A 487,587-nucleotide genomic window follows, 5' to 3' on the forward strand; every position below is an offset into this window, starting at 1 on the left:
ACTCCTGAGACCAACACAACATTGTAAATCAACTATACTCCAATAAAAATAAAAAAACAAAAACAGAAACAAATAAGGGGTATGGGATTAGGAGGTACAAACCACTATGTATAAAACAGATAAGCAACAAGAATGTATTTTATAGCACATGGAATTATAGCCATTATCTTGTAATAACTTTTTTTTTTTTTTTTCTGTATGCGGGCTTCTCACTGTTGTGGCCTCTCCCGTTGCAGAGCACAAGCTCCGGACGCGCAGGCTCAGCGGCCATGGCTCACGGGCCCAGCCGCTCCGCCGCATGTGGGATCTTCCTGGACCGGGGCACAAACCCGTGTCCCCTGCATCGGCAGGCAGACTCTCAACCACTGTGCCACCAGGGAAGCCCTGTAATAACTTTTAATGGAGTAAAATCTGTAAAAATAACGAAATGCTGTATACCTGAAACCAATATAATACTGTAAATTAACTATACTTTGATTAAAAAAAATTATCAACAGAGTCAACAGTTAACATTTAAACTTTAAAGCAGCAATATTTTCAATGGAGGAATTTTGATGTATTTCTTATATAAACAATAAATTAATTGATAAATAATTGATAATAAATTGATAAAATAATTGATAAATCAAATTCAATAAAATTGAAAATCAGATATTCAGTTAAGTGACCTATGTACACATATTTTAACTGTACAGAGAAAACAGGTCGTCTAAATTACATAACCATTTGATAAAAGAATATTCTGAGGTTTCAATAAGTATTATTGAATCTGAGGTTTCAATAAGTATTGCTATGCTATGTTTATTTAACTTGGTTCATTAATAAGTTAATACTTACATGTCAGTCCATTAATATTATGCAGAATTCATATAGAACTATATAAATATTAGTCATTATTACTCATGTACAGCTTATTAATATGAGAGATAGAAACAGAACCTGATTTTTAATTAATTAAATAATTAATTTCTTTGGCCACGCCATGTGGCATGCGGGATCTGAGTTCCCCGACGAGGGGTCGAACCCGTGCCCCCTGCAGTGGAAGCGTGGAGTCTTAACCACTAGACCACCAGGGAAGTCCCCACAACTTGATTTTTATAATCTATTACACAAGATAAAAAAAATTATGGTAATTTTATGTAATGAGTATATTGGGGAAAATACTATACAAGCCAAAGAGTCTGGGGTTTTAAAAAATAGAATGGAGAAGCATGATAAATTGTCAGGTAAGTTTTAACCAAAAGTGAAATTATTTTGAGGTAGATACACCCATATGCTTTATGCTTTCAATGAACTTTACTGTTTAATGACAGGAGTTACTTAATCAACAACTTTCCCAAACATATCTCTTAATCAGAAAAGACCAAATCAAAGCTTAAAGAAAAAGGAGAAAAGAAAAGCTCCAAATCAAGAATATTATTTTGTCTTCTTTTTTAAAAAAAACTCCCCCACACGCCTCCCAGATCCAGTTGTTCCAATTATCTCACTCTAAGCTATCAAAATCTAGTTGTTACTAATGTTAACATTAGAATCTATGTTAATTTTGTCTTGTGGTTCCATTTTGATCACTCAAGATGACCTGTGATTGTTAATTCTTTTGAAGAAAAAATTTCTTAAAAATTCTCTCTTTCTTTAAAACAATTTTATAAAATGTTACAATTTGGGAAAAGGTCAAAAGAGTGGCTTTACATCACTAAAGCTGGTATTCCTTTGACATTTAAATATTCTAAATTGACTATCCGAATACAACAAATTTAATATCTGGTGTTCCTCCATAAAAACCTCCCCTAACATTTTTTTTTAATTTTATTTATTTATTCATTTATTTAATTTTTGGCTGCATTGGGTCTTTGCTGCTGCACGTGGGCTTTCTCTAGTTGCAGTGAGCGGGGTCTACTCTTTGTTGCGGGGCGCAGGCTTCTCACTGTGGTGGCTTCTCTTGTTGCAGAGTACAGGTTCTAGGCACGCAGGCTTCAGTAGTTGTGGCACACGGGCTTCAGTAGTTGTGGCTTGTGGGCTCTAGAGCACAGGCTCAGTAGTTGTGGTGCACGGGCTTAGTTGCTCTGCGGCATGTGGGATCTTCCCGGACCAGGGCTCGAACCCGTGTCCCCTGCATTGGCAGGTGGATTCTTAACCACTGCGCCACCAGGGAAGCCCCTCCCCTAACATTTTATTCTAAAACTTTTCAAACACACAGTGAACCACTGCCCAGATACCACCAAAATTCTACCATTCACATTTTGCTGTACTTGCTTTGCAACACATCTATCCATCTCTCCACCCATTAGCCCATTTTAATACATATCAAAGTAAACTGAAGACACCTGTACATTTCCCTCTAAGTACTTCAACTTTAGCAAAATATTCTAAAGGGAGTCCTTACTCTAGTTCATCTGCAAAAAAAAAAATAATAAGCAGAAATGAATCTTCCCACCTGCATCCCAGCCCATCACAAGTCTTAGCTTTAGAAATAATCCAAGTTATAAAACTAAAAAGTATATAAAATATTACAAAACAGAAAAACTTTAAAGAGTGGGAGATGTACACTGGTATTCCATACTGAGCTCCAAATTAAGGGTTAGACTAAATATTATGTACAAGAAATCCTCCACTTTCTTAAGAAATGCTTTTTACCTTGTTTTATGGGGGAAAGGGCAAGGGAACATGGGAATGTTTTTTATTTAAAAAAAAACAGCATTTTTCTGAATACAAAGTAACATATGCTTATAACATATAGAAAATATAGAAACAGTAAAAGAAAAAACAATTCCCACTGACCAATGAGAACCAAAGTTCACATTAACATTTCCTTTCAGAAATGTTTTCTGTCTGCATATGCAAAGACCTTTTAAAAAGATTAGAATCAGGTAATAGAAAATTTTACATTCCGCTTTTTAAATTAATTTTTTATTAAAGACAAATTCTCATCCCACCAAATATTTTTTTAAAATATGATTTTTAAATAACTAAATAATAGTCTACTTACATGCATGAACCCACAATTTAACTTTTCCCTTATGCATGGAATTTGTGGGGTTTTCCTTCTTTTTCTAATTATATTTTATGCTAGGAGTAATATCTAGTATGCAAATATTTTCCAGTATTTTTAACTCTTTGGGATAAATCATGAAAGCAAAATACAGAACCAAAGTGTACAAACATTTTCTAATTACTGACTATTGATACATACTGGCTTAGTGACTCCACAAAAAAGGCCTGATTAACCTTCACCAAGTCAATAAGTTAAATATGTTAATTTGTTATTTTAATATATATATTTTTTGCTAGTGAGAAAACACACATACACCTCTCTCTCCCTCTCTCTTCCTCTCCCTCTCCTGGCCATCTATATTTCCTTCATAATTTCTCTGCTTGGATTTTTTAAATTTCTTATTAGGATGTTCATAATTTTAATTATTTGTAACTGCTCTTCATATGGTAAAAATATTAGCACTCTGCCTGTAATAATGGTTGTAAATTGTCTTCTTATTTAGGTTAATCACTAATGTTATGATTTTCTGAATTATTACCTAAATTCAAAGCCTCTTCTGATGATGACTAAATAACACCTTCCCTTTTTCTAGAACATCAGGTGGTAAAACAGGCCTTTCTCATATTGCTACAATCCCTAGTTCAGCTTTCCTGTGCTAAAGGCTCTGAAAGAAAAGAGCCCCTGCTTCAGTACAGAACAGCAAGGATCTCCTCTAAACACTGAACTATCTAGGCCAGAAATCATGTAACTTTAGTAAGCTATACAGTTTCATCTATAACAAATGATATATAATAATTAACTGCCTTTTCCATTTCTTCCTTTTTGAGGTTTGTTTGGTCTTTTAGCTTCCTGTGCTTCTCAAAGACATTGCACAATCAACCACTGACACACAAATCCCCAGGGCTTATTTCCAAGCAGGTCCTGGCAAGTTTCTGAATTTCTGACTCAAAAGCTCCTTTTATTTTTATACTAGGAGTCAAAATCAACAACTTGTTTCTATAGAATTGGCTGTGTTTGCTAAGACTTGAATATTAAAAAGCAAAAGAAAACAACACAAAAATGAATGGGTGAACGTGGAAATCCAGCTAAGTATAAACCTTTTAGATTGTCTAATATGAAGCATTAACTAAAATATGCACAAAACTGACCAAAAATACATCAGGATAAGTTCTAGTTCTACCTACCGAATACAACTACAAAACCTGGATCGAATGCGTGCAGCTGCCAGTAGGCTGGGGAGTCAGAAGTACCAGGAAGCCAGCGATGAGTTTACCAACCACTCTTTCCCTCCAGTACTACCCTCCTCCACCTGAACTCAACACAACCCAAGTGGACATTAGCAAGACTATGAGCTCCAGGAGAAGCCCTCTAAGTTCCTGCTAGCAAAGCAGAAAGAGGTCTCCTAACACCAAAGAAGAATGCAAAACCCCAGGTGACTCCCAATAACATGTGAGGAACAAAAGTAGCATATAATCCAGATACAAGTCACAAAGAAAGTCCAATAAAGCAGAGAAATGGAACTGGCAGGTAAACACTTATATGTAAACAAATATATATAGTGGAAAAAAAAGATAAAGTAATTGAGACATGAGCATATTTAAGCAGGGAGAGGAGTATGCTTCTCAACATGGGTTTACATCATTTGCTCTTTGGCTCTCTGAGTGTTGATGACTGCCTGTCGCCATCCCACACATCTTTTGTCTTCAATCTCTAGATTCTGATGTCAGACTGCAAATGGTCATCACCTAGGTTAATACTTCCACCCACTCAACAAACAAGGTTAAACTCTGTATAATTTTAGAGTTTGTGAACACTGAAAAAGTATTCCATCTTATTAATAATCAACTAAATGCAAATTAAGACATTTTTGCTTTGCTTATGAGGGTTAGCACATATTTTTTTTTTAAAAATTAAACGCTGGTGAAGGTGGGGTAAGACAGCCTCTTTCACTACCAGTGTTAAGTACAAATTGATACTAGCATCTTGAAAACAAAATTCTGCATAGCAAGACAGTTAAAAATATGCAGATAATTTGCTCCAGAAATTCTGTGCCTAGGATTTTACCCTAAGGAAATAATTTGAAAAACGGAAAAGTTCTATGCATAAAGACATTCATTGCTTTTTTGAAGAGTGAAAATCTGGAAACAACTTAAATGTCCAAATTAGGGAAAGTGAATTACAATACACTCATTGAGTCAAATATTATGTAACCATTAGACATATTTGCTAAGAATTTATAATATGGAAAAATGCTTATGCCAAAGTAAAAGTTAAAAAAGGACACATACTGATTATGCTTTTGATTTTAACCATGTTAAAGAATATACAGAAGTAAATACTAAAAAGAGAGTAGAATTCAATATTTGAAAAGTTAATATTTCTTTTATTTGAGAATGAGCCTAAAGGTTCATGACCTGTAATAATCTGTCCTTTTTCTGAGGCATGAATCTGAAACACGTGCCAGGTAGCTGAAATTCACAAGCAAGTCACTTAGGTAGAGAGTGAGGTAGGGGACCAGAGGCTGGGCGGGCTGGGCCTGTGTCTCTCCTGCACAACCTCCCCTGCCTTTGTTTCCCAAGTAAAGAATCTGTGTTCCTGCAGAAGAGAGAGAGGGAATGGACACCTACGAATTTAGAACCGGGAATTCGGCCAGTCATCAATGAGTTTAACAACAGCAGCTGAAGGTGGCTTTGCTGTTCTGTACTCAAGTTGAGAATCTGAATTTTTGTAGTTATAAGTTATTTTATGGAGACAATTATATGCTACAGTGCTATCTGTCAATGAGGGAATTAACAAAGGTTCAGGATATATCCTTCTGGAATGTCCGAAGTATACAGCAAATCAAAATGTTAAAACCATTTAGAGTGTGATATTATATGAAAACATCTGTTTTTCATTTATGCCTTTTTGTAGTTTTTAAATGTTCCACAAATGAGGGGGGAAACTAAAAATTAACTTAGTTCTAGAATATAAGACCTTTTTCTTTACTAGACCAAGTAAGGTGACAACAAAACCCAACCATGAAAAGAAGATGGTGGAAAGCAAAGCTCTGTGTCTCACGCTCACCTTATAGCACCTGTATTTATATAGAACCACCAGGAGAATAGTCATGATGACAATGACGCTGATCATGATAGCAGCATTCAGAATTGAGTGCAGGGCTCTCTGCCCCACAGTCTCGGTGTCTTCTGTGAATGGCGTATAGATTCTAAAATAAAATAAAACACAAAAGCCCCAGGTAAGTGTTAATGGAGATTCCAAACTACATGCTCTCCAACACCAGTTTTGTTTCCTTGATTCAACTGATATAAGTCACTTTTTTCCATCTCATCAATCTAACCAAGAGTTTTTAACCTAATAAAAATAGCTATATGCTAAAATAAGTCCTTCAAAATAAAAGGAGATAGGTAAAACATGGAGGTGGACCTATGTGAGCCAGACACTGGCTCCATCTAGTGGATGATTTATACCGAAATAATTACCTCATCAAATGTTCTTTCTCCACAGCTTATTAGTGATTTGTTAAAGTACCAGATTCTGATAACCAATGAGAACCTACTACACAGCACAGAGAACTCTATACTCAGTGCTCTGTGGTGACCTAAATGGGAAGGAAATCCGAAAAAGAGGGGATATATGTATATGTATAGCTGATTCACTTTGCTGTACAGCAGAAACCAACACAACATTGTAAAGCAACTATACTCTGAAAACATTAAAAAAAAAAAAAAAGTACCAGATTCTGCCATAAACTACCTAGGCTACAAGTGGTTGTCAGAGGAAGGTAAAATGGCTGGTAATTATCCTTCATCTGTACAGTGACTGCAACTGAAGCTGTCTGGAGATAATGTCACATATCCAGCTTGCCCTTGCTTCTCATTCACATAAAAACACTTTTATCCCAGGTACCAATGTTCCCAGTAGAAGACTTTATTTCTGCCTCCCCTCCAGTTATGTGTGGCCATGAGAATAAGTAATGGCCAATGAGTTATAGGCAGATGTGTTGTGTGGAACTTCTAAGGAAGGAGTTAGTTCTGCTGAGAGTCATGTCTCATGTCCTTTTCTCCCCCACTCCTTCCTGCTGTCTGAATGAAGGCTGGGGCTCCAGCACCGATACTGGACCCCGAAATAACCTAGAGGGTAGAAGCCAAGAAAGAAGGGACAAAGGAGCCTCAGTCCTTGATGAAGAGAAGCCACTACACAATCTGAACTACTACCTCTGCACTACTCTGTGGGAGACAGAGAAAATATGTGCATCATTCAAACCAGATGTCTTGATTTTCTTTCTTTTGGCCGCACCACACGGCTTGCAGGATCTTAGTTCCCCAACCAGGGATCGAAGCCGGGCCCCGGCAGTTCCCTAACCACAGGGAATTCCCTGTTTTGATTTTCTATAATGGGCTCAGCAAACTTTCTGTAAAAAACTAGAGAGTAAATATTTTAAGCTTTGTGTGTCATATGGTCTCTGTTGCAACCACTCAACTCTGCCACTGTAGTATGAAAGCAGCCATAGACAATATATAAACGAATGGACATGGCAGCGTTCCAATAAAACTTCATTTACAAAAGGAGGTGGCAGGCAGATCTGGCCTGTGGGGCATAGCTTGCTAACCCCTGTTCTTTAATATGCAGCCAAACCTAACTCTAACTTACAGAGATAATATTCCCCAACCTCTTTTGGTTATTGTTTCCAATCCCTGTCCTTCACTCACTGTCTTACCCTTTCTCCCAAAAGGTTAAAAGCTTGGCTTTCAGAACCCCACAGAGTTTTACAGACACTCACCAATTTCAAAATTCATTTAAAACTTTTTGAGCCCCACAAAAGTCCTAGAGACAGAACTAGGTGACATCTGAATCAAAGCATTTTTCTTGGAGACAAAGGGTCGACACCAACGGCACCAGAGAAATCTACATGACAGTTCCACAAACACTTAGTGCCAGCCTGCATTGCTTCTTCATCCTTTCATTGAACAACTTTTTTTTTTTGCTGAGCAATTATTACATACCTCACCCTGGAAATAAAGTTTCCTCACAGGCCTCATAGTACACAAGGAAACCAAGCATTAAATAATGAAAATAAATAAATACTTGCATATCGTAACAAGTGAAAAAAGAACAGGTTGCTATGAGAAAGGATACCAGGAAGGACCTAATTCTGTTAGGAGGATCAGGGAAGTTATCTTTTAGGATTCAACATTTAAGCCAAGATGAGAAGGATGATAGGAATTAATCCACCAAAGTTAGAAAAGGAAAAGAACATTCCAGGGAGAAGAGCAATGGGCCCCGTGGCCCTGAGGTGGTAAATTCACTACTCAACTGCTCAATTCCAAATAAGTTCAACCCTATCTAGGGACACCACATGAAAAATATAATTCTGCAGCTTTCATTTTCTCTACTTAAAGCATCATCTGCTTTTGGCCATCAGAGAGGATGGACTCCCTAGCCTTCGTGTCCCTTCAGTGCAGAGGCCTTCAAGGTGGTGATGACACGCTATGAAGGACAGTACGCTGGCCTTGAGCATAATGATACACAATACTCATACGTACAGCTGCCCATCCTTCCGGGTATAAAAGCTGACTGATTTGATGGTGGCCACGACCACCACCATACAGAGAGTCACGGGGACAAAGAGCATGATCACATGTTTGGCGCCATATTTCAACGTCAGCTCCTCATCTTCCTCTTCCTCTTGTTCCACCACCTGCTGTGAGTTACCGGGGGCTCGGCCATTGGATAACGACTCAGAGTTGCCATGCCTCCGCCTCTCGCTGCCGTGCTCATGCCGCTCTCTACTGTCATTCTAAAAGCACAAGAGAGACTTGTTCAGTAAATTAGACTCCCAGTAGAATCAAGGTGCTCTGTATCAAAAACAGAAAATTTAATGATTAGACCCGAGATTATCAACAGGCCCCTTATTACATGAGTTCCAAAAACCTGAGGCAAGAAAGAATCAATTTACAAGAAGTATGCAGTTTAAAAGCCAAGATTATTTACCACTGTCCACTGAAGGAACCCAGGTCCTCCCTTTCACCTGGCTCATGGCTTACCTCATTCTCACCTTCCATTCTCAACCTAATACAATTGTACTCATCCTTTGAGGTCTGACTTAAAAACAACACCTGCATGAAGCCTTCTTTACTTGCTGCAGCTGCAAGCAGAGTACGCTCACCTTTTTCAAAATCATGAAGTGCTTTCTACCTGTGGTTTCATATCAGTTATACAAGGAACTATCTCACCTTCATTATTTTTTTTAATATATATATTTATTTATTTACTTTTGGCTGCATTGGGTCTTTGTTGATGCACACAAGCTTTCTCTAGTTGCGGTGAGTGGGGGCTACTCTTCGTTGCGGTGTGTGGGCTTCTCATGGCGGTGGCATCTCTTGTTGCAGAGCACGGGCTCTAGGTGCGCGGGTTTCAGTAGTTGTGGCATGTGGGCTCAGCAGCGGTGACTCGCGGTCTCTGGAGTGCAGGCTAAGTAGCTGCGGTGCATGGGTTTAGTTGCTTAGTCGCTCCGCGGCATGTGGGGTCTTCCCGAACCAGGGCTCAAACCCATGTCCCCTGCATTGGCAGGCAGATTCTTAACCACTGCACCACCAGGGAAGTCCCTCACCTTCATTATTAATAAGACTTAAAAATCCTTGAAGTGATTTATGAGGGATCTCTCGGTATTATTTCTTACCATCTACAGTTATCTCAAAAAATATTCAATTAAAAAAAATCTTTACAGAGAGAAACTACGACTTAATTCTGATGCCCTCCCACCCTGTCCCCACCCCATTCCCATCTTGCCCTGTATAGAGGAAGAGAACAATAAATATGTGATGAATAAAGGAATGGAAGTAGAACTTCCTTAGATTCTACTTTCCTCTTAACCTAACCACGACTTTGTTACTTATAAATCCTTATCCTGGGTTTATCCTTTCCTATTCTTCAAGTTCAGTTTCCTTTTTGGTATTACTGTATCTAAAACTCACTTTTTGTAAAGGGTAGGATGAATCCCAAGAGCACTAACAATAACAGCAAAATAAAAATAATAAGACAAAAGGAGAAAAATAACAGAGAAGTAAATAAAACAGGAGATGGAAGTAGACTGATAGTCACTGTTGCTGATAAGATAAAATCAGCTCGGTTAAGACAGGGCTCTCTGAGGAAGCTCATGTGAGAACATGCCACTCTTGTACCTCATTTTTGACTAGAGTTTAACCAAGTATCACTACAGAGGAATACTATTATTCAATAAAAATACATAACATGCTTAATAATAGCTTAAAATTATTACAAGGTACTACGGATTGTGATATGTCCTTTTTTTTTTTTTTTTTTTGGCTGCACTGCACGGCTTGCAGGATCTTAGTTCCCCGACCAGGGACTGAACCCGTGCCCTTGGCTGTGAGAGTGCAGAGTCTCAACCACCAGGCCACCAGGGGAGCCCTGAGGTGAGTTTTACATTTAATTCTCACAGCCACCTCATCATCACCACTTTACAGGCAAGGCTAGTAAGTGTTACAGAAATGGTTTGAACCTAGGTGTAACAGACTGCAGAAATCAAGTTTTTAACGCCCTCTCAATTTGCCATTCACAAGACAACATGCAAGCTCTGCACACTCAATGTGGTCTTTCTCTTTCCTTTGACTTTCAATTTATTCATTCCACAAGTAATCGGAATTCTATATTCCAGGTATTCTGCTGTGGCAATACTGAAATTAAAAAGATCTAGGTGCTGTCCTTAAGTAGCTCATGAGATAGTTTTAACATAGGAGAAATGTTATACTAGAGATGTGAACAAAGTGCTACAGGATTGATTAATTTTGTATGATCAAGAAAGGCAACATATGGTGGGAATGTAAATTGGTACAGCCACTATGGAAAACAGTCTGGAGGTTCCTTGAAAAACTAAAAATAGAGTTGCCATATGATCCAGCAATCCCACTCCTGGGCATATATCCAGACAAAACTCTAATTTGAAAAGATACATGCACCCCAATGTTCACAGCAGCACTGTTTACTAACCAAGATACGGATGCAACCTAAATGTCCATCAACAAATGAATGGATAAAGAAGATGTGGCATATACATATATGCAACACACACACACACACACACACACACACACACACACACAATGGAATATTACTCAGCCATAAAAAAGAATGAAATAATGCCATTTGCAGCAACATGGATGGACCTAGAGATTATCATACAAAGTGAAGTAAATCAGAAAGAGAAAGACAAGTATCATATGATCTCACTTATATGCAGAATCTAAAATATGATACAAATGAACATATTTACAAAACAGAAACAAACCCACAGACATAGAAAACAAACTTATGGTTACCAAAGGAGAAAGGGGGTAGAGGAGAGATAAATTAGGAGTTTGGGATTAGTAGATACAAACTACTATAAATAAAACAGATAAACAACAAAGTCCTACTGTATAGCACAGGGAACTATATTCAATACCCTGTAACAAACCACAATGGAAAATAATCTGAAAAAGAAAATATATATATATATGTATAACAATCACTTTGCTATACACCTGAAACTAACACAACATTGTAAATCAACTATATGTCAATAAAAAATTAAGAATAAAATAAAATAAAAAAGAAACACAACATAAAAGATATAATTCTTGAGCAGAAAATGAATGGGCTCCTGGCAGAGACAACATGTAGAGTGGCACAGGCCTATGTAGAAAATCAGTGAGTACTCCTGAGGGGGCTGGAGGACAGGGTGGTCAGGGCTGATGGCAGGAAAGGAAGGTTAGGAACAGGTTGTAAAGAACCTTGTTTGCCATGCCAGGGACTTCAACCTTTGTCCTGTAGGAAACAGAAAGTCATAAAAATTGTTAAGGTTGAGGAAGTGACACATCAGATTATGTTTCATTTTCAAGAAACTTGACTGAGTGACGATGGAAAATAGGACAGGTATGAGAAGAATATTTCAGAAGTGGAATTGACAGGGCTTTGTGGCAAATTACATGTGAATGGTCAGGAAGGAGTCAAGGATGACTCTGGAGGTTTAGGCATAAGGGACTAGGAAGGTGGTGATGGCACTGATAGATATAGGGAACACAAGAAGATGAGCAGGCTAGAGGAGAGGAGAGAGATTTTAGTTAGGGAGATAGGTGAATCTGAAGTACCTACAACCAGGCAGGAAAGTCCAAAGGCAGTTAATAAGAATTTCAAGCTCAGAAGAGAGTTGGGGGAAGTCATTAGTTTCCATTGCTATGCAAGTGGATGAAATCTCAGGGAGAAAGTATAGATGGACATGTTGGTCATTAATGTACTACAACAGTTGTGGAAGGAAAAATACAGAGTGGGATGACGACCAACGAGAGAAGCAGCAGGTTATTCATAAATCATAATGGACTGGGGATTGAATGGAAACTGAGAAATTAGAGGCAATCATTCCTTGAAGCAAAACAAAAACAAAAAAAGTGGGATTAGAAGGGATTCAAAACAGAAGGGATTCAAATTTGAAAAAGTTATTTTAGAGACTTAAGCATACTTGTCAGGTCAAAGTATAGAATTAGGATTAGAGTAAAAGGGTGATGATACAAGACAGACGATAATTAATGAAACAGGGTAAGGGATAAATGGCGGAGAAGAGAAGGAGAGAGAAAAGTTGGCCTTACAAAGGCACTGGTGCCCTCTGCCTCAGTCTGACCTCATGGAGAAAACATTTATGAAGACTCAAGCCCTATGAGGAGCGGAAAGGAAACTACTGCAAAGCACAAAAGATAGAAATATGTATACCACTCACCAAGAAAGATAATTTTTGCCGAACACAAGTCACTAAAGTTCAGTAGGAAGGAAATGGTTATGAGGAAGGTGGGATCTGGAAAACACGGGTATAGTGTGATTGATAGCTGAGGAGCAGGAGGGTTGAGGGAATTCATACTTCTATTTTCTTAGAAGGAGGTGACTACGTCATACGCTAAGAATGTTATGTTTGTGACTAATATTCAGCAATACAATTACGACCAACTTGATGGGCTGATTAATGTTCAATATAAACTAAAATGCAAGTAATATCAGCTCCCTTTATAGAGTATTTACAAAGCATTTATATAATTTAGTATTATATAATTGATATAAAGTACTTATATAATTTACAAAGCACTCTCACGTCATCTTATTTATTCTTTTCATATATTGGGAGGTTTTGGCAGATGAACACTAAAGCAACTGGTCCAAAATCTCACAGCCAGAAAACAGCAGAGGCAGGAATCAAATCCAAGTCTCTTGCTTCAAAACCTGAGTTCTTGCTATGGCACCACAGCTGTCCTACCAGGCTACGTGAGCTGTAACTGGGTGAGCCTAGCATGAAAGCGGCAATCATAAAATGCCTGTTTATGGTACTCTACTGGATGTTCCGGTTTATGATGAACATTAGCGAGCCCCACCCTGCCCTGCCCCTGGAGCTGATACGGGGATACTAGAGCACTGTTTCTCTCTCTCTCTCTCTCACATACACACACACACCCCTTCATCTTTATAGTAATACTTCAGATACTGTTTTAAAAACTAACCATATTATTGTCTTTTAAAGTATAATTTATTTATTTGAACAGGTAAAACATACATACGGTTCTAAAGCCAGGAAGTATACAGTAAAAAACCTCCCACTTAACTATCTACTTAGTTTCCTAATCCCCCAGGTTACCACTGTCACTGTTCTCGGCAAATCTTTTTAAAGTTTCCTTATGCATATACAAGCAAATACAAATATATATTCTCATTCCCCTTGTCCACACAAATGGTAGCACAATAAATGCACTGTCCTGTACTTTGCTTTCTTTTTTGAACTATGTATCTTAGAGAGTTTTTTACACATCAGTAAAGAATATCCTTATTCTCTAAAAAAAATTTTTTTTTAGCCAGCTGTATAGTTAGTATATGAATATATCATAATTTAATAGGCCAATCCTCTAATGATGGACATTAAACTTGTTTCCAACTTTTTGTCGTTCCAAACACTGCTGCAATGAATGTCCCCTGTAAGTTACTTCACGTGTATGGGGGCATATTTGCAGGATAAATTCCCTGAAGTAAAAGTAAAAGTACGGGGTCAAAGTATACACACATTTGAAATCCTGATTTATACTGCCAAATAGCCCTCTTTATGGGTTGTACCAGTTTAAAGTCTAAGTAATGCAGGAGAGTGCCTGTTTCAACAAGCCCTTGTCAACACAGTAAGCTATGAGAGGCCTGAATTTATACCAGTTTGATAGGTATTAAAATATGGGATCTCAGTGTAATTTTAACTTTTACATCTCTTATTATTAGAAAAGATGAGGTTTTTTTTTTTTTTTTTTTTTTGCGGTATGCGGGCCTCTCACTGTTGTGGCTTCTCCCGCTGCAGAGCACAGGCTCAGCGGCCATGGCTCACGGGCCCAGCCGCTCCACAACATGTGGGATCCTCCCGGAACGGGGCACGAACCCGTGTCCCCTGCATCGGCAGGTGGACTCTCAACCACTGCGCCACCAGGGAAGCCCTGAGTATTTTTTTTAATGAACTAAGTATTCATATCCTTTGTCATCTTTCTATTTGGCTTATGGTACTTTGTTTTAATTAAAACTTATTAATTTAAAAAAGTGAATGTACAAGGATATAGCAGTCAACAAGACTGCCCTCATGAAATGATTTCAAGCAGGGGAAAACAGATAATAAACAAGATAATTACAGATTGGAACAGTACTATAATTGGGTGATGTGATAAATACATAGAATGGGACTACTTTCAAGTAATGTGACCAGAGAATATCTTTCTGAGGAAGTGACATTTGAGCTGAGACCTGAAGGATGAAAAGATGTGAAAGGGCTTTGGTACTGTAAAGGATTAACTCAGCAGGTCAGGGGTGTCCAAACCCTGCACACACCAAAGAAAGATCTGGTCTGCTTCCTAGGAGATAACCTCTAAGCCCTTGGAATAGGCTGCCTGTTAAGAGTGTTTCTGTTTACATGAGGCCTTGGGTCACATTATTAACAATGTGATCCATGGTGGGAATTTTGGGCTACATGGTATCTGCTTGACCTTAGGAGGGGCTACAGAACTATGTTCAGACATGTCTACATGACCAACCCCCAATAAAACTCCTGGACACCAAGGCTCAAGTATGCTTCGCTGGTGAGCAATACTCCGTGCATGTTGTCTCACACTGTTCCTGGGAGAATTAAACGCTGTTCGCATGACTCCATTGGGAGAGGACAACTGGAAGCTTGGGCCTGGTGTCTCCTGGATCCTTGCCCTTTGTGCCTTTTTCTGTAGCTAACTTTAATCTTTGCCTTTTCACTATAATAAATTGTAACAGTGAGTATAATGGCTTTTCTGAGATCTGTGGGTCCTTCTACTACCTGATCACTGAACCTGAGCATGGTCTTGAGGAACCCCAAATATATGTGTACACTGAAAACTATAAAATATTGCTAAGAGAAATTAAAGATCAAAAGAAAAATAGACAAATGGGACTACATCAAACTTTAAAACTTCTGTGCATCAAAGAAACAAACAGTAAAAAGGCAACCACAGAATGGAAGAAAATGTTTGCAAATTACATACCTAATAGGTTAATATCCAGAATATATAAAGAACTCCTAAAATTTAACAACAAAGAAACAAATAATCTGATTTTAAAATGGCAAAAGACTTGAATAGACATTTCTCCAAAGAATATATACAAACGGCCAACAAGCATAAGAAAAGATGCTCAATATCACTATTCATCAGAGAAATTCAAATGAAAACTAAAATGAGATATCTTATATGCATTAGGATGGCTACTACCAAAAAAACAGAAAATAACAAGTATTAGCAAGGGTGCAGAGAAATTGAAGCCCTGTTGGCGGGAATGTAAAATGGTACAGCCGCTATAGGAAACAGTACGCAGGTTCCTCAAAAAAATTAAAAACAGAATTGTCATATGATTCAGCAACCCTGCTTCTAGTTACATATCCAAAAGAATTAAAAGTAGTATCTCAAAGAGATATTTGTGCACCCATGATCACTGCAGCATTATTCACAAGAGCCAGGAGACAGAAGAAACTCAAATGTCTATCAATAGACAGATAAAGGAAATGTGATACATATGTACAATGGAATATTATTCAGCCTTAAAAGAGAAGGAAATCGGGCTTCCCTGGTGGCGCAGTGGTTGAGAATCCGCCTGCCGATGCAGGGGACACGGGTTCGTGCCCTGGTCCGGGAAGATCCCACATGCCGCAGAGCGGCTGGGCCCGTGAGCCATGGCTGCTGAGGCTGCACGTCCGGAGCCTGTGCTCCACAACGGGAGAGTCCACAACAGTGAGAGGCCCGCGTACCGCAAAAAAAAAAAAAAAAAAAAAAAGAGAAGGAAATCGTGTCACTTGCTGAAATATGGATGAATCTTGAGGACATTATACTGTGAAATAAGCAAGTCACAAAAAGACAAATACTGCATGATTCCACTTATATGAAGTATCTAAAGTAGTCCAACTTAAAAAAAAGTGTAACTGTGGTTGCTAGGGGCTGTGGGGATGGGGAAATAGGGAGTTGTTCAATAGGTGCAGAGTATCAGTTTTGCAAGTTGAAAAAGTTCTAGAAATCTACTGTGCCAGCATGTGAATATAGTTAACACTACTGAACTGTACACTTAAAAATGGTTAAGATGGTAACGTTTAAAATTTATGTCATGTCATTTATCACAATTAAAATAAATTTTTTAAAGACCTAAATTTCTGATAAACGTAGAGCTATACTGTGTATTCATGGATTGAAAGACTCAATATTGTTAACGTGTCAATTCTACCAACGCCACCCCCTCACCCCCCTACCGGGTGATCTGAAGGTTCAATGCAACCTCAATTGGCTTTTCTGTAGAAATGTTTATTAAGTTAATATGTAAATAAAGGACCTAGGATATCCAGAACAATGAAAGTTGGAGAACTAATGCCACAAGACTTCTTATACAGTTATGGTTATCAAAAAATGTAATATTGGCACAAATAACAAAACAGAGAGCCCAGAAACAGCCTGACACATATGCACAGCTGATTTTTCCCAAAGGTGCAAAGGCAATTCAGTGGAGAAAGGATAGTCTTTTTCAACAAATGACGCTGAAACAACTGGATATCCAAATGGAGAAAATTGAACTGTGATCCATACCTCATACCATATACAAAAAATTATACTTACAATACAGTCCTAAATGTAAAACCTAAAACTACAGTTTCCAGAAGAAAGTAATGTAAGAAAAAACTTTTGAGAACTTGAGTTAAGCAAGATTTCTCAGGTATGACATAAAGAAAAGGAAGATCCACAAAAGGAAAAATAGATAAAAGGGACTTTATCAATATTTGATCTATCTCTGCGCTTTAAAAAACACTGTTAAGAAAATAAAAAGACAAGCCATAGACTGGGAGAAAATGTTTGCAAATCATATATATCATAGAGGACTTGTATCTGGAATATATAAAGAACTCTCAAAACTCAATAAAACAACCCCCTCCAAAAAAACAAGAAAGAAAAAGAAAACAAACAACCCAATTTAAAAATTGAGTAAGAGATTTGAACAGATACTTCACCAAAGATATTAGGATGACAAGCACAGGAAGAGATACTTAACATAATTATTCAGAGAAATGCAAACTAAAACCACAATGATATTAGTACCCACCCACTAGAATGTCTGAGAAACTGAAAAGACTGACTGTACCAAGGGCTGATGAGGATGTGGAGGAATTGGAACTCTCATATGCTGCTGGTGCAAAATTATACAACCAATTTGGAAAACTGTTTGACAGTATCTTAAAAAACTACATATATACCTTCTACATTGGATCATGTTCTACTCTTAGGTATTTACTCAAAATAAATGAAAGAATTATGTCTATTCAAAGATCTGTACACAACCACAACAGCCTTATTTGTAATAACCCAAAACCAGAAACAATGCAAATACCCATGAACAAGTGAAGGGATAAAAAAAAACAAAACAAACAAAAAAACCTGTGGTATTATCTATATAATGGAATACAACACAGCAATAAAAAGGAACTACTGCCACATGCTATAAGACTGATGAATCTTGACTAGGAGGAGTTATACTCAATGAAAAAGCCTCTCAAAAGAGTATGTACTGTATGATTTCATTTATATAAAATTGTACGAAATGAATACTAGAATACAGTGACAAAAATCTGATCAGTGGTTCCCTGGGAATAGACAGCAGCTGGGGGGGGACAGGAGGGAGAGATTACAAGAGAGCATGAGGAAACTTTTAGGTGCAATGGTTATGTTCATTATTGTGACTGTGGTGGTGGTTTCCAGGGTACAAATGTATGTCAAAACTGATCAAAGTGTATACTTTAAATACATGCAGTTCACTGTGTGATAATTATACTTCAATAAAGCTGTTTTTTAAAAAGTGTTTTTCTAGGGACTTCCCCGGTGGTCCAGTGGGTAGGACTCCTTGCTCCCAGTGCAGGGGAGCCTGGGTTTGATCCCCGGTTGAGGAACTGGATCCTGCATGCATGCTGCAACTAAGAGTCTGCATGCCACAACTAAGAAGTCCTCATGCTGCAACTAGGAGTCCTCATGCCACAACTAGGAGTCCACATGCCACAACTAAGAAGAAGTCCACATGCCGCAACTAAAAGTCCACACATCACAACTAAAGCATCCTGCATGCTGCAGCTAGGACCCAGTGCAGCCAAAAAAAAAAAAAAAAAAAAAAAAAATATATATATATATATATATATATATATATATATTCATTCATTCATTTATGGCTGCACTGGGTCTTGGTTGCTGCGCACGGGGTTTCTCTAGTTGTAGTGAGTGGGGGCTACTCTTCGTTGTGGTGTGAGGGTTTTTCATTGCTGTGGCTTCTCTTGCTGTGGAGCACGGGCTCTAGGGGCGCAGGATTCAGTAGTTGTGGCACGCGGGCTCAGTAGTTGTGGCTCGCGGGCTCTAGAGCGCAGGCTCAGTAGTTGTGGTGCACAGGCTTAGATGCTCTGCAGCATGTGGGATCTTCCTGGACCAGGGCTTGAACCCATGTCCCCTGCATTGGCAGGCGGATTCTTAACCACTGCACCACCAGGGAAGTCCCTAAATAAATAAATATATTTTTTAAAAAGTGAATGTTTAAGAAAAAAGTGTTTTTCTCAAAGAGGTGTGTAGAGCCTTTGAAAACTGTCACATTAGGAAGGTGACACTAGAACTACTGAGGGATTTCCAAAATGAAAAATCTTGGCTAAATATTAGAATGACGACTTAGCATTATTTTTAAGGCTAATTAAAAACAAACTTTTTACTATGGAAAAAGTTAAAGCATATACTGTCAGAAGTGTATAATGAAGCCCCACGTGCACTTTACCAGCTTCAATTATTGTCATCTCATGGTTAATCTTATTCCGTTTGTTTTCCCACCCACTTTGCCCCCAGTATTATTTTGAGGCAAACTCAGACGTATCATTTCCTTCATAAATATTTTAGTATATATTTCTAAAAGATAAGAACATAAAGGTCTCTTTGTGTGTGTGGTTTAGTAGCTCATTTCTTTCTTAATTAAAAAAAAACAACTTTATTTTTTAGAGCAGTTTTAGGTTCATGGCAAAACTTGGCAGAAAGTACGAAGAGTTCCCATACACCCTACACTCCTTGCCCCACACGGCCTTCCCCCATCAACAACCTACACTAAAGTGGTACATTTTACAACCAACAAATCTACACTGACACCTCATTATCACCCAAACTCCATAGTTAGCTTTAGGGTTCACTCTTGGTATTGTACATTATGTGGGTTTTGAAGAATGCATAATAAATGCATCTACCATAGTACCATATAGAATAGTTCCACAGTCCTAAAAATCCTCTGTTCTCTGCCTACTGATCCCTCACCTTCCCCCTACGCTCTGGCCACCAAGGATCTTTTTACAGCCTGCACAGTTCTGCCCTTAAAGGCTATATTTAAGATTCAGAAAAACCAGTGTTGTAGCCATTATAAATGATTTCATTTCATTGGCAGAGGAAGGATTACTCACTGTATAAATGTTGTAAGTTTCAGGGAGGGCAGGGTCCTATGGGAAGTGGCCAGCATGTGGGAAGTGAGTTCCTACGAAGCCACATTCCCCAGAGCTCCTACACCATTACGTCAGAGGCTTCATTTTAGTTCTTTCTCCTTTCTCTCACTTCAGAACATGATGCGAGTACAGGTTGAGCCACTAAAGCATGTGGACCCTCAGGCAGGGATAGTTCTCAGGCAGCAAAAATTGTGGAGGTATTTTCAATAGAGCATAGGGCTTGCCCATTTTTTTTTAAAACCTTGTTTTCTGCCTGCCTGCCCCCGGTTTTTAGTTTTATTTCTGTAGTTAAAAGAAATATTATAAACAAAGGTTTATAAACTTTTTTTTTTTTTTTTTTTTTTTTGCGGTACGCGGGCCTCACACTGTTGTGGCCTCTCCCACTGCGGAGCACAGGCTCCGGACGCGCAGGCTCAGCGGCCACGGCTCACGGGCCCAGCTGCTCCGCGGCACGTGGGATCCTCCCGAACCGGGGCACTAACCCGCGTCCCCTGCAACGGCAGGCAGACTCTCAACCACTGCGCCACCAGGGAAGCCCAGTTTATCAACATCTTTAGAAGTTTTAAAAAGTGTTATCAACTTGTGTTTATAACACAGAAACTAAGTGTCCTTCCTAATCTCTGTTCCACAATATGAACATGGTGAGCAATCTGATGTACTTTCAGATACTTTTAAAGCCGTGTTCTGCAATTTGCTTTTGTCACTTAATGATATGTCAGATACCTTTCTATACCAACACTTGTAAATATACCTCAACTTAAACACTACAGTAATGGCACAGTAATAATGACAATTATGATAATAATTGCTAACATTTATTGACTATGTATGTGCAAGACACTCTAAGCACTTCAGATGAGTTGTCTCATTTAATCCTAATAAAACTCTGAGTTTATTAATATTCTAAACTTCATTAACAGATAAAGAAATCGACGCTCAGAGAGATCAGATAGTGTGCCAAAGATCTCAGAGCTAAGAAGTTCTAGAGCAGAGATTCTAATTTGGACAGTTTAGCCAAAAGATCCTACTATTCGCCATTACCTTATACTACTGACTGGGTAAAACATAAGAAAAGCCTGAGGTTATCTCCAAATTCTCACTGTTACAAATGATGTTTCAATAAATATTCTTGTCTATATTTCCTGGCACTCTTATGGAAATGTTTTTATAGGACAAGTTTCTAGAAGTGGAAATGCCAGGTAACAAGGTATATGCCTTTTTAGATTCAATTGCCAAATTATCTCCAAAAGGCATGTATATGTAGTGGACTCACTTGAAAACTTGCCTCCAAATAAACACAAATTTAACTCCCGTGAACATCAAACAAGAATGCCTATTTCCCCACACTTTTAGTAGCAATGGGGATCAAGCCTTGCTCACTGATAGGTGAAAAATGAAAGGTTTTCATTTCTATGTCTCATTACTAGTAAGGTTGATCAACTAGTCTTTTCATATATTTATTACCATGTATATTTCTTCTTCCTCCTCCATATACATATATTGCTCGTATCCTTTGGTAATATTGTTTCTGAGTTGTTTATGTCCCTTTTGGCTTCATAAGAATTCTTCGTGTATTAAGATATATCTGTCATTAGGCATTATAAGCCTTTGCCCAGTTTGTTTTTCGACTTTGTTCATGGCAGTTTTGCCACACTTCATTTTATAATTTTGTATTGCTGAATATGAACTTAGATGATTTTATAAGGAAAACAACTCATTTTTACATCTCAAATTCTAGTGTTTTTCAACATACACACATAGGTACATAGCTACAGTGAACATTCACAGATATTGCATCCTACTTTTTTCATCGAATATTATTTCATGTATACATTCCCATGTAATAAGTCCCATGTAAAAATTAACACTGTATTCCATTATGTTGATATAAATATATCTGCATATTATTTACTTAAAGATGGATATTTATTTATAAGAAAAACTATGAATCTTATAAGACTTTATACATATTGTTTGGATTTCCACAAATAGAACTGTGAGGCTCCTAAGCCCTGCACTGTAGGAAAAACTAGAAGAGGAGCTTAACTGAAGTACTGGCAAGTTATGTGGAAACTTGAAAATATTTATTAATCATACGCAATATGTTTCCAACAGCAAGCAGAATTCCATCCAGCACCTGTCCAAGCTTTGTGATTGCCCAGAGTTAGAGCTTTAACCATCACTCTGTCATCAAGGAAGACTGTCATTTCCCTGAACAGTTGATACAACTGGTGAGAGATAATATTTAACATTTATGGTGCTGTTGTGTTAGGCTTGAACCTAGAGTTGGTTTTTTTTTTAACAAACTATGAAGATCTGTGCCAAGGATTTCTAACTTTACTCTCATGCAAAAACAAGCATGTTCCTCTGGAGGTCACCAAGATTTTACATTCTTCTTTCTCCTTATTTCATTTCAGCATAAATGGGAAAACAAATTCATTACCATAAACAGTACAGTACCATCATCATCCAAAGGCTGATTGAGCCCGTGGACCCGATTCAGCTTAAATTTAGATCACTCCTTTCATTTATTTTTTTTCTCCTCGAGGTCCCAAGTACTTAATCACCACTTTCAACAGCTTATAGGTTTGCATTCTGTTTAATTTTATAGGATTTCTCATACTTTAGAAAAGTGACCCACTATCATCTAGAAAATGAGGGGGTTAGTTCTGCCAGTTTATGATTTGCTAGTAACTTAATAAAGTTCTCTGCATTTAATATTTTGAATTCAGAAAAGATACTGCAGATGACCTTCTTTTATAAAGACCAGACACATTTTAATGTTGTAAATTTAGCAGCTGAAGGTAACGATTTACATGTCTTCTTCAGCAATTGCTTTACATAGAGAATTATTACTGACCTTTCAATGGATTACTACTTTAAGGCTTCTTTTTTAGTTAGCAAATGACTGATTTTTTTCTATTCTAAATCAAAAAGGCTGTTGACATTTATTTCCTTAAGGACTAGAAAATTTGGGTCAGAATAAACTAATATGAATTAAAACACTGAGTATTCAATTTATAAATCTAATTGTTTTTCTCTAATGTCACTTTCCCTTTAATTCTTTATTCAAATATAGTGGTTCTCAAATTATGGCCCCTGGACCAGAAGCATTGGCATGATCTGGGAATTGATCAGAAATGCAAATTCTCTGGCCCCATCCCAGGCCTACAAAATCAGGAATTCTGGATTTGGGGCCAGAGAATTCGTACTAACAATTCTTCCAGGGATTCCAATGCACACTAAGGTTTGAAAGTCACTGCTGTAACATACATTTTATAAGGCTTAATTAACAATATAAATGAATTTTAGTCTTATTTCAAAAATATCACTTCTTTGTATATTAGAAAAGCAAAAAGGTCTCAGCTAATCCACATAAAAGTTGTAAATCTACATCAAATCAAAACATGAACTCTACCCATCAAAATTTTGCACCAGAAAATAAAACTTCACAAATTAATAGGTATAGTAAAAGTAAACCAAAGGATGATGACAGATCACAAACTATAGAAAAAGGCCCAAATAATGTTCTTCTTAGAGCTACTTTAATATCTTACCTGCAAAATACATTTAGAAAACAAAGAACTTCCATTATTTTACAACTTATAAGCTTTGCCCTTTCTCAGAAATAGTTGTCATTAGTCAGTCGACCTTCCAGTCTCCAGTCCCTATAGACATAGCCAACCAACGGCAAAAAAAACCATGAAGTCCATGCTAGTTTCTAGTTAGAGGTGGTGGGTAAACTAATGGAAAGTAGTAAAATTTTTGGTTGAATGCCATCTTAAGGAATCAGGACACGCACTCTTGAGGGAGAAATAAATAAAATGGATTCTCCACTTGGTTCTTGTGACATGCCAATGTTTGACAGCTGTTCTACATAAAAACTGGAGCTCTGCCCCACATGGTGACAGCAGTGCAGATAATGACATGGTGGCAACAGCAGTGATGTGAGATGGCTAAGGAAGTGTGTCCAGAGCACAGGGAGCCCAGAGCACCCTCTCACATGAAAGATGAAGTCCTTAAGCAACTGAGAAGATTCACTTCAGACTTCTATTTGCAGATAGAAAATTTTAAATTTTCTCTTGCTAATGTGAGAAAAAAACAAAAGCCGCTTTGTTCTTTTGCAGGGATATTTGTATTGAACTGGTTTAGAGATACTGGGTGATCAATAAACTCTAAAGTCAGCAGAGAAACACGAATGAAGTTCTGCCTTTTGGGATTTTACAGCCTAGATGGGGTCAACAACCATAAAAAAGTAAAAAATTCTAAAAAGTGAAAAGGTGAAAACGACGTAACTCCTCTCATCTGTTATTAGCCGGAATTAAGATTTTTATATGAGCTAGTTTTCTAGAAAATGAAAGCCTGCTTAAGGTGTAAGTCCAAAAACTCAATATTTTTAATGAAAAGTTTCTATAGTGCACTGTAAACATTTCAGTCTTTTAAAATGGAGACTGACAAACACAACTGAAGCTTTTATCAAGGGCATAATATAAACTCCAATTACCAAGACCCCAGGCTATCATGCTTTTTTAGTTTCTTTTACATCAGCTGCTCTAATTCTCCCACTACTGTTAGTCAGTCATCATGGACACCTTGAATGCTTCTCCCCTTTCCACAGACATTCCCCAGATAGCATATTGTCCTTTTGTGACCCTTCTTTACATTCAAAAAATTTCCCCTTTAAAAATACCTTTCTTTTTAAATTATGAGATAACTATATTATAGAACATGTGGAAAAAATAAAAGGGGAAAATCACCAAAATCACCCATCTTTTCCTTGTCAGACTTTTCTGGTAGGGGTGTAAAACAATAACTGGAACAGTTGAACATTAGCTGGACTACACAGCAGTTTCCAGTATAGTTTACTTCAGTTCAGTCTGTCTTTATAGGATATGGAAAAGTATTTTTTGTATTCAGGGCGTTGAATATCTTTCTTAATCTATTTTTAATTGAAAAAAAACCAAATAATTTTCATTTTTAAAAGGAAAGGATAATTCACCTACTTAAAACATTTAAACTAGGCACCATCAACACACTGAAGCCACAGATGGGAGAAAATATTTGAAAAGCATATAGCTAACATGAGATTAGCATCCCTCCTCCCTCCAAAAATATACTTCTACAAAATCAGTAAGAAAAAGACAAATAACCAATTGAAAAATGGATAAAGATCATGAACAGGCAATTCACAAAAGAAGAAATGCAAATGGCCAATAAAAAAAAAAGCTCAACTTTATTAGAAATTTGGGAAATACAATTAAAATAACATAAGATAATATTTCAAACCCATCCAACCGGGCTTCCCTAGTGGCGCAGTGGTTAAGAATCCACCTGCCAATGCAGGGGACACTGGTTCGAGCCCTGGTCCGGGAAGATCCCACGTGCCGTGGAACAGCTAAACCCGTGCACCACAACTACTGAGCTTGCACTCTAGAGCCTATGAGCTACAACTACTGAGCCCACGTGCCACAACTACTGAAGCCTGCATGCCTAGAGCCCGTGCTCTGCAACGAGAAGCCACCGCAATAAGCTGTGCACCTCAACAAAGAGTAGCCCTTACTCTCCGCAACTAGAGAAAGCCCACATGCAGCAACGAAGACCCAACGCAGCCAAAATTAAATAAACACATAAATAAATTTATTTAAAAAAAAACTCATCCAACTGACACATAATAAGTCAGACAATATCAAGAACTGGCAAGGATGGACTTCCCTGGTGGCGCAGTGGTTGAAGGTCTGCCTGCCGATGCGGGTGACACGGGTTCCTGCCCCGGTCCGGGAGGATCCCGCATGCCGCGGAGGGGCTGGGCCCGTGAGCCAGGGCCGCTGAGCCTGCGCGTCCGGAGCCTGTGCTCCGAGACGCGAAGGGCCGCAGCAGTGAGGGGCCCGCGTAACGCAAAAAAAAAAAAAAAAAAAAGAACTGGCAAGGATGTAAAAGAATGCAAACAGCCATACACTCTTGATGTGTAACCACTTTGGAGAGCATACTGGCAATCTCAAATATAGTTTAAGATCATTATACCCAATCGCAGCAATGATCCTTGAGAAACTCACACATGTGCAGAAGGATTCATGAATTAGAATGTCACTGTAACACTGTTGGTTACTGTGAAAATTGGAAACTACCAAATATTTATAAATAGAATAGATTTTAATATATTCACAAAATAAAATGAATGAACTAGAGATACATGCACCTATATATAAATTCCCAAAACATGTGTCTTCTGCAGCATACACCTACATATACAAATTTCAAAAATGTGGGAAGGGCTTCCCCGGTGGCACAGTGGTTAAGAATCTGCCTGCCAATGCAGGGGACACAGGTTCAACCCCTGGTCTGGGAAGATCCCAAATGCCACGGAGCAACTAAGCCCGTGCACCACAACTGCTGAGCCTGTGCTCTAGAGCCCGTGAGCCACAGCTACTGAGCCCGTGTGCCACAACTACTGAAGCCTGCACGTCTACAGCCCGTGCTCCACAAGAAGAGAAGCCACCAAAACGAGAAGTCAGCGCACCGCAATGAAGAGTAGCCCCTGCTCGCCACAACTAGGGAAAGCCCACGTGCAGCAACGAAGACCCAACACAGCCAAAAATAAATTAATTAAAAAAGAAAGTGGGAACTTTCTTCTACAACTTTTACACACACACACTCTATATAAAGTTTTAAAACATGCAAAGTAATATTATATAATATTCAATATTGTTTATGTTCATAAATATTTATAGTAAGCATGACAAACTCCAAATTCAGGATAGTAACTACTATCCTGGGAGAAGAAGGGGAATGTGGGAGAGGTGCTTCAATTTTATCTGTAATTTCTTTTGTATAACTAGACTATCTTTCCAAATTAAATGCAAAATTTTGTCTTGTTTGGTTATGATTTCATTTAGTGTACAATCAATATATAACAGGAACAGAAAAAACTTAGTAAAAAAAAGTACACACAGCAAATAAGACAATATGCTATACAGTAGAGTTTCCTGTGCTATATATATAACTGTATAGCACGGGGAACTCTGCTCAGTATTTTGTAATAACCTAAATGGGAAAAGAATTTGAAAAAGAAGAAATACATGTATATGCATAACTGAATCACTTTGCCATACACCTGGAACTAACACAACATTGTTAATCAACTATACTCCAATATAAAATAAAAGTTAAAAAAGAAAAAAAAAAGGAAGAAATCAAAATGATGATTGTCTATGGTGGGTAGGAACTGACTATAATGGGCCACAAAAGTACTTTCTGAGGTAATGTAAATGTTTTATAACTCTACTGTCATATTGGTTATACAGGTATACGTATTTTTAAAAATCCATTGAATTATACATTTCAGATCTACATATTTCATTATTTATAAATTTTACCTCAACAACAAAATGATGCAATTAAAAAAAAAGACAATATGTTAAAGTTTAATAAAGTTGGGTGGCAGGTACATGGGTGCTCATTATATTATTTGCCATATTTTCTCTATATGCTTAAAATATTATGTAATAAAAAGTTAATAAATAAATATTCGGATTAAAAGAAGCCCACTATTTTTCAGCTCTCTGACTAATCTCATAAACTTCAAATCCCTTCACTGTGAATGAGATTATCTATAGCAGCCTACAAAAGGAAAACCTGTTTTCTGGGCTAAGGCTGCCCTGACTGTATCTGCTAAGGGTTGAAGAATAAAGCCACCGGCAACATTTGACCTTTGGAAAGAGAAAAATGCTTTAAATGTTATCTTCTACTTAACACTAACAATATATCATGTAACAATACTTGAAGTTACACAAGAAAAGTCATCTAATTGAGTACAATTTGGTTAATCAGATCCAAAATGGTTTCAATTTCATTATACTTCTTACAGGGTAACCAACTTGATCCTATTTTCTTAGGACTGCCCCAGTTTTAAAACTGAAAGTCTTGCCTTCCAGGAACCTCTCAGTCTCAGGCACACTGGGGCAGCTGGCCACCCTAACTTCTGGTCACAACAAAGCTTCTGGAAGAGAATTTATTTAGCAAATCAGCTAATTTTACAGATGGGAAAAATGAGGTACTAAGAAATTAGCTGAATTAAACCAAACTTACACATAGCTACTTCAAATTACAAGTGGATCAAACTTAGTTCTTCCTTCTGAGGAACCTGTTTACATCTCATTCAGCCACAAGCCCTAAATGCCAATTCATCAGTGTTCTTGGACAATTCTGAATACCCAGTTAACCTCTCACTTCTTTCCCAAACTCAAAGCATTGCCCCATGATATGAATTCAAGACTTGGGATGCTCCTGACTTTGGGGGGAGGTACTGAGTAGAGGAAAGGAACAGAGGCTCCACTTCTTTACACTGATCTTTACCTAGTCTGTAGGGAAGATATTCACTCTCCTTCTGGTTTCAAAAATATTTTTAAATGAATTTTCTTTTTGTAATATCTACTGCAAAATAGCATGTTTGAGTACTCTAGAATATAGAGTCAAACAGATAAGCACTTCACTAGAGTAGCTATTCAAAGGAGGAGAAGACAGAGGAAAAAGGAAAATCTGCTCATTTATGATAAACATCCCCAAAATGCCAGGCCCTAAAACTACATAATGTTTGTCACAGCACCTAGCACAGAGTCCAACACACTGAAGACATTCAACATGAGAGTTTCCTCTCCTGAGTAGTGTGGAAAGATTCACACTTTCCACATCTGTCAATTTCCTTTTAATTCCTCTAAACTAGTCCTGAGCAAATAAAGAAGAAATAAGCCTGATAAGGACTTTTTGTGCCTTTAGAGGCTTGTCTTCGGGTACTTGTATTTAACAACTCCACTATCCAACAGCAGAAATAAAAGAGCTGCTTTCAATTAATCTGCAAAAACAGCCTTCTATGCCCAATTTAAATCTGGACCTACCCCCATTTTTTCATAACCAACCAGAGCATATACTTAAACAATGGCTTCTTTATAGCTAAAAAACATAACGATGAGATTCTTTTCCTCGTTCTTTGGGGTTTTTTAAAGTATGTTAGTGCAAAATGAATAGACTTCGTATTTTTCTTCCCCAGCATTTTTTCATACAATATCTCTTTTCAGTATTACAACATTTCTCTGGGGTATGAGACCGTTGGAAGAACAGAAGAAATACTGGAGCGAGTTTGGGATTAGAAAGCACAGTTTTAAGTTCCAGGTCTGTTATTTAACTTTCTATGTGGTCTTGGACAAGCATTTTAACTGTAAAATGGCAATAATACCTATCTTGTGGTAACTGGAAAATATAAGAATGCATGCATAAGATCTTCATAAGCTATAGAAGATATTTTTAAGGAGATAAAAGATAAACTCAATTAACATCACATTATCAACAGCAGAGGCAAAAGTAAACAAATAAATTAGGCCTGATTTTCTAGACAATGGTGCCCTAATAGATCTGGAAGGTACCACTGAGAACACGACTTGCTAAGACTTGCTAAAATTAGACCATGAACACATGTAATTATCAATAACAATCCTACATCATTTGTACCTCCTCTAGAGCTACCCTTTTTTCAATTTATCAGTCACTGAGGTGTTAAAAAGAAAAAATAAGGCAGTAAAAAAATACCAGGAAAGCCCCACAAAACCTGAGTGTGAGGGATATAAACAATATTACACCAACAGTGGAGAGCTTCTTATGTGCCAAGCACTGTTCTTGGAGGGAAGCAGGTAAGCAAATCATATCTAACTACACAGTATGTTAGGAACACTGGTAAGTGCTATGCACAAGTAAAGCCAAGGAAGGGTACAGGGAGTGCCGGGTGGCAGGGAAGGAAGGCATGGCCTCACTGATAAGGTGACTCAGGAGGTGGCCTGAAGGAACTGAAGAGAGCCAGGGAGAAGAGTGGGAGGAGAATCCAGGGCCCAGAGGAAGCAGTGAGGGAGGGGGAAGATGGTGAGAGACAACAGAGGGTGGGGGAGGGGACAGCTTAAACCTCAGAGACTAGATTTTATTCTGAGATGAGATGTCTTTGGAGGGTCTGGGGCAGATGAGTGACATTTAACTTCTTAGCTGTGGAATCTTTTGTTCAAAGGGATCCACAGAAGATCAATATGTACAACAGATAAAATAGGAGATGCTCTGGTTAAGGAAGGGGCACCCAGAGACCTACGTCAACTGTTCCCACTTTCCCCCTCTCTCCTCTGAAGTAACAGTTTGAAAATGAGTACAAAGTCTGTAGCATCCAAACTTTCACAGCCTGTACCCCAAGAACTTTATAATCCTGCCCAGCCTATCTTTTCAAAAGGCCATTCCTGGGGAACAGCAAAAAGGAGTAAGTCAAGCTGCTGACACAGCAGAGGAGCAGGAGTGCTGTCAGAAAAATCAGTCCTTCGTACCACTGCTTGTTAAACACCCGCCCAGGCACCAGACGCGACAGCCCCTCTTCCCTCCCCCCAACCCCTCAGGTGTTCTCTTTCAGGGCGTCCCTTGAAATTCATTTTAACTTGATTTCACTTGTTTAAAAATGCTCTAGCAATACAGTGTCATCTGCCTCTGCTGACGTATCTCCAGATAGAGTCCCCTGTCAATTGATATGGTAGGAAAATTCTTCCTCCACTAGTGTTATTTCGTCTCTCAGTAATGACTTCCCAATTTGCTCTATTCTAATCCTACGCACCCATCAAAGTTTACTTTGTGAAGCCCTCCTCCCACGTTTTGACCCTGAATTGGAATCCTAAATCTTTGGAGTGTGAAGGGAACTTCCAGGCCACCTAGTGCTCTAGTTCACGGCTCATTCCACGAACTAACCCTCTGCAGATCTGGCTGGTAGTCTTCCAGCCTCCGTAACTGCTTTTAGTGACATGCACACACTAGCCCACAAGGCAGCCTACGCTCTTTCAGACGTAAAGTACTTGTGAGGAAATTTCTTTTTACTGATCCAGAACCTGTTTCCTTCTATCACTGGTTCTGCCCTCTGGTTCTAATAGAGGAAAGTCTGCCCTCTGCCCCCCATCCCCTGCATCCAGCATAGCTTACAGTTGGCCTTGTGGCTTTCCCCATTCTGTCTCCACCTCTAAAAATGCGGCTGATGCCCCAGCCATCTCACAAGCCATCTGTGGACTGCCTTCAACCTGTAATGGTTAGCTAACAGAGTGGCAGGCAGCTCTGGTCTGTGTGTATAGCCAGTGAAGTGTCTGTGTCCCATGCCACTGACTACACCCCTTTCCTGATTCTCTCCTTTGACCTATCCTAGGACTTCTACCCTTAGCCCTGCATTCATCATTCAGTCAATGAGCATTTACTGAGCACTGTCAAGAACCAGGCTAGGGTCTTCCCTGGTGGCACAGTGGTTAAGAATCCGCCTGCCAATGCAGGGGACACGGGTGCAAGCCCTGATCCAGGAAGATCCCACATGCTGCGGAGCAACTAAGCCCGTGCACCACAACTACTGAGTCTGTGCTCTAGAGCCCACACACTACAACTACTGAAGCCCGTGCGCCTTAGAGCCTGCGAGCCATAACTACTGAGCCTGTGCTCCAGAGCCCGTGTGCTGCAACTACTGAGCCCGTGTGCTGCAACTACTGAAGCCCAGACACCTCGAGCCTGTGTTCCGCAACAAGAGAAGCCACCACAATGAGAAGCCCGCGCACTGCACGAAGAGTAGCCCCCGCTCGCCACAACTAGAGAAAGCCTGCATGCAGCAAGGAAGACCCAACACAGCCAAAAATATATTAAAAAAGAAAAAAAATTAAGAAAGAAAAAAAATAAAAGAACCAGGCTAGGCACTGAAAAACTAAAAGTAAATAAAATGTACTCAGCTCATAGAAGAATAAGAGTAAGCTAGGTAAAATAATAAATAGCCGGGGAAGTTGGAAAAGGCCTCAGAGGAGGAGGTGATGCCTGAGCCAGGGAGGAACTGTATCAACACCCAAGTCTCACACAGCCTTGTGTCCCCTGCACCAAATGGTACAATGCTTTCCCTTATTTGAAGTTCAGCAAATATGTAAATTTGATAAAGTAGAGAAAGCCTGCTCAGCCCCCTGAGCCTCTCCTGGAGGCGAGGGAGGGTGGTCACTGAATCCACAGTCTGAAAGGGCAGTTGTAGAGGTTGACACTGTACCTGGCTACGTACAGTATTGCTCAGGTGGTTGTCCTCGGACATCTGTGCATTCTGGAAGTAGGACAAGGGTGCAGGTAACTCTGTCATTGGAGCAACTGTATAGAAATACTTTTTCACAGAAAACAGAGCCTCTTGGGGTTCTGAAAAGGGAAAAAGAAAACAGTCTTTTGTGCATTACAGTTATACTTTTATTTTGAAACACTTTCATAAGTTACTTTCACCAAAAACAAACCTTTCTTTCATGTGTTATCCTCCAGGCCAAGCTTTCTAAGGACCTCACAGGCTGCTGTCACTTGCAGGCTCCTGGATTAGGTCTGAAATAGAATTTTACTGGGTTACCCAGAGTTCGTCAAATCCTAGTAAATCCATTCACACCAATTAAATACTTATAAGTCTAATTTGTAAACCAGTAATGTATTAATTTGCCAGGACCCTCAACTGACAAACTTTTGTCAGCTCAAGATACCTCTTGGTAATGAGTAGATCTACTTGAGAAACCAAATATTTTCAATCAGAATGATATCTAATGATTTCAGATCTAGAGCAAAGGGAGCTAAATGATCTTAAAGAATGTTCTCATCAACATCCCTCTTCCAATCCAACCTAATTTACATCACCATAAAATTATTTGTCTAGTGCTTTTAATTTTGCAAAATTTCTTTTTATCACCTCATTTTTTTTCTTTACCACAATGACCCAAGACAGGGTAAACAGGTAACATATCTATTTTACAAAAGCAAAAGGGCACCCAAGTTGAGTGACTTGCTTAAAAGCACACAACTGGGCAGACCAGGACCAAATCGCAGACTCCTAACTCCCAGCCTCTACTCTGCATCCTGGCACAGCCTTGCTTACACACATCATTCTGTCTCCCACACTTCAGCCTCCTGGGGGCCACATTCTCATTTGCCTGTCTACCTGAATTTCCATCAGCCGATTCCTTATGACTTCAACTATGCTTTTCATTGAAAGTCTTCAGAAATATAGAAGGAAAAAAATCTGTTTGCATACCTAAGCAGTATTCTAATTCACTTATAGTATCCAAAACATTACCATGTACATATTTACATGAAAGCATTTTGTTAATGTCTTGTTTCATTTTTACTTTTAACTTCAGGAACTTCTACACTCTAAATATTCTACTTTCTTATTCTAATGATTTTTTCATCAAAAACACATAAAGCAACTTTTTCCTCTAGTAAAGGTATTGACTTCCAATTAACCTTTAATGATCTATATTTGGATCATTCAAATCATGACAAATTCTTAATCAAGGTATGCTTTCCCTTTTATCCTACATGCTTTTTTTTTTTTTTGGCCACGCCATGCGGCATGCAGGATCTTAATTGCTCCACCAGGGATCAAACTCCCAATCCCTGAGGTGGAAGCGCAGAGTCTTAACCACCAGACTGCCAGAGAAGTCCCTATCCTACATGCTTTTAAATACCGTGCCTGGGACTTCCCTGGTAACACAGTGGTTAAGACTCAGCGCTCCACAGGAGGCCCATGTTTGATCCCTGGTCAGGGAACTAGATCCCACATGCATGCTGCAGCTAAGAGTTCGCATGCCACAACTAAAGAGCCGGGTGAGCGACAACTAAGGAGCCCATCAGCCACAACTAAGGAGCCCGCCTGCTGCAACTAAGACCCAGCACAACCAAATAAATAAATAAATATTTTAAAAATAATAATAATAAAATAAATAAATACTGTGCCTTTCTCCTCCCCTCCAACTTCAGCCCATAGTTAGCTGGTATGAGATCAGAGGATTGCTAATTAATATTAACTAAACATGATGTACTTATGCAATTCTGTTTTAAATATATAATATTAATTTGTTTTTAAAATAAAATGAATTAAAATTAAGAATAGATTCAATAGTTACTTTTATGGGGGTTAATCACTGGAAGGCGGTACACAAGAAGCTTCTGGGGGTATTGGTAATGCTTTGTTTCTTGATCTGGGTGCTAGTTACACAGAGGTTTCAGTCTGTGAAAATTCACTGAGTTGTACACCTACGATCTGTGCACATTCCTATATACTTCAATTAAAAAAGTCAAATAGAGTTTTGTGGGTGTAAACCTATACTTAGGGTTTGGCAATATGTATGTTAGCTTACCCAAAAGGGAAGTGGATTCCAATAGAACAGTTATATTTTCAAAGTATTGAAAGTAAATGTCCTGACCTATGCTTCTATATTTTTAAAAGTTGACTATCTAATTGAAAATTTAACATTAATGTAGCATTAATGATCAGCAACACAGCACATATTATTCCCTTCTTTTTCACAAAAACATTTAGTACAGCACCTACTACCTCAGCTAATGCAGAAATGCCACAGGATGGCAAACAGAAAAAGTTGTAACTGGTTACCTCCACTGGCTGCTCTGAAGACTATACCACGTCATTTAAAGTACAGCTCTATTACAAAAAAAACCCTTAGAAATCTGTCATTGATATTCTCATACAATCCCTCAGAAACAAAACCAAGTAAGCAAGACAGTGTTAGCCAAATGAAACAAGCAAAAGGCAAGAAAAGGCGCTGCAGGCAAAAATAAATAAAAAGTAAATAAAGTGTAGTACATTTACAGGTACAATATGAGCAGAAGAAAAGTGATTGTTCATTCACTAAACAGGAGTTTACTGGCTGTCTACTTATATCAAAACTCAAAGACAGACACTGAGAGGATTTAATTAATTATGTTCACTTTACCCATTTTACAGATGGAAACAACGTGGCACACAGAAGTTCATGAACGTGCCCAAAGTCACATTCAGTAAGCAAAGGAGCAAAGCAAAGGTTCACGTATTACACTACTTTGCCTCTATATAAAATTTCATCCCTGCCATCTAGGAGTTTATAACAGTGAGCATTAAGACACACTGAGCTGATTTTTATTACTAGTAAAACTATTGCTTTGACATAAATGAGATCTTAAAAAAAAAAAGTAGTAAATGAGATCTTAAACTTCAATAACTGGTCTAACTAGAAATTAAAAACTAGTGCCAGGGCTTTCCTGGTGGCGTAGTGGTTGGGAATCCACCTGCCAATTCAGGGGACACGGGTTCGAGCCTTGGTCTAGGATGATCCGACATGCCGCCGAGCAACTAAGCCCATGCGCCACAGCTACTGAGCCTGTGCTCTAGAGCCCGCGAGCCACAACTACTGAGCCTGGGCACCACAACTACCGAAGCCCGTGCTCTACAACAAGAGAAGCCATCGCAATGAGAAGCCTGCACATGGCAACGAAGAGTAGCCCCTGCTCGCCACAACCAGAGAAAAGCCCGTGTGCAGCAATGAAGACACAACACAGCCAAAAATAAAATAAATAAAATAAAATAAATTTATTAAAGAAAAAAAACTAGTTTCAAAAGCATTCCCAATATAACAGTCCTGGTACTTCTTTTTTTTTTTTTAAAGATAAGCTATAATGAGAATCTGGTCATTTTAATTTAAGTGGTTCCCATTATTAATCTTATGCTTATAGGATCTGTCCAACTATTAAAAGAAATCACACAAACTGATTATCATATTGGAGCTTTCTCAGACGAATCTTGTAAGAATCATCTATAATACAGCAGTCACTTTAACATATTCCAATACTACAGTCGATCCAGACTGAACCAACTGCAAATCAAAAATATTTGAAAGAAATTCCAAAATTAAGTAAAACCTAATTTGCTTGTGCCAGCAAATAATTACAATAGTATTCACATTGTATTTACAACTATATACATACCATTTCATTGTATTAGGTATTATAAGTAATCTAGAGATGATTTAAAGTATACAGGAGGATGTGTGTAGACTACATGCAAATACTATGCCATTTTATATAAGGGACTTGAGCATCTGAGGATTTTGGTGCCCATGGGGGTGGGGGGTGGTGGGAGTCCTGAAACCACTTCTCCTCCACCCCCACCCCCTCAACCACAAGGGACGACTGTATTTAAAAACACATCTGTATTTACATGTAAAACACTAAGGTTCAGGCAAGGTGAAAGAATTTGTCAGTGTACAATTATGAGGCAAGTAACACCAGTTCCAGAACCCAGATCTTCTGATGCCCAGCCCAGGTGTTTGCCAGTTCAACAGGAGAAAGCTCATGCCTCCACTACACAATGCTGCAGGGTGACGCTCCCTGGAAGAGCTGCTCTTTACATGGAGCTTAGTAGGAAGCAAAGGTAGGCAACAGGGTTAGCTAGGTCTTCAGTCAGGTCTGGTGAACAGACAATCATTGTTGGTACAAAGAAAGGGGCAGGCAAAGCTGGATTTGATTCTGGTCCAGTAACAGCTGAAAACAATTGATGACTGCACGGAGAAAGCCAACGACCCACTGTTCCCGGACCCACTGTTCCCGCAGCGTGGCAAAAGACACCAGTGGACTTTGTAACATTCTTAACAGTGCCCTGAGAGCAAGAAAAGATAGTTGTTGGGAAGTGAGGATCTTTCATGTGACCTGGATTGCATAGGGAGTGGGAGTAGGAATGTAAGTAGATTTTGGTGTTTTCTCTCTCTGGCCAACTGCTAAAGATTTTCTGAGACTGATACAGCACAACACTCCAATTCACTGCCATCCATTCCTTTTTTCTCAAGACACTTGCTCAATCAGACAAAAGGAAAAAAAAAATCCTTCTCTGATGGGCAACTACAATTTCTTTTTATTATATACGAAGACTAAAAAAAAGCTCCAAGAGAATACAAATAATCTCGAAGTTCAGATGTGCTGAACAGAAAAGTCTGTCTAGCCAGAAAACCTATCCATCAGCACTTCGAAAAGTATCACAGGAGCAGTGTTTAAAATCCCAAAAAGGAGCTTATTAAAAATTCCATTTAAGGAAACACCAACAGAAAAGTACATTTCTGTCTCTCACTACATCCCAAGGTAGCAATTTTTTTTTTCTTTTGGTCATGCCACGCGGCATGTGGGATCTTAGTTCCCTGATCAGGGATTGAACCCGTGCCCCCTGCACTGGAAGTGCGGAGTCTTAACCATTGGACTGCCAGGGAAGCCCATCCAAGGTAACAAATTAAAATAAATAAAAATAACTTGAAATTAATTTAAAACTTCAGGAATACAGCCTAGAAAGACCCTCAGAATTTTAAGAGGCCAGGAGCAAATAATTTCCCCAGCCCTACAAGCAGCTTTGTGAAAGTGGTAGGCTCTAAAAAGAGCAAGGATAGTGATACATCCTATTTGGTGATTTTTTTTCCCTCCTTCCTTCCCACTCTACTTCTGTGAACCATCTGTGGTAGATTAGATTATTATTCAGCAAATATTCACTCCGTCCCCCAGCATCCCCAAGGGAGGAATACTTCTCTCCAGTGATGTTGAGCTTGGCTCTGTGACTTGCTTTGGCCTCAAGGTAGGTGCAGTCTACTACCCACTCCAGGCCTTTGGGCACAATCTTATGACTTGCTTTGGTCGATGGGATTTTGGCAGATGTGGCACAGACAGTTAAACTGTGCTTGTGCAGGTGGACTTGCCTTCTGTACTTCTGCTGTTCCCTTGTGAAGAACTTACTTTGGGTAGCCACTGCCCCTTCAGTCTGGGCCCCAGAACAAGACAAGCAAAGCAGAATTGTCTTAGCTGTCCCCTTTAAGCAGACCGAGAGCTAATGCTCTAAGGCAGCGGTCCACAACCTTTTCGGCACCAGGGACCGGTTTCGTGGAAGACAACTTTTCCAAGGACCGGGGGCGGGGGGATGGTTTCAAGATGGTTCAAGCGCATTACATTTATTGTGCATTTTATTTCTATATAATGAAATAATTATACAACTGACCATAATGCAGAATCAGTGTGAGCCCTGAGCCTGTTTTCCTGCAACTAGATGGTCCCATCTGAGGGTGATGGGAGACAGTGAAACTCAAAGAGTGTTGCTTATCCTTTCACTTTTTTCAGGAGCTTTTGGATTTGAGAATTGTGGATATGGGACCATGGTTCTGTATTATTATAGATTCTTTTCCCCCCCAAATTTAATTTCTACATGGAAGATATAATTACCCTGAGTCATTGTATCAAATTTGTTGTGGAAATGGGTAGAACACAACTAATCTTTAATGAAGAAAATGACTATTCACACTTAATTAATTCGTAAATCATTGACTATACTCAGCAATACTTGCATTTTCTCATTTGCTTTAGATCAACTTAAGGAACTGTACAAGGCATTGTGAAAACCAAATATTAATATCCTTTAATCAACAAACACTTATTGGGTTTCTTCTACATAACCATACACTGTGATAGGTACCAGGGGTGCCAGTGAATCAGATGATACTTCTGTTCACCTAAGGAGCTTACTATCTAGAGGGGAAGACAGACAAGTATGTTTTTACATTAATTACATGTTGAAATAAAAATATTTTAAATGTATTGGGTTATATAAAATATATCATTCAAGTTAATTTTACCTATTTCTATCTCAAAAATTTTTGCTCATTAGAAAATGTAAAATTAACCTTTGTAGCTCACATTATGTTTCTAATGGACAGTACTGCTCTAAAGCTTCAGGTTTTCTCTCCTACAAACAGGCTTAATACTGTAAATCCCTGACAACCTTTTCCTTCCTGAAGCTTCCCTCCCTTCCTCAGTTTTTATGACACTGCACTATGGAGGTTCTCCTCCCACCACTCATTCCCCTCAGCTGGTTCCTCATCCTCTTCCACTCCCCCATTATAAGTGTTCCTAAGGCTCTGCCTGGGCTTCCTTGTCCTCCCTCTTTCCTTAGGCATCTCCTCCACTGCTCCAACATCAACTGCTAAGTCTGTTTAAGTGACCCATGTTTACAGCTCCAGGCCTGTCCATGGGATATTTAACTGCTGGCACTTCAAAAGTGAGACTTCCAAACTGTTTCCTCATCCTCTTCCTCTCTAGACTAGTTCTTTGCCTCTAACTTCCTTATTTCTGTAATCGTCTCCCCCATTCTCTAAACTTAAAGCCTCCTAGTCAACTTTACACTTTACTCCTTGCGCCTCAATTGGCTGTTATGTCCTCTTCATAATGATATTCTTCTTTCTAAGCTTCTGCCACCACCAAAGGTCAAATTTTCATTATATCTCACCCGGATTATGCAAAAGTCACCTCAAATCTCTTATCCATTCTAGCCCCCACGTACCTAAAGCAAAGTTCTTATCACAAAACTTATGAAAAGCAAAGCTCAAAACACCTTCCACATCTGCCTGGCATCTATCACATGAAGGAGAGGCAGTATTAGCGGGCTCTGAAAGGTTTTTCAGAGTACATCCAAAAGAAGTCTCTCCCTGCAACCTGAGGTAACAGTAGTGGGAGAGCAGGAGCAGAGGCAACCTGGATCTGAGAGAGAAGAGGACCACATTGGCCTTGCTGACAAATGTTATATCTTTCCTGCTAGAATGATTCTCAGAGACCAACTCCAATCCTCCAGTTCTCCCCAAATGGAAATTCACGCAGCAGTCTAGGACTAGGGGCAGCCATTAACTTAAAATTCAGCACTAGATCATATCCATTCAGAGGAAAGTATGCCCAGAATTATGGTAACTATCTACCCAAGGACGAGGAGTAGACGAATGGAAAAGCTGATGATCGATGCCGCTTCTATCATCTACTTTACCTTGGGGAAGGCGGGTAGAGGTGAGGGAATCCATCCACTCAATAAATAGGCTCCTTTTCATTATTAAGGGCTTGTTATTAAATGGAGGTGGGAGGGGGTTTAAGTTGGCTGAACCCTGCAAATGAGTTAAGGAGAACTGAAATTGGCTTTTGCAGGTGACTGAAATCAGCCAAATGCAACAGGCTTCAATCTACTTTCCTGTTTTTATCCTCCTTCATAACAGTTATTAAATGTGCACACTGGGTCACTGGACCCTTAGCATCCAGAGGGCCCCTCTTCCTAGTACACCCTCTGATATAATGCTCTCCTCAATTCAACTCCGAGGGTGTAAACCTTTCCATTGTAAAAGATAACGTAAATAACAAGATGCCCTTAACCAGATGTAATCTCTACCTGCCTCAAACTTCAGAGAATACTATGACTTTTACAATGTACTCTGCCATAATTTGCATACTATTCGTATCTCACATAGTAAACCTTGAACACTTTATTCATCTTGTCTAAAGCAGGCAAGCAATGCTTTTAAAATTATTAAGTTACTCTCCTACAAGAGAAGCAGATATTTATTTGAAAGGAATTTGAGCGGGATGAAAACGTCAAGTATCTAAAATACATGCAAAGCACTGGACGTATATGCCTCGTGACAGTCCCGATCAGGCAGATCCTGTTGTATTCCGTCCCGACCTGAGACAGAAGGAACTTAGCCCTGAGTGCCACTCGCTTCCCCTGGACAAGGACACATTCAGGGCATAAGGCGCAGAGTTTCAACAGTTGCTCAACCAGACCCAGCGCCAGGCGCTTCCTCTTTCTCCTGCTCCACTCCAGGCAAGACGGTCAATCCCCGCCCAAGGCACCTGCGCCCTGAGATGTCTTCGGGAAACCAGCACTTCCGGACCAAGGCTGCGAAGGGGAACCTCTCTTCAACCTGATCGCGCGCCGCGCCCGGAGCCCGAGAAACGGGCCGCCCCTACTCGTTCTCCACACGGGGTTCCCTGGTGCCCGCCCGACCGCACCCCGCTCCCCATTCTCGAGGACACCGGCTCCCCGGCCCGGACAACGACAAAGGGCCCGTCCCTGCCCGCAGCCACCCGTGTCGGCACCGGATGAGAGGTGTGTTTCTCTCTCCCCAGCTCCCCATCGGGCACCTACCCTTTCCTCGCCGCCACCACCGGCCTCTAGCAGCTGAGGTTTCTTCCCGAGCAGCCGCTGTTTTGTTTCCGATGTGAAATCGCGGCCTTTGGAGCGGCCCGGCCCAGGCCCCGCCCAAAAGGCCTCACCGGTTTCGTCACTTCCGGCCCCGGCGTCGTTGGTGACCGGCCCCCCGAGGGGCGGGGCCAAAGGCGGAGGGGCGTGGACCAGAGGAAGGGGGTGGATCTTCCGGTGGTGAGTGGGGACTGAGGAGGAGACCCTGCGTTCCCGTTGGCCTTCCGACCCGGAGGGACACCCTTGCTCCCCTCTCGGCACCCGCCGACCCCTCATGGTGCCAGCACCGGTATGAGGTTGTCAGAGATCTACTGCTCTTGAGCTGAGGATCAAAATTTCTACGTAAACTGGACCCAGTGTGTGCTTCTCCTACAAGTGCTGGCATCTTAAATCTAACGTTTCTTTCATTTCTCTATAGTCCTATTGGTACAGTGTTTCTCAGTGCGAATCAGCCGCACCACAATCAAAAGGAAGCTAACTTAAATTGTAACTACCTGTGCCCTCCATCCCCTACCCAATGAATCAAAACTTTTGGTGGGTGAGAACCTGAGAAACTGCATTTTAAACAAACATCGTCTGGGATTCTTCCGCTCCACGTGTAAGAACCAGTTTTCCTAGATGGTAAGCTTTCAGAGAGCATAAATTGTGTTATTTTTATTTTTTTATTTTTTGCGGTACGCGGGCCTCTCACCGCCGCGGCCTCTCCCTGACCGGGGCACGAACCCTTGTCCCCTGCATCGGCAAGCGGACTCTCAACCACTGCGCCACCAGGGAAGCCCAATTGTGTTATTTTTGTAATCCCAAAACCTAACATAGTATCTGGTACACAGTGAGTTGCTCTATGGTTGTTTGATTTTTGCATCTTCCAGCTTTCCATTCAAATGGCTGTAAAAACAGTACCAATAACTCCTTAAGTAGCATACCACACACATACATTCATCTGAAAGCTAAGTTAACAATGAGTACTATGTAAAACCAAAGGTGAACAATGGAGAAATGTTCAAATTCACAGGTAATCAGAAAACTGAAATCAATAACATGGCATCTGGCCAAATGAGATTTTTTATTTCTCTTAAATTCTTCCCCCAAGATAACCCTTCATATTCCTAGAGCCATCTCTCCTCCCTGCCCCCCTCGAATGCATGACCGGTTTTAAATAGGTTTTACACACTTTATATTTAAGAACAGAAGTAGCAGTAGCAAGTTTTTCTATTAACAGAGAATGTTGGGGAAACAAAAAGGTTGACACCCCCCAAAAACAATTTTTTTTTTTTTTTTTGCGGTACGCGGGCCTCTCACTGTTGTGGCCTCTCCCGTTGAGGAGCACAGGCTCCGGACGCGCAGGCTCAGCGGCCATGGCTCAAGGGCCCAGCTGCTCCGCGGCATGCAGGGATCTTCCCGGACCCGGGCACGAACCCGTGTCCCCTGCATCGGCAGGCGGACTCTCAACCACTGCGCCACTAGGGAAGCCCAACAATTTTTTTTAAAGTTCTCTCTTCCGTCCTCAAACTTCACAAGGGTAGGAATTTTTGCCCGTTTGTTTACATATATTGCAAATGCTGAGAACAATGCCTAGCACATAAAACAGTTCAATACATTTGTCAAACAAGCATAGGCTAAAAACCATCCATTTGTGAACTAGTTCAATCTCTTTGAATGCAATCTGGGATGTAAGTAGAAAGTGTTAAAATTCTGGTAAACTATTCTTAGAAACAATCTCAATACAAAAATTTTGTGCAAAGATGTTCATGGAGTATTATTAATAGCAAAAATTGGAATGCTAGATGTCCTACAATAAAGGACGGTTCACCCACTTCACCTAATATCATTAAAATTGTTTATGAAGGGCTCCCCTGGAGGTGCAGTGGTTGAGAGTCCGCCTGTCGATGCAGGGGACACGGGTTCATGCCCTGGTCCGGGAAGATCCCACATGCCGCGGAGCGGCTGGGCCCGTGAGCCATGGCCACTGAGCCTGCGCGTCCGGAGCCTGTGCTCCTCAACGGGAGAGGCCACAACAGTGAGAGGCCCGCGTACCGCAAAAATAAATAAATAAATATATGTTTATGAAGATTGTGTATAACAGAAACATTCTAATCCTGTTAATTAAAAAATAAGACATAACATTAATGCATACATCAAAACACATTCCTGCAAAAAGGAAATAAAATTGATTTAAAAAGCAACCAGTGGCTGAATTACTGGACTAAAGATAAATTTTCCTCTAGTTTTCTGTATTTCTTCACCTTTTTAGGAATATGGAAACCCAGAAAGCGCTGAGGAAGAACCAGTAAAAAGACACAGACTAGACCCCTTCCCGGAAATGCGTATGCTAGCTTTCTGTGTGCTTAGGTGCTGGAGCTACTGAGGGTCAACGTCTGGACAGCCGAAAAGAATGTGATGTGCAGATGAGAGCAGCAATTAACCAAAAGTTGATAGAAAGAGAATGCGTCAAAGAGTTACTGAGAGCTAAATTAATTGAATGTGGCTGGAAGGATCAGTTGAAGTCACACTGCAAAGAAATAATTAAAGAAAAAGGACTAGAACACCTTACTGTTGATGACTTTGGTGGCTGACATCACACCAAAATGCAGAGCCCTGGTACCTGATAGTGTAAAGGAGCTCCTACAAAGAATAAGAACATTCCTTGCTCAGCATGCAGCCTTTAAGATTGAATTAGATTGTTGTTTTGTGGTTTTATTTCTGAAAGTAAAACTTGCCATAAATTAGGAATTGATTTCCCAAAATAAAATCCTTTTTTGTATGATGGTATACAGTTTTCAGTAATGTATACAATTGTATAGATTTTTTCCCCCTAAATGTGTTATTTTAATAAATATCTCATGAATGAGTTTGAAGTTTCCTTGGATTTTGGAATAAATGGGACTTTATTAATAATTCATCAGATTTGTTAAAAGTCAAGCAGCTAATATAGTTTAAGTGTTAAGTATGTAAACGTTAAGTAAGCAAATCTCTGTAATAACAATTGAGGAGAGGGAAGCAGCCTCTTCTGATTGTTTGGATGTAGTGTATGCCTCTTTTGAATTCCTATAGTTTATAATATATGTCCCATCTTGTTAAAAAAAAAAAAAAAGATACAGACTAGAGGAACAAGGCTAAAGTGACATCCTAGACACCAAGAAAGAAGAGTCCCAAATAGGGAGCAAACATCCATAGTGCTAAGAGGTAAACTAGGGTGTAGCCTCTTAAAAAGCCAGAGTCTCATTTAGGCTATCACCAGTCACCAGTGGAATGAAGAGATACAGACTACTGAGACTTAAGAAATTTGGAAGCAAGATCCTTTTTGACTCAGCTCCTACAGAAATGGAAACAAAAATAAACAAATGGGACCTAATGAAACTTAAAAGCTTTTGCACAGCAAAGGAAACCATAAACAAGACGAAAAGACAACCCTCAGAATGGGAGAAAATATTTGCAAATGAAGCGACTGACAAAGGATTAATCTCCAAAACATACAAGCAACTCATACAGCTCAATATCAAAAAAACAAACAACCCAATCCAAAAATGGGCAGAGGACCTAAATAGACATTTCTCCAAAGAAGATATACAGATTGCCAACACATGAAAGAATGCTCAACATCATTAATCATTAGAGAAATGCAAATCAAAACTACAATGAGATATCATCTCACACCAGTCAGAATGGCCATCATCAAAAAATCTACAAACAATAAGCGCTGGAGAAGGTGTGGAGAAAAGGGAACTCTCTTGCACTGTTGGTGGGAATGTAAATTGATACAGCCACTATGGAGAACAGTATGGAGGTTCCTTAAAAAACTACAAATAGAACTACCATATGACCCAGCAATCCCACTACTGGGCATATACCCTGAGAAAACCGTAATTCAAAGGGAGTCATGTAGGGCTTCCCTGGTGGCGCAGTGGTTGAGAGTCCGCCTACCGGTGCAGGGGACACGGGTTCATGCCCTGGTCTGGGAAGATCTCACGTGCCGCGGAGCGGCTAGGCCCGTGAGCCATGGCCGCTGAGCCTGCGCTCCGCAACGGGAGAGGCCACAACAGTGAGAGGCCCGCGTACCGCAACAAAACAAAACAAAACAAAAACAGTCATGTACCAAAATGTTCATTGCAGCTCTATTCACAATAGCCAAGACATAGAAGCAACCTAAGTGTCCATCAACAGATGAATGGATAAAGAAGATGTGGCACATATATACAATGGAATATTACTTAGCCATAAGAACGAACGAAACTGAGTTATCTGTGGTGAGGTGGATGGACCTAAAGACTGTCATAGTGAAGTCAGAAAGAGAAAAACAAATACCGTATGCTAACACATATATATGGAATCTAAAAAAGAAAAAAAAAATGGTCAGAAGAACCTAGGGGCAAGATGGTAAAGATGCAGACCTACTAAGAGAATGGACTTGAGGATACGGGGAGGGGGAAGGGTAAGCTGGGATAAAGTGAGAGAGTGGCATGGACATATATACACTACCAAATGTAAAACAGATAACTAGTGGGAAGCAGCCGCATAGCACATGGAGATCAGCTCAGTGCTTTGTGACCACCTAGAGGGGTGGGATAGGGAGGGTGAGAGGGAGGGAGATGCAAGAGGGAAGAGATGTGGGAACATATGCATAACTGATTCACTCCATTATAAAGCAGAAACTAACACACCATTGTAAAGCAATTATACTCCAACGAAGATGTTAAAAAAAATTTTTGGAGAGTACATATAACTATAAGCTACTCTTTGTGGAATCTCTACTGTAGTGAAAAGGAGAGGACCTAAGGTTGTTTGTTTTGTTTAAAAACTTACTCCAGCCTGAAGGAAGAAAGAAGATAACGGAAACTCCAGAGCAAGGCTCAAGAAACTGCAAACTGTAGTTACAAACCAGAAACATGAGTGGGGGAGGTCTTCTGGATAGGAGTACCCATCCTTAATTATAGAAAGCAAAGGTTCAAGATGCGTGTCATAAACTGGAGAGAATATGCCTAAATGACTCTTTTAAAGTTAAGCTTTTGTTAACCTTGAGAGTTTTTGCTAAGTAAGAGGGAAAATCAAATGACTTTTACTCATTCATACCTAAGATAGCACTGGAAGTTTTTTTTTTTGCCATGCCGCACAGCATGCAGGATCTTAGTCCCCTGACCACGGACTGAAACAATCTGTTTCCCTTGAAGTGGAAGCGCAGAGTCTTAACCATTGGACCACCATGGAAGTCCCAGCACTGGAAGTTTAAGAACTATAAAAGCTGCAGTGTTTGTGGTTAAGAAGTGAAGTTCAGTAAAAGAATGAGAAAAATAGTAGAGGGTCCAGACTATCTGCAGTGGTGTATTTATATTTTCCCCAGAAGTGTCTGGAACTTGGGAGCAGGAATGGAGAAATAAATGACCAAAAAAAAAAAAACAAAGAAAAAAATGGTGGCAAAAATCAATAGTAAGCAGTGAAAGATGAAGCAGCAAGGAAATCCAGTGCTGGACCTGTTAGAGCTACCTGGGGAGAGGGGCTGTTCGAGCCTCTAGAGAGGCTAGAGCAGTCACTCGTCACAAGTAAATAAAGTCAAGATTCAAGGCCAGTTCTTTACACCATAGATTCAGCAAGGCAATCCAATTTATTAACACTTCCCACATAAAAGCAGTTTACTTTTATTTATACATCATTGCTCTGTTTGCTATGGGAGTAAAGTAGAATTGAAAAATGAAAAATAATACTGTCATCAAGACTAGGTGCTTGACCATATTCTATCTTACTAGCTCTCACATCGTTTTCATTCCTTGCAAGGATCTGGCTCAGATTTGGAACAGCTCAAGATGAAGGGCTGGCTTTAGCTTACTCATCTTGCATTTTTAGTCTTAAGTTCTATATGACTGTCAATATTTTATTAAATCTAATTTCCTTCTTAAAGAACCTGGGGCCCGTTTAAAAAAAAATTTGTCTCAAGAATATACTCAAAATGAAACTTTAATATCTAGCTTTTCCACCTGCTCTAACAATTAGCCAAATCTCTTCACCTGGGTATATTTGCCATTATCTTTCAACTGACAGGGGAAAAAAATGAACCTTCATAGTTTCTAGATTCTACAATGTGAAGTGTTCTCTAGTTTTTCCTTTTGTTATGAGAAAAAAACCAGGAAAAATTGTTTAGAACAATTTTTAAATTCACAATACTTTTTGCCTCAACAAAGATTTGCTAAAAATGCTTCCTATGAGGGAATTTTATTAACAAGCACTTTCCTCTGCTCTTAGGTGGCTATTAGCATCTAGACCATATCTATCCAATGTAACTTTCTTTAGTCAAAATAATGTTCTTCAATCTGCAATGTCTACCCAATATTGGAAACCATTAGCTAAATATGGCTATTGAGCACTTGAAATACGAATATTGCAAACAAAAAACGGGATTTTTAAATCCAATTTAGTCACACATCACTTCTGAACACTTGAAATATGGCTAGTGTAACTGAAGAGCTGAGTTTTAAATTTAATTTTAATGAATTAAAAAACTTGACAGCGCAGATCTAGACCATGAATTAGATAGAATCCAATATGCAGGCCTCTAGATATCCTACCTAAGGAACACTAGCAGTGTTGCAGTGAGTAGTTAAGACTATGTGATCTTGGGAATTCCCTGGCGGTCCAGTGGTTAGGACTCCGCGCTTTCACTGCTGAGGGTGCAAGCTAAGATCCGGCATGCCCTGCAGTGCAGCCAAAAAAGAAAGAGACTATGTGATCTCTAAGGTCCCCTCTACATATTACTACCTCTGCTGACAAGCTTCCTACTATCTATCCCTTTCCTCTCAACCTTGAAGTTAGCTCATCAAGTTTGACAGTTCATATAGTACATTGTATATCTATTAGTGATCCTCTCATTATTTTTTTCTCCACCACTAGACTCTCAGCTACTAAAGAGATCTTATTTATGTCTATCACTCCATCTAGCTTAAAACATGAATGGCACATATTAATTGTGCTTCAATGGCAAATGTAAGTCATACACAAAAAGACGAATGGGTTACCTGGCTTAATATTTCAGCTACCACTCTGTGCAAGAGAATCCAAAAGTCATCTATCCAACTAATACATGATGAGGCAGAGTAGGCAGACTTAGAGCGTCATTTAATTCAAACAACATGGCTTGAAAAAAATTTTTACTCATTTTTGTTTATAGAAATTATCTTTTCTTCCTGGGCATTTCAGATTGCCAATCCTAATTTAGCCTTCGTATGAGTCAAGTAATAAAATGAAAGGCAAAGAATCTTTTAAATAAAGATGAAAATTAAGCATTCAAATGCAAATAAACAATATTTCAATAATTTAACATAATCACATTTCGAAAAATCTACCAGTTTATCAAATATTATAAGCTCACCTTGGTCTATAGTATGAATATAATAGTAATAATTCCTGGGTTTAAAATATACACGTGTGAATTTCCCTAGTTTTCTTCCCGACACTTAGATTGCCTATTTCTTTGCCTGTTTGGGATTCCTTCTAATACCTTTCTTTAGCTACTGGTATTCACAAATCAATTTCACCATCTTTTGCTAAGCAAAACAATTTCTCAATTTCATATTAATAGAAGGCTGAAATATGACTTGGAAAAATGTGTTAACCACTTTGACATAAAACCTTTCAGCAGTTTTTGGGTAGAAAGTGGAAACATTCATAGAACTTATTTGAAAGAGCTGGGTAAATAAGCCTCATATACACATTGTATACCTGCTTACATTTATTTGCATTAAATTTTTTTCTTCATATTAAAGGAGAAAAAAATGTTAATAATGTTTAGTACAATTTGACTCTTGAACTCATTGTATTCTCAGTTTGTCCACCATATCTAGTATCCATGCCTGATTAGTACCTGAAACTGCACTCTCCACAAAATAATCATCGGCCTCTACTATTACATATCAGGAAGTGCTATGATAAGATTCAGAGTGAGTAACAACATAAACTTCTCTCAGGAGAAAATGTGCTGGGGCTGGCTGGGAATAAAGCCTAGAATATTGGAGTTGTTCTCAGGCAACCTTTTTGGAAGACTACTTCATGTTCATAAACAAATAATACCTACCTCTTTATTTGCCTCAAAAAACGTTTTTCTCCTTAAAATGAACTTAAAAAGAAAATTAAGCTGCATTAGTGTAATCTATTAGGATAAAATACTAGTACTGAGTAGACACTTTAATCTTCTAATCAAAGCAGTTCTTGGATCACTTAGCACTGGCAACATGTGGTAGCTGGTGAGAAAGGCAAACTCTCAGGCCCACTCTAGCCCTAAGTCTGCATTTTAACAAGATTCCCCCAGGTGATTCAGCTGCATGTTAAAGTTTGAGAAAAACCATTTTCTTCCTGTACACAGATATACACATTTGAAATTATTTTATTTACAGGGTCAAATGAGGAAAAAGCACATTGGTTTCCTCCTAACTGCCACATCAAGAATGGTTGTCAAGACTTTCATCTAATTTTATAACAACCTGAATGGGCAATATGGATTAAACTAAGGTTTCCAAGTTGAAATTAACCTATGGACAAATGGTAAAGACAACCCAGAAAGTTCAAGCAATTTAGTAAAAATTTTCTTATGTGTATTCTTCCTGACACTACAATATGCCAGCTTATACATGTCCAGTTCTTTATATACAAACCTGAAAAATAAGAACTCTGAAAACCTTGAAGTTTAACCTTTGTGGCAAAATCTGACTTGAACTGACATTAAACTATTAATGTAGTAAATGTAGTAGGTCTTTTAACCCACTGACTGTGATCATTCCTGTTTTGCTGCAAAAGTGTTAACGTATAAATTTGGGATCCTGACACAAATCTCACTGGAAGTGTTACGCAGTATATGGTATGTGCCCCCAAGGGTTTCACACAAGGGCCCTTTTAAGGTAAATGTAATTGAAAGAGCAGAAGAGACCCAAGCAAGGAAAATTAAATCTACCTGAATAAACTTCCATGCTAATGCTGGCTAAATAAAAACAACCTAATATGATGCCTTAGAAGCAATAATATGGTAAAAGATAGAGAGGCATAATAAACTGCTTGAACAGGGAGTCACGCTGGGGGTCAATCTGAGAAAAGGCTAGTAAAAGAATTTGTAAATGGTAAGGAGCATGTTTCTAAAATTTTCCCTTCAGAAACCACAATTTAAAATATTATAACACTAAAGGGGGGAATATCTCCACAGATGTCTAGATTAATCGAAAATAAGGCAAACGGCCTCTTTGACCTTTAGTTACTAATACTCAAAAACTGAGTCCGTCAACAATTCAGCCCATATTTTCAAGTTAAGTTTCTAGTATGCACCGCATAATTACAACATGATGCCATTTATTTAACAACACTCTGAAAGAATGAGTCCCCAAGATCAAATATATACATTTTTAATATTTGAAATATTTACATAATGGAACCATGTCATGGTCCAATGTTAAGAACAGTGTTTTCAAATGTCCTCTTAAGATTAAAAAAAATCTAGTAACTCAAGCTCAGTTTATGCTTTTTATGCTTTTTTTTAACACCCCCTCCCCCACCCAATCTTTTTAAAAAATAAATACTCAGACACAGGAATAGCTGCACCTAATTTCTGTTAAGAACTATTTAAAACTTGTTACATTTTCAGGTAATTTTGCTCCCTGGTGAATTTCTGATCTACCATAAAGAAAGCCCCATGTATGTCTCTAAGAACACCATCAGTATGTTTTTAAACTTTGATAAGCAGAGGTAAACAAGGTGTGTGCCTACATATACACACACAAGATAGAAACCCTTTACAAAACAAAAAACTAGTGGTAACTGCTTTAAATGATTTACTTTATCCTCAGAAATAAGATGTAAACTTTGTAAATTGCCATGATAAATTCCTATTGTATTTTGTCAAACATTCCTAGTCTGTAAAATTGCCTAATTTTTTATTTTGCTTATTTTTAAAAAAGATTTTTTTCACTTAAGCTTTTTGAATGAAGCTTTTTTTTTTTTTTAAACAAAGGGGTACAAAATTAAACTAAGGACCAATTAGTGCAAAAAATGCATTAAATAAAGCTCTCCAGAATCTAAGGATCTGCCTCATACCTGAACAATGAAATCAGGGGGGAAAACCACTATGACTCACACTCCCTTAAAAGAGAGGCTGACGCAGCCAGCTTTCAACAGAAAAACCCATTCCGTTCAACAAACTGTTGCTTGCCACAAGAGAATACTATACTCCGGGAGACTAATAACCTAATTATCCCAGATATTTGGGTTGGCACAATACCATGTTTCCTTTACAATTCTAGTCTTCAATTAGGAAATGTTTCAGGGAAACTTCCAAAGCAAATTAGGGAAAAGTAAGACTTTTATACATACATTCACACAAACACATTCATACAGAGATACAGTAGGAATGGATTGTCTGCTACTTTTCGCACTCTAATTTTAAATTCCATGCCATCATGAGGGCCTGCCATTTTTGATGAAGGGGGTAAGGGTAATAGGTATGACTGGTATTCTTTCAATTTAAAATTGTTCATGTTGGTGCCTATACAGTACAGTTCAATATTAAGTGCAATTCTGCAAAAGAATTGGCGAGTCATTTTAATATTTACAAGGAACAAATCAGCAGAACAAAATTATATCAGATAGGCTGTGTACAGTAGCTGCGGCTTATAAAACATACCAGTAATTTGTACCTGGTGAGTATAAAGAGAACCATGGTAGGATTCAGATGTCTTTACAACCAAGGGAGTACACATGGCATTAACAAATTAGAGGACAAAAAAAATTCACATTTTCTACATTAAAAAAAAATTACAGATCTCACAAACGTCTTTGAAGACAAAAAAAAAAAAAAATTAAAGTCCTGTGAAGGGTGGGAAAGAAGAAATCTGAAATGGAACTCTAAATGTAAAAAGAATTTTACTTCACAAGACCAATTTTCTTGGCTTCTGTTTCATATATCAATAATCTCCACATCTTGACTATAAAAACTTCTGCTTCTTCATCAAGTACCTAAAAAAGGAACAAGACAAAAAACAGTCACACACGTAAGAGAAGCAATCATAAGCATCTCCCAACAAGGTAACTGGAATAAAAAAGGCTTTTATCTACCAACAAGCATTTATTTATACATGTCTTGAAAAACTACTTCCTGAGGAAAGCAAATGTTATAAAGAACACAGTAATTTAGACAGAACTGGTTATGTAACTACATAATACTTAATACAGAGTATCTCATTTACCCCTCCCCAAGAACCTCACAATCTTAACATTTATTGAGCACTTATTACATAAGTGACACTGAAATATTAAATGAGAATATATGTGTAGCATTTTAATATAGTATCTGGGATAGAGTAAACAAAGTGAACACTATCATCACGAGGGACACAAGACTATTGAATAAATAAAAGGTTTTTTTCTCCTTGGCAAATCAAGTTATTTTTTCTATCTACGTATGAGTTAGTCGCATCATGTCCTCACCACTGCACTACTCCTGCCCTCATCACCCACACATACGTGGCACTCTACACCAGGGCTGCTGTGCAGTAAACTGGAATAGCATGCTTCCTTCTACAGAAGGCAGCAATGACTGAGTTCCAGGGTACCACCGTCATAACGGCATCTGGCCTAATGCTGCCAAGACTCTGGAGAAGCAGGCCAGGTTAGGAGTTAAGCAAACCACATCTCTAGCCAGACTACTTGGATTCAAATAGCTCTTCTACCTCTTATTAGTTACGTATTCTTGGTTGGGTTACTTAATCACAATCAGCCTCAGTTCTCTCATCTGTAAGACAGAGGTTATAGTAGCTATGTCATACTGCTTCTACTGTGGGAATTAAAAGAGTTGATATGTACCAAGTGCTTTGAAGAGTGCTTATTATTACAATCAGTAAGTACCTAAAACAAGCCAGAAATGGATTTTCCTGAGAAATTTCCTTACATTTCTCAGTGATGACAAATAAAGAACTTAAATAAGACATCTATGAGCCAGACTTAACCCATAGTTTAAAAAAAACTGCTGTGGGAATTCCCTCGTGGTCCAGTGGTTAGGACTCCACGTTCTCACTGCCAAGGGCGCAGATTCAATCCCTGGTCAGGGAACTAAGATCCCACAGCCAAAAAAAAATGAACTACGCTGCAACACTAATTAATGAGGAATTGAACCCAGGTACAAAAATGCAACCAAAGTTCATTAACTTACATAAAATGAGGAAAGGTACAGTTTGAAAAAGATTTCTAATAAGAGCAAAATACTACTTGAGCTAAAATTTCCATCTCATTTATTCAAGAAATATTTAGAGGGTCCATGAGCTATTACCAGAACTGGCTGACAACACCAACTCAATTGGTTTCCTCCCACTCTGATCAACAATGAGCCAGAAAAAATAATCAAAAACAATATAAGCGAATAAGCAGTAGAGTTTAATTATACTCTAAATATCAAACTATTTCAACAGATCAAACGGATTAATAGTGACACATGACATCTTCACCAACAGTGATTATACCTCTGCCAAGGCCACAAACCAGAACACTGATTTTTTTTTTTTTTTTTTTGCGGTACATGGGCCTCTCACTGCTGTGGCCTCTCCCGTTGCGGAGCACAAGGCTCTGGACGCGTAGGCTCAGCGGCCATGGCTCACGGGCCCAGCCGCTCTGCGGCATGTGGGATCTTCCCAGACCGGGGCACGAACCCGTGTCCCCTGCATCGGCAGGCGGACTCTCAACCACTGCACCACCAGGGAAGCCCCTGATTTTTTTTTTGGCCGCATGACTTGTGGGATCTCAGTCCCCCCACCAGGTATTCAACCTGGGCCCTTGGCAATGAAAGTGTAGAGTCCTAACCACTGGACTGCCAGGAATTCCCTGATTTTTTTTTTTTAATTCCTTAACTCAGTCCTAACTACAAAACCCTCTCTTCACTCAAGGATAACTTTGTGAAGAGGCTGGAAGGTCAAGGAAGTTCAGATTGTATCCCTAAGGACTGGGATCTATTCACATTTCTCCTTTCATCTGAGGCTCAGAATTATGGCATCAAACTTTTCACAAACGTTCTTTCAGGAATTTTAGACAACAGATGCATTAGGCTAGCTAGGCAGCAGAAAACTAATGTTATCTGGCTTCAGACATCACATAGTGTTTGGACACATAACATCTTGACCTTAGAGCTCCTTTTAGTTAGGCACCCTCCTATGGCACTCCCTGACAACTTTAATTGCAGCTCAAAATGAAAGTTTCCCTGGTCACCTATCATCTCACATCATGCTTGACGTTTCTTCTTCCTCTCTGACTCTTCTTCCTGTTGCTACTTTCCCACTCTGCCCTTTAGACCCTATTCCACTTTATGCTATCCCAACTTCTTTAATTAGACTTTTCATCTCCTTACCTTAATTGAAAATGTGGTACGTCCCCTAAAGACCCTGACACCCCTGTGGCCTTCTGAGAAAGCTCCTCACTTTCAAAGCTTTAGTCTCCACAAGAGAGGGGAAGCTGCTGGATCTTCATTGTTTCTCTCCTAGTAAACAATATCTCCACTGATGTTCGCGAGATCTCATTACACCACCAGTTCACTCCAACAGCAGCTGTCTAGCAAATATCTAATCTTTCATCCACATTAAATGAGTGCTCTGGCAGCTGGTTCTTGTATTTCTCTCCAATCCCAGTCCCAACACACAGTAATTTCTATTTCTGTGTGTTATAACCCAGCTTAAAGTTCATTGATATTCTAAACAATGACATCAACTCTGCCCCAGAAACTCCCATGGCCATACTTTGCACCTTGCCATCATCTGGATTAATTTACCAATTGTATTCTTAAACATTCTACTCTCTAACTAAACCTCTCTTTCCAGTTATTTCATTCCAACACATCTCCCACAGCTTCACTGGAACCACCAATCTTTGATTCATTCAGACCACCAACTCTGTTCTGATATTATTTCCTTTTCTTCCTAGACTGGAGTTCACAGTCCATTCTATCACTCTCTCACCTTTACCATCAATTCTCTTCCTTTCTTTTCTCACAAAATCAATGCAACCACAACCACTAACTCTAATACCCAAATTAAGTGCAATTTGGGATTTGATGTTTAACTACTGCCAACCCAACAGACACCTGCCCAAGTGACAAAAGAGTAATACAATCTTCAAGTCTCAGTTTACATGGTAATTCCTGTGATGGTTTCCCTAACTTCCGTCAACACCTAACTACTCATCTCCTCTGCCCCCATGATCATTTCTATATATCCCCATTATACTAAGGATATTACAGTATCAATATTGGTACACTTGTTTCCCTACTGGTTCTTTAAGGGCAGATATTCCACCTTTCTGTGCTTCTAGCACATTGCTCTACCCAGTAAACACTTCATGAATGGTCTCTAAGTTTATGAATAGATTCAGAATTTATATTTATACACACAAACACCAAAAACAGGGGAGGGGAGAGAATGATAAAAAAAAACCTAACTCGGGCTTCCCTGGTGGCGCAGTGGTTGAGAGTCTGCCTGCCGATGCAGGGGACACGGGTTCGTGCCCTGGTCCAGGAAGATCCCACATGCCGCGGAAGCGGCTGGGCCCGTGAGCCATGGCCGCTGAGCCTGTGAGTCTGGAGCCTGTGCTCCGCAACGGGAGAGGCCACAACAGTGAGAGGCCCGCGTACCACAAAGGAAAAAGAAAAACAAAAAAACCCTAACTCTACTGTTGTCTAATAATATCTTACTATGAACGCCTTTAACCTCTTAATGCATGTTCAAATTTTAATTCAGGCCCATAAAGATTCTGGAACCAACACAAGGAGAAATTCAATCAAATTCAGAGAAGTTAGTTTGTTCACACTGATATTAATTTAAATTTTTTTTTCACATCTTTATTGGAGTATAAATGCTTTACAATGTTGTGTTAGTTTCTGCTGTACAACAAAGTGAATCAGCTATATGTATACATATATCCCCATACCCCCTCCCTCTTGTACCTCCCTCCCACCCTCCGTATCCCATCCCTCTAGGTCGTCACAACGCACTGAGCTGATCTCCCTGTGTAATTAAAATATTAACAACAGTAAATTTCTAACTTACCATGGCAACATCATCTAAAATGCTCTGAGGTGAACTATGAGCCATAACCTAAGAGAAAAAAAATAACTGTCACTTTGAAAATAAATAAAACATTAGCAATACAGTAAAAAAAAAAAAATTTTAAGGTGCCCTCAAACTAGTATGAGAATTTCTTGTGACTTTAGAACCTTTCTATAAATTTCTTAATTCCCAGAATCTCCCTCTTTTCAATAAAAGTCTGACACTAAAACCTGGGATCTTAATCATCACATTATTTGTCTTCTAATTCAAATCCAGACTTATAAGTGTTTATGCTACAGTAATGACAAGTGGAAAGGGTCACTTAAATTAGCTATGCCTAATGTTAAAAGAGCAGTACTGGTAGAAAAATACCATTTCCTTAAAACGCAATTAGCTATTCCTTTATAGAAATACTTTGCCTTCAGGGGACAATGAAAGGATGTGGTATACCTTGGTGGTTAAGAGCATGAGTTCTACAGGCTACTTATCATGTAACCATGGTCAAGACACGATCTCTCCCTAAGCCTCAATTTCTTCATGTATTGAATGGGGATACTGTTAGTAACCTGCACTTCCTAAGGTTGTTGGGAGGTTTGAAGAAGATGAAGTCTTGTAAAATGCTTAACACCGTACCTCCCGGGAAAGAAGCCTGGCACACAGTAATCAGTCAGTTAACACCACTATTATGCTATGAAGGGCACTATACTTTCTTTTCCAAAGGATGGATGACTGAAAAAGAATTGAGACAAGCTATTGGCTGTCTCCACAAAACCTCAACTGTACTTCAGCAACATTCTAACCATTAAGACAAGAAGGGGGTGGCAAAGCATTCTCAGGGGCAGGGAGAGAGCAAAATTGGCAGCAGCCAGCTATTCTGTCCTCTCTGACCCTCTGAAATGAAAGCATGCAGCGTGGGGTCTGAAATAGTATAGAGGGGTTCACTTAAGTAGCCATGACTCTTGTAATTAAAACTAAATTATCACTGACTTGGCCCTGTAAAAATTTTCAATTTAGAAAGTCTCTAACATTTTGAAGTATATAACAAACGTTGGCGAAAGAGTAAAAGACTAACCTTAGAACAAACAAAATCAACTAATGTAGCTTCTTCTTCACCTATGTATTCTATGATTTTTTTATTAATCCATGGTCTAATTCGTCGTTCCATCAATATCTATAAAATAAAGCATGGTTACTAAATTGAAGAGCTTTTTATTACATTTACTTAAAAAACCTATATAACTTCATAATTTTTCTTAAGGCTAAAATACAGTATGATCATTAACAAGTTGACTTAACACAGATAAGTATCGAGACGAAATTATTTGCTTCTAATTTATGAAGACCTCAGGTACCAAAAGAATTTCTACAATAATCTATTATTATTGACCATGTCAAGATTCTAGCCACCTTATCACCCCTATTTGTCATAAACGGAATGAACTGAGTTTGTGTGCTATAGTCAAAACCAAAAACTTGCAATAAAATAATGAAATACAATTTGCTACTCACAGAATCCACAATAGACCAATCCAGGGGATAAGCAAAGAGCTCAGGTTTGGCTGTAGGGATTTTTTCAATGAGACTCTTAATGTGTTTGCGCTTTTCTTCAGTGTTCACAGTGCCTTTGGCAGCATTTTTATCATCTTCACCATAATCCAAGGGAACCAGTTTCCTTTTTCGGGGTACATCATCACTGTCTTCATCCTCAAATTTGTTAAAGACACTATCTACAGGGAGTTTCTTTCTCTTCACAGAATTAGGCTGACCAGGACTATTGGAAGCACCTATAGTAAAAACACTGTATTAGCACAATGACTTAATTCTCAAATGTTACATTTTACAACCCACCATGCCTAAAAAGCACTGTAAATATACCTCCACAAACCTCAGAGAAAGATGCCAGCTATAAAAAATAACTCACTAATCACAAGCGCTAGAAAATTTAACTTTTCACTTCTCAGAACGCAGGGCAGCTGCAGATACAGGAGCACTAGCAGAACTATGAAAACAATCATGAGCTAGAAAGGCATTTTTTTTTAAGTAGTTTTCTAACTACCTACCAAGCAGTACATATTTATTTTTCCCTTAAGGCAAAATTTATGTAGTTGTGGCGGGTAGAGGGGGAAAGGAGGGAAAAAGGAGGAACGAAATGCAAACATACCCAGTTTAAGACTCAGTCCTATTTTTGGCCTATGCTCCTCAGGTTGTTGTTGATCTGGTGAATTTTCATGAGGAATAATAATACCACAGGGAGACTCATCTCCAGGAGTGTTGGGAGTTGCATTGCCACTGGCAGAGGAAACAGATGGGGCAGAACTGATGGGCCTCAGAGTTGGTTTGAGACAGGGCTTTTGCTCTGGCTCTTCTTCCTCCTCCATGGGTTCCTCTCGTTTTTCTTCTTTTTCTTGCTTTTCTTCTTCCTCTTCCTCTGATTCTGGTTCTTGCTTTATTTGTGGTTGTCTGCGCCTCTCAGCCTCTTGTTCCATCTAAAACCAGAAAATAACCTGGTCAACTGAAACAGACCCCAACTATCTTCAATTCAACCAGCTCTATGTTTTATCTTTCACAAAATCTCTATTTTTCTTCTTCCTTAGGAATAACAAAACACTGCCTCCTTCTATAATCAGAACTAAATCTATAGATATATTAGGTACTCTGCAAAATGTTTTTTTAGTATTTCACATATATTACCATTCTTCAGTGGCCTGTATACACTCTACAGAGATAACAAAGGTAATTGCTAATAGTTGGCTAATTCAAAATGAAAAACTATGTTTTTATATCGTTATTAAAGAAATTATAATCAGAAATTTTATTTTATTGGGTTGGCCAAAAGGTTCGTTCGGTTTTTTTGGCTCTAGTAGCACTTAGTTGTCTTTAACTTCATTCGAAACAATTTTGTTAGACTGTGTGTGACAGCTGTCATATCAGCGTGCATTTAAAAAACAGACATCAAAATTGGTGAATTTTTGTGTAGCCATTTTAATATTGAAGATGGAAGAAAAACCCAACATTTTTGGCATATTACTCTTTATTATTTCAAGAAAGGTAAAACGCAACCGAAATGCAAAAAAAGATTTGTGCCGTGTATGGAGAAGGTGCTGTGACTGACTGAACATGTCAAAAGTGGTCAGCAAAGTTTCATGCTGGAGATTTCTCGCTGGACGATGCTCCATGGTTGGGTAGACCAGTTCAAGCTGATAGCAATCAAATCGAGACATTGAGAACAATCAACGTTATACCATGCAGGAGATAGCCAACATACTCAAAATATCCCAATCAAGTGCTGAAAATCATTTGCACCAGCTTGGTTATGTGAATCGCTTTGATGTTTGGGTTCCACGTAAGTTAAGAAAAAAAACTTAACCGTATTTCTGCATGCGATTCTCTCATTAAACGTAATGACAATGTTCCGTTTCTAAAACATATTGTGATGGGTGATGAAAAGTGGATACTGTACAATAATGTGGAATGAAAGAGATGGTGGGGCAAGCAAAATAAACGACCACCAACCACACCAAAGGCCAGTCTTCATCCAAAGAAGGTGATGTTGTATATATCGTGGGGTTGGGAGCCTTCTATTATATTGAGTCCCTTCCAGAAAATCAAACGATTAATTCCAACAAGTACTGATCCCAATTCGACAAACTGAAAGCAGCACTCGACGAAAAGAGTCCAGAATTAGTCAACAGAAAATGCATAATCTTCCATCAGGATAACGCAAGACTGCATGTTCCTTTGATGACCAGGCAAAAACCGTTACAGCTTGGCTGGGATGTTCTGATTCATTCCCCGTATTCACCAGATATTGCACCTTCGGATTTCCATTTATTTCGGTCTTTACAAAATTCTCTTAATGGAAAAAATTTCAATTCCCTGGAAGACTGTAAAAGGCACCTGGAACAGTTCTTTGCTCAAAAAGATAAAAAGTTTCGGGAAGATGGAATTATGAAGTTGCCTGAAAAATGGCAGAAGGTAGGTCGAACAAAAGGGTGAATACGTTGTTCAGTAAAGTTCTTGGTGAAAATGAAAAATGTGTCTTTTACTTTACTTAAAAACCAAAGGCACTTTTTGGCCAACCCAATAGAACCCAATAGTATACACAATACACAAGAGGCAACTCAAATCCTCAGCCTGGTCATAGATAATCATTTTTTATTTCTTGGTAATGGCTGAAGGTGGTAGTCACTTCTGTATTCACAAACAGGAAAAGGAAGAAGTGGCGGGAGGGAGAATTCTGAAGTCAAACTCCTAAACCAAAATGAACACTCCCCCTGAAATTACAAAATATAATAAAAAATAAACATCATAAGAGCATTATAAACTGGGATGAATACATCAGCAAGTTTTCTGAGCATGAAACAAACACAGGAAAAACAAAAGTAAAAGTACGTATCCTGAACTACACAAAAATTTAAAATCTGTGCCTAACACCATTTATCAACTCACAAAGGAAGTACAATGACCATTAAACCATCTGCAAGGCATTCAAACCCACTGGTAATCAGAGAATTAAAACATAGTAATATTGGGCTTCCCTGGTGGCGCAGTGGTTGAGAAGTTCACCTGCCGATGCAGGGGACACAGGTTCGTGCCCCGCTCTGGGAAGATCCCACATGCCGCGGAGCGGCTGGGCCCGTGAGCCATGGCCACCGAGCCTGCGCGTCCGGAGCCTGTGCTCCGCAACGGGAGAGGCCACAACAGTGAGAGGCCCGCGTAACGCAAAAAAAAAAAAAAAAGAAAAAAAGAAAAAAAACCAAAGTAATATTCCCCAACCTAAATGTTATAATGGCAAGGATTTAAAACACTGACAATACTACCATGATGATGAAAAAAAAGACACCTGGACTATAAACTGGAGAAATTCTTGGTGGAAGATTATACCTGAAGTAAAAGCACATTAGAAAACAAAACAGACTCATACAGAGAACAAGTTGGTGGTCACCAGAGGGGAGCAGGGTGGGGGGTAGGGCAAAAACGTGAAGGGGATTAAGAGGTACAAACTTCCAGGCTTCCCTGGTTGCGCAGTGGTTGATAATCTGCCTGCTAATGCAGGGGACACGGGTTCGAGCCCTCGTCTGGGAGGATCCCACATGCCGCGGAGCAACTAAGCCCGTGAGCCACAACTACTGAGCCTACGCGTCTGGAGCCTGTGCTCCGCAACAAGAGAGGCCGCGATAATGAGAGGCCCGCACACCGCGATGAAGAGTGGCCCCTGCTTGCCACAACTAGAGAAAACCCTCGCACAGAAACGAAGACCCAACACAGCAAAAATAAATAAATAAATTACTAAAACTCCTACCCCCAACATCTTTAAAAAAAAAAAAAAGAGGTACCAACTTCCAGTTATAAAATAACTCATGGGGAATGTAACATACAGCATAGGGAATATAGTCAATATTGTTTTAATAACTTGGTATGGTGACAGATGGTTACTAGACTTATCATGGTGATCAATTCATAATGTATACACATGTCAAATCACTGTTGTACACTTGAAACTAATATAATACTGTATGTCAACTATACTTGAGTAAAAATCTAAAAATGAAAAGCACATTAGAAAAAAAGTGCACGTAACAACATTCCCACTTATAAAACTTATGTGTGAAGGGGGTTATAAGAATCAGCCAGTTTTTAATTTCTTCATTACTGTGTTCTATGTTGTCTGAACTTTCTATTTACTTATGTAAGTACTTAACAGAAAAAAATAACACTATTTTATTTTGAAGAATAAAAGGGACATGTAAGAAGACATGGTTCCTGTTAATAGCATATAACAGATTTTTTAAAGTTGATATGAAGAATTTATAGTATTAAGATCTGTGATACACTAAGAACTAAAAACTTTTCTAACATGACACTATTCTTAAAAGCAAGAATGGGTATGCCATGTCCTATGACAGTCTTTTTCATTTTTAAATGACAAGCTGTTCATGAAAACATCTTTATTTTGGAAATAAAATATTTAGGGCGATAATGAGAGAATTCAAACTACAAAAGTCATTAAGTGTCAGAGCACATGTAAGAAGGACAGTTTCTAGCAAAGTTACATTAAAAGACATTCACTTAATAAGTAATACTTCACAGAAATAAAGGAGTAAGACATATAGAAGATGTTGAACATAAAGCTGTAAATCAACTAATATTGATGACTTACATAATAAAATAAAGAAAAAAATACTAATATCCTCCCCCCAAAATAGCAAGATGCATGGAGTGTAAACATTTCCCTTATAAACTAAACTATATCATAGTTGGCTGGCTTAAGATGACATGATAGCCTTAAAAGAATATTGTTATGGATGTCATAGTATCTTACCCTCTGGAGCTCTGCATCTGGATCCGGGTGCCCTTCTGCCAAAAGGCGCTGCCTGATTTCCTCTAGCTCTTCCTTCTCTCTCTTCCTATCCCGTTCATCTGCTTCCATTTCCTTTTCCCTATCACGCAACCTTTTCTGAAGAGCGCTTCCTCTGCAAAAGTAAATAACAGGCCTTATTTAATACTCAGGTCTAAACTACTACACATAATGTCTCCAAAAGCAAGTTCTTTCCATACTAACAGCTGCATGCTAAGAGACTGAAGACTGTCTTAATGCTCTATATCTGTAGAACACCCAAGACAGTGTACTCTCTGCATGTTAATGTTTACTAAGTCAGCACTGTCTTGTCACGTTATCACCATGCCTCATTAAGTCACTCTAAATGAGTATCTACAAGTAAAAAAGTAGCTTTCAGAGGGAAGAATGCTCTCATTTTATACCTATTCCACAGGGAAACTAACAAGTAATCTGTGTTGTCTTGGAGGCCAAGTTGTGAAAAATTAATACAAGGAGTAGTAATATCCCAAATATTAGTTTTGTACCTTTAATTTAAATCAACTCCTTTCCTTGTGGGGGAAAAAAAAAAATTAACAGAAGCAGCAGGGCATAATCAAGAGAAAGCAGAGGTTCTATTTAGCACTTTATTATATCTCAGAATGTTGAAATAATGTACTGCTAATCTATGATTCAATAATTTTACTTTGCATTTTCTACAAAGTCAAATCCTTGGCATTCATTCAATTTAAAGTGTTAATCCAATGTTTTGATTATTTCAGCTACAGTGTATTAAATTATATATATTAAATGCATTCACTACATGACTGTATCATGCCAGGCACATGAGAAAAAAATCAAAATATTCTTCATAACCTTAGGGAAATTATAGTTTGGAGTGGAGGGAGCAGAACAAAGCAAACAATTTTACCAAAGTGCCATAAATGTTAGAAGAATGAGAACAGTTTAGAAATGCCACGGGAACAGATATCAGGAAATGCAGGCTTCACAACTCTCACTTCATAATAGTATAGCAATTGGGTGAAGGAGGGCGGGAGGGTGTTCAGATTACTATGTAGCACTCTAGAAATTCTTGAAGACAAAAATTTCTAGGCCACCTTAGATAGTCATAAAGGCAAGTTATAATTTGCTATAAAAACTGAAGTTCTTTAAAACACATGAGGGACTTTCCTGGTGGTCCAGAGGGTAAGACTCCGCACTCCCAATGCAGGGGGCCAGGGTTCAATCCCTGGTTGGGGAACTAGATCCCGCATGCATGCAGCAACTAAGAGCCTGCATGCCGCAACTAAAGATTCTGCATGCCAAAACTAAGACCCAGTGCAGTCAAAATAAATAAACAAACACACATTTTAATAAATAAATAAATAAAAAATAAAACACAGGAAGAAAAGTTAATTTGTCACAATACTATTATGAACCTTCCTCCAAAGAAGGTGCATAGAATTGTCAATTCTTTTATAACAGGCCCGGACCCCCGGAAAACAGCATTATCAACTATGGGGATAATTACAAGATGAATTCAAAGATTTCTTTCTTACTCCACTGAGTGAACTTGCACTCTCTTGTAGACAAGAGAAAATACAGCTAATAAAAAGCTGACAGTATGAGTTCATAAAGCAAGGCTTCTTTACCTGTAATATTTGGGATCATCTCTATCATCATCATAATCTTCTAAGAATTCTTTTAGTCGTTTAGCTTCTTTTGCCTTTGAGGAAATGAAGGACAAAGTGTGCAAAATTAACATAAAATTAATTTAGATTACCCCCTCGCCCTTTCTTGGGAATAGATTTTTCTTATCCATACCACTTGAACTTTTTCATTCTCATAAACTTATATATTAAATGTAAGTAACATTAGATTTTTAGAATCTTTTACTCTTAAAAGCAAGTCAGATTTAGGGCTTATCCATGAAATGAAAGCCACATATACTGATGGTATGCTACAATAAATTTTCTCTATGAAGATACACTTCAAAGTACAGTAATTTTTTTCTAATGAAACCTAAGCACACCAAGAAAGAAAACTGAAAGTTATCTTATTGAATCTGTTAACCGGACAAAAATATTTTATGTTTTGTTTATAGGTAGATGATGATACAAGTAGTTTTTATGAATTGCAGGATTAAAAATTTAAATCACGTTTATGCATCAATCGAAAGGTAATGCCTGCCTAACTTTGAGTAAACAAACCATGAAAGTACATGAATCTCTTATTCCTATTTTTGGAATTTTAAATACAACAACTATTATATTTCACAGAAATTATATCTAATTATATGTAATATACAGACATAAAAAATACTTTAAAGTATTTATAATCTACATCTCTATCTACTATACCAACAATATTATATACAAAGCAGATGTAGGTTTATGACTACAGTAAAATATTAACACATTTCATCCAGTTCAAACGTTACACCTTTCTAAAGACTTCCCCAATATAACCATCTATTCATGACCAACTCCTTCCCCCAGACAAAATTAATCACTTTCTCTGTACTCCACTCCCAAAATACTGTGAACACACCATTATCATACCTTAAACACTCACACACACAATACAGCAACCAGTTCATCTCTCTGACAATACCACCCAATTGTTTAAGAGTTTGAAGCATTAGTTATTCTTGTACACCCAGTACCTAGCACAAAATCTGTCAAATGCATTCAAGTAGATTGTCAGGTAGCGATGACAATATTTACAAATATCTAAATAAAACACAGGGGACTTCCCTGGTGGGGCAGTGGTTAAGAAGAACCTGCCTGCCAATACAGGGCACACAGGTTCAAACCCTGGTCTGGGAAGATCCCACATGCCACGGAGCAACTAAGCCCGTGCGCCACAATTACTGAGCCTGCGCTCTAGAGCCCATGAGCCGCAACTACCGAGTCCACATGCCGCAACTACTGAAGCCCATGTGCCTAGAGCCCGTGCTCTGCAACAAGAGAAGCCACCCCAATGAGAAGCCTGCGCACCACGGCGAAGAGTAGTCCCCACTCGACAAACTAGAGAAAGCCCGCATGCAGCAACGAAAACAAATGCAGCCAAATAAATAAATAAATACACACACACACACACACACACACACACACACACACACACACACACACAGAGGAAGGCCCATAATGTACGTACTAAAGTATTAACATAAGTCACCTTTCATGAGGTGACTTTCTACACTATACACTTCTGCTACTTGAACATTTTTTAATGAGCAAGTAACTGCTTTTCTAACTGCTGGATATTTTTTAAAGCTCCCAAGCAAAAGATAACTAATAGGAAATTTTTCTCTAGAAAAACAGGTTTCAGATTTGCTTGCAGGAAGCAGAATCACTTCTTCAAATAATTTTATGTCTCTTACTATATTATTCTCTATTTTCTAACCTACGGTTTAAGAAGAAATTCTAGAATGGGAGCTACAATCCAGGGAAATCAAATTATTTTAAATAACTGTAGGACCTTAGAAGACCTACCATCCGGAAAACTATACTATCTAGTTGCTGCATGCACTCTTTTGGTTACTTACAAAAATTTCCTCTATGTCTCATGTTCAAAAGCTATTTGAAGAAGATTCCTAACTTCAGTAATGTTTTTGGAAGAATAATCTCCAAACTGGAGATAAAGAAATCTTCATGAACTTCTGGCAATGATAGAACATATGGAACATAATACTGAAGCAAGTACTATGATAAAATAAATTATCTTTTTGTCATTTTACTTAGGTAACAACCTTGGCCAATTGCTTTCACTGTTACAGTCTATCAAACAGTGTAAATGAAAAAAAAACAACATTCATTTTTATGATTATCATGGAGTTAAAAGGAAGGATAATGTAGCAACATAAGGAAAAACAATAATTTATAAGCACTATATACTGAAGTCAATAATTTTGATTTCTAAAAACAGGTCTTCTCATGAGACTATTTCCTTCATCCAAATGTACTAGACTAATACAGAATATCAAAGCCTCTTAAAAGCCTCTTGAAATTCAAAAATACCGCAGATTCTTAATCAAAGAAAGGTCTATAAATTCTCATTTTATACTATGACAGATTTACTTTGACAGTATGCCAAATGGTAATTTAGTTTATAGGGAGCAAAAACGTGAAAAATAGGAGGGAAAAACATTTTGGTGTACTGAAATTGTCCCAAAGCTACTTGAAATATATAAAAATTATCTATACTGGGAGCTCATACTTTTTAACTATGAAGTCACTTCTACTTAACAATAAAGATTTGATCTGATTTTTATCTGAAAAATCACTTATTTTTAACCAAGAAAATTACCATTTCTCTTCTTCTTTCTTCTTCTCTTTCAGCCTCTTTCTCATACTCCCGGGTTTTCTTTCGTTCTCTGATTTCCCAATTCTTAAGGCGCTAAAAAAAAATTGTCAAAGCTTAAAAATGTATACAAAGGGTTCTAAAATTTTTGACTAACCTACTAAGTACCAAGATTTAAGAATAAAAGCTTTCCCTCAATTTACCTCTTGATAAGCAGCCTCTTTCTCTCGGAGCTTTCTTTCAAGTTTTCTTCGTTCATATGCATCTTCCTCATCCTCTTCTCTGTCCCGCTTCTTGTCTTTTTCTCTCTCGCGCTCCCGTTCCCTTTCTCGCTCTCTCTCTCGCTCTCGTTCTCTTTCTCGTTCCCGTTCTCTCTCTCTCTCTCTTTCCCTCTCCCGTTCCCTTTCACGATCTCTGCTCTTTTCTCTACATAAACAAAAGATTTAAAAAATCGGTCAGTCTTTGTGTTTTCGTTTAAACCCAAGAGAAAGTCGGACAACATATATTATGAAATAATATATAAACTCACTAGCCAGAATTTAGCATTTGGTTTCTGCAGAATTGTAAACTCCTCTTTACAAGTCAGAAAGATGTAGAATATAATCCTGGCCCCAAATTCTGAACTGCTTTCTAAACTCAATGTTAATGCTTATCAGCATCTCAGAAAACAAACAAAAAAACCTAGATATGAGAAATACTAAGGGCCAACGAACATGTTACAAGATAGTCTACTTCACTAGTAATCAAGGAATACAGATATTGGCAAAGGTGAGAAGCAAAGAGCATTCTGGCATGTTGCATGGGTAAACTAGAACTACAGCTGACTCTTGAACAACATGAGTTTGCATTGTGCAGGTCCACTTATACAGAGTTTTCTCAATAGTAAATACTACAGTACTACACAATCTGAGGTAGGTCAAATCCACAATTGGTTGAATCCATGGACGAAGAACTGCAGATATGGAAAACCGTGTATACAGAGGGCCAACTATAAGTTATACTCGAATTTTTGCCTGCACAGAGGGTCGGCACCCCAACCCCAGCATTGTTCAAGGGTCAACTGTACATCTATCAGTAATAAAAAGTTCTCAAGTATTTAATTCAGAGTGATAAAACCAAACTGCAGATTTGTGATACCATGGATATAATTATACAAATTTATGTATATATATGATATGAAACAGTACACCGTAGTAAAAGTATAAAACCACTCATTTTAATACATGTCAAATTCTCAATAGTGGTTATTCAAGAGAATAATGGTTATTCCAGTGGAAGAAGGAAGGGGAGGATTTTAATGCCCACTAAAGATAATAAGAGTCCTGAATTCCAGTTCCAGCAACCGGTGGACCTCCCTTCAGCTATAATCAGGTAGAATAATATCTCAACCCAGTAATGTATATTTGAAAACTAGCTTGGGAAAAAAAAAAGGTGGGATTTCCTCTCTTCCCTCCGTCTACTGGCTTCCTTCTACTTATGCCCTTCTCCACTTCCTTTGTTCACTTTTGCTCTACCTCATTCCTAAAGAATTTGAGATATGTCATATGAATTCAGTATAATTATGAAAAAATTTACATAAAACCAAACCAAACCAAAGTGAAATAAATTACTAGAAGCCATAAAGAAACAGTAAACTTAGAGCCTGAGAGGTTAAGTTGTGGCCACGCAGTGGGCTATAGGACCAAACAGACACCAGGAGCTAAAAGCAGTGGTACTAGAGCCGATTTCCCATTAGAGGGGACCTCAATCAAACAGTGACTAGAGAAAATGCCCACTGACCAAGTGAGAGAACAAGGAATCATGTCTATTCAAAACACTGGGTGGACGGCTGGTGTGTGCTGGTTCTGTATAAAAACTGGCTTCAGACCGAAACTAACACTGAAGTTGAAAATTGTTAATTTAACCAATATATTTTTCTTTTTTTTTAGTTTATTTACTTTTGGCTGTGTTGGGTCTTCGTTGCTGTGTGCAGGCTTTCTCTAGTTGCGGTGAGTGGGGGCTACTCTTCATTGCGGTGCGCGGGCTTCTCATTGCGGTGGCTTCTCTTATTGCGGAGCACGGGCTCTAGGCACGCGGGCTTCAGCAGTTGTGGCTCACGGGCTCTAGAGTGCAGGCTCAGTAGTTGTGGCACACAGGCTTAGTTGCTCCGCGGCATGTGGGATCTTCCCGGACCAGGGATCGAACCTGTGTCCCCTGCACTGGGAGGCAGATTCTTATACACTGCACCACCAGGGAAGCCCTTAACCAATATTTTACATGTGTGTGAGACAGCAAGCCAGGTATGCTTTGTGTCTCAGGAAGTTCTATCACTACATCCATGCAAATGGCCCAAGAAGAGTACTAACCTGCAGTTCTATTAAAGCTATCAAGCATACAGTAACTTCCATAAAGCCTTACCTTGATCGACTGCGATCCTTATTCCGATCTGAACTCCTTTCTCGATCACGGTCCCGATCTCTCTCTCGATCCCGATCTCGATCTCTCTCTTTTGTCCGGTCACGATCCCTATCCCGTTCTCGTTCCCGCTCCCGTTCCTTCTCCTTTTCTCGTTCACGTTCTCTTTCCCTTTCTCGTTCCCGTTCTCGCCTTTCTCGTTCCCTTTCACGCTCCCTCTCTCTTTCTCTCCGTTCTTTCTCAATTTCCTGTCTTTCTTTTTCCTTTTTGCCTTTCTCTTCTTCCAGTTTCTAGAAACCAATAAAAGTACTTTTAGAGTTAACTCTATAGCTCCAGTATTGAGACTTTTCCCGGCGCAAAGCCCAATATTGGGAACGACAAAAAAAAAAAAAAAAAAAAAAAAAAAAAACAACAAACCCAAACCACTGGTACTTCAATATTAAATACTTGTGGTTTTACTTAACAAATAAAACTGAAGCAATCACAAGCCTAGATAGATTTCGTGCAAAACCATACACTCTAAACAGACCAGGAATCTCCAATCTTGGATGCTGGGAGATTGTGTCAAGTGTGGCTGATCACTCAATGATTATGTAGTAACTAAAATGACCATGAGGAGTGTGATGGTTCATAATAATTTCTAGAAATACAATCACTTGGCTACAATGTAATTCTTCCCATTATGAATTTCTTTAAATCAGTGGGACTACTGCTGCTACTATAACCCCAGACTTCCCATTACCTAACGATTATTAGTTGAGTGTTTTAAAGGGGAGGTGGGGGAAGAGAGTCAGGTCACTGGAATGCAACTAAATAATCTTCTGCCCTCTGGTTTGCCCACCCTCCAAAAGACAAGCTGAATTCAGCCAATATCTACCCTATCACCTATGGAAACATTTACTCCCACCATTACAAGATGGACAGCCCACCAAATACAAAAAGTTTGAAAATCACTTGCTTCAAGCAAAAAATGTGCATAATCATAATATTTTTATTTAATTAATTTTTGGCTTAATGTTAAAAGCAACATATTTATGCCCATTATGCCTATAAGACAATGAAAATACATTAACAGTGATAAATCCATCCTTGGAAGGAACGATTGCGTATTAACTTACAGATGCTGTGCTAGGACATGGATCGCCAACACTGGATTAACCTTGCCTACAAGCTATGCTTCTGGGAGGAAGAGCAAGTACATGGTTCACAAATAAACCAAATAACATTCAGACCAAGTTTGTACCCTGACAAGATTACCAGTGCACCACACGGTTTCTACACAAACTCAGAAAAAAAAATACCCCAAACAGGAAAAACAAAAACAAAACATTTTTCCTTTGGTTCCATGTTTAGTGTCACCGAAATGAAATTTAAATGACAACAATAAAATGTGCATTTTTTTCTTTTCTCAGTCATGTAAAGCATTTAAAACAACTTTAAAAAGCAATCTTACCTGTTATACTCTCTTTCTCTTGCTCATGGATCAGAGAACTGATAGAAGATTACGAAAGAAAAGCTAATGCATGAGAAATCAATATATTCAGCTGTGGTGCCAGTCTTATATCAAAATGGAACGCAGGCCAAGCCAATACTGAATACATTGAAATTACAAAGGGAAGAGAAAAGAAATGGCAAAAAGAGGACAGAAACTGAAAACTATTTAAAGGGGTAAATTCTAATTTTTGAAACAGTACTATAATGGAATAAAAAAATGTGTATTGTAAAATGAGGCTAGACTACATAAAACTTACCTCAGTGTCATACACTTATAAGAAATTTGTTTATTTCTGAGATAATAAATACTTACAGATTATTTTAGCTGTTCCAATAATAATTTCTTTTGTAGAGTCCCTCAATTGTTTTATGCTTGCCTATTCACTACACTACTTATTTCTTAAATGTATAGTTCCACTTATGTAAATGATTTGTTTCAGAACTCATTTCAAAAGTTTTGTTCTAAGTAAATGAAAAAGTGAGTGAATCTTGTCCATATTAAATGCAATTCTAAAAGATTATATTAGATTATGTATGCAGTAAATAAATACACACACACGTATATATTTTTTAAGACAAAGACTGGAGAAAGAGGAAATGAGGTGGTCTAAAAAGACATAAGAAAGTAGTGAAATAATGAAGAGGAAAGGACAGAAAAAAAAAAATCATAAATCTTACCTTATTCTCTCTTCAGACTCGTCCGTGCTGTAAATGGACGCCCCCTGCCACGCTGATACCCTGACAGTCTGTGGTTATTTAATAAACTCATACCAAAACATGCAAAGGTTCACTGAGCTCAATTTTTGTTACCGAAGTTTCAAATATCCCCTTTAACCATACCCCCCGATAAAAAAAACTGTTTTTCTTTTTCACTTTGATTTTTATTTTTAAAACACATTTTGGAAATTCAAAACATTCTCCCCACAGTGAAATACGTGTAAGGCAGTCAAAGGCCTGACAGCTTCTCAAACTCTGAAGCAATTACCTTTTGAATTAATTTTTTGAAACATGATTTCCTTATACTTTACCAATGACATGACAGGATTTAACAAATAAAAGGGGGTAAACCACACACACACTGTATACCATTTTCAAGCTTGCTCAGAAAATTTTGAGTACTGAACCTAACCAAAAGCATTCCTCTAAAATGACTTCCCATGGACTAACTTTTTAACTCTCAAAATTAATCTGGGAGAACTACAGTTGTGCTTTTAGACATACTTAATTCCTGAAAAGGCCCTGTGTATGTGACCTAGGGCTCGGCATCATGATAATAATGTGTTCAGCAGCATCGATTCGATGGCATTAATTGTCAACATGGGATTTCGAAAGCTATAAGAAAAAGTAAGATTAAATAAAAGAAAAAAATGAACACTTAACATCTCACTGAGTTAAAGGTCACTCAATCTTAGGAAAGAACCAGTAACATCTTATTATCTCTAACATCAAAATACATTTCACGCAGTGTCTGCATTTCACCGTCCATAAGCATCACCTTCAACACCAGGGAACATTCACAGATGCACTGTCATTGAGAGAAGCTTTCAATAGGCAAAACTCGTGAGTGGGATTTACTATGAACAAATACCCGTTTCCAAGCCAGTTACCCCTTTGCATATTTTTCTGAGGGGGCATCCATAAATATAATAAAAAACAGAAGCTCATACTTACATCCTATTCCTTGTTACTTTCCAAGCTGAGAGTTTCATCTTGCATTAGTCACCATATGATCTCTATCATAATGGTGGGGGTCAATGAATAGATTAGCTTTATGGGAATTTACAGTTCTTCCATGCATCTAAAATTTGGTAAGTCTGGTAACCACTGACCTACTTTTTAAAATCTCCCCCTCTCAAATCTATACAAATATAATCTTAAATTTTAATCTCAGCTCTAAAGAAAAGGTTTTCCTAAGATTAAGTTAAATAACTGCCCCCAGAAATACACTACAGTGTATGTTATTCTGCTGCCCCCTTGAATCTAGTTTAAATCTGACCTTGATGTTTATGTTGAAATCTAAAAATAAAACTAGCTTTTATTCATATTAAAGTGAGATGACTGCAGAGTAATCAGTAACTGAAAAAGCTACGTACAATATGCCAAGGACAACACTAATATGGTAATGGTCTTCTGTTTCTTTGTTTCTATCTAAATATCAATTAAACCTATATAAAAAGCATTTAAAATTATATTCTACTGTAAGGTTGATTTTTCTTTTTTTGTCTGTTTGCTTTGGATTCTGTAAAAAGTCTAGATTGGTATCAAGTGAAAAAACAAGAATACTACCTTGTGTGTGTCTCTGAATTTGCTGATCTCTCGGGATATCAGGTCTCTTTTGTCTTCTTCCATTTCTATAGCATTTATATCCTCCTAAAAGACAAGGGGGACAGGTGGGAATGCATAACGATCAATCTACACTGATAGACAGAAATTAAAGGTTAGATGCTCTGTACAGGTTTTTTTTTCTGTACAGGTTTTACAAAAGACAGGAGTAAATAAAAAACTTATGTAGTAACAAATCCAACAATCTAAGTTAAAATAGTAAAGAGTTAGACAAGAATCACAAATCTGGCAATTAGCAGTAAACGTAAGTTATTGCCAAAGTCTATAATGTAAACTAACCTTAGTGATGAGTGGATAAGGGATCAGTGGGGCCACTGGAAATCTGCGAAAAATCTGCGGAAAAATCCACAAAGATTAAAACAAACAAATAAGCGTTCATATTACTCTGAAAAACAATTTTCTGTATGTTTATACTGTAAGCAAGATTTCTGTAACATTTTCTTGATTTCAAATTACTTGATAATAAAAAAGATTTCACTCACTCTATAACCCCTCCCATGACCCACCACTTCTTGTCCCTCCAACACCCCCAACCAGTGGAATAAGGAGGGTCTCGCACTAGCAGTGCTTCTTCCTTGATTCCTTCCAAGACAGAGGAAACAATCATAACAACAAAATTTACCCATAATTCCTGCCATAGAGCAGAATTTCTTGGATTCTCTCCTCCCAACCCGTATCAAACAAATATGTCAAATTATTTTCTCCTTTACCATTAATGGGGGAAGAGGAAGAACAAACCCTACAGGTCTTAATTACCCTATACCTGACTGACTCTTACCAATTACCATTCCCAGTGACTGGCAGTTCACTAGACAGGTTCTTATGGCCCCATGAGGAAGAACAAGCCAAGTAATAAAAATGTATCTGGGGCTTCCCTGGTGGCGCAGTGGTTGGGAATCCGCCTGCCAATGCAGGGGACACGGGTTCGAGCCCTGGTCCGGGAAAATCCCACATGCCATGGAGCAACTAAGCCCGTGCACCACAACTACTGAGCCTGCGCTCTAGAGCCCACGAGCCACAAGTACTGAAGCCTGTGCACCTAGAGCCCGAGCTGCACAACGAAGGGTAGCCCCCACTTGACGCAACTAGAGAAAGCCGCACGCAACAACAAAGACCCAATGCAGCCAAAAATAAGTAATAAATAAATTTATATATAAAAAAGAAAATGTATCTGATGTATCTGGCCACGAAGAAAACTGAAGATGGACTAATAAGGCAATAAAATGCAAAATAGTATGAACTATAACTACCTCTTGATATTAAATCACAATATATGTTTCATAGTACTACTTTTCCAGGGCATATACAATCCATTCATATAATACACTTCCAATATTTTTAAAGAACACTCCCTATAATTTCTCTAAGTATATTCAAATTAAATGAATATAAGAAAACCAAACATTTTCTCTCAACCTGGACTCCCTATTGTTCTATTAGCTTAGGATGACAAAAGTAGGTGATGATATAATACACTGGGGAGGAGTGTTTCATCTCATGATGTTCTTTCATAGTACTCCAGTTATAAGGCCAATAGCACTACTGTCCATGGAAGGAAATGAGACGTGGCTTAAAAGGAAAGGTGGCTAAAAATTTGAAAATGGGTCAAAATCCTCACTGAATGAGACCTGGTATCCCGCTTGGAGTAGAGACAGAAGAAAAATAATAAGGGAGTAAGGCAAAACAAGGCCAACCCCTTTGTGACAAAAGGGGAAAAAAAATCTTACTTTGTCCCTTAATATCAGTTCCTATTCATCACTCAAGTCTGGGTTTTTTTTTTCCCCCTTACTTAATGAATCCACAAATATGCACAAGCTTCCATGTCACTGCATTTCAAACATGCGAAACAGGAACATTGTGGTAAAAAAAAATTAGGAAGTTAGTTGGTAAAACATGGTCAAATTAGCCTTAACAGTATATTGTTAAAAACGCTAGTCATTCTACTTTCCCCTCAGAAGTTGGAAATAATGAAAGCACAAGAGTGACAGTACAAAATGTAAACTGTAGGAATGACTCTGTTGTCAGAAATCAGTAACACATACGTCCTCCTTCTTTTCCTTCTTCTTCTTCCTGGGGTGAGAGTCAGATTCTTGCGAGGGGGCATTGAGCTCACTGGAGTATTCCCGTATTAAAACTTCAATGGCCCCTTTGATCATCTGATCTCTTCTCTTTGTTTCTTCATCTAAGGCTTCTTCGTCATCATTAGTGACAGTTTCTGGCCTGGCATTCTTAAAAAAAACAAGGCAGATTCAGGAGAGGGAAGGGGAAAATCAAACAAGAAAATCAAAATCATTCTAAAACAAGTTAGTACACAAAACAAACGTGTTTTCTCCCAAACATCTCTGCAGTCCTATTAAATGCAGATTTGGATTTATTCCTAACTTCACAAAACTAAACTTCATTTGTTTTATTGTTTTTTCCTTCGATACACTGCACTTTACGATTTTCTTTTCCTTTCTACCCTTGATAGTTAACATTCTGACCCCTAACCAGCTACAGAAAGACTGAAATCACAGGGCTAGCGTACTACACATCTGCAAAGCTTTCACAATTTTTCAGATTGTCTTGCTCAATACCTGCACAGACTAATGATGTTTACTGAATAACTCATTCATAGTTGAAAACTTTATTACATGAAAAAAGCAAAATACAATTTTATGTACACTATGGTAGCCACCATTTAAAATAAACAAAAACAGCGACTTCCCTGGCGGTCCAGTGGTTAAGACTGCACTTCCACTGTAGGGAGCGCGGGTTTGATCCCTGATCGGGGAACTAAGATCCCATATGCCGTGCATATGGGATCTTAGTTTATTTATTTAAGAAATTTATTTCTTAAATTTGCTCAACAAACTCTTAAGAGCCTACCCTATGCAAGATACTATGTTAGATGGTACAAAATTCAAAATTAAAAAAATAACTTGCCGTTAAGCATTTAACAATACAGGGTAAGAGAAGATTATGATAGAGACAACTTTCACGTTAAGGCATTAAATGTGATATTATAAAACTAACCACTCTTTACTTTCTCAAACCTGCCTCTTCATCTAATATTCTTGTAACCAACTTTCTACTTGGCATCTGGGATAAAGAAGAGATGCTTTAACCAAGGACTGTAATTAAATTGTTTACATTATTTACCAAGAATACTGTAAACTAAAATTGTGGTGATGTGCTCCTTTCTTATTCTAAATCAATAACATATCACAATAAGGTCTTTATGCAGCTTTCACTAAAATCCCTTCAGTGATACTCTGCTTCTCCAAAAGTTTTAAATGAAAGACTTAAACCACCAGTAACTTGTCACTGAAACCGTAGGTCCTGAGATACATATGGCTATTTCAACCCAAATACTCAGCTGTTGAGACCTAAATTCTTTATTATGAAAATATACCTCATGAGGGAACATCCAGTCTGTCTTCAGCATTTTCCCTACATTCTAAATTTCTTTCCATGAACCCTCTACATCTCCATGCTTTTTTTAAGCATAAGGATTGAGGTGGGGTTATAAATCCAAAGGCTTACTCAACTAAAAATACTCATAGCCCCTAAATTCCCTACCACCATCATCCTAAACCAAAACTTAAATATTAGTATAGCTGGTCTTACCTAAATTAGAAGTAAAGCATTTGGAATGAACTAGTTCACACCACCTTACAAATGACTACTGCCCCTTGATCTATAGAGAAAATGTACATTTTTAGAAGGAAAGCTTATGAGCCCAAATCTCTTAACCAATTGTTAATGTAAGAAAAACAAAAGTAGCAATATATACCATGGAAGGAAAAGTTATTTTTAGTTTCAACTTAAACTCTACCTCTGGGTCCTGAACCACAGACAGTTTCCCGATTTCCGGTTTTTTCTTCCACTTCAGAAACAGAAAGCACATTCAGTAATACTGAGCAGCAAAAAGTGAAGGGTTTGGAAGTACAAGAGGATCAAAGAAATCAACTGAATATCTGAGATGTTTACATGGCCCACCTATTTGGCTCTTTTCAGAGGAATTAAAAATTTCCATAGTAAAGCTGCTAGTTGGAGAGTTAGAAAGCAGCTCTACTAGACTCACTCTTTGGCACTGACCTCCTAGAGTTCAAAACAAGAACTTCTTTGGGAACTAAGCAAATGCAGTTCTTTCTTTAGAGAAAATGTAGATTCAACCAGACTAATTTCCAGGCAAAGATGTGAAGATGTTCCTACCTGCAGTATCTGATCTGTCCTCAATTAAAATGTAAAGCAAGCAGCTCTTTCCAAAGATTATTTGTACTTCCACCACTTGGCAGAGTTCATTCTTGAATGTGTGATTAACAAGCACTATCTGTGACGATCAAGCAAATATCTCTACTCCTATACCGCTACTGCTGAACAACCAGAAAGCAACAGGACAAGGACTAGATCAGCGTGGCTGCCCCAAACGAAACACTTTTACTAAAGGTCATAAAAGTTGCTTCTACAAATTCTGCAAAATCCAAATAAAAGCTTTTAATCAAGCTACTACTCAAGGCATATAATTCCTCTTAAAATTCTGGGTCAGGAAAAATCTCTCTTTCTAGCCAAACTCGTGGTTCTTTTTCAATCGGAGAACTATACAACTAATAGTATTTTTTCTTCTGTCTGGGAATCAGGAAAATGTCTGGATAGGTAGCATACAAGTTTCTCAATGTCTCATTCTCATGTCACCTACTTTAAGTCAGTATTTTCTAAATTTCTCCAATAAATTGACAATAAAAGAGAAAGAACAAGTATACTTTCACATCTTACCCTGAAAAATCATGACAAACCTGCAATCTACTCCACAATATACTTATATTTGCTTAAGCTGTTTGAAAAAAAAATTTTAACTGACAGAATTGCTCAACATTTTCATTTTACCAGTATTGTTGAGTAAGATCAACACTCCAAGAAAATATACCATGTTTGTCTAATGACTTTAAGTACCTCTGGGCCATGCCAAACACACCCAGAAGTCATGTCTGTTAATTTTTTAAATTTCATTTTATCTGAAATAACCGTTCTGTTTTTATTGGAGGTGGCTTCAATTCCATTCTTGAAGAAAAATATAAACAGATTTCAATTGTGATTCCTCTTATTAATGGTGATTACAAGATAAAGTCACATGATTATACATTTCCTTATTTATTACATAACTATACAGATTTACTTCATGCTCAGCGAACACCATCTGCAAATGCCACCACTTAAACCGCCTCACAAGCTAAATTTCAAGCTCAGTAAAACAATGAATCCAGGGAATTATATAAAAAACTTTGAAGACACTGAATGCATGCTTTATTTTAAAAAAGAATTCAGTTATCACAGCAAGGAAAATCTAAGAAGTCTTGTTGCAGACAGTTGGCTTTTTTAAGGTTTTACTGGTATGACAGGCAACAGTGCTCATATGAGATAAAATACAATTTCTCTGGAGTGTAAATTGTGTTACTTCCTTTTAAAGCTAGGGAAAGACAGTAAGATTACCAGGTGAGCAACATAACTGCAACTGTTATAATAAATGCTCTCCCCATTCTTGTTATGAGCAAGACCTTAACCCAGGTTCTGTGGAGGTACAAGATGAAAAAACATAGTCTGTGAATTTATTGTCCTGTCTATCTTATAATCAGAGAATGCGGGATACGGGAACGAAACAGGGTACAAGGAGCTGTGAGAGAGCGATACAAACAATACATACCACAAAGCAGACTGATGTAACAACAGTAAAATCCTGTTTTATATGAGAAGAGAGGATTTACTTCTGCCTGAGAGGAATCTAGGACTGATGTCAGCTATATGAATCAAGCAACATTTTAACTACATGGATAGAATTTCAACAGGGAGCTTGGATGAGCAACAAGGACATCAAAGCACAAAGGAGTTTGTAGGGATACATGACTGACACATGAAGGGAATTGATGGAGAAAGCTAGAAAGGTAGACTGGAGCAAGCCTTGGATGCCATGCTAAGAATATGGGCTTTACACTGTGAGAAATTCAAAAGCATTAGGATGCATGAGCAGGGGGCTGACATATTTATACTTATGTTTTAGAAATATAGGGCAGTACTGTAACAGGCAGATGAGAAGAAAACAATGTAGATAAATCAGTTAAAATACTATTAAAAATCCAGAGAAAGACAAGATTAAGTGAAAAAAAAGCTGTTTACAAAATAATACTTCAGAATTCAATCCTTCATTTATAAAAGGAAAATAAACTCACATATTCCAATTAAAACTATACTCACCCATACAGAGAAAAATGCCTGGAAGAATATGCAACAAAAATGTCTACAGTGCTTACTAATGATGATAGAATTACGGTTGATACTTAACGTCCTCTTTATAGGTTGTTCTATTTTTATGAATTTTTTTTACAATGTTTTTGTAAAGGAGGGAGTGGTGGAACCAAGAAACCTATTTCTACTTTGAATGATAGTGAAAAGCCTGAAGAGAGCAAAAAGGCTGTTTTGTTTTTGTAGAGACAGAAAGGTAATAATCAATCTATTTTAGATCTGTTCAGCTTGACGTGTCAAAAGGAACTAGGAAGGGAAAACAAGGAAATATACATTCAGGTTTTAGCTATTTTTTGCTTTTGTTGAGAGGGAATAATAATGTATACATTACAACACAACATACAAAAATTTCCTTTACTTTAGCTTCACTTAATAGAGCCACCACCAGATGACAGCAATAAGACTTATTTTCATTCATTTTAGAACCTGTGTACTTCTAAACGAGAGGGCAACTAATAAAAATTTCGTAGGTTGAAATATATTTTGTACTTACTTAAAAGCTGCCTTAATGAATTAGCTCTGTTTGGAATAGTCTGTACCAGTGTTTTCTCTGGCAAGTTAACCTTGTCCAGCCTCCCTTACTACCTTCATCCCAACCTGGAACAAGCAAACCAACAGTCATCCACCCACTATGGGTAGATAAAAGACTTAAAGTAACTATAAACTATAAAAACACCCTCTTGATGATCTTGTGAAGCCCCGTATTAGATTTTTTATAATGAGACGTATTTACACTGAAAGAGCAAAGCTGGCCTAGAGAAGACAATGCTATAAAAAACATACCCCATTAGAAGCTTTCTTCTTTGCTTTCCATTCATCCAGTTGTGCCTTTGTCTTTGCATCAACTTTAACAAGTAGCTTCTTCTCTCCAATCTGCAGGTCATGCAATAACCTGAGAGCACGGAGGGTTGATTCAGGCTCCTTATACTCACAGAATCCAAAGGCTAGCAATGGATGTAAAAAAATTAGTGAAATATCAATACAATTATGAAAGATGAAAAATATTTATGAAAAACTGAAATCATTACAGACCAAACATTATAATACAGGGATTATTTATTTTGTCACTCTTCCCTTTCCTGCAATTACCTTTGATACGGATTTCATTTTTAGTACCCTCAAACAACCAAAAGAAAAAAGAGAAAACAAAAACAGGGGAAATGGGGCTTCCCTGGTGGCGCAGTGGTTGAGAGTCTGCCTGCCGATGCAGGGGACACGGGTTCGTGCCCCGGAGCGGCTAGGCCCGTGAGCCATGGCTGCTGAGCCTGCGCGTCTGGAGCTTGTGCTCCGCAACGGGAGAGGCCACAACAGTGAGAGGCCTGCATACCACAAAAAAAAAAAAAACCCAAAAAACAGGTGTCTCTACCAACTAGTATGAAAAGAACAGTTTGCTTTCAAAACTAAGAGGTTATCTCATCATCTCTTCTCCTACTTTCTTCCTAAGTCCTAATTGTTCCATCTTGATCATACACTCCTGCTCTGAAACAAAAAGGACTTCTTAAAGTTATCTTATAAGAAACCAGTTAGTCTGAATAATTTTTTTCCCTCTCCTACCTCCTTCACGTTATCCTTTTCTACTTTCTCATCTCAACTCTCAGCCAACATCTTCCCAAATGCCTTTAATCCTATTAAAGAGTGAAGACAGAGTGCTAGTAAAACACTCCTATGGTTAAGGACAATGAGTGTAAATGCAAATGTACTTATGCACACAGGTTAAGATGATCTCAATAAATAAGGAAAAATTTACCTACCTTGAAGTTTTCCAGACGCGCCTTGTACTCTCTTCCAGCTCAAAACCAAGCCACATTTCTGTAAAAGAAAACAAACAAAGATCTTTACCACCTAAGCTAATTTATCATGCAAATACGAACACAACTATATTCCCGCTAGAAAAAAATAGAAGTTAAAAAAAAAAAATCTTGTCAGCAACTAAATTTTGCAATTCCCAGAAACCTACTATATGAAAGAAACACACAATAAATCATTTTAAAGGAAAATATAAATTCTTACTGATTCTTATTTGTATAAAAGTACCTACCTTTCAATAAATTAGACACTTTACAGTTATATTTATCCTACAAACATATATATAAAACCAAAATGCCCAAATATTATAATAGTTAAACTATAATAAATTTCAGTAAATATTGAGCTCATAAAGACTCTGTTTTAAAACACATGTATATATTATAAAGATTTTTAATGACACAGGGAAATGCTTGACATGGGATGCAAAAATACCTTGAACCATGAAATTGCAGATATACAGTAAAATTTTTAACTATGTAAAGAAAAAAAATTTCCATAAAGTGATCAGAAATATTCCAAAATGTTAATGGGGCAGGTTGTCTGAAGGGTGGGATACTGTTACACTTTGTTTACTTCTAAAGTTCTTAAATATTAGTTCTAATTATTAAAGTAAAAAACGAAGGTTTAAAAAAAGTTTTGTGGAAAATAATAACTGAAGATTGCCTCTCAAAGCTGAGAAATAAGTGGAGTTTTCTCTGAAGGGAAATATCTTTCCCTTCAGAGAAATTATTAAAATGATAGTCAAAGAACTGGGACTTCCCTGGCAGTCCAATGGTTAAGACTCCACGCTTCCACTGCAGGGTGAGAGGGTTTGATCCCTGGTTGAAGAACTAAGATCCCACATACTGTGCAGCGTGGTCAAAAAATAAATAAATAAAATAAAATAATTTACATATATATATATATATATATATATATATATATATATATAAAAGAAAATTTCCCAGGACTTCCCTAGCAGCACAGTGGTTAAGAATCTGCCTGCCAATGCAGGGGACACGGGTTTGAGCCCTGGTCCAGGAAGATCCGCGGAGCAACTAAGCCCATGTGCCACAACTACTGAACCTGCACTCTAGAGCCCACGAGCCACAACTACTGAAGCCTGCCTGCCTAGAGCCCGTGCTCCGCAACAAGAGAAGCCACTGCAATGAGAAGTCAGCACAATGTAGAGTAGCCCCTGCTCGCTGCAACTAGAGAAAGCCCACGTGCAGCTATGAAGACCCAACGCAGCCAAAAATAAAAATAAATAAATTAAAAAAAAAAAAGAATCCACCTGCCAACGCAGGGGACATGGGTTTGATTCCTGGTCTGGGAAGATCGCACATGCTGCAGAGCAACTAAGCTCAGATGCCACAACTACTGAGCCTGTGCTCTAGAGCCCGCGAGCCGCAACTACTGAAGCCCGTGAGCTCTAGGGACCGTGTGTCACAACTACTGAGCTCGTGTGCTGCAACTACTGAAGGCTGAGAGCGTAGAGCCCATGCTCCGCAACAAGAGAAGCTACTGCAATAAGCCCCCACTCTCCACAACTAGAGAAAGCCAGCGCGTAGCAACGAAGACCCAATGCAGCGCACCGCCCCCCCCAAAAACAAAGAAAAAGAAAATTGTCCGTAAGGTCAAACATAGCATAAGGAACAGCAGCAGAATTCAATAAAATTTTGCAAAGACAGAAGATAAATGGATGGATAATAACTCATTCAGTAGAGCAAAGAAAGCTATGACACCAAGTGTCTACAGAAGCAGATACCGATAAGAAGAATTAAGCTAACTGATTCTACAAAACCCAGTGGATCCAGACTGGGCGGGGGGAGGTACAGGGGAGAATGGGGCTTAAGTGTGAAGCTGAATAAAAACAGGTTCTTGCCTGAGAATACAAATATGGAATAATCAAAGCCTCAGAGGTTTCAAGCAACTACCCTATCCCCACCCCCAGAGAAGACAGCCTGAAGAGTTACAGTCTGAAGAAAGTGAACAGAACAAGCTTGGGATGTGGAGCACCAGATCTGAAAGATCTGTACGAGATACAGAGTGATTAAGAAGGGAAGAAAGTAAAGGTATAAGAAGTGCTTGAACTCAGTCCTGCATCTGCAACCTCATACAGGCAGCCAATCATAAACTCACTAGGCATAAAATTGGAAATTTTCTAGAGAAACCAACCAGCCTCAAAGAAAAGACTCCACGGATTAACATTTAAAACCTCTGGCTGCCATTTACATTACCCTACAAAGATGCCCAACATTTTACAAGTTCAGCTTACGCACACAAAAAGCCTTTTAATCCCTAACTCTTAAATATGGACAATCAAGGATCACCAGACATCTAAGTAAAGCCTTAAAAGTGAAAGAGAAATAGAAGAGAGAAATTCAGGAATCCAAAGATAGCTTAAAAAACACTCTGCTGCATATATAAATCAACAACAGTTTTAAAAAGGGATGTTTCAAACTGGAAACATACACAGATGTCCACACAAAAACTTGTACACAAATATTCACAGCATTATTATTCATAATAACGAAGTGGAAACAATCCAATTGTCCATCAACTGATGGACGGATAAACAAAAGGTGGTACATCCATTAAATGGAATATTCTGGCCATAAAAAGGAACAAAGTACTGCTAACAAGCTACACTACAGATTTATGCTAAGTGAAAGAAGACAACACACAAAAAGCCACAAATTCTAAAATTCCATTTACATAAAATGCCCAGAATAGGCAAATCCATAGACAGAAGGTGCAATAGTGGCTGCCAGAGGCTCAGGGGAGGAGAAAATGGGAAGCATTGTTAATGGGTACAGGGTTTCTATCTGGGGTGGTAAAAATGTTCAGGAACTAGACGGTGGTGATGTTTGCACAACTTTCTGAAAATACTAAAAGCCACTGAACTGTATATTATAAAAGGGTGAACTTTACGGTATGTAAATTATATCTCAATAAAGATGTCGTAAAAAATGTCCTCCCAATGTTCTACTTTGGGAAAAAAATGGCATCATCTTGTAAAAGTGTAGATAAGCATGCCCCATGATTCAGAAATTCCACTTCTAAGAGAATACATGACAGAATTTCTTTCATGTTCACCTAGGAAGACGCACTATTACCACTAATTATATAGCAAAACATAATATCAAAAAAAGGGAAAACAATCCATATGACCATCAGTAAAAAATTTGACCATTTATGGCATATTTCTATAATGCAATGGTATATAACAGTGAAAAATAAATAAACTACATATAGGCTGGGTGAAAAAAGCAAATTTTGGAGGAATACAGAACTAAAACTTACAAATTATAAATGTTTATTTATATAAATATATAATTAAAGTAAAAAATATGGACAGGAATGATAAACACCAAACTTAGGATAGTGGATTACCTCTGGTTATTACCTCTGTGGAAGAAAGAAATGGAATTAGAACCTTCATGTTTTGTTTCTTTGGGATAAAAATCTGAAGCTAGTATCACAAAATATTAAGATCTGACTAAGCTAGGTTTTGTGTTTATTTTCTAAACGCCTTTTTTAAAACACTTCTGAAAGCAAGGATCACATGATTTATAAAGCAGAACTGGCAATATGTACGTTACTGATAAAATGAAGAAGGAAAAGATTTTAAAATAACTTCTCAACACAGTGGAGATTATGGAGGGAGGGAGTATGGACAGTGTTATTTTTCATTAAAAAAATCATTCAGGGACTTACTTCCCTGGTGGCGCAGTGGTTAAGAATCTGTCTGCTAATGCAAGGGACATGGGTTCAAGCCCTGGTCCGGGAAGATCCCATGTGCTGTGGAGCAACTAAGTCCACAAGCCACAACTACTGAGCCCACACACCACAACTACTGAAGCCCGCATGCCTAGAGCTCGTGCTCCTCAACAAGAGAGGCCACTGAAATGAGAAGCCCCGTACTGTGGCAAAGAGTAGCCCCCACTCGCCGCAACTAGAGAAAGCCTGCGCGCAGCAATGAAGACCCAATGCAGCCGAATATTAATTAATTTAAAAAAATCATTCAGTATTTTTTCACTTACAGTGTGCACGTAGGGACTTCGCTGGTGGCGCAGTGGTTAAGAATTCACCTGCCAATGCAGGTGACACGGGTTCCATCCCTGTTCCGGGAAGATCCCACATGCTGCAAAGTAACTAAGCCTGTGAACCACAACTACTGAGCCTGCGTGCCTAGAGCCCATGCTCCACAACAAGAGAAGCCACTGCAATGAGAAGCCCGTGCACCGCGATGGAGAGTAGGCCCTACTCGCAGCAACTAGAGAAAGCCCGCGAGCAGCAACAAAGACCCAACGCAGCCAAAAAAAAGTGCTTTAAAAAAAATGTGCATGTAGCACCAGGATAAATTTTTAAAACTAAGAGACAAAGGAAAATCAATGACCAAGTCAAAAAAACTTATATATGCTCAGAATAAAAACTGCAAAAGGCGTCAATCAATCACAATTAGATGCTAAAATTATTGTTTAAAGGCGGCTAAAGAAAAAGACTCACATAGTCCTCAAATACTAACCCAGAGGTTACTTATTAGAGAAAAAGGGACTAAAGGTACCATTACAATGGAGAGATCTGACCACCTTAACCAAGTAACTAAACTTAATACCACCAAAAATGGGACCAAGAGACGTGGTATGTCTCTTGCTATGCTGCACCTGAAAACAATGCACCACCCATGAACCACTCTTACAAAGAATGCTTACTCTGAATCTAATTATGAGCAATCAATCAAATTCAAATTGGGAGAGACATTCTGCAAAAGACCCAGGCGCTTCAAAAACATCAATGTCATGAAAGACAAAAACAAGCAAACAAAAAGAGGCAGGGAACTGTTCTACAATAAAGGAAATGTCTAAAGAAACATGACAATTAACTGCAATGTATAGGGACTTCCCTGGTTGTCTGGTAGTTAAGACTGTGCACTCCCAATGCAGGAGGGCCCGGTTTGATCCCTGGTCAGGGAAATAGATCCTGCATGCCACAAGTAAGAGCCCACATGCCACAACGAAAAAGATCCCGCATGCCACAACTAAGACCCAGTACAGCCAAATAAATAAATATTTTTAAAAAATAATAATAATAAAGGGCATCCCTGGTGGCGCAGTGGTTGGGGGTCCGCCTGCCGATGCAGGGGACGTGGGTTCGTGCCCCGGTCCGGGAGGATCCCACATGCCGCGGAGTGGCTGGGCCCGTGGGCCATGGCCGCTGAGCCTGCGCGTCCGGAGCCTGTGCTCCGCAACGGGAGAGGCCACAGCAGTGAGAGGCCCGCGTACCGCCAAAAATAATAATAATAAAAATAAGTGATACATATATATATATATATATATATATATATATATCCCTGACTGGAAATTACTGGAAAAATTAAATATGAACTATATGTATTTTAATTAACAATACTATATCAGCCTTAAATTTGATAATGGTTTTGTGAAAATGTAGGAGGATATCCTTGATCTTAGGAAATATACGAAGTATTCAAAGGTGAAATGTAATGTCACAACTTACTCTGAAATTACTCAGAAGAAAAAAAATCGAGGGGTGTGTGTGTGTGTGTGTGTGTGTGTGTGTGCGCGCGCGCGCGCGCACGCGCACGCAGAGTGTGTGTAAATATGACAAAATGTGTTACAAGGGTGTTCACTATTTAATTCATTTAACTTTTCTGCAGGACTGAAACTTTTCAAAATATAAACGAGGAAATTATTCAGAGCCCTCTTGCTAATTTTTCTTTAGTTTGAAATTTATAACAAAAAATTTTTTAAATGAAAAATAAACAGTTTAACTTACAGCAAGGAGCTGTCTTATAAGCATGTCTGAGGCTTTTTCAGAAATGTTGCCAACAAAAACTGTAGTAGTGGGACCACAGTTTTCATCATTTTCTTTAGCCTTCAAGCCTGGATGATCCTTCCGTGCTCCCAAATGTTTTCCAACCATGGACACAGTCGGTACTAAGACCTAAGTGATGAAAGACAATAAAATTGGAACTTGCAATTAAATTTGCTATCATGCTTAATGTAATAACATTAGGCTAAAAACATCAATTTTAAAGTATTAAATATATAGCACATCACCATTACAGGTTCTACATACTTAGTCTAAAACTCCCAAGCACATTTTTCATTAACGTGAACTTATTCATGACAAGTAAAGTTCCACTATTGCATTACCTTTCTTTTAAAGACAACTTGGAGGGCTTCCCTGGTGGCTCAGTGGTTAAGAATCTGCCTGCCAATGCGGGGGACACGGGTTCGAACCCTGATCTGGGAAGATCCCACGTGCCACAGAGCAACTAAGCCCGTGCACCACAACTACTGAGCCTGCGCTTTAGAGCCCGTGAGCCACAACTACTGAGCTCACGTGCCACAACTACCGAAGTCCACGGGCCTAGAGCCCATGCTCCGCAATAAGAGAAGCCACTGCAATGAGAAGCCTGCGCACCGCAATGAAGAGTAACCCCTGCTCACTAAAACTAGAGAAAGCCCGCGCGCAGCGATGAAGACCCAACGCAGCCAGAAATAAATGAATAAATAAATTTATAAAAAACAAAAAAAAAAGAAAACAACTTGGAAAGAAATTTTCTTATGTTTAAGACAATTCTTAAATGTTTAAGACATCGTAAATCTCTGCATTCATATAAAAGGAAATTGCAATTATCCCTGCTAATTTTCTTGTAGAATATTCAAATACTCCCATAGCACTCTCCCCACACTTAAAGTTTACCTTTTCTCAGTTACTTGTGTTTCTATCTTATTTTCCCTTCATAACATTCAACTTCCCAGAGGAAAGAAATAGTCTTATTCATCTTTGTATTTGAAATTGAATTGAGCAAAACATCCACAGTAGGCACTGAAGTGGTGAACTGGGGGAGCTGCCTTTTCCTAGGCTAAAATGCAAGAGGGTAAGAGTATCTGTCATGTGGAGGTTTCCCAATAAATGTTTCCCAATGAATGTCCAATGCAAGAAAAGCTGGATTCCCCCGTGGTCTGCCTCACAGCAGATTCCTATTTGTTCATGTAGTTCCTATCACAGCAGATTCCTATTTGTTCATGTAGTTCCTATCTCATCACCCTTTTTTTTTTTTGCGGTACACGGGCCTCTCACTGTTGTGGCCTCTCCCATTGCGGAGCCCAGGCTCCAGACGCGCAGGGCCAGTAGCCACGGCTCACGGGCACAGCCGCTCCGCGGCATGTGGGATCCTCCCGGACCGGGGCACGAACCCGTGTCCCCTGCATCGGCAGGCGGACTCTCAACCACTGCACCACCAGGGAAGCCCTCATCACCCTTTTAATATAAATAATACTCCCCGCCTTTTTCAAAACCCACAGGTAGAAAAACAGTTGAAAGTAATGAGACCTACTCTCCCTCACAATGAATTATAAATTAAGACCGGTATTTTACTAATTAACTCAAAGAAAATTTTTAGTTAAATAAATGTTTTAAGAGGGTTATTATTTATTCACATGTTACAGTATACTAGCATTCTTACCTAAGATGCCTAGAGTGTACAGAGCTTTTATGAATGTAGAGAATTAAAGTTCAAGACATAAGACTGAATAATGAAACACTTCAGCAGAGGAAAGGCTTCAATAAAACTTTACAAAGCTTGAAGATACCATACTAGAGGACAGAGAAAAAATAGCTTGGAAGAAGCTAAAAATTAGGTAGGTGGGAGGAAAGAGTAGAAATATATTCAACTTTCATTTCAAAATTTAGATTTCTGCTAGATCATTCCTCCTTTTTCTTTTAAGAAATCAGACATGTCAGATCACTTCTCCTATCTCCCAGGATCAAGACACGAGGGCATGATGAAAGAGTCAATGTCTAAATCTGAAATAACAGTATATGAAGAGTCTAGAGAATAAGAGGGAGATCACTAAACTATTTAGGGAGCATATTTTAGGGGCAAGTGCTTATATGCATAGAGTGAAAACAATACTTATTTAAATAAGTAGTATGATATACATGGATGCTCTTATTCCCTTCCTATTATTCTTTTAAATATTTAAAATAATTTATCTGGGCTTATAAAGTTGTTCAGATTTAAAAGCAGTGGCACTCTTAATTCCTCCTTAAGGTTATACTTACAGTTGGAGCTGGAGCCATAATGCTCATTGGTACAGGAATCATTGGAGTCCCTAAGAAAAAAGCATAATGAATCTTAAGAATATAATTATATATACAACTATATATTGTATATCAACTACATGCCATACAAATAAGTACTTCCAACTCACAGTTCTTTTAAGGGGAAATGTAGGATTAATGAAAATGAGAAATTAATGGATATTTTTCAAAAGCAACATAGTTATCAGGTTGGTCTAAATAAACTTACAAGCAAAAAGACTCTTTAAAAGCAAAAAGACTACCACAGCCTGCTTTTGCCTTAAGGAGTAAAACTGTGGATAGTTATCAATTCATGTTCATCTAGTTCAGTACATCCTCAAAACCAGCAACTTTCATACAGATTTGCTTACAGGTGAACAATGGTATTAATGACTCCTTTAAAGGTAAAAATAAATTCTTTGAAAGTTAAAAAACAAAAGCATCAAATAAGAAATTAATCTGGAAACCTAGGAAGAATCTTGTTATTCCTGGTTATTTAATATAAGCAAAAATCATGAAAAAAAAAATAAGATTAGTAATCTCAGTCACTGTCAAAGAGAAAATCTCTAAGACAAGCATCTACTGCCCTAAGGGTTTTAGACAGCTATCAATGGGCTATCACTATTGACATCTTACTGGAATCTGCAATTTTGTTTTCACCTAAATTGTTTACTAATCAATAGCTGCTACATTGACAGTCCTTGTGTACATAACTAATGACGAAATCTTACCATTTGAGAACTAAGAAAAAGGTTGCAATGAGGGTAAAACCAGTAAAAGATCTGTCTACTAAAACACAAATTTTAAAATGCTTCTAGAAGTATCTCAAGAAGTTCTGAAATCACTTTTCAGTTCAAATTTAGCATCAACTTAAGATAACTGTCCATCTAAGACTGGTAATAAACTCTTAACAACTATCCATTTATTTTCCAATATAACCTATTTAAAATAACCTCAGTTTTAAACAAAATTTTTAGAAGATGAAAATCTAGATACTTATCAATAAGCCTACAGAAGACTGTACAAAATAGAAAAAAAAAAAGACTGCAGAATCAAATTTGGGTTCTTTTTTTTCCTTTTGCGGTACACGGGCCTCTCACCGGCCTCTCACCGCTGTGGCCTCTCCCATTGCGGAGCACAGGCTCTGGACACGCAGGCTCAGCAGCCATGGCTCCGGGCCCAGCCGCTCCGCGGCATGAGGGATCTTCCCGGACCGGGTCACGAACCCATGTGCCCTGCATCGGCAGGCGGACTCTCAACCACTGCGCCACCAGGGTAAGCCCTGGGTTCAATTCTTGGTTCTATCACTTTTAGCTATGCAAACTTGGGAAAGCTCTTTAACCTCAGCTTCAGTTTCCTCAATTCAAATGAGGTAATTATTTCCTCAGAGTGCCTACTGAGATCATTTATGTGGAGCACTTAAATAGGTGGATACTCAAAACTACCATCAACTCTAAATTTTTCACTTTTAACTTTGCAAAACAAAAGCAAATACTCCATTTACCAACTGTAATCTGTGCAGCACCTCTTCCACAGATAAACTTTCTATTTAAGAAAACCTTAAGAAAAAGACATTTTGAAAAAAATTTTTTTTTCCTTTTTAATAGTTACTAAAATGTTTAATAGTATGGTTCCCACCTCAACTTACTAATTTCATGAAATGCAGAATTTACAAAAATGTATTGCTGCTCATTACAGATCTATGAATGCTACGGTTAAAAAAAAAAAAGGCAAAGTGCACAAAGTGTAAACAGTGTATATACCAGCTGAGGTCTGAAAAAAAAAGTAGGGTAGAATAAACATAAGCAAACACAGTGGGATATACTTTACATCTCTGGAGAGCTACACACCAGAAACTGATAAGAAAGACTTCCCCCCCTTTGGGGAAGGGAATGCTCAGGAACTATGGGGGGGAAACTTCCTTTAATCTATAGCATGCATTACTTTTTTTTTTTTTTTTTTTGCGGTACGCGGGCCTCTCACTGTTGTGGCCTCTCCCGTTGAGGAGCACAGGCTCCGGACGCGCAGGCTCAGCGGCCATGGCTCACGGGCCCAGCCGCTCCGCGGCATGTGGGATCTTCCCGGACCAGGGCACGAACCTGTGTCCCCTGCATTGGCAGGCGGACTCTCAACCACTGCGCCACCAGGGAAGCCCAGCATGCATTATTTTTAAAGGAAGAATTATGGTTTTTTTCTAATGTATTTTCTAATTTAATATATAATGTGATCGCCACATACGTTATCTCAGAGTTCAATTAATTGCACTAATAGGCAACACAAGAAAATTATACATGAATATGGGTATTGTGGTCTTGAATTATTATACTAGTTTAGCATACTTCTTTTTTTTATTTTTTCAAGTATTGACGCTGCACACAGGATGCAGGTATGAATGAGTTAGCTGTAACTAAAGTCTGATTTATCATTCAAGTATGCTTCCCTAAACAGAAATGATACTGTATGCTATCACAGATGGAATCAGAATTGTTTAATAGCGTTAATACTCTGTGAACAAATGCCCACATTAGTATGGCACTGACCAAACAGACAAGAAGAAATACTGAAAATCTGGTTTTAAGGTCTGCTGACCCATCTTAAAAGATATAGTAGAATTAGCCTTAAGAGAAACATGGCCCATTTATCTTCCACTTCCATTTATAATTTGGTATAGTGTTCATCAGAAAACAAGTTACATTTAGTATGTGTTTTTAAAAAATTCAAAGGAATTTAAAATCTTTCCCATAAAACCAATATACTGGTAAGGAACTGATTTTTTTCATTGTCGCCGTTCCTGATTCTGAACAAGTTTTATCTCCAATGCCTTAAAATTTCTTCAGAAATAGAAAGTAAACTACTCTTCCCTATAACTCTAATAACACAAACTTTGCTAAAAGTATCATGGTTATTACTAAAGACTATCAAAAAATAGATCATATTATGAGACTATAAATTAATGAAAAAAAAATATGGGGACGCCCTCAAATATTGATGCCCAAATGAAAATGGCTCAGGGCACTATCCTTCTCAAGTAATCAATTGGTTTGATGGTTGACAAGTAACTTTTTTCGGTTTTCTATTAACATTATTTTCTTAATCGCCCTTTTCAGGAGAAATTCCTTTACAGTCCATTACAGAGCTGTTAAGTTACTGACTAAAATTCAGTAATTGTTACATGGAATAATAAACTGATAGTACTCAAACGTTCACACTAGGTCCCTGGCAGCAAGGGGTAACAAATACACATCCATGATTATCTAAAAGACCAACTTAACACAGCCAGCTACAAGCATAAATGTCTTAAAAACTTGTACAAGTACTGCATTCTACTCCACAGTATATATGCATAAGTAGTTGTTCTGATTTTTTTTTTTTTAAATTTTGGCTGCGTTTCGTTGCTGCACACGGGCTTTCTCTAGTTGCGACACGCAGGCTTCTCATTGTGGTGGCTTCTCTTGTTGGGAGCATGGGCTCTAGGCGCACGGGCTTCAAAAGTTGTGGCACACAGGCTCAGTAGTTGTGGCTCGTGGGCTCTAGAGCACAGGCTCAGTAGTTGTGGCGCACGGGCTTAGCTGCTCCGTGGCATGTGGGATCTTCCCAGACCAGGGCTTGAACCCGTGTCTCCTGCACTGGCAGGCGGATTCTTAACCACTGTGCCACAGGGAAGCCCTGTTCTGATTTTTTAAAATTATGATTTACCCTCAAATTCCTGAAGTTTTAAATGATACCCCAGAAAAATTGCCATTTTTATCTTGTGACTTTTCACTTACTTCAACACTGCTGTGTACTTGACCTAGGGGTAGGAGGCCCCCAAACCTGAGCCTCTATAATGTACATGTTATGAATTAACAACCCATCATATGAGCCAACTGCAACGTACTTTTGATTCTGCAACAGTCAAGCTCTTTAGTAAACACTGTTAACTTCAAACACATAATCCAATAGTTAAAGCCAGGTCACTGAAGTAGACCTTTCCTCAAGAAGAAATACTTCTGGATGGTTTACAAGATCATTTGTTCATTTCAGCCTGAATTACATAGATTCTATGCTAAAAGAAAATACTTCTAACATGCAGATTAAGGAGGACTCTTAGATACTACCTTTCAGAAGGGAAACTGGGAAACTGATTCTGCATGAAATGCTTTCAACCCCATCAAAATATAAAAATATGTGAACTACCACTCATAAACCAGAGGAAAACTCTCCTAAACCAATGTTAATTACAAACCTCAAGATAATGGTTCTCAAATGTGGGTTCTCTTAACCGTGCTTAAATGGATACCTATGAATCACCTGTGAACTTGTTGAAAAGAGACTCCTGAGCCCCAATTTGATTCAGTGGCTTGCGGTGGCGCCTTAAAAAATGTTTTATTTTTTTTAAACCTCATAAAACATTGGAGAGAAGAAGCTTTTAAATAGTTATTTGGAGAGCTCTCCAAGATTTATTGTCAAGGATTTCCCTGGCGGCGCAGTGGTTAAGAATCCGCCTGCCAATGCAGGGGACATGGGTTCAAGCCCTGGTCCGGGAAGATCCCAAAAGCTGGGGAGCAACTAAGCCCATGCGCCACAACTACTAAGCGTGCGCTCTAGAGCCCGCGAGCCACAACTATTGAAGCCTGCGTGCCTAGAGCCCATGAGCCACAACTACTGAAGCCTGCGCGCCTAAAGCTTGTGCTCTGCAATAAGAGAAGCCACCGCAATGAGAGAAGCCCACACACCACAACGAATAGCCCCCGCTCGCCGCAACTAGAGAATGCCCGTGCTCAGCAACGAAGACCCAATGCAGCCAAAGATAAATAAATTTAAAAAAAGATTTATTGTCAAGTATAAAAAAAAACAAGGCAGAATAGAATACATAGGATGTTACTGTATATCGGTGTCAAAAGAATAAAACAAAACAAATGGATAGAAAAATAAAAATATCTGAAAGGATAAAGAAACTAATAACCCCGCTTTGTTCCCCCTTTCAGTAAGGGGACGGTAACAAGTTATATGGGAATGTGAGAAAAATTTTCCACTGTATACCCTTTTGATTTTTGAACATATAGTTTTTAAAACGTATAGTGTTTAAAAATACTGTACTATTTAAAATGTATAGTATTTAAAAATAAATGTATTATCTATATTTTCAAATAAAGACTTTTTAATTTCCCAGATGAGTCTGATACTCAGCCAGAAATGAAAACTATCACCATAGGAAAATGAGACATCACATTTCCAGAATGCTAACAGCTCTTCTACCAACAGTCACATATGTATCATCTTCCTAAAGTTAATATTGCAATGACACAAGGATGGGTTAAAAAAAACCCACAGAATCACTGGTGGGAATGTAAAATGGTGCAGCCACTACGGCAACGGTATGGAGGTTCCTAAATAACTAAAAATAGAGCTACCATATGATCCTACAATCCCACTCTTGGGCATATATCTGGAGAAAACTCTAATTCAAAACATACGTGCACCCCAGTGTTCACAGCAGCACTATTTACAATAGCCAAGACATGGAAGCAATCTAAATGTCCATCAACAGATGAATGGATAAATAAGGTGTGGTATATATTTACAATGGAATATTACTCAGCCATAAAAAAGAATGAAATAATGCCATTTGCAGCAACATGGATGGACCTAGAGATTATCATACTAAATGAAGTCAGACAGAGAAAGACAAATATCATGTGACATCACTTACATGTAGCATCTAAAAATATGATACAAATGAACGTATTTACAAAACAGACACACAGACACAGAAAACAAACATGGTTACCAAAAGAGGACGGGGAGAGAGAGAAATTAGGAGTTTGGGACTAGCAAATATGAACTAATACATATTAAATAGATAAAAAAAAGGATTTACTGTATATCACAGGGAACTATATTCAATATCTTGCAATAAAGTATAATGGAAAAGAATCTAAAACAGTGTGTGTGTTTATATATATAAATAACTGAATCACTTTGCTGTACACCAGAAACTAACACAACACTGTAAATCAACTACACTTCAAAAACAACAACCGTATCCACAAACTTACCTGGAGGTACAGGCGGTGGAAAGCCAGGAAACTGTGGGGGTGGGATCCCTGGTGGGAGTGCTGGGATTCCCATGGGAGGGCGATTCAAATGAGGAGGGAATGACATTCTTACCGCAGCGGTCTAAAGAAAGAAATCATGACAAATCATGTTATTTGAAAACTTTACAATTTGATATGCTTGGTTTGTTGGCCTTCATTTTTAGAGTATCTGCAAAATTCTCAAGTTTTCTTACCCAAAGGAGCTGGCAAAGACCCTCTTTTCTCTGTCTGTCCATTGAGAATTTTTTAAACTTAGATCTTTTCTAAAATAAGTTCCCAAAATGTACACGATCTAACTTCAGGATAGACTCCTACAGTCATATGGGAATACATATAAAGGAAGAAAAAAATTTTGAGGTTCAGTTAATATCCAAAAATTAAATACCAAACATCAATGAATCTTTTTAAATCAAACTCAGAATCCAGGAAGATATCTAACAGTTTTTAAGTGTTCCGATGCATTAATTTTTTATACACATCAGCATCCTGAAGACTAAATTTACAAAGTTACACAGTATTTGTTGATTCAGTGTTGGCCAGTTCTTCCAGGACAAATGAATGTCTCAGTGACTTTCTACAAACCTGAGGGGGGAGGGGGGGACGACCTCCATATATCAGGTCACATAGTAACCATTCAAATATAATGGTTCAAATATAAACCATTCACATACAACTTGTGACAATGAGAAAAAAGTGGTAATTTTTCTTAAACTTAAAAGCAAACCTCTTAACCATTCTTGAATGATATTCAGTGAATGAATGACTGAAACTCAAGAATCAGACGCTGGTATTTGATTTTTAAAAATACAAGAACACAATGAACTGTTTGATTTGGTTTGTGATATCATTCCTTAATAAGAAACTTTTGTCTTTTAGATAAAGTACTGGGCTTCCCCGGTGGCACAGTATTTAAGAATCCGCCTGCCAATGCAGGGGACACGTGTTCGAGCCCTGGTTCGGGAAGATTCCACATGCTGCGGAGCAGCTAAGCCTGTGCGCCACAACTACTTAGCTGCGCGCCACAACTACTGAAGCCCGTGTGCCTGGAGCCCATGCTCTGCAGCAAGAGAAGCCACTGCAATGAGAAGCCCACGCACCGGAATGAAGAGTAGCCCCCGCTTGCCGTAACTAGAGAAAGCCACGAGCAGCAACGAAGACCCAACAGAGTAAAAAATAAATAAAATAGAAGTACTTAAGACTTCTCCTCCCCCCAAATTTTATATTTTTGTCAACATACTCAAGTGTCCAGAACTACTGGAAAAAAGTAGAAAAATGATGTTAGAATGCCCTAGTAGGATTCCATGCACCAATTTTAACAAGCAGCCAAAATAAGTGGGTTGATCTCCTATCAGTGATGCAGCTAAAAGTGGTGATTTGATTAATAGATTTTCTGTTGGACACTAGGAAAAACTCCCCCACCTACACTCTGTAACTGAAGGAGTCTAGAGTTTCAGAAGCTTTTAAAAAATGTTTTTCTCTATTATTTTCTTTTCTATGTTTTTTTTTTTTTTAGATGTACGTGGGCCTCTCACTGTCGTGGCCTCTCCCGTTGCGGAGCACAGGCTTTGGACGTGCAGGCTCAGCGGCCACGGCTCACGGGCCCAGCCGCTCCACGGCATGTGGGATCCTCCCAGACCAGGGCACGAACCCGCATCCCCTGCATCGGCAGGCGGACTCTCAACCACTGCGCCACCAGGGAAGCCCTTTTCTATGTTTTATATATTGTTTTACTCACCCTTTAGAAGAGAGAGGATAAAATGTGCATGTCTTCTACTTCCTCGCCCCTGATTCCAACAGTTTGGTATAATTCGTTGTATTCTTCTAAAATATCTTTCTAGACACAAGCTAATATATAATCACTTATGTTTTTCTGCAAACAATATAATCATACTATATTGTTATGTGCATTTCTCCCTCATCATTATTAACATCTCTTCATGTCACTTCATAAAGTTCTATTCCATTCTTTATAATGCAGTAAACTATTACTATATAGCTGTAACTAACCAACATTGATGATTCTCCACATTTTACCTCTTACAAATCATATTAAACATTCTTGGTCATATTGGACATATAACTCTAAGCACCTGTGCAAGTAATTCTATAATACAGATCAGTACTGTATGTATCTACTCTTTACCTCCAAATCTAGTGTACAAATTAATTTTCCCACCAACAGTACATGGGTACGCCCTTTCCTCATATCCTCACCATCACTGTAGTAAATCTCCAGTGTGACAGGTAAAAAACAGTTTCAACTTGCATTAGACATTATTAGACATTTCTTTAAAAAGCATGTCCTTCATCCTCACAGCTCTTCTTCCTCAGTATTCTTTTCACTTAATAAGTTAGGATATACAATATTCTGTAAAATCTAAACTTCAATTTCGAAAGCACAGTACACTTAAAATATTTAGGAAGCTTTACAAGTAAAATAAATTCCTAGAATGTTGTCATATACCAACAAATAAGGTACTGGAAATGCCTTAAATATTAAGTATCAACTTGAGTTAAAAAGAAAAATGTAACTAATTTAAGATAGTAAACGTGTTGAATTTTTTAATAATCTTTTTTAAAATACTTTTTTGCCCAAAACAAAAACAAATATTCCACATGGAAGGGGACAGGAGTGTATATCCTTTTAAAACATCGAGGGCTACAGTCCTACTTACATAAGCTTTTATATTATCATTTTAATACTCTATCTCAGCACTTCCTTAGGAGGGCAGTTGGTATTAATACCTGTTAAATAAATAATCAGTGAATGAATCAGTAAACAAATAAACTCTGAGAACCTCTTTAAATAAATTTATTAAGAAGCTACCATGTGCCAGGTACTATTCTAGCAATGACTCAGTACCTAGCCTCACAATGGTTACAAAGATTGGGCCATGAATTCATCTTTAGAATCACTTTTTCCCAAGTACTAAATACAAATACTACTTTTAAAAAGAAACCCTCTAAGTTCTTGGTGTTTAAACTATTTTTCACGGTTTTCAAACGTATCATTCATTAAGAGTTAACCAGATTACGTTTCAGTTTATGCTAATATACTCATTTCATTCACTCCAATTTTTCTACGAAGTATTTCCCTTTTATTTGGAACTGTTCAAAACTTGCTTATTTGTAGGCTAAACTTCGAAGGTGAAGGTAATCTTAATAACAGCCCCTCCTATGGAAATTCAGAAAACAAACATTTCTGATGATCTCTGATAAATATTAATATTCACTTTAAACATCCTAGGGACTTCCCTGCTGGCACAGTGGTTAAGAATCTGCCTGCCAATGCAGGGGACACGGGTTCGAGCCCCAGTCTGGGAAGATCCCACATGCCACAGAGCAACTAAGCCCGTGCACCACAACTACTGAAGCCCACGTGCCTAGAGCCTGTGCTCTGCAACGAAGAGTAGCCCCCACTCGCTGCAACTAGAGAAAGCTCACGCACAGCAACGAAGACCCAACACAGCCAAAAAAAATCCTAAAATGGGTATCAACCACTTACTTCAACATAAAGTTTGGTATACTTTGATGTATGTGAAAATGAATGATAATAAACGAAGCTTATCATTTTTGCCTATAGTTGATAAATTGTAATACTCACAATAAATTATACAGATAGTCAAAGTTGGTAGGTACTTTGTAGAATGAACCAGGGAAGAGAGCTAAGGGAGTGCTTCATTTTAAACATGGTGGTCAGGTCTCACCAAGAAGGTAACATCTGAAGAAAGACTTGCAAGAGACTGAGGCAGGAAACTCTATTCTGGGGGGCAACAGCCTTCCCAGCAAAGGAAACAGCAGATACAAAGAGCCTGAGGTGGGAATGCAGTGTTTGCAGGAGGCGTTAACAAGGCCAACAGTTGGAGCACAGTACTGGCGGCAAGCTGGAGATGGGAAAGGGGTTCAAAGAGTTTAACGCTTTGTAAGCCGCTGTAAAAGTACTGGGTTTTACTCAGAATGAGACGGAAAGCATTTGAAAGGGTTTTGACTTGACTTATATTTTAACACTGTCACTGGCCACTATGTGAATGTAAGACTGGAGGAGAACAAGGGTAGAGAAGGAAGAGACTATTGCAATAATCCAGACAAAAAGAGATGGCCTAGAACAGGTGGTAGCAGTGAACTGGTAACAAGTTATTTATTGGTTTCTGTATATACTTTGAATGTGGTCAATTGCTCAGGGATTGTGTGGGGGGTTTGAGAGAGATGCAGAGGTTATTTTATTAGCACTGAAATGACTTAAATAGCATTTAAAGAATACTTGAATAGTAGTGTTTCACTTTTAGAAGGTTCAAAGCATTTTCACCTGCTAAGTATGAAACTTTATGGCCCAAAGTAACAAAAACAAGCCCCTATGTTGGAAGTGTTCCCTATCTCGACTGTGACAGTGGTGATACAGGTTTATGTATTCGTCAAAATTCACTGAAATTAAAATGGGTGCCTTTTACTGTATGTAAATTTTATCTCAATAAATATGGTCCTCCCAAAAAAGAAAACAAACTTCTAAAGAAGCTTTACCTCTACCCCTCAACATATGCATGCATTCTGCTTTTCTTTTTCACTTTTTTCTCTTTACTCTCTTAAAGCACTCTTTTTCTGCACTCATGAGAATACTATTACTGCTTATATGTATTCCTCCATTACAGATTTATCCCGATAGACACAAAGTATTTCACCAGGGTCAGATTTACAGGCTAACCCCATCAGGACACTGTGTGCCAAGAAGCAACTGAACCAACAGATTCTCCTCAGCAAACACACATATACAACTTAATCATTTATTCAATAAAACATCCAGCTCCAATTATTTGCCAGGTTCTTTTCTAAGCATTATTTTTCCTAGTTCTGAAAGAGCAAATTTTAAGTTATTATGTGTAGTTATACAGCCAGTCCAGTAACTCTACATTAAATATGAATGATTAGTGTAGCATGCACTGTTTCCTGCTCTGCTTATAGCCTTCAAGGTACAATGGACTGACATAACTGCCCCAGCCTAAGCAAAGCAAGCCTAACTACAGAGAGAGATTAGTGGTAGTCTAGAGGTGGGAATAGGGAGTGACTTGCAAACAAAAAAGAGGGATCCTTTGGGGGTAATGGTTGCACAACTCTGCACATTTACTGAAAAACACTAAATTGTACATTTACAATGAGTGCATTTTATATGTTAATTATACCTTAATAAAAGGTAGCAATACGACTTCAGGACAATTTCAGGCAAAACCCAGTTAAGACCGGTAGATTATACTGTACCAATATTAATTTACTGATTTTGATCACTGTACTGTTGTTAATTAAGAGAACGTAACTGTCTGTAAGAAATACACACTTAAGTATTCAGGGGTTAAGAGGGACACCACATCTGCAACTTACTGGCAAAAGATTTCAGAAGAAAACTATGGAGATAAAAAGGAGAGGAGGATAAAGCAAATTGGTAAAATGTTAACATCTGGGGAATCTGGATGAAAGATATTTGAGAATTCTTTGAAGTTTGAAATTATGTCAAAATAAAAAAAGCAGTATCAATTCTGGTTAGTGGAAATATGTTTTTATTTTCTGGAGTTTCAAAATTCAAAAAAGTTAGGAAGAAAGCTATTCAAAAACTTTGAGGAATCAATCAAAATTCTCATGAACAGCAGTGGTAGAATCAGAAAAAAATTATCAAGAGATTAAAAAAATAAACAGAATGTTTTTATAAGATGTTAAAAGATTCAATGATTACTTTTGCTTCTATAGTATAAAAGTCAGTATGATTTTTCTCTAAATCATGTGTAAATGAAAAAGGTATATAGCTAACTTGCCTGTGGCCAAAACAGAAAAAGGAAATTGGTAACCCCAAGAAGATGAATTATTTAACAAAAATAACAGGTAAGATATTAATTTACTTTTGTTTACAAAAACTTTCAACGTTATCTCATTTAACCTACCAAATTACCTAGTGTAAATATATTATTCTTCTTTTACAGATGAAGAAGCTAACTTGTCCAAAGGAACACAATAAATGGGTAAGGACTCCACAGTCCCCACTATCCTGAAATTACCAATCCAAAGGCTGTTTTCGCTTATCACAATGCCTCTTTCTAGTAATGACATACCAATGATTAACTCTGACTTTATTTACAGAAGTCTATCCAGAGTACACTGGAAGAAATGTTAGAGTCAGGGTTAGGGTCTTGTATTGATACTTCACTGAAAATTCTTAAACAACAAACACTATCAGTTAATGTGGACTAAACACTATGTTACTTGGGTATTGCATTAAGGATTTTACATTTTTTTTTCAATTAATTCCCAATTCCAATAACCTATGAAGTGAATACAATTAATAATCCTCATTTTACAAGTGAAGAAAACCAAGGCTTTAAGAAAAATTAAATGAGAATAGCATAGCATCTACCTGAATCGTGAGGAACTGATGACCACTGAATGCCTTTCTAGGCCTCTGAACATTTTTGGAAATAACCTTTTAAAAATTAAAGCTCCTGAAACTATATAAGAACGGTTTATACACTACTGCCAACTACCCAATTCACAGTACTTCACACTATAGCAGTCTGGGGCAAGACAAGTCCAATCTCCTCCCTCTTTTTGGTCGGCTCCACTCTGCCCAGTATCAAAATGGCTTTTCCATGGCAATATACAACCATATTACATAACCTCAAAATAATCTTCATACTCCTAGAACTATTTCAAAAAACGTGTTTTAAAAGTAGTATTGAAGACCAAAGAAGCATGAGAACGAAGCAACATATTTTAACGTGGGGCTGGGGCCTACCCTAGAATCAATGAAGATATAGTTTACTTTAACCTCCAGGAGAGGAAGGGGGCAAGGCCACACCACCCACCACAATCTTAGACAAGCAAACCAACCAGAAGGGTGGTAGAAAAGGTGGGCAGTAGCTAAATTCAAGTCGGGGGCGGGGGGAGGGAGGGCAGTTCACTCGGTGGCGGGCTTTAGACGACCGAAGAAGGGACAGAAAACAGCTGGTGGCCAGCCCCCCGCTAAAAAAAAAGGGTGGGTGCTAGCCGACTTCTAGGCAGAGCCTGGGGCAATTGTATCCTAGGCCCGGAATATTTACCGCAGGGCTTCCGCAGGCTCACGTTAGAAAGGGGCCTCAGGGAAGGGCTCCCCAGGGGCCGACCGAGCGTTCTGTGGCAAACGTGGAGCCCAGAATGGGCCGAGGCCTCTCCGTGGAAAGGAAAGGGAAAGTGGACGACAATGCAAGGAGGAAGGCTCTGGCAGTAGGTCCGGCCTCCACGGGCTCCTACTGGGCCCACTCGTTTTCGAGGCCTAAAAGAAGTAGAGAAACCCAAGCCTCGTGCCCGTGCCCATCCCCTCCCCCACCCCACCCCCACCCCCACCCCACCCTTATCCCCATCCCACCCCAGCCCTTCGGCAGGCTCCCCGGCTTTCCCTCCTCCCCCAGCCGAAGTACCCTGTCTCCCGGTTTCCACACGCGTTCAGAGGAGCGAACTCACCCGCCGCTGAAGAAATTGTACCGCCTTCGCGGCCTTCCGGGCTCCAAGTTATGAGGGAGTTCCACCAGCTCGAGATTTCTGCGCGCCGCTAACCGGGAGACTAGTGCCGAAGCGCCTACTCTCACAGGCCGCAAACACATCCGCGCTGCGCGGGGAGCTTCTGGAGGTCTTCCTATTGCCCGGCGTGCACTGCGGCTGGGGGCGTGGAGAGGAGGACCATAGAGAAGAGCGTAGGTAGGTAATCGTCACTCTTGGCTCTGAATCACCACGCAGCGGCAAATAACCATAGAGAGGAGCGCCTAATGAGGGCTAGAAGGGCTCGAGCTGTATGTTACGACCCACCCTGCCATTTTTGATTGGAGCTGATTGAATCTTATGATTACGCGACGCCATCTTGAGGTCAAGGTGCTGGCCGGACACTGCGCGACGGCTGTAAGAGGGTTTCCCTTTTTTTGTAGTTTGTGTTTCGGGGGTTAGAATCTCGCTCTGAGGCTCTTTGAGGTTCGATGGGCTGATAACTGGGCCTCACCCAGCACCTCAGAAGAAACCCCAAGTGCTAATCCTAGAAAACTTTTGTTAATACCAAGAGATAAGTGGCAAAGGCTGCGGTTTTTAAAAAGTGCGCACACATGCAAAACACAAAGCTTACGCGCGCAGGTAGGGCCGAAGAGGCGGCTAGAACGTGTTTGAAATTCCTAAAACGGCCTGTAAAAACATTTAACACAGCTTTCATTCTATAATGTAAACGTGCTAAAAAGAATTTCACTTATTAGATTATTAGAAATAAACTAATCAGGAATGATTAAGTTATTCAGTTTATGGACTATATGGTCAGTATCTATTTACAGGCCTTTGTTTCCCAACTGCTTGCTTCTCAGAAGGCTTATAACTTATTCAGTATACAGTTATTGTCTCTCTGAGTGCCTGGTGCTGGGAGTATGGTAAATAGGAGGGAGACGTTATCTTTGTTCGGGAGAGCTGCAAACAACGCAGAATAGATGACAAACTGACCACTGCATATAAAATTGAACATATTTGTATACTTCCTATCAGCTTTTCCTGTTTAATATTACTCTCTAACACTTTTCTTATTTATTTTATGGTTTGTCTGCACATACCCCACTAGAATGTAAACTTAAGGAGTGCGAGTATTGTGTTTTGTTCACTGCTGTTTATCTCCAGTGCCTAGAAGAATGCCTGATACATAGCAAAGGCTCAAAAAATATATGTTGAATGAAGGAAATGATTATACATGGGTACCAACAGAACATAAAATGCAGTGGGAGACTAATGTGAAACACTAACAGTACCACCATTTGTAAAATTTACATCCATCTGTATTTCGGCTTGCTAGGTTTTTACCATTAAGAAAGGTTAATAATACCTACTCCCCAGAGCTGTTGCAGGAGTTAAATTGGCTAATGCATGTGAAAATACTTTGTTCAGTAAAGCGCTAGTCAAATGCTAGTTACATTTTGCAAATAAAAATAGTTTGTGCCTTTTTTTTTTTTTTACAACCACAAGCATAAACAGAGAAATCCTTTCAGGTTACTCTGTATCATAAAATAAAACCTTAGAGAGGGAAGTTGTCTCAAGCAACAGTTTGCTTTCCTGTAGTTGACATTTGTAGTTTACATTGACCCAGCATCCATTCCCCAGCCTTTGGTAAAGGCACTCCAAATTTCTTAAAATAAACCATGCTTCCACTACTCCAGATCTTTGTAGTTTGGATAGAAAGTCCCAACCTTAGCCAGAACCCTTAGGACATAGGGGTGGACTTATGACCCAATCAGAGGTGCTAATTTAGCCCTTGCATTGTATCGGGCACTATTTTAAGTATCATGCAAACATCAGCAACTTTAAACCTCACAGCCACCCAGGGAAGTAGGAGCTATTGTTATACAGTGAAAAAAAATTAAGTCTTGAAGAGGTTAAATAACTTGCCCAAGATTATAGGAATAGTAGGTAATTGAGGAACCAACCTAGTTCCTGAGTCCATGCTCTCAACCACTACACTATGTGCCTCATCCTATCAGGAATAATGCTTAAAGGGGAGAGGGGGAGGACTCCCTTTTTTCACTTAACTTACATCTGGGAGGATTTAAACTTAGAACTAGTGGGGATAAAATGAAACCAGCACAGAAGAAAGCGGAGCTAAGAGAAGATGAGAGATTTTTGACAATATCGTTTGAAACCATGGATTCAGCCATTCTTTAAGCCAGTTATGCTTCTAGGCTTCTTGGTACGTAAGCCAATAAATTCCTTTTCCTAAATCAGTTTGAACTGAGTGTTCTATCCCTTCAATGGAAAGAGTCCTAAATAATACATTTATATATCACTTGTAGAGCATAGGGCAAGCCATTCATTTGTAATGATCCTCAACCCCCTCCTGAGCAGTTTTTCTCATAGACCCTTGCTGAGGAATGTGGCTGTAGATAATTAATTTGGATATTGCTAACGGCATTATGTACATTCTGGCCTTATTCCTACTGCGGTATCTGAGCCAACTGGTCAGCAAAATATCAGGTGACCTATGAGAAAAACATTCTTTAGCTGGACCAAGCAGATCCTCTCAATTTAAACTGAAAATATAGTGGAGTCAATGAATTGATAGCAAAGGAGAAATGCAGGGATTTCCCTGGCAGTCCATTGGTTAAGACTCCACGCTTCCATTGCAGGAGGGGCGGGTTCAAACCCTGGTTGGGGAATTAAGATCCCGCATGCCAAAATAAATAAATAAAAGAGAAATGCAGTGGTAGGTGAGAAAGTAGGTGAATTATGTCAAAAACAGGTCAGAAGAATAGGCACCTTTGTGCCCTGGATTGAGAAGAGGAAATTATTGGAATTCTTATCAAGGCACCTGGGCTGTCATCAGAGCTGCTGGAGCTAAGGTGGTATCCTGATGAAACTCTATTCTCCCAGACGCCTACCCATGTAGCTTCCTGTATGATAGTCATCTGTTTGTCACATAGTTTCCGTATTAGACATTGAGTTCCCTCAAGGAAGGGACCATGTGTTTATTCATTTTTAAATTGCCAAGCTAGATACGTAGATTTTTAAAAATCACAGCGTATCTTTAAAATATAGGAAAATAGTTTTAAACAATCAGATAATCAGTTTTTGTCTACATCTCTGCCTAGAGCTCCAATTTAGGCTACTTTGTCATCAAGATTTAGACTTTATGTGAATTCAAACTGCTGTCACTTGGCATTATTAAAATATATATATAATTATAGAAGATAGAGGTATACTTGTGTTAGGTCTTCTAAAATTATCAAAAAACAAGTAATAACATTGGGTGGAAGAGGAAATGGGTATGAAAAAGGGCAGTCTTCTATATGAAATGATGAATTAGACTATGCTTTGGGATATAAAGAAGACATGGTCAAGTAGCCTTGAAAAATGGCGGATTTGTTAAAATGTAATGATAGAAAAAGGCAAAGTATTAGTAGCAGCACTTAGGCTAGCCTGAGGATCTGGGGAAGTCAGGGAAGGCTTCTAGGAGGAAGTATTATCCTGAGCTATGTTTAACTAGGACTGCAGAGGGAGGACAAATAATGAATAAGATATGAATATTGTTACCATTTATTAGTAATCATAGAAATGCTAATACCATAGTGAGATATCATTTTAAAGTCATTTCATTGGTACAAAATAAGAAGTCCAATAATACAAGGATGTAGAATAACAGGAACACTTAGGGATTGTTGGTGGAAATGTATATTGATACAACTATTTTAGTATAACCTAGAAAAATAAAGCAAGTGCTTTGCCTAAGACCCAAGAGTTCCACTCTTAATTTTATAGAGAAACCTTTGCATATATGAACCAGGACACATGTTCAAGAATGTCCATGAGCCCTCTTGCACTGCTGGTGGGAATGTAAATTGATACAGCCACTGTGGAGAACAGTATGGAGGTTCCTTAAAAAACTACAAATAGAACTACCATATGACACAGCAATCCCACTACTGGGCCCTGAGAAAACCATAATTCAAAAAGAGTCATGTACCAAAATGTTCATTGCAGCTCTATTTACAATAGCCCGGAGATGGAAACAACCTAAGTGTCCATCATCGGATGAATGGATAAAGAAGATGTGGCACATATATACAATGGAATATTACTCAGCCATAAAAAGAAACGAAATTGAGCTATTTGTAATGAGGTGGATAGACCTAGAGTCTGTCATACAGAGTGAAGTAAGTCAGAAAGAGAAAGACAAATACCGTATGCTAACACATATATATGGAATTTAAGAAAAAAAACTGTCATGAAGAACCTAGGGGTAAGACAGGAATAAAGGCACAGACCTACTAGAGAATGGACTTGAGGATATGGGGAGGGGGAAGGGTAAGCTGTGACAAAGCGAGAGAGAGGCATGGACATATATACTCTACCAAACGTAAGGTAGATAGCTAGTGGGAAGCAGCCGCATAGCACAGGGAGATCAGCTCGGTGCTTTGTGACCGCCTGAAGGGGTGGGATAGGGAGGGTGGGAGGGAGGGAGACGCAAGAGGGAAAAGATATGGGAACATATGTATATGTATAACTGATTCACTTTGTTATAAAGCAGAAACTAACACACCATTGTAAAGCAATTATACCCCAATAAAGATGTAAAAAAAAAGAATGTCCATGGCACCATTGTTCATAAAGGAAAAAAATAATGGAAAGTACTCAAATGTCTGACAGGAGAATAAATATACATATTTTCAAAAATTCACATAATGAGCATTGTATAAAAATAGAATGAATAAACTACAGTTACACACATGATGTGTTGAGTAAAAAAAGTCATAAGTCTGTATATTGTATGATACCATTACTATAAAGATTTGAAAATGGTATAAGAACCTAGGACTTCCCTGGTGGTCCAGTGGTTAAGAATCCATGCTTCCACTGCAGGGGGTACGAGTTCGATCCCTGGTCAGGAAACTAAGATCCCACGTGCCACGTGACACGGCCAAAAATTAAAAAAAAAAAAAAAGATATAAAAAGGGCTTCCCTGGTGGTGCAGTGGTTAGGAATCTACCTGCCAATGCAGGGGACACGGGTTTGAACCCTGGTCCGGGAAGATCCCACATGCCTCAGAGCAACTAAGCCCATGCACCACAACTACTGAGCCTGCGCTCTAGAGCCTGCAAGCCACAACTACTGAGCCCACGTGCCACAACTACTGAAGCCTGCACGCCTAGAGTCCATGCTCCGCAACAAGAGAAGCCCCTGCTCACTGCAACTAGAGAAAGCCTGCATGCAGCAATGAAGACCCAACGCAGCCAAAAATAAATAAATAAAATAAGAATTGAAAAAATGGTATAAGAATCTATTGTTTAAAAAAACATATGTGGTAAAACTATACTTTAAAAAAATTAATGAAAAATTCAGGGTAGTGGTTACCTCTTGGAATTACTGTATCCCTTTTGGAGAGAGCAAAGGTGGAGATTGGAAAAGAACATATAGGTAGCTTCAATGTTTTGTTTTGTTTAATGTTTTTTTTTCTTTTTTTATAAATTTATTTATTTATTTACTTATTTTTGGCTATGTTGGGACTTTGTTGCTGCGCACGGGCTTTCTCTAATTGTGGCGAACGGGGGCTACTCTTTGTTGCGGTGTGCGGGCTTCTCATTGTGGTGGCTTCTCTTGTTGCGGAGCATGGGCTCTGGGTACGCGGGCTTCAGTGGTTGCAGCACACAGGCTCAGTAGTTGTGGCACACAGGCTCAGTAGTTGTGGCACACGGGCTTGGTTGCTCCGCGGCATGTGGGATCTTTCCGGACCAGGACTTGAACCCATGTCCCCAGCATTGGCAGGCAGATTCTCAACCACTGCACCACCAGGGAAGCCCAGAAATCTGCCTTTAAAACTGCTGCATTGTATTCCATAATACAGTTGTGTCATAATGTCTGGACTAGAAAGTTTTCAAAAACAAGAAACAAACAACTTACTCAACCTGGCTTAGCCAGTAAGGAAATGTACTGGCCCATTCAGCAGAAAGACTAGCTAGGCTGCCCTTCAGGGCTAAGTGATCCAGAACCTCAGTAATTTTATCAAGAATGAGGTTCTTCCTGTCTTTATTTTTTCCTACCTCTCTGCCCTACCGTCTACAATGGGGGCCTTGTTCTAAGGCTAGCTCACCTTATGGGCATACACGGCTACTTTGAGCCCACGTGCTTTTTAATTTAGGAGAAAGTATAAGTGGATTTCAGAAGTTCTTTTTTAAAAAAATTTTATTGAAGTATAGTTGATTTACAATGGTTTGTTAATTTCTGCTGTACAGCAAAGTGATTCAGTTATACATATATATATATTTTTTTTCATATTCTTTTCCATTATGGTTTGTCACAGGATATTGCATATAGTTCCCTGTGCTATGCAATAGGACCTTGTTGTTTATTCATTCTATGTATAATAGTTTGCACCTGCTAATCCCAAACTCCCAATCCTTCCCTCCCCCTCCCCCACCCCCACCCCCCTTGGCAACCACAGTCTGTTCTCTGTGTCTGTCTGTTTCTGTTTCATAGATATGGTCATTAGCGTCATATTCTAGATTCCACTTATAAGTGATGTCATATAGTATTTGTCTTTCTCTTTCTGATTTTTTAAAGAATTTATTTTTGGCTGCGTTGGGTGTTCGTTGCCGGGGGATTCTCACTGTGGTGGCTTCTCTTGTTGCAGAGCACGGGCTCTAGGTGAGTGAGCTTCAATAGTTGTGGCACACAGGCTCAGTAGTTGTGGCTCGTGGGCTCTAGAGCACAGGCTCAGTAGTTGTGGCGCAGGGGCTTAGTTGCTCTGTGGCATGTGAGATCTTTCTGGAACAGGGCTCAAACCCATGTCCCCTGCATTGGCAGGCAGATTCTTAACCACTGCGCCACCAGGGAAGTACTCTCTTTCTGATTTACTTCGCTTAGTATGATAGTCTCTAGGTCCATCCATGTTGCTGCAAATGGCATTATTTCATTCCTTTTTATGGCTGAGTAATATTTCCATGTTTTATATATATATTATATATATATATATACATACATATATATATATATCACATAGTCTATCCATTCATCTGTCAATGGACATTTAGGTTGTTTCCATGTCTTAGCTATTGTAAATAGTGCTGCTATGAACATATGAACATAGGGGTTCATGTATCTTTTCAAATTATAGTTTTGTCCGGGTATATGCCCAGGAGTGGGATTGCTGGATCATATGGCAACTCTACTTTTAGTTTTTTAGAGAAGCTCCATACTGTTCTCCATAGTGGCTGTATCAATTTACATTCCCACCAACAGTGCAAGAGGGTTTCCTTTTCTCCACACCCTCTCCAACATTTATTATTTGTAGACTTTTTAATGATGGCCATTCTGACTGGTGTGAGGAGGTACCTCATTGTAGTTTTGATTTGCATTTCTCTAATAATTAATGATGTTGAGTAGCTTTTCATGTGCTTCTTGGCCATCTGTATGTCTTCTTTGGAGAAATGTCTATTTAGGTCTTCTGCCCATTTTTTGATTGGGTTATTTGTTTTTTTGTTATTGAATTATATGAGCTGTTTGTATTTTTTGGAAATTAAGCCCTTGTCGGTCGCATTGTTTGCAAATGTTTTCTCTCAGTTCGTAGGTTGTCTTTTCATTTTGTTTATGGTCAGAATTTCTTCCGGAAGGTCAAAAGAGAACTTTCTAGAAGCCCCAGGAACCTGAATTGAATCACATCCTAAACTAAGTTTCTTGTTCTTGCCTAAAATAATAATTGGCAAGATAGATGCAAATACCCTTAGAAAATCAAGCCTATCCGTTGACATAAGAGTGAGGTTGGCTTTCTCTGAAATCTAAGGTCTGTGCTGGAGAAATGTGGCTATTTGGACAAAATTAGAATTATGTTAGAAAAGAGGAGGGAAATGGATACTGAGAAGGCAACCATAGTCTACTATACAGTTTTTTTTTAATAATTTATTTATGAACATTTGTTTCCAATTTGTATGCATTTAAACAGTCTTGCAATTACCATCTTTATACATGTTTCCTTCAAAATATGTGTCCATAATTCTCTAGGGCTGATACCTAGGAGTGGAAAGGAAAGGTGGAAGGGTATGCTAATTTCTAAATTTGAATAGATACCACCCTTCTTCAAACGGGCTATACCAATTACTTTTCTACAAATAGTTTAAACTTAAATACACATGTATACATATACATATATATACACTGGCTCTAATGGGAGACAATGACATTTAATTTAGTTTAACTTACATTTCCCTGACTTCCCCTAGTGAAGGTATCTTATCCTACAACTGTTATCTCAACCTGTTCCCCACCAGTTCAATGAAACTATGCCTACTTTTTTGCTAAGTCCAATGGACGTTTCTTAGTCTTTTTTTTTTTTTGGCCTCGCAGTATGGCATGTGGGATCCTATTTCCCCAACCAGGGATGGAACCCACACCCCCTGCATTGGAAGCGCAGAGTCTAAAGCACTGGACCACCAGGGAAGTCCTAGCCTTTATCTTATTTTACTCCTCTAGTATTTAACACCTCTGACCACTACCTTTTTTTTTTTTTGACCGCGCCACACAGCCTGTGAGATCTCAGTTCTCTGACCAGTGATTGAAGGCAGGCCAAGGCAGTAAAAGTGCCGAATCCTAACCACTAGATCACCAGGGAACCGCCTGACCACTACCTTTGACAAATCCTTTTTCCTTGGTTTCTATGTCCCAGACTCTTCCTCCTAGCACCCTGCTTCCTCCTTCTCAATCTGCTTCGGAGGGTCCTCTTCTTATTCTCATATCTTAAAATGTTGATCCTCCTCAGTGTCCTGTTGCAGGCATTCATCTCTTCTTACGCTACGTGATTCCACAGCCGACTCATCTACTCTTAGGGCTTCAACAATAAATCTACATATATAGATCTATTCCCAGATCTATATCTGTAGCGTAGATCACATGAATTCCCTTCTCTTACTGGCCAGCTACCTACTGAGTATCTCCATTAGGATATTTCCTGGGCACCTCAAACTCAACTTAGGCGACACTACACTCATTATTGTCTCCTCTATTGCTTTGTTTTGTTTTAAAAGTAGAATTTATATAAAATTCACAATTTTAAACATTCTTAGGTCTACAATTCAGTGGCGTTTAGTGTACTCACAATGTTGTACAACAATCACCACTAATTCCAGAATATTTTCATACCCCCAAATAAAACACTGTACGTTGAGCAGTCACTCCCTATCACCTGCTCCCCACAGCCCCTGGCAACCACTAATCGGCTTTTTGTCTCTCGATTTGCCTATTCTGAGCACTTCCTATAAACAGAAATATAGAATATGATTTGCGCTTCGCTTCTTTCGCTCGACATGTTGTGAAGTTTCATCCATTTAAAACATGTGACAGTACTTCATTCCTTTTTATGGCTGAATAACATGCTGTTGTATGGATATGCCAGATTTTATTTATCCATTTATCAGTTGATGGACATTTGAATTGTTTCCACTGTGAATAATGGTACTATATACATTTGTGTACAAATTTTGTTTGAACACATATTTTCTATTCTCTTGGATATATATCTGAGAGTGGAATTGTGGGATTATATGGTAGCTTTATGTTTAACATTTTAAGGAAATATCAAACTGTTTTCCGCAGCAGCTACACCATTTTACATCCCCACCAGCAAAGTTTGAGGATTCCAATTGCCAGTACTTGTTATTCTCTGGGTTTTTTCCCTAATTATACCTGTCCTAGTGGATGTGAAGTGGTATCTTATTGGGGTTTGTTTGTTTGTTTGTTTGTTTTTGCGGTACACGGGCCGCTCACTGTGTGTGGCCTCTCCCGTTGCGGAGCACAGGCTCCGGATGCGCAGGCTCAGCGGCCATGGCTCACGGGCCCAGCCGCTCCGCGGCATGTGGGATCTTCCCGGACCGGGGCACGAACCCGTGTCCCCTGAATCAGCAGGCGGACTCTCAACCACTGCGCCACCAGGGAAGCCCTCTCATTGGGTTTTGATTTGAGCTTCTCTAATGAGCATCTGTCCACGTGCTTGTTGGCCATATGTGTATCTTATTTGGAGAAACGTCTATTTACATACTTTGCCCTTTTTAAATTGGGTTATTTGACTTTTTTACTTTATTTATTTATTTTTGGCTGCATTGGGTCTTCGTTGCTGCACGCATGCTTTCTTTAGTTGTGTCGAGTGCGGGCTGCTCTTCATTGCGGTGCACGGGCTTCTCATTGCGGTGGCTTCTCTTGTTGCAGAGCTCACAGGCTCTAGGTGCGTGGGCTTCAGTAGTTGTGGCACGCAGGCTCAGTAGTTGTGGCTCATGGGCTTTACAGCGCAGGCTCAGTAGTTGTGGCGCACAGGCTTAGTTGCTCCGCGGCATGTGGGATCCTCCCAGACCAGAGCTTGAACATGTGTCCCCTGCATTGGCAGGTGGGTTCTTAACCACTGTGCCACCAGGGAAGCCTCCTATTTGACTTTTTATTATTAAGTTTTAAGAATTCTTTATGTATTCTGAATATAAGACTCATCAGATATATGATTTGCAAATTTTTTTTCCATTCTGTGAGTTGTCTTTTCACTTTCTTTACAGCATCCTTTGATGCACAAAATTTTAAATTTTGATGAAGTCCAATTTACCTTTTGTTCGTTTGTTTGTTTGTGCTTTTGGTGTCATATTTAAGAAACTGTTGCCAAATCTAAGGTGTCTTAGTATGTTCAGGCTCAGAAGCGAAATACCACAGACTGTGTAGCTTTATGAACAGCAGAAATTTATTGCCCACAGTTCTGGAGGATAGAAGTCAACATCAGGGTACGAGCATGGCCAGGTGAGAGCACTCCTGCTAGTTGCAGACTTATGTCCTTACATGGCAGAAAGGGGCTAGAAAGCTGTGTGGGATCTGTTCTATAAGAGCACGAATCCCATTCATGAGGGCTCCACCCTCATGACCTAATCACCTTCTAAATGCCCCGCCTATCAATATCCTATTAATATCATCACTTTTGGGGATTAAGATATCACCATGTGAATTTTGGGGGGACATAAACATTCAGACCTTAGCACAAATTCATGTGGATTTATACCTGTATTTTTACTCTTTTTTTGGCCACACAGCAGGCCTTGTGAGATCTTACTTCTCCAATCAGGGACTGAACCCAGGCCCATGGCAGTGCAAGCGCCAAGTCCTCACCACTGGACTGCCAGGAAATTCTGATTATACTTATATTTTTAATAAAAGTTTTGTTGTTTTAGCTTTTACATTTAAGTCTTGGATTCATTTGAGTTAACTTTTGTATATGTTGTAATATAGGGGTCCAGATTCCCTAGGTCTGTTCTTTTGCATGTGGATATCCAATTATCCCACACCACTTGTTGAAAGACTATTCTTTCCTCCATTGAATAGTCCTGGAACCCTTGTAGAAAATCAATTGACAGTAGATGGGTGGGTTTAATTATAGACTCTCAATTATATTCCTTTGATCTATACGTCTATCTTATACCAGTACCACACTGTTTTGATCATTGTATCTTTGTAATAAGTTTTGAAGTCAGGAAGTGTGAGTACTCCAGCTTTGTTCTTTTTAGGACTTTCAAGACTGCTACATGGGGTTCCCGAATTTTAAGATCAGCTGTCCACTTCTACAGAAAAAAGTGTTTGGAATTTTGATAGAAATTTCATTGAATCTGTGGATCAATCTGGGGAGTATTGCCATCATAACAATATTAAGTCTTTCAATCCATGAACACAGGATATCTTTCCACTTACTCATGTCTTTAATGTTTTAAAATTTTTTATTTATTTTTTGACTGTGTTGAGTCTTCATTGCTGCACGCGGGCTTTCTCTATTTGCGGTGAGCAGGGGCTATTCTTCATTCTGGTGCACGGGCTTCTCACTGTGGTGGCTTCTCTTGTTCTGGAGCACAGGCTCTAGAGTGCGCAGGCTTCAGTAGATGCAGTGCATGGGCTCAGTAGTTGTGGCATGTGGACTCTAGAGTGCACATGGACTTAGTTGATCCATGGCATGTGGGATCTTCCTGGACCAGGGATCGAACCTGTGTCCCCTGCATTGGCAGGCAGATTCTTAACCACTGCGCCGCCAGGGAAGTCCCATGTCTTCTTTAATTTCTTTCAATAACATTTTGTTGTTTTCAGTGTATAAGTGTTGCATCTCCATGGATAACTTTATTCCAAGGTAGTTTATTCTTTTTGATATTATTGTAAGTGGAATTATTTTCTCCTGAGACCATAAAACTCCTGGAAGAAAACATAGCTGGTAAACTACTTGACATCAGTCTTAGCAATGATGTTTTGGATCTGACACCAAAAACAAAGGCAACAAAAGCAAAAATAAACATGTAGGACTTCATGAAGCTAAAAGGTTTCTGCACAGCAAAAGAAACCATCCATGAAATTAAAAGGTAACCTACTGAACAGGAGAAAATATTTGCAAATCATATATCTGATAAGGGATTAATATCCAAAATACATAAAGAACTCATACAACTCAATAACAACAACAAACAGATACAATTAAAAAATGCACAGAATATCTGAATAGACATTTTTCCAAAGAAGGCCCTACAGATGGCCAACAGGTTCATGAAAACACGCTCATCACTAATCATCAGGGAAATGCAAATCAAGACCACCTCACCATCACCTCACACCTGTGAGAATGGCTATTATCAAAAAGACAAGGGATAGCAAATGTTAGTGAGGATGTGGAGAAAAGAGAGCCCTTGTGCACTGTTGGTGGGACTGTAAATAGGTGCAGCCACTATGGAAAACAGTATGAAGTTTCCAAAAAAATTAAAAGTAGAACTACCATAGGATCCAGAAATTCCACTTCTGAGTATTTATTGGAAGAAAATGAAAACACTAATTCAAAAAGATATATGCCCCCCCATGTTCACTGCAGCATGGAAACAACCTAAAGATATGGAAACAACCTAAATGTTCATCGATGGATGAATAGATAAAAAATATGTGAGATACATAAATAATGGTATATTTTTCAGCCATAAAAATAATGAAATTTTGCCACTTGTGACAACATGGATGGACCTTGAAGGCACTATGCTAGGTGAAATAAATCAGACAGAGAAAGATGAACACTGTATGCTCTCACTTTTGTGTGGAATCTAAAAAACAAAAGAAAACAGAACCAAGCTCCAAGATACAGAGAATGGATTGGTGGCTGCCAGAGTTGGAGACTGGGGGGTGGGCAAAATGGGTGAAGGGGGTCCAAAGTACAAACTTTTAGTTATAAAATAAATAAATCATGGGGATGTAATGTACTGAATACAACATTGTGACTATAGTAAATAATACTGTATTGCGTATTTGAAAGCTTAAAGTAAGTGTTAAACTTTTTCACTATAACAAAAAAAATTTGGGGGGGCTTCCCTGGTGGCGCAGTGGTTGAGAGTCCGTCTGCCGATGCAGGGGACACGGGTTTGTGCCCCAGTCCGGGAAGATCCCACATGCCGCAGAGCGGCTGGGGCCGTGAGCCATGGCCGCTGAGCCTGCGCGTCCAGAACCTGTGCTCCGCAACGGGAGAGTCCACAACAGTGAGAGGCCCGCGTTCCGCAAAAAAAAAATTGGGGGAATTCCCTGTAGGTCCAGCTGTTAGGACTCTGCGCTTTCACTGCCGAGGTGCCAGGTTCGATCCCTAGTTGACTGGGGAACTAAGATCCCACAAGCTGCGTGGTGTAGCCAAAAATAAATAAATAAATAAAAAGAAAGAAAATTTTGTAGCTATATATGGCGATAGATATTAACTAGACTTATCGTGGTGATTATTTTATAATGTATACACATATCCAATCATTATGTTGTACACCCGAAACTAATATAATGTTATATGCCAATTATGCCTAAATTTTAAAAAATGAGTTGGGAAGTGTTTCCTCTTCTATCCTCTGGAAGAATTTGTGTAGAATTGGTATTGTTTCTTCCTTAAGTGTTTGGTAGAATTCAGCAGCAAAGCCATCTGGTCTTGGAATTGTCCTTGTGAGAAGGTTTTAAACTAAAATTCATCTTAATAGATAAAGGGTTATTCCAGTTATGTTTTTCCTTGAGTCATGTTTGGCAGTTTGTGTCCTTTAAGGAACTGGCCATTTCTTGTAAGTAGTTGAATTTATAATAACATAAAGTTATTAATAATATTTCTTTATTATTCTTTTATTATATTAGGATTTGTAGTGATTTTCGTTTCCATTTCTGTAACGGTATTTGTGTCTTTTCTCTCTTTTTGGGGTAAGTCTAGATATAAATTTATCAATTTTAAAAAATCTTGTCAAAGATCCATCTTTTGGATTATTTTCTCTATTGTTTTCTATGTCATCGTTTCTGCTCTATCTTAATTATTTTCTTCTCTCTGTTTATTTTGTATTTAACTTCCTCTTGTTCTCTAGTTCCAGATGATAGCCTAAATAATTGCTCTGAGACCTTTATTCTTTTCTGAGACAAGCATTATATCCTACAAATTTCTCTCTAAGCATTGTCTTTATTTGTTGTGTTTTCATTTTCATTCAGCCCAGAATACTTTCTAATTTCCCTGTGGCTTCTTTGACCAAAGTGTTGTTTAGAAGTGTATTGTTTAATTTCCAAATATTTAGGGATTTTCCACTTATATTTCAGATACAGATTTCTAGCTAATTCCATTGTGGTTAGAGAAAACACTTTATATGATTTCAATACTTTTTATTTTACTGCCTAACATGATCTATCTTGATGAATAGCCTGTGTGCACTTGAAAAGAAGGTACATTTTTCTGTCGTTGGGAATGCCAAGTTGGTTGATAATGTTGTTCAAGTCTTCTCTATTCTTACTGATTTCCTTCCTACTTGTATTAATTACTGTCAGGAGTATAGAAATCTCCAGCTCTATTTGTGGATTTGTCTATTCCTCCTTCCAGTTCTTTCAATTTTTGCTTTATGTATTTTGAAGTTCTGTTATTAGGTGAACGCCTATGTCCTCTTGATGAAATGTCTCTTTCTAAACCTGATAATATTTCTTATTCTAAAATTTTCTTTGTCTGATATTAATGTGGCCATTGCAGATTTGTTTTGATTAATGTTTTCATAGTATAACTTTTTAAATCCTTTTACTCTATGTCTTTACCCTTAAAGTGTGTTTCTTGTAGATGGCATATAGTTGGACCTTGCTTTTTTTATCCAGTTGGACAATTTTTGCCTTTTCACTGCAGTGTTTAAACCATTTACATTTAATGTGATTTTCATCATGGCTGGGTTTACATATGACATCTTGCTATTTGTTTTCTACTTGTTCTGTGTGTCCTTTACTTCTTTTCCCATCTTATCTTACTTTGGATTGAGTACATTTTATTATTCAAATTTCTTGCTGACATTGGCTTATCTGCTATACATCTTTGTTTTGTTTTTTAGTTGATCTGGGGTTCACAATATATATTGCTAACTTATCATACTCTAACTTCAAAAAATGTAATACCATTTATATAGAATTTACCACTGCATACTTCCATCTTCTCTCCCATCCTTTGTGGTATTATTTTCCTACATTTTACTTTATAAACTATGTTATAAACTCCATGATACATTGTTATTGTTTTTATTATAAACAATTATCTTTTTAAAATATTTTAACAATGGGAAAAATATTTTTATATTTATCCATATATTTGACATTTCCATCATTCTTCATTCTTTTGTATCTATCTAAATTTCCCTCTAGTATCATTATCCTTTTGCCCGAATAATGTTCTTTATCATTTCTTGTAGTGCAGGTCTGCTTATTCTGAATTCTCTGTGATTACTTTTGTTTGAAAAAGTCTTTATTTTGCCTTCATTTATAAAAGACATTTACTAGTAAGGAATTCTAGATTGACAGGTTTTTTTTTCATTCATTACTTTTAAGATGTTGCTACATTGTTTCCTGGCTTACATGATTTTTGATGAGAAGTCTGCTATCATTTTTTCCCCTCTCTGTTATATATCTTTTTTTCTCTTGGGCCATTTTCAAGATTGTCTCTTTATCACTCATTTTCAGCAATTTGATTATAAGGACCTTGCTGTGGTTTTCTTCATGTCTTTTCTGCTTGGGGTTCATTGAGCTTCCATCTGTGGGTTTATAGGTTTCATCAAATTTGCAAAACTTTTGGCCATTTATTTCTTGAAATATTTTTCTGTCCTTTCTCTTGCTCTCCTTTCCTTTTGTGACCTTAATTACACATATACTAGATTGCTTGATATTGTTCCACAGATTGCTGATGCTCTGTTCATTTTTTTTTCCAGTCATTTTTCTTCCAGTGTTTCATATTAAGTACCTTCTATGGCTATGTTTTCCACCCTCTGTGGTGTTTAATCTGTTGTTAATCCTATACAGTATATCTTTCATTTGAGATAGTGTATTTTTTTTTAATTAATTAATGTTTTTTGGCTGTGTTGGGTCTTCATTGCTGCGTGCAAGCTTTCTCTAGATGCGGCAAGCAGGGGCTCCTCTTTGTTGTGGTGCTCGGGCTTCTCATTGCGGTGGCTCGTCTTTATTGTGGAGCTCGGCTTTAGGCGTGTGGGCTTCAGTAGCTGTGGCACACGGGCTTAGTAGTTGTGGCTTGTGGACTCTAGAGCACAGGCTCAGTAGTTGTGGTTTATGGGCTTAGCAGCTCTGTGGCACGTGGGATCTTCTCGGACCAGGGATCGAACCTATGTTCCCTGTATTGGCAGGCAGATTATTAACTACTGTGCCATGAGGGAAGTCCTCTAGTGCCTTTTTTTTAAAAAAAAAAAATTAATTTATTTCTTTTTGTCTGCGTTGGGTCTTTGTTGCTGTGTGCGGCCTTTCTCTAGTTGCGGCGAGCGGGGGCTACTCGTTGTGGTGCGCGGGCTTCTCATTGTGGTGGCTTCTCTTGTTGCGGAGCACAGGCTCTAGGCATGCGGGCTTCAGTAGTTATGGCACGCGGGCTCAGTATTTGTGGTTTGCAGGTTCTAGAGCGCAGGCTCAGTAGTTGTGGAGCACGGGCTTAGTTGCTCGGCGGCATGTGGGATCTTCCCGGACCAGGGCTCAAACCCGTGTCCCCTGCATTGGCAGGTGGATTCTTAGCCACTGTGCTACCTGGGAAGCGCCCTCTAGTACCTTTTAAACAGAGAGAAAAGTTTTAATTTGTTAACATCTAATTTTATCAATTTTCTCTTTTATGAATTGTGCTTTTGCTATCATGTCTAAGAACTCTTCACCTAGCCTAGATCTTGACATTTTTCTCATATGTTTTCTTCTTAAAGTTTTATAGTTTTGCATTTTACTTTTAAATCTATGATCAGTTTTGAATGAATTTTTGTGTAAGGTATGAGATTCAGGTTGAGGTTATTTTTTGCCTATTTTTTGTCCAATTACTCCAGCACCATCCTTCCTCTAGGATAAAGGAAAGACTTGTCCTTCCTGTAAATGAATTGCTTTTGCAACTTTGTCAAAAATTAGTTGAGTGAATTTCTCAAAGTTGAGAAATAGAGAAGGAAACAAGGTCCTGAGCATGCTATTTGACTCCAAGATTGAGACTTGGCAGAAATTATGATCACCAGATTTTTCAGTTATGTGAGCCAGTACATTTCTTTTATTGATTAAGGTAGTTTGCTTTGCAATTTCTGCCTTAACTACTGGAAGGAAAATATAGCTCATAGGTCAGTGAACTCACTCATAATCTGATGAAATATATTATCATATTTAAAAACTACCAACTAGAGTAGAGTAAGTAATCCATTTAAGTATAGAAAAAGCAAAGTCCTCTTAGTAAAATATAGGATTGCCTCTTTTGGACACTTGTTGTTATTTTGCAGTCCAACATCCCACCTCCTTTTCTATTTGTAGGTAGTCTCCCACTATATCATGCCTCCTACTCCAGAACTCAAGAGAAAAGATCCTCCCTCTCTCCACTTTCCTTACATTCAGGCCACAAATATGTGATCCATGTGAGCCAAGTAGATTTCCTGCCTAGGATTTTGAAGCTTGAGAGATATATAAAGATGCAGAGACAGTTAAGAAATTATTCACAGCAGCACTGCTGTATTAGTTTTCTGTGGCTGCTGTAACAAATTACCACAAAATTATTGGCTAAAACAACATAGATTTATTATCTTACAGTTTTACATGTCAGAAGTCAGATATAGGTATCCCTGGGCTGAAATCAAGTTGTTGGCAGGACTGTGTTCCTTTCCGAGGCTGTAGGGGATAATCTGTTTCCTTACCTTTCCTAACTCTGAGAGGCTCCCAGCATTCCTTGGCTCATGGCACCCTTTCTCCATTTTCAAAGTCAGCAACTCTGACTCCTTCTGTCATCACATTTGTCTTTGACCACAGCTGGGAAAGGTTCTCTGCTCTGTGATTAAATTGGGCCCACCTGGATAATGCAGGCTAATCTTCCTATCTCAAGGTCCTTAAACTTATGGGAAGAACATAAACACACTACTATATATAAGATAAATAACCAACAAGGACCCACTGTATAGCACAGGGAACTCTACTCAATATTCTGTGATAACCTATAGGAGAAAAGAATGTAAAAAAGAATGAATATATGTATAACTGAATCACTTTGCTGTGCACATGAAACTAACACAACATTGTAAGTCAACTATACTCCAATAAAATTAAAATATTAAAAAAAAAGAAACAGGACCTCCACAGCAGTCCAGTTGTTAAGACTCTACGCTGCCACTGCAGGGGGCGTGGGTTTGATCCACAGTCGGGGAACTAAGATCCCATATGCTGCACAGTGTGGCCAAAAAACCAAAACCAAAAAAACATAAACCATATATACACATACATATACATACATACATATATATATACATATATATATATAAAATGTGTGTATATATATATACATATATATATATATATATATATGTATATATATACATAAAGAAACAAACAAAAACTCTGAGGCAGGTGCAGCCCCCAAAGAATGAGCAGCGACCTGCCGGCCTCTTCTTCCTGCTCCTAACGATGACAGTGGCGATCCTTTCGCCAGAGCTCCAGTTCCCTTACCCCGCCAGTCCTCACCCTAGTCCAGGGTGCTGTACGTGGCAGGGCCCCAGAAGTGCCCAGTTTTGAGTGACTGATGAAAAGAACTAACAAAACCTGGGGCAGTGGCTCCACCTGCTGAGGTCTGGGGCCGGCATCCCTCCCTGAAATGATGGCTACTGGTCTCTGATGAGATGAACACAGAAATCGAAAGGAAGCATCTAGGAAATTTTATAGCGATTTGGCAGAGTCCTTTTAATTTCCTTTGAATCTAATAATAATTTTTTTAGTTGAAAAAAAAAGTTCCTTAATCTTAGTCACATGTGCAAAGTCCCTTTTGCCATGTAATGTAACGTGTATACAGGTTGTCGGGGTCTGGATGTGGACATATTTGGAAGACCATTATTCTGCCTACCACAGTTGCCATCACTGAGAACGCAGTGGTGGCAGTAGCATAGAATGTACTGGAAAACGTCTTCAGGGGATATGGTGCTAATGATTGTGTCCCACCTTGACCTCCTATGGTGAGAATTTGGTTGTGATTCCACCTAACTGCCTCCCTTGACTAGTTTTTGAGCCAGGTTTCCCAAACTTCTCAACAATTCTAAGATACCTTATAGCCTTCCAATAAAATAACTTCTTAATTACACAGAGTGAATTTCCAAGCTCTGTCTTAGTGGATAGCCATGTAATGTCAAGCAGAAAGGTAAATTTATATATATATACGTATATATATATATATATTTTTTTTTTTTGGTTGCGTTGGGTCTTCGTTGCTGCGCGCGGGCTTTCTCTAGTTGCGGCGAGCGGGGGCAACTCTTTGTTGCGGTGCGGGGGGTTCTCACTGCGGTGGCTTCTCTTGTTGCGGAGCATGGGCTCTAGGCACGTGGCCTTCAGTAGTTGTGGCTCACAGGCTCAGTAGCTGTGGCTTGCGGGCTCCAGAGCGCAGGCTCAGTAGTTGTGGCGCACGGGCTTAGTTGCTCGGCGGCATGTGGGATCTTCGCGGACCAGGGCTCGAACCCGTGCCTCCTGCACTGGCAGGCAGATTCTTAACCACTGCACAACCAGGGAAGTCCAGAAAGGTAACTTTAGAGGAATTCAATTATTCTGGTTCCATAGGTAGAGACTATCTCTAACAGGAGGTCTATACATGTTAGCCTTTTATCATAAATATTCAACTGATTTGAATACTTCCCTCTTGTTCTGATTCTATACTCACCAAGCACTTTTTCAATAGGTTTCTCCTATAGGACTATTATCAGAGGAACAAATGTGCTGTGTTAATTTTGAGCATTCCAGTCTGGGTAATAGTAATATGTCACTGTAAACTATTGGCTTGGCATCCTCAGCCTGGTAAACTTAGTGTGTGTCTACCGCTAAGAGATGGATCCATCTAGGTGGGTGATAAAATCAAATTTCTGTGTCTGCAAGGCCGAAGGGTGGATCTGGCCCTAACAAACTTACCAAGGAAATGAATGCCATCCCTTTGCACCATTTGGGAAACAGACAGCTTAATCCACACAGGATACCTGGATGTAGCCACACAATTTAGGAGTGGGTATTTTAATAGCTAAAGACCAGTGGTTGTGTGTGTGTGTGTGTGTGTGTGTGTTTGTACTGAGGACTCCTTTTATGGGGGAAGTTGAAGGGGACAAACCTGAAAACCTTTCTTCTACTTGTTTTGTACGTCCTATTGTGGTTAAGACCTTTAAAATGCTGTGTTGAGTGACCTAAGGAAATTATTAAGTCCAAAAGCTTGGTTTGCTTACCTTGTAGATTCTACTTTCCAGTCACCTTTTACTTTATTCATGTTTTTCTAATTAAAAAGTTTAAAATTTTATTTTATATGGTGAGATATGCAAATGGAAAGTATGAAAAACATATAAATTGTTTAAAGCAAAAGTATCAAGTGAACATTGGTGCAACCACCACAAAGGTCAAGAGTAGAACACTGCCTGTGACTTTCTGTTTGAATAATAATTAAAAAAAGAGTAGAACACTGCCAACAAACACGCAGATGTCCATCATGTGCCCTGATCATATTGGCTCCTCCGTGAGCTAACCACTAGCTTGACTGTTCTTTTTTGTATAATGGCTCATAATATGGCAAATTGGCCAGCCTACTGGAAACAATGAAAAATGCTGGTAAAATAGTGAAGAGTCAATAAGAAGACATGGAAAAATCAGACCAAAATCTAGGTGAAGGCAGGATCCAGAGAGTAAATAGAGCAATGATGTTACTTTTACCCTAGGGCACATGTCTTACTTCAGAACTTAAACATTTTTTTTTTGTCTTTCTCTTATATGGCTTTTTTTTTTTCATATCCAGTTTTATTCTTTTATTGTTTTCAGGGCTCCTTGAAAATATATAATTTTTATTTTATTTATTTATGTATTAAAGTACAGTTGCGTTTACAATGTCATGTTAGTTTCAGGTATACAGCACAATGATTCAGTTTTATATATATATATATATATATATATATATATATATATATATATATATATACTTTTTCAGATTCTTTTCCCTGATTGGTTATTACAAAATATTGAGTATAGTTCCCTGTGCTATGCAGTAGGTCCTTGTTGGTTATCTATTTTATGTATAGTAGTGTGTATGTGTTAATTCTAACCTCATAATTTATCCCTCCTCTCCTTTCCTCTTTGGTAACCATAAGTTTGTTTCTATGTCTGTGGGTCTATTTCTGTCTTGTACACAAGTTCATTTGTATCTTTTCTTTTCTTTTTTTAGATTCCACATATAAATGATACCATATAATATTTGTCTTTCTCTGTCTGGCTTACTTCACTTAATATGATAATCTCTAGATAAACCCATGCACTTATGGTCAATTAATCTATGACAAAGGAGGCAAGAATATACAATGGAGAAAAGACAGTCTCTTCAACAAGTAGTGCTGGGAATACTAGACAACTACATGTAAAAGAATGATATTAGGGCTTTCCTGGTGGCGCAGTGGTTGAGAGTCCGCCTGCCGATGTCGGGGACACGAGTCCGTGCCCCGGTCCGGGAAGATCCCACATGCCGCGGAGCGGCTGGGCCCGTGAGCCATGGCCGCTGAGCCTGCGCATCCAGAGCCTGTGCTCCACAACGGGAGAGGCCACAACAGTGAGAGACCCGCGTACCGCAAGAAAAAAAAAAAAGTATGATATTAGAACATTCTCTAACACCATATACAAAAATAAACAAAATGGATTAAAGACCTAAATGTAAGACTGGGTACTATAAAACTCCTAGAGGAAAACATAGGCAGAACACTTTTTGACATAAATCACAGAAATATTTTTTTGGATCCGTCTCCTAGAGTAATGGAAATAAAACTAAAAATAAACAAATGGGACCTAATTAAACTTAAAAGCTTCTGCACAGCAAAGGAAAGCATAAACAAAATGAAAAGACAACCTACAGAATGGGAGAAAATATTTTCAAACAATGTGACTGACAAGAGATTAATCTCCAAAATATACAAACAGCTCATACAGCTCAATATCAAAAAAACAACCCATCAGAAAATGGGCAGAGGGCTTCCCTGGTGGCGCAGTGGTTGGGAGTCCGCCTGCCGATGCAGGGGACGCGGGTTCGTGTCCTGGTCCGGGAAGATCCCGCATGCCGCGGAGCAGCTGGGCCCATGAGCCATGGCCGCTGAGCCTGCGCGTCCGGAGCCTGCGCGTCCGGAGCCTGTGCTCCGCAACGGGAGACGCCGCAACAGTGAGAGGCCCGCATACAGCAAAAAAAATAAATAAAATAAAATGGGCAGAAGATCTAAATAGACATTTCTCTGAAGAAGACATACAGATGGCCAACAGGCACACGAAAAAAAATGCTTAACATTGCTAATTATTTGAGAAATGCAAATCAAAACTACAATGAGGTATCACCTCAAACCCATTAGAAAGGCCATCATCAAAAAGTCTACAAATATTAAATACTGGAGAGGGTATGAAGAAAAAGGAACCCTCCTACACTGTTGGTGGGAACGTAAATTGGTATAGCCACTATGGAGAATAGTATGGAGTTTCCTTAAAAAACTGAAAACAGAGTTACCATATGATCCTGCAATCCCACTGCTGGGCATATATCCAGAGAAAACTATACTTTGAAAAGATACATGCACCCCAATATTCATTGCAGCACTATTTACAATCACCAAGACATGGAAACAACCTAAGTGTCCATCAACAGAAGAATGGCTAAAGAAGATGTGGTGCATATACACAATGGAATATTAGCCGTAAAAAAAAAATGAAATAATGCCATCTGCAGCAACATGGATGGACCTAGAGAACTTAAACTTTTTTTTTCTAGGCCTAGGGGGCAAGTAGGACAGAAGGCTAAGCCCAGGGCCTGGTTGAATGGGGAATTCTAAAGCCGGGACCTCAGTGTAAGGGTGAATTGCAAGTAAACACACCCCCACCTAACAGATTGAAAGAAAGTTGTCTTGGAAGGGGTGATTGTGGGGAGCTGTAGAGGGGTACTGGACCCATAAGCCAGCCCTCTCAGGGATATGTAGCCTAAATATACATCTCTTGGTGGTTTAAAAAAAAAAAATCCCAAACAGTGCTAGTTTAAAGTTATCTCTACTGGCAGAAGCAAAACTAAATTCTCTCAGGAGGAATGAACCTTTATCTTAGCTTTCAAAATTCCCACAAATAATTTTCCAAGGAAAATGCAGCTCATAGTAAAAAATAACTAAGCACACAAAGAATGAGACTGAGTAAAACCATCCAACAACTGAAAGGGATCTGATAATTCCCATGATCTATTACAAGAAATAAAAGTAAAATAGTTTATTTTCCATTATTGACATATTGCACTTAAATAGTAAGAAATTTCAAGAGTATAACTGTGTTTAAAGTCTTTCTTTTTCCTCACCTTAGTTACCTTCCTTGGAGGCAACCATTTTCCACAGTTTTAGGGGTTCTTATTTTAACTTAAAAAAATGTACTTTAAAATGGGCACGTTGGTTTTAAAAAGGGTTAAATACCATTTTGTTCTCAGGATATATTAATAGCCTCATTTTATAATTAGGAGTATGAAGCAAACTATTAAGGCTACAAAAAATTATAGTGGTAGGTTAGGAACGAAACCTTCTAGGGAAATTTTATGCCATGCTGGCCAGTCTCAAGAGCCTAGCTCAAGACCTGTTATCTTAAATTCCTTTCTAAAATCCCTCTTTTCCTCTTCTCCCCTTTAAACTTCGAAATTGTAAAGTACTACAGATAGCTTAGGTCTTAGTATCCTTGTTTGTGATGTGGCATTTCTCCACCATTGTGCTGTTAGTCCCACTGTTGGCTATCTGCCCAGTCTTGAAGACATAATTTTCAGCAATATAACCCTCACACATGGCTGATTCATTATTATGTAGATTTGGTTTTACTATTGGTCTAACTATGTCCCTTGAATCATAGCGTACAAAATTATCTCACTTTAGGTCAGGAGATGGGTTCTTGTCCCAGCTTTGTCAATAATTTGCTTTATGACCTTGGCAAGTCACTTAACCTTCGTTTTCTCTCCTGGGTTAACAATTATCAAGATAGAATCATAGAACATTAAAACTGGCAGGGACCTCAGAGTTTACAGGATATAATCCTTTTATTTCATGGAGAGTTGCATGATTTACCCAAGAGCTTTCTAGAACAAGCACCCAGTCTTCAGCATCTCAAACCAGTGCTCTTTACATCAGGCTTGCTTTCGGTGTTGTTCTAAGAAACAAACGAAAAAAACAAAAAGTGAAAGCACTGAACAAGTATAAGACCATTTACGAAAAGCCAGATAACGGTGTTAACCATTAGCCTTACTGTAGTCTGAAAGCTTACTTGAATAAATGTACCCCCGCTAACTAAAAGAAAATTTGGAAGTTCTTCAGGTATGTAAGGAAAAGTCAGAAAAATAAATTAATGGAGGAAAAAAATTAATGGTTGGCTTGCAGAACACTCTTGAAGGGAAAACAAAACTCCCACAAGAGTACTTATATTCTCTTATAAATTCTTTCTGGTCTTTTCTTAGTGCAAGATGAACTTGGGTAAGAGGAGACTGCCTGTTTTTATACATTCCTGAAGGAATGGTATGCATTAAGGGTAACTTGAAATCGAATTATTTGCCTCGCCTATAGTACATATTACATCAGTTCTCTAATTTAGCGCCACTCCTTCTCTGGCCACTACCCAAAACAAGGTGCTGAAACCTGCGGAAACCACAGTCACCGCAAAAACTCCAAGTCCCATAATGCTCGAAGGGCAGTCTCTACCGCCTCTGCGCAAGAGCAGCGTTTTCGGTACTGGGAGTTGTAGTCATTCGGGGGGCTTCACTTCCGGGAAGTTGGGGAAGGACGCGCCTCCGGAGAACTACATTTCCCAGGAGGCTATGCGCGTCCTTCTCCGCCCCCGCCGGCGTCAGGCTCCACCTCTCCCGCTCCTCCCTCACTGGGCTGCACCGCTCACGCCTTCCTGTTAGTCCGAGCAGGAAGAAGTTCACTCAGATCAGCTGATCCTAACTGACAACAGGAGAGGTGGAAGCCCGGGAGGCAGCAAAGGAGGAGGGGGGTGGAGATGGAGAGGAGGCTGGATCCACCGGTTCCCTGAGGAACAGCCCCCGTCTCCACCGGCGCCCCGGGGGTCCCCCGACGCCGCCTCGCCGCAGCAGAGCTGCTTCGTGGTGGGGTTCCCGGGACGCCGCGGTCGGGGAGGGAAGGGCACGGCCCTGCGCCGGACGAGCGCTAGCCCTGGAGCTCCCTCCTTTCCCAGGAGGAAGGGGGGGCGGGTGCGGCGGGGGTGGAGGTGGGGGTGGGGTGGTATAAACAATGGATTCGGCTCTGGCCTCTGCCAGCGTTGGGGGGATTTGGGGGGACCTTCTTTGTTCTTAGACCTTGCTCCTGCCCCTCGGGTTGTGGTGGTGGTGTCCGGAAGGAAGGAAGGGTGAGGAATCCCCGGCTGGAGAGAGGCGTCGAGGTGGGAGGCCGAGTGGGCAGATTGTTTGCTTGGGTCTGGTGGGCGGAGAGGTATCTTTTTGAAGGTTGGTTTTATTTTTTTCTCAATTGTGACAAATTTTGATTTTTATTAACGTTGTGGGAGCTGGTTGGGCACTTCTGTGATTAGGGTGTAAATAAGGTCTCCTAGTCACTCCTTTCGCCTTCCTTGTTTATCTAAAAATAAGATGGATAGATTGATTACTGTATGGGAGGAGTGAATACCCGAAAGGAGGGCTTTACATTTCCTTGGAGCGTTAGTTTGGGTGTCGAGGCGAAGGGGAGTTAGGAATATGATTGTGACAAAAAGCCCCTTTCTTGCCCCAGTTATCTATCTATCTTTCTTTCTTTCTTTCTTATTTAGTTATTTTAAAGTTGGGTTTTGAGTGACAAAGAGAAGAATTATTTGTTTTAACTCACTTCAGGCCTGGCTTTGCAGTGGGCCATAGTGGAGGAATTCTGTCTCCTGTTGCTCCCTTTTTTTGCAGTTAGACAAAAGGACAAAAGGAAGTACAATAATTGTTTTTAATTGTTTTTAAACATGGAATGGTGACTCTTGTTTCCAGGTTTAGAGTCGTTAATAGGCATCTGTCTAGAGTTGAAGCAATCCAGTCACAAGGTTAATTGGATCTGTGCAGGACTTTGATGGAGCTAAAGTTTATTATTATTGTTTCTTCAGCTTTTTACAAGCGTCTTTCTCCACCTCTCCCAATTGTGGGGTGCAGGTAGGGGTGCAGAGGGTGTTCCTCCAAGGACTATTTGCTTAGTGCTTTTGATTCTTAATTTAATAACTGAGGGAACAGAGAATTTCAGGCTGGGAAATAAAGCAACACAGTCTCTTAAATGCCTTGAGACTAGAGGTCATGGTTTTCAGAAGGAGCGGGCTTAACCATGATTTTGAGGAGAAATTTCTAGGATCAAAATGAGCCAGTGTGATTTTTACAAGCGAGAGTGAGAGTTCTCTTGGGAGTTCTGGCCTATTTAATCACAATCTTTTTTTTTATAAGGTGAATTTTTGTTTTTAGATGAGTGAAATCCTTTTCCTGCCTCTATTCTAGGTATCCTCTGAAATACTGACTTGAGCTGCATAATATTGAAAAGCTCCTGACCACTCTCTTTCATTACCAAAACCTTGTGTCTGAGGCCCCATGCATGCGCCCACCTCAGTGAACCCATCAGATCTCTCTCAGATAGCCATAACAGACCCTCTCAAGTTAATTTTAACCACATATTTGCCTGCACTTTATGGAGGATGAAACTATCAAACCAAGTCAACGTTGCTGCTGACTCAGGAGTCTTGGCAGCAGGAAATTAAATATCCGAACATTTGTAAATGTGTGAAGAATTCTAATAAGACATCGAATGTTTTTTTAAAAACAGTTTTTTAAGGGTGTTCAGAACCCTGTGGAGGCTGTGCTCAGTCTTCGGACTCAACGCCTTTGTCTTCACTTCTGGGGAAAGCCCAGGTACTGTTATATGGTAGGTGCTTTCTTTCCTGGTCTGAATATGAGTGCGCAGACTTCCCCAGCAGAGAAGGGCCTGAACCCTGGGCTGTTGTGCCAGGAGAGTTACACCTGCAGCGGGACTGATGAAGCCGTCTTCGAGTGTGACGAGTGCTGTAGCCTGCAGTGTCTCCGCTGCGAGGAGGAGCTCCATCGGCAGGAGCGCCTGAGAAACCATGAGCGGATCAGACTCAAAGCTGGCCATGTCCCTTACTGTGACCCCTGCAAGGGCCCCAGTGGGCATTCTCCAGGTGTGAAGCAGAGGGCAGTTGTGAGGTGCCAGACCTGTAAAATCAACTTGTGCCTGGAGTGCCAGAAGAGGACTCATTCTGGGGGTAACAGAAGGAGGCACCCTGTTACGGTGTACCATGTGGCTAAGGTCCAGGAGTTGCTGGAGGAAGAAGGGATGGATGAGGACACCAAGAGGAAGAAGATGACTGAGAAGGTTGTGAGTTTCCTCCTAGTAGATGAGAATGAAGAAGTTCAGGTAAGCGCTCAGTGGTAGTAGGGTTCATGTGGTGGTGGTACAGATCTGATGTTGGCAGCTGGCTCTCAGGGGAGGTCCAGGAAGAGCTCGCATTTTAATCAGTAAGAGGCAAGATCCCGGAAAGCTTACATCTGTATGGAGTCAGATTTAGTTTTTTATCAGCTGCATGACCTTGGGCTGAATTACTTTACCTCTCTGAGCCTTAGTTTTCTCATTTATAAACTGGGGACAGTGCCTAGTTCATTGGGTTGCAGTGAGGATGAAATGACACAGTGTTTGTAAAGCCTGTTACCTAATAAACGCTCAGTGTGTGGTAGCTGTCATTATTATTTTTAGGATTATTATCAGGAAGAACTGATTTAGAACTGTTTTCTCAATGAGAGCACTTTGGCAAGTTGTGAATACATGTGAATGAGGAGGGACTGTGTGTGTGCAGGGAAAGAGACACTGACTTCTGGTGGGTCCCATAGGAGTGCAAAGCTGTAAGTCATCACCCTGCTAACTGCATTTAGAGACAGGTGTTTGAAAAGTGGCTTTTCGTAAGGGTAGTATCCTCTCCAGATGACCTCTTATTTTCATGTATTGGCTTCTGATCAATAGAAGCCAGTTAGGGCATCTGGGATTACAGAAGGGCTGGAGAATATTTGATTTGATTCTGAGCTGGGGAGAGGGTGGCGTCTGATAGGAGCAAGTTGGGGAGATGGAAGTGTGTGACAGGGGCAATTTGGAAAGGGGTAGTAGAATGTTTATACTTTCCAGCGAAGGTGGTACAATTATCATGTCTGTACTTTCAAATGAAGACTGCTTCATTTCACATCCTGGCGTCACTCACTGGCTGTATAACCAAGGGCAAGTTACTTAAACTCCATGCCTCAATTTCACTTCTACATCGCAGCAGTAGTTGAGAGGATTCAAAGAAATTAGGAATAGAAACGGAAAGGCCCTTATCACAGGGCCTGGCACGTGGAGTACAGAACCACTTTGTTGTGTTTGTCAGTATCAGGGAGTGTTTTGTAGTACATTCAGTACTTTTAGCTGTGATGACTCCTCAAGTCTCCAGATTGGAGGAGTACCTTTGTAAGTTACCGCTTGAAAACTTTATAATTACCCAGTGAGTATTTTTCATCTGTCTTTTTCCACCTTAGATAAGGTTATGGAAATGAATTACGTCATGATTTCTGTGTACATATGTTGTCAGCTAAATACTTTTTCATTTTTTTTTTTTTTTTTTTTTTGCGGTACGCGGGCCTCTCACTGCTGTGGCCTCTCCTGTTGCGGAGCACAGGCTCTGGATGCGCAGGCTCAGCGGCCATGGCTCACGGGCCCAGCCGTTCCGCGGCATGTGGGATCTTCCCGGACCAGGGCCTGAACCCGTGTTCCCTGCATCGTCAGGCGGACTCTCAACCACTGCACCACCAGGGAAGCCCTGTCAGCTAAATACTTTGCTAACACAGGCTTTCTTGCTTGGTTGAGAGGAACTAATAGAGTTATGGAAGAGTGAGCCAGATCCCATTCTGCCTCCCTTGCTAGCAATAATGTCTCCTCGATGGATTCTGCTCTAATTGGGTGACAGTGTGCACTAAATGTTTTACAAATGGAACACTTGGATTTGGATGATTCCTGTTGGTTTTGCCACCAGTTCTCTTTAACGTCAGCCTTTGGAAAGTCATACTTCGAATTGTTGTCACTTTTGTAAAAATGAGAGGAAGATTTGCGATGAACCAGTGGATATTGTGTCAGCACCAAAAAGAGTATTTTTTGAGGGGAGGAGGATGTATTTTCTTTTTTCTTTTTGTAGCACTGGTACATATTTCTTAGCAGAGAATTAAGAAAATATAAGGAAGTGTACTGAAGCAGACAAATCCATCTTTTTTTCTTGTAGTGTGTAATGTGTATATAATTAGGTTGTTTTGTAAAGATTTCTCCCTTCATAAACATTGACCACTTCCCCGGAAATAACAGTTTATTAATTGTAAAAAGCACTGGTTGGGACTAATGGATGGGACAAGAATTTTAGGTGGTGACTTGTTCTCATGGGGTCATGGTGGAAGAGTACTTGGAGAAAATATCTAGCTCACTTTTCTAATGTGAATGTCTAAAACAATTAGAGAGATGATTGTCTGATATAAATCTAGATGGTGAATTCAGCTAAATTGTAGACTCCTGGAGAGCAGGACCACGTCTTGTGCCCTGGATCACGTACAATGGTGGGCATGCTGTCAGCGCATAAATACTTGATGGGTGATGTCACATCTCAACCTCAGTTTTTTAGAAATGAATATCACACACATACTTAGTAAAAAAAAAAACAAAACTAAAATCATTTGAAAGGGCATACAATGACAAGTTTCCCTCCTCCTTCATACCCTTAGTCTCCTTCGTTAGAACAATCACTATTAACAGTTAACTACATGCACTTCTAGAGTTTTTTCACGTATACTTACGAATATATGTATGTAGCCTTTTAATTTTTCAACAAAAATGGAATCTGATATACTTGCTGTTCTGTCCTTGGCTGTTTTTCACTGAAGGATACATCTTGTAGAACTTTCCTTATCAGCACATTGAGGTCTACCTCATTATTTAAAGGCTGCCTAGTACTCTGTTGAATGGTTTTTCTCCAATTTTAGCCTATTAAGGGATATTTGAGTTATTACAACCAAGGATGTGTTGAATATCCTATAAATCTATTTAGAAATGGAATCTTTTTGTCAAATGATATGTATATTTTAAATTTTGATTGATATTACCAAATTCCTGAACCTTATTTTCTTAGCTTCTGCAGTACTTCTCTGAGTCTCCCCTGGGTTCTGGTCTTGGCTCATGATAGTTAAAATTTAAAGAGCTCTTACTGTGGTGCTTGGCACTGTTCTTAGCATTTGAGCTCATTGAGTCCTGATGAGAACTCTGTGTATTAGTTTCTTACTGTTGCTTTAACAAATTACCACAAATTTAGTGGCTTAAAGCAACACAAGTTTATTCTGTCATTGGTTGGAGGTCAGAAGACCTAAAATGGACCTGATAGGGCTGTGCTCCTTCTGGAAGCTCTAGGGAAGAATGTGTTTGCTTATCTTTCTAGCTTCAAGAGGCCTCCCGCGTACTTTGGCTTGTGGCCCCATCATCCAGCTTCAAAGCTAGTAGTGTTAACATCTTCCAATCCCTTTCTGTCTTTTTTCTTCTGTTGTCACTTGCCTCTCTGTGGCCCTTCTGCCTCCCTCTCACAAGGGTCTTTGTGGTTACATTGGATCCACTTGGATAATCCAGTGTAATTTCCCCACCTCAAGGTCCTTAATTCAGTCACATCTGCAGAGCCTTTTTGCCCCATGAAGTGACGTATTCACAGGTTCTGGGCATTAGGATGTGGACATCTTTGGGGGTGGGGTGGGGTGGGGGGCAATTTCAGCCTACCACACCCTATGAAGTAAGTTGTATGTCTTAGTCAGTTGGGCTGCTATGACAGAATAGCATAGATGAGGTGGCTTAGAAACAACAGAAGTCTATTTCTCACAGTTCTAGAGGCTGGGAAGTTCAAAATCATGGCACTGACAGATTGAGTATCTGATGAGGGCTTGGTTCATGACAGCTGTCTTCTCGCCGTGTCCTCACATTGCAGAAAGAAGCTCTCTGGGGTCTCTTTTATAAGGGCACTAATCCTATTCATAAGGGTTCTACCCTCATGACGTAATCACCTCTCACAGGCCTTACCTCCTAATGCCATTACCTTGGGGGTTAGATTTCAGCATATGCATTTCAGGGGGATATAAGCATTTCATATATAGCATTGTATTTTCTAGATGAGGACACTGAAGCACAGAGAGATGAAGTGACTTGCCAAGATCAAGTTACGATTAGTGGCAGAGGATTTGTGATCTAAGATCCTTGCTCTATGATACTCCTGTTCTCTCTCACCAGGTCATTTAAACTTTCTAGTCAAACTTCATTCTGGTCAATAGCATCAACTCACCAGTTCCTCATGGCTGCTGTGAGAATCAAATGAAACATATCTCTATATAAATGCAAGACGTTACCATTGAAGAAATCCTTCCTCGTAGCGGTGAAGATTCCATGATTTAGGCCCCAACTTTGTTTTTCTTTTCATGTTTCTAGGCATTTGTGGGTTTTGATCATTTTCAGTTTAGTACATAGGGGTTATTTTAGTAGCTTGTAGGCTGTTACTCTTATGTGTGGTTCCCTCAAATTCTCTGGCCTAGAGTCTCCTAAGATTTGTTGTTTGTGATTTGAGTATTATTTAGTTTCTTTTGGAAAACCTAAAAGGACAAAAAACTTCCTTTAGGTGGTGACAATTTTATCATTACCTTGTTGCCATTTGAGTGTATACTAGAATGGCAGATTTGAGGAGAGATTGACTTTTGGTCTCAGAAGCAGGAACTCATTGGTGGCTTTTAAATGGACACATCTGGCCTACATGCCAAAGACATTCATTCATTCGTCACATTTACTGGGTATATGTTCTGGTGCCAGGCATTTTCTCGGCTCCAGGAAAGCAGAGTTCACACATGTCAAACACATAAAAAGGTGGTTCAGATGTGTAATCAAGGAAGAGTGACTGGAAAGCCACTTTTGCCGGATAGTTAGGGGAGGTTTCATTGTAAAGGTGACTTTTAAGCAAAGACCTGGTGGTTAATACTACCTGGGGAAATAGACCTCCAGACAGAGGGGAATGAGAACAGAAAGCAGGTGGGATGGCATGTGTGAGTAGAGAAAGAATGCCTATGTGGCTGGAGTGAGCTGGAGAGTGGTGAGGATAGAGGTGCAGAGGTGAGGGGGTGCCAGATCCTGTGGGGCCTTGTAGGCCAGGGAAATAAGTGTGGATTTTAAGTGTAATGGGAAGCACCAGACTGCTTTATGCTAGAAGGTCACAGGAGCTGGTGTGAAGACTAGATTGTAGTGACTGTGGGAGGGCAAGAGGGCAAGCAGGGAAACCACTTAGGAGGCTATTGAAGTTGCTGAGGGGAGAGGTGGCTTCAGTTTGGTGCGATCAGTGACATGGAAAGACATTGATCAATTTGGGACAAAGTTTGGATGTAAAATGAGAATGCTAATATATTGGGTGGAGGGGTGAGGGAATGAGAGAACTCAGTGGTGACTCCTAGGCATTTGGTTTGTGCAAATGACACCTGCTTAATACCCCAGGTTTTATTGACTTAAATTGATAAAACTTTACGAACTCAATTCACACAATAAAGAGAGTTAAAATAATCTCATTTGGTATTGTCTAACAGAGTAGTTCTCAACCAGGAGAGATTTTGCCCTCGCAGGGGGCATTGGGCAATGTTTGGAGACATCTCTGGTTGTCACAGCTGGGGGATGGGGATTATGTGCTACCGGCTAGTGGATAGAGGCCAGGATGCTGCTAAATATCTTAAAAGGCCTAGGGCAACCCCCACATGAAGAATTATTTTGTACAAAATGTCAAGAGTGCTGAGATTGAGAAAACTCATCTAAGAGATGAAGGTTCGATGTGATAGGAGATCTGGATTCCAGTGAAGTGGAAAACATTTAACCAATACACTACTTTTTCCTCCCTCTTTTGGTTCTGTTAGTTCCTCAGAAGTAATTTAACTGAAATCAGTATTCTCTTTTGGCATATTTTGTAACCTTTCTAGTGAAATACTTAGACTTTCTGTGTTGTATTCATTGATTTTTCTAGACCTTAGTGGAACTGTACTTGGAAAACCAAATGACTCATGGACCCTTTATTTAGAGCCGCAGTAAGTAAATGATCCACACTGACAAGTCATCTATAATCTCTTGAAGTGAGAGAGGACACCCTTAGCAAGCAACTGAAAGGTTAGAAGAATAAAGTTCTAACGATTAGAGTTCTTAGTGGACGTAGGGGGTAGTATTTTCCTATCGGTTGAGTCTTGTGAGGGATTCGGACATCTTGTCTTACCAGAATATTTCTAGTCACAGAGAAAAGGTGAAAAAAATCATATGTATATAATAAAATTATATGTCTATATATAAGTTTAATATATATATAAATATTTAAACCCCATACAAGTTTTTCTTTCACAACCACTTTATTCTCCACTGTCTCTTTTCTACAAACCTCCTATAACTTCCCTCTTTCCAAGAGAATAGAGCAGCACACTGGCAAGCAATTGCCCCTGTTTCATCTTCATGCTGACTGACCCCTGATGGTAGCAGGAGCTTTTCATGCCAAAAGACTCCTGAAGTTAAATCCCTCCTGCTGAACATGCAGGTGATAGGGAAGCCCAGTGACCCAGGAGTGGTCAATGAGAAGCTAAGAAAGTGTCCCCTGGGGCAGGCCCTCCTGGACTCAGAAATAGACAGCCTTGGGCCCTGTCTGAAAGGGAAGGCCAAGGTGAGTCTTCAAGTCCTTCCTTCAGTGAGTCAGTGGTGGACCTCATCTCACTGAGACCGTTCCTTTAAGAAGACCCATCACGTTGTTTGGCTGCTTTGCTTGTTTACAGTCCCAGAATAGTGTGGCTCAAAATACTGGGACTTGGCTTTTTTTTTTTTTTTTTTAATTGGCTAAAAGAGACATTGTTCTAGTGGGATTCAGGAATGGAAAAGAGCAGAGGATGTTTTTGTACTGTGTGAGAATCCTTGACCACAAACTGCCTGTGCTGGTCTGCCCCATTTCTATGCTCCTTCTGTCTTAGACTCCCCTGCTGGTGACCCCTTGGCCTTGTCTTCCGTTTCCTGGTCTAGGGCACCTTTCTGGGGCTTGCTCTTTCCAGGATCTCTGTTTCAAACAGGTTGGCAGAAACCCCTCAGGACTTAACTGGTCAATGGGTCAGGAGCCTGGGGATCATAATCTTCTAAATTGTGGAACTTCCCCATTTTTCTCTTTGAATGGTCAAACTTTTATAATGTAAGGACTAATTTTGGTGCTGTGGCTGGTTAGCCCTTTGGCAAATTCTAGTCAGAGCACAAATATATTTACGGTCACTTATTAGGTGCCATATTAAAAAATGTAACCAAAAAAAAAAAATCCTATAGATCTGCTTAGGAGCTGTCTGTCAAAATAATAAGCAGTAATTGGTAGAACAGCAAAGGCTCCCTCCACCTCCCCCACCTTTTACTCATAGAAACTCAAGTAAAAGCCCCTTTTGTTTAGTAATAGTAGTAAGGGGAGGGCATTGTATGTATTACTGGGAAACCAGGGTTGAGGATGACTCAGACAAACAGGAAGATGAAAGAGCCCCTATTATATGCCTCTGGTTTCTGCTCAGCATCTTCTGAGCTCTCTCAGCCTTGGGCTCATTCGGTTGTAACAGGCTCCTGGCATTTAACCTGGGAGGCTGTTTTGTTTAGTCCAGGGCTGTTTAAAATTTGACGCATACAAGCCATCAAAACCACTGTGAGTCAGCTTTTCAGGGAACCTATCTTTAACTATTTCAAGTTACCTCCAGTTTGTGTGATTCTGATTGTTTCTGGTCTGTCAGTTCCTTGAAGTGATTGATTTTTTTCTGGAATTCAGCAAACATTTGGCTTTTTGAGTCAGGGTTAATATAAAAGGCAGATTTCTTATTACGTTGACAGTGTATGTTTTCCCTGTGGATGCATCTCCTGGCTGTACTGCTCTTGAGTTTATCCTGCAGATTGTGTCACATGGAAGCCTTCTGATGGCTGGCTGGACTTTTCAGGGGAGTCCTGCCTGCTTTGGGAAGAACTTCCAAGAAATTATCTCTGGTTGAGGTTAGAACTGCTAAATGTATTGAGCACATTTGATCAGTGAGGGGCAACCAGAGGAAAGCTAATGGGCGAGACCACAAAGGAGGGAAAGAAAACAAGGATGTAGAAAGTTCCAGGCAAGAATTGGAAACACCTATGGGAAGGGACACAGAGGAACTTTTGGAGGCAGAAAAGGGTGGATGTTTCCCTGGAGGATATTTTGTTCATTTTGCCCCTCTTTTCAATGGCTTTTGGCCAGTAATTAAGAGGCTCTCTTTGACAAGTTTGTGAGGTTAGCTTGGTGTCCTTGGGCAGAGAAGTATGTATACCACCACACGTAAGCACCTGACCTCTGGCTTGACTTCACTGGAGGGTGATCTGTTTTCTGGTAGCTTTTGGAATTGTTTTTCCTCCTTCCTGATTTTCTTCTACTTGTTGCCTGGATTATTGTTGTCTTTCCCAGGGAATTTGACTGTAGATGTTAGAGTACTGGAAGGGAACAGACAGAGCCTGATTCTGGCATGTAGACACAGACACCCCAGGTTCAAGTTAAGAGAGAACATAATCCCGAGCAATTCAGCAGTCATAGAGTATTCTAGAAATTCCTCTACTTCTCAGCCCATTCTCCTGCCTGGCGAATATGTCATCTACATGGCTAAACTGTTTTCCATAATCTCTCATAACCTTTTCTTTCAAAGAGCTTAATTCAGTTTACAAGTATCATTCAACAGCAGTCATAAACATTTATTGAGTGTCAATTATATGCCTTATTAGTTGGAGTAATCTCTGTGAAAAATACTTTAAAATGAAAATTCAGCGGTTAAGCAAGACTGGGGAGGGATGGCAGAGGCTTTCATTCCTGGGAAAGCCCCACTGTCTTTTGTACTTGTCTCTGAGTAGAGGCTGTTTGAGAATCCTGTAATTCTTTCTGCACACCTTTCTGGTCCTTGTGGCCAGTAATTTGTTCCATTGTGTGGATATACCGTGATATCTTCACTCACTGTCGATGGACATTTTGTATACCATATATATTGTTTGATTAATGTCTTTCTTCTCTCCATTACAATGTAAGCTTTATGAGGACAGTGATTTTTTTTAATTGGGGTATAATTCATGTAACATAAAATTAACCATTTTAAAGCGAACAGTTCATTGGTGTTTGGTATATTCACAATGTTGTGCAGCTACCACCTCTGTCTAGTTCTAAAACATTTTCATCATCCCAAAAGAAAACCCTGTACCTGTTAAGCAGTCCATCCCAGAGGGCAGTGGGTTTTTTTTGTGTGTCTTTTTTATACAATGTTTATTATTTTCCAATTATAAAAATAACATAGACTTATCATGTTAAAATACTGAAAATACAGAACTACAGAAAAGTATACAATTTTATCTTAATTTTACAATAGAAGAAAGCCACTAGTATCTCAATCCTTTTTAAGGTTGCATTTACTTTTTTCAAAAAGAGTTTTATTGAGATATAATTCACATACCATACGATTCACCTGTTTGAAGTGTACAGTTTAATGGCTTTTAGTATAGTCACAGATCTATGCACCCATCATCACAGTCAATTTTAGAACATTTTGATCAGACAGTGATCTTTTTCCCCTTCTGTTCATCCTCATCTAGAACAGTGTTTGGCATATGGTAGGCACTCAAATAATATTTGTCGAATGAATAAAATGTATTAATGAGAATAAATCAGTTTAATCATTATTTAGCAAACATTTAATGAGTGCCTACGATGTGCTGACAACTGAGGGAGATAGAAAATGGCACTAAGACACTGAACTCACCCTTGAGGAGAGGACAGTCGAGTGGTACTAGAAAACAAATACATAGGGAATTCCCTGGCGGTCCAGTTGTTAAGACTTGGGCTTCCACTGCCATTGACCCCGGTTTGATCCCTGGTCGGGGAACTGAGGTCCCACAAGCTGCTCGGTGAGCAACAACAACCACAACAACCAAATACATAGACGTAAGGTGGGGCTTCCCTGGTGGTGCTGTGGTTAGGAGTCCGCCTGCCAATGCAGGGGACATGGGTTCCAGCCCTGGTCCGGGAAGATCCCACATGCCGCAGAGCAACTAAGCCCGTGCACCACAACTACTGAGCCCGCGCTCTAGAGCCCGTGAGCCACAACTACTGAGCCTGCGAGCCACGACTACTGAAGCCCATGCGCCTAGAGCCCGTGCTCCACAACAAGAGAAGCCACCGCAATGAGAAGCTCGCACACCACAACAGAGAGTAGCCCCTGCTCGCCGCAACTAGAGAAAGCCTGCACAGAGCAACGAAGACCCAACACAGCCAAAAATAAAATAAATAAATAAATTTAAAAAAAAAAGAAATAAGGTGAATGACCTCAGAGCAGTACAGAGAGGCCATTATGGAAATTCAGAGGAGGGTGATAATGCTGGAGTGGTTACTATTGTTACTTAAATAGTTATATGCTATACTGTTACTTCACCAGGGCTCCACTATCACATTCCATGTAGAACAGAAACCAGGCCCCTTTCAGTGTCCACCTCAGACATCAAAGATCTCCTTATAAAGCTGTGTCATCCATTAAGATCTTCAACATAAACTGTGAGAAAGGCACTTTAGGGAGTCTCTAGTGTACTAATAATTCTTGGAATCATGTGACTTCATAGTTATGAAGACTGAATGCTTTCTTATGCATAATATATGTATTATGCAGTCTTATAACATCTTTTTAAAAAAATTTATTTTTGGTTGCATTGGGTCTTCATTGCTGCATGTGGACTTTCTCTAGTTGTGGCGAGCAGGGGCTACTATTTGTTGTAGTGCACGGGTTTCTCATTGCGGTGGCTTCTCTTGTTGCGGAGCACGGGCTCTAGGTGCGTGGGCTTCAGTGTTGCGGCTCGCGGGCTCAGTAGTTGTGGCTTGCGGGCTCCAGAGCACAGGCTCAGTAGTTGTGGTGCACGGGCTTAGTTGCTCTGCGGCATGTGGGATCTTCCCGGACCGGGGCACGAACACGTGTCCCCTGCATTGGCAGGCGGATTCTTAACCACTGCGTCACCAGGGAAGTCCTAACAGCTTTTTTTTTTTTAATTGAAAATATACATCCTTTTGAGGGAGGGAGTGGCATGTGTTGAGTAAATTTCTAACTTGTCCCATTATCCCTGATTCTTTAATGAGGCATTTATTGGAAACCTTCCCTCTGGAGGGTTTTTGCTTGGGATCCATAATGTAATGAAATTCTGCGGTGGTGGTGACGAGTGTGGCCTAGAGGCAGACTCGGGCAACTGCAGCAGTAATGTCAGTCAGCACTTCTCTCACATTTACTGCATGCTTCCACTGTGCTGAGTGCTTGATGTGCATTAATAACTCACTTAATCCTTACAGTGACCCTGTAAAGTAGATTGCGTTGTTATCCTCATTTTACAGGAGAGAAAACGGAGGCCCAGAGAAGTTAAATAACTTCTTTATCCTAAAGTCAGTGAGTGGTCGAGGCAGATTGGACCCTTAATGGTAACACTACGCTGTTCGCTTCCCCAGAGGGAATATAGCATTTAGACATTCTGTGCTGTGTCCTTTCATTCTTTTAACAAATAAGTTTAGATTTCCTGTTATGTGTCAGGCTCTGTGCTAGGGCTACAGCGGTGAACAACATGGCCCAGACCCTTGCCAGCCTGGAGTACATTGTAGTGGGAAGCTCGGAACCAGGAATGATGGGAAAATGTTATCAGAGATGGTGGGTGAGGAATGGAGGCTGTGAGCAAGGGTTGAGTAAATTGTCCATAGTGTGATCCAGGTAGAGGTGGATCTGAACCTAACTCTTTCTTTCTTTTTTTTTTTTTTAACCTCTTTATTGGAGTATAATTGCTTTACAATGTTGTGTTAGTTTCTGCTGTACAACAAAGTGAATCAGCCATATGTATACATATATCCCCATATTCCCTCCCTCTTGAGCCTCCCTTCCACCCTCCCTATCCCACCCCTCTAGGTGGTCACAAAGCACTGAGCTGATCTCCCTGTGCTGTGCAGCTGCTTCCCACTAGCTATCTATTTTACATTTGGTAGTGTATATATGTCCATACCACTCTCTCACTTCGTCCCAGCTTCCGCTTCCCCCCGTGTCCTCAAGTCTGTTCTCTACGTCTGCATCTTTATTCCTGCTGTGGCACTAGGTTCATCAGTACCATTTTTCTAGATTCCATATATATGCGTTAGCATATGGTATTTGTTTTTCTCTTTCTGACTTAGTTTACTCTGTATGACAGACTCTAGGTCCATCCATCTCATTACAAATAACTCAATTTCGTTATTTTTTATGACTGAGTAATATTCCATTGTATATATGTGCCACATCTTTATCCATTCATCTGTCGATGGACATTTAGTTTGCTTCCATATCCTGGCTATTGTAAATAGTGCTGCAGTGAACATTGTGGTACAGGTATCTTTTTGAATAACGGTTTTCTGAGGGTATATGCCCAGTAGTGAGATTGCTGGGTCATATGGTAGTTCTATTTTTAGTTTTTTAAGGTACCTCCATACTGTTCTCCATAGTGGCTGTATCAATTTACATTCCCACCAACAGTGCAGGAGGGTTCCCTTTTCTCCACACCCTCTCCAGCATTTATTGTTTCTAGAGTTTTTGATGATGGCCTAGCTCTTTCTTTTTAAAAAATTAAAAAAATTTTTCCATTGGAGTTTATTATAGGATATTGAATACAGTTCCCTGTGCTCAGCTCTCGTCTTCTGTCTAGCCTGATGTTGTTACAGCTAGGTCCTAGAACCTTTACCAGAGCGTGTGTCTGTTTTTATAGCTGGCCAGATATGGGTATCTGATAAGGCTATGCCACTTAAAAGGGGGCCTCCATCTTCCATCTGGAAGCCCCTTGGAAGAGTCCCTTGAGGATGACGTGGATCTTGAGGATGACTTGGTATTTCCAGTCTGTCCTCAGAATTCAGCATGGCTTTGGAAAGCTTTTTATGGAGATATAAATGGAGAGCTGAACTGGATGAGCTGGGTGAAGTCAAAGAAACTGACCATGGTGCTAAAAATGACCCTTTAAAAAAATTTATTTTGTGGGTCATCTCTACACAGAAACATTTCTCTTTCCTGCTAGAGGAGGAGGGGAGCTGCAGGCAGCGCTGTGAGGCTATGTGTCAGAAGCACCACTGGTAGTTAGAAGACATGGTAGGAGAATTCCTGACCTCTCAAGTAACGGAACTCTTTGGGGACACTGGAGTGGAAGAAAGTGATCTTTGCCCTTATCAAATGTGCTCCATGTGTTTGCAAGGCCCATCTTGTGACTTCAGCGGTCTTAAGAAAACATTTGATTGAGAAACAGTTGTTTTAACATGAAACTCTATTGACACATACATGGATAAACACAAAAATATAGACTCCTTTGAGGATAGAATGAAAGGTAATTTTTTGAACTAGCTGGGTTGGGGGAAACAGGCTTACTAGAACTTTCTGGCAATAGGAGTTTGCTATTGGAATGGAACCTCCTTTGGTTTTGGACTTTAAAAATGGAGTGGCTACTGATCTGTATGACACTGTTTAAGTAAAATTCTGCCTGAAAATTAGGCCATGGACTTAAATCATTGGCTGGAGTTTGAGTTCCCTCACTTTCCGCTTCTCCTTTCCTTCCCACAGAAGAAGGAAAATGTTACCTAAATTCTATACTTGTGCTGGTCTAACATCATTAGGTCAGTGCCAGACACTAGATGAAGCTTGATACATGTCTGTTGATTTGCGGACTGAAAAAAAAAACACACAGCCTAAAAGCTGAGAATTATGTTTTACTCCGTGACCTTACTGAGGACTATAGCCTGGACTACAGCCTCTTAGATGGCTCTGAGGAACTGTTTCATAGGGGTTAAGGGAGGAGCCAGGATATATGGGAGTTTTTGCTGGGAAAACCCCCCCAAAAACCTTGTCGTCCAACATCAAAAGATTACTGCTAATCACAAAGAACAGACACCTCAGGTTAATGATTTTAGTGCTTTTCTGTGTATGGGAACATGCAAGAGTCTGGGCTCACTGAAATTATTCCTTTGATATACATCTTCACTATCTAGGGTCAGTATCCTGTTTTTCTCCATCCTGAATCCCCCTCAGGGTGAACCATGGGGGGAGGGGTGGCTGCAGTGACTGATGGCTTGATGGGGGCAACATTCGTTGTTTACCAGGATGGCAGGCAGCATTCTTTGTTTACTGAAATGGCAGGCAACTTTTTCTTGTCTACAGATTAAATGAAGTAATCAAGTTTTAGTTTCCTTCTGGAATAGTGGTCCCAGTTCTGATAAGATCAAGAATCTGTTTTGGTTTCTTTGGGTTCTGTCTCTTCCTCTGAACTCAGGCAAAAACGGAATGAAAGGAGAATAACCCACAGACCATCACATAAAAGTAATTAGTGGGAACTTAACTTTGGGAATAATTTATTAATTTAGATTAATTTTAGAATCTCAGTGGAGAGAGATAAAATTGTCTTCGTTGGCTCGGGGGTGGGATTTATCATGAGTCTTAGGTCGCGGCGGGGAGCAGCCACGCTTCCCTTAGCCCTTTCCATTACTTTGGGGAAGGAGCTGATTTTTGCCCTCAGCTAAGGGAACACCATAAAAATTTAGAGGACTGTCTGATTGTCATTGGTACAAATCAGATCCTTTTCACCCAGAGAGACCAGAACTGAAAGGACCTCAGTGCGGAGCTTCTTTGCTTTGGAGTGTTTGCCGGTGTCTTTAGAGTTTAACTTTTAGTCTCTGTTGAACTTTCTTCCTTCCAAGGCTTTTTACTTCAGTTTCTATCCCATCTCTTGCTTTTCCCTTCTAAGGCCTCCTCAGAACAAAGCCCATGTGGTCATTCTTCTTGGAATAATTCTCTGATGGCTAAGACGGACTTTCTTTTTTTTAAAATTTATTTACTTTATTTATTTTTGGCTGTGTTGGGTCTTCGTTGCCACACACAGTCTTTTTTAGTTGAGGTGAGCGGGGGCTATTCTTCGTTGTGGTGTGCGGGCTTCTCATTGCGGTGGCTTCCCTTGTTGCGGGGCACAGGCTTCAGTAGTTGTGGCACGCAGGCTCAGTAGTTGTGGCACACAGGCTCTAGAGCTCAGGCTAAGTAGTTGTGGCACATGGGCTTAGTTGCTCCGCGGCATGTGGGATCTTCCCGGACCAGGGGTTGAACCCGTGTTCCCTGCATTGGCAGGCAGATTCTTAACCACTGTACCACCAGGGAAGTCCCTAAGAAGGAATTTCTTGAGGGAGACTGTCATCATTCCCATTGCCTGCTTGGGGCAGAGGTTGACTTTGCACTGCTGTAAACTGCTTTGAACTCTGAATTGGAACAGTGGAGATGATCGAGTACTGTTACATTTCATTTTAGAAACTCTCCTTGGAACTCTACACAAAGTGAAAAGCCTTGTGGGTGAGACAGTGATAGAGAGAGGGGTGTACTGTTTGGTTTCTTCAAGATGGATATGATATTAGATAGTACCTTGACTAAGAGCTATAAAGTCAGTATTAATAATACTATGTTGCTTTGCTTACCGGGAGTGGAAAGGAGCTATCAGGAGCAAGCAGTGAGATCTTTCATTTTCAGATAGAACAGTTTAGATCTCACCACATTGGCTACTTTAGTCCCTGGATGAGCAACTTCAGAGCCACAAGCAGGCCCGAGCCCGCTGCTGGTGCTGCTGCCGTGCCCCTGGAGGCTTTCCCAGTGGCCTCGTCTTTACAGATAATGAGTGATATTCATCAAGTGCCTACTGCTGCCAGGCGTTGTGCTGTGCCCTTTGTGTGCTTTATCATTTAGTCCTTTCAGTAGTATCTGTTATTATCTCATTTCCCTGAGGCTTCAGTAGTTAAGTAGCTTTTCCAAGGCCACATAGTGGCAAAGATGGGAGTGGAATTGGGTGTTTCTGACTTGCCTGAGGTCCACGCAAGCTGGAGGAGGACTGAAGGCGGGAGGTTGGGGAGGAGCGGCTTTGGGGTGTTGCTCCTGCTTTTGCTGTTATGTAAGGGCTGAGGACCATTTCCAACATGTCTCATTTCTCATTGCTGTGGCTTCTCTTGTTGAGGAGCGTGGGCTCTAGGCACACGGGCTTCAGTAGTTGTGGCATGCGGGCTTCAGTAGTTGTGGCTCGTGGACTCTAGAGCGCAGGCTCAGTAGTTGTGGTGGACGGACTCAGTTGCTCTGCGGCATGTGTGATCTTCCTGGACCAGGGATCGAGCCCGTGTCCCCTGCATTGGCAGGCAGATTCTTAACCACTGCGCCACCAGGGACGCCCTGGCAGGCGGATTCTTAACCACTTCTTAACCACTGCGCCACCAGGGAAGTCCTTCTTATCTTTTCTTGACCTTCTCCTCCCCTGATTGAAAACCAGTCTTGCTACCACCTAGGCTGTTCTCTCCTTCCTGGCTCAGGGGAAAATGCCCACAGGGTAAGGATGAATTGAATAGCGTAACAGGGAGCAAAATAATGTGAAATGCAGAAGGAAAAATGAAGCATGGTTTCAGTTTGCCAGTTATTTTCTCATTTATCTGTTGATTTGATTAGCAGCCAATACCCAGTCAGGGGAGGCAAAGATGGTTATATCCTCATTTTACATGTGAAAAAGTGCTATCAGTGCATATTAAATGATCATCTAGGGCTCCTTGGTAGAAAAATCGGCCTGAAGTTTGAGCTCCACCTCCCAGAATTCTTTGCACTGGACCCATCTGCACATGCCCAGCGCATGAACTTGTATGTTTAACATACCCCAGGACACCTGGTTCCAAAGTAGTATCCCCAAATGCTGACTCGAATGAGCTATTTCTATATATTATGTATGTCATTTGGTGGTACTTAATCAATATGAATCTTGAGACACTTAATTCTGTACCTAACGGCTCCTACAGGCCCCTTTTCAGGTGCCCACTCTTGAGTATCCTGGATAGCAGTTGTTGTTTTTTGGGTAACAGATTCATGAAGGAGTAGATTTCCAGGGGAGAAAACTCCCGGGCTGTCTTCTTCCCCAGGACTGTTTCATGGCTCTTGCAGCCGGCCCTCTGACCTTATCTGACTCCTTGCTGGTAGAGGTTTATGGAGATTTTGTTTTGTTTCTTTTGTGTCCAGCTTAGCAGCTTGGAACAAGGCTGACTGAGTGACACCAGTCCAGAATGGGCTGTTCTGTGTAACTTCTTGTTCCTCTCGGTTGCTTGGGAGATCAGTGAGCCCATTATCAAATGCTGCTGTGTGTTAAGCCCTGTGGAAGATACAAGGTGGAGAAAAGTGGTTAAAGTACCTAGCAAGGTGCCTGGCATTCATTCATTCAGTAACTAGATATTGGACTCCTCTTATGTGCCAGGCTGTGTCCGAAGTACTAGGAATGTAAAGATAGACTCAGTTCTGCCCTCATGGATCTAGTGAAGGGCACTGTCACTGCAGTGGGCATTCAGTAAATGAAATTATTAATATTATCATTAATATTAAGGCTATTAACATAGCAGTAGTGATGTTATTAATAGAATAATGAGTGGTTTACCATCTTGATGAGTTATGAGAAATGAAGATATCATATTATCACACCCAGTGGTCTGTCTACATTTCTCTAACTTCTCTTTATCAAACCAGTAGACTCTTGAGAATCAGGGTCCTGTGTGAGTGACTTATTGTGGGTGGTGTAGGCAGGAGGCAACCAGGCCTCCAAAGGCCACTCCAGCCTGGCCCCCAGGGGAGCTCTGGCATGTGAGTGGCCTCATAGCTTTCGTGATGTTTGCAGCCATAGGTCATTTCCAAGGGTCACCCTCAGGGGCTGTAAACTCCCAGGTGATTTTGACTAACTCTAGTAGCCTGATAACCGGCCTCTGAAGAAGAGTTGCAGGTGTGAGCCTTTGGAACAAAAATACACACAGAAAAGATTTGGGACCTGGGGAATCCAGCCGGAGAACTGACAGGGCCCCTCTGATTATGACTTGTACTGTATCTGACTGTGAAAAGACCTTCAGAAAGGGATGGCCAGCCCTTCACTTCTGCCTTCCAGATTTTATGCACGTTCCTCTTTGGCCAACTCTAACCCAGAATCGTAGGGGGAAAGGGATTCTAGGATATGTAGTTCTCAGCTGAACCGTGTTAATGACAGAACAATGACAGTGACAGTGACAATGACAGCAGTGTTTTTTCTCTTGTGGCTGGAGGATGCTAGGTGTAAAGGTTCATCACTCCTTTAGCTGGAGTAGAACACTGCCTATTTGAATTAGGAGCTTTGACCCCGGGGTTCTGTATTATAAGAGTTAGAGACCCTGAGCATCTTTCTGGAGCTGCAGTCTGGGATCTCACTGGCACCAGGTCTCTTCCTTCCTGGCATGACTTTTTTTTATTTTTAAAAGATTTATTTATTTATTCATTCATTCACACATTCATGCTGCGCCGGGTCTTAGTTGCAGCACATGGGATCTTCATTGTGGCATGAGGACTTCTTAGTTGCAGCATGCATGCGGGATCTAGTTCCCCAACCAGGGATTGAACCTCGGCCTCCTGTATTGGGAGCGTGGAGTCTTACCCACTGGACCACCAGGGAAGTCCCCTGGCCTGACTTTTTACAAGGACTGCAGTGTTCTTTAAACTGTACAGAGGAATTATGGATAGATAAAATTTGACTAATAAGTTCTTCTTTTTTTTAAACAGTTTTATTTAGATGTAATTCACATACCATGTATTTGTCATCCTTTTAAAGTATACAATTCTACAGTTCAGTGTTTTTAGTATATTTATAAAGTTGTACAGCCCTTAGCACTATCTAATTCCAGAACATTTTCATCACCCCAAATAGAAACCCTGTACCATTAGCAGTCACTCCCTATTCCTGCTTCCCCTAGCCTCTGGCAACCACTAACATACTTTCTGTCTCTATGAATTGGCCTGTAGTGGACATTTCATATAAATGGAATTATAGAATATGTAACATTTTGTGTCCGGCTTCTTTCACTTAATATGATGTTTTTAAGGTTCATCCACGTTGTAGCATATATCAGTACTTCCTTTTTATGGTTGAATAATATTTCATTGTATGATATACCACATTTTGTTTATCCATTCATCAGTTGATGGACATGTGGCTTGTTTCCACCTTTGGCTATTATGGATAATGCTGCTATGAACATTCATGTTCAGGTTTTGTGTGGACATGTGTTTTTAGTTCTCTTGGTTTATACCTAGGAGTGGAACTACTGAGACATATGGTAAGTCTATGTTTCACTTTTTGAGAAGCTGCCATACTGTTTTCCAGAGTGGCTGTGCCATTTAACATTCTCACCAGCAGTGTATGAGCATTGAAATTTCTCCATATCCTCACCAAAACTTGCCATTATCTTTTTGATCATAGCCATCCTAGTGGGTGTGAAGGGATATCTCGTTGTGGTTTTGATTTGCATTTCCCTGATGACTATGGTGTTGAGCATCTTTTCATGTGCTTATTGACCATTTATATATCTTCTCTGGAGAAATGTCTATGCAGATTTTTTGCTTAATATTTAATTAGGTTATTTTTTTCTTGTTGAGTTATAGGAATTATTTCTATATTCTGGACCACTAGTCCCTTATCAGATGTGTGATTTGCAAATATTTTTCCCATTCTTTGGGTTGTCTTTTCACTTGATGGAATCCTTTGCAGAATAAAAGCTTTTAATTTTGATGAAGTTCATTTTATCTATTTTTTCTTTTGTTGTATTGCTTTTGGTGTCATATCTAAGAGGCCTTTGCCTAATCCACGGTCATAAAATTTCCTCCTATGTCTTCTTCTAAGAGTTTATAGTTTTAGCTCTTTCATGACCACTAAGTTCTTATACTGACTGAGGCTTTAAAAGTTCCCGTTAGCTGTTTGCTAGGGGTACGTGCTGGGTGAGAGGCTTTTATCCTGGGACTTCTTTTCCTTGCCACCTTGACAAGTCAATCAAGGGGCCCTGGGAAGCACTTGTTCTTCTTGCAGGTGTTTCTAGCTATTTTGCAGTTTCCATATTTCATTGTCTTTTTTGTTTTTTCCTTTTTTTGGGAAGGTAACGAATGAAGAGGACTTTATTAGGAAATTGGACTGCAAACCTGATCAGCATCTGAAAGTGGTTTCCATTTTTGGAAATACTGGGGATGGGAAGTCTCATACCCTCAACCACACTTTCTTTTATGGCCGGGAAGTCTTCAAAACCTCCCCTGCCCAGGAGTCCTGCACTGTGGGAGTGTGGGCAGCATATGACCCAGTCCACAAAGTAGCAGTGATAGACACAGAAGGGCTCTTGGGGGCTACAGTGAACCTAAGCCAGAGAACACGGCTGCTGCTTAAGGTCCTGGCCATCTCAGACCTCGTCATCTATCGAACTCACGCAGACCGGCTGCACAATGACCTCTTCAAGTTCCTTGGGGACGCCTCAGAAGCTTACCTGAAGCACTTCACCAAGGAGCTCAAGGCTACCACTGCCCGCTGTGGCCTGGATGTCCCCCTGTCCACCCTGGGCCCTGCTGTTATCATTTTCCACGAGACTGTGCACACTCAGCTGCTAGGCTCTGGTGAGTAGATGGGGTACTATGTCACACATTGACCTTCCTGGGTACATTGGGCTGCAGTAGCAACTTGGTGGTGGTAGATTGCCCAGAAAAATTTCTGCTGGGCAAGACATAAGGAAGTGTCTCAAGAGGGATGGAGTGATTAACCACGTCAGAATCTGCTCATGATCAGGATGTGGATTGAGAATTGCCTGTTGGCTTTGGCGGTTTAGAGTCCTTGGGAATCTGGATAAGACTGTTTCCCAGGGATGGTGGGCATGAAAGCCTAATCAGAGTGGGATCAAGAGAACATTAGGAGAAAACTTAAGGTGGTATATTCACCTCTTTCAAAGAGTTCTTTCTATAAAGGGAAGCAGACAAATGAAGTGATAGCTGGAGGCTGATTTGGGACTTCAAGGAGTTTTCCCTTTTTAAAATTTAAGATGTGAGGTATTGCAGACACTTGTGTACTGACGGGAATGATTCACTAGAAAAGAAGAAGTGCAGATGTAAGAGAGAGACCAGGAGTGATGTACAGGTGGAGGGTTGACCTTAGGGGCATGGACAGTTCATCCATGACAGCAGGAGAGAAGGTAGATTATATGGACATGGTTACTGGTAAGTAGGCAGATGTGGTGGATGTGTGTGTGGAAGTTGTCTTATTGTTTCTATTTTCTTAAAGAAATGGGAAGCAAGAGCATCACCTGAGTGGGAGGATGAGGGAGCAGGTGCAGTGACAGTGATTGGATGCAGGTAGGGACGGTAGTGTGGGCCCCTAAAACAGTTACATTATTTATGTTCATTCAGTCAACAAAGTCTATTAAGTGCACAATGTCATGTGCTGAGCACTGGGGCCTCAAGCTGAAAAACAAAAAACAGTTCCCACCCTCGAATAGCTGATAGTCTAGTTGGAGAGACCACACGTGTTCTGTTCTCACAGGTCCTGGAGCTGTGAGAGTGCAGAAGAGGGGCCCTTTACACCTCCTTATGGGATCTAGGAAAGAGGAGGTGACATTTGAACTCTAGAGACTCGGCTATATAGAGGAGGGGAGTAAGGATGCTCCAGAAAGAGCAAACCCCTAGTATTTTGAAGAGCTCGTTGTGTCCAGGGAACTGTAGGTAGTTGTACAGTGAGTTCCTGGATTCCATTCTCACCCCCTTCAATGTGTCCTCCACAAAGCATGGGGAGTGATGCTTTTTAAAAGCTTAATTTATAATTTAGATCATGTCATACTCTTGCTTCCAACCTGCCAATAGCTTTCCACTAAATCAAAATAAAATCCAGGGCTTCCCTGGTGGCACACTGGTTAAGAAGCTGCCTACCAGTGTAGGCGACATGGGTTTGAGCCCTGGTCCGGGAAGATCCCACATGCTGCGGAGCAACTAAGCCCGTGCGCCACAACTACTGAGCCTGTGCTCTAGAGCCCATGAGCCACAACTACTGAGCCCACATGCCACAACTACGGGAGCCTGTGCTCCGCAACAAGAGAAGCCACCTCAATGAGAAGCCTGCGCACCACAACAAAGAGTAGCCCCCACTCACCTCAACTAGAGAAAGCCTGCGCACAGCAACGAAAACCCAGTGCAGACAAAAATAAATAAATAAAAATCCAGGACTTCCCTGGTGGCACAGTGGTTAAGAATCCGCCTGCCAATGCAGGGCACATGGGTTCGAGCCTTGGTCCGGGAAGATCCCACATGCCGCGGAGCAACTAAGCGCGTGCGCAGCTACTGAGCCTGAGCTCCAGAGCCCGCGAACCACAACTGCTGAGCCCGCATGCCACAACTACTGAATCCCACGTGCCTAGAGCCTGTGCTCCACAACAAAAGAAGCCACTGCAATGAGAAGCCTGCGCACCGCAACGAAGAGTAGCCCCCGCTCGCTGCAACTAGAGAAAGCCCATGCGCAGCAATGAAGACCCAAAGCAGCAAAAAAAAAAAAAAAAAAAAATCTAAACTCCTAATTACGGTGTCCTCACTCTACCTCCTGCCTCTGTTTCTGAACTCTTTCTCTAGTTACCCCGTTTCACTCTCTCCGCTAGCTATACCAGCCTTTTCTCTGTTCCCATCTTTGCATATGCTACTCTGTCTGCCTGGAACAGTCTTTCCCCAGTTAGCCGTCCTCTTTCAGATTCATCTCAACTCTCACCCCATTGGAGCCTTTCCCAAGTGTCTCCTTTAAAGTGGTCCTTCCTGCACCCCGGTGGTCACAGTCTTACTGCATCACCTTGTTCATGTGCATCAGGGCACCTGTCGCTGTCTGAAATCATCCTGTTTGTTTGCTTACTTGTTTTTGGCCTTTTCCCCTTGGAATGGCAACTCCGTGACGGCAGGAACCTTGCCTGTCTTATTCACTGCTGCCTTTGAAGAGCCTGGATGAGTGCTTGACACACAGTAGGCTCTCATCAGATATTTGCTGAATGAAGGGGCTCAGTGTGTCTGAAGCATAGATGGTGTGGGAGGGAGTAGTGGACATACTCAGGGATCAGATCATGCGTGGATGGCCTTGATTGAGGTCACAAGTATGACAAGAGCCCCTGAAGGATTCTAAGCAGGGAGTTACGTGATCAGATCTGTATTTTCAGAAGATCCCCTGCGGCCTTTTGCGGGATGAACTAGAGAGGCATGCCTGGAGGCAGGGAGATGGCCAGAAGGTTATCACCGTACTAGGTGAGGAGTGATGGGGCCTGAGCCAGGGCAGGGGCAGTAGGCGGGAAGTGGACAGACTGGGACTGTATTAAGGAGTTAGAATCTGAAGGACCTGGGTCTAGTGGGAAGATGAGAAATCTAAATATTCCGGAGTGGAAGAAGAGCCTCATTAGCATGTGACTCTGAGATAAGGAGAGGGGGTTGGAAATGCTGACTTTAGGGTGCCTCCTGTGATCAGCATTTTTATGCCACTTTGGATCTTTACAACTTTGGTGAGGGGAAGGTCTAACTTCCAGTTCAGGATTTTGAAATAACTAGCCTTTCAAAAGTAACTTTTTTTTTGGCTGTGTGCCATGCACTATGCTAGGTGTTTGTTTATTTATTTGTTTTTAAAAAAATAAATGCTGAGGGCTTCCCTGGTGGTACAGTGGTTAAGAATCCACCTGCCAATGCAGGGGACATGGGTTCGAACCCTGGTCTGGGAAGATCCCACATGTCGCGGAGCAACTAAACCCATGTGCGACAACTACTGAGCCTGTGCTCTAGAGCTCGTGCTCCCAACAAGAGAAGGCACCGCAGTGAGAAGCCCGCACACTGCAACGAAGAGTAGCCCTCGCTCGCTGCAACTAGAGAAAGCCCACGCGCAGCAACGGAGACCCAACACAGCCAAAAAAAAAAAAAAAAAAATGCTGAATAACATTAAAAAAAAATTTTTTAGAATTTATTTTTTAAATTTATTTTTATTTTTTGGCTGCGATACACGGCATTGTGGGATCTTAGTTCCCTGACCAGGGATTGAACCTGCACCCCCTGCAGTGGAAGTGTGGAGTCTTAACCACTCGACTGCCAGGGAAGTCCCAACACTTTCTAAAAATAAACGCTAACTTAAGATATCCTTGTTATTCAGCTCAGTCAACAGCAGCCATATTTTACAGATGAAGAAACTGAACTCAGCTTAGGTTATGTAACCAAGGAGGTTCCAGCTAGCAGGTTGCAAAATTGGGATTCAAAACAAGGTCTCTAACTCCTAAATCCAGAGTTGTTTCTGGAATACCATCACTGTTTCCTGAAACCTTGAGATGGAACCAAGACAGCCAGAGTTTATGCAGGGTAGGAGAGGTGCCAAAATTGTGGGCAAATTGATAATTACATATTTCTCTGTCTTGTAGACTTTTGGATTTTGTTAGATCCTGGTCTTTTTCTGGACAGAGGATTCCTAGGTGGGAGTTAGTAGGCAAATTATCTCTGTTTTACAAACGAGCAGACCAAGCTCCCATAATCATTTGGGAGCGATTACTTGTTCAGGGACAAGCTGTGAGCTGATGTTGGGAGAAAGTGAAGGTGGTCAGGCTTCTGGGTGCCTTTGGGAGAAGTCACTTCCTGATGGGCTGCTCCTTCCTTCAAGAGTGACTCACAGGAAGAGTTCAGGAGGAGATGGGGTTAGGGATTGACTGCAGAATTTTGGCTACTTCTCTTTGATGACTGTACCTTTAAATATGAGCTAAAGCCACATTTCCAGTGTTAATTGGAGTGATTTTGTTGTTAAAGCATTAAAGGAAATTTAAAAGTCCTTCCAAGTTTTACCTCCAAAATATTTATTGCATCTGTTTATACTGCTACTCCCCAAATTTCTGGATAAATGTTGGTGAAACTATGGGGAGGCTGATACCCTCACACGTTGGCAGTTTGTCCACAGCTTCACCAGCATAAGACCAGCACTTTCAAAGTAGCTATTTATTTTAAATGTTCGTTCGTAGGTGACTGGTGGAATACGTCCATAGAATAGAAGACTGTGTAGCTGTTAAAAAAGAATAAGGAATGTCTCAGAGTATAACCTGACAAGGACATATTTACAGTATGTTATTAAGTGATGAAAGCAAGTTGCATAAATGTGTTGGTAATTGAGTAAGAAAAGAAAGTCTGAAAGTGTAAACATTGGCCTGTAGTTACCTTGATGAGGAGGAGGAGGGAGCAGAGGATGTACATTTCTTTCCTTTTATGCTTTGACATGTTTGGATTTTTTCTTTTTAAATAAATTTATTTATTATTTCTTTTGGCTGTGTTGGGTCTTCGTTGCTGCACGCGGGCTTTCTCTAGTTGCGGCGAGCGGGAGCTACTCTTGTTGTGGTGTGTGGGCTTCTCATTGCGGTGGCTTGTCCGTTGCGGAGCATGGGCTTTAGGCACGTGGGTTTCAGTAGTTGTGGCACACATGCTCAGTAGTTGTGGCTTACAGACTCTAGAGCTCAGGCTCAGTAGTTGTGGCGCACAGTCTTAGTTGCTCTGTGGCATGTGGGATCTTCCTGGACCAGGGCTCGAACCTGTGTCCCCTGCATTGGCAGGCGGATTCTTAACCACTGAGCCACCAGGGAAGTCCATGTTTGGATTTTTTACAGTGAGCACATTTTTTTTAAAAGGCACTTCCTTGAAATGTAACATACATACCAAAAAGTGCACATTATATCAAAAGTGTATATGTGATGCATTTTCACCAGCTGAGCATACATGTGAATTCAGTACTAGATCATGACACACCAGCACCCACGTCCCAGCTTGTGCTCCCTTCTAGGCAAAGGTAACCTGAATTCCAACAGCATAGATCAGTTCTGCCTGTTTATGTACTTTATATTTACGGAGTCAGACTATATATCCCTTTAATAATGAAAGACAGGCGACTTTTTTTTTTTCTTTTAAAGAGAGGCCACTGTTCACGTACCTGTTTCTGCTTGTCCAGATCACCCCTCTGAGGTGCCCGAGAAGCTCATCCAGGACCGGTTCCGGAAGCTGGGCCGCTTCCCTGAAGCCTTCAGTTCCATTCATTACAAGGGAACGAGGACATACAATCCTCCCACAGACTTTTCTGGTCTTCGACGTGCTTTGGAGCAACAACTAGAGAATAACACCACCCGTTCTCCCCGGCACCCAGGGGTCATCTTCAAAGCCCTGAAGGTCAGTTGGCTTCTGCCCCGAGTGCTTCTCATTGGGGTACCAGTGGGTGGTAAGAACACTCAATTCTCCAGCTTTTGTCGATGCCAGTGATTAGAAATCTGGGCTTGAAAGAGAGGATATATGAAAGGAAGGGCATGAGTAGAGTTTGCACCTGTTGAATGGCCTCATCTTGCCAGGAACATGAGTATGGAGGAATCTTGGATGATAGTTAAAAGGTGACAGGTCCTCATCTTGGAGAAAAACCTTATTTTACCATTCTTTATAAGGAATTCATCAAATCAATTCCTGCCAGTTCTGCTTCCTTTTTTGCAGTTTGCTTTGTGTATACCTCTGTGTCACCATGCCTGCAGACTGAGTACAGAGGAGCAGGGAGGGAGCAGGGCCTTTGGGGCAGTGCTGGGAGTGTGGGATTTGGAGAAGGGACAGCAAGTGTGGACATGAAGACTTGAGCTAGGGATCTGAGGGTGCCCTGACGGTTAGGGCATAGAGCCTGAGACTGGAAGGGATAGGAGGAGTGCTTTTGCGTAAAGATAGGTCAGCCCTGGTTTACCCAGCAACAGACTTTGGGCATATGCTGATTTGCTTAATCCATTGAGTTTAAAGAGTTTGCAGTGGGACATAATGTAAACGATTTATGAATCTGGGTAAATTGTATATGGGAGTTCCTTGTACTATTCTTGCAACTTTTCTACGAGTTTGAAATTATATCAAAATGAAAAGTTAAAAAGAAAAAGGGGGGGTGGTGGATGAAAAGTTACCCCTCAAAAATGGTTTATGGTTTTTGCATAGTGCTTGGTAAAGGCTGGATGTTTGTATCCTCCCAAAATTCATATGTTGAAATCCTAATGCCCAATGTGATGGAGGGCTTTTGGGAGGTGATTGGGTCATCAAGATGGAGCCCTCATAAGTGACATTATAAAAGTGCTCTTATAAAAGAAGCCCCAGAGTGGGATAGGGAGGGAGACGTGAGAGGGAGGGGATATGGGGATATATGTATACATATGGCTGATTAACTCTGTTATACAGCAGAAACTAACACAACATTGTAAAGCAACTATACTCCAACAAAGATGTTAAAAAAAAATAAAAAGAAGAAGCCCCAGAGAGCTCCCTAGCCCCTTCCACCAAGAGAGGACACAGTGAGAAGGCACCATCTGTGAACCAGAAAGCAGGCCCTCACTGGAAGGCCACCATGCTGGCACCCTGATCTTGGACTTCCAGCCTGCAGAACTGTGGGGAATAAATTTCTGTTGTTAATAATCTACCCAGTCTGTGGTATTTTGTTATAGCAGCCTGAATGGACTATAAAAGCTGGTGCTTTGGAGTCAGACAGACTTGTGTTGGAATCCCATTTCCGCCATTTACCTGCTGCTTGGTCTTAGGAAATTAGTTTGTCTTTCGTTTGTTCATTCATTCAACAAATAAATGAGTGAATCTTTGTGCCAGGTAGAGTTTCAGGTGCTGGGAATACAGTGGAAAATAAGATAGACAACAATCCTTGCCCTTATTGTACTTCTTCAGACCTTTTTCCTCGTCTGTAAAAAAGGGGCAATAGTAGGATGTTCCTAATGAAGTTGATGAGGGGATTCCTACTGAAGTTCCTAATGAAGTTGAGGAGGGGATTAAATGAGAACTCATACTTTAAGAAGCAAAGTACTTGGTATATAGTAAATTTTCCATAAGTGTTAACTAATGTGAATAATGTTAAGGGAAAAAAACTATGAAAAATGATTATATTTGAATAATTCATGAAATACATATTTCTAATTAGAATTTGAGGTTAAAGTATACTTAGATTTATTGGCTACTGTCCATTGTAATGGCTCAAAGGTAGTCAAGTGGAAGATTACACCCAAGTATTGCAAGCATTTTTAAAAGAGGGGAATCCATGCTATGTTATACAAAGGGCTGTAAAATCTGGTAAGTATGAACGACTAGGCCAATGGCTGGATTCTAGAGTTCCTTAGGTTTTCTCAAAGCTAACCCAGCTTAAAGTTTAAATAAGACCTTCAGGGACACTGAGTGCTCTAAGCAGTAGTTAGTGGTCAGGGATTCTACCCTCAGGTGTCTTGGATGTCCTACTCCAGGCCAGTTTGTTAGGTACTTAAAAAAAAATTTATTTATTTATTTATTTATTTATGGCTACATTGGGTCTTCGTTGCTGCGCGCAGGCTTTCTCTAGTTGTGGCAAGCGGGGGCTACTCTTTGTTGCGGTGCACAGGCTTCTCATTGTGGTGGCTTCTCTTGTGGAGCACGGGCTCTAGGCACGTGGGCTTCAGTAGTTGTGGCACGCATGCTCAGTAGTTGTGGCTCATGGGCTCTAGAGCGCAGGCTCAGTAGTTGTGGTGCGTGGGCTTAGTTGCTCTGTGGCATGTGGGATCTTCCTGGACCTGGGATCGAACCTGTGTCCCCTGCATTGGCAGGTGGATTCTTAACCACTGCGCCACTGGGAAGTCCCATTGTTAGGTACTTTTGAGAAAAAGAGTTATAGTGTATTCTTATGAAGTGATATGATTCATGAAGCTTTCTGTGATTAAAATGAGCCTGGTCAGCTGGAGTTTTGAGGCTTCTTGGTAAGTGCTGTCCTCAGAGTTTACCTGGCTCCTATATATTCTGTTCTCTGAGGCAGGGTCTGTGCTGTACTGAGATGTGGGCCCACTGCTCTGTGCATGGGAAGGAGTTACCTGTTTAAGCATGTGTTTTGGGCTCTCCCCAGGGAGCTGTGGGGTCTTGGAACTTACTCAAATCCTTGAAAAAATTGTTTTTGTCTTTTTCTGGTTGTTGTTTTGTTTCAATTAGAAGTTGTTAATTCTCTGGTAATCACTCTAATAGAAAACTACCTTTAAGGTCTGCATTAGGCAAATTGACGCAGGAGAGTTTTATTGCTGTTAAAATACACTCTTCATAGTTTATAGCAGTGGATAATAATGGTCGTTTATTTTTCTCCACTTATTTTTTGTTTTGTGTTGTATTTTTTTTTTTTTTTTTTTGCGGTACGTAGGCCTCTCACTGTTGTGGCCTCTCCCGTTGCGGAGCACAGGCTCCGGACGCGCAGGCTCAGCGGCCATGGCTCACGGGCCCAGCCGCTCCGCGGCATGTGGGATCTTCCCAGACCGGGGCACGAACCTGTGTGCCCTGCATCGGCAGGCGGACTCTCAACCACTGCGCCTCCAGGGAAGCCCTTGTGTTGTATTTTTTAAAAAAATAAGCAGCCTTGAATCCTTTTTGGAACAAAAGAGCTGGGATGGTCATAAGCAGATAAATTATCAGTGCCAAAATAACTTGTTTGGCTTTCTGATTCTTCCATTTTTTTTCTTTCTCTCCTGGTATTTATGCTTTACCTTGTCCAGTTCCTCACTAACTCACTGAGTAAACACTTCAGGAAGCCTAGGAATATATTCCAATATGATTTTGTTTCCTATATGATTTTCTTTTTATTTTACATAAAGTATGCAGGAATATTGTTAGGAAAAAATGTATAAACCTTTTGGAAAAATGGAGAGACAAATCACATAAGAGGCAGTCAAGACTGTGATGCACAAATAAAAAAATCTCAACTCTCTAGTAATCAAAGAAATTAAGACCACAACCATGCAAGGGCAAACACTGACAAGTTTGGCAATAAAATGTCAAAAAGGGTATGAAGCAATGTAAACTCTTATAAACTTCCAGTGGAAGTAAAATTAGTACAACCACTTTGAAATGCAATAGTAGAGGTAAAGATATGCATAATATATATTCTAATCATATCATTTCTAGGAATTTGCCTTAAAGAAACTCTCCCACAGGAACACAGAGAACTATGTGAGGAAGTTAATAGTAGCATCCTTGTAATAGCAAAGAAAAACAGTGTGCAAAAAATAGATAAATAAAAATGGGGTATTATATGATTCTTTGCTACTTATTTTAAAAAGAGAATTGGGGTTGTGGTGTATGTGTGTACACTTAATATACCTTTTTTTTCATGGAACATTGAAGCCTAGCATTTTTTCCATGCTATTAAATATTTCTATGAAAACATGTTTTTAAAATAGCTCCATGCTTTTTCATTTATATGAATGGATCATTTTTTACATTTAGTAATTCTGCCCTTATTTTAATAGTAGTTTCCCTTTTTCCTTATTATATTTTCCAAGTATTTAAAGGTATTGCCCACATTCTGCCTGTTTCCTTAGGATAAATTACAACTCCCAATACTACTGCTGGCCAACCTTTCTGGAGTGTTTACTGATGCCATGTACTGTGCTCTGCACCGCACGTGTATTCATTCTTTTAATCCTCATACCAACTCTGAGGTGGAGAAATGGAGGCACAGAGAGGTTCATTGATTGGCCTGAGATGACTCCTCTAATAAGTGGTGGAGAGATTGAACCAGATGGTCTGACTCCCAAGTCTATATAACCCTGTGTTGTATTCCTTCTCAGTAGTTACTCAACTTTTAAGAAGGTCAGAAGGTGTGGTCACCTTTAAAGGTTCCTGATGCATATTGCCAGTTGCCTTTAGAAAGGACATTCTTATAAGTTGTATTTGTGTGTTTGGTTAATTTAAAAAGTTATTTTTTAAATTAGAAAGCAATGTGTGTTTGTGATAAACGACTCAAATAGTACAGAAACATGTAAGACATGACTTAAGTCCCTTTCTCTCCTCTCCCCTCTCACTGTATGATAACTGTTGTTAATACTTTCTTGTTTATGCCTCTAGAAATTTTGGTGCTACGTCAGTGCATACAGAAGTATATGTATATAATGTATATGTATATTTTCTCCCTAAATATATCGGATCCTAGGGAAGTTTAATCTTTTTTCCTTCTCCATATTCTCTTTTCATGTTCGTTATTGAAAAGGAAATGTGATTAATGAGAAAGATTGAGGAGTTTGTAGAATGTGTGAGTGTGTGTGTGTGTGTGTGTGTGTGTGTATGTGAGTGAGCGTGAGTGAGAGAGAGATCTACAGTCTCTTTCTGCTCTAGCTGCTTGCCCCTATGTTTCCCGATTCATCCTGCTGACCTGATCACTCTTCCTACCATTTAGCCATGTTGTGGTCCAGGCTCCAGTCCCTTTTTTCCAGCTGGGTTATTTCCCCCACTTCTTGACCACTCACTCCTTTGCTCTGTTTCCACAGTAGCAACAGCCCAGATACCTACCAGCAGGGCATATTCTCACTGATCAAGTAAGTCTATTTAAAGAAAAGAGATGCTTAGGTCCCTACTGAATAAGGGAATTGAATATTGAATTAACTATTGTTGCCTGTATTTACAGTTCTGAATAATGGAGAGAACAATTTTAAAGTTGAATTCGATAGGTTTTATGTAATATCTCCTTTAGCCTCCAATCTCTAAAACTAGAAACTCTGACTTTCTAATTCTGTCACATCAGGAAGCACCTATTAAGTATTTATAAAGTTATTATATTTTTGGGGGGGGTGGGTGGCATCATGGATTACATAAGAGTCTCCATTTCAAATCAAAATTCACTGCTAGCCTTTGGTGACTGGGGCTAAACTTACAGGTTCAGTAGTAAGAGCCCTACTGTTGCCAAGGCAACTAAAGTTCAAGATCATCTGGCCTCCAGGCAACCTTTTCCAGATTGGCCTCAAGTGCTTTCCCAAGCTTTCTCAGGAAAGGTCCTTCCCTGCCTCTTAAGGCTTTGGGACCTCAGGAGGAGGAGAGCCCAAGAAACCCTGGAATGATGTGATGTTTGGAATTTTTGAAGGACGAAGTATGTGGATTAGGTGGTCATGTCCACGCTGGAAAGGAACAATCAGGTTATAGAGGAAGGAAAACAGTGTCTCCTTACCCTTGTATCTAAAACACGTGAACATCAGATTTTCTTTTTAACAGTTACTGTTTTATTCACATACTCATGATGCAGTAAGTCCTCCTGATGCTTGTAAGTTCTCATTCACTACTGACTGCCAGCTCTTCAGTGACTTGTGAGGGAAATGAGATGCTTGTGTTACCCAGCATTTGAGAGGATGGGTGACCAGCATCTGAAGTGATGAGGCTGGTTGGTCTAGGAGTTCTTCTCTTTCTGATGTCACAAGAAGTTACTGTTGCCTTGGCCAACATAATGTCTAGGGCAGGTGATGATGGTGGTTCTGTGGGGATTTGTCCCATGGGAATCAGGCTGCAGATTGTTTTATGCTTAGCCTTGAGACACTTAGAAATGCCCCCATTTTTCTGAAGAACTTTCAGAGAAGTGAACCAGGCCACTTGAATTTGGAATAGAAAAAACCTTGTGCTTATCACTATTATTGGGCTGCAATTTTATATTTACTGGAGAGTGGCATGCCTTCTGAATTCAACCCAGCTGTTGGATTCATGCTAAATTTGGTATTATTTTTCCTAAGGAAAACTAGGACTTAGGTTACCCTTTCAGTTACCTGGGGCTAAAAGTGCTATTCTTTGGTTTTCCTTATACCTCCTTAGTAACTTCTGCATTCCTTAGTTAGCTCTGTGTTTTTTCTTTCTTATTTTTTCTTTATTTATTTTTTTTTGCGGTACGTGGGCCTCTAACTGTTGTGGCCTCTCCCGTTGCGGAGCACAGGCTCTGGACGCGCAGGCTTAGTGGCCATGGCTCACGGGCCTAGGCGCCCCGCGGCATGTGGGATCTTCCCGGACCAGGGCACAAACCCGTGTCCCCTGCATCGGCAGGCAGACTCTCAACCACTGCGCCACCAGGGAAGCCCTTTCTTTCTTATTTTAACACTGCTTTAGGTACATAAGCATCTTTTTGCAGCTAAATATTCACCAACAAATGCAAACAGCCATGAAGACCAATGAGCCATCATGGAAAAGAGAGAAGTTCTTATATCCCCTGTGTTACCTGAATTAGTGAGGGAATAAGAGAGTTCTCAGCATAAAAAATAAAGATGATATTAATAATGGCAGCTAACGTTTTCTGAGCTCTCAGTCTATGCCAAGTGCTCTACATGAGTAACTTCATTTGATCTTTACAGTGTAATCCATGGAGACCCCTACTGAGGAAGGTACTGCTAGCACCCCCATTTTATAGATAAGGAAATAAAGGCACAGAGTGCAGACCTGCCACCTGCAAGCTAAAATAACTTTGGTGGGGGTCTCATGTTTTATTTATGCAAATTTTCCATTTAGTTTCATACTATATCCATGTTTGTTTTTTATCTGAAAATAACTTCCTCCCCGTATCTTTCAGTAAATTGATGCATTGGGAAGATAATGCTCTATTTTTCCACCAGCTAGCCCCAGAGAGTTATGCACACAGCTGTTTGAGAAATACAGCCCTAAGAGTTATCAGTGATTTGGCCAATCAACGAGTAGTTAGCCATACATTAGAGAGGGCCTGTGGGCCTGGGATGAAGCCTGGCGCGGAGGCAGGGCCAAGGTGAGGAGGAGAGGGCAGGGGTTGGTGTGCACATGGGGGTTGGTGCTGGGGCACTTCATTCCAGAGGTCCTAGTTGAGTACTTGTTAGGACATTTGCTCGGAGTGAGAGGAGGATACAAAGGTAGGAAATGTCTTTCACGGTGTTAGTGATCTAGTCTGGGAGGTAAAATACGTATAACAGGCTCATAGCTTTTGCCTCATCACCTCATCACTTAGTACGTGGTTCAGATGTTGAGGACGGCAGGTGCTCAGGGAAGGCAAAGCGTGGTCTTTCTAGAGTGGTTGGGAAGGCTTCATGGAAAAGGTCCCCGAAAGATGGGTCACATTCTGAAGTAAGAGGAGGACCGTGTAGGCTAGTAAGTGATTCTACTTGCCTTGCTTCTCGTTTATTCTCTTTAATATTCATAGGTATATGCCGTTATAGTCTCTCTCAAAATCTTAGTTGTTTTCCCTGTTACTCTTTACAGAATTACCCCAAGAGAACAGGACATATATGTATTATTAGACTGTTTTTTTTGGTCTGAGTCAAGGATTGCCACTTGGTTGGCCATCGCTGGCAGATGGTGTCTTACAAGCCTGTGCATTATCCTTGCAGGAGCTGAATTTTAATGCACGTGGGTGAGGCCCTCACCCTTAGTTCGACACATTCTTTGCCGCTACTCTTGTCTGAACACCTGACCTGACTCAACATTGAGAGCATGTGCTTTTGTAAACACTTCGTTTACAACTCAGGGTATTAGGTTTCATTGAAAAAAGGGAAAGGAACTTTAATAAATAAGTTCTCCTTAAGTGAAATTCCATTTAGAGCTTGAGAACCTTAGTTTAAAACCTAATCTGCCCCTTTTCCAAGTCTCATCTTAAAATTTCTTTTGCCTTTTTACTAAAGGAAGTAACATTTTGTTTTAAGCTACTGTTACTTCTCTTCCCCTGAATAGTGCCTGGCTGCCTCAGAATGAGGGATTGAGAGAAGCTTGGAATTGCGAGCATTTAATAATTTTTAAAGCCTGGAAAGCCCATTTCTGTTTAATTTATATAACTTTTTCCACTGCATACGAGTAAGGGCCTGGAAGGAAAAAACCAGCCTGAAGAATGCTTTCAATATAAAGTAGTGAGTGAAAACAGAGGTTTAGAAATGGAAGCTGCCTTTAAACATAAAATTTTCAGTTTGTTTCTGCAAATACTTTTATCTTTCTTCTTAGCATTTATTTTGGCCACTTGCTGTCTTTTTTTTTTGGTACGCGGGCCTCTCACTGCTGTGGCCTCTCCTGTTGCGGAGCACAGGCTCCAGACGCGCAGGCTCAGCGGCCATGGTTCATGGGCCCAGCCGCTCCGCAGCATGTGGGATCTTCCTGGACCGGGGCACGAACCCGTGTCCCCTGCATCGGCAGGCGGACTCTCAACCACTGCGCCACCAGGGAAGTCCTGGCCACTTGCTGTCTTTTAGGTTACTGTAGTTGATAAAAGACTGCCAGAACCTATAATAATTCCTCCTTGCTTTTTGGCTGATAACCCTTATTCTACATATAGTTCTGTGGTTTCATAAACTCCAGTGAGCACCTTTGGTTAGAACTGGTGGAGATGCCCAGGAAACTCCCAGCTCACTTCTCAGCTCTGCCTGCCTCTGACTGAAAGACAAGCCACCTTCTTTAGTGTTGGGTTTTTGGTCCCAGCTTCACAAAGTTGAAGTGGACATTAGTCAATATCTGGTGGTTTTGAATGAAAGACAGAGAGTGTGTGAGGTGTTTATAACTTGCATGGTAATTAGGAGAGAACGGTAACTTTGTTTGCTTACTTCTGACCTCGTGGGAAACGGGCCGGTTCTTTCTGAGGTTTCCTGTGGTGAGGATTGGTGCAAGTCGGGCCAAGAAGGTCTAGGGTAAAGAGCAGAAGTCATTGGCTTCCCTCTTCTAGCTGTGGAGCCCATAAGAAATAAGCCAGCAGTGAGGGCATATTAGAAAGGCAAGCAGTGGGACTTCCCTGGTGGTCCAGTGGTTAAGACTCTGCACTTTCACTGCAGAGGGTGTGGGTTTGATCCAAGTTCCACATGCTGGGCGGTGTGGGAAAAAACAAAGAAGAAAAGGAAAACAATAATCAATAAAGTTCATTTCAAAAAAAAAAAAAAGGCAAGCAGTACAAGGGCCAGAGCTCTGGGCTGTCCGCCGTGTCCCTTCATGTATCACCTTCCCTTCACACAGGCCCTGAGCGACCGCTTCAGCGGTGAGATCCCCGATGACCAGATGGCACACAGCTCCTTTTTTCCAGATGAGTACTTCACCTGCTCTGTCCTGTGCCTCAGCTGCGGGTAAGTCCCCATCTTGGGCAAAGAGACTCAGAACGGTGCTTCGCAGACCTCACTGTGCGTGCAGATCATGTGGGGTCTGGTTAAATTAGATTGTGATTTAAGGGTGGGGTGGGGGCTGAGATGGGGTACTTCTAGCAAGTTCCCAGGTGATCCTGATGGTCTGGGGGCCATACTCTGAGGTTGCAGGGGATCTCAGGACACATGGTTATGAGGAATCCCCTGAAGATTCCAACCTGGTTTAGATGTAAAATTGACTGGTTTGGGTAATTTTTACCACAGAAAACTTTAGGTTGCCTGTTTTTCTATGTTTCTCTTACCAGAGCTTTCAATGGTAGTCATTCCATCCATTCACCTAATATTTGGTAGCCCGGTGTGTGCAAAGCACTAGGGTAGGTATTATTCCTAGTTGACTGCTTTCACAATGAGGGCAGATGCTTAGAGCACATTAGAATTATCCAGTGAGCGTTCAGAATTATTGAGGCCTGGGCCTCACCTCCAGGGGTTCTCATTTAACAGACCTGGGGTGGGGCCTCGGCACTGGTGCATTTAAAAGGCTCCTCAGATGATTCTGATACACAGCTCACTTGAGAACATTGAGTTAGGGCAGTATTCTCAAACTTTAATCCGCGTATGCATCACCTCAGGATTTCGTTAAATGCAGATTCTGAATCAGCTGGTCTGGGTGAGAGTCTGCATTTCCAACAAGCTCCCAGGTGATGCCTGTGCTGCTGGTCCATGGATCACACTTTGTTACGGGGGAACAGAGCAGTGATTCTCAGATTTTAGCATGCATCAGAAAAAACTGAAGGACATGTTAAAACAGATCGTTGGGCCTTGCCCCCAGTTTCTGATTCAGTAGGTCTGATGTAGGGCCCGAGAACTTGCACTTCTGATACGTTCCCAGGTGATGCTGATGTTGCTGGATGGGGACCACACTTTGAGGCTCACTGGATTAATTTGAGCCGTTAATGGCTCTTCAATCACAGTCTGGTGACTTGTCTGATGGAGCCCAGGGGATTTAAATGCAGTGTGTCTGGGTCAGATTGCAGACTGTGTCTTGCAGACACTCCCCCAGCTCTCCACTCCCTTCACCACTGCAGAGTCTTTGCTCTCATCAGGACTTCTGCTCCTGTCCTTCACATTCGTCCATACAGAGGAGACCTGAACCTTTTTTGTTATGAATGGCCTTTTTGCATTGATCCCTGTAGGCCACCTGCTGGGTCACCACCTTGGCTCTGGGTTTGTAAAAAGGACTTGGCTCTTCGATTATACAGTCTGGGCTACAATTATACAGTCTGGGCTGCGGAGAACTGGGCATTGTCTTGGAGAGGAAGGAGGGATGGTAATTGCCAGTGTGACGTGCCTTCCTTTAGCGGGCCCCATGAGCCCAGCAGGAGGCTTAGGATCTGTTAGATCATCACTTCTCCATGTTAACTGTGCCTCACTAGGGTTTCCAGAACTTTTCCTTCTATCACAGTGAAATTCTAAAGTCCCAGGCCCTGGTTTTGCGTTGTCAGGATAGCAGAGCTCACTGTTCATTTGGAAGGTTTTCTTGTTCAGCTTAAGCCTCCTTTTTATGCACTGCCAAATTTTGAGGGTCGGTTTTTGTTTTACATCTTGGCAGCCTGTTCTGGTTAAACTTCCCATTTCATGCTGTTTGGATTTTTGAGTTCCCTGAGGGCCATTCAGGTTTTATATCTGGTCAAGGTGGTGTCTTCTGGCTCCTCCGTTCCTACTGAGGGACCAGGTGGTTTTCCAAGAAGAGATTACTCCTTTGGCCCTTTCTCCTCACACAAGAGTAATAGTTGCTTTACCTGTGTAGTGATGTTGATTGCAAGTGTGAGAGAGGCACGTGGGTTTCTGAAAGAAACTGCCCTCTCTCTGCTCAGTATTCAGGGCCTGGTTAATTCTGGAGCTCTGGTTTTGGCCCTGGGTCTGGCTCAGGGTCAGAGACTCTTCAGCGTAAGCGGCGCTGGCTCCTTTTGGCGGCTTCACTGTCAGCTTTTGGGCTTCACTCAGGGCTGGATGTAAGAACAGCATGAATCATGGGAAAGAAGGAGTACCTCATGAAGCCAACAGCCGCTGCAGATACTCTCACCAGTATGACAACCGGGTTTTTACCTGCAAGGTGAGTCCACCCAGCTTCTTCCCTAGCAGCTGGCTTGCCGGCCACACTCTCCTTTTGGGAAGACTGGCTTGGGACCATTCTTTGCTGCATCCCAAAGTATTTGATACTCAAATTGAATATCTCTGGAACTTCTCTCCAGCTCTAACCATAAGAACTCACATGTCTGTTGCTGGGGACTCCTTGGTTTATTTTTTTAAGCTTCAATCCCCTTTATTTTGTTGAGCTTATATATGCAAGGGCCATCTACATTGATTATCATTCTTTTCTCTTTTTTTGCTGCACCGTGCAGCTTGTGGGATTTTAGTTCCCTGACCAGGGATGGAACCTGGGCCCTTGGCAGTGAGAGTGTGGAGTCCTAACCACTGGACCGCCAGGGAAATCCCATACATTGACTATTCATTCTTAAGAGCAGAAATGCTGTTCAGAAACCCAGTTTTGATAGATTTCTCCTGTCTGTGACAGGGATATAATTTATAGCCCAGTTTTGGGGCCCGGGATGGGTATACATTCAATTCATAATCATTTAGGGCACTGACTTCCTTTTTTTTTTTTATTTTTAAATTTATTTTATTTTTTTTTGCGGTACGCGGGCCTCTCACTGTTGTGGCCTCTCCCGTTGTGGAGCACAGGCTTGGGACGCGCAGCCTCAGCGGCCATGGCTCACGGGCCCAGCCGCGGGGCATGTGGGATCTTCCCAGACCGGGGCACGAACCCATGTCCCCTGCATCGGCAGGTGGACTCTCAACCACTGTGCCACCAGGGAAGCCCGAGGTTTTTTTTTAAACATCTTTATTGGAGTATAATTGCTTTACAATGGTGTGTTAGCTTCTGCTTTATAACAAAGTGAATCAGCTATACATATACATATGTCCCCATATCTCCTCCCTCTTGTGTCTCCCTCCTCCCCTCCCTATCCCACCCCTCTAGGTGGTCACAAAGCACCAAGCTCATCTCCCTGTGCTATGTGGCTGCTTCCCACTAGCTATCTGTTTTACATTTGGTAGTGTATATATGTCCATGCCACTCGCTCACTTCGTCCCAGCTTACCCTTACCACTCCTCGTGTCCTCAAGTCCATTTTCTACATCTGTGTCTTTATTCCTGTCCTGCCCCCAGGTTCTTCAGAACCATTTCTCTTTTTTTCTTTTTTTTTACATTCCATGTATATGTGTTAGCATATGGTATTTGTTTTTCTCTTTCTGACTTACTTCACTCTGTATGATAGACTCTAGGTGCATCCACCTCACCACAGATAACTCAATTTTGTTTCTTTTTATGGCTGAGTAATATTCCATTGTATATATTAGGGCACTGACCTCTTTAGAGAAAGACTTTCTTCTGCTGTGCTAAACTCAGGGTCTGTAAACCCTCCACTGGTGTGGTTTGTGGGCAGTGGGGCTGGACAGGGATGTGGAGAGGCCAGGGGGTCTGGTGGACAGAGTACAAGCTGGCAGAGTGCTCCATATTTCAGGCCTGCTACGAGAGAGGCAACGAAGTCAGCGTGGTGCCCAAGACGGCTGCTTCCACCGACTCCCCCTGGATGGGTCTCGCAAAATATGCCTGGTCTGGGTGAGTTTCAGCTACCGGTTGTTTGGTGTGTTTGTCTCTCCGGGCACCTGGTGGGGTTACAGTATCTATTTGCCTTCCTTGTAGGTACGTAATTGAATGTCCCAACTGTGGCGTGGTCTATCGTAGCCGGCAGTACTGGTTTGGAAACCAAGATCCTGTGGATACAGTGGTGCGGACAGAGATTGTGCATGTGTGGCCTGGAGTAAGAGCTGTTTTATTTTCCTGTTTTCTCTTGTATTGTCCAGTCCTGTGTGTGGGAAAGCAGAACTTGTTTACAATTAAGGTTAACCATGAATTTCAATATACTGGTGGTTTAGGAAAGTGTGATCTGGAGAGCCTTTCTTGTTCTACACCCTTAAATTTTTTCCATTTCTTCTTGTATAAATATTAGAAGCACAACTTTATTTATTTATTTATTTTAAAAAAATTTTTTTGGCTACACCAAGTCTTAGTTTCATCATGTGGGCTCTTAGTTGCAGCATGTGGGATCTAGTTCTCTGACCAGGGATCGAACCCAGGCCCCCTGTGTTGGGAGCGTGGAGTCCTAACCACTGGACCACCAGGGAAGTCCCTAGAAGCACAACTTTAAATAAATTAAATTTGCTGTATAGTTACATTGCCTTAGCAAATAAAACTTTATTTTTTCATATTCTCCTCACTCATTTTCCGTATGTGTATGTTTGTATAGATGCAGTTACAATTTGTGTGCCACTTTTTTCTCATACACAATTTTGCTTTGTTTCTACATTGTTTTCACTTTTCACAGTTCTCATTTGTAATTACTGTGTAATATTCTGTCTAGTATTACAGTTCGATTTCTTTCATGCTGTTTATGATTTTTTTTTTTATTATCGAAGAAAAGGCTATAGTGACCATCTTCATGTAAGAGAGACTTTGTTTTGGAGTATATTCTTCTTGAAGTATATTCTGAGAAGCAGAATTACTATGGATGGACCTTTACTGTTTTTAATTTGACTTTTGAATTCAAGATGTTGGAAAAACAAATCTGTTCATGAGGCAGTGATATGGTGCTTTCATTCTGCATTAAACCACCATTCACACTTGGAATTACCCATCAGTCACAACACATCCAAAACCTTTTTCCTTCATGGAAGAAAGATAAGCGATTTTCTCTAAGGGACTTATTTTACTTGGTTGGTGTTCCCCTTGCTGGGTGATTCCGGTCAGCCTAATAGGCCTATCTGCAGATCCACCTTTTAGCTTTCCTGGATCCTGCAGATACCAGAGAACTGAAGATTTCCTTATTGTTTTGTCATCTTCTTTCCAGTTTCCAGCTGCACTGGAATTGGCTGCTGTAGTGTGGTCTCATTTCTGCAGGCCGTCCCCTTGACATGATGGTCCAGGCCATTCTGTCCCAAGGATTTAACGTGGTCTTGAACTAGTATAACTTTCTCACTAGACTTCTTTGATCAATATCTTTTGTTTTCGATCTGTGTTCTTTCTTGTAAAAGCTATCATCCTTGTGGTAGTTTATATTCCAAGAAAACAGTAATACCAGTTTATTTTTAGGCTGTATTCCTCATAGTCCTTGGGATTAGGGAATATAGGCTCCTCCCCTTCTCTTTGTTCACTCATTCATCACCATACGTTGTTGAGTACTATGTGCCCAGAACTGAACTAGATACTTACAAAAAAGAAAAAGGATTATTGTTCTCAGTTCAGTCTAATAGGGAGTTGGATGTATAAAGAGACATTGCACTTACATGTGGAAATAGGATTTCTAGAGATGTGCAGATATTAGAGGAACTGAGATGAAGGGTTCCTAACCCAGTCTGGGGTGGGAGGCCGCCTGGAAGAGATGTCCTCTTTTTTTTAATAATTTATGTTAACCCTCTTATTTATTCACTTATTTTGGCTGCGTTGGGTCTTCATTGCTGCGCTCGGGCTTTCTCTAGTTGCAGCGAGTGGGGGCTACTCTTCGTTGTGGTGCGCGGCTTCTCATTGTGGTGGCTTCTCTTGTTGTGAAGCACGGGCTCGTAGTCTTCAGTAGTTGTAGCACGTGGGCTCAGTAGTTGTGGTGCACAGGCTTAGTTGCTCCGCGGCATGTGGTATCTTCCCAGACCAGGGCTCGAACCCGTGTCCCCTGCATTGGCAGGCGGATTCTTAACCACTGCGCAACCAGGGAAGCCCGAGGTGTCCTCTTTACATAAGTATTTCCTGGGTTGTGTATCTCACTTACAGCAAAGTAAGTTCTGAATTGAACAGTTGTACACCAAGTGTTATGGTCACCTTGAAGAGAATAATAATATCAGCAATGACTCATGGGTGTGATATTGTCTAGAAGCCAGAGGGATTCCTGGCCCATCCCCGTTCTTCTCTGCCAGGGAGTTTGTGGTTCTGAGTTGGCTGTGATGAGTGTGTAACTTGTTTGAGACCCCTCTCTCTCCTTCTTTTTACTCCCTTTGCTCAGAGCATGATGGGAACCTGCATTTTCATTTCAGACTGATGGATTTCTGAAGGACAACAACAATGCTGCCCAGCGCCTCTTGGATGGGATGAACTTCATGGCTCAGTCGGTGTCTGAGCTTAGCCTTGGGCCCACCAAGGCTGTGACGTCCTGGCTGACAGACCAGATCGCCCCTGCCTACTGGAGGCCCAACTCCCAGATCCTGGTATGGTGTGGCAGGATGCCCTGCATCCCTGGCACGGCCCGTTCTGCTTGTGCCGCTTTGCCCTGTCCTAAGCTTGCTCTGTGAGGGAGGCTCTGAATTTCTCTCTCGGATTAGCTCTCAGAGTGTTGGAAAGGGTGGGGTATGCCGAGGCAGCCGGTGTCCTCTTTGCCCACTGATTTCCCTTTGTTATTTTCCAAGTATTTTCCTTGCGGTGGATTTTAGTTTCTTTCCCTGCAAGGGCCAGTTATTATTGGTCAGATGTCTGAGGTCATACGTATAGAATCTGGAGGAAAAGGGGCCATTAGAGGTCATTTAGGGTCATCCTCAGCTTGAGACATAAACCTCATGGCACCTACAGAAAGGGAGCACCCAGCTTTGGCCCAAGCACTTGTGACAGGAAACCCGTTCCTCATCAGCTTCCCAGAGGCTCTTTTGAGAAGCCGTGAAAGCAGTGAATCCTCATGGCTCTCTTAGCTGGGATTGGTGTAGTCCCTTCTGGAACCCTGTGACTCAGCCAGATGGATTTGGTACCTTTCCAGGCACTTCTTGGAAGAAAATGTTAATCACCGCTGTGCTTCAGTAGTGGGTATTTTCATGTGGCTGGAGATCTTAGGTCCCATCCTTTGGGATCATCGGGGTCCTGCCATTCCCAGATGGTCCTGGGCATCTCCCCCGGGTTGACTTTCTCAGCTGAGCAGACATGAATGTTACCTGCCTCTCTGTTTTGGGCTTGGAACAGAGCTGCAACAAGTGCGCTACATCCTTTAAAGATAACGACACCAAGCATCACTGCCGGGCCTGTGGGGAGGGCTTCTGTGACAGCTGTTCATCCAAGACCCGGCCAGTGCCGGAGCGGGGCTGGGGCCCTGCGCCCGTGCGGGTGTGTGACAACTGCTATGAAGCCAGGAATTCCCAGTTAGGTAACGTGGGGCCCGGGAACTGCATGGGTGGAGGGGGAACCTCTCTCCTTGGCACTGGGTGTTGGGAACGGGACTCCCACCTGCCTGACCCTGTTCCTCACCACGTCACTCTTCTGAGAGTAGTTGCTCCCCGGTCTTGCCCAGTTATCCTCTAAGCTCTTTGTTAACAGGGTCCTGGGGTGCTATTCCTTCCGGGGCGGGGGGGGGAGGGGGCGTGTTAAACCTGTCCTGTGTTTACCACAGGCTTTAGACTGAGTCTTATCTCTGGAGGAGGTTCTAGGTCATGCTCCTTGAACCCTTCTGGCTCACTGTAAAGGAAGGTTATAAAATAGCCCCAGAGGGTTGAGGTAAAGGACTAACAGATCTCACCGGCTGCAGTGTTGGTGCCCATAGCCCAGACCCTTGCCATCCTTGCAGGACAGCACAGTGGTACCCTGGGAGAAGCATCCAGAATGCTCTGCTGTTGCCCCTGAGTTTTCCATTTGGGAAATGACTAAGAGATAACAGCTTTTCCTTCATCATTGTCTGCAGATGTTACTGAGGCACAGGCAGACGATGAAGGCGGGACGCTGATTGCTCGGAAGGTGGGCGAGGCCGTGCAGAACACTTTGGGAGCTGTGGTGACAGCCATTGACATACCACTAGGTGGGCCTGGCAGTGCCTCTCTTGGGTGCAGTGTATGTGGGATGAGGGCTTTCATAGTGCCTTGGGCTGTTGTTTTGTCAAAGTCTTACTGACCTAGATTGAGTTGGGCAGCAAGGAAGTGACTGAAAATTTACATTTGCTTCTGCTGAATACCTTGGTGGTTTCATGTTTATTCCTGGAGGCCATCCTCTTATATCATTTATTGCTGCATAACAAACTACCTGAAAATGTAAAGGCTTAAAACAACCCGCATTTTATCATGTCTCACAGGAAGGGCAATTATTTTGCTCCAAGTGGCATTGACTGGAATTACTGCTGGATTTTCCAGTTTGGTAGCTGGACTGGTCTCGAGGGGCCAAGCCAACCTCACTTACATGCTGGGTAGCCTGGCAGGGATGCCTCGAAGGCTGGGCTCAGGAGAACTCCCCCCGCCATTCCCCATATTCTCCAGGCCTCTCCACGTGGTTTCTCCAGTGGTGGTGGGCTTCTTACATGGTGGCTCAGGACTCTGAGACAGGCCTGGGCCTAGAAACTGGCTCTTCTGCTACAGTCTGCTGTAGTCACAGAGCCTGCCTAGATTCGAGGGAGGGGGCAGGTTATCAAAGAATTTGTGGCTGTCTTTAATCCGCCACACCAGCCAAACTGTTATTCCTTTAAGATTTAAGACAGCCACTCACCTCTGAATGTGAGGGGTGCTTATAACCAGGATGGGAAGAGGGAGAGGAAGGGAAGCCCGCCAGCGTGTGGAGGGCTTAGGCAGGGCTGGCCGGGCCTAGGGTATTTAAGCCCATTGTAGGGGAGAGACCAAGGGTTCCTGGGTGGGTGTGATGGAAACTGCTTGGATTAGATTTAATCACTGTGGCTCACAGAATGAGCTGATGATGAGTTTTTGACTTCAGGGTGTGGGAATAGATGGATTTGTCGAGGCTTGATGCTCAGGTTGCATCTGCTCTCAGGGGTAACCGGGAGAGGCAGGGGCTGCCCTTGGCACAAAGTCTGCCAACTGTGCTCACAGGTGCTCACCTGCTGAGCCCTCACTGGCCATTGGGTCCCAGTGCATCAGACACATTATTTCTTGTAATCCTGTAACCACTTTTGAAGGTGTGTTGTTAAAGATGAGTAAACTAAGGCCCTGAGAATTTAAGGAACTTCTTAATCCCGCAGCTACCAACTGACTTAGGCTCAGTGGAACTGGGGTGAAGGTATGTCCTGACTCCAAAGCCCAAAGCTCTTTATTGTTACTCCATTGGTTCTTAATTCAGCCCCACTTTAGGCTCACCTGGAGAGCTCAGTAGATACACAAATGTCAGTGCCTAGGTCCCAGCCCCAGAGATCCTGACCTGGGTGGTAGGCGGTGAAGGAGACCTGGGTGGAAGGGGGTGATCTGTGTGCAGTTAGACTGAGAACCAGTGAGTGTCTGCGGATGGCTTCTTGCCTCGTGGAACTCGGGGTGATGGGTCCCACGTGTGCCGCCTGCCATGGTTCCTTCCGTGCTGCAGGTCTGGTGAAGGATGCGGCCAGGCCGGCGTACTGGGTACCAGACCATGAGATCCTGCACTGCCATAACTGCCGGAAGGAGTTCAGCGTCAAGCTTTCCAAGCACCACTGCCGGGCCTGCGGACAGGGCTTCTGTGACGAGTGTTCCCACGACCGACGGGCTGTCCCCTCTCGAGGCTGGGACCATCCTGTCCGAGTCTGCTTTAACTGCAATAAAAAGCCTGGTGACCTTTAACCCCAGCTCCCTCTCCGAGTCCTTCACAATTCCTTAGGTTCTCAGGGTTAGAAATGAAATCTCGCTGAGGTAGGCCCTCCTCCTGGTCACCTGTTGTGGTATGTGTCCTCTCTGCTCATCCTGAGGCCACTTTCCCACGGTGGGGGGTAGGACAGATGGCGAGCCAGGGTGAGCCTGGTGGCGGGCCTGAAGGCACGAACCCCTCAGGGCAGGGGACCGAGCAGCTTATAGCGAAGGGGAACGAACCTGAATCCATCGCATTTTATTTCAGTTAAAAGACACACACACACACACACACACACACACACACACACACACACACACACACACACACACACACACACACACACACACACACACACACACACACACACACACACACACACACACACACACACACACACACACACACACACACACACACACACACACACACACACACACACACACACCCCCCCCCCCCCCCCCGTATATACATATGAAAGGAACATGGAGTGTATTCAGGCTGCTGCTGGCTGTGAAGACCTGCACAGTCTGTCCCCAGCACAGAATCAGGTGGCAGTGGCAGCAGGTCTTCCCCACAAAACCGAGCCATGTCCAAGGCCACTGCGTTGCTAGTCACCTTTTGCTGCTTCTTTCCGAGCCTTCGAAGCCTTCATGCCCCTCAGCTGCTGGGGCAAGTGAGCTTCCCAGGTACTTCTCGCTTGGGATAGCCTGTGGAGGATCTCCCTGGGCCCTCCAGAGTCGGATCCCAATTCCTTGCCTAGGCCTGTCGTGGTCAGAGACCACCCAGCTTAGCATGCAGGTCATGGATGGGTGGCAGGTGGGGGGTACGGGCCTCAGACCTCAGAAGTCCAAGTGCAGGTGACGCGATGGCCCTCATACAGGGGGAACACGGAAGGAGATGGGCCTTCCCCAGTGTTTCCTGCTTGTTGATGCTTCCGTCTATGCGAGCACTTGGCTTTCCCTGCCCAGAAATAGAGCACCTGCTTCCCTCCCCTACCAACCCCCTTGAGCCCACCATCTACTGAGTGTTGCACTAGGGTTTTTGCTTGTTTTGAAGCATCTTAATTCTTTATTCCCAGACACACGACCCCTCTAGCTGTTGGAGGGGTGATCATGAGAAATATTCCAGGGAAACAGAGCACAGAATGGACTGTTAGTGGGGTTTTTTTTTTAAGTATATATAAATATTTCAACAGACCACTAAGAAAAAATTCTCTCTCCGGTCCTGGCAAGAGAAATCAGATGAACTTTGTTTCTCAAGAGCTGGGACATCCATTTCTATTGTGACTGGAAAGAGACTGTTGTGCTGAAATGCTGTCATCATGGTGGATTTTATCGTCAGTGGCCAAAAATTAAGAATTAAAAGTGACACAGTTCTTGACTGAACTGGTGGGTGGGCCGAGCTTCAGGGAGGTGCGTGGCGTGAGTGTTACTGTAACGTGAGCCCTGGAATGTGTTGGTCCCTCTCAGACCTGCTTCCTTACTGCCTCCTATGGCCTATGACCGAGGCCCTGCTCTAGTACTGTGTATTATTAAATTCGCCGTTATAAAGGAATCTTCCTGCGGAATATGGACTGTGCTGCTTCTTTCCTTTAACTTCATCCGTGTATCTTGCTACCTCTTTCTAGTTAAGAAAGTAGCTGGTGGCTTTTAGAGCAGAAGCCAAGTGAGAGGTATATTTTACCTGTAAATACCTCAGTTTATTCCCCGGCAAATCCTCTGTCATCACAGAAGAGAGTAGGTGTTACTAGTGACCTATGGAAACCCTGGGAAAAGACTTTTCTCGCTTTGTACCTGTCGCTTTTTGTTCCTCTGCCCTGCCTTGCTTTGTCTGTTCAGCTCCTGTTGAACAACCGCTATCCACTGTCTCCTGTTCTGTCATTTAGGGGCGCCCCTGAGCATGGGAGGATGCTGGACCACATAGGGAGGATGCTGGACCACATAGGGAGGATGCATAAAAGTCTTCCGAACTCTCTTCCTTACACTAGTCAGACCGGTAGAGGAAAAGAAGGTAACCCGGTGTCAAACTAACCAAAGGTTCTCTTTTCTTGCCCTACATACCCAGGGTTCATCTTTTTCTTTTCTTTTTTTAAAAAATTAATAATTTTTTTGGCGGTACGCAGGCTTCTCACTGTTGTGGCCTCTCCCGTTGCGGAGCACAGGCTTCGGATGTGCAGGCTCAGCGGCCATGGCTCACGGGCCCAGCCGCTCTGCGGCATGTGGGATCTTCCCGGACCAGGGCACGAACCCGCGTCCCCTGCATCGGCAGGCGGACTCAACCACTGCGCCACCAGGGAAGCCCCAAAATTAACTAACTTATTTTTGGCTGCATTGGGTCTTTGTTGCTGCACCCGGGCTTTCTCTACTTGCGGCGAGCGGGAGCTACTCTTTGTTGCGGTGCACTGGCTCTAGGCACGTGGGCTTCAGTAGTTGTGGCACACGGGCTCAGTGGCTGTGGCTCATGGGCTCTAGAGTACAGGCTCAGTAGTTGTGTCACATGGGTTTAGTTGCTCTCAGCATGTGGGATCTTCCCAGGCCAAGGCTTGAACCCGTGTGCCCTGCACTGGCAAGTGGATTCTTAACTACTGCGCCACCAGGGAAGTCCCAGAAAATTATCTTAAGGAGATCTTAAACTTCCAGAGGAAAAGTAAAAATTCCATTCCCTCCAACACATGGGGCCTAATAGATTTCTTGAGCAGGAGACCCCGTTGGCTCTGCTACTTATTAGCAGGAGACCTTGGACAAATTGCTTTATTCTCAGCTTTTTCTTTGGTATATAGGAGTGACCTTCACGTGCTTCGTAGGGTTCTAAGAATTAAAAGGGAATAATGCTGGCAAAAATGGTTCATTCAACATACTAAGTGTCTAGATGTGGCAAGTGCTGGGGAAACTAAGCTTCCTCGAGGTTTCTGTGAAGCTGAGACTCAACAGATGAAAGGAGTGGAGGACAGCTTGAGCAGAGGCCCAGATGACGGAGGGACTTGTAACATGTGTCCTGAGAGCACCAGGTGGGAGGTGGAGAAGGGGCAACAGGGTGAGGCACATGTGATCAAATCTCAAGATGCCGCACATTTTATTCCGAGGTACAAGAAGGCGTTGAGTGCAGGGATCTTTGGGAAGGTCATTCCCGTGGCAGTGGCCATGTGGTGGGTGGCCTGGAGAGGCAGACTTAAAGGAGTGGGCCCAGGGAATTCCCTGGAGGTCCAGTGGTTAGGACTCTGTGCTTTCACTGCCAACGGCCCAGGTTCAATCCCTGGTCGGGGAACTAAGATCCCACAAGCAGCGTGGCGTGGCCCAAGAAAATAAATAAAAATGAAAGGAAAGGCTTTTACTAACATACATGAATGGAGAAATGGAAGAAGAAACTGAGTTTAGCCTGCAGTTGTTTTCAGAGGTGGTAACATGGAAGATTTAGACCAGGGCAGATCGAGGGCTGACAGGTAAGTGGGGCTTACTTGGTCTCTGGGTGCCCTTGTTGGGGGACACCAAGTGTTGATCTGTGGACATTTCTGGTAACCAGTTTGTGCCACTGTTCTCATCTGTTTAGAAGGCTACAGCAAGCAAACAGCAAAGGGTTTATTGGAGCTCAGTGCTGCTGCCACCACCCCCTGCTCATTCGCTACCTTTCACTGTCACCTGGGGAATGGGGCAAAATGCCCCAACAGACCTGCAAGTGAAAAATGCTTCCAGACTGTGCAACATACTAATCTTTGGGACACTAAGAAGCAAACATACCAAAATGCTTAATCAGCTTCTCTGCCGAGTTTAACCACTTCTCATATACTCTAGACCAGGGGTCCCCAACCCCTGGGCCGCAGACCCGTATTGGCTGGTGGCCTGTTAGGATCTGGGCCGCACAGCGGGAGGTGAGCTGCGGGCAAGCGAAGCTTCATCTGCTGTTGTTCCCCCGCCCCGCCCCCCACCCTGGTCCGTGGAAAAACCGTCTTCTGCAAAACCGGTCCCTGGTGCCAAAAAGGTTGGGGACTGTTGCTCTAGACCAAATGTTAGGTGCAGTGACTGCTCACTAAAGATAAAGAACAGATTTTGAAGATGTCCCCCACCTCCTTTTCTTAAAAGCCTAAGGGAAACATAAAACTAATTCTTTGACAACTGTATTTGCCTAGCAAGAAATTTGGGCTATGGCACAGCTGATGAGTTAGGGAGGTATATAGGGATAGAGCCCCACATGTCAGAACTCACCAGGTATTCTGAGTAGTCAGTCGTCTCCACTGTCTGTGAGATCAAAGTTGGACTGAATAGCCACAGCTCCATTGAAATAGTACAGAATAGTGGCAAAGGCTCTTCACCAGAGGTGCAATACCAGTGACTGTAAAGAGCAGATCATGTAATGAACAAACTAGTATGTTGTGAGAACTTTTAACTTTGGGGGCAAAAGTATGAGTGATATTAGGGTCATGGCTCAGCACTTATGCTTTTTTGTGCTCTTGGGGAGGGGCATGTCACCAAAATTAATCCAAAAGACCCTGCTGTGACTGCGGTCACCACGAACCTTCAATCATACAGCTATTTCCTGGGACCTATGTGCAGGTCGGTATGCCAAGGCTGTAAAGATACAGGGGTGATGTCTCAAAGATTAAACAAACACCTAAGAAATTTGGTAACTGGCAAGCTTCTTAGTCTTTGGTGAGTGCCAGAAAAGTTCATTTACTTAGCAATTAAATATGAAATGTTAGCACTGCATGTTTACACTCGCACCAAGCCACTTTGTGATTTCTCCTTAGCACTAGCTGTGTGTGATACACAAGTACTGTCAGCAAATAGAGGAGTGTGGAAAGTAGAGAACGTGATCTCTTCTGGTTCCAAGTCCCAGCTCTCCACTTAACAGGTCTGCGTGGAGGCAAGTCATTCAATTTCTCTGTGCCCAGAAAATGATGCTAATAATTTTTATGTCATTACTACTGTCCTACCTCCTTCATACGTTGTTTTAAGGATCAAGTCAGCTAAGGTGGAGGAAAGTTATTTATAAAACCTAAGGCACTAAAAGTATTTGTTGTCACATATTGCTCATCTACCAGATGACCAATCTGATACTCTCATGTTTTTTGGATTGCTCTCTCTGTACCTAGTAGGGTTCTGGCAGGACACAGATGCATAACACTCAAGGGGGTAACTGAAGAGAGTTCAACTGGTGAAGCACCCTGGGCTAGCAACAGTGAGATGCAATTATTAGCCGTAGGTCTGAAGGGACAAATGGAGAGAAGTTACTGGAATCCAGAGAGCTGTGTTCCAGCAGAAGCTGTAGACTTGGGTAGAGGAACACAACCACAGCCCACCACACCCCAGCAGAAGGGGAGTCAGGGAACTAACAATCCCTCAGTCTTCTGCCTTCTGCTTTCCTGCTGCTACATCCCATAGGCTGAACCCACCCTGGGCCAGGGAGCCTGCTGAGGTAGTCCATAGCTTCTTGGGGCACAGGAACAAGTGGAAGCTTTCCAGCAGAGCCATTAAAACTGGTCTCAGTTTCTTCCTCACACTGGGTTTGAGCAGATGTTGGTTTGATGCTACAGCAGCCAAGCATCACGATCTTCTAAACCATTAACAGAAGCAACATGCCATGTCTGGTTCTTTCTACGTTCTAGTTTATTGTTTGGTAGAAAGGCTCTTTGTATTAACGCGTTGTATAAACATCTCACAAACTGCTCCTCCTAGATTACAAAAGTCAAAGCCAATTTTCTTTGAGATGGGGTCCTTGAATCTGACATTCAGGTCACCATGATAGAAACAGGAGCTGCTGTACCTAACATTCTGGAAGGTACTTCAACATATGCATGCTAAGGCCTGTCTAGCATCTAAAAGGATCCATCTTTCCTTACAATGCCTATACATGGTAATGAATGAGAATCCCAGAGATCTGACACTGGTTATCGAGTGAGTTTGAGAAGGCTAGTTTAATGATTCCCAACTCAGCCGTAAAATCTCTATAGAGACTCAGATAAATGACTCCCCCTTCTCTCCAGCTGGCTTTCTCAAGTATAGATGCATGTCTTTCTGGGACCCAGGCACTGACTGTCAACAGTCTCACCCAGTTTCATCATTAGGCTTCTTGAAAGGGCTTTTGGTGAAAGCAGCAGCTTTAGTTATTGTCAATCTTCAGCCCTTAGAAAAGTATTTTTTGTTAAAAAAAAAAAAAAAAGGTGGAGGAACTATTCTAAGGAATTCAACAAGGAAATAGGTACCTTTTATGAAAAGGACTTTTAAGCTTCTTGAACCCACAACTTAACTGAAATAACTGAAGTGTCTCCACGTAACATATAGCACCTTTTCCCCGGCAGCTGGACGGATGGGATATGCACACACAAGAGCATCCATCTGAAATGCCCTCACTGAAAATGGCAATTGTGGCAAAAATATGGCTACCTATGCTCCCCTGAGTCACATCCACGGCTCTCCAGGCTGCAACCTGCAGAATTAGCTGTAGGAGAAGCAGTAAAGGTCCTGTCGGATGGCCATGAGCAGCCCTGGCGCTCCCCGGAAGCCCCCGAGCCGAGAAGAGAAGGCCACACTGGGAATGTCGGCCTTGGAAGTGGGGTGTGGGGAGGGTATGGTTCTGAGCAGCTGGGCATCATGGAGGCTCCAGATTCTCGTGTAGCAGTCCTGGCCCACTAAGAAAGAGGGAAGACACGCAGCAAGTTAGTGAGAGAATGCAGAGAGCCTGTGTACCTGTGGCCCTGGCTTCTATGATTCCTAAGGGCTAAAGGTGATTTCACATGAGCCAAACAAACTCACAAATGGAAATTATTTCTACTGATAAGATGTCCCTTTTGAAAATTAAAGTTACAGGACTTCCCTGGTGGTGCAGTGGTTAAGAATCCACCTGCCAATGCAGGGGACACGGGTTCAAGCCCTGGTCCGGGAAGATCCCACATGCCGTGGAGCAGCTAAGCCCATGCGCCACAACTACTCAGCCTGCTACAACTATTGAAGCCTGCGCGCCTAGAGCCCATGCTCCACAAGAGAAGCCACCGCAATGATAAGCCCACGCACCGCAATGAAGAGTAGCCCCCACCCGCCTCAACTAGAGAAAGCCTGTGCACAGCAACGAAGACCCAACGCAGCCATAAATGAATGAATGAATGAATAAGAAAAAGAAAATTAAAGTTACAGGTTGCCCTGGTGCTCTAGAACCACTGATTGCAGGTGTTCAAAGTGACAAGATGCACTGGCTGGCTGTGACACCCTGGGGTGTTCACGGGGCATCTTGGCTATCGGGTGACCCATTCTGCTTTTCTTGGTGACAAGGGCTATTCAAGAGGGAGCCCAGGCCACCTGTTCTAGATGACATGCAGCTGATTTCCTTTTTATGAGAGAGTAACCAGGAAGATCTCATAACTTCATTACATCCTGGGGACAAATCAGGTGACAACTCTCCCCAGAGCATTTTCTGGTTTAATGATTCAGTTCATAAGACTTCATAGTCTTTCAGCGTTCATAGTTGAGAGGAATCTGATACCTGACACCACTGGTTACAGCAACTCAGATAGGAAATATGTGCTACTGGAGATCTTCAGGGGGAGAAGGGCAGACCTTAGGCATCATGGATTTTAGTGTGCTTTTGACCATCTGAGTTGACTCTGACCTTAGCTGTGGTTCATTCAGGTTGTACAATTCAAGGATTACTGCAGCCAGCTCACTCCCCACATCTGCCTCTCAACAAGGCTCATATCTTTTCTACTGTCCAGAACACAGAAACTCTCTGGAGATGAAAATTTGTGGAAAACAGACTTAAGGAAGCTAATTACTGGTGGTGGTGACAGTAGTAAATAAGTCTAAGGAAGTTCTAGCCAAGTGATGCTTCTTAGCCACAGAAAGTTTCATCGCAAATGAATACTTTCCGTAGGAATTAGAAAATTTGACATCTGTGAAGACTGGAAACATATTCCTTAATGCCAAGGGCCTACTATTTCGTTTGTCAAACTGCCAAATAATCATATAATCTGTGATCAACTTGTTAACTCCTTTCAAGGGGGTTTGCTGCTAGAAAGCTCTGCTTCTATTCTACAAATCATGGGTTCACAGCAGTGGTGTTAAAGGAACCAGGTTCCTTTACAATGACCTCCATCTCTTTTCTCAGCATCCTCTGGTGGAAACGGGAGCACAAAGAACAGGGAGCCCAAGCTTTTCGACAGGACAGCTGCACGATGGGATTGAGGGTCACACTGAATGCTGACCTGGTGAATAGGCTTAAACTCCACACCCAGGGCTCCTAAACCACTGTTTTATTGCTCCTCCCTCATCTGTAACTGAAGTGACATTTGCCCAGTCACGTGGGGACACAGGGCTATCCACCTGGTGAGTGTTAAAACTGTTGCTTACTAATGTCCAACTCTACATCCTATCTTAACTCCCTGACCCCAACTGTCCAAAATCCCCTTTATTCAGTTTCGTTTTAGAGTAATTTCTCCCTTATCTGCTTAAGTTGCTGGCGCTCCTAAGGGACAGTGTTTGATGGGATGATCTCCTCCTCCCCAGGTACCTGCCACCACGATTCCTTCTTCCTCATGCACGTGCAGGGGCAGGTGGGCATACTCGTTCACGTGCCCTTCGTACTGCCTAATACACTTAGTGGTCCTCAGGTCCCACAGCTTGATCTGTGGGAAGAAGCACAAGGGGCGGTTAGGGAGGGTCCAACAGGTACACTGGTGAAGCCCAGGCACGAAGCCAGAGAGGGCGAGGTGGTCTCCAAAGACCTCTTCAAGTTAGAAAATATGTCTCAAACCCCCGAGCCACAGAGTCCATCAAAAGCACCATGACCAGTTTCACGTCTGTTTAGACCAGATTCGGCTCCCAGCGGGCAGCAAAGCAGCTGCCCCGCACAACTCCCAACTCCCCTGGTCTCCAGACGCCTTTCCCCGGCCGCCATCTGACGTCAGGGTCTCTCCTACAGAGCCCCTCCCCCCACCCAGAGCCAGCTCCAGCGGCTGGAGAAAGTCAGTGGTATCCGTACCGTTCCAGCCATGTCGGATGCCATCAGGCATTGCTCCTCTTGCAGGATTTGCACAGAGGTAACTGCTGAGTCATGTAACAGGCGGGTGGCTTTCCAGCCCTTGCCCTGATTTCGACAACGGAGATCAATGGCAAAGATTTCGCCGGAACGACAGCCATTAAACAGCAAAGGAGCCTGCGGAAAGGGGGCCTGCTCAGTACCTCCCTCCCAAGGCTGGGAGGGGTGTGCCCTCCAGAATACACCCCTGCCTCCCCTCCCCTATCCCAGCCCCTAGGTCAGAGGTATGCGTGGAGCAGGTTGGTTAGGGTTTGAGCCTCAGTGGAGATGGAAGGGCTCCTTATCAAAGGGTCAAGAACTGGACACCATGAGTCCCTCCAGTGTCCTCCCCGCTGGCTGCCAACTGGCCCCTAAGGCCTCACCCTGAACCCCTCCCCGTGAAGTGAGGGTGTGCCCCCACTCCTCCCAGGTCGTTAGTGAGAAGCTGGGTGATGAGAGTGGAGTAAGACAGATCAGAAATCCTGGTAAGACATGGGGTCCCAGACTGAGTGGGAAGATGGCTGAAGAAACCTGAATAATGAATTCTGTGCTTATTGCCCAAAGCAGGTTGGCACATCTTCCACCCTTTTAAAGAAAGGTGGCATTTTTTTTTTTTTGCGGTATGCCGGCCTCTCACTGCTGTGGCCTCTCCCGCTGCGGAGCACAGGCTCCGGACGCGCAGGCCCAGCGGCCATGGCTCACGGGCACAGCCGCTCCGCTGCATGTGGGATCCTCCCAGACCGGGACACGAACCCGCGTCCCCCGCATCAGCAGGCAGACTCTCAACCACTGCGCCACCACGGAAGCCCGAAAGGTGGCATTTTCTGCAGGTCAAGTCTTTGAAACGTAGTAATGACTAGAATTTTGATTTTTAAATTTATAAAATGTGTAACTTGACAGCTGCAGATAAAAGTGTTATGAATTGGGACATACTTAATTTATACATTAAAAAGTTTTACTGTCCTGCTGGCTAATCCAAGTACTCAAGAATTGCTAACAATTCATAAGTTGTTTAAAGGCAGCTGAGCCACACCCTTCCGGATCAGCCAAATTTCATTCAGCGCTGACTTATTCACCAAGTAACCTGTTAATCACTTCCGGTGCCCTCCTTCTCCCTGTAAAAGAGGGAGGAGGACTAGACTCCACACAGGGGAATCCCATTCCAATCCAGCAAAATGTCCACTCTTGGGAAACTTTCTATCAGGCCCTTCCCAATCCAACCAACCATAACAGCAAACTGCTGGGCCAAGACGTCACTGCTGGTCCCAAATGACTGCCGGTGTCCCGTCACCACGCTGGTCACCAGGACTCGCCGAGACAAGCCTGACAGAGACGGAGATGGGCGGACAGTGTCACTCGAGGTGTGGGGAGAGGGACTGTGGACAGGGGTTTAGGGTCTGTGAAATCCTTTACCCTGGGCACCTGGGGAGGCAGCCGTAGCTCACCTGTACTAAAGCAGTTATTTGCCTGGATGTTCAGGGACCACGCACAGGACCAGGCCCCGGGGATCCGGAAACTGCAGAGCATGCCAGGCCGGTCTCCTGCTGAGGGGACAGTAGTAGTGTTAGAAAGACTAACAGCTATCAGGGAGGCAGTATGGTGTCAGATAGGAGGGTTTCAATTCCAGCTATGTGGTCTCAAACTTTTTTCAAAAATAATTTCTTTAAATTGATAAAACATACATTAAGGGTACAAATCATAGTATACACTCTAACGTATACTATGTGAAGTATAGCTATGTAACCACTACCCAGGTTAAGAAATAGAACATTCTAGTACCCTGGTACCCTTCCTGTCCCCTCCCAATTACTACCCTCTTCACTCCTCCCTAAAGGGAACCACTATCCTGACTTCTCACACCATCTTTTGGTTTTGTAAGGGAAATTCCGAACTTCTTTTTATCTCAGTCTCCTCATCTGTAAAACGGTGATAATATATACTCCCACCTCATAAGCTTGCTGTATGATGAAATGCCAGGCACCAGGGTAAGTGCGCGTTAAATCATTTAATCCTCCATGTAACCTGAGGGGGCAGGTATTTACTTTAGAGAGCTTAAGCGATCTGTTCAAAGTGGTAAGGGGCACAGCTGGGATTCATGTCAGGTCTGCCTGAAGCCTGCACTCTTAGAGGCCTGATCCTTGTCTAATTGATCCTAATTCTCTGAAAGACTGAAAACTTAATATCCAGAACGCTGCCAGGCAGTTGGACTGCCTTCAGCCAGACAGAATGTAAGTATCCCTGACAGAACCTGCCATACAGTAGGAGCTTAACAGATGCTCTCTGGGCGATCTATATAGGCAGCCCCAATAAATATTTTCATCTCTTGTACTGGTTACACACACTTTTAACTGTTCCGGCTGCTGAAATGACCCAAAAGGAGGGGATAAGTGAAGATGCACATGCTTCTAGTACAAATCCTGGGTCAGGTTTAAGAAATCCTCCCAGGTGCTCTGCAGACTGTCCCCACCCTGCGAGCTCCGACTTGGGCTCACCAGCCCATGGTTCCCACCCCTCCTGTCCAAGCCATCACCATGGAGCTTATGCTGCTGTTGGCTGCAGCTCCTGGGAGGAAAAGGACAAAGATGTCCCTTAGCACCTCCTTATACAAAGGAAAAGGACCCCTTGTACCTGGATGACTACTGACAAACAATGACGCTGGGAGCAGGGTGGCACAGCCTGGAGTCTCTGCAATTCCCATGAGGCACAGCCTGGAAAAGCCGTTAAGGACAGCCAAGTACAAGTCTCCTCTGGGAGGAGAAGGGGCATCAGTACCCTTCGAAAAAGGTATAATAATACCCATCATCCACATTTAACATGTTTACATTTTCCATATTTAGTTTCAGATTTTTTAAAAGGAAGAAAATGTCACAGATACAGTTAAAGGCCCCCTTTTAACTTTCCTCCACCCAGAGAGAATCGCTATTCTAAAACTGGTCTGAGTTCTAGGCCTTAATATTTCCACTACACATTTGTCCATCAACAATATAAAGAACACATTTATGTGTTTGATTTTAAAACGCATGTAAATGGCATCACACAGAATCTCCTACAACAGCGCAACCTGCATTGTCTCCTAGATGCAACTGTATTCATATTTGTAACTCCAGTTCATCTGTTTTCACTGCAGAGCATTCCTTTGTATGAACAGACCACAATTTATTTATCCAGTCTCCTGCTGATAAGCACTGAAGTTTTCGCTTTTTCTTCCCCCTCTGCTGCTGAAATGAGCCTCTCTTCCTATCCTCCTGTCTCCCACTCCCATGTATGGGAGGCTTCTCTAAGACAGTTTCTTACATCTGTGGTTAAGAATTTCATTTTTCACCACAGTGTGCTATATACACACAAACATTTGAAACAAAAGTTTCATAAAATATTTACACTTACTAAATATGAAACTGATATTTTCTAACCTATTTCATTAAAAAAAAAGCTGCTCAATAAGTTGATTTCCTGGGCCACAGTTTATAGGATAGGTCATGACTCACAGTTTGAAAACACTGCTATACCTAGAGTGGAACTGGGGGGGTTGTAAAGTACACGCATCTCCAACTTGAAGTGGCTGTATCATTTACTTATACCAGCATTTCCCCCCGTTCTCCACCTAGGCCAAAACTTGGCACTATCAGACCTTAAAAATCGTGTTTATCTGAATGGGCATAAAATATCTCCTTTTAACTTGCATTTCTCTGAACTACATCTGATTATAGTTATTTGCGTTTCCCTTACTGTGAACTGCCTCTTTATATCCTTTGCCTGCTTTTCTATCGGACTGTCTTCTGATTGATTTGCTTCCTTTCCCTTTCCCTTCAGAGCTTCAAGAGGAGCCTGTGTTTATCCCCACTTCCTCGCCTTTCTTTTACTCTTCAACCCACTAAAATCCAGGTCAGACCCTCACCTTTCCAGTGAAATGTTCTCCCCAAGATCTCCAGTGAGCTCCTAATACTAAAAGTGATGAAGGATTTCCAGGCCTACCCCGGGCCATGCAGCACGGTTTCTACCTATACACTCCTTCTTGGCCTCCACAACCACTCTCCTGGTGTTCCATCCTTGGACCTTCTCCTATCACCAAGATTCCCTGGTCTAGGTCCTAAGCCTCTTAAACTCGTGTCTCTCCTCCATTCCTGCTCATCAGTTCACACCCTCTCCACCACCATCTTTAGTCTTGCAACAGCCTTCCATCCGAGGTCTCACCCTCACCAGCCTACCACCTTCACTGCTATATGAGAAATGAATCCATGACTACAGTCCTCCAGGGGCATCCCACAGCCCCAAGGATTTGGTTTTGCAAGGTACTACCTAGCCAGAGATGTCACCGATACCAAACCACTTACTGCTGCCAAATGTGCCAAGCTTGCTTCTCACTCTTCTAATGGGAGCTCCATGCCCTCCTTCCCATGTGGGAACCACCACCAGGAAGGCCACCCCAATCCCTGCACCCTACAATTCCCCATTGACATCACTGCAAAGACTGACCACCTGCTGAGGTGCCCAGCTCCAGCACCTTGCACAGGGATTCTAGATGCCCAATAGATGCTGGTGGAATCAACACACACACCTCACTGAAAAAGGTACACCTTTGCCAAGCAATCAGGCAACGATCTTGACCATCTGAATGTGTGATGTGTGGGTATCGTGTTGCCTTGGGTGGTAAGCCCCATGTTAAATATCTCTAGTATAGAGGCTGCTGAAACTATAAATGAGAACACTGTATCTGGGCAGCTCAATTCCTTCTGAGATAAATCTCTTTTCCTTCTACGTTTGTAGGGCAAGGATGTGGGAGAAAGTCCTTACCCATGTGCACTTACCCATGTTACTATGGCTGAAACCCAGGTTACACTCAATCTTTGTATCACACTTACAGGGCCAGTATCATAGAGCTAATCCTTTAAAAGGCCACAGGTCAATGAAGAACCTGCTAAGTGTAGAAAAAGTTCAGTCTAACCTCCCACCACTCTTTGGGGAAAAGCGCAGAGTGCAGGTCTGAACCATGTGTCATTTTTGTAAAGGAAGAAAGTTTAAGACCTTCAGCAGAAGCATCAGGTGCACAAAAGCCTGAAGATTACCTGAAATGACCACCAGAGGGCAAGCCGCTGATCAAACCACAATAGACCACACTCGTTCCTTTTACTGTGCTTTCCTTTGCTGCCCTTCACAGATAGTGGTGTTGTTGTTTTTTTTCTTCAAATTGAAGATTTGTGGCAACCTGGTGTTGAACAAGTCCACTGGTGCTATTTTCCCAGTGGCATTTGCTCATTTTGTGTCACATTTTGGTAATTCTCACAATATTTCAAACTTTTTCATTACTATTTTGTTAATGGTGATCTGTGATCAGTGATCTTTGATGTTACTATTGCAAAAAGATTATGACTTGTTGAAGGCTCAGATGATTAGTATTTTTTAGCAACAAAATATTTTTAAGTTAAGGTATGTACATTGTTTTTCAAACATGATGCTACTGCACACTTAACAGACTACAATATAGTGTAAACGTAACTCGTATATCTATATCTGTATCTGTCTATCTCTGAGGTATGCCTATATATGGATTTTTTTTCTTTTTTTTTGTGGTACGTGGGCCTCTCACTGTTGTGGCCTCTCCCGTTGCGGAGCACGGCTCCGGATGCGCAGGCTCAGCAGCCATGGCTCACGGGCACAGCCGCTCCGCGGCATGTGGGATCTTCCCGGACTGGGACACGAACCTGTGTCCCCTGCATCGGCAGGCGGACTCTCAACCACTGCGCCACCAGGGAAGCCCCTATATATGGATTTTTATCCTCACAAAGAGAAGCATGGATAAATGCCATATTGTCTGAAGATCAGAAATGAGAGCGAGGTTCTTGTTTTCTCTCTTTTAAGGCTTTATCTCTTCTGCCCTCTGGTAAGATCAAGACAGTAACAGGTGGTCCCGTCACCCCACAAACCCCACCAAATGAAAGCCACAGAAAACTTTCAATTTACAGAACACACAGTTTTGTGTTTGTCTTACATAAAAGTTATAATCAGATCTCTAATGTGCTTTAGGCTTTAAAACCCTTTGAGGGACTTCCCTGGTGGTCCACTGGTTAAGATTCCATGCTCTCAATGCAGGAGACCTGGGTTTGATCCCTGGTCAGGGAACTAGATCCCGCATGCGGCAACTAAGAGCCCCATGCCACAACTTAAAAAAGAAAGAAAGAAAGAAAAAAAGGATCCCACGTGCCGCAACTAAGACCCAGGGCAGCCAAATAAATAAAATAACAAACAAACAACCCTCCCCCGAAACAAAAAAAACCCCCAAACCAACAGATTCCAATTCAGGCATCATTTGTTGAGGACCCATGACATGGCCAAGCACTGTGCTAAGTGTATTCACAGATGTTAACTAGTTAACCTTATGACAACTCTGAAGCTGGCGTTAGGTATGACAAGTGGTCACATAGTTTCATTTATGTGAGCGAACTCATTTATTATGGAAATGAACCACAACAAGACTCATTAACATGTGGCTTTGGCTTTGGGTCAAACAGTATCATTCCATGAAGGACACGATGGACAGCTGTCCTCTGCATCATCAAGAGACCCCAGGGGGCTTCCCTGGTGGCGCAGATGTTGAGAGTCTGCCTGCTGATGCAGGGGACACGGGTTCATGCCCCAGTCCGGGAAGATCCCACATGCCGCGGAGCGGCTGGGCCCGTGAGCCATGGCCACTGAGCCTGCGCATCCGGAGCCTGTGCTCCGCAATGGGAGAGGCCACAACAGTGAGAGGCCCGCGTACCGCAATAAATAAATAAATAAAGGGATGCTGCCAGATCATATCCTAATAAAAATAAAGTTAAAAAAAAAAAAAAACCCCAGGGATCCCAGCTACCCTGACACTGTACTGCGTGCTCCTACAAAGCCCAGATGGCTCTCTGGGTAGGGAAGGAAGAGACTAGAATGAAGAGTGCTCTAAAGAAGGCCATCTCTGGGCAGGGAACCTAGGCCCAGAGCCCACAGCCCCAGTCCGATGTCAAAGGAACACTCTTCTCTGGTGTGTGCCCTCAGCCTCCCTGCCTTGGGAGGCTCCTCCTCCTCTGCCTCAGGAGGATTTGGGGTTCCTTTTCAAGGCTTTACTGTTCCTTTCTGCTTTGTTCCTCTGCTAAAGCACCAACTCTCAAGTTCCAGAACAGTGTCTGGCACCTGGTAACACTGACGTCATTCCAGGACCTCAGCTACTTCTCTGTGCTCCATGGGAATCCTTGTTTTCTAGTGGGTGCATTGCTCTTTCCTACAAGGTGAGACATTCGTGCAGAATGGCCTAGACCTCTGGACACTAAAACACCATCTCACAAACCCCCCAGATGCCCTGGTCTACATCAGGGCATGGCCGGCCCACCAAACCTCTTCACCTGCCAAAAGATACAGAATGTGGGAATCCAGGTGATTCAGCGAGGCCCAGCTCACAGCGTTCACCTGGTGAGGAAACACACAGCCAGATGGAAAGATTGGTTTGATGCCAACTTATGGAGAGAAACAGACAAATACTTTCTTATAGAACAGTAATGTGACTGACTGCTTTCTTCAGGTCTCACTCCTTGAATAGGGACTGGAACGAGCATTCTGAGAACAAGGAAGCTCCCTGCCCCACCGTGCAGAACCTTGAGGGGAAAGGAAAGAAGTAACCCCCAGGCCACAGTCCTTCATCATCAGCACAGCATGGGCATCACAATGAGCCATTTGGTATACCCTCTGGTATAGGCCAGGGATGAATTCTCTGCAACGGATCTCACTTCACCCAGAAACCATTTTCAACCTGTGTCCGTCTTGTGGCTCATGTCTCAACAGAACAGAAAATCACAGCTTCTTACAGATGCAGCCATCACCCACTGCCATGTTAAAGGTTGCCCCCTAGATAGCAGGCTCCTTACATTTACATAAATTTCAGTGCTGGCTACGACTGACTGGAAGGTTGACATAATGTTCTGATACATTGGGAGGACCCTCCACCCAGCCCTCTGTGGCCCACCTCCCAGGAACTCTGTGCTTTAGCATCGGCTCCTTTGGATCAACTTAACCCCCCTGGAGGGAAGTCCCTGAAACAGTTTAATTAAAGCAACACTGCTTCAAGTCCTCCCCCATGTAAATTCATTTCTCTTCCAAGACGAGAAACTAATGAGGCCCTTTTCTTCCCCTATGAGTTCTCAGTATCTAAAACTCCATTTTTTCCCTTGAGAAAATGAGGTAACTGAGCCCTGCCTTCTTCACAAAGCTCTCTCCTCTACTCTGAATTTGGCCAATTACCGCAGTGCCCTGGATCCAATGGCAGAGCAGGCTGCCATGGCTAAAGGGAAGCGCAGCGTACCTTCCGGTTGGTGAAGTAGAGGTTTTCATGCATGTGCACCCTGAGCGTGGGGGTCTTCAGGCCACGCAGGTTGATGATGCCATACTTGGAGCCCCCGACTTTGACATCGTTCACGGTGAAGAGCCGGTCACTGTTGGTATCCGCCTGGAGAAGGGAGGCGGACTGTGGGTGGCCTCCCAGGCTGAGCCACGCGGTCTGCCGAAAGACCGTCTACCTAGCTCCCACGCTCTTGTGTGTTTTCACCAGGTGAGGGTTCTCGCCCATGAGCAAGTGCGGAATGACCTGACTTGCCCCTTCTTGGTGTAGCCATCACTGGGCAAAGCTGACAGGCATCTGGTCTCACAGTTCAGGAGCAAAAAAGGCAGTGAGGGGGCACGGCCAGTCTGCACAGTGATCCCTCTCAGAACTGGGTTTGGGAGAGTCCTAATGTCCACCCAGAGGAGTTTAGATGAGCCACATGGTGACAGAGCATGTGGCCATCATGAAAGCCACACAGAAATGTGGAAAATGCTAATTATAACTGCCAAGGGATAAAAGAAGAAAGCAAAATTGTATTCCTATTACATAAGCATTGTGATCATCACCTAGTAAAAAGAAAGGTATCGCATGGGGGAAAAAAATTACAATAGGAAAGATGGCACTGGGATGTGGGTTATTTTTAAGATTTTCTGTTTTCATTTAAAAAATGTGGTTAATAATTATTTCACAGCAAAACCTTTATATGTTTATGTGTTTTTTAAAATATATTTATAAATATAACATACACAAATACACATGGGTTTGGGTGCTGGTGAAAACACACTCACTTTGCAAGTTTACTTGGCAAGAATACTTATATTCCTGAAGAATCATTACCAGTGACTAGAGTCAGATCTGAAAACTCTGATCCCTGGGTGACAAACTGCCCTTCCCACCCCTCTGGGTCACACCAGCCATCCAGTCATCGTAACTCTGGATCATGGGGAGGGTCTTCCAAACACCAGCACACAAAGTATGAAGAACAGGTGCTCAGGCCACGCTAAGCAGCAGGTGCAGTGATCTCCACTGTCCCCACCCGGTTTACTGAAGAACCCCAGGGAAGGGGCTCCTGAGGGGAACCCACCACAAGAAAGTATTCTACTTGATTCAGGTCAAACTGTTCCCCAAACACAGGAGAAAACATGAGTCCTGGCCCCTGACACTCCTTACGTGAAGGGATCTGTTGTAGAGGTCCTGGGGCAGGACCTCAAGGGTAAATTGCGTCCTGTCAGTAGACCACCAGGCTGAGGCTCTCTATTTTGTGTCCTTCTCTCACTGTCCTTGGCTGTCCCTCAGCCTCCAGGAAGGCCTCCAGGAGTTGCCAGTCCAGCTGAGAGGTCTGGCTACTTCTGTTTGCAGTGGACCCTCTGGTCCTCTGCCAACATTTCTCTGCCCCCTGGCTTCCAGTCCGGGTCTAAACCAGAAGCAGAGAGATCATTTTCTGCTCCCCGCAAATGATGCAGTGGAGGTGTGCTGGATGTGCAGGCCCAGAGACATGGCCTGCAGGCCCCTGTTACTGAGGTCAGGGACAGAAAGCAAGAAACTAATACGCTGTTGCTACTCAAGGACACTAGTGCTTCAGGTTTGGCCACCAAATCCTGTCCAGTATGGAATGGATCAGAAGCCCCTGGTCCTCCACGTAACTTTTCAACTGTGTACACAACATACCCATGGGAAAGTTACTTTGTGATGCTTCTCTGTCAGCGTGTGTGGACTCCGGCTCTAATGTCAAATGACAGAGCTGTAGTGGGGGTGACAATGGTCACAGCACATCCTGTCTTGCCAGCTTGGCATCTGCCAATGGGTAGCTGGTAGGTGCTTGTTAAAACCATAAAACCTGCTTTCATGGCTAGTGGCTTCTACACAGCCAGGCTTGATGAAAACGAATGCAAAGCCACGAATTGTCCAGGGGATGGCAACTATGTCTCTGGAACCTACAGATGGCTCCCTCCCACTCACCAGTATCAGGTTAAATCGGTCACTTGCCAAAGCGGAGGGATCCGAGCTCTGAATTTGGACCTTCTTCCTCTGCATGCAGCTCACTCGCAGCTCATGGGCTAAACTGCAGAGGAGAAAGAGGGGAGCAGGGGAGGTATGGACATCATACCTAGATATCCATGAAGATGCAGGGGTTCTGCTCTGTCCCACACCCTGAAGACCACCTTCTCTCGTCCGCTCTCTCCATATTAAATCTCAGCAATGGAGCTGAGCAAGGCCCCAAAGAATCTCAATTTTAGAACTCTTAGGGAAACTAAAGCAAAGAAATGGGTGGCTCATTCACAGTGTCAAAGAAAGTCAGAACTAGAAGGACTTGTATTGGATCATCTAGTGCAACTCGTTCTCTTGAGATGAAGAGAATGTGCCTGAGAAATGAAACCACCTGCTGAAGGGCACACAGTTCATGAAGAGCCAGGCATGCAGCTGCCCATCCGGTTACCCCTTTTCCTCTCCACCAAAGACCGAGCATGTTTTAGGGTGAAGAACAGATCTTCCTAACTAGATCTTTAACTCTTTTCCCTCTCAGAAGGAGAGAAACACAGGACAAGCACACCCCTACCTGCCCTGACTGACACTGCCTGCAGGGCTGGCCTTCCCTGAGGGGGCCTCCCTGGGTAGACCACCCACACCCATGTTGTTTCTTCACTGGCCCAGGTAGAGTGGGAGGCAGCAGAATGCAGGGGTTAGGAGCTCAGGCTGGGGAGTCAGACAGATCCCCCCGCTTTCTAGCTTTACCCTGAGCAAATCATTCCACTCTGAGTCTCAGTCTCTTCTTCTGGAACCTGGGGAAAGTGTCAACCTATCTCACAGGGCTTTAGTTAGAACTGTATCAGACATCACCAGTATTTGAAGTTTAGTACACATCCATTTAACGTTCCCTTTTTGGTGACAACTCATTAGAAGGAGAAAAAGAGGCAGAAGGCTGACGGGATGAAGTTAAAGGACCTTCTACTTAACTAGAAATGATTTACAAGTAACAAAGAGGAGTCATCTTGAGAAATTTCTGCCCAATTTCTCTGCCTAGATCCCCTCTCCTCTCTCCCTGGCTCTAAAGGAAGGATGATTCTCTCAGGGCTGATTTCAGCAGCAGAAGCAGGCTGTCGAGCTGAAGCTCCTCAACTGTGAACACTCCTCACGGAGCAGCTACGTGCTCTATCCTGACAATTCTTGGATCATGGAAATAAGAAATAGGAAAAGAACATTCATGAAGAAAACATAACAAAGAGGCGTTCTCTTACCGGCAGTAACTGGTGACGTTGAGAAAACCCAGCTTGCTTTTTTGTAGTAAGGAAGATGCATTAAATCCCAACCTGGCTGTTTTCTAAAAGAGAGAAAGATTCAGTGAAGTTTTATGTTATTGTATAATGAATTATGTTTTTAGGATTCTAGTCTCCTCTCCTTGGAAAGAGGAAAAGCCTATCACAAGGAAGCATGTGTGAGAGGGGAAGTCTGCTCAGCACCTCTCCAAGTCCCCCATCAATTTATACCTGAGGAGATGAGGCCATTGAGCTAGTGAGTGCAGGAATGGCACTGGACACTCAGGTCTGTAACACCCTTTCCATTCGACCTACGGTTACTGTGGGGCCCAGACTTTCCATTCCATTGTCCCCATGATCATGGAAATGTCCTGGCATCTCATCTCCAGAAGGGGTACCAGAAACCCTCGTATCCAAACCACACACTCTGGTTTTCTATTTAAAATACACAGTTACAGAGGCTGTATTGGGCTGCTACCCAACAGTCTCCTGGGGAAGGACAGAATGTAAGAATTCCTGATGAAACCCAGCAAATAAGAATAGGGAGGTGGTGGTGGGAGGAGATTTCTTGCCTGTTCTTATTCTCTTCATCAGGTTCCTGTCAGGGAAAATTCGACACCACCCTCCTAAAGTGCGCTACGCTGAGGGTTACAGGGGCGTTTAATTGGCACCTCCTTGTGGCAGTGGGTGGATGCTGGCAGGAGTGGAGGGGACAGGGCAGCTCCTGGGGCTGTGGAGCCTACCTTTCCCTGCTTGTCCTCTTCCTCTAGCAGCTGCAGCCTTTTGCTCTCCATTTCCTTCTGCCGGATGCTCTCCTTCGTGAGGGGGTTGCAGTTGTTATGTCCAGGGAGCAAGCGGAAGTAGCGTTTCTTTTCAGGGTCAAAGTAATAACCTGGTAGATCTTTAGTCAAAAGAAATAAAATCCAACTTAAAACACCGTGAACCGAGTCACCCAGCGAGAAGCCCAGGGGCCTGCCTACCACCCCTCACAGCTGCTGGTCTTTCCTGAGGGGCAGGAGGTGGGCTAGCGCTGCCAGTCACCATCCCGGGCCCAGTTCAGTCCTGTGGGGAGCTGTCTGCCTCAGGATCACGGTTCTTGTTTCAATTTGCTCCCAGAATTTCCTCCAAGCCAGGAATGGGCTGATGACACACATGGAGTGTACCCACACACAAGTGAAGACACACAGGGCTGAGGAGACGGGCAGCCAGAACAGACATAACTAGATGACGAGGCACAACTAGGTTTCCTCTTTCCCCACAGGCAGGGCCGGAGGAGCCCTGTCCAGCAGGCTGCCTTACCTGGCACAGAAGAGCTGCCCGCTGTGCTCGAGGAGGTCGACGGGGCCTCATCATCGCTGTGGCTGGAACCCTGTGGGCTTTGCTGTACCCTTGTATTATTCCTGTTGACACACAGTCAGGGTTAACTTGCAGCCAATGAGTCCCAGTCATTCTTTGACTCTGGGGTCCTGCAGTTCCACAGCCTTCACCCCAACCCTCGATTACTTGGGGAGCACTGACCCCTCTTTTTCTTGGAAGCAGTTTACCTACTGCAAATACACCAAAGTTAGGGCACGGTTTTTGGTTTCTCATCCTTACGAGGATGCAGGTCACAGTAGTTCCTCTTTTGTATCTCCTCATTTGAGCATTTTGTGAGGTCTTTTGGAATTTTCCAGATGAAAATGAGAACAGAAATCTTGGCCAATAAGAATTTTACCAGCTGGACTCATTTGTCAGCTCAACAGCAGTTACAAGGCCAGGTGAATTTCATTTTTTATTGGATTCAGCAGTACAAAAGTTTAAATTTTACTTGGTTACTCAACCATGCAGATGGAGAAACTGGGGTTCAGGGCACAGAGGTGATTTGCTCAGCAATACCGGGATAGAGCCATGGTTTAAATACTCATTTTGCAAAGCTACAAGCAGCTTCTGTGGCAATTATAGGCTGAAGGATATAATGAAAGAACAAAAGACCTAATTTTAGAATTCTGGTAAAATCCACTTTAAAATTAAGAACTTCCCCTGCCCCCTATAACACCAAAAGGAATAAAAACTGCAAAACTAGGTTAAAGGAATCAAAGAACTCTCTCTTTTGTCTATCAATACTAACTATGCACAGTTTTAGAGAAAATTATTTATTCTCCCTTTTTACGGCCCAGAGCTTCCTGAGGAAGCTCACGTGTGATCAGCAGCAAGCGGAGGAAGGATTAAGGGTTATAACAAAGGTCTACATCTCTAGCCCAAGGACCGCTGCCCCATTCTTTCCACAGGGAGCCCGGAAGGTGGCTGTCCAGCCGGCTTCCACGTGACTCTGCCAAGCTGAATCAAGACTCTCTCGCTGTGCAGGTCACAGTTTGCTGCGCGACGCGCTCTTGAGGGAAGGCCTGGGGCCCAAAGAGTATCCATGGTTCTCCTCATAAAACATACAAACATTGAGTACCTGTCCTGATCTTTCTACAGTATGGGTCATGTTGGGGACTTTGGTTCAGAGTCCCTATTATTCTGCACCAAATGAGGTCCACCATATACACAGGGCCTACTCAGAGACAGGCAGCCTGATGGGCCTTTACATACATTATTACGAACCTCACAAGAGAAGTATGGTACACGAAGAGTGACTCAGGGTGATTAAATAGCTGGACCAATTTCACACAGGAAAACGTAGAGCGTCAAACCCAGACTTCCTAATTCCAAAGCCCTTGTTTCTTCCACAACATTCTGATGCTTTTTTTTTTTTTCTGTTTGAGTTAATCTGTTCTAGAGAAGCATACTGGCATTTGACATCTTCTGACCCTATAGCTAGAAATCTGTCCATTTTAAAAGGAGATGTGGAGTGTGAAAGACTTTTGAAATTAGCATACGGGTCTCCTTTGGTGAGGAGAGGGCTGTGCAAAGACTTCCTATGGCCAGAAGTCACGTCAGCAGCCCTGAACTGTGAAGAGGTATCCTCTCCTGGGGTGGGGTGGGGTGAATCATGTTCTGAGATTAGATAAGTAGAGTGTGGAAAATATTTATTATGGGGATTTCACCTAAGTATACACTGTTTTATTTTTCAAGCTGGGTGGTAGGTACCTAATATTCATTGTATTATTCTTTATACCTTTTTGTGTTTATTAAATTCTCTATCGTATTATATATTATATAGCCTTACTTAGGATTTAGGCTGAATTAACGAAATTAGGTTTCCAGAAAGCTACTTTCATAGGCTGAAAAAAAAGAAGAAAGACTAAAAAATGGAGAAAGAGCTCCCCAGTTGTATCAGATAATGTTTACTTCTAAGCCTGTGGCTAAGGCTCCAGCCAGAAGTCATGGTCACAATGAAAAGAAAGACAAGTGTGGCCACCTCCTCACTACTCAAAGTGTGGCAGGCAGGCTGGCCCCCAGCAGACATCCCCTTGGGAGCATGTGAGAAGCACAGACTCTAGTCGGCCCGACCTCAGAGCCTGCATTTTTCTGAGACCCCCAGGGAGTCATGTGCGTGTGAGGGTGCTGTCAACGCTAGTAAGACACTGGGCAACAGCACTTGCCTCTCATTAGAACCATGCTGTCTGAACCAAGGGTTGTGTCGGTGGCTCCTTCTCCCATGTCTTCTACTCTGCCCCCTGCTTTTATGCATTTCAGCTGCTAAAAGAGAAAAAGAAAGAAAATTACATACAAATGCATGTGTGCACACCTTTCTCTTCTGTTTGCTTCTTGATAGTTCCTTCATGCTCAGAACTAGGCAAAAGGATGGCCCAACCTGGGTTATCATTAAAGCCGCCACCAAGCCTTACCTGTAGGACTGCCACCAGGTGGACACACAAATAAAACCCAACGCGTCTGTAGCCATCTCTCTGGCTGCAGTCCTCTTACCTCACAGCTGATGCCTGGCCCGACAACCTGCCAACCTCCATTCCCCAGGTCACTGTGTGACGTGTTGACAGACTCTCACAATTACTTTCCAACAACAGTCTGAGCCTGGCATGAGAACCCTCCTAAGCTAGTCTTCTTTTCCTTACCAGATTAACTCCAGAGCATATAATAATTTTTCTTTCGATCCACCCACATCCCTGTTCATAGAGAATAGTTAATCGTGAACACTATCTCTTCCTCGGTTTCAGTATCAAGCAGGAAAAATTGTGAACAAATTAAATGGGGCCAGTGGCATGTGACTTCTCAATGTGCTTTAGAGAGTGTTTTAGTTTCCTGAAGTACACTAGCTGTTAAAGGGAAGGATGTGCACATGCATTTGTTGAAATAAGGAATGATGTCTTAAAGACACTGATGTTGCCATAACTATTTTGAGTGGCTTTTTCAAGTCTTATCTTGTATGGCCTGAATTTATCACTTAATCATCAAATCATCAGTTGTTTTAACACTGGGAATCACATTAGGAATTCTTAAAGAGACTGAACTCTAGTACACAGACCAGCTGCTGCGAGTTTCATGCTTTCCCAACACCTGGTGATCCTTTCCCCACTCAGTGGAGACACTGTGACATCTTACCGAATACACATTAAAAGTATATTCAAATGCCGTTAACAAAATTAGAAAAAAATTTCTAGGGCTGAATGCAACCAAAGAATAGATTAGAAAATCTATTTGCTTTTATTTTCCAACTTCTACTTTTAAGTAGGAAGCGCCTGTTAGCATCAAACAGAGCACCAGAAGTCTGGACCTACATTCCAGAATTCAGTATTTACCCAACGACTTCTGTGTCAGCCTATGATTGTGAGTTGGGGCTATTCAATACAAAGGAAGAGATATTTAATGAGTATAGTACTTAACCAAACATTTCATGAATTCTGTAACAAAGTCCTTGATTTGCCTGCTTCAGAGTCAGTGGGAAGCAGACTCCACAACCTGGATTAGTTTAACCAGCCACTCTCTAGTCCTGTGCCAGAATGAATAAGCACTACTAAAGCTCATCAATATAGCCATGCCGACTTGGAGTCATCACAAATGCCTCACTTTCATCCTCTTCTGGGACATTCTAAATTGACCTAGTTTTATTTATTCCTAGTCTGATTCACTCCCAACAATCCAGGGTGTTATCACTCTCCTAAAATCCCTTCCCACTTCCTCCTAGTCACACTTAGTAGACAGCATAGCTCCCTACCTCACCCAGAAGAGAGATGTTACCAGTACGAATACCCCCAACTTCTTTTTCATCCCCTCCACAAAGGCCTGCCTTTACTAATTCTTATCATCTTCCTTTTTGTCTTGGAGAAACAGGTGTCCCTGTGCCTTTTCCAGGCAAACCCATCCCTCCTGGCTGTTGATCTCATTTCCTTCTCAAACTCTGCAGACATCTGTGTTCATATATGTTTAGTCAATCTCCCCCTCTCCTTATCTCAGCATATAAACACGCTCAGGTTTTTCATTTGTATGTGCTCCACTTCCAACCCAAAAGGAACACAAATGTTCTGGAAGCATGGTCTATATGTACTCTTTTTAGAGTCTCTTTTTAGCCCTTATTCCTACAACACATGACACCACAAAGCTTCACCTTCCCTAGGTTTCTGGAATATCTTTCTCTTGGTTCTCCTCGTACTTGTCAAGTTCATCCTTCTCTAGCCTCTCTTGGGTCACCCACTCTGTGTTTAACAACGTTCTGTCCCAGATCCTCTTCATTTTATACTTAATACAATCTCACCTGCAAACACCGTTTCATCTCTAACCTAGCATCAAGTTCTTATAAAAAGGCTGCCTCCTGTCTACTTTCACAGGCCATGTTCCATAGCGAGTTGATGATCTCTCCCTAGTTCCTAGTATGCTCTTTCACCTATCTGTATTTCCTTTCTCTGAAATTCTACCACTGCCCCATCCCCAACCAAAAATATAATAATTTTATTCATTTTCCTCAGCAACCACTTTAATGGCTCCTGAATACCACATGCATAGGTTTCCCTTTGGATCAATTATCTTAAGCCTCAGACAAAGAATAAAGTTGTATTTATTAATTAGTTACGTTACAAGTTAAAGGCACTATGCACAGGAAGGGAAATACGTATGTATGGATGGTGATAAGAAAACTGGTAAGAAAAATAAGCCATACTGACATAAGATTATCATTATTACCAACCAACTCTACAAAAAAAGAAAACTTATTTAGATTGCACATTCTGTACATGATTCCAGTTTGCTTTAGTTATGAAATGATGCATGAATAGTGGAAAAGCATAGGTAACGGCGAGTCAAAGACGTCAGATCACCCATTAGGAGGCAGGGCCATTGGCCCACTTGCACCACTGTCCTCAGTAGAGCACTGCACTATCAGAAGGACATGGTAAATAATGAAATAAATGGTAAGTGCTGGTTTTGGCCAAAGACAATATTTCTAAACCACCACCTCACACAAGCACAGGTGCAGGCACTGCAGTGGGAGAGAAGGGAGTGATGGCTCTGAATGGAAGAGCCAGAGGGGAGAGTGAGTTTGAACCCAGTCTGTCAGGCAAGGTTGGCAGAGTGAGGGGCCTGCAAGCAGTTTGGTATGGCCACAGCCTAAAGTACAGGGGCTGGGAGATTAGGCTAGAGAGGCAGGCAGGGTCAGATGCTGAGGTCTCTGGGTGCTTGGTAAGTTCGCTGAGTAACATGACTAAACCTGCATTTTAGAAAGGCAGCGGTGGAGGGAATAAGTTGGAAGTTAAGGACTGCTGTAGCAACTCAGGTTACCTGACCCCACCAACATGGAAGTGATACTTGGGATAGAGAACCCTGAAGTTATAAAGATTTAGGAGGTGAGTTTCATGGGAGAGGTGGAGAGAGAGCAGCTGAAACCTGATAAATGAATAACTGGTAGTGTTCTGACCTGAGAGACAAGGAGGAGGAGCTGTTTGGGGAATGAAGACAGTAAGTCTGATTTTGAACAAACCAATCTCAAGATGTTTGTAAATAGGGGTCTGGGAATTCAGAGGGAAAATGAGGCTAAAGATACAGATTTGAAAGTCACCAGCACATGGTAACAGAGTGAGACAAATGTGGCTCCAAAGCCAAATATATATATATAGCAAAGATTAAAATTCAAAATTGAGACAATTTTATTGGACAGTAATATGAAGTCAGCACAATCAGTTTTTAGATTGGTGTTTCTCAACCAAGGGCAATTTCACCCACCAGGGGACATCTGGCAATGTCCAGGGACATTTTTGTTTGCCACAACTTGGCGGCAGGGAAGGGTGGGCTGCTATGGCATTTAGTGGGTAGAAGCTGGGGATGCTGCTAACCATCCTACAATACAGGACAGCACCTTACAGCAAATTATCCAGCCCCAGATAGTGCTGAGGTTAGGAAACCCTGCTCGAGACAGGAAGCGCTCAATTATAATTTTCTGGGTGAAATGTTGAATCCCAGCTCCTCTGGAGCCACTCTGCCAGGCACAGACATTAAATGTATTGTGGTAGGCTGAGCTTGGCTTTGCCTTTTACACAAGCTTTCAAGTACTTGAAGGATAAAGAATAATAATTTCTAAGAGACCATTATTCTAGAAAGACAATGTTAATCTCAAACAAATAAACAAACATGATTTAACTTTTTGGAAAATGACTGAGCAATAATTATCAAGTAATTTAAATGTACATGCCTTCTTCTGGGAATAGATATGAAGAAAATAATCCAAAAGGTTGTAAGAATTATATGCAAGATATTTACTACAATTTTCCAACTCACTTTCTAAAGCTAGTAGTCCTCTGTTGCCAAAACCAGACAGAGGTATCACAAGACAAGAAAACTATAGATCAACCTACCTTATGGACACAGACACAGATCCTCAACCAAATCCTAGCAAACCAAATCTAGATGCATATAAAAAGGCTAATACACCATGACCAAGTAGGATTTACCCCAAGTTCAACATATGAAAACCAATCAATGCCATACACCATATTAACAGAATAAATGAGGGGAAAAACCTCCACGTGATTTTCTCAAGAGATGCAGAAAAAACACCAGACAAAATCCAATACCCTGTCATGACAAAAACTAGGCACAGAAGTAACTTACACAACTTGATAAAGGGCATCTACCCCACAGCTAACATCATAATAGTGAAAGACTGCAAGCTTTTCTCCTAAGGTTAGGAACAAGACAAGGATGTCTGTTCTTAGCATTTCCATTCAACATTGTACTGGAAGTTCTAGCCAGGGGCAATTAGGCAAGAAAAAGAAATAAAAGGCATGCAAACAGGAAAGGAAGAAGTAAAACTATTTCTATTGGCAGATGACATGATTATACATACAGAAAATCCTAAAGAATCCACACACACCCACAAAAACTACTGGAGCTAATAAATGATTTAAGCAAGGTTGCAGGATACAAGATTAATATATAAAAATCAGGGCTTCTCTGGTGGTGCAGTGATTAAGAACCCGCCTAACAACGCAGGGGACACAGGTTCGAGCCCTGATCTGGGAAGATCCCACATGCTGCGCAGCAGCTAAGCCCAGGCGCCACAACTACTGAGCCTGCGCTCTAGGGCCCACAAGCCACAACTACTGAGCCTTGAGTGGCACAGCTACTGAAGCCCGTGAGTCTAGAGCCTGTGCTCCACAATGAGAAGCCACCGCAATGAGAAGCCCGCACACTGCAAACGAAGCCAAAGATAAATAAATAAATAATGTATAAAAAAATCAATTGTACATCTATACACTAGCAATGAATAATCTAAAAATGAAATTAATACAAAACCATACAATAGCATGACATTACATTAGCATCAAAAAGAATAAAGTATTTAGGAATGAACTTAACAAATAAGTGCATAACTTGTACACTGAAAGTATAAGACATTGTTGAAAGAAATTACAGAGGACCTACATAAATGGGAAGACATCCATGTCATGGATTGGAAGACTTAACTTGGTCTACAAATTGATGTACAGATTTAACACAACCACTATCAAAATTCCAACCGCCATCTTTGGAGAAATCGACAAGCTGATCCTGAAATTCATATGGAAATGCAAGGGACACAGAAGAGTGAAAACAATCTTGGAAAAAAAGCAAAGTTGGAGGACTCACACTTTCTAATTTCAATGCTACAGTAATCAAGACACTGGTACTGGCACAAGGATAGCAACATAGATCAATGGAGTAGAACTGAGAGTCCAGAAATAAACCGACATACCTATGCCAATTGATTTTTGACCAAGACCATTCAGTGGGGAAAAAAATAATCTTTTCAACTGCTCGGACACCTGGACACTCACCTGCAAAAGAATGAATCCGATCCCTACTTCACATCATATATGAAAATTAACGCATGGATTCAAGCTCTAAAACTGTAAGACTTTTATAAGAAAACAAAGGTATAAATCATTATGAACTTTCAATAAGCAATGGTTTCTTAAATATGACACCCAAAGCACAAGAAAAAATAGATTAAGTAGACTTCATCAAAAGTAAAAACTTTTGTGCAAACACACTATCAAGAAAGTGAAAAGGGGGCTTCCCCAGTGGCGCAGTGGTTAAGAATCCACCTGCCAATGCAGGGGACATGGGTTTGAGCCCTGGTCCGGGAAGATCCCACACGCCATGGAGCAACTAAGCCGGCGAGGCACAACTACTGAGCCCGCACACCTAGAGCCCGTGCTGTGCAACAAGAGAAGCCACAGCAACAAGAAGCCTGTGCACTGCAACGAAGAGTAGGCCCCGCTCGCCACAACTAGAGAAAAGCCCGTGCGCAGCCACAAAGACCCAATGCAGCCAAAAATAAAATAAATTAAAAAAAGAAGCAACACCATTCACTTCAAAAAAAAAAAGAAAGTGAAAGGACAACCCACAGAATAGGAGAAAATATTTTTAAATCGTACATTTGATAAGGATCTGGTATCCAGAATATATAAACTCAACAAGAAAAAAATAACTCAATTAAAAAATAAGGAAAAAAATCTGAAGACGTTTCTTCAAAGATATACAAATGGCCACTTAGAACACGAAAAGATGCTCATCACTAGTAAATAGGTAGATGAAAATAAAAACCACAGTAAGATACCACTTTATACCTACCAGGATTGTTATAATAAAAAAAAAACTAACACAAATAACAAGTATTGGTGAGAATGTGGAGAAATTGGAACTCTCATACACTGCTGGTGGGAACGCAAACGCTGCAGTCACTTTGGAAAACAGTTTGGCAGTTCCTCAAAAGGTTCGACATAGAGTTACCATATGACCTAGCAAAATCCAGCAGAAATGAAAACATATGGCCATATAAAAATCTGGACAGTAATATTCATAGCAGCATTATTCATAATTGCCCCAAAGTGTAAACAATCCAAATTTCCATTAACTGATGACTCAATAAACAAAATACAGCACATCCATACAACAGAATGTTATTCAGCCATAAAAAGAATGTGGTACTGAGGCATGCTACAATGTGGATGAACCTTGAAAACACTATGCTAAATAAAAGAAGTGGGACACAAAAGGCCACACACTGTATTATTTATTTGATGTATATGAAATCTCCAGAATAGGCAAATCCAGAGAGGGAGAAAGAGAGAAATGGTTTTCCAGGTGCTGAAGGAAGAGGGGTTACAGAACAGGGAGTATAAAGGTTCAGGTCCTTTTTTTATAGCTTCTCGAAAGTCTACTTTTCTGTTATGAATAATTGCTTTTCCCAGTTACCCCACATGAGTTGATAAAGACTCTGATTAAATTGTTTTATGTTTCCAAGAATAACTGTTATATCTTTTTATTATCTAGGTGGCAGCTTAGAAAAATTTTTATAGAATTTTGAATGATTTATGGTGTTCCATGTGTTCTAGTTTATGTTTTTCTAGAAAACATTCCACCAAATTACTAGCTTTCCAAAGGCTGTAGTACCATTTATAGTACTTTAGTATGACAACAGTTTAAAAAAATTTTTTTAAATTGAAGTATAGTTGATTTATAACGTGTTAATTTCTGCCATACAGCAAAATGATTCAGTTATACATATATATTCTTTTTTAAATATCCTTTTCAATTATGGTTTATCATAGGATATTGAATATACTTCTCCATGCTATACAGTAGGATCTTGTTGTTTATCCATCCATTCTATATATGACAGCTTACACCTGCTAACCCCAACCTCCCCCCGCCCCTCCCCCCTGGCAACCACAAGTCTGTACTCTATCAGTATGACAGCAGTTTTGTTTTAAAGCCAGAATCAAGTTGAATGTGACTCTAAACTAAAATTTATGCTTTGTTCATTTGTAAAACATGGATATATTGGTGTCATATTTCCTTTATTCTGTTTGATTATACACTTGTTAAAGGTAAATTTACAGATCAAATGATGAAACTTCATGTTTCAGTAAAAGTTTTTTCAAGAAAACTTGTCTTTTTATTTAAAGCTTCATGGGATAGAATTTATATTTAATCAAAATGACTAGATAGGATCCTTTTGCAGAGTCAGTCTAAAAGAAGCTAAATGGAATTGGTAGATCTTTTGGTTTTTGATATCTACTTTACTATAGGACTCCCAAGCAGGTACAGTACATTAATATGAAATACTTTGAAACCCATAATCTTAAAAAAAAAAGTGTGGAGGTTATACAAAAAGATCATATATCACTAGGTAGGAAGTTGAAATGACTGGCTGTGTAATATTTTTTAAAACCTTCATTTTGGATCAGCATACATATCCTTCCATTTTTCTCCCCTATTTTCAGTAGCATTCCATTTTGATGTTTAGCATAGCAAGCCAGAATAAAGTTTTATAATTCAGCAATCCTGAATTCTGAGTCATATTAAGATAAAAATGGAAATGAGACATGTACTGAGGAAAATTAATTTTCTTCTTCTGTAATGTCTAATTCATCTTCTTCTTGCTGATCCCCTCTTAGTCCACAAGTGGACACCTGTCCTGTTGCAGACACTTAGCTAAAAAAATCTCTGAAAAGGCAACTATGAATTTGCTCTTACAATATACAAGTGAGATGGATAATCGGGTGAATACCTAGAGCTTCTGAAAACCTCAAATCTCATCAATCTTTTGTATATTTTGGTAGGCACCAGTGTATACCTCTGAAGCTTTGCTCTGAAATAGCATTTCAGTAGTGATAAATTCTGAAAATACAGTCTTTATATCCTTTACTTTCTGCTTTTCAAAACTGCCAGCAGTTTCCTCCAGGTGAGCGTTGTTTGCACAACATCCAGGGTAGCTCTCTGTAAGTGGGTTCGCCATGAAATAACAGGTCCAGCGGATGGGTGTGCTGACTCGTCCTTTCTACTTCACGTAGCTGCTTAGCTTCTCCATTCCTTGATGTTGATGTCGCTGTGAGGTCATCCCGTTTAATTTCTACTATGGTTCCTTCGGCCGCAAGTCTCAACTGTGGTGGCACACCGATAATCCTTAAGTTCGGCACACTCCCCAGCGGTTTTTCCGGCCCTTGTTCAAATCTGGGGTCTCTGCGGAGACCCTCTCGCAGGAGAGTCGGCTCTGCCTCCCAGCCGGGCAGTTTTCTGCGCAGGCGCGCCGAAGACTTGGCACAGCTCTCCAAACTGCTTCCGGTTTGAGCGGCCCAGTTTCCGGGTACCGCTTCCTTCCCCTCCCACAAGACGCCCTTCTGGGCCTGGCCGCCAAGTTCTGACGGTGCCACCCAGAAAAGGCCCGGCCTGGGGGCCTCAGGCTTGTGGGGTGGCGGGCAGCCTCCCTCCCGGCCCCTGTGAGAGGTGGGCCCGGTCTCGGCTGCGGCCCACAGCCGAAATTCAGCACGGAGCGGAGGCTCCACTGCTCGCACCCGAGCAGCCGCCTCAACATCCTGCCGGGCACGTGGCCCGTGGCCCCGGGCCTGGAGCCTAACAATGCCTCGGCCTAGGCCGCGCCGGGGCCACAGTGCTTATTTTTGGGGTGATGAAAATGTTCTGGAATAAGATGGTCGCACGATCTTGCGAATATTCTACAAAACCTGCCAAACCGTACGTACACTGTTACACGGAGAATTTTATGGTATGTGAATTATATCCCCCAAACAAAAAAAATTTTCTACTACAGCAGTACTATACCATTTATGAGTGAGGCACATCCTAAATATCCAGCGACAGGTTCATGGGGATTACAGAGGATACTGGACTGCAGCGTGGAAAACGCTAACGCCACTGGTTTGAAAAGCCCTACGCAAAATGGCCTCCACAGGGGGCTTGCCGTGGCCACCCTGTGTAGGCGTTTATTTAAAACTCTACCTCACAAATGAGGAAACGGAAGCTTAGAGGGCCAAGCATGGTGCCCAGAAAGACACACTGCGTGGGGGAAACGGCATTCCACCCCTGCTGGTCCGGCCCCAGGACACCACCTCAACTACAATCTCCACCGTTATTTAAAACTGGAGTGTGGGGCTCTGGACTTTTGTTTCCTCCAGGAAGCAGTGGCCTCAGTCTTCTTTCCTTTGGGCTGTTTCTGCGTCTGCCAAGGTCTGTGGACCACACCACGCCCGTCCAGGGGGACGGGGTGTCATGGTTTCTAAGGATAACTGGGGAGACGACGAGGCTTCCTGGACACGGCGAGCGCTAGAGTGGAAGGCGTGGCTTAGTCGCTACCGTAACTCGGTGTGGAGGTTACCTCGGGAAGCTTGGGTTCATCCCACGGCTCCGTCACTTTACTAGTTCGCGAGTTACCTCGGGTAAGCAACAACCTCACTAGGGCTCTTCTGCGTCTGACGGAGGTATTACACTACCACCTACCTCACTGGGCTGGTGTATGGAAAGCTTAGTTAATGCCTGTAAAGCAGGTGGCAGTGCCTAAGCACTCACGAGGCGCTTGCGTTAGCTGTTATGCTGACCTGTTTGAAAAAATCAACCTCAACCTCAACTTTCAGGTAAGCCGCCACCAAGGGCCCGCAGTCCAGCCCCTGGCAGGTGTTGGGTGGCAACTTCACATCAGGATTTAGAAAAACGCTCCTTCAGGGCGGACACGGAGCGGTGACACTCGGGGTCCCCCTCCCCCCGTCTTTACGGCGGCAGATCCGACAAGACGCGCGAGCTCCACCCGCCCACCGATTCCTCCCTCACAGCCGGAGCTCGCCGGCCCAACCAGCCACCCACGCCAGGGTCGTGCCGGCGTTCCACGTGCTCGGCTCCTCCCCGCCCCTTTCTCGGGCCTTCCCCCGACCCCCATCCCACCCCGAGCTCTGTCGGGGTAGCAGCAGCCGCCCCTGGACCAACGCCAACAGTACTTCAGTCAGCGTAGACTTACTTGATCAGAGGGGCCTTTCCGGCTCTCCCTCGGGCGCAGGATCGGCAAGAGTGGGAGCGAAGCGTAGAAGGACGCGGAAACACCGAGGTCTAGAATCTGCCAGTTAGTTGTGTCCGTTCTCGCGTTGTCTCAGCGGATAGGGCCATGGCGGCCACCCCTTCCTTCTCAGTGGACGCGTTTTCTGACTGTCTACGCCAATGGGGCGGATCTTAGGGAGGGGGAAGGGATTGGGAGCTCGGCTCCGCCCAGGTCTGGTGACGATGCAGCGAGTCGGCTGCAGGCTTGATTGGGCTTTGCGCGTTTGGGGCGGGGCCGGGCGCGCTTGAGGGCAGGGCCGGGGCGGGGCCGGAGACTGAGTTCGGACCCCGGGAGCTCCGAGGCTACCTCTTCTCTAGCGGTGGGAACCCCACCCAGCACCGGGTATTTTCTGTGTCCAACCCGGTTGACAGGGAAGCCCTCTCGCCGCTGAAGATCCCTACCTTTAAAACTGTTACTTAGAGACGAGGAAAGATTGTGTTGTGGAAAGGTCGAAGGAGGCTCTGAGATGAGTGTGAGGAAAGAGCAACGCGTGTTGAACTGGTGGTGACGTGTTTGGTTGTGACCTCTGGTAGCTGAGGCTGCCCACCCTAGATCTGCGTGGCTCCAAGGTGCAGAGGAGCATGCTCTGAACTTCAGTCAGGAGGCGTTAGTTCTAGATCTAGTTCTGGTTCCTTCTTGCTGTGTGACCTAGGGCGAGTCTCTTCCCTTTCTGTGCCTTGATTTTTTTAAAAAATTATTTATTTATTTATTTATTTTTGGCTGTGTTGGGTCTTTCCCTAGTTGCGGCGAGCGGGGGCCACTCTTCATCGCGGTGCGCGGGCCTGTTACTGTCGCGGCCTCTCTTGTTGGCGGAGCACAAGCTCCAGACGCGCAGGCTCAGTAGTTGTAGCTCATGGGCCTAGTTGCTCCGCGGCATGTGGGATCTTCCCAGAGCAGGGCTCGAACCCGTGTACCCTGCATTGGCAGGCAGATTCTCAACCACTGCGCCACCAGGGAAGCCTCTGTGCCTTGATTTCTTCTGTTGAAACAAGGAAGTTGATCTAACGTTCTGATGTTCTCGCCAGTGCAAAGTTTTGTTCATACCACTAATACTTCCAGAATGGTCTCTTTGTGCTGTGCCTGTTCTAGGTATCAGTTGACAGCTGTCAGATCTAAAAGAAAAATGTAAGCCTGTGAAGGGCTCTTGACCAGAAGTGACAGTTTGCTTTTTTTTTTTTAAATCTAGATCTGGTTTATTTTTATTTTTGTTGAAGTATAGTTCATTTACAAGGTATTAGTTTCTGGTATACAGCAAAGTGATTCAGTTATACATATATATATATATTCTTTTTCCTGTCCTTTTCCATTATTCTTTATTATGGGATATTGTCTATAGTGCCCTGTGCTATGCAGTAGGACCTTGTTGTTTATCCATTCTATTTATACTCTGCTAACCCCAACCTCCCACTCCATTCCCTCCCTCACCCACCTTCCCTTTGGCAACCACAGGTCTGTTCTCTATGCAGAAGTCACAGTTCTGTGAGGAGAGCTGGGTTCAAATGGGCCAGGCTTGGTTGTTGCCACGAGCAGGCCTGGCGCACCATGTGCCCTGTTAACCCAGGGCCCTGTGAGTGGCTAGACCCATTAGAAAATAGGTTGTGGGGTTTATCAGTTGTACCTGTGTGTGAAAGCATTTCAGTAAATAACAAGGAAAGTAGGATTCCGCCTCTAAAGGATTTTGTATAAGAAAGGGTGTGGAGTGGGAAGAGGTGATGAGGGTAAGGAGGGAAGTGAGTATAGTCAGAATAAAGGACAGCTTCTTGAAGCTTGAGCTGCCTGGAAGAGAGAGCAGAGAGAGAAATCCTAAGCTGAACAAACAAGCTGACTGGAAGCCTGTTCATGGAGTAGTGAAGCATTTGTTTTGGCTGGATGGGTAGGGAGTCTTGGAAGCAAAACTGGCAGAATAGGTTGGGTCAAATGTCAAGGGTAAGGAGCTGGCAGAGGGAGCCTCTGAAGGTTTGAGAGTTGGGGAGTGATAAGACTAGAGCTGTGGTTTAGGGAAATCACCTGGGCAGCACTGTAGAAGAAACTAGAGAGGAAATATTGTGGAAGGCAGCTGGAAGCTTTCTTAGAAGCTTAGTGCAGCTACCGTCCCTGCAAAAGATAGTCAGGGTTGAAACATAGTGGTGGCAGCTGGGATGGAAGGGAAGGGTAGAGTCGAGACATTTCAGAGGAGGGAGAACCTGTAAGACTTGATGAACACTGTGTCAGGAGTCAAAAGGGATTCCAAGCTGAAGAGCCAGGGTCACGGGAGGAAGTCAGAAGGAGTTGGCTTGGGGCGTGCTGAGTGAATGAATGGGAAACAGCCAGCCAGAGGGGTCTCTTGAGTGTTCACTGAGGGAACCGGGTATAGGCACAGGATATGCTTTGGGGACCTGCAGCAGGCAGGCCAAGAGAAAGGATTAAAGAATATTTGCAAATCAATGCACAAAGGAAGCTTGACCTTGGGCAAATCTTTTGGCACCTCTGAACCTCAATTTCCTCATAGGTAAAATGAGGATAATGATACCTGCTGAAGCGGGTTTTTTCCCCAAATATATATATAATATTTAAATATATGTATTTAAATTTATTTTATTGAAGTGTAGTTGATTTACAATGTGTGTTAATTTCTGCTCTACAGCAGAGTAATTCAGTTAGACATATATATATTCTTTTTCATATTCCTTTCCATTATGGCCTATCACAGGATATTGAATACAGTTTCCTGTGCTCTACAGTGGGACCTTGCTTATTGAAGAGAGTGGTTGTGAGGAGTAAATGCAGTGACCATAAAGCACCTCACTGCTTGGTCTACACTCCCATGGACTGGGCACCCTTTATTATGTGGATGGCTTGATATGTAAATAGTGCATATTACTTATCAAAAGTGAGAATAATTTCTTTTTTTCACTTTATCTCCAGAATTTGAAGCCAAGGCAAATATGTTTTTCTTTGAAACGGCACCTAAAATGAATCAACATTAACTTTGACTACATTAAAAAAAACCACAATACTTTTTATAGTCCTTGTCATGTGCCACCTATTTTCTAAGCCCTTTCCATATATTGTTCTTTTAATTACAGCAACCCTGTGAGGCAGGTACTATTAATATCACCACTTTACTGATGAATTGAGTCACAGAGAGGTTAAGTAACTTGCTCAAGCTAGTGAGTGGCAGAGCCAAGATTCAAACCCAGGTAGTTTCCAGAGTTTGAGCTCTCCAGGCGAAAACTATCATAATGAAAGTCGAAAGACATACTCCAATTTGGTATAAAATATCTACAGCTTGTATCACAGAAAAGCCTAATTTTCCTAAAACATAAAGTGCTTCTACAAATAAACTCAATAGAAAAAGGAGCCGTGGCTATACCAACTATGCAGAAAAGGAAGTCAACATGAAAGGGTGCTCAACCTCACTCAGTGTAAGGAAAATATAGTTTAAAACTCCTCTGACATATCCTTTTTCATAACCAGATAGGAAAAATCCAAAACTTTGTTAATATTCAGTGAAGCTCTCATACAAGCTCTAAGGGAGACAATTTGGCAATATATCAATATTTATCAAAAGTAAAAATGCATATACCTTTGACCTAGCAATCACACTACTAGGAATTCATCCTAAAAATATAGTTGCTTATGTGCAAAATAACTTAGGTACATGGAACATCGTGTAATAGCGAAAGTTTGGAAGCCATCTTAGTGTCCATTAGTTAGAGACTAGTTAAAAAAGTAATGGTACATTCATTCAGTGGAATACTGTGTACTTAAAAAAAAAAAAGGAGGCTCTTTATATACTAATGTAAAATTACCTCCAAGATAGATTCTTGGTGAAAAAAGGAAGGTGAAGAACAGTACATAAAATATTACATAGGGTAGGCTTCCCTTGTGGTGCAGTGGTTGGGAGTCTGCCTGTCAATGCAGGGGACACGGGTTCAAGCCCTGGTCTGGGAAGATCCCACATGCCTCACAGCAATTAAGCCCGTGTGCCACAACTACTGAGCCTGTGCTCTAGAGCCCGCACACCACAGCTACTGAAGCCCGCGTGCCTAGAGCCCGTGCTCTGAAACAAGAGAAGCCACTGCAATGAGAAGCCCACACACCACAACAAAGAGTAGCCCCCGCTCGCGGCAACTAGAGAAAGCCCGCGCGCAGCAACAAAGACCCAACGCAGCCATAAATAAATAAAAATTAAAAAAAAATTAAATAGGGTGAAAAATATGTGTGTATGTATGTGTATCTCCCTACCTCTAGGGAGGGGACCTGGGTGGTTAGGTGACAGGGATGGGAGAGAGCTTTTCACCCCATTGTACCTTTTGAATTTTGACTATTGGCATATATTACCTATTAAAATATAAAATTTAAATGTTAATTAAATCTGCATACTATGCACAGCAACCAACTGCAGAAGTTGTTCATTTTAAGAGGTGACATGTAAATGAGTTTTTAAAGGAACTAAGACATCTGTCAAATCCCATCATGGAGACATGGATCCAAAATATAATCAATACAAGAGAAACATAATCAACATGTTCATTATGTGATAACAGTCCACCCAGAGCCCAGAAAAAGGATTCTTTTCATCAGAATTTACCAATGTTTATTCAGTAGTATCCAAGGGATGTGAATGTCTTGGTCACTGGAAATCTGGATCCAGAGTAATTCTCCAGTCCTTTCCCTAACGTGAATTAAACATCCCACAAAACTCTCCAAACCCCTTATTATGATTACACGTTCACTGAACTGCTGATGACCGATTCTATGACTCAGGACATGATTCTGGGAAGGAGGGAGCCCTGAGTAATGGGCAAGAATATTCTAGACACCAGGAAGTTATATATCCCAGTAATAATTAACCTATAGTATTGGTATTCTAGGTACTTGGGTGGACTGAAGCAGTTTCCAAGGGTCTGGTCCAAGTAACTGGTAACATCAAATGTTGGAATCCGGAAACCCAAGGATGAGACTGTGGTGCTTCTAAAATATTATTCTTAGCTAGTTAGCAGCCTGACCAATTTAACAATTAATAAAAACATGCTTGATTCAGAAAATTTAAGAAACAGAGAAGCATAAAATAAAAAATATACCCAAATTACCTATGATAAATCCATACCTCCAAAAAACCACTGTTAATATTTGGATGTCTTTATTTCTAAGCATGTATTTGTTGTAGTTGTTTATATAGTTCATTAATTCCTTCAACAAATATTTACTGAGCCCTTGGAATGCCATGCCTGTTCTAGGTGCTAGAGATGTAGTTGTATTTTTTTAATAATTAAAAAAAAATTCCTTTTGAAACAATCACAAACTAATAGAAAATTCCAACTATGTACAGAGAACTTTCACACTGGAATACTTTTAGTTGTATTTTCTGCAAACAAGGGTGTTCTCCTACATATTCTCAACGTAACTATCAAAATCAGGAAATTAACATTTTTAGACCACTACCATCTAATCCTTGGTCCCACTCAGGTATCACCCATTGTCCCAATACTTTTCTTAAGGGCAAAAGGATCTATTCAGAATCACATGTATTTAGTTATGTCTCTTAAGTCCTTTTTTACTTTTCATAACCTTGACACTTTTGAAGATTACGGTCCAGTTAATTTGTAGAATGTCCCTCAGTTTGGGCCCTCAGTTTGGGTTTGTCTAATGTTTTCCATGATTGGATTCAGACTGCATGTTCAACAGGAAAATCAGAGAAGTGACATGACATTCTTCTCATTGCATCCTATCAGGTGGCACGTGATTTTGGTTGGTCCCATTATGGATGACGTTAATTTTCACTTCTTGATTAAGGTGATGTCAGCCAGGCTTCTGCAATGTAAAGTTACTCTGTTTTTTTAATTTAAAAAATAAAAGTTAAAAGAAAAATTGAAATAATTAAAGACTCACAGGAAGTTGCAAAAATAGTGCAGAGAGGTCCCTGTACCTTTCATATAACTTCCCCAGTGGTAACATCTCATATAACCATGGTACAATATCACTCTTTTTTTTTTTTTTTTTTTTTTTTTTTTTTTTTGGGGTACGTGGGCCTCTCACTGTTGTGGCCTCTCCCGTTGCGGAGCACAGGCTCTGGACGTGCAGGCTCAGCGGCCATGGCTCACGGGCCCAGCCGCTCCGCGGCATGTGGGATCTTCCTGGACCAGGGCACAAACCCGTGTCCCCTGCATCGGCAGGCGGACTCTCAACCACTGCGCCACCAGGGAAGCCCCAATATCACTCTTTATCTTTTTGTAATTTGGCTAGTATTTGTAAGTCTATGTAAATATCCTACTCTTTATCAAACATTCAATTAATTTATGGGCTTATGGTTTCCTCTGTTATTCAGTGGGTTAAATTCATGCTTATCATTTATTTTGATGCTCAAATAGTCCCAGTTTTGCTAGTAGAAGCTCTTCCTACCTACTTCTGTGTTCTTTTGACATGTTCTCATCATTCTTTGATCATTCTTTTCTGGCAAAAGATGTTCCAGGCTCATCTTGTACTTTTCCTGCCCAGGCCTGGAATGAGTCATTTCTCTAAGGAGTCCAAGTCCCATTTAGTGGAAATTGGTATTTAGAAGCCAAGATTTGAGTGCCAAGTGTACTCATTGCTATTAGGGTATCCCTATTCCAAGGATACTGGAACTCAGGGTTGCAGTTGGGAATATATACCCACACACTCCCACACACAACACAAACATGCATATGCATTTACATCTACATCTATCTGTCTATCTATCTTGAAAACCATGAGTTCACACCAATACTTCCAATTGTAATCCATCACCACAGGGCTCATTCAAGTTTTTTCCCTTTCTATATTTGTATCTCCTTTCTCCAACAGTGAAGTTCCCATTATCTTTTTTTATTTACTTATTTGAACAGTCCCTCTGTATGTGGCCATACATAGAGGCGTCTCTGCCACTACTCCCTCCCCAATGCAGATGCCCTCCTAACCCCACACAGATTCTGAGAACCTGTGCTGGGACATACTCTCCACCCCCCACAAAGAGGATGCCTTCCTCACTCCTCCTGGGCTCCAGCACTCCATGTGAGAATATAGTTTTGGAGAGACAAAATCCTTAATTTCAAGGAGCTTACATTCTAATGGTGGGGGGGAGGGGAAAAAAGAAATAAAAATAAAACATGAGGTAATGATAAGTGCAATTAAAAGAAACACGATAATGTGATAGGAAGTGACTGGGGTGCTACTGTGGGTTGGTGATGTTGATTATTCTCTTTATGTACCCCCCCCCATCCTTCTTTGCCCTGCTCTCTGCATATCTACAAAATGTATTATGTTGGCTTCTCTGCAGCCTGCTTTCTGATTGAGTTCAACAAGCAGGAGATTGGTGAGTGGGAGGAGAGGGAATCCCTTGCCTGACTTGGGATGTATTATCTGCTTGCGGCGCCTCTCTGGCTCCAGCTCTCATCAGGCTCCAAAAATTCCATTTCCTCCCCTTGTCCCTTCAAGGCTCCTAGTGGTAATAGGTTCCCACTGTTGCTAGCTCGTGGGTGCCCCAATGGCCTTGTCTCTTTTTATTCTGCTTACACCTTTTTTTTTTAACATCTTTATTGGAGTATAATTGCTTTACAATGGTGTGTTAGTTTCTGCGTTATAACAAAATGAATCAGTTATACATGTCCCCACACCTCCTCCATCCTGCGTTTCCCTCCCTCCCACCCTCCCAATCCCACCCCTCCAGGTGGCCACAAAGCACCGAGCTGATCTCCCTGTGCTATGCGGCTGCTTCCCACTAGCTATCTATTTTACGTTTGGTAGTGTATATATGTCCATGCCACTCTCTCACTTTGTCCCAGCTTACCCTTCCCCCTCCCCGTAACCTCAAGTCTATCCTCTAGTAGGTCTGTGTCTTTATTCCCGTCTTGCCCGTAGGTTCTTCATGACCATTTTTTTTTTAGATTCCAGTATGGAGCTTCCTTAAAAAACTAAAAATAGAACTACCATACAAGCCAGCAATCCCACTACTGGGCATATACCCTGAGAAAACCATAATTCAAAAAGAGTCATGTACCAAAATGTTCATTACAGCTCTATTTACAATAGCCAGGACATGGAAGCAACCTAAGTGTCCATCAACAGATGAATGGATAAAGAAGATGTGGCACATATATACAATGGAATATTACTCAGCCATGAAAAGAAACGAAATTGAGTTATTTGTAGTGAGGTGGATGGACCTAGAGTCTGTCATACAGAGTGAAGTAAGTCAGAAAGAGAAAAACAAATACCGTATTCTGCTTACACCTTTGTTAAGAGTACCTTCATTAAATTCTTTTGAACCAACGAGTTGGATTCTATTTTAGGAAAGGGCTCTTGGAGGAAATGACTTTTTTTTTTTCTTTTTGCGGTACGTGGGCCTCTGACTGTTGTGGCCTCTCCCGTTGCGGAGCACAGGCTCCGGATGCGCAGGCTCAACGGCCATGGCTCACGGGCCCAGCTGCTCTGCTTCCTGGACCAGGGCACAAACCCTTGTCCCCTGCATCGGCAGGCGGACTCTCAACCACTGCGCCACCAGGGAAGCCCATGACTCTTTGTTTAAACAATTATTGTGAATCGTTTTTCAGGTTAATACATATTCTTCTACAATATGATTTTCAAAAACTCAATTTGATCAGTTGAAAAAGGAAAACATTAGCCAGGCGTGTCTTTCTGGAATTGTGTCCAGAATGGATTCTCCTGCTCCTGACCTGAGGCCTAAGAAGCTTGAGTTGTGCTTTCAAGGGGGTGATATGCACACTGTTGTGACTCTACCCCCCAGGCATCCAGATTAGCCAAGAAATGCGATTTTTTGGCCTCTTTATGATACAGACAGTATTTCCTTCATCAGAATTTGTCCTCAGTTGTGCATTTCTTCAATCCCTGCCCCGCCTAGGGAGGGTTCTCAGCCATTAGGAGTCAACAGAGCCCTTTCTTGGATATGCAGCCCATTGCAGGAGCCTCCTTTTTCTTTTATTACCTTGTCTTCTTAATGCCAAGAATTGTACCATTTGGAGGATTCTTCAAATAATTTTAAAAACTTTTTTCTGCCTCTGTTAGACATTTGCAAGACTGCGGGGTCTTCCCATCTAGATTGGAGAGTGAGAAGGGGCTTGCAGGAAGAGTACCTTGCTGTCGCTTCCAGAAGCATCATTCATTTCCTCAGCAAGACTGAAGGACATTAAAAAGATGTGCATTGTTTCCTGTGACTGGCTTTATCAGTGTCAACAGCTTTATAGAAGTAAAAAGCTATAGACTGAGAGAAGGAAAAAAATATCCTGCAGAATAAGAGTAGAAAAAAAAAATTCAGGCATGTAATTGTTCCAAATCTTACTGCCTCCCTGGTTTCCCCTGCATCTGAATTTCTGTTTAACACTGATAGGAGGATTGCCTTTAGGGGATACGAGGAAGGGAATAGGGACGAATTCGGCTTCAGTTTAGGTTTAGGAAACTATAGAAGGACTTGAAGCGGAACTGAATTCATCAAGAAACCCATATGTACTTGCGCCTGGGGAGGCTTTTAAAAAATCTGGTGAGAATGTTGTTCCTGAGCCCAGGAGAGGAATCTGCTGTGTTTTCCGGAATTATATACGTAGACAGTCAGGTAAACCAAGAAGGCTGAAGTAAGGAAGCTCTTCAACCACAAATAGTGTGCCCTCCCCAACTCTCAGAAGCTACATGCTCTCACAAGATTAATTTCTTCCTTGTTTTGTCCCAGATTTCACTACCTAGTCCTTTGTTAAGCATAAAAGGAGGTAATTTGAGGTATTGTGACCCCACTTTTCCAGATTAGAGAAATACTACACTATGGATAAACAAGACAACACATTTGAAGGTGTTTTGTTTATTGGAAGGAGCACACTTTATAAATAATGTTGCTTATTATTGTTAACCATCATCTGAAATACAGTCTAGAGTTTAAGACTGTGTGCTGTGGAGCCAGTCGGCCTGTTTTCAAATTCCTGTTCCCTCACAGTTTAGCTGTGGGACCTTGGGCATGTTTCTTGACTTCTCTGAGCCTATTTCCCCAATTGAAAAATGAGGATACTAAGGGTATCCCCTTCCACATGAGGATTAAGTACACGTGGATTATGCAAAGCACTTAGAACAGTGCCTGACCCACCGTGAGCACTTGAGAACTCAGTGGAACAGCACCCCCAAAGCTGCATTGTAACCTTGTCCCACACAGTGGGCATCCCAGCAGCGTGGCTGTACCCTCTTGAGAGAGCAGGAAAGGTAAAGGAGAATCACAGAGGGAGATTTCTTCCCAGGCATCTGTCTTCCCATTTTGAAGCATGGGTGTGATTTCCCTCCCTCTCCTCTGAAGAGGCCGCTCCTCCAAATGAGGCTGTCAGCCATGGTGGGTTTTGCTGCAGAAGCTTTAACCACTTCATTTTACAGGCTTCAGCAAAATAAGCTTCTCTTTCTATAAATGGCTTCCTCTCACTGCACCTTTGTGGACAGTGTCTAATGGTGGGGTTGGCTCATTTACTGGAGCCAAATAAACATTTGTTCACACTAGCCCCATGGTGATAGTACCACTAGTAATGAGCGGCCGCATTGCCCACTGCTGCAGGAGCCATTAGGGAAGCCCTGATAGAGTTCTGTTGATTGACAGGGGAGGTGTCAGAGGCACAGATGGGGCTTTCTGCCCCCAGAAGATCATGCAGTGCAAGTAGCCAGACCAATCATTCTTAGACTTGTGAAGTCAGGATATAAATTCTAAGAGGAATAAAAATGGGTGAGATAAAGGATTTGAGGTCTATGATTTAGAGTCATTTTTCAGGTTTCTGAAATGTTGAATAAGTTAAGGTAATATGACAATGCAATTGAAAGGACACTTCATAAGAGGGTAAAAGTTTGAGTAGTTCCACATTAAGGAACGAACTCTGAGTTGGTTTCCTTGTCAGAGTTTGCGTTCTCTGGGGGAAGCCTACATTCTCTGGTGCTCAGTAAATATGCATTGTAGGTGCTGAGCTGTAGGGGAGATCTTCAGAATGAATAGGGCCCATCACAGTGCAATATGCACAGAATAAATGTGACAAAATCCACTGGTCCCTGAATTACGACCAAACCAGCCTCTGTAAATACACTGGGATTGTGCGTGGCCAGCTGGTTGTCAGAGAACACTGAATTTATACGAACATGAGATTGCTACAGGAATAGGTGCTTCTCAGAATTTGCTTAAGGCAGGCTGGACAATCCATCACCAAGCATTTGTAGGTGCTGATTTTAGATCAGTTTGTTTTTGGCTAGATGGACTGAGATTTGCAGATAGATGGATATCCTAGTCACTCCTCTTTGTGCAAAGTACCAGAAAACCTGTCAGGTTAGCACAAGCCAAAGTAGAATTTAGCGGAAGGATTTTGGGATTTGTCGTGGTATCAAAGAGGCGGCGGCACTGGAGTTAAGAACTGGAGTATCAGGAACCCAGGTGATTTTCTCTCTGCCTTTTGAGAGCTATGTGAAAACTTTCATCTCTGCTTCTCTCTACACATCTGATTGTACTCCTTGACACAAATCTCTGCAGCCTCGTGCCTACTCACATGAGCAGTAAAGTTAAAAATAAAAGGTCTAACAGTGCAGGAAGGTTCCCTTTTCTCCACACCCTCTCCAGCATCTGTTGTTTGTAGATTTTTTGATGATGGCCATTCTGACTGGTGTGAGGTGATGCCTCATTGTGGTTTTGATTTGCATTTCTCTAATGATTAGTGATGTTGAGCATCTTTTCATGTGTTTGTTGGCAATCTGTATGTCTACTTTGGAGAAATGTCTGTTTAGGTCTTCCACCCATTTTTGGATTGGGTTTTTTGTTTTTTTGATATTGAGCTGCATAAGCTGCTTGTATATTTTGGAGATTAATCCTTTGTCAGTTGCTTCATTTGCAAATATTTTCTCCCATTCTGGGTGATGGCTTTTCGTCTTGTTTATGGTTTCCTTTGCTGTGCAAAAGCTCTGAAGTTTCATTAGGTCCCATTTGTTAATTTTTGTTTTTATTTCCATTTCTCTAGGAGGTGGGTCAAAAAGGATCTTGCTGTGATTTATGTCATAGAGTATTCTGCCTATGTTTTCCTCTAAGAGTTTGATAGTTTCTGGCCTCACATTTAGGTCTTTAATCCATTTTGAGTTTATTTTTGTGTATGGTGTTAGGAAGTGTTCTAAATTCATTCTTTTACATGTAGCTGTCCAGTTTTCCAAGCACCACTTATTGAAGAGGCTGTCTTTTCTCCATCATATATTCTTGCCTCCTTTGTCAAAGATAAGGTGACCATATGTGCGTGGGTTTATCTCTGGGATTTCTATCCTGTTCCATTGATCTATATTTCTTTTTTTGTGCCAGTACCATACTGTCTTGAACCCTCCTGCACTGTTGGTAGGAATGTAAATTGATACAGCCACTATGGAGAGTAGTATGGACGTTCCTTAAAACACTAAAAATAGAACTATGATATGACCCAGCAATCCCACTACTGGGCATATACCCTGAGAAAACCATAATTCAAAAAGAGACATGTACCACAATGTTCGTTGCAGCACTATTTACAATAGCCAGGACGTGGAAGCAACCTAAATGTCCATTGACAGATGAATGGACAAAGAAGATGTGGCACATATATACAATGGAGTATTACTCAGCCATAAAAAGGAATGAAATTGAGTTATTTATAATGAGGTGGATGGACCTAGAGTCTGTCATACAGAGTGAAGTAAGTCAGAATCAAACACTGTATGATAACGCACATATATGGAATCTAAAAAAAAGGTACTGATGAACTTAGTGGCAAGTCAGGAATAAAGACGCAGACATAGAGAACGGACTTGAGGACACGGTTGGTGGGGGAAGGGGAAGCTGGGACGAAGTGAGAGAGTAGCATTGACATATATATGCTACCAAATGTAAAATGGATGGCTAGTGGGAGGCTGCTGCATAGCACAGGGAGATCAGCTCGATACTTTGTGATGACCTAGAGGGGTGGGATAGGAAGGGTGGGAGGGAGGCTCAAGAGGGAGGAGATATGGGGATGTGTGTATACATATAGCTGATTCACTTTGTTGTGCAGCAGAAACTAACACAACATTGTAAAGCAATTATACTCCAATATATTTAAAAAAAGGTCTAATAATGTTTTAGAAATGAGGAGATATAACTAAAAAAAAATATTAAGGAAAAGAGGCCTCTGCCAAAAAAAAGTAGAACCCAGAGTTCAAGGAAAATGAAGAAAGATTCAGATTTCCTTGGCATCAATTGGCATCACTAGGAGGGAAGAAACGTCCGGGTACCCCAATGGTAATATGAGAGTGGAGGGAACCAGGACTGTCACACTTCCCTGAGTGAGGTACCAGGCAGGAACATGGGTGGAGTCAAGAGGAAGCAGAAGGAGGAGAGACTCATATCTTATAAATACCAAAATCAGGTCTGTGTGTTTGAGAAGTTTTTGATTTCTGCAGGACTGTCTTGCTGACTCAGGTCTAGGCAATACAGGTAATAAATTGGACATATCATTGCAGCCTCATCTGTTTTTCTAGTTGGCATTGCTACTAGAGAAAGCTGTCCTGGAAAAGGTGAAAAATACCCTGTAAGAGTGAAGGTGAGATTTAGTCCAAAAGTCATTAAGTAAGGCTAAGCAAGATAAGTAGCCATGTGATGGGGCTGTCAGATCCTGGGTGGGACAAGGAGGGCTTATACAAGGTGGGGGGATATTAGTGATGTTAGGAGCAGCAAGGTTAGCCCAGTGTGTGATATTAGAGCCTGAATGGGGTAAATATATATACTCAGCCAAGGGGCGGGCTGGGGAGAATGGGTGGGGCGGTGATGGGAGACTGGTTACAAACTGGGGCAGGAGTGGGAGGGTAAGGAAGGAGGGCGGGATTTGATCTGTGTTAATTTGCCTGGGCTGCCATAACAAAACACAACAGACTGGGTAGCTTTAAACATCAGAAATTGATTTCCTCATGGTTATGAAGGCTGGATGTCCAAGATCATGGTGTTTGCAGGATTGGTTTCTCCTGAGGCCTCTCTCCTTGGCTTGCAGATGGCCACCCTCTCACTGTCCTCACATGTTCTTTCCTCTCTGCATGCATTCTTGGAATCTCTCTGTGTCTCTCAGATTTCCTCTTCTAATAGGGACCCCAGTCATATTGGATTAGGGCCCACCCTAAAATTAAAATTAGGGCCTCATTTAAACTTAATCACCTCTTTAATGGCCCTATCTCCAAATAGAGTCACATTCTGAGGTACAGGAGTGTGGTTGAGGCTTCAACATATAAACTGGGTGGGGGGAGGACGCAATTCGGCCGAAAATATGATTCAATAAACAATAACACGATTCAATAAACAAATATATTGAGAATAATGGGAGAGAGGGTTCTTACTGTTGGAGAAGGGAGCTATAAATATAGGAAGATAGAAAACTACATTGGAATTGAGGTACTAAAGTAAAATCATTGTTTTCAGTATGTACAGATATATAGAAAAACAAATACAGATGTAAATGTGTGTATTGTACACATATGCATATATTTCATATCCCTGGCCACTGAGAGGGCCTAGGAACAGCAACACCCTAATAGCAATAAGCCCCCTTAGTGTTCAGACCTTGGTTCCTAAACACTATTTTCTAGTAAAAGGAATCTGTTTTTCTTTTTCTTTCTTCCTTTCTTTCTTTCTTTCTTTTTTTTTTTTTTTAAGAAATGCCTGATTCCAGGGTTAGGGCAGAGAAAGTCTAAGATGAATCTGGAATATCCAGTTTGAAGGGACTCCTACTGGTTAAATCTGGGGCAATTTGAGCATCAAAATGAATGATGGTAGTAATGGATTCTAAACCATTGAGTAAGTAGGAATCATTGAGTCCATACTGATATAACTAAATGAATAAATAAGTGAAGAGAGGAGAAAACTTTTTCTAACAGTAGAATGCCAACAAATGGAGAAGGGATGGTGGGGTTAGAAAATCACTTTTTGTCAACCATATAGAAATAATTCAGCAAAGAAACATCAATGGATGCTGAAACTAGAGGGTAAAAGTTTTTTTTTAATTGAAGTATAGTTGATTTACAATGTTGTGTTAGTTTCAGGTATACAGAAAAGTGAATATATATATATATATATATATATATATATTCTTTTTCAGATTCTTTTCCCTTATAGGTTATTACAAAATACAGTTCCCTATGCTATACAGTAGGTCCTTGTTGATTATCTATTTTATATATAGTAGTGTATATATGTAATCCCAAACTCCTAATTTATCCTTCCCTCCCCCTTTCCTCTTTGGTAACCATAAGTTTGATTTCTATGTCTGTGGGTCTATTTCTGTTTTGTCAATAAGTTCATTTGTATCTTTTTATTTTTTATTTTTAGATTCCACATATAAGCGATATCATATATTTATCTTTCTCTGTCTGGCTTACTTCACTTCGTATGATAATCTCTAGATCCATCCATGTTGCTGCAAATGGCATTATTTAATTCTTTTTTATGGCTGAGCAATATTCCATTGTGTATATATACCACATCTTCTTTATCCATTCATTTGTGGATGGACATTTAGGTTGCTTCCATGTCTTGGCTATTGTAAATAGTGCTGCAATCAACATTGAGGTGCATGTATCTTTTCAAATTATAGTTTTCTCTGGGTATATGCCCAGGAATGGGATGGCTGGATCATATGGTAGCTCTATTTTTAGTGTTTTAAGGAACCTCCATACTGTTTCCCATAGTGGCTGCACCAATTTACATTCCCACTGACAGTGTAGAAGGGTTCCTTTTCCTCCACACTTTCTCCAGCATTTATTATTTGTAGACTTTTTGATGATGGCCATTCTGACCAGAGTGAGGTGATACTCAGTGTAGTTTTGATTTGCATTTTAGAGGGTAAAAATTTGGTGAGGTAAGGATATATACATAATTTCAAGATACTGCCTAAAAAAATACTTGTTAATTACATAGTGGGAAAGGGTAATTTATACAGTGGAGAAACCTGGCAGATACCACCTTAATCAAGTGACCAAAGTTAATATCACCTGTAATGACACAAATCTGGATTGCGTACCATCTGATAACATGGAGTGAGAAGGGGACTTCCCTGGTGGTCCAGTGGGTAAGACTCTGCGCTCTCAATGTAGGAAGCCCGAGTTTGATCCCTGGTTGGGGAGCTAGATCCCGCACGCATGCTGCAACTAAGAAGCCCGCGTGCAGCAACTGAAAGATCCTGCACTGCCACAACTAAAAATCCTGCATGCCATAACAAAGATCCTGTGTGCTGCAACTAAGACCTGGCACAGCCAAAATAAATAAACAAACAAACAAATAAATAAATAAATATGCAGTGAGAAGAACATAGCATCACTTTTGTGGTATTCCTGCCCAAGACACATAACTTGAAACTAATCATGAAAAAACACCAGATAAACCCATGTTGAGGGACATTCTACAAAATAACTGTCCTGTAATCTTAAAAAGTTTCAAGGTCATGAAAGACAAGGGAAGTCTGAGGAACTATTCCAGGTTGAAGGGGACTAAAGAGACGACAGTTTTATGCAACGTGTTACCTGAATTGGATCTTTTAGTTTTCTAGAGGATATATATATATATATATATATATATATATATATATATATTTTTTTTTTTTTTTTTTTTTTTTTTTTTTTTTTTTTGCGGTACGTGGGCCTCTCACTGTTGTGGCCTCTCCCGTTGCGGAGCACAGGCTCCGGACGCGCAGGCTCAGCGGCCATGGCTCACGGGCCTAGCCGCTCCGCAGCATGTGGGATCTTCCCGGACCGGGGCACGAACCCGTGTCCCCTGCATCGGCAGGCGGACTCTCAACCACTGCGCCACCAGGGAAACCCCTAGAAGATATTATTGAAACAATTAGCAAAACTTGAATGGGTCTCTATATTAGATAGTGATAATGTGTAATGTTAATTTTCTGATTTTTTTTTTTACATCTTTATTAGAGTATAATTGCTTTACAATGGTGTGTTAGTTTCTGCTCTATAACAAAGTGAATCAGTTATACATATACATATGTTCCCATATCTCTTCCCTCTTGCGTCTCCCTCCCTCCCACCCTCCCTATCCCACCCCTCCAGGTGGTCACAAAGCACCAAGCTAATCTCCCTGTGCTATGCGGCTGCTTCCCACTAGCTATCTACCTTACATTTGGTAGTGTATATATGTCCATGTCTCTCTCTCGCTTTGTCACAGCTTACCCTTCCCCCTCCCCATATCCTCAAGTCCATTCTCTAGTAGGTCTGTGTCTTTATTCCTGTCTTACCCCTACGTTCTTCATGACGTTTTTTTGTCTCTCTTAAATTCCATATATATGTGTTAGCATACGGTATTTGTCTTTCTCTTTCTGACTTACTTCACTCTGTATGACAGACTCTAGGTCCATCCACCTCATTACAAATAGCTCAATTTCGTTTCTTTTTATGGCTGAGTAATATTCCATTGTATATATGTGCCACATCTTCTTTATCCATTCATCCAATGATGGACACTTAGGTTGTTTCCATCTCCGGGCTATTGTAAATAGAGCTGCAATGAACATTTTGGTACATGACTCTTTTTGAATTATGGTTTTCTCAGGGTATATGCCCAGTAGTGGGATTGCTGGGTCATATGGTAGTTCTATTTGTAGTTTTTTAAGGAACCTCCATACTGTTCTCCATAGTGGCTGTACCAATTCACATTCCCACCAGCAGTGCAAGAGTGTTCTCTTTTCTCCACACCGTCTCCAGCATTTATTGTTTCTAGATTTTTTGATGATGGCCATTCTGACTGGTGTGAGATGATATCTCATAGTAGTTTTGACTTGCATTTCTCTAATGATTAATGATGTTGAGCATTCTTTCATGTGTTTGTTGGCAATCTGTATATCTTCTTTGGAGAAATGTCTATTTAGGTCTTCTGCCCATTTTTGGATTGGGTTGTTTGTTTTTTTGTTATTGTTTATTTGTTATTTTTAAATTTTCATAACCTTGACACTTTTGAAGATTATGGTCCAGTTAATTTGTAGAATGTCCCTCAGTTTGGGCCCTCAGTTTGGGTTTGTCTGATATTTTCCATGATTGGATTCAGACTGCATGTTCAACAGGAAAATCAGAGAAGTGACATGGCATTCTTCTCATTGCATCCTATCAGGTGGCATGTGATTTTGGTTGGTCCCATTATGGATGACGTTAATTTTCACTTCTTGATTAAGGTGATGTTTATGTTTTATTTTGGTTAAGTATTTGGAATGTCCTTGTTTATAAGAATTATACCACAAAGTGTTTAAGTATGATGGGGCTTCCTGTTGGCAACTTATTTGCAAATGGGCAGGAAAACAAGAGGTCCTTTCTTTGTCCTAGTTTTACAAATTTCTTTGCATTTAAAATTATTTCTAAGTTACAAAATTATCTAGACAAAAAGTGAAGGGAAAATAAAGATATTTTATTGGCCAAACAAAAACTGAGAGTTTGCTATCAGCAAACCCACTAAACAAAATTCTAAAGCACGTTTTTTTTTTTTTTTTCAGGTAGGATGAAAAAGATCTCAGGTGAAAGGTTAGAAATACATTAAGGAATAAAGAGCAAAGAAAGGGATAAATAAGTGGGTAATCTAGGAGAATATAGACTGTAGAATTTCAAAGTAAAATAGATGACAATAGTAACATAAATTAGAGGGAGATATGTGGAGTTAAATGTTCTAAAAATTTTATTGAATTTTTGGGGAGGAAGGTTAGATAAACTGATTTCATTAGATTTTGATAAGTCATGGATATGTATTATAATTTTTAATGTACACACTAAAAGTAAAAGAATAGAAAAATAATATAGAGCTTCAAAGTGTGTAAGAAAATAAAATGATAAAAAAATGCTCAGTCAATCCAGAAGAAGGCAAAAAGGAGAGAAAAAGGAACATAAAACATATGAAACAAGAAGCAAGCACATGATAATGTAATAGACTTTAATTCAAATATATCAGAATTTACATTAACTGTATGTGGACTAAGTGCTTCAGTTAAAAGACAAAAATTATCGTACTGGATAAAAAACAAAACAAAACCTAAGTGTCCACTATTTACAAGAGACACATCTAAAACATAAGGATACAAAAAATCTGAGAATCAAAGGAGAGTGAAAATATACCATGTTAAATAGAAGAGACAGTTGTATGGCTGTGTAAGTACTGAACAAAACAGATTTATTTTAAGGCAAAAAGCATAACTAGAAATAAAATGGTCACTTCACGATGATTACAGGTTCAATTTACTAGGGTGAGATAATAAATCCACCTTTGAACATATAAACTTATATAAAACAAAAATTGATAGAACTAACAAGGAGAAACTGGCAAATCCATAATAATGGGCTATTTTAATGTATGTCTCTCAATAATTCATAGGACAAGCAGACAAAAGTCAGGAAGCACATAAAAGATTTGAACAACATGATGAGCAAACCTAATTTAATGGACATATCAGTATGCACAATACTGCATCCAATAACTGCAGAATACATACTCTTTTCAAGACCAAGTAGTATTTACTAAACTTGGAGATATCATGGGCTATAAAGCAGTCTCTGACAGACTTGAAATGATTGAAATAATAGTGTGCATTTTGTGACCACAATGCAATTATACCATAAATCAATAACAAAAAGATAACTAGAAAATAAATACCCTTGTGTATGCAAATCGTATTAGGTGTCTTTAGTTAGGTTATCCTGCAAATAAACAACCTCAGACTCTCCTTGACTTACAACACATTTGTTTTCCATTCATGTTAATATTTTCGCTGTTGCAGCTCTGCCCCATCTGAGCTATGGGCTAGCTTTAGGTCTGCTTTCTGTGTCTCTTTATTCTGGTATCCAGGCTGAAGGAGCAGCCTCTAAGTGGGACATGCCATTCTTGTGGCAGAAGGCACTGGAGTGCAAAAGGCCTAGCCAAACCACACAGTTTAAGGTAAAAGCTCTGCTCCAATATAGCATACATATAACAGTCCACGGGCCCAAGAAAGCCACATGGTCAAATCCAAGGTGAATGGGCATGTATTATCCTATTACAGTTTAGGAGGGAGTGACTAACTGAGAAAAGTAATATATCTACGCCTTAAGAAATCCATTTCTACATAACCCATGATTCAAAGAAGAAATCACAATGGACATTAGGTAAAAAATTGAATTAATAATTAAAAAACCCAACGTATTAAAACCCTAGGATACAGCTAAAGCAGTTCTTAGAGGAAGTTATATACTTAAATGCATATGTTAAAAATGAAGAAAGACTGAAAATTAATGGGATAAGCATTTACCTCAGGAAGTGAGAAAAAGAATACTCCATAGTGGTTGTGTCTTAGGAGGGTACTGGGTGGCTGGGGGACAGGAGTAGAAAGAATTATTTTTCACTGTGTATCCTTTTCATCTTTTAAATTTCATACCATATGCACTTATAATTTATTTTTAGGAAAACACGGTATTGAATATGGCTCATAATGCATCCATTTCTTATATTCATTTGGCTTGAGGGGATTGAAAGGAAAAAGAGGAAGAACAAAAAGAAACTAGTTTAGGAATGAGAAGGGAGACATAACTATAGTACAAAACAGAAAGATCAAAACAATTTTGAGAGACTGTGACATACAACTCTATGCAGCAAATTTGAAGTCTTAGAGAAAAGGATTATTTCCTATCAAAATACAAACAATCAAATTTGACCCAAGAAGAAATGAAAAACCAGAATAGATTACTTATCATAGGAGAAATCAGAAAGATGATTCAAAATCTACTATTTTAAAAATCTAGTTTTTAAAAAAGGGGGCCTGGTAGAGTCAAAGCTGAATATTACCTAACCTTTAAATAATGGATGATTCTAAAGTTATTTAAAATCTTCCAGGCTACAGAAAAAAGGTAAAATCCTCCAATTTGTTTTACAAAGCCAGTATAATTTTACAACCAAAACTTGATAAAGGTAGTACAAAAGTAGAATTATAGGCCCATCTCACTAATGAATATGTATTTGCAGAAATTTTAAATAAAATATCAGCAAATAGAATCTAGCAAAAAGAACCTAGAAATCTCTCTCTCTCTCTTTCTGTCTCTCTCTCTCACACACACACAGACAAAACAACAAGAACAAACAACAACAACAGAACTCTCCTGATATAACCAGGATTGGGAGGGCTTTGTTAAGGTGATTCAATATCAGGACACTTTTCAATAAAATCCATGATTTAAATAATGGAGAAAAACCATACGATCATATCAATAGCTGCTAAAAATGCATTTGATAAAATGTATCTCATTCCTAATAAAACTCTAATAGTAATAGAATGAAACAACTTAAATATGTTGAAAGCTATTTACCAAAAACTAACAGCAAATATTGTCCTTCATGGTGAAACATGAAAATAATTTCCATTAAAATCACCATTATAATTTGACTAGCAAATTGGAAAACAAGAGAAAAGTTATCTTTTTGTTCTTGATGGTATGATTAAATACTTAGAAAAACTGTGAGACTCTAGTTAAAAAAAGATAATTTGGTAGTGTGGATAGATTTTAAATAAGTATAAAGATCAGGAACTTTACTAAATGTGGAAATGGAAAAAGTATTGCATTTATAATAACAACAAAATGGAAAAACTATTGCATTTATAATAGCAACAAAAATAATGAAATACTTTGACATAAATCTAACAAGACACAGGAAGGACCTAGATACAGAAAAATACAAAATATTATCATTAGTAGTATAAAACCACAAAGATCTGAATAAATGCAAAGCCATATCGTGTTCTTGGATATAAAGACAATATTTAGAATGTCAATTCTCTACAAAATAGTATATACATTTAATGCAAGTCCACTTAACGGTGCTCATAGGTTTTTTCTTTTTCTTTTATAAAATTATTATTATTATTATTATTATTTTGGCTGAGTTGGGTCTTCATTGTTACATGTGGGCTTTCTCTAGTTGTGGTGAGCTGGAGCTACTCTTCGTTGCGGTGCGTGGGCTTCTCATTGCAGTGGTTTCTCTTGTTGCGGAGCACAGGCTCTAGGCAGTGGAGCTTTAGTAGTTGCAGTGCGTGGGCTCAGCAGTTGTGGCTCGCGGGCTCTAGAGCGCAGACTTAGTAGTTGTGGTGTTCGAGCTTAGTTGCTCCATGGTGTCTGGGATCTTCCCAGACCAGAGCTTGAACCCATGTACCCTGCATTGGCAGGCAGATTCTTAACCATTGTGCCACCAGGGAAGTCCCATAAGTTTTTTCTTAATTAGATAAAATAATCTTAAACTTTACACAAAGGATAACTGAGATACTGAAGGAAAAAAGAATATCAGATATAAGAACTTATTGATATAGGGATTGATGTTGGTATAGGAATTATTAGAACAGTGGACTGCAACTGAGAATCCAGAATTGGTACACATAAGAGGTTAATACACAATAAAGAGGCATTTGAATTTAGTAGATAAAGGATGAACATGTTTAAATAATGTTGGTTCAGCTGGTTATTCTGCCAGAAGAAAGTAAATTTGGACCCCTATTTTACTTCATATCCACAAATAAATTCCAGTTGGAAAAAAAAAGATAAATGTAAAAAATAAAATAAATATTTTATAAGATAATTTAGGATGCTACATGTATTTTCCAAGAACCAAGGAGATCTCTTTAACCAAGACTGGAAATCCAGAAGTTATAAAGAAAAGATAAATATATTGGATGAAAACATTTAAAAAACTTTTATATTATAAATGGTACCATAAACTAAGTTAATGGGCAAATGATAATATCTGTAATGTAGATGAAAGTCAAAGACTTAATGTCTATAAAGTCAATCTTAACAAAAATTTCAGCTCATAAAAATTGACAAGAAAAATACTAAGTAATGCAATAGAAAAATGAGCAACAGATATGAAGAAAAAATTCACAGAACAAGTGCAAATATCTTCTGCCATATAAAAATATGCTCAAATTTCTTGGTGGTCAGGACAAGGCCATTGGTAGCACCTTTCCATAAACTAGAAAAGGTCAGGGAGCTTCCTCTGCACTGAACACAGCAGGGAAGCTTGGTTTTGCAAGCCATTTGTGGACTGGATTTAAGCCCCGACAAACTGTGTGCAAGCTGTACAATGCATGCTGTGGTCCAGACTAAGAGAAATGCAAATTAATCATGAAATATTGCTGTAAATCTATTAAACTGGCAAAAACTTGAGCTATGGTACCTGTTGCCAGCAGAGGTGTGGGGGAGGTGTGCTCTCATACATTGGAGTTGTTCCAGCCCTTTTGGAAGGCAACCTGGCAATATCTATTAAATTGAAAATTACAGGGCTTCCCTGGTGGCGCAGTGGTTGAGAGTCTGCTTGCTGATGCAGGGGACACGGGTTCGTGCCCCGGTCCGGGAAGATCCCACACACCACGGAGCAACTAAGCCCGAACACCACAACTACTAAGTCTGTGCTCTAGAGCCCGCGAGCCACAACTGCTGAGCCCATGCACTGCAACTACTAAAGCTCCCATGCCTAGAGCCCGTGCTCTGCAACAAGAGAAGCCACCGCAGTGAGAGGCCCACATACCGCAAAAATAAAAAACATATTCCCCTTGACCCCAGAATCCTACTCCTAGGAATCTATTCCATAAAAATAAAAGTGCTAATTTGTAAGGACATGTGTGCGAGAATGTTTATTGCAGCATTGTTTGTAGCTGCCAAGAACTGGAAACATGGTGAATGGCCATTAATCAGGGAATGGCTGAAAAATTAAAATATATTACTCCATAGAATATTACATGGCCATTAAATGGAATGAATTATAGCCTTGCCAGATGTCTGAGAGAGATTTCCATGAGATACTGGTTAGTGAGAAAAGCAAGATGCAAAATGAGTGTAATATTATTCTGTTACGGTAAAAAACAGAACCAAAAACCCTCCTTATATATGTGGGTATATATGAATATGTATGTGTGAGTGTGTATAATAACAAAAGGAAATCTATGTGGACTCTAGATTGTTAATGTTGAGGGAAGAGAGGAAAAGAGAGAAAAAGTTGCCCACGATAAAAACAGCAAGTATGATGTAATCCCATTCATGTAAAATTGTGGGAATATCTGTACATAGGTGTGTATGCACGTACATATGTGTGTATGTAAATGCAGCAAAGGAAGTTCACCTCAGTATTAGTGGTAGGATGGTGAGATTTCAGTGGACTTTTATTTTCATGATTATTTCTTTATATATTGTTCCAATTCTTTATAATGGACATGGATTATTTTTATATCCAGGAAGAAGATGAAGTTATTTTCATTTTGAAAATAAAGATAGCAATGAAACCCAAATAAACCCCAAACTGGAAATACTAATATGACCCAGTAACACACACATTCTTATTTATAGTTGGCTGGAGGGGACTCAGCTTGAAAAGGGGATGGAAAAGAAAGAACAAAGCGAAGATCTATTGCTCTGAAGTATTGCCTCCATCGCAAATTATGGGGCAGTTGGGAAAATGTTCAAAGTCACACATATATTTGTTACAGTACCTCTTTTTGATGGTTTCACTGTGTCAGCAGAATTATTTGCTGCTTTTTGTAAACTTTTAGAAACTTTCAGTAGAAGTTTGATATTTTGGTATTTGTTTTTTCTTTATGGGAGAACACAGCAGGGACGTGGAAGGTCATGAGAGGTAAAGGACTGTGTAAGGAAGAGGTTGGGAGGCCTCTCCAGCAGCTGGGATCACTGGCTCAGTGTTGCTTGCTGCTTTGAAGGGGTACAGGGCTTTTCTTTGGCCTCACCCTGCAGCATGCAGGATCTTAGTTCCCTGACCAGGGATCGAACCCCGTGCCCCCTGCAGTGGAAGCATGGAATCTTAACCACTGGACCACCAGGGAGTTCTCTGAAGGGGTACAGTTTTGTCTGAGAGAGATGTTTCCTCCCTGCTTTTCAGATGGCTAATGAAAATAGCATTATGTGATGTTACAAACCCAGCATTGCACATTTTAGATTTGAGAATGAAATTTACTTTTGTGTTTTGGACTTGAGAGAAGAGTCAATGCTGGTAGTTAGCCTGGGTTTACTTTTACTCAGTTATCCTTTCGCAAACTGAGAAAAACAAGGGAAATCTTTCCTGCCCTTAAAATGAGCATCCTGAGAGTATGGCCAAGAGTTGTTGAGAGATTTAAATGGGCTCCTATGGATAAAGTGCTTTAGAACAGGGCCTGCACTTGGGAAGCATGCCATAAGTATTGATCTTATTATTATTACTATTATTACTATCAATCTTTTCTCATAGGTTGGGCTTGACTGTCTGGTTGCACAGTGTGCACTTTGGTTTTTTTATTTTGGAAATGGCTAATAATATACTGTATTGATGTAGTTTAAGATTCTGAGATGCTGTGTGAATTACTTTGCATATAATACTTCATCCGACACCATGAACTTGAGGGCACTAAATTCTATTTGGTGGCAAAATTAAATCAATGGTTACATATAGTCACCTCCTAATGACACTTAGGGATTTAATAGGATATAAAAAATATTTTTGGCTTCCTTAACTAAATGTGGTTTTCAATAAAATCAGGTGTTACTGATGCTCTAGTTGGGATAGGACACATAGAAAGTATAGGTCTGCGGGATATCTAGCAGTTTTTGTCAAGGGTGTCTTTTTCTTTTTTTTTTAAGGGTGTCTTTTTCTAATAATTAAAAAAAAAGAACCTTTTACAACATCATGCGATAAGGATGAATTAAGGGGTTTTGCTCTTGGGTTTTGTATTTTGTTTCATCCAGATATAATGTCCCATCACCTATGTGACCTCTACAGTTCTGAGAGCAGAGTCTTAGAATACCATTACTAACTCTTTGTACCTCCTTCACCCTCCCTCGAGTTCTGGATTAGCTATTTTTTTTTATATTCATGTTCCTTATGGAACATTTTTTATTGAAATATAAATAGCTAGTTTGACCCACTCACTGGGAGAGCACTCCTGGTATTGGAAGGTCAGGAACCCTGAAAAGAAGGCAGGAGATGAGAAGGCCTCATTCCTCCTGCATTAGCTGTGAGCCAGCAAACCTCCTGCGGGGCTTCCAGATTTTAAAAGCACCCTGGTGCTTAATGACAATTGTGTGAGTGCAGAGCAAATGCAGGAAGACTCTGCCCCTCTCCAACTCATTCCATTTCTATTAAAATAGAAACCAGTCAAATGTGCTGACCAATGGTAGCCTCAGTTTTTACTCTCCGTGTTCACCTGCCTGCCTTACTTTTGGAAATGTTGAGTAAGTTCCAGCTTGTTTTTGGCATCTCTCCTAAAGGGCTTTGTCTGGAGGACAGATTTGTATCTCTTTCCTAGCAGTACCATTTGCCCTTGATGCATTTAAGGCATCTGGTCTCCCTTTATTCTCTTGGTACGGGAAAGAAGATTGGGAACAGTCCTTTGAGTTCTCAGTCTGTGCTCTGGGCACCTCTCTCCAGACTGTCTGAGGCATAAATGTCTGTGACTTCTAGGCCAAATGAACAGTTATCGGAAGTATCAACCTTCAGGAGGTGCGGCCTGTAGGGCTTTTCCAAAAGGCAGGGCAGGGCATCTCAGGCCATTCTGCTGGATATTCAGTTTCAGGTAATTGACCATTCATCCAGGGGACATAAATAAGGGCTGTAGATACAACTTGGCATTCTCATAGAAAGAAGTAGAAGTTGTTGTAGATTTCATAAGTGAAGGAAGTAATATGGTGTGTATCATATATTCACCCTGAAGTTGTATAGGAATTGTCTCTCCAAGTTCTCAAAACAGGGAGAATGCAGGTTCCAGTGTATTGCTGGCTGTCCCAGAAATCCAGGTGCTCTGATAAAAGTGGATCATTGCATGCTGGGGCTGGGTTTTTTCTCCTTAAGAAAAAATCCTTGCAATCCTCCTGGGCAAACCTGGAATAACCAGGGAATATTTGCTCCATATGTTGTCAAATCCACTGAATATAAGTTTCTGGCAACAGAAGAAACTGGCCTGGCAAGCAATTTGAGGTAAGTGTGTGTGGTGAAGTTTTTCTTCCCCTCACAGTGAATCATAGATATGATGCCAAAACAGCTTTGGCTATGGAACTGGGCATTTTTTTCCCCACCTGACTCAGCATGGGTGATAAATAAATCAACTGTGTTTTACTGTTTTAACAGTATGTGGGATTATGGGTAATCTTTCTTCATAGGCAAGCCGTGTTCCCCACTTCCCCCAGCTTTGCAGATGGACTCACCAAAGCTCATAGAGGAAAAGGTGACTTGCTTTTATTGACAGTATGCACGTTTGGTAGACCCAGTGGAGCAGTTCCTTAATTTCAAATAGGTGACCCTGCCATGGTTCTTACTCACCCGTATCACTTAGAATACATCCTAAAATGTGAACAATCAAGTTTTCCATTGCTGTATCCATTTGACAGGTGGCATGTTCATTACATGTCAATACCCTGATGTGGCATTAATTCAGGACTGTTTGCCATGGACCTAATGCCATTAAATCATTCAACAAACATCTTGTGAATACCTACGATGTTCATGACAGAAGGACTCACTTGTATCATCTTGATTCTTTTTCAACCCTTTTCTGCCTTGGAGGCATGTGTAATCATTGCCGGTTTGGCAGTTTCTTCCAGGGCTGGGACCCTGTAGGATTTCCCAACTTTTGCCGCTTTCAAAGTCTGTCTTCCCCACTAACTGACACTAGAGGGCGCTCAATTGCCAGTAACAAATTTTGGCGGGTGGACTTCGTGCATTTTTTCAAGACTTCGGTTTTATTCTTTTAAGTAAAGAACAGTTGCACAACTCCATCCTCCTCCTAATGGGGTGTCAAAAGAGGAGACACTCTAACGTTGACTAGATGTTGGTTTCCATGACGGCTTTCTCCCTGAAAATCCAGGCTTTTGAAATATGCCTGTTAACAGTAACTTGCTAGTACACACATCCTGGATATTACGTTTAATCACATCCTATTGTCATCCACCACATCCACAACTAATCTCTAGATATCCCAAAAGGAAATTCTTGAAAGGACGGACTGCTTTATAAACTCAAAGAATTTACTGACAGGCCAATTTGCCTCTCATTTTGCTTTCTGTTACGTCTAATGCCCTTTTTCCTTGCGCACAGGCACGTCTTGCCTCCCATTTTGGCCGAGGATTATCTGGCTTCAGCAGATTTAGTGGACCACATGCCGTTTACCTCAGACTCCCCCTAACTCCACCGTCCCTTATCTTCTGTTCTTTCCCTTCTTTGTACCTCTTAAGCACCAACGAGCACTCCATCTTTCATCCTCTTCCTAAGGAGAAGGGAGAAGTATTTCTCAGGTGCTTTTCCTTACGTCACTTACGCTATGACATGTGTTCTTCCCAGAAACCCTTAGGAGCTGGTATCGATATCCCCACTTTACAGATGAATCAACTGAGGTACCGGGTTAAATCATTGTATATCGTGTAAGTAGTCGAGCCAGGGTTTAGTTCTGAGGTTTTCTGATTATGCTTTCCTCTGTACCTCCCTCCTTACTCTTCAGTGTTGTCATCAGTGTATCCAGTCATAGCATTCCTTGTCACGTTCCTTGGTTTTACCATAGGAGAGTTTAACCAAAATTCACAATTTATGATAAACACTAGCTAAAGACATTACGAAAATGAAAATAGACCCCAATTCTGATGAAATTGGCCCTCCTACCCCCCGTATAAATAAGGATTAAAAAGAAATCAAACTTGGGATAGGAGTAGCTTTGGTCATTAAGTAAAATAGATTCTTGGTTCAGCCCCCACTTTATGAGATTTCACTTTAGGAAGCATCCCAGAGAGGCTATTATGCAAGATCACAACACTTACATTTGACTTTATAGAAAGACCAGAAATCCATCGGCCTTCAGAATCTCTGTTAAAGAGCTCATTTGTTTGGTCATAGTTATAGCTTCAATATTTCAAGCTTTTGAAAGGAATTGGCAAGGAATTTCTCTCTGTGTTACTTGGTATAAAGCAAGAGGCTAACGTGAATATAGAATTATCCAGTTGAAGGTTGAATTCTCTCCAGTAGTCGACGTTTTCTACTGTCTGATGCAGTTCTCAGGGAGAAAGTGGCCATAGAAATTTCTGGGTTAGTGAGCTTCTGCCATTATTATGAGTAGATATCAAAAAACACTTTACTGAGATATAAATTTATATATTGTACAATCACTCATTTAAAGTATACAATTGAGTGGGTTTTATTGTATTCACAGATATGTGCAACCATCACCACTGTCAACTTAAGAACATTTTCACCTCAAGAAGAAATCCTGTATCCTTTAGCTATTACCCTCCTGTTCCCCTGCACCTGCCCTCTCCAGTCCTAAGTAAATCACTAATAAATAATAGTTTTAGTCTCTATGGGTTTCCCTATTCTGGACTTTCATATGAATGGAATCACATAGAATGTAGTCTTTTGTGGCTGACTTCTTTCTCTTAGCATAATATTTTCAAGATTCATCCATGTTGTTGTATGTATCAGTACTTCATTCTTTTTTATGGCTGAATAATATTCTGTTGTGTGGATATACCATCTTTTGTTTATCCATTCATCTGTTGATGGACATTTGAGTGTTTCCACCTTTTGGCTATTATGAATAATGCTGCTATGAAAATTCATGTACAAGTTTCTGTGTGGACATATGTTTTCACTTCTCTTAGATCTATACCCAGGAGTGGAATTGCTGAGTCATATGATATGTTTAATTGTTTGCAGAACTGCCAGGCTGTTTTCCAAAGCAGCTGGACTATTTTACAATCCTACCAGCAGTGTAAGAGGGTTCTGATTTCTCCATATCCTCGTCAACACTTGTCATTTGACATTTTGATTCTAGCCATTCTTGTGTGTATGAAAGAGTTGTTTTTTAATAGGGTGGGATTTCTATTACTAGTTATAGTTATTTATGCTTTTATTTATCGTTTCAACTACCAGGTATTAACCATCTAACCTGGCTAAGCTTAGGGCCAGGCTCCGGAGATTTAAAGGTGCCATACCTACCCTCCACATTTTGTGGGAGACAGAAAATGAGATATTCTAAAATACAAGCGTATTTTCCTTTCTTTCTTTTTTTTTGGCCATGCCATGTGACATGCGGGATCTTAGTTCCCCAACCAGGGATTGAACCCGTCCCCTGCAGCGGAAGCACAGAGTCTTACCCACTGCACCACCAGTGAAGTCCCTTGAGATCCATTTAATCCACATAGGTTTACATCCTATACCCTACCAAATGGGTATAATTAAAATATTTAATATCAGCTTTATAAAAAGCCATTTTAGAAACATGATAGTTTTCAGAGTCGTTGTGAGTGAGCCCACTTGTGTTTAGAAAATAGCCCTGTTTTTCAGAATTGTCAGTGAGCCCCAACTATTACAAAATGGCAATTATACGAAGTTTTGTCTGTTGTGGAGGGATAAAAAACTTTGGTTGGTGAGAACAGAGAACATATGGTGACTTTGGGAATCTAGGTACCAAAATAAGTTTCATTTCTTGTCTAGACCTTAATAATCCCCTTTCACTGGATTTTTGCTTCTCCTCTTTACAGGAACAAATTGCTTCCATTCTGTTTTCTTTTCTAGCAGTCCCACCTCCCTCACCCTCTATCATTATTTTCATTTGGGTTCTGGACCCCCTGGGAGGAGCTGTCCCCAGGCTGGCTGCCCCCGTTGGCTTAGATGCATTTTAAATGTACTGGGTCCTCTGTGGACTTCCGGAACGTTTTCTCATCTTCCTTTTTCCTCTTGAGTAGAATAAACATGGAGTTGAGGTCCTTCTGCAGCTATGCAGGCCAGAGTTCATCGCCTAGAGCGTCAGAGTAGAAAACATCTGCAATTCAGCCAGCCTCTGTCCCCTTCTTTGCCAGAGTGTGGGACATTTTAGGTCCTGTGGCTTCTGTCCATCTCTCCTGCTTGTGGACACCTATTTTTATATGGTGGTGTAAATATATGCAGAACAACCAGACTTAGTATGGTCTCCTGTGCTTGGCTCTTCCACTCTTCCTGGATGAGTCCTGCCTAATGACAGAGGACAAGCCCGAGGTCATGTCAGTGGTGTGAGTGAGGGAGACAGGTGCCTCGGAGTGTTACCGCACGTAAAGCAATACCCCGAGGAAAGCCCTCTTTGGGGGCTCTTGGTGCAGCCATTTTGCAGATGAAAGAAAGTTTCTTTACCAGGAAATGGCTGAGGGGGTGAGTTTATTTCTTTATGTGTGGATACAGTCTGAAGGGAAATTGGTTCATTTGTGACTTGGTCCAAACATGGTTCTAGTCACTCCACGTGGTGGTAATGGTGGAAGGAAGTTTCCCCCCTCCCTGCTCCATTCTGTTCTTCTCTGCAGGAGCACCTTGCCAGGTGCTTTGATTTAGAATGCAAGAGCTGCCAGGATTTCAGATATGGTGTCCATGTGGATGAGCCGAGGGCAGACTTGGAAAATTTGGGCTTGGTAGGTAGAGAGAGGAGTTAGCTATCTTAAAAAAGTAGACTCGGTGAGAGCTCTATAACCAGTGCCTCTATCGGGAAGGACCGAGGCCCACTTGTGATTGTCTGGCATTAGTGAGGGAGAAAAGGGGCCAGGGCCAGTCCTCAGAGTAGACTGATTACTCCCTGTGATTTGAGTGGAGAAAGCTCTTGTATAAAAATATCCCATTCGCTGCCTTTCCTGGTGCCTGCGATTCTAATCAAGCCACTGCTTCTGCGTGCGTGCGTGTGTATGTATGTGTGTGTATATCTCATGAAGTCTTGATCCCTTTCTTGTGAAAGTTTTTTTTTTTTTTAATTAATTTATTTATTTTTAGCTGCGTTGGGTCTTTGTTGCTGTGCGCGGGCTTTCCCTAGTTGCGGTGAGCGGGGGCTACTTCTCGGTGCGCGGGCTCCCCACTGCGGTGGCTTCTCTTGTTGCAGAGCACGGGCTCCAGGCGCCTGGGCTTCAGGAGTTGTGGCTCGCGGGCTCTGGAGCTCAGGCTCAGTAGTTGTGGTGCATGGGCTTAGTTGCTCCGCGGCATGTGGGATCTTCCTGGACCAGGGCTCGAACCCGTGTCCCCTGCATTGGCAGGTGGATTCTTAACCACTGCGCCACCAGGGAAGCCCTATTGTGAAAGTTTTGAGGTGTCCTAGAATCCCCTCTTAAGATGCAACTACCCAGGAGGAGTTGCTTCTTTAAGCCCATTCAGAACATGCCCTGAAAGAAAGGGTGGAGATTAGCAGGAAGGGATTTGGAAGGGGCCCTTAATGGAAGGTAGAGCCCATTGAGAAAGGAAAAACCAGAGGAAGGGGGTATAAGAGAATCCTAGCCTAGGTCACCATTCCCCCAGGGGAAGAGATTTATACTAATATTATGGGGGAGTTTGGACGATTTTTAGTAAGGCATGCTCCTCTCCCACAGTAGAAAGTCCTAGGGCTTCGCTGGCCTCCAGCCTTCAGGCCTTGACCTTGACTTCATATTTCTGTAGTCAAGGGGAGCTGGCTGCTGGCATTTCCAGGAGCCAGAAACCTGGCATTATCCTGGGCCCCTCCCATTTCCCTCAATCCCACAGCAAGCCAGACACCAAGTCCTGCAGGTTCTACTTCCTTAGAAATCACCGATCCTGCCCTTTATCTTCACCCCAGTGCCACCTACTAGCAGGTTCCCTGCCCTCCAGCTCAGCCTCTTTCCAATCTGTGGTCATATTGCTGCTGCAATGAGCTTTCTGAAAAGGCAACCATTTCATTTTCACCCCTAGCTTAAAATCTTTAAGTGTTGGGCTTCCCTGGTGGCACAGTGGTTAAGAATCCGCCTGCCAATGCAGGGGACACGGGTTTGAGCCCTGGCCTAGGAAGATCCCACATGCCGCGGAGCAACTAAGCCCGTGTGCCACAACTACTGAGCCTGAGCTCTAGAGTCCGCGTGCCACAACTACTGAGCCCGCGAACCACAACTACTGAAGCCTGCACTCCTAGAGCCTATGCTCCGCAACAAAGAGAAGCCACCTCAATGAGAAGCCCGCGCACCACAACCAAGAGTAGCCCCCGCTCGCCACAACTAGAGAAAGCCCGTGCGCAGCAGCGAAGACCGAACGCAGCCAAAAATAAAAATAGATAAAAAACAAATAAACTTATTAAAAAAAATCTTTCAGTGCTGCCTGGTTGCCTTCCAGATAAATCTCCATATCTCTTATTATTGGCAACAGCCCCACCTCTCTAGCTTTTTCTGTCTCATTTGTCCCCCTGCAACTACCTTCCTACTATGGGATCCCCTGAAATCATGATGCCCTGTCACACCTCCCGAAGGTTTTATATGTGCTGCCACCTCTGCAGGGACATCTCTCATCCCACAGGTCATTGGGGACTCAGCTCGGGTATCACCTCTTTTTTAAAAAATAATTTTATTTTATTTATTTTTGGCTGTGTTGGGTCTTCGTTGCTGTGCATGGGCTTTCTCTAGTTGTGGCGAGAGGGGGCTACTCTTCCTTGCAGTGCACGGGCTTCTCATTACGGTGGCTTCTCTTGTTGCGGAGCATGGGCTCTAGGCATGTGGGCTTTAGTAGTTGTGGCACTCAGGCTCAGTAGTTGTGGCTCGTGGGCTCTAGAGTGCAGGCTCAGTAGTTGTGGCAGCCGGGCTTAGTTACTCCGTGCTGTGTGAGATCTTCCCGGACCAGGGCTCGAACCCGTGTCTCCTGCACTGGCAGGCAGATTCTTAACCACTGTGTCACCAGGGAAGCCCTCACCTCTTCTAAGACGACAACCCTGACCTCCTGTCTGGTTGGTGCCTCATCTAACCCCACAGTGCCCCCTGTTCTTCCACCTCATGACATCGTCACTGCCTTCTCCCCCTTCCCCTACCTTTCAAATATGAGTCCTTTAAAGGTGGGGACTGTCTCAGGTCTCAGTATACCCCGAGGACCAGCAGAAAGGATCATAGTGGCACAGAGTAGGGAATCTACAAATATTTGATGAATGAATTAGATGTTCTTATGCTATGTTTTGGGTCTGGAAGGCCTTTTACCCCTTGGCTCACTTCTGAAATCTACCCAACCAGGGCCCAAATTAAATATGACCGTCTCCATGAAGACTTTCCCTTCCACAGCATTAGAGGTACTTGCTCCCTCCATTGAGGCTCTTTGGCATATATCACTTCTCCCTTATTTTATGCCAATTTATGAAAATCTCGATACCATGGAACCTTGAAAACCCAAAGGAGTGAATGCATTCAATAAATACCTGAGGGGGAATTCCCTGGTGGCGCAGTGGTTAAGAATCCATCTGCCACTGCAGGGGACATGGGTTCGAGCCCTGGTCTGGGAAGATCCCACATACCGCGGAGCAACTAAGCCCGGCTGCCACAACCACAACTACTGAGCCCGTGCGCCACAACTACTGAAGCCCACATGCTCTAGGGCCTGTGCTTCACAGCAAGAGAAGCCACCACCACAATGAGAAAGCATGCGCACCGCAATGAAGAGTAGCCCCCACTCGCCATGGCTAGAGAAAGCCCCCATGTAGCAATGAAGACCCAACACAGCCAAAAATAAATAAATAAAATAAATAAATTTATTAAAAAAAAATAAACACCCAAGGATGGGATTATGGACACCATGCCAGGAAAAGGCGAGACTGGCTGGGCAGACAACTTTTCCCTTTTAAGTCACATCAAGTAATTACTCTGCTTGCTTGTAGGGTTGGCCTACTATTTTTATTCTCTCTCCAGATGGATGGGAATTGCTTTTTTGAGGGTTGTTTCCACGTCTGGTTTATTTTTATTTTGCCACCTGTGCCTAGCACAAAGCCTCCCTTATAGAAAGCCTCCGATAGATGAGTGAATGAATGAATGGAGTGAGTGGAAGCAGCGTGCATTGGTTTCAATTCGACTCTCCCTGAAACAGGAGGTTTCAGAGGTCTGGCCCTAGGAGCATCTCCCATATCCAGATTTTTTTTTCCCTGTGCTTTGAGATTTTGGAATGGATTAAGAACCCCTCCACCTCCATCCCCAAGAAGAGAGCAAACTAGATTACAGTTTTGATGCCCCCTCTTCAGCTCAGTGCCTAGAACATACCAGAACTGGTTCTGGATCTCAGGGAACCAGCATGGCCAACCAGCTGCCAAGGCCATGATTGATTGTTCTGTGGATGAATGGAGGGATCGAGGGTGAGCTTGTTCTTGTTTTTTAAATACCCACAAGACTTCAAACTCCTTCAGCTCCCAGAGCCCGCTGGGAGCTGCCTTTATTTTGGGTGGCTTTTGTGGCGAGCTTCCTCTTTCAAATGAACTCTTTGGCTGTTTGTGAGGCCTGCATCTCCTTCTCTTACTTCTCTTATTTCCATGTGCCTTAAAGAAGTCAGCTGGAAAGGCTGACACTTGATACAGAAATGCCACTCTTCCCTGCTTCTGGATGAGCATCTCCTCACAGCTTTGATTCATTGTCTGCTGAAATAGTCTTCAAACTTTCTTTAAGAGAAAACAGATTCCAGTGCCCCTAGTGGTTCAGGTGCTTGGGTCCTTGGTCCCACCCCAAATGGTCCTCTGAAGATAGGTGGTGTGGAACACATACTTAAGCGGGACCAGGGAGTTTTGCTAACTGATGCCAAAGCTGAGTTTGAGAAGACTACACAGGATGGATTAACGTGATTGAGAGACGCCTCACCCTTCTTTCCCAGGTCACATACACTGCCTAGAGCAATGCTGTACGATAGAAACACAACATGAATATTTTAAAATTTCTTAGTAGCCACATTAAAAAAGTTAAAAAGAGGTAAAATTAGTTTTAATAACATTTTTTTTTTTTTTTGCGGTACGCGGGCCTCTCACCGTTGCGGCCTCTCCCGTTGCGGAGACGCGCAGGCTCAGCGGCCATGGCTCACGGGCCCAGCCGCACCACGGCATGTGGGATCCTCCCGGACTGGGGCACAAACCCGTGTCCCCTGCATCGGCAGGCGGACTCTCAACCACTGTGCCACCAGGGAAGCCCAACATTTTTTATCTAACCCAGTAAATCCCAAATATCGTCATTTCCACATGTAATCAATATGAAAATTATTAATGAGATACCTTACATTCTTTTTTGGTCCTCAGTCTATGACATCTGGTGTGTGTGTACACTTACAGCACATTTGGATTCAGACTAGCCCCATTTCAAACGCTTAGGAGCCACATGTGACTTATGGCTCCCATAGGGGACAACACAGCTCTAGACTCTCCAGGTAGGGTGGGGAAGTGTTTATTCTGGACCTTCTCTGTCCTCCAAATGAAGCCACCTAACCAACTAAATCATGATGAAAGAGATGGGGAGGGGTGGAGTGTATTCAAATATATGACTATCTATAGAGCTTTAGAGATGGGATTTCAAAAGTCTCTTGAGGGCTTCCCTGGTGGCGCAGTGGTTGGGAGTCTGCTTGCCGATGCAGGGTACACGGGTTGATGCAGGGTACACGGGTTCGTGCCCTGGTCTGGGAGGATCCCACATTCTGCGGAGCGGCTGGGCCCGTGGGCCATGGCCACTGAGCCTCCGCGTCCGGAGCTTGTGCTCTGCAGCGGGAGAGGCTACATCAGTGAGAGGCCCGCGTACACCAAAAAAAAAAAAAAAGTCTCTTGATATTACAGTCAGTAAGAGGACATTTGGGGGTTTAAGTAGTTAAACCCCCCAAACTGAACTAGTCCTATTTATTATTTCGTTCTCATCAAAGTTGTTCTTTGCTTATTTTTCTTGGATTAATGAGTTTAAAATCTAAACTTGATGGACAGTTTCACTTTCTGATGTGTCTTTTTATTTGGATCCCCTTCATTCCTTATGCTAACAGGAAAGAATTAAATATCTATATAAAAATAATAATCAGCATGTATTGAGAGCTTGTTATGCACCAGACACTTGACATGTGTTACCTCATTTAAGTAGGTAAGTAGGTTCTATTATTACTGCCATTTATCAGATGAGGAGACTGAAACATTCAAGTTCCTAAGTAAACTTGCCCAAGATAACCCAGCTGGCAAATGGTGACCTCAGGCAGGTGGATTCCAGAGTCCACACTTCTAAACCATATACAGCACTTCTTTGCAAGATTAATGTAAAATTTAACATTCTCCCCCAATTTTTAGGGTTCTTGTCTCATTTAAACATGTCTACTCTAAGCTTCTTTGCTTTTGGGCATTCTGGCAAAAAAATATGTGCCTTTTTTGTGAGGTGAGATCAGTACATTTTAAGTCCTATTTGAACAAGTTGCTCTCATTGCAGATGGGATTAATCTGCCAATTGACACAACGTGCCTTACTGTAGAAAAAATCTTGATCTATGACATAAAAACCAAAGTTAAATTAATAATAACTCTTATATGTCTTATAATTTATAAAAGGTGAATTCACAAGTCTGTTTATTTAAAAGTCATACCTGTGTGGACAGAGTTAAAATGACATTCCATTAGATTATAAAAGGCAAGGCTATGGTACTTAAAAAACCCAAATCCCGTCTTTAATTAATAATTTTTTTTCAATTCAATCATTATAAAATGTAACTTAAATGTTTAAATTCTGGATTAGTTTCTCAAAATGAAGACATATCTGGTCTGCCATTTTCAAGCGTGCTGGATATTTGGAAATTATGCTGGTTTCTGCATCTTGGCCTTAACTCAATAAATGACCATACATGCTTAGAGTATGTATTTTTTCTTTAATATGTAATATAAATTTGTCTTCCCTTTCCTATTGTAAGCCTTGTTCAGGGCAGGCACTACCTTTCCTGCTTATTTATCTAGCTGCGTATATTACAATGCACTGTTGTCTTCTAATCTGAATTGCTGTGCTTTTGATATCTCAAAGAGGCTTTGGGAGTTCTGACTGGTAGTTCAAACTCATACTTCTTGGGTCAGAAAACAGTGCTTGCTTTTTAATGTTGTCAAGGCCCATCCCAGAAAAGTATTAGCTTTTGAACCAATCCCTTGACAAATTAATAAGGACAGGATTTTTTGAACTTAAAGGGGATAACTTTTTCAAACTGCAAGATGCTGTGCAAAGAAGTTACACAGGGAGGTTGGGGTTAGCAGATGTAAGATGCAGATGTAAACGATTATATATAGAATGGATAAACAACAAGGTCCTACTGTATAGCACAGGGAACTATATTCAATATCCTATGATAAACCATAATGGAAAAGAATATAAAAAAGAATGTATATATATATATATGTATAACTGAATCACTTTGCTGTACAGCAGAAATTAATACATTGTAAATCAACTATACTTCAGTTAAAAAAAAGTTACAAAGCAATCTATAGAACTTGATTCTGCTATTAACTAGGCAGAAAGAAGGGGTTAAAAATGTCAAGTCTTACAAACATACTGATTCAGTCATGTTCTGTTTATCTGTAACTCTAATAGTATATGGAGTTGAACTCGGAAAGTTGTGGAACGTAAAAAAATTTTTATTTTATTTTATCCATTGCTCTGAGGGGAACACTGAGAAAGGAAGTGAGAGGGCACAGCTTTGAAGAACTGGCAATTTGGTATCTCCTCTCCCCCCTTTTCACTCCTCCCCCACTATCTTAGCTATTTGACCCGATTAAACAACTTTGGGATGGTAGCCAGATTTCTGTATACTGACGAGGCCCCTATTCATGATTTAGTGCGATTTCATCCACCCCGACCTAACAGGCTGCCCAGTGGAAGCTTGGCTTCGCAGAGGTCTTCTGATTTTGTCAGGGGTGCGCCAGTGAGGCGTTCGCACTGACTTGAAGCAGACAGAGACTCTCTGAACGCTTTGGGTCACATCGGATTATTCATTAGCAAATTCTTTTCACCTTCTATCTAATCAGTTAAAGTTGACGCCAGAATCGCGTGTGCTACTCCCCGAAAGAGAGCCTGGCAACACCCAGGCTAGGTTCCACAACTTCTGTCTAGTTACTCGCTTTCCTAGGGGTAGAAAGCGTTTCCAAAGTTCCCTTAAACCTCTCCTCCCCTAAGCCTAAAGGTCAGAGCCTCAGGCCCCAGTTAGCTCTCAAGCCAGCCGGAATCTGACCATTTCAGAAGTTTCTGGTGTGTGCGAGAACAGAAGAGGTGGTAGTGGGGAACCGCCAGAGTTACCACCGCGCATTACGTAACGAAAGCCCAGGCTGCAGGAGGGAGCGAGCCTGACATTGAGACATTGCAGGGGGAGGGGAGTTGCTGTTCTGGAGTCGCCAGGAACGGCGGCGGCAGTTCAAGAAACCAAGAGAGGAAGGTGGCCGAGATAAAGACGACACTTCGGGAAGGAGAATATTAAGAAGCCGCAGGACCCAGAGTATTAGCAAACGGCAGGACACGTGTAGTAATTTGTTAGACGAAACGGCCGCCTTTCAACTTTTGCACGGGAACAAGGGGATTTGCCCTTTGCGGGATTAAAAACGTAACAGCAAAGCCAAAAGCTAATGAATGGGGTTCAGTGGTTTGTTGGCAATACTTAAATATTTCTGTCCAGGACTTAAACATTTCTGTCCAGGAGCGCAACTCTCTGCAGTTATTTAGAAAGTAGGGATTCAAACCAAACTAAAATACTCTCCTGTGCGTCTCCACTTTCCTCAATCCGAAAAAGAAGCTGCTCGCGCGGTACTGCCCCTTTAAGACCTGCTTGCTCTCGGGCTCTACAAAAGGGAGTGACCTCTGGGCTTTGACAGCTCCCCTAATAACTACCACCGTGCAGGCCCCGCCCACCTGGCGACCAGCCGCGCCGATTGGCCGGCGGGCCGGTATCCCGTGCTCTGATTGGCTCTCCGCTTCCCCTGAGCAAACCTTTAGAACTCCGAGACAGACAATATTCTGTTACATTGTAGCAAAATGGCGACTGTCATTCACAACCCCCTGAAAGCGTAAGTAAGACTAAAAAATGTACATATTCCGCGTGGTTTCAATTTGAAAAAAAAAAGGCGCCTTCTGCGGGCCGAGCGCTGCCTATGCACTGCGCTTGCAGGCGCCTACAGCCGCGGCGGGGCTTCTCTCTTTTCTTTCAGCTCTTACTTCTTCATCTTTTTTTTTTTTTTTCCCTCAACGCGCAGAAATGTCAGGAGATGCAATTAACAAGAAGAAAATTGTCACATCTGTGTTCTTCTAAATTGGCGGACAGAGAGAGAGGGGTTATCGGCAGGGAAGCCAGGCGCTCGAGCGCTCTACAGCTAGGGGATCGTGGGCAGCTCGGGGACAGCACGGTCCCCTGAGCCCCCGGCTTCGCGGGGAGGTGAGCGCGGCGCGGGGGGCGGCCCTGCTGGGGGCGAGCGCCGGGCTGGGGTGGCCTGGGTGCACTTGGCTGAGCCCCGCGCCTCCGGAGCCCGCGGCCCCCGCCCCGCAGCTAGGTCCGCCGGGGTGAGCGGACCGCTGCAGCTCCGGAGTTTGCAAGACGCTCTCCGCCTTCCGATCGCTTGCGGGGAGTTTGTGCAAACCTTCCAGAGTTGGGAGGACCGCAGGGGGAGCAGCGGGTCCCGGGAGCCCTGGGGCCCAGGTGGTTGCCCGGGGCTTTCCTGCCGGGGCAGCCCCCGGAGCGTGACGGCGCTTCGGGCGGTCGCCGGTGTGTCTCCGAGTGTGTTTGTGGGGGAGCTGGCTGTAGTAAATTAACGACTCGGGTTAACTTGGGGTTGATTTGGAGACCGGGAAGCTGCAGGTCTTATGAATGGTGTTCTCGCCTCCCCCGGGTGAAAAGCCGAGGCAGGCGAGAGGCAGCTTGGGGCTCCCCGCCTGAGCGGGCTGCGTCTGCTCCCGGCCAGACGAGGGGCAGGTGCCTCTGGCCGCCGCCGGGAGACTTTGAGCGGACGCCCAGATCCGGGACGGAGGGGGCGGGCTGGGAGAGGACACGCGGGGGCCAGTCCGCGGGTCCGACAGCCAATTCCTGCTCGCCTTCCTTCCCCCTCCTTTTTATCCTGGCTTCCTTCCTTCCTTCCTTCCAGTCGGTGGAACTGTTAAGCCGCCAAGTCCGCTCGCGATCGCGGAGCCGGGGGTGGCTTCGGAAAACTAGCGTCTCTCTAAAAGGGGTGCTATTGGCAGTAATGTTGGCAGAGGGGCGCTCCCTCTCTCGGCGCGGCGTGGGTGGGTGGGTCTGCGCGCCTGGGATTAGGACTTCCCAGCTGGAAGTCGCGGGAGAGGGGAGGGAGAGGTGCGCGTGGGGGCCGTTTCGTGCCGAATTCTCGCGGGTGCGTGGCGGATGCCCACCCAGGTTCTTTCAACTTAGCGCATCCGCGTCAGCACCCGGGGCTCCCCTAGGAGTTGAAAGCCAGGTTCGCACGCGGGGAGGCGGGAGGGCGGCAGGGGGTTCTTAACGCGAAGGAACGCGCAGGGAGAACGGGAGGTGTTTGCACCAGCTTATCTCCTATTGGTAATAAGGGAAAGGGGTAGGAATGTCCCAGATCTCGGAGTTTTAAATGTCTGTATATGTATTAACGCTGCTAAGAGGACATTGGAAGCTGAGGCTGATTACAGAGCAGCCCTCGGCTTCAGTTCTCGCTCGGAAGCTCGGATAGGATACGCTGCACTTGAACGGTACAGCGTTTCACCCAAGAAAGAAGATGTTTTGTGGCAGAATAAACGGGCGTAACTTCGCCGCATCCCCTCTCCTCGTCGCTAGCGCTGCCACGCAGCTGATGCTGTGAGTTTTTACCGAACCCACAGCCGATTTGGAGTTTTCACATTTCCAGCCGAAAACGCGTAGCGGGGCTGATGCCTCCTGGTAAACTCAAGTTAGAGAAATCTATTTTCACATGTGCGCCAGGTTTGTTGCCTACTGGGAAAGCGGTACCCTAGTTATTACCCGGGAGCCCGCTTACGCGCGGGCGGGCGCAAGGTCTCTACACTGATTCCTGCCGCTCCAGTTTTTTATTTTTGCTTTTTGGACCGCAGAAGGGTGCGTATTTGGGGAGAGTGGCTGTGTGGGGTGGGGTTAGAAGTGGGGAAAGGGACAGAGAAGCGGGCTGATTATTGGAATTAGTTCTGAATTATTACACTTGTACTTTGTATAATTAGAAACAGGTGCAATGTGATGTATTTGTAATTCTGTGTCGCCATACACACAACACCCCAGCCTGCTTTTTCTAGGTGGCAGTTGAATGGTCATTTATAATTAGCCGCTCATTTTTTTGCATCCCGACCCCTTTCCCTGGCGGTAAGGGTGTGTAAACAATACCCCCGACCAGCCGAGCCTCCTGCGCCGTAGAAGGTTTTTAAACTGCTAACGTAGGAGCACGCATGTTGTTACAGCGAGACCTATAACATCTGCCTTTATTTTTAAAAACAACTTGTTTAATAGATCACCTTTATATGTTTCATTTGTTTTTAAAAGTTGCTGATCAGGAAACAATACACACGTGAATAAATTATGCATGGGCTAAATTAGAACAAAGCGCAGAGACGCATCCAGCGGAAGGGATGGATGGGGGTGCTGGGAGGAGGGGAGCAGGGAGAAAGGTTTGGAGAGCTATGTTTTTATCTTCCTGTGTCCCTCTTGACAATGAAACGGAGCTGAACAACATCAGCATTTTCTCTGTGTGCGTTCTGAGTCTTTCTCTCCCTTCCCTTAAAAAAAAAAAAAAGGCCAACACCAAGGACGCCCCCTATAGAAACTGGTCACACAAAGGTTTCCTCTAGGATTGGGGGATAAAGTGGTGGTAGGTAATGTTCTGGGAAGAAACAAGCCCAGGTTTCATGCAACATCTCTGTAGGGCTCTGCCTATGCTGAGTGTAGACCATTTTTCATCACACTAGCTTTTTCCACGCGGGACATTCAATAATTCAATAGCTTGAGTAACTGGATGGCACAATTTGAATCTCATTGCTTTGGGGTCTTCTGTAGGGCCCCAAGCTCCTGGAGCCACATCTCCTCTCTCAGCAGTTTAGCTTTCTTCCTGCCTGTCTTTGATCTCCCCTCAACTCCCTTTCTTATTCCTCCTCCTTGTACCCTTCACCCCCGTCCTCTCTGAAGCTGACAGCCTGGCTTTTCTGTCTGTTGTCGCCTTTAACATCTTATTACTGCCCAATAGGGTGTTAGAGGCAGAAACAGGAGCCGCCTGGACTGATCAGATCACAAAGGGGACACGGCAGGTGGCTCCACAACCAAGCAGTCACATCTGGGCTGATAGAATTTAAAAGCATCGATAGACATGTATGATGTGTAAATAGGTATTGCACATTATTTAATTTAGCAGCTACATTGTCTGAGCCTAGATGTGTGAGTCACCCTTATTTCTTACATGTACATGCAAGATAAGGGCCATGTAGTGAAGTAAAAGGCCATGTTATATAGGTAACATAAATATGGATTTGATAAAGGTCTATGTGTAAGTCCGCCACATTACCTATCGTATTCTGGTTGATTTCTACATACCTAGGAAACATAAAGCTTTTTTTTTTTTGCCCTGCTATATTCTTTTTTTGTTTTTGCTTTTAATATAGATTCTAATCTTATTTGATATTCTACTTCAGGTTAGCCAGCCTCCCCCAAATCTGCTATCAACAGTTTAAACAACTTACTCTTTTATTAAATTATCAAAACCCTGGTTTGTATGCACTTAACTGGGAATGTCTGCCACCTTCTGCCAGACTGGATTATGCACGTATATATCTATTATACTAATTGCCTGCTTAGAAAAGAGTAACAGTTATTATTATTTAATTATTCCATATAAGCCAATAGGGATTTACCCCAAGAAACTATTTGTTTATAAATAATGAGAGCAGAAAACTATTTGGTCATGCTTGTAACATGTGAACATACATATACGTAATTGTATTGAAACTTTTTTGTAAGGAGTTTCCCTTGCTTGTAGGCATGGTTTTACATCTCTGTTTTGTTATTAAGGACACAGCTCTGGGAGAAGCAAATATACTTACTCAGCCAAGGTCAAGCAGCTGGTCATGTGCATAGATGGACCTCAGATCTTCATCTTTTTATACAGTCTATGATCTGGAGACAGTGTATTCTAATCTAAAGTGGTTTTGTGCCTGTGAAAGTTGTGTAATTGTTGCCACTTAGAAGCCAGACCTCACTCTTGCTGTGGCACTCAGTTTAGATATCAGAGAGGATGGTGTAGGGGGGACACATTCCTGGTTCTAATCTCCTTCTGGCTCTTTCTGTTGGGGTGGGGGGGCGTGGGTAGGTACTAAATGGGGAACATTGCAGTTGGGAATTTGTGAACTTGCAGCTTTTTTTTTTTTTTTTTTGTGGTACGTGGGCCTCTCACTGTTGCGGCCTCTCCCCTTGCGGAGCACAGGCTCCGGACGCGTAGGCTCAGCGGCCATGGCTCACAGGCCCAGCCGCTCCGCGGCATGTGGGATCTTCCCAGACTGGGGCACGAACCCGTGTCCCCTGCATCGGCAGGTGGATTCCCAACCACTGCGCCACCAGGGAAGCCCAAACTTGCAGCTTTTTATGGGCATTATTTTAGCCCCTTATGAAAAAGGACCCTCAGACATTTTAAGCCGACAGATGCCTAAGAACCACCTTCTGCATCTGCTTATGGTTGCCACTGGAGAAAAAAAATCCTTAAAATTTCCAAACTTTGTTAGCACACATTATTTTTCAGTGGGAAGAATGTCTGGTTTGGATGAGATACCCATAAAGGATATTAATTTCTGCCAGAACCCAAATGAAGGCATTGTCACAGGTTAAACCTCTGAAAATTGCCGGACCTGCAGACCACCTGGGAGACATCCAGAGGTCTCCAGTTGAATGGGAGCTGCTCAGTTCCATAAAGTGGGCAGGAATTCAGAGGCAACTTAATTGGAGACTCCTTATCCTCCTTTGTCTTTTTGGAATCATGCAGGTAGCTGAAATTTAGGTACATCTGAGAAACACTGTAATGTCTAAAGCTGTTCCAGAGCCATCTGCTCAGATCAAGGCAAAAAATAAAATGCCACCGTCAACAGGCTTTGTTTTGAGCCTGTGCCGGGAAAAGAAAGGAAACTGAGGCTGATGTTTCAGTTTTGAAAGTGCAGCCATGCTGATTGTAGTGGTGCTGGGGGTGGGTCATAAAAAGGCACCAGAATCCAGTCCTGTTTATTATCCCAACCTCTGCAAAGTAACTTTTGTGGTTTCTGAGTGTTCTGAAAGTCACTAGAAGACAAATGTAGCCCAATGTGGCAAGCTCCTGGCCACAGAAGTGCCACAACCACTGAAATAGTTTTTGCCCAGCCAGGGTTTTCCAGCAGGGGCCTATGTAAGCATGACCCTAGCTTTAAATAATCTTTAAACATGTAGGTATTTAACAAGAAAAGATAAAAGAGTGGCCTGGGGTGGGGGTGGGGAGAGGATAGGTAAGTGGATAAAACCACTGTGTGGTCTGGAACTTTGAAAAGATGATTGTTTAACAGCAACAGAGACTGATATTATGATCTACTGCAAGTTCCAAAGTTTTCTTTTTTTAAAAAATTTATTTATTTATATTTATTTTTGGCTGTGCTGGGTCTTCGTTTCTGTGCGAGGACTTTCTCTAGTTGTGGCGAGCGGGGGCCGCTCTTCATCGCCGTGCACAGGCCTCTCACTGTCGCAGCCTCTCTTGTTGCGGAGCACAGGCTCCAGATGCGCAGGCTCCGTAGTTGTGGCTCACGGGCTCTAGAGCACAGGCTTAGTGGTTGTGGTGCGCAGGCTCAGTTGCTCCCCGGCATGTGGGATCTTCCCTGAGCAGGGCTCGAACCCATGTCCCCTGCATTAGCAGGCAGATTCTTAACCACTGCGCCACCAGGGAGGTCCCCTTCCTTGTTTTTAAAGTGTGGCTCTAAAGGGGAGTTAAGACTGGTAGACTCTTCCGTAGTTTCATCTTCTCTGATCCAGTCTTGCCACGTTATGCTACCATTTGGGGTTCTAATCTCTCCCTTCTCAGGGCCCAAGCCTGAGGACCAGGTGGTGGCCCGTTTAAAATGTGGACTTTTCTTCTGATTATCCCTTTTGAACACTTTTCTTCTCATTAGCACTCCAACTAGAGGATGGAAAGAGAAGTGGGAAAACTAGCCTATTTTGTTGTTTACAAGCACTCAGATAAAGTTTTTGGTTGTGCAAAAGACTGGAATTATTGAGAACATCTATCTTTTTCTTCCTCTTTTCTTTAAATGTATGGAGGGAGACAGGGAACCAAGCAAACGATTTTTCTTCTCTGGATTTCATTTATCTACAGTCTCCTTGGAACAGCTCTCCCCTCTACCACGGCACCCATCCCAATTAACATGTAAATAAAGTGCTTATTTCACTTCCATCTGGGCAGCTGCAGTTACCTGACTGTTCAGTGAGCCGAAGCATGTGGGCCTGTACTGATGTCTCAGTGAGCTTCCTCTGTTGTATCCCGTGATAACTGCTGAGGAAATGGAGGTGTCTAGCAGACACACAGAGTCTGGCCATACCCAAGTGGATATTAGCAGTGTCTAAACTGGAATTCACTGCCTCTCATTCAGTGACATGCCTCCAGAACATCCCAGATTCTTCTGGAGGTGTTATTATCAGGCTTTCCTTTGTTTGGAAGCTCCCTTGGCAATTTGCTACAAGTCTAAAGGAGGAAGAGGGGTTGTAAAGCCTATCAGAATTCATAAAAGCCTAAATTGTGAGAGATAAAATGAAAGAAAAACAAAACAAAATGGTCACCCTGACCTCCAGCATACAGAGGCAGCCCCTTAAATTTTTTTACTACTAGTGGTAAAATGCACTTAACATTTATATTTAGCATATATGACATGTAGATGTGCCATTTTAACCATTTTAAGTGTCAGTTCACTGGCATTAAGTACATTTATAATGTCCTGCAACCATCCATACTATCCGTTTCCAGAATTTAAAAAATCGTCCTAAACAAACTCTGTACCCATTAAACAATAACCCCTCATCCTCCTCCCGCCCCCATTCCAGTCCCTGCTAACCACCGTTCTACTTTCTGTCTCTATAAATTTGCCTCTTCTAAGCACCTCATATAAATGGAATTATACAATATTTGTCCTTTTGTGACTGGCTTATTTAGCTTAGCATAATGTCCTTAAGGTTCAGCTTTGTTACAGCCTGTGTCAGAATTTCCTTCCTTTTTATGGCTGAATAATATTCTATTGTATGTATATGCCTTATTTTGTTTATCTGCTCATCCAATGATGGGCACTTGGGTTGTTTCCACCTTTTGGCTATTGTGAATAATACTGCTATGAACATGGGTATGTAAGTAGCTATTTGAGTCCCTGCTTTCAGTTCTTTTGGGTATGTGCTTAGGTCCCCCTTCATTTTTAGACTTATTAAAACCCAGGGAGTACATTTCTAGATAGTACAGGCAACTCCCTCCTTGTAAACTTAAAAAAAAAAATACTGATAGTATCATAGAATTCAACCTTTTTACCCCCCTCCCCCGTGGAACAACCACTGTTTTGGGGAGGAGGGGTAAATGCCCTGGGAACCCAGAGACTCACTTCTCTCATCCCCAGCCACAAGGATTGCCTTCACTTTGTCCCCCTAACCCCAACCCTTTGAGGTCAGTGGCTCCCTGTGGGGGCCAGGGTTTGGGTTTGGGGGAGGCTCCAGAAGCTGCAGCAGTAGTAGTTACCTGGTGAGACTTGGAGTGAAGGTTTCCTAGGCAGAGTGGAGGTTTCATCTGGCAACAGGGGTTCAGGTGGAAGGAGCACCTGGGATGACAGGACAGCTTGAAAGTCAAGAGGTAGCAAATCTGGCCTATTTTTTCATAAGGTGAGAAGGGCTTGTATCTCCTTTCGCTTCCTTTCCCTGTACCCAGCCCTGCTTACCCCCTGCAAGGGGCCCAGATGAAATAATGGTTGTGAAAACATTTCAGAAGGTGTAAAGTACAAATGTGAGGTGTTACTAGAACTGCAAAGTTTCTCGTAGCTAACTGAGGCCTTCTCAGAGAGTCAGCAATGTCTCATAAACATTACTATATTAAAACTAAAATAAACGAAAAGATCCTGGCATTACATATCATATCTAATCATTGTTTCTCAGTAAATGCAAAGCCTCACTCGTCCAGCTGTGTGTAAATAGCCCTGGGATCTCAGTGGGCTTTTTTACATTGTCTGGGTTTGAAATAGGTGAGAATATGAGCTCAAGGGAAGTCCTCATTTCATTTCCCACTGTCAGCCCTGTACTGAGTCCACCCGTGATCAGAGGAATCAGACGCTGGCGGGCAGAGGGAGTGCTCTCCTGGAACTTGGGCTCCTGTCATCAGCCCGTCTCTGGCTCCTCCTATCAAGAAGACTCCAGGGAGGGAGAGGGGGTGACAGGGGGGCTGGGGTTTAAATCTGCTTGTGAGCAAGGAGGGTGTGCTGTTGACATAGGGGGTCAGCGGCAAGAATTGATTCTTTATACAAGAGTAGACTATGGACAGCATCGTGGCGAGGGTCAAATATCAGAATGACAGAGTTATTTGCCAGCCTTGGAAATGCTTCAGATCCAAGCTTGCTGCAAACCCACAGCATTCCTGTACTTTATAAAAGCAAATTAAATGAGAAACGTCATCCCTACTCCCATTATCCTCAACCAAGGACTCTTTACATATCTCTGTTTGCTGCTAGTTGAGCTCAGGGAGAACTGTCTCACTCTCTTTGGAGCTTTTTTCATCCTGTCCTGGCCAATTCTGATTGCGAGCCTGCCCCTCGCAGCTAAGCGGCATAGAGCCTCCCTCCCTGTATCTAGGAGCTTCCACTCCAATGAAGGCCTCCAGTCCGTTTCTCCTTCCAGACCCTTGTTCTTTGGCAGGGCAAAGTAAGTGCTTGTAAACCAGGAGGCGGACTGCTCCCTTAGGCTTCTAGTGAAACCACTGTCAGTTGTGGGGTTGGGGGGAGGGCGGAGGCAATGTGGTGCTGGAGGTGGGGGAGGGCAGGGTGGTTGGGGTAGTTGAAGTGGAGAGAATATATTCTCTCCTGCTAATTATTTTCCCTGAGGACTTAGCCAATGCAGAACCATCTATTATCGTGGGAGTGCTCTATGGTGGTTTTGCCTGTGATGAATGCTAAGTGGAAACAAGCAAGAAAAATTAACAGGCGGCTGCTTCTGTCCACCTAATTAAAATGCATATCCAAATGCATAATTCCTTATGTTTCCCCATGCACACACCCCCTTCCAATCCCAATTCTATGGAGGGAAAAAAAAACCACTTTCTCCTAATCATTTCTCTTGATTATATTTCCATCAAGGAAGAACTGGAGGGTTCCCTTAGAATAGAGAAGGGCCGTTTTTGTAATACACTAAAATTGCTGTTTTTTTTTTTTAACTTAGATTGGCCCCCAAAGTTCTGAGCTCTTTTTTGTTTAAAATGAAGAACAGAAACTTTATCTGACTGCAGAGAAAAGGGGGAAGGAAGGAAGTAGAGAAAGAAAGGAGGAAAAAGAAAGAGAAAGCAAGAAAGAAAAAAAAAAGAAAGTTCCCACAATTTCCACTGACCTTTTAGTTTTGCGCTAAAAGTCTGGCTTGGATCAACAATGAGAATTTTGAAGGTCTTTTTTATCTCCTCTTCCTCTTCATTTCTTTCCCTGACTTTGCACTGCTTCCCCCAACCCCCAAAACAAACATAGCCCAGGGTTTTGCAGAGAGAATTTAGAAGAGGCATCTACCTGTGCAGATCAGGTAGAGAGAAGAAACAAAAGCCTCTGCATCTGAGGCAAGATCAGAGATGCTGACATCATGGTCCCAAGTAAGTCTTGAATCAAACAAAAAATACCTCTTCACCCTTATCTTCCTCACTTTTTGTTCACCCGAATGATCATTTTCTCCCCGCTTGGAAGAACAGCTTTATTCAGTGGTCATAAAATATTTAATAAGACACGAAACTTAAGTCACTGTGTTCAACTGGACGTCACTGCCATCTCTGCAGCAGCACCCCCCCCCCCGGCCGGCAGCCCCCACCCCCGCACCCCACTCCTGAAGCCCCCTGACTGCCCTCCACAGAAGCCCCAGCTGTTGATTTATCAGGGCCGGCTGGCTCAGCAGTGCATGGAGATTGCTTTTAATTAACTCTCTTCATTTTTCCCAATCTTCAGGGAGCAGCAGCCCTTTAATGATTTTAATATTTTATCTGGATTTATATCCGCCTTATTTGTTGTTGTTTGACTTCCGCATTTGTTCTTCCTGAGTCGCTTCCTGACTGATATATATTTGTTTGCCCCTTCCCCCTGGCCCCCAAGACCTTCCAGGAGAACGGGTTCTGAAGAAGGCCCAAGCTTTCTTCCCAAGCTTTCTACCATTGTGCAGGGAGAGGTGCCTAGGGTTGGCCTGTGCCATGATTTGGATTAGAACTTTTGTCTTAGGAATCCCAGTCTCACCTGCCTCAGCAGAAGGAGTTTCTGAGCTTTTCATTAAAGAAAAAACAAAAAAATCTGAATTTTAGAAAGTGAGGTCTCTTTGCCTCTTTGATGCTTGCTGCCTCTGTAAGGGAGCGAGCTGCCCTGGAGAGCTGGATAAAAACTGCTCCCTGGGTCTGGAGGTCTGTCATCTTGCTCACCCCAAACTGACGTAGTTCAGTGGAACTGCTAGAGGATGATGACTTCAGGGCAGGGCTGGATGTAGGTGCAGTCAAGTCTTCCTGCCACTTTCTGCACCTTTAGATATGGCTGGGATTTGCTCAGCAACTGCTCAGAAGAGTAATTGTAGGTACGGTCTGAAAGAGGACCTGCAGAGGCACCAATTGCCTTCTCTATTTGAGGCTGCCTGCTCCCTCAGCCCTCGGTTCCCTGTTTCTGTGCCCACTTGTTACACACCACCATCTGAACACCTTCCACCCCCTCTTCCAGCTTCCTTTTGGCTGCAAAGTCTGCTTCTTCCCCCAACAGTCCCAGAGAGGCCTGGAAGACAAACTTGCGCGGGGGCTAGTTTTCAGAACCAGCTTGTCCACAGAATGCCCTTTTGGCATCTCTATTTGGTGATGTGTCTTCAGGGTTATTCGTTGCTAGGCAACTGCCAACTAAAGTTTGAGCCTGATCTGGGATTGCAGTGATTTGCCCTGGGTGACTTGTATCCACATTTAGGGACTTGGCTTTGCAATCCTGTGAACAGGAAATTGAGAAGATATTTTTCCATGTGCCTTTATGTTAAGAGGTATTGGTTTGTAAAATCTAGCCCACTGACTGGCACATGAATGTCTGTGCACACAATGTTTGTTTCGATGATGAAAATGGCGATTTCTTCCCATCTCCTTGTATTCATCCCTTGAGCTCTGCTAATTCTGAAAACCTATGATATGTCAGGTACTAAACATCACAGTTTGGTGTTCAGGCAACTCAATGTCCTATTGAGTGTTTCTTTTTCACTTTTCCTTGGCAATTACAGGCCCTTTTGAGAATCCTATGGAAGTTCTGGATCATCTCCCCAGAAAAAATGCAGATAGGTGTGAACATATGCCTATGGTTTTATGGGGTTCACAGACTTGGAGGAGCCCATCAGCAGATGGGCTAGAGGTACATGGGCTCCAGGTTAAGAACCTTAGAATGAGCGATGTGGGTGAACTTGTTACCGTGAAAGGATGCTTCTGTATCCCTGCTCAGACAGGTGGCACCATTCCCACTTCCCCTATAGTCTTACCAAACTGCTTGTGGCTCCTCAGCCCTATCCTGCCCCAGAGGCACATGACGAACATCTACTTGCTCATCTTCCAGACACTTCAAAGTCCCCTCTTCCCTGGCAAAGCCCTTGCTGGCCCTCAGGTAGAATTGGCCACCCCTGTCCTTGGCCCCATAGTCCCAAGCATACTCTTCTCTCCCCGCCACTGAAATACTTAACGCTGGTTGGTTAGAATGTAAGGCCTTGGAAGACTGGAAGGGTGGCTGCCTGTGCTTTTCTATCCCTATAGGATCTAGCATAGCAGGCACTTAATAAATGTGTGTGGAGTAACTGAGCAAATGAAGCCAGCAGGCTCTTCCCACCTAATTTGCTTCTAGCTCTTTAGAGTCCACTTGTTTCTCATTCTCTCCCTGGCAGGAGTTTGGAAAAGGCAGCAGAATTCCTTTCCCCCAATTCTACAGTTTCAGTAGTCGGAAAATAGGCACAAGCTTGCCCTGCTTGCGTGTAGCGTGTGAGGCTGTGATGATTGTCAGCGTCATTTATTCTAGCCCGTTGTCTCTTTACCACTTCATCCTTGTGGATCTGAAAAACTTGGCTTTCCTTCCCTTTGGTCTTGGGAATTAAAGGCAAGTCTTTTTGCTCTGTCCTCTTTCAGGGACTAAGTAACCCAGGGCTTGTGACTAGCCACTGATAAATCAACCACACTTTTACTAAATGCCTACTATATGCTCAGCTGTGTATGGGATTTCCTTTAGCCTTTGGTATACCTGAGGACTTTTATGGGTTTTTAAGGTGGAAGAGACCAGAAGGTACAGGTACTATAATGGTTTAACCCAAAGTTGGGATCTGGTGAGAGTCTGTTGCCTGTCCTACTGAGCTTTGGAGGTAACTGTGGCCCAGTCACTGTTTTCAGATAGATATTCTTTGACAGAATTTCCTATACTTTCATAATGCCTACATAGATATAACTTTCCCTATGACTCTCTCCCACCCATGTTCAGTGCAGGTAAATTCATGTGACAATGAAACAAAAAATGATGTCCTGGGGATCATGTGAGGACCTTTATTCTTCATATTGAGAGAGAGAGAAATCTCTATCCTCATAACTTTTGCATGTCCTCTTGCTGCTTTTCGACCCTCCAGAACATTCAGTGTTGGGACCATGTGGAGGAAGGTGCCACACTGGAGAGGCCTTTCTGTGTCAGAAGGAAGGTGGAGACAGGCTATTCAAGTCAAGTTTTAACTCAGATTCTCGTCCACTAGACATCCTTCAACGTGGAGAGCTAGAAAAAGTGCTGATGGTGCACGAAGTATAGGCTGGAGGAGCAGGGTTGTACCAAAGTGTTTGTGAATTCAGAGAGGTTCATACTGCACCAGCACCTACTCTGGAAGTTAACTCTCCTTCAGTCCCGGGTATAGCCCTTCAGTACAGAGGGTGAACATGGGGCCATCCGGTTCCTGGTGCTCATTTCCTTTCTGGGCAGCCATCCCAGTATAACAGATACTTATACATATTCTGTCCTCATTTTATCTAATTACACACATCTCTGGGGGATGGGAAACAGGTTTGGATCATTCGATTTTAGGTCAGTTATGCACAGGGTAGCTGAGATGAACACTGATCTACGGAGTTCTATGAAATTCAGAAATTTCCCATAGTTCCCTGGTCCATAGCACACCAGGGGGCATTGTTTGCTATCTCAGGGGCTGGAGATCCCAGTCAGCATGGGGGAGGGATAGAGCCTGACTGGTTCGTGGGTCTGAATGTAGGAACCTTTCTGAGATGGAGCTAGCTCTTGATATCCTTGGAGCAATAGGATTCTTTTATTATTTGGTGCTCTGCCTAACTGAGAGACCCAATTATATAGGTCCCTCTTCTGGTGATCATTTATGTTCACCCATTATCTGCCTACAATGTGTTCAGCTTCCTGAGAAATACAGGCCAAAAGAAGCTCTGATGGATGCAACCATCTCTATCATTGCCCAGTGTTGCCAGGAGTTCCTGTCTCCTTTGTGACGCAGATGAACTGGTCTGGACAATATAAAAGCTCTGAAATGTCCCCACCTTTCTCCAAGACCCAGAGCTGGCAGCCTTGGGCAGTCCAACCTCCTGGCATCTCTGCTTCAGGCTCTATTGTAGCTTTTCAAATCCCCAGGAAGGAAAAGCCCACTGGTTACTCTTTTCTTTTACTTTCTGCTTCTTATTTCATTCCTTGACTCAGATCTAAACCTCCCCAATGCTCTGTGAGCCCTAGATAGAGGAATAATCCACTTAATGCTTCATGTCAAGGTTTGCATCTCCAGCCTTGGTTTCGTTCTGACCTTGTCCCCTTCATCTGTGCCCTGTTGACATCTTTCTCCTTTCCTCATGCATCGCACCTTGATCAAAAAGCATTGAAGAGGGCTTCCCTGGTGGCCCAGTGGTTGAGAGTCCGCCTGATGATGCAGGGGACATGGGTTCGTGCCCCGGTCCGGGAAGATCCCACGTGCCGTGGAGCGGCTGGGCCCGTGAGCCATGGCCGCTGAGCCTGCGCGTCCAGAGCCTGTGCTCCGCAACGCGAGAGGCCACAACAGTGAGAGGTCCGCGTACTGCAAAAAAAAAAAAAAAAAGCATTGAAGAGGCACAAAAGGAAGGGAAGAGTATTCTGCCTAGTCCCCAGGAGGGCACACTCTATCTTATCTATGTGGGAGCAGGGAGAGAGAAGGAGGAAAAGGCAAAGCTTGCACACAGCAAACAGGTGAGAAGAAGCCGTGGAGAAGAAACAGAGTGCGTGAGGTTACATGGTGGGATTAACTGCGCTCTGTGAGCGGTCCAGCCCCCGAGGGGTCTGTGAAATTGGAAGAGAGAAAGCGGTCCCACGGTGGGTATGCCAGAGGTTTCAGGGAGGAGGTGGCTTGGAGCTGAGTTTGGAAGGAAAGTGGGATCTGGTCAGGCTCAGGAGTGGTGGAGGCTGAGGATGGAGAAGTTCAGGCATGAAAGGGATGTGAACAAGGATTTGGGAAGCATTTGAGTAATTCCTTAGAGAACCCTCTTCCTTTGGGGTGGTGGTGGGAGGGCCAGGTAGGAAGGGATGTGTGGGTGATAGCAAATGGATCCATGTGGCTGGACGGGAGTGGGAGGGGTCTATGAACAGAAGGTAAAAAATGAAATAGCCTGGGGCCAGGTAGCTCTGAGTGGAGCCCCAGTTTGGCAGCCAATTCTCAGGAAGAACTTGAACACCTCAGAGGCCAAAAGAGAGACTCCAGGGGGAGGTAGGGGTTGTCATCCTGTGTCCCTCAGCAGGGAAGATGTCCACCTCCAGAGACTCCCTCTCACTGATTCTTGGTTTCCTTGGTTATATGTTCTGGGTCTTTCCCAGGGCACCTCCCAGAGGGGGTGAGGGTGAGGGGGACCCCTTGGGGGCTTGCCCTGGATGAGCCATCCATCCCATCGGGTACAGGACAGCCCTGGCCAGCTGCTTGGGCACATTTGCCAAGTGGTGCAGGATTGTAGGATAAAGCCTGTCCTAGTGCTGGATCTAAAGGTCTTTCCCCCTTTCTATACTTTAATCACCACCCCCTTTCTTCAACAAAAGCAACAGTGATCACAACCCATACATGGTTATAAATAAAATACACAAATCCAGTCTAGGGAAGAAAACATAAATGCTGACCCTCCAGTCTAGGGAAGAAAATATAAATGCTGACCCTCGTAGTGCAGTCAAAGGCTGGTGCCCCGAGGATTGGTTTCATGGTTCACATGGGAGTGGGGTTTGCAGGGAGTGAGGTGGGAGTGTGGGACGGGGCGCAGGCAGTGAGGCTACAGGTCTCTAAGACTGTGTTTCTTCCTGGGAGGATGGAAGTGGTTTACTCTGAAGGTAATGCCTCTCCACTCCCACCCAGGCACCCAGGCACCCCGTTACCCATCCAAGCTGCTTACCTAATGTTTATTTCCTCCTGCCGGAAGGCCTGGGCCCCAGGGAGCTAGCTTTCAGGGGGAGGCTGGTGTTACCCCAGTCCTCAGGTTCTTTGGAGCCTCAAACTCTTTGAGAGCTCAGATGCCCATCCTAGGGAGTGAGAGGGTGGCAAGCAGTGCCATGTGGCTTACAGCTTGGCTATGGGCTCTAGAGCTGGAGAGAGTGGGTTCACATCCAAGCCCCATGACCATGGGCAGGATTCCTAACCCCTCTGTGCCTCAAATTTCTCCTCTGCGAAGTGCGAGAGATGGTTTCTGCCTTTAGAGGGTTGTTGGAAGAATTAAACAAGTTAATATACGTACAGTGCTTAGAAGAGTTGGTGCTTCTTATCCTCGTAATAGACGTTGGCAGTGACCCCATTTTTCTATCTGTAAAATGCAGTCACACTAGCTGATTTTTCCCACAGTGGCCTCTTAAGGAATATAAGATAATAAGTAGGAGAAGCTCTGATTTTCTTAGAAGAAAGACACTCTAGAACTTGATGGCATTATTATTAGTAACTCTTAGAACAAATGTGCTAGAAGAGACTTTGAGAGAGATTTAGCTACGGGATGCTTTGTCCGGGAGTTCAGGTTATTGCATGCCACTGAATCGGTGCTGATATTGGGTCCTTCTGAGAAAGAACGAGAATGTCACAGCTGCAGAAACACAACACATTGAGGTGAACCGTCATGTGATTGAACGTCTGGCTCCTGCTTCCATTCACTGACGCCTCTTCCAAGGGAGAGGCAAGTGTTTTCTGCCCGAATGAACTCTGCCCTTTCCACAGCTAGAAAAGGGCTTGAACATCCTTCAGACCAGATTGTGTAGGGGTGAGAGCTGGTCTGTGCACTTTGCTCCCATGTGGCCCGCCAACCTGTTGTCGGACACCTTGCTGATCGCAGCCCTCCTGTCCCTGTGGGTGTGTGTATACATGTTCCCAGCACACGCTTTTTGTAGGCAGCGATCTGTGCTTGACAAGCTGGCATTCCAAACTCCAGATCTTCCAAACACCAGACCCCTATGTTATTTTTAACTGTCCAAAGTTTTTTCCACGTCGTGTAATTGATGGGACTCCATAGCCTCGTCAGAGAATCTAAACTTCAGCTTGTTTTGCCTCCCTTGAATGGGCATATGTCTGATGACCAAGCAGAAAAACACCCTGTTTTCAGAGCTGACTGGTCTAAATCTTCATGTCCACCCCACACCCCGCGCATCTCTGGGGAACAGAAGTGAACACAAAGATAACCTGAGCTCGCCTGTTTCTGTGGCTCCAGATAGGAGGGGGGCAGATCCCTTCTGTCTGTGACCTTCTTGTCCCCGCTCTCTCTCGGCGTCCTGATAGTGAGGGACAAAGCTATGTTTTCAGAGAGATAACAGGCAGGGCATTGAGGAGTTGGGCGTGCAATCTCTCCTGGCCCTCTTTTTCAGCCCCCACATTCCCCGAGGGGCAAGTCACATTCTCATCATCCTCTGGGGACAGTCCTGGACAGACACTTTTATTTCAGAGAACCCGAGATCTTGTGGCGTCAGTGACCACCATCCTTGTGACACTGGAGAAGATTCTCAGCCCTCCAAGTCCAGGAGAAAGTGTGCCATCTCACACTGGCCTGTCATTTGCATTGTGAATTTCTCCAGCTTTGTGTGCCATTTCTCTTTTTCCTTCACACATCTCTCTAGACCATGGTGCACTTAGCACCTATGTTAGTCGAGCATGTATGGGTTACCAGCTACTGTGGCACTGAGTATACAGTGGTAAGCAAAACCGATATGGGCTTCTATCTTTGTGGAGCTTGTGGTCCAGTTGGGGAGATAGACGTTAATCACATAAATATATAAATAAAAGTTGAATCTGTGTTATGTTGGAAGGTCAGGAAGATAGAAGAGAGTAGGCTGAGGGAATTGCTCTAGTCTAGTATGTTGAGGAAAAGTTTCCTTGAAGAGGCAACGTTTCATCCCAGGCAGAGGGAACAGCACGTGCAAAGGTCCTGTGGCATGTTGGAAGAACCAAGGAAGGCTGCTGTGGCTGGAGTGCAAGAAAGAAAGGGAAAGTGTGGCTCATGATAGGGTAAGAGAGGTCAGGAGGGACCAGAACATGCAGGGCCCTGACGGATATTTTAAGGGTGTGCACTTTCTCCTAAGAGCAGTGAGCAGTCCAGGGTTTAAGTCGGGAAGTGACTTAATCCCATTTATGTTCTAAAAATTTCCCCCTGGCTGAAGGGAGATTTAGCAATAGAGCCTGGAAAGGATGGGCTGAATGAGTTCTGAGGAGGCTTTTCTGGGTAAAATTTAGAAAATAAAAATGAGACATATGCGTGTCATGAAGGACAGGCATTAGCTGGACAAGGTTGTGACGATAGAGTTTTCCCTTGAACTGCTTCCCTCCTTCCGCTCATTCTCAGTTCCATTTGGTAGTTTTTATTTTTTATTTTTCCATTTGGTAGTTTAAAGAAGCTGATAGGCCGCCCCCATCCTTGGAAGTTTTTGACACTGTGGAGAGATCTGTTTTCCTCCTAAGCAGAGTCTGGAGCAGTCCTCCTGCTGTCCCTGCTGCTCCCTCCAACTACCCTTTGAGCATCTCAAGGTGTGGCCCGAGGATTACGTACACAAGGAGCATGGGTGTGACTGGTGAAAGGTGGATTCTGGGCCGCCTCCTGGACCCACTGAATAAGGGCTGAGACCATGCACTCTGGTTCTTAGTTCTTCTAAAGCTTGGGAACCGCTGTTCTTTCAGCCCTGCACATGCATCAGTAAGTGTAATGACGCTTTAAATGGGAGGTGGGGGGTAGATGGGTACCAAGTGCTTTCGAGGCAAAGAAGGAAAGAAGGTCTTCTTTAGGCCTCACAATAATTTGCTTGAGGAGACAAGGCTCTGGTAACTTCATTTACCAGATGGAGTTGTGGGAGGAGGGAGCTCCAATTGATGTCTGACTCCAAGCACTTTCCTTTGCCTTTCTTTCTTCCCACTCTATTCTCCAGTGGGCAAAGGTTAAAAAGTACTGACTTATAATTTCCAGATGTAGTTCCTTTTTAAAAAAAGATCCAGTACCTTTTTGGGGGCTCATGAGATCCATCTAGAAAGTGAGTATCCAATTAGTACATGAAAGGGTGGAATTAGGTGAGTTAATAGTAATTATTATTATAACATTCTAATATGGAAGATATCAAACCTGTACAAAAATACACAGAATAACACAAAGAACCTCCATGTATCCAGCACCCAACCCAGCTTTAACAGTCACAAGGGGGGTGGGCATCTTTTCAGTTGTTCAGACTTTGCTCTGTGATGCTCTCATTTCTATGTCCATTGGATGAAATACCTGATAGGTGAGTGGGCAGCAGGAACAGAGAAGCTTTCAAAGTACCCCACCAACTAATGACCAAAGAGGGACAAAGCTCTTTTGATTCAATTTGTCTGTCAATTGTACAGCTCATAGGCAGAGCTAGTGCTTGGAACTGTAGATCTAAGAAATACCTTAGAGACCATTGATGGTCTCCCTCACTGTAGGACATGGCAGCAGAGGCCAGAGCAAGGTCTGGGGACAGTCCTCAGGCTCTGCACAGCTAATAAGAGGCAGGTCCTCCAGCCCTGCCTTCCTTACACAGCACAGAGGGTCTCTTGGCATTTTTGTTCTAGTATTTTCTAGCATGAAATTGTGGGACAGAAACCCCACCAGAGCCCTCATGGTTGAAATACCAGTATTCGACCACCTCAGCTTTTGCTTCCTCTTTGTGAAAAAGATCCTTGGTGTAGCCCAGCGGTCTCCTGGTCTGGCTAGGATAGATACATCTATGAGTACTGGTGAAAGCAAAGTGGGCCACATGCTCAATCGCCCTTAGCTCTGCCTGCCCTAAAATTTTAGAAGCCCTGAAGCAAAATATGACAAGTTAGTGAGTGCCATAGACTTTCAAGAAAGGAAGAAACCAGTGTCACTGACCAGCTTCCTGGAGGAGGTGGGGGTGGGTGGTAGGTGTTGATGGGTGGGTAGAAGTTAGGGAGTTGAGGATAGAGAAGGCTTCCCTTTAAGAGGGGAACCAATCTCTCAGCACCGCACATCGATCAGGAATTATTTAGCACCTCCTGAAGCGGAAGGTTCTGTACTTCACAGTAAGGGCGATACCGAGAAGCAGAGGATACAATTTCTATTCTCCAGGAACTTTCTGTCTAGTTGAGGGACAAGACATATGTTGAATATTAATATAAGTGGCAGACTCTAAGACGGTAAGATGCAAGTTGACTTTTAAGATCAGCCTGAAGAAGAGTGCAGTGGAAACTAGGAGGTGAATCACAAAGCAGCACGTAGTAGCAATATTAATGGCATGGACCCAATGTCTTCTGCGTGTGTGGCTGTGTGCTGGATGCGGCGATAACTGCATCCTTACACGGCAGCTTTTAAAGTAAGAGTCACGCTCGTTCCAGCTACCATCTCTTGAACACCTATGTCTGCTCGGCAGCCCTGTGTTGTGTGCTTACACACATGAACTCATTTAATCCTCCTAGGAAGCAGGCAGTATTAACTATTTTATAGATGAGAACACTCCAAAGAGTTTAAGCAACTTGCCCAAGACCTGAAGCATGGACCTGGGTCTGTCCATCCAAATGAACTTGGGTTCAAAAAGGAAGTGTGAATACCAGCCAGGCTGAGTAGTTGGGAGAGAGAAGGCTGAACAGGTAACAAAGGACCTATTATAGACACCTGTGTTAAAAATTTGGCACTGATCCTGTAGATGTTGGGGCGTTATTTAAGGTATGTCAGGATGGACGTTGAGGGTGATTAATTTGCAGGATGGTTTGAGTGGGAAAGCTGTGGCAGGAAGCGACTGGGGTCTACGAGGGGGTGGTGGTGGAAATGCGCCTGGTCAGACCAAGTAATGAAAACCCTCACAGCCCATCAAACTTAATTAAAATCAAATAAACACTCTGGCAAACCCGTCTCATACCAAGTAGAGGTAGAGATTCCGGATCTTACTAGGGCATTATTTCTGGTTTCAGTATAGCTGCAGGGACATAGAGCTTCATCATTATATAATATTTTTAAAATATGAATATGCTTTGCGTTGATAGGCTACCTTACACATTCACAGTGTCAGCCCTCAGCTTGGTCCTTGGTGCCCCACCATAATCTCTTTTCTCACCCCTTTTTATTTCTCCCCGACAGCAGTTGTTTCAGTATTTTACCATTTGCATGAAATTCCTCTCCATCCTCTTACTCTTAGCAGATGATTTCACCCCAGACTTGTTCAAGAAAATCAAAGTCGTGAAGCAAGGAACTTCCTTGTCATTCTTGCCCTCTGCCTCATCATGGCAAAAGCCACTTCTTCAGAGGGGCCTCCCCTGCCCACCCCATGTAATACTGTCCCTGCATAACCCTCCCATTACCCTGGTGTATTTTTTTTCACAGTGTGTACAACCATCAGAAATTATCTTTATGCATTTGTTCACCTGTCTTATGTTTGCCTTTCCTCTTGGAATTTACGTTCCATGAGAGCACAGGCTGTGCCTGTCTTGGGCACTGTGGCATCCGAAGTTAGCACATAGTAAGTGCCTGGAGCAATGGAAGGTGCTCAGACGTGGAAATGAATGAGTGGATTCCCATGACTTCAGCCAGCGCTCATGATTTGATCTTCCTCTCTCCTCCTGACTGTCCTACTGCCTACTCGACTCCATCGGGTTGTCCCTCCTCAAACTTATATTCTAAATAAAACTTTCTTCTTCCCCTAAAGCTGCTTATTTCTCTTGGGGTTCACTATCATTTAAGCAAAAATCTCAGGGTCATCTTTGGCTCTTCTCTCTCCTCACTCCTACATATACTTAGTCCCCAAGTCCTGTTGACTTAACCTTGGCAATGTCTCTGGACTCTGTCCCTTCCTCCATTCACCTCTCATTCAGGTAACATAAGTGCTCACAGGGACACTGGCAGGAGCTTCCTAATTGACTTCCTAACGTGTAATGTCTCCTCATGTCAGGCTATCCCTACCCACAGGGAGAGCTTTGCACTGTTCAGTTTCTTTATACTTTCAGTGGTGCCTACTGATTGTAGAATCCATCCATCTGCCCAGCTACCCATCCATCCATCCATCCATCAATCCATCCACCCACCCACCCAGCCATCTAGCCTTTCCATCCATCCATCCATCCACCCACCCATCAACTATTTACTGAGAACCGATCATGTGCACTATGGGAGGTGCTAGGTAGAGAACTGAGAGCACAGTCTTTGCTTTCATATCAATTTTCAACCTTGTAGGGGGGGACAGATATAAACAACCCTGATCTTCAAGTGTTACAGGTGCTTTTTATTCATTCATCAACTATTTATTGAGTTTCCGCTATGTGTCACGCACTGCAGGTGCTGGGGATACAGCCAGTCAATAAAACAAAGTCCCTGCCTTCACGGAACATACATGCTAGTGAAGGAGACCAACAGTGGACAAAGACATAGGTATAAATGCTATGGGGAAATACAGTGAGGGTAAGGGGCACGTGTTTGTGGGTTGCCCCCTGGAGAGGGAATTCAGAGATGGCTTCACAGAGAGGGTGATGTCTGAGCAGATACCTGGAGGGCGGGAGGGAGCGGCACTTGCAGACAGCTTGGGAGGAAAGCATTCCAAGCAGAAGGAACAGCCAATGGCCTGTGCCAAGGCCCTGCTGGGCTGGGAATGTGCTTTGGGGAGTGTGTACAGGGCATGGTGGGATACAAAGGAGGGGAGGAATCTACTCTACCTGGAGGGACCAGGGGGCACTCCTCAGAGGAGGATGCCAAACTCCCTAGCATGACGATTCAGCCTCCCATTCCACCACCTGTCCATGGACTCTGAGCTTGAATCATGCCAGATTGTGGACTTTCCACCTCCAGGCCTTTGCTTCTCTGACCATCTCTGCCAGGTCTTCTTCCTCTGACCCCCACGCCTCTCCCTGATGATCTCTTCCAGCTTCCACTCACCCTTCAAGAACTGAGCCACCTCCAGGCAGAACCAGTTGCCCCTCTGTGGGTCCCATAGCACTTTGTTCATGCCAGGGGAGCACTTAGCACAGTGACATCCGGTGAGCTGTGTCTGCGCCAGTCACCTCTGCCTGCCAGAGCTCCCTGTAAGAAGGAACCATATCTTAGACCTTCCTGGGTCTCCAGCACCTTGCACTGTGTTGGGCACACCGTAGGTGGTTCGGTGCATGTCGTGTTGGAAAACATCTTGTTTTGTTATCAGACCTCTCTATATAGACATATGGGCAGACATACATGCCCCTTTTCTTCACATCAGTTGCTTAAAAAAAGTTCTGCAGTTCTTAGTGAAAGCAAGAAGGTCATGAAATTAATTTGTCACCCTGATGCCAGCTTCACTCAGCCGACTCATGGGCTGGGAAGGGGTTTTTAAACATGTGTTTCTAATTGCTGTGCTAATTTTTCTTCCCTTTCTCAGTCATCTTCTCTTCCCCTCAAACTTGTGGGTGGTAACGCCTTCAGGTCTGGTGGCACCTGCACCTCCTCCTCCATCCCTTGAGCAGATGTTTTCCAGCTTTGGGCCTGATAGAAGGGGAGGCGGTCTCTGATTTAGGAAGGGTGAGAGGGAGTAAAAATGAAATGAGATTTCCTCCCCTCTCGAGATTCATTAGAACTTGCTTGTTTGCTTGAGAAAGGCCTGAAATATGTATGTTTTGCTATGAACTGGATCATATGTTTTTAAGGGGATTCTGTGATTTATTTTTTCCTCCATGATGGGGAGTTAAGACTATTTCTAGGTGTCCTGGGATTAATTTATTAATTCAGCAAATATTTACTGAGTACCTAGCACTATTCTGGGTGCTGGATACCAGCGGTGAAAAAAAATGGGCAAAATCCTGGCCTTCTTTAAGCCTTCATTCTAGCGGAGGCAGACAGATGGTAATCTAAGTAAGTGAATAACTGGGATGGTGCTAAATCTATCAGGGAGTTGTGGTAGGGGGTGTTGGGGGAGGACAGTTAAGGTGGCCAGGGGAGACCTCACTGAAAAGTGACATTTGAGGGTCATCTGGGGGAATAAGATTCAAGGCAGACAGAGGAGCAAGTGCAAAGGTTCTGAGGTGAAGCTATGCCTGATGTTTTGCAGAACAGCAAGAAGGCCAGTGTGATTGGAACAGAGTTGGGGGAGAGTAATAGGAAAACTTTGGCTTATCTTTGGAGTTGGGAACCTACTGGAGGATTTTTACAGCATCACCCTGGCTGCTCAGTTGGGAGTAAACAGAAAGACCAGTAACGAGGGAGTGGCTGGGGCCAGGGTGGTGATTGCAAAGGTTGTAAGAAGCGGCTGGATTTGGAATACAAATTGTAGATAGGGAAGACAGCTTTTGCAAAAAAATTGGAAGTGGGCTGTGACAACAAGAGAGGCATCGTGGATGACTCCAAGGCTTTTGACCTGAGCAAGTAGAAAAATGGGATTGCTGAGCTGGTGAGGATCGTGGGGGAGCAGGCGTGTGTGGGCCCAGCTTTGCCCTTGTTAGGCTTGAGATGCTGATTCAACATTTGGATGGAAATGTCCAATAGGCAGGGGCGTTGTTGCATCTGCCCTTGTTGGACCTCCACCCGGGGAGGAGATTAGGATGTGGTCCAGTGAGTCTTGTTGGGACCTGGATTCAGATTGGTTGCGCTGGGCATGTGCCATTGCACTTTTTTTTTTTAATATGTATTTCTTTTCTTATTTTATTTTATTTATTTTTGGCTGCATTGGGTCTTCGTTGCTGTGTGCGGGCTTTCTCTAGTTGCCGCGAGCGGGGGCTACTCTTCATTGCGGTGCATGGGCTTCTCATTGCAGTGGCTTCTCTTGTTGCGGAGCATGGGCTCTAGGCGCGTGGGCTCAGTAACTGTGGCTCACGGGCCCTAGAGCGCAGGCTCAGTAGTTGTGGCGCATGGGCTTAGTTGCTCCACGACATGTGGGATCTTCCTGGACCAGGGCTCGAACCCGTGTCCCCTGCATTGGCAGGTGGGTTCTTAACCACTGCACCACCAGGGAAGTCCTGTGCCATTGCACTTTAATTAAAAAAATATTTTTAAAGCATATTTGGATTCAATTCAAGAAATATCTACCAGTACCAACTATATGCCAGGCATTGTGTTAGGTGCTGAGGGTAAACACAAAAGTAGGGCTGAAAGGTTTTTTTCCTCTTTGAGTTTGTAGTCAATGGGGGAAAATGTGCAAAGCATGCATTTTTAATAGAACAATGGTGAATCCACAATTAATACGAGATTAGACCCTATATCTTTTTTTTTTTTTTTTTTTTTTTTTTTTGCGGTACGCGGGCCTCTCACTGCTGTGGCCTCTCCTGTTGCAGAGCACAGCCTCCGGACACTCAAGCTCAGCGGCCATGGCTCACGGGCCCAGACACTCCGCGGCATGTGGGATCCTCCTGGACTGGGGCACGAACCCGTGTCCCCTGCATCGGCAGGCGGACTCTCAACCACTGTGCCACCAGGGAAGCCCAGACCCTATATCTTGATGAATAAATTAAAACCTTCACTCATAACACTCTATTGCCATTATTGTGATAGAGCAAGAAAATTGGAAAATGTTTGTGGTTTTTCCAAATTGAATTTTTTTTTTGGCCAAGAAATTTGATTTGGAAGTCCTTGTGTCCTGATTGCAGGCATAAGTGATTCACTGAATAATGCTAAACATTTTCCCATGACCACACATTCACATAGGAGGCCCCTGGTTGTATTATTGAGGTCGTATAAGTCATTCCTGTAAGGGAAGTTTTGTTTTTAAAAACTGCTACAGTTATGCATCCTAGTAAAACTTTACCTAGTTCACCGTCAAATGTGGATGCAAATCCTTTGTCAAAGTGGCAGCAAAGGTTATAGACACTCTGATACGAATGTGGCAAGTGGTGGGCCCGGCGTGGTGAGGCCTGGCTGCCCTTTCCTCTGCCATCATTTACTTACCCAGTGGTGGCCTTGGTTTGGTCTTTGTGTCCCATGAAATGGGGAACCGGGGTGGGGTGGGTTGTTGGGTGTAATTCGATCTCTTGGCATCAGATAATGTTTGTCTTTATTTTGGACAAGATCCCACGTGATTCAGGGATGTCTTAGAGAATACACCCCTGACCCTAGATCTTGGAGCTACATCTACAGTAGCCCCTCCTCCAGTGTGAAAACTCTGCTGCGAAGGTGGCACTTTTGTCTTGTTCACCATCCCTGGCTCAGTTTCTGGCACAAAGTAGGTGATCGGTAAGTATTTGTTGAATGGGTCAGTGAAACGTGCCCCCCACCATCTACAGTCAAGCTGTTCTGCTTCTAAATAAACAGAGCCTGATAGTAGCTGACTTTGAACAGGGGTGTGTGGGAGTATTGCTCAGGCCCATACCTTCTGTCCCCTGGGCAAGGGTAAGGTCAGATAGAGTGGCCTGGGCACAGAATGTACCAACAGACCTGATGGATAATTCTAGAAAGTTTGGGGGAATGGTGTGGGAGTGGAAGAAAGCCACAGAAAAAAATGAAGTTAAACTGTAACAGTGAAAGAGAAGAGTTAGCCTAGGATGATGAAAAGCTCAGGTAGAAAGATTGCTGGCTGGGGACTTAGCTTAGCTTTTGGGAAATATTGCTTCCCTGTTGGCCTTGAAAGAGGCGTCTCTTTTGCTGTATATTATGAAAAATTTCAAACATACATAGTATAATGAATATCATATACCCATCACGCAGCTTCAACAATTAGCAACTCATAGCCAGTCTCACCAAAAGCCTACCCCGACCCTCCCATACTAGGGATATTTTGAAATAAATTCCAGACATCATTTTATCTATAAATATTTCAGTATGTCTCTACAAAACAAAAGGATTCTGTTTAAAACCAAAGTCACAATCTCACTGGAGTTAACAGTAATTTCTTAATAATATAAAATATCCAGTTAGTGTTGAAATATATATGTCTGTGTATATATGTATGCATATAAACATGCATATATATATTGTTTTAGTGGTGTTTCAAAATGAATTTATTATTTTTATAAAAATGATGTATATTTGTTACTAAAAATTGAAGCAACACAAAAATGTAAAAAGATGAGAGCAAAAATATTACCCCAAATCCATTAGATGAACGTCATTTTAGACACTTCTCCATGCCTATGTTTACAAAGAAGAACAAATAGAAGATGGGTATAAATGCTGTCAGAAATACTTTTTTATATTAAAAAGGAATCGCTGAGTAGTATTTTAGAGCTGAAAGGGCACCCAAGGCTCTTTAGCTTTTGCATAAGGCAGGGCTAGTCTGCAGAGCCCTTGAGAGCAGGGCCGTGCCTCAGTTATGTTTATACACCCATTCCCCCATCACTCAGGTGGCACTCAGGTGGTCAGTGACTGTAGTTTGAATTGAGGGGGCCCTTAAGAAATCACTCAGCCATCTTATGAGACAGAATGGCCCATGAGCTGAAATCACTTGCCAAGATCCCACAGCTACTTAGGGCATGTGTGGGGCTGGAGCCTGTGCTCCCAAGTCCCCTTTCAATGCTCTCTCTCCGGACCATGGGATTGAGCTGTAGCAAAGCAGTTCAGTGCACAAGCTTGGAGTCAGACACACCTGGGCTTAATTCTGCTCTGAATCTTTCTCCTGACTTAGTGGCTGTGAGACATCTCTTACCCACACAGTTTGCCTACCTCAAAGGGCTGTTGCAGAGAGTAAAAGAGATAATGCCTAAAAAGCTTGTAGCGTGGTTCCTAGCTCATACCAGGTGCCAAATAAATGTTAACTGTAATTATTATTATTTGTAGTAAGAGCAGCAGCCATAGTAATAGTATCATTATTTTCTCATTCTACTAGAATTGTCAACTGGAACTCAAAGAGAGCTCAGCCCTCTCCCAGCCTCCACTCCCCTCAGGTTCCTGGTTGCAGATGGAACACAGTCTATAACTTTGACTTTTGCTTTCTTCCTGCCATTGGGAAGAAAAGCTTCTCTCATGTGGGAATCCTTTTCCTGTATTGCATCAGCTTCTTGTTGGCAGTTTGGTGGTCAAGGTTCGTGTGTCTTCTCACTGTATGTAGTTTAGTGGTGCTGCCTTAACAAGAGCTTCGCAAATAAGTATTCTAAGCTCTTCAAATAGAAACAGCGGGCAAAGGGCTGGGTGCAAGACATTTGGCCTTCCCCGTCGCCCCTCCAGTCTGCTGACTCAGCAGCTCTTCCAAGGCCCTCCTCCAGGTCCTGGGTCTGTCAGGTCACTAATGGAATCTGCTGGAAGCAAATTAACTCATGAAAACAGGGCTAACAAATCGCTCCAGCTGTTGGTGTCCGCCCCAGGGTGGCTGGCATTTCCCCAGTCACTCAGAAGAGCTCACCTCACATTTCATACCTCTCTGGGGGAGCCCCGCTTTCTTCTGCATGGTTACTGAGGAGCATAGGGGTTGTGCTGGGATCTCAGCCCTCACAGAAGACCTATGGCCTGTACACGTGAGGCTGCCATCTGTGCAGCCTGACACGCCTTCCTGTGCGGGAGGCCCGAGAGCTGGCTGCATGCATTATTCACACTTCTGGGTTTGGGTTGGTTAACCATTTGCTTCAAGTTGAGGCTGGGAAGGGTTGGGGGTGTGGGGGGCAGGTCTTAAGCATGGTCTTTCCTTCTTCCCTCATCAAATGTGTGCTCTTTTCAAAATATCGTCTCCTGTGAGGTGGAATCCATACTCCACCTGGGTCTGTTCAGTCCCCTGCAACTCCTGGAATGCAGTGTCCCTCCCTAGACCAGTGCAGGGTTTGGGGGGCCTTCATGAAGCAGGCTGGGGAATGCTTGCATCCTTCCAGAAGTAGAAGGCTGCCACTGTGACATTCTTCCTCTTCTCTCTCCTCACCCCTCTCGCCTCTCCCAAAGTTGCCTCATGGATTCCTGAGTAACTGGAGGGCGTTCTGGTGGGGGTCCTGCTGGCTACAATAGGGGTGATAAAAGAAGAGGGAAAGGTGTTCTCCTTCTGCCTCGGAGAGAGTGTTCGGGGGGAGGATTTTTGGGGTCAGAGAAGCCCCAGCAGCATCCCATGGTGTCTGTGGAAGAGAATTTGAGTAATGGAGTGGGGATGGGACAGTGACTGATAATATGTCTGGGCTGGAAGGAACCAGAGACATCCTCTTCCTCATTCTGTCAGTGGAGAAAGTCCATGTCATGCCTTGCCTGAAGCCATTGCATGAGACGAACTCTGTGAGGGCCCCAAAAATAGGCCAGGCCTTAGAGAAGATGCTCATTATACACTTGTTTCTGTCTTTCCTTCCAATTCACCCAGGTCTTTGATAGCAGTGGTTGATCCTACATTCTAGAACATAAGTTTCCTGACGTTTCATAAGAATAGAAACTACACCTGAGTGCAGGGATCATTATCTGGGGCTACTGCTGATTACTCATGCCTTGAGCTGTTAAAACCCCCTGAGATAGGGGTTCCCAGCTAACAGCACCCAGGTGTTCACTCCTGACCTCTCCATCTTCTCTCCTGGCCTCATGACCCAGGGATGTCCATGTCTGCTTTGTATCAAACTGACACATGGGATAAAGAGTCAGTAGAAGCCTTTGCTTTCCCTACTACCCCCTTGGCCAGTGGGACTCTGAGACTGTCTTAGTTAAAAGACTCTCTGTGCAGAAGCAGGGTGAGGTCAAGGAGAGAGCTCTAGGCTGGTACAGAGGAAGCCTGAGTTCTGTATCTCCAGGTGGCTGAGTCTTCCAGACTCAACCCAAGACCAATATCACTGGAATGCATTTCAATGTTCTGAACTGACCAGTGCTGCTTCTACAAACCACACTGCCCAGGTCAGTTCACCACTCTGTGCCTCAGTTGCTTTTTCTGTAAAATGGGGCTAATAATAATGGTCTACTATCTCACCAGGGATAATGATGAGATAGTATATATGAAATCTCTTTGAAAAGAAGGCAAAGGGTGGGCTCAATTCCTAGTTCCCTTATTTGTATTGTACTGTGTATTTTCTTCCCCCTGTCATGACAAATAAGCCATTTGAGAGGTAATTGCATTCATCTCACAGATAAAAAGTTAGCGAGGTAAGTGTACATCATCCTTGCTTAATAAATCAGAGCGATCATCATTGGTGAGTCAGTACTGGAGCCAGCAGAAGCTGGGCCCTGGGCCTCCCAGTTTGGTCTCCCCACCCCTCCTGCCTGTTACTTTTTCATATTCCATATCAAAGTCTCAATCGTTCTTTCAAGTCCCGTATAGTCTGGGCTCTGATCATCCGGGGACTGCACAATTCTTATTAATATTAAAGGTGAGATTTTTCTTAGCCTACTTCCCTTCGTTTCTAAATCAGTCTCTGGAAGGAGAGGGCAAAAGTAGAATTGGAAGGACATCTATGCCCCCCAAGGAATGCATTCTGGACTGTTGCAAATTCAGACTCCCTCTGGTGACTTTAAGGCTTGTGATGAGTGAAGTGTGAACACTAACTGATTAGCTGCAGAACTTCTGTGACTATTAGAGTTTTGATTTCAGTGTTAGGCTGAAATCGACAATTTGATCCTGCTGCCCAGCTCTGCCAAATACTAGGAGTTGAGAGACCCAGAGTGTACATTTTCCTTCATTTCAGACTCCTAGTCACTGATTTGCTGATAATAACTGTATCTAGCTGTATTCGTGAGGAAAACAGATGTAAGTGAAAATTTTGTAAATGAATTGGATTTTCCTGTTGGCCTCATCACTTAAACCCTGCTGGTTTTTTTTTTTTTTTTTTTTTAAACTCATTTCTAATTCCTTTGCAAATGGTTAAGAGCCCTTTGAGATTAGATCTGCATCTCTCAAGCTTCCAACAGACGTATTCTCTAAATAAACACTTAAATGATGGAAGACGTTGGTGTCACTTGAAAAGTCCATTCTTTAAGAGAAGAAAAAGATGATTTTTTTTTTTTTTTCCCGGTGCGCGGGCCTCTCACGGCTGTGGCCTCTCCCGTTGTGGAGCACAGGCTCCAGACGCGCAGGCTCAGCAGCCATGGCTCACGGGCCCAGCCGCTCCGCGGCATGTGGGATTTTCCGGGACTGAGGCACGAACCTGTGTCCCCTGCATCAGCAGGCAGACTCTCAACCACTGCGCCACCAGGGAAGCCCGAAAAAGATGATTTTAATAATTGGAGGGATTCCAGCCTATCGGCTGTTTTTGTGAATTTGTGTGTTCTGGCCATTCATAGGGACCAAGAATTGGGAGTGGGAGTCGTGTCTGATTTGTGTAGAATGGCTTTTCAGTTGTGTTTCTCAGATAATCCCTAAGGAAGTCGAGTCCAGAAGCCTCAGTTGTTTCCTAGGTATTAGAGGTACATTTCTGCCTCTGACTGATGCAGCTTCACCCTCCTCTCTGAAGTAGGTTTCAAGATATTGTCCTTTCTTAGCTTGGTGCATTTTAGATGAAGCAGCCCGAGTGTTGGCAATATTGTGATGAAAGTTTATAATATTTTTTGTGTACGAGACAGCAAGCTATTTCCAAAACCTACTTGCTTACTTTGCACTGGCATGGGGACAAAATGCAACACTTGGGGAAAAAATGATCTTAGAGTGACTTTTCATTTTATAATTTTAAGCATTTAAGATGTGATGCACTGATTATAAAAAAAAAAAAAAGCAGAGTACAGAAGGGCATAAAAAGAGAAAAAAAAGAAGAGGAAAAAAAAAAAGACTTCTTCCCCTCTTGCCCATTCTGCCCCCCGCAGTTAAGGACAGTTTTTTTGTACATCCTTCCAGATATTTTCTACGCCTCTGAAAGCATACACATGTATACAGAAGGCTATGTCAGAATGGCTGTTGGTAGTTGAATGAAAAAAAAAAAGTCCATTTTAGGATGATTTCTTTTATTTCTTTGACTAAATGGTAAATTGAGAGCAAACTCATTCAGACCCTTTAGGAAAATCCTTTCTATAAAAACTTAAGTATCTCCAATAAGCCTATAATTTGCCCATGGCATGGGCTCAGTTTAGGGGTGCAAACAGCACATAGTGTGCGACAAAGAAAGTTATTTGAAATTTTTGACAAAACACAGACTAAAAACATACAGCGTAGAAATCAGTGTGTAAGGTTACTGCCTGTGTGTGGAGAAGAGATTGTGGGGTGTTTTATAACATTTTTAACAGTGGCATACAACTTTTCCAGGTGTCTCAGAGCAAAATATTAAAGGTCGAATAAACGTTTAATGTGAGAATGTGTGACATTTATTGCCAAACACAGTGACAGACTGTGATCCTTGTGAGCTGTGGGAAGCTCTGGATTGGTTCTCCTGAGATGGAAAGACCAGCCTGGCAGGGGATGGCCTCTGTGTACACACACATATCCTCCCCCTCCCCCTTTCAAGAAACGGGCTGGGAGTACCAAAACAGACTCAGTGTGGCAAATTGGGTCCAGATTTCCGTTTTTCCTCCCATGTTCAGTGGCGAGTAGGCTCTAAAGAAGGGGTTTTGAGCCCAAATCCAGTCATTTGAACTCTTTCTCTGGTTCCGGGCTTGGTGCACACAGAGCCGTGCTCAGGGCTCTCACCCTGTTTCACTTTGCAGCCTCCTCTGGGATGGGGCAGTAGGAGCCTTGAGGGGCACCCTCAAAAGCAGTGGCTTCTCAGACGCCTCCTCCTTTGCCCCAATTCTGTTGGTTCATTCTTCTCCCGCAACTTGACTCTCTCCGGAGAACAGATCTGGGGCCCAGGGCCCAGTGCTCTGTTTTCTCTTCTGCCCTCCTTTCAACTACCTGCGGTACCTCTTAGCTTCCACATCCTCAAAAGGGATAATGTTCTCCCTGAAAGCATCTTTTGAGGATTAATTGATGTTTGCTCTATGCTTTGAAGAGAGAATCCTATCAAGTCGCTCTGCTGTCCTCAAAGCTGGCCCTGGTTCCAGCTGGTGCCAGGCCTGGCCAATAGGGACGCTGGGCAAACGTGCCTCTCTCATTGGCTGCCTTTCTGGGCATATCGTTTGCCTGCTCAGTACCCACAGTAGAAGGGCGATTACCCAAATAGGAGGCACAGATCCTCAAGTGGACATTTTGTACATTGTATGTTTTTCACTTGGAGAAAGAGTATTTGCATCAAAATGATCATCCCACGGGAAGCCTGTTTGTGGCAATCTGTGACATTTTCTCGTTTGGAGATTGTTCTTTTCTCTCTCTTTTTTAAAAAAAGCCTTAGAAGTGAAGGAGCCAGAGTAGTTATAATCTGCCACCTCCCCAAGAAGTCCCTTTGCCTGCCATTTCTATGTTTATTGCGTGTGGTCGGGGAGGAAAAGGGCGTTACCTGGTTCATGATAAGCACTTTCATCTCAATGAACTCTTTGTTAGAGTTGCTTAATCAAAGGAATGGAAGCTGCAACCTACTTATTGGACAGATCCACATAATGCAGTGTGAGTTAAGAACTTGAGGGTTCTAAGGAGAAGATGAATAAGAAAAATAAGGTTTGTTTCAAGGACAGCCCAAACAGGGAGTTAGAAAAAAAAGGAAACGAGTCAAAGACACCTTAGCTGTCTTGTCATCATGGAGGACAAAGCTGGAGGGCCAAGCCAGCCAAGCAGGCTAGGGTCCTCTTCCAAGTCCTAGGATGGGTGTCAGGACACCTGGGATGAGGGATTGAGCACCTGCTGCTGACCATTCCAATGGGGCGTTTCAAGGGGAGCCTGCATTGCCTGCATTACCTATCAGCCCTCCAGCACCTGTTCTTGTAGAGTCTCTCAAGCACCGGGGCTGGGGGTGAGTGTGCGGGTGGTTTGTTTCTCAGCGCTGGTTTTATTAATAGCAATCATTGTTTCCCTTTTCTAAATTATATTCCTGGATTCTTGAAAAATCAGAGACGTGGCAACCCTGAACCTTCATTCCACCAAGGGACCACCAGCAGCTGCTGCCCCTTTTATGGGGCAGGGGGACAGATACTGGTTCACCACTTGGGGCAAATGTTGACTTCTCACCTGTGTGGGAAGTTCATGAGGAGATAGTGTTAATCCAGAAGCACATGTGTGAGCACACTTGTGTACACACACACACACACACACACACACACACACACACACACACACACACACCATCCAGGATTTCGGCCCCGAGGGGATTACCTTATAGAAAGGTCACATCTCAGCAGGTTCAGAGTGTATAATCTGAATGAGAGGTTTGAGAAAAGTTAATCTGGGGTGAGATGAGGAGAATCAGATTATGATGGTACACGATAAAAGAGGTGTTTGTGATCTGAGTGTTGAAAAATGCAGTGCCGGGAACTTCCCTGGTGGTGCAGTGGTTAAGAATCCGCCTGCCAAGTCAGGGGACATGAGTTCAAGCCCTGGTCCGGGAAGATCCCACATGCCTCAGAGCAACTAAGCCCGTGCGCCACAACTACTGAGCCTGTGCTCTAGAGCCCGTGAGCCGGAGCTACTGAGGCCCACATGCCTAGATCCCGTGCTCCGCAACGAGAAGCCACCGGAATGAGAAGCCTGCGCACCACAATGAAGAGTAGCCCCCGCTCGCTGCAACTAGAGAAAAGCCCGCGTGCAGCAATGAAGACCCAACACAGCCATAAATAAATAAATAGACCAAAAAAAAAAAGAAGACATTCACATTATCAATGAACAAGTGAAAAAAAAAAAAAAAAGAAAAATACAGTGCCTTTCTTTGGCCTGTCCTTGCGTTTGGAGCAGCAGTGTGGAGGCGGGTAGTGACTAGAGAGAGGCAGGGGCAAGGCACCTGTATTTAAACCTCTGTGATGCTCGGGACAGTGCCTGGGACACCCAGGAGCTTGATAAATAGTATCTAACGATAGGCAGCCTTGGCTTTGCTGATGAATTCAAATTTGAGACCTGGAAGAATAAGCGGTCTCCCCGCTTTCTCAGTTTGCTCATCAGCAAAACAGAGACGCCACAGCAGGCACTGCAAACACAAATGCCCGTAGGGGCCAGGCAGGCCGTGTAAATGAGTGAAGGGATGTCTGGATGGGAAAAGTAGAACAGGGAATAGAGAGGACTGTGGTAAAATGGAAGTTCCTGTCCACCCATCGGGATGTCCAAATTCAACTCCAGCCATTTGCCACATGGGAAGGAGGGCCCACTGTTGCCAGGACTCCTGATTTTTCAAGAGAGACTTGAAATCTGAATGTGTATATAAGCTCTAACAACTTTTTTTTTCACATCTGTATAATTGCTTTATAATGTTGTATTCGTTTCTGCTGTACAACAAAGTGAATCAGCTATATGTGTACATACATCCCCATATCACCTCCCTCTTGCGTCTCCCTCCCACCCTCCCTATCACAGCCCTCTAGGTCATCACAGAGCATCAAGCTGATCTCGAAGTGCTATGCAGCAGCTTCCCACTAGCCATCCATTTTACATTTGGTAGTGTATATATGTCAATGCTACTCTCTCACTTTGTCCCAGCTTCCCTTTCCCCCTACTGTGTCCTCAAGTCCGTGCTCTACATCTGCGTCTTTATTCCTGCCCTGCCCCTAGGTTCATCAGTACCGTTTTTTTAGATTCCATATATATATATGTTAGCATACGGCATTTGTTTTTCTCCTTCTGACTTACTTTGCTCTGTATGACAGACTCTAGGTCCATCTACTTCACTACAAATAACTCAATTTCATTCCTTTTTATGGCTGAGTAATATTCCATTGTATATATGTGCCACATCTTCTTTATCCATTCATCTGTTGATGGACATTTAGGTTGCTTCCATGACCTGGCTATTGTAAATAGTGCTTCAATGAACATTGGGGTGCATGTGTCTTTTTGAATTATGGTTTTTCTCAGGGTATATGTCCAGTAGTGGGATTGCTGGGTCATATGGTAGTTCTGTTTTTAGTTTTTTAAGGAACCTCCATAATGTTCTCCATAGTGGCTGTATCATTTTACATTCCCACCAACAGTGCAGGAGGGTTCCCTTTTCTCCACGCCCTCTCCAGCATTTATGGTAAGCTCTAACAACTTCTGATATAACTAATTCAATTTTCAAAAAGCATAGTACAACCAAACAAAACATACTTGGGGGCCATATTTGTCCCATAGACTCTAGGTTTACAGCCTCTTTGGATAAAGCCTGCTTGGTGCCTCCCTCCCTGGCTGCTGACTCTACTTTGCTGAGTGTAGGGCATGAGGAGGAAGGAGCTGGTGGAGGTGAAGAATGGCTGTGAGGACAAAGTTGGGGTGAAGGTGGGATGTGAAACTTGGACCACACCATTGCCAAGCTAGATGGGCAGATCTGGACTGTGCGGCTTCAAGGAGGAGAGTTTCAGGGCCTGGCAAGAATTGTGCATGGAGGCAGACCAGAGAGCAAATCCAGGGGAGGCAGCTGAGGGGAAAGGATGCAGTCTGTGGGTGGCAGTGGTGTGGGCAGCGGGGTGCAGAGGTCTGGGGACAGCAAGGGCAGCCCAGGGAGCAGGAGAAAGCAGGAGGGAGCTAGGTGGGTCCTGGGGCCTCGGCTGTTTGCCCTGTGCCCTGCTGAAGCCTGGTGGGTGTGTGTAGCCTCTCACCAACTATGCACAGAGGAAAAGTGTCATGTCCACACTGTAAGCTCGGTGCATCAGGCATCTATTCAGATAAGCATAAAACTTGGCCCAACCCTCCCAATATAGTAGGGAACAGAAGCCTGCCATACATGGAGAGAGGCAGAGTAGCATAGTGGGTAAGAAGAGTAAGTATAGGGCTCAAGCAACTTGGGTTTGACTCTGACCTTTGCCACTTACTAGCCATGTGTCCGGGGCACGTTACTTAACTTCTTTCTGAGCCTGGTGTGCTCATTTGGGGATAATAAATGTTCCTATCTTTTAGGGTTGTTGTGAGGATTAAATGAAAACGAATGCCATAATGTGTGTGAAGTGCTTAGTACAGTACCTGGGCTTCAGTAAGTGCTCAAATTGAACTCATCATTATTGAGAGACAAGCGGTAACCTCAGCTAACTTGTGGTTAAGCGCAAAATCCATCGTCTCAGCAGAGAGCTGACACAGATACAGTACAAATTTACTCCTCCCCTGTTACAAATGCTTCCCTAAACATAGGCTCTCTGGCCAGAGCTCCTGTTTGCAAAGAAAGCGGGAGACATTGTACCCACCTGGATAAGGGTCATCTACTGAGCTTGGGTAAGTCTGTTTGGCCCCAGTATCACCTGGTTTACATAATGGCCCCAGTATCATCTGGTTTACATAATGGTGTTTTCATTTATCTTAACAAATATTTGATGAGCAACCTACTATGTTCCAAGCGCTAAGAGAGGGTTTTGGGGATGCTGAGTAGAATAAGACAAGGTTTGGGACTTCAGATGCTGAATCTAGCATATAAGGGTAAGCTGCTATAAATTTCCCCAAACAGAATGGCTAAAGAAGACAGGTTCTTATTTAATATAAGTCCTAGGGGGATCATACCAGGCTGGCAAGGTAACTCTATGAAGTCATTCTTGGGCCCAGGTATTTTATTTTGTTTTTTTACCATTTTTCATCTCTTAGTCTTTCAAAATGTGGGAAGCAGGAGGTGAGGAAATCCAAGGCAAGCAGTTTGTCATTAAGGGGCTTCCACTCACATCTCATTGGCTTGAACTTAGTCACATGGCCACATCTAGCTGCAAGGGGTGCTGGGAAATGTAGTCTGGAGCTGATGACCATGTGTCAATACTTAGGTAAAGCCTGGGGGTGGAGATTATTATAAAAAGGGAGAAGGAATGAATACTGAGGGGCAGTTAGCAGTTTATGAGTCAGGGAGATAGAGAAGTAAATGAACTCTCACAACACATTTAGGTAAATGCTCCTCATCAGAGTACCAGCTGTAATCCTTGAGTAGAGAAATATGTTGTGGTCTTCATGGGAGCCTGGGCTTGGGAATCAGACTTCTGGGTTCAAATCCCAGCTCTCTCTTTCACCTCTGACACCTGCCCCATAGGGTTGGTGTGAGGATTAAATGAGTTAACCCACACGAAACTCTTAGAAGATGGTCTGAACCAGTGTCAGGGCTCAGGAAGTATAAACCATTCCCGCTGGGGAGTGAGGGTGGGAGTGTTTGAGAAAGTCAGTTGACTCAAGGGTATCTGGGGCATTGCTCATGGATTCACCACCTCTCTCAGGCTTATGTCTTCCCGTGGGCCTTGTCTCTCTGGATGCAACATTGGGTATTGAACCCTTGGTCACTGAGAAATGGTAATGAAGATGAACAAAGCCATCTGAAGGGGCTGGTGTTTTGAGAAAATAGAATCAATTAGTGATTGCCTGGACTGGACATAGTGGAGGAATTTAGAGAGGATGTTTCAAGGTCACACTTAGCCTTCTATAGCTTGAGTAGGAGCCAGTGCCTTTAGTTCATGGTCCACGGGCCTCTTCTTGGGTGTGTCTCCAAGTAAAGAGCTCCAGGAATTATTTTAAAACTCTACTACTCAGCTAAATAAAAGGGATAGTAAGCAGTGAGGCCTCACTGGGGGCCAGGGAGAACTTTGCCCTTGGGGAAGGCCCTGGTGGCCTTTCTAGGGCCCCTTCAGCAAGAGGAGAAAAATGAAAAAGCTGCCGCCACTGGGTGCTGCACTGGCAGGAATTGGGGTGTCCGCTTACCGGGAGCTGGTGTCCTGTGATATGCAGAGGGTATCACATTTTCCATCTTCTACAGGTGTTGTGTGGAAAAAGAACCTTCCTCGCTTTAGAACAAGAGCCTTAACTTTCCTTGGCAACTCACACAGTGGATAGATTTTAGCAGAAAAATAAATAGGCATTGGAAAATTGTTTTCAACCAGCTTTCTGCACTCTCATCTTTGGGTCTGAGGAGCTTTCATACGTTTTTACCCCAGGTCTTAGAATTGGACCTCGCACTATTCTGGAAAGGAGCATAAGATGCCATGTCACAGTGGGCACCATTTTTGACTCTCTAAAAATATCTAATTTACTCCCAGGAAATGGGATGGACTTGGGAGAAGGGAGCACATATTGGAAGATTCATATGCATTTAGGACCCTCTGTGCCTGTAGAGAGGCCAGCAAAGGTGGGCCAGTGGCATGGGTGTAGCATCTGGAGGCCTGGGCCAGAGCTAGTTCATGGGCAAGTAGGCAGTGGTTGCGTTCCTGCCTGCCTCTTGTAACCTTAGTTGACCTCCTGGATTTGACCTCTAGGTATCATGAAGAGCCTACATCTGGCTGGCCTGGGTCTTTAGTGGCCATGTCCTCAAGTTTTCAACCACATTTTCTCCAGCTCTGTGAACCTCATTTCTTCTCTATCACTGCTTCCCAGCTAGGCTTTCATTGTTCCTTACCACTGGGATGAATCACTTTATTCTTCTTCCCTTAAGAAAGGCTTATTAAGAGGGTGGGGGCGGTAGTGGGAGCTGATTAAAGTTGGGTCTCCCATTCATTGAGGACTCAAACGAAACTTTGTTACCTCTGCATGAGATTATATTGTGTAGTTACCAAGATGTTCATCACAAGACATCCAATGTATAGTCTGTGGCTAGACCACACTGTCCATGGGGTACTCTCTGAATTAATATTTTAAAAAAAGATCCTGTTATTCTCTTGAGATCATAATTATTTCACATTGTATTTAAGTTTGTGTGTGTGTGTGTATGTAAAAAGTGTGAATTTGTTAAGTGTGAGCATTTAAAATGTGCCATAAGTGTAGTAATCCTGCTTTGCATTTCTTCCATTTTTTAATAACCTGGGCACCTTTTGAGAGGCCCTGTATTGGAGCCTGCTAGATCAGTGGTGAGCAATCCATTTTACTCAAGAGGGCAATTCAGGAAAAGTAAACAAACATATTTACAAGTTTTTTTTTCCCCCCAATCAAAATGAAGAGAGCTTTATTGAGTCTCATGAGCCAGGAGTGGGTGGGGCGTCAAGGAATATTTATCCATATAATTTACTGAGAAGAATAGTATCAAGGAATTTTGTTTTTAAGTATTAAGGAATTTTATTCTTTTAATTTACTGAGAAAGTGGGCAGTGCTTTTTAGTCATTGAAAACTTACATCCAGGCGTTTGGAGAGAGTTTTCTAACTTTTCATTCTGGAATTAGACCTCTGGATGCCTGTGTGAACTTCATCACTGCATGGACTAACCCTGTAACCCACGGATCGGTGTTTTCTGTATATCAGTACCTCTCTTGCCCAGTATAGTGCCCAGCACGTAATAAGGGCTTAGTAAACGCTTGTTAGAAAGCAATATGATATAATGGTTAAGAAGGCAGATTCTAGCCAGACTGCCTAGTTCTTTCACTTACTAGCTGTGTGACTTTGGGCAAGTTTCTTAACCTCTCTGAGCCTCAGTCTCAGTCTGCAAAGTGGGGGTTATACAATCTTTACCTCACAGATGGAGATTGAATAAGTTAATGTATCTGAGCACTCAGACCCATGCCTAGCATATGTAAACCCTGCATATGTGTTAGCTGTTACTGTAAATATTGTTATTGAAGTGAATGGAAACCAAGTTTGTCTGTGGTATTAGAGCCTTATAGAGAATCTCTTTTCATCTCTGGCTTCAACTTTGATATCGTTGATCAGTTTTTCTTTCCAGTCTCTATCTGTAAAAATGGATTTGATTTCCATATAAAATAATGATGCCTTTTTCCCTCATTCCAAACATTTTTTTAAGAGAAGAAAAGCAAAAACGAAAATCCCAAATGTTTTGAAGGAAACCTGGGTCCATCTGTAATGGATAGTGCATTGGATTAACTACCCGGCTGGAGGCTGCACATCTAGATTTTGTGAAACCGCTCTTTTCCAAAGAAAGTGCCAGTTTCTGTTCCCACTTTCATCTCTTCTCACAGAAGCCTCTTCTGCCACATTCAGCTAAGCAGTCTTTGCATGGACAGGAGAGTCCTCGGGAATGACACATGCCAGATAAAACCTGGCTCCAAGAGCTCTGTCCACCTGATTATTTTCCTCTTAATCACTTTTATTTTTGTTCAATGTCTTATTTTTTTAAAAAATATTTATTTATTTATTTAGGCTGCGCCAGGTCTTAGTTGCAGTGCGCGGGATCTTCGTTGCAGCATGCAGGACCTTTTAGTTGCGGTGTGTGAACTCTTAGCTGAGGCATGTGGGGTCTAGTTCCCTGTCCAGGGATCAAACCTGGGCCCCCTGCGTTGGGAGTGTGAAGCCTTACCCACTGGACCACCGGGGAAGTCCCTCAATGTCTTATTTGTTAAAGTTTTAAAACTTGAAGTATAGCATATATACAGAAAAGTACACACTTACTCAGCTCAAGAAATTCTGACTAGTTAAATTTACTTGTGTCATCAATGTCCAGATTAAGAAACAAGAGGACAGAAGCCCACCTGTGCCCCTTTCAGTTACCACCACACCTCCTACCCCTGCCCCCCACCACCAAGGGTGACCATTCTGATTGCAGCCCCCCATGGAGTGGAATCCTCTAGTATGTCCACTTTAGTGTCTGGATTTCCCCCATCAACATTGAGAGATTCATCCATAGTGTCGGCTGTAGTTACAGGTCTTGTAGGTTGTGCATTCTGGGTGCTGTGTAGTATTCCGTCATGTGAGTCTACTATGGTTTCTTTGCCTGTTTCTATTCTTGACGGGCTCGTGGCGATTGCCGGTTTGGGACTTCTCTGAGTTGTGCTGTGAGGAACATGCTGGCACATTTGGAGATCTGACGTGTGCATACCTGCCAGTGGGGCGGCTAGGTCCCAGGGTAAGCTATGTTCAATAGATGCTGCCAAGAGCTCGTCTGGAGGTGGGGTGTCCATCATCTGCTCGAATTTGATGAAGACAATTGTTACGTGTTCAGATTTGATTTGAGTTTTAAAGCAGAATAACATTACACTAATTCTGTTGATTTTTATCATTCCTATTGCTCCGCTCTCATGTGCTATGAGCCATATGGTAACCAGGCAAATTCACTTGAGTTGCCGTAACAGCTTCTTTACAGGGAGGTTCTTGAAAGACTTAAAACTGCTACCTGAAATGGAAGGTTTAGGAGTCCACCCCTCCCCAGAGTGTCTCCTTTTTTTCAAGAACAGAAAATGCTATTACCACACCCCCTGCAAAAGAAGTACACCCCCTCCCCCCAACCTTATACCTTTTATTGAATGAAATTTGGAGCTTAGAGAACTTTTGAGTGAAAATCAGACGTCACTGAGATCACTGATTTTCCAAAATCTGGTCACTGGATCATTCCTCTCATAACTTCAATTACAGCTGCTCCTCTTTGGAATGTGACAAAGCCCGGCAGGTGGAGAGTCAAAAGTCCCTCTGTCTAGTCCTGACTTTGGGTTGTAAACAATCTCAGTGCAAAACGTGTTTCAGGAAGGCGGAGAGACAGAGGCCTTCCTCTCCAGCCCCAGCAACTTTCTAAAGCGGGACCTCTGAGTCTTTTATAAATTTATTTATTTTTGGCTGCATTGGGTCTTCTTTGCTGTGCGCAGGCTTTCTCTAGTTGCCGCGAGCAAGGGCTACTCTTCGTTGCGGTGCTTGAGCTTCTCACTGCGGTGGCTTCTCTTGTTGTGGAGCATGGGCTCTAGGCACACGGGCTTCAGTAGTTGCAGCACGCGGGTTCAGTAGTTGTGGCATGAGGGCTCTAGAGCGCAGGCTCAGTAGCTGTGGCACACGGGCTTAGTTGCTCCGTGGCATGTGGGATCTTCCCGGACCAGGGCTCGAACCCTTGTCCCCTGCATTGGCAGGCAGATTCTTAACCAATGCACCACCAGGGAAGCCCAAGACCTCTGAGTCTTAAAGGGAGTTTAATTGAAACTCTTAGTTTTGGCTTACCCTCCCTTTCTTGACCCCCCAAACAACAAGCTAGAAGCAACATCCTATGGAATAACAGCAAAAATAGCACTTCACACACTGCTCCCTCATAAACTCCCCTCACAAGAGCACTCTTGAATCCTACCCCGATGAGCAGTTATTATTTTACTTTACAGATGGGAAAATTAAGACCTATAGAGTTGACACAGTAAGACCCTGGAAGAACTAGGGGTTGGAGGTCAGACCAATGCTTGGGATTTCTACTTCTAAGACCAGAGGAGTCCTTTTCTAAGGGGACTTTTTTTTTTGGGGGGGGGTACGCGGGCCTCTCACTGTTGTGGCCTCTCCCGTTGTGGAGCACAGGCTCCGGACGCACAGGCTCAGCGGCCATGGCTCACGGACACAGCCGCTTCGCGGCATGTGGGATCCTCCCGGACTGGGGCACGAGCCCGCGTCCCCTGCATCGGCAGGCGGACTCTCAACCACTGCGCCACCAGGGAAGCCCTCTAAGGGGACTTTTAAGGATGATGTGACCATATTGGGAGCTCATCATCATGTCCTTTTGATGGATGACTTACACATCCAGACTTGGGCATTTTGTCTGGTAAGGAAATGGTCTTTGGTAAGAACATATACACAGGGTTTTATAGCTGTTTTGTTTGTTAGTGGCCAAGAATTAAAACTCAGTGAATACCCATCAGTAGGAAAATGGTCTGATAGAAATGGTAACTTCATACCATGGGTCATTACAGAACCATTAAAGGGATTTTAGCAATGTATGGCAGAATAAACAAGAGGGAGAAGAGTGTATACCTCTCCCCAGACCCCTATTTATGTATGTTTGTGTGCGTGTAAAATTACATGGGTATGGGGACAAATGTGGAAGGACACAGACTAAAATGTTAACATGGGCCACCTGGGGAAAGCAGGGTCAGGGGTGGGATGCTAATGTGGGAAAATAGAGTATAGGAAAATAGCATAAGTGATAAAATGCATTTGAATAAATTATATATATACATATATGCATAAAGAAACTCATAAAAAGAATATGCCTAAATAAAAAATTCAAATAAACAAACAAATGGTCCCAATAAGAACAAGGCTGTGAACCGTATATGGGTCAGTTAGCTTGGCAAGGATGAGAGCTTAGTCTTGTGAGCGAAGACTTTACCCTCCAGGTCAGTTATGTTGCAAGTGAAGGACACGGGCAGAAGGGGATCAGGGAAAATGTGTGAGTGGCTGAGCACAGACACACTGCTGCATCTGGCAAACCGATAATCATAGGTACCATCTTTGAAGAGTTGGCATTTTCATAATTTCTCAAAGTTACTTATTTTTTTTTATAATTAAAATTTTAAAAAAAAATTTATTTATCTTTGGCTGCATTGGGTCTTTGTTGCTGCTTGCGGGCTTTCTCTAGTTGTGGCGAGCGGGGGCTTCTCTTGCTGCAGAGCATGGGCTTTAGGTGCACGGGCTTCAGTAGCTGTGGCTCGCGGGCTCTAGAGCGCAGGTTCAGTAGTTGTGGCGCATGGGCTAAGTTGCTCCGCGTCATGTGGGATCTTCCCGGACCAGGGCTCGAACCCGTGTCCCCTGCATTGGCAGGTGGATTCTTAACCACTGAGCCACCAGGGAAGCCCTCAAAGTTAGCTATTTTTGTTTTTGTTTTTGTTTTTGTGGTACGCGGGCCTCTCACTGCTGTGGCCTCTCCCGTTGCGGAGCACAGGCTCCGGACGCGCAGGCTCAGTGGCCATGGCTCACGGGCCCAGCCGCTCCACGGCATGTGGGATCTTCCTGGACCAGGGCACGAACCGGTGCCCCCTGCATCGGCAGGCAGACACTCAACCACTGCGCCACCAGGGAAGCCCAAAGTTAGTTATTTTTATCCCCATTTTATGGATGAGGAAAACTGAGAGCAAACACTCAAGGCCACATAGTGAGTGAGTGGTGCTGAGATTCAAGCCCAGGTCTGTCAGATTCCAGAACTCCTGCTTTTTAGGCCTCATCATGCTCGGAGTTCACATCCTGCTACTCTTGGTGGGGTGAACAGGGCCAGCTTGCTTTGATCCAAATGGAGATTTCTGCAGGGCTCTCTCTCACAGGTATGGGTCCTAAAGGACAGGTTTTGCTATTGAAACCAGCCAAGCCATCATCTGGTGAATGTTCCTGTGTGTACTCACTGGCCTGGTTTTGGATGGTAAAGCTTCTTACCTGTGTGGGGGCAAAGCAGTCTGTTTGGGCCTCTGGTCCCAGGGGAGCAGGGCTACATGGAAAAGTAGGGCATCTGGACACCTACCTCAGGACAGGTGAAAGGCAGTCTGGCTTGTTAAAAAGGAGGACAGTGTTACCAAGTCTGACATCTGGCCCCTGAACCATATCAGCAGCCTCTTTGGGAGTAAATGGCTGGGCTTTCATGGGGCTCTGTCTCCCACCTCTTCTCACCACTCGCCCCCTAGCCCCACTAAACACAAAAGAACTAACAGTAGTGGCTTGTTTGGTAGCCTGGTAATGGGGCTTTCATCCAAATCACTGAGTGCCTGTGCTGTCACCAAGGGTCCCCCAAAGTGAGTACATAAGATAAAAATCTCCGTTCTTCATATCAGTGTCACCTGGGATGACCTTTCTCTTTTCTTTGCCCTGGTTTCCTCATTCATAAAATGGGGATTGGATTTTTTTCCTGCTTAAGAATAAAAGAATATATTTATGATGTATGATTTTTTTTTAACACAAGAGACATGTTATAGATTTAGCAAGGTAAAGCCAGTTCTGTGTGTTAGGTTTTGGCTGAAAACAACAGTGCTGCTGACACCAGTAGCAATCGCCATTTTTATTTCGTAAGTCTGGACGCTGCCAGTGCTGCAGGACCACTGTTTTCTAGCTGGTACTGTGTCCTAACAATGGCATCGATGACTTCCAGGAGCAGTCCCGCTGCATGAAGTTTAGCTTGACCGCAGAGGGCGAGCTGGCTGCAGGGATGACCTTCCCTGGGCCCTCCTGCCTTTCTGCATGGCCGATGGTCGCCGTTTCCCTGCTGGGGCTGCAGCAGCTGGAGCTGGAGCCTCCGCCTGCTGCCTTCCGTCACTGCCCGGGAGAAGGATCCTCTGCAGATCCCAGAGCAGAGGACAGAAGGAGGAGAAAGCGTGCAGCAGGCTGTCGTCTTCACTTGAGGCTTTGGGGAGAGGCCTGCCCATGCCTGAGCTTTTGCTCCCTGCCCACAGGTTGTAGACGGAGGCTCCTGGCCATGGGCAAACTGCCTGGTCTTTCAGAGCCTCAGTTTCTCTATCTTTTTAGTGGAGCAAAATCTTTTTGGACAAACCTGTGTAGCTGTCATGATTGTGAACAGTCATCTTGTTATTAGTTCTTTGAAGACTGGGACTCCAGTACTTGGTGCAGTGCCTGGCACACAGTAGGGACCCAAAGAAATGCTTTTCATTGACATGGAACCCCTAGAGCTTCATGGCTAGACAGCGTGGAAAGTAATCATTTAGGAAATATTTTTCTTTCTTCTTTTGCATTCTTCTGTGCATGATAATGATAAGTATGGGGTTTGTAAACCTTTCCCTCTAGCCTTATTTTTCTTTGCCTTTATTTTACTTAAAAAGTGATTTCTTTCTGTCCAGTTAAGTAAAGCTGACAGGACCTTATCACACATCCCTGTCCTGTTTGCATTTCTGAGAGCTGGTGAAATCTGTACTCTGCTTAAATGCAGGGAGAGATTGACCAGATGGGAGGAGAGCTTCTCTGTGTCCTGAGAGCTGCTCCTAACTCTTCTCTGCTTCCATTAGGGCTGTAGAGTCTTCTCAGGTCCCCAGACAGTGTAGTTTACCTGGGTCTAGATTAAGACAAGGGCTAGAGCTCCCACTGGGCTCCCAGGTATTGGATAGGAGGATGTCCTTTAGAGAAAAGGAAAAAAAATCCACCCAGATGGAATGATAAGAGGAATGACATCACAGTAGGCATGGCAACCACAGGGTAATCATAATCTCCCCACGAGGTGGTCAGAACCCCAAGGGAAGACCTGGTTTCATTGTGCTCCGTTTCCCTTTGGGGCGGGCAGGAGCAGGGAGGCATGGAGGAGGGGTTGCTTACCCAATGGCTAGAACAGGCCAGAGGTTTTGCTTTTCACTCCAGATCTGCCTCCCTGCTCTGATGGTCTCTCCGGGGTGGTGGGGTGCCACCTCGAAGCATTTTCATTCTGTCACTTTACTATCCAGGGTTACCCTGGGAGTTTGGCGGGAGAGGGGGAGCAAAAAGAGAGGGAAGCACGTCATTGGAGAGGGAAGTAGAGATGAAATCATCATCAGGAAGTTCTGCGGAACCCCAGAGCTCCGTCCTCAGGTTCTGCTCCCCAGAGACTCTGAGCTCCTCTGATAAACTCACGGTCCGTCTCCTGTCCCACACTCGGCTTCTTGGGGCCTTGACTTTTGCAGCCGACGGTGTTGAGCTGGGTGTCAACCACGTAAGTTGTGCTAATTTCAAAGTCACTTGTGTCCAAAGCCCAATGAGATTCGGAGCAACTGCCTGAGGCACCGTGTGGACAGAGAGCTGCTATATATATGTGGTGAATGCTGATGCTCTGGACAGCTTGGAATGCTGTCTCACGAGGTTGTCTTGAACATAGTGCAGGGGTTTTAGGTGTTGAATAAGGGGCAGGAACTGGGAGGTTGCCATTCTGGGGCTTCTGGGGCTTACCCTGGACCTGGAAATTTTTTCTCTTTTCTGTCTTTGTGGAGTTACTATGGCCAGGTCATGCCTGGTTGCTGTCTCTCTGTAGGTCCAATCAGAGGCTGCTTGTTTGGCATTTTGGGGTCGTAGAAGTGAGGCAGCCTGGCCAAGGCATGAGTAGCTATCATGAGGCTCCTGCTGCATCTCTACTCATCAGCAGGGTCCCTCACCCCCAAACTATGGACATTTGAAGACATTTAAGTGTCTTTTGAGAAGCATGCTCTTTGGCTTCTTTAATTAGAATATCTGGAGTTTGGGCTTCTTTAGTCAGAATATCTGGGCAAGCTGGAGAAATTGCTTACCCAGCTCCTCTTGCCTATGGGTAACTTTGTAAAGTGAGTTTATTGTCTAAAATGTGTTTTTATTGAGATAAAATTCCCGTAACATAAAGTTCACCATTTTAACCGTGTACAATTAATTGGGTTTTTTTTTCAGTATTTTATTTTAAAAGTTATTTATTTATTTAAATGGAAAGGATTAAAAAAGAATAAGAACAGAACCATGCCATTCTTCCGCCTGAAAACAGCATAAAATAATTCCTTACGACATTTATATCCAGTCAACGTTCAAATATTGATTTTTAGTATTTTAAAGTATACAATTGAGTGGTTTTAGTATATTCACAATGTTGTACAAACATCACCACTCTCTAATTCCAAAGCATTTCATCACCCCAGAAAGAAATCTTTTACCCAATAAGCAGTCATTCTCATTCTCCCCTCCCCCAGGCCCTGGCAACTACAAATCTGCTTTCTGTATCTATGGATTGCCCTGTTTTGAATATGTCATACAAATGGAATCAGACAATACATGGGGTCTTTTGTGTCTGGGGTCTTTAACTTACCATGTTTTCAGTGTCTGACCATATTGTACCGTATATCAGTCCTTTGTTCCTTTTTATGGTAGAATAATATTCCGTTGTGTGGATATTTTATTTATCCATTCATCAGGTGATGGACATTTTGTCTGTTTCTACTTTTTGGCTATTATGAGTAATGCTAATATGAGCATTCAAGTACAAGTCTTCGTGTGGACACATGTTTTCAGTTCTCTTGGGTATATGCCTAGGAGTGGAATTGCTGGGTCGTATGATAACTCTATACTGAATTTTTTGAGGAACTGCCAAACCGTTTTTAGAGTGGCGCCACCATTTTACATTCCTACCAGTGGTGTATGAGGGTCCAACTTCTCCACATCCTTACTGACACATGCAATGATCTTTGTGACTATAGCCATCCTAGTGGATATGAAGTGACATCTCTTTGTGGTTTTGATTTGCATTTCTCTAATGATTAATGGTGCTGGGTATCTTTTCATGTGCTTATTGACTATTTGTATATTTTCTTTGGAGTAATGTCCATTCAAATTCTTTGCCCATGTTGTAATTGGGTTGTTTCTCTTCTTGCTGTTAAGAAGTGAGTTTATTTTAGTACATTATTGTTCCTTCCTCTACTCCAGCATGGTGTGACCAGCTTGGGGAGATGGAGGAGTTTAGTGGGCCACTTAAAATCAGGCTGAGGTCTCTGCTTCTTAGACCAGTCCTCAGTGTTCTTGGGGGGTGGGGGTCTCCTCTTCCTTGCCTACCCTTAAAACACTTCTGTTCCCCAGAGTTTCTGTCCTTGATTCAATTCTTGTTTTGCTCTCAGTTTCTCTCCAGTTGACCACCTCCACACCCATGACATCCATGACCATATGTATGCTGATTACTCTCAAATGCGTATATCTGACCCGCACTTCTCTCTGGGGCTCCATATTTACATATGCAGGTGAAACCTCAGCATGTTCAAAACTTACTACAGTCCTCTGCCAAACCTTCTCCTGGATCCCCCATCTGAATGACCAGCAGCATCATTTACCAAGTCAGCCGAGCTGGAAGGCACCTTGGACTCCTTCTCTCTCTCAGGCACATCTGCCCTCTTCCTGTCAAGGACTATCCATTTGCTGTTTTTAATAGCCCTCTCTAATTTGTCCTCAGTTCTTCACTCCCACTCTGTTCAGATTTTTGTCATTCCAATTAGACTCCCTAGTTTTGAGTTACTGCCATCCATCCATCCTCTGCCAGAATGATCCAATTATATCCATCCCATCTTAAAACCCAGTGCTTCCTTGTTGCCCTCAAAATAAACTTCTTATTCCTTTGTCCAGCATACAGGCCCTCCTGGATCTGACCTCTACCTATCTTTCCAACCTCATATCCTTCTGCCCATTCTCCTTTCAACCCTTATTTTGGCCATAAGGAATTCCTTCGAGTTTCTTGAATGGGTTGTATTCTCTCAAACCTCCATGCCTTGAATGCTATGCTATTGGCATGAGTTTTATATATATGGTCAAGGGTAGATTTTCAGGGCTGGATTATGGATTCCATCTGACCCAAATTAAATACTACTATGAATAGAGAACATGGTGACTGTGGGTCAGGTGTGGATTTTGATTCAATAATTCATTTATGTGAAAGAATTTCCATACTGAATAGGAATTAAACTGCATTCTGTTGTATTTATGAACCACCTATATTGAAAAGGTGATGAACTGTTTTGGGAAAATTCTGACTTTGCCCCATCCATAACCTGTTGTGACTTTATTTTCTGAACCAAAACCACCATGATACATGATGTGACAAGCATATGTGTATTTGGGGAGCTAATGGGACAAAATATGTGAACTCAGATATGGATCCCAAGGTTGCCGTAGCTGCTGCCTACTATGAGCACATACCTGTCTGGAGCCCTACGCCTCTTAACCTCTGGGATGTCTTACAACTCTTTCTGAGGATGTTAGTCCTTAGATAGAGAAGCTGTGAGAAACTGAAGGAGTGAGTCCTGATTCCTTCCAAATAAATAAAACAAGTTAATTTAGATTATGATCTAGTGCTTTCTCTCCCTGAAATTTTTACATAGAAAAATTTCACACCTTCTGAAAAGTTGCAAGAGTGGTACAATGAACTCTTTGCTTAGATTCACCATTTACTAATATTTGGCCACAGTAGTTTCCTCTCTCTCCTCCCATCTTATGCACATGTGTGCCCTGCACCCCCCAACACCCCCCATCCCCCAAACGGTCTTTACAGTTCTCTTTGTATTTTGGTTATAGTATTTTGTATTTTGGTTATAGTATCAAATGGTCTGGAGAAGACAGATGACACATGATGGGGCAGAGAAAGGAGTTTCTGGATTCTTGTGTGGAAGGTGACTTCTTCTCTTAACAGTTTCCGAATGGAAGGAGAAGCCATAGGACTAGATCGGTGGCCCCTTCCGAGAACTTGTTAAGCCTCTCCTCTTCTGAGGCTGCAAATGTGAGCAACTGTATTTTCAGGAAGGGTGAGGTTCAGTTCATAACACGCCTCGCTCTTCTCTGGGTATGTCTTGGAGCCCCCAGCAAAGCTGTGTGCCAAAACTGTAGCCTTGAGCTCTCAGCTCAGTGCTGCCGCTACCTGGAGCACACTGAGATGATCCTGAGCAAGTTCCTTTCTCTCTCCGAGCCTCAGTTTCCCCATCTGTAAAACGACAGCTTGGGTCACCTTCTCTTTAAGTCTCCTCCCTGTGATTATGTCCTATGACCCTGTGATGGCGAGAAAATCTCCGTCCTTTGGGAAATTGTCAGAAGATGCTTAATGTACGTGTGAGGTGAACCCCAGAAATGTATGTTGGCTGGACTTCGGCTAGCACCATGTCTGATTTATAATGAGGAGTGTTTTTTCCCCTTGTATGAGCTACCAGTGCTCTGTCTGCTGGGGCAGGAGGTGGGCTTGGTGGGGACAGAGGGAGCAGCGGGAACTCTGACCCCTTTGTTGGAGCCTCCCCCCCTCCCCTTCCCTTGAGTTTGCCTGCTTGTTTAATTTGTTGTTCGCCTTGTTTCCCATGCCCTTTTATAGATACTTTTGCTCAAGGATATTGCCACCTCCTTTTCCTGTCCCTGGCCTACCTCCAGTTTAAATATCTAAGGAGGATGAGAGCAACCTGACGATGTTGATGGAATGGGTGACTTAAATGGTGGACCTGAGCAAGGCTGCACTCTCATATGTGGGGTGAGAGTTACTCAAAGTCCAGGTAGTGGGTGGGTAGTGTGTTGATACAGATTGTTAGAGGGTTCCCCAGAGTTCTCACCCACAGAGCAGGGGTCCTGGAGTGGCCAGACTTCTTTTATGGGTTTAATTCCCATGAGTAGGTTTTGAGAAAGTTCTGGTAACAGAGGAATGAACTTAGATGTGCTGGGATTGAGGAAAGAACTGGTGAGAGCAGGGTGATTGGGGGTTCATTTATTCATTCAATAAATGTTTATTAAATGCCTACCTTATGGGCAAGTTCCCTTTACCCAGAACATCCTAAATCTGGGTAGCCATCATTATGTGCCAGACACTGTGCTATGTGGTATAGAAGAGGTAGAAATAATATTAGTAATTGTCATACCCCCTCTGCCAACAATCACGTGCCAGGCATGTTGCTAAGTGGGTTACATCGATTCCATTTAATCCTCCCAACTCCGATGGAAGGTGCTGTCCTCATCCTTCAGGAGAGGAAAGGGAGGCTTAGAGCAGGCACTCATTCAAAGTCAGGCAATGAGTAAGAGGCAGATTTGGGACTTGAGGTCAAGTCTGATTTCAAATCCCATCTTCTTAACTTCTGTGCCTCTCCTTCCTCAAAGCTGTTTTATGGACTGATGCCAGTTCGTGATGAAGTTTTCATTGCTCTAAAATATAAGGATGATATAACTAGATTTTTCATAAGGCTTACTTTATTTAATTCAGTGGTTCTCAACTGAGATGATCTTGGCCCCAGGGGCTGTTTGGCAATGCCTGGAGACATTTTTTGGTTGTTACCAAAAAACTTGAGAGTGCTACTGGCATATACTGAGTAGTTACCAGGAATGCTGCAGAACATCGTACAGTGCACAGGATCGCTCCCCATTCCCTTCCCCCATCCCCACAGCAAAGCCTTATCTGGCCTAAAGTGTCTGTCAATCGTGCTAAGATTGAGGAACTGTGATTTTATTTGAAGGATTATCCCTAATCTTAAAACTATATTATTCTGACTTGTGGGTCATGTATTGTCTCCTTTCTTTTAAGAAACAGTGAAGTAGATGGCAGTTGGGTTTTAGAATGTCCTTATTGGGCAAAATAAACAAGTTGGCAAGACTGTGGTGATCTCTCTAATTTTTTTTTTTTTTCTGTTGTGAAAAGTTTCCTGAACTTTGAAATCCAAACATCAAAGAATTACTCCATCTAGGTATTATTTAAAAAACCCTGTTTGTTAAGGATTAAAGAAGGAAACAGTCTCACATTGCAGTTAAGGCAGGCAATGCCTAAGGTGCCCTTGGGGCTCCTGGATTTGAGTTAATAACTAACGTTCATTGACCACTTAGTGCCTAGTACTGTGCCAGGCCCTATGGGAGGTCAAAGGAATTTTGCCTTGATGGGCTTGTGATCTCTGTAGGATAAAAAGTGAACATGCGTAAAACAAGTAGGGAACAAGGAAATAACCTGGCAGATGATGGCTAAGTCACTGGTTGATGCTAACGTGGCAAACCAAGGGGTTTCTACCGGAAAGAATTTTAGATTCCTGGTTTGGGTCTGCCATCAGGTAGTTTACGTGACCTTAGGCAAAGCACTTCATTTCTCTGCCTCTTGCTTTCTTATTGGTTTCCTGTCTTGGACGAGGGCCCCTCAAGCCCCCGCGATAAAGCTGTCTCTGACACCTCCTTTCCCTCCTACCGCCGAGGGGACACCCAGTCCTGTTGATTCTATTTTGGAAAGGTCTCCAGGGCCTGCTCAATCTCTTCCTATTCCAGTGCATTCTCCACCCAGCGGCCAGAATAAACTTGCTAAAACATAAATCTGATCACGTCACCTGCCTCTGCTTAAAACCCTTGGTGGTTTCCTCGTTACCCACGGCACAAAGTCCAAGCTCCTTGGCAAGACTTTCCTGGCTCCCCAGCCCACCCCTCCAGTCTCGTTTCTCACGCTGTGCCCTTCACCACCGCTCACCCCGTGATCTGGACACAGCATCACTCTTCTCTGAGCACAGATGGCAGGCCCACCTCCTTGGAATTTCCTCTCGGCAAAATCATACATATCTTTTAAGGTCTGTCTCAGTCATCTCCTCTGGAAGCTGCCGCAGATCCTGGAGACTGAGTGCGTGTCCCGTCTCTCTCCCCCACCGGACTGTGAAGCTGTTGAAGGTGGGGCCCGCATTTGTCTTGCTCTGTCTTGTAAACGTCATACCCTGTGTGGTACACAGTAGGTGCTCAACTGTTGTTGAGTAGAAAGCAAATGGAGAAAGGAGGAAAAATTTAGAGTGGAGATAACAGTGTTTATTCTTTGTTACCATCCAAGGTTACTCGTGGCATGAATGTGAGATAATATTTTTTGAAGAACTGAAGAATGAGAGGCTATACAAATGCAAAACAAGGTATTCATCATTGTTTTCAAAAGGAGACATTGTTAACTTTGGAACCATGGATGAAAAACCTTAGAATTGCCTCCATCACATCATCATTCATGTGTGTGCACATGTGTTTATGCCTAAACACACACACACACACACACACACACACACACAGAGCAGGTCTAAGAGTAAAGGTTGTCGGGTGCTGGGAGTGGGTGTATCAATTAGAAAAATTCAGATAGCCAGAGCTTTGCACAGTTCAGCGAAAATATGCCTCGTTGGTGCAGGAACAAACGTGGCATGAATTGTGACTCGGTGGCCTGGACCTGCTCAGGGCCTCTAGTGACAATAGGTCCTCTTCTTTCCCAGAACTGGGGCTGAGTGTAGAGAGGACAGTGGCAGGAGGGGGAGGGGCTTGGCTTCCTTTTTCTTTTGTGTCCCCTTTCTTTCCCCTCTTTCTGATTCCTCTGTTTCCTGAATATTATCTGCCCTAGTCACCCACATTGAACATGGTACATCAAAGAAAGGAGAAGCAAAGAAATGGAAATAGAGGTCTGGACATGGGTAGCACTTTGCAAATACTATTGTACTCACCTTTATTATTAATACCTGCATAGGTACCTTATTCCCAGCACCAGCCCCCAGACTGTAATTCCATCCCAAGCAGGTATGTTCTTTGTATACTTTGGCACCCTCTGCAGGTGCCTCACACCGTAGTAGGTGTACACGAGTGTTTGCTGAATGAATGAGTGAACTCACAGAGTAAAGACAAAGTTTACCCCCTGTGCCAGTTCCCTGGTGTGTCGCGTCTCTCTCTTGTTTTTGGTATTTTCTGAAAGGAGGGATTCTTCTTCCTTTTACCCAGATGGAGGACAAGGCAATTGTCTTTGACACTCCCTGTGGGCACCCCTGCTGCTGCCCCACAGGTTTGATATTTCTATGGACACCACCAGAGGACTCAGAGGCACTGAGCCTTGGGCCTGGATCCCTCCTCTTCTCAGACTCCTGAAGGTTGCCCTGTCCCAGAGCTGGGGGGAGCGGGGCCCTACAGGGTGCAGGGAGGGAGCCTAAAGAATGAATTGGTTAAACTTTATTACAAAGGCTGGTCCTAATGTTTACAGGCCATTAAAAACCATTATTGTCTTCCCAGGCTGGGCAGACAGCAGCTAGCTGCTTTGATGCATGTCTTAGAGCGATAAGGAAAATTTATCCCTTGTTTTGACTTCAGAATTTCTTCTTGGTTTATTATTTGACGCACTAGTCAACTTTCTCTCCCAAAGTCCCTGGTCTCAGACAAGTTTTTCGAGTTGTTGGCAGGGGAGGTTCACATTAGGATCCCATAACTTTGGAACTGGAAGAGACCTGAGATAAATGACTCTCCCTAACCTACCCCCTCCCTCTCCCACCTCTACCCCTATTTTTCCCCCAGAGCAGAGCAGTTCCTGGACATACCAGCTTCTCAAGGAATTTGCACCTATTGAGCTCTGAGCAGGGTGACTTTTCCCATGACCTTCAGCGAATCCTCCCGCCTCCATGATCATGTCTACTCTGCTGAGGCTTCCTAGAGCCCTCCCCACACTCCACATTGCCAGCCCCTTACCTAGCATTCCCAGAGTACCGTGCCCTTAGATGGGGGGGTTGTCTTTACTCTGCCCTCTTCTGTGATAGGCTTATCTAGGCTTCCCCTGAGTGGGCTGGGCAGAGCCCTTGAGGGCCCTCACCCACCTCCCAGACAATCGATCTCCCCCAGGGATCCCTCTTGAGGGGTGTGACTTTCCATCTGGACAGATATGGGCATCAGGATGTAGGCTGCACCCACCTTGCAGTGGTCAGGTTTTTGTCCTGTGATTCTGTGGAATGTTCTATGTCCTGGAGCTGAGAAGAAGCCCTCATACTGAAGCCTGGATACTGAAACTCACTTTTCAGCTGATTGATTGAAGAGTTCCAGTGTGCTCTGTTAGAGATGAGCCAGCTTGCCAGATCTTGGGCACTCACATGCTTTTTGAACAAATGGATGTATATAGGAATAAGGAATGTCAGCCAGTACCAGGTCAATCCTTATGGGTCTGTGTAGTCAACTCATTAAGTATTTACTGAGAGTATGCCGCGGAAGAGTTGGTGCTGGGGGTCAAAAGATGTGTGAGACCTTGTTCTTGACATTCAAGCATTTATATCTAGAGGGAAGTGAGACTCTTATAAGACAAGGCAGGTAAGCACACATGGAACTAGAGATACAGCGACTTGTTGAAGGAGTATAAAGGGTGGTGGGTTAATTCTGAATGAAGGGATCGGGAGAGCTTGGGGAAGGATATGGTTTGTAAGGATTTCAGTGAACAAGAGAAGAGAAAGGAAAGCAGACGCAGACTGGTAAACAGCAAGGGCAAAAGTTTTGATACGTGACAGTACCCTCAGCTTGCCGCAGACCAGGCCTGGCAGCGCCACCCAAAGCCACTTCTGTCTTCAGCCAGCGTGGCTCCAAATCCATCTCAGACAGCACCAAGTAATCCCCGGAATTCTTCCAGGCGCCTGGCCCTGGGCAAGGCCTGGGGCGGACACTTCTCTCCTCCGGACCACGAGGGCCCCACGTGGCTGGATTTGCTCTTTGCAGGGTGCATAGGACAAACTCAGGGGTGCCCTGGAGTTGGTGAAGGGTGTGGATAAGCTTCCAGCACTAGATCGCTCGGTCTCCATAAGTTTCTTGCCCCTCCCCGCAGCCGTTCTCGTTGCCAGGACTGGCGTCACCCTCTTCCCTGGCTTTTCTCATGCTGTTCCCTCTCTAGGAAGGCCTTCCTCTCATTTCTGTTTGTCCAGCTTCATCCACCCTTCCCCAAAGGCCCAGGCTCCTTTTGATAGGAAATGCACTTTTTTTTTTTAACATCTTTATTGGAGTATAATTGCTTTACGACGGTGTGTTAGTTTCTACCTTGTAACAAAGTGAATCAGCCATACATATACGTATATCCCCATATCCCCTCCCTCTTGCTTCTCCCTCCCACCCTCCTTATCCCACTTCTCTAAGTGGTCACAAAGCACCGAGCTGATCTCCCTGTGCTATGCGGCTGCTTCCCACTAGCTATCTATTTTACATTTGGTAGTGTATATATGTCCATGCCACTCTCTCACTTTGTCCCAGCTTACCTTTCCCCCTCCCCGTGTCCTCAAGTCTAGCCTCTACGTCTGTGTCTTTACTCCTGTCCTGGCCCTAGGTTCTTCAGAACCTTTTTTTTTTCTTTTTTAAGATTCCATATATATGTGTTAGCATACGGTATTTATTTTTCTCTTTCTGACTTACTTCACTCTGTATGACAGAATCTAGGTCCATTTACCTCACTACAAATAACTCAATTTAGTTCCTTTTTATGGCTGAGTAATATTCCATTGTATATATGTGCCACATCTTCTTTATCCATTCATCTGTCGATGGACACTTAGGTTGCTTCCATGTCCTGGCTATTGTAAATAGAGCTGCAACGAACATTGGGGTGCATGTGTCTTTTTGAATTATGTTTTTCTCAGGGCATATGCCCAGTACTGGGATTGCTGGGTCTTTTGGTAGTTGTATTTTTAGTTTTTTAAGGAACCTCCATACTGTGCTCCATAGTGGCTGTATCAATTTACATTCCCAAGGAAATGCACCTTTTTTTTTTCTGAGCTCCCAAAGCAGATCTCCTGCGGAGGGCGGGGTTGGAGATTGGGCCCTCCCTGTCTGTTGGGGCATGCCACAGGATGGCCATCCCAGAGACGGAAGGAAAGAATGGAGCTTCCTACTGTCCCAGTTTTATTAAAAACAAGTATCCAGGGTCAACATGTTTTTAACACATTAAAAAAAACGTTGCAAACCCTCCTGATTTTTCATGTTCTCAAGGTAACTGCTTAGTTACCGTCCAGAGAGTGGGAGGAAACCGAGAAAGAGAATTCTTAATCTTGAGGAGCAGGATTGAGCGCAGAAATGTCTTGGAAATGGAAGATTCCCTTGGCTCCTTTTTCCAGCAGCACTGCAGCCGTATATAACTATGGGCGAGCGCTCCCTCTCTGAGTTGCTTATCTCTGCCTCACATTCACAGACTTACCAGCCTGGAGTCTCCCTGGATTTTGGCCAAGCCAGTTGGGAATGCATAATAGCTGAGATATGGGATGGGGTGAGCCCACCACGTCCTTGCACGCTGCCGTGAAGTTCTCCCTTCTCCCCTTTCTCCACTTCCAGCCTTTCTCTGGCATTGGGAACTCGTCTTTGTGGTCCCACCTCTCTAATCTTTGAAAGAAGGGAGATTCAGATTCTATGTTTGCAGGTGGCTGTGCTAGTAATTATGGACACCCTTGGAGACTGGGAGGGAGGTCTGGGTGAGCAGATTTAGGCCAAATGGCATTTAGCTAGTTGCCATTTTGAAATCTCAGTTAAAGGGCCTTGTGAGCTTAAACCGTCTCTATCAAACCCCACCCAGCTCACTTGCTTTTTATGACCAGTATTTTGGTTTTGCTTTAGTGTCTTTCTGTTTTGCTTTTTGACCTGGCAGAAATAGGGACGAGAAAAGGAAAGGCCACTGGAAAGAAGAACCTGTCTAGCCTGATGGGAGCAAGGGCTGCTGGGAAATTTGGGGAGGTCTGGTTGGGGGTCTGGAGCCTGCACTGGAGGTGTGGGAGAGGCATATGGTGGGGGAACCTGCTGTGCGTGCTCTTGCTGTGGCAGCAGCTCTGTTTTGGGTGTATACTGGGCACAGTGGCTGATAGAGCTACAGTACAGTTGTGGAAGCTAAAACTTCCTTGTTGAAGATGTCTTGGGCGCTGTTAGAAAGGGTAGTTTCCATTTCACAGACAAAAGCTGAGTCACTAGCTAGAGTTACCAGGGGTCTCCTGGTGTGTCCTTTTCTTCCAGTGCCTTTAATGCAACACCATGGGATTCTGGACAATGGCTCAGTTCTCTTTAGGTGAGTGGGACAGTACTGACACACGCACAGGATTGTAATAAAGTCAAATGGCTTTGTTTGTTGTTTTACGTTTTTAAATTAAGTGTTTTGTGTGTGTGTGTGTGTGAGTGTGTGTGTGTGTGTGTGTGTGTGTGTGTGTGTGTGTGTGTGAGCGGTTGGGGGAGGGAGGGAGAGAGAATGTGAAGAATTTACCCCATAGCTACAGGCATGGGGGTGGAGTAAGCTGATGGGTTGATCGGTTATGGGACAAGGTGCTGAGGATGTTTGTTTCTAGGATAGCTGGTTTGATCTTTGTGAACCTTATCATTTTTTTTGTCTGTTTGATTTCATGTTAATATTCCTCCCTGTATTAGTCTGCTTGGGCTGTTGTTATAAAGTACCAGAAACTGAGACACTTAAACAACAGAAATGTATTGCGGTTCTGGAGGCCAGAAGTCCAAGATCAAATTGTCAGCGGGGTGGAATCCTGAGAGCTGTGAGGGAGAGCTGTTCAGGACTGTTGTAACTTCTGGAGGTTTGCTCGCAGTCTTCGGTGCTCCTTGTCTTGTAGAAGCAACACCACGATCTCTCCCTTCATCTTCACATAGTGTTCTCCCTGTGTGCATGTCTCTGTGTGCAAATTTCCCCCTTTTATAAGGACAACAGTCATATTGGATTAGGGCCCACTCTAATTACCTCGTTTTAACTCATTAGGTCTGCAATGACCCTATTTCCAAATAAGATCATATTCTGAGATACTGGGGGTTAGAACTTTAACATATGCATTTTGAGAGGACACACACAATTCAATAACACTCCCCTTTCTTCTTCTGAAAAAGGTGGTTTTTTTTGTTTTTTTAGGGGTTTTTACTTTTTAAAAAAGAAAGACCTCTATGTGGTAAAAAATTAAAACACTACAGAGAGTAAACAGAAGAGGAAAGTAAGTCTCCCTCCCATCCTCAGTCCCTAGTTCTTCAGTTTACTTTTTTTTTTGGCGGTGCCGCACAGCTTGCAGGATCTTGGTTCCCCGACCAGGGATTGAACCCCGGCCAGGGCAGTGAAGGTGCCGAGTCCTAACCACTGGACCACCAGAGAACTCCCCCTAGTTCTTCAATACAGAGCCAAACACTGTCACCCATTCTGTTTCTTCCCTATGTCTTTCTGGAGATGTTCTATGAGCATAAATGTCTATCTGTCCTTTTTTTTCCCCCTTAAAATAGTTGCATTCTACGTGCCTTGTTTTTCTGCACCTTGCTTTTTCAATTTAACAATATATTTCAGAGATCCATATCAATAGGTTTACGTCTGTCCTATTTTTAACAGATGCACAGTATTTCATTGTGTGGATATACCACGATTTATTTAACTTCACCTCTCTGAACAGACATTTAGGTGATTTCCAATCTTCGCTGTAATGAAAAAATTTATATATACATTTCTGTGCCCACTAGTGGAAGTCATCGATATATTTCCTTCTTAAAATTCTTATGTAACATATAAAGAAGTACATTTAAGCGATATTTGTTAAGTTCCTACTATGAACAAATATTTGTTATTTCATCATATTGATATTCGTATTTACTTAGCCCAGTGGCTTGTCCTAAGTCAGTAATGAAAATTCTTGCATATTGATCTCTAGTTTTGATTATTCTTTAGCATAGGTTCCTAGAAGTAGGTCAAATAATCTGGAAATTGTTAATTGGATCCTTATTGCCAAATTATATTCCAGAAATGTACCGATTTATGTTTTGCCAGCAGAGTGCTTATCTTACCCTACAAGACTAGCCTTATTATTAAAACAAACAAACAAACAAAAAACTTTGCAAATTTGGTATGTGAAATACGGCATTTCATTGTTTTAATTTTTTCTTGTTTATTAGCTATTATTTTTTTTAATAAATTTATTTATTTATTCATTATATTTGGCTGTGTTGGGTCTTCGTTGCTGCACGTGGGCTTTCTCTAGTTGTAGTGAGTGGGGGCTCTTTGTTGCGGTGCACGGGCTTCTCATTGCGGTGGCTTCTCTTGTTGCGGAGCACAGGCTCTAGGCATGTGGGCTTCAGTAGTTGTGGCTCATGGGCTCAGTAGTTGTGCCTCGTGGGCTCTAGAGTGCAGGTTCAGTAGTTGTGGCTCACGGGCGTAGTTGCTCTGCGACATGTGGGATCTTCCTGGACCAGGGCTTGCACCCGTGTCTCCTGCATTGCCAGGCGGATTCTTAACCACTGTGCCACCAGGGAAGCCCTCATTAGCTATTCTTATTTCCTCTTTTGTGGCTTGTCTGTGTCCTTTGGCCTTTTATCTGTTAAGGTCTTAATGCTTCTTATATCAATTTGTATGGGTACTTATTGATTTGTCATATCTGTCATATATGTGGCAAATGTTTTTCTTAGTTTGTGGTTTGACTTTTAAAAAATTATTTTAAACCAACTTTATTATGGTATAATTTACGTACAATAAAATGTACTAATTTAAGTATGGAGTTCTATGAGTTTTGGCAAATGTATATATCCATGTAACCACAACCACAACAGAATATTTCTATCATCCCCCAAAATTCCCTTGTGTCTCTTTGCAGTCCACCCCATCTCTTGCCCCAGGTGACCATTGATCTGCTTTCTGTCACTATAGATTAATTTTTGCGGTTCTACAATTTCACATAAATAGAATCACAGAGTGTGTATTCTTTTAGATCTAGCTTATTTTACTCAGCCTTTTTTTTAAAGATTTATCCATGTTATTGTGTATGTTTGTTTGTTTCTTTTTATTCCACTCTATGAATATACCACAATTTTTTATCCATTCACCACTTGATGGACATTTGGGTTGTTTCCGATTTTTGGCTACTATGACAGAAGCTGCTATGAGCATCTGTGTATAAGTCTTTTTGTAGACAAATTTTTTCCTGCCTTTTTGGGTAAATGCTTAGAAATGAATCTGCTCAGTCATATAGCAAGCATGGTTCTATATAGGCAACTGCCATACTCTTCCAAAGTGGCTGAGCCATTTTATATTCCCATCAGCAATGTATGAGCATTTTGGTTGCTACACCTCTTCACCGGCACTTAATATTATCAATTTTAAAAATTTTAGCCATTTTAGGATAAAAAAGATGTGGTACATATATACAATGGAATATTACTCAGCCATTAAAGAGAATGAAATAGTGCCATTTGCAGCAACATGGATGGACCTAGAGATTGTCATACTGAGTGAAGAAAGTCAGACAGAGATAGAGAAATAGCTATCGCTTATATGCGGAATCTAAAAAGAAATGATACAAATCAACTTATTCACAAAACAGAAACAGACTCACAGACTTAGAGAATGAACTTACAGTCACCGGGGGGAAGGGTGGAGAGGGGAGGGATAGGTAGGGAGTTTGGGATTGACATGTACACACTGCTATATTTAAAATGGATAACCAACAAGGACCTACTGTATAGCACAAGGACCTACTGTATAGAACTCTGCTCAATATTGTGTAACAACCTAAATGGGAAAAGAATTTGAAAAAGAATTGATACATGTATATGTATAACTGAATCACTTTGCTGTACACTTAAAACTATCACAACATTGTTAATCAGCTATACTCCAATATAAAATAAAAGGTTAAAAAAATTTTTTTAGCCATTTTAGTGGGTGTGATATAGTTTAAGTTTGCATTTCCCTGATGACTAACGATACTAAGCATATTTTCACGTGCTTATTGGCTGTCTGTGTTTTTTTGTGAAGAGTCTGTTCAAATCTTTGCCCATTTAAAAAAATTGGATTCTTTGACTTCTTAATACTGAGATGCTAGCGTTCTTTATATGTACTGGATATAGGTCCTTTGCCACATATATGTATGATGAACACTTTCTCTCAGTCTGTGTTTTGCCTATTCATCTTCTTAACAGTGTCAATAAAATTATATATAACACACAAGATGCCATTTTAACCATGTTAAGTGTACAATTCAGTGAAATCAATTACACTTACATAGTTGGGCAACCGTTATTCCTGTTTTTAAGAGTCTTTTGAAGAATAGAAAATTTTTACAAAGTTCAAATTATTCTTTTCCTTTTGTGGTTCTTGCTTTTTGTGTCCTAAGAAATTTTTGTCTACACTAAGGTCATGAAGATTTCCCCCTATGTTTTCTTTTGGAAGTTTTATAATTTTAGTGCTTACTTTAATTTTATGATCCATTTGGAGTTTTTTTTTGTGTATTACATGAGGTCAAGTTTGATTTTATTTATTTTTAATACTGATATCCACTTAAATTAAGTAGAACTTAGTAGATGTTAACTATTATTACTTTTTGTTAGCCACTGATTTATTTCATTGCTGTTTAGCTTAGAAATTCCTCACCCCCATTCAGCCATCAGATAGATGATAATTACCTATATAATTGTTTCTGTTTTTTTTTTTAAACCTCAGTTCTTTGATTCACTTGGAATGTGTTGAGCTTTATGTTAAGAGTTGAGGGACTGATTTGATTCCCCCTCAACAGTTAATTGAATAGTGGGAGAGGGAGTTCTAATGGGGACATAAGGTGGGCAGAGGGTAGAGCTTTTGTGAAATGCGGGCCGCTTGGGCTCGCCTGGGAAGACGTAGTTGTCGGAGACAAGCCAGAGAGGCTGGCTGGGGTAGCGGCAGCCCATGGAGGACCCCTGGACTCTGTCCCCTCGGGGGTCATGAGCCACTGATAGATACGATGGGAGTGTTGCTTTAACAATGTGTAGGTTGGTTCTGACCAGGGAGAGACAAGAGGGATGAGAACAGAAAGTGGGAGCTGGCAACTTCTAGCATTAAAGGGGGACTGACTGAGACAGAGAGGATGGGATGGGGGTGGGGGTGAGGAATTGCCCCCAGAAAGGGTGAACCTGGAACGAGGAATTAAACATTGACTTTGAGATTCAAGTTGAGCTGTTGGGTAGAACTTCTCTGCTCTAACCAGAAATAAAGAAAGCAGGAGGAGAAACTGGCTTTCCGAAGGAATAAAAGAAACTTTATATTTAAAAAAATTTAAGTCTTTAATCCATTTGGAGTTAATTTTTGTGTATGGTGTGATATAGGGGTCCAGTTTCATTCTTTTGCATGTGGCTGTCCAGTTTTCCCAGCACTATTTATTTATTTGTTCTTTGGCCACGCTGCGAGGCACGCGGGATCTTAGTTCCCTGATCAGGGATCAAACCCGCGCCCCCTGCAGTGGAAGCGCAGAGTCTCAACCATTGGACCACCAGGGAAGTCCCCAAAGAAACTTTAAAAAGATACTTCTGGAGAGAATTTATGACATTCCTTCAGAGTATAATCAGAACAGTGCCTTACCTTTTGTACATTTTAAAGTTTCCAAAATGCTTTTATACATACTTTCTTCCACCTTTTGAAATTCTTTCACTTATGCATTGTTTGATAGGCAGGGCAGATATTACCCCATTATCCGTCCTACAGAGGAGGAATGTGAGGCTCAGCGAGGTTAGCAGGCTTGGCCCAGTTCTGTTCTCTGAGTTACAGGCACTGTGGCGTGGGGAGCAGGAAGCCTGCAGTAAATTCTGATTTGGCTTCTATCTACTTGCTGGGAGAGTGTGGCCAGCCTCCCACCCTCAGTACCTCAGCTTTCTGATCTATTAAATGGGGTTGATAATATCTGCACCCTTAGCCTCACACAATGGGGAAGTCCAAGCAAAATAACCTGTGTGAAAGAGTGCTGACAAATATACAGCAGGATGCAAACATCAATCTTATTAAGGTTGTAATTTCATCAAACTGGGGCTGGGAATCGGTTGGTCCCAGGGCAGGGAGAGCCGGAGACCCAGGGTCATGCTGACTCCACAGGCTGAGTTGCTGCTGAGGTGTCCAGAGGCAGGTACCATCTCTCATGGAGCGCGGAGGGGATGCAGGGCTCTGAGACGTGGTGAAGATGCCCATTCAGCCTCCAAGGTTAACATGCGGACATCTGAGAGCTCACATGTACTGGGAAAAACTCTGGATTTGGATTCTGAGGCCTTGGGCTTGCACAGGATTCTCACCAGGCCCTAGCCCTGGGGTGGGATACTTGATCTCTCCGACTCTCAGTTTCTTTATCTCTGAAACGTCTCATTATAATACTCTGGAAATACGGAACTGTTTATAAGTTCCCCAAAATTGCTATGCCTTTGTGCCTTTGGTCAAAGTCCTGCTCCTTCAAAGCAGAGGTGAGAGAGAGAGAGAAAGAGAGAAAGAGAGAGAGAGAGAGGAAGAGAGAGAGAGGTGCCATACTGCTGGCCCTGAGGGAGGGACATGAGCCCAGGAATGCAGGTGGTCTCTAGAAGCTGGAAAAGGTAAGGAAACAGGTTTTCTCCTCAGAGCCTCCAGAAGGATCTAGTCCTGTTGACACCTTGACATCACCCCAGTGAAACTGATTTTGGACTTATGATCTCTAGAACTATAGGATAGTAAATGTGTAGTGTTTTTTTTTTTTTTTTTTGCGGTACGCGGGCCTCTCACTGCTGTGGCCTGTCCCGTTGCGGAGCGCAGGCTCCGGACGCGCAGGCTCAGCGGCCATGGCTCACGGGCCCAGCCGCTCCGCGGCATGTGGGATCCTCCCAGACCGGGGCACGAACCCGTGTCCCCTGCATCGGCAGGCGGACTCTCAACCACTGCACCACCAGGGAAGCCCTAAATGTGTAGTGTTTTAAGCCACTAAGCTTGTGATAATTCATTATAGTAGGAATATGAAACTAGTACAGTGCACTTAAGATTCATCCAAGTTATTGCATGTATGGATGCGTTCCATTGTATGGATGTATCAGCACTTGCATATTCATTTATCAATTGACAAACACTTGCGTTGTTTCCATTATGAATAAAGCTGCTATGAACATTCATATATGTAGGTCTTTGTGTGGACATATGTTTTCATTTCTCTTGAGCAAATGCCTAGGAGTGGGATTGCTGGGTCATAAGTGTATATTTAATTTTATAAGAACTGCTAAAGTGCTTTCCAAAGTGGTGCATTCCCACCAGCAGTACATGAGAGTTCCAGTTATTCTATATCCTTGCCAGTGCGTGGCATTGTCAGTCTTTTTAGTTTTAGCCATTATAATAGATGTTTAGTGATAGCTCATTGTGATTTTAATTGCATTTTCCTGATGACTAATGATGTTGAACATTTTTTCACAGGCTTTTTGGCTATCTATATTACTTCTTTTGTGAAATGTCTATTCAGTTCTTTCGGCCATTAAAAAAAATTGGGTCATTTGTCTTCTCATTATTAAGCTTTAAGAGTTCTTTATATATTCTGACTACATAACCTTTATCAGATTTATGTTTTGCAAATATCTGCTCCAAGTCTGTGTTTTTATTTTCATATTAGTGCCTTTTTAAAGAGCAGGCATTTAAAATTTTGATCAAGTCCAGTATATCAATTTTTTTTCTTTAATGGCTTATGCTCTCTGTGTCCTAAGAAATCTTTGCTTAACCCAAAGTCACAAAGATTTTCTTCCACATTTTCTTCTAGAAGTTTGATAGTTTTAGCTCTTATATTTAGCTGTATGATTCATATTGAGTTGATCTTTATACATGGTGTGAGGTAAGGGTTATGGTTTTTAAAATTAAAAAAAAAATTGATAATGCCTTTGACTAGTTAGGGTACCAGGTTAATGCTGGCCTCACAAAATGAGTTAGTATTATACTAGGTGCTGCGGGGAATGTAAAGGTCAGATCCAACTCTTGCTGGAGTCACACACGTAAACACACCCCAAGAATTATAAAGGCAGAGTTTAATGAGCTCCATAAGGGAAGTACAGATGCACTGCTTTTGGCATTGCAAGAAGGAAGAGGCTGTGGGAAGCCTTAGGAAAGGCTTCCTGAAGGTGGTGACACTAAAAAAGCGCTTTAGTAGGGCTGCAACTTTGCCCGCCCTTGGGGTCACTGTTCAAACGCTAGTCTATTGAATGGTGCTCCCTTCAGGGCTCATAGAATAGAACATGGATGGCACCCCCCTAGAGTTGTAAGCAGTGGCCCTGCTAAAATACATCTACCAGCTGAGACACTATGGGGAAGGTGGGTGGGGTGGGCAGGGGTACCGTTTTAGAGGGGATTCTATTAAACTCATGACTGGTTGTTTTATATAAGAATGCTTTTGTCTCCCCAACTTTTTAATTAAACTCCCACTGATCTGCATCCTCCCCCCCATTGAATATGGTGCTGGAGGCTCTGCAGAGGAAGGGGCCCAGCCCTCATGGAGCACCCTGGCTTTGTGCTTGATCTCAGTTCTCCCACCAACTCTACAATCGCAGTTTCTTTATCTCCACTTTTGGAGATTAAAAAATGAGACGTGTAAAGGCTAAATGCCTCGCCCAGGGTCAGCGGCTAGTGAGTAGCAGAGCTGAGATTGCAGTCTGCCCCCCTAGCTCCCCTCGGCCTCTGCAGCACTCTCCCCCTGGGCTCTGAGACAACTGCACTTCCGAGGAAGGCAGGCACATAGACAGGAAAGGAATGGGTGCCAGGGGGAGGTCAGGACGAGATATTTATGAGTGGGTTTGTTCTGATTTAGCAAAAACACTCAGCGCTCTGGGCCGGGCTGCGGCTGACTGGCTGTGTGGTCAGGGTTTGCAAAGCTTCCAAAGATCCTTTTGCTAGCAGGGCTTTAAAAGCTGCAAGCTCTCAGCAGTTTCTATCAGTCCGGATTCTTTCCCCCCAGATTGAATCCTGTCAGGGTTTTACTGGCTTCTGTGTTCCCAGATTGACTCATGTCTCCCTCACCTGAGCAGCCCTGCTTTGTCCTCATACTGCTTCCTGTCACCAGTGCCTCCTCAAGAAAGAATTCTTTACCATTCTTTACCAGGTCCCCAACACCTGCCTCTTCACTCTGTCAGAACCCTCTGGTTTCTCCAAGAAATGTGGACTCAAGCACATCAGGGACAAAGGAACGCCAGGACCTAGTTTTGATCCAGCTTTGGGGGTTTACTCCTTTTCCTGGTCTCATGTTTTTAAAAGAGCACTCAAAAACAAGGGCACCGTGAGAAGCAAATGCTTGAGGGGCTCAGATGCGCCTGGGAAATCAGAGGGCCCCACGTATGAAAGTTCCTGTTGCCCCCGACTCTGTTCCAATGCCCTGACCACGCGGAATGCCCTTATCCTCAGACCCCTCTCAGGGAGTCTTGCCGGCTTGCCCTGGGCATTGGCTTCTTGTCCTTTGTTTGGTCACCATGGGCCCTGCCCCTGCCAACTCAGAGGCAAACAGAGATAGGGCCGGGCCCAGGCTGCCCGGCATTGCGGACAGCATCACACACTGCTCTGTGTCAGCAGAAAAAGCATCCACCGTCACCTGCATCCTAGAGCCCTCCCCTCACCGCCTTGTGAGGGCTCTGCGCCGGCTGGCCCTGCCCACCAGGCCAAGCAACCTCTCTGCCCGCCAGCAGCGCTCCAGGAATTCTGAAGTGCAGCCCCGGTGGCCCTCGGTGACTTCATGGGAAGTGTTCTGGGTTGGTTCTCCTTGCCTCCACCTCCTTACAGGACTTGCCGAGGATGATGCCTCCAAGCCCCTCCCAGCTCCCAAAATACCAGCCCTGCCTCCTGGCCCTGCCAGAAAATGCTTAGCACATTAGCGGGTTTAGCTGCCACAGTTGCAGCCATTTAGGAAGCTGCAGAGGCACATAGATTTCATTCTGGAATTCTTTCCAGCTGCTCGCTATTTTGACAACACTGGGTGGCACCGTTACCAGGAACCTGCGGGGCCTGTGAGCTGGAAGTGGCTGGGGGCCTGGGGGTGGGTGGTGGGCGCAGCAGCCTCTTCTCCCTGGCTGGCCTCCCTCTTGCCTTCTGGAGCTAGCTTGGAACAGATCTTGGATACCAGTTGCCACTGTGCTGTGGCTTCTGCTTGTGGGAGAGACAAGAGGCAGAAAGACAGAGTAAAATGAAACAGCCCCACCAAACATCTTCTTGGACTCGCTGCAGTTGCTTTCCTGCCACTTAGTAGCTGAGTGCTAGTAAGAGAGTCACCAACTCTCCAGAACTCAGCTGTTCCCATCTGTGGAAGGGCTCACGTGACCCTCCCCTCCATCTCAGTATAATGTCTGGGGTCTACAAGAGATGATGTATGTGAAAGTGTTTTGTAAACTGTAAAGTGGCAAACATTTGTATTTCTGTGAGCTGCTGGAGGGCAGGGACTCTGTTTTGTTCATCTTTTTTTTTTTTGCGGTATGCGGGCCTCTCACTGCTGTGGCCTCTCCCGCCGCGGAGCACAGGCTCCAGATGCGCAGGCTCAGCGGCCATGGTCCATGGGCCCAGCCGCTCCGCGGCATGTGGGATCCTCCCGGACCGGGGCACAAACCCGTGTCCCCTGCATCGGCAGGCGGGCTCCCAACCACTGCGCCACCAGGGAAGCCCCTGTTTTGTTCATCTTTGAATTTCTTCTACCATGTTGGTTTGTTGGATAGAAAAGTAAATATAGTGACTTTCTGGAAGTATCTCATTTGCTCATTGATGGTCACTGTGGTGAAAAAAAGTAAGGCTAAGGGGGTATTAGTTTGGTAGGACTTTTGTAGCAAAATACCACGGACTAGGTGGCTTAAACAACAGAAATTTATTGCTTCATAGTTCCGGAGGCCAGAAGTCTGAGATCAAGGTGTCCGCAAGGTTGGTTCCTTCTGAGGGCCGTGAGGGAGAATCTGTTCTAGGCCTCTCGTAGCTTCTGATGCTTTGCTGGCAACCTTCAGTGTTCCTTGGTTTGTTGAAGCATCACCCTGATCTCTGCCTTCATCTTCACACAGTGTCCTCCCTGTACGCATGTCTCTGTACCCAAATCTCCCCTTTTTAAAAGGACACCAGACATGTTGGATTAGGGTCCACCCTCATGACCTCATTCTAACTAATTACTTCTCAGCCCTATGTCCTGACATGTTGGACAGGGGTCTTCTGAGCCCAGGGGCCAGTGGAGGATAGGGAAGACCAAGGCAGTGTGCCAGGCCTGACTAGGAAAAGAGTTCTGATGCAGATGCAGGTGGTTGTGGGTGAGGGACCCCATTTTCTACTACCATTCTTGGATTTGGGGTGTGGGGGTTTGTTCCTAGACTGAGTTTTGGGTTTTTTTTCCTTCTGAGCAGTTCCTGTTAACTAAAATCTCTCCATTTGTGTTTAGACCCAAATGCAGTACCTGTTCTTGCTCTTCATCCCCCTTTCTTTTTCGTGCCCCTCTTTCCCTTCAAGACACCAACCCCATACACGCAGGATTCACCTTTCTTCCAACTCTGAAATGTGGGTACTCAGTTGCCAATGCAGAACATTACGGGGTGAATATGGGTCCCATTCTCTGCCCTTCCCCTCCTCCTTTTGAAACTGCACAACTCAGGTGGGACTCGAACCCAGCCAAGACTTTCAGATTGGGTCTTGAACTTGAAACAGGAGGGAAGGAGGCGGGGCACAACCTTTGAAAGAATGCCGTAGCTCGAGGACATGACATAAACCGATTAAAACCAAATGGGTCCAAGATGGCAGACAAATCGACTTCCACTAGACCTTGAGCCTCAGTACTTGCTCATTGTAACACATCAGCAAGCTAAATGACACACCCGCAGGCGCCATGACAGTCCTAAGGCGACCATAAGGATAAAAAAATGGGCGGTGGCCCAATTCCTGGAAGTCCCCGCCCCTTCCTGAAATAGATGGAATACTCCACCCACTCATTAGCCTATGAAATTACCCACCACTATAAAAACTGACAACCCCATATCCTGGTGCCTTTCTCACCTTCTGAGATGGCCCACACTCTGTGGAGTGTGTTTCTCTCTAAGTAAATCCACTTCTCACCTATCACTTTGTCTCTCACTGAATTCCTTCTACGATGAGACATCAAGAACCTGAGTTTCATTAAGTCCTGAAACCAGGTGTGTGAGCTCAGTTGGAAGATTGTGGGGTTTGGCCAGGTTTGAGTCCTGGCCACGTGGATTCAAGTCCTAATCTGAGGTACACGGTTTCAAACCCCTTGACTGGGACTCGAACCCACTGTCTTTTAATTGAGTCTCAGGACTTAATGAAGCTCAGGTTCTTTATGTGTCAGAGCAGAAGGAATTCAGCAAGAGGCAAAGCGATAGGTAGGAAGTGGATTTATTTAGAGAGATATACATTCCACAGACAGAATGCGGTCTGTGTCAAAAGGCAAGAGCAGCTGAAATATGGGGCGGTTAGTTTTTATGGGCTGAGTAATATCATAGGCTAACGAGTGGGAGGATTATTCCAACTCTTTTGGGGAAGGGGTGGGGATTTCCAGGAATTGGGCCTCTGCCTACTTTTTGACCTTTTATGATCAGCCTCAGAACTGTCATGGCACCTGTGGGTGTGTCATTTAGCATATGCTATACGGAGGCTCAAAGTCCACTGGAAGTCAAATCTTTGGCCAATTTGGGCCTAGCTGGTTCTAAGCAGTTTATGTCGTACTCACAATTCATTCGTTAGGGGTTGTGCCCTGCCCCCTTCCCTACTGTTTCCCTTGTCACCCTTTTTGTCCCCCACCACAGTCTCTTTTCAGGGCATATCTCTGATGGGATTCCCCTCATTCCATGAGCACCCCACTCTGCTCTGGGTGCTTGCACATCAAAGCATGTTCTGGGTGGTGTTCCTGGACCATGGTGTTGGTGCTGGTTGTGAGGGTACAGGGACGCCTTGGTGCCCTGCCTTCTGTGTTTGAGGCTTCACTGCGGGCCATCCCCATCTTTCCCATGACATGCTGCAATTTAGGAAGGGGCTGACAGGGAAGAAGGCGTTTATAAAAACCACCCCCTGGGGCTTCCCTGGTGGCGCAGTGGCTGAGAGTCCGCCTGCCGATGCAGGGGACACGGGTTCGTGCCCCGGTCCGGGAAGATCCCACATGCCGCGGAGCGGTTAAGCCCGTGAGCCATGGCCGCTGAGCCTGCGTGTCCGGCGCCTGTGCTCTGCAACAGGAGAGGCCAAAACAGTGAGAGGCCCGCATACCGCAAAACAAACAAACAAACAAAAAAAACCCACCCCCTGAATAATAAGAGGGAATCTACTGAATTCTTACCGTGTACGAGGCACAGTGCTAGGTGCTTTCCATCCTTTTTCTTATTTATTTCTCTCAGTAATCCCAAGAAGCAGGTACTTTCCTTATCCTCATTTTGCAGGTGGGCAGTTGAAGTTTTGAAAGAAAATAAAGGAAATATGAACTTCCCAAACTGTCAGCTAAAGAGGGATGCATACAGTTCTCAAGTAGAACCTCAGGTTCTACTCTTCTTATCCACAGGGGGCCTCAAAGGGCGGGCAATGGCCCACTTGCATCAGAATTAGCTGGAGAGCAGAGTGAAAAGTCAGGCTCCTGGTCTCCACCCTAATCTACTAAATCAGGAGAGAGTGGGGCGGGGCGCCGGGAATCTACATTGCATAGTTGTTCCTCAGGGACTCTGGTACACCCCATGGGCTGTGAACCCTTCCCAGGGGTCTGCTTCTTCCCCAGCGCCTTCTTCCCTTCCTGTTCCACCGTGGCTGCCCAGAACCTGCCCTTCCCCACAGATCGCGTCTGAAATGTAGGGCACGTGTGCTCTGCAGCCCCACGTCCTCCTTCCCTGGTGTTGCGCTGTCCGGAAGTTCTGGTGGAGGGAGGGCAATCGGGTATAGGGGAGCAGAATATGCCACCCCCAAATATGTCTCTTTGGCATATTAATTATTTTAAGCTGGTTATTTTCTAAGAAACAGACGACAGGGAAAAAACTCTGAACACCAGGTAGGAGTTACAGCTTTGTAAGCAACATTTACATAGGTAAGGGAAATCTCCATTTGTAAGGGCATCTCCCTCACTGTACCAAAGAGTTGACCAAATCTCTGGAAACACTATCCATGGAGAAGGCAATGACTTTAAGCTGCCTAACGACCTTACCCATTTTGGCTCTGCTTTTGCTGGTCACCCCCCAGAGCTGACCCCCCCTCCCCCAGTCCCAGCAGCCTCTCTGGTCTTCAGCTGAGAATGGTAATTAGGATGAGGACTTGGGCCGTTTGGGGGGAATTACTCAGTTTTCCTGGATTTCTCCCATGCATACATGTTATTACATTTTTGTTTGATTTTTTCCCTATTAATCTGTCTCAAGTCCAGGTAATTCTTAGACCAGCCAGAAGAACCTAGAAGGGTAGAGGAAAAATTTTTCCTCCTTGACACGGGCTTGCACACGGGTTGGGAGAAAGAGTGGCTTGTGTGACCTGTGCTGACCTGCGGGCTTCTTACCCTTTCTCCATGTCCCCGTGTCCTTCCCCGGCTCCACTCTGCCCCAAGGCCCTGGTGGAGGGACCAGGTCTTGGGTCATCAGGCAGTAGCCGGGCAGGGCTGGGCAGGCCTGAACCGTGTTTGGTGATGATATTAAAGTTTCCTGTGACTGAAAAGGAAGTGGATATTCTGGAGTGAAGTCTTTGACCCCGGCAGAAGCGTGGGGTTCTCCTGGGGCCTCCATTAGAGTCACACATCTGTTCTCTGCTCTGTCTTCCTCTGCACACATTCTGCCTTCCTCAAGGCTCTTCCTGTACCCACAGTCCCATTTTGCAGCCCCTCATCAGAAAAAACACACCGCTACCAAAAAATAATGCCCCCCCCCAAAAAAAACCACCACAAAAACCCAGTATATTTCAGCAGCTTAAAACTTTTTTGAAGGAAGAAGTTACCGTTGTCCTACTTACTAACTGGGCGACAATTACTTAATCACCCATAAACTTTACATTCTATCCTATGGAGCCTCTGCCCCATCTCTTTTTCTGAGATGTACAAGCACACCATACAGGGTGTATTCTTCATAGGCTCTTAGGAGTTCATAGGACGTTGGAGCTAGAATGTAAGCCCCATAAGGGCAGGAACCTGCTGTATCCCCAGAGTCTAGAAAGTGTCCGACATGTAGTAGGTGCTCAGTGAACACTTTCTTTTTTGACCGAATGAGTATTAGAGCTGAAAGGCACTGCCAATAAGCTTGTCCAGAAGGGCCAGATGAGCAAACAGAGGCTCAGAGAGGTGAAATCACTTGCCTGAGTTTGCGCAGCAAGTAGGTGGTCTGGCTGAGGCTGGAACTCAGATCAACAGGACTGTTCCTGAACTCCCAAGAATATCAAAATCCAAGCCATGGCTTCTGAATTACATTCTATGAGGGCTGGCCAAAAAAGTTCGTTTGGGTTTTCCTGTAACATCTTACAGAAAAACCCAAACGAACTTTTTGGCCTACCCATTATGAGCCCAGAGACGTCTGGCTGGTTCCCTGGTGGAAGAAGCTGTTGAGACCCCTCTCTCTTTCTGGGTCCAAGATCTCAGAGGTCTGGATAGAAGCAACAAGCTTTTGGGAGGGTTTTTTCCCCCCTCCCAGAATAGACAGCATCTCTGAAAATGCTAGCTTGGATTTCTAGGCTGGTATTCTAAACACTACCTCATCCTAAAAGTAAATGGTGAACTATTTTCACACACTAGTAAAATTTTAATTTGGAAAACTCTTGTCCTCGGAATGCAAAATTCACCAGTCATTTTATATCCTGTGGGCGGACCTAGGTACTAGAACCTTCTTGCCAATCCCACTTGTGAGCCCCACTTGTGGAGAAGGACCAGTGGGATTGGACCAGCTTAGTGGCTTTTACTGTTTGAGTTCAAAATGCCTTGTTTGTTTAAAAATGTTCATTCAGTTCAGGGTTCTCCCCTCTGCCCCCCCAGCACATGCACTTCTCTTTACAAAGCAGGACATTTTGATTCTATAGTGGGGGGTGATGGTGGTGGAAAGTTAAAATTGTTAATGTGAGCTTCCATCAGATATTCCTAATTTCACCTAATTTCTGCCGCCCTCCAAAGCTGACCCTTACTCCATTTCTCATCTCCCCTCTTCCAGACCTTCCATCCATCCTTGACCCTTTTCTTTTCCTTCTTCTTTTCCTAATTATCAGTCTTTACCCCAGTTCTAACCCTCACCACATCCCTCACCCCATCTCTGAGCTTATCTTTTCCAATCCCTGAGGTCAGGGTAGGGTGACCTTAGGAAGGGAGGGAGGTTATCTGTTTCTCACACTACCTGGTATTTTCTAAAAGCTGAAAGTTTAGTGGTTTGTCTTTTAGGCATTGTCAAAAGGCCCTTCTGTCAAAACTAGCCAAGTCAAAGGGCAGTAGGAAAGTTATGCTGGAGTCACTATCATGCCCCCTTTCTAACCTGTTAATAATAATAAGAATAAAATATTTTTTGAGCCTTTATTACGTATTAAGCATATAGCACTAGACACTTTCTCTAGTACTTGTTTGCCAAATCCTCACAGCAAACCCTAGGAGTCAGGTGTGTTAATCCTTATTTGATTGATGGGAAAACAGGAACAAACCTCTTAAGGAGTTTGGTCAAAGGCATACAGTAAATAAGAAAGGCAATTACAGAATTACAGAGCCTTGTGTCCTGAAAGGCAATTACAGAATTATGGAAACACCTTGTGAGGTGTTTCTTTCAAGGTCCTTCTTGTGGATGTCCAACTGGTGGGCCTGCTTGGATATCTTGGTGCAGTGTGATGGTGGCCTCTGAAATGCCCAAGATCAGAGAAAGCTCTCCTTCTTAAACCCTGTAGGTAGGTAGGCAAGCACTCCCTTGGGCCATGCTAGAAATAAACCTGGGAATAGTTTTCCAAAGGGACGAATCGTATAGAGATGAGATTCGGTATTGAACTTCTCCCTGATCTTGCTGCATTGTGACTAATATTTAAGCACTGGGCAGTATGGGGACTAAAAAGAGACCAGCCTGCCCTCCAGGATCTCATGGTGCAGGGGAGACTGACACAGTTAATCTGTGGTAAGGCACACGGCACCGTGCTAAGGGAGAGCGGCTCAGTGAGCGGAGGATTTGGGAAGAGCGTGTCACATTTCAGGAGTCATTTGGTTGCACTTCCACTACAGGTTTTCCGTGCTTCCAAAACAGTGTTCCTTGCAAGAGTAGCCTCTCTCTAAGTGAAAGAGATTATTGCAAATGTAAAATGATTTCCCAGAGTTTGCAGGACTGAACTTTGTTATTGTAAGAGGCGATGAGTAGGGGCTGGTCAGAGTGCAGTGGTGTTTACACTTAATTGATCATAGCCAGTTACAGATTTCTGGGACTTCCCTGGTGGTCCAGTGGTTAAGACTTCGCCTCCCAATGTGAGGGGTGCAGATTCGATCCCTGGTGGGGGAGCTAAGATCCCATATGCCTGGCGGCCAAAAAACCCAAACATAAAAACAGAAGAAATATTGTAACAAATTCAATAGAAACTTAAAAAAAATAAAAGAGGTGATGAGTATGGAGGTGCTTTTCGTTCTTTACAGCCCTTGGCTGATGTGAGGTGAGAGTTGGAGCCAAGGTAGTAGATATGGAGAGATGGGTAGAGGGGTGAGGACTGGGTCCTACGATTGCCCTATAGCCCCACCACCTGGCCCCAGATGCAGGGAACTTTCATTGAGGGAACTAAATGAAAGACGAGAATCAAGGTTCTGTGGGTTTCAAGGAGTACATGGCTAATACTGTCAAATGTTGGTAAAGCAGCATTATGACTAGGAGGTGGTAAAAAAAAAAAAAGGAGGAAATTAATGACTATGAAAAAGTAGTTCTGAGGAAGGATGGTGAAGAGCTCAGCAGAATGGACAGATGAGAATATTGTATATTTGAGGAGCTTCTCAGTAAATGTAGGAATGAGGTTGGATCATTGCTAGAAGGGCCTTTGACGATTTAAAAGAATGATCGTGCCGCCCCTGTGTTAGTGTGTGGCGCAGGTGAGAGGAAAGGAGGCTGAGAAGTGTGGAGACCTGAGCGGGAGGGTGCCCGGCCTGGAGTCCAGGAGAGGCAGAACACAGAGGCCACCCTTCAGGAGGATGGGCCCCTTTGGAGAGAAGAGACACCTTTTCCTTAGAAACTAGAGACAGCCCTCTTTCCCACATGCTTGCTGTTATCAGGACACACCAAGATGACCCTGCGTGTCCATGGCATGCTGTTCCTACTCCTTTGCTCAGAGTTCAGGCTTCATCTCAGCTTTAGAAGCAGCAGACTTTCTCCTTCCTCCGTGACGGCCTATGGAGGCCGGTCCCATGCGGGGCTGGGGCTGCACCAGGAACTTAAAAGCATGCATGTGTGTGTGTGTGTGGCCAGGGCTGGTAGGGACTCTCATTTGGCAATAGTAGGAAACTAAGGCTCAAGAGAGGAGAGTGATTACTTCTTTGTTGTTTCCCTCAGTTGCTAGCTCGATGCCTTGCATGGGGCAGAAATGGAACACCTGTTTCTTGAATAAACCAAGGAAAGAACTAGTTATTGCAGAGAGGTGAGAATTCAGTATTCTGATTTTGTTTTGGTCGCTGTCTTTTCCATGACACCATCCAGGGTTCTGTGTATTTTATACCAAACTCCCTGGAAACTAGTTTCATTGGAGTAGTGAAATGGCATCTCTTTATTAAAGTGGAATGGGTTCACTGAGTAGAGGCAGGTTCAACTACCTTTGTGTCATCCCCTGTCCCACATTCCTGTGTGTCATCCCCTATCCTTGGTGTTTTCTCATGCCCCACCCCCTGACTGCTTCCTCTACATTCTGCCTCCTTATTGGAAAAAAAAAAAAAAAAAAACCAACCTCCCCACTCCTTCCCCCAATACTCTATCAATTCCAATGAAAGAAGTCCTTGTACTTAGATAATTACGTGGAAAAAAAAATCCTGCCCTCAGATAAATGTGAAAGGGTACCGGCGTGGGCAGTTTTCAGTCTTTATTTAAATTAGGGATTTTGTGGATTGTTGTTGTTTTGTTGTTGTTCTTGTGGGATGGTCTCCAGTATCCCAGTGTTCACGCAATGTCTTGACTTTACTATCGCTTCTCCTAGGATAATTATAGGTTGGCATAATGTAGCTATTGTTCTGTTTCACAAAGAAGCACTGTCATAGAGTGATAGGATGGGGCTGGGGGGGCATGCAGTGTGGATCTAGAAGGAGGATCTTTGTGCTTGTGTGAGTGTGTATGTCCTGGACAGCCATGCTGCATCTTGAATTATTTTTCTTATGCCATCCTTTGGATCCCTAGCCACCTGTGCCCTATTCCCCCAGTTGTTCATCCCTTATTTTCTTCACCAAGTTCCCATTTTTGGCTTCTTTATACTCTTCCCTCCTGGGGTTATCACTGGGCCTAGTTTGAGGACTTCAGCTAGAGACGCTGAGCTGGGGTGTTGAAGGAAGTGTTTAAAATTGTTTCAGTGCCATCTCCAAATACAGTTGTATTCTGAGGCACTAGGGGTTAGGACGTCAGCATATGAATTTGGACCTAATTCAGCTCATAGCACCCTTAGAATCAAGTATTGAAATAAACTGAATTTAGAACTGATCTTTGAATTGTTTCAAGGAAAAAAACATCATGTTTAATCACATTGCTTTTACTTAAAATATTTGTAATTAATCATATTTTAGTTAGGGTGAAATGGTTATTTTACCTTCCTCTTACATATTTAATTTTTAAGAAAAGTAATAAAATGATTTTTAAAATAAAAAAAAATTGTTTCAGTGAAGTTATTTGCCTGAGTCTGATGGCTCAAGGGCTCGTGGTATTGCAGATGACCTCAGACATCATCCAGGCCAACCCCTTTCACTGGACATCTGAGTTGTTCAGAGCCCTTGCGCTACAAAGCTCATGTTACTTTCTGGGACATATTGGATAACTGGGCATTCATCCACTCATTCAACATAAGCTTACCGAGTGTTTGCCATGTGGCTAGGTCCTGGACTAGACGGTGGGTATATAGTGATGAGAAGAAAAGGGCACCAATCCTGCCCTCATGGAGCTTCCACTCCAGGTGCTCATGTAGGCAGCTGAAAGATTTGCAGGTGTTGTTAGGCCCACTCAACCCTTATGGAATCCAGGGTTGGGGGACATGCTGGCCTTGTCTCTTGAAGCTAGAAATTAGGACCAGATCTTCATGGCCCATGTGTCAGCTATTGCCAGGCAACACCTTTCTTTCCTTTTTTTTTTATTAAGGGTAGTGAGATCTCTTAGACTGAGATCTCCCTTGGAGATTTTTAGGGTAATACCTGTCTCACATTTCTCCTTCTCTCCCACCTCCCCCTCTCACCAGACTCTTCTGCATTGAGGCTGGTAGTTATGTGTAGAAATGTTTTGGATTCTAGCCATAAGCAGTTTTTTTTTTTTGACCAACCACCACTGGCATCTGAATGGGATGACTACCTATGTTACCGTGAACCTCAGAGGCCATGGCCTTCACAGTTCACCCTTAAAGAAGCAAAGGCAGGCTTCACTGAAGCCAGGCGACGTGAGGGCCACTGGGCTGAGATTCTGTAAACACGCTTAGAAGGAGAGAAGATCTTTTCTATCCTCGGAAGGAACCTGCCTCAGTCTTGCCACCTGGAAAGGCAAATGTTATACTAAAAATTTATGTTCTTTATCTAACACTCAAATTTAACTGGGAATCCTTATTTTATCTGGTGGCCTTACAGGGCAGGGAAAGTAGAAAGGTGGGCAGTGACCAGGTACCCTGCATCCCCACAAGGCTGATGGTGGCAGGATGTAGTTATTGGAGTGCCGAGGTCCCGAAGGATGATGTGACAGTTCCCCATGAGCAGGGTAGCGAACGAGACAGATCAGAAGACAGGAGACTGAAAATCTCTGCCATTTGGAGAAATCGCCATGGAGGAATTGTACTCTCATGAGCCAAGAGAAAAGAGTGGTCTTTAGCCTTGCTTCTCACCCGGTTGTATCTGAAAATACATTCCATAAAATAAACAAATGTATTCCCTTTGTGTATATTTTAAAAAGAATCCAAATTCTTTCCTCCTGATGAATTAAAACAAACACCCAGGGCTGAAAGTCCATGTGCTCAGGGACAATCAAAAGTGTGTCTCAGGCCTGGGGCTGCTTGGGGGCCTGTGCCTTGAGGTGTGTGCTGATGCGAGGGGTTGGGGGCTCAGCACCTTTGCGCCCAATCCCGGAAGTTAACTCTGAACTTTGATTTCTACATGACTCTCAAAAGCATAATGTATGAACACTGGGCAAGTCCTTGGAGATCAGCCAATCTGAGAACCAGAAACACTCAGAACTGACCAGCTGTGAGGGGTCTCGCTTTACAGATGAGGAAACTGAAGCCCAGAAAACTTAGTGACGAACTTCAAACACCCAAAGCAACAGAGCGGGGTGAGATCCAGGTCTCCTGACTCCCAGGTTGTATGTGTTTTACTGTGACTGTATACTCACTGGTCTTGTAGCCTCTCTCAAATACAAGCATATTGAGGGCAGAGACCGTGGGCCTCGTCTGTTTCATAGTGTCCCAGGGGGCCAATGACAGTCCTGCACACCAGCTGTTCCTGTTAGCCACAGGCAATGGCACAGTTGCTGACTGGTACCCACATGCTGCCATTTGTTGGTGCCATTCCCTTTGCTCCTCTGTGGCAATTTATTTTACATGGCTCATTCGATGCTTGTGATTCCTGGGCTCTGGGACTGAGTCATCCTGAAGGTGGATGCCTGGCAGGGATGGTATACACCATCGAGGGTTATTCCCAAGGAAACTAGTACTTCTTACCCCCCAGCAGCTACCCTTCTTTTATGTCCTTGGACTAGTTATGTGTGTAGCTCTATTTTCTCCCACTCTTGTAAGCAGTCATTTCCTGGCTGTAAGGAGAGATGAAATGCAGAGCCTCACACTTTGTGTTTGTGTCTCACCTTTGTCGTGGCTTACCCAGCACGACTGTGCCTTGTCCAGGTGCGTTGAGTATGGGTGCTGCTTCCTGGTCTGTCCATATCCGAAGCAGCTGAACCTACCTGGTTATGGGATCAGCCCGCAGTGATCCCTGGAAAGATTCTTTTGCTCAGAACTTTGTGATGACTTCACAAAGACAATGGAAGGGGGACTGTGGTTCATAGTGGAGTGAATGGTATATGGTTTCCTAAGTGATTGCCTGTGAGCATACACAACCACAATGAATGGTTCACAGTGTGGTTCTGTGTGAATCACCAGTTACCTCCCTGAGGTCATGGTGATGCCTTCAGCCAGGGGGCAGAGGAACAGGCCTTGTCCTTGCTCTGAGCCTTATCTCTCTAGCTGCTATCTCTCTGTTTTTTTTTTTTTTTTTTCTCAGTTCTTTGAGCCACTTAGTGTCCCTCCATAGCCACCCTGGACTCCTCATATCTTTGCTTCAAGGCCCAAGCCTCACAGATACATTTGTGGACATCTGCCTGCAATGACTCCAAGTCCAGACACCAAAGCACAGGGCCCGCATCCTTAGTAATTCTTTCTGTTTGTGCGGCTGCTGCCCATATCTGAGTAGATGCTGAGGATTGACGAGAGGCCACTGCCTTGGGCCAGTTTTTCATGTGATGTAGCTGCCTGTGAATGCCAGGAATGGTTCCTTCTTGTGCCACAGTATTGGTGGGATTATGTTAACCACCCTGGCTTGGGAGGGAGGAGAATAACTACGGGGTGAACGCTACCCAGAGAATCTTGTCCCCTAGTGTTCCAAAGATGAAAGCCACGTGGAATTAAGCATGTAGTTATTTCCTGTCCCGTACTATCAAGTGATCCCTGAATGCAGTGGCCTGAAGTTATTATTCTTTGTCTCATGCCTATTTGTAGGTAGGCTCAGTTTGCAAATACATAACCACTTGCTTGTCTGCCCATCTGCCATCCATCCATCAATTCATCCATTGGTTGATTAACTGATCTATACATTCATCCATCCATCCATCCATCCATTTAAGGAGACAAGGCAGGTAAAGTAAATGAGGAAAATGGGCTTGTTAAATACAATAGGGAGTGGTGGGGACTGTGGTGAGCTGGAGAGTGCAGTTTGCTGAGCTGCCGTATATAACATCCTCTGGCTCTGACCCCTCAGGTTTGATGTGTGGCACCTGATGGCCATAGTGAACCATCGTTATCTCAAAAGCATTTGGGTTGGAGTGGCCTAGAGCTGTTTGGATGGGGCCCCTGGCCTCTTCTTCAGCCTTGTCTAGAGTGTCTTAGTAAAACCAGACTCTGGAATGTGCATCTGTCACGGCTTTTAAAGGTTGCAAATGGCAAGAAACTCAACTCGAACTGCTTAAGCACGAAGAGAAATGTAGGGGCTCATGAAACTAAAAGTTCGGTAGCACATCTGCTTCATTTGGGCCTGGATCTAGGGGCTCACCTAGGTCACCTGGATTCCCTCCACCTCCCCTCTCGGTTCTTCTTTTCTCTACATCTCCTCTGCAGAGAGGTCTGCTTCATGGGGCTCTCCCAGCAGCTTCGGATATACAGTGTGTTAGCTTTTCCATACCGAGAGAAAGTAACTGCCTCTTTCTCACAGCGAATCCAAGTCTGGCCCAAATTTGCCTGCCCTGGACCACGTGTTCATTCATCTTTGAAGCAATCACTAAGGCCTGGGGAGGTGGTTTTCTCACTGGCCAGGGCTGGGTCACAAGCCTCTCTCTAAAGTTGAGGGATGAAGTGGGGTTGATTTTACTCAGCTGATGGTGGGGAAAGCTGGTTCCCTAGAGGAAATCGGAAGTGTTGTTACTGGAAGGAGGTGGAATGGCAGCTTGGCAGACAGATGACCCATGCCCAGCACAGGGGGGATGGGTTGATGCACGGTCTCTGTGAGTGGGACCCAGGACACTGACCAGGACCAGAGCTGCCTACTCTTTCAGCCCTACCTGCCTGGTTTGAGTAGCGACCACTCCTGACCTCTGTCCAGCCCTCATCAGGCACAGGATGAGTGTAGCACAGGGCTTAGTGGGCACAGACTATCTGTCCTCTATGCTCCGAGATGCTTGGGTCTAAGGAAACCTGATGCTCACCCCAGAACTATGACTTTCAAAGGTTTTGCAGTTTGGGAGAGGGCAGTAAACCAAGAGGGTCACAAAGTGCTCAGAGAACTCTGTGAACTTCCAACCTGGTCCTGCCATTGTAGGAGGAGTCGCCAAGACTCGTTTCAACAGTGCCTGACTTGGGCTTGGAACTCAGCTACACTGATCCCATGACTGGGCCCAAGGCAGAAACTGAGGCTGTTGGAAGAGCCCTACTTGGAATTTGGAGACTTTGACTTTCCACCCTGGGCAGAAGCTGCTGGAAGAGGAGTGGGACCAGGCTGTATCCTCAGCAGCTGGCAGCCCCTGGTGTGGCCTAGTGGGGACCCAGAGTTCTCTATTGGGACTTTGGTCCCGGAGAGTAAATCAGGCAGGTGTCAGGTTTGACCTTAGTCACATGGAATCCTCAGTGCCAGAAATACCACCTCTCGGATTGAGCAACAGTTTTCCCCTCACCATCAAGGATAATTTTAACTGTTTCCTACCTTGTTTTTGTTGTTGTTGAAAAGATGGCTACCAGAGAGCAAAATGTGGGAAGAAAGATAGAGAAAGGGTAAATGGAGCTTATAGAAGGATATATTTATAAAAGCACTTGAAACTGTCAATAAGTAAAACTCTGCTTAGTAAGAAGTAGAATTATTGATGGCGAAAAGCACCCAAGAGCCTTCACACTCCATCTCATTTGCTACAACAACTCAGTGAGGGGATGACAGGGGAGGGTCATTTTCCTTTTAATATCTATTTTACAGAGGTAGAAATGGTAATTAAGAGAATTAGTAAAGTCTTGCAGTTATTGGAAAAGTTGAGTCTAGAACTCAAATCTCTAAACAACTAGTCTGGTTTTTTAATCACCGTACCCTACATTATAACTTCAGGTGAAACTTTCTTTTTCACTTGACTAAACTTGGTGAAAAAGAATGTTGACTGAGAAGAAGAAAGGAAGTGGGTCTTCTTATTAGGTATCTCATAACCCAATTTGAGAATATTCCTTAAACCAAGGTATCTCAATAGAATTATGCGATCTGACATAGTTTCAACTTTCCAGCATGTCATTCATTAGTTCACAGTTTTATTGATTCAGTACTTTATTCATGAAGCAGTTACTGTGTAACTGTTATATGCCAGGCCTTGTATTGGCTATTGAGGACATAAAGATGAAAGAGACACTGGTTCCTATTAGTTTTGCTTCTTACCAAAACGCCCCAAGGCTTAGTGTCTTCGAAGAGCAACCATTTATTTTGCTTACTGTTCTGTGGGTCAACAGCTTGATCTGGGCTCAGCTGGGTGGTTCTTCTGATCTTGGCTGGGCTCACTTATGTGTGTGTTTCTGGTCAGCTGCTGAGTAGGTTATGGGCTGGCTGGACTAGAAGAGCCTCAGCCGGGATGGCTTCTCTCTGCTCCACATCTATATTCACCCTCCCGCAGGCTAGCCCACTCTTCCTCACATGCCAAGCAACTAGGCAGGCTTCCAGGAGAGCAGGGTGGAAGCTCGCAAGGCCTCCTGAGGCCTGGGCTTGGAACTGGCACAGCCTAGCTTCCATTGTATTCTACTGGCCAAGGCAAGTCAATGAGTGTATCCTAGCAGACGCTGCAGCTGCAGGAAGGCAGTTTTACTTAGTGTCCGATCCAGGTGCAGTGCTTAGTCTTATCCCCTACATGCCTTGCTTCTCACCTTACCCTGTTGGGAAGACCTACCCTCTCTCCTTTTTGCTTTTCTCTAATTCTACCTACCTTTCAGATTCTACCTTCACAAAACCTTCTGGGGATGATTCTAGACTCAACTGACCTCTCAGTTCTTTTTTATCAGCAACAGTATTTATAGATTACATTTAGCACTCACAGCGTATTTGAATTAGGGGCTGAAGATGTAAAGAATATCCTTGCCCCAAAGAGGTCTACTTTCTAGGAAAACAGAAATAATAATAATAATAAGCAAAACCTACCTCATAGAGTTGTTGTAAGGGTTAAATGAATTAATATGCACAATGCCTCTCAAGGTGTCTAAAACATGGTAAGGGCTCCATAGATCCGACATGCTGAGGGTTTTATGTGATATTTAACCATTCAACCATGTAAAAGGCAAATTTTCCTATCTCCTTTACAGATGAAGAAAGGGATGCTCAGATAAGTTATACAGTTTTCCTGAAGTCACACAGCTAATTTAGCAGGAGAGCTGAGATTCAAATTCTAAAACTCTTTTTAACCTCACTTGAGATACTTCAGTGAAGGAATCAAGTGACTCACGGTGATGTTGTAAGATAAAGTCCTTTTTCTTTGGGTCCCGGCCTCAGTTTGCCCATCTACAAAATGGGAAGGTAGAAAGATTCATAATGGGAACTGTTGACTGTAACCTGCAGCCCATATTGATCACAATACAAACTAAAATAATACGCCATTATCTTTAAGAGAAAAAGACACATAGGGGAATGGAGTATGAGTTTGTGGAAGAGAAGAGTACTTGGGCCTCACACTCATCTTCTTTCTGCAGAAAGTAAACTGAGATCCCTGTTTCTGGACTATGTCCCGACTAGGAAATTCTGAGCATGAATTTAGGTCTTTGGGTGTCTCTGCTGAGGCCCCTCTGGCCTCATAGGGTCAGTCTGCATTGGGCTGAGTGGCCCTTCTGCTTCCTAGGGCCTGACAGGGCCTGCTGGTATTTGCTGACAGTCAAGTAGTTCATGTCAAACTGGTTTATTTAGTGACTGGGCTGATAAGAGCAGAGTAACTGACCAATGGGACCAGTGGGTAGCTCATTGATTGCCATTCACTAAACATTTATTGTGAACCCAGCATAGAGAGAAGGGTGTGTTTCATTCTTTATTCCTTATGATATAAGTGGTAAGTTAGTACATACTTCTAGTTGGAGAAATAGAAGCTGACACAGACACTAAGTAATGGAGCCAGGGCTGGGTGTCCAAAGCCTGTGCCCTTAGGCACCATGTGCCTTCCACTTTAATTAGATGTTTTCCTCAAAGTAGGACATCTTCAATATTCTTTTAATTTTTATTATTTATTAATTTATTTAAAAATTAAACTATAGTTGATGTACAATAGTGTATAAGCTTCAGGTGTACACCTTCAGTATTCTTGAGTTTAGGGAGGAACCTTACTCGTCACAGTCTCACTGTTGCTGTAACAGTTCTCCAGTGCCCATTGCAGCAGAACCCACCTTTGGCAGACAGACTAGGGGCCCCTCAAAGATGTTCACACCCTAACCCCTGGGACCTGTGAATATGGGGAAAGGGACTTTGTGGATGTGATTAAATTAAGGACTTCGAGATGGGGAGGTTATCCTGGATTATGTGGGTGGCCCCGACGCAGTCACAGGGGTCCTTGTAGAGGGAAGCAGGAGGATCAGAGTCAGAGATGGTGATGTGACAGGGGAAGCAGAAATCGAAGTGGTGCAGTGGAGGGAGGGGCCGCAGACCAAGGAATGCGGGCGGCCTCTAGAAGGGGCAAAGGGCAAGGAAACAGATTCTCCCCCAGAGCCTCCAGAGGGAGCACAGCCCTGACGACACCTCGATTTTAACCCTCTAGGACTTATTTCAGACTTCTGACCTCCAGAACTGTCAGATATAAATTTCTGTTTTCTTATGGCACTAAGTTGTCATCATTTGTTACATCCAGCAGCAATAGGAAACCACTGTACCACCTTTTCACATGTCCTGTTGAATATTCCAAAGTTCCAACCTGCGAAGGCCTTTTCCTCTTTTGTGACCAAGTGCCCTTTAAGCAAAGGGGATAGAAGCCCTTGACCCACCACTGGCAAGATCTGTGCTATGAGTTAGGTTCCTGCTGGTGCGGATGGTTTGTACTGAATCAACCACACACTCACGGTTGAGCTTCTGAGCACTGATCCTATTGGCTAGACAGCTGACTGGTGGTGGAGGTGCTATCTGAGCCAGTGGCATTGAGCTGTTTTAGTTTTTAATACGTTCTGCTGCTCTTCATCCTGGTGGACAGAGAGCCTAGTGGAACAGACAGTCCTGCCTGAGAGTGACGCCAGCTGTCTTTTCTGCCACTGGTGGTAGCAGCGAGTGGAGGTGAGACCCCAACTCATAGTAACAACAGCTAATATTTACTCATTGCTCGCAGTGAGGTTATGTCATCTGTTCTCAGTGATCTACGAAGACGGTCCTATTATCCCCATTTTACAGATGACGAAAGTGAAGCTCAGGTCAACAAGTCAAACAACGGATACATGAGGAACCAGGAATCAAACCTGGCCTCCTAAGGCCAGCGCCCAGCCCTTCACTGAAATGCTTTGCTGCCTCTCAGTGGTGTGGCATGCATGGAGTCGGCACTCCTGACACTCTTACTGGCTCGATGAATGAATGGCTGTCACTCAGATAGGCCAGGAGCAGCTTTGTGAACCCCCATCCAGGCGTGGCAGGGTAGACTGAGGGGCTGCTAGGAAACCCAGCTGGACAGAGAGGAATTTACTCCTGCTGGTGCAAAAATAACATGGAGCTGGCTATCTCACTTAGCATCTTGTGCCTGGACTTGTGGGCGGGCCCAACTAAATTCTTGTTGAGTTTGCTGGTGTCTTCTCTCCAACAGAGCTCCAGGCACCAAGCAGGAGGTGGGGATGGTGATCTCTCAAGGTTTCCCTTTTCCTGGGGCTTCTCTCACCCCATCTTTGGATGCTCCAAAGGGCCCAACTAGGGTGGGAGTTGGGTGTGGGCTTATTAATTTCCTTTCTTCCTCCCGGAATATGGAAGAGAGAAGGGAGGAGAGCGTTGATGGATTTAAACTTAGTGTGAAGCTGTCAGGGGAGCCCACATGGCCTTTGCCTGCTTAGAAATTACCACGTCCCTAATAGATTGCCAGCTTGTGTGGATACGTCCTCCCTTTTGCTTTCTTTTATGTCTTGCTTTTGTGAGAGAGAGTTTACCACTGATGAACCTCATGGCAGATAATGAATAGAAGGCAAGTGACCCCAGCTGCCTCTGCCCCTCCTACCATCCCCAGGAATGCCTTGTCAGCCATAGTGGTCTTCTTTGCCCAGCCAGTTCATATGGGACGATGCTCCTTCATTAAATTGCCTCATGACTGCTGTCTGACAGTTTTGGTTTCCTTCCTCTCCAAATCTCCCTCAACTTATGACTTCATTTGCAGCACTGGTCAGAGCAAGGCAATTCTATTGATTTTCCTTCTTTTGTTCTCAGTTTCTCTGTATATTAATTGGGTCTAATCATGTTTGCCATTCTCCTATCTTTAGGGGAGATTAAATTGTTGGTGTTTAAAGGGAAGGGCAAGGAGTGTTTCTGATTAGAGTGAGAGTATTCAAATTACAGTAGTACACAGATTTAGAACGAGTTTTGTGTGTTTCAATACATATATATATTTTTAAAGGACATTTTCTGTCTGGCTGTTTTCCAAACATTCTATAAAATGCTGTGGGAGCCATTCACCTAGAGATGTCACGTCAGTGATTTCAGATTTGGAGGGACTGGGGGAGAGGAGATGGGAGCTATTCACCTAGAGATGTCACGTCAGTGGTTTCAGATTTGGAGGGACGGGGGGAGACGAGATTCAGGACGGCTCTGGAGGTTTGCGCCCCATCTCACGCTGGGTCGCTGGAAATGGCTTCTGCTAATTGGACCTTGTCCTGTCAGGACACATCAGACAGGGCCATGGCGACACCCGAGCTTGTGGGGGTGGAATGGTCTGCAGGAGCAGGTGTCACTGCTGCCGGGCCCTGGGAGTGCTTTGTTACTCTGGGGAACGAGCAGGCCAGTAGTCATGTGGACCGAGGTCAGGAGGCTGTGCCGAGCGGGGTTCTCCAGGAGCCCAGGAGCCAGGACCAAAGCGTGGACTATTTTGGGCTGTGTGGTGACAGAGCTGGTGTGTGTGTGTGTGTGTGTGTGTGTGTGTGCATCCTCATGAGTGCGTGTCCTCCAAAAAATCACTCCCAAGACCAAAAATGTGTTTTTTTGCCATTGCCTTCCAAAAAAGAAACAAGGTCTTTAGTCCCTGAATTGGGGGAATGGAGAATATTAGGTCCCACAGCAGGGAGACTTCCTCCCTTTTTGTTTCCACCTGGTCCCTCCACCTTCCCCTTCACAGTTGCCTCATGACTGTCCAGGGCAGGGGTGTGGAAGGCCCGAGCCTGCGGCGGGTTTTGTTGAAATGCTGGTGTGTGCCCCAGGACGAGCACACAGCTTCCTGCTGGCTCTGCAGGTTCCCGACCCCCGGCTGGTCAGTGCTCGCTGTGGCCAAGCGATGCTGTGCCCCTTGGACAAAGTGATTCCAGGCAGCACGGGGCCCTCCACACCCTTCCCTAGCCCATACCCCACTCCACCCGACTCCCGTCTGGCCATGGGCGGCCAGTGACTCTGAGCTGCCTGCCTGGACTGGGTTCGCATCTGTGGCGCTCCTGCAGAGTGAAGTGCTGGGCTGTGAGAACGCGTGGACTGGTGGGAAGTTAAAGCCTGTGGCCTTGGACTGGCCTGTATTCTAATCCCAGCTCTACCACTTAGTAGCTTTGGTTAAATGCTCTGTCCTCTTTGAGCTGCAGTTTCCTCATCTGTTGATTTTAGGGCGAACGTCTGCACATGGCAATTGAGTTCTGTACCTGCCGCACTGTGGTGGCCCGACAAGTGGTACTGTGATCACTGAAGTTGGGAGGTTGGCTTTGTTTGAGTCACTGGTGCCTATCTGCAGGATCCCCAGCAGCCTGCCCAGGAGAAGCCTGAGCCCAGCAAAGGAGACCCCTACCCTGGACCCGATAACCTCTGCTTTCGTTCTTGTCCCAGGCAACAGCTTGTTGTGGCCCTTGCAGGGCTGCCCTGGAGCACCCCTTTCCCCCCAGTATTGCCTCAGTGGTTGGCAAAGAGCAGAGGCTGACAGGAAAACCTTCCAGCCAGCAAGTCAACGTTTATTTATAGGTCTTGGAGGGAGACAGCCCCCAGGCCATGAGGAAAGGCCTGGCGGAGGCAGCCGCAGTGAGCAGGGGCAGTAGAGGGGGCAGTGACCATGGTGGGGGGACTGGAGGAGGAGGCGTTTCTGTGTTTCAGGGTTCCAGCAGAAAGCCGCGGAGGAAACGAGGAGTGTTTAATAAGATGGCTATTTATGAAAAGGCGGACAGGGAAACATACAAGGGGATGGCAGCACCCCAGGACGAGGTCAAGGGGAGAGGGGAAGGTCACTGGGATGGCAAGGGGTAGCTGTGTGGAGAGGGCTGCCCGACAGGAGCTGGGACCTTCAGTAGATGTTGCAGCCACCCCACAGTGACCCAGTGAGGAGGCGACTGGGGGAATTAAGTACCCCATCTCACTCTTTTTCTTCTCTCTGATCTGCCGCTGGCCCAGGCCACCAGAAGCAGAGGGGAGGGAGCAAGTGGCTGATCATACAGGACTCCTGGGGGCACTCAGCCCGAAGAAGTATGGCAGAGAGAACCTAGAAGGGCCAGTGCAAGACACTCAGGAGGCAGACAGAATGGGGACTGAACTCACCCTGCTTCTGTGTGGTCTTGGGTGAATGTGTGACCTTGCTAAGCCTCAGTTTCCTCATCTGTAAGATGGGATGGTAAAGACATTCTCTCTCTCATAGTGGGGTACAATGAAATACTAAGTACTCAGCAAGATTCCTGGTACGCTGTAAAGGCTCAATAAATGAAAACTGAACAGATCAGAGGGTTTACGTGAAAGTGTCCAACTGAGCAGCCGCCATGTGTTCCATAAGGCCCAGCGGTATATCATTTATACAGTGCCTACGGGATATTTATTGAGTGCCTCCTCTATGCCAGGTACCCAGTCTTAGGCACTGGGAATGCTGGGGTGAGCAAACCAGACCAGTCTTTCTCCCAGGGAGCTGACGTATCTAGTGGGGGGAAGACAGGTAGTAAGTAAATATAAGTAAAATAAGTTTTGATAGTTGGCAAGGTGCTGAAAAGGCCCTAAACCAGAGAGATGGGTTAAGAATGGGCGCTGTAGGTCAGGAATTCGGGGAGGGCCTTTCTGAGGGGGCGGGCTGAGCGGAGCGGAAGCAGCAGAAACAGCCTGCCCTGTGACGATGAAGAGAGGGCGCCTGTAGAGGGAGCTGCAGGTGCAAAGGCCCTGAGCCAGGAGGAAGTTGGTGTCTCTGGGGCAGACAGGAGGCTGGAGCCGAGCATGGGGCCAATAATGGCGTCTCCCTGCAGGGTGGACGGGAGGACTGGCACCTACACATGTGCAACTACACACACGCAATGACTGTTAGCTGATGGCTGTTCTTATTATCACTTTAATAAAAATTATTATTTTAGAAAAGAGTACTGTAAATAAGTGGGTAGGTACAATATAAAATGTTCCGATGGATCAGCAAACTTTTACTGTCAAGGCAGCGTGAGTGGAATGCTGAAGAGTGGAGATTCTGAGACAGATGGCCTGCTCACATCCTGACTCGGCCACTCCCTAGGTTATCTTGGGCTCATGACTTAAGCTGTCTGAGCCCCAGTGTCCTCACCTGTGATGGGGGATAGGAGGAGCATCTCTCTCACGGGGCCATTGTGCAGATGAAATGCATCTCTATTTCTTTCTTTTTTCTTTTTTTTGTGGTATGCGGGCCTCTCACTGCTGTGGCCTCTCCCGTTGCGGAGCACAGGCTCCGGACGTGCAGGCTCAGCGGCCATGGCTCACAGGCGCAGCCGCTCCACGGCATGTGGGATCCTCCCGGACCGGGGCACGAACCCGTGTCCCCTGCATCGGCAGGCGGACTCTCAACCACTGCGCCACAAGGGAAGCCCTCTTTTTTTTTTTTTAATATTTTTTATTAAATTTGATTTCATTTGTGTTTTTCACTTATTATTATTTTAAAATTAATTAATTACTTAATTTTAATTTTTGGCTGCGTTGGGTCTTTGTTGCTGCGCGCAGGCTTTCTCTAGTTGCGGCGAGCGGGGGCTACTCTTCTTTGCGGTGCGCGGGCTTCTCATTGCCGTGGCTTCTCTTGTTGCAGACCATGGGCTCTAGGTGCGCGGGCTTCAGGAGTTGTGGCGCACGGGCTTAGTTGCTCCGCGGCATGTGGGATCTTCCCGGACCAGGGCTCGAACCTGTGTCCCCTGCCTTGGGTGGATTTTTAACCACTGCGTCACCAGGGAAGTCCGTATCGCTATTTCTAAAGCGCTTAGAAGAGTGCCTGGCCCGGTCCGTGGTACTGCTGAGACTCAGGAGCAGATGCTGGCACAAGGGGACTTGAACCAAGGCCTGCTCTCAGGACCTCCCAGTTGGGGCTGGGACATGTGTTTATAGAGACCCCGGCCCCCCAAGGCAGCATATGGTGGTTACTGCATAAATGGCCAGACCATTACTGGAGGGAGCCATCATTGGAGCGCTGCGGGTGGGGACAGAAGGCTTTGAGGAGGGATGTGAAGACAAAAAAAATTAACGCTAACCAGATCTTCTGGCATCAGTCAGCTGAAGACAAAAATAGTTAGATCAGTCTGCCCCAAAACATTGCTTCTGCTTTGCCTGTGTAGCCTTTTGCTGCAACCCCTTGCCCGGCCTCAACTTATCTCTCATGTCTATCAACACGGGACAGCCCCCCAACCTCCTCGGTCAGCTCCAGTGAGCCTTTAAATCTGCTGGAAGTTATTGAGACTCTTCTACCCTCAACTTCCCTCAGGCCAGAGAGGCGAGGAAAGGTTAGAGGTCAGAGGACTGGAGCTGGGGAGCTGGGAGGGCTGGGTAGAGGTGGAGGGCAGGGTGGGTGGAATTAACCAGAACACTGTGTTGTCTGGCAACTGGCAGATTCTTCTGGTAAGATAAGTGTAACCCTCTGCAAGGTAATTATTAGAGAGCATAAATTCCCCAGATAACCTGTCCTCAGAAGAGCTTTGATGACTGTGGGGCAGGCAGGTGCTCCAGGCTGCTCCCTCTCTGCTATATTGACTCCTGTCCCCGGCCTCCTCCTCCCCTTCCTCTTCCTCCTCTGTTACCTTTTCTCTAATCAGCTGCCCTGCCCGTCCCTCTTCCCCCACAGACGTCAGCCTCTGGCTCAAGTTGGCTCTTCTGTTCCTTTCTTTCTTTTCGCTTGCCTCTCAGCTCGCTTAATGACGGAGTTCCCACAACACAACCACGGCCCTGTGGTTGAGCAGAATTGGTAGATGAGGTGCAGCCCCCGTGGGAAGGAGTTTCTAAGAAGAAAAGGAGGCTCTGAGCTTCACTTGGGTCCAGGTCCCCAGAACGAGTCAGAGTTGGGCTCAGTGAAGGGCCTGGACTGGACCTGGTCCTGGGGATTGTAGATCAGGTACTTAGCAGTGCAGGCAGGTGGTAAGTACCTGTTGGTACATCGCTGCTCTTACAGTACTTTCTGAAGCCCCCTCTTCTCTCCAGGGCTGATATTCTCTAAATATTTATTTAACAAATATAAGAAGAGGCAAAGGGCTGGCTGAGGGGCCACCAGAGAAGCCGGGTCACTGGAGGCAACCTCTCCTTTCTCGTCCCAAACAATTCAGTTCTGGCCCGTGACCTGCACCCCAATTCTTGACCGAACTGGACATGTCTTCCTTAGAAGCCCATTTACTGCCATCACTGACCATGTTCTGGGTGGGGGGAATCTCACTGTTCTCTGACTCTAAACAGCTTATCAGTAGGGTGACCTGATCATTTATCAGCCAAGCAGAGGCACTTCTGAGAGGGAAAGCAGGAGTTATTAGCAGTTATGCCAGGACCTCGATGTGAACCGAGACTGTTCCACAAAGACCGGGTCCTACTTCTTGAAGTTCTCTGCCTGAGATAGTGCTGGTAAATATAAGCCTCTGCAACTTTCCACATTCCTGGTGGGGTTTTACTATGACTTAGAGATTGGACCCAGGGTGCTGCCTGGCTGACCTGCCTTGTCCCTTAATTGGGCTCTGTCCATATTCCATCATTTGGAATATGTGAGGATGATTCTCTCCATTTGAGAGGTGGGAGCCCAGGGCCCAGAGAGGCTGAGAGACTTGCCTACCCCCAGTGATTAAGTTCCAACTCTGACCTAGAACAGAGGTCCAGCCTCGATTCCCACCTCAGCCCAGCAGGGGCCAAGCACCATCCCTCTGTTCCATGGACTGGACCATCCTCATCAAAACAGCCAAGGGCTGGGATGCTTCTCTCAGCCTTATGCTGATTCTGATCACTTTCTGGGGAAGAGAGAGATGGATGAGAGAGGCAGGGAAGCACCAGGGGCAGAGGAAGCATAAATGAGAGTCTCTGCTGTGCCTGGTTGTTCCTGACGGTTTTATTCAGAGTAAGGGGGACAAGTGGGTTTTAACACCTCCTCTTTGACAGAGGGCACCCCAGGAAGGGGCACTGCTCTCAATCCCCCCACTATCTCAGCAACAGTCTTTAACTCATCAGGAGGAAATGAGGTCTGTGCAATTGTATGAAGTATCATTTTGCCCATTGGCCGAGAGTATTTCCTAAGTGCAAAAGGGCTTTCAAGGGAGGCTAGAAAAAAATTTTCAGTGATGAGTTTTACTTGCTGTGGTTAATGATAATTATTAAATAGGTAGGGTGAGCTAGTGCTTGTTTTCCTTATTATTAACTGTATTTATGGGTTTTTATTAAGTTGTACCCAGCTGGGATAATTGTAAAACTATCTGCTTAAGACTCTTTGGCCTCCCATTCTATTTTCTTTCATTCCAAAGGTGGAGTCTTTTCATTATTCAAGGCTTATACTGTAAACCAGGAGTTGGCAAACTTTGTCTGTAAAGATTCAGAAGGTAAATATTTCAGGCTTTGCAGGCCGTGCGATCTCCACTGGAACCACTCAGTTCTACCACAATAGCATGAAAGTGACCACAGTCAGTACATAAATGAATGGGTGTGACTGTCTTCCAATTACACTTTATTTATAGAAATTCACGGTGGGCTAGATTTGGCCCGGGGACTGCAGTTTGCGGACCCCTACTGTAAACAGTGGAGAAGTCCCTGAACTGGCAGCCTGGAGGCTGAGGACTGACTCTCAGCCCTGCCCCTGTGTGACTGGAGGAAGTCACCTCATCTTTCTGGTTGTTGGTTTTCCTTGCAGTACAACAAAGGCATCAGACCAGACGGTCTCTAACGCTCTGGGGTTCTTAACTCTGACCCTAGTTTATGATAACCTGGCATCTTTCTTTTCCTCCCTTCAGTAGATGTTCAGACCCACAGGGCCTCTCAGAGTCCATCACCACTTGTCCACCTTCCAGATGGCTGTGGTTTCTAAACTACACCATGACATTTTGTATTTCTCTGATGGTATCTTCTCAGGCAGCCCCATAACCAACCTACTTCTTGAGTTACTGAGGATGACTCTGTGATTGGAAAGTTTACCTCTGGACTGTTTGGCAGTTTGGGAAACTGAGGCCCAAAAAGAGAAGTAGCTAAGATTACCCAGCAAATTGGTGATGCTCTTAGAGAAACCAGGTGCCTCCAAAAAAAGACGTATTGTCCAAGTCATTCCAGTTCTGGAGGCTCAACTCACCGTGAAAGGGCGGTGGTGTCCCTGTGGGAGGTTGATAGTGTAGCAGCCGAGAGCAAGACTGAAATTGCCTGGGCTTCTGTCTTCACAATGCCACTTAAAACCCTAGGCACATCGCTTAAAACTCTGAGTCTCAGTTTCCTAATCTGTGAAATAGGGGGAAATAGAAGGATGGGGTTGTTGTGAGGATGAAATGAGATTATACATATAAAGTGCTGAGAACAGTGCCTGGCGCACATAGTAAGTGCCCAACAAATGGAAACCTTGCCACTGTTATTTTTATGATCATTATCATCTTGTCATCCTTCTATAAATATGTTGAGGGTGTCTCGTCCTCATTTTTATGCCAGACTCATCTTCACCTTTTGGGTTGGAGATGTGGGCTGAATGCTTTTCTCCTGTTCTGTATGTTAACTGACTCTTGATGAGGTGGAAAGACTGGGGGAAGAAGATGAGGAAAGGCATGGGAGGGGAAGAAGGAAGGAAGGAAGGAAGGAAGGGAGGTAGGAAGGAAGGAAGGAAGGGAGGGAGGGAGGGAGGGAGGTAGGAAGGAAAGATGGAAGGAAGGAAGGGGACTTGGGAAAATAGGTCCATGAGGAAAGGAGAATCAGGTTCTAAATCCAGTCATGTTTCCTAATAGTTGTTGGGATGGGAAGAAAAATAGACCTCCTTTAAGCAGTGTGGAGGTTTTGGTATCCTTTGTCATTATCCTGGGATGCAGAGGTTATGAGGGCCGATTTAGGTATTTCTAGAGTGCACTCACCTTTCAGTTTTGGTCTTGAGTTTTCAAGACAGTTCTACCTTTTCCACCAGAGAATTTAAATTTGGAGACATGACCAGCCTCTCGGTTAGCCTGGCTTTGTTCTGTCTTTATTAAAAGGTTTACAAGTATGTGCCTCTAAAAGCAGCAGGCCTGGGACAGTTTTCCCAGGGGGCTGCCAAGAGAAATTGGGGTGACTCTCAACCTTGTGGCAGGTTAAATGAGACTCAGTGCTTCTTTGTTTGGCTTGATGTCCCTTCGAAGGACGGCCCAGAGATCATTTGGTCTGCAGGGTGTTTGCTTCGGCAGGCTGATTTTAACCAACTCTGACAGGAGGGCAGAGGTCTCCAAGCGAGGTCAGGACCACAAATCCCATCCCAGCAGGTGCATGATGGGGAGACAGCGCCCTCCAGATGACCTTCAAGTTCCCATTGATTTCCCATCAAGCAGTGCTTCCCCACCCGCACGCTGCTCCTGCCTCTGCCACTACCGGTGGGCTTGGGGCTCTGGAAGAGGACACGTGGATCAGCTCTCTGAGAACGTACACACAGAGGAGGTTAATTCAGAGAGAGGCCCTTTCAGGGAACTGGAGTAAGTTACTCTGGGGACCACTTCTGGCCACCACTAGTTTATGGTGCCAGTATCAGTCCTGGAAAGTCCTTTTTGGGCATAGAAAGGAATGGCTGATACCATGAATGGCAGCATTTATCCACTTGGTCCCACTTCTCTCCAGGCTTTGGGTTGTATAGGTGGCGTTGTGGGGTCATGAGCAGGATTTGGGTATGGACGGTAGACTTGGTCCCTCACCCACTGTCACGGGTGTGTGAGAGGATCGGAAGTGAGAAGGTGGCGGTGTGATTCTCACTGCCTGTGCTGGGGGCACAGTCCGCTGACCTTCTTGCCCTCTGGAAGGCTGGGCTTCCATACCCTCCAAACTCTGTGCTGCAGGTTGGCCTGGATCTTTCATTTATTTTTTCAGCGTTATCTGACAAGCATTTCCTATGTGCCAAATCCTGTGTTAGGTATAGGGGATGCAGTTATCAGGGAGATAAAGGTCCTTCTCGCCCAGAGTTCACAATTTTGTTATGTAGAGGTGATCAGCAGGCCAAGAGAAAGCAGAGACTTTTTTATATTTTTATTTTTTTTAAAGTTATTTATTTTGGCCGCACTGGGTCTTCCCTGCTGCGTGCATGCCCTCTCTAGTTGCGGCGAGCAGGGGCCACCCCTCGCCGCGGCACATGGGCCTCTCATCATGGTGGCCTCTCTTGTGTGGAGCACAGGCTCCAGGCACGCGGGCTTCAGTAGTTGTGGCTCGCGGGCTCCAGAGCGCAGGCTCAGCAGTTGTGGAGCACGGGCTTCATTGCTCTGCGGCATGTGGGATCCTCCCGGACCAGGGCTCGAACCCGCATCCGCCGCATCGGCAGGAGGATTCCCAACCACTGAGCCACCAGGGAAGCCCCAGAGACTTTTTTAGAGCGGTAAATAGTATGGAAAAAACAAAATAGGGTATGAGATAGTAGAGGCTAGAGCAGGAGTGGAATAGGTTGGGCTACCCTAGATTCAGTGAGTGAAAAAAGACTTCTTTGAATAGAAGCCAGCCATGAGAAGATCTGGGAGAAATGTATACCAGGAACAGGGAATAGCATGTGTAAAATCCTGAGATGAGATGATTTTAGTTTATTAGAGAGACAGAAAGAAGTGCAGTGAGGATGGAGTCCAGTAGGGAAGGGGGGTAGGAGACAAGATGAAGCAGGAAAAGTGGGCACAGCCAGATAGTCTGGGGGCCTGTAGCCACGGGAAGGAGTTCAAATTATATTCTAAGTGCAGTGAAAGCCATTGGAGGGATTTAAGGAGGAGAATGTCGTGATCTGATTTCCATTTTAAAAAGATCCCTTGGACTGCTGCATCGAGAATTGACTACAGAGGATGTGTTCTTTGTGGCTGTGTTTTAAATGCCAGACCAATATTCCCTTTACTGGGGAGGGCAGCACTGAGGCTCTTATTTTCCAGCAGCAAAGATGGGGTCTAAGGATGTGTTTGTCCGAGAATTGTCTCTAATCCATGGGCTGCTTCTCCTGGCCATCACCCTCAGGGGACAGCATACTGGTGTCCAGCACATAGCTGGGATTTCAGAAAGGACTTAGTCTATGAACCAGGGAAACTAAAACTACTTAATCAATGAAGTTTCTGTGGTGGGTGTGTGTTTTCTTTCTAGGTCTGCTTCACCCTAGATAAAGCAACCCCCCCCCCCCACTTTTGAAAGTTGGTTGCGTTCTACACATTCTTTAGCTTCTGGAGGAGAGATTTATTTTGTCAAGTCTGGATGCATTTGAAAGGCAAACCTTGGCTACAAGAAAAGCTACAGTCTTCCTCCCCGCCCAGAGCATCCCCCTTTTCTCACTCCCCTTCCCCCATTCTCCCATTATTTACTGGAAGGAATCACACTGCTTTTCTCCTACCTCTAGTCTCCTGTCCTTGGCTGCCCCTTGACTTCAACCCCAAGTTGCGTATGTCATCAGAACACCCAGTGGCAGCTCAGAAATCATGGCCAGGTTCTCAATATAAATTCCGTCTTGCTTAGGCAGCTTTGCATAATAAGTCCCTGAAAAATCTTCACCAGAGCAGATGCCGGAAAAGGGATTTATTGGGTCTAGCGGGCCTGAACGTCAGACTGAGCGGCATTTCAAGTCACGATGGGAGTTTTAGGGTTCAAATTCTTCGTTTGACTTGGCTTTTGCAAGGCGATACCCTCGTTCCCCAGGTGCCTTTCCTGTGATGTTAGGAAGGTCAGAGTCGCCTCCAGAGTGACCGCCCTAAGGAAGTCAGGATCTCCGTACGGTTGTCTTGACCAGGCCTTGTGGATGTTTTGTGAGAGATGCGGACTTCTGTGGGACGCGTCTGCTGCAGGTGAGTGCTGCCAGGTTAATCCATGTCTGCTGCCTGAAAAACATTTCCCACAGGAACAAAACAAGCTGAGTTAAAGTCAGTTAACCAGGCTTTCCTGCTCTGCTGTTACAACATGGCTGAAGAGCATCACAGGGTTCTCTTGTTCTTGCCCTTGCTTTGGAGTTTGGGGGAACTGTCCTTCAATTAGTGAGTCTCATATTTCTCAGAATCACTGGGGGAATCTGTCAAAAATCCAGATGTCTGGATCACAGGCACACCTCCAGCATCAGAATTGCACAATGCCACCCCACCCTCCTGCCCGCATTGATGCTGATACAAACCAAAGTTTGAGAACCTCTGCCCTAGATCCTTCTTCTGGAAGGTGGAGTGACGGCATTCTTGATAAGCACAGAAGGGGTGTTTCCTGCATCAGCAGAAGAGGAGCAAGTTTTCCTGGGGTGATCTGATGACAGCACAGCACAATATTCAGTGAGCTTCTTATAGAGTTCACAGAAGAGGAATGTTTTGCATCTTGGCGTGAGTACTGTAGATGGAGAAATACAATCTCAAGAGCTGAAGTGACCCTTTTTAAGATGATGAAGAGAATTCAGTAGAATTTGAACTTATAGGAAATCTGTTTTCAGATGCCTAATCCTGTGCTCTGGAGAAGCCACGTAACTTCAGGCTCACTTCATTATCATCTGGAGAAAGAAGGTCCTCAGCATCCCCCAACTGTGAAGCTCCCATGAGTTTGCTAAGGATGGCGTGACATTTCAAACAAGCAATCTGTATTTATCACATGCTTCTCCATTCTCAGCACTGTGCTTGGTGGGGTAGCACAGAAGTATATAACTCTTAGTCCCTGTCTTCAAGATGTTTATAATCCAGTTGGGTGGGGAGAGAGAAGGACAGTGGTAGAGACTGGCCAAACATGAGTGAGACAATTAGGGAGCTCAGAGAGGCAGAGAGCAAGAACCATTGGCAGGAATAACTGGGGAAGCTTCCTGGAAGAGGTGGGACTTCAGCCAGCCCTTGAACAGGGTAAGGTCAACCAGGCCAAGGACAGGAGGCAAAAATTCCAGACTCGGGGTGGGGGGTTCTGAGTAAAGTATTTTGTTGGGGTCCAGGGAAGGCCTGTCTGCTTCATATACGCAGGAAGGTCAGATAAGGATTCATTCATTCATCCACTCAGTCCTTCATCATCAACCCAACACAGCAAGCTCTGCTGGGCTTGGAGATAGAGCAGCAAACAAGCCAGATGTGGTTTCTGCACCTGGGGCAGGCTTTAGACTCCTGAGGTCATCGTGCAGCATCTACTCTGCTCTCCTTGATGCTCTCCTTGGTGCCTCACCACCCTGCTGCCTAATGTCTTGGGTTGGAGGTTTGTGTGGGTACCTGACAACCTCAAAGATACTGTTGTGTGTATGTGTGTCACATGGAGGGCATTAGCCTGCTCAGGCAGAGGGTCAAGTCATAAAGTGGCAGAAAACACTGCTCTTTGAAGGAAGGAGAGAGGAATCACCACTGATGACAGGCATTTACCTCTGTGAGTCAGAGGTTCTCATTTAATTATCTTGGAGCTGAAGTAGGAGCTATGTACCCATATTGTGGGAAGGAGAATTTAGGCTCAAGGAGAGTAAGTAACTTGCCCCAGGTTCGTGTAGCCAGTAAGCAGTGGAGCTGGACTCATCTGCCTGATTCCAAGTCTCTTTTCTACCTCAATACCAAGACTCTCCAAGGGCCTTAACAGCTCAGTAGAAGAATTTGGCACTCTTGGGAGCCATCTTGGCTTCTGTACTGAGGAATGCAAGATTGAAAACTGGGTTCGAGGGAGACTTCTTTTTGTCAGCTGGGTAGGAGAAGAGCTGTAGCGATTGCAGTCAGGAGACTGCTGCAGGAACAGGGGCCGGGTGCTGAGGACTAAGTGGAAGTGCCTGCAAACATTCTTTTAATATTTTTTTTAAAGTTGCAAGTAGACAGTCATGTAATCTAAATCCCCAACCTATATGTGCAAAAAACTCAGAAGACCATGCATGCACCATATGCTTTACTGCTCTGACTGAAACTCCTGCCATAAGTTAGTGGTATATGAGTTGTTGAAAGCAATTCAACAAAGAATTATTGGACACTTACTGTGTGCTGGGCTCTGTGCTAGATGCTGGAGGTGAACCACTAAAAAAGCCAGGTATGCAGGGCTGCTGGGTTACACTGCTCCAGTACGATTCACACTGGAGTTTATATGAAAGGTGCGCCTGGTGTGGTTTAGTGTAAAATCTGAATGGCTGTGTGCAGTGGCCCTGCAGATGTGGTCCCTGCCCTCGTGGAGTTTGTAGTCTAGTAGGGAAGACAAATATTAAATATTGAGTTGAGTTAAAATTGCCATTGTTAATAGTATTATTATTGTTGTTTTTGTTGGAAGAGAACAGAATGAGGAGGAAGGGGATTGAATCTCTCTCTTAAAATCCTCTATATCCCTTCCTATTTTATATAAGAAACCCTGTCTTAGCTGGGGCTGCTATAACAAAATAACCATAGACTGGGTGGCTTAAACAACGGACATTTATTTCTCACAATTCTGATGGCTGGGGTGTCTGAGATCAGTGTGGCAGCATGGTCTAGGTGAGGTCTGGTAAGGGCCCTCTTCTTGGGTCACAGGTAATTGCCTTCTTGCTATGTCCTCACATGGCAGAGAGAGAGAGAGAGAGAAAGAGAGAGACAGAGACAGAGAGGGAGGGAGAGGGAGAGAGAAAGCCATAATCCCATCTTGGGTGCTCTACTCTCATGACCTAATTACCTCCCAAAGGTCCCATCTCCAAATACCATCCATTGTGGGGTCAGGGCTTCAACACGTGAATTTCACGGGTGTGGGGGGGATGCAATTCAGTCCATAACAAACACTAAACTTGGTTTTCTTTCAAGGGCAGCTTGAGGAACAGTGTAACCGTGAGGAAAATGAAAAGGTTCCCCCACCTTGGCAAATATTGCCCCCTGCTTGCTAATTATTACAAAACACGACACAAATGGGAGATGGCTTTCCCTGCCACAGTTAGAGTTAAACGTGTTTAAATGCAAACAGGAGGAAGTTAGCAAATTGGTGTAGATGAGTTTTAATGTGTGTGTGTGGGCCGTTGTGGAAGTTGGGCAGCTGAGTGAGACAGCAGGAAAGCCAGGTGCCCACAGAGAAGAGGGGCCGATGGGGGAAGGCAGGGCCAGCAATCTGCCACAGGCCTGAGCTCCTCTTTATCTCTGCTTATCTCTGTTTATGAGCACAAATAGCTGTGATGGGCCAAGGTCCTGTTTTTACAGCTGGAAGGGACCTGTGGCCACGGGGTGGGAAAGGAGAGAATGGGAGAGCTCCCCGAGACATGAAAGAATTCAGTGCCAGCTGGGCTGAAGGATAGGGGAGGGTCAAGGACACGGTGCTGGGGAGAGACAGAGCAGGGTTCCCTCAGGTCCCCGCTCCCACCCCTGTGGAGACTGGGGAGGGAGCAGTCTTTGGCAGGGCATGAAGAATTCACTCTTGGACACATGTTTGAGGCAGGGCAGGACACTTGTCCTTGGGTCAGAACATGGGACCACAGGGACAATGAAGAGGGAGGGGCCCTAGGTGTCTGGGTTGGGGGTCGGAGTTGGGAGTCTGTTCGGCACAGTGGACATGGAATCTAAGAGAACAGGCAAGGTCTCGAGAGAGGGAGGTGGAAGTGTGAGGAAGGGGAGCAGGGCGTCTTGGAGAGGGTATGACAGGCTCTGAAGATCACATGTGGAGCCTAGCTGGCAGTCATTTTGGAGAAGTCTTATTTTTCTCCACTCTGAATCCTCTTTGGTGCCTAGAATCCATTTCTCCACAGATACGCTCAAGGAGGGCCACTGGAAAGCTCTCAGAGCTAGGATGGCTCTCTCACTCCAGAAGGGATGGCTAAGGATCCCACAAAACCCCTCACAAAAGCTCCGGCGCGGGGCAGCCAGCACTGCTCCAAGCAGCAGGCCGTGAGGGGCTCCTGCTCTGGCGGAGAGCCCAGCACTTTGTTCCCCCTGCCTTTCCTGCTTCTGATTTCAGCCTTGAGTAGCCTGAAGTCAGTTGTTGATGAGACCATCATTCAGCTCTGCCTCGTGCCAGCTTCTTTGAGCCCAAGACATCTATCACCCTGTGGAAAATCTAGCCCCCTTGGTTTGATGCAGACAGGTGATGGCTGAGGCTGGGCCGTGCCTGTCCCAGCCTGGGGCACACTGGTCACCACTACACGAAATGATTCATTTGCTGCCAGCCTTTCCCAGCTTCCTCTGCCCCTTCCTCTGCCCCTTGCAACTTTCTTTTCTTTTTTTTTTTTTTTAATATTTATTTATTTTTTATTTTGGCTGTGCTGGGTCTTAGCTGTGGCATGCAGACTCTTAGTTGTGGCATGCACGCGGGATCTAGTTCCCTGATTCGGGCCCCCTGCACTGGGAGCGAGGAGTCTTAACTGCTGGACCACTAGGGAAGTCCCTGCCCCTTGCAACTTTAATGCAAATGTCACCCCTGGGATCCTATCAATGTGGGATTTTTTTTTTTTTTTTATGTGGTACGCGGGCCTCTCACTGTTGTGGCCTCTCCCGTTGCGGAGCACAGGCTCCGGACGCACAGGCTCAGCGGCCATGGCTCATGGGCCCAGCCGCTCTGCGGCACGTGGGATCCTCCCGGACCGGGCACGAACCCGTGTCCCCTGCATCGGAAGGCAGACTCTCAACCACTGCACCACCAAGGAAGCCCCCAATGTGGGATTTTTTAAAAAGAAATACCACATGGGGAGAGGAGAGATAAATTAGGGATTTAGGGTTAACATATACATACTACTATGTATAAAATAGGTAAACAGCAAGGACCTACTGTATAGCACAGGGAACTATACTCAATATCTTATAATAACCTATAATGGAAAAGAATCTGAAAAAGTATATGTATATATGTATGTATAACTGAATCACTTTGCTGTATGCTTGAAATTAACACAACATTGTAAATCAAGTATACTTCAATTTAAAAAAAAAGAAATACCACATTGAAAAGGACATTTGTCCCCTCTCCTGTTTAATTTGCTTTCCATGGGTTAGGGAGACCTGGCCATTGATTTTCTTCTAGAGAACAGAGCAAGCCCTGTGAAGCTTTTGGCTAATTAACTTTTGGAGAAGTGCAGCTTGAATTTATCAGAGGATGAAGTCTCTTTTCTCCTCACATATCTTAAAAAAGCCTTTAAACTTTTGTTTCCAAATCGCTGCCAATGCCTGGCCTGTTTAAAAGTGACTTCCCTGGAGGCGATGGCAGAGGGTGACGGCTGTCACGTTTTTGTAGCTTCAGTCTTTAATACGGTTGTTCCAGTCCTCAGAAAATCTCTCCTGTTTACATGAGGGAGGTATCATTCACACAAAGATTACATTTAAAAATACACATTTCCCCGCAGCATGCCTGTTACTAATAACATTGCATGTTATGAAAGTGGAAAGTATTTAAGATGAAATTAATTTTCACCCAGTGAGCCACTTTGTTTGACTTTTTCGTTCCATTCAGTATGGGGCATGGACTTGGCCAAACGCACTTCTCATTTTCAGCAAGTTCACTTTCTTGTTTCTCTTTTTGGGATTGAAGCTGTTGGAAGCGAGTTCCAGGCATATCGAGAAAAGTCTGATTTGAGATCCTATTGTAGATTTCTTTTGTACTGGCTTCCAGAAGTTTGTTTTGAAAATGGAAACCCTCTTCTCTCCAGTTGAGTTTTTTTTTCTTTATTTTTTATTCTTTTGAAGGCATCTTTATTTTATTTATTTATTTTTTTAACGTCTTTATTGGAGTATAATTGGTTTACAATGGTGTGTTAGTTTCTGCTTTATAACGAAGTGAATCAGTTATACATATACATATGTCCCCATATCTCTTCCTTCTTGCGTCTCCCTCCCTCCCACCCTCCCTATCCCACCACTCTAGGTGGTCACAAAGCACCGAGCTGATCTCCCTGTGCTATGTGGCTGCTTCCCACTAGCTATCCAGTTGATGAGTTTTAGTGTACAATTTTCTTCCTTCCTTCCTCTCCCTCCCTCCTTCCCTCCCTCCCTCCCTCCCTTCCTTCCTTCCTTCCCCTCCCTCCGTCCCTCCCTCCTTTCCTTCCATGGTTTCTCTTTAAGCAGAAGTTTTGGAATTGGAATAGTTAACATCTTTCTTGGCAGTCTGTCAAAATATCCTGGGAAACCAGATAACGGCTTCTCACATCAGACGCTTCTCTGTCGTGTGTTCTTGTCAGTTCTCGTCCATGTGATGTGACTGGTCTCTGTTACGTGGAGGGAAGCTGGAGCCCCCAGGACACCCTGGACAGGCTGTGTGTCACCTTGCCTGGGCTGAGCTGCCCTCGACAGTTCTGTTACACTGAGCTGCATCGCCTTAGCAGAAGGAGGTATTTAAACTAGTGGGACACAGATGCGAACGCTTTGCAGGAAATGGTTCTTTATTTTTGATCAATCTCATGATCCTTGTTACTAACTTTGATTACATCAGCTTTTGTGCAGTTCCATTTTATAGCATTTTGATGGGCTTTCATTCCCCCTCCCCAATTCATTTCCAGCTGTGTGACTATTATAATTTGATTACAGTTAGGTTTTGCAACTGCTAGACACTTTCTGAGCTGTTATGCCGTCCTTGCGAGAGGGAAGATGCCCAGAGGTAAAAAAGGAGCAAAGGGCTTTTTTTTAGGAGGCACGTCCACAAGTAGTTTCCAAAAGATGCCTCAGAAGCTTCAATGATTGTATCCTCCCAGAATAAGGAATTTGCTTTAAAATTTTTGGTAGTCTGACCCATTGACTTTTAAAAAAGGGTAAGAAGACAAATACTGTATGATAACACTTATATGTGTAATCTAAAAAATACAACAAACTAGTGAATATAACAAAAAAGAAGCAGACTCACAGATAAAGAGAACAAACTAGTGGTTAACAGTGGGGAGAGGGAAGGGGGAGGGGCAAGATAGGGGTAGGGTATTAAGAGGTACAAACTATTACATATAAAATAAGCTACAAGGGTATACTGTACAATACAGGGAATATAGCCAATATTTTATGATAACTATAAATGGAATATAACCTTTAAAAATTGTGACTCACTATATATTGTACACCTGTAGCTTACAAAATATTGTACATCAACTACACTTCAATAAAAAAGTGAAAAAGAGTACAGAAGAATCCATTTAAATTTTTCTTTCTTTACTGCTCTAAATATTTTGGTTAAGAAATATATTATTTTAAACTTAGACCCCTCCCCCCCACCCCCCCATTTTGGCATTCTTGGATCTACATAGACCAAAAAACAGCGACATTCATAATGTCCCTTCAAAATGAGCTGCTTGAGTCTCCCTTTTGGCTCTGTAATCCCTGAGGCTCCTCCTCTTCCTGCCTTTTCCTCACTCTCCTCACTAAGAATCTCTGCTTTACCTGGTAGACATCATGTGATTACATCTGTAATTCCTTGGGCCATTATTTTTTTTCAATTTATTTTATTTATTTTTGGCTGCATTGAGTCTTTGTTGCCGCGCGGGCTTTCTCTAGTTGCAGCGAGCGGGGTCTACGCTTCGTTGCAGTGCACGGGCTTCTCACTGCAGTGGCTTCTCTTGTTGCCGAGCGCGGGCTTCAGTAGTTGCGGCATGTGGGCTCAGTAGTTGTGGCTCGCGGACTCTAGAGCGCAGGCTCAGTAGTTGTGGCACACGGGCTTAGTTGCTCTGCGGCATGTGGGATCTTCCCGGACCAGGGCTCAAACCCGTGTCCCCTGCATTGGCAGGCGGATTCTTAACCACTGCGCCACCAGGGAAGGCCCCTTGGGTCATTATTAACCTCTGCCATATGCCTATCTTTTACTTGTTAGGTATTTGATCTCATTGATTATGTTTTAAGATTGATCAATTATAGAATGTTGTATTTTTGGTTTTTGAAAAGGACATTGTCTTAAAATTAGTAGCATCACCACATGTCCAAGGATACCAAAGATTCAGACACTAAAATTTACTGTGCTTAATCAGATCACCACTCCAGCAAACCAGAAAGGTCTTTCTATTTGTGTATTAAACTCTGGGAATTGAATTATTTTGAGGTCAAAAATCAACTATTATTATTTCAAATGTTTCTTTTGTTTGTTTTCCATCAGAAAGTTATTTTTCTTTAAGTGTGTGGTTTTAAAAGATTGGTGCATGCCCTTCTTCACCTCCTTCCTCCATAATAGCTCTACTTTTACAGGATGTTTCCTCTGACCTTCTAGTCTTTTCTATGGCGTGTTTCTCTTCTATTGTAATGGAAATCTTTGTATCTGTGCTGGTGGTTTGGGTTCAATCTAGAGTGCCTTTGTTGGTTACCACTGAGAAAAAAGTGTGGCTCATGGGGGATTTTAAGGGGCAGGGGGCTCTAGAAGCCTGGTGTCCTAGTAGATCCCATGCAGGAGGTTGTTCTAGAGCTACCTCCATTCTGGAGTGGGACCTCATGCTTCCTAGAACAGGGACGTGTCACTTTTACTGGTGGTTTATTCCTGGGGTCCTCATTTCTTTGTTAAAGGGGTTTCTAAGTTTCCTGGTGGATGTAGTACAGGAAATAGAATCTATTGGAGACCTGACACTGAGTTGGATTCCGCTGCTTGGCAAAGCTCTTGGTACACATTGCCTTGGTCTTCATAACAGCAAAATCTTCCCTGGGAGGTGGGTGGGTGACTTCAGTTTCCTTCTGCGTGTGTTCTGGTTTTCCCTGACCTCATTCCTCCTCTCTCTGTCTCCCGGCAGGCTCGGGGACCAGTTCTACAAGGAGGCCATTGAGCACTGCCGGAGTTATAACTCGCGCCTTTGCGCAGAGCGCAGCGTGCGTCTCCCATTCCTGGACTCGCAGACCGGGGTGGCCCAGAACAACTGCTACATCTGGATGGAGAAGAGGCACCGAGGCCCAGGTGAGCCATGCCACCCCTGGGACTTGCACATGTTCAGGATCCCAGCCTGGATGCAGGCCGACTAGAGATTGTCTGGCAATCCCCGCAGCTTGGGTGTGCATGGGGGTGGCGCAAGCTGTACAGGGAGCCTAGGATGCTTTCAAGAAACTCAACTGCTTCTATAACTCCAAGGTGCTCCAAGGGTGCTCCAATGATGGTGTGGGATATTGAAGCCACATTGGCAGGGAGGGGCAGAGTGAAAGAAGTCAGGATGCTTAACCCAAAAAAGGGAAGACTGAGGCCATGACAGCCCTCTTCACCTTTATAGCTTAGTGGTTATAAGCTGGAAATCCGCAGTCAGATTTTGGTTTGAGGCTGAGCTTTGTCATCAAACCTATTGCCCTCAGGTTCCTCATCTGTAAAATGGGATAATAATTGTACCTACTTCAGGACTTTGTCAGGATTATGAAAATCTTCATAAAAAGCTCATAACCTGAATTTAGCACTTAGTAAGTATGTGCTCCAAAAATGTTGGCTGTTATTGTTGATATTATTATTATTACTATTACTGTGATACTAGTCTTCTAGGCTCCAGAGAACAGAAGAAAGACCAATAGGTGGAGATCAGGGAGGTAATTATAAGAATTCAGTTTTCTGGCTCTATAAGGGTATATTACAAAAATTTGTTTTTAATTTTTTAATTTTTGGCTGTGTTTTGGGTCTTTGTTGCTGTGCGCGGGCTCTCTCTATTTGCGGCAAGTCGGGGCTACTCTTAGTTGCGGTGCGCGGGCTTCTCATTGCAGTGGCCTCTCCTGCTGTGGATCAGGGGCTCCAGGTGCATGGGCTTTAGTAGTTGTGGCCCATACGCTCAGTAGTTGTGGTTCGTGGGCTCTAGAGTGCAGGCGCAGTTGTTGTGGCACACAGGTTTAGTTGCTCTGAGGCATGTGGGATCTTCCCAGACCAGGACTCAAACCCATGTCCCCTGCATTGGCAGGTGGATTCTTAACCACTGTGCCACCAGGGAAGCCCTAAAATTTTTATTATGAAAAGTTTCAAAGCCATACAAAAGTGGAGAGAATAGTAAAATGAATTTCTATGTACTTATCACACAGCCTTAACACCCAGTGATCAACTCATAGTCAATCATTTCATTTATGCTCACCTCCCACTTTCCTCCTTGAACCCTGGTTATTTTGAAGCAAATCAAGACAGCATATTATTTCATCTGTAAATTTTTCAGTGTGTATCTCTAAATGCTAAGAACATAAATAAACATACCAACCATAGCTATCAAAGCTCAAAGTTAAAAACAAGACATTAATAGCATCAAATATTTGTTCAACATTTATTTCCCCCTGTAGTTGAAATCAGGATCCAAATAGGACTCCTGCATTACAATTGGCTGATGTGTCTCTTAAGTCTCTTTAAATCTGTAGGTTTCTTTCTCTCTCTCTCTTTTTCTCTCGTTATTTGTGGAAGAAACTGGGTTGTTTGCACTGTAGGGTTTCCCAGAGTCTGGGTTTTCTCACTGCATCCCCATGGTGTTATTCCTGTGAATTGGTAAGAGCAGATTCACGTTCAATTTTTGGGGCTGGAACAGTTCCTAAGTGGTGATGTGTACGTTCATCAGGAGGTTCATGGGGTCTAGATATCACTCTTTTACTGATGTTAGCAGCCCTTGATGAAAATTGCCTAGATCCTTTATTCTATACAGGGTTGCAGAATGGTGCATTCAATTTGAGGATATCATTATTTCTTCATTTATTAGCTCTACGGCATTTATAAAGAGAAATATCTCCTCAGTAAAGTTTTAGTTATTGTGTGGTATAGTTCACATATGAAAGGATGGATAAATGATTTTTTCCCCTTTATTTATCAGTTTTCAAAATAATGAGTTGGTTCCCTAGTATTCTCCAAAGGTGATCAATAAAGTTATTTTTATTATCTTGAGTACCATCATGAATTCACAGATTTATACATTTTGGCTACATTTTAATCCATTGCAAGTATTATTCTTGATGCTTAAATTGTCCCATCTTTGGACAGTAGGGGTTTTGTCCGGTGCTAGTGTTTTGAAACTGCCTAGTAGTTTCTCTAGCATCCTTGATATCCTAATATTGGGACAAATGTTTCAGGCTCATCTTGTACATGTCCTGGCCCAGACCTAGAATCAGCTATTTCTCTAAGAAACCCTGTTTCCTCTTTTTTTTTTTTTTTTTTTTTTGTGATACGCGGGCCTCTCACTGTTGTGGCCTCTCCCGTTGCGGAGCACAGGCTCTGGATGCGCAGGCTCAGCGGCCATGGCTCACGGGCCCAGCCGCTCCGCGGCATGTGGGATCCTCCCAGACCAGGGCACGAACCCGTGTCCCCTGCATCGGCAGGCGGACTCTCAACCACTGCGCCACCAGGGAAAACCCCTATTTCCTCTTTGTAGGAATATTATTTAGAGAGCACAGTCTGGTGGTGCTCATTGCTTCTGGGTTGGTTGTTGATTCTAGGACTTTGCAGTGAGCAGAACTAAGAAATATGATTTCTTGTTTCATTATTTCTCTTTTTAAGGGAAAATACATTATGAAATTTACTGGTATTTCCCATTCAATTCAGTTTTCGACAGTTTAACTATCTTAATTCTCTATCTCCTTTCTCCCACACCAAAAAAGGATACTGGCTCTTAATGAGGCCAGCATAATTACTTATCTGTTTTATTCTGTGATAAACACACAGCAATATCAGAATAAAATGAGACTACCATCAGTAAGGTTACTTAAATGGTTTAAGTTTTTATTTCTTTCTTTGCAATTGTTTTTTTGTCCTTAGCGTATTTCCTATTAAGGATGTAGAGTCAAATTACTGTGTTTAAGGTCACTTAAAATAATTCCTCTGTGTGGTTGTACTACTAACTCAATACACAGTTGGATTTATTTGTTTCATTTTTGCTTTCACTTATTAGGTATTGCTGGGGTTTTTTTTTTGTATTTTATGTAATTACATTTTTAAATTAACTTTTTATTTTGAAATAATTATAGATCCACAGGAAGTTGTAAATATAGTACAGAGAGATCGCCTGTACCCTTCATGCAATTTCCCCCAATGGATATATCTTGTGTAACTATAGTGTAATATCAAAACCAGAAAATTGACATGGATGAAATGTGTGTGCATAGCTCTATGCCATGTTATCACATGTACAGATTTGTGGAACCACCACCACAATCAAGATACAAAACTATTCCATCACCACAAATATCTCCCTCATCCTACCCCTTTATAGTCACACCCACCTCTTCCTCTCTTCATTTAAATCCTTTATCCTCTCGCATTTATAACAACAGTATCTTAAATATTTCCTCTACATACATTGGAAACCACATCAGACAGATGTCTAATTCTTGCTTCAATTGTCAAATATAATTTAGAAAACTTAAGTGTCTGTTGTATTTACTCATATTTTTACTCTTTTGCTGTTGTTTCTTCCTTTCTGATGTTCCAAGATGCCTGCTTTTATAATTCCTTTCTGATTAAGTACTTTCTTTAGCCATTCTTTTTAAGTAGGTCTGATAGTAACAATTCTTAGTTTTCCTTCTTCTGAGAATGTCTTGATTTTTCCCCTCATTCCTTTTTTTTTGGCCACACTGCACAGTATGCAGGATCTTATTTCCCTGACCAGGAATTGAACCTGTGCCCCCTGCAGTGGAAGCGCAGAGTCCTAACCTGGGCCTAACCTGGACCACCAGGGAATTCCGCCCCTCATTCCTGAAAGATATTCTTATTTTACTTTATTTTATTTTATTAATTTATTTTTTTATTGGGGTATAGTTGTTTTACAATGTTGTGTTAGTTTCTACTGTACAGAGAAGTGAAGCAGGGTTCTCTGTGCTATACAGCAGGTTCTCATTTCAAGAGTTGATCTATTTTATATATATTAGTTTATATGTGTTAATTCCAATCTCCCAATTCATCCCACCCCACCTTTCCCCCCTTGGTGCCCATACATTTTTTCTCTACATCTATGTCTGTATTTCTGCCTTGCAAACTGGTTCATCTGTACCATTTTTCTAGATTCCACAAATATGCGTTAATATACGATATTTGTTTCTCTCTTTCTGACTGACTTCACTCTATATGTCAGTCTCTAGGTCTACCCACATCTCTACAAATGACCCAATTTAGTTCCTTTTTATGGCTGAGTAATATTCCATTGTATATACGTGCCCCATCTGAAGGATATTTTTTTTGTTGGATATAAAATTCTGGGATGACCGTCCTTTTATTTTAACACTTGAAAAATGTCTTGCCACTGCCTTTTGGCCTCAGTAGTTTGTGATGAGAAATCTCCTGTCATTCAGATTGTTTTCTCTTATAAGTGAGGTATCATTTTTCTCTCACTGCTTTTGAGATTTTTTTGTTATTAGTTTTCAGAAATTTGATTTTGATGTCTTGGTATAGATTTCTTTGAGTTTATCCTTGTCAGAATTCACTCAGCTTCTTGAATCTTATGTTTTTTGCCAAATTTGGAAAATTTTCAGCCGTTATTTCTTTGAATATATTTTCAGCCTCACTTTCTTTCCCTTCTCCTTCTGGGACTCCACTGGGAAAGAAAATTCTGGAACTCCAAAATGTTAGATCTTTTGTTATAGTCCCATAAGTCCCCCAGGCTCCCTTCTTTTCTCCTCCTCCTCCTCCTTCTTCTTTTTTCCAATCTATTTTCTCTCAGTTGCTCAGATTGGAGGATTTCTATTATACACTCTCCAGATTCATTACTTCTTTCATCTATCCTCTACATTCTGCTGTTGAGCCCATTCATTGTGGGTTAGTTTGGTTTTTGTCATTAGTTCTTCTTTATATCTTCTATTTCTTTGTGGGACTTTATATTTTTTCATTTGTTTCAAGTGTTGATGATTGTTTGTTTGAAACATTTTTATGATGGCTACTTTAAAATCCTTGTCAGATAATTCTAACATTTGTGTCATTTCAGTGTTGGTACCTGTTGTATTTTCTCATTCAAGTTGAGATTTTCCTGGTTCTTCATATGACTGATTTTGATTGAATCCTGGACATTTTGGCTATAATGTTATGAGACTCTAGATGTTATCTAAATCTTCTATTTTCACAGACCTCCTCTGACACTGTGCTGACAGGGGAAGAGAGGTGCCCCTTGTTACTGTCGGATGAATGTGGAAGTCCATGTTCCCCACTCGGTCTCTGTTGCCACCCTGGTGGGGGAGGAGTACCTTATTATTGCTGGGTGGGGGTGGGAATTCAGATTCCCCACTAAGCCTTCACCAATACCACCCTAGTTTGGAGGAGGAAGAGTGCCTCATTACTCTTCCTTGTGCGGGCTCCACTGACACGACGGGGGGTCAGTTTGTCACTTGACCTTCTCTGAAACTAACCCAGCAAGGGTATGCCCTGCTAGGCTGCCCCTTTCCTGGTCCTTTAGCTAGAGAGAGCAGGATTTCCTTTCTTTCTTTCTTTTTTTCAATTTATTTATTTATTTTTGGGTGTGTTGGGTCTTTGTTGCTGCACATGGGCTTTCTCTAGTTGCAGTGAGCAGGGGCTACTCTTTGTTGTGGTGCACAGGCTTCTCATTGCAGTGGCTTCTCTTGTTGCAGAGCATAGGCTCTAGGGCTCTTGGGCTTCAGTAGTTGTGGCACACAGGGTTAGTTGCTCCATGGCATGTGGGATCTTCCTGGACTAGGGCTCAAACCCGTGTCTCCTGCATTGGCAGATGGATTCTTAACCACTGCACCACCAGGGAAGCCCTGAGAGCAGGATTTTCTTGGGGCTTTTTTTGTCTACATTTGTAGGTGTTTCTGGATTATCAGCTTTTCCAGAACTCAGTCTGGGATATATAAAGCAAAAGGAATGCCCAGGGAACTCACCACCCTGTTGTTTCTTGGGTCTGAAAGTCTCTAGCTGGTCAGCCTCTTTACCTTTCAGTATCTTATTTTTGTTGTGTAAACAAAGTCTAAGAGTTTTAGTTGTACTTAGTGGGAGGAATATGGAAGAGTATATCTACTCTATCTTTCCAGAAGCAGAAGTCCCTGGGTTGCTTTTTCATTAAAATGTTAACAGCTTGGGCTTCCCTGGTGGCGCAGTGGTTGAGAGTCCGCCTGCCGATGCAGGGGACACGGGTTCATGCCCTGGTCCGGGAAGATCCCACATGCCGTGGAGCGGCTAGGCCTGTGAGCCATGGCCTCTGAGCCTGTGTGTCTGGAACCTGTGCTCTGCAACGGGAGAGACCACAGCAGTGAGAGGCCTGCGTACAGCAAAAAAAAAAAAAAAAAAAAAAAAGTTAACATCTTTATTGAAGTATAACTGACATACAGTACTCTGCACATATTTAACATGTACAATTTGATAAGTTTTGACATCTGTATACCTGTGAAACTATCATCACAATCAATATAATGAATATATCCATGACTCCCAAAAGTTTCCTTGTGTCTCTTGTAATTCCTCCTTCCTGTTCTTCCTCCTACCTCTACCTTATATGTCTCCCAATCCCCAGGCATGCTTTCTATACTGGAATCATATAATATCTACTTCGTTTTTTGGTGGCTGGTGGCTGGGGTCTTGACTTCTTTCACTCAGAGTAATTATTTTGAGATCATCCATGTTCTAGCATGTATCAATGATTCATTTTTTTTTATGCTGAGTAGTATTCCATTGTACGGCTATATCACAGTTTATTCATTCATCTGTTGATGGACGTTTGGATTTGTTTCCAGTTTTTGGCTATTTTAAATAAAGCTGCTATGAACATTTGTGTATAAGTCTTCATATGGACTTATAATTTCATTTCTCCTTGGTAAAGTACCTAGGAGTATAACGGCTATATCATAAGGAAGGTATATATTTAACATTTTAGAAACTGTCAGGCTGTTTTTCAAAGTGGTTGTACCATTTTATATCCATTCCAGCAATGTATGAGAGTTCCAGTTCCTCTATATTCTCACTAACATTTGGTATGGTCAACTTTTTAAAGTTTTAGCCATTCCTATTGTTATATAGTGGTATCTCATTGTGGTTTTACTTTGCATTTCCCTAATTAATGATGTTGGGCATATTTACATGTGCTTATTTACTATCCATGTATATCCTTTGGTAAAATATTCAAATCTTTGGACCATTTTAAAATTGGGTTGTTTGCTGGTTTTCTTGTTAATGAAAATAGATACAAGACCTCTCCAAATTTCTCCTTCTTTTTTGAAGTTATTTCAGCTATTCTAGGTTCTTCGAACTTCCATAAGAATTTTATAATCAATTTGTAAATTTCTACAAAAAGTCTGCTGGGATTTTGGTTGACATTGTGTGGAGGTTTTTTTTTGATTTTTTAAAAAAATATTTATTTATTTATTTATTTTTGGCTGCACTGGGTCTTCGTTGTTGCGCACAGGCTTTCTCTAGTTGTGGGAATGGGGGCTACTCTTCACTGTGGTGCGCAGGCCTCCCATCACAGTGGCTTCTCTTGTTGCGGAGCACGGGCTCTAGGCACGCTGGCCTGAGTAGCTGTGGCACTCAGGCTCGGTATTTGTGGCTCACAGGCTGTAGAGTGCAGGCTCAGCAGCTGTGGCGCACGGGTCCAGCTTCTCCGCGGCATGTGGGATCCTCCCGGACCAGGGCTCAAACCCATGTCCCCTGCATTGGCAGGCGGACTCCCAACCACTGCACCACCAGGGAAGCCCTTGTGTGGAGTTTATAGATCAACTTGGGGAAAACTGACAGTTCTCAATATTGAGTCATCCAACCCATGGATATTATATATCTTCCCATTTATTATTATCCCTTTTAATTTTTCTCATCAATAATTTTTAGTTTTCAATGTACAGTTCTTTCACATTTTTGTCAGATTTATCTCTAAGTGCTTAATATTTCTGATAATATTGTAAATGGATTAAAAAAATTAAATTTCTGAGTTTTCTTTGCTAGTATACAGAAATACGATTATTTTTTGTGTATTTACTTGAATCCTACAATCTTGCTGTACTCATTTATTAGTTCTAGAAGCTTTCTATAGATTCCACAGCATTTTCTACATAGTTGATTATTTTAGTGAATAAAGAAAACTTTTCAATATCTATGTGTTTTATTTATTTTACTTCTCTGTTGCACTGGCTGGAATGTCCAGTACAATATTAAGTAAACATGGAAAGAGTGGACATCCTTATGTTGTTCCTGATCTTCAGGTGAAAGCATTCATTCTTTCATTATTAAGTATGATGTTAGGTGTAGGTTTTTTTTGTTTTTTATTTATTGCCATACTGCATGGCATGCAGGATCTTAGTTCCCCAACCAGGGATCAAACCCCTGCCCCCTGCAGTGGAAGTGCGGAGTCTTAACCAGTGGACTGCCAGGGAAGTCCCAGCTGTAGGTTTTTTGTAGTTGCTCTTTATCAGATTGAGGATGCTCCTATTTCTAGTTTGACAGTTTTAAATCAGGATTGGATGTTGGTTTTTGTCAGCTGATTTTGCTGAGTCTATTGAGATGATTATGTGGTTTTGCTTTTGTAGTTTGTTAATATGATGAGTTACATTGATTGTTTTTTTTTAAATTTATTTATTTTATTTATTTTTATTTTTGGCTGTGTTGGGTCATCATTGCTGCATGCGGGCTTTCTCTAGTTGTGGCAAGTGGGGACTACTCTTTGTTGTGGTGCGCAGGCTTCTCATTGAGGTGGCTTCTTGTTGCGGAGCACGGGCTCTAGGTGGGCGGGCTTCAGTAGTTGACGGCATGCAAGCTCAGTTGTTGTGGCTCACGGGCTCTAGAGTGCAGGCTCAGTAGTTGTTGCGCATGGGCTTAGTTGCTCCGTGGCATGTGGGATCTTCCCGGACCAGGGCTCAAACCCATGTCTCCGGCATTGGCAGGTGGATTCTTAACCACTGCACCAACAGGGAAGCCCATATTGCTATGTTTTTAAGTGTTCTAATATTTTCTTCTCCAGTGTCTAATCTGACATTAATTCCATCCAGTATGTTTTTAATCTCACACGTTGTAGTTTTCATTTTTAGAAGTCAAATTGGAGTCTTTTAAAACAAACTGTTTTTAACTTTTAAACATATGGAATACAAATAATAACTTTTAGTATTCTTGCTGCTAATTCTAACATCAGTGTCAATTCTGGCTTGGTTTCAATTGATTTTTTTCCCCCTCTCATTGTAGGTCATATTTTCTAGCTTCTTTACATGCCTTGTAATTTTTGATTGGATGTCCAACTTTGTGAATTTTACCTTGCTGGGTACGGTATATATTTTTTATTCCTGTAAATATTCCGGAACTTTGTTTTGGTTCACTGTCAAGTGACTTGGAAACAATTTGATCTTTTCTTATCTTGCTTTTAAGATTTGTTAGGTGGAACTGGAGCAGTGCTTAGCCTAGGGCTAATTATTCCTCATTAGTGAGGCAAGACCATTCTGTGTACCCTACCCAGTACTCCATGAATCATGAGACTTTCCCAGCATGCTTGTGGGAACAGACTATTCTCAGCCCCTTGTGCAAACCAGGCACGCCTCTGTTCTTACAGGTGGTCCTTTCCTCTGCATTGAGTAGATTCCTTACAAGCATGCTCTCATCAGTACTGAGCTGAATACTTGAAGGGGACCCTTTGTGTATCTCCACAGTTCCTTCTCTGTGCTGCTTTCTTCTTTTTACTATTCTTTTCCTTGAATTCTAGTTACCTTGGTCTTCCCAGACTCTCAGCTCTTTCTCTTCAGTTCAGACTCAGGAAGTTGGCTGGGTTCTACCCATGTTCCTCCTCCTTGTGCTGCACTCTGGAAACTCTCTCAAGGAAGTAAGCCCAGGCAGTCATAGGACTCATCTTGTTCATTTCCAGTATCTCAGGGATCATGGTCCTTCATTGCCTGATGGCCAGTGTCTTGAAAACTCTTGTTTCATTTTTTTCTCTGTCTTGGCTTCAGGTGGGAAGGTAAATCTGGTCCTTGGTAAACCATTTTAGCTAGAAGCAGATGTTTGTTTTTATATTTTAATTTAATTTAATAATATAAAATATTTACATGGTTCTAAAGTCAAATCTACAAAGCATGGTATATTCAGAGAGAGCCTAGCTCTATTCTACCTCTGTTCTTTTACCCTGTTCCTTTCTTCTTTCTAAAGGCAACTTTCTCTTCTTCTTGTTACTATTATTCTGTTTTTATTTTCCCTGTAACTTCTTTAAAAAATTAATTTTTGGTTTATCTTTCCATTAAAAAACTCTATGCAAGCACACAACATATATGTATGTATATATATATGTGTATATCCCCATTTGTTAAAGAAATGATAGCTAGGCTACGCTTATGAGCTGTATGACCCTGCACCAGTTACTTAATCACTGCTTTCCTCACTATCCTCATCCTTTAAATGTCTCGTAGGCTTTTTGTCACAATGAGATAGCATTGAGTATAAGGTGCTAGCCTAGAGCAGAGTAAGAGCTCAGTAAATGTTAGCTACTGTTACTCTGTCAGCTTTTGAGTGTGATGGGACCAGTGAGGGTCTTGGGAACCTCTGGACCAGAAGAAGCAGGCAGCATTATGGATTTGAGGTCTACCTTGCCTGGGCAGTCCTGGCACAGGGGACACTGAAATTGAATCTTAGAGAGAAGCTTACAGGGAAGAATGGGAGGGGAGGCAGGAAAGGGATGGTCGGGGAGCCAGACAGAGAGCCACGCCGAGTGCTGTCACGTGGTGCCAAGTGCCCAGGACTCCAGACTTTCAGGGAAGAGAAGAGGCACTGTGGCCTGGGGTGGCTCAGGAATGCTCCACTGAAGAGGCGGTCCATGAGATCAGGGCAGCTCTTATATAAGCCAGGAGAAGAGAGGATGACAGAGCACTAGGAAATGACATGGCTATAAGTGCTTGGGAAATACATCTTCCCCACTCCTGAAGCCCTACCCGGGGCTTATCACTCATCCCTCCAACTCTGCAGTTGGTCCAAATTGGCATCCTCAGCCACAAACATTAATGGAGCACCTATTATGTGCTGGGCCCTGGGGAAATAAATATGACTAAGATTTGATCTTGTTCGAAGTTCCTTATGTGGGAGTTTTTCAAACTACAGTTGTCTTGGTGAATCTCTATTATTCTGGTTCGGTAGGATTGGACTGGAACCAAGCTGCCATCTGCCCTTTTCGATAACTACTTCTGTAATTCTGATGCCCAGTCTTGGTGAAGAATCCCAGGCTCACGAGCAGGTGTAGTCACTGCCTCTTTCTTCCAACTCCCATTGCCCTCCATTTCTCCGTCCTCTCCGTAGGCTCTCCTTCAAACCCAAGCAGGTGGATGGGGTGGGTGGCTGGGATGCAGATGACACCTATTCACTCTTGGGACCGAGGGTGGACAAATTGGCATAAGTATATAACAGGAAGGTAGATTTTGATTCAAAATAAGGGCAAGGTGAGGCTCTTTATCACAGTAAGAGTTGGCCAACAGTCTGTCCTGTGAAGTAATGAGCTTTCTGTTGTGGGGAGCCTCGGGCCACCTCCCTGGGCTGCTGCAGGCAAAGCCCTTCTCTGGGTGGGCTTGAATGCCACCACTCAGCTCTGGTCCGGGGAAGAGGAAGCCATTCTGTTTCTTCTTTTCACATCTGTTCCCATCCCATTTCATCTTCTGAATTCTTAATGGCTCATGCTGTGTCTGTCAGAGATGCTCATACACTCAGGACCCACCTGCTGAACGTAGGCCACGCATATAACAAGTGATTTGCCTGGAGTCTGCCGACTGCACAGGCACCGAGCTCATCCTGCTGAATTTTCCTCTGAAGCCAGTTCTCCCACATCCAGTGTATGAGTTCCCATGTGGATGTGCGTGTGTGCATGTGCGTCCGTCATGCTTGTGCTTGCACCTAAGTGTACCTGGAGTTGCAGATCAAAGTAATAGCAAAGCAGTTTGCTCAGTGCGGTGTGTGAATGGAGGAGTTGCTGTGGCCTTGGTTAAGGGGAGGATTGGTCCCCCCTCTTGTCTACCGCCTCCCCCTTCCCCTCTTCCATATCCCCCCCTAGCCCCAGGCTCCCTCCTCCAGGTTAATTTCCCGGGCCCAGCTGTGCCTCTATCCTCCCCCTCCCCCCTCCTCTTCCTCCCTCCTCGTCCACCACACACATGGGCTTGAGTTATGTGCCTCCTGTTCTAATGAGATAAACAATATAACTCTCACGGGGCTCTGCTCATCCCTCTATAAGTGGAACTCCAGGGCTGAACGTGTTGGCCCTGTAAAGGCACCCTGGTGCCTGCCAGCCCAGGGAGGAGGGCAAGGAAGGGGGCGGGAGCCCTGAGAGAGTTCTTGGGGCCATTTGCTTGTTGATACGAGTTGAAGCAGACATCAAAGGGAGGCCTGTTTCCACCCTTGTGGCTAAAGGAGCAAAGAGCAGCCTTGTCATGTCACGTGGGCAGAGAGTCCAGGCTCGTCTAAGTCAGCTAATTCATGATAATTAATAACTGACATTTGTACAATGCTTCATGGTTATAAAGAGCTTCTTCTTGAATATGAGCTAATCCCCACGACAGTCCTTGTAAGGTAGGTATTATTACCGCCCTTATCTTACAGGCAAAGAGACAGGCTCAGATAGGTGTGGTGAGATTTCCAAGGTAGCAGGGAATGGGGGTGTGAGGACTCGCCCTTGTCCTCTGCACTGTGGAGCTTCTCCAATCTACTAGAGAAAGTTAAAGAATGAAATAAAGACAATCCCTTCTTCTGGACATTCAAACTACTTACTAAAATGGACTCTCCTGGGAGAGTGGACCTGCAGCTACAAGCTGAGTGGCCCCAGGCAGCTGACCAACAAGTGTGGTGACCGCAGTCTCAGGGAGGGTGGAGGACTTGGACGAGCACTGACAGTTTTGACCTCTTGTCACTTAGACCTTTTGCGTATGCTGGTCTGGACCAGTTCCTTCTCACTAACCTGCTTTTGGTCAGGCTGGAAATACCATGAAGCAGCGCGTGGGGCAAGAAAGAGCCTAAGGCACAGAGGCTCCCGTCTTGGCATGGGTGGGGTGGGTTCTGTGCTCCGTTCAAGGGGTCCTTCCTGGACGGTTTGGATGTGGATGGAGGAGTCTCCTGGAGCCAGGAACAGCAGGGGCTAAGGGTCATTCACTTCCCACGTTTCTGAGGCTGGTTCAGTTCTGGTTGAATTTATTTGATAAGTATTTCTTGATATGCCCGCCAGGCACTGTGCTAAGCACTGGGGATACTTGAGGTGGACATGGTTCCTGCCACCCTGGATCCTATAAAACCAGTGGAGAGGACAGTCTAGGAAGCAGGCAGTTAATGACAGTGGCTTGGGAAAAATACAGGGAACCTTGGGAATCTACTGGAAAAACCATTAGACTAGTCTTGGTACATCAGAGAGGACATCCAGGCAGTAACTAGATGATGCTTAGACATCCAGAGGTTCTTTGTCAGCTATTGTAACAAGCTATAGAGTTCTTAAAAAGAAAAGAGTTGCTCAATTCCCCCACCCACCTACGTTTGGATTGGGTAGCTCTGGCATGGATTTGGGGCATTGGTGTTAATAAGAAGTTCTCCAGGTGATTTTGGCTTCAGCCTGGATTAAGAATTGCTAATCCAAGATAAGTGGGATTATGGGACCAGTTCTGGGATATGGAGCAGCAGGCCAGCCCTTGTACTTGGCCTTCTCTGGGATCCTGGGGAACACCAGCCCCAGAAGTGGCCAAAACATCTGGAAGGGACTCTGACTCAATGTACCCATTCAGGAATTATGGGGTGAGAGGTGACATAGCCCTGGAGTGAAACACACCAGAAACATCAAACTATTCCCAGTGATGCCTTCCCTCAAACAGAGGTCAAAAGTGGACCTCATATGGGAGCGAGACCAAGCTTATTTTTTGGATTCATTGTGTCTTCTATGAATCGGTCACAAGTCTGGTCCTCAGAGCTCAAGGCACTCAGAGCTTCAGGATCCTCCTACTGTGCAGAAGACCTTACAGTTATCAACAAAGTCAAGTATTAGAAGGACTCTAGGACATGATGAGCCCTTAGCTCATAACATCAGAGGTATCTCTGGAGCCTGTAGGCTCTATCACCCTTGATGGTTTCTAAGAATCACAGGGGGAAGGGTCAGAACCTCCAGCTTCTTCACAGCCTAGCAACCTGTGGGAGCAGCTGTGTGATTAAAAACGAAACTTAGCACATAGAAAGAATTGGAAAATTTTGTTTCCTTTAACTCTGGTCCTCTGCTTTGGACCCAAATCTATGCATGGGTAGAGATGACAAGTACAAATGAAAAATGAATGAATGGATGTGTAGCAATGAAACTTTTGTAGGTTTTTCTCTGAAAAATGCAAAAATGAAGCCGTTTTTTTCTCTTAACTTTTAAACCCCCCAAAATGGAAGACAGCAGATGGGAATAGGGTCCTGATGTTTTCTACTCATGGTCCTAGGTCTAGGAAGTGCCCCTCTCATAGGAGGCTGCCTGTCTCTAACAGCTGTCACATGCCATGTTTACTACAGAAGACCGAGTTGTGACTTCCATGAAAGTGAACTGGAACATATTCTTCCATTCACTCACTCACTCACTCACTCATTCATTCATTCATTCATTCTGCAAATGTTTAGTTTGATTCTTCTCTGTGTCAGCCACAGTTCTGGTTCTGGGGATTGTGACCTGAACAAGACAAAGTTCCTGTCCTCACCAGGCTTTCACTCTAGCAGGGGTGGGTCAGTGGGCTTGCTGGTTCATTTTGGGGTGCATTGAGCAGTCTTTTTAATCTGCTAACCGCCTAACCAGTCTTCAGCCCTCTTCCTCTCCCCTCAGCCTCCACCCGCTGCCCTTTTCTCTGGGAACAAACCAGGGTCTAGTGCAGGGAGTCCACATTCCTCCAAGGCCTCTGGCTGCCCGCGAGAGTGTTGTCTGTTGAGCAGGAAGGCTCCTCATGGGGCGCTCGGCATGACAGATGCTGCTGCTGTGGAGCTTTCGTGTCAAAAGCCAAATCTCAGTGGTGATTCTTGTTGGGAGACCATGTGACACATGAGGCCAGCCGCTGAACTCCTGCCCATTTTTTTTTTGTAACGCCCAGGCTGGTGGGCAAGGCTGTACAGGGCTGCTGGCTATGCAGGCTTACATTCTGATGGAGGTGGCACAGGGATCCCTTTGGCTTCAGCGAGCTGCCAGCAGCTATCAGTGGGTGGATGAAGCCCACTTCTTCAGTGGGTAGGAGATCTAGCGCCTTGATCCTGTTTCCTTGAAATGTTTCCCAATCCAGGCTGTCCGTAGGTAGACAGAATGACTTCTGCTGCTCCCCCTTGAAGGGAACCTGCTTGGCCTGGACAGAGGGGCAGTTGATGGGCAGTAGCTGGATATGCACTGCCTTGGAAACACTGTGATGAGGGTAAATCTGGAAAAGTCCTTCTTGTGGTTTGGAGGTCCCTCTGATTTTCTTCCTAGGCCAAGAGAGCAGAACTGTTTTTGGTCACAGTGATGGCTCATTTTGGCCTGTGTCTACTGAGGCAGCATGGTAGAGCAGACAGAGCAAGGGTCCTGGGGTCAGATGACCTAGATTCTGCCTGGGCTCTACCATCTACCAGCTGTGTGACCTTGACAAGTCACTTCACGTCTCTGGGCTTCACTTTCCTCACTGTGAATGAGAAGGTTAGATCCAGCCTGGAGCCTTTAATCTTTACACTGTCTCTGTCCACAGGCCTCGCCCCGGGCCAGCTATACACGTACCCTGCCCGCTGCTGGCGTAAGAAGAGACGATTGCACCCACCTGAGGATCCGAAGCTGCGGCTGCTGGAAATAAAACCTGGTCAGTGCCCTGTGGAGCTTGGCTGGGCCAGCGATGGGAGAGGTCGGGGGTGCTGGGCTGGCTGAGGACAAGGTTGCTCTGCCGCTTTGTCCATAGAGCTGAGTTTTCCAGGAGAGTGAACGTGCCTACATGGCGCTCTCAGGAATAAACACATCCACGTGCCCCCAGCCTCACCAAGCTTCTCTCCCTCTAGGTGTTTCGGGCCTTCCCCTTCCTCTTGTCTTTCTCTTGCCACCCCAGGAGAGGAGAGCAAGCAGGCACAGTGTGGGAACAGGCCCAGGATGAATGACTTTCCCAACAGAGCTGAAGGAGCTGCAGCTCTTTTGGGCCAGGTGATACCTTCCCGTGGCTTCAAGTAAGGAAAACTTGTCCCAGGCTGTTTCAAAGGAGGACAGTGCACCATGTACCCTCTCCCACCCTTACTGGAAATGAGCTAATGGAGCATCTTACACGAGTGGGGCCAGTCACTAAAAATAGAACCCATCTTGGACATGGAAATGAGAGAGTTTGAGTTCAGAATTTGCCTCTAGGTGATGTTGATTCCTTTGTGGCCGTGCAGAAGGAATTGGTTAGTTTTCTTGACTACTGATCTGTTATTGCACTTCTGAGCAGGTGGCAGTCTTCAGACCTTGCTGCAGCAAGGCCAAGTGATTGCCCTGGGTCCTTAGCTTTAAGGGAATGTCTGGTTTGGGGGATGCCAGAGCTGCGACATGACTCAGAGTGGTGGCAACAGTGCTGTTAAGTGGGGCAAAGGCAGAGCTGACATGCCCCCTCCCACTGTCACCAAACAACACAGGCCTGTCAAGGCCAGCTGCCTGGCAATGTTACCTCACTCCTGCCTTTTCACACTGGCTCCTTAGGCTGTGTTTTTTCTGCAAAATCCTACTTAACGGTTCTTCGGGATGCTTTCTCACAGTTCCCTTGTTAAGCATGCTTCAAGTTTTCACCCTAACTCACATTTCACTTGTGCAAAACTTTTATTTGTTAGGGGCGGGTGCTCCACCCAAGTTCTCAAGTGGCCTTGCACAATTTATAGACCCTTGCAGACACTCCAGGGTGATGACTGGGGCTGTCCCAAACTCCCTGAGATGCAGGCTGTAGGAGAGCCAAGTCTCCTGGATCACGATTGTGAGCCACATGTGTCATTTTACATTTTCTAGTAGCCACATTTAAAAAAGGAAAAAGAAACAGGTGAAATTAATCTTAACGATAGATTCTATTTAACTTAACATATGACTAATATCATTTCAGCGTGTAATCAGTATAAAAATTATGAACGAGGTATTTTACTTTTTTTGGTATTGTTTTTTAATTCCATTGTGTATCTTTTAACACATTTCATTGCAAACTAGCCACATTTCAAGTGCTTGATTGCCACACATGGCTAGTGGTCCCCATATTAGCCAGAGTGGTTCTAGAATTATACTCAAAGTATAATCCAGGGCTTCCGTGGTGGCGCAGTGGTTGACAGTCCACCTGCTGATGCAGGGGACACAGGTTTGTGCCCTGGTCCAGGAAGATCCCACGTGCCGCGGAGCGGCTGGGCCCGTGAGCCATGGCCGCTGAGCCTGCGTGTCCAGAGCCTGTGCTCCGCAATGGGAGAGGCCACAACAGTGAGAGGCCCGTGTACCACAAAGAAAAAAAAAAAAGGATAATCCAGTTAAGGATTACCTCATCACTCATCCGTGCCACTTCCAAGAGACCAGGACTCAGACCACTTCCAGATCTGGGACAACAAAGGAGGAAGCCCATACCTCCAAAATAAATTGTTCTTATTGACAATCGTTTATGTTTAATAAAGAAGCCGTAGATGGCGTGGAGTCATGCCGTACTGACTTGTGGTCCGGCCACCTGTAAGTCTTCAAAACCAGTGTTTCTCAAACTTCAGTGTGCGTTCTGGGGATGCAGTCCTTGGGATCTGATAAAATGCAGATTCTAACTCAGCAGGTCTGGGGTGAGGACCAAGATTCTGCATCTCTACCAAGCTCCTAGGTGATGCCTGTGCTGCTGAGCTCCCCTTGACAGGCTCTAGAAATGCAGTTATGTCTATGATTCTTGGAGCCTCCCTTGGGCTCTACCATCAGTAGAGTTCTCAGAGGAGAGAGTTCCCCTGACTTGTGAGAGACTGGACACCGGCCTGGAGAGGAATTGTCTCAAGGCATGAGTTTCCTTCCACGTCAGACCTTTCTATGCATAATAAGGAGATGCCACAAGCAATTTGTCATGCCAGCACCCGGTTTGTCCCTCCTGTCTTCCTTTGCGTCCCTGCCTGAGTCCAGCCAGTGGCGGGCAGCTTTCAGCAACAAAGGCCAGGGTTAAACGTGGCTTCGACTTGTCCTTGACCCCAGGTCTTCAGAGCTAAGAGCTTTGTCAGGAAACCAGGTCAGGGCAAGGGGAGGGGGTGTCCACTCAGGAATCTGAGGGACCTCGGAGCAGGTCTGAGGGCAGGGCTGCAGAGCCCCCGCCCAGCACAGAGCTCATCTATGGCATCACAGGGTGGCGAGTGGGGAGCCCATCATGGCTGCTGTGAAGTCGTTTGTTCCTGGGCTAAACTTACACTGATGGAGTCCTCCCTAGGCCTGCAGTCCTCATCCCATCTCCCTCACTGTGAATATGCCATCCTGCCTATGTTTCTTTACTACTTGCTGAAAATAAAAATGTGTCTGTGTGTGGGTGGGATGAGGATGACAGCTGGGGCGAGCTCTTTGGAATTTGAAAGCATTCTCAACGTCCCTGGACCTATGTGTTTCTCACGCCTGACATCACCCCTCCGATCAGTCCTGAATAAACATCTTGCAAACCTCCCACTTGCCTGGGCATCTGAAGGACAACACACGCAACATCATTTCTCTCCGCTGACTGACAGCGGAGTTCAGCGTTCTCTGCAGCTTGCACCTGGCTGCAGAGGTGCGTGCAAGGTGTTTCAGGGCACAGCCATCACAACTCAGGCAACGCGAAGAGGGGCAGGAGCCTGCTGCCAGAGAGGGGCCTCCCCTGGACCGCTCCCCCAGGAATGGAGCTCTGCCCTTGCAAAGGGGAAGCTGAGCTGGCAGGAGACAAAGGTGGGTAGTGAATATCCACCAGAAGGCCCTGAAGCTGGGCAGATGTTGGGCAAAAGCCAGCTGATTAAAAAAGAGCCTTTAACTTCACTTTTTTTTTTTGAATGAGGAAAAAGGGCTGGGAACAAACTTTTAACTTGTGTCCTTCTGGGTTAAATCCTCAGATAGTCTGCTTCGATCAGTTTAGCATCTTCTGACCCCAGACCTTTTGGTCCCTGTGGTCTGGAGCAGATTTTATCTTTGTTTTAGAGATTGGGAAACTGTGGCACTGAATTAGGAAGTTAATTTCCCAAGGGGCTGTCAGTGGTGAAGCCAAGGAAAAGAACCCTATGGGGGAACCTGTTGGAACTGGCGCCATGTTGCTCCAGGACTCAACACGCACATTCATCCTGGTGTCTCAGACCTGTAGGGCTCCCGGAATGTACCTGAGGCCTTGTGATGCCCTTCCGCTCCGGGACACTTAGGGAGCAGCCTGGCTCTTTGCCACCCTTGCCAAATTCCAAGGGTGATGGGAAGGAAGGCAGCCAGGAACAGGGTTCTGGTTCCTTCTCTTCGTTTTTTTTTGGCAGCCACCCAGTGACTGGGCATGAATGACCGGGACAATCACCACCCTACCACATGTTGGGGGAACGTGAACAGTCGGGCAGGGCCCCTCAGGGGATGGTAGGCTAGGGTACGGCCCCAAAGCAGAGGGTGCCATAGCTGGCCAACAAGCAAGTCTCAGGGGCCCTCGGAGGGGTGCCCCCCAAGGGGGCGGTCCAGGCAGAGGCCTGAGTCCCACCTGTGAGGGCAGCGGTGGAGAGGCCTGCTTTGCCTGCCTAGGGTGCTGTCCCTGCCGCACTGAACTGCCAGGACTCTACAGATGGGAGCAGGCTGTGGCCAACTTCCCCAGCTTTTGAAAATCCTGCATCTTAATTAGTTCCCTACTGCTTTTGTACATGGCCCACATTTTAATAATCTCCGGGCTTCTTCCACCGTTTTCTCTCTGATGTTCGGCGCGATTTCTCTTCTCCTCGAGGCAGTCCCGCCGACTCCTCCAGCACCCTCCCAGCCCGGGAACAACTTACGGAACGCTGCCGATGTGCCAAGCATGTGGCCTGAGATCGATGAGCCTGTCAGCTGGCTCCCTCTGGCCCCGCCTCCCCGTCTCCTGTGTGCGCCTCACAGGGATGAGCCAGGTGGGGTGGGCAAGACTGGGGGAGGCGGGGGCAGGGACCCGTGGAGCCCCCAGCCAGGTGTGAGCCAACGGACAGCGTGACCTTCCCCTGGCCCACAGAGGAGTCTGGCTGTGTCCTTCCAAGGGGGAAGGACGCTGAGCTCCCACCCCATATGTCAGTGCTTATCTGTCTCTGCGAGGGGGTTCCTTGAGCGTGGTATGGCGGGGAGAATGGATGCCTTCAAGTGCATCAGGGGGAAATGACCAGTCATTTATCTCTTTCCTGCAGTGTCAGAGCTGCAGCCATCCATCCTGGAGGCCGGCAACAGCAGCTTTTTCACAGCTCTTGTTGGCCTCGTGAGCTGGAGAGAGGTGGGCAGGCCACTCCGGCCCCTGCTTTGTGCCCTCCTGGCAGTCTGGGGGAAGGCGCTGGGTCCGGGGGACTGGGCCTGGGCCTATGACACTGCTCGAGTCTCGCAGGGCTCTGGGAGCCTGGGCTGGCCCAGGAAATGGGCGGCAGCTGGGAGTCGGCTGGGTGGCGGCGTGCACAGCTGCTGCAGAGTTTCCATGGCTGGGTTTTTCAGTTGGACCTGGGGGAACCATGTTTAGAGTGTAGGTTGTAAGGCTGTCGCCCTGTTACGCCAGGGCCTTTTCACTTGTATCTCTCCCTGCTGGAAGGCGCACATTTTGGGTGCAGAGGCCCACCCAATCCTTCATCTGTATCCCCAACACCCAGCACCGGACTTGGCACATGATAGGTGGACAGCAAAGATTTATTAAAGGGATGAAGGAAAGAAAAGTGCCTGGTGTCTGTTCCCAAGCTTGAAGAACATGGCTTAGCTCTCATCATGCCCATTGCACGGATGAGGGAGATTGAGTGGGAGAGGCGGAGCCTTCGGCCGCTGACCTGGCCTCCCCAACTAGCACCCAGCCTGGCCCGTGGGGCCTGTCCCAGCTTTGCCATCTTGCCTCTCTTTGGTTTTAGCCCATAGGGGCCTTCATTATGTCGAACAGCTGTGCTCTGCAGGAGACAAGCCCTCAAATAGGAATCACAAGGCCTGGGTTCAAGTCCAGACCTCTCCACCCACTGGCTGTGTGATTTTGGGCAGTCACCTAACCACTCTGGCCTTGATTCTTCATCTGAAATGCAGATCATGGCAGCTGCTCTGCTTGTTTCCCGGGGTTGTTCTGAGGGTCCAGTGGGAGGGTGGAGCTGGAGGACTTGGCACTATGATGCCACCTCCACGCAGTGCTGCTAGGTGGGCCAAGGGGGCCTCAGCCGACCCTGTTCTGTCCCCAGCATGTGTTCATTGCAGGCAGCTCACTGCCCAGCTGGAAGAGTGTGTGCTGTCTGGCCAGAATGGGAACACAGTCTGCGTTAGAGTCTTTTTTTTTTTTTTTTGCAGTACGCGGGCCTCTCACTGTTGTGGCCTCTCCCGTTGAGGAGCACAGGCTCTGGACACGCAGGCTCAGCGGCCATGGCTCACGGGCCCAGCCGCTCCGCAGCATGTGGGATCTTCCCGGACCGGGGCACGAACCCGTGTCCCCTGCATCGGCAGGCGGACTCTCAAACACTGTGCCACCAGGGAAGCCCTGCCTTAGAGTCTCTTAAAAGCCCGAGTCTAGTATCTTCTATCCTGAGGAGAAAAGACCTGGCGTCTGGCTGTGGGATCTACCTTTCCCAGAACCACAGCTTGCCCAAGCTCACCCCTTGTGTCCCAGAACTGAGTCCTCTTGCATACATTGTCCAGAGCACAGAGATAAACTTGGAAGGCTTCCTCTCTGTTTTACTAACGCCTGTTATCCCGTGGCGCTGGGCCAGGCCTGTCTGGCTGGGTCTTTTCTCCTGCCCTTGGCCTAGGCTGATCTGCCTTCTTCTCTGAGAACCGTTCCTCTGTGGACTTGCTCCGGTATGGCTCTGTACCTGTGCCCCTTGGCACTGGCCACCCAGCCTCCTTCACTGTGTGGGGATGCCCCCTGCTCAGGGGCTAGGGGCCTGCCCTCTGGCTGTATCTAGCAACCAGGACATAGGCACCATGAGGACAGGGCCCTCTCCTAAGCGCCGGCTCGTTGGCGGGGCTCCACACCTACTGCAGTCACTCCTAACTAGTCTCCTCACTCTGCCCTCACCTTCCTTCAGTTGACTTCACAGTGATCCTGTTAAAATATAGCCATCATCAACCTAAATGCCCACCAACAGACGGATGGCTAGAGAAGATGTGGTGCATATATATAATGGAATATTACTCAGCCATAAAAAGGAACAAAACTGGGTCATTTGTAGAGACGTGGATGGACCTAGAGACTGTCATACAGAGTGAAGGAAGTCAGAAAGAGAAAAACAAATATTGTATATTAACGCATATATGTGGAACCTAGGAAAATGTTACAGATGAACCAGTTTGCAAGGCAGAAATAGAGACACAGACATAGAGAGCAAACATACGGACACCAAGTGGGGAAAGCGGGCGGGGGGAGTAGTGGTGGTGGTGGGATGAATTGGGAGATTGGCTTGACATATATACACTAATATGTATAAAATAGATAACTAAGAAGAACCTGATGTATAAAAAAATAATAAAATAAAATTTAAAAAATATACATAGGCATCATAATGTCACCCTTTGCTTGAAACTACCAATGGCTTCAGAATTAGAAGTCAGCATTCTCGCAATGGCCTACACAGCCGTTCAGGCCCCAGAACTCTCTGAACTGGGCTCCTACCCTTTCCCTGGCTCACTGTGCTCTGGGCAGATAGGCCTCAGTTTCAGGGCCTTTGCGCGATGGCGCCTTTGCTTAGGACGTCCTTTCCTATTAGCCGCGTGGCCTCCTTCCTGCTCCTTCAGGCTCGTGCCTTCCTGGCCACATCTAAAAGTGGAACCGCCCTCCCATAACCCCCGATGCTCCAGCTTCCCCTCCTCTGCTCTGTCTCCAGAACATTGATTACCATCTGCCATACTGTGGGTCTTGCTTGTTTATGTCTTGTTTCTCCCCCACTAGAATATAACTTCTATGAGGGCAAGAATTTCTGTCTCTTGTTCACAGCTGTGTCCTTAGCACCTAGAACAGAGCCTGGTACATAGTAAGTGCTCAATGATTATTTGTAAAATGAATGAGTAGAGCAAGGCCTCTTCCACATGGTTCTGCTGTGATTTCCAAATCTGCAGCATGGACCCCCCTGGGATCGGAGCAGCATCTCGGCCTGTGAGCTGAGTCCCGTCCTCAGCCTCCTCTGTCCTCTTAACTGCTCCAGACTTGGCTTCCTCGCTTCCATTCCCCCTGGGCCCACGCCCAGTTGCAGGGAGCTGTGTCTCACCATGTCTGATGGTCTGAGAGCGTCAGAAGGTGAGGAGTTTTGCTGAGAAGTGCAAGGAGAAGGAGACTTTAGAAGGGGAAAAGGGGGGGCTCACATGAATTGAGCATCGTCCCTGTGCAGACGCTGTATATCCATTATCTCATCTGGCCCTGTAAAAACACCGGGAAGTGGGCTTTGTTGTACAGGTGAGGAGATCAAGGCCAAGTGTGCAGTGTAGGGTACAAGAGCTGAGATTTCACCCCAGACAGCTTCTTGCACTTTCCAGCAATCTGTATTCCCTTGAATCATTTCACCACTCAGTCCATTCCCACCGTCCTTCCGCTCCCTCACCTTCCTGCTAAGTTGTATTGACGTGGTCTGCTGACCAGCCCAGTGGTGAGCTTCCTTTGATAGTGTGGGTGTTTTTCTGTGTCTCGGGGTGAGGGAATGCTTATCTATGCTGCCAACCTCTGGGTGCTGCTTCCAGGGGCCCATCATTGCGTGTTGGCTTAGGGGTGAGTGGGTAGGCACAGCAGAGAGTGGGGACCACAGGGCTCTTGGGGCCATGATCAGGCCTCCTGTTGTGTGCATATCTTGGGCTTCTAAAAGAAGCAGTAACGAGGGCCTGCAGGGTGCAGCCTGGGCGATGGGTCCTCATTGTGAACCTCATCTATTTTGAGCTTCATGAATCACAAAGCAGGGAGTCAAACGCAGCCAAGAAAGTGGCACCCCCGAGGAATGCACAGATGGATTCCTGGGCCTGCCACCATCTCAGGAAATCAGGGCTTTGGTCCCCTCCAATCTCTTCGTCCGTAGGGTGAGAGATAACAATACCCCTCTCCTTCCCCGTGAGCCCGAGAGTCTGTTGGGCATAAATGAAAAAATGATTCCTAAGCTTCTTGCTCCTTGGTGTAAGCTGATGTATAAACCCACGGAAATGTGATGAGAGTAACTCCTCAAAATAGTAAGTGGCCAGAAGAGAAAACCGCACATTTGTATTTTTAAAGAAAAACTAGCGTCAGGTGGAAAAAAAAATCTGAGCACTCATGATGTAGCAGGAGGATTGTCTGCCATTGTCTGTGGGGTTTCCACCTCCTTTGCACCATAACTCTATCTCCAGGCTCCTGCGTCAGAGAGCGCCCGTGATGGATGGACGGATGGATGTGCCTTGTCAGGGTGTTTCACCACGATTTCCCTGGGGGCAGTCTGTCTGTTGGCAGAGCACAGCCTCCCCAAAGATGGTATCTCTTGCAAACTCGACAGCTAACAGACAGCTCCTCTCTTTGTATATGTCCCCAAAGAAGAACTGTCTTAATCTGTTTTTTATATGGCATATTTTATTGTAATCCATATATGACTTGCAGGTTCCCAGTCCTCCATCCTGAGGCAAAAAATGCACGAGGACTCAGAGGCTCCGTGAGCCTGTGACACCCAAGCGTTTGCATTTTTAAATGACCTGGGATTTAATTACTCACCGTGCTCCCATGTTGCACTTTCAGCCTCGTCTTGCCTGCATCCTGTTAATGAGCTCAGTGGTTCCAACAACCCAGTGGAAGCCTTGCATTTGGTGCATTGGGTGGCAGACTTGGAGCACCTGTGTCAAAAGCCTGTGGCTTTGATCTCCACCCGAGAGGATGGCTGCCCTGTCCACAGCCCTGGGGAGAAGCCATTGCTCTTCACTGGTGACTTTTTCTTTTTTTGTTTTGCTTTTATTTGTGCTTTCCTTTCCTCCCTCCCTCCCTCCCTCCCTCCCTCCCTCCCTCCCTTCCTTCCTTCCTTCCTTCCTTCCTTCCTTCCTTCCTTCCTCCCTCCCTTCCTCCCTCCCTCCCTTCCTTCCTTCCTCCCTTCCTCCCTTCCTCCCTTCCTTCCTCCCTCCCTTCCTTCCTTCCTCCCTCCCTTCCTCCCTCCCTCCCTTCCTTCCTCCCTCCCTTCCTTCCTTCCTTCCTTCCTTCCTTCCTCCCTCCCTTCCTCCCTCCCTCCCTTCCTTCCTTCCTCCCTTCCTCCCTTCCTCCCTTCCTTCCTTCCTTCCTCCCTCCCTCCCTCCCTCCCTCCCTTCCTCCCTTCCTCCCTTCCTTCCTTCCTTCCTCCCTCCCTTCCTCCCTCCTTCCCTCCCCCCCTCCCTTCCTTCCTTCCTTCCTTCCTTCCAAGACTTTCTATGCTTCAATCCTTGTTTGTCTGAGAGGTTTTTTCTTATTTGGAAACTGATTTGCTTCAGCTTGCACAGAAGCTGTCTCTGGTGTGATGGATCGTGCTGGAAGTCACCCAAGGAGTATCTCTGTTCCCAATTAGAAGTGCAGGCAGTGCTGCGTACGGGGGCCTGGGGAGGTGGCTGGCTTGGGTGACAGCTGCTGCCGCTCCGGAGAGAGTACCGATCCGTGGGTTTGTATCCATGTGTATAAAATCAGGCTAATTTAAAGATGAATTAGGTGTTTGTGTTTTAGACCATTTTCTTTTAATGTTAAGTGTTTGATGGCTCCTGTCAGGTTATGCGGTCCCCAAATTTGTGCAAGGGTCAAAATGAATACGCTTTTAAAGAATTATTAAATCTTATATCCAGATGAGCTGTATTAGAATAAAAACGAATCAATGAAATCCCTAAGGGCTCCATAGGGAGCGTGTCTAGGACGTGCATTGTGCAAGAGCTTGGACCTGTTACCTTATTTTTCCTTCCCTCTGGGACCTCCTGTGGTCTGGAGCCAGAGAATGTACCCTCTGCTGCTTTGTTGGGAGGGCACTGGTTAGCCTGTCACTCTGACCTTGCAGGCTTTACCCATAGTGCTTTGAAACCAGGGTTTGCCAGGGGTCGGCTAGAATGTTGTTCTGGAATGGTGCTTAGCCGGGTATCAAGTAGACAAAACTAAGAGCATATTTAACGTCCTTCCATTTTTTAGAAGCAAAATCATAGCAAATGTTCCTTTTAATTCTGTAAACCTGTGGTGTTTAATATGGTAGCCACCAGCCACATGTGGCCATGGAATACTTGAAATGCAGCTCATCTGAATTGAGATGCACTGTAAGCGTAAAATACTCACTAGATTTCAAAGACTTGATGTGAATAAAATAATGTAAAATATCGCAATCATTTAAAAAGATTGATTACACATTGAAGTGATCATGTTTTGGATATGTTGGGTTAGATAAAATATATATTAAGATTAATTGTGCCTGTTGCTCTTTCCTTTTATTAATGTGGCTACTAAAAAGTTTAAAATTACATGAATGGCTTGCATTATATTTCTATTGGACAGCATTGCTGTGCCATTAAATCAGAATCATTCAAACTTCGATAATAATAGCATGTAACATTTTTAGGACACTTAGAACATCCCGGGCTCTTTACTATATGATCTAATTTTGAATCTTGTTTTGAATTGAAAAAAAGCAAAGCCAAAATTGGTAAGCCTCCTTTTCCACTCTGTTTCTCACACTAGTTTTTGTGGGAATCTTTTCAGAGTTTCTTTATGCAGTGTAGTACCATGTTTAATTCTCACACCAACACTATGAAATAGATACGACGATCATCCCCATTTAACATATAAGGAAACAGACTTAGAGGTTTAGGTAACCAGCCCGTGGTCCCTTGGCTAATACATGGCAAGGCCAGGGTTTGACTCCAGGAGTTTCTGAAAGCAGAACTTCTATGAGCCAATTAAATATTTTGGTAATTAGGCAAGGATAATGCCACTAAATTTCTCTGTGACCCTGGGAAAGTCTCTGTGTCTTTCTGTGCTCTACTTTCCTCGTTAAGTGATTGGACTCCAGATGCTGTTGGGGGTCCCTTCTAGCTCTTCGAGTGTAGGAGAGCCCATTTCACTCTTCCCATTTTGCTTCTCTTCCCCCTCGTGCTTCTGACCCTGTGCCCATCTCAGAGGATCAGAGGACCAGAGGACCAACAGGGTAGACTGAATGATGGGAAAGCAGGATGGAGGAATGGTTAGCAGGGGAGGAAGAAGAAGCAGTAGGGCGAACAGCATGAGGGAGTTTACCAGCGATGGACAGCTCAGTACCGTTGTGCGGAGTGAACACCCCATGGGGATGTTGGCATAGAACAGAGCCCAGGACCTTGACACAGACCTGCCCTCAGCCTCAGCAAAGGTCTGCCCTTTATCTCGAAATATGAAAACTGTGGAGGTGGTCTAGGAGGGCAGTGAACATGCACAAAGGTTTGGGAAACGACTTTTCAGGGAAGGACCAGATCGAGGCAAGGTGAAGTCCGTATAGCGTAGAGATTAGGTGAATGGGTTCTGAGGCAGGTTGGGATCAAGGCTGGACTTTGCCCCTTACCAGGTGTCTGATACTGAGCAAGTTTAAGCCTCCCTAAGCTGCAGCATCCTCATCTGTGAAATGGGATGATAACTGTGCTCAGCACTTGGGCGGCGGTGGGGATTAAGTGATACATAGCAATAACAGCTGACACATTTTGAATGTTTCCTATGTGCCAGGCACTCCGCGTGTACACAAACGTATCAGTGCTTGTTGGGACTCAGCCTGAGCCTGCAAACTTCTAATAAGAATACAATGAGTGGGGCTCTTGTCACAATCTTAACCGTATCTAGGAAAGAAGATCCTTTGGCTGCATTCTTGTCCTGCTGTGTGGCTTTCAGTGAAGTTACTTAACTTTTCTGAGCCTCAGGTGACTCATTTATAAAATGAGATGATAGGACTTCCCTGGTGGTCCAGTGGTTAAGACTCCATGTTCCCAATGCAGGGGGCAAGGGTTCGATCCCTGGTTGGGGAACTAAGATTCCACATGCTGCAGGGTGAGGCCAAAATAAAAAAATAAAAAAATAAGAAAAAGAAAGTGAGATGATTAAAGCAGATGATTTGTAAGGCCTTTTCAGCTCTAAAATACTGTGCAATTCTGGAAATAGGATTTATTTAGTGTTGAGAAGGCTAAGGGGGATACTAAAATATGAACTTCATAAATAAAAATATATATATGATGATTATAAATCTGAGGGATGGTGAACAGCTGTTCTCTTTTGGCTGAGGACAGGACATGAGGCAACATATTTTAATTGTTTTAGATTAATCATTTGGAAGCCTTTTGTGACTTGGGAGAAAGACTAATATGTCATTGGAGCAGGCTCTGGAGCTGCACACTCTGAACTCACCAAAGCAGACAGTTGGCTATTTTTCTGTGTGATGTTACTTCACCACACAGCCCTTCCTTGACCCCCGATCTAAAGTAGACACCCCCCCCACACACACACTGTATTCTTTCTTCACATTTCACCCTGTTGCTTTTCTCTGTAGCACTTATGACATTTTGTAAGTGCATATTTATTTTTACTTAGCATTTAATGTCTATTGTTTTAAAATTTTATTTAATTTATTTTTTATACAGCAGGTTCTTATTAGCTATCCATTTTATACATATTAGTGTATATATGTCCATCCCAATCTCCCAATTCTGTCTCTTTAGATTGTCAACCATCTAAAGCCGGGTTGGTCGCTATTTGGTTCACCTACTATGTACCTAGTTCTAACATGGTGGTCATCACATAGCAGGTGCTCAGTAAATATTTGTTGAATGAATAAGTGGGTGAATGAGTTTCAGAGGTGGTTGATTTGGGGGTAGTACTTCTTGATGGAGGTGGATCCTCTGCTTGCCTTTTTTGGTAAGAAAATCCCAAAGACCTTGTCTTTCAAGGGACTTTAGATACTGTTTCTCCTTCCCACCATCATCTCCTGGGGGCTGGTCATGCATGGGTGTGAGTTTCTTCAGTTTTAATGGGCTGCCTGAGCACCCTTTCTTATGGGCTGGCCAGCCTGCATCTGGCTCTGGTGGAGGAGATAGAAGGGGAATGTGGAGCTCCATTTGAATAAAGGCCAGTGGAACGTGGGTTGGTTGTGCTTGTTATTTCTGTCTGTTCCCCCAGAACAGCCTTTTGCCCTTCTTTATGCTGCCCTGTGCCCCAGGAAGCTGACCTCAATGGCTGTATCAGTGAGGCTCCCTTACCCTCTGGCTTCTGGTTGAGCTTGGCCAGTGGGAGGGCAAAGCAGGAAGACAGGGCAAGGAGAGAGAGGTTGGGTGTGTTGTACCCGGGTTCTCTGGCCCGAGAGCTCTCCATGGCTCTCTCCAGGTCTTGCAAACACACTCTTTCTATCCCCCAGGGATAGCAGGGCTCATGATCCCCCACTGTTAACTGCCCTGGTGCTTCCCCATTCCTTGTCCCCTAATTCCTGTCCACACCTCTGTAAACTCCATACAGATGGGCCATTCGTTCCCCTGACCGTTTGCTCCGGCACCACCCCCTCATGGTCTTGCACCCATCTTACCTGATACACGGTAGGGACTACGCATCTAATCGCAGGGGATATGAAGTGCAGGGTCCGGGGAGAGGTTGGAGGAATATTTTGTAGTAAATCTGAGTATGATCGCCTGTACATGAGGTTTCTGTTTTTAATGAAAAAAACAGAAAAAAAATACCCCAAAACAAACCAAGAAACCCTCAACCACCCTCCTTTGGGTTAGGAGTTGAAGAATTCTTGAGAAAGGGGTTCAGTTTCTCTCTCCGATTTCTCTCATGGGCAGGGCCGGCACTGGCTGCCACTGCTCAGGTGGCCCCATGATCTCAAGCCCCACGAAGCCAATCAGACTCTGATGTCTTCAGAACAGACGCCCCAGTGTGCGGGCACTGCAGCTCCCAGCTGCTGATCAGGGGCCTGTTAGGCATCTGCTCTCGTTCTTTTTCTTCACTGGGCTTCAGAGGCCTTTACTTCCCTGGTGAGTTGATAAGAACAGCCTCTCTGAGGTTGAAATAGCTTTTCATGGAGCAGACTGGAGCTGGGCAGCCAGCATGGCCGGGGGGAGGTCACGGAGTTGGCAGACAAGAGTTGGCATAGAGGGAGAAGATAATAAAACTTGAGGCCGACATTGGTGCACTGCTTTAGAGTTTTCAAAGCACTTGAATGTAAAGGAACACATTTATGCTCCACAAAATGGCCTGGTGGGGTGCTGGGCATTGTCGCCCTCACTTTGTAGACGTGCAAAAGGGCTCAGGGATCCTTGAGCGCCTCGCCCAAAGTCACGGAGCCGGAGGGTGGCAGAAGCAGGACAGAGACGCAGGCCGTCTGACCCCGTGTGCTTCTGGCGCCCCTTCTGCCCTGTCTCCGCCGTCTCTGAGGGAGCAGGCAGGGCTGGGCTCTGGCTCTGGGACTGTGAACTGGAGATGGAAACGCTGAACTCCAGTGTTCCTGTTCGTCCCGGAGGAGAGATCGCAGGCATCTTGAATCCTTGCCGGGGGCTGCGGTTCCCGCATGCCCCCAAGGGCCACCCTTCCTTTCCCTCCTATCTCTCCTGTTTCCAGTGGCCTGACACTGCTTTTCTGTCCTTGTTTTTCAGAAGTGGAGCTGCCTCTGAAGAAAGATGGGTTCACCTCAGAAAGCACCACCCTGGAAGCCTTGCTCCGTGGCGAGGGGATCGAGAAGAAGGTGGACACCAGGGAGGAGGAAAACATCCAGGAAATACAGGTATTTCTGTGCTTGCGGTACGGGTTGGGGGTGGCCCCCAAGCATCACCGTCGTGCTTCCGGAACTCCAGCCCCAGCTCTGGTCATTCTCTCAAGGGCCAGGGCTGCGTCTCAACTTCCCACCACAACTGGGAAGCTGGCCTTGGTCTCCCTGTTAGTCCACTCAAAACGTAGTTTTGGAGCCTACTGTGCGCCAGGCACCGTGCAAGGTCCTGGGGACACAGTGGTGAGTGAAACTGACCACATCCTCTTTCCCGCCCCCGGGAGCCAGCAGCCACAGCCCAGGCTTGGAAAGCTCGGTTGTCTGGGGCCGCCAGCCCCGCAGGGATCCCCACCGCACCCCTGCCTCACACACCCTCATCAGCTCTAGTTCACCGGCTGTCTTGTCCTTCCCCAGCACCACCCACCTGTCCTTCAAGGCCAGTTTAGAAGTCATCCCCCAGGCAGGTTGGTGGCTTCCATCCCCATGTGTTCACCACCCTCTGTGCACAGCATGGCTAAGGCTGCCACCACGCAGGGTCACCACGCAGGATTACAATGGTGTGCTCTGATGGTGTCTTATCTATGTGTCTTGAGCCCCCATTGTTGAATCCAATGGTTGGCACAGAAGCTCGTAATATTAATGAATACAAATATGAAATCATAGTTTTTAATAATTAAACATAATGAAATTATTAAAATTAAATTACATTAATACTTTATATTAAAATTATATATTTTATGTTATACATATGTTATACGATTACATATTTATTAATTTTATATCCAATCTAATATTTGCATATTAATTTATTAACATTGTAATTAAATGACTACCAGTAAAATGTTTGGTTTGCTTCGTCAGTACCACAGTGTGTGGGTTCCGTCGAGTCAGAGACCGTGCCTTCGTGTTCACTGTTGTACCCTCGGGGCCTTGCACGTGCTCAGCAGAGTCTGGTCTCAATAAAGGTGTTGAATGAGTCAGTGAATGTGGCCTCCTTCTCTGCCATTCCTGCGTTCAGATGAATGGTCCAGTCTTTTCCGTTTGGTTGTCACAACATGGCTTATATTTGTTCCCTCCTCTACTTGTCAGACCTACAGCCCTAGTAAAGATCCTTATTGACTGAAACCTTTATATGTCTGACACACCTTGGAGTTGTCTTCGACCCCTGTCTTTCTCTCACACCCAATATCCATTCATCAGGAATCCTGTCCACTGTGCCCTCAACACAAATCCAGAGCGTGGCCCCTTCTCACCACATCCACCGCTGCTGCCCTGGTCCGAGGCACTCACATCTCCTGTCTGAACGGTTGCAGTTGCTTTCTAAGTAGTCCCCTGCTCATGGCTGAGAGGGAGCTCAAACCCTGCACTGGCCCCTGTTCTCCCGAGAAGAAGCCGCGGCCCTCTCCCCTCTCTCTGACTCGCTGCTTCCTCTCTTCCTGGCTGACTCAGCTCCAGGCGCACCGACCCTCGGCTACTCACGTACACACCAGGTGCGCTCCACCTCCGGCTGTGCTCTGGCTGCTTCCTCTGCCTCACGGCCCTCTCCCCATATGCTGGGCTCTCACCCTCACCTTCTTCCAAGTTTTGGTTCCTGTCTCTTCTTCTCTGTGAAGTTTACCCTGACCACTGAATGTAATACCACATCCTGTGCCCTCTCTGCCCCGCAGCACTCCCGATTCTCTTACTCTGCTTTCCTTTTCTTTTTCTTTTTCCCCATAGGTTTTACCAGCATCTAACATACTTTATAATTTACTGATTTATGATGCTATTGTTTATTTTCTGTTTTCTTCTAGTAGGATGTAAACTCCTCAAGGGCAGGAATCTTTGTCTCTCTTGCTTGCACCCCTTTGTATCTCAAGACCTAAACAGTGCCTGCACATAGTAGGTGCACAGTAAACATTTATTGCGTGGATGCACGAGTGAACAGATTCCTGTGAGTTGCCCGTCTCCAGTCTGTCCCCTCTCCATCATGTCCGACTTTGATAGCTGACCTTTCATCCCAAAACACAATGCTGCTTGTGCCATGCCCTTGTTTAAAAAACTTGGCTAAAACACTTTTGTTTCTCGCTAAATGAATCTAAAGTGATGAGTGTGATCTTCTTGGGCCTCCTCTCTCCGCTCCTAACCTAGTTTTCAGGCTTATTTCCCACGATTCCTTTACTCCCTCTGTTCTCCAGCCTCCTTCCCTCCGTGCCTCTGGTCATGCTGTGCCCTTTATCTGGCATGCCTTTTCTTCCATCACCACGTGTACAAATTCCACCCACCTATTAGGCTCAGCCCTGATACCACCTTCCCCATGAAGCCTTTCTTGATCACCCCCCACCCCCTAGTTCTCTTTTTACCGCTGGCATTTAGGGCACCTAGTACTTTCTTTTTCTTCTTCTTCTTTTTTTTTTTTTTTTTTTGCTATTCATGTATTATCCCCCATTTTTGGACTTTTAGATCTTTGAAGTCACCGTCTGTCCCATCTGTATTGCCTGTTAAGAGTATTTTTGCTCAGTTGGGGTAATTTGACCGAGTCAATGAGTGGGACAGAACCATTGCCCAGAAGCCTTGATGCTCTAGAGAGAGGCAGCCCTTTCCTTTTCGAGTGGGCAGTGGGTTCGAGTCCTTCTCAGGCAGCATTGGGCCAGTATACGGGTCGTCATTGTCGAATCATCATCATCACCATCCTCCCCGATGTAACCAGAATGTCTACTATATGCAAAGCATGGGCCTACGACCTGCTGTGCTAAGAACTGAAACCAGGACCAAAAGCCAGAAGAGTTTACATGTTTTTATTGGCTTTGATTATTAAAATAAAGTGCACATGTAACAAATGGACTGTTTTGTTCATTTTTCCATTCATTCCATCAAAGTTTATTGAGTGCCTCCTCTGAGCAGGCATTGTGCTGGGCTCTGGGGTAACAGGGAAACCAAGAGAGACCTGTCCCCTCTGCTCATACTTATTTTGTAGCATGACATACAGACAGAAAGCAAGTAAACAAACAAGTAAAGTAACTGCATTTCAGGATAAATGCCATGAAAAGAACAGAGTGTGAAGGCTCAGCATAAGAGGAGGGACGGATTCTAGGTAGCATCCTAGGGGAGACAAGGGCTATACCCCGGTCCTGTGAGATGAGAAGGAGCCAGTAAAGTGAGGAACCTGGAAAGGGCTTTCTGGGCAGAGGAACAGTGCTCTTGAAGGCATCGCGATAGTTCTGAGCTCGTTGTGTGCAAAGAACAGAGGCTGGTGTGGCTGGAGCAGGGTGCCAGGGAGAGAAGGGCCGGGGAGGCACTTGGAGAGGTGGGCAGGGCCAGACCTGCAGGAGGCTCTTGGATTCATGGGACGTGAAAAAGGAAGCCATTTGGAGGATTTTAACCAGGGCAGTGAATTTGTGTTTCCTTAAGACCCCTGTGGATGCTGCATGGAAAGGAGACTGGATGCAGGGCCAGCAGTGCAAGGAGGGAAATAGCAGAATTTTGCACTCTTCCAGCTGGAGATAATGGTATCTTTAAAGAGGAATTCCTCTGATACACACACAATTAAAAAAAAAAAAAAAAGAGGAATTCCTTCTTTTTTAAAAAAGCACAACCACAAATGATCATTATCATCACTGTAAAGACTGGTTAGAGTAACAGGGAGCAAAGTTGTTTTAAAATGTGTTTATTTTCCAGATAATGTCCTTGGACAGGGAATGCAAGTGTGTCACGGGGGATGAGCTGCATCTCTAGTTGGACACCCCTGCCCTTCATTCCTAATACAGGATGCTCCTTCTGCTTCCTGAGCCCTGAATACGGGCTTTGTTTGTTAGGAACTCCTGGCTTCTCCCAAATTGTGTAGAGAGGCTTCTGGTGTCAGGGCCACGTCGCAGGAAATGCAGAAACACAGGAAATGCAGAGACACAGGAAATGCTGCTGTCACATGTGAGGCCTGGGGCTCGGACCAGAGGTTCTAGAGACACAGGGAAGCCAGTGAGAAGAGGGAGGGAGAAGTCAGTTTTCTCCAGGATGTTGAAGCTGTGCGGCACATCTAGGGACTAGTGCCTGCACAGTTTTCACCTTTACCAGCTTTCACCTTCCAACCCAGCTTTCACCTTCCAACCCAGAGTCCATACTGTGGGTACTAAATACCTTCATAATAAAAAATGAGAGTGGCATCAGAACTGCACTGAGATGCCAGAGGCAATGATCTTTAAATTCGAGGCACTTGGAACTTACCATGATTAAATGACTTCAACACCCAGAGAGTTTGCAAGATGGTTACACAAACAGCAACAGTTGTTGTAAGAACGACACTTTGTATTTATGCTACATCTTTTCACCAAAGGCTGCAGAGCATCTGACTTGTCATTGTCTCACTAGTGTTCCCCCCTACGGTTCAGGAAGCCAAGGCGCAGGAAGGCTAGGACACTTGCTGTGGACCCGGGCCAGCGTTTCCTAGCTGTGGGCCAGAGGTTGTGTCTGGCAGATGCCGTTGCTTCTCTGTTAGGTGGCGAAGGTTGACCCAGAGAGCCTAAGCGCTATCAGCTGATGGCTTCCCATATAAACCTGGTAGAGAAGCCAGAGAAGAATTTACTAGACCTATTTTGAGTTCTTTGGGAGGATTTGGCGATTAGCAATATCCTGATCCCTGCGATGGGAATGGAACTCTCTGACAAGAAGGCAATGGGAGAAGGTCACTGGAAACTCACCCCTGGGCTTCCTGCTTTGAGGACAGGCCCAGGGCATTGTCCAGGAGGCCACTGGAACCGTGATGGTGATACCAGAAGTCAGTACCATGCATGCTGCTTTCTAAGTCTTTTTTAAAAAAATTATTTAGCAGCATGAATGGTTTTTCTTTTTCAATTTTATTAATTTTTATTTTTTGTCTGTGTTGGGTCTTCATTGTTGTGCATGGGCTTTCTCTAGTTGCTGTGAGCAGGGGCTACTCTTTGTTGCAGGGTGCGGGCTTATCATTGCAGTGGCTTTTCTTTTTGCAGAGCACAGGCTGTAGGCGCACGGGCTTCAATAGCTGTGGCACGTGGGCTCAGTAGTTGTGGCTCGTGGGCTCTAGAGCGCAGGCTTAGTAGTTGTGGCGCACAGGCTTAGTTGCTCTGTGGCATGTGGGATCTTCCCGGACCAGGGCTCATGTCCCCTGCATTGGCAGGCGGATTCTTAACTACTGCGCCACGAGGGAAGTCCCACTTTCTAAGTCTTTTCATAGCTCGTGTGATTGTCACACTATTACCGCAAGGATAGGTGGATGCTGTTGTCCTGTATAACTTGGTGCCCACCCACCTTTCTAGCTTCATCTTAGGCCAGTCTCTTCCTGAGCCACTGAGCTCTGGTCACATTGGCCTCTTCATGCTCTCTGGACAAGCCATATTCCCCTCCCTGCTTCAGGGAGTTTGCTCATGCTGTTGTCTTTGAGTAGAATACTTTCCCTCCTCTCCTCCCTTTGGTCCCTGTTCCCAAGGTTAGTCTCTGTCCATCCTTTACATCTAAACTTCCTTAGTTCACTTCCACAGGTAAGCCTTACCTGACCTCAGATTAGGAAAGGTCCCTTCTAACAACCTCTCATAGCACCTTGAACTTGCCTGTCACTGTTTTCATAGCAGTTGTAATTATATTGTTATGTATGTTGATTGAATCTGTCCTTCCTTCATTAGACTGTAGAGTCCACTTGGGGCCAGGACTGTAGCCATTTTTTGGCTTATCTAGCACAGTACCTGCCATGTAGTCAGCCTTAGACAAATGTTTGTTGATTGAATGAATGAGTTCCTATTTTATAATTGGGGAAACTGAGGCACAAAGCGATGATGACTCACCCAAGGTCACACAGTGAGCTTATAAAGAAGCCCCCAGGGCTCCTGACATGGAATCCGTGGGCTCCCCTTCCCCTTATCCCACTTCTACTCTGGGGGGCTGGGTCCTCTGCCACAGTCGCTCATCCCTCCCTTAAACCTAGAGATACGCACCTTACCTCCCCTTTCCTCCCCTACGCCAAAGCAAGTGAGGTGCTCAGGTCCTATAGGAAGTACTGCAATATGCCGTGGAATTCTCAGACACAAGGGCTGAGAGAGAAATGGGAAACTCTGAGCTGATGAACCTGACCTTGCTTTGGTCATGGATTCTGCTATCTGATCTTGAGCAGTCAAAACTATTTTCAGCCTCAGTTTATTTACCTGTAAAATGGAAATTGGATTCTCTGCTGCAGTGTGACTCACGGGGCTGTTGGAGAGAGAGAATTAAAGTTATGATCTTTAAGCTCCATTACAAGTAATGTGCTGTAACGAAAATCCATTACTCTTAAAAAAATAACAATGGAAGATTATGAATAACACATTCATGTCAAATTCTGTTCAGATGGACAGGAAGTTACTTGCTTTCATCAAACAGGGCAAGATTCCAGAATGCCAGGGAAAGGAGAAACATATTTTCATATATTTGAGGTGGCCCTTTAGGAACAAAAGGAAAATTACATGAAAGTAAGTTTTGACCAGACATCTTGGGCCCACATAGAAGGGTACCCCTACCAGAGTATTCTCTTTTTAGAAAACATTTCTTGGGCAAAAAGAGTTGAAAAAGTCGGTGTTCTAGGAGGAGTTGGCTGGACGGGTCCCAGGAGAGAGAGTTGGTACCGCCAAGAGCTCCAGTTCCTGGCCAGCATTTTGGAGGCCTAGCTTCCCAAGCCATGGAAGCATCTTCACTGTGTTAAAAAAAACACACCAAAACAGAACACCCTCCGAATTACCCTCTGATGGTTTTCTCCTTTGCATTTTATTTCTCAACGCTTCTATTTTCTTGTCATTTCAGAGGGTTTTGGAAAATGATGAAAATGTAGAAGAAGGAAATGAAGAAGAGGATTTAGAAGAAGATATTCCCAAGCGGAAGAATCGGACCAGAGGACGGGTAAGCCGTGAAGGGAAGAAAGAGATCAGGGAGGCCGGGGCCTGGCAAACAACTGGTCCCTAGATTCAAAATCCCACTGCAGCTAGATAGAGGGTGTATCCATGGTCTTCCTTGCAGGACACCCAGAGAGGAAACCTCCAGAAGAATTCTGGTTCTCAGGTGATAGCCTGCAAGAGTTTAGAGCTGGCAAGAGGGAGAGAAGAGGCAGACGGTGCCCCGAGGGGATGGTGAGGGTCTGGGGAAGGTGGAGGTTGAGGTGTGGGTGAAGGTGGAGGATGAGGGGAATGTGACCGCTGTCCCCATTCCTCAGTCATAGAATAAGGCGGAAAGTGTCCTGTCCCTGGGGCTGCCCCAGAATGACAGGGTCAGGACACCTGCTTTGGGGTACGTTTCACTAGGCAGAGAGTGGGAGCAAACTGGGAAAGCATGGGGGCCGCAGCTGATGGTTCCCAAGCCAGTGTGGCGGGGGCTTTGGAGGCGTGTGGGCCTGGAATGTGACAAGAAAAGGCCAGAAGCCTGGGGAATGGCCGAGGGGAAATCCGTGGTGGAAGGAATAAAAATATGAGGGTGACTCTTAAGGGGAGGGAGCGAAACCTGAGCGGTGCTCTCTGGCATTCGGGGTGGTCCTCCAGAGTCCTCATGTTCAAGCCCAGAGGGGTTTTCTGGGATTACCTTCAGGGCTCTGCAGGAGTATCTGACAATAGCCAGATGCAGCGGGACCTGCGGGGATGAACTGCTGCTTCCCATCTGGAGAATTAACTCTCTGAGGCCTGTCTGGCTCCTTCAGGCTCTAGGCGGGATGCTTACCCCTCCTGTGGATTAGGGGCTAGTCCTGGATGCCCTCTGAGCTTGGGTCCAGTGAGAATTATGGCAAGCCTCTCTTCCCGTGGTTCTTGCGTCTGAGTACACATCAGAAACACCACAAGAGCCTATCGAAATGCAAATTTGCAGGACCCACTCCCGGGAGTTCTGATTTAGGAAGTCTGGGGTAGGGCCTGGAGAGCTGTATTATAAGCAAGTTCCTAGGTGACTGGTGCAAGGGGCCTAGCAGTGCCCATGCTGAGCTGAGATGCTCCGACTTGGACAGGAGCTGGAATTTCTCAGTCCGGACAGGGTGGTCCTCTGATGCTGCACACCTTATAGAGTCACAACTCAGCTTCAGCCACGATCAATGTTTTGACACTCTTGTTTAATCTTTTCTTTACTCTCACTTTTGGTTGGTTTGTATGTTTGTGGGGTTTGTGTGTGTGTGCGGAATATTTGAATGCAAGCCCCTAGACATTTTTTCATTTAACCCGTACATACCTCAATGTATATCTCTAACAGGTATCATTATCATACCCAATAAAAATAACGATTCTAACATCTACTATCCAGTCCCTGATCCTTTCCCCCGATTTTCTCAAAAATGCCTTTTTATAGTTGGTTTGTTTGAAACTTAGGTCTCTTGTATTCTATAACATTCTTCTTCCTTGCTACTCCCTACCACATACATATTTTTTTTTTCTCCATGCCATTTATTTGTTGAAGAACTTGCTGGTTGGTCTTGTGGAATTTCTCATATTCTAGATGTGGCAGACTGGTGGTGTTTAACGTGTCCCTCAGTCCTCTTTATCTCCTGAAAACTGGTGGTCTGATGAGAGACTGATTAGATTCGGGATAGTTGTGCGTGTGTGTAAGTATTTTTTGGTCAGGCTAGACTCTCTCTTAGGTGTGAGGTGTGCTTCTTATTGCTTCACATCTGGAGGTGTATGCTGTCCACTCGTTCTGCTTTCAGTGGTGGTAAAAATGATCAGTGGATTTGGGTGTTGTCAGCCAGATCTCTCCTTAGAAAGTGCCCCATCACCTTTTCACCTAATCATCTTAGTGGCCCCTGATGAACTTGCCTGGACCCATGCCTTCTTGGGAGGTTACAAAATAATGGATATCTTACTCCATTCTAAAGGAGGCTTTAGAATGTGGAGTTCCTGGACCTTTTGTGAACTCCAGTTGCTGTGTACCTCCAGGCCTGCTTCCAACCGTTGTCTCAGCCCAAACCAAACTTACTCGAGTAGGTGATGGAGAATGGTCGTCTTTACATCTTCTCCACTCCCAACTGAAATCTAGGCGTTGAACTTGTAGTTGGCAAATACGAATTGGGTGTCTTCTCTGTAAGAACACCGGCAGAAGCAGCAGCAACAGCCATTTGTACTTACTGTATACTTCCTATACATCAGGCAGTGTGATGAGCTCTTCACAATAAGAGCTACGTTACTGGACTACACCACAGTGCATCATAAACACAACAGGTCGATAGCGATATCATAAACACGATATCGATAGTGACGATAGGTCCTTTATACTGCATTCTCTATTTCTGCACTGTTCTTTACAGCAGCCACTGGCCACATGTGGGTGGCTACCAAGCACTTGACATGTTGCTAATTCAAATTGAAATGTGGTGTAGGTGTAAAATATTCACCATATTTCAAAGATATAGTAGGAAAAGAACGGTGAACACTTCATTAATATTTTTATACTGATGACATATTGAAATGGTAATACTTTGGATAGATTGGATTAAATAAAATGTATTACTAAAATTAATTGCATCTGTTTCTGTTTTTACTCTTTTTTAAAAACGTGGCTACTGGAAAATTTAAAATGACACGTGACCCCCATTATATTTCTCTTGGACAGCACTGCTTCTTTCATTCCCATACGTGGGTATTATTACTCCTAGAGAGGTTAAGGAACTTGTTCAAAGACATCCAACCTAGTAAGGAAGAAGCTAGGACTTGAACACAGGTCTGTGCTTTTTCTACTGGGTCACATGTGGCCCAGTGCCCAGCATGTGACCACTGACTATTTTGTTGAATGAATGATTGAATGATGGAAAAAGAACAGAAAGTCATATTTCAGATTTATGGGAGTTGAGCAAAGGCCTGAACACAGCGAGGGGGCTGGATGGGGCCTAGACTAGCTCTGGGCCCACCCGAGGCTGGCTAAGGGGCAGTCAAATGGCTCTCCATTGTGCAGTGACATTGTAGACATCCATGGTGGGAGGCGTGGGAGGACCTGGAAAGTGCAGGTGAGCCTACCTGTGCTGGAATAAGGTATGGAGCTGCTTAACCCACAGGCTCAAGGAAGCTACCCTTTAAGGTGTATTCAAGCTGCCACTGGCTCCTGGAGGACAGTCACTCCGTTTCTGTTGTCGGGACTGAGGTCTGAGGCTGAGGCTGTACATCTCAGTATGCGGTCCTTAGGCCGCAGCATCAGTGTCACCTGGGAGCTTGTTAGAAATGCAGATCCCCCCCCAGACTCCACCCTAGGTGGGCTGAATTAGAGTCTGCAGTTTAACAGGACTCCCAGGTGCTCTGTGTGCTCATTGAGGAAGTCAGGGCTAAGGTAGTGATGACAAGAACAGTCTCTGCTTTGTTTGAACCGTGAGTTCAAATCCCAGCTCTACCACTTACTAGACTTTGGGTGGTTCAGGTAACCTCTGTGACCCTGACCAAATTGAATAAGTAGGCTGGGTCTCAGTTTCCTCATCATTAAAATTGGGGTAATAGTACACAGCCAATTTTGAGTGCTTAATAAAGGCTAGATATTATTAGGAGGGTGCAAGCAAAGGGAACAAATCTCAGAACCTTGACAATGGAGATTCCCTGAGGGGTGAGAGGAACTGAGGCCCAACAATGAATAATTGTATCTGTGGTCACTTTAGCCCAACAAATCAAAGCTCTTTAAAGTTCATGGAATTCCTGTGAGTCATCCATGTGAGTATTACCAATCAGTAAGTGTTTATGATGCACTGTGGTGTAGTCCAGTACTTTCAAACTTTAATGTGCATACAAAGCACCTGGTGATCTTGTTCAACTGCAAATTCTGATGCAGTAGGTTTGGTGGGTGGGGACTGAGATCTTGCTTGGTTAACAAGATCCCAGGAGATGGCAGTGCTGCTGGTCTGAGCACCTCACTTTAGATGGCAAGAGTGTAGAGCAGTGGTTCTCAATTTTTTTTGGTCTCAGGGATTCTTTACTTACAAATTACTGAGAGCCCCAAAAGCTATTGTTCTGGTGGGTTATAACTAGTGATACTTCCCATATTAGAAATCAAAACAGGAAAAATGTTAAATTTAAGAATACACGTGCACACAGAGTGATGACATCATTGTGTCGTGTAGCCGCTAGAAAACTCCACTGTGCACTTGTGAGAGTGAAAACTTTCAAATGACATTTTAGTACTATTACAAAAATAGTTTTGACACTGGAGACTCCCTGAAAAGGTCTCAGGGACCTCCAAGGATCCCTTGACCACTATTTGAGAACAACAGATATAGAGCTACTAGCTCTCTGCTCGGGACTGAGCCTGTCCGAGTTGAGAGTCTTCTAGTTGTAGGAAACTCAATTTAAGCTTAAGCAAAAGTGGGAAGTATTTGAAAAGCTGCTGAGCCATTGTCCCATATTTGAGCAATTTTTGAAGATTCAGGAAGGACAAGAAGGTGGCGGGGATTTAGGATTGGGAAAGAGTAAGGAACCCAGGCAGCTCTGGCCTCTACTTCTCCTTCCTTTATTCTTCTCTTGCAGGATTGCCTCTCCTGCTTCTCTGTGCACGTGGCCCCATAGTTCCTGAATTTATGGGTCCCCCAAGTGACCTGTACTAACTAGAGTCACTGTTTCCCAATTCTGAGTACCTTGGGGGTAGAATCTGGTTGGCCCAGCTTGGGTCACATGTCTATTCCTGAGCCAGCCAATCAACGGCGGCCAGTAGGGCAGGGCTGTGTGGTGCAGTCATGGCAGCCATGGCCCACCAGTGTGTGAATGGGGAGGTGGAATGGGGAGGAGTGGAGTCGGGTGAGTAGTTCTCAGAGAGGGAGGATGGTTTCTTTTGGACATCAGCTTCAAAGTTTTCTGTAACAGATTCTGGAAACCTGGGCCTCCGCCTTCTAGTGGCTCTGTGACTATGGGCAAATCATGAACCCTCTCAGAACCTGTTTCATCAAGTGCCAAATGGGAATAATATTACTTGGTTAAACTCAGATGGTGTTGTAGGAATTAACTGAGCTAATATATGTGAAAGAGCTTTGGATGCCGTGTGCCCAGCGTAGTGCTAAATGTCACGGGTTCATAATAAAGTACGAAGTGCCATCTTTGCCCTCGAGGACCTTGGAATTAAATTGAGGAGAAAATGCTAATAGTCATGATACAATCAGAAAGCAGCAGGCTTCTGACCGTGCACTTATCAAATGCAATAACAGTTCAGAGGAAAGAGCAATCAACTGGGCAAGGAGGGGAAATAATTTATTGAGTACTTCCTGTAGACCTAGTTCTGTCCCCTGTGGTTTCACACCCCCTTATTAGCACTACAACTCTGCAATAAAGATGTTGCTATGCCCATTTTACAGCTGAGAAAACTAATGCTTAGAGAAGTAACTTGTCTGAAAACACATGCTAGTGTTTAAACCTATGTCTGTCTGACTTTAAAGCTGATGCTTTACTCCTCAGTGTGGCAAGAGGAAGATTCTTGGAGGTGTGGCATGTTAGCAAGGCTAAAGCATGGAGCAGATGTGGATGGGCAGAGTAGAGGCTGATCTGTGACCGGGATCAATCAAAACAAAGACTTGGACGTAGCATCAGCATGAGGTGATCCTGGTAGGACTGGCACTAGGTCGTCAGTGGATATGTCAGTGGGCTTTGGATGGCAGTGAACGAATGGATGACCACGGGCTCCCGTCCTTCACTCCTTTTGTCTAATTGGTCTGAGACTCATGCAGGATGGATCGGGTAGGGCAACGCAGAGGTAGAACCCCAGCTGGCGGGTTCTTTGAGCAGTTCAGGGGTTAATTGATGAGCTCCTGGATTAAGATGTGGAATAGAAGGGAAATGCAAAGCCTAAGATGGCTTTTGAAGGAAGACACAATAGCACTTGGATACAGAGAATGAAGAAGAAGAACCAAAGATGATTAACTCACTGACCAGCCGACTGGTGGATTGATTCATTTATGCAGCAAACATTTATTAAGTGCTGCTTGGGTGACTGGCCCTGTGCCAGGTTCCAAGTATAATGGTCACCCAAATAGACGTTTTCCACCCTTATGTGGGGGAGATGGAAAACCAACAAGTACACCAACACACATATAATGTCAGACAATGCTATGTGCTATGACATGAAGCAGGGTAGGGGTAAGAGACCGATGGAGGGGATGAGTGAACATGCATTGGTCAGGAGGGCTTCTCTGAGGAGGTGACATTTGAGCAAGACAAGTAGGATTCCGAGTTTCCAAGCTTGAAACATTCCAGGAGACTAGAAGTGTGCTCCAACCACAGGAGGCGTCCCTTGCCTGTCCCCTCAATGCCCTATAGCCACAATCCCCATTTTGCAGTTGGGGAAACTGAGGTGCAGGGAGAAAGCAGGAGCAGCAGCCACCCTGCCAGCAGCCCTGCAGAGCGCAATTAAACCCTGGCTCTCAGCAGGGCCCCCGCTTCCTGCTGGCTGCTCCCAGCTCCAGCTCTCCTCCTCTTCTCCTGGGTGGTATTTTTAGTCTCCCAGAACCTCCTCCCTGAGTCTGCTGTTGCCTCTGTCATTCTGCTTGACTTGCTTTCACCTGCTCCCAGGCGCCTGTGACAGGGCTGCGGGCGGCACACGTCAAGCTGTCCCCGGCTTCTCCAAGGGGGGCTGGGGGGGGGGGGGCGCGGGCAGCTGAGGGTGACCACCCTCAACGTGGGCAGGCGGGGAGGCCTGTCAGTGCCTCGGGGTGACTGCCAGTGCCTCCCAGCTCCCTCTTGGGGTCAACTCTGAGTAATGAGGGCGAGGGGAGGGGACTGCGGGCTGGTGCGTGTGCAGGGGTGGGGGGCGGGGAGGCTAGGAGGGGAAGTGCCCTGGAGGGGAGGGAAGGAGGGAGGTGGAACTTTGTAATTTGTTTTGGAAAGAGACAGCCGAGGAGGTGGTGGCCTTGGTAGCTTGGCAGGTGGTGTTGATTGTGAAGGGTGTGTGTTTTGGGGAGAGTGTGAGCCCCGTAGGGCTGGGGTACAGGCCTTTCCACTGTGACATCCCCAGGGAAACTGTGTGTGTGTGTGTGTGTGTGTGTGTGTGTGTATGTGTGTGTGTGTGTGTGTGTGTGAGCAACTCAAGGCCTTTTGACCATGAAGTCCCCTCGGGGGTCACTTTTCCAGACCAGGCCCCTGGGACTGCCCCATTTTCCCTGCACACCAGGTGTTGCCATGTTTTATTTCTCATCTGCTGCACCTTCTTCTCTGTCCCCAAAGACCCCAGCAGGCCCTTTCCTTGGTTGGGAGTTTACTGCTACTCATTACCAGAGAATGACCTGGAGGAGGCTAGGGTGCTACCCATGTGACCGGTGTGGGACTTACAAAGGTCTAAAAATAAACCTTGCCATGTTCTTGTAGCCACTGTCCTGGGGCTGCCCAGCCGCCAGCTCCCTCTCTGGCTGCTCTTGTCTATCCTTGGAGGTAGAGCCCATCCCACCCTCACCCCGGATGATGCTGGTGGAGATGCACACAGGGTGGGGGTCTCAAGAGTCCAGCCCCAGGAGAGTGTGAGGTGTCAAGGGCTCTTGCCACTGGCTGGAGCCCCGAGGCAGACCACACAGGGGGGCCTCAGCAGAAGCTTGCCCTATGGAGTAGGCTGAGCAGGGGGGAGGGGAGCTCACGCCCCGATGCTAGGCCTGGCTGCCTCTTTTTTTTTTTTTAAAGCATTTTCTGGTCTATCTCATCTTTTTAAAAAATTTATTTTATTTATTTTATTTTTGGCTGTGTTGGGTCTTTGTTGCTGCACGCAGGCTTTCTCTAGTTGCGGCGAGTGGGGGCTACTCTTCGTTGCGGTGCCTGGACTTCTCACTGCGGTGGCTTCTCTTGTTGCGGAGCATGGGCTCTAGGCATGCGGGCTCAGTAGTTGTGGCTCACGGGCTTAGCTGCTCCGAGGCACGTGGGATCTTCCCGAACCAGTGCTCGAACCGTGTCCCCCGCGTTGGCAGGTGGAATCTTAACCACTGCGCCACCAGGGAAGCCCTGGCTGCCTCTTGAGAGACTTGAGCTGGAGGGGAGTGTGAACACAGGAGTCTGGGGTGATAGCTGCATGTATGCTACTTGCTCTAATTCGCCCATTATCTGGGCAGCTGAGGGGAGCTGGGTTGGCACCCACATGTGGTTTCAGCGAAGCTGGCTAAGGAGTTGGAGGAAGAGATCCTAGGGGCAACAGTAGAGGATGGGAATTCTGACTGCTCAAGGCTTTGCAGTCAGACTGTCCTGAGTTTGCCTCCTGGCTCTGCACTTAGTGAGCAAGTGACCTTGGGGAAGCTACTAATCCCTCTGTTGCCTCAGTCTCCTAAATCTGCCAAATGGAGATAATAGTAACACCTGCTTCTCGGAGTTGTGAGGATTCAATGAAGTGATACGGCTGAGTAGCTGAGTGATTTGGGTAGGTTACCTAGCGTCTCTGGGCCTCAGTTTCCTGGCCTGTAAAGTGGGGTTGGTATATGAGAGACTACAAATGTAGTATAAAGTTGAATGAGGAGATATGGGCGAAGCGCTCAGGGCCTCACAGAAAACGTGCTCAGGAACCGTAGTGATTGTCAGCATAACAAGCATCCCAATATTCCCATGTCTCCCCAGGCCCGCGGCTCTACAGGTGGCAGAAGGAGGCACGACGCCGCCTCTCAGGAAGACCACGACAAACCTTACGTCTGTGATAGTGAGTATGGCAGACGCCGCCTTCCTGCCCCAGCCCCATGCTTCCTGTGCCGCCCCAGCCTCAGGCTCGCTGGCTTCTGCTCTCGGGCCTGCCTGCTGCTGCCTCACCGCAGTCACGCCCTGACCTCCCCTCGTTGCTGCTCCAGGCCCTGGTGTTGCTTGCAGGAAGGAGAAGCAAGCCCGGAGGCCTTCCCGCCCTGTGCTCCTCTCCCTGCAGCGCCCTCCTTCGTGGCTTTCCTCCGGCTCTCTCTCTTTCACTCTCTGTCTCCTTAAGGTTCATCCTCTATTTCTTTCTCTGTTTCAGAGAATTCAAACAAAAGCATAACTCAAAATCCTCCAACAAAGGTACTTGGCTCCTGTGGCTTTTCATTTGTTTCCCTTTAACTTCCTTTCTCTTTCTCGCTCTCCTGTCCTAGGTGGGGCAGGTTATGAATCTTTCTCTGACCACGACTTAGTTTAATAAATGGCCCTTGTTCCATCTCCAGCTTCTCTTGCTTGCTTCTGAAACATCTTTGGACAAGCGACTGCCTGGCTCCTGGGTTTAGGGTCTGCAGACAGAGATGGGGAGGGGCCAAGGGGCAGAGCAGCGGGGGCGGTGGCAGCGGGTGGACCTCCAGGGACCTGCAGCTTTCCGAGGGATTGCTGTCAGCTTGAGAGAGCTTTTGGCTTTCTCACCTATCAGAGCACTAGGGGGTGGATTTTTTTTTTTTTTTTGCGGTACGTGGGCCTCTCACTGTTGTGGCCTCTCCCGTTGCGGAGCACAGGCTCCGGACGCGCAGACTCAGCATCCATGGCTCACGGGCCCAGCCGCTCCGCGGCATGTGGGGTCTTCCCGGACCGCGGCACGAGCCCGTGTCCCCTGCCTCGGCAGGCGGACTTTCAACCACTGCGCCACCAGGGAAGACCCGGGGGCGGGGGGTGGATTTAAAAGCCTTGCCTTAGGGACTTCCCTGGTGGTCCAGTGGTTAAGACTCCACGCTTCCACGGCAGGGGGCCTCGGTTCAATCCCTGGTCGGGGAACTAAGATCCCGCATGCCGTGTGGTGCAGCCAAAAAAAAAAAAAAAAAAAAAAAAAAATCCTTTCCCTAGTTATCTTCTCACCATATCGGGTGCCATCTGCTCGCTCCATGGCAAGGGCAGCCCTCGAAACCCCTCTCCCTGACCATCTTCCCTTCCCACCTTCTCCTCTCTGAGGAAGCAGAGCTCCGCCGTGGGCGAGAAGGGGCTGCAGTGAGGATGGCAGCGGGACCGCTGAGGCAGGGCCCCGGGCACAGTGGTTCCTCGGGCGTCCTGCCCGTCTTGCCAGTGTCTGCAGTCTCTGTGAAAGTGGGAGAGACCCAGGGGAAGATGGGGCACAGGGAGTACATCGGGGGTGGTGCCCTTTTCCTCCCTCTTCACTGGCCTCTTTTGATTTCAAAAAGTTGTTCTGTGCCCGGTGGGGTGACAGCTGGTTGGAGAACCTTTTGCTAGAAGAACTCAAACTCCATGACCCCCACTTGGCTGCTTAATACACCGTGCAGATGACATTCCTGAGACGACTCCTGCAGGTAACATCTCCATCCCAAGCCGAGGCCGGTTCAGCATGAGGAGGGAGCAGGGCATGGGTCTGATGTCTCTCGGCAATACCAGGAGGTGCCTGCTTCCACCTGGGTCTTGCTTCCTGGATGGGGTTCAGTTTTGTTCTGATGTATAAAAGCCCAAGCATGCTAGCCCTCGGAAGACTGATTCTGGGCTGGGAAGGGTCCTTCAGACCCCCAGGGGGCAGGCTTTCCAGCTGTGTCTGGCCAGAGCAGCCCAGCTATCAAGAAGGCCAAGAGCTGCTTTGGAACTGGGGCATTGCCACTGCATTCCTCTTTCAAAAAGCTGTATTTTCTTAGGTGATTTTCTGCTACCGCAGATAGTGGGATTACCTTTCACGCTCTCTCTCCAGCTTTCATTGGGTTCTCAGCCGGAAATAATCCCAGACACACCCATGCGCCCTTCTCCACCCTCCCCTCAGTTCCTGTCTTCCCTGCCTTTGCCTCCTTAGTATTATATCCACGCAGCACCCTTGTGGGTGTCCCTGTCTGGCCTGGCTCACCCCCTCGCCCCCGGGCTCCTGCGGCTTTGTTTAGGGCTCTCAGTGCCATGTGCTGTTTCCTGTTCCCCTCCCCACGGGCTCTGTGTCTCCTCCTGTTTACCCTGTGGAGCTTGGGAGGCCTGATTGCAGGCCTGGTGGCAGCTTTCTGGAAGTCTCAGGGGCTGATGTCTTGGCTCTGCCTGCACAGGCGCTGCCTGCTTTTTCCTCCCTCGGCGGGACAAGGTCCACCGTGGAACGCCCGTCTCTATCCTGGCTCTCTTAGGAAATTGTGTGGCAGCTCAGTGATTAATAGACTTTATTTTTATCTGGTGCCCTTCAGACATGTGATCCTTTGGGATACAAATGACCTTTGGAGAGGTCACAAGGCCCACCTCCCACCCCCACCCCCCAGCTGAGCAAGGAATGCTTTTAATAATCTCTAATGCATCCTAAGTAGAGAGGTGTCTCGTCAACTCCTTGAATGTCCCCAGGGATGGTGTTACCATAAGCTGCCCTTTCTTCCATGATTCCAACTGTGCTTTGAATGATTGTTTTTTCCTTAATAGGAGCTGAAATTTTTCTCTCCTACAGGCCCGCTTAGCTTTTGTGCATCTTTTCCCAACAAATAGGCACCTTCAGGATTTCGTCTATGCTGGAGGCCCTCATAACATCCCCTTGTATTCTTGGTTTACCTAGGGACGCATCCCATAATTTCTGCGATGGCCAGCTCAGAATTCTCTTCCAGGTTTAATTTAAGCTCAGCACTTTCATTGGAAGTAGCACCCAGGCCAAGTGGTTCAAAGAGTAACAGACACATTTCCTTGTTTATTTTACACATCGGCTTTTAACACCACCCACGTCTGTAGAGAATAGAAGTAATTGGCCACCCCATTGCACTGTGTACCATCTCAAACACTTCCCACCCGGTGCCTGTCCTGACCCCCGGGCCAATGCCTCTCCAGGTGTGTGCTCTTTTCTACTTCTACTTTTGATTATTCCTGCTTCCATAAATCACTCTGTATTTGGCCCTATTGAGTCTCCATAAAGAGATACAATAATATGTGACTTCAATATGCAAGATTCAATAAAGGCAAATTTAAAGACATTGCCCAGTAGTTAAATTTCATTCACCACAGATTCACAATCCCTGCCATTTTTGTATTGTCTATGGATTGATTTGCATAATCTCCACTCCATCTTTCGAGTTATTTATGAAAATATGAGGCCACCTTGGACCCCACCACCTCTTTCCGGGTTTCTGTGGAGTAGTTGTAGCTATTTTTCAGATGTGATTGTATTTAACCATTCCTGGTGTATATTCCTATATAGTTGTCCTGCTCTGTTCTCGGTCCAAGCTTCCCTTTCAAGGTGGGTGGTTGAAATATTATCTTAGCTGCTAACTTCAGGTGATAGATAGTTTGCTTGTTACCTTTCACTCAGCCCTTGAATTTATTCCATCTCAGAGAAATATTAAAATCATCTGAACATAATTTATTTTTTACCCAATCCATGGTGTGTGTGTAGATGCATACTTCATTTTCCAGCAAGTAACCAATCTCTATTAATTATCCTGAAAGTTTACCCAGCTTCAGGATTAAAGTTCTGTTTCTTCCCTTTCAACCTCTTGCCAAAGGGAAAGTGTTCATTCCCTACAGCAAAGCACCTACATGTGACTTTGTAGGAAAGGCTGTTGGTGCTGGTCAAAGTGTGGACCTGGACCACCTGTGCAGTGATAACCGAGATGTTTATTAAAATGTGGATTCTTGGGCCTCACACCAGAGCTCCTACGTCAGAATCACTGGGAGTAGGCCTAGGAGTCTGCATTTTTGAGAGCTTCTCAGGCGATAATTATGAATACTGATTTTTGAGAATGACTGGTCTACCGCATTCAAATTTGAAGACTTCTGGCCTCTGACTGATCAGCCATTTTATTATTCCCTGTTTTTTGCATCTGGAAGTTCTGGAATCTCCAGGAATTCTCCAGGCAGAGTGCCACCAGCTTGCATGGCTGTTTTAGTTGGTCTCTTTAGAATCTTTCCTTTCTTTCAACATCGATATAAAACTCAGTAGTCCGAAATAAAATTCAGCAACCCAGTACTTGACTGTAGTTTACTTAATGGCTTTAAATCCCAATAATGTAATTAACTCCCTTTTATAGGTGAGATGATAACTGGGGATAGACATATGAAAGAAATCCTTGGGTTTGGGCTACTGAGATATTTTGAAAATAATTTCAAGAGTTTGCCATTTCTCTTCCTAACTGTTCCCAGCTCTGGATTTTCTGTTAGCATCACTGGGGAAGACTCTTGATGAGAGACTCACTTTTCTATTTTCTTTGTTCAAGGAGCATCATAGGAAAGAAGATGGTGGTGATGGGGTGATGTTCAGGGAGAAGGAGAACATTTTGTCTCTAAGCTTCAGCCATTTAGGGAGGAACAAAGCACCCATTTGCCCTTCTGCGGGGCACAATGGAAGTGATTTGTGAAGTTGTTTTTTTTTCCTTTCCCAATTTTTTCTTTAAAAAAAATTAAATTTAATTACATTGTAGAAAGAACACTTAACCTGAGACCTACCCTCTTAAATTTTTAAGTGCACAATATATGTTGTTCAGTAGGGGTACATTGTTGTACAGAAGACATCTAGAGGTTGCTCATCTTGCTCGATGGAAACTTTATGCTTGTTGGCTAGCAATTTCCTATCACTCCCTCCCCACCAGCCCTGGCAACCACCATTCCAGTCTTTGATGCTTTGAATTTGTCTACTTTAGAGACCATATAGGTGGACTCACGCAGTATTTGTCTTTCTAGGACTGGCTTCTTTCACTTAGCATAATATTCTTGAGGTTCATCCGTGTGATTGCGTATTGAATAATGCAGTATTCCTTTTAAAGGATGACTAATATTCCGTTGTATGTGTATACCACATTTTCTTTATCCATTCATTCATTGATGGGCATTTAGATTGTTTCCGCGTCTTGGCTAGTGGGAATAACGCTGCAATGAACATAGGAGTGTTAATATCTCTTTGAGATCTTGATTTCAACTCTTTTGGATAAATACCCAGATGTGGGATTGCTGGATCACATGGTAGTTCTATTCTTAATTCTTTGAGGAGCCTCCAAACTGCTCTCCATAGCGGCTGCATCATTTAGCATTCCCACCAGCAGCGCACGAGGGCTCCAACTTCCCCACATCCTTGCCAACACTTGTCTTTTGCTCCCAGCTTTTTCTGATTACGGTGATAACCCCTGCTAATGGGTACTTACGTGTGCAGAGCACTGTGCTAAGCATTTTATGTGCATTATTTCTGTAAATCCCCACACTAACCTTGAGAGGCAGGGACAATTGACCTCACTTTAGGGAGAAGAAACAGGCTCAGAGGGGTGAGGGGACTTGTCCAAGATCACACAGCCGGTTAATGCTAAAGCAGGGATATGAATCCTCATTTCTCCAACTCCAGAGCTGATACACCCCAGCACATCTCTGCACAAACATCTGGCTACATGTGCCCTCCTCCAAACCAGTGTGGAGTTTGGCTGTCCTAAGAGCTGAGGAAAAACATGCTTTAACTGTGAATGAATGAGCGCTTGCTCATTATTTTTATTTTTTATTTATGAGGTGAAGCCCTGGCTACTGTTGACAGACGGCTTCCAGGTGTCAGGTTGGTAAGCTGGAGTCAGGCAGTAATTATAGCTGAAGTGGAATGGAATAGTTTACATAATTTTGAGCCTTTTAAATTTAAATCTATTAAAATCACTCTGCCTCCCACCCCTAACTGGGTCATTAGGGTAGCTTAGTGACAAAAGGCAAACAGACGTGATTGAAGCCCTCCTGGGAACTTGACTCACCTCTGAGTCATGTCAGGTATTCACACATCAGGAGTGATCCCTTTCAACTCAGCCTCCACATCAGCAAGAATTTTGTCCTCTACCACCCTCATCCCACAGACGTGTATTTTCGATCGTGTGGCCTGTGACTTCACAGTGTTTCCTCCCTTCTAGAAATCTGGTGGGGTGTAGCTCTGTCCAGTTGGGGCAGTGTCAGGACAGGGTCTGGGTTCCTCCCTGCTCTTCTGGGTGGTGTATACCCCAGGGAGAATGTATGGGGCAAGAAGCAGGGTCTGGGGGTGTCGTCTTGGTTCCACCCCTCAGTGGCTATGGCACTTCTCAATGATGGGGAACTCCTTCCTTGAGTCTCTAGAGCTCCTCAGTCAGCCGTCTCCCCCACGCCATGGGCTCCGTTCTTCTCAGCTTAACAATGAGGCTCTTTTCCTGAGAGATAGGATGCTGGGCCGTGGGATATCAGGAGACCACCCCGCGGGGCCGAGAGCAGCCTGGATTGGCGCATGGGGCAGGCACAGTTGCTCCCAAGGCGTTCTAGAAACTCCGCTTGACCTCAGCCTCCTTAAAATCACTCCGGTTTCCCCCATACCTGAGTGCCCAGGAAGAATCAGATGACTACTGCAGTCTTATTAAAAAAAAATTTTGAGGGCATTAAGGTCCCCCATTCTCTAAGGCTCACGTGCTTTTCGCTTCAAGCTGCAATGGTAAAAGCCAATAACGCAGCCTTCAGGCTGGCCGCCCTTGCCGCTGAAGGGAAGCCGGCCTCATCCCTCGGTTGTTGCCGCTATTATCTTGCAGGTTCTTGCGTGGGGTGCGGCGGGGGAGGGGTGGGAAAGGCTCCGTACCCCAGAAACTTGATTTGTGGAGCAGGGCCTGTGGCATGGGATTGATCCCTGGAGACTGAGTGCATTTGTTCCTGCAAAGCTGGGTCTGTTTAAATATTTAAATGTCCTCGCTTCATGGACACAGGTTGCAGGTTGCCGCAGCAGGGCTGGTAGGAGACAGGGCTGGGGAGAGGCTGAAATTTCTCATTCATGCCCTCATACCCTCTAGCTCTCTCAAGAACCTTGCCCATTGACCACCAAACCTAGGTTTGCCTTTTCTGGGCTGTAACTCACACCCTCTTTTATTTATTTATTTAATTGAAGTATAGTTAATTTACAGTATTGTGTTAGTTTCAGAGGTACAGCAAAGTGACTCAGTTATATATATATTGTTCTTTTTTCAACTGTTTTCCATTATACGTTATTACAAGATACTGAATATAGTTCCCTGTGCCATACAGTAAATCCTTGTTGTTTATCTATTTTATATGTGCTAGTATGTATCTGTTAATCCCATACTCCTAATTTATCCCTCCCCCCTTCCCCTTTGGTAATGGTAAGTTTGTTTTATACCTATGTGTACACCCTCTTGAATTACTTTCTTATCCAGTCAGAAACAGTATACGTTCATTGCAGAAAAATCAGAAATTACAGATAAGCATAAAGGGGAAAATAAAAATCACCCATAATCTTACTCTTCAGAGGTAATTTCCACTTTGTTTTGTTGTATCCTATTTTAGGGTTCTCGCTGTCCCTGTCTACTATACCCTCCCCCCAATAAATGATACATACCAGTTTAACCCATCCCCCCCACTCAACAACACATGAGGACCATCCTTCCATGTCAATAAGGACATTTTTATGACAACATTTTAAGGCTATATGGTGTTCCATGATATGGCCATGCCCCAGTTTGCTCAGCCATTGTTCCACTTGTTGGATGTTTAGACAGTTCAAAATTTGTTCACTATTAAAAACAATATTGCAGCTATATGTTTGCATAATGCTTTTATTTCCTAGAAGCAGAACTGTGAGGTCAAAGTGCCTGGTGCACAGCCTTTGATTTCTCTTATTTCAAGTCCTGGTGGGGGGTCAGGGAAGTGGGTTAGCAAGAGCTGCACAAAGAAGGTGCGCTGACTTTGGAGTGAGAAGCCTGAGGTCAGATTGTGGCCCTGCCACTTGTTAGCTTGTTATCCAGAATTTTTCGAGAAAATTGTCTTGCTGCTGGGAGTGTCCATTGTCCCGAGGTGTGGAGTGGGGATGTACACGGTTAGGAAAGCTACATGTGATAATATGTATTAAAATGTTTGCCCATGGTATGTGCTTAATGACTGTTTCTTCCACCTTTGCCTTTTCCTTATTTCCTTTGTCACCAATGTAGTTGGCAAGATAAGGCTGATATCCCAGGAGGAGATAACACAAGCAGTTTTCATTGAGTAGGCAGTGAGCACTGCAGGAATCCAGGGGAGGGAGTGGTCTGGGGCTGGGGACCGGTATGTCAGAGGGTGCTTCCCTAGGATGCCAAGCAGGTCCTCAGTGAGGGTGTATTGAATTGACGGACGTCTCCAGGGAAGGAGGGGTATGTGGGAATCAGCCGGAGGTAATAATAGTAATGGCAAAAGTTTGTTGATTTATAATATGGGCCTGGAATGCTAGGTTTCATCTATATTAATTCTTTAATCCTTGAAAAATACCAGGAGATAGATGGCATGATCATCTCCATCCTACAGATAAGGATTCTGTGGAGAAAAGGGGTTAATTAACTTTCCTGAGGTCACCCAGTGAATAAGTGGCAGATCCAGGACTTGATCCGAGTTAGCAATCTCTCTCTCTCTCCCCTGCAGTCTCCCTATCCCCCCACCCGTCACTCATCTCTTCCTGGAATCTACCTTACCTTGTACATAACTCTGCATAGGCTAACTCTCACACAGTATGATAACAGTTTGTCTATTTGTCCATTCTTCAAGCTAGACTGTGAGCCTTCTGAGGGCAGAGACCGTGTCATATTCAACTTGCATCCCAGACCCAGCACAGTGGCTGCTCCCAAAATGTTGAATGTGGGATGCACATACCAGGACAGAAGATAGACCAGCGTGGCTGAAGCAGAGTGTTTGGGTAGGGAGATTGAGGGGCACAGAGCTGGATAAGGATGCTGGGAACATGAGACTGAGCTGTTTAGAGTTTGGCCCGTATAGTCAATGGTGAATCATGGATGATCCTGGAGACGTCTCTGGAATGGGTAATCTTGAGGATTAGGTGTTCAGGGGAGAGAGCCTGAAGCCTGTGGCTAAGAGGAGCCTTTTCCAGTCAGGAAGGAGAAGACATGAAGTCTGGACAGTGGTGAGAGCAGGAACACAATGGATGGGGCAAACAAGCAAGACTTTATGAAAGAAAAATCCACAGAACCTGGCAGAGGACAGACAGGATGTGGGGTACAAGAGAGAGGGAGGTGGCAACAGTGACTCTTCAAGTCTTGAGCTAGAGTAATGGAGACATGAGGGAGACTTAACTGGAATATTCTAGAGGAGGAGGAGGTAATTTGGGGAAGTGATGAAACTTTGACATATGGGTTTGTGGACATGGCAGGACATCCAGGCAGAAATGTCTAAAATATGCTAGTATACATTTGTTTCCCCAAAGTTCGTGAGGATCTTATACCGATGTCGCAGGTGGATGGGGGCCTGCTTCAGGTAAGGGTCATTGAGACGCACTTGGTAGGTCAGGACTCACAGATCAAGGATCTGAAGGAGCGTTTATGTCAGATATTCACCCCGAGATCCCCAAAGAGAGCACACTGGCCAGATTCCCAAATGTTTGGAGGCTACTATACTTTATGATATTGCATCTGATTTTTTTGCCTTTCTCTGTTTACCTTCTCCAGAAATGTTGACAGTAATATTTATTATTTAAATTATTTTCCATGAAGATTAAAAAAAGAATGATATTTGACTCTTTAAGTGAATTAAGGACATGCTAATGTATGATTTCACTAGAATAAGGAATCAAAGACACCATCTCTATAAGGGATGGTGGCCCGAAGAAGATGGCTCTTGAGTCAGAAGCCCAGGATTTGAGTCTTTGCTACAACACTCCCTAGCCACGACCTAGGACAAATCACAAAAACCTCTCTGAGCCTCAGTTTCTTTTTCTGTCAAGTGAGGGCAATAAGATTGACCTTAGAGGGTTTTCAAGAGGGTGAAATGAGACCGTGTGTAAAAATAATTAGTTCACTGCCTGGTTCATAAATATGCTCAATAAATATTTTTTTTTTCTACTAATTCAAGAAAGGGTATTTATTTCACACGTGAGTCCCCAGTGGTGGTTTGTGCTCTGGCTGCTGGCATTGTCAGAGATCAGGGACGCATTCTGAGAGTGAACTGAATGATCAGAAAGAGCTACTGTTTGTTGAACATTTGTTGCGTGCCAGGCAATGTGCTAAGTACTTTACAAGGATGGACTCATTCAGTTCTCACAATACCCACATGAGGTATAAAACTATTATTATCCCCATTTTACAGACAAGGAAACTGAGGTTTGGAGTAACTTGCCCAAGGTCACACAACCAATTAGCTGACGTAGGACAACTGACCCCAGAGTTCACCAGAATCATGTTACCCTGCTTCTCAACAGAGCAGGAAAGAGTTCTGCTAACACATTTAATGCTTTGGTTTTGGAAGTTTCTGCATTTCTCTGCAGGGGATCCAGAATCAGGTTATAGAGTATTTTGAAATGAAACCTTGTTGCCTATCTCCGTTCTTCCTGTTTTTTTTTTTTTAAAAAACATGTAGCCACATTCACATACAGTAAATTCCTACAATATGCAGAATGCCCTCCCTTGATGAAGACAGAGGACTTGTGGATCACAGGCATTTGATAGATCCTGGCTCTGGGCTCACTCCTAATATATGGGTCAGTGCCAGACCCTGAGGAATGTGGCTTTGAAAAATCAGGATATTACACCCCACCCCTACTCCAGCCCCTGTGTTTCTGTCCAGAAGAACTCAGCTTAAAATAAGCATCAAGGGTGGCCTGGAAGAAGATATGAAGCCACAGAAGGGCATCTGCCTACCTGGCTTGGTGGGGTGGGGAGAAGGGTGTAGGCAGCCCCTGGGTGGATTCTGTGGCTGGGAATCTACAGCATTTTTCTGTCACAGTTGAGGGAATAATTGCTTCAGGAGACACACAGTCCTCAGAGGACCCAGAGAAACAAAGCATTGTGCAGTGTTAGAATGGAAAGACTTAGAGATGGTCTGATGCAACTGCCATATGTTACAAATAGGGAAACCAAGTCCAGAAAGCTGTGGGATTTGTCTAAGGATGCACGGTGGGTTAGTATCAGAGCCAGGGCCAGACGCCAGGTCTGCAGAAGGCCACCCGCGCTGCTGGCCTCTGGCTCGGGAAGGGGTGGGGAGGGAAGCCCACCTGTGCTTGTCCAAGAGGAGCTTTTGGTGCCTAAATGTTGCAGGACCTGGGCCATCTGTGAAGCCACCACTTTTATCGCTTGAGCTTTGTGGAGCCATCACTGGCTCTTCTAGGCATTTAACATAGTCGTAGGGATAACACCCTACCCTGAGTACGCAGGTCTGAGCTAGTGGCCTTTTGCAGTGTTCTCTGGGTTTTGTCCCAAGCTCATTCACAGCAGGACTTTTCTCACTTGGGGCTTCCTCCCACCCGGGGGATTGGTGTAGACGGTCCTCCACCCGCCTTGATGGTTCTGCAGAGAGAAGACCGAGGGTTTTCAGGAAGGTGTGGAGGTCCCCAAACATCTGAACCGGTCTGGTAGGCTATGATTCTCTTGTCAAAATGGCCCTTGTTTGTATTTGTCTTGGCTCCAGCAGGACATAAGTTTCAACCTTAGATGGGCTGAATGGCAGAGAATTTGATGTCAGAGTGATTGTGGAGGTGTGGGCAGGATAAAGGTAGCAACAAGGGAGAGGGGGAGCCCTCCCCATCCTGAGTTCCAAGGAGCAGGGAGGACATTGGCTCCCAGGGGTAGCTGGATCTGGGAGGGAGGGTAGCCAGAGTGGGGTGGGCAGGGCACAGATCCCCACCTCCTCTCTTCTCACCCTCCGTCCTCCTGCCAGTGCCTCCCGATGGCCAAACTCCACCGGAAGCAGAGGGCAAGAGGCCATCGAGGTCAGCTCCAGGCACTGGGAGGGGTTGTGAATAGAGAATGACTAGCACGTCTTTGATTCTGTGTGTTTCAAAGTCAGACAGACCTGAGTTCAAATTCCGACTCTGCCATTTAGTGAATTGTTTCAATGCCCCCCAGACTCAGTTTCCTTCTCTGTAAAATGGGATGATAATCCCTACCTCCTGAGCTGTTGTGAGATTCAGTGTGAGAATGTGTGCCTGCCTGATAGTCTGTAAGTATGTTGCCTTGGAGGCATCAGCAGGTGACAGGCACTGCTGGGTCGATTTTACAGAAGAGGAAGTCAAGCTGCAGAGAAAGGGAAGTGGTGTCCTCAGGGCTGTGTGTAAGTGCCACAGGGCAGAGCTGGGAAAGAGATGTGGCCCGGTGACTCCCAAGGTCCAGGCTTTGTCTCTTGGACGCTCATCCTGTAATTGCTTTCAGTCGCTGCTTTCAGGCTCTCGGAAACCACTGGCTCAGATACCCACTGCGTGCTCCAAGTTGGGCTGATGAAAATGTGCCAGAGTCATTAAGTTATCAGTGGGGAAGGCAGCCGCTTCTCCCTGGCAGGAAGGATTCTGCTGTCTGCTGCAGCCGGCTTTGTTCACACAAACTGCCCCTGATTGTTCCTCCCTCCTCCCCCTTCTCCGCTTCCTCCCCCATCCTCATAAGGGGTGAGTGGTGTAGGGTTGGAGTGGGGTGGCAGAGGTGTGTTGTAAATATTCTGGGGTGGCACTGAAGGTATTCATAACTCCAGACAGGAGGTCCTGCCTGGCGAATGCAGCTCTGGATTGGGAAGTGGGCAAGCACTAATTCTGCAGCTTGACAGATGGATCTGCCCCAGGGGGAAGGAGAGAGGGGAAGGCAAGCTGGACCTTCCTCATTGTCACAGCCGTTCCTCTCCACGTGCGTGGCGCCTGGAACACACAATCCAGGTGCGTGCTGCCAAGGTGAAAAGAAGGACCTGAGGCTGTGCACAGGCTTGTGCCTGGTCCCAGGGGTGATGGCTTCAGGGGCGCATGACGCCAAGGAGCTTGCCCTGGGGAGGGAGCCTGGAGTGGGAGGATGGGGGCGCAGCCCTCTCTGAATGCTTCAGCTGTCTTGGGGCTCAGTCTGATTCTGCACAAGAGTGGGGAGTGAGATTGCTGACGTGATAAAGGGATAGCAGATGGTTCTAATACTTTATTTCCAGAATGTATCTTTCCCAACATTCTTTTCCTTGCAACTCCATCACCCCAGACTTCAGAGGACAAACTACTAGTCCTCCCCACCCCCTTCCCTTTAGGGTTTATTCCCTTTGCGGATCCGCAGTGTTGACAATAGCAGCTGACGATGGCTGACGCTTACTGTGAGCCCTGTACTATTTTCAATGTATTCTCTCTCTTCTTTTTTTTTTTAACATCTTTATTGGGGTATAATTGCTTTACAATGGTGTGTTAGTTTCTGCTTTATAACAAAGTGAATCAGCTATACATATACATATGTTCCCATATCTCTTCCCTCTTGCGTCTCCCTCCCTCCCACCCTCCCTATCCCACCCCTCCAGGTGGTCACAAAGCACCGAGCTGATCTCCCTGTGCTATGCGGCTGCTTCCCACTAGCTGTCTACCTTACGTTTGGTAGTGTATATATGTCCATGCCCCTCTCTCACTTTGTCACAGCTTACCCTTCCCCCTCCCCATGTCCTCAAGTCCATGCTCTAGTAGGTCTGTGTCTTTATTCCCATCTTACCCCTAGGTTCTTCATGACCTTTTTTTTTTTTCTTAGATTCCATATATATGTGTTAGCATATGGTATTTGTTTTTCTCTTTCTGACTTACTTCACTCTGTATGACAGACTCTAGGTCCATCCACCTCACTACATATAACTCAATTTTGTTTCTTTTTATGCCTGAGTAATATTCCATTGTATATATGTGCCACATCTTCTTTATCCATTCATCTGTTGAGGGACACTTAGGTTGCTTCCATGTCCTGGCTATTGTAAATAGAGCTGCAATGAACATATTGGTACATGACTCTTTTTGAATTATGGTTTGCTCAGGGTATATGCCCAGTAGTGGGATTGCTGGGTCATATGGTAGTTCTATTTGTAGTTTTTTAAGGAACCTCCATACTGTTCTCCATAGTGGCTGTATCAATTTACATTCCCACCAACAGTGCAAGAGGGTTCCCTTTACTCCACACCCTCTCCAGCATTTATTGTTTCTAGATTTTTGATGATGGCCATTCTGACTGGTGTGAGATGATATCGCATTGTAGTTTTGATTTGCATTTCTCTAATGATTAATGATGTTGAGCATTCTTTCATGTGTTTGTTGGCAATCTGTATATCTTCTTTGGAGAAATGTCATTTTAGGTCTTCTGCCCATTTTTGGATTGGGTTGTTTGTTTTTTTGTTATTGAGCTGCATGAGCTGCTTGTAAATTTTGGAGATTAATCCTTTGTCAGTTGCTTTATTTGCAAATATTTTCTCCCATTCTGAGGGTTGTCTTTTGGTCTTGTTTATGGTTTCCTTTGCTGTGCAGAAGCTTTTAAGTTTCATTAGGTCCCATTTGTTTATTTTTATTTCCATTTCTCTAGGAGGTGGGTCAAAAAGGATCTTGCTGTGATTTATGTCATAGAGTGTTCTGCCTATGTTTTCCTCTAAGAGTTTTATAGTGTCTGGCCTTACATTTAGTTCCTTTATCCATTTTGAGCTTACTTTTGTGTATGGTGTTAGGGAGTGTTCTAATCTCATACTTTTACATGTACCTGTCCAGTTTTCCCAGCACCACTTATATGTATTCTCTCACATAGCCTCACAACTGTGCAGTAGGTGTGCTGTCATGATCATCCCCGTTTTCCAGAGAGGATGCTGAGGCACAGAGAGATTTAGCTACTCACCCAAGGTCACAGTCAGTCAGCAACAGAGCTGGGATTTGAACCCAGGCTGTTCGGATCTAGCCTACCCACGCATCAATACAGAGCCTGCCTCTCTGAAGGGAGGGTCGACCCAGACGAAGGGCCAGAGCTGTTGGTGGCACTAAAATGACCACTGCTGAGTGGCTAACCCCTCTGGCCAGGCTTCCTAGTTACCTCAGAGGGAAATTTTGCCCTCGACTAGAGCTGGCTGGGTCCTGCATTCACTGTGGCAGCTCTTACACGATCAAGGTGGCTGTTTGGAATAACTTAGTCCCAGATCTCCACCCCCTGCCCCAAATGGTTTCCAAGGCCAGATGCATAATGCACAGGGCCCAGTGCAAAATGCAAATGAGGGCCCCTTTGTTTAATAGTATTAAAAATTTCAAGATGGCAAGAGCAAGGCGTTAAACTAAGTGTGGGACCCTTCCGAACCCAGGACCCTGTCTGAATGTACAGGTCACACGTCTACGAAGCTGGCTCACAAGTGTTCAGAGTGGCAGCGAGATGTGATGAAATACATAGAGAAGGTGAGACAGTGCTAGATTTTCCTTCTCTTCCAAACCAGTCAAAGCAGGATTTCCAAGGTGTTTGTCTTCATCACAATGTAGCAGTCTGACCCAGATGCTCTTCAACCAAAATAAATCTTAGCAATCTCTCGTCCCTAGGATGAAGTCATTTGAGGGACTGGGACTTGGGTCAGCAGCTTTGTTTTGGGGTCAGGCATCTTGCTCCATGAACTCCAATCTCTCCTAACCCTGCCTCTCAAACTCCCCTCCCTCCTGCCTCCTTCCCTTTAGCCTACGGGCCTGATCAAGACCTGTTCTGTTAAAGGACAATCCCCACTCAGCCTCCCTGGACTCTTCAGTCCCATCTGCCCACCAGCTGACTCCTTCCCCTTCCACAGCCATGCTGGAAGGAATGGTCCTTCGGCCCCATCACCACTTCCTCATTCCCCAAAGCATCCTAGCTTCCTGTAGCCTTGCGTCATCCTACTTGAGGCTGTGGATTCCCTGCTCACTCAGGTGACCTGCTAATTGCCAAGCCCAGTGCTGTCTTCTGAGTCCCCAGCCTTCTCGGCCCTTCTGGGGCATCTGACGTTATCCTGGCTCTGCCTCTGTAAAATGAGGATGTGCGTGGCTGTGAGCTGATTTACTTGAAGCACCAGAACAGGCCTGGCACATGGTACATGCTCAGTAGCTGTTAGCAGGGGCCGTGACTGGTGGTGTCATCGTTTCTGTCACCTGGAAGCCCTGCTCCTCTGGCCTATGTTGCTCAGTCCCTTGTGAGTATTTCTTAAAAATTTTAAATCGGTTTCTCTTTCTTCACCAGACTCTTTAAGATACCGGTGTTTTCTGAGTTCTGTCCTGTGTCCACCTTTCTTCTTTCTCTCCTCCTTCTCTCCTGGCACTTTTCTCTCCATATCCATCACTTCCACTGCCACCTGGCAACTCCAACATCCACATCTCTTTCCCAAGCACCAGGTGTATAAGCCAACCCCAGACTGAGCTCATTCGCTTCCTTCTTTAAATCTGATTTTCCTCCTACGTGCTTCCACCCAGTTGCCCAAGTCAGAAACCTAGGTATTTTTATTGCTTCCCTTAGCTGACATTGAGTGCAGGCCCCGAGCTCACCACTGGGGCTGCAGCAGTGTGCAGACACACAGGGCCTGCCATGCTTGCTGCTGGTGGGAGAGACACATACTGATACACGACTAGTCCTGGGAAGGTAACACACCAGTGTCCTAATTGTGATTGGAAAGACTCGAGAACTGAAGGATTGTGAAGCGTTCATCAGGCAAAGTGGGGCTGCGGGACATTCTGGGCAGAGGGAAGAGCTTGTGCAAAGGCACTGTTGTGGAAGGAAAAATGTTTAAGAAACGAAAGGGCCAGTGGGCAGGAGGGCTGGGAAGGAGGCTTCGGGTGAGGCTGGGGGGCTGGATGGGGGCTGGATGGCGCGTGGCCAGGAAGGCCGAGTTCGTGGAAGTCATTTTGCGCTCCTCCTTTCTGCTGACTCCCACCCGCTCCCCCTTCTACCAGATTCTCTCTAACCTCTCTCCTACCCCAAAGTCCTCATTGTTCACACACGGAAAATTAAAGGAGCCTATTGCCACCTCCGAATCCATCTTCGCACTATAACCTTAAGCAGTATTTCTAAAATGTAAATCTGATTAAGTTGGTCCTCAGGATGCATACAGTCCTCCCCCCACTTCCCACTGTCAGGATAAAGTCCTGCCCACCTTCCTCTCCTTAGTCCCCCTCACACCCACCCCGATGCCCCCTTCCCAGTGGCTTTACTGAATATCCTGCAGTTCCCCAAAGGTGCTGGCGGGACGTGCTTTGGTGCCCGCATGCCCTCCTCCTTTGTCTGCCTGGTGATGTCCTGCTCTCTCACAAGCTGCAGCTCATCCACCTGCTCTGGGAAGCCATCCTCGCACCCCACTTAAGCCCGTGAGCTGGCCCCTCCTCTTTGCGGGGCACAGGCTCGCATTGGTGCATTTATCCCACCTCCCTCCTTGCTAGTTGACGTGTATATCTCCTCTGCTAGACTTCGGACTCCTGGAGGGAGGGGACTGGGGCTCATTTGTCTTTGTCCTCTGGTGCTTCAAGGCTGGGTACACATTAGGTGTTTAATAAATGTTTTCTTGAAGACCTGGTGATGAAGGAATGACATGATATAAGCAGGTGGAGAAAAATGAAGCTCCACCTGGAAAGCTCTGCATACAGGGATTGTGGTTAAGGGGTCTGGCTTCCAGGGCCACTGTGGGCTGTCCGCTTCTGTTTCCTCTAATAACTGAACACAGGTCTCAGGGCTGCCTCCTGCTGCCCCCTCCTGCCACCTCCATCCATCCAGAAGGGCAGGCGCATGCAGGGCGGGCAGAGTTAAGCCTCAATATATTCAATCTTCTAGCAGAGTGGTTCTCAAACTGTAGTGTGTATTGGAATCACCTGCAGGCCCTGTTAAAACACAGATTGCCTGGCCCTACCCTGAGACTTTCCGCTTCGGTAGGTCCGGGGTGGAGCCCAAGAAACTGCATCTCTACCAACTTCCCAGGTGATGCAGATGGGGCTGGTCTGGTGACTACTCTTTGAGAATCTCTCTTTTAGCAAAAGGATCTGCTCTAAAACTTTCTATGGTATTGGGGAAGGAGATATGGGAAGCTTTTTGCTTGGGTTTGGTTTTGTAGGTTTAAGAACTATTAGTGTGAGATTAATGTGGATAGATGGAGCCGATTCTACACACTTACCTCCTCTCCCATCTCCTCGCTTTCCTACAAAACGTTTCTGTGTTCACTCATCAACTATTCCATGGGTATGTTTTGAAGGTGTAAAATGTGCATGGCATCACGGCAGGTGGAGTTGTTGACATCAAGATGAAATCGCTGTGACACTGTCCTTAAGAGAGGTCCTCCAGTGCAGTCATAACTATAATTCAAGGAGGTCAAAGAAGAAATGCCTACTCGGGTGGGTAGTGAGTTCCCCATCAGTGGAGTTGTTCCAGGAAGGCATCTAGAGTGTTCGTGGGAATAAAACAATTTGATAGTCAGTTAGACCAGGATCTTAAAATCCTGGAATTCTGTGATTAAGGAAGACGGTGGTAATTGACACAAGAAAATGAAACAAATAAACAAATAAAATACTGTGGAGTGTGCAGTAGGGAGATCTGCAGAGGCAGCTGAGGCTTCCCCATATAAATACTGACATTATTGGCCTTATTTTTAATAAACATTTATTCCTCACCAGCAATATTCCTTGTAATGAAATGAATTTATATCCAGTGACCCCATAATTTGCTGTTTATTGACCTTAGATCATTTAAAAGTTAAATAGAAAATTCACAAGCAGGCCCATGGTGTGCCTCAGGGGTCTCCTTAGGTCCCACTTCCTGAGCCAAATGGAATTGAGTTGTGTAGTGACATGTTATTATTATTTTTTTTTGCAATATTTATGAGAGAGAGAGAGAGAGAGGGAGAGAGAGGGAGAGAGGAGCCAATTGTAGGACTTAAATTTATAGTCACTAGGTCACCAGTTTGGTCACCAACTTGATCACCAACTTGAATTTCAGACTCTCACCTTCTTAAGAAAGTCCAGCCAATTCCCAGATTCCATAGGAGAGGTAAGGGTCAAAGTCCCTCTTTCAAGGGGGGTATAGCACTTAAGATGTGGTAGACCACACTGAAGCCCCTTGCCCCTCACTACTGTTTATTGAGCATCTATTAGGTGTTGGGTACTGAGTGAGATACTTTACAAATATTATTTATAATCCCTCAAGGTAAGTAATACCATCATCATTTTCAGATTTAAAAAAAGGCACAGGGCTTCCCTGGTGGCACAGTGGTTGAGAATCTGCCTGCCAATGCAGGGGACACGGGTTTGAGCCCTGGTCTGGGAAGATCCCACATGCCGCGGAGCAACTAGACCTGTGAGCCACAACTACTGAGCCTGCATGTCTGGAGACTGTGCTCCGCAGCAAGAGAGGCCGCGACAGTGAGAGGCCCGCGTACTGCGATGAAGAGTGGCCCCCGCTTGCCGCAACTAGAGAAAGCCCTTGCACAGAAACGAAGACTCAACACAGCCAAAATTAAATAAATAAATATATTAAAAAAAAAAAAGGCACAAAGAGATTATGTATCTTGTCCAATTTCACACAGAACTCCTTAATTTATTTTTGGAAGTCAGCACAATTATGCAATTGAAAATCATGGTAAAAGGCCCAAAATTATTTATCTATCTCAAGTCTGAGTATAGACGCAAAATGCAAAATTAGAAAGTAGAATGCAGCAGTATATCAAATAGATAATACACCCTGACCAAATGGAGTACATTCTAGGAATGCAAGAATGGCTCAATAGTAGGAAGCATTAGGAAATCAACATAATTCACCATATCAGCAAACTAAAAGAGAGTCATATATTAGTAGATGCTGAAAGGACAGCTGGTAAAATTCTCCTGTAATAAAACTCTAACTCAGGAATAAGAAGAACTACTTAAACTTGATAAAGACTAAAAACTAGCTACATATATCATTCTAAACAGTGAACCACTAAATCCAATTTCACTACAATTGGAAAAGCTTGCTTTTGCTATTTTAAAATATTGTCTTGGTGATTCTTACAAATGAATTAAGCTAAGAAGATACAATAGTTTACATATATATGAGAAAGAAGAGATGACAATATCCATTTTTGCCAATGGTTATAATACCTGAAAAACCTAAGAGAATCTAGTAAGAAAGGAAACCCCACCAGAAATAATAAGGGTAGGGGGTAAGAGGGGTGGGTAACAGCTCTTCTCTATACTGTGGAGGTCATGCAGCTGGTCAACTTTGGCACCTGGAAGTGGGATTTGAACCCGTGTCTGATGAGGAACTCTGTACTCTTTCCACCTTGTGAAGTGTTTACACTCACTGCTAAAACCCAGTCATGTGAAGCGAGAGTCTCTTAAAGCTGGCAACCTCCGCTACTCCAGCAGATCCGGTGGGGTTTGCTCTGCTGGGGAGAGGTGGGGACAAGATGAGAGGGTTGGCATGAGATTTTTACTGGAAGACCCTTGTGGCTTCTGCTATCAGCAGTGCCATCCCTCCACGGGCTGAGATATTGGGCTTTGTGACAGGGAGGGTGGTGGCAGCGGTCTAGTCTTAGCCATTTAGGTACTGAGCAGCCGACCAAGGGAGCTGCCCCTTTCTTCTTCTTGGGTCCAAGAAATCATATTTGTGTTACTTGTTGCCTTTGTCTCCTACTGTCCACCTGAGAGGTGGTGCCTGCTAGGACACGTGTTTAGAGATTCGGGATATCAGAGGCTTCCCGGGCCATCAAGGGCACAAGCTCTTGGTTGCGACGTCTACCAAGGATGCCTCAGATTCATAGTTTTAATGGTGGAGGTGGAATGTGTTTTTCTGGCACAGAATCACTGGGTGATAGATCAAAAATATGATCCGTATAAAGCTTTTGTACTTCGTACAGAGTCAACCACAGGGTGGTGGAAGGAGTACTGCACAGGAATCCAGGAGACCTGGGTTCCAGTGGCTCTGCCACAGCCAGCTGTGTGTTCCCAGGCAAATCACTTAAGCTTGCTGGGCCTCACTTGCTTCATCTGTGCCATGGGGTGTTGGCCTAAATAGACTCCCAGTGCCTTTTAACTTCAAAGTTATAATAAGTGTCACCCTTACCAAAGTTATAATACTTATCACCCTTACCACTGTTCTCAGTGCTTTGCATAGAGATTAACTCATCATAACAACCGAAGAGCTAAGTACTACTGTTATGCTTATTTTCCCTCTGAAGAAACTGAGGCACATAGAGTGCAAGTGACTTTCCCAGGGTCTCACAGCTAGGAAATGATGGTACACAGTTTAACTTCCGTCTTCTCTGGTTTTTCTTTACCTGGGTTCTTTTCTTTACTTGTCGCAGCGGTGCTGGTGCTGGGGTGAGGGTCGGGGGCTGTTGGGAGTGGGAGACACTTTTTCGGGGAAACCCAGCTCTGGGGTGGATGGATGGGAGTCACTGCCTGGGAGAATGATGGCCGTAGCTGCAGAGATTGCTAACATTTGCGTTTTCCCTTCCTTTCCTCTTTTCCTCTCTAGTCTGCGGCAAACGCTATAAAAACCGGCCGGGACTCAGCTACCACTACGCTCACACCCACCTGGCCAGCGAGGAGGGGGATGAGGCCCAAGACCAGGAGACCCGGTCCCCACCCAACCACAGAAACGAGAACCACAGACGTGAGTTCCCAGTTGTTGGGTTGGAGGAGTGATGAGGTGGCTGGGCAGGGCGATGGAGCATTCCTTTTTGTTCACCTCGGGCATCTTCTGGTGGCACCTGTTGATTGGTCTCAAGGACCTGTGGTGAGTTGGCTATTTCAGCGCAGCCACAGTTGCCCCTGTGGGTCAGCTGAGCCTGAAGCTTAGAGTGAGCTGGGCAGGGGTGGCACACCCAGCTCTGTTCCTAGAGGATGGGAGGTAAGTGTTAAGGCGGAAGAGAAACATCCTTACCTGGCCATTGTCAAATGCCAGACCTGCTACTCCTTTCCCTCAGCTCCAGAAGATCCATTCACAGCTGCTAACCTGAGGTGGGCAAAGCTGTGGGGTGCGTCAGTTCAGGCAGCCATTCCAAATGTCTCCTTGGCCACCAAGGGACATAGAATATTCTTGCTTCATTGTCTCAGCTCTTAGAGGGTCACACTTTTGGTAAGGGCTCTCCTGCCTTAGAAATATGGCCCTGGAGCCTCCATGCTCTTCACTTGAGCACTCAGTCAGCAAACATGACCTGGGTATACTTGTCACTTGGGATGTTGGGCTCTGAAGACCCAAAATAATCCTGAAGATTTGTGTTTCCATTTCTATTCTTTCTTTCCTTCCTCAACTTCTAGTTATGACTTAGGGAGTCACAAAGGGCTTAGCATTCACCATGTGACTTCCCTCTACAACATTCCGTATGGCTTCTAGTCCACCCCCAAATCAGGATGGGATGGGATAATGGGACCTTTAGGGCTTGCTTCAAGATGTGGGTCATTCTAGGATCATGGGGTGAAGAAGAACTGTGGACATGGCACGTGTTTGTTGTTTTTTTTTAACATCTTTATTGGAGTATAATTGCTTTACAATGGTGTGTTAGTTTCTGCTGTATAACAAAGTGAATCAGCTACACGTATACATATATTCCCATATACCCTCCCTCTTGCATCTGCCTCTCACCCTCCCTATCCCACGCCTCTAGGTGGTCACAAAGCACTAAGCTGATCTCCCTGTGCAATATGGCTGCTTCCCACTAGCTATCTATTTTACGTTTGGTAGTGTATATATGTCCATGCCACTCTCACTTCAACCCAGCTTACCCTGCCCCCTCCCCATGTCCTCAAGTCCATACTCTATATCTGTGTCTTTATTTCTGTCCTGCCCCTAGGTTCTTCAGAACCTTTTTTTTTTTTAGATTCCATATATATGTGTTAGCATATGGTATTTGTTTTTCCCTTTCTGACTTACTTCACTCTGTACGACTGACTCTAGGTCTATCCACCACACTACAAATAACTCAATTTAGTTCCTTTTTATGGCTGAGTAATATTCCACTGTATATATGTGCCACACCTTCTTTATCCATTCATCTGTTGAGGGACACTTAGGTTGCTTCCATGTCCTGGCTATTGTAAATAGTGCTGCAATGAACATATTGGTACATGACTCTTTTTGAATTATGGTTTGCTCAGGGTATATGCCCAGTAGTGGGATTGCGGGGTCATATGGTAGTTCTAGTTTTAGTTTTTTAAGGAACCTCCATACTGTTCTCCATAGTGGCTGTATCAATTTACATTCCCACCAACAGTGTAAGAGGGTTCCCTTTTCTCCACACCCTTTCCAGCATTTATTGTTTGTAGATTTTTTGATGATGGCCATTCTGACAGGTGTGAGGTGATACCTCATTGTAGTTTTGATTTGCATTTCTCTAATGATTAGTGATGTTGAGCATCCTTTCATGTGTTTGTTGGCAATCTGTATATCTTTGCAGAAATGTCTGTTTAGGTCTTCTGCCCATTTTTGGATTGGGTTATTTGTTTTTTGGATATTGAGCTGCATGAGCTGCCTGTATATTTTGGAGATTCATCCTTTGTCAGTTGCTTTGTTTGCAAATATTTTCTTCCATTCTGAGGGTTGTCTTTTCATCTTGTTTATAGTTTCATTTGCTGTGCAAGAGCTTTTAAGTTTCATTAGATCCCATTTGTTTATTTTCATTTTTATTTCCATTTCTCTAGGAGGTGGGTCCAAAATGATCTTGCTGTGGTTTATGTCATAGAGTGTTCTGCCTATGTTTTCCTCTAAGAGTTCTATAGTGTCTGGCCTTACATTTAGGTCTTTAATCCATTTGTTTTTGTGTGTGGTGTTAGGGAGTGTTCTAATTTCATTCTTGTACATGTAGCTGTCCAGTTTTCCCAGCACCGCTTATTGAAGAGGCTGTCTTTTCTCCATTGTATATTCTTGCCTCCTTTATCAAAGATAAGGTGACCATATGTGGGTTTATCTCTGGGCTTTCTATCCTGTTCCATTGATTTATAATTCTGTTTTTGTGCCAGTACCATACTGTCTTGATTACTGTAGCTTTGTAGTATAGTCTGAAGTCAGGGAGCCTGCTTCCTCCAGCTCCGTTTTTCTTTCTCAAGATTGCTTTGGCTATTCGGGATCTTTTGTGTTTCCATACAAATTGTGAAATTTTTTGTTCTATTTCTGTGAAAAATGCCATTGGTAGTTTGATAGGGATTGCATTGAATCTGTAGATTGCTTTGGGTAGTGTAGTCATTTTCACAATGTTGGTTCTTCCCATCCAAGAACATGGTATATCTCTCCATCTGTTTGTATCATCTTTAATTTCTTTCATCAGTGTCTTATAGTTTTCTGCATACAGGTCTTTTGTCTCCTTACTAGGTTTATTCCTAGGTATTTTATTCTTTTTTTTGCAATGGTAAGTGGGAGTGTTTCCTTAATTTCTCTTTCACATTTTTCATCATTAGTGTATAGGAATGCAAGAGATTTCTGTGCATTAATTTTGTATCCTGCTACTTTACCAAATGAATTGATTAGCTCTAGTAGTTTTCTGGTAGCCTCTTTAGGATTCTCTATGTATAGTATCATGTCATCTGCAAACAGTGACAGCTTTACTTCTTCTTTTCCGATTTGGATTCCTTTTATTTCTTTTCCTTCTCTGATTGCTATGGCTAAAACTTCCAAAACTATGTTGAATAATAGTGGTGAGAGTGGGCAGCCTTGTCTTGTTCCTGATCTTAGAGGAAATGGTTTCAGTTTTTCACCATTGAGAACAATGTTGGCTGTGGGTTTGTCATATATAACCTTTATTATGTTGAGGTAAATTCCCTCTATGCCTACTTTCTGCAGGGTTTTTATCATAAATAGGTGTTGAATTTTGTCAAAAGCTTTTTCTGCATCTGTTGAGATGATCACATGGTTTTTATTCTTCAATTTGTTAATATGGTTTATCACATTGATTGATTTGCATATATTGCATTCCTGGGATAAACCCCACTTGATCATGGTGTATGATCCTTTTAATGTGCTGTTGGATTCTGTTTGCTAGTATTTTGTTGAGGATTTTTGCATCTATGTTCATCAGAGATATTGGCCTGTAGTTTTCTTTCTTTGTGACATCTTTGTCTGTTTTGGTATCAGGGTGATGGTGGCCTTGTAGAATAAGTCTGGGAGTGTCCCTCCCTCTGCTATATTTTGGAAGAGTTTGAGAAGGATAGGTGTTAGCTCTTCTCTAAATGTTTGATAGAATTTGCCCGTGAAGCCATCTGGTCCTGGGCTTTTGTTTGTTGGAAGATTTTTAATCACAGTCTCAATTTCAGTGCTTGTGATTGGTCTGTTCATATATGCTATTTCTTCCTTGTTCAGCCTTGGAAGGTTGTGCTTTTCTAAGAATTTGTCTATTTCTTCCAGGTTGTCCATTTTATTGGCATATAGTTGCTTGTAATAATCCCTCATGATCCTTTGTATTTCTGCAGTGTCAGTTGTTACTTCTCCTTTTTCATTTCTAATTATTTTGATTTGAGTCTTCTCCCTTTTTTTCTGATGAGACTGGCTAATGGTTTATCAATTTTGCTTATCTTCTCAAAGAACTAGCTTTTTGTTTTATTGATCTTTGCTATCGTTTCCTTTTCAATTATTTCTGATCTGATCTTTATGATTTTTTTCCTTCTGCTAACTTTTGGGTTTTTTTGTTCTTCTTTCTCTAATTGCTTTAGGTGTAAGATTAGGTTGTTTAGTTGAGATGTTTCTTGAGGTAGGATTGTATTGCTATAAACTTCCCTTTTAGAACTGCTTTTGCTGCATCCCATAGGTATTGGGTCATCGTGTTTTCATTGTCATTTGTTTCTAGGTATTTTTTGATTTCCTCTTTGATTTCTTCAGTGATCTCTTGGTTCTTTAGTAGTGTATTGTTTAGCCTCCATGTGTTTGTATTTTTTACAGGTTTTTTTCCTGTAATTGATATCTAGGCTTATAGTGTTGTGGTTGGAAAAGATACTTGACATGATTTCAATTTTCTTAAATTTACCAAGCCTTGATTTGTGGCCCAAGGTATGATTTATCCTGGAGAATGTTCCTTCAGCACTTGAGAAGAAAGTGTATTCTATTGTTTTTGGATGGAATGTCCTATAAATATCAGTTAAGTCCATCTTGTTTAATGTGTCATTTAAAGCTTGTGTTTCCTTATTTATTTTCATTTTGCATGATCTGTCCATTGGTGAAAGTGGGGTGTTAAAGTCCCCTACTATGATTGTGTTACTGTTGATTTCCCCTTTTATGGCTGTTAGTATTTGCCTTATGTATTGAGTTGCTCCTGTGTTGGGTGCATAAATATTTACAATTGTTATATCTTCTTCTTGGATTGATTCCTTGATCATTAGGTAGTGTCCTTCTTTGTCTCTTGTAATAGTCTTTATTTTAAAGTCTATTCTCTCTGATATGAAAATTGCTACTCCAGGTTTCTTTTGATTTTCATTTGCATGGAATATCTTTTTCCATCCCCTCACTTTCAGTTTGTATGTGTCCCTAGGTCTGAAGTGGGTCTCTTGTAGGCAGCATATATATGAGTCTTGTTTTTATATCCATTCAGCCAGTCTGTGTCTTTTGGTTGGAGCATTTAATCCATTTACATTTAAGGTAATTATCGATATGTATGTTCCTATTACCATTTTCTTAATTGTTTTGGATTTGTCATTGTAGGTCTTTTCCTTCTCTTGTATTTCCTTCCTAGAGAAGTTCCTGTAGCATTTGTGGTAAAGCTGGTTTGGTGGTGCTGAATTCTCTTAGCTTTTGCTTGTCTGTAAAGTTTTTAATTTCTCCATCAAATCTGAATGAGATCCTTGCTGGGTAGAGTAATCTTGTTTGTAGTTTTTCCCCTTTCATCACTTTAAGTATGTCCTGCCACACCCTTCTGGCTTGCAGAGTTTCTGCTGAAAGATCAGCTGTTAAGCTCATGGGATTCCCTTGTATATTATTTGTTGCTTTTCCCTTGCTGCTTTTAATATTTTTTCTTTGTATTTAATTTTTGATAGTTTGATTAATATGTGTCTTGGCGTGTTTCTCCTTGGATTTATCCTGTATGGGACTCTCTGCGCTTCCTGGGCTTGATTGACTATTTCCTTTCCCACATTAAGGAAGTTTTCAACGATAATCTCTTTAATATTTTCTCAGTGCCCTTTTTTTTTCTCTTCTTCTTCTTCTGGGATCCCTATAATTCGAATGTTGGTGCATTTAATGTTGTCCCAGAGGTCTCTGCGACTGTCCTCAATTATTTTCATCCTTTTATCTTTATTCTGCTGTGCGGTAGTTATTTCCACTATTTCATCTTCCAGGTCACTTATCCGTTCTTCTGGCTCAGTTATTCTGCTATTGATTCCTTCTAGAGAATTTTTAATTTCATTTTTTGTGTTGTTCATCATTGTTTGTTTGCTCTTTAGTTCTTTTAGGTCCTTGTTAAACGTTTCTTGTGTTTTCTCCATTGTATTTCCAAGATTTTGGATCATCTTTACTATCATTACTCTGAATTCTTTTTCAGGTAGACTGCCTATTTCCTCTTCATTTGTTTGGTCTGGTGGGTTTTTACCTTGCTCCTTCATCTGCTGTGTATTTCTCTGTCCTCTCATTTTCCTTAACTTACTGTGTTTGAGGTCTCCTTTTCACAGGCTGCAGGTTCGTAGTTCCCATTGTTTTTGGTGTCTGCCCCCAGTGGGTAATGTTGGTTCAGTGGGTTGTGTAGGCTTCCTGGTGGAGGGGACTGGTGCCTGTGTTCTGATGGATGAGGCTGGATCTTGCCTTTCTGGTGGCAGGACCGCATCCAGTAGTGTGTTTTGGGGTGTCTGTGAACCTATTATGATTTTAGGCAGCCTCTCTGCTAATGGGTGGGGTTGTGTTCCTGTCTTGCTAGTTTCTTGGCATGGGGTGTCCAGCAGTGGATCTTGCTGGTCATTGAGTGAAGGTGGGTCTTAGCATTGAGCTGGAGTTCTCCGAGAGTGCTCTCGCTGACTGATATTACGAGGGGCTGGGAGGTCTCTGGTGGACCAATGTCCTAAACTCGACTCTGCCACCTCAGAGGCTCAGGCCTGACACCTGGCTGGATTACCAAGACCCTGTCAGCCACATGCTGGGTCATCCTGGAGAAGATGGACTGAAGCCAGGAGAAAGCTAGAGGATGGGAGACCTGTCAGAAGGCTTGTTTGATGAAATCAGGCCCAGGGTGGTGACATTCTTTACCCAGGCTCTACTCGTGAAGGGGAAAGCCGAAGCCGAGCACATGCTTTCACAGCCGAGGCATGTGTGAGCGCGGATTCATGCCATGTGTTTTTAATTTTGCTCAAAGGATTTTGTGGTAGATGCTCTTAAACTGAACAATTCAGTGTAATTAAAGGGATCAGACTTTTAATAATGTTTAGACTCTAGGGTTTGAGGGTGATTCCTGTGCATTTCAGTCAATCAGCTCAATTAGCTGATGTCAATTGGCTGCCTTCACCAAATATTTGAAACAATGAACACACCTTGGCCAAAACCTTTCTTTGGATTAGTGTGGGTTTTCCCCTAATCCCCACCCCCATTGCCTCCTGTCTTAGTTTCCTTGGCTGCTATAACAAAATACCAAAGACTGGCTGGCTTAAAGAATAGAAATTTGGGGGCTTCCCTGGTGGCGCAGTGGTTGAGAGTCTGCGTGCCGATGCAGGGGACATGGGTTCGTGCCCCGATACAGGAAGATCTCACATGCCGCGGAGCGGCTGGGCCTGTGAGCCATGGCCGCTGAGCCTGCGCGTCTGGAGCCTGTGCGTCCGGAGCCTATGCTCCGCAACGGGAGAGGCCACAATGGTGAGAGGCCCATGTACGGAAAAAAAAAAAAAAAAAAAAAAAGAATAGAAATTTGTTTTCTCACAGTTCTGGAGGCTGGAAGTCCCAGATCAATGTGCCATCAGGGTTAGTTCCTCAGGGGCCTCTCTCCTTGGCTTGCAGGCGGCTGCCCTCTTGCTGCCTCTTCACATGGTCATCCCTCTGTGCACGTGTACTTCCAAAGTCTCTTTGTGTCCAAATTTCCTCTTCCTTTTTTTTAAAAAATAAATTTATTTATTTTATTTTTGGCTGCATTGGGTCTTCATTGCTGCATGCGGGCTTTCTCTAGTTGTGGCGAGCGGGGGCTACTCTTCATTGCAGTGCACTGGCTTCTCAATGCGGTGGCTTCTCTTGTTGCAGAGCACAGACTCTAGGCACGTGGGCTTCAGTAGTGTGGCATGCAGTCTCAGTAGTTGTGGCACACGGGCTTAGTTGCTCTGAGGCATGTGGGATCTTCCCGGACCAGGGCTTGAACCCATGTCCCCTGCATTGGCAGGCGGAGTCTTAACCACTGCACCACCAGGGAAGTCCCCAGATTTCCTCTTTTTATAAGGACACCAGTCAGAGTGGATTAAGGCCCATTCTAACAGTCTCATTTTAACTTTTGCTCTTTCATCACCTCTTTAAAGGCCGTAGATCCAAATATAGTCATGTCCTGAGGTACTGGGCGTTAGGGCTTCAACATATGAATTTGGGGGGGGCACAGTTCAGGCCATAACACCTTCTTTAATTCTTGCTCTCTTTCAGGGTTCAAGCCTCTCATGTGACAGACCCTTTGTTTTCTTACCAACTACTGTCATCTGGACAGAACCTGAAAAGCAGGCAGGAGGTGCCCACCTCCCTGTGCCAGCTTCTGAATAGCTATGATGCTGAGGTCTCTACCTGCCCCCTGGGGAGAGGTTCCCTTGGTCCAGTCACCCTTGTCTTCCAGAAAGGAGAATGTATTGACCTGTACTGGTCAGCTGGTTTTTGCATTTCCCTGTCTCTCCTCTCATCCCTTCGCTGATTTAAGTGGCGAAGGCATAGCTATTGTCTCATGCTGCGAGGAGTCCGAGAATGATCTCCTTTGATTTGGGTTGCTGTCTGGAAAGTGTTTACTAGTGATGGTTGCTCTCTCTAAAGTATTTATTAGCTTGGTATTATTTCTCACTTCCCCCAGTGCTGGCTTATCTCCTTTACATCTCTTATCAAATGTCAGTCCGTTTTGTCCCTGTGTATAGGTGCTTTCCTTGAGCCGTGGGGTTTGGAGTGCTTCTCTTTGGTCTGGGTCTCTTTCATGTGTGTGCACGGTGATAGCAGCCACAGAGGAAGGTTCCTTGTGACCCCCAAGTACACCGCGGACCCCCAGTGGGTCCAGGGGGTCTCCTCCTTAGCCATTCCTGTGGGCCCCTCCTGCCTGTCTGTTGACTTCCAAGATGGGCACTGGCCCCTATTTTTCTTTCTCCACCAGGATCTCCTCACGCAGCTTGTGGGTCCGTGTCTTCTGTCTCTTCATGTCTTCACCGTGAGGCCAGGCAGCCTTGCTTAGGGAGGAAGCTGCATCTTTTCTCCTGGTTGGAGACGCATCCCTAAGTATCCGGCCGTGTGTTCTCCTCTCTCTGTGGGTTTGCCAGTGAGCACTCCCACCCCAGCCCCCCCTCGACTCCCCTTCCCCTCTCCCTGCTGATGAGAAATTGGGTTCTTCATAAAGGATCATCCAACTACCCAAGGAATTTAAACTGCATAGAGGACTTCCCTGGTGGTTCAGTGGTTAAGACTCCCCACTTGTACTGCAGGGGACACGGGTTCGATCCCTGGTTGGGGAATTAAGATCCCGCATGCTGCGCGGTGAGGCCACACACACACAGACGCACACAGACACACACACATACAAAAAACTGCATAGAAAAGAATAGCTGTACCTGATCTCATCTGGGGTCTTCTCACACGAGGAAGGTTCCAGAACCCTCACAAACACCTTTTTTTTTTTTTTTTTTTTTTTTTGCGGTACGCGGGCCTCTCACTGCTGTGGCCTCTCCCATTGCGGAGCATAGGCTCCAGACGCACAGGCTCAGCAGCCATGGCTCACGGGCCCAGCCGCTCCGCGGCATGTGGGATCTTCCCAGACCGGGACACGAACCCGTGTCCCCTGCATCGGCAGACGGACTCTCAACCACTGCGCCACCAGGGAAGCCCTACAAACACCATTTTAATGACATCTCCTCACGAGGCCTCTGAGAAGTCTGTGATTAGCTCTAATTTTACTAGCGGGGAGGGTACGGCAGAAAGGCCCTCAATGTCCATAGAAGCCCTCCCTTTCCTCTTCCCCAATTTCTCTGGATAAATCCAAGAGACAGCGGCTTTTCCCAGTTTCCCTGCACCACAAACACCAGCAATCTGTTTGCTTCTCTGAATGTGCGCTCTGTTCCCTCCCACATTCCCCTGGTGAGCGGCCCCCCAACAATTTTCTCGCGAGTGCTAATTGCCAGCATCATTAATAGCAGTCATTAGCTGCTCCCACTGTTTGGGGAGGGGGTGGGCCCCCACCCGTCCTGCCCTAAATGCCACTGGCGCTCTGTGGTGAATTGAATGCGACAGCTCTGCAGCACCCTAAGGTCTCCGCTTTGTGATCCTCCCTTGGCAAGGTTTCTGGAGTGGGGGAGGGAGGCAAGAGAGCTTGATCCAAGAGGCTAATCTGCAGGTCCCCCAGGAAAAGTTCTGGATGCCAGTGAGGTGGGAATGCTGACTTTTCCCTCTTGAGCAGAGCTGCAGCGGGAACCCCGCTGCTGGTGAGCACAGGCCTATGGGAAAAATAGCCCTACAGACTCAGGAGTTGTCAATGTCACGGGCATCTGCATTTGCACCACCTGCAGCAGTAGAGACCTTTTGACTTTGGTCCTCCTGCTGTCCCTTGCTGCATCCCCCCGGCTGTGTCTCCAGCAAAGCCCATTGCTCATCCTTGCTCCCGCTGCTGCTGAAAGGGCAGAGCGGAGTGCTGGAGCCAGCACTGACTGCCCCCCGCCCTCCACCCCCCGCCATGCTGCCCTGTGCTACCAGCTCAGCACTCGACTGCCATTCCTCCCACCCTCCGCCCCCTCCCAGCTGACGTTCTCCCGCCTTTGTTCCTCTCCTAGTCTCTCATTTTCTCCTGAATATACACTGTCTCCTTGGTAGGTTTGTCCCCTTTCCTTTGTGTCCTGACCTCTCTGTCTCAACTCCAGGCAGCCCGGGGATGCTTGGAGCTCAGACACTCCCGCTTGGGAGATAGGATTTTCTGATGGGGTCTTCCCTGCCTGAGCTGCTGCCCTTCTCCTCCCTTTGGGAGGCTAGATTCTTCTTCCTTCTTCTGTTTCTCTGACCACCTTCATCTGCTTTCTACAAATGAAATCACTGTGTGTGTGCACATGCGTGTATACGTGCATACATATAGATACACACACACATAGGCTACATATATATGAATAAAAGGAGGGAGGGTTTGGGCAGGTTAGGACTCTGAGAGGTGCCACTCAGAGGCATCCTGTGTGACTCCTTAAATGTCACCTTGGTAAACAGGGTAGCAGAAAGAGCACTGGGTTAGAATTCAAAACTCCTTTGACACGGGCTCACAATGTCAAAGCTCTTCTTGAATTTCTTTTTACCTTCTCTGCACAGTGGGAATCTATTATAGACGATGTTTTTAAGGTACCTTTTTTGGGGGGTGGGTATGGGGATGTCTGAGGTCATGGACCTGTATGAAAAAGCTGTGTGAATAAATTCAGTCTGATACATTCATCTGTCCATCCATCGATGTATCCATCTATCCACCACCGTCTATTGGTTTAGTAACCTTGTATCGAATACTGCCTTGGTCCCTTTCCTTGAGGAGCTCTCAGTTGTGAGCAGGAATGTGTAATAGGGTGTGTATAGAATATGGTGTAGGAAGCCAAGGGCTCAAAGGCACAGCACACTTTCTACTCCTTAGGGCAGTAGTGTTCTAAGTGTGACATCAGCATCACCTGGGAACTTCCTGGAAATGCAGATTCTTGGCTCCATGTGGTAACAGGTGCTCTGAGGGTGCGGGCCAGCAATCTATGTTTTAAAAAGCCCTGCAGGGCATTGAAAGCTTCAGAACGTTAGAAACATTAGAACATTTAAAAAGCATTAGGGAGTTTGTAAAGGCTTCCCTGAGGAGGTGACCTTCAAGTTAGCCCTTGAAGAATGAGGAGACATTTACTGGGTGGGAGAGGGCTTCCCAGATAGAGGGAACTGCGTGTACAAAGGCAGGGAGGTGTGAAATAGCATGGTGCGTTCAGACAATTGGTAGTAGTTGTGTCTGACAGTGGTACTGGAGAAATGATGGAATGTGGGCAGGGGCCACAGCTGGAAGCGTCTTCTCTGCCAGGCTGTGTAGTTGTCATCTTGTAGGAAAAGGAGAACCATGATAGCAATTACTAGAAGTAAGAACAAATGATTTATAAAGAAATATGTGTGGCATATTATAAATTATCATATGGGGCTTCCCTGGTGGCGCAGTGGTTGAGAGTCCGCCCGCCGGTGCAGGGGACGCAGGTTCGGGCCCTGGTCCGGGAGGATCCCACATGCCGCGGACTGGCTGGGCCCGTGAGCCATGGCCGCTGAGCCTGCGCATCCGGAGCCTGTGCTCCGCAATGGGAGAGGCCACAACAGTGCGAGGCCCGCGTACCGCAAAAAAAAAAAACGAAAACCAAACCAAAACAAAACAAAACAATTATCGTATGGTGTATCTCTTATTTAATAGCATAAATGAATGTAAAATGCTCTCTGCAGCATACTTGGAGCTCTTATGAGGGAAATGTGTTTTAAAGTTTAGATCTATAAAATTTATTCCAAGGCTATTTCTCCGGTCCCTGGAATGGAAGTTGGGCTGTCCTCAGTCCCGGGAGGTCTCAGTCTTCTGTCTAATAGTGGGGGCCTGGCATGTAGCTAGGCTTTCAATATCTGTCAAGAGAAGAAAAGTCCCCACACCAGTGTGCCTTTGGAGGGCACGTTGTACTCTACAGAACTGAAAGAGGAGAGCCGAGTTGATTAAGGGTAATGTTGGCTGATTAGATAATCTGAAAATTAGTCTGATAATGTGCAAATTATCTAAAAGAAGCACATGATGTCATTGCCACACTGATGGGAAAGATCTAACAGATGTTAGTCTTCTGACATCTCTGTCCTCTAACATACAGCCCAGGGGCGATGGATACAGCTTTAAGAGAGAGAGTGAAAATCACGTTTGACACAAGCTTAAGAATTTTGGATCAGTCTGAAAGGTGCCTGAAAACCTATAAAACCCACACAACTCACTACTTACCCAACCTTGACGCAGGAAGTTCAGGCTTCGTTACTGGGGAGAGAGAGGGCAATTCAGATCCAGGGCTCTGTCTGGAAAAGTGAGCTGCTTCTCGCTCCCCAAAGAGCAAATCTGGAAACTAACAACCGGTGTTCCTTAGGTGAATTATGATTTCACTAAACAGTTTATAGATTACAAAGCAAAGAAGAATCTGAGGTTGCTCTGTCCTTGAAGGTATACTTGGAGTTAACTCTCCAGACCTGTGGGTCATCCACACTCTTGACCCAGAGACTGAGAAAATGCCACTGGAATTGGCTGGGCCAGTGTGTGAATCACAACTCGGCCACCCTGCCATCTTCTGTCTGTGTAGATGTGGGTCAGTACTTACATTTCTCTGCTCCTTTGTTGCCTCATCCGTAAAACAGAGAGAACCATCGTTCTGCCCTCACGGGGTTGCTGTGAGCCTTCCTGAGGTGACGTGGGTGTCTGGCACCAGGCCCACACTCTGAGGGTGCCGACATCCCATCTCCGTGCCATTCAGGCCAGCAGAGCATGTCCAGGACCACAAATGGCTAACCTGCGTCGGGGCCCGTCTGTGGCCATGTTGATGCTGAGAAGCTAACTGCCTATGGGAGTCTCACTGGCATCAGGAGGAACTATCAGAGCCTGGCACATCCTTTGCTAAATCTTAGATAAGGGACCCCAATCCTTCCACATAAGCTAAACATGAGTATTTACTGAGTACTTACTGTGCATGCACCCACTCGTGGGGCCAAGTGTAACTGGGGCTCCAAAAAGATATAACATGTGGTCTCGGTCCCAGGACAACTTCTGGTCTAATTGGGGAAATAAGATGGATATGTGAAACCCGGTGGAAGGAAACTGTGGAGCAGAATCTAGCCGGGTGTGCATCCCTGTATTTACCATCCCGTTTCCCCAGGATCCGGCATCTACCTGCCACTTGCCTTTCTGTGAGCCTCTTTTTTTTTTTTTTTTTTTTTTTTTTTTGCGATACGCGGGCCTCTCACTGTTGTGGCCTCTCCCGTTGCGGAGCACAGGCTCCGGACGCGCAAGCTCAGCGGCCATGGCTCCTGGGCCCAGCCGCTCCGCGGCATGTGGGATCCTCCCGGACCGGGGCACGAACCCGTGTCCCCCACATCGGCAGGCAGACTCTCAACCACTGCGCCACCAGGGAAGCCCTGTGAGCCTCTTTTATTTCTCTCACCTTTTTGGCCTATTACCTAGAAAGTTCGGGATTGAAGAGTTTCGTGTCCTGATCAATGACAAGGGCAATAATACTTGCTGACATTCCTTGAATGTGTCAGACACTGTGCTAGGCACGCCACATTTATCTCATTCATTCCTCACAGTAACCTTATAAGGTAGGTGCCATGTCCCCTAGAGAACACCAAGGCACACAGAGACTGAGGGATGTGCCCTTGGACACAGAGCATGAATGTGAATTCTCCAGTCATGTGTCACTTCTTGGGAAAGCCTACTTATTTACACCTTTGATCCTTTTTCCTGCCTTTTCAGAAATAAAATTATTTTACAGAGGAAAAGAAAGAGGGAAAGACATGGTGGAATAGCTACTTGTGCCGGGCACTTTGCACATGGCATCTCGTGTAATGTTTGCAAGTCTGTGAGGCATGTGCCATTACTCTCATTTTACAGATGAGGAAACAGAGGCTCAGAAAGGTTGAGGAACTCTCCCCAGGTCACACAGTTAGCAAGATGAGAAGCTGAGATGTGAATGTGCTTGAGTTGGACACCATTCAGTTATGTCAGGACATTGGAACCCCAAGTGATGGATCCCAATCTCAACCTGGGATGTTTATCATAGTCCTACTGATGTCCCTTAATTTCCCCCTGTAGGCCAATTGTCAAGTGCATCATATTGCATAGTGGCTTTTCAAAAGAAATGAATGTATTAATGGGCAGTATCGAGGTCAGCCTGGGCTGTGTAACAAAATACCATAGGCTGGGTGGCTTAAACAATAGGAATTTATTTCTCACAGTTCTAGAGGCTGAAAGTCCAAGGTAAAAGTGATGGCAGGGATGGTGTCTGGTGGGGACTCTCTCCTTGGGTTGGAGATGACCATCTTTTTGCTGTATCCTCACATGGTCTTTGCTTGGTACATGTCGGTAGAGAGAAGCAAGCTCTCTGGTGTCTTTTCTTATAAGGGCACTAATCCCACCATAAGTGTCTCATCTCTCAATACCATCACACTGAGGGTTAGGGCTTTAACATATGCATTTTAGGGGAGAAACAATTCAGTCCATAGCAGGCAAATTTAATCTTCAGAATGAACTTTAGCTGTTTATGATGTTATATGGAAACCCCCTTTACAAATTCTGCTTGAGACTTTAATTCATAAATGAGTTTTGCTCTAGAAAAAAATCACACATCACTCAGTTCAATAATTTTCCTGCATCTTTCTCTCTCATTCTATGCCTCAGTCTTTCCAAGCTCTTATATCTCTTTCTGACCTTGTTCTTAAAAAAAAAAAATAATGCTGTACCTGAAGTGAAAATCCTAGGATTAATCCTTGGCTCTGTTTTCCTTCACCACCCTTTTGGCTACCCCTCCAAAATATACCCCGAATCAGTTTCCGTTTCTCCATCCCTATCACCACTGGCTCTTGTCTGGATCATTGCAACTTCTTTATTAGTCTCTCTGCCTTCGTTCTTACCTCTTACAGTCTTTTCTCCAAGGAGTAGCCAAAGTGGTCTTTCAAAAGTATAAAATAGATTATGCCATGCCATGCTGTCAAAACTTTCATCACACTTGAATACAATCCAAACTCCTCACCTTGCGGGCCTGCATTTTTGCTTCTCAGAGCGAGGTCAGCAGTATCCACATCACCCAGGGCTCAGGTGATCAACCTGTCCAGGTTGGCCCAGGGTATTCCCAGTTTTAGACTGAAAGTTCTGTGCCCTGGAAACACCTCAGTGCTAGGCAAACCTGGATGTTTGGCTACCCCACGGGGAAGCGTGTAAGAAATGTGGGCTCTCAGGCCCTACCTGGACCTATGAATCCTAATCTGAATTTTAATGAGATCCCTAAGTGATTTATCTGCACAACACTCAAATTTGAGAAGCCCTTGCCTCTAGGGCCTGCTGACCACTCTGACTTGAGTTCCCTCGGGTGTGTTGTTGTATGTACCCGTGGCAGGATAGTATCAGGTGGGCCAGCTAAGAGCCACACTGCCTGGGTTCAGGACCAACGTGGCGTGACTTTAGACAAGCTTCCTCGTGCCTTAAGTATCATCTGTGTGAAATCAGAACACTAATGCCTCTGTATCATAGGGTTATGCAACGCTGAAATAAATCAATTCATATACAGCACAGCACTAACAGATGTGTATGACACAATGTGATATGACCGTCATGTGTCTCAGAGCCGTGGTCCTCCAGCTTGAGCACATCAGAATCACCTGTTCCTTAAAACGCAGACTTCCGGATCTCCCACCCCAGAATTTTGGATTCAGTAGATCGGTGGTGGAGGCCTAGAGTTTGCATTTTTAAGAAGTCATGTGAACTATGTGGACCACTGCCTTAGAGAAATCCAGCTTTCAAAGACCAATGGCCAAGCTGTGTTTCCCTTTAATTCTTTTTACTTTTGGATGCACCGAGTCAGGTAACCAGGAAACAGGTTGCATTGCTCAATCTGGGGGGAGAAACTTGGTTTTCATTCTTTTCCTAAGGCCCTGTCCTACCACGGGCGAATGTCTCTGTGGCTCCCAGCACCCTCTTCCCAGTTTGCTTTCTGGGTGTGTTCCTGGTCTGGGCCCTCATCTCTAGGCTGGGCTGCCTGTCAGCTCTGTGGTCCCTTGACTCTCTCCTCACCCTCAGGTCTGATGCTTGAGACTCATCCTTTTCTTTTCCCTGAGTACTGCTTTTTAGTCTGAAGGACACAGAAAATGCTGGTCCCTTGTGGACTGTTGGGGTTGACATACCCGAGTCCTGTGGAGGTGGTGGTGACGAGGGGTGGAGAGGGGCAAGGCTGAGCAAGAGAGGAAGGGAGCTTGCTGAATTCTGCCATCACAATAATAATAACCTGACAACTGAAGCAGACGAGGCTTATCCTGCCCTACAGCACTGGGATGTCCTGCATTTCTCTCAGGGGAATGACACCACTTCATTCACAGCCCTTTTGACATAGTTCCTCTCAAGTGAAACGTTTTCCCCCTCAACTGACTCATTTGGTGGCAATAACAAGTTGCTACACCAGGGCATGAACTGACCCACATGACCTGCCACTGGAAAATGGAAACATCTTGTGCTTTCCTTAATCAGCACTGAGAAAATTAATCAACTTTGCTTAAGTCTTCTTCTCACTCTTCCGAAGCGTCAGTAACAGACCTGGGGTTGCTGGCCTAAGGCTGGAGCACAAAGGACATTACCAAAGGGTCATGTGACCATCTAGTCCCAGAAGTAGTGACATGGTGTCCAAACTCCTGGCAAGTGGCAACTCTAACCAGATACATCCATTAAGATGGAGACATCAGTGTGAGCAGACACGTGATTTCTGATTTTACAGCACAGTGTCTGGGAGTAAATATTTACAGGGTGTGTGTCTAACAGTATGAGTTTTGTGTTCCATAAAGATAGAGGAAAAGGAGATAGGTACAAGGAAGGGTGGGATGACTGACACACATTTAAAATTTTTAGAAAGATTCTACAGCTACCAAAGCACATAGTAAGACAGGGCCTATATTCTCACTGGACGGTTCAGGGCTCCTGGCAAGAGACCAAACATGAGGTTCAAGGGGCCCTGGGGGCCAAATGAGCCTGGGAGTTCTTAACTCCTTCCATCCTGGTTTTCCAAGAAATGCCTAAGGGAGAGGATTCCCGTGGGAGGGCAGACCCACTGGCTTTCTCCACCACCACTTTATTCTCTCCAGTGGGCTCTCCCACTCTTTATGTTGCTTCTGCCCCTCTTTTTTTTTTTTTTAAATAAATTATTTATTTATTTTTGGCTGCATTGGGTCTTTGTTGCTGCACGCGGGCTTTCTCTAGTTGCGGCGAGCGGGGGCTACTCTTCGTTGCGGTGCGCGGGCTTCTCATTGCATTGGCTTCTCTTGTTGCGGAGCACGGGCTCTAGGCGCGCGGGCTCAGCAGTTGTGCCTCGTGGGCTCTAGAGCGCAGGCTCAGTAGTTGTGGCACACGGGCTTAGTTGCTCCGTGGCATGTGGGATCTTCCCGGACCAGGGCTCGAACCCATGTCCCCGGCATTGACAGGCGGATTCTTAACCACTGCGCCACCAGGGAAGCCTTGCCCCTCACTCTTTATGTCCCCTGTTATGGGCAGGACTGATGCTGGCAGTGCCTTAGGATGGTCACTGAGTACTTGGGACACTTTACATCCACTGAATTCCTGGTCTTTCACTTCCCTTTGCCTGGCAGTTGTGTTTTTTTTCCCCTCCCAAAAGCCTCTGTGAAGATCTGCCATCCTTTCATTAAGTATTTATTGTCAGCTCTGTGTCAATCACTGTGCCAGGTGTTGGGGATTCAGAGATTAAAGACACCGCTCCTGCCCTCAGGGAGCTCACGGCTAATAGGGAGAGAGATGTGTACACAAATATGAAGCAAGGATGAAAGGCTGAGTTCCTCTGGGTTTGAAAAACTTCGCTCTTCTTTCGCCCTATTATAATCCTCAAATAATAGGCCTAAAAGGGGCCTTAAGACATCTAGCATATTCTCTTGCCTCTAGATGGGCCTGCACTCAAAGAAACCTGGGCCAGGGACACCTTCCCAGGTGCAGACCCTCTCCAGAGAAGCCTGCTTCTGCGACCGTGCCTTTAACTGCTGAATCGCGCTCGTGTCCAGCTTTCTGGTAGCGTGCACTGCCATTTCAGCTCCTTCTGTCTCCTGTTGTCTTTGACAATACGGTGACTTAGGCCCATCCATAAACCCAAGGGCTTATTAAATCAGCCCTCGGCCTTTTCGTCTCCAGGGGGACTAATCTCGGGGCCTGGAATCATTCTGCATTAGCAGTACCCCCTCCTAAATCCCTATCATACACTCACCCTGTGCGCAATGCCAGGTGGCAGAATGGTGCGTGAGGTCTGACGGTCATGTGCTGAGTGGACCCCGGTGTTCGTTTCCCCCACCGGGCTCCCCAGCTGCCCCGCCTTCCACATTCAGGGAGGAAGGCATCATTTGTCTTCCCTCTGGAGCCCCAGGGTGGGACCAGAGTTGCTATTAGGTGGCCAAGAAGAACCAGCCTGAATGGAAGCCCAACATTTTTATTCCTTGGATCCGTGGGATTTATTTTTTCATCAGTTCTAGGGAAGCAATGAAAAAAGGTGTCAGGCCTTGGGGATAATTTATATGAGTAAACACGTAAGGGGTGGGGTGAGCGAGAGCATGAGAATTAAGGCCATTTATCCAGGCTTGGAGGCTCTGTGTGCCCTCTGGTCCAGCCTTCCCCACAGTCTTTATCTTGCCACTTTAACCCTCTCCTGACTCTACTCCACTTGGGCCCAGCACGGATCTCTTCACAGCCTCAGCCTTCCGCTGCCTCCCCCGCCCCTCCCGGGTCCCTCATTAAAGGCTGGGTGGAAGGGAGCAGGCTGCGGCGGTGGCCTCCAGCTGAGGCCTGCTCGCTGATTCTGAAGGGAAGGCACGTCAGCTCACCCCCTCCCTCCCCTCCCGCCCCGTCTCCGCAGCTTCCTCCTCCAGCCTGGCGTGTCCAGTGTGCCCTGTGTGGCCAGCCTGAGGCTGCCTTCCGCTCTCCGTCTTTTCCTTTCCCCTTCTCTTTACTCCGTCCTCCGAAGATGCGCTCTGCACCGCCAAATGGCACCAGGCTAGGATGCTTTACACTTGAGAGATGAAGTAATAACAGGTGGCAAGACCAGAGGCTGCCGGAGCCCAGGATTCTGGTTGCCATGGCAACATGTCAGACCCGTGGAGGGACGGAACTGTCAGCCGTGGAGGGTGGTGGGGGAATGAGTGAGGGGAGCGAGGAGAGGCACAGCGCCTCCTGGAGGGCTCTTCTCTGTGCCCCTGGGGTCCCAGAGCGCTGCACACCCCTGCTAGCGGCCCCTGGGGAGACAGCTGCTGGCCTGGGGCTGGGGTCAGGCTGGGTGGAGGGCACGGGACATGGCCCCGCGTCTGTGCACACCAGGCCCTGGCAGGCAGTCGGAGCGTCTGCCCAGGATGTGAAGTCACGCTTTCGTGGATGTGCCATGGAGGAGCCTAAACTTCTGGCTTGCTTCCTCTTTCCCTAGGACACTAGGGCTGCAGCTCTGGTCTCGGCAGAAGCAGGTGAAGGGCTGCTGCTTGTGGCCAGCCTGTGCCCATCGCTCATGTTCCTCTTGAGCGGCAGGCAGGCGTATTGCGGCGGAAATCAGGCTGAAAGGGGAAAAGACAGCCCTGCCTAGGGGCCTTGTTTGCCCTCGACACGTGGCCCGAATGAAGTAGAGAACCCTGTAGTATGGTCATGCGCCACACTGCCGTTCCAGAATGACTGCTCAGCCTTTCCCGGGTGCGCTGGTGGGACTCTGGGGCTTGGCGTTTCCTTTCTCTTGGGTTGGTTTATTTGAATGTTCCCTCCCACCTTCTGTTATTATTATTATTATTTGGGGGGATTTCCTCATGAACTTTGTTCTGATTTCCATTTGTTTTCCTTTGAGCTCTTTAAACTTATTCCCCTCCTGCCCCCCAGGTAAACCCCTACACTCTCAAGGCTCACTTTCTTTTCTCAGCAGCTTCCTTGCATCGCTTGTATGATCTCAGCCCATGAACATTCATCAACAGAAAACCAAAGCCATCGTCGCGGACGCTGCCATCGAGATACCACTTGGGTCTTTGGCCTCCCCGTCCTCTTGCTCTATAAAGTGGGACTCAATTTCCCATAAGCGGAAGCAGAATCTCTAGTTAAATGCACTTGCAAGGTCTGGGCGAGCTTCCTATTTATAGCAAAATCCTTTTTATAATGACCTCATAGACGGTGCCAGGAAATTGCTCACGGATGGGTCAGGCCAAAGGCCAATAAAGCCACGGTGTGAGCTTTACTTAAAAAAATTCCTTCATGAGCCTCTGGAATTCTTTGGAGAAGTGTTTTCACGGGTTATATGACAATAACTGGGGCCACCGGGATGGATTACAGTGGTAGAGACATTAAACTTAAGTTCAAAGGGAATTTCCGCTTCATCACGCCAATCTCAATACTTTTTATCACTTTGGGCTTCCCAAAGAAAGTACTGGGTGAATCACGTTTATGAAATATTATATATGCAACGTTGGCTCTGGACTTCCCAGAGGCAGAGAAGTATGATTAGAGACAAGTCTCTGAGGACACAGGCAACCCGGGGGTGAATCCCGCTTCCTCCACTTCTTAACTGGGGCTTGAACCCAGCCCCTTAATCTCTTTGGGCTTCCGTTACCTCATCTGTCAAATGCTCCCTACTTCACAAAATGCTTGTGAGAATCAATGAAATAGTGTGTGTAAAGCATCAGCGTAAGATCTGTCACCATTTTGTAGTGTCATATGTGTCTGCTTCATCTTCTCAACAAACAGTTGAATGGGGGGCGCTGGGTGGGTAGGCACAAACTGGTGTCCCCTTCTCAAGAGACAGCGAGTCCTAGTCTTATACTTTTCCTGTATGTCTGTGTACAGGACGATGTCTCACCTACCAGAGTAGGGAATAGTACAGTGTTATTCTTCCAGCAACCCAGGGCTCTCGGCCACCCACTCTGTGTACTCGGGGAGCTAGACATGACCCAGGCCAGATGACCGACCGTTCATTTGGACGTGGACCAGCTCTTCGTTTTGGAGACTGGGGAAATAAACCAGGCAGTGAGTGATATTCAGAGTGACAGATAACTCTGCCTCAGTCCCCCTAGGAGGAGCTCCCGAGGCATCACTGGGCTGCCTACCTACCTCTCTGTCATCCTTTTCTAAGCCATTCATCTCACACATCATTGTTAACCATTTCCTGTGTGCAGGACACATAGGTTTTCCAACAATGTGTTGGATGTGGTCCCTGATCTGAAGGAGTAAACCACTGAATATGGGGTGATGAGGCAGGTGTATACATGTATAGACAAGCGAAGGGTCATAGAAGCAATGTCAACAGCGTGCTCTCTCTAAGGCCTGACTGGTCATTTCTGGCTGGGGACTTGGGAGAGCTCCATGGGAGAACCCTCACTAATCCTAAATACCCCAAAATGTACGAGAACCAGAGGTGAAAGCTATTGATTAGTCCATCCCATGCCATTTTACCAAGATGGAAGGAAGCTTGAGCTCACTGTTGTGAGGGGAGAGTAGGAACTGAAGTGGAAAGGATTTCACTGGAAAATGAGGTCTAACTGCTCACTATCACTTTCTACACTGGGCCCTCGCTGGACAAAAATGGTACCCGCTCACCTGGCATGTCACAACTGTACACACCAGGCCTGCAGCTGGAAGTTTATCACCATTTTCATCCCTTTGGCCAGGGGCTTTGTATACCAACAAATGTATGCGGGGACCCTGCTCTGCTTCAGTCTCCTCAGAAGCTTCTCTTCATCAGGTGAATTAAATCCTCTTCCATTGGTCTTTCTCCATAGGATTGATTTCTCCATCACTGTCTGCTTTGCTCTACTGGATTGTTTCTGAATTTTTTATTTCTTGCCATATTAGAGTCCCTGATTCGGTAGGGTGTTCTGCCAATGGTCTGTTGGTGGTGCAAACTGTAGAATCATCTGGGCATTCTTATACTCCATATTCTACTTCTCCATCCTCATAAATCACAGGAATAGTGTGTTGGAGAAAAACCAGATTCTTTGTTGCTTAAAGATTTTGTGAAAGGGGAGAAAATCTGGCCTAAAAAAGAGAACAGGAGGCAGGTGATGAGCCTGGGCTTCCTGAGAGGTTTAGTGTGATGATATACATGGGATTCTTTGATCACTCTTCATGCAGGAAGCTACCTAAGTTGTGACTGGCATCTCCACATTTTATATCTAGTTCATAGCAATCATGAAACTTAGCTCTGTTTTACACTCAGCCCGTACATTTAATATAACCCACTTCTTCTTACTGTTCATCTTTTGATTGATTTCCATGATAGTCGCTTAATCAGGAAACCCCGAGTTTATTTGCTTCATAGACATACTTGGATTTTCTTGAGAGAGTTCTTTTTTTTCTTTCTGATGCGGACCATTTAAAAAGTCTTTATTGAATTTGTTACAATATTACTTCTGTTTTATGGTTTGGTTTTTTGGCTGCGAGGCATGTGGGATCTTAGCTCCCGGACCAGAGATTGAACCTGCACTCCCTGCATTGGAAGGCAAAGTCCCAACCACTGGACCACCAGGGAAGTCCTGAGGGAGTTCTAAAAGTGGTTAAGATGGCAACTGAGAAAGAAAAAAGAAAGGGACTTCTTTCTGGATTTGGGCAATGAAAATTTTATAGGCAGAATAAAATTTTTGCGGACGTCCTGCTTTTTGGAGATTATTTGCAAAACCATTCTGTATGACACGTATCTGTCTTTGAGATGCAGTGACTGATGAAGAAAAACCCACACTCCGCAGGCCACAGGGTGTGGCCCCCTCCTCTGTCTGCCACAAACAGCCCACATTTTTCTTGCAGAGAATTGTCTGCCTCCCTGAAGATGAAAATCAATGACTTAGAAACTGATTAAACAATCCAAATAGCAACTGATAAATGGATTAACCCTCTATAATGCAATTCTGTGAGCTTTTGTCTTCCGCCTTCCCCAGGTAAGTTTTTCTATTCCTAGAGGCAAAGCAGAAGCATGGAGGAAGCGGAGGCCAGGGGGAATCATATTAAAGTTGGTGAATCCGTTTATCACTTACTGTCTGGATGGTATTTCTGCTCACATATCTGCTTCCTTTTACAGATTTGTGCCCTGATGAATGTTAGGCAGTGAATAATGAACGATAGGGGCAGACATTGGGGATAGGCGAGAGGAAGATACCCCGGTGGTTTAGGCTGATCCCATAAACAGAGAGACTTTTCTTCTCAGTCACAAACAGGGAGCGTTAACATGACAAAGAAATGTCCACAAAGGGATCAAAGAACAAGTAAAATGGAAGGATTTCTTCTCATGCAAAGAACCTGTCCAAGGCTTTTTAACCAGCCCCTAGACACTGAGATTTCAGTGCTTGAGGACATGTGCTGTTTTCACGAGGCTTTGTTTTTAAAATCATGTCCCAAGATATTCCTTTGTCTTTGTGTAGGGCCTTTCCGTAAGGGTGGCTTATGAAAGTCTTAAGCCTCCGATATGCTCACTAACTCACCGTTCAACCCATCTCCGGTATGAGGCTGAGCTAAGTGTTCAGTTCTGATTCTAGGCACTTGGGGTCTGCTGATTAACTAGTGCTGGGTGCTTTCCATGACCAGCAAGTCTGGACTTCAGGGAGATGGGGCTGAACAAGAGTGGACACCTGTGTACCTGCCCACAGGTGCATCAGAGTCCCCCAGAGCATCTTCAGGGTCCTTCCTGCAAATGATCCCCCATCAGTGCTTCTTTGTTTTCCTTTTCAGAGACAGAAGGAATATCTCCTAAACGAGAGCATCTTTCCCAAGGGCAAGGCCTAGGTAGTGACCTTTCTCTCTTCCTCTAGTCGCACCACCGTTGATGGTTACCATCTGATGTTTGGGTCCCAAGGGCTCATTGTTCAGGGATGAGAGAAGTTCACTTGGTTGGTAAGGCCTTCTGGATGCTTCGCTGATCCAGGGATCCAATCAGAAGAGCAGAGTAGTTTCTATAAAAACACAGAGCTGACAAACATTACAATCAAACTCAGCTCTGGATGGCTTGCAAGACATTGGTATGGTTGAACCGAGGAGAATCATAAAGAAAACTTTGCCCAAGTTAACAACTCGGTTGTAACAAAACCTCAGATTCTAAACTTCATATTCTTTCTGGAGCAGATTCTGCCATACCATGGGAGAAGAGGGGCCGGTGGAGACTCACCACAGCCTAACATTGGATTTTTAAAAAAATGTTTCCACAGCCCAGAAAGGACCGGATGGGACAGTCATTCCCAATAACTACTGTGACTTCTGCTTGGGGGGTTCTAACATGAACAAGAAGAGTGGGAGGCCGGAAGAGCTGGTGTCCTGTGCAGACTGTGGACGCTCTGGTGAGTGTGGCCCCTTCTCGCATCATGTGCCCGTAGACCAGGAACTCTTCCACTCGCACTTCTCTGCCATCTTGTGGGGGTCGGGGGCTGAAGGGTGGGTGCAGAAGTGACGGTGATGATACTTCGAGTGGAGATGGGTTTTCAGGTTATTTTGATTTGTTCCTTCTTGAGGCTTAAGAACTAGAAGTTATGCCCTGGGATCTGGGGAAAAGGGAAAGAAGAAGGTTTGGGCTTTTGTCTGTCCGGCCTTTCTGTGAGGTGGATATTTCTTTGTGTGTGTTGTTGTGGACGACAATGAGACAGTGTGGAAACACCCGGAGACACAGGCAACGTGCTTCCTTGTATCGGGTGACGTGCCCGTAACAAAGAGGTGCGTTGGTTCTGCAGAAGTGCCCGGGGCAAACCGGAAGAATGTGGAAACATGAATACTGGGAGAGCAGCCACATCTGGAGCTGTGGGGGGCACAGACCCCTGCGCTCCTGGGTAGCTGCATAGATGCCACCCCATTGGCCACTTATCCCATCTTCTCATGTGGAAAGCAAAAGAGAGCCCGGTTGATCAAGGAGGCAAAGGGCAGGTGTTCTTAGGACTCCTCTGCAGTTGACTTGGCATGTTTTGAATTTTCATCTTCAGTCTATTCAGAGACTAAAATTGGTCCTGTTCTTCCATTCTTAGAATGAGCACAGGTCTTCAAGTTTTGTGCAAGCTGTTTTGCTTTCCAATTCCATTATTTTGCGCTGGATCGTGGTTGGCTTTTCATATTGTTTTATGTTATAACGAGGCCAAAGTGCAAGGCAGGGAGGAGAGAAGGTTTCAGACTCATCTTTAGTCTCATCAACTGCTGACTGGTAGGTGAAATACAGTTTGGTTGGGTGGTTCGTTCCACCAGCCAGGAGTCATGGCTCCTTCCCACCTCTCTACCCAGCATCTGTTCTACTCCTAGTCCTGAGAGAAGGCCTGAGGTGACCACACCCGGCTTTACTGTAGCAGCTCAGTTCTTCCCTCGCTCCGTCCGCAGACATTAGCTTTAGTCCTTTTGTATTTGGTCTTGGGTTGTTTAAGCTTTAAGACTGACTTGAACAGCAAATCAGTAATTGGAAAAGCACTGTGGTTTTTACTGCATACAACCCTCCGCATTTAACCCTTAAGGACCCTGACAGGGTGGCCCATCTGTGCAATTCTGTCAACTCCTTCACTTGCCAAACGTGATACCTAACGTTGAACTCTTTATCCTACTGGTGCCAGCTTAGAAGAGAGGGCCCATGTGATAGTGGAGGGATTTAGATACTCAAAAAGAAAATGAAACAAATGAAATTCACTTCAGCATTTTTAAAAAGCAAGCGATCAGACAAAATCTCTACCACCAGAAACCAAGTTACTTGGTGGCATGATACTCTAGGCAGAATTTTATGGACTGCTATGGGTTTGGGAGGAGTTAGAGAAGGCAGCTTCAGAATTCTCAGTGAAAACTTCTGAAATTTCTCCTCTCCTTTTCCTACAAAAGACGGGTACTTGGATCTGATCCACGGGGGACCAGAAGTGGGCAGTTGTTTTTTTCTGTACAAAGCTTCTCTCTTCACAGCCTTTACTCAGCTTCTTCTTCCAAGGATCTGTCTGCTGTGTGACTCAGGGGGCCATTTTATACCAGCCTAGGTGTTCTCATTGCATTCGCCAGGGATTAATTTTGGTGGATAATTTAGTCAAGGGTCTGACTCTGATGTTCCTGAAATAGTCAACACCTTGGGAATAAGCAGGTGGCATTAGCCCATGGGATATGCTTGTTAAGGCAGGTGGGCCAATACTTCTTCTCTAGGGCCTCCCTGGAGTCCTTCCAAGGAAGAGTGTGGAACTCGGAAGAGCTGTCTTTTCCTTCCCATCTACCCCACTACCTACTTTTCCTGGGAGAAAAAGTGAGATTCCGGAAATTGGCACCCTAAGTGGTACCTTATGACCTCATCGGGGGCAGTCCTGGGGCCCATTTGGAACGTGAAAAAGTCTCTACCGGAGTTTTATAGACTTCAGGATACAGTCTTTTATTCGGCTTTTCCACCGCTACTTCCCACTTTCTCAGTGCTCTGAGTTAGATTTGACAACCCTGGACTTTCTGGAGTAACTCAGACCTGGGTGTGTTTAGGGCCTGGCGTGTGTGCGTGCATGCCTGTGTGCACACACACGTGTATGTGTATGTGCACGTGTGTGGGTGCAGATCACAGAAATGTCCTCCAGTGGTTAAAGAAAACGGGAGACTCTTTTATTACCTACCACTTATCAGACTTTCCAACTTCTTTTTGCTTTCAGTGCAAATGAACTACATGATGTAAGGGCAGAATTGAAAGGGTATGGAAAGAATGGGATTAGAAAAGGGTAAAAATAAAAATAAAACGGATGGAGGCTTAACCACCTTGACTGGGTTATCTGACAGTAATACCTTTGTAAAGCTGACTGTCAAAGTGAAGGACAAACATTGTGCAAAGAAACGCCAACTGAAAACACCAAAGAAATACCAACCAGGCTTAAAAACCACCAAGGAAACGCATTGTCTGGGGTGGGTTGAGCGAGCGTGCATGCGAATGTGTGCCTTCGGAAGAGAAGAAAGAAAGATCGTGGTTGAATCTTGCGCTGTCAGAGCTGTGGACAAATATATTATGGTAGAGATGATGCCTTTTCAGGGAGGGGAGAATCCTTTTCCCTGGAAATGTTGGCTTTGTCCCGTTACCCCAAACCCCTGTCACCAGGTGACACACCCAGTTAATCCCTTTTGGTGTGAAATGGTTTATGATTTTGCTATTAAGAATAACACTGTAATAATGTAATAAGAATATTAATAATGCTGTCTGTTGCTTAACCCATGTGCTGATATATTCATCATACATGTCAGCTCATTTGGGAGGAGAAGGCAGGAAGGAGAAGGAGGCAGCGGCCGCAGCACGCACCACGGAGGACTTATTCGGTTCCACGTCAGAAAGTGACACCTCAACTTTCCACGGCTTTGATGAGGACGATTTGGAAGAGCCTCGCTCCTGCCGAGGACGCCGCAGTGGCCGGGGTTCGCCCACAGCAGATAAAAAGGGCAGTTGCTAAACGCACGGAATGGACCTTCTGGGCAATTAGCCATCACCCTGTGACTTTGGTCATTGCTCTGGTTCTGATATATATATTTTTTTAATGAAAGACAATTTAGGTTTTCCCTTCATCCTTGCTTTTTCCTCTCACTTTCCACTTGTCCCTCCCCCTTCCTTCCCTTTATTTAGGGTACATACAGCAGAAGCACAGACTACTGAAACAAAACAGAACAAAAGAAAGAATAACAGTCCTTCAGAGAGATGGCATCGTGATGTACTATTTATTTTCCATAGAAATGGGAAGTTAGGCGGATTATCTCGTTTTTTGGGGGGAGGGGATCTTTTTGACATGAGCAGAGTTGATTTCCTCAGTTTTCCTATTTATTGGCAAAACGAAGAGAGGAGGAACATTGGGTTTGGAAACAAAGAACCAATAACGTTAAAAAATGATATTTTATATCTTCTAGCTATGATTAGAAGCAGGCCTTTTTTTTTTTTTTGAGACAGAGAGAGAGAGAAGGGAAATCAAAGAAACTGAAGTAATATCCTGTTTGAAGAAAGCCTGTATGGGGGAGGATTTCCTTGACGGGAGAGGATGGTACTTGGTACCCCACGGAGCTGGTGGCTCCCCACGGCAGACCCCCTCCCCATTTCTCCTCCCCCGACCTTTCCATCTTCCTCTCTGCTTGCGAGAACATGCCAGCAGTTCCTGAGAAGCCGGGCAGCCTGTGCGTGGCCCCCGTCCAGCCCCTGGGCCCTGACCTGCAGCGCCTGTGGGATCCTCCTTCTCCGTCAGCAGAGCTGCTGTTTTCTTGTTGCTGGTTTTTTCCTCACTTTCCTCCTGGTGGAGAGCAATTTCCAAACACAGGAATGGAGTATAAGCAGAAAGTCGTGGACTCAACAGTGACCAAACCACCCGAGGCCGCGCTCATGGAAGAAAGGACGTTACTTCACAGTAGATTTCCCTCTCCCCTCACCCCTGTTTAAAAACGTATAAATACCCATTGGATGATCAAGTCTCCCATATTTCTTCTATTTTTTATAGTGCCCTCCAGGCACTTTGTTTTATGTTTCCAGTAGCACCTCCTGAAATAAACCAAAGCAACACTTGCTCAAGGCCCCTGGGGTGATGAAGACCATCTACCTTGCTGGCCAGCCAGTCCCAAGGATGAACAGCTGTGCGGTCCTAGTCAAAAGGTATGTCCTGGCTGACGTGTCTTACAATAAGGGAAAACCATCATAGTTGTTTTAAGTTTATTCCTTCTTTCTTTTTTTCCTTTCCCCCGCTCCTAACTTGTCTTTTGTTTTTCTGGGTTCGGACCCCCTTATTCGTGTGGGAGGGGCCACTGGAACATCTTCTACCCAGCCATCTGCTGTCTGTGTGTGCATGCATACCTATGTGGGCCCAGGCCTAGGTGTGGGATCTGAGGCTTGCTTGGGCTCTGGGAGGCTCTGTGTGGAGAATGGTGGACTTCTGGCTTCAACTGCAACAGAAAACGGCTGGGGAGTGCTTGGCTAACTCTGCCTTCCTTGGCCATACCTGGAAGCAGAGTCCAGGGAACTGAGGTTTGAGTTGGCTGCTGTCCTTGGGTAGGAATTGAGGCTGCATGTCTAGGGTGGAGTTCCTTGCTCCAGTTACCAATTCAACAGCCAGGGGGATGCATCCAAATTAAAGAAGATCTCTGATTAGGCACAACATTCAACCTAGTTGATTTGAAGATTCTAAGCTCCCACTAAGTGTGGCCAGGGTCTCCGGCCTTCATGAGAGCGTAGGTCCAGAGATGTAGGCACTGCCCTTTGGCTTGGGTTGGGAGATCCAAGAGGCTGCCCAGGCAACAGGCTTAAGTGTCTGGGAAGATCTGCTTTGACAATCCAGCCTTTGCAGAACCTCACGAATTAGACCTCTCATTAAAATAACAAACCAACCCAACAGAAGAAAGGTCCAAGCAAAGAAACCAACAAAAGGACTCCTTGTGCTTCCCTCGTAGCCTGAGACAGACAGGGCTTCCACCTTCCTCCTGCTTGAAATGTGTAAGTGCTCTCTTGGGCGTTTGTGCTCAGTTGTGAGAGAATGAAAGGAACCACGTCACCCACTTTGGGGATGTTCTACCTAATCTGTATGTGGCCCTGTTCCTAGGAAATATGGCATAAACCTCCAACATTGTAATATTCCTACATGCTCACGTGTGTGAAAAAGCCAGCGTAGTTGGTTCCAGTTGGTTTCTGCTTAGGGGATACAACCTGCTCTTGCTGTCATCCTCCACCTCTTTACTTCATCTGTTCTGTTACTTCATCTGTTCTGACTCAGACATTGGATTCACAGCATTACGACTTGCTCTCACTGGTAAAATATGAGCTTCTACATTAATAAAAATATGTCCAACCAATCTATACTGTCATTTGTAATCTTGTATTGGGTTCGCCAAAAAGTATGTTCGGGTTTTTCTGTAAGAGCGTATAGAAAAACCTGAACGAACTTTTTGGCCAACCCAACAGTTGTTTGTAGTCCTGAAATTCTCAATGACAGCTTGACTTTGAACTTGAAATTTTTAAAAACCCACATAATCAAAACAAATTATAAAAAGTCACCTAATTTCAGAGTCTAGCTTGGGGTTCTGAGGGAGAACCAATAATGAACTGTCTAAACACACTCCCATGGAAAGATTTATCTGAGGATGACTATTGCTTATCTCTTTTAGTTTTACTAGTATAGCTTGATCTTCAGTGTCTCTTGCTAGAGGTGGCAGATATCCTCATCTTTCTCAGTTGGTGTAGCCAAGGTGAGCATAGTCACGCATCTTAGCATTGCCTGAGTACCTTGTCTCACCTTGCGAACAGTATCTTTCAACAGACTCAAAATTTACATCCTTTAAAAAAACAGGAAAAGAACTGGAAGGGACTTTGAAGATAATCAAGTTCAAATCTTTCACTTTTCATTGAGAAAGGTCAACCCGGAGAGACTGAGTTACATTTGAGAGGGTAAAGTGGACATTGCTTTGGAGGAAAATGTCTTAAGGGGAAGGAAGAAAACTCTGAAAGGAGGCATAGGAGGAGGAAGCTGGCTTTCCTGGATTTCCAAATGCCTTGATGGTCATTGTTATATCTTTATCCTCCTTTCTTTATATAACAATGGCCAAACATTTATATGCCAGGTCTTGTTCTGTTTCCCCTGGAATAGTTCATTTAATCCTCTTGACTACCCGTGAGGTAGGTGCTTGTATTATCCACAATTTACAGATGAGGAAACTGAGGCTTAGTAATTGAATGTACCTGAAGCCCTGCAGCTAATAAGGAGCCAGATTTTGGTCCTTGGCAACCTGACCCCAGGACTCATACTATTCACTTTTGTTATTGTTCTGTGCTGCCCCTTGCATATACATGGAAAATATATATATACATATATATCTCCCTTCCCTTTTCTCAGGCCTTTAAAAGGTGACTTTATTAAAAGCAATTTCAAAACTGAAGAGTAAGCAATTAGATCCCAAAAAGATAATTCCAATTAAAATTCTGTGCAGAATTTTATAGAGAGCTCATCTTCTAAATCATCATTTCCATACGTTCCCTCCTGATGCCTATTAGGGACAAAGATCTACTTTTTTGCGACCTCAGAAATTGCAAGAGTTGTGTGAGCAGTCAGCGCGTCTATCGTTTTGTTGTTGCTTTTGTTAAAAAAAGTATTGATACTCAAGTATTAATATAAAATAAATTAGAATCATCAGGATGAAAATGGTCTGACTAGTTTCTTTTATCATCATGTCAGTAAAGCACCACCCCAAATCCTTCAGAAATGTCACCTAATTTTATGAGACCTAGCCCAGAGATAGGAGAATCAAAGATAATAGAACTTTCTAAATTTGTTGCAACATTCAAATCCCCTGGTGGGAACTGCTGATGTAAAGGTGATTATCGTTGTTGTCTACCTGTTGTTTTTTCCTACCTAGGACAATCTAATCCTTCACATCTGTTACTGAGACTATGTAGAGATTAGACCCTCTAATCACCATTAACACTGGGAGTGAGTGTTAATTTAATTTTTTATAGGTACTTTAAAGTCACCAATGCAATTTGCTGCTGGTATTTTAGAGAGAAGGATTTAATAAAAATACGATGTTCACATCAATAGTGTCCCTTTAAGTCTTCCTGCTTACTTTGCATCTCTCTTTGCACCTAATGGGTATTGCCCCACTGCCTTTATATAGCACTTGAGGGAACACAAGATCATTACTTGGGGAGAGAACTAAAGACTGTTTGGAGGTTTTCACTTCATGGTGAAATAAAGTTAATTAATATTATCCCAATATGCCTCCTGTTACATCTGATGAACATGATCTTGAACTTAAAGTTTGAGCAGACTCATGTATTAGGAATTTTTCTGTGGGGGATCTTGTTCAGCCATTGGAAGTGACGTTACTTGTGTTGTGTATTTTCTGAGTGAGGCATTTTTGATCCAGGGAGTAGAAGACTAGAGTAGAAGAGTTCTGGGTTCTGGACTCAATTCCTGTGTGAGTTTGTTTCTGTGTATCTCTGCCATGGTTTCTCTGTCCCTAGGATATGGATGTTCCTTACCCTATCATAATATATAACCAACATTACCTCACCATGATTCTTAAAACAACCCCGTGAGGTAGAGTAGATGTTATTTATTTCCGTTTTGCTTATGAGGAAACTGAGGTTCGTTCAGGTTAAATGACTGGTCTGAGGTTCCAGGGTCAGTAGGTGTTATCTGGGTCTTCTAATACTCTTTCCTCAGGCTGTAGTGATGTCTCCACAGATCTCACTTTGAAGATTTCTTGAGTAAAATTAGTCAAGGGCTTTGAGGTCTTTTATTCAAGACCTTACGGGATTGAGAAGAGGCATCTGATGCTGCAAAACCAAAAAACCCCCAAGCTATTATCATCTTAGAATCCTGTTGAGAGGTTAGGTCTAAGTCTTCATGAACTTTCCCAAAGAACTGAGGTTGAGCTTTCTAAATGGTCAATGTGCTGATGGTGACATCAGGGTGGGGGTGAAGGTGGGAGGGGTGAGGTGGCAGGGAGTGAACACTTCAGGCTGTGTTTTGTTCACATACCCAAGTACTTCTAACACTGAAACATTGAATTATATGATACTGTTGCACTTAATAAAAGTGATTTCTGACCATTTACTCAAAATAACAGTTTAGGAAAAAACATTCAGCTTGATTGATTTACAAAACAGCTGAGAGTGATGGAAGATCCCTGTCAGAATTAAACTTTACCAACTTTTTATTGACTAAAAAGCATTGGCAATTAGGTTTCCAGAGTATTTCAACACTGGTCCTTAACCAATGACTAAGACTTAAATTTTTTTTTAAGTTTTGAAATAAGTTCATACTTACAAAAAACTTGCACAAATAATACAGAGAATTCCCACATACTGTTTACCCAGATTCTTCAAATAAACACAGTACAATGATCACAACCAAGAAATTCACGTTGAGGCAATACTACGATCTACAGACTCTATTCAAATTTTGCCAACTGTCTCACTCATGTCCTTTTTCTAGTTCAGGGTCCAATCCAGGATCACATGTTATGTTTAGTTGTCATGTTTTCTTAAAGTTCTTTAATCTGGGGTAGTTAGTTCCACAGTCTTTCTCTGACCTTCATAACCTTGACACCTTTGAAGAATACTGGCTATCATTTCATAGGAAGTCCTTCACTTTAGGATTGTGTGCTGTTTCCTAATGATTGAAAGCAGGTTATGCATTTTCGGTAAGAATACCACAGAAATGAGGTTGTATCCTTCTTAGTGCATAGTATCAGGGGTTCATGATTGATTTACTGCATTACAAGTGACTTAGAAATTTGGCCCTTAAGCTGAGGTTCAGGCTAGTATGTTTGTAGACCTTGGAGGAAAATATTTTCACTCATTTTGTGGCTAGGGGCAGCTCAGCCCTGTGAAGGATAGGATGAAATTAAACATGGGGCCAGTGGATTTATTTGCAATCTAGTTGGGCAGACTAGATATTCATAAGTAGTTAAAAATGTGTAAGAGTGTCATGGGGTGGTATGTGATTATTTTTGCTGGGAATCACAGTAGTCAGGGAGATTTTCTTAGGGGAAGCCATCCAGATCAACAAAGAGCTCTAGCTTGACGATTTAATCTGTAGGCAAAAGTGTCTATTGTCAGAGAGAATGAAGATAGAGCTCAACAAAAAGCAAAGCTGGGAATCACAACCTGAAACATGTAAAATGGCAAAAATCACATTATTTTTTTTAAAGTGCTTAAGTATTGTTCTGTAGCATTTTGTTCATGTCACTAGGATTAGTGCTTATTACAACATACTAGGATTTTTTTGTAGTGTTTCTCATCAAACAGATGATGTGTTCCTCGAGGGCAAAGATGATGTCATTCGTGTCCCTTGGACAGTACCCGACACCATTGTGCCACAATTATTTGTTGAAACAAACAGAACTGAGCAATGTTTCTGAGCTAATTAGTGGAAAGATTTAGTGTCTCATTCTATGCATAGTGGATGTTCAAGAAATTTTGTTGGCAGAAAGGTTGAAGTTGTAGCTGGACACAGCATCCATTGGTCAAGTGAGGAGGTAGATGAGAGCCAAGAGGCAGTGATGTGGGGTGGGGGGAAGTGAATGAGGACATGAGGATGGGGTGAGGGGGAAGTTGAAGATGTGTGGAGGGATGGAAAGTAAGCCTCTTGAAGGGGACTGAGAGGAGGAGACCAAGACATAGCAGGACATTCCCAGTGGCCTGCCGTTGGCCCAGAAAGAGAAAATGGATTTAGGAGCAGAAAGTTGGGAACCAACCAGCTATTTTCGAGATGGCTTAAGTAGGGCAGAAGAAGACTCGTGTGTGTGTGTGTGTGTGTGTGTGTGTGTGTGTGTTGGGGGGTCAAAGGTAGAAATTTGAGGAAATGGAAAGGGCATGGGGTATGGTTATGAGACAGACTCACCAAATGAGCGGCAGAGGGGCCAGGGGGTCTGGGCCATTGGAATAGGAACAGGAAGACTCCTCGCAGGGGGTGAAAGTCTGACTGAAAGGCCAACTTGGCAGGTGCTCTCTGGGAGGTCTGGAGAAAGGCCAGCTGTTCTGTCACTGGAGTGAAGGGGCTGGAGGAGGTGGAACAGTGAAGAGATGAGCATGAGGGAAGAGGAGGGGAACCTGGGAAGGGGCAGCAGAGAAGCATGTCTGAGAGGGAGACAGAGGGATGGGATGGGATGGAGAGGAAGGAAACAGGAACAGGTGTGGAGGAAGGGCTCGGTGGTGGGTGGAAATGAGGCCTTTCTCAGCCTCCCTTTGAAAGCATAGGTGGATGGGTAGAGTCTTAGCTTTGGAAGTCCATCTAATCCAGTCCTATACACCTGACCAGTGAGTCATGCCTTGGGTACTAGGAGAGATAGGGGATGGGAAGGGGAGTTTCAACTTGGAAGAGGCTGATTGGCTCATTTGATTTTGAACTTTGTTCCCTGTTGGCTTGGCCGCTTTCCAGTTGGACCCCACCCCGCCCCGGCCCCCGCTTTCCTCCTTCCTTCGCCACTCAGAGTGAGCTGGACACTCTAGGGGGCACCCACCTCTGCCCTCAAGAACTGCTTCTGGGGTGAAATGTGATAGTACTTGGTTTTCTTGCTTACTCCTTTGTGCCGACTACTCCATTCCAAAGACCAAGATAACGTGGCAGATTTCGTTTCGGCTAGAAGCAAAATCCATGCCTGGTTGGTAACCATCCAGGCTAAAGGACCCACCGGGTTTGAACTGCCACCACGTTCCAAGGCTGACACTTGGGATCACGGGGCTAGTTGAGGACTGGAACAGATATCTTGGCTTGATTCTCTGTCTGAGTAATTCTGACACCCTCGGAATCACTTGGGGCAGGATTAGGGGTGAGAGTGTATGCATCAAAGCAGTGTCCTTTTGGCCTTTAGACCAAATGGGGCGTCCGTTGGGGTTTTCTATGACTGCCACTGGTCCTGTACCATAGAAACTACTCATTTCCACTTAGGTGACAGGCGACAGATTATATCGTAATGGTCTTTCTGGAGTATTTTAACAGGGAGAAGATTGTTTGTTTTATTTCCAAGTAGAGGAGAAAAAAAAGATTTTGCCAACACCCAGTTTTGCCTACTACGCCACCTAGGAATTGAAAAATCCAGCTGCATCGTGTTTCTTGTGTCATTCTGTTGCCCAGGAGCAACTGACCTGCCCCATTCCTGATTGATTTCGAGCTGCTGTTGTTAAAGGCACAAGAAACACTAGTCTGGTTCTCGTTGTACACAGCCGTGGCCTCATTCATGTGGCAATTAGTTAGTTGTTTCCGTTCTTTCTTTCTTTTTTTTTTTAAATTCATTTCATTTCCACCACTTCCTTAATTTAAATCTTTCTTTTTTAGGCAGTTGTCCTGTGCTGTTGTTTTTTGTTTTATCTTTCATTGCCTTTCCCTCTGCAGTCCACACTATGGCCCGGGGACTCTGGCGTCCTTCAAGCAAGCCATTTCCGAAGAAGGTGGAAAGAAGCCACGAGGATTTGCACCTCTTCCTCCTCCTCTTCCTCCTCCTTCTCTTCCTCTTCCCTTGCCTGGCCCCCTCCTGCGCATGTGTTTCCGCCAACACAGGAGCCTGGATTATGGAAAAGCCTCCAGCACAACTCAGCTCAGCTCAGAGAAGTCTCTGGAATGGCCTCACTTTGTGCAATAAGAAGATTTTTTTTTTTTTTAAATCCTCCATTACATTTTCTGTAAGTGTCTGTGAGAAAGTATCCAGGTCAGACTGGAATTGCTCTACAATAGAAATAACTGAACACAAACAGACTGACAAAAGAAAAAAGAGTTAACTATTTTATTTATTTCAATATTTAAAAGAAAAGGTGCTGTTGTGGCACGGTATTTTTGTTTAAAGTACCTTCAACTTCAAAAGTTAAAAGCAATTTTGTGAAGACATGAAAATCAAAAGAGGACTTAATGTAAAATAAAGACTGCATATTAACTCTAAGGAAAAGTAGCCCACATTTTTAATAAGAGAATAAAGATCAACTCTGCTCTCTCAGCCTTTTGAAAAAGCCATTCATGTATGTTCTTTAGGTATTTTTATTTCTGCAAGTTGGATGTGGTAAGTGAGGAGTGATCAGTTTTTTTTTTCCTTCTTCTTCAAAAGTCTATTGAAAGTGTTTGATTATGTGTTAAGACTTGACTGAAATAAATTAGCCACAAGGGCTATCAGCAGTCTCTCTGCTCCCCCCAAAACAAACAGACAAACAAACAAACTCTCCCCTCACCCAAGGCAAGCCCCATTTATCTGAGGTCAAGAAGCAGCCTGCCTCCTGGTTATCATGTCTGACAAGGCCTAGCTCTGAAAGGAATTCCATCTAGCGATTAAATGTATCTCTACGAGTTCAATAGATTTGAACAAAGACAGCTTTGTTTAAAATAGTACAGTGAAGGCAGAGAGAAAGAGAGAGGGGAAAAAGAACAAAAAATAAACATCAGCTGGGATGATATTAATTCTGTTCCCTAACAGCTCCTAGAGGAGACTTGCAAAGGGAGCCGGCTTTGGGGGCCTGAGATGCTGGGTGTCCCCAAGGCAAGGAAGGCCAGCCTGAAAGACGGAAGCCTCAAATTCAGTTGCTGGTGGGGGTAAAAAGGAGAAAGGCGAGTGGTCTGACCTGTCCTTCTATGGCCATGTTGGTGGAAGTGAAGGTGGATTATGAAATGCATTCAGCACTGTGTCTGAGGCCTAGTGAAGGAGCTGGGGTGACCGGCCGGGCCACCGGGTTCTACTCCCAGTCTTACACGTTCATGCTCTTGAGTTTCCCTCACTGGCGAGCAGAGTCATAATGATCAACGCACAGTCTAACGCTGGATATTTCTCTCCGCAAAAGTCTTGAGCGGCAGTGTTAGTGAAAGGGTTCTGAGCCCGAGAGTCTCTCTTTCGCCTTTGCAAGGACAGATTAGATGGGCACGGACTTCTTGCCAGCCCTTTCAAGGCCAGTCCCTGGCGGAGATCACCAGGAAGGTCTCTATCATTTTGTAGACCTTCCTTTGACATTTTCTGAGAGAAAATGTCCTTTTTCAAGATGCTAATAATTATAATAATAATCCACTCTCCAACCAACTCCCACAAGTTATAACATGTGTAGAATCATGATAAAGCTTTGCATAATGTAGGGTTTGTATCAAGTTTGTGTACGTTTCTGTTAAATAAAAGTCTGTTTCCAATGCTCCTATAGCATCTCTGTAAATTTTGCTTTTCCAACCTCATCCTGCATGAGTTCAACTTTCATACCGTCCTGTAGAAGGGACTCCTGAAAGGATTCTGCCCCTCTGCATGCCCGGGATTTGTTGAACCCTGTTGTTTTATTTAGAAGCGCAGTCTAGAACAGAGGTTGCCACTGGCTTAGCTGACAGGCGGTGGCTTGGAAAGTGAACAATGTCCAGGGTTGGTACCAGCGTCTGAGCTTTGAGTCCAGAGTTGCTGTCACCTACCCACCATCACCACGGCCACTGTCAACCTCTCCATGGCCTAAATGGATTTATGGAGAGCCTAGTTATGGATACTGACTTAATATACCCGTCCAATGTTGCCGTCGCACCTGTGCTAAGATAGTCTTGCACGAGAATGCAAGATTTAGCATGTGCTTGGAAAAAGCTGAGGTTACTGTTTCCACTGCCTGAAAGGTAGTGATGTAGCCGCCCCAGCTGCCAGTTGGTGCAGCTGTAAACCTACCACCCCCCTGCCTGAGATAGGTTTCTCCCATCTTCTCTGTTGGGTCCTCTAGGTCAGAGAGAACAGGACCAGCCTCTCGGGCCAGGTCTTGCCCTCTGAGCATTGCCAGCTCACGCTGAGGCCAGGTGGAGAGGGAACATGACATCATGTTGCTCCTGCTAGCATGTTCTATCTTACTTTAAAATGAACGTCACCTCGTGACATTCATTATGGACTTTATACATTTCTCTAGCAGTAAAAAGAATTCTTCTCCCCCAATCTACCCTCCTTAGGCTTTTTTCTTTTCTTTTTTTTACTGTGGCAAAATACACATGACATACAATTTAAAACTGTAACTGTTTTTAAGTGTATGGTCAGCGGCATTACTTACATTCCCATTGTTGTGCAGCCGTCGCCACCATCCAACTCCAGAACTTTTTCATCTTCTTCAATTGAGACTCTCTACCCATTAAACGCCAACTCTCCATTTCTCCCTCACCCCAGCCCCTGGCAATCACCATTCTACTTTCTGACTCTGTGAATTTGACTATTCTAGGTACATCATATAAGTAGAATCATGCAATATTTGTCCTTTTGTGACAGACTTGTTTCTCTTAGCGTAGTATCTTCAAGGTTCATTCATGTTGTAACATGTCAGAATTCCATTCCTTTTTAAGGTTGAATAATATTCCATTGCGTGTATATATCACCTTTTCTTTTCCCATTCATCTGCCTATAGATACTTGGCGTAGAAAGGAAGTTTTGCACATTTATGACACACCCACTTCCTACAGCGACTCATTTGAGACATTAGATCCAATTCAGAGGTTACCTAGAGGATTCAGTATCTTCTGAGGAGGGAAGTGATTACACCCGAAATCTTCCTTCTATTTTATACCTTGGAAAAGGGTACTTTGATGGGCGAACACTTTCTACCCAAAGTGTGTTTTACCTCACGACTAAGTCTTTCTTTGTAGAGACTGTCTTTGGGCTGCTTGTAGGGATGAGATGTCTAGCATGGAGCTGTAGTATCAGCGTAAATAAGGATAGAGGAGACCCAGGAGAATCTAATGTCTCTAATGGCAGGTCCTGAGGGCAGGGACTGCCTTTTCCAAATAACTGATGGTGAGTCGTTGGCAAAGCCTACGTGTGCTTTCTGTCTGTAGGTGATCACTGACCAAGTGGGAGGGGGAAAGTATACATGTGAGCCAGAGAATGAGAAAGATGAAAAGAAGTCATTTTTCCTCATCCATTTGGAAATATATTAGTTTGTATAAAGGGTTAGCTCTGGGTTTGACATTCAGATGCCTACAGAGCAGGTATCTTTAGTGAGTAAAGCAGGCCAGGGATGAGAAAATGAACAGTGCCAGGGAGACAGGGAGTAGCCGTTATGCTGAGCTTCAGGGCACAGGGGAGCAACAGAGAGTTAGGGGGTGTGTAGAGCCAGAGAGCACCTGTGCTCTGAATGGGGCAGCTGCCACCAGCTCAAGGGATGCTGCCTGAAAGAACACGGGCCCAGGCTTCCCAGGTCTTCTGGGTTTTTAAGAGGGGCCAAAAATTCAAAAATTTTGGTGAGATCTCCCTATTTTAAAATGTTGGTTGTAAATTAAAAACACTGAAGATCCACTTTGTGTGGGTGAAACCAAAGGTGAGCATGTGGCAGACACCCTCTGAAGGCTGTGGGGCAGCTCCCCAAGGCTGCAAGTCTGGTTAAAGTTGAAGTCGAGGTTAGGATGCCTTGACCAAACTCTTTCATGACAGCAGAACCTTGACTTAACCTATGGAGGTGTCTAGTGTATCCTGCCTTAGAACTGTTATGTGCTGGGAATGGGTCCCTGGGTTGCTCTCTGGATGGAGCTAGATCATTATTCACCATGTGCTAGGGATTCAGGCTGGGGTTCCAGTAAAAACATTCCCCCCATCCAGTCCTTTTCCCTCTGAAAGAGCTCCCCTTTAAAACTCTGGGCACGGCTGTATAGTTTAGAGATATGTTTTTTATTTCACTTTATTATTCATGATGAGTTATCTCTTATATCACATTTCTTTTACCCTTCTTTTCTAAGACCTTCAAATTATTCCATGAGACTAGAACGGAATTCAAGTTTTATTGTATCCCCAAACCAGCAAATTCACAACTGCTTTTGATTTAAAGAAAAACATATATGATATCTCACGAAGTGTCTTCTGAAATAAGATACATATAAGATGTAAAATACTTATAAATTTAAATAAAAATTCTGGAGGGATATATATATTTATATTATTTATAATATATATTTATATACACCATAATATATTATATATAACATATGTTTATCTATTATTATTATTACTCTAGAATTTTAATTTGGATTTGTCTTGTGATTTACATCTTCTATGCATCTTATTTCGGAGGACACTTTGTAAGAGAACCAGGCCAGATTTCATGCAAAGTAGTATGCAAAAACGACTCACTTGGCTCAGGGGGTTTTTTTGTTTTGTTTTCTTTTGTCAGGGTGGAGAGAAGGTTATTCTGAATAAGCAATTTGTTTTCCTTGTGATTTATAATGAGGGGTTTGCAAACTTTTCCTATAATGACCCAGATAATAAATATTTCAGGCTTTGCAGGCCAGAAGTCTGTTGCAACTACTCAGCTCTGGAGTTGTAGCATGAAAACAGCCCAAGACAGTGTGTAAATGAATGGACATGGCTGTGTTCCTATAAAACTTTATTTACAAAAATAGGCAGCTGGCCAGATTGGCCCAGGGGCCACAGTTTGCGGATCCTTGATTTAGAAAGCAACTATTATACTGTTAAATTGGATGGTGATAATATTTAGGGCATTTTCTAGGTCTCAGGACTAAGGAAAGAGAATTTCACATCATGAGGTGAAAGGCTAGGGGTGCATTTCAGGGTCAGCAATGTCAACTGTATTGAGGCCTATTTGCAAAAATGTTTCAGAGCCAAAATATTCCATCAAAAGATTTTAGAAAGCTGTCTACTAGATTTTCCAGTTTGAGTGCCGAGTCCAAACTACAATAGTGCAATGCTTATCTAAAGAGTCTGTCAATAATCTAGCTAGTCTATGTGCTGGCCATACAGAATAGTGCCTCTGGGGATGTGATGACTAATGTTCATCTCTGGCAACTTAAGTATGAAAAAAGGCCAACTTTAAAATGGACGGATTTGTGCAAATGCGTGTCATCTTATGAGATAAATGCTAATGGAAATTTAGTGGAACCTGACACAGGAGGCATGGAATTGCTGTAGTTAGAGAAATGGTCTCTTTCTGGTGACTACCGATTCTTCAATGACTGTGGCTCTGTGAAATTGTTAATCACGGGGTGTTTAACAATTGCTGTGATGCCTTTGAGGATGTTGCTGTGATGCCTTTCTTTCTAAGAACTCAGATTCTGTGGTCATATTCAGAATTAGGAGACTTCCCCCACCTCCTCAACCTCACATCCCAAAAGAACTGTTAAGAAATAATTTTCCTCCCTGAATGGTGGGGAAGATTCCTGATACCAGACATCCTATTGAATTAAAACCTTCTTACAGGGACTTCCCTGGTGCGCAGTGGTTAAGAATCCGCCTGCCAATGCAGGAGACATGGGTTCAATCCCTGGTCCGGGAAGATCCCACATGCTGCGGAGCAGCTAAGCCTGTGTGCCACAACTACTGAGCCTGCACTCTAGAGCCCACGAGCCACAGCTACTGAGCCCGTGTGCCACAACTACTGAAGCCCATGCGCCTAGAGCTTGTACTCTGCAACAAGAGAAGCCACCGCAATGAGAAGCCCGCGCACCGCAACGAAGAGTAGCCCCCACTCGCCACAACTAGAGAAAGTCTGCACGCAGCAACAAAGACCCAACACAGCCAAAAATAAATAAATAATTAAAATAAATAAATTAAAAAAAAAAAACCTTCTTTCAAATTGAATAGGAGGTGATCCTGAAGGGTGGCCTCTGAGCTAGTCATGCCAGGTGGCAGCAGCTATGCCAAATGTACCCAAGATCCCTCTTTAGCCCTTATTAGAGGATGCTCAGTTGTTTGGAAGGATCTGTAACTTTTCAGATCTCAGGATACCTTTCAGTGGTGCTTTTTGCTAGGTTCCCCTGGTTATTTCCAAGTTTCCTTAAAAGGGGCAGGAGTTGGGATGGACATGTTATATGTCAGCTCCATTTGCTGCAAGCTCTACCCTGTGATCACATCTGAGGTCACCCAGATGTCAGCTTTTAGGCATAGACTAAAAAAAGGAGAAAGATTCTTCAGACCAAAAGTTAGAAACTCCTGTTATGTATTTTACATAAACATGGTATAAGCGGCACAACCCCTTGGTTACCTGATCTTTCCTTACACTAGAATAGGAAATACTTTGTTGAGAGGTGGTAACAGTGGCCATCAATGGTTTAGCACCAATCTGACTGATACAATTACATTGACTGTGCTGTTAGTGATCGCCCGGCAAGGCAAAATCATAGCTGAGATGGATCTGGAAGTCCTAGTGGAGCACTAGTTGAAGGAGTGTTGTGTTGTTTATTTTTAAGTGAGCATGTTACCAGGCCGTGTTATATTGGAATAACGTGCAAGGGTTGGAAAGTACTTCGCCACCCTATTTAATATTTGACACCGCCATGTTCGAATTAGCTGAAAATAACTGTGGAAAAACCAAAAGGTACAAAAAAGATTAACAACATGTTTAAAGGGATGGACAGTAAGCCCCTTAAGAAAAGGTGAAAGGATTTGGGCTTGTTTAACTTGGGGAAGAGAATTAGGGGTCACTTAGTAACCATCATTATTTGTATCATTGAGAAAAATAGACTGACCAGTTGCCTTTGGTCTCTAGAGAGGACAGGAGGAGCACCTTGGGGCTTAGAACAAGTTGACAAACTTCTTTTGATATCAAAGATTTTTGACTATTGAGGTTCAAATGGAACTTGCTGATAGTCAAGGATTTCTCCTGCGTGGAGCTAGGGACGTGGGCTAGATGACCCTTTGGGGACCTGTCTACCTCTTCAATGCTTTGAATTGCAGCTGGGCAACCTGAAAGAGTGAGTGCCTGACTCACCACCAGGGTGTGGGAGGCATGGGGAAAATTAGTCTCACGAATGCTTATTACGATCGTTAACTAAAATTACATTTCTAGGCTTGCTCCTATTCACCCTGGAGCAATGTCCCAAGCCCGTATGGGGACTCTTCTTGTTTTGATAGTGTGAGACACCAGCTGGAGAGTGAATGAGGTGGCAAGAGACATTTTCCTCCAGAGAAACACCAAACATGTGAAAAAGGAACAGTGAGAAGCAGCAGAAAAAACCACTAAGGCCAAGAGGCCACGAAGTGAAAATTGTTCTGTTGAAACTCCACCTGAATTCCCCTCCAGTTCTCAGGTCATCGGACCCCACCATGTCCAGTGTCATCCTTGGTGCGTGGACCTCATAGTTGCTCATATGGCCTGGATATTATTCCCAGCTGGATTTTGGTTGAAGACCTCACTAATATACATGGTTGTCTACTCTCTTCTCCTCTACTTGGTGGGGAAGAAAGGTCTTATTAGAAGACAAAGTTAATTTGTATTTGTGTATATTAGACAAAAATTCTGTTTGGGAAAGGCAGTGATCAGGATGCTTTCTAAATAACTTAGAAAAGAACTCCTATAGAATGGTTTTGCTTGGTATTTGATTTAAAGAAGTAGCAAGGATTGTGCTGTATTTAGGGTGTGAAGTCAACTTTCTGGGGGCCAGAAATATGTCAAAGAGGTTGGGAATGGAGGTAACTTGTGTAAGGGGGGTGGAGGAGGGGCGTGATGAATTGCTAGCATGAACACTTACGCTGAAACTGCTACTTGGCTGAGTTATGGGTTCAGAGAGATTGGCAGTTGGTAATTTTGAAAACGTCTTTAGTTAAAATAGATTGTTTTCCCTCCGTAGACATCAACCTTTTGTCCACAACTGAAGAATAGATGAATACATTTTGACCATATACTGTTACCTTGCATAATGACCCCCTAGTTATTGGTTTGCTTTATGATACTGATCAATTAATCAAACATTTATTGAAGGCCTTCTATGTTGCAATACTGTGCTAGGTTTTGCAGGACATAAAAGAGGAGCAAAGGAGAACTGAAACAAACTTTTGGGGGTACTTTCTATGTGCTAGTCACCGATAGGCTTCTTATAGGTGTTAGCGTGTGAAAGCCATATTTAGTCCTTTCAGGTTAAGATTATTATTCCTGTTTCACAGAAGTGGAAATTGAAGCTCAGGGAGATGGAATTGACAAAGATAGTAGTCACAGCTGGTAAAGTCTGATATTTCTAATCAAGGGTTTTCTGGCCCTAAGACTCTCTCCACTGTATAAGAAAGCTTTTCTGTTCATGAGGAGGAGAGACAGGCAATTAGTATATTATTTAAGACAAGACCATCTAATTAAGTGTCAAGTTGGTGCAAAATGGGCCCAGCAAAGGGAGCTCAGCAAAGTATCAGATGGGCTCAGCAAAGGGAGTTAGGATTAGGAGTGCAGGCTGAAGTATGTCTTCATGGAAAGATGAGTAGGGCTTCCCTGGTGGCGCAGTGGTTGAGAGTCTGCCTGCCGAGGCAGGGGACACAGGTTCGCGCCCCGGTCCGGGAAGATCCCACATGCCGCAGAGCGGCTGGGCCCGTGAGCCATGGTCGTTGAGCCTGTGCATCCGGAGCCTGTGCTCCGCAACGGGAGAGGCCACAGCAGTGAGAGGCCCGCGTACCGCAAAAAAAAAAAAAAAAAAAAAAAAAAAAAGATGAGTAGAGCTGGGTGGGTAAAGAGAAGGCAGGCCACTGACAGCAGCAGGGGGGAATGTCTGAACAAAAGCTCAGAGGTGCGAGTGACATTGTAGGTTTGAAGCCGTCACAGAGATGAGCCTGAAGGGAGTTGGGGGAGATCCTGGGCTGTAGTGAGGAGTCATAGGAATGTAAGTAGCATCCTCATTGTGGTGGGGCCTGATCCATAGCAAAGGAAACAGGAATGGTAGGAAGTCAGGGGCGTCATGAGTTCTCGAGCAGGAGAATGTGATGTTTAGGATGGTTACGCGAGGACAGCCCCAACACACATGTCAAGAAGTTTGGGTTTCGTACGTGCTTCCCACCAGGCTGCCTCTGACCCTGTTGTGGTTATAGGATCCTAGCCCTTGTGGGGAAGAGAAGTGATCAGAATTCCTTCTAAATGCCTTTTAACAGAACCCCACTGTATCCTGTCTTCTCTGTGACACTTGTCCAGCTGATGAAAGGTTCATCTTTCTCGGTATCAAACGATTCCGTGGGCATCGTCCGTGAAGTATACTCTGAAACCAGAGAATCTTCTATTATACTACCGATTGGTTTGCAGTGCATTTGGGGAGGAGTATGGGATATCCCAAGAGGCTGGTTGGCCCCAGAGAGCTTTATATCTGACAGACCAGTTGAAATTTGGGGTCAAAATCTATGATTGTCCTCCTAGTCAAGTTGGAGAAAGGGTTGATTTGGAAAAGCACCCTTTGGACTGAAAGGTCAGTGAATGTCACTGAGGAAAATCAAGGCAACCAGGCTTAGATTCCGGCCATGGCCTTTGTTTGGGGGTAGCAGCTCCTTTTGGTACCACTGTCTGGACACCCGTAGCTGATTTACCTGTTGGAGGATGAAGAAGCTGTGAGATTGCAACCCCCTGTCCTCATTTCCATTTCTATCTCATACTCCCCACTTCATCTTGTTGATGGATTCCTCACTGGCCCCTGAGGCTGGAAGAGGTGTAGCCGGGTGTGCAGACTACGGACAGTGAGTCCAAAGTTCACGGGTCATCTTCTCCATGGTAGCCAAGCATGGTTGGCTCTTCCTGACGTGCTACATCATAGCCACCACACTCTCCATGGAATCTTCCTGGCGGCCTTGACAGGCGTTACTGTCCCACTTAGCAGATGAGAGACCAAAACTCAGAAGGGTTAAGTGACTTGGCCAAAGATACACAGAAGTGGTAGGGCCCAGACTAGGCTCCAGATCTTCTTTCTGATATTAACACGAGTGCATTTGCATTGCTTGTTACTCGCCTGTAATGTTCAGTGACAATTGCCTTGGCTTAGGCCTGGCTAAAAGTGGCAGAGCCCTGGACGGAAAAGGTCATCTGACAGCACAGAATTGAAACGGTAGAATAATAACCACCTTCCCTGGAAAAATGATTGGACCCACCCCTTCCCCTTCCACCCACCCGCCCAACATTTATGCAGCACCTGGGCCTCGTACAGCACTATCTCACCAAACTCTTTCAAAATCGCTCTCTCCTTCATCTGCCTTTAGACTGTAACATTGCCATAGATCTGGAACAGCCAGCGTTCCGGGGCTGAGTTTTAACGGCCTCTAGCGCAGTGTTCTGTGTGTTTCATGCATCTACATACTGGCTTGAAATTTCCCTGCGTGTCCCATAGAGAACACCTCAGGCCTGCCTCAAATGGTGCATGAAGTCTATCATAGGCAACCCTCAGAGTGGGTTTTGCCCTGCTGAGGCTGAGAAAGTTGGCTTTAAACGAAGTCTCTGCCTGGTGATTGGCGCAGGGAGACAGAGCTTCAGAGACAGCAGCTTGCCCTCCCTGCTCCCTCGCCATTAATTCCAGGAAACTCTGCAGCTACTGTCCCTGCTCTCCTGTCCTCCTGGTCTCTCCCCTGCGCTAATCACAGCTCATTTCTGCTGCATGCCTCATTTGGGAGAAGAGCGCTCCAGGGCTCCCAAAATGTGAAGAGGGAAATTAAGGATGGTTGGCCAAATGGGTCAGTCCATCGTCACTGGGACCGCCGTCCTCCTCCCTGGAAGGCCCCTGTGCTTTGTCCGGGGCTCACTGGGTGAGAGTTTCCCCGTGGGTTTTTCCCAGGACCAGGTGGGGCTGGCTTTGGATGCTAAGGAGAGAAGGGGGACCAGGCTCTCTGAGCGCCAACTACACGTCATCATAGGTTCTCTAATCTCCTTACTTCCTTTAATGACCTGTGATGTTGGGCCTATATTACAGCTGAGGGAACTGAGGTGGAGAAAGGTTAAATAGTAATTTGCCCGAAACCTGGTAAATGCATATGTCTATTTGACTTCAAAGGCTGGGTTCTTTCTTTCCTTTTTTTTTTTCTTTCTCTTCCTTTTAACCATTGCCCAAGGAGGTGGACCCTCCCGCGTCCTCCCCCTCCTTCCTTAAACCATGGGCTCTGGGCTTCTGTTCATTCTTGTTTCCTGTCCTCCAGCCTCCTCTGGGAACCTGGCTTTTTCCTATAGTAACAAGAATCCCACTGGCTACTGGGCCAATCCATCTTCGCTGGGAGTCCTGTTACCCATTGGCTGGCCAGCATTGTGGGTTTAGCCATATGCTAATGAATCCAGGTTTCCCAGCAAAGGACAGACTGGGCAGTTGCAAAGAGCCAGCTGCCCTGGCCAGGCCTGTCTGTGCCGGGCAGCTCCGTAGGACCATTTTAGGTAGCTGCGCGCTTGTCAGGTGGGGAGCGAGGGGCTCTCTCTGACTCCCAGGTAGCGCACAAAGGGACTTCTTTCCCTTTCATTACTTCTTTTTTTAATTCCCCTGGGTATCATTTGGTTGACCTGCTTCAAAAGAAACTCAGTCTCCATCTTTGTAACTAAGGAGTCCAACCTGGTATTGGTCAGATGATCTTGAAAGTTCCAGGGCGCCATTTTAGCGAGAATGTGACGTTATAAAAAATTAACCTTTTTCTTCCATCCCCCCATCTTCCTGCCTTACCCCCATTGTCCAAGCGAAGGAATGTTTCTAAGGAGAGTCCCGCTTCTGTGAAAGCCTTTAGATCTATCCCTTCTGGAAATTTCTCCCTCCCAGTAGGCTGTGGAAAAGGGAGCTGGGCGCCAAGCGGACGGTACCCAGGCATACCTTAGCCTCAGGGTTTGATGTGCATTCACCCTTCCGGAAGGCAGGGAAAGGAGGGGTCAGCTGGCAAGGCCCCAGGGGCTCGTTTGCTGTCGTGGCTGAACAGGAGCAGAGGCAGCCCTGGGAGCAGGATGCCAAGATGCCAGACCCCCCCAGGGGACGCTCCCAGGGAACAGTCCGCGCTTTGGAAAGGTTTAGGAGGCCTGGGTGAGAGTCCCAGCCCTGCTGCCACCGTGCCCTGTGACCCTGGGCATGTCGCTTTACCATTTGGGGGCTCTGTTTCCTTGTTTTTTTGTTGTTTTTTTGTTGTTTTTTTTGCGGTACGCGGGCCTCTCACTGTCGTGGCCTCTCCCGTTGCGGAGCACAGGCTCCGGACGCGCAGGCTCAGCGGCCATGGCTCACGGGCCCAGCCGCTCCGCGGCATGTGGGATCTTCCCGGACCGGGGCACGAACCTGTGTCCCCTGCATCGGCAGGTGGACTCTCAACCACTGCGCCACCAGGGAAGCCCTCCTTGTATTTTTTAAAGAAGGGTTTGGACCAGGTTGTCCAAGGTTCACCCTGGTGCTGACAGTCAGAGGCTCGGGTGGATCACGTCAGGAATGTGACACTGCGCTATCCTGTCAGAGAAACTGGTTTGCATTTTTCAAGCCCCTGGGGTCGCTCTGGTGGTGGAAGGTTTAGGCACTGTTGCGGGGGTCGTGGAGGGGAGATGGTGGTTTATATGTTTATATTCTCCCTGCACCCCCCTGCAGCATGACCACTGATCATGTCTGGGAGGTAGCTGCCCCCTCCGCCTGCTCTCTCTGTCCACCCACACGTGTGACCCCCCTGGCCCCCCAGCTCCATCCACTTCTTCTCCTGATTGAAAAGGCAGATGGAGACCCGGCTGGGTTAGGGTTGGGCAGGGCATCTTCCCTGTGGGTCCGGGGTGCCTGCGGAGGGCACACCTGCCGAGAATCACTGCTGTCTCCCAGCTCTGACTTCCAGAGTCAGGCCCCACTGTCCCGCCCGCTGGGCCCGTTTCAGATGAGGCTGCGTTGGCCCCATATGCTGCCCTGTCCTAGGCTGTCGGGTGCAGAGAAGGGGCCTCAGACCTGGTCCGATAGAGGAGGAAACAGAGACACAGGAGAGGCATGGCCCAGACCTCAGAGCTCCCTGGAGGCCCTGAGGGTGTGAGGCTTTGGACTCCCAGCTGAGCGCCCTCTCCCTCGCCTCCAGCTACCCCTTTATCCAGGCTCTGTTCCTCCCCTTTTGGTTTCAGGGAGCTAATTAATTTATTTGCCTTTTAAGCCCGTCCCGTTCCTCGCCTTTAACTCTGTGAGGGCTGGGTTTGGAGGTGAGCTTGACCTGGTTTTGCCCTAGGATAATTTGGGGGTGCTTTTCATCCCGCATCCTAGATTAGCTGCCAGGGCTGGGACAAGCAGTTCGCCCAAATCCTCACGCCGCCCTGCCGAGTTGTCAGGTTCCCCTCCAGGCAGCGGGCAGTGCGGACAGGGGACAGCGGGTTGTGGAGAGGAAAGCAGCACCTCGGCGCAGGTGGGCGGCCCTCTGACTTGGGAAGCTGCCGGGTGGTCAGTGCTCTCCTCAGGGCTGCTCATCGCACCCCATCCCCCCGCCTCAGCCTCCGTGTGTCAGGAGAAGGTCTCTCCCCACTGCCTCTTTCCTGTGGCCCAGGGGTGTGGTGGTCACCTGTGGGGAGGTTGGGATAAGATGTAGGTTTGCATCTTGCCTCTGCCACCCCCTTACTAGGTGGTCTTGAGTAAATTACTTCACTGCTCTGAGTTTTAGCTTCCATCAGATGGGGACAGTGACACCCGAGTCACAGGCTGTTTTAAGAATTAAATGAGGAAGTGTGTTCAAAGCGCCTAGCACCTAGGAAACACATTGACAAATGGTAGCCATTAATAGTACTAATACTACTGTCCCTCTGGGGAAGACTGAGAGAATTGAGTTTCTGCCTCTTGTTGAGAATTCAGCCAGTATGCTGGTTGTATCTCCTGAGTGAGCAAGGACCAAAATCTCTTTCCTGGGTTCTTATTTTCATTCTCTTACCCATGCCTTCTCGCTTCCTTCTTCTTTGTCTCCCACCTTTTTCTTTGTCTCCTTTCTTCCTTCAGCAGTCCTTCCCCCAAGATTTACTAATTCTTCCGCTCCTCACTTTCTCTCTCCTCTCTGTTCTCATGATTCTGGAACCGTGATGACCTCTTTTCTTTACTTATTCATGGTCCGAAATGCATCCTGGCCGTTCCGAAAGCTGGTACCATCAGCTTTTCTGCTCACTGTGAGTTCCGCCTCCCAACCCCAGGAAGACCCTGCAGTCCCCCCCCCGACTGCAGCCTCCCTTCCTGGCTGCAGGGTCAGCACCACCTTTTGAGATGGGAATTTTCCCACAAGGATCCTTTGCCATCTCGGATCTTTCTTACTTTCTATTCTTCGGGTTCCCAACCACCGTGGCAGTGAATATACGAGTCTGAAACTCAGCAGAGAGGTCTGTGCTGCAGATGTCACTTTGGGAGTGACAAGTGTGTAGGTGATATTTAGGGGAAGTGAGTCTAACTAGATAAAGTTAAGAGACTGGAGTAAGGAAGAGTATCCAGTAAAGGAGGCTGAAAAAGGGCAGCGGAGAGGTGGGAGGAGGGCAGGTGAGTATGCTGAGGAGAGAGTGTGCAGAAAGGGGGATGGAGAGTACTGGCCCTTTCAAGGAGCTGTGCTAAAAAGAGGAGCAGGAATGTGTCTCTCGATGGAGGGGGGGTTGCTCGGTCAGGGTCTCCTTGAGAGATGGGTGCTCTTCTGTCAAGAGCATATTTGTACACTGGTCGACTAGAGAGAGAGAAACTGATGATGCAAGACGGAATTATAGCAGGAACAAAGTTCTCAGGGAGGTGTGAGAGGTCAGGATCCAGGCACAAGCAGCAGCTGGAAGAGTTGTTCCTGGTAACAGGAGGGAGACAGGTGTAGGGGCACAGGTGCGGGGAGATGGGTGGAAGCCCGTGGAGAAGATGAGAACGTTTTATGCTTATTGCTTATGTATTTTTTCAGCTAAATGAGAAGAGTGCGAGAAAGGCATACGAGGTATGGGAGATTTGAGAAGATGGAGAGATGAGGGAGAATGATTTGTGGTCACCATTCAGTGGAGACTGGTTAGCACAGGGGTGTGATTTGCTCTGCTTGGGTTCAGCATGGAACAGGTGGAGGGCTGGGCTTAAGTGGAGTTGAGGTGAGTAGGAAAGAGGGGTGAGTAGATAGAGGCAAGGGTGTGATTTTAGGGGTAGATAAGGAGGCTATGGCTATGGGTGTATGAGAGGTGATGACTGAGGGGGTGGTAAGTGGTAAGAAGCGGTGAGGTCAGTGTGTTGGAGCCCCTGACCCCACGGACTGATGGCATCGTCAGTAAGTTAGGACCACGCTGGCTGTTACTAGCTGTGCTCTTTTGATTTTTTGGCTCAGGTATGTCCTTCTTAAAATAGTTGAACAGACGCTAAAATAGAAAATGGTGAAAAGCAATGCTTGTTCTGGGGCTGTTGAATTCACTCATCATTCAGTGAGTGCAGTTTAATTAGGTTGCAAAGATTTTCAATGGTTCATGACGACACAATGGAAATGATATCTTACATCTCTCCTACCCCTGTCAGATCAGTCCCACAAACACTGGGGTGGGCTCCTGTGTTTGTTCTCAGTAGCACAAAGGAAATATTCTAAGTGCTTTGTTGTCTGAAAGGCCTTATCTTGGGGAGAGAGTGTGTGTTGCCGGTCTCAAGCTGCTGAGAGGAAGCAAAGGCCCCCTGCTTATGCACAAGACCCCCCAGGTCTCTGGCAAACAGAACTGCTATCGGGAAGATAGCTTATGTGTGTCTGGACACTGGCCAGTATGAATTGCTGTCCTTTGCATCCAACAATCACAGGACTGTCTGAAACACTTAAGAGTATGTTGACAGTAGGCTCTGAGGTTGAGAGAAATACAGAATTTCTGGGAATGGGAATAGAGGGTTACTTGTTAGTGCCAAAACCAAGCAGAAGAGTGGTAAAACCTTGCCTTCAAAAAGAACGTTTTCCATTTTAACAAAGCCATAGCACATACCCTATTGCTGTGATCCTCACAATAAAAGGATGAGGTGGGCAGGAGAGATTTTGGAGCCTTCTTTTGACCAAGGTGGACTCAAGGTAGCTGGTGGACTTGCCTGTGGTCCTACACACCTGCGTCATGGCACAGTTTGTCGATATGCAGGAGCCTCGAGGAGAGTCTAGGAAGCAGAGTGTCACCAAGCGCAGCCCACGGACCCTGCATCAGGACCTGCATGTTTAAAACTTCTCCCCCGTACCCTAAAGCTGGAAAGCCACTGGGTCACCAGAATGGCGTTGCTGTGGGCTGGGGAAGTGGAAAGACCAGCAACTGATATTTCCTCCCTGAGGTCTTTGTTCTCCAAAGAAAAAGGAAAAATTCCCCCTTGAGGCCAGGAGAGTGAAAGAGGTGTGTTCTTTGGATGTGTGTTGAAGGAAGAGAGCATACAACAGTCTTCAAGGGGATTGAGAGACTGGGTAGAGGGCGCCCCAGTGGTTAAGATCCCGAGCAAGGAAACCTGGTTTTGATCAGCCCACATGGGGGCCTCGTCCACAAAGCAACTTGCGACTTGCCATACCCGTTTCAGCCACGGAGTTTTGCCCTTGACAGTGGCCACGAGGGGCTTCTGGGGAGGTCAAGGGAATCCTTCCTGCTGTCATTCTTAAAGGTGGCACACCGTGGGTGCACTGGGTGTGCTCGGGCAGTTTGTCCAGCCTCTCAGCACTTTGGTTTCCTTGTCTGCATTGGAGAGCAGAAATGTCTTCACAGAAGTGGGCTATTTGGACTGGACTTGAAGGCTGAATAGAAGTTCCTAGGGTGGGCACAAGTGGAAGTGATATTTCATGGATCCTTTTATTCATATATGAATTGACGGATTCACTCACTCAATGAGAGTCTTTTTGATGGAGAGGTGGGGAAGGAAGTCAGATTAGAGAGAAGGAAGACTGGGTGGGGTTTCCCAGAAAGAGAGGGAGCGAATTTAGGGCAGTGCATCTTGCTAAAATGCAGATTTAGGTTCATAGGTCTGGTGTGGGTGTTTCTAACAAGCCCCTAGGTGATACTCATGCCACTGGTTCATGGACCACACTTCATGTAATCAGAGCGTAGACTATCTGCTTGACAGGTTTGGCTGTGAATGGGAGTTGAGAGACGGCTCAGAGAGACCTTTGTGTGCAGAAGTGTGAAGTGCACAAAGAACAGGAGGTTTTGGGGGGTGGGGGTGGGGAGAGGGAGGATATCACGGCAAGTACTTTTCCTTGAGGCTGTTGCATAGGGTGTAGAAGTGGCTGGGTCAGTGGTCAGAAAGAAGATGAATCTAAGACAGGCAGCTGTGGCCAGGCAGCAAAGAGGCTTGCAACACGGAGGAGCTTACTTCCCGCCGTGGGCAATGAGAGACATAGGAATCGCTTAAGGAGGGGTGGGTTAGTACCTCATAACTAATGAAGTAGAAAAAAACACTAACCACTATTAATTTTTTTCTTTTTAGAAAGGGTCTTTCAGATGATTTTCTGTGTACACAGAAGTATGTGACTGCAGGAATACTGTCTGTTAGTCCAACCACAAAACAAGGCCACCATCTGGTTTGTGGTCCTAGTTGTTTCGATAGGGTCTCTGACTCACAGAAAGGCAAACAGGAGTTAAATGTCTGTTTGGTGACCTCCTTAAGGTTCGAATCCTTAGTGCTCACATGAGACTTTTAACCTATTAAGCTTAACAGTTTCCAGCTCAGAGGTAGCGACTAGGTTTCTTCTTGTATGCAAACTCACAGAATGGTCATGGTGGATTGGAGTGCTGTGTGGACAAGGATCCAAGGTCTCAGCATGAGGAGCGAAGAGAACGTTGAATTGATTAATGATGTCTGCCGTGAGTATGGGATGGAACAGTGGCACATATGCCACGTATTTAGCTCTCTCTGAAGGGGGGTCAGATTTCTGGTGATGAATATCCTCTCATACCTATTCCTCAGGTGAACCAGAGTCATTTCAGAGACACTCAGTGCCTTAATTTCCCTGGTTATGGAACGGTGTTGATGACCACCTATCAGAAGGGCTCTGTGAATCTTCATACAGTTGTGAGGCTCTTGTCTACAGTTACAAAGTACCAGGAAAGGCTTTCCTTTTGCATTACTCTACTATCGATGGGTATTTTCGTACTGAATAAACTATGTGTCTTAGGGCATCATTTCTATTAAATCTGAAGACAATGCTGGTAACTGGAAATAGCCATTGATTTGCTTTCTCTTGTTCTATCTCAACTCCCTAATTTATCCAGAGGAAAAAAAGTAAAGCCCATGTAAAATCAACTCCTCCAGCTTTCTAAATAAACAGCGAGATCAATTCTCATTCATGAATTTGTTGGATAAATATTTGATTGTAAGGAAAAGTCAGATTAATCTTAGATTAGAATTTGACTGCTGGAAAATGATCTGTGAGTTGGACTGAGTGCCCAAAGATGCAGGACGAGTGCAAAGCTGGTGCTGCCTTTGTGTTGGGGGTTGGAAGCAAATTCTGAGTTAATACAAGGCCAGACAGATGGTGCTGGGTTTGGAGCCCAAGGATGTTTCTCCTCTAAGTAGGGTTGGTTCAGCTTGATTTTAGTTTTCTTCTCGTGGAGGGTGTTGAAGGATATCAAGGACCTCAGGCGCTCAAGGAGCCTGGGAGAGAGGCTTCAGGGGAAGCTGGTTGTCATCACCGTCATCCTCATTTTCCATTCTTCTGCCATCACAACTTGGAAAGTGGATTAGTGATGTGGGGGAATTGGGGGGTGAAGAGGGAGAGGATTAAAAGGAGTTGGCGAACCATTTTTGGGGCTTCAGGGTAGGTGGTAGGGTTGTAGGTGTCTTGATTGTGGTGCAGTCTGGTGAATGCAAAAGGGGAGCCCTGTCTGCTCTTTTCTTCTTCTCCTAAATAAGGTGAGTAAGAAACATTCCTATCCTTTCTTAACTGACAGTGTACTCGAGGTGTCTGGGGCTGATGCGAACTTGGCTTTGGATGCTATATGTCTTTGTGTGCTCCTCTCAGAGGCTCTACTGGGGGAGCTGGTGATGGGACGTCCATCCTGGTAGCTCCATGTGGGATAACTGGCCCAGCAAAGCTGCATGGGATAGTGAGGTGGGGAGAGGGGAAGGACACCTCCCCACCCCAGCCTCTGGCAGAGAAGCTGTGGCCAATGGGGGTCAGGGGACCTCTGTTGAGATTCTCAGGAGCTGAAGCCCAATAATGTCACCACAGGCCGCTACCCTACTTCCTGCAGCCTCTAGGGCCCCTTTGCGTGGGCTGGACTGTCTCACTGCGGGGTGAGTCTTCCCCCGGGTTTTCCAGGATTAGCCACTGCCAGATGGTGAGGGCTTGACGTCCTGCCTCGTGTGAGCAAGCCCGGCTTCCTGAAGGATTTCGCTAGAGGCATGGAACACTGAGGCCCAAAAAGGCTTTAGGGGACAACTAGTCACCTGTGTGTGGTACAAACTGAGGAACTGAGGAAATTGAGGCACAGAGAAACTCAGTGACCTACATTACTGTGCCTTAGCGAACTTCTTGTGAATAAAAGGGGAAAATGCTATTATATTTAACAGCTTCAAGTAAGGAGCTGAACTCAAGCTGGGCCACCACGTTTAGGTTGGCCATCTTGGGTCATGATGTAGTGAGAGACCATGATGCAGAAAGAGTCCAAATGATGAGGGTGTGAAGACATGGCTACTGGCTCTGGTTCCACGACTTGCTGTCCACCTAAGCCATTCTGAGCCTCAGTTTCCTCACCTGTAAATTAGGAATACTTATGTCTGTCCTGCCTACCTCAGAGGATTTTTGTGGGGAATCAAAGGAAAGCAGGGAATAGAAAGGTGTTTACTTAAAAATGTTATGAGAATTATCATTAAGATGGCCAAGCATTGCTTTCTTTAGCTAACATACTGGCTGTAGGTTGCTGCTCTGCTCATATCAGTCTGTGGAACTTCCAGGAAGTCCCTGACTTTCTAATATGGGGGGACTTGTTCCAGAAAACCTACATAGAAAGCTTGCTGGAGGTGAGAGAGGGGCTCAGGAAGGTGCAAGGAGGGTGGAGCAGGGTGAGGGTGAGATGGGAATAGAGGTCAAGACCAGAGGCCAAAGATGGCATCTTCTGTGGTGAAGAGGTCCCCTCTGGCCCACACCGTGCAGACAGGTTGGGACCAGGAAGCCACAGACGTGCTGTTGTTGCATGGTGAGGTTTCACACCTATTCACTTCTTTTTTTAGTCATCCCCATATTGTTGCATAAATTGTCTTAGTACCCACTATTTGTTCTTTTTTTTTTTTTTTTTTTGCGGTACGCGGGCCTCTCACTGCTGTGGCCTCTCCCATTGCGGAGCACAGGCTCGGGATGCGCAGGCTCAGCGGCCATGGCTCCCGGGCCCAGCCGCTCTGTGGCATGTGGGATCTTCCTGGACAGGGGCACGAGCCAGTGTCCCCTGCATCGGCAGGCGGACTCTCAACCACTGCGCAACCAGGGAAGCCCTCCACTATTTGTTCTTTTAAAAAATTAACAGCCCTGCATGGAGCAGAGGAAATGAGATAAAATCCCAAACCCCACTTCTGCCTTTCATTGTTCAGCCCAGTGCTGGTCCTTCTGTGTCTGGGACTCGCCTAAGCAGGAGTCCTGTCAAGTGCCTGGTTTTTCTAGAGCCTTCACACCAGACCCCTTACTTTTTCTCCTTTGCTACTGTTTCAGTTATCTGTGGCTACGTAATAAATTACCCCCAGGTGCAGCAAACATTTATTATGTCATAGTTTCTGAGGACCAGGAATCTGGGAATGGCTCAGCTGGGTGGTTTTGGTGCGTGTTCTCTCAGGAGGTGGTAGTCAAGATGTTGGATGGGGCTGCGGTCATCTCCTGGCTTGACTGGGGTTGAAGGAGTCACTTCCAAGCTTGCTCATGTGGTGTTGGTAGGGCTGAGCTCATCTTGGGCTGTTGGACTGAGGGCCTCAGTTCCTTACTGGCTGATGACCAGAGGCCCCTCTCAGTTCCTTGCTATGTGGGCCTTTCCATTGGGCTGCTCATAACATAGCAGCTGACCTTTTTAGGAGGAGGGAGAGAGAGAGAGAGAGAGAGAGAGAGAGAGAGAGAGAGAGAGAGATCAAAATGGAAACCCGAGTGCCTTTTTACAATTTAGCCTCCATAGTTTCATACTGTCACTTCCTTTTTTACTGTATCTGTTAAAGCAAGTCATTAAGTTCAACCCACACTCAACAGTTGAGGAATAGCCTCTCCACCTCTTGAAAAGAGGAGAATCAAAGAATTCGATGGCATTTTAAAAAAACACCACAGCCACCAATATTACTAGCTGGTGATTATTTCCATCCTCTCCACTGTTCAGTCTGTCTTGCACTGCTGCTCTCCTGCCTGGGCACCAGCATCTCTCCTGGATCTGGCCATTCTTGGAGAATATGCAGGGCCACTTGACCAAACTCTGGAACTGTGGGAAAAGCCTCCACTAGGACCTGCCCCAGCCTTGCAGGCAGGGCTCTGACACCTGGGACTGAAGAGCTTCAATCCAAGGTCAGAAGGAACGAACTGGCTTCCAGAGACTTGATGCATCTCCTAGGGCAAGGATGGAAAGTGATGCTGGCAGGGCCTAGCTTTGGCCATGGAACCTACATCCAAAAAAATGACCCCTGCTATCAACGAATGGAATCAGATAAAGGCAATATTCTTAAGACTATTTTATATGGTATTTCCAAACCTGAGCCTGATGGACAAAGCCTGTGGAAGGAGAAGCATGTTGTGAGATAATCTACTGGTGAATTCTTCCCTCTACAATGCTGAAACCACCCAGTCATTCAGAGAGTGATGAGGGTCCGCTACTCTTGGGGATCACTTTACCCAGTTCTAATCAGCAATGGTTCACAGGGTAATACGTTCTCTTCAGTTCTTATCTTACTTCATCTCTCCCTTGATGGTGGTGGCCATGGACGCCAGGAAGGGCTCTCTCCAGGTTCTCCTCCTTTTGTGACCGTTGTCTCTTTCTCACTGAATTCTCTTCTTGATGCCCTTTCATGCCTTTAGTTCTGGTGGTTACCCTCCCCCCTCCTCCCAACGAGGTCCTTTTTATTTTTCAATCTGTGGTCTCTCACTGAGTATCTCACCAAGTGCCAAGGTTTCATCTACCACCCACACCTGATGATTTCTAAGTCTATATCTCCAGCCTGGTCCTCTCTCCTGAGTATAGACCTGTATTTTCTCAGCGACCCAAGGACAACTCCACTGAAAGTCTCATCACACTAAGTGCAATGTACCAACACGAATCTATTGTTACTCTCTGCAAGCCTGCTGTCTCCATCTCAGCTAACAGTGTTATCATCTACTCTGTGGCCCAACCTAAGAATCTTGGTGTTATTTTTAATTTTTTTCTCTTGCTCACACCAATGTCCAGGCAAGAATCATGTCCCATTGACTAATTCTACCTCTCAAATGTTTCCTACATTAATCACCACTGCTTCTAGGCTGGTCCTATGCTAGTGCCCCCACTAGAACATAAGCTGCATAGGAGTAGGAACTTTTATCTGTTTTGTTCACTGCTTAGCACCTCACACAGTGCCTGGCACATTGTAAGTGCTCAATAAAAATTTTCTGAATAAATGGATATTGTAACTGGTTATCCTGCCCTAGCCGTCTCCACCATACCGTCTGTCCTAACCACCAGAGTCATCTCTCTAAAGCATGGATACAAGAAACTCAGCTCCCTGCTTAAAAAACTCTGAGGATTCCTCACTGCTTACAGAGTCAAATTCCAATGTGTATGCCTGTATAAGGGGCCCTTCACAATCTTTCCTCTTACCTCTTCAGCGTCATCGTTTGCCACTTCCCTTTTCTCCTGCTCTTCTTGAGCTACTCTACTTTGCCTGAATAAACCATGCACCTTAAATTTCTTGCAATTTCCTCTCCCTGTAATTCTCTTTACCCTTCTTTTCCCTTAGGAAATTCGTCCTTCAAGGCCCAGCTCAAATGCTACCTCCTCTCAGTGGCTTTCCCCAAGCTTCCCATCATTGATTGCTTCTCCATCTGTAAGCACTCTATTCATTCCCCTATTATAGCACTTATTACACTGTATTATAGTTTTTTCAAAAAATATAACCTATAATAGTTATCTGTTGCTGTATAACAGATTACTCCAAAACGTAACAGCTTAAAATATAAATATTATCTCATAGTTTGTATTGGTCAGGAATCTAGGTGTGGTTTTGCTGAGTGTCTTTGGATCAAGGTTTCCATGAAGTTGCAGTCAGATTGTCATCCAGAGCTATGGTCTCATCTGAAGGCTTGACTGAGAGAGGACCCTGTTCCAAGCTCACTCGCATGGTTTTTAGCAGGATTCATTTCCTCCCAGGAAGTTGGACTGAGACCTTTCCAAGGACATCTCACAACACAGCAACTGACCTCCCTTAGAGCAAATGAGTGAGAAAGCATAAGACAGAGTGCCAAAGATGAAAGCCAAAGTCTTTTTAAAACTTAATATTAGGAGTGACATCCTATCACTTCTGTCATATTCTACTTGCTAGAGGTGAGTCAGTTAAGTCCAGCCCACCCTCAAGGGGAGAGAATTACACAAGCTTATGAATACCAAGAGACGGGGATCATTGGTGGTCATCTCAGAAGCTGCCTATCACACCTCCTAAACCTGAGCTCCTCAAGGCAGGATCCACGCCTCATTCATCTTCGAAACTTCAGCACCTAGTATAGTTCCTGGCAGTTGTAGGTGCTCATTGAATTTGGTCAAATTCAATAGAATTATTTTTCTGTAAGAACCTGATCACGATAAAGTAAATTGCAAAGTCAGAAGAACCCTCAAATTAGAATTAAAAATGATTTAAAAGATAAAATGAAAGACAAAGTGTTTAAGTGTCATGGACACACTGTCAGTCCTCTATTTCTAGGCACTTCTATGATTGCTTCCCAGCAGCACATAGAAAAGGCCAGCAAAGCAAGAAAGCATCATTTTCCTTTTGACTTGGCACAACTCTGAAATATTTTTGAAAGAAAAAATTGGAATACCATTGCAAAGCTCCTCAGACAACTCGAGAACTTATACCACCCGTGAGTCCATCTTCCAGTTCATGGAAGATCAGCAGTTGGAGGATCACAGGCAATCAAGTGTTGACCAATCACTGCTCTTTTCTACCAGCTCTCCATCAATTATACCATAAAATCCTCCCAGACAGAAGATCGCAGGCTCTCCAATCTGAGCAACAATTTCTTCTTTGGGCTCACTTTTCCAAAGAAAACCCAAAGCCTTTAGCCAGCGCCCATGGCTAGATGCTCATGATGTCCAGAGAGGCCTAACATGCACAGCCAATGTCAGGGATTCACATACAATATTGATGTTGGGCTCTGGACAACGATTCAGTCTGGGCTCCATGCACTGCTGTGGGACAAGCATCACTTTGGCAGATGGTTGCCTCCAATCTACAGTTGCAAGTGAAGATTTAGAAGGAGACTTAACCTGAGTTGCTCATGTAGGGGACCCTCTTCTTCCATTCCTGCCTGGTAATATCTGCCCATTGTCACACAAACAGCTCAATATCGCTCATGATGAAACCTTACCCAAGGCCTCTGCTGCCTGCAGACTCATTGACCACCCATCTGTACAGACCCAACGTTTTGCATGGGGGTGGGTGGTGTGGTTGATGAAAAGTGCTTTTAGTTTCTAGATTTCTTGTGCTTTCTGTCGTGGTATTGGACTAGGAATGGGCTAGTTCAGTGGAACATTTGCCTGAAATTCTAGCAGAACTAACTTACTTTAATTTCCTTCTTAGTTTCTTTCACATTGAGTGTCAGCTGGCAAACTTTAGAAGGCTTGTTTATTTCACCAACCAGATGGGCAATTTGGGATCACAAATACCTCTAAAAATAGTGTTTATAGGTGGCATAGACAGAGCCACAGCTTTATGGATAACAGATTCCTATCATTTCATTTAATATATTGGAAAACTAAGGCATGTGAGGCAAAGTGACTTTTCTCAGGGACTCAGATGTTGCATCATATATCAAATTGTGGTACTTGCTCCATGAGGGCAGGTTTTGGTTTTCCCCACTACTGTATCCCCAGTGCCTAGAACACTGCCGGCTACATTTATTTATTCAAAAAATACTGTTGAGGGAATGAGTAAATGAATAAATGATCCTTGGTACTCAGCTGCAGTGACTAATTAGGGGCACTGGGATCATTACCGTGGTTCTTGATATCTTTCTGGTACCTTGGCCCCAACCTGGGACAGTCAGGTAAGTTATATAAAAGCAGGTCAAGGCTGTCCCATGCCCTTATTTCACTTTAAGAGGACTAGCTGAAGTGCCCTCAGGCTTATATGTGAGACCACACTTGACCATGAAAACTTGGGGAATTTCTAGGGCCATTTGAGAATGGAGCCATGAACCCTTAGTGATTGAGCCCATTAAAAGTGCTCCTAATGTCCTTGCTTGAATGGCTTTCTATGATTATTAATGATAATGATTGAAGCAGCAATCCCTGTGGCTTGTCTCCTGTGTGACATCTGGGTGCCCTAGAGTTTGACAGCTTTGAGGGAGGATAAACAGACCCCTAAGATGGGTCAGACTTGCTGATGGTAAAGTGTTTTAGCCAAGCAAAAGGCAGCCATGGCATCCACCATCATTTATTTTGAATGCGTTTTTGTTTGTATGGTCTTTATCCTTTCTACTCTTTCTCTTCTTTGTCCTCTTTGAAGTACATTAAAATGGTGAGAAAAAAGGGAGCCATGCAGGTGCCTCTGGAGTGCCATTGTGGTCCTTGATTTGTAGATGTCTTAGTATTAGAAGAACATCTGGGGCAAATGGGAGGTAAGCCTGTAGACCATTGTAGAAGGTTTGCAAAGCAGGGCTGGAGAAGCAATCTATGTGGGGAAGCAGTGCCCGGATAACACGCTTGTCACAATGTATGTGCACAGAGTTCAAATTCTTGATGGCTCAGAATTGGTTCCTCCCTTTACAGATTAAGTATAATAACTCAGAGCTTCATTCCTTTGATAAGGAGAGAAAGAGAGAAAGGGAGGGAGGGAGAGACAGAGACAGAGAGAGACAGAGAAGGAGAGAGGGAGAGAGAGGATAAGTGAAAATGAATGGATCTGATGGAGTGAGATGGCTTCCCAAAGTGAGCTAGTAATATTTTTTTCTCCGCAAATTACTCTTTAACGTGGGTGATTCAGATTTGACTGCACTGTGCATAAATTCTTTAGCTAAAGCTTCTTATATATTTTTGCAATATGTAAATATTAGAAATTGTATGTGTGTATGAATATAGAGAACTGCTAGAAATTTGAGCCAAATTAGTTTCTAATGAATGCCTATGGAGACTTGTTTTTGGTGCTTTTTCAGATTGGAATCGATCCTACATATTTTATATGATATGATTTCTATAAACCAGGCATCAGACCAAGGAGTGCAATTTGAATCTTGCAGTTACTTGCCTGAGAACTGTGGTATTTAGGTTTTCCTTTCCTGAGAAATTAGTTTTTAAGAGATCAACATTGATGAATAAGGTAATAAAATATAATTGGGTGTTTA

At 43.8% G+C, this 487,587-nt stretch overlaps 5 protein-coding genes, 2 long non-coding RNA genes and 1 pseudogene across 34 annotated transcripts in view; 3 read left to right on the forward strand and 5 right to left on the reverse strand.

The window, feature by feature from the left end:
* Nucleotides 1–41,039, reverse strand: part of PSEN1 (presenilin 1) — a 77,910-nt gene extending 36,871 nt beyond the window's left edge. The window contains exons 1-5 of one of the 2 annotated variants that reach the window (XM_019921714.3): nt 40,882–41,039; nt 32,372–32,453; nt 32,152–32,279; nt 8,539–8,792; nt 6,059–6,200 (exon numbers count right to left, since the gene is read on the reverse strand). In XM_019921714.3, the coding sequence (XP_019777273.1) occupies nt 6,059–6,200; nt 8,539–8,792; nt 32,152–32,226 (471 nt within the window). In that variant the 5' untranslated portion in view covers nt 32,227–32,279; nt 32,372–32,453; nt 40,882–41,039. Of the gene's footprint in view, nt 1–6,058; nt 6,201–8,538; nt 8,793–32,139; nt 32,280–32,371; nt 32,454–40,881 lie in introns of both variants that reach the window. The other variant, XM_019921707.3, reaches the window with a different exon arrangement.
* LOC109547700 (uncharacterized) lies at nt 40,510–44,447 on the forward strand. Its single transcript, XR_002173637.3, has 3 exons — nt 40,510–40,842; nt 41,354–41,556; nt 43,187–44,447. It is a non-coding gene; the product is annotated as an uncharacterized lncRNA (long non-coding RNA).
* Nucleotides 44,448–50,236: 5,789 nt separating this feature from the next.
* On the reverse strand, nt 50,237–102,732 carry RBM25 (RNA binding motif protein 25). Of its 6 annotated transcripts, XM_033850936.2 has the most exons (22): nt 102,570–102,732; nt 96,829–96,938; nt 95,288–95,404; nt 95,055–95,175; nt 88,999–89,048; nt 86,701–86,868; nt 80,862–80,919; nt 79,894–80,054; nt 76,649–76,699; nt 74,874–75,059; nt 73,111–73,164; nt 72,775–72,858; nt 68,998–69,284; nt 66,804–67,026; nt 66,607–66,696; nt 63,948–64,021; nt 62,302–62,452; nt 58,141–58,465; nt 57,489–57,763; nt 57,052–57,150; nt 55,980–56,027; nt 50,237–51,912 (listed from the first exon to the last, which is right to left on the reverse strand). In XM_033850936.2, the coding sequence occupies exons 3-22, from the start codon at nt 95,327–95,329 to the stop codon at nt 51,820–51,822; spliced, it is 2,640 nt and encodes an 879-aa protein (XP_033706827.1). In that variant the 5' UTR covers nt 95,330–95,404; nt 96,829–96,938; nt 102,570–102,732; the 3' UTR covers nt 50,237–51,819. The 6 variants fall into 6 exon arrangements, with proteins under 6 accessions (XP_033706827.1, XP_033706826.1, XP_033706831.1 ...); XM_033850935.2 differs by lacking the exon at nt 96,829–96,938; XM_033850940.2 differs by lacking the exons at nt 95,288–95,404; nt 96,829–96,938 and adding an exon at nt 102,170–102,381.
* Nucleotides 102,733–128,086: 25,354 nt separating this feature from the next.
* ZFYVE1 (zinc finger FYVE-type containing 1) lies at nt 128,087–177,135 on the forward strand. Of its 5 annotated transcripts, none has more exons than XM_033850943.2 (12): nt 128,087–128,226; nt 129,595–130,525; nt 150,198–150,702; nt 156,059–156,273; nt 165,829–165,935; nt 167,955–168,063; nt 169,534–169,631; nt 169,716–169,833; nt 172,094–172,264; nt 173,004–173,184; nt 173,716–173,829; nt 175,329–177,135. In XM_033850943.2, exons 2-12 carry the CDS (start codon nt 130,013–130,015, stop codon nt 175,559–175,561), a joined length of 2,364 nt encoding a protein of 787 aa, XP_033706834.1. In that variant the 5' UTR covers nt 128,087–128,226; nt 129,595–130,012; the 3' UTR covers nt 175,562–177,135. The 5 variants fall into 5 exon arrangements, with proteins under 5 accessions (XP_033706834.1, XP_033706833.1, XP_073656386.1 ...); XM_033850942.2 differs by lacking the exon at nt 128,087–128,226 and adding an exon at nt 128,363–128,519; XM_033850944.2 differs by lacking the exon at nt 128,087–128,226 and adding an exon at nt 128,380–128,583.
* DCAF4 (DDB1 and CUL4 associated factor 4) lies at nt 156,268–210,496 on the reverse strand. Of its 15 annotated transcripts, none has more exons than XM_019921824.3 (15): nt 210,319–210,493; nt 199,685–199,781; nt 197,460–197,560; nt 196,904–197,061; nt 196,143–196,225; nt 194,866–194,968; nt 192,889–193,032; nt 191,950–191,999; nt 187,197–187,276; nt 186,014–186,112; nt 185,794–185,891; nt 184,533–184,706; nt 184,062–184,176; nt 179,768–179,894; nt 168,604–169,878 (listed from the first exon to the last, which is right to left on the reverse strand). In XM_019921824.3, the coding sequence occupies exons 2-14, from the start codon at nt 199,771–199,773 to the stop codon at nt 179,809–179,811; spliced, it is 1,380 nt and encodes a 459-aa protein (XP_019777383.1). In that variant the 5' UTR covers nt 199,774–199,781; nt 210,319–210,493; the 3' UTR covers nt 168,604–169,878; nt 179,768–179,808. The 15 variants fall into 15 exon arrangements, 14 of the variants coding, with proteins under 14 accessions (XP_073656388.1, XP_019777383.1, XP_033706843.1 ...); XM_073800288.1 differs by lacking the exon at nt 168,604–169,878 and adding an exon at nt 176,727–178,832; XM_033850953.2 differs by lacking the exon at nt 168,604–169,878 and adding an exon at nt 179,013–179,118.
* LOC101323848 (CBY1-interacting BAR domain-containing protein 1-like) lies at nt 205,635–208,751 on the reverse strand (annotated as a pseudogene).
* DPF3 (double PHD fingers 3) lies at nt 209,641–462,785 on the forward strand. Of its 3 annotated transcripts, none has more exons than XM_073800290.1 (10): nt 209,641–209,941; nt 356,952–357,112; nt 372,739–372,846; nt 387,705–387,832; nt 394,592–394,687; nt 403,300–403,378; nt 424,716–424,853; nt 449,259–449,387; nt 452,266–453,646; nt 460,878–462,785. In XM_073800290.1, exons 1-9 carry the CDS (start codon nt 209,898–209,900, stop codon nt 452,466–452,468), a joined length of 1,086 nt encoding a protein of 361 aa, XP_073656391.1. In that variant the 5' UTR covers nt 209,641–209,897; the 3' UTR covers nt 452,469–453,646; nt 460,878–462,785. The 3 variants fall into 3 exon arrangements, with proteins under 3 accessions (XP_073656391.1, XP_073656392.1, XP_073656393.1); XM_073800291.1 differs by lacking the exon at nt 209,641–209,941 and adding an exon at nt 248,915–250,156; XM_073800292.1 differs by lacking the exon at nt 209,641–209,941 and adding an exon at nt 347,491–348,195.
* Nucleotides 327,084–330,053, reverse strand: LOC141277944 (uncharacterized). Of its 2 annotated transcripts, none has more exons than XR_012329910.1 (4): nt 329,988–330,053; nt 328,764–329,026; nt 328,008–328,123; nt 327,084–327,143 (listed from the first exon to the last, which is right to left on the reverse strand). It is a non-coding gene; the product is annotated as an uncharacterized lncRNA (long non-coding RNA). The 2 variants fall into 2 exon arrangements; XR_012329911.1 differs by lacking the exon at nt 329,988–330,053 and adding an exon at nt 329,520–329,657.
* Nucleotides 462,786–487,587: the final 24,802 nt, after the last annotated feature.

The sequence above is a fragment of the Tursiops truncatus genome, chromosome 2 (genome assembly GCF_011762595.2).
Source record: "Tursiops truncatus isolate mTurTru1 chromosome 2, mTurTru1.mat.Y, whole genome shotgun sequence".
NCBI classification, from domain to species: domain Eukaryota; kingdom Metazoa; phylum Chordata; class Mammalia; order Artiodactyla; family Delphinidae; genus Tursiops; species Tursiops truncatus.

Excerpts from the sequence above, each read along its gene's own strand:
- RBM25 (XM_033850935.2), bottom strand. The coding sequence starts at position 95,329 with ATGGACAGACAGAGAAAAGAGGGTCTTTGCCAGCTCCTTTGG. Across the intron at positions 80,920-86,700 it reads TTATAAGACAGCTCCTTGCT|AAATGTGGCTTGGTTTTGAG; the intron begins GTAAGTTAAACT and ends TTTCTTTTACAG. Across the intron at positions 66,697-66,803 it reads AAGAGGCTGCTTATCAAGAG|CGCCTTAAGAATTGGGAAAT; the intron begins GTAAATTGAGGG and ends ATTTTTTTTTAG.
- ZFYVE1 (XM_033850943.2), top strand. The coding sequence starts at position 130,013 with ATGGTAGGTGCTTTCTTTCCTGGTCTGAATATGAGTGCGCAGACTTCC. Across the intron at positions 156,274-165,828 it reads TCATCTTCAAAGCCCTGAAG|GCCCTGAGCGACCGCTTCAG; the intron begins GTCAGTTGGCTT and ends CCCTTCACACAG. Across the intron at positions 172,265-173,003 it reads GGCCCAACTCCCAGATCCTG|AGCTGCAACAAGTGCGCTAC; the intron begins GTATGGTGTGGC and ends GGCTTGGAACAG.
- DCAF4 (XM_073800286.1), bottom strand. The coding sequence starts at position 199,773 with ATGCATAAAAGCAGGGGGCAGAGTAGAAGACATGGGAGAAGGAGCCAC. Across the intron at positions 192,000-192,888 it reads TCTACTTCACCAACCGGAAG|GTGAACGCTGTGAGCTGGGC; the intron begins GTACGCTGCGCT and ends TTTCCTCACCAG. Across the intron at positions 185,892-186,013 it reads AAATAACTGCTTTAGTACAG|GCTTGTCTCGGCGAGTCCTG; the intron begins GTGAGCTACGGC and ends CGTCTCTGTCAG.
- DPF3 (XM_073800290.1), top strand. The coding sequence starts at position 209,898 with ATGCTGACCTGTTTGAAAAAATCAACCTCAACCTCAACTTTCAG. Across the intron at positions 372,847-387,704 it reads GCTGCTGGAAATAAAACCTG|AAGTGGAGCTGCCTCTGAAG; the intron begins GTCAGTGCCCTG and ends CTTGTTTTTCAG. Across the intron at positions 394,688-403,299 it reads AGAATCGGACCAGAGGACGG|GCCCGCGGCTCTACAGGTGG; the intron begins GTAAGCCGTGAA and ends ATGTCTCCCCAG.